The sequence below is a fragment of the Ovis aries genome, chromosome 8 (assembly GCF_016772045.2).
Source record: "Ovis aries strain OAR_USU_Benz2616 breed Rambouillet chromosome 8, ARS-UI_Ramb_v3.0, whole genome shotgun sequence".
Taxonomy (NCBI): domain Eukaryota; kingdom Metazoa; phylum Chordata; class Mammalia; order Artiodactyla; family Bovidae; genus Ovis; species Ovis aries.
In genome coordinates this window covers 61,023,705-61,600,420 of record NC_056061.1, presented here as the reverse complement: position 1 = coordinate 61,600,420, position 576,716 = coordinate 61,023,705, and the positions used below count along the sequence as shown (strand labels likewise).

At 39.1% G+C, this 576,716-nt stretch overlaps 3 protein-coding genes and 3 long non-coding RNA genes across 39 annotated transcripts; 4 read left to right on the top strand and 2 right to left on the bottom strand.

The window, feature by feature from the left end:
• Window positions 1–20,345: 20,345 nt before the first annotated feature.
• BCLAF1 (BCL2 associated transcription factor 1) lies at window positions 20,346–51,506 on the top strand. 26 transcript variants are annotated; one of them, XR_009601656.1, is made up of 14 exons: window positions 20,346–20,479; window positions 28,107–28,197; window positions 29,854–29,967; window positions 30,769–31,674; window positions 33,379–33,525; window positions 33,677–33,846; window positions 36,148–36,253; window positions 37,286–37,370; window positions 39,787–39,962; window positions 41,088–41,268; window positions 42,325–42,471; window positions 48,540–48,752; window positions 48,909–48,997; window positions 50,103–51,506. XR_009601656.1 is itself a non-coding variant. In XM_042253515.2 (13 exons), exons 3-13 carry the CDS (start codon window positions 29,864–29,866, stop codon window positions 48,912–48,914), a joined length of 2,241 nt encoding a protein of 746 aa, XP_042109449.1. In that variant the 5' UTR covers window positions 20,346–20,479; window positions 28,107–28,197; window positions 29,854–29,863; the 3' UTR covers window positions 48,915–51,506. The 26 variants fall into 26 exon arrangements, 18 of the variants coding, with proteins under 18 accessions (XP_042109449.1, XP_012038347.1, XP_042109448.1 ...); XR_009601652.1 differs by having other exon boundaries at window positions 32,860–33,525; XR_009601655.1 differs by having other exon boundaries at window positions 30,763–31,674.
• A 6,779-nt stretch (window positions 51,507–58,285) lies between these two features.
• On the top strand, window positions 58,286–75,295 carry MTFR2 (mitochondrial fission regulator 2). 6 transcript variants are annotated; one of them, XM_012182953.5, is made up of 8 exons: window positions 58,286–58,391; window positions 59,514–59,626; window positions 65,886–65,990; window positions 66,439–66,551; window positions 68,069–68,304; window positions 70,040–70,394; window positions 73,240–73,427; window positions 74,411–75,295. In XM_012182953.5, exons 2-7 carry the CDS (start codon window positions 59,564–59,566, stop codon window positions 73,424–73,426), a joined length of 1,059 nt encoding a protein of 352 aa, XP_012038343.2. In that variant the 5' UTR covers window positions 58,286–58,391; window positions 59,514–59,563; the 3' UTR covers window position 73,427; window positions 74,411–75,295. The 6 variants fall into 6 exon arrangements, 5 of the variants coding, with proteins under 5 accessions (XP_012038343.2, XP_042109446.1, XP_042109447.1 ...); XM_042253512.2 differs by having other exon boundaries at window positions 58,286–58,612; XM_042253513.2 differs by having other exon boundaries at window positions 58,286–58,680.
• LOC132660252 (uncharacterized) lies at window positions 70,281–92,699 on the bottom strand. Its single transcript, XR_009601659.1, has 4 exons — window positions 92,505–92,699; window positions 90,365–90,512; window positions 71,144–76,347; window positions 70,281–70,739 (listed from the first exon to the last, which is right to left on the bottom strand). It is a non-coding gene; the product is annotated as an uncharacterized LOC132660252 (long non-coding RNA).
• Window positions 92,700–110,210: 17,511 nt separating this feature from the next.
• PDE7B (phosphodiesterase 7B) lies at window positions 110,211–470,191 on the bottom strand. Of its 4 annotated transcripts, XM_060419706.1 has the most exons (14): window positions 469,887–470,191; window positions 363,196–363,256; window positions 282,194–282,331; window positions 202,430–202,513; window positions 161,219–161,370; window positions 158,969–159,032; window positions 156,482–156,577; window positions 153,591–153,691; window positions 151,787–151,918; window positions 129,292–129,383; window positions 126,152–126,296; window positions 124,123–124,219; window positions 118,506–118,586; window positions 110,211–113,897 (listed from the first exon to the last, which is right to left on the bottom strand). In XM_060419706.1, exons 3-14 carry the CDS (start codon window positions 282,216–282,218, stop codon window positions 113,674–113,676), a joined length of 1,293 nt encoding a protein of 430 aa, XP_060275689.1. In that variant the 5' UTR covers window positions 282,219–282,331; window positions 363,196–363,256; window positions 469,887–470,191; the 3' UTR covers window positions 110,211–113,673. The 4 variants fall into 4 exon arrangements, with proteins under 4 accessions (XP_060275689.1, XP_004011414.2, XP_004011415.2 ...); XM_004011365.5 differs by lacking the exon at window positions 282,194–282,331; XM_004011366.4 differs by lacking the exons at window positions 282,194–282,331; window positions 469,887–470,191 and having other exon boundaries at window positions 363,196–363,277.
• Window positions 247,304–284,165, top strand: LOC114116101 (uncharacterized). The gene is made up of 2 exons (XR_003590153.3): window positions 247,304–270,709; window positions 276,504–284,165. It is a non-coding gene; the product is annotated as an uncharacterized LOC114116101 (long non-coding RNA).
• Window positions 470,192–487,122: 16,931 nt separating the features above from the next.
• Window positions 487,123–508,450, top strand: LOC132660251 (uncharacterized). Its single transcript, XR_009601651.1, has 6 exons — window positions 487,123–487,312; window positions 487,737–487,773; window positions 489,209–489,285; window positions 491,088–491,160; window positions 502,929–503,130; window positions 506,785–508,450. It is a non-coding gene; the product is annotated as an uncharacterized LOC132660251 (long non-coding RNA).
• Window positions 508,451–576,716: the final 68,266 nt, after the last annotated feature.

Below are 576,716 nucleotides of genomic sequence, written 5' to 3'. Positions count from 1 at the left end.
TGAAAGTGCTGCACTCAATATGCCAGCAAATTTGGAAAACTCAGCAGTGGCCACAGGACTGGAAAAGGTCAGTTTTCATTCCAATCCCAAAGAAAGGCAATGCCAAAGAATGCTCGAACTACCGCACAATTGCACTCATCTCACATGCTGGTAAAGTAATGCTCAAAATTCTCCAAGCCAGGCTTCAGCAATACGTGAACCGAGGACTTCCTGATGTTCAAGCTGGTTTTAGAAAAGGCAGAGGAACCAGAGATCAAATTGCCAACATCTGCTGGATCATGGAAAAAGCAAGAGAGTTCCAGAAAAACATCTATTTCTGCTTTATTGACTATGCCAAAGCCTTTGACTGTGTGGATCACAATAAACTGTGGAAAATTTTGAAAGAGATGGGAATACCAGACCACCTAACCTGCCTCTTGAGAAATCTGTATGCAGGTCAGGAAGCAACAGTTAGAACTGGGCATGGAACAACAGACTGGTTCCAAATAGGAAAAGGAGTACGTCAAGGCTGTATATTGTCACCCTGCTTATTTAACTTCTATGCAGAGTACATCATGAGAAACGCTGGGCTGGAAGAGACACAAGCTGGAATCAAGATTGCCGGGAGAAATATCAATAACTTCAGATATGCAGATGACCCCACCCTTATGGCAGAAAGTGAAGAGGAACTAAAGAGCCTCTTGATGAAAGTGAAAGAGGAGAGTGAAAAAGTTGGCTTAAAGCTCAACATTCAGAAAACTAAGATCATGGCATCTGGTCCCATCACTTCATGGGAAATAGATGGGGAACCAGTGGAAACAGTGTCAGACTTCATTTTTTTGGGCTCCAAAATCACTGCAGATGGTGATTGCAGCCATGAAATTAAAAGACGCTTACTCCTTAGAAGGAAAGTTATGACCAACCTAGATAGCATATTCAAAAGCAGAGACATTACTTTGCCGACTAAGGTCTGTCTAGTAAAGGCTATGGTTTTTCCAGTGGTCATGTATGGATGTGAGAGTTGGACTGTGAAGAAGGCTGAGCGCCGAAGAATTGATGCTTTTGAACTGTGGTGTTGGAGAAGACTCTTGAGAGTCCCTTGGACTGCAAGGAGATCCAACCAGTCCATTCTGAAGGAGATCAGTCCTGGGATTTCTTTGGAAGGAATGATGCTAAAGCTGAAACTTCAGTACTTTGGCCACCTCATGCAAAGAGTTGACTCACTGGAAAAGACTCTGATGCTGGGAAGGATTGGGTGCAGGAGGAGAAGGGGACGACAGAGGATGAGATGGCTGGATGGCATCATTGACTCGATGAACGTGGTCTGAGTGAACTCCGGGGGTTGGTAATGGACAGGGAGGCCTGGTGTGCTGCGATTCATGTGGTCGCAAAGAGTCGGACACGACTGAGCGCCTGAACTAAACTGAACTGATGACAAGCACTCACTCATTCCTGTATTTTCTTCTGATCGATTCAATGGCAAAGCCTGTTTTAATGAGATATGATTTTATAAGTTATTTGACATCAAGCTACTTGTGTTTGATAACTCGTTTCTTATCCTTGTCATATGCATAATACTCAATTTCTTCACCCAAGGAACAATTGATCAATAAATATTTGTTGAATGAATATTCAATATCATAAAACTGAGTATAATTCTTGTGTTGTCCTGTTGGCTGTGTAAGGATAATAGACATGGTGCTAAAAACTCAAGTTGTTAAGGTGAGGGTCACAAAGGGAGAGATGTTCAGAAGAAAGATGTAGTGGGGAGACATGTTGTTTTACAGAGGAACTTTCATGCAAGAGCCTCTGCCCGCAACAGTAGATTATGTAGATTACTGTCTGCACCAGAATGTGCAGCTGGGGGTGACATGGGCCTGGAACCCAGCCTGCATTCTGTTTATCTGCTCATCAAGCCATGTTCCTGAGCATGTGGCTGCCACTGTCCAAGGAAAGAGTAGGTTTGCCTAATCTCAAAGACGCATGCTTCGTTGCTCAGCCATGCCTGAATTGCTGTTACACTTTGGACAACAGCCCATCAGGCTCCTCTGTCCATGCGATTTTCCAGGCAAGAATACTGGAGTGGGTTACCATTTCCTCCTCCAGGAGATCTTCCTGACCCAGGGATTGAATCTGAGTCTCCTGTGTCTTTAGCGTTGTAGGCAGATTCTTTACCCGCTGACCCATCAGGGAAGCCCCCGATACCGATTAACTGTTGGCAGCCCAGTTTCCCTGTGTCTGGATTTTTCTCCAGCGGTCATTAATTAGTCATTCGCCATCTTGAAAATGTTGGCGGGTACATAGCATTACTAATTGTTTCACATGAACACTTCATGCATGGAACCCCATGGTGGACCTCCAAGAATTCTTTCTTGCCATGCCCCCATCAGCAGAGGATTGGACTCTTTTCTATGAATACCCATGGACAGCTTTACTTTGTGGATTTAGGGATTCTGGGAAGGCCTGATAAATGATCCCCAGAGGAATCTTACCCTATTTAACAACTAGAGCTTGACATTCCAATTTAATTTGATCATCTTAGCTCAAGGCATGTTTAAATGAAACAAGTAATTAAGAATTATTCTGCTGTCAGTGTATTGCTTTTGGCACCCTGTGGTTATGTATGTCACAGTACTGAGCAGAAGACATTATGGATTTACTTGCCTGAGCCATTTCCCCTATCCTAGGCTCTCTGGGTCTTGTCTCAGTTTTGGTCATCTCATTTTCCCCAGTACTTCCTACAGTCTCTGTTACATAGTAGGCCCTAAGCAGATGTTTATTGAATAAATGAATCACCACCAATCCTATCACATCCTTGTTCAGTTTATTCAGAAAAATTAAGATTCTGTGTTCATAACCGCAAAAATTTATTTTTAAGGTACACTAAAGAAGATTTTGATTTCTTATTTTCTAATCTAGATGGTAAACCCAAATTAGTTCTTTACATCTTTAGATTTACAGATATCTTATCATTTGGAATAAAAATCACTTCACAGAAAATGGTTTGTCATTACCATCTGCTTCTTTCATTTGACTCTGTGTTAAATTTTCAAATGAGCTTTAAGATTCTCCTCTAGTCCATATTATTTTCATTGCTTTTCTTCATATTTTGGGCATTTGCTCTGGTACTATCCATTAGAGCATATCCTCCTCCTACATGCAGCAATGGCTATCAAATGGCTGTTCACCAAGAACTACATTTCCCAGCCCCCATTGGGTCAAGTTGTGGTCATATGACTAGTCCACACCAATAAAATATGATCAGAAATGATGTCTTCTGCCGCTGCTGCTGCTAAGTCGCGTCAGTCGTGTCCGACTCTGTGTGACCCCATAGACGGCAGCCCACCAGGCTCCCCTGTCCCTGGGATTCTCCAGGCAAGAACACTGGAGTGGGTTGCCATTTCCTTCTCCAATGCATGAAAGTGAAAAGTGAAAGTGACTGACTCAGTCGTGTCTGATTCCTAGCGACCCCATGGACTGCAGCCTACCAGGCTCCTCCGTCCATGGGATTTTCCAGGCAAGAGTATTGGAGTGGGTTGCCATTTCCTTCTCCGATGTCTTCTTCTAGGCCAATATAAAAAAGTATATTTCCTCCATACTCCTTTCTCCTTTTGCTGATTGTCACAGAGCAATAATGAGCCTTGTAATCTTTACTGTACTATGGATTCCTCTGGCATACATTAAAAGCCTCTGAATCCCTTTGCAGAATGTTTGTTGAATGTATACAAATCTAGAATTATAAAGGAAACTAACTAAATAAAATTATTAGCCTATTTAGAAAATCAGTAATACATAAATATCTGAGTATATTCATTATCTACCACTATGTAACAAATTCAGTTCAGTTCAGTCGCTCAGTCGTGTCCGACTCTTTGCGACCCCATGAATCGCAGCACGCCAGGCCTCCTTGTCCATCACCAACTCCCGGAGTTCACTCAGAGTCGCATCCATTGAGTCGGTGATGCCATCCAGCCATCTCATCCTCTGTCGTCCCCTTCTCCTCCTGCCCCCAATCCTTCCCAGCATCAGAGTCTTTTCCAATGAGTTAACTCTTCACATGAGGTGGCCAAAGTACTGGAGTTTCAGCTTTAGCATCATTCCTTCCAAAGAAATCCCAGGACTGATCTCCTTCAGAATGGACTGGTTGGATCTCCTTGCAGTCCAAGGGACTCTCAAGAGTCTTCTCCTACACCACAGTTCAAAAGCATCAATTCTTCGGCGCTCAGCCTTCTTCACAGTCCAACGCTCACATCCATACATGACCACAGGAAAAACCATAGCCTTGACTAGACGGACGTTATTTGGCAAAGTAATGTCTCTGCTTTTGAATATGCTATTTAGGTTGGTCATAACTTTCCTTCCAAGGAGCAAGCGTCTTTTAATTTCATGGCTGCAATCACCATCTGCAGTGATTTTGGAGCCCCAAAAAACAAATTTTTTTTCATGGTTTCTGTGAGTCAGGAGCAGCTTTACTGGGCAGTTCTGGTCCAGAGTCTTTCAAAAGGCTACATTCAAGGTGACAATTAGGAATGCAATCACCTGGAAGCTTGAGTGGGGAAAAGATCCACTGCTAAGCTTGTTCAAACGGCTGTTGGCAGGTTTCAGTCCTTTGTCACATCCATCCCTCCACGGAGTTCCCATGTCATGGCAGCATGACCTCCCCAGGAGCAAGTGCTCAAAGAAAGGGCACAGAATCCATTGAAATGTTATAGCCTAATCTCATAAATGACATAGAATCACTTTTACCAGACTCTATTCACTAGACGAGTATTACACAAAGGTACGAATGCCAGGAAACTGGGGGCCATGCAAAAGCCTGCATACCACAGCGAATTTTTTGTTTTTGTTTTAAAATACAAAATCCAGAGGAAAGTCTAATAACCCCTGTAATTTTGAAAGTGTGCTGAGTATAAGTGATTCTTTGAAAGTTTGGCAACAACAGTGATGATTAAAAAAAAATCTGTGATTTATCTGTTACAAAGATGCAAGTACTGCTAATACTTTCTGTGGTTCTTGCCTATGTTCATAATTAAAGGAAAGGACAAATTTTGGTTTGAAGTTAACAGTGATGTAACTTTTCCCTTGCAAATATATGGGCAGCCCTGAATTCTATCCATGAATCCTTTGGAGGTTAGCAGACTCTTGAATTCTAGCCAACGACCCTATGAGATTGGAGAGACACAGATAGCTTAATACCCCAAATCACTACTTGAGGAAATAGTTATCAAACCATTACAATTGCCTTGATCTGTTGAGAGAAAGCCTCTACTGTGTGTGAGCCATTATATATTTTAGAGTCTATTTGTTATTAATACTATTTGTTGTTCAGTCCCTAAGTTTTGTCCAACTCTTTTGCGACCTTGTGGACTGTAGCCCACCAGGGGCCTCTGTCACAGGGTTTCCCGGGCAAGAATCTGGAGTGGTTGCCATTTCCTTCTCCAGGGGATCTTCCCAACCCAGGGATCAAACCTGTGTCTCCTGCATTGACAGGCGGATTCTTTACCAATGAGCCATTCTCTCTCTCTCTTTAGTCGTTCAGTTGAGTCCGACTCTGCCGTGGGCTATAGCCCGCCAGGCTCCTCTGTCCATAGGATCCTCCAGGTAAGAATACTGGAGTGGGTTGCCACTTCCTTCTCCAGGGGATCTTCCCAACCCAGGAATCAAACCTGAGTCTCCTGCATTGCAGGTAGATTCTTTACCCACTAAGCTATGAGGGAAGCCCCAATGAGCCATTAGGGAAGTCCATTTGTTACTATAGCCTATCCTATACTCCTTAATACATTTTCCAATTAATTACAATATTATTTCTACTTTATTTTGTCCTTCAACATACACTTTTGAGTAAAATTTTAACTTACCTTTGTGTTAAATTCCATAAATTTATCTGCTATTGTAGAGCATTCATCTCATTCCACTATCATCTAATTCACTAACTTAATATGTACATGTAATAAAGACATGTAGAGACTAAATTATATTATTTCAGTGACTTTTATTTTTTCCTCCAGCTTTCAGTTTTATACACCAGATGGTTGCCAGCTGGATCCCTATGAATAAATTGTAAATAATCAATAATAATCAATATTTTTATGACTCATGCTCCTAAAAGATATTTAAGCACGTTAATGAACTTGTTTTCAAATAATGAGCATCTCATCACAGGGACAACAGATCATCCCATATACCACTGGCAGAAATATCTCCCTGGGACAAATAATGGAGACTGAAAGACTGAATGTATTTTGGTAAAGCTGCTGGATGGGTTTGTGTTAAAAGAGATTAACCTAGTTATATTACAAGGTTGGGAGAAGGCAATGGCAACCCACACCAGTACTCTTACCTGGAAAATCCCATGGATGGAAGAGCCTGGTAGGCTGCAGTCCATGGGGTCGCTAAGAGTCAGACACGACTGAGTGCCTTCACTTTCCTGCATTGGAGAAGGAAATGGCGACCCACTTCAGTGTTCTTGTCTGGAGAATCCCAGGGACGGGGGAGCCTGGTGGGCTGCCATCTATGGGGTCGCACAGGGTCGGACATGACTGAAGCGGCTTAGCAGCAGCAGCAGCAGCAGCAGCAGCACAAGGTTGAAGAGGTTTTATTGTCATAGACATTTAAAAAAATGTTACAACCACTAAGAAAACAAAGTCAGGTCTGTGATTTTACAATTCTTTCTAAAATTGAATTTTAAAAATGAGCCAGTGGTGTTAATTTCAACCTAACTAGCCAGATCCTAGTATGACAAAATGAATTTTGAAAATAATCGTCTTGCAAAAGCTCAAGCCATTTTTAGGCATATATATCATGGCTGGTTGGAATTCAGTATAAAGATTTCTTTTAAATGGAAGCGAACCATGTAACATTTATAGTTTTGTTACTGAACTATATAGTACTCCCCTTCACTGTTTAAGAGAAGATTCATTAAGCAAAAACAGCACTATAGGGCACTCCAGAAAAAAAAAAAAAAGAAAAGAAAACAACAATTCTCTCTGGAAGCAAATATCCCCCTAGCAGTAATTTAGAACTAGATTGATCATAATGGTGGTTTACTAATGAATATTTCATTTTCCTCTATTAAAGTACAATTTTGACCATGATTTATAAGAACCACATACAAAAAATCTTTTCTTAGTTAGTCCTTAGCTCCTCCTTATCTTATGCAACTTAAATAAAACTAAATGGTCTAAATTGAAGATAAATTTGTATTGTAATAGCAGTGCTTATTGTAAAAGTTTTAGAATATACAGAAAAGCTTGCTGCAACTACAGAAAGCCCATGCACAGCAACAAAGACCCAGTGCAGCCAAAAATACATAAATAAAATAAATTTTAAAAAGAAAAAATGTTGTGCTACATTGAAATTAGTTACAGAATGATTATATATATATATTCTCATAAAATTTTATTAGTTTATTATAAAATTCTAATGCAGTTTTCTTTATGAAAAGCTATAGGATGGAGTTAAACTGTTGGGTCTCTGATAATGTTTGTAGAACATCTAAAGTAACACTTAGGGTAAAATTATTATGACCCTGTATAAGATTATATAACTTATATTGGAAAGAGCAAGCCATCTGCAAAGATGGCCAGAACTTTTCTTATGACTTGGATTTATCTCACAACTCTCAGTAACTTTAAAACCTAGATGAATATTTATTCCCCTTACATTTACTCTTTACTTCCTTTCAGTTTCATGGGGCAAAAATCAGGTATTTTCATAAACAAAGCATAGCCTAAGGTTTGGAGGAAGGTAAGATTCAGGTGTGGCACTGATAATTTATTTTCTGTCTTGATGAAAAAATGTGCTGAAAAACAGAATAAAATATGGCATCACAATTCATCCAGTTGACTTTATCTACTTTTTAAAATTCAATCATTTTTTTTGACATTGACACAATCATTTATCTCTGAAAAGTTGGAGGGCATATGCCTTCCCTGCAGGCAATTTATATATTTATAACTGAGCCATCTTCTCAGAGAGATTATTTAATCCTGCTTCCTCTTCCACACCTGTCATCCCATTGTATACACCCTTAGTGTCTCATTTTTCTAATGCTTTAAACATTTAATTTCCAGTTAATATGCACCTTAAATTTATCTTTGAGCTGTCTAGGCTTGAATGCAGATATCATTACCCTATAGTCCCCTTGACACAATGAATTCACAATTTCTGTGCATTTTGTTACCCGCCCCCTCTTGGTTTTTCTTAAGGCACTAATAAATATACCAGCCTGAAACCCTCAAATAGATTTTCATTTCGCATTTATCCTTTTGAACAGCCTGGTGCAGCATATAACTGTGGCCCAGATCTGGGAACTACTTAGCCTCCCCTAATGCGAATAGTTTTGTGGTCCATGTTAGAGTTAGAGCTAGATAATTTCAACAATGTCATTGCTGAGAAAGTACAGCAGGGCAGGGTAATGTTATTACTTATCTTGTGCTTTAAATGCATAAATACAAAAGGAAATTTGAAAAGACATAAAACATTAATACTTAAAATTACAGTTCTACATAAGATAGAAATATATTATGCATTATTTCTCTATCAAGACCATTTAATCATTACTTGGACACTGACATTTCTTTAAAAATTTATTTTTTTTATTTGGCTGCATCAGGTCTTCATTGCAGCATGCAGGATCTTTCGTTGTGGCATACAAACTTTTATTTGTGGCATGTGGGGTCTAGTTCTTTGACTAAGGATCAGATCTTGGCTTTCTGCATTGGGAATGCAGAGTCTTAGCCACTGGACCACCAGAAAAGTCCCTTAAATTTCTAAATTTGTTTACTTTAGGGTAATAAGAGAACTATTCAGATAAATATATATGCATGTGTACACATGCTAGACTTTGTATCTATCTTATTACTTAGAATCAGATATATGGGAACTATTAACCAACTTGCATACAAGAGGAAGAGCACAAGGTCAGGTTGATCTAATATTACCTCTACTAAAAGTATTTACATGGTTAAAACTGCTGTGAAAAGATGGCAGTCTTTAGAGCCAGATGGACATTTGATAAATTCAGTTGACATGTGACTTTGGCAAGATACTTCTGCAAGGTTCAATTTCCTTATTGTTAAAACTGGGAATATTTATTGAATGTTATATAGTCAGTTCTGCTATACTGAAACATGTGTGTTCATAAAAATTCATGTTCTAGGGCCCAGAAATAAACATACACATGTACAGTCAGTTAATCTGTGACAAAAGAGGTGAAGTGAAATGAGGTCGCTCAGTCATGTCCAACTCTGCAACCCTGTGGACTGTGGGCCACCAGACTCCTGCATCCATGGGATTTCCTAGGCAAGAATATTGGAGTGGGTTGCCATTTCCTTCTCCAGGGGATCTTCCCAACCCAGGGATCGAACCCAGGTCTCCTGCATTGCAGGCAGATGCTTTAACCTCTGAGCCACCAGGGAAGCTCAAGAGGTAAGAATATACAGTTGAGAAAAGACCAGGCAATGCTGGGAAAGTTGGACGGCTGCAGGTAAATCAATGAGGTTAGAACACTCCCTCACATTATACACAAAAATAAACTCAAAATGGCTTAAAGACTTAAATACAAGCCATGAATGACACCATATGACACTTGCCTGGTGGTAGAGTGGCTAAGACTCTATGTTCTCAATGCATAGAGGGAAATAAGGGAAATAAGATTCCACACATCACAACTAAGATTCTACATGCTGCAACTAAGACTCAGTACAGCCAAGTAAATAAATATTAAAAATAAAAAAGACATACTATAAAGCTCCTAGAAGAGAAAATAGGCAAAACATACTCTGACATAAATCATAACACTGTTTTCTTAGGTCACTCTCCCAAGGCAAAAAGAAGTGAAAGCAAGAGAAGAGAGTAACGAGGATGAGATGGATAGATGGCATCACTGACTCAATGGACATGAGTTTGAGCAAAGTCTTGGAGACAGTGAAGGACAGGGAAGCCTGGTGTGCTGCAGTTCATGGGGTTGCAAAGAGTCAGACACGACTTAGAGATGGATCAACAACAACCTATAATGGAAAAGAATCTGAAAAAGAATATATATATATATACACATATGTATATATGATTGAATTACTTTGCTGTCTATCTGAAACTAACACAACCTTGTAAGTCAATTACACTTTAATAAATTTTTTTTAAAGTAATGTGCTAGGCAAAATCACAATAAAAATCACAGGGTTTTTGGCAAAAATAGGCTTAGGATATAATACTCAGAAACGTCATCAGTTACAAGTGAAAAAAAATAGGAACCTAGCAAATATGGTAGCAGAGTTTCATACATGTTAAGTGGTTAAGAAACACATAAATACTAAAATACTATTTTATTTTAAACCTGAAGTTTATTTGTAGAAATGGGTATCAAGAAAGTTGTGAGCTGTTGTGAAGAGGTAGAAGGAGAGTAATCTGAAAACAGAAGGAAAGCTGTAACATGAACAGAGGATGGATGTGAGTTGAAATAGCTGGTAGGTACTCGAGTTACTTATGTTTCAAAATTCCCATTCAGTTCAGTTCAGCTGGGTATTAATTACTGCACTCATATAGTGTTTCTTGCCTAACCTTATTGTGGCAATCATTTGCAATATATGCATGTATCAAATCATCACATTGTATACCTTCAGTTCAGTTCAGTTCAGTCACTCAGTCGTGTCCAACTCTTTGCGACCCCATGAATTGCAGCACGCCAGGCCTCCCTGTCCATCACCAACTCCCGGAGATCTCCAGTAGCATATTGGGCACCTACTGACCTGGGGAGTTCCTCGTTCAGTATCCTATTATTTTGCCTTTTCATACTGTTCATGGGGTTCTCAAGGCAAGAATACTGAAGTGGTTTGCCATTTCCTTCTCCAGTGGACCACATTCTGTCAGACCTCTCCACCATGACCCGCCCATCTTGGGTTGCCCCGCGGGCATGGCTTGGTTTAAACTTATACAAAGGTATATGTCAATTATATCTCAATAAAGCTAGCGGGGAGGAGAAGGCAATGGCAACCCACTCCAGTACTCTTGCATGGCATATTCCATAGACGGAGGAGCCTCATGGGCTGCAGTCCATGGGGTCACTAAGAGTTGGACGCGACTGAGTGACTTCATTTTCACTTTTCACTTTCATGCATCAGAGAAGGAAATGGTGAGCCACTCCAGAGTTCTTGCCTGGAGAATCCCAGGGACGGGGTAGCCTGGTGGGCTGCCGTCTATGGGGTTGCACAGAGTCGGACACGACTGAAGCGACTTAGCAGCAGCAGCAGCAGTGTTTCTTGCAGACTAAGTGGCACAGAGGCACACTGTCCTTGTCTTTTTGACTTCACACACTTAAGCACATGCTTCTCTTGGCCTGGAAGACAATCTCCGAGATGGTCTCCAGTGATCTCCACTTCCTGGTATTCACACCTTTCTTTAGTGTGCTTTCACACTGCACCAGGGTTAGGTCTGAATGGCCAATAAAATATAGTAGAGTGATGGTGTCACTTCTGAGATTAGCTTATAACGGTAACAACTTCTTTCTTGGGCTCCCCTTTCTCCCATCATTAACTGGGGGAAGCCAGCTATAGCATGAGGACTCTGAGGCATTCTGTGCAGAGGTCCATGTGATTGGGAACTGAGGTCTCCTGCCAACGTCCACATGAATTGTGGAGTGAATCTCCAGACTTCAGATGTTTGCAGTCTTAGCTGACAAATTCACTGCAACTTCATGAGACACCCTGAGCCAGAATCATGCAGATAATCCCTCCAGATTCCTGACCCACAGACACTGTGAAATTACTGTTTAAAGCTGCTATGTTTTGTTATACAGTAACAGAGAAACTACTACATTTGATTTCATTTGTCTTCTACCTCCCTGGCTGTTCTTTCTCAATCTCCTTACTGGTTCCTCCTCCTCTTTTAATAAATGTATAAATGTTGAAATTCCCTGGAGTAGAAAAGATCTCCTTCTGTTTCTGGAATGGAAAGAATGGCAGTGAACATAATTAATCAAGAGGAAGGTGGTTCAAGGTGAGAATAAATAGATAGGGCTGGAAAAAGATATACCACACAAATAGAGACCAAAAGAAAGCAGGAGTGGCAATACTCATATCCGATAAAATAGACTTTAAAACAAAGGCTGTAAAAAGAGACAAAGAAGGCCACTACATAATGATCAAAGGAACAATCCAAGAAGAAGATATAACAATTATAAATATATATGCACCCAATGTAGGAGCACCGCAATATGTAAGACAAATGCTAACAAGTATGAAAGGGGAAATCAACAATAACACAATAATAGTGGGAGACTCTAATACCCCACTCACACCTATGGACAGATCAACTAAACAGAAAATTAACAAAGAAACGCAAACTTTAAATGATACATTAGATCAGTTAGACCTAATTGATATCTATAGGACATTTCACCCCAAAACAATGAATTTCACCTTTTTTTCAAGTGCTCATGGAACCTTCTCCAGGATAGACCACATCCTGGGCCATAAATCTAAATTGATAAATTCAAAAAAATCGAAATCATTCCAAGCATCTTTTCTGACCATAATGCATTAAGATTAGATCTCAATTACAGGAGAAAAACTATTTAAAATTCCAACATATGGAGGATGAACAACACACTTCTGAATAACCAACAAATCACAGAAGAAATCAAAAAAGAAATCAAAATATGCATAGAAACTAATGAAAATGAAAACACAACAACCCAAAACCTGTGGGACACTATAAAAGCAGTGCTAAGAGGAAAGTTCATAGCAATACAGGCATACATCAAGAAACAAGAAAAAAGTCAAATAAATAACCTAACTCTACACCTAAAGCAACTAGAAAAGGAAGAATTGGAGAACCCCAGAGTTAGTAGAAGGAAAGAAATCTTAAAAATTAGGGCAGAAATAAATGCAAAAGAAACAAAAGAGACCATAGCAAAAATCAACAAAGCCAAAAGCTGGTTCTTTGAAAGGATAAATAAAATTGACAAACCACTAGCCAGACTCATCAAGAAGCAAAGAGAGAAAAATCAAATCAATAAAATTAGAAATGAAAATGGAGAGATCACAACAGACAACACAGAAATACAAGGGATCATAAGAGACTACTATCAGCAGTTGTATGCCAATAAAATGGACAACGTGGAAGAAATGGACAAATTCTTAGAAAAGTACAATTTTCCAAAACTGAACCAGGAAGAAATAGAAAATCTTAACAGACCCATCACAAGCACGGAAATTGAAACTGTAATCAGAAATCTTCCAGCAAACAAAAGCCCAGGTCCAGACAGCTTCACAGCTGAATTCTACCAAAAATTTCGAGAAGAGCTAACACCTATCCTCCTCAAACTCTTCCAGAAAACTGCAGAGGAAGGTAAACTTCCAAACTCATTCTATGAGGCCACCATCACCCTAATACCAAAACCTGACAAAGATGTCACAAAAAAAGAAAACTACAGGCCAATATCACTGATGAACATAGATGCAAAAATCCTTAACAAAATTCTAGCAATCAGAATCCAACAACACATTAAAAAGATCATACACCATGACCAAGTGGGCTTTATCCCAGGGATGCAAAGATTCTTCAATATCCGCAAATCAATCAATGTAATTCACCACATTAACAAATTGAAAAATAAAAACCATATGATTATCCCAATAGATGCAGAGAAGGCCTTTGACAAAATTCAACATCCATTTATGATAAAAACTCTCCAGAAAGCAGGAATAGAAGGAACATACCTCAACATAATAAAAGCTATCTATGACAAACCCACAGCAAACATTATCCTCAATGGTGAAAAATTGAAAGCATTTCCCCTAAAGTCAGGAACAAGACAAGGGTGTCCACTTTCACCGCTACTATTCAACATAGTTCTGAAGTTTTGGCCACAGCAATCAGAGCAGAAAAAGAAATAAAAGGAATCCAAATTGGAAAAGAAGAAGTAAAACTCTCACTGTTTGCAGATGACATGATCCTCTACATGGAAAACCCTAAAGACTCCACCAGAAAATTACTAGAGCTCATCAATGAATATAGTAAAGTTGCAGGATATAAAATCAACACACAGAAATCCCTTGCATTCCTATACACTAATAATGAGAAAGTAGAAAAAGAAATTAAGGAAACAATTCCATTCACCATTGCAATGAAAAGAATAAAATAATTAGGAATATATCTACCTAAAGAAACTAAAGACCTATATATAGAAAAGTATAAAACACGGATGAAAGAAATCAAAGAGGACACTAATACGTGGAGAAATATACCATGTTCATGGATCGGAAGAATCAATATAGTGAAAATGAGTATACTACCCAAAGCAATTTACAAATTCAATGCAATCCCTATCAAGCTACCAGCCACATTTTTCACAGAACTAGAACAAACAATTTCAAAATTTGTATGGAAATACAAAAAACCTCGAATAGCCAAAGCAATCTTGAGAAAGAAGAATGGAACTGGAGGAATCAACTTGCCTGACTTCAGGCTCTACTACAAAGCCACAGTCATCAAGACAGTATGGTACTGGCACAAAGACAGACATATAGATCAATGGAACAAAATAGAAAGCCCAGAGATAAATCCACACACATATGGACACCTTATCTTTGACAAAGGAGGCAAGAATATACAATGGAGTAAAGACAATCTCTTTAACAAGTGGTGCTGGGAAAACTGGTCAACCACTTGTAAAAGAATGAAACTAGATCACTTTCTAACACCGCACACAAAAATAAACTCAAAATGGATTAAAGATCTAAATGTAAGATCAGAAACTATAAAACTCCTAGAGGAGAACATAGGCAAAACACTCTCTGACATACATCACAGCAGGATCCTCTATGATCCACCTCCCAGAATTCTGGAAATAAAAGCAAAAATAAACAAATGGGATCTAATTAAAATTAAAAGCTTCTGCACAACAAAGGAAAATATAAGCAAGGTGAAAAGACAGCCTTCTGAATGGGAGGAAATAATAGCAAATGAAGCAACTGACAAACAACTAATCTCAAAAATATACAAGCAACTTCTGCAGCTCAATTCCAGAAAAATAAACGACCCAATCAAAAAATGGGCCAAAGAACTAAATAGACATTTCTCCAAAGAAGACATACGGATGGCTAACAAACACATGAAAAGATGCTCAACATCACTCGTTATTAGAGAAATGCAAATCAAAACCACAATGAGGTACCACTTCACACCAGTCAGAATGGCTGCGATCCAAAAATCTGCAAGCAATAAATGCTGGAGAGGGTGTGGAGAAAAGGGAACCCTCCTACACTGTTGGTGGGAATGCAAACTAGTACAGCCACTATGGAGAACAATGTGGAGATTCCTTAAAAAATTGCAAATAGAACTACCTTATGACCCAGCAATCCCACTTCTGGGCATACACACCGAGGAAACCAGAATTGAAAGAGACACATGTACCCCAATGTTCATCTCAGCACTGTTTATAATAGCCAGGACATGGAAACAACCTAGATGTCCATCAGCAGATGAATGGATAAGCAAGCTGTGGTACATATACACAATGGAGTATTACTCAGCCGTTAAAAAGAATTCATTTGAATCAGTTCTGATGAGATGGATGAAACTGGAGCCGATTATACAGAGTGAAGTAAGCCAGAAAGAAAAACACCAATACAGTATACTAACACATATATATGGAATTTAGGAAGATGGCAATGACGACCCTGTATGCAAGACAGGGAAAGAGACACAGATGTGTATAACGGACCTTTGGACTCAGAGGGAGAGGGAGAGGGTGGGATGATTTGGGAGAATGACAGTCTAACATGTATACTATCATGTAAGAATTGAATCGCCAGTCTATGTCTGACGCAGGATGCAGCATGCTTGGGGCTGGTGCATGGGGATGACCCAGAGAGATGTTATGGGGAGGGAGGTGGGGGGGGGTTCATGTTTGGGAACGCATGTAAGAATTAAAGATATTAAAATTTAAAAAATAAAAAACTAAAAAAAAATTTTAAAAAAAGAATAAATAGATAAGTGCAGGTTGTGGTACATAAGTGGTTATGGATATATAGTGGATAAGCTACATAACTAATTTGGATTTCAATCCGGCTGCAGTGGAAGGTTAAGATTGTAATCAGAGATATGGCATGATTTATTTGAAAGAGATCATTCAAGCGGCTTTCTCTGAGAAATGGATTGACAGTGGGCAGGGAGACCAGCTAGGAGGCTGTTTTAGTAGTTTAAGTGAGGTAACAATGATCATTGTGAGAAAAGGAAAATGCAAATAATTGCAAATGTGTTTTGGAAACGGATTGACAGGTCTCAGCTGATTTATTGGATTAGAAATTTAGGGAAAGAGGAAATAGTGTTGCTCCCTAGGTTTTGACCTTAATTCACTGGAGTTTGATAGTGTTATAATAGTTGGGAAGATTGGAGAGAATAATAGGGAAGGAAAGAATAAACAGATTGGGAGAAGGAAAGGAAATTAGAAATTTCATTTTTTTCTAACTTTTTATTTATTTATTTACTTATTTAGATGCACCAGGTCTTAGTTTCAGCATGCAGGATCTAGTTCCCCCACCAGGGACAAATCCAGACCTCTTGCATTGGGAGCATGGAGTTTTAGCCACTAGATCACCAGGGAAATCCCAGGAATTCCATTCTTAATATTAGGTTTGAGATGTGTGTGAAACCTCCAAGAAGAAAAACAAGGTATGAAGTCAAATATGTGCGGGTCTGTGGTTCAAAGAAGAATTCCAGCTTTGAGATAAAGTACAAAGATGATACTTAAAATCACAGGATGACAGATATAGAGAGACAAGAGATGACTCAGGACTGAACCCCAAAGAATTTCAACAAAGAACATTCTGCTCCTCCTGTAACCTCTCTCAAGGAAGAAATGGTTTTTGGTGATAAATCTAATCATAATTCAATTACCTCACTTTAGGTGGCCTTTCCTCTCTGCTCTTTAATAGCTAGATTAAATAGCCAGCTGGCATGATCTGTGGGCAAAGATTTCTTATGGAAACTTAGAAAGTATTACATTTATTGCAATAATCTTGTGAGAAATATGCACATTAATCTTGGTGGGACTTAAGAACAATGCTTTACAGTCATATTATGATATTTCAATTTTTTGAAATGAATATTAAGGAACAATAGTGTAATACATAATTCTTGAATATATAATTTTGATAATTTTAAATCTTGGGGAAAAAACAACTTCTATGTTCGTAGCAGGCAAAAAGAGGATAGAAAGAGCGGCGGAGGGGGTGGGGATGGATCCCAATCAACTTGTGCTCACCAGTAGGAAGTGAAATAGATTTGGCAAGGGGAACCATTTATTTCAATTGTACAGATACGGAAAAATGCCAGACTATTTGAGAACATGTCCTCATAAATAGAAAATGTCTCTACCCAAAACAGAGCATGCAGTTGAGGGTTCTTGTTTGTGAACAACAGAAACCAACTCTGGTTAGCTCACTCAGAAATTTACTGAAAGGTATCAGCTAGCTCCAAGTATCAGCATACATTTTACCACACACACACAAAAAGGAATCAACACAAAGCCTTGGGAAGGATAGGAACTGAGGAGGTAGCAGAAACAATAGCCAACCACTTCCAGCCTCCCAGCCTGCTGCTGCTAAGTCGCTTCAGTCGTGTCCGACTCCATGTGACCCCATAGACGGCAGCCCACCAGGCTCCCCCGTCCCTGGGATTCTCCAGGCAAGAACACTGGACTGGCTTGCCATTTCCTTCTCCAGTGCATGAAAGTGAAAAGTGAAAGTGAAGTGGCTCAGTTGTGTCCGACTCTTAGCGACCCCATAGACTGCAGCTCACCAGGCTCCTCTGTCCATGGGATTTTCCAGGCAAGAGTACTGGAGTGGGGTGCCATTGCCTTCTCTAGCCTACATAGCCTAAACTCTTTTGGCCCCACTTGTTTTGCCTGCTTCCCACTACTAATGGGTTAGCAACAGTTACTATTCTCAGGGAGTGGGAAGACACTCTCCAAATTCCCCTTGAACTTTAATTTCCCCAAATGAGAAAACAGTTCCAATGTTGTTCAGCCTAAAAAGACAAACAAAACCAGTAGAAGGAGGGAGTCTGCCTTCCAAGTCTAATCTTCCAACACCATTTTTAGACAGCAAGTCCTTTCTTATTCTTTCTTTCAAGTTACCTTCAAGGAAACAAACCAAAACGCTAAGGAGTTTTATAAACATAGAGTAAACTGCCAATGACCATTAAGTTAAATTTAGCTTACCGATTTATTATTCTTTTTGTAGGCATTTATCTTATTAATAAGGTTGTTTACAATTACTATTTCTTCTTGGGAAAATTTCTATTTTTATATAATGTCCTTTTGTTAAATGGGCTCTTGATTTTCTCATGTTCCTCTCCACCTTCTTTGTATTTTCAACAGGGTAAAAAGTTCCATTACAAAGAATGGAACTGTAATGGTGGAATTCCAGGTTCTGAAAGTAAAAGAAAACAATACAGTGAAGTACATAAAACATGATCTAAATTCAATATCCTCTAATTTTGGAGGTTAATAAAAGTGTCATATATCAAATGAATCTAGTTCAAAAGAAGCCTGGGTTGCTTTTTATTAAAGGATTTGTTCCAATGTCTCTTCTACTTTGTTATTACCTCAGGTTATTTAAAAGCAGTTATACTGCCTCAGCGGAGAAGGCAATGGCACCCCACTCCAGTACTCTTGCCTGGAAAATCCCACGGATGGAGGAGCATGGTTGGCTGCAGTTCATGGGGTCGCTAGGAGTAGGGCACGACTGAGCAAATTCACTTCCATTTTTCACTTTCATGCATTGGAGAAGGAAATGGCAACCCACTCCAGTGTTCCTGCCTGGAGAATCCCAGGGACGGGGGAGCCTGGTGGGCTGCCGTCTATGGGGTCGCACAGGGTCGGACCCAACTGAAGCGACTTAGCAGCAGCAGCAGCATACTGCCTCAGGTAGCAACATGACTTCGTTTTCAATGAATTCGCAACAGAATTGCAGAGAAAGGCTTAAGATAATATCCTAGCTTAAAAGTACTCTTGTCAGATTGTGGTTTACCCTGTATGGGTAAGGGCTTTTAGCTTTAACCCCCCTTCCTTACTTGCAGAATAGTAGTTGTATTGAGCCATCAATGACTTTTCCTTTTTTTCTTTTAATATAGTTTATCCATTCAACAAATATTTACTGAGCACCTACTGAATGCTTGGGACTTATCAGTGCATGACATAGGCCAAAGATTCCTGCTTCCATATTTTGATAGTGGTGAGGGGTTGAGGGGCAGGCTGTACAAGAAATAACCGAGAGTACATCTCATACAAATGAGGTATTTTTTCTAGTTGAGCTCGTAAATTGGATTGTGATGAGAGAACGCCCTAAGCACAGTATTAAATCCACGGCTAGGGCCCAATACTGGACTGCATTTACTGACAGAAGACTGGTTGCTAATTAGAACTTTTAAATCCTTTCAGGCAGTTCAGGTCCCTAAACAACAAAGTAATAACCATTTTAGGCCCTAAGGAATTACGCGCAGCTAAGTCTTAATAGAAAATGTGCTATGATTATTTGAAATTTTATCCAAATCAAAAAATGTGGCTTCCCCATTCATAATCTGGTTTATATTCTCAGCAGATTAGGTTGTTTCTGGACCAGCACAACTGATCGTTAAATTTCGCGTTCTGCTTTATTTTTATGCTCAAACCAATGTCTCGAGGCGTCTAAGTGGTAATGCTTTAACCACATCCGAGGACAAGAAGCATCCTCTGACGCAAACCGCCAAGACAGCGTAAGCCACTTCGGAGTACTGCAGCGTGAACTCCGCTACGGGTAGGAGAGGTGGTGTGACGCCACTCTAGAAACGGACGCAGATCGTGGCCATTTTTCTACTTTCTAAGTGCGTCTGGCATATTTTCTATCAAACAAAAAGCGACACTTCCTAGTTTCCAGTTGGCGTCTGAGAAAAAACTCGGAGCTTCCTGGCACAGAGAAACGCAGTGTGCTAATAGAGTCCGTGTCTTTTCTTCAGTGTGAAATTATCCTTTTGTTTCTGGCCTGGTCAGAGTTGGTCCCACAGAAAAAACAGACCAGACGAGGAAAAGTGGGGGCAAGCGAGTCCGGAGGGTTCGCCCAATGCAAACCAGAGACCAGCGAGTCCCTCGGTGTGGAACCACCACCTCACATCACCAAAACACCCCGCCCACTGTCTACCGCCACCCTGGCGGAGGCGGCTGATGAAGACCGGAAGGCGGAGCCGCCACATCATCGCGCGAGACCAGCCACGCGACTTCCCAGAAAGCCTCAGGCAACATCTATACCGCGGCCGGAGAGCGGCTTTAGGGCGGTGGGGTGGGTGGGGCTTGGTCAGATATTTAGCGGCACCGGAGGCCACGCCCCAAATCGGAAGTGACGGAGAGGAGCTAGCGCGTCGAAGATACCTCTATGGTTTTCCTCCCGTTCTTGAGTGGGGAAATGGCCGCTGTGTAGTTACCGGTGAGATAAGTCCCGGGAACCGTCCTTCGGCGTGTCAGGTAGGCCTTGTGTTGCGTCCAGATAACTCAAAAGGCAGTGAATATCGAGGAGGAATGAATATTACTGGACCTTTTGTTGGTAGTGGCGGGTTGGCGGTGACAGGAGAGCCCAGGAAACGTTGCACCGTTATTGATGCGTTTTCCAGCCAGTTTCCCTCAGGCTTTCGAGGCACTACGGGCCGAAAAGGTGGGGGGTGGGGTGAGCAGCGAGAACCGTGCGCGCGCGCGCGCCTGCGAGCCTGGCTCGAGACCCTCAGACCGCGCGGCCTTCCGTGCGCTTGCGCAGATCTGCCTTTTCAACCCTTCCCCCATTTTCCTCAGCCCTGATCTCTGCGCGTTGCCGACTGAAAGCTCGCCCCGGCGCACGCGCGCTTCCTCTTCTCTCCCTTCCCCGCCTACGGCTCCTCAGGCGGTCCGAGGTGCAACTTGTGTTCGCTTCTCATTGGCTGGAATCGCCACCTTCTTTTCCGGCCTGAGAGGCTTGGACAAAATAACTAACCTGCAACGAAGTGCTTTGGGTAGGTTAACCTCTTTCCGCGCCGTCTTTTAACTCCGGAGTTTTTTCCCCGGCTTCACGCTCCCGGTCGCTTTACGCCTTGTTTTTGTTACTCTAGTTTGTCCTAGGATCTCGTTCCGTGCTCTGTCCCCGGCATCCGCCTCCGGCTTTCTGGGTTGCGGGAAATGTTTCTTCGGGTTCCCCTGGTAATTGATTTGAAGCGAGAGTGCACTTTTGACGCTAGGATTTGGTGCCTAGTTACTAGCTTGAGCAAAGGTTTCAGCCGATGGATGTAAGGACGGCCTTGCCACCTCCGGGGCTAAAGAGCAGTTCTGCAGTACCCGCTAAGCCATGTCCTTCATGCAGATTTAGCCACTGTACCTTGTTAGAAAAGTTGGATCCGCGATTGGTGGTATAAATGGATGGATGTGAGTGGTGAGTTGAGGTTAGGGACTTTGCCATCATAGAGCCTTGGTTGACTTTATTTAAATTTTAAGGTGTATCTTGTCAGAATCCAGCAGTACTGGCAACTACTTTTCTAAGTCAAACTTTTTAATTTATTTTATATATATTTATATAGAGAGAATTTTAGAAGTGAAAACAATTGAAATTAAATTTGGAGGTAGATATGACCAAAAATGACGTACAGAGATTAGCTCCTTCAGTCTTGTATTTTTTTGTGCAGCAGCGCCTCTTAAATTTTGGGGATATTAAAAGGCAAAACAGTTTATTTCTCACTGAGAATTCTCATTCAGATTGGACTATAGTTGGAATGGTTGGGCTACAGTTTAAAAGAACCTTTACATGGAAGGAAACGCTACCAGTTTATTTGCAGTTTTATGTGATCCTAGACAATTTTGGATAACTAATTGAATGGAAGGATTGTGTGTCCGAAATAACTCACTTTAGGTGAGTAAACTAAAGCCTGTTTACTGATGGCAGTTAGCATCTTGTTTTTGGAATACCACACTTTCATTGTCACATTGTGGTAGTCATGGGAATCCCCCTTGATTCAGATAATTGTGGCAAAGGTAATTTTTTGCCTAGAGCTGAGTTCTTGAGTTGGAAGAGCAGTAAGTAGTGTTTCAGGACTTGGAGATAGATCTCTAAACACTTGTGGCTTGGGTAGGCTCAGGTTTAGTTCAGTGTATTGAATATGGGCGGCTACCTATACTAGATTATCTATGTGAGTGATAACTTGCCTTAATAGAAATGGAAAGTCTTTTCACTTCTGTTATATATAGAACTTTGTATTAGGGTTTTCCAGAAGCTACATTCAGAATCATTGGTGAAGGACAGGGAAGCCTGGCATGCTGCAGTTCATGGGGTGGCAAAGAGTCAGACATGACTTAGCAACTGAACAACAACCACAGCTGTGTAATTTACAGTGATTTATTAAGTGACAAAGAAGTGGATAAGGGAATTGGGAAGTCCAGCTGTCTCTGACTGATAAGTGTAAATGTTTAGGTTATAGCTGTAGATTATGAATTTGTTCATTTTTCAGTTCAAGTTTCTTAAACAGTGGTTGTCAGTGTTAGCCTCAGAATGTTAAGTGTTTAATATTTTCTTTGCCCCCAGCTGGAAAAAAGTATATAAACGTTCAGTTGCTCAGTCGTGTCCAACTATTTGTGACCCCCATGGACTGCAGCACACCAGGCTTCCCTGTCCTCAGCATCTCCCAGAGCTTGCTCAAACCCATGTACATTGAATGGGTGATGCCATTAAACCATCTCGTCCTCTGTCATAACCCTTCTCCTCCTGCCTTCATCACTCTTTCCCAGCATCAGAGTCTTTTCTAATGAAATCACCTCTTTTGCATCAGGTGGCCAAAGTGTTGGAACTTCCTTCAGTCCTTCCCATGAATATTCAGGACTAATTTCCTTTAGGATTGACTGGTTGGATCTCCTTGCAGTCCAAGGTCCCCCAAGTCTTCTCCAACACCACAGTTCAAAAGCATCAGTTCTTCCGTGCTCAGCCTTCTTTATGGTCCAATTCTCACATCCATTCATGACTACCGGAAAAACCATAGCTTTGAATAGATGGACCTTTGTTGGCAAAATAATGTCCTCTGCTTTTTAATAACACAGTCCAGGTTGGTCATAGCTTTTCTTCTAAGGAGCAGGCATTTTTTAATTTCATGGCTTCGGTGGTTTCAGAGCCCAAGAAAATAAAGTCTGTTTCCGTGGTTTCCCCATCTATTTGCCATAAAGTGATGGGATTGGATGCCATGATATTCGGTTTTTCAATGTTGAGTTTTATGCCACTTTTTCACTCTCTCACTTTCGTCAAGAGGATCTTTAGTTCTTCTTCGCTTTCTGCATAAGGGTGGTCTCATCTGCATATGAGGTTATTGATACTTCTCTGTGCAATCTTGATTCCAGCTTGTGTTTCATCCATCCTGGCATTTTGCATAATGTACTCTGCATAGAAGTTAAATAAGCAGGGTGACAATATACAGTCTTGATGTAGTATTCCTTTCCCAATTTAGAACCAGTCCAGTGTTCGATACTAAGTATTTAATATTTTCTTTGCCCTGAGCTGAAAAAAAAGTCTACAAACATTAATGTAACAATAATACAGATTGACATTTGTGTGTTATTTTGGAATTTTCAAACCTTCAACTTGATCTAGTATTTCTCCCTACACTAGTTCAGTCATTCAGTCGCTCAGTTGTGTCTCACTCTTTGCAACCCCATGGACTGCAGCACACCAGGCTTCCCAGTCCACCACCAACTCCTGGAGCTTACTCATACTCATGTTCATCGAGTTGGTGATGCCATCCAACCATCTCATCCTCTGTTACCCCCTTCTCCTGCCTTCAATCTTTCCCAGCATCAGGGTCTTTTCCAATGAGTCCATTCTTCACGTCAGGTGGCCAAAGTATTGGAGTTTCAGCTTCAGCATCAGTCCTTGCAATGAATATTCAGGGCTGATTGCTTTTAGGATAGACTGATTGGATCTCCTTGCATTCCAAGAGTTCATTGATGCCAAAGCATCAATTCTTTGGCGTTCAGCTTTCTTTACAGTCCAGCACTCAGATCCGTACATGACTACTGGAAAAACCATAGCTTTGACTAGACGGACCTTTGTTGGCAAAGTAATATCTCTGCTTTTTAATATGCTGTCTAGGTTAATCATAGCTTTTCTTCCAAGGAGCAAGCATATAGTAGGAGGAGGCCAAAAAAGGTAGAAAACTTTTTAGGGCCACATGAACCAGGGAGTGGCGCAATCTGTTCTGGAATGCAGGTATTCTTTTTCTCAGTTCTGCATGCTTTTTTCTAAAGCAGGCTGACAAGGAACTGGACACAGGACTAAAAATTTGTGACTAAGCCTTTTTTTAAATCTTTTTCTTAAGAAAATATTCAAGCACAAAAGTAGAATATTGAACTGTTACTTAAGCTTAATAATTATCAGCATTTACCAACTTTAACATTATTTGCTTTTTTTTGAGAGTGCTTAAAAATTATTTTATATTGGAGTATAGGTGATTAACATTGTTGTGTTAGTTTCAGGTGTACAGTAAAGTGATTTAGTTATACATGTGAAATCTGTTCTTTTTCAAATTCCATTTTTCTGGAGTATTTTAAAGCAAAATTCTACTCATTAAGCGTTTCTTGAGTCTGGAGCCTTAGACCACTTGGCCATCCTCACACCCTGTTAAGCATTTCTTGACTTTTTAAATAATGCTGATTAATGCTGTGCCAAAAATATTAGTCATTTGAAGTGAAATTAATAAATTGCAGTTAAGACTGTTTCAGACCAGTTAACATTTGAATACAGACCATATGCCAGATAAGACATTTCCATTTATTAGTTTAGTACATTTAATCTTAAGCTGTTACTAGCTTTATTTTGTATCTGTGGAAAGTGAAGCTGAAAGAGATTAAGGTAATTTGTCCAAAGTTGGGTAGCTGGTTAATTGTCAAACCAGAATTTTGAACCTAGTCAGTTGGAGTAATAGTCATGGGAGGTATTTTTAGGATTATTAAAGATATGAATAGCAATAGTTTTCAAAAATTTGAAGCCCACATCCTGAATATGCTAAAATTAAGACTCGGCTCAAGTACTTACTGCTACTTCAACCTTCTAATTTGTCTCCCTTTTCTTTTCTCCATGTGGTTCATGCTCTATACAGCAGCCATCTTAAAATGTAAATAAATAAGATGGTGACACTTCCCTAATCAGACCTTCTAGGACCTTCCCATTATAGTTAGAGTAAAATCTTGACTCTACTCTGGCCTCCTTATTAGATGCTATTTGATTTAGTCCTTCCTGTTTCCTGCCTTATCTTGCACCCTCTCATTGATCACAGTACCTCAGCCTTCTTACAAGTATGTCTTGAATTGGTTAAGTTTGTGTCTTTTGCTTAGAATGCTTTTCTTGGATCTTTGCAGTATTCCTTCTGTTTAACTTGATTGTTACCTCTTTAAAGATGGTTCAAGGACCCACTGTAGTAGTCCTCCTCTCCATCTCTTGACATCACTTTGTGTTCTTTGGTTTCTTTCTTCCCCTAGCTTGAACGTAAGCTCCAACAGAGAAGGGAACTTAATGTCTCGCTTAAAGTGCTGTATTTCCTACAGTAGTAGCGTCTGGCTTCTGATAGTCTTTGTTTAAATTCATATCAATTATGAAAGCTTAATCTGAAAGGTGGGGTTAAATATGTAGGTTATGAGATTATGAGGATTAAATAAGATAATTTTGTTTAAAGTCACCTAGCATAGTTCTTCGGAGAAGGCAATGGCAACCCACTCCAGTACTCTTGCCTGGAAAATCCCATGGATGGAGGAGCCTGGTAGGCTGCAGTCCATGGGGTCACAAAGAGTCGGATATGACTGAGCAACTTCACTTTCACTTTTTACTTTCATGCATTGGAGAAGGAAATGGCAGCCCACTCCAGTGTTCTTGCCTGGAGAATCCCAGGGATGGGGGTGCCTGGTGGGCTGCCGTCTATGGGGTCGCACAGTCAGACACGACTGAAGTGACTTAGCAGGGACCTGTCGTGTCTCCCATAATATATAACACAGTACTTTGTATATAGACTTCCATTTAAAAAAGAAAAAAGGCAAGCTGATTACAATCTTTGTACTATCTTAAATATTAACATAGTATTAAACGTTAATTTGTAATGTATATTATATATTATTAATGTATTATGTGTCATTTTATATATGATCATTGAGTTTTTGGTATGGATGCTTGAATATATTCACAGATCGTGAACAAGAAGGTATATCTGCTAGGCTAACAGCCTACAGCCCCTTTTCCCTCACTTTGCTATTTCTAGCATAGATTTTCTTGGTACTTCAGAAAATCATGACTTGGAGTAAAGAGAGATTTGGCAATTGGTTCTTCTTTGGATATACAGAAACTAAAATAAGCCTTTTAGAATTGTTTGGGGGTAAGTGTTGGCTAAAATGAGCCTTGTATCACTTCCAGCAGTGAATCAGTAGTATTGGACTTCTCAGTCAGAATAAAGTTTCATAACAACCTATCAGTTTAAAAGATGAGAGTTTTTCTCTGCCCACTTGGGGGATCTAATATTTTTAAAACTAAACATAGGAATACTTTAGGATGTATCCATGTTCTTTTGTTTTTGCTAATTTCTATTTTGCTACATTTCCCATACTTGCTAGGTTCCTATTCCTTCTTCCTATCTTAAAAATAAAATAATTCCCTTAGCTGTAAGGCCGTGTATAAATATTTAGGGGACGTGTTCTTGTTTTACCAGTTTAATCTTGTTTCTTCTACTTTGTGTTTTCGTTTTTATTACCTTTTTTCCATTGGATCAATAATTCGATAAGACAGATTTTCATATTAATGTGGGTTTTTTTCCCATTTAAACTGATTTATGAATTCTTTGAGTATAGTCACATACAATTTTGTATTGTTTAGTTTCTGATCCCCTCGTAGTTTTGATTATGTTTTGTACATAGCTGATAATGTGTGCTAAGTCATTTCAGTCATGTCTGACTCTTTGTGATCCCATGGACTGTAGCCCTCTAGGCTCCTCTGTCCATGGGATTCTCCAGGCAAGAATACTAGAGTAGGTTGCTATGCTGTCCTTCGGGGATCTTCCTGACCCAGGGAACAAACCCACGTCTTGTGTGTCTCCTGCATTGCAGGCAGGTTCTTTACTACTTGTGCCGCTTGGGAAGCCCCATAATTGATAATAACTGAATTTTATTCATAAGGCTGAGCATTTCAGTAAATACTGAAACTGCTTAATACTTTGTGTATAACTTAAACTTATTTGTATAGTAATATAAATTAGTCTAGGAAGAGCTCTAGCTTCCAGTTGATACTTGTTTCATCTACTGGCTGGGGTTTTTTTGTTTTTTGTTTTTTTTTGAACATCTGTATATATATCAAAATCCTTTTAGGCACAAAATTACTAAAGTTACTATGATGGTGGTTATATTAATTTTAAAAATCAGCTTCATATGAAACTGCACTATATGAAAGGAAGTGGTCAGGAGAAAATAAGATAAATAGCATTAAAGTAAACTCATACTGTAGTTGTTATAAACTGTAGCATTATGAATACTAACTGTAGATGGTAGTAGTTTAGTCGCTAAGTTGTGTCCAATTCTTGCGACCCCATGGACTGTAGCCTCCCCGGCTCTTCTGTCAGTGGGATTCTCCAGGCAAGAATACTGGAGTGGTTTGCAGTTTCCTTCTGCAGGGAATCTTCCTGACCCAGGGATTGAACCCAGGTCTCCTGCATTGCAGGCAGATTCTTTACCGACTGAGCTGTGTGGGAAACCCCTACTATGGATACATAACATGTTTTGATATACCAAGATGGCCACTTATGGTAAACTAACCACTTTGGAATTTTCTGATAGGATGACAGTATAGCTTCTGTTTTCTAAATCCCAGATTGCTAAAATTAGAACTCAAGTGTTTGAATTAAAGGTTCTGCAGTTTCATAATGCACTGCTGCATTCTGATTAAAACAGAAGTTGAATTTCTTTAAGCTTTTATGATTAAAAACTTATTTCCTGATTCACTATCCTGTTCCTGAAATATTTAGTGCCTTTATTAAGAGTTTATTGCAGTGCTGAGTGGTAATATGTTGTAAATAGTGGGTTTTTTTAATCATAATTCAAAATTTTTTTTTATCTTTGCTAGGAATTTAATTTCTCAGAACATTCTCTCCAGGAAGAATCTTACAGTTTCTCAAAGACTTCAGTTGACTGCTTGATCCTGCATAAAACCCAAGGTAGATGATTAGTTTTTCTAGTCTGCAGTTTGGACTTTTTAAAGAAAATGTGACTTCTGAACTTAATGATTTAGACCGATTGAAAGTGATATGGTCTGAAACTTGTTATGGTGACTTGTATGAAGTAAGCCAGATTTTTAAAGTTTTAGGGGAAAGATTCTCTTCTATTTCTAGGTTGTGTATCTGCTTTTACTTCTATAAACACATCTACTTAAAGACTGAGAACACACAGTTGTTCAAAAATAATCAGGATAAAATAGCTCTGCTTATTTAACTTATCTTTTATGCATACAAGGGAATTCCATAACTTAACTTTTCCCCCGTTACATGGGTGTTAAAGTTAGGTTTGATTGCTTATTATGTGCTAAAAATTGTTTTAATAATATTATATGTATCAACTCATTTAATCACTGCATCTCTGAGGAAGGTGCTGTCTTTATATCTTAACTCACTTGGAATTAAGAGTGAGAAAAGGTGAAGCTGGTGTTTGTCTCTTTGAAGACAGTTGTGTTTTATTTTGTTATAAATATTTGAAACCCTTTGAATTTATCATTTATGTGGCTTTTTTGGTGAGGAAGTATGCAGACATCATTGCCTCCTCTAGTTCATCTCAGTACTTTTCAAAAACTGTTTCAGAATATTGAGCAAAGTCTAATCAGATCAAAAGGGTTTAAATACATGGCAATTGCAGGCTATTAGGAAAGTTTACTGAGTTGATTTTTTGGGAAAAAATACTTATTTTGTGTAAGTTAGTGAAAATTTGAAAATAGTTGTAGCAGGAATAAATTTGGGAGACGTGTAGGCTTAATTTTGTAAAGAGTAGATCTTATAAATCAGTTAGTCCTGTTACTGATTTCCGTGAGGTCTGATTATTGCATTAGATACTAGCTAGTATTTAGAAAAGTTAGAATATTGGTGTACAAGTTCTCTTTTTCTTTCAGTCCCAATCTCTTCTTGCAGCAATCTTTTTAGTTTCTTTTATCCTTTTTCATCTTTTCACCAGAAAGCTACAGGGTGAACTAGGCATTGTCACATAAGTCCTTTTTTATTTCTACAGTCATGACTGTTAAAAGAGCTGTGGGCTCCAGCTGTTCAGAGACTTAGTGACCTTTATTCTCCTAGGAGACTTAGCCGTCACCATTCCAAGCAGTATTGCATACATGGAGTGGTCGATTTAGTCCCATTTCAAAGCCATAAAGCACTTATGATGACAGCTGGGTAGGTTTACTCTGTTTTTTAATATTATGTCATTTGTATTTTCTTTTCAGGTTTGTTATCTGTAATACTCTGATATTATTTATCTTTTTTACAGGAGAGGTAGGCATTTGTATTGGGCATGGAATAACATCTAACGTACTGCTGCAGTCTGATGTTGCTCTTTCTGACTTCTGCAGCTGCTGCCTTTTTTTGGATTGAGGCACATAAGTGGAAAAGTCCATAGAAATCTTCTGTTGTGTCTTTACCATACCTGCCCTGCAGGTGCAAATAAAGTTTTAGTTAGGGATAATTGACTTAGTACTCACTTGAATAATGATGGGTAATATCCTTTGAGAAACTTAATGTTTTATAAATTTAATTTATATCTGAAGATAAATAATAGAAACGACTTCTCTTGCATTGTGATTTTAACCTTTTTTTGCCCTCTCATTTGCCTAGGAGAAAAGAAATGGGTCGCTCCAATTCTAGATCACATTCTTCAAGATCAAAGTCTAGATCACAGTCTAGTTCTCGATCAAGATCAAGATCACACTCAAGGAAGAAGAGATACAGGTGAATTACTGTGCTTTTACCTTTCTAAATTATAATAATCATACCAGCTAACAGTTACGGATTGCTTACACAGGCAAAGTGCTAAATTCATTAACATGTTTTAGTCTGCAAGAACCCAGTGAGTGGATCTGTTGTTTAGAATTAGTCCACTGGGGAAACTCTGAATGAATTTCCTGCAGATAAAGGGGAACTGTTGTAATGTTAAGAGATGAATTGGATAATGTAAGAATTACTTGGCAGTAAACAATCTTTGCATACTATTTCATAGTTTCTTGTTTCTGATTCTGAGGTCTCAATAGGTTTATTCTTTTATATAAAAATGATTGACTCTGGTGGTTTTTCTTTAAATGGTAATACATACTTAGCATGGAAAATAGAAACTGCAAGTTAAAAATAAATGACCATGGTCTTGTTATGAATTAATGTTAGTTTCTGGTTTTTCTTTAGTATTTTTCTTGGCCTAACTTTTTATTACATATACATTTAGCCAGTGGTATTTCACTAATGAACATTCTTCCGTGGCATTACATATTCTTTTAACATTACCACTTTAAGTGCCTGCATGAATGTAATGTGTTAGTGTGTCCCATTTTTGGATGTCAGTTTTTCTTGATATATACCTTAGAATTGAGATGCTCGTCATTGAAAATAGTAACCTTTTACTTTTATATATAAGTGAGGGTTTGTTTTTTTTTTTAATACATTTTTAGCTTTGACAACTTATTTGCATATTTGATCAGAATGGTACAATGGAATAGTTTATTTTTCTTTCATTGATATTTATTTCATTTTTAGTTCTAGGTCTCGTTCCAGGACGTATTCAAGATCTCGTAGTAGAGATCGAATTTATTCTAGAGATTATCGTCGAGATTACAGAAATAATAGAGGAATGAGACGACCTTATGGGTACAGAGGAAGGGGTAGAGGGTATTATCAAGGAGGAGGAGGTAGATATCATCGAGGTGGATATAGACCTGTTTGGAATAGAAGACACTCTAGGAGTCCTCGACGAGGTCGTTCACGTTCCAGGAGTCCAAAAAGAAGATCTGTTTCTTCTCAAAGATCCCGAAGCAGATCTCGCCGATCATATAGATCCTCTAGGTCTCCAAGATCATCATCTTCTCGTTCTTCGTCCCCTTATAGCAAGTCTCCTGTCTCTAAAAGACGAGGGTCTCAGGAAAAACAAACCAAAAAAGCTGAAGGGGAACCTCAAGAAGAGAGTCCTTTGAAAAATAAATCACAGGAGGAACCGAAAGATACATTTGAACACGACCCGTCTGAATCTATTGATGAGTTTAATAAATCATCGGCCACATCTGGTGATATTTGGCCTGGCCTTTCAGCTTATGATAATAGCCCCAGATCGCCCCATAGTCCTTCACCAATTGCTACACCACCTAGTCAGAGTTCATCTTGCTCTGATGCCCCCATGCTCAGTACAGTACACTCTGCAAAAAACACACCCTCTCAGCATTCACATTCCATTCAGCATAGTCCTGAAAGATCTGGGTCTGGTTCTGTTGGAAATGGATCAAGTAGATACAGCCCTTCTCAGAATAGTCCAATTCATCACATCCCTTCACGAAGAAGCCCTGCAAAGACAATCACACCACAGAATGCTCCAAGAGATGAGGCTAGGGGACGTTCCTCATTTTATCCTGATGGTGGAGATCAGGAAACTGCAAAGACAGGAAAATTCTTAAAAAGGTAAGAGTTAAGAGAATTTAGATCATAATAGTAATATTTCTCTGAATTCTGTTTGGATTTATGTTTGGAAATGGCATTGTGATGTGTATTTAAGTATTTTTAATTGTGACTTCTTTCTTTTTATAAAATAATTTGAAGTTGATTGTAAAGTGTTTTAGTGTTTATGAAGATAATTCATACTCTTCTTTTTCATTTCATCCATTTTTTAAAGTCCAGAATTAAGAATGTAAATGAGAAGTTGAAAGTGTTAAAGCATTGAAAGGTTATTTTGTCTTCTTCATCATTATAATGTGACCTACATAAAATAATGCAGTTATATATTCTTGTATATAAATAGTCCAGCTGCCAATTTTTAGTAAATCCTCCTGACTGTAGAAAAGATAATAAATGGTATTTCTTATTGACTCTAGTAACATTTCAGAGAGATGCTTGGTCTAAATGCTAATTTTAAGCATTGCTAAAGGTTCCTTAATGAAAATGGATTGCTAAGGTAATATGGTTGGTTTTAAGTAAGGAAATACAGTGAGCTTGCTATTTATTTTTTTAGTGCTTCCCAACCTAAAATTAATTTTTTATTGAATTGATACGTAGTTTCTACTTAATATTGCCAGAAATCATTTTCTACTGAAAAGTATATACATGAATTATTTTGTGATTTAGATAGAATAGTAACATCTAATGTTAACTACACTGAAGTCCACTTTTTTGAACTCTTATTTATATTAGTAGATATGTTAAAGAGTGAAATTTTGAGTATAATCATAAGTAGAATTCAAATAGATAAATATATTAAATAGATAAGTATATTTTAAGTATCAAATAGATAAGTGTATTACAGATAAGTTTTTAGTGGTTCTTAGTCTCAAAAATAAAACTTAAGCTATGTGAAAATTTGGATTTGTTAGTGCAGAATTGTGAACTGTGAGGAAATAGAACAAGTTTTTGAGAATGGCTTTACTTTTTTTTAACTTCAGAAGTCTTAATGTGTGCATTTATTTAAAACCTCAGCACATAAGCTTTATGGATGCTTTTAAGGCTTTCTATAAGTGGAATCTGAAAAAAGCAATTTTCAGTAGGAGTTTTTCCCTTACTGGCCCTGTGATATTGGGAAGCACAGTTAAGTATGTAAGTGGTCCAGAATGAATGCAATCCAGAGTTACCATCCTCTTCTTTGCTTATTCACAGGTTCACAGATGAAGAGTCTAGAGTATTCCTGCTTGATAGGGGTAATACCAGGGATAAAGAGGCTCCAAAGGAGAAAGGATCAGAGAAAGGGAGGGCAGAGGGAGAATGGGAAGATCAGGAAGTTCTAGATTACTTCAGTGATAAAGAATCTGGAAAACAAAAGTTTAATGATTCAGAAGGGGATGACACAGAGGAGACAGAGGATTATAGACAGTTCAGGAAGTCAGTTCTTGCAGATCAGGGTAAAAATTTTGCTACTACGTCTCATCGGAATACTGAGGAGGAAGGACCCAAGTACAAGTCCAAAGTTTCATTGAAAGGCAATAGAGAAAGTGATGGATTTAGAGAAGAAAAAAATTACAAACTTAAAGAGACTGGATATGTAGTGGAAAGGCCTAGCACTGCAAAAGATAAGCACAAGGAAGACGACAAAAATTCTGAGAGAATAACAGTAAAGAAAGAAACTCAGTCACCTGAGCAGGTAAAGTCTGAAAAGCTCAAAGACCTCTTTGATTACAGTCCCCCTCTACACAAGAATCTGGATGCTCGAGAAAAGTCTACCTTCAGAGAAGAGAGCCCACTTAGGATCAAAATGATAGCCAGTGATTCTCATCGTCCTGAAGTCAAACTCAAAATGGCACCTGTTCCTCTTGATGATTCTAACAGGTAATCCACATTGCTCCCCAATAAATAATCTGTGGGTGGTTAGTTAATAATCCAGTTAATTATCTTATTTTCTGACCATACTTCCATTTTCATATTCAAACCAATGGTATATTTTGTTTGTATGTGTCTGTCTGTTACCGATATGCTCCAGACCTGCTTCCTTGACTAAAGACAGACTGCTTGCTAGTACACTTGTCCATTCTGTCAAGAAGGAGCAAGAATTCCGATCCATCTTTGACCACATTAAGTTGCCACAGGCCAGCAAAAGCACATCTGAGTCATTTATTCAACACATTGTGTCCTTGGTTCATCATGTTAAAGGTATGTTTAGTATTGTGAATTATATTTTTCTTGCAAGTAAAAAAAAAATTAACAGCTATGCATAATAATGATGTACCCTAGGGCTCTATGTAGACTATTAAAATTTTGTATAAATAGCACTTCATAAATGAGATACCAGTCTTGTTAACATTAACACACCTATTTAATAAAGTGATTTTTAATATTTAATAAGTGAAATGTAAGTAAAATTAAAACATACCCTGAAAATCTGTATCATGATAAAAAATGATACAGATTTATACAGTGCTGAAAGTCTTTGAAATGTGCCATAATACTGTCTTTGAAGTTCAGAGTGCTTGCAGATTATCTTTGATTGCATTCGTAAGACTTGTATTAATATACTCTTGGTATAGATTTCTAACAGAGTGGTGCAATGTTGTTACTATTATGAAGAATTTCTTTTTAACCTTTAAAGAAACTTGAAACCAGTGGGGAGGGGAAAACAGTATTTCTCTGTTAATTTTGTATTACTTAATTTGTTATAGTATTTTACTTTTTTATATGATAAATCAGAAAACTTTATTAGGATTTTTAAAAGGGGAAAAAGTTCAAGAAATTTAAAAGTATGTTAGGTAAGTAGTGATACTATGAGTAGTGAATGACTAAGGATAAAAATGATGATATTTCTTGAGGTCCTGGGGATGATGAAGGATGTTCTTTTCAACTGAAGTAGTGATGTTCTCTTTTCACCGGTGTCTAATTTTAGTTCCAGAGTTACTAATAATTTTCAAAGATTTTAGCTTGCGACTTTTTGTGTTTGAAAGGGAGTTTACCTTGAAGTAGGTTTCTTACCCAGGAATCTCCGTGGCTGTTGCTCTGAAAAGCCGTTTTTGAAAAGTTTGTCTTTGGACCTGAGAACAACTCATAGGTGAAACTTATCACTCAGGAATTCTTAATGCACTTGATATTTCAAAATAGTGAAGAGTTAATGAATTTCTTTTTTACTGTAATTATTTAAACGTAGTAACAAAAGAGTTTTGCTATTTGGCTATGACTAGGTTTATGAACCAATTTATGACCATATTACTGTGGTGCATAGAATATGAAACATTAACATTTTTTCTTTTTTCTTTTTTTTTTTTTTTTACCTGTCTCTACATTTTACAATTTATTGCTGAATTTTGAGATCAGGTTTTGATAAATTTTTCCTTTTTCCTTTTTTTTTGAAGAAAAGAACTGTAGTTATGTTTCATTATTGGTATTGTGCAACCGATCTGAACAGCTCTTACTTCGTATAGAGCTGAAAATGCCCAGTGATGTTTTCTTTTTCATTGTAACTAGGTCCTGGAATATGTTTTGAAATGGCAAATCCATGTTTCAAAGTAAAATAGCTGTTGAAAGATACAGGCAAAGTTGAATCTTCTGTCTTCCTGGCAAAAATGGCATAAAAACTGAGTTGCTAGCTCAAATTCCTGGGTTTCATGGAATTATGATTGAGGCACTACCCTGGTAGTGGCCATTTCAAGTTTTAATGATTGGTTATGAGACATGTGCTGGATATTGGGCGGTAAGTTGACACAGATGTATGTTGACCTGTTAAGCAGATAGCTTGCTTCGTAATGTAACATTTCATGACTTTATACGTCTTTCTATATTACATCAACAGCATATCTTGAAATGGTTTAAAAAAGAATTGGTGTTGATATTACTAATTTTTAAATTGTTAAAAGACAAGACAGTAATATCAAATGTACTGTCAGGTTTGCCAAGATGCCAGATTTTTGGAGTAATTAGTGTTAATTGATATAAAAAATATTTTTCCAATTGAAGTGCCAGTATTCAGTTTTTTCTTAAAGCCGGTTTTTGTAAACAACATAGTTCTTGCCAAAATAATTTTATTAGTTTATTAAAACAAGCTTTGCAAGTTATTTTAGTATTTTTGTTTTCTGCAAATGATTACTTGAAGTTAACTTCATTGGTTCATATTGGCAAGGCTTAAGGACATTGACGTATTATTGTTGCTTTTTGTTTAATTTGAGGAAGTGTAGTGCGTTATTGAAATGGAATTAGAGAGAGACTCTTGATTTAGTATATTTATTGTTCTTGGATTATATGTAATGTTGACAGAGACCTGTGAGGAACTTTGCATCAGTTACCTGTTAAGGTACAAGAAGTTACGTGGGACAGGGTAGGAGTTCTTTGTAACACTTGATTCTCTTCTACTAGGTTTCTTGAGTATTTTTATTTTCTATTCACCTGCTACATGCCCTTCTGTCACAATTGAAAATTCCTCTTAAGGTAAAGGTAACTAATTGGGCAGTGTTTCTCCTAAATCAACAGAGCAATACTTCAAATCATCTTCAATGACCCTAAACGAGAGGTTCACTTCGTATCAGAAAGCCACTGAAGAACATAGTGCCAGGCAAAAGAGCCCTGAGATTCACAGGTATGTATACTGGGCATGTAAAAATGTTGTTTTGATAGGAAGACACTGTTAAATAAGTTCATGTTGAAGCTATAAATAAGATACATGAAACTATATGGGTATCATGACTCAAATGAAAATTTGTAATTTACCATTTCTTTTTAGTTTTCAGTTTATTTGGTTAAAACTCGTTGTTAGAACTTAAAATACTCACTCTTACCACTTCCCAGTATGGAATTAAATAGTTAGCAATTTTTCTTCTGGGAGGGGGTTGGATGCCTAGAGTAAGTAACCCTTGAATTTTATTCACTTCAAGTAAGTTTGTAAAATAAAAATGCTTGGTGAGATAGAATTGTTCCTTGTGGAAAGATCGTGAATTTGAAGTTAGATAGTTATTTTCAGTTCCTTGCTCTCACTTAATTGCATTGTGATAAAAAAGTTATTTAATCTCTGAATTTTTTTTTTCTATCTACAAATAAGAATAACAAATAAAATATCCTGTTTTGCAGGATGATGGTGACAGTATTAATTGTTAAGTATCTTAATTCAGTGCTTAGTACATAGTGGGTATGGTTTTGGTGGTCACTGCTGAAAGAGGCACTGAGAAGATTCAACTGACAGTAGCTTAAGAACGCAAGGAGAGGCACAGAATAAAACTAAAGATACTGAATATGTAAAAATATGGGAGATAACTTAAGAACAAATAATCCTATTTGTGTATTCGTTGATACTGATATATGCTGATACTTAAAAGATAATTTTAATCAAAAAAGTTTTTTCTTTTTTGATTATTAAAGTAAGCTTGATATCTTAAAACGATCAGGCTTCATTTGTACATAAATAATTGGAGGCATTTAAATTTATTTTTAATAAGTACAGTTTTTATTTCTTAATTATCATTAGGAATTAGATTAATAATCTTGCTATACTAAATTTAGTCAACTGGGAGAGAAACAACTGTCTGGTATTCCCTTTCCAAAAATGGACAGATTTTAGGAATTTGTGGAATCATAAAATTAATGTGACTACAAATAGACTTTATTTTACATTAAGGAGAATTGACATCTCTCCAAGTGCCCTGAGGAAGCATACCCGTTTAGCAGGGGAAGAGAGAGTTTTTAAAGAAGAAAATCAAAAGGTATGTTTTGAATGCACTTTTTCTTTTCCATGTTAACTTCTGGTTAGTTAATGATATTGTTCTAATAAGCAGTTTGTCTAGGCAAAATGTTTATAGACATCATTGATTATAACTTGTAAATATATATATTTATGTATATATCTATATCTGTAGTAGTGTGTATGTGGTGTTTCTTCCTATAAAAAAAATTAAGCTCACCTTTTACTATATGTTAAACCAAGAATAATTAATTTAAATGCTAATGAAAGGAAAAAAGTATTTCTAAGAAAAAGGCAAAGAATCAGTGAGTAGACAGAAAAATTATAATAGGAAAGATACACATTATATAAAGATTTTTGTTAGAGGTGAAATGGGTAATCCAGAATAAATATTCCTTGATTTATGGGTGCCTAAATTAATATCTTTAGGTTCTTCAAAGAGAGAACAGGAAGTAATTGCCATGCTACTGGGTATTTTTGATCTGGACTAAGAAATGAGCATTCTAAGAACTGGTTTACAAATGAACACTTGGAATAAAAACTGTGTTACTATTGGAATATTGTAGATTTTGGGGAAGAATGCCTTTAAACTTCAGAAAGGAGTCTGAATGACTGGCATTGGGGTCGGGGGACTTTTAAGAATGGAATTCAGTCATTAAGGGGACTCTGTTTAATTGATAATTTGATATTTCCTAGGTAGATTAGTCTATGTGACAGGCCATAACATTCTAGTTGAAATGTGGAGCAAGGTTAAAAGGGAGCAACTGTCTGTTGTAATGAGAAGGTTAGGGACTTGTAACGGTATTACTTGGTTCCAGTCGTGGCCATTACTGAGTACTGTCTTGATAATAGGAATGTGATTAGCTTTTTGGATGTCGGTTTCCTGATAAGAAAAATGAGAATACATCTGTTTTGCAGAGTTGAATAACTGGGCTGTTACGATAAATTGGCACTTTATTACTAGAAGTTGTTACTAAGGCTTTCATTTATAAGCTTTTTAATTAGGCATGCTATTAATTTATTAAATAAGAAATTTAGAGCTTAGAAAGTGGTGTCTTTGCGTGGGGGAAATTGGTTTTGGTAAAGCAGATTCTGAGAAGTGAATGCTAATTTTGGCTTTTATTTTCAATATCTTGGGTTCACTGTTGATTAATTTTGTTTTGCCCACAATTTAGTCTATTCTTGTACTCTGACAGAGTGAGTGTCTTTCTTCTCTCTTCATTATTCAGACCAGGTTTTGATCTAGAGGAGAGAAAATAGTGATAACTAATGGAAGGATAAGAGGAAAAGACATTGCTTTTTATCCTTTATCTTCCTATCTGAATGAACAATTAACATACATGTAGTAGTGTGTAGTTTACATAGATAGTTTGGTGTTTACAAAGTACTTCCACCTATACTGTTACCCAAGGGCTTGCCAATAGCATATTACTAGGTGAATAGGAAAGTTTTTGCTCTTGATTAGATTTTCTCATAACTATGGGAGCAAATAGGTGAGTAGCTGATACCATTTGGACATATACTTCCAGTTTTAGGAATGTTTATGAACATTGTAGCTAGACTTCCCAGAGTAAGTACTTCTTATTGTTGAATACTAGCAAGGATGTCCACATTGCTTAGCATCTTACTGATGTATAATTTTTCTTCATTCCTAGATGCCTCTTTCCATCTTCCTAAATTATATAGTATTTGAAAAAGCAATGGAACAAGAAGGAGGTGAATTGTGACCCAGTTAAACTAATGTCCGTTGCAATACCTGAATTGAGAAAGGGCAGTATATGGCCCAGATACTGAGTACAGGATTGGGAATGACTCTTTCTGGCTTTGTTTCTACCCTTGTTCAACCTCAGTTGGTTTCATTAATCATATTATGTTTGCATGTTATGGAAAATACAGAATATTTAACTTGTAAAGTGATTTTTATCGGGTTGGTCAACTAATTTGGGAAGAACTTGATGATAATGAGGCTTAAATAATGAGAACCATTTACTTTAGGATCCCTTAACTTTACTGTCAGATGGCTATACCCACAACTGAGTATAATCTCTATCATTGTTAAAGTATATAAAAAGCTGTTTCGAAAGATGAGGGATAATTAATGAGGATGTACCGAGTGGAAAAATAATTATATCATTTTACTATATGAAAGTTTATTATGGATTGCTTTGAACAGAAACCTATGACATTTTGAAGACAATTAGCTTTTAATTACTTCTCCAGTCCTGTTGTACTTGTGTTCACAAGTGTTTAGTGAAAACAGCAAGTATGTTTTTAAACAAAAACTTAAGTATGGAAGTAGTATGTTATATTCATTCTTTTCTGCTACTAAAAATGCCAGCTTAGAAACTGGCCAAAAAAAAATTGGTATTTTATATATATATTTCTTTTTTTTCCCTATAGTTTCCCTGAAATCTGCATTTTACATCTGTCTTTTCTAGGGAGATAAAAAATTAAGATGTGATTCTGCTGATCTTCGGCATGACATAGACCGTCGGAGAAAAGAAAGAAGTAAAGAACGGGGGGATTCCAAGGGCTCCAGGGAATCCAGTGGATCAAGAAAGCAGGAAAAAACTCCAAAAGATTACAAGGAATACAAATCTTACAAAGATGACAGGTAATTGTTGAAACTGTCGGAGTTAGGTTTTAGCTTCTAATTAGCCTTTAATAATTGTCAGCTTAATTGCTTTCAATTTTGACTGTGTAATCGAATGTTTAAATTTAAACAATTAAAATTATTTGTTTTACAGCAAAAATGTATTTGTCTTTTACACGGCTTATGGTGGATGAGGACAAAAACTTTGGAATAGCAAGCTAACACTGAAAAAAAATGACAAATTAATGTGTCCTATTATCCAGGCTACATCAGGAGGTTGGACTTCAATGCAGTGCATTTCTAGAAACAGTTTGTGTAAGAACTTTGGTTCGTTATGCTTGATTCCGCACTTTTTCAACTCATAACACCCAGAGTACAAGAATTTTAAACTGATGTCTAGTGGTTTAACATGGGAGAGTTGGGGGGGAGGAAGGACTAGTTTTTTTGAAATAGCAATGTGTATTAGGCTTTCAAAGTAATGTTTCCATGGATACTGTTAGAAGTGGTAAGAGTTATCGCAGGTATGACCTTTTCGGGTATTGCAGTAGAATCATGTATTGATCATGATAGAGTCAAGTAAATATTAGGAATACTAAGTATCATAGATAATCGTTTTTCTTGCTGTTCATTAGGTGAATGGTGGTAATTTTACTTGTGTTTTTAAGTTTATAATTAATTTTAATTTCCTGGTATTTATAATGTCTTATGCCTTTTATTTCAATAACGGAGTTATGGCCCAATCTGTATCAACTGTTTTCACCTAGGGTTGTACAAACTGCAGTCATTTTGAAACATGGCCTTAAGGACATTCATACTTTTTCCTACTCTTCCCTTCCTTTCCTTAAAAAAAAAAAAAGAATGTTAAAAATGTTGAACTGAACTTTATATTCTTGAAGTTTCCAGACTGCTAGTTTCTAACTGGCAGGTCATAGCATGTTTTCCAGTAGTGATATAAAACAAATATTGGAGGAGGATGGAAACAGACTATGTCAAAGTTGAACACCCAATCATTTTAGTTTCATGCTAATTTTAATAGGGGATAGTTTCTTTGACTTGAAAAATATCCCTCTTATTGTAAGATACAGCAGGGTCTTTCATAGTCTTTTTTTTAAATAGCACATTTTTCTTGTTTCTTTTATTTTTCAGTAAACATAAAAGTAGAGAGCAAGATCATTCTCGATCTTCATCCTCTTCAGCATCACCTTCTTCTCCTAGTTCTCGAGAAGAAAAGGAGAGTAAGAAGGAAAGAGAAGAAGAATTTAAAACTCACCATGAGCTGAAAGAATACTCAGGCTTTGCAGGAGTTAGCCGACCACGAGGAACCTTTGTAAGTAATAAAATTATTTTCTGTCTTTGATAGAACTTTAGCGCACTGTACATAAGGAAAGTAAGATATATGATGATTTAGTCATTGTTGTATGAGTCATTACTCCTGAAGTCTTTAAAATGGTATTTGATATATCTTTATTAAGAAATGCCATTTGGGAGAGTGAGGAGGAGCTGGAGCTGGGATGATAACCTCCTTTGTATAGAAAGTAAAAAATCCATGTTTTTGCCTGATTTTGAAAATATTCCATTTTGAGATTTAGAAGCATCTGTATAACGTACTAACTGTGGATTCAATAACTGTACATAGTGCTTAGAGACCCAAGAGTCAAGGAAAGTTAATAATTTAGATCCATTTCTTTAGTCACTTTTTTATTAATAAGAGCATGTTTTGAAACAGATCCATGTTTGTATTAACAACTTTTCATTTTTGCCTATTCAAATTCTTTTTTATATGTGTGTCAGTCATAGAAATTACAAGACTTTTTATCCTACCTAGTATATATATTATTATTCCTATGTTTCCATAAATTCTTACAATTGTAAATTTAATGATTTCATATCTTCTTGACTCCTTAATGTCTAGGTTCAGATTTCTAACTTAAGCTAGTATCCAGTTAGTTGTTAGTAGGGTTTATTGATTAGATCATTTGGGAAAGAGAAGAGCTTTGCCCATATGGTGAAAGGTGTAGTTAACACTTAGGACTCCTGTGTAATTCAAAGAAATTAGACAACTCTTTCGGCTAGTAAAAGGGAAAAGAAACAACTTCTTAAAATTTAAACTATTTAAAAATTTTAGTTCAGGCCATGAAAGAAAGTGCAGTGTTCTGACAACTTAGGTTGACTGTGCATTTCTTCTTAACCTATTCAGCTTTCAATAGGCAGAATTTTTTCTGTCCTTACTAGTATAAAATGGCCACCCTTTCCATCCTCAGTGGCTGTGAAGTTGAGATTTAGGGAAGAAATTAGGGAATGTTTTTTGTTACTGCAGTAAAATTAGAGTTTGCATGTAACTTAATACCTTTTGATTTCATTACTAAACAACTTTGTTAATCAGTTTCGAATTAGAGGCAGAGGAAGAGCCAGAGGAGTTTTTGCTGGGACAAATACTGGTCCAAACAACTCAAATACTACTTTTCAAAAGAGACCGAAGGAAGAGGAATGGGATCCAGAATATACCCCAAAGAGCAAGAAGTACTTCTTGGTGGGTGTTAGAAATCTGTTTATTTGGTTTGCATTAATTTTCAAAGCATACTGGGTGAATACATTTGAGTACAGGCATCCACTACTATGAGAAGTTTTTACTATAATATAGGAAACTTTTAAAATAAATCATTACCCAGATGATTTGAAGTTTTGAACATGTGGGTCCCTTTAGTCCTTTTTACACCTTATTGATATTATCTATGGACTGGTCAGTGTAAAGTAAAAATTTCCCTGATTTGATAGTCACGTTCAGAGAAGAACATTAAACTGTTTCATATCTGTCTATAAGACGGTAAAGTTAAGAAGGTAAATCATTAAGATTTCCCTTTCATCACCACAGCTGTTTGTTTAATTGAAAGACAAGGAGAAGAATTCTTTCACAGTGCATGTAATTAAGGTTTTCAGGAGGTTGTTAACTTTTATTGGAGTAAAAGGAAGAGGAAAAATTGCTCGATACACATTAATTTGACACTTCCTTGTGATGCTCTTCTCTCTGAATTAGTTTGTAAGGGATGAAGCTAGAGGAGGTGGGTCCTGAAAGATTCTCTAAGTAATGATGGAAATTTTTTACATTTTGGCACGGGAGAAGAGGGTTTATCTTCCATTATAGAAACTTAAGGAAATACCAAAACTATTAACAGAGTATTCATTTTTGTCATAGCTTTTCAGGGAAGTCATGTTTTAGAGATTATTTCTGAAGACTAGTTGTTTTGTTGAACCAAGGAGGAAAATAGTGCTGAGTTTTTAGAAATGTGTCTTTCATTTGACTTTTTATGAGTATATTTGAATAAAGCTGAATGTCCCAGCCTTCTGCCAAGGTGGACTATATAGCTGTATTCTGAACTAGATATATATTTTGGTTGAAGAATGGGCATTGTAGTTGTTTCAAAAATTTCCATTTATCTCTTTTTTGGAGTACTTTAATGACCAAGAGTCTGGAAAAGTTAAATTTTTACAGAGTGCATTATGCATAATGTTTCCACAATCTGTGCTCCTTTGAGGAAAAATTTATGCTTGACTTGACAATCTCTGGAAAGTGAAAGGTGTTTTATTCAGTTACAGAAAGTTTAAAAGATGTATTTCATTTTTAATATAGGAATTTATAAATTAATACACTGCTGTTTATGCTATGGATGGAAAGATACGTAGGATTTCAATTTTTGGTTTAAGAGACTGGTAATAGAGAACATTCTAAATACATACTGTGGATGTCCTCCTGAGGAAGAGTGGATTATTGCGAAGGAGATACTGATTAAGAGAGACTTTGTAGACCAGTTTGGATTGAATCTTAAGCTTAAAAGATGAGCAGGTGTGCTGTAAAAAAGCAGGAGTGAAACATCCTAATCTAGAGAGTTCCAGTACTCAAGTGGCTAGATGATTGGTATAAGTTTGGGAAAATTAAGAAGAAGCAGGGGCCAAATTGTGGAAGACAATAATACTTGAGTAAATTTGGATGTTAAGCAGAGTTTGGGAAAACATGGCTGTGACAAACAGACCTGAGACGTAATTGAGTGTCTAAGGGACTAGTTTTGAAAAATGTTAAAGCCACATTTATGAAGGCTTATTTAGGGACCCTCTAGTTTGGTGTTGGAAGCGAGAAGAAAGGATATTGCAGGCACAGGGAATACAAAGGAAAGCAGCTCATTTGACGTGAAGGTTAAGTTCTGGTATGGAAGTGCCCAAGATATAATAAGTGGAAATGTGCAGTAGGTAGGTGCTAACACAGATCTAGAGAGAAAAAAAATCTAGGTTCTATTATACGGTCACAGAACCACAGTAATATCACCCAGTCAGAAGAGAAGAGATTAAAAGGCCAACTTTTCAAAGGTGTGAATGAGGAGCAAGTGCTTATAAAAATGCCAGACGGTAAAACAAGTATAAAAGCACAAAAACTTAAGGAAATGAGAGGTAAACAAGTTAAATAATTGTTTAACACTTCAAACATTTTACAAATATTTAATTTGGTGGCTCAGAGGATAAAGAATCTGCCTGCAGTGCAGGAGACCCAGGTTTGATCCCTGGGTTGGAAAGATTCCCTGGAGAAGGGAATGACTACCCACTCAGTATTCTTGCCTGAAGAGTCCCATGGACGAAGAAGCCTGGTGGGATACAGTCCATGGGATTGCAAAGACACAACTGAGTGACTAACACTTTCACTTTTCTATGACATTCTTTCTAGTATTATAGTTTTTGTCTTAAATTGGGACATAATTATTTTTGATTAGCATATAATTAGGCTTTAGTTCGGAGAAGGTGATGGCACCCCACTCCAGTACTCTTGCCTGGAAAATCCCATGGATGGAGAAGCCTGGTGGGCTGCAGTCCATGGGGTCGCTAGGAGTTGGACACGACTGAGCGACGTCATGTTCACTTTTCACTTTCATGTATTGGAGAAGGCAATGGCAGCCCACTCCAGTGTTCTTGCCTGGAGAACCCCAGGGACAGGGGAGCCTGGTGGGCTGCCATCTACGGGGTCGCACAGAGTCGGACGTGACTGAAGCGACTTAGCAGGAGCAGCAGCAGGCTTTAGTTACACTAATCAAGAGGAATGTTACTTAGGGTTCCACATGTTGCTGTTCTGGACTATATTTTAAAGTCCTCGTTTCTGTATGAGACATCATGTGCATTTGTCACAGGCTAGTGCTCACTAGAAGTGAAACTAATGTCACATTTCTTCTTATATATAAATCAGTTCCCCAAGTTAATTGTTTTGGTTGTTAATGAGCCATTGGAATGCCAGCTTTGGTTTCTACATGTGTATTTATGGATAGTCTAAAGATATTTTTCAGTGATGAGACTAGAAATACAAAATTTTTAAAAAATTCAAAATGAGTGAAGTTGAAAGCTATAGATTCCTCTAGGTTTTTTTCAGAATAATTAATAAGCATGGACATTCTGTCCATAGTAATGAAACATTTAATACTTAGTAATAATAATGGATAACATTTACTGAGCATTTTGCTCGGCACCATTCTTAGTGTTTTGAAATGAAAGTGAAAGTCGCTCAGTTTGTTTTCATGCTTGTAAAGTCATTTTGAGGTAGGACCATTATTCAGTTTATATAGATGAAAAACACAGAGGTACAGAGATTGAGCAGCTTGACCAAAGGTACTCAGCCAGAAGGAGTGGGGCTAGGATTTGAACCCATGCTTTAGGGTTCAAAGGTTCTTAACAGCATGTATCATTTTTCCTCCAGTACTTGGTAACAGTTACTGCATTCTTATCTGAAATTTCCCTTGTCTAAACTTTGAGTTATACAAAGATAAGATAATGTTTTCAATAATAAATATTTCAGGAAAGATAGTCTTTAGAACCTGAGATTCTCTGGAGGGATTGAGAGTATTTGTAAAGAGTTGGACCAGATGGGAAAGTACTGAAATGGGTAAGTTCCCCATGTTAATGTCATCTGAGGAAGAGAAAATTCCTTATGGGAACAGGGATTTGGATTGGAGCTTTAGTAAATTAACTCTTTTGAAACTTGATCATTCTGTAGAGAAGAGAAGACGATTCAGAAGATTTTGGTTCTATGGCCTCGTTTGTTAACATATTTTTTAACTGGAATTTTCCTTTAATAATTGTACGTATTTTTGACTGTTCTGTGTCTTCACTGCTGCTCATGCTTTTTCTCTAGTTGTGATGTTCAGACTTTCCATTTCAGTGGCTTTTCTTGTTGGAGATCATGGTTTCTAGAGCCTGTGAGTTCAGTAGATGTGGTTTCTGGGCTCTGCTGTACAGCCTTACTAGTTGTGATGCACGGGCTTAGTTGGCCATGACACTTGGGATCATCCTGGATCAGGGATCAAACGTGTGTCTCCTGCATTGGCAGGTGGATTCTTTACCATTGAGCCACCAAGGAAGGCCTCCATTAACATATTTTTGATTATATATTATAAATATCTCATATCCCCTTTATCTTCTGTAAAGTAGTTAATGTTAATTAATATACAGTAAGACTGAAATCTTGTAAGAATTTGAGGATTAAGACTCAGTATGCTTTAGGGCCTTCGTGATGGTCCATTGTTAAGACTCCGCACCTCCACTGTAGAGGGCAAGGGTTCCATCCCTGATCGGGGAACCAGTATTCTGCATGCCACTTGTCCAAAAAAGAAAAAGAACTAGTACGCTTAACATTAAAATGTCACTTCGGTAGCTGCTGGGATATCCTTTGAGAAACACAGGGTGATGATGTAGCTGTTGTTTAGTTTCAGATTATTGTGTAAGATGATTGTATATTTAAAAGTAATGGCTAGTCTAACTCTAGTGTCTAGCTTTGTTACTGCTTTTCCTGTTTTAGCTCTTGGCTACCTCAATTTAGTAGTCATTTATTGTTACCATGATTCCTGGGAAGCTTATTCTGAGGATGATGAGCATAAAGGGCATTGGAAAAGACTGGCTCTGTGGCTTTGGGCAAGTTACTCAGTTTCTCTGTCCCCCAGTTTCTTTATTCCTAAAGTGGAGTTAGTAACAGTATTTTACAGTTGTTGTGAGGATTAGATGAGTAAGTATATAGAAAATGCTGAGACCAATGCCTCATCCTTAGAAATAAGTACCATGTAAGCATTATTATCACCACCTTTGATTGAGTGCCTGCCTGTCAAGCACTGGGCTGGGCACTTTTTACAAATCATTTGTGTTCCTTTAAGACTATCTTTGGTTTTTTTAATGAGGAAGTAAAGTTCACTCAGTTTCTGTTAAGATTTAAATCCATACCTCTGGCTTGAAAACCCATTTGCTTCTTCCTACAAATTCATGGAATACTGTGTAAACACCACAAAGAGAAAGCATAAACTCTTACAGAGTTATGATGATAACAAAAAGGAGCTTGAAATTACATCATTCTATGTATGTATTATTTTGAGTGGCAGACTATTTTAAAATAGTTTATTTTGGATTTACAGTTAAACTTTGATGTACTGAAATGGTACATTTTTGATAGCTCCTAAGTTCATTCTTTGGTCATCTCACTGGTTTGATAAAGCTAGATAATTAGAAAATAAATTGGTGAGGGCTCTTTCACACTGTCTAATTACATGTGTGAACTTTTTAAGTCAGGTAGGAGGGTGAGCTATATTATGTGAATATGCACAAAGGCACATTCTTTGTTTTGAAAAGGTGCTTAGTTATGTATTCTTTTTTAAAAGTTTAGTGACTTTGGGACAGTTGGTCAGTATCAGTACTCCATAAGTTATGCAGCTATGTTTGTATTATACCTGTTGTCTCATGAAGGGGCATCATTCCCATTTTTTGTAGGTACAAACTTAAAAAGTTTGTTTGAGATGGGCAGCAGTTAAGGAGAACTTTTCATTTTTTGTTTTGTTCTTTGGGATGTAATACTTATCTACTCACACACAAAGTCAAGTACTTTTCACTTTTTCAGATTGTTTTGGTTAATGGAATAATTTGTAATTTGGGGAACAATCTATTTGGATGCAGTTAATAAAAAATTAAAGTTGAGATGTAATAGCTGCAGAATTTTAGGTTATTGAACAAGAAATAAGTTGAGGTATTACCCTAGGGATCATGCCATCCTGATTTGGCTTGTGCCCTTGCCAAGAAGATTAATATGTAATACATATTAATTTAGATTTATCTCAATAGGATTTTTAAAAGTCTGTAGCTATATGTAAGAGATACTTCTTACCACCTATTTTATTTAGTAAATGTTATTGATAATGTTGTAATGACATTTTTATACTTTGTTATGTATTTGTGACAGGTAATTTTGGGGGGAAAATATCAGTTACATTATCTCATTTATGCATAGTAGATTGAAGTAATGAAAAGCAGAACAATAAAAAATTTTGATAATTGGCAGTAATTTAGCAGTTGAGATTCTTCAGAAAACTGGGCAGCTTTCAAATGCTTGGGTTACTAAGCATGTAATTATTTACTTTTATGATGCAACATGTTTTGATGAAAAGTTCAGTTTTATTGATTTTGTGTATTTTAGAACAGTACGCACCTCATATACCCAATTTTCAGAACATTTATACAATAACACGATTGGGGATGTAATCATATTCCTTACAAGAAAGACATTTCTTTCTTTGTTTAACCTTTCTATAGCATGATGACAGAGATGATGGTGTGGATTATTGGGCCAAAAGAGGAAGAGGTCGTGGTACTTTTCAACGTGGCAGAGGGCGCTTTAACTTCAAAAAGTCAGGTAGCAGTCCAAAGTGGACTCATGACAAATACCAAGGGGACGGGATTGTTGAAGATGAAGAAGAGACCATGGAAAATAATGAAGAAAAGAAGGACAGACGCAAAGAAGAAAAGGTAGACATTTTCAACTTGTTAGTGGTTCTGATGTGTTCTTTTGTGTGAGTTTCTTGGGCCAGTTAGTTATTTGATTTTTAGATACAGGGATTATTTTGAATTATTTCCACTCTTCATATCTTTTCTAATCTTTATTTCCTTTCTCTTTTATTTTAGGAATAGGAAATCTGAAGTAAGATTGCAACAGAGAACAGAACTTGCACCCACCATTTTTTTTTACATGATTTTTGTTTTCAAATAAGAATGTAAGCATTTTACTTAAATTTTACTGTTTGCAAGTAGTCTAGAGAAATTTTGTTTTGAATCTTCAAATATCTTGAAAAATAGTAGACTGTATGTTGAAAATTGTACTGAAATAAAGTAGAAAATTGTTACGTACCATATTTGTAACTATCAACTTTTAAAAAAATATATACTTTTACTGTTTTTGTTACATGCATTGTAATTCTGCTTTGTCTATAAGATATGGTCAAGTACAGCTCTGTGAAAGTTCTGATTCTCTTCCCTCCCTGTTTGTGTTAATGTTTATTCTGAAGTAAACGTTAGCTCTACATACAAATCCCTGAAGAGGAATTGTCTATAGAGACCACACTAATTATTTTAACTGTATACATCTGTTTAACATTCTCCTTAATTCAAACACACTACATTGTAGGGTGACTAATTTTTGAAGAGTACCATGGAAAAAGTTGTTATTTTGGTAAACTAAACTAATTTAACATCTCATCAAATGTTTAAGATGGAAAAAAGCTTTGCCAATAGTTCAAAAGTACTAGCTGTTAAAAGTTAAATTGAAAAGTATGAAAAAATTTTTTTCTTAAACTGAAAGCAAGCAGTGGGCTATAAAAAAACATTTTTAGGAGCCTTTACTATTTGCATTCAAAATTCAGTGTTCTCTGTTTTATTTGAACGTTTGAGTCATGGTCTTAGATATCAGTTCTTTGAGAGAGGAATCTGGTTTGTAATAATACAAACAAAACCCCCATTCCTACTGAACGTCTTGCTTAAAAAAGAAAAACAGAACAAAGCCTGTAATTCTGATATTGGTATGGAAGAGGATTATTCTGCAGAATAACTTGATAACGTTAAAAAGATGTGTACCTGACGTCATATCTCACATACTTATTTGAGCTTTTAGACAGCTAAATCACTAGTTCATAGTCTAACTATAATGAATAATAGGCAAACAGAATATACTGCTCATTAGTAGTATTTTAAGAAACTTGTTTTCCAAATGTCACCAATAAAAAGATTTGACAGGAAGTTTGTCACAGCATTGATCTACCTTTTTTATTTTTTTCACTATTTCTGTTTCAGTTTGTAAAATGGGTTTTTCTTTTTCTTCCCAAGGGTTCTGTTCTTCAGGAAGATAATCTTTCAAATGTGAATTGCCTTTATGTTTATGATGATATCTCTTAGAAGGAATGAAAATCGGAAATAGTAAAATTTTGAGTGCTAAGTCTGCTCTGTGAGCATAATGTAAAAGTAGTCAAATTTCATTTTGTTAATTCAGCAACTGAATTAGTTGTATTTGTTTGCATTAAAAGATAATGATTATTGTGTTAGTGTAAACAAGCATTTTAAGTGTATGGCTCGTTCATGCTCACTGATGATTTGGGATGCTTCTGGCACCTTGATTGCAGTCAGAGCATTTATCTAACAGCTATATGAGGGGAAAAATAGAAAAATAAAACTCAACAAATGTGATGTTCATGGCCCTAAGATCCTTAAGCATTGCATGATTTCTCTTATTTTGTTTTTCTGAAATTGAGCAGAAAGGAAACACTGTAAAAACAAATATATGTTGCATTAATCAGGACATAACTAATATTCTAGTCAGCATAGCACATAATTACATGCTAAAGTAACATGGATTTGATCTCCAACACAGGAAAATTTTCACGACCATTTTATTTTATACAAATAAATTTAGCTTTTATTTTAACAATTATTATTCGGTTAGATACTGAATCTCTATACATGACTATAAATGTGCAGTTTTGCTTTTCCACATAAGAGAAGTGGAAAGGGGAATTTACTGAGAATTTAATAGGAAGTAGGAGTAAAGCTACTTAAATCCTGTCAGCAGGTTACAAGTTCAAGTGCATTGCTTTAACCCACATGTACTCATGTTTGGTTACTTGTATTAAAATTGAGGGGAAGAGTATCCTATTAGAATATAGTGGGAAAGGAGATTGTGAAAACACTTCAATAGAAAGCCATCGCGGCTGTTATCTTTGTTTTAGAGCCAAACATATAAAGAAGCCTGTCTCTAAACCACAATTCAACTCTATACTTCATGACATGTTATAAAAGCTGAATGGTTGCTCTTGTAAGGATATTTGTTTACAAGTGCCAGAAAATAGTAGCTGTTTGATAACCTGCATTAATAGATTTCCTTTTGCCTAGTGAAGGAAAATAAAAATAACCAAAGGATATTTCTAGAAAGGATTAAGAAAGCTGTTTAAGAAGGCCATGACTCAGTCCTTAGCTGTGTATACTTTTCAACATCTTAGAAATTTTAATATAAAAAGCAAAATTTGTTTTTCCTATTGCAGCCTACTTTTGGGAATTACTGTTTTTCCCTTTTGTCACAGTTAAAATCAAGTGTTGGGAATTCAATTACAATTTGAGTAAACATATACCCAATAAGAATGAATGTAGATGGCTAAACGATTCTTACTCAGTGTGATGTATAATGCAACAGGGACCCTTGTAAATTGTCATATGCCAATAAAATGTCATAAGTGGTAATAGCTGTTGTTTGTTTACCTGATTTTGAGACTATGTCTGTGTCTGTGCTATACAGCCAGTGTCAATGGTTTATGTCTAATTTATGTCTAACAGCTCATCTGTTAGTCAAGTTACTAGTATGATGGGGCTTTTGGGAAGATCAGTAAATATTCTGTAAAACTTCAAATTCACATCTATTTATTTCTTTTTTCCTCTGGAAACATGGGAAATGTTACAGTGGTGATTGTAAGCCATTTGTTAACACAGGAATTCCAAATTCTAGTCTAGCCCTCCTGTTCATGTGTTCATACAGGAACTGTCAGCTATAAATTATGATGGAGACAGCAGCATTACTTCGGTTTCTAAAAATGTAGTAGTTATTAACTAAAAAGTGTTGTTGTTGTTGTTGTTGTTGTCTTTGTTCACTTGAGTTAGAACTGGTGTAATTCTTAACTTCACTGAACCCTTTTGTAAGTTACTTGAAATATAAAGTGACCATTCTGTAACTTTACAAGAATTTTCACAGAAATTTGTGTGCTAAGGTAACATTTTGATTAATATAAATGTTACTCCTTTCTCTGTATGTTTATTAACTACACTGGATAATTTTAACATGTTTCAGCTAGCTACATAAAAGTATGCCATCTTATTTTTTAAGGACTTATTTTCATAAGTTAGTTGCTTTTTTTCTGGCATGAGGGAATCTTAGTTCCCTGACCAGGGATTGAACCTGTGCTCCCTGCAGTGGGGCAGAGGAGCCCTACCCACTGGATGGCCAGGAAATTCTTCTCTTTGACTTTTCAGCTGGAATCTCTGGGATATACTTTGTTCCATGTGGAATGATATTCCTTTCACATTCAGAACAAGTAGTACAGAGACCTGTCTGAATTTGTAACTTGCTTAAATAGGGAAGAAACATGGAGAAACTAACTTTACCCTCGGATTGTATTTGATTGGTTTCAGTCTCTATAAGTAGTAGATTGTGATAGATACTTTGACAAAATTTTAGAATATTATCTGTTACATAACATCTTGGGTTCTCAAAACATGGTTGAAATCGTTATTTATAAATATGAGTATCAAGGGTCTAATTGTTCAGTTTATTGAGGTAGATGTTAAAAATTTGAAGTCTATGTTAATGAAGTTTAAAGTGAAAATTTTATTTTGAAATCCAGGAATATATAGAAATTACTGTATTCCATTGTTTGACTTGAGAGCTTTAGTAGAGATTGTGTAAATTTATGAACTGGACTCAAGTTTCAGAATCATTCAGTAATGATTAGTGTCAGTTATGCAAATGAATCCAAAGTTGTACATTAAGTGTGCTAGTTCTCTTTATTGTTGTTACCTCCTCACATGTTAGTTTTTTTCAAGAATGGATCCCAGTGGTTAAAAAGAACAGGCATTAGGATGGCACTTTCGTGCAACTACTAGGAGAAAAATTTCCAAATAATGTGTCTTAATTATAATGATCTGTGTGTAAGATATTTTTCTCAAGGATGTTTTAGGTGTTTGACAACAGTGAACTGATTTGCAGTGCTTTTAAAGTGCAGAAGATAAGATCATTCTTGAAAGTAGAAAATGCTAAGTGGTTTTAATACTATTCTCCTGAGAATTGGAATCAGATTTTTTCCTAGTAATCTCTTAGGGTTGCCCAGCTTCTTGATTGAATAATAACAAGCCCCAAAAGTAGATGATACATGTTTAAAATATGCAACCAACAAAAACCTACTGTATAGCATAGGGAAGAACTGTGCTCAATATTCTGTAATAGCTTAAATAGGAAAAGATTTGTAAAAGATACGTATAAAACTGAGCCACTTGGCTATGTATACCTGAAACTAACACAACATTATAAATCAACTGTAGTCCAATATAAAAACCCCCACAGATGCCACCCCATAAAATAAATTGGGGACAAGCAAAATGATAGTAAGTACACCATAAACTTAGGTGAAGAAAGGATGTACATGCACAGTATGAAGTCTGTATTTGACAATGATAACTTCTTGGTACTGTCATAGTAATTGCAAATTCCATGGCTTGTGAAAAGCCACGTAAAATTACCACTCTCACCCTCCAGATGTTGGTTTACTTGGAATCTTACTTAGTCCTTGATTGTGGGAGGCCATAATTTTTCTGGCTTATTTGTACCAGAAAAGGAAGATTTTTGGCTGTGCCACACAGCTTGCAGTCTTAGTTCCCTAAGCAGGGATTGAGTCTGGGCCCTGACAATGAAAGCGTCAAATCCTAACCACTGGACACTCGGGGAATTCTGTAGAAATGTAGTTTCCAGGGTACTCCTGAGGCTGCTATGAGGGAAATGTTAAACGCACTTGGAGTTTTTTTGAAAGCAATTGAATATCACCACCAAGTGGAGTCATAAAACAATACGTAATTTAGAGACTTCCTTAGTGGTCCAGTGGTTAAGAATCCGCCTTGCAATGCAGGGACACAGATTTGATACCTAGTTGGGGAACCAAGATTCCACATGCCACAGAGCCACTGAGCCCACGTCCCTAAATGAATCTAGGGCCCACAACTAGAGTGTCCCCTCACCACAATGAAAGATCTTGTATGATGCAACTAATACCCGAGGCAACCAAACTATTTTAAAAACAGAATTTCACTGGTTAATGTCAGTATACAGTGATTTTGTGTTTACATTTGGTGATGATACTCAACTTTAAAAGTCAACGTGTGGCTCTTTTCACCCCTGTGATAACTGGTAAAGATGCTCATAAACCTCAGTTACTGCAGCAGTCTTCTAATTTGGAAATCTTGACCTTTAAATTTCATCTTTTAATTGCCATCAATGAAATGTTTTTCAGTTGAAAAGGTTTTTTTAACTTAAAATTTCTTTGATTTCTTGTTGCCTAAATCTTAGGATGAACTACAGGAATTTCCTCTGAGCTGTGTGTGTGTGTGTGTGTGTGTGTGTGTGTGTGTGTGTGTTTAATCCTTTGCCTTATCCTACTCCTTGTTCATTTACCTATCTTAAAATCTTACATCTTAGCAAAAAATCAAAAAATTCCTCTTGTCCTCATTCTTTGAGGCTGGCAACTCATTCTGCTTATGTGTCATGCTTTGCTAGAATAAACATTTAGCAATTAGTATTATGTGTTGTGTAGGACATACATACTATGGACAGGCAATTACCTACTTGGTAGAATGTTAACATTGTACCCTGCCACATTACTTAAGGTAATTACAATAATTGGAGTTCTCCTAATCACCTAAAATTGAGGTTTGTGTCGGAAGACTAATGGGTTTCTAACTGGGCTGTCACAAGATTAAGTACCTAGCTTTCTAGCCTTTGTTTAAACTAGCCCTCAACCTCCATTTATTCACTGGGAAAGTATTCTTAACATTGGGTTTAAAGTTGAATCAAAATTTCTTGCTCTTGAGAATATAGTACCTAGTGTGATGATTAACAATAATGTATTATTAATGATTCTGAAAAAATATATCTAGATAATAAAGCCAAAGGTGACAAGCTTTTCCCATTAACCTGCAAGTAGCGGGAGAAGGCGATGGCACCCCACTCCAGTACTCTTGCCTGGAAAATCCCATGAACGGAGAAGCCTGGAGGGCTGCAGTCCATGGGGTCTCGAAGAGTCAGGCACTACTGACTGACTTCCCTTTCACTTTTCACTTTCATGCATTAGAGAAGGAAATGGCAACCCACTCCAGAATTCTTACCTGGAGAATCCCAGGGACAGAGGAGCCTGGTGGGCTGCCGTCTGTGGGGTCACACAGAGTTGGATATGACTGAAGTGACTTAGCAGCAGCAGGATAGGGACACATCACCAACCTGCCTGGTACTGATTCCTGTGTGAGTAAAAGTAAGAGTTGGGTAGCATCTGACAGGCTGGAAAAGGCAATTCTCAAATGAGCCTATCAAAACTCGGGCCTTGTCCTCTCCAGTAGTGAGCACAAGGTACCCACAGTAAGTATGGAGAGACTGGAGCACTTGACCTCAGTGAACTCTTCAAGTAGACCTGTCAAGACAAGACTCCCTTTTAAGGACAGGACCCCACAGTGAAGAAAGGACTAAAAGGAATCTTAATGAGCAGAGATAGGAGATGAAAAGGGGCTAGATGCAACTGGGAGAGGGGAACATAGCCAGGAAGAGCTTAGAAAGTATGCCACCGTATTTTCAAACACCACTAAAAAATGACAGAAAAGGTAGAGAAGATTTACTGAATTCTGCATCATTCTCAAAGTTCAGGACAGTAATTTCACTTAAAGGTAATAGGAAAATAATTCATATCGCATAAAAGGTTATCAAGATGTGGTATGTATGACTTTTTCAGTTCAGTCGCTCGGTTGAGTCCAACTCTGCGACCCCGTGAATCGCAGCACGCCAGGCCTCACTGTCCATCACCAACTCCTGGAGTTCACTCAGACTCAGCGATTATCGAGTCAGTGATGCCATCCAGCCATCTCATCCTCTGTCGTCCCCTTCTCCTGCCCCCGATCTCTCCCAGCATCAGAGTCTTTTCCAATGAGTCAGCTCTTCGCATGAGGTGGCCAAAGTACTGGAGTTTCAGCTTTAGCATCATTCCTTCCAAGAAATCCCAGGGCTGATCTTCAGAATGGACTGGTTGGATCTCCTTGCAGTCCAAGGGACTCTCAAGAGTCTTCTCTTAACACCACAGTTCAAAAGTATCAATTCTTCAACTGTTTTAGTACACATAAAATGGAGGAAGGATCTCTGAAAAGTTAGAGGAAAGTTGTCAGCAAGGCATTCATGGAAGATGTAGCATTTGACCTGGGCCCATCTTGCACTTGGATCAGTTGAATTCTGTTAATAGTGCAGCCTGAAGGAGGTGTGTTAGTACTACTGGTTTTCCTTCTCATGCTTTCAAGGGATATTTTGCCTTTTGACCCTATTGTCTGCTGTTTTGATATCAGATTGGAAAGAGGAAGTTATAAGATCATCATGTATTTGCAAAGGCAAAAGGGAAGGATAAGGAAGCTGAAAAAAATCTAATGTAGGGTCACTGATCCATTTGTTTTCTTTTACATTTGTCCAGCAGCCCTTTCCTGCTCCTTTCATGCTTATCTAGCTTATACTACGGGGCCTGTGACTATAAGCACTATTGTTCTGCCAGTTTCTTAGTGTCAAATCATTCTTGGTGTCTGTTTTCTCTTAGGTATATAGAACTATTTTATTCAACAAACTCTTAATTGAATGCTCATCAGATATACCAGGTATTCCTCTAAAATGATGGTGATAACAGCATGGGTCAAGACAGAGTTCCTGTTCTGGAGTTTAGTTTGGCAGTAGGTGGAGCATAAATACTACATGATCTGAGTACTGTAAAGAAAAATAAATCATGGAAAGAGAGTGGAGACATGCTATTTATATGGTGTTCAGCGAAACCTCAGGTCTCCACTAGAATGTAAGTTCCAGGAGGGTAAGGATCTTAGCTGCCTTGCTAATTGCATTCTCATTGTCAGAATGATTCCTTGCACATAGTAGACATCCAGTGTTAGATGAATGAATACATGCTGTGGACACAGAGAAATTTGTTGAAAAATTCTCCCACTTAAAAATTGTGTTGGTCAGCAGGAGACACAGTTGATCTTAAATTATTATGTCACCCTAGTGCATTTCTTGCTGAAATATGAAAAGCAGGAGCTGTAGTTTCTTATGAAGCCCAGTAACTTCAGATCAGAACTCAAAATTGAGATATCAACTGCCAGGACTTGGTAATCGCTTAACCGTTGTCCGCTAGGCCAGGTCAGCATCCGGCTCATATTTGATAGCCTAGATAACCTGGAGAATTTCATGAATACTGCAGATTTCTCGATGACAGTGTTTAGCACCTGCTAGTCCCTTAAACCAAAGAAGGCAATGGCACCTCAATCCAGTACTCTTGCCTGGAAAATCCCATGGACGGAGGAGCCTGGTGGGCTGCAGTCCATGGGGTGGCTGGGAGTCGGACACGACTGAGCGACTTCACTTTCACTTTTCACTTTCATGCCTTGGAGAAGGAAATAGCAACCCGCTCCAGTGTTCTTGTCTGGAGAATCTCAGGGACGGGGGAGCCTGTTGGGCTGCTGTCTATGGGGTCGCACAGAGTCGGACACGACTGAAGCGACTTAGCAGCAGCAGCAGTCCCTTAAACAGGGCTTTCCTGGTGGCTCAGACGGTAAAGCGTCTGCCTTCAATGCGGGAGACCTGGTTCGATCTCTGGGTCGGGAAGATCCCCTGGAGAAGGAAATGGCAACCCACACCAATACTGGAATTGCCTGGAAAATTCCACGGATGGAGGAGCCTGGTAGGGCACAGTCCATGGGATCACAAAGAATCGGACATGACTAAGCAACTTCATTGGTTCACTAATCCCATAAACAACAGATGTTCGCTGAATGGATGAATGATTTAACAATAAATCGCGACACTCCACGACAGGCGTACTTGAGAGAGGGGTCCCACTTCGGGTCTGTATGTAGAGGACGATACACTTTCCCTGCGATGATCTGTACGGTGCACGAACTCGGGATCGTGAGCCTGAGCCAAAGGCCATAAGACTCCACAACTCCAGGCTTCCTACGCAGGTATTTGACAGCACTGGGGAAACCTAGAGACACCTTCTGAGCATGCGTCGCCATGTTTGTGCGATCTGCCACGCCCACCCGTTGGCTCTAAGCTTCCATTGGCTGGCCCGCTAAAGGCCCGCCCTCCTGAAGGAAAAGGACCTTGAGTGGCTAAATAACCTTCCGTAACCAATCACAAGCAACGACCTAAAGGTTTGTCCAATGACAACAGGCTTCGGTCAAGGCCCGCGGAGTTTAATTTTTGTCCGGGGACGCGGAAGTAGCGATCAGGGCTAAGCCGCAGGTTGAGTGTCGCACTGGAGGAGCGCCGAATCTTCATCCCGGATACCCCGCTGGGTGAGGACCTTCAGGGCCAATTCCGGGGCCAGTGGAGGTGGTGTTTCCGCCCGTGGCAGGAAAGCCGGGGCGCGAGGGCGGGCACGTGTGGACCTCTAAGCGCTCCTGGACCAGGGCGAGAGCACGCCTGGCCTCGTCCTCTGCGGATTCTGCCGCGAGGTTCCTTAATGACTGTAGCTTGAAGTTCCCGTGGTTGCCGGGAGGCTGGGCTTCGGAGGAAGGTGAGCCAGGCGACTGTGATCACCGAGCGGGAGAGACCCCGAGGCCGCTTGGGGCCACAGGGAGTGACGTAAGCCGGAGCTAGTCTCGGTCTGTTATTTAGTAGTTGGGTGACTAAGTCACGTCACCTATCTGGGCTGCACAATCCTTATCTTTAGAATGAGCTAGGAGGGATGGTTGGTACTCCGATACGTCAGTAAGGAAGTGTTATCATTCCTTTTGTTTGGTCAAAGTCTCTGGTCGGCCGCCTGCCTGCTCTCAAGGAAGGGCTGAACTCATCCCTGCTTAGTCTCAGCCGGAGCTTTCCGAGGGAGGCGAAGCTTTTGGCTTTCGCTATTGCAACTAACTTGAAGGCTTCCTGCTAAGTTTCCAGTCTATCCTTGATTGATATTTATTAACGAAGTGGTGCGTTGGTAAAGAATCCGCTTGCTGATGTAGATGTGAGTTCGAGCCCTGGGTTGGGAAGATCCCCTGAAGGAGCCTATGGCAGCCCACTCCAGGAATCTTACCTGGGAAATTCCGTGGACAGAGGAGCCTGGTGGGCTACAGTCCACGGGATCTCAAAGAGTTGGATACGACCGAACAGCTGAGCACACTAACACTGCGTCCCTTAAGAGGTTCAAAAAAACAAACAAACAAACAAACAAAACCCCAAAAAACCCAAATTCTATGAATTTTTAATGCAACTTAACTGATAAACTGAAGGTTTTTTTTGGTTTTGTTTTGTTTTTTTTAACCAGCCCTTCCCCATTCTCCCATTCCTCTTTGTCTCTCCTCACCTCAAAATAATGCTGGCCAGAGAGATTAGTTTAGTTGATGGTGTAATGTGTAAGGAAGGCTTTTTTGTTTGTGTGCAACAGTTATTTATCAAGAGTAATGTTTTCTTATTTTTATCCCCTTAAGGTATCAAGAAACAATGTTTCTTTGAATTTGCTTCTGTATTTGCCTCATCAATGTCATTCATATTGAGTATCTTAAGAGAAATGCTGGAATATTTTGGTGTTCCCATAAACCAGGTAAATGTTTTTAATGGATTTGAATGGACCTGTTGTATTTGGGGTCTTATTTTGGAAATGATTTATATGTCAGCATTCAAGGCAAAATTGTTACTTCTGTATAAGGTGTAACAAAGGCAAGTTTGCAGTAGTGTAGCTTTGATAATTTGAGTTAAAAAAAAAGGATGTGATTATTAGGAACCTATTTACTTGAAGGGTCAAAAGCTGATGAAAGATCAAAACCAAGCAAAAGATAGACATGACCCTCATAGATAAAATATTTTAAAAATTCTAGTGGTTTTATTTAAGGTGATTTATTTGAACTGAAACTAACATAACATAGTCAATAAACTATACTACAGTATAAAATAAAAAGTTGAAAAAAAAATGCTTGACATTTGTTATAGAATGATGAATTTTGTAGTTCAGCAAATTCAGGAGAGAGGCTGACTTAGGTGTGAGAATCATAAATCAGATTTTGTCTACTTACTGAGTAGCTATGACATCTAAGATCTAAGACAATGTGCAATTGTTCTGTAAGTGATGCAGGGTGGCAGCACATCTTTCTTGTATTCATGATTCTCAAAATATAGTGTGAGATATGAGAAATATATACATACAGCTACAAGAGTACATATAAGACAGACACAAAAATAATGGAGGGGCATACACAGAGTGGGCAAATTGTTGCTATTTGGTATGGTGAATTAGAATAGTCAAGGATAAGTAAAGGATTTTGAACAAAAGTAAGTTGAAGAATGATGGAGCCATTAATGAAAAATAGACAACTCAGTATGAGGAACTACTTTCTCCTAGGGAGATAAGTTAAATCTGTTGGAATATATAAATACAAATATCTTGCAGGTTATTAGATATATGGTTCTGGGTGTAGGAAAGAAAAGAAATTCGATTTGGCGTTTTCTATATACTTTTGTTATTTGACTTTGATGATAGAGGATGTCCATAATGAAGCATTTTGAATTTCAGAATTGAGGAGGTTAAAAAAAACAAAGACCGAGGGATAGTTGAAGATGTGCTTCAGTATTCTTGCCTTGAGAACCCCATGAACAGTATGAAAAGGCAAAATGATACTGAAAGAGGAACTCCCCAGGTCAGTAGGTGCCCAATATGCTACTGGAGATCAGTGGAGAAATAACTCCAGAAAGAATGAAGGGATGGAGCCAAAGCAAAAACAATAACCAGCTGTGGTGATAGAAGCAAGGTCCGATGCTGTAAAGAGCAATATTGCATAGGAACCTAGAATGTCAGGTCCCTGAATCAAGGCAAATTGGCAGTGGTCAAACAGGAGATGGCAAGAGTGAACGTCGACATTCTAGGAATCAGCGAACTAAAATGGGCTGGAATGGGTGAATTTAACTCAGATGACCATTATATGTATTACTGTGGGCAGGAATCCCTCAGAAGAAATGGAGTAGCCATCATGGTCAACAAAAGAGTCTGAAATGCAGTACTTGGATGCAATCTCAAAAACGACAGAATGATCTCTGTTCGTTTCCAAGGCAAACCATTCAATATCACAGTAATCCAAGTCTATGCCCCAACCAGTAACACTGAAGAAGCTGAAGTTGAATGGTTCAGTGAAGACCTTTTAGAACTAACATCCAAAAAAATATGTCCTTTTCATTATAGGGGACTGGAATGCAAAAGTAGGAAGTCAAGAAACACTTGGGGTAACAGGCAAATTTGGCCTTGGAATACAGAATGAAGCAGGGCAAAGGCTAATAGAGTTTTGCCAAGAGAACACACTGGTCATAGCAAACACCCTCTTCCAACAACACAAGAGAAGATTCTACATGTGGACATCACCAGATGGTCAACACCGAAATCAGATTGATTATATTCTTTGTAGCCAAAGATGGAGAAGCTCTATACAATCAGCAAAAACAAGACTGGAAGTTGACTGTGGCTCAGATCATGAACCCTTATTGCCAAATTCAGACTTAAATTGAAGAAAGCAGGGAAAACCACTAGACCATTCAGGTATGACCTAAATCAAATCCCTTATGATTATACAGTGGAAGTGAGAAATAGATTTAAGGAGAGAAATAGATCTGATAGAGTGCCTGATGAACTGTGGATGGAGGTACGTGACATTGTACAGGAGACAGGGATCAAGACCATCCCCATGGAAAAGAATGCAAAAAAGCAAAGTGGCTGTCTGAGGAGACCTTACAAATAGCTGTGAAAAGAAGAGAAGCAAAAAGCAAAGGAGAAAAGGAAAGATATAAGCATCTGAATGCAGAGTTCCAAAGAATAGCAAGAAGAGATAAGAAAGCCTTCCTCAGCTATCATTGCAAAGAAATAGAGGAAAACAACAGAATGGGAAAGACTAGAGATCTCTTCAGGAAATTAAAGATACCAAGGGAACATTTCATGCAAAGATGAGCTCGATAATGGGCAGAAATGCTATGGACCTAACAGAAGCAGACGATATTAAGAAGAGGTGGCAAGAATACACAGAAGAACTGTACAAAAAAGATCTTCACGACCAAGATAATCATGATGGTGTGATCACTCACCTAGAGCCAGACATCCTGGAATGTGAAGTCAAGCGGGCCTTGGAAAGCATCACTATAAACAAAGCTGGTGGAGGTGATGGAATTCCAGTGGAGCTATTTCAAAGCCTGAAAGATGATGCTGTGAAAGTGCTGCACTCAATATGCCAGCAAATTTGGAAAACTCAGCAGTGGCCACAGTACTGGAAAAGGTCAGTTTTCATTCCAATTCCAAAGAAAGACAATGCCAAAGAATGTTCAAACTACCGCACAATTGCACTCATCTCACACAATAGTAAAGTAACATTCAAAATTCTCCAAGCCAGGCTTCAGCAATATGTGAACTGTGAACTTCTAGATGTTCAAGCTGGTTTTAGAAAAGGCAGAGGAACCAGAGATCAAATTGCCAACATCCGCTGGATCATGGAAAAAGCAAGAGAGTTCCAGAAAGACATCTATTTCTGCTTTATTGACTATGCCAAAGCCTTTGACTGTGTGAATCACAATAAACTGTGGAAAATTCTGAAAGAGATGGGAATACAGACCACCTGACCTGCCTCTTGAGAAATCTGTATGCAGGTCAGGAAGCAACAGTTAGGACTGGACATGGAACAACAGACTGGTTCCAAATAGGAAAAGGAGTACGTCAAGGCTGTATATTGTCACCCTGCTTATTTAACTTCTATGCAGAGTACATGAGAAATGCTGGGCTGGAGGAAGCACAAGCTGGAATCAAGATTGCTGGGAGAAATATCAGTCACCTCAGATATGCGGATGACACCAGCCTTATGGCAGAAGATGAAGAACTAAAGAGCCTCTTGATGAAAGTGAAAGAGAGAGTGAAAAATTTGGCTTAAAGCTCAACATCCAGAAAACGAAGATCATGGCATCTGGTCCCATCACTTCATGGCAAAAAGATGGGGAAACAGTGGCTGACTATTTTTCTGGGCTTGCAAATCACCACAGATGGTGATTGCAGCCATGAAATTAAAAGACGCTTACTCCTTGGAAGGAAAGTTATGACCAACCTAGACAGGATATTGAAAAGCAGAGACATTACTTTGTCAACAAAGGTCCGTCTAGTCAAGGCTATGGATTTTCCATTGGTCATGTGTGGTTGTGAGAGTTGGACTATAAAGAAAGCTGAGGGCCAAAGAATTAATGCTTTTGAACTGTGGTGTTGGAGAAGACTCTTGAGAGTCCCTTGGACTGCAAGGAGACCCAACCAGTTCATCCTAAAAGAAATCAGTCTTGAGTGTTCATTGGGAGGACTGATGTTGAAGCTGAAACTCCAATACTTTGGGCACCTGATGCAAAGAGCTGACTCATTTGAAAAGACCCTGCTGCTGGGAAAGATTAAGGGCAGGAGGAGAAGGGGACGACAGAGGATGAGATGGTTGGATGGCATCACTGGCACAATGGACATGGGTTTGGGTGGACTCCAGGAGTTGGTGATGGACAGGGAGGCCTGGCGTGCTGCGGTTCATTGAGTTGCAGAGTCGGACATGACTGTGCGGCTGAAATGAACTGAACATATCACTGAAACAACTTGAAAATCCCTACTTAGTAGGAAAGTCAGTGAAGTCAGTAGGAGAGTGCCAGAGCAGAAATAGAAGAGGGAGGTGAAATCGTAAGAGTGATGAAGATGGTTAGTGGCAATAAGGAATGAGAGAGAAGGACAGAAGTTTGGCAGAACGGAAATTGTAGAGCAAGACATTCACATTATCCTGGAGTTATGTGAGTGTGTGTGACATTAGTGGCCCTCACTGTAGTGGAGCCTCTAGGCCTGTGGTTCTTAGCAAGGGTGCACCTGTGAGTGATCTGCAGAGCCACAGAGATAATTATGTTAATTAAGTCGGGCTTCTGTACCATAGGCTGTGCTGATCAGTGTGAATGTCACTTTAAAATACTTGAAATGTCTAAGTTGAGATCTGTTATAGGTATAAAATATACAATGGATTTTGAAGATTTAGTCTGGAATGTATTATAAAATAATGGCATTGTTTTTAAAAAATGTTGATTTCACATTGACATAATATGCACATATGAATTAAATACATTAAGGAAATTAATTTCACTTGTTTCTTTCTAGTCTTCAAATGTAGCTACTAGAAAGTTGTATAAGCTGTTTGTATGTTTTGGATATTATCCAGTTGTTGGTTGCAAATGTTTTCCTCCATTCTGTAGGTTGTCTTTTTGTTTTGTTTACGGTTTTCATGTGGTGCAAAAGCTTCTGAGTTTGATTAGATCCCGTTTGTTTTTGCTTTTATTTCTTTTGCCTTAGGAGACCAATCTGAGAAAATATTGCTAGAATTTATGTCAGAGTATTTTGCCTATGTTGTGTTCTGAGAGTTTTATGGTATCATATCCTATGTTTAGGTCTTTAAATCATTTTGAGTTTATTGTTATGCGTGTTGTAAGGGAGTGTTCTAATTTCATTGATTTGCATGTAGCTGTGCATCTTTCCAGCACCACTTGCTGAAGAGACTGTCTTTTCTCCATTGTATATTCTTGCCTCCTCTATCATAGATTAATTGATCGTGCATGGGTGGGTTTATTTCTGGGCTCTCTGTTCTATTCTTTTGATCTTCATGTCTGTTTTTGTGCCAATACTACATAAGTAAGAATGAAAAATTTGGCTTAAAGCTCAACATTCAGAAAACGAAGATCATGGCATCCGGTCCCATCACTTCATGGGAAATAGATGGGGAAACAGTGGAAACAGTGTCAGACTTTATTTTTTTGGGCTCCAAAATCACCACAGATGGTGACTGCAGCCATGAAATTAAAAGACGCTTACTCCTTGGAAGAAAAGTGATGACCAAACTAGATAGCATATTCAAAGGCAGAGACATTACTTTGCCGACTAAGGTCTGTCTAGTCAAGGCTATGGTTTTTCCTGTGGTCATGTATGGATGTGAGAGTTGGACTGTGAAGAAGGCTGAACGCTGAAGAATTGATGCTTTTGAACTGTGGTGTTGGAGAAGACTCTTGAGAGTCCCTTGGACTGCAAGGAGATCCAACCAGTCCATTCTGAAGGAGATCAACCCTGGGATTTCTTTGGAGGGAATGATGCTGAAGCTGAAACTCCAGTACTTTGGCCACCTCATGCGAAGAGTTGACTCATTGGAAAAGACTCTGATGCTGGGAAGGATTGGGGGCAGTAGGAGAAAGGGACGACTGAGGATGAAATGGCTGGACGGCATCACGGACTCGATGGACATGAGTCTGAGTGAACTCCGGGAGATGGTGATGAACAGGGAGGCCTGGCGTGCTGCGATTCATGGGGTTGCAAAGAGTCGGACACGACTGAGCGACTGAACTGAACTGAACTGAAAGCATTCTTAAATTGTTTAGGGCATGATTCATTTATTCACCCCTTTAAAGGAAGTTACATGAGTATACTCTGTATTACTTCATTGCTTGAGAAATTGACATTGTCAGTTTTTAATAAAGTTCCCCAGGGTATTTGGTCATTACCAGAAATAAAGGGAAATGAATTTGTGGTGCTTTCTCAAAAGATCTTCTTCCTGGAATATGCTTATGTTAACTGCCTCCCTCAGCTGCACTCCCCTGTACCCCCACTTTTTAAAAAATACATGTGAATAGTTTGATTCTTTGAAGAAAATAATTTAAAAGCATGCAATGCTATGTTTTTTTAAAAAATAAATGCTATCCTATCTTTAACATTTGTTCTTTTCTTAAGCAATATAAACATGCTCAACAGAGTACTACTTTTTAAATAATGATTTATGTTTAAATAGGTTTTACGCATTTGGGAAAATAAAGACTATGGATCAGCTCGGAGTATTGTTCGTATCATTGGGAAACTTCTTCCTTTAGAACCTTGTCCCAGGCCTAATTTTGAGGTAAGTCAGTCAACGTGTATTATTTAAGTACCATGTATAAAAATTTCTATAGGGAAATAGGGACATAGACTGGAATAGAAGAAGAAATGTTTCCTGCAAACCAAAAACCTGTAGCTTATCTTGGAAACAAGTCATTTCATCTGTGTTTTTGTCTTTATTGCTTTAATTATATCCAAAGATTGGCAGATGTGAAGAAACCCCTGAGTCGTTTCTTTGATTCTTTTAGTCTGCGTTTTATGTTGGATGACATTCCTAGGGGAGAGAACAGTGCTGTATGCATAGACTTTAGAACTGTGTTTTCCTGAGTCCTTTTTTTTGCTAACAGGTGTATGTTTTCCTCTTGCATATCCTTTCTCCTTTTCACACTTGTGTAGGTGGTTTCCGCAGGCATGTGTATCCCCCTGACTGCCCGCAGAGCTCTGACTTTCTTTTCCCTTTTTCCCTTTAGCTGGTTCCGCTCTTGAACTCTGTGGACCCGGCTAACTGTGGCTCTGTAGTTCCGTCTTTTGCTGACGTTTGGTGTGTGGCAAATGATGAAGAAGCCAGTTATCTCAGATTTCGGTAATTTTTCTACGTATCTTGAAAAAGTGGGGTGTGGGCTACAATCTGAATTCTTGCCAGTGTTGAAGTGTGTTCAGACTAAGTGAGGCTTTTCATTTATTTTGTCTAGCTTTGTAGTACACTTGGAGAAGGCAGTGGCACCCCACTCCAGTACTCTTGCCTGGAAAATCCCATGGATGGAGGGGCCTGGTTGGCTGCAGTCCATGGGGTGGCTGGGAGTCGGACACGACTGAGCGACTTCACTTTGACTTTTCACTTTCATGCATTGGAGAAGGAAATGGCAACCCACTCCAGTGTTCTTGCCTAGAGAATCCCAGGGATAGGGGAGCCTGATGGGCTGTTGTCTATGGGGTCGGACATGACTGAAGCGACTTAGCAGCAGCAGTAGTACACTGAGTCCTACTAATGTCTTCATGATAAGGATGACTGGTGTTTTTTTTTCATTTTTGGCTTTTCTTAACGATGTTTAAACCTAACCCTAGCCTATGAAGGAATGATATTAAAAGGGTTTGAAGATCACTGCATTCATTTTTAGGAGAAAGCTCTTTCCTGTATACTAAATACTGGATCTATTTTTCTTTTAAATTATTTAGTTCTGGCTACTCTAGGTCTTCGTTGCTTTCTGTGGGCTTTCTCTAGTAGTAGAGAGCGGGGCCTCCTCTCAAGTTGTAGTGCCGGGGCTTCTAACTGTGGTAGCCTCTTGTTGCAGAGCGCGAGCTGGGTAGATTGCATCTTGTGGGCTCTGGAGCACAGGCTCCGCGGTTGTGGTGCACAGTCCACTATGCCCCTCGGCAAGGGGAATCTTCCTGACCAGGGATCAAACTCGTGTTCCCTGCATTGGCAGGTGAATTCTTAACCACTGGACCACCAGGGACGTCCAATATTAGATCTATTTTGTTTTATATATTTAACCAAAATTTATACAGTGTTTACTATATACTAGGCAATGATGTTAAATATATTTCATCATTTCGATGTTTTACTGGTTGGGAATACTAACTTAGGTGTTGGTGTATTCAGATACAGGCTGTTAGTACAATAAAGGTCAATTATTCAAAATTTCTGCTTAAATTTATTCTATGTAAAGCTGGTTTATAAATTTTCAAAAAATTAGAGTACTTACCCCAGTATAACATGGAATCCTTTCAAGCCTTATATTCCAAATATGTAGAATTTCTAAATAAATTATTTCTAAATAAATCCATTTGTATGGTTTGATATTAACAGAACAATTATAGGATAATTATTTCTGGTTTACAGTTTGAAAGCAAGATGTGTCCCTTTATTCACTGATCACTTTTGGTCACCTGCTAAAGGCAGCATTCTGTTCTGGGTATTGAGGATACAAAGTTGTGTAAGATACTGTTTGTCCTTAGTGAGTCTACAGATAGTTATAGAGTAAAGAGAGCTATTCTGATTTTGTTTTGGTGTTTTTGTTCTTTGACTGAAAGAAATTATTTCTCTTAGAAAATTTTCCTTCCCCCATCTATCTGTTTTTTCCTTCATTCCACCCATAGAAATAGTACATGGAAAAATGAAGAAGAGGAGAAAATTGCATCTTTTCATCCTTTGCAACTAGTTGAAGGTCCATTGACACCTGCTGTAAGGCATAACAAACCAAGAAAAAATGATTGGCCTGAAAGTGAAACTGCAATTAAAAAGATAGCTGCCCTTGAAGATGAGCTAGCTTTTCTTCGCTCTCAGATTGCTGCAATTGTGGGACGGCAAGAACTGGGAAACAGTACAAAAGCTGGTAAGTAACATTGGGTTTTTGTTTTGGTTGGATGATACTCCTCTAGTATTTTAAGTTCTAAGTAAGAAAGTTCTAAGTAAGAAAAGAATGTTTGCTGCTAACGTATCCTCTGAATGACATGGAATATGAAAGGATGTTGCGTGTGTGTGTGCGTGTAAATATATGTATATATATAACTGCTGATGTTTATTAAGAATAAATTAAGATGCATTTGTAGTGACCAGAATGGCTTTGGTTTAAAGAAGAGCTAGCTATGCTGCCAAAGATTCTAGTTTTATATTTAAAAGCCTATTTTCCAAGTACAGTTGTCCCTCAGCATTTTGGTTCTAGGACCCCTGTGGCCACCAAAATCCAAGGATACTTACGTCCCTTATATAAGATGGCATATTTATATATAACCTGTCACATCCTCCATCTTCCTGTATACTTTAAATTATCTCTCATTACTTATAATACCTAATAAAATGCAAATCATTGTAAATACAATGGAATTGCTATGTAAATGGTTGTTAGTGCGTGGCAGATCAAGTTTGACTTTTTGAAACTATCCTGGAATTTTTTTAAATTATCATATTATTTTATTTATTTAATATAAATTTATTTATTTTAATTGGAGGCTAATTACTTTACAATATTGTATTGGTTTTGCCATACATCAACATGAATCCGCCACGGGTATACACGTGTTCCCCATCCTGAACCCCCCTCCCACCTCCCTCCCCATACCATCCCTCTGGGTCATCCCAGTGCACCAGCCCCGAGCATCCTGTATCATGCATCGAACCTGGACTGGCGTTTCACATACGATATTTAAAAAAAAGAATATTTTCAATTGGCAGTTTTTTGAATCTGCAGATGTAGAGGATATGGGTGAGGATATAGATGGACGACTGTAAGCTTTACTGAGTCTTTAGAAAATCGTTAGAAATTTAAGCAGAGGGATGCATTAATTTGAGAGAAGAGTATAGGTTTGAGGTTCATATATTTGCTGTTTGAAGTTATTGCTGCTATGCTTCCATCAAATCTAGGTGAATACTGTTTTCTAGATGATTCTCTCAAATTTTTAGAGATGTGACTTGCTTTAAATACAATATACAAACACACGGTATCTGTATGTATGTAGAAACACCTATATGAACACATATATGATTTGTTTATAACCCATATTTGTTTAGTATTATATATTTACAATTTATATGAAATATTATATAGTATATGTTACTATAGAATAAATGAGATTATATATACACTTTTTAAAAAGTAGTCATGTTACATATGATTTTAGGAGCAAATCTGTTGTAAAAAATTTAAGTATTTGGTATCCGTCTTAGGCTCTTGCCTAGAAAATATGTGTCTGGGTGTTTCTACAGTGTCATCATAGAGTGAATATATCAGTTCATGTGTTTCTAGCCACAAGCTGTTGATCATGTTTTAGCTTTTGTAAACTGAGAATGAAATTTAGATTGTAACTGAAAATATTTTTTATTTTCTCTTTGAAATACATTCTCTCCCTTCCCCCTACACAGAGAATCCTAATTGGATTAAAAAGAAATTTACTACTTGCTTGACTCTTCCAAAAATTGCTAAGCAGATGGGGTTGATTCTCCTTCTTGGCCACCGTGTCATTTGTTTTGATAGCATTACAGAAATTGTTCCTATTTTGATTCTAATTAGTGTTACATGTTATATCAGAGACAGTTTTGTATGATTTTTCAACAGACTAAATTTTCTCTAGGTTTCCTGGACTTGAATGACAGGCCTAGTGGTTTTGGACAAAAGCCATCATCAGGGGCTACTCAACTCAATGTCAAACAAGATTCGTTTTCAAGTTCAGTGCTTCCCTCTTCTCCTCCTCCACCACCGCCTCCTCAGATTTCTTCTATACAGCCTCCATGTTCTCCTCTCTTGAAAACAGCATCTAATAATATTTGTGCAGCAGATAATTCAACAACTGAAGTGAAAAAACAGCACCCAGATGCTAGGAACACCAGTTATAATCATCATTCAAAAAACCAGAAAAATGAAGCTGTTCCAAACATGTTGGATGTTCTAAAGGATATGAATAAGGTTAAACTACGTGCTATTGAAAGGTATGTTGTCATAATTTGCAAAATGAACCAGAATTTTATCAGTGGTGTTTAAATAAATTATTTTATCAAAGTAAACCTATATAAGGGCTTCCCTCAGGGGTTAAAGTATCTGCCTGCAATGCGGGGGACCTGGGTTTGACCCCTGGGTCAGGAAGATCCCCTGGAGAAGGAAATGGCAACCCACTTCAGTATTCTTGCCTGGAGAATCCCATGGATGGAGGAGCCTGGTGGGCTACAGTCCACGGGGTCGCAAAGAGTCGGACACGACTGAGCAAGTTCACTTTCACTTTCACTTTCAAACATATATGTCTTCTCTTTGATTCTTCTTCACCCCAAACAGTGCTCCTAAGAGAGAATCATTTTCAAATTTTTGTGACTCTTCTAGTGTCTTACCTTCATACTTTTGAGACAACATTATACTTTTGCTATTTTTTGGTATTTTAGTTATGTTTACTAGAATTGTTAAAAATCTGAAATACATTCTCTTAGACAGTCTACCTCCTAACACACATGCACACATACACTTCTTATCACATCTTCCCATTATGGTTAAGTCACAGTCTTAAATCCATGTTCAGAATTTATATCCTTATTATAATAAACATTCACAGGAAAGCTATTTCATATACAATTACGTTTTATTTGTTAACTAATTTTATTTTTTATTGCAGTTAACTATTACCTCTTTGAATTCCCCCCAAACCCCTGGAAATCCCCTCTTGGAGCCCTCTGCCCTTCCCTAATCTTACTTGTTGCATTGTTATCCTAAGGATTTCCTTTGTCATCATAGACATTCTGTTTGTCCAGTGTTGCATCACCCATGTCCTGGGTGTTCCATCTTCTGTAGCTTCCTGAGGAATGCATAAAAGCTAAATTATTTTAAGACCTTGCATATTTGAAACTTTTAAAAAAATTTCTCACACTTGCTAGTTTGGCTGATATATAATTGGCAGAAAATCGTTTTTCCTCAGAATTTTGAAGACATCATTTCGTTGGTTTCTAGCTCTCAGTGTTCCTGTTGCAAGGTTAATGTCATTTTAATTCCTGATACTATGTATGAACCCTGTTTCCCTTATTCTTGAAGCATTTGAGATCCTGATGTTCTCAAAATTCATGATGATGAGCCCTGGAGTGTTCTTTTAAAATTTCTCATGCTGATCACTTATGGACTCAATCAGTTGTCCTTTATTTTTGAAAATTTCTTATAATATTTTTCTGATACGTCTCCTATTTTTTCCGTCTTTTCTTGAAGCTCCTATTAGAAGTTCGAATGCCAGAATTATTTGTCTTATCTTCATATCTTTCCCCTTCTGATTTCTTTCTCTTTGCTTTTTTATTGTACTTAAAAAAAAATCCTTTTCAATTCTTCTATGCGTTTTTCCTGTTATCAGTTTTTGAGGGGGGAGGCCACACTCAAATCTATGTACCCTCAATGGTCCCCACTGCCACCTTTCATTTTAAGCCACCATTTTATATAATTTGGACTTTGGCAGTGACCTCTTAACTGGTCAGTCTCTTTTCCTTCTTGCCTGCTTGTCTGTTCTCCGTATGTGAATAATAACCAGAGTGATCTTTAAAAATAGAAGTCAGATCATGCCATTCCCCTGCTGAAAATCCTTTGGTGGTTTTCACTGCGCTTAGAATGAAACCTTGACACCTTGCTGTGGCCTGGATTCAGCCCTCGTGCCTCTGACACCCCATCCTGCTTCCCATCTTACTTCACTGCACTCCAGTTGTACCTGTTTTCCCTTTCTAACAGATGCCAGCCTCCTTTCTGATGCATCCATTGGATGTTAACAATAAAACTGACTGCTTGTCGTTTCCTTAAAAAGAGTGGCAAATCCTTTAAGAGACTTATCCCCTCAGCATCTCATCCAAAGCGCTTTATCCTAGCCACTATCACACTTCCCTCTTTTATTTATTTTTTATTTAAAAAAATACATATTTGGCTGTGCTAAGTCTTAGTTGCAGCATGCGAACTCTTAGTTGTGGCAGTGGAATCTAGTTCCCTGACTGGAGCTCAAACCTGGGGCCCCTACATTGGGAGTGGGGAGTCTTAGCTACTGGACCACCAGGAAAGTCCCTCCCGCTTTTATTTTATTAACAGCACTAATTGCTGCCCCAAATGTTCTTGCTTACTTGTTCACTGATGAACTCCTGCCGCTAGAGTGTTCCATGGGAGCAGGATTACCTCTTTACCCCCAAAATGTAAAAATGGAGCCTGGCAAAATAGTCAGCATTAAGACTGAGTGAGTGAACAAAGAGCCTGATGTGTTTCTTTTCGTGAACTCCATAGTCCTTTTAAAAGTTATTAAATTTTTCTTTAAACTTTTCTACCCACTGGAGAATTAGAAAATGAAAAAACAAAGATGATATTTGATAAATCCCAGGTTATAATGGATTGTGGTAGAGCCCCATATGGTTTCTCAGCTTTCTGATTCCTAATCCATTGCACCCTTATATTTGTTGTCCTAAGCCAAAACATTCCAATCTTTTGAAGATGAAGTAGATTATGATATATTATGCTTCTATTTCTGCTATATAATGCTTATATTTTTGCTATGCTTGTCAAGGCTTATGTGCTCAGTTGCTTCAGTTGTGTCCAACTGTTTGTGACCCCATGGACTGGGACCTGCTGGTCTCCTCTGTCCACAAGATTCTCCAGAATTCAATCAGAGTGGGTTGCCATGCCCTCCCCAGGGAGTCTTCCTGACCCAGGGATCCAATCTGTGTCTCTCACATCTCCTGCACAGGCAGGCGGGTTCTTTACCGCTAGTGCCACCTGGGAAGCTCTTCAATAAGGAACTTAATACACAAAGTTTTAAGTTATTCCATTTTTTTAAAGGTCCCCTGGAGGCAGACCTATTCATAAAAGGAAAAGAGAAGACTCACCTTGGGATCCAGTGTCTCTGATATCCCATGCACTTAGGCAGAAATTTGCATTCCAAGAAGAAGATTCCTTTGAGAAAGAAGATAATTGTTGGGAGTCTTCTCCATTTTCTAGTCCAGAAACTTCAAGGGTGCGCTTATAATGTAAGGTTAAATTTTCGGTTTTTCTCATGCATACTGTTCATGATGTATCTTTACCTTCAAATTCTGTTGAAGTAATTATGTGGACTGGACCATAAAATTGTTTGTTGATACTGTGTGCTGCTAATGTTCTGGTTGTTTGTACTGACTTTCACTTCCATGCTCATTTTAGCTTTTAGCATACTATGACATTTTTTGAGATAAAACATTTGATTTGAAAAATACTTGTACATAAGTTTGTAATGGTTTATCCTGGATACATGCTAACTTGACATTGCTGTCTGTCACTGTTGCCGCCCCGTATGAGCTGGGCGTCTAACTTTGAGAGGACCAGAGAGGAATGATGTAATAGATTCAACCTAACCGTATTTAAATGTGAATACTCCCAGTATTTTTCCTCGTCACATGTAAAGACTGGATTATTTAGATAAATAGAATATTTATAATTGTGCTTAACAAAGCAAGTGAGATCATAATTACCTTCGATGACCATGCTCCCTGGACACTTAAAAAAATTCACAATATATTTCAACTCTTAACTCTGAAGATTGCTCCTTATTTGAAGCCTCTTTGCTTTACTTCAGATATAATCCTAATTTGGGGGGTGGTTTCCCATCTCGTAGTTTAGTTGAGGAAGTAAAGAAGATGAAGCCATGGGAACAAGGGGAGAGTGAAAGAGGGACAGAGTCTAAAGTCCGGTGGGTGGCACTGGAGTGGCAAAGGAGGAGGGGTGGAAGCTAAAAAGCAGATGACAACTCACAGAGCACAGCAGAGCAGAGGAGAACTGTTCTACTCTGTCAGTTCCGGCAGAACTGAGGTCTCACTTTCCATGACCCCAGCCCTGAGCAGCCGGCAGGACACATAGCCCGCTCTCAAACAACTACTTACTGTTGAATGAATTAAGCCTGATAGGGTCATTTGGTGCTTGTGTTGCTATTCTGTTTTTTTACATCAGAATAATGTATTACACATTTGCTTTGTTTCAGTTTGGATACCGTATCTCAAGTCAGAAGTATATTGAATTAAAGGAAGAGCCAATAAACCCAGTAGGTGTAGACTAAGCCGTGAACACCAGGGGCCGTGTCTACACCTAGAAGGCAGGACTGCAGAAGGATGCCTGCATGCCTCTCCCTGCCTGCGAAAGGATCGCATCTCCTGTCAGTGAATCTAAATGCAGTCCATATAATGGGGTATGTTAGTGCAGAGGTCTGAAGGATCTTGACCTGTGTCTGGTCTTATAAGATCCACCAGTTAACGGGCCACTGATGATAGTCAGGTGCATGGATCTTTTTCATTTTTCCCCACATATGTTAAGTTTATTAAAGCTGAATAAATACTTTGAATGATTTTCCTAAGAGCTAAATCGTAAACAATTTAATGTTTCTCATTTGAGAAAGGTAAGATCTCATTATAAGGTAACAGAAACCATTTAGTGGATTAAGAAAGTAATATAAACTAAGTCTGTATTGTACTACGCAGCCGATGATAGTACATTTGGGTTTTTTAAAATTTCTTAAATCAGTTATGACTTGCTTATTTAAGAGTCTTTCAGTCTTTTAAGGATTGGTAGTGATATGGTTTACCTGGCCTCCAGCAACTTGGAGATTTTCAAAGAATATAAAATTATAATTTTTTTCACTAAGAGAGTCATACTTTGAATCATAGATTGAACCCCATAAAACACTTGAGGTGATAAAGAATTATTCTTAGAAGCTGATTTTGACTATTAAATGCTCGATTGTAGAAGTATTTAAAGAATCTTCTTGATAAGTTTTGCCCTCACTTGCTATGTAAATATGTACACCTATCATTTTATTTCCTTTGTTCTTTATTATGCTCTGTTCCTTTGTAAATAAATACGCCTTTTTGAACTTGTGTTTTATAGCGCTTCAAATTCATGTTTTCTTCTCACTAAATTTAGGAAGTCTAAACTTTTGGGGGGAAAGAGAATTGTGTAGTTAGTTTCTTGGTCAATACGATGAAACACGTAAGTTTGGAATAGGTGTTTTTTTCCTCTGCCGTTACACTAATGTGTGTGGGAATTTCCATGTTTCCCTAGAAATGGAGCTTAGGTTCCAGTTGGATGGACTCAGCACCCACCCATTTTGGAAGCTCTCTCCTTTTGAAAAAGCCCGTTTGCTTACCATTTTCATGTCATGGTGTCGAGAATTGGCTGCCTGGTTATCTCCATGTCTAGCCCCTTTCACCCAGCACCTTCTAGTTAGGCCTGGCTATGCCGCATTCATCTTATGACCACGAGGGATAGGCTTTGAATCACAGAAATGTGATTCAAAGACATCACCGAGCTGTTGAACTAACGCCAGCAAAAGCCATCTCTAGACTTATTGCATGAGAAAGATTAAAAAATATGCTGAGTGGGTTTTCTGTTATTTGCAGCCAAAAGCACTCATAGTGATACAGCAAGTACACCAGTGTGGCTTTCGGACCTGCCTGTTATTCCCTCTGTGTAGTCTTTGTTGTTCCCGCCCCTCCTAGACACTGTCCCCATTCTGCCTCTTCTCATCTTGTACTTGGAATTAGAGTCCCTCTTCCTCTGAAATCACTAGTTTTTATCCCGTAGGGCAGTTTTGCATTGCAGGAACATTTTGAAGATACTATTTTCTGCCAAGTGAGATCTATTTCCTAAGAAATCTCAAGTTGGTTTTTTAGGGGAGGGGGGCTTTTCTTTTCTACTTCAGAATGGATTTCCTGCTTGCCCAAAGCACATGTCAGCACTAGGATGCATCAGAATTGAGTTGACCTTGGGCTTACCTCTATTAGCTTCCCTGGTGGCTCAGACTTGCCTGCAATACAGGAGATCCAGATTTGATCCCTGTGTCTGGAAGATCCCTTGGAGAAGGGAATGGCAACCCATTCCAGTATTCTTGCCTGGAGAATTCCATGGACAGAGGAGCCTGGTGGGCTGCACCGTGGGGTCAGAAAGAGTTGGACCAAATGACTAACACCTCTATTTAGAAGGGTGACTTGCAGTGTCCTGGACAACACAAGACCATGCCATGAAATTCCCCTTTGGGAGGCCTTTTGAGTGGCCTATACTTGGGCTCCTTGTGACTTAATGTTGACTGTAGAGTTTGTGAGGGTTTAGGCTTTCATCATGAATCTATACATAAATTAATACCTACGTGTTGTTTATAACATTTTAAACTTGTCTAAACATATTGTGAATGTGGAAACTTTATCTTCTTGCAAGTTATATAAACAACAGCTTATTTTCCTGACTCTAAGACATGAATCCTCCCACTTGGTCTTGAAGAGTCCCTCCTCTCCCCTTTTCCTCATATGCCTTAAAACTAAGTTGTATTCTCTCTCTTGACTGGCTGGTAGTTAATCTGTAGAGAAGAATTAAGGCATTTGACAAATCATTTGACAAGGCATTCTAATACTATTTTATATTTGGGAAAAATATTGGTTTTATAATATAGATTGCAGGAAGTTAATGCTGTTCAAAATCTTGGCTGGTTGAGACATGCAGATGATAGCAGATTGTCAAGGCAGGGAGAGGAGATGGGACTTCCCAGGAGGATACATCAGCAACTGGAGGAGGCACTGGAGTTGCAAATAGTGGCATGGGACTCTTATGGGTAGGGGTTACCCAAACCCTTGCTTTTACAATGAGAATGCATTTGTGCTTTAATTATGAAATTTATATAAAAATTTGGTTGGGAGACAAGCCAATCATGCAAGTGTGAGATTTTTATATCAAAAGAGGGCTACTGGGGGACTTCGCTGGTGGTCCAGTGGTTAAGAATCTGCCTTGCAGTGCAGGAGACGTGGGTTTGATCCCTGGTCAGGGAACTAAGTTGCCCAAGTGCTGAGGGGCAACTAAACCCACACACTGCAGCTGCTGGGCTGAGAGCTCTAGAGCTCATGTGACATAGCTAGAGAGTCCCTGTGCTGCAACAAAAGATACTGCATTGCAACAAAGATCGATCTCTTGTGCCGCAGCTAAGACCCAATGCAGTCAAATAAATATTAAACAGAAAAGAGGGCTATTGGGACTTCCCTGGTGGTTCAGTGGTTAAGAATTGCTCTTTCATTGCAGGAGGCTCCAGTTCAAGGCCTGGTCAGGGGACTAAGATAACACAGGCTGCATGGTGAAGCCAAAACCTACAAAAAATAAATTCATAATAATAATAAATCAAAACCAAAACCAAAAAAGGGCTATTGCAGATTGGGTCATCTGGGAGGCAGACTGTGAGATAGGGATTAATGTGAGGAAATTTATCTGACTGTGTTCTCAGGATCATACCCCCACTAGGGAAGGAAGCAGGATTGGGTGAGGGAGAAGCCTGGCTGAAATGTAGCCTCAGCAAGGGCCTCAGAGCACTCTAGAGGGAGCTCTGAAGCTGGAGTAGCCCTATGGAGTAGTCTCCCTAGGTGGTGGTAGTGGTAAAGAGCCTGCCTGCCAGTGCAGGGGACACAAGAGATGTGGGTTCAGTCCCCAGGTTGTGTTGGGACGATCCCCTGGAGGAGGGCATGGCTACTCACTCCAGTATTCCTGCATGGAGAATCCCATAGACAGAGGAGCCTGGTGGTCTACAGTCCATCGGGTCACAAAGAATCAGACACGACTGAACCGACTTAGCACACATGCATGTAGTCTGCCATTGCGCTGAGGGTGCCAGGTCTTTTTGTCTTCACATTGACCCTACATTGATGAGTGTGGCATGATCTTGAGCAAAGCATCCTTCTTCAACCAAGGACATTTCCACAGAGGTTTGTCATAGTGGTACATCACAGTCCATTAGCAGACTAGTCATCCACAGCAGACATGGGCTCCAAAAATGTTGCAGGGTCCAGCCTGCCTTCCACTGCCATTAGCCTTGAGTAGTACTGACTGCCCAGAATTCCCACTACCTATTACCCTGTCTTCCTTCTACTGATTTTCTTGAAAATGTTTGCATTTTAAAAATTGGTGTTGAGAATGCTTTTCTGTCTCCAAATATCCCCCTTCGAACCCACGCTGCTCCCCTCGGTTTCTTTGTGGGTAACCTTTGGTTGGTCTTTCACAGCTTTGCCCTTTTTTCATGGAAATAACTCGTTTTCAAGGACTCAGAAACATTAAACAGTTACTTCATTGTGTGGCTTTGGGAACCAGTGGAAGAAGTGCTGGAAATGTGCTGGGAGAACTGAGTTATTACCTCTCGGGCCCCAAGCTCCTTGACTGTAAAATGGAGTGGGACATGCCCTGGAGTCTGTGTACAATATTAACATCCTCTGACTTACTTGGCTCAGTTTGGTTAATCATAACTCAATTGGGCTTCCCTGATAGCTCAGTTGGTAAAGAATCCGCCTGCAGTGCAGAAGACCTCAGTTCAATTCCTGGGTTGGGAGGATCCCCTAGAGAAGGACTAGGCTATCCACTCCAGTATTCTTGGATTTCTCTTGTGCCTCAGGTGGTAAAGAATACGCCTGCAATGTGGGAGACCTGGGTTCAATCCGCTGGGTTGGGAAGATCCCCTGGAGAAGGGAATGGCCACCCACTCCAGTATTCTTGCCTGGAGAATTCCAGGACTGTATAGTCCATGGGGTTGCAAAGAGTTGGACACGACTGAGTGACTTCTTTTACTTTTACAATTCAATTTGGTTGCCATTTCAGTTTCTGTTCAGTTCAGCCGCGCAGGAGTGTCCAACTCTGCAACCCCATGGACTGCAGCACGCCAGGCCTCCCTGTCCATCACCAACTCCTGGAGTTTACTCAAATTCATGTCCATTGAGTCGGTGATGCCATCAACCATCTCATCCTCTGTTGGCCCCTCCTCCTCCCGCCTTCAATCTTTCCCAGCACCAGGGTCTTTTCCAATGAGTCACTTCTTCGCATCAGGTTAGCTGTACTCTGTGCCAAATATTCCTAGCAAGGAGATGTGGTTTTGGACTGGACACTAGGGGGAAATGGTCTGTGGGTCCCTGAGAACTTCTGTTACACTGCACTTGGGAGTGGGCTGTAATTAACCATTCAGATGAGAGCAAATAGCTCTCATTTTGAATGGCATTGATATATCAGCTCCTGTTCTTAGTGATTAACAAATATTGACTCTATTATAACAAGACAAGGTACTTTTTTTTTTCCTCATTTCACAGATGGGGACCTAGACATGGGGAGCCGAATGAACTCCCCCAGATTTCCATTGCTGGTAAGTGGCTGAATGGGATTTGAACACAGGCAGATGGGTTTACACACACACACACACACACACACACACACACACACACACACACACATATACATATGCTTTTATAAAATACATATTTTTAACCCCTGGGAAACATTGTCCATCTTGTAAATTTGTTTACTTATTTGTTTACACTTTGCCTTTTTCCTGAAAGTATTTAAGGCAGTTTACAAGGATGTATAAAACTTGGCAGAAAAACTTGAAAGGGAAAAGTTCAGACCGCAGTTTTCTATGTTTGCCACAAGAGGGAAGTATAGCATTAGAGAGCACCCGCGTGCGAGCTAAGTCGCTTCAGTCATATCCAACTCTTGGCGACCCTACGAACTGTAGCCCACCAGGTTCCTCTGTCCATGGGATTCTCCAGGCAAGAATACTGGAATGGGTTGCCATGCCCTTTCCCAGGGGATTTTCCCCACCCAGGGATCGAACCCACATCTCTTGTGTCTCTTGCATTGGCAGGGGGATTCTTTACCACTCGAGCCTCCTGGGAAGCTGCTAACTAGTTATACCACTTGAAGGTCAGATCTTTAGAAGTCACAAAGTAGAGTCAGATTTTCATAACTTGCAAAAACAGCTTACTTTAAAGCATAATCATGAATTACAAATGACCATGGCTTTTATCAACCTGAGATTTATCATCAAGCTAATTCAACTTTTTTTCTTAATTGAAGTATAGTTGATTTACAAAGTTTCAGGTGTAGGATGGAGGAGCCTGGTAGGCTACAGTCCATGGAGTCGCGAAGATTCGGACAGGACTGAGCGATTTCACTTTCACTTTTCACTTTCATGCACTGGAGAAGGAAATGGCAACCCACTCCAGTGTTCTTGCCTGGAGAATCCCAGGGACGAGAGCCTGGTGGGCTGCCGTCTATGGGGTCGGGTTGCACAGAGAACACAACTGAAGCGACTTAGCAGCAGCAGCAGCAGCAAGTGATTCAGTTAACTGAATCAGATCCTTTTTCAGTTTCTTTTCCATTATAGGTTATTAGAATATGTTGAATATAGTTCCCTGAGCTATACAGTAGATCCTTCTTGTTTATCTATATAATATACAGTAGTGTGTATCTATTAATCCCTAATACCCAATTTATTCCTCCCCCTCTCCTTTCCCCTTTGATAACCATAAACTTGTTTTCTATGTCTGTGAGTCTATTTCTATTTTGTAAATAATTTCATTTGTATTTTCCTTTAGGATTCCACATATAAGTGACATCATATGATATTTGTCTTTCTTTGACTTCACTTAATATAATCTCTAGGTCCATCCATGTTGCTGCAAGTGGCATTATTTCATTCTTTTTGACGGCTGAGTAATATTTCATTGTATATGTGTACCACATTTTCTTAATCCATTCCTCTATTGATAAATATTTAGGTTGCTTCCATGTCTAGACTGTGTGCTTCCCTGGTGGCTCAGATGGTAAAGAATCTGCCTGCAATGCTAGAGACCCGGGGTTTGGTCCATGAGTTGGGAATATCCCTTGGAGAAGGGAATGGCAACTCACTCCAGTATTCTTGCCTGGAGAATTCCATGGACAGAGGAGCCTGGTGGGCTACAGTCTATGGAGTCGTAAAGAGTCAGACACAATGGAGTAACTAACACTTAAACACTTATAAATAATGCTGCTATGAACATTGGATGCTTGTATCTTTTTGTAATTCAGCTCTTTTCCCAACAAAATAAATTTTCTATATAATTCAAGGATAAGAACAGAAGACAGTATTGCTAAACTTTAAGATTTCAGTGAGATTATTATAAGTTCTTCAATGTAAGTATAGCTATTATTTGACTACTAGAGAGAAGCATAAGGCTAATTATGAATAATAGGATTATAGTTTTTGTTTGTATTCCAGTAAAGATTGGTACATTAAAGTGGTGGAATTTTGGACTTGCCTCGCTGTCCAGTGGTTAAGACTCTGAGCTTCCAGTGCAGGGGGCATGGGTTCCATCCCTGGTTAGGGAACTAAGATCCCACATGATGGCACCAGAAAAAAAAAGTGGTGGAATTTTTTTTTTCCCCTGGGTTGGGAAGATCCCCTGGAGAAGGGCATGACAACTCACTCCAAAATCCTTGCCTGAAGAATCCCATGGATAGAGGTGCCTAGAGGGCTACAGTCCCACCGAGTGACTAACATTTCACTTCATACCATAATTTATACTTGAAAACATATGTTTCCAAAGACATTGTAATTGTTTAAATGATTGCCCTCCCCTTCTACCCCCGCCACCCCCAACCCCTGCTTTTGTATTAGCCCAGTGTCATCCTACAGTTGAGAGAAGCCTTGTCAGAGGCTAATCTGGAGAGGAGTATCAGCGATTTCAGGTCTATCTGCTGGGGCATGGAAGTATGATGTGACACCGGAAGGTCCCCTGAGTAGGACGGCACTCTGTCCCAAGTGGTTTCAGCCTTTGACTAGGTCTCTGTCTGGTCCTCCCCACTAAGGACCTTGCGTTCCCTGCTTCACGGTCAGGCTTTCAGCCTTGGCCTAAACAGCTGGTAGCCAGGGAGCCTGTGCTGGGTCTGCTCACACCAACCCTTCTTCCCTGAGAACTAGACCATAGCTTCTGTCCTCCAAGGTCCTGCTGCCTGTGGTCAGAGATGATGATAATCAATCATGATAGCTAAACTCAAAAACTTAGTTTGTTCTGGTCTCTGGACTAGACATTTTACAAGTATTATCCTGTTAAGTCATATTCTTTTTTTACAGATGAGGAAACTAAGGAGCAGAGAAGTTAGGTACTTTACCCACATTCACGCTACTAGTAAACTGCTTGAGTCCAAACTCTGGATTTCAGAGTCTGAGTTCTTTCCTGACCAACCAGCCCCTCCCACTGCTGCCTCATCTGACCTCCAAAGGCAATAGGTAACATCTGGTCCCCAAAGTGCCAAGTTAGCATAACTCTGCTATGTATGGCATTTGCTGTTTCTGCCACATGAGGATTTCCACTCATCCTTTAAGACCCAGTTTAGGGAACATTTTTCTCAGAAGCCTTATCTGGTTCTCCTGGTCCCCTAAACCCTCCAGCAGACGTGACCACTTCCCACCAACTGGGCTTTCCTCTTTGCTCTCATATTTGTTGCAGTTCTAATTGACCATGCGTGGACCTTGGTGAGCAGATCCCTGCCTCACCCAGATTCCCTCCCACTTTCCGCTGGCTCTGTGTCCCATGATGTACCACAGAAGAGCCTGCCTAAGAGTTGCTTCAGAGTCTTTGGAAAACCACTTCCAGCAGGAGTATCTATTTCTCCTCTGAGGATGAATCTGATTTCCGGAAATAGACAAGTGCCAAGTCTGATGAATGAATGGTTGATCAAGCTGAATGATATCACAGTGAGTCACAAATGACGTCCAACTTGCAGGTAATTCAAGTGATTTTCTTGTAAGGATTGTTGTAATCTGCTTCTGAAGGCATTTCCTGAAGACTGGCTCCAAAAATATTTTTGAGCAGTGGCTACATCAGCTGCATTATCGGGGATGAATTTTGGAAGCAAAAAACTCACTTAATATGTTTTCAGTACAGAATTTCTGATAGAAGTGTCAGTATATCCACCATAGGGCTTTCCAGTCATCCATGTGTTTTGTGATTGGTATTGCCTGAATAGCTATTTGGATCTAAGATTTAAAATGTTAGTTTTAGCAAATGATAGAGTAAAATTTGGGGTGAAGATAATATATTCTTGTCTCCTTATGTCAAATGCAGGTTAGATTTGACAAAAGCTACTGGAGTGTTATGGGCTTCCTCTGCAGCTCAGTGGTAAAGAATTGCTTGCCAATGCAGGAGACACTGGTTCAATCTGTGGGTCAGGAAGATATCATGAAGAAGGAAATGGCAACCCATTCCAGTATTCTTACCTGGAGAATCCCATGGATAGAGGAGCCTGGTGGCTGTGGGGTCACAAAGCGTCAGACATGACTGAGTGACTAATTAACAATAACTGGAGTGTTACATCATAAATACATCTATTTACCTTTATTTCTTTAAGATATACATGGGAATTTTATACTTATCTGTTATTTTCAACTCAAACTGCATATTCTGACCAAATTGAGTCATTAAAAGAGTAGATGGAGGGTAAGATATCACAAAAATTGATTTCTTTTCCTTTAATGAAATATGTCTGTGACCAGGAATCCTTCGTCTCCTTAAATTGCTGACATCGATGATAGTCAGCTGGACGTGAAAAAAAAAACATTATTTTGTCCAAGTCAACCAGTCTTTGAGCATTTCACGTACTACATGCTGTGTTGAGTATTAGTTTCATAGTTTTTATTTTTAAATTTATTTTTGCCACTCAGATTGTGGGATCTTAGCTGTGCTACCAGGGATAGAACCTAGGCGCCCTGCAGTGGAAGCTTGGAATCCTAACCACTGGACCACCAAGGACTTCCCAGTTTCATAGTTTTTACTACAAGCTTTGTTTTGTAAGAATTCCAACTTTAGCCTTTTTCAACTTAATTTCAGAACTAGAGTTTGAGGAAAGCATATTAAAATGGACTGTGCATTCTGTTACAGTGGTCCTCTTTCCTTCTCCCTTTCCTCCGTCCTGATACGACAGGGGCAGTTGTGATGAATAGAAACAGCACAGACTGGACACTGGGAGGCTGGAGAGCTAGTCACTGCAGTGACTCCAGTGTATCAGTTCATATTGGCCAAATCTTAAATACCATCATATCACTTATACATGGAATCTAAACAAGAAACTTGTCTACGAAACAGACTTGCAGACATAGAGAACAGACTTGCAGACATAGAGAACAGACTTGTGTTTGCGGGGCAGGGCGAGGGGTGGTGGGGAAGGGAGATAAGGGAAGGGTGGATTGGGAGTTTGGGATTAGCAGTTGCAAACTATTACATGTAGACTGGATAAACAAGAAGGTCCTACTGTATATAGCACAGGGAACTATATTCTATATCCTGTGAAAGTGAAAGTCGCTCAGTCATGTCCGACTGTTTTCAACCCCATGGACAATAGTCCATGGAGTTCTTCAGGCCAGAATACTGGAGTGAGTAGCCTTTCCCTTCTCCAGGGGATCTTCCCAACCCAGGGATCGAACCCAGGTCTCCCGCACTGCAGGCGGATTCTTTACCAGCTGAGCTATCAGGGAAACCCCAATATATATCCTGTGATAAATCATAATAGAAAAGAGTATGAGAAAGAATGTATGTGAATGTATAATCTGAATCACTTTGCTGTACAGCAGAAACTAACACAACTTTGTACATCAACTATACTTCTATAAAGCAAGTTAAAAAAATGTTAGCCAAGTCTTTTAACATCTTTTGGCCTCAAATTCCTTTTCCATGAATGAAGACTTCGGAAAAACTCTAAAACAAAAATGTTTTTTATTTTAAAGGTTATATCACTAATATATTATCCCTTATCATAGAAGAACAAATGTTTAAGTATGTTGACAGTCTTTGGTTCACATGACAAGTCCAAGATGACACTTATTTGCTTGTACTTATTCTATTCAAAAGCCTGAAATATTTTCTCTTGCCCAATTAATTCATAGAACACCAGTGGTCCCTTAAGGACAGTGAACCATGAAACATTTCTATTTCCTAGTTATACCTGTACCATACTGGTTTATTCTTTTGGTGGTAAGTGGCGGGGGGCATTGATTTCTGTATTTTTGGTTTTAATAATTCATGAATATATACTACCATCATACACATACTTACAAGTGTGTGTGCGCAGATGTAAGTGGCATGTTGGTAAGGCATTGCTTTATTCACAGGTGTATTCTTGGCAAATAGAACAAGGTCTGATTTTCCAGGTACCATGCTAGTCCTTGAGATGTAATAAAACACTTTAAAGATCATCCTAACTGCAACTCTTATTTAACCTAACTTGTACTTATTGAAAGTTTACCTAAAACAGTTACTAAAATCTATCTGATTGGTACAGGACCCAGTTAATTTGTTTTCAAGATACTTAGCTAATATGTTTTGAAGATCAAAAAACATTCTAGCTTTGACTGCATAGCATTTTCCAGAAATATACTGCTCTTTGTAGACATTTGTAATTTAGTTTTTGAGATCACTTAGAAGTTAGCTGCATGTAATTCTTTTCTCTTTGACATAAAGGGATGTTAGGGATGGTGAATTTTAATAAAATGCTAAGATGTTTTCTGAAGAAAATTAAAGCGAAATTTATTCACATAATCATAACATTTCCAACTATAAGGGGAACAAACTCAAAATGTACCTGGAATGAAATGAATATCCCTAAACAAATATTTCCTCCCAAACAAATAAATAAACAAACTGTATGTACATTTAAGTTACAGTAGTAGAAGTAATATCTACTGATTCTACTGTATATTGAACATTTTAGGGGATACCTGGAATAACATATCCATTAGAGACTGTTGTTGCCATTAGTCCGTCCAGAGAAGTTGGACCAGGGTGGTTAGTGAACAGATGCCCTATTTTATAAGGAGGAGTTTATCCAATCTGATGCACTTAATTTGGAAGGGGAGATTGATAGAGAGCAGTATAGATGTCTTCATGTGGAGAGTGAAAGTGAAAGTGTTAGTCGCTCAGTCATGTTGGGGCTCTTTGCAACTGCATGGACTGTAGCCTGCCAGGCTTTTCTGTCCTTAGGATTCTCCAGGCAAGACTACTGGAGTGGGTAGCCATTCTTTTCTCTAGGAGATCTTCCTGACCAAGGATCGAACTTGTGTCTTTTGCATTGCAGGTAGATAGATTCTTTACCATCTGAGCCACCAGGGAAGCCCCTTATGGAGAGGGGCCCATCTTATGTGTTGTTCTAGATGGAAGCACCAAGCTCACAAGGAGCACTTAAAGGAAAGCAGATGGAAGCTCTGAGTTACGAAGAGGCTTCTAACTCCGAGAGTTGTTTTACCTGGAGTCAAAAACTGTGAGGCTGTGGGATCTGGGTCAGAATCTCCCTTAATAGGGCCCTCCCATCCGGACTGCCACATAACATTGAGCAGAGTTCCCTGCTCTGGATAGCCTTGTTGATTATCCATTTTAAATACAACAGCATGGACATGGCGATCTCGAACTCCCTAGCTATCCCTTTTAGGGGCTGGATTGTTCAAATCCCATATTCTGTGGGCTGAACAGAATACCAGAGGTAAAAGGACGAAAAAGGCAGTTTCTAAAATAATACCCATCTACTTAAATGTCAACTGTGACCATACCTGATGGCTCTGTGACGTGATTTGAACACTGAGTTATATTTCATTTAGAGTATCCATTTCCAATTGATTCATGAGTTTATTTATAGTAATAATAGTCTTGATAATGACACAGCACTTTCTCATTTAATATAATGAATGAATTTACATTCAGTATAATGAAAAAGAAAAGTGAAAAAATTTTTACTTAGAAAATTAAGTTTAAGAACAAGATGAAATATTCTGATTAAGCTATGTGGAATTTTCAGGGACATATCATTGAGTTTTTCGTTAAAGGCAGTCTGCAGCTTATAGCACTGGTGCCGTTGAAAAGTGACTTCAAGAAAGTAACATTATCCTCTTCTTTAGACAATCTTCCTTTCAAAGTTCTATTAATTTTATTTTTCACTCTTTAAGGAAACTTGAGGGACTTTCCTGGTGGTTCAGATGGTAGAGAGTCTGCCTGCAATGCAGGGGACCTGGGTTCGATCCTTGGGATGGGAAGACCCCCTGGAAAAGGGAATGGCAACCCACTCCAGTATTCTTGCCTGAAGAATCCCTTGGACAGAAGAGCCAGGCAGGCAAAGTCCAAGAGGTCACAAAGAGTCAGACATGATTGAAGCGGCTTAGCATGCAAGTAAATTTATGTAGAAGAAGCCCATTTTCCTTTAAACTAGGTTCAATTTATAAATACATATAAAAATAAAAAACGAGAAGGCAATATATAGTTTCAAGTTTATTAACAAATATGTAAATTGCTAATGCCTTAAATTATGTGATATCTCAAAATTGAGTCTTTTAGTCATTTGTATTACTTGGGGGAAGTTCTCTGTATTTTCAGAAACAGCATAAGCCTTGCTCATGTGGGATAATGTAATGTCGTGGAGCACTTTCATATCTATTATCTCTTTTAAAGTTCGAAATGACTTTGAATTACGTAGTTTGAATTACCCTTTGAAAGGATAGTTATCGTTATCATTCCCATTTTATTGATGGCGATTCTGAGGCTTGAAGGCTTAAGTAATGTGGGAAGTCATATGTTCCAGTAGGAGGCTGGGAGCTGGATTCTTAAAAAACTTTTTATTTTATATTGGAGGATAGCCAATAATATATAAACAATGTTGTGATAGTTTCAAGTGCATAGCAAAGAGACTCAGCCATATATACACACGTATCCATTCTCCCCCAAACGCCCCTCCCATCCAGGCTGCCACATAACATTGAGCAGAGTTTCCTGCTTGGATAGCCTTGTTGATTATCCATTTAAAATGCAATAGCATGGACATGGCAATCTCAGACTCCCTAACTATCCCTTTTAGGGGCTGGATTGTTGACTGCAAATCCCATATTCTGTGGGCTGAACAGAATACCAGAGGTAAAAGGATGAAAAATGCGGTTTCTAAAATAATACCCATCTACTTAAATGTCAACTGTGACCATACCTTGTGCTTAGTATAGACATCAGCCTCAAGACTATCTGATTATAAACGTTACTAAACAGATTATAATCAGGGAATCCTCTTGTTTTCCCTGGACTGATCCTCAGTTTCTCTATGAGCATTGGTTATCCATCTGAGATGCAGTTCTCTGTTTAGATGTTTTCAAAAACTTAGAGAAAAACATCAGTTGTTTCTGCTTCTAAGGTCTTTTTCCCCTCTCCTACTTCCCAAACTTTCCTCCTCTCTCCACAGCTCAGACTTCCTTTTGAACATGAAGGCAGCAAGAACCAAAAGCTGAGGATCTGAGAAAGACAGAGGGCTCATTACTAAGCCTTCCTCTGAATCTCTTCTGCAAGATTTCCAACTGACTTCCATAGCTGGAACAGAGTTGCTTTTCTTATTGCTTCTTTTAGTTCAGTTCAGTCGCTCAGTCGTGTCCAACTCTTTGTGACCCCATGAATCGCAGCACGCCAGGCCTCCCTGTCCATCACCAACTCCTGGAGTTCACCCAGACTCATGTGCATCGAGTCAGTGATGCCATCCAGCCATCTCATCCTCTGTTGGCCCCTTCTCCTCCTGCCTCCAATCCCTCCCAGCATCAGGATCTTTTCCAATGAGTCAGCTCTTCCTATAGGGTGGCCAAAGTATTGGAGTTTCAGCCTCAGCATCAGTCCTTCCAATGAACACCCAGGACTGATCTCCTTTAGAATGGACTGGCTGGAACTCCTTGCAATCCAAGGGACTCTCAAGAGTGTTCTCCAACACCACAGTTCAAAAGCATCAATTCTTCGGTGCTCAGCCTTTTTCACCGTCCATCTCTCACATCCATACATGACCACAGGAAAAACCATAGCCTTGACTAGATGGACCTTTGTTGGCAAAGTAATATCTCTGCTTTACATGGACAGTTAAACATTGACTTTTTAAAAAAGTATAGAGGTAACAAAATCATATATTCAGGAAATAAAACAAACTTGGGAAGCCCTTGGTAATATGACTACTTAGCAATTTACCATAATTTAGTTTGACCCTTCTTTCCTTTTTTGTGTGTTGTGGGATAACCTAGGGTTGGCTGTCTCCTGTCTTTCTATATTGTCTTTGTGAAAAGAATCTGTTTAATTTAGTGCTGTTGGGAGCAAAGTAGAAATTACTGACACCTTCCCTGGGGATTTGGAAGAGAAGCTCTATGAGTTTAGCTTCTGCACCAAAGGGCTTATTGAACAATTTTCCCAACAAAGATAAGTTCCTCATCCCACCTTCAGAAGAAATCCTCATGCTTGCTTCTAAGAGAAGACAATTTTTTTACACTATTGTGATTTGCAATCATACTGCACATATGGTATTTTCTCTTTCATTAACATTATCATCTAAATATTTCCCCTTTCTCTACCTGCCTTCTATGTCCCTGGCTTTTAATGATTGTACAATATATCCATGAAGGTGTATCCTCTCATGCACTTATTCATTGCCCTAGTTGTTGGACACTTAGATTGTTTTTCTTTCATTTCTGATTAACCAATAATGAATATTTGATTTTCACTGGGTTGTTTAAATTTTAAATTTAAATTTCAGCTTTTTAAAGGTATGCTTGGTTCACATGTATATGTAAAAATGTAAACCTGATCAAAAGATTTACAAGTGAAAAGCACATTCCCCAGCCCCCAGCTCTCCAGGCCCTCTATTCAGAAGCAATGGTCATCAGATCCTTCCAGAGGTACTCTACACATACTCTATGCATGGATGTAAATGCACCTCTTTCTATTTTACTGCATCCTGGCCTTAGGGCTGCTGCATACAGTGTGTGGTTTGTGCAAGGACCCTACCCTAAGGCTGCTTTCACTTAGAGAAAAGGGCACAGTATACTCCTACCAAGGTACTGCCCTTGTCTAAGCCTGCAGGGGGCAGAGGGACAGAGCAGAGGAGCCAGTTTTATAGACTAGAGACCTGGGTGGTTAATCCTGTATTTAGCTAGTTATCTCTTGATGGAAATTTGAGTTATTTCCTGTACAGACTACAACCTTGCACCAAAAAATGTCTATATGCACATCTGCAGATTTAATTTTTGGAAGTGCAATTGCTGACAAGAAAAGCATATGTAACAGTACCCCCATTCACACTGAGGAAGTTCATGACCAGAGCTGGCTGGCGATATAAAGACTTGCCTGCTTTGGAGACTTCAAGCAAGGGGACTCTTCAGGGAGCTTCTGAAGGGCCATCCAACACTGTCAGGCTCTGGAGCCAGCTGGCGTTATTTCACTGCCCCTGACAAGGATTTAACCCTTTGGTTCATCTTCGGTTTTCTCACACTAGAAGAAACCATAGCACTCAATTCACAGGGCTGTTGTGAATGAATTCATTCAGAGCTCTTAAAACAGTATGTTGAGAAGTGCTTAACAAATGCTAGCTGCTATCATCAATGCCATCATCATGCTGTTCCTGCAATTCTGGGCAGGCTCTCTGAGAACCTCAGTAAGGCCTGAGACACTTTCATACTTTAGGTCCTTTCGATTTAAGTAGCTAGGAGCCTGGCAGGCTACAGTCCGTAGGGCTGCAAAGAGTTAAGTTTAGTTCAGTCGCTCGGTCGTATCCGACTCTTTGCAACCCTATGGACTGCAGCACACCAGGCCTCCCTGTCCATCACCAACTCCCAGGGTTTACCTGAATTCATGTCCATTGAGTCGGTGATGCCATCCAACCATCTCATCCTCTGTCGGCCTCTTCTCCTCCTGCCTTCAATCTTTCCCAGCATCAGGGTCTTTTCAAATGAGTCAGTTCTTTGCATCAGGTGGCCAAAGCATTGGAGTTTCAGCTTCAACATCAGTCCTTCCAAAGAATATCCAGGGCTTATTTCCTTTAGGATGGACTGGTTGGATCTCCTTGCAGTCCAAGGGACTCTCAAGAATCTTTTCCAGTACCACGGTTCAAAAGCATCAATTCTTTGGCACTCAGCTTTCTTTATAATTCAACTCTCACATCCATTCATGACTACTGGAAAAACCATAGCCTTGACAAGATGGACCTTTGTTAGCAAAGTAATGTTTCTGCTTTTTAATATGCTGTCTAGGTTGGTCATGACTTTCCTTCCAAGGAGTAAGTGTCTTGAATTTCATGGCTGCAGTCACCATCTGCAGTGATTTTGGAGCCCCCCCAAATAAAGTCTGCTACTGTTTCCATTGTTTCCCCATCTATTTGCCATGAAGTGATGGGACCTGATGCCATGATCTTTGTTTTCTGAATGTTGAGCTTTAAGCCAACTTTTTCACTCTCCTCTTTCACTTTCATCAGGAGGCTCTTTAGCGCTTCACTTTCTGCCATAAGGGTGGTGTATAGCTGAGGTTATTGATATTTCTCCTGGCAATCTTGATTCCAGCTTGTGCTTCATCCAGCCCAGCATTTCTCATGATGTCCACTGCATATAAGTTAAATAAGCAGGGTGACAATGTACAGCCTTGACATACTCCTTTTCCTATTTGGAACCAGTCTGTTGTTCCATGTCCAGTTCTAACTGTTGCTTCTTGACCTGCATACAGATTTCTCAAGAGGCAAGTCAGGTGGTCTGGTATTCCCATCTCTTTCAGAATTTTCCACAGTTTATCATGACCCACACAGTCAAAGGCTTTGGCATAGTCAATAAAGCAGAAATAGATGTTTTTTCTGGAACTCTCTTGCTTTTCCATGATCCAGAGGATGTTGGCAATTTGATCTCTGGTTCCTCTGCCTTTTCTAAAACCAGCTTGAACGTCTGGAAGTTCATGGTTCACGTATTGTTGAAGCCTGGCTTAAAGAATTTTGAGCATTACTTTACTAGCATGTGAGATGAGTGCAATTGTGTGGTAGTTTGAGCATTCTTTGGCAATGCCTTTCTTTGGGATTGGAATGAAAACTGACCTTTTCCAGTCCTGTGGCCACTGCTGAGTCTTCCAAATTTGCTGGCATATTGAGTGCAGCACTTTCACAGCATCATCTTTTAGGATTTGAAATAGCTCAACTGGAATTCCATCAGATATAATTACTTTGGCCACCTCAGGCGAAGAGTTGACTCATTGAAAAAGACTCTGATGCTGGGAGGGATTGGGTGCAGGAGGAGAAAGGGACGACAGAGGATGAGATGGCTGGATGGCATCACGGACTTGATGGACGTGAGTCTGAGTGAACTCCGGGAGATGGTGATGGACAGGGAGGCCTGGCGTGCTGCGATTCATGGGTCACAAAGAGTTGGACACAACTGAGCAACTGAACTAAGAACTAACTAATGACTAAAGTGACCGATCACACACAAACACACGCAGGTCACTCACTGGATTTCAGCGAGGGTCAATTTTGTGATGAATTCTCACTCTGCTTCTCTGTATAACTTGCCACTGGATTAGCTGTCAATCCGTTGGGCTGATGCTGTGTCCTAGCTCCCAGGTGAAGTCCTTCTCTGCCTCTTAGTTAGACCCCAGCAGTGTGGACAGTTCTGGTGGTGTGTGTTTGCGTGCATGTGCCCGTGTGAGGTTGGGGCATAGGGTGATTGCAACTGTCTGCCTCACTCTCTGGACAGGCCTTAGCCCAGATCCAGTTACAGGGGCCTTGCCAGGGTACTGCCACAGGCATACAAGTGGTGGAGAGGGAGGAGCAGGTGTCCCCACTCACTGACTCATTGGCCTGGCTCTTGACCTCATTTTCCATGTTCTGAAAGGGTTTTGGCAGCAGTACCAACTCCCAAAGTTAGCTGAAGGCTGCGTGTGTATGAAACAGTTTGCTGCTCTGTCAGAGGTTGAGAAAAGTTGCTCTTCCTAAAGGTGATGACAATTTTCAGTGTTGCAAAGGGAACAAAGGCATTATTTGCAAATTAACACATCAGTCCACGTAGCCAATTCAAATAGCCAAAACAAGGCCCAGGAGCAGGGTCAGTCCTTTTCTCCACATAGAGACGGTGGGTGTGTAGGTTACCTTCTCATTACGGTGTGGCTGGCAATAACCCCCTGGGGCCTGGGCTTCTGTTGGTAATTTTTGTTTATGTCATTTTTGTAAAATCAGTGTGGGTGTTTGAAGCACTCAGGTTTCCTAGAGGCTGTGTATTTGTTACAGATTGCCTGTGAGTGTTCTGTAAAGTCAGAGAAGGTTCACAGAGCGGCTTTTGGCCAAAGGGGCCTGTTTCAATAGCTCTAAATTGCTCTCGCCGTCTGAGCTCATGTCTGGCCCCGAAGACAGATTGTGTCCTTTCTGTAGTGCCTTCGTTTCTTACTCCTCCTGTGTTCTTTTAAGGAATGGAGCTCTGTCCTCCATGTTTCTGCCTGTCTCCGAGGTGTGAATGGGACTGAAGCATATCATTACATTTCCCACCCAATTAATTACACAAGTATTTCTGAGTGGGCACCAAGCTAATATGGCCTCATTTCTTTCTACGTCCCCCAAATATTTCCCAGTGACCTCAGTAGGGTCATTTCTGTGGTTGGTTTCTGGTTTCACTAGTCTTTTGCTGAATGTGTTTATTTATTTCCATTGTGATACGTACCTAAATTATGATTCTAGAAATGTGTTCTTGTCTTAAGAGCAAACCAGATGTCAAAGCTGTTTGGTTTTGTTGGTTTGCTATCTGACTCTTTGGTAGATGTCAGAAGGATTGTTAATCCCGGGCAGGATTTTACATGAGAGAATTTAAAAGAGTAGTCGTTTCCTTGGAAGTTTAAAAAATATTACAAAACCAGAGTTCCAAGCTGAGTGAAGACTCCGGTCACTCTAACCCTGTGTCTACTTTGCTATTGACAATGTGAAGTGAGTGAAAGTCGCTCAGTTGTGTCCGACTCTTTGCAACCCATAGACTATACAGTCCATGGAATTCTCTTGGCCAGAATACTGGAGTGGGTAGCCTTGCCCTTCTCTAGGGAATCTTCCCAACCCAGGGATTGAACCCAGGTCTCCTGCATTGAGGGCAGATTCTTTACCAGCTGAGCCACAAGGGAAGGACAATAAAGGGTCATTTATAATAATGATGATGATGATTCTATTTATAAGCTCTCTACTGTTTACCAAGTATTCTCATGGTCACAGTTTTATTTGTCCTCCAAACTGCAATATGAAGCATGAGGTGATGCTGTTGTTTAGTTGCTAAGTCGTGTCCAGCTCTTGCGACTCTGTGGACTGAAGCCCACCAGGCTCCTCTGTCCATGGGATTTCCTAGGCAAGAACACTGGAGTGGGCTGCCACTTCCTTCTCCAGGAGATCTTCGCAACACAGGGGATCGAACCAGCATCTCTGGCATCTTAGGCGGATTCTTTACCCCTGAGCCACCAGGGAAGCTCTGAAGTATGAGGTAGAACCATAATAATTATATGTCATTCTACCCCCTTTTTGACTCCACTCCCTCCAAGAAGGCAATTTCAAAAGGCTCAAGTAAACAGAAAAGGTAGCTATGAATCATCTCAGTCTTCTTGACACTGAGGGGATTCCCAGAATGTGTGACTTTCCATTTTGAAATGAAGACAAATCTGGGTGAAGGAGGAGGTGTTGATCACCCTGCCACTCTCTGCACACCCCAATAGACAACTGTGACCAAGATGGCCAGTCTTCTCCAGGGCTCTCCATCCATCACACTGCCCTTCCTGACCCCATCTTCTTATACAGGAGGCCTGCCTCCCAACCCCTACCAGCTCTTATTCTCTATTTTTCTGGAGCAAAGCTTAAATCAAAAAGATGCCCTGTTAAAGGAAAAAGAGTGAACTCATGTTGATTGTGATTCACCCCCAAACCTCCTAAAAGATAAAACAAAGAGAAAGAAATCAAGATATTTTTGTTACCATAGGAACATAAGAACTGACAAGGGGAAATTGGAATGCTTCATCTGCTATAAGGCCTCATTACTTGGAGCTCTCAGCAGTTGATAGAAGGAGGGTGGCCATGGGATAAGGTTTAGCCAAGCTACCAATCTGAGAATCCAAAACAGACCAGAGGGCAGCAAAGCAGAGAAAATATACAAGAAATTCTCTGTGAGGAAAATCTGTATTTATGAAACACATTTTGTAAAAGAGAGAATGCACTATCATGTAGTCGCGAACACTAGGCCCAGTTGCTACTAAGACTTCCCAGGTAGTGGTAGTGTTAAAGAGTCCGTCTGCCAATGCAGGAGATGTGGGTTTGATCCCTGGGTTGGGAAGACCCCCTGGAGGAAGGCAGGGCAACCCATGCTAGTACTCTTGCCCGGAGAATCCCATGGACAGAGGAGACTTGCGGGCTATAGTCCATAGTGTCGCAAAGAGTCAGACACGACTGAAGCGATTTAGCATGAACACACATATAGAATCTAAGGAAGTTTCCAGGTGGAGGGAGAGTTTGCAGAGCTGAGCTTCCCAAATAGAACTAATGACTGCATCCAGAATTAACAGACATCTAGTCAGGGGGCAAAACTAGTTTTCAGGGTATCTGACAACTGGGAGAGGCCTGAGAGGTGAAAAGGCAGAGAGAGAGAGAGGAGACAAAACTAGAAAGTGTAGCTGCGTGCCCTAAGTATAATCATACAATGTCCTGAGCACTCCAGTGGGACCATTGCCCTTTGAACATGGTTAGACTTTCAAGTTGGGCTTGTTGTGGCTTTTTGGCAGGCCCTACTATCATACGGGGCTTCCCTTGTGGCTCAGATGGTAAAGAATCTACCTGCAATGCTGGATACCCGGATTCGATCCCGGGTCGGGAAGCTCCCCTGGAGAAGGGAATGGCTACCCACTCCAATATTCTTGCTGGGAGAATCCCATGGACAGAGGAGCCTGGTGGGCTATAGGCCATGGGGTCGCAAAGAGTAAGACACGACTGACTGAGTAAGCACACACAGTCATCCAGTGATTGCTTTATTGTTTTACTATTTACTGACTAAGCTCTTGTAAAAATCCTCACAACCCATTTATAAATTCATAGATGTTTTCAACTAAGTTCTGGCACTTACTATTTCTCATTGGTGGGAAACTTGGTCTCCTTGTTACAACTCCAGAAAGTTCTTTGACTTCTGAAATGTGGGCAAATATGGAAGCACCGAATTAAAGGAATAAAGCTCATGAAGCCATTAAAGCCAGGTCATCTTGTTTCTGGGTATTAAATCATTTGCTTATTCATTGATAAACTTTTATTGAGCACAGTTGTTTTAGGTGTTGGGTTTTATAACAGCAAATAACATGCAGACTATATTCCTAAATTGCTCAAAGTCCAGTCAGTGAAACAAACACATTGCCAATGGTGAGAATATTGAATTGTAAGAGCTATGGTAGAGGGTGCGATAGTTGGCTGATGGAGGGCAGCCAATCAAACAGAATTGTTTCAGTTGGTCCGAAAAGGGTGAGGTGGAGAATGAGCATTCCTACTGGAGGAAAATGTAGGTGGGAGGGCTCATAGGTGAGAAATGACACGCTGTCTTCAGAAACCAGCAAGCGTCACTCAAGACTGTGTGAGGGGGAGGCAAGAGGGAGAATGGGACAGTAATTGTGAGAAGACTGTACAGATTAGCAGAGTTCACAGTATGAAGACCCCAGTGTTCTAAAGAGTTGAGATTTTGGGACTTCCCTGGTGGCTCAGTGGCTAAACTCCATTCTCCCAATGGAGAGGGCCTGGGTTTTAATCCCTGGTCAGGAAGTAGATCCCACATGCTGCAGCTAAGACCTGGCACAGCCAAAAACGTAAATATTTAAAAAAAAAGAGTTGGATTTTTCTTTGAAAAGTCACAGGGGAGACCATTAAATGACTGCAAAAACGTTAGTTAGCTTAGTATTTTAGAAAGACTATTGTATTGACAGACTGGATTGTAATGTTTCAGATGGGGAATTAGGAAGCCTGAACAAAAGCTGTATATGGGGAAAGGAGAAGGACAGGGGATAAATATCTAGAAGGTAAAATCAGTAGGGGTGAGAGAGAAAGAGGAATTATCAGAGGCTTCCAGATTTGTTTTGCTTTGGATGACTAGGTAGATGGACACCTTGGTCATTTACCAAGATGGCAAATAAGAAGCCAATTTTATAGAGAAGCTGTGTTCTGTTTTAATACATTAGGCTATATTGGCAGTTTGGGTTTGGAGGAGGTATGGATTTGGTAACCACCATCCAAATGTATCAATAGTTTTTAAAGCCTTGAGTTGAATGAGGTCACCAGTGAGGCTTTATAGGTGAAAGGGTCAGAAGGCCAAGGATGGCACCCTTGGGACACTAGTATTTTAGTAGTGAGTGGAAGACTTGGAGACTTCAAAGGAGACTTAAGACCGGGCTGATCAACCATCCCAGTTTGCTCTGGTATGAGGAGCTTTTTGATATGTGGCATTTTCAGTGCTAAAACTAGGAGAAAGTGAAAGTGTCCAACTCTTGTGATCTCATGGACTATACAGTCCATGGAATTTTCCAGCCCAGAATACTGGAGTGGGTAGCCTTTCCCTTCTCCAGCGGATCTCCCTGACCCAGGAATCAAACCAGGGTCTCCCACATTCTTTACCAACTGAGCTATCAGGGAAGCCCCTTAAAGTTAGGAGACTCCTAAACAAATAAGGATGGTCACTCTACAAAGGAATGGCTAGTAGACGCAGGGAGCGAAATCAAGAGAATATGATGCAAAAAAAAAGTGTTCAAAGGAAGAAATAGTGAGTTGCAAATAATAATGACATGTGAGATAAAAATAACTATGCCATCTGAATTTGGAAAGATGAGAAGTTTCATGAGCACTTTTAAGATAGCAGTCAGACTACAGTGATTTTTAAGAGTTCATGAAAAGTGTAGACAGAGCTTTAGGATCTTTTGGGGAGGTTGTTTTTTTTTTCCCCTGGCTGCCTTGGATCTCAGTTGTGGCATATGCACTCTTAGTTGTAGCATGCAGGATCTAGTTCCCTGACCAGGACTGAACCTAGGCCCCCTGCACTGGGAGCATGGAGTCCAGTCTTAACCACTGGACCACCAGGGAAGACCCTGAGGAGGTTTTTGTTTTGTTTTTAAAGTTGTTTTTCTTTTGATGTGGACCATTATTAAAGTCTTTATTGAATTTGTTATAATATTGTTTTTTTTTTTATGGTTTTTTTTTTTTTTTTTGGCCATGAGGCACGTGGGGTCTTAGCTCTCCAACCAGAGATCGAGCCCTCACCCCTGTATTGGAAGGCAAAGTCTTAACCACTGGACTGCCAGGGAAGTCCCCCTGAAGCAGTTTTTAAATAATGAGATTCTAGTTTTATTGCAACCTTAATTGATCTGTGCCAGCTATCATAAAATAGATATAAGAAGAGAAAAAGGTCTCAGTTTCCTGGATGAGGAAAAGGTAAGTTTTCTACTCTTCTTATGCCTAAATTGTTGTTTCTGATTATGTTTTGATAAGCTCTTATGATTCCCTAAGTCAACATAGTTTATTTAACCCAAGATGGTGAACAACCTCTGGAGTCCCATTGAATCCGGTTTAGGAAGTAATTCTTTGTCATTTTCCTTTCCATATGTTGTGCAAGCCTCTGATGGTTATCCTGCCTTTATGTATTTTCTACATGATTGGGAAATGAATACTTGCGGTATTGAGATGCAAAAGTTCTTAAGATGAAAAAAAAAGGCATTTAAACAAATTAGAATACACCTGAAACTAAGAAAACATTGTAAATCAGCTATACTTCCGTTTTAAAAGGCCTGAAAAATGACCACACACAAAAGAATCTTAGGAAGCGGAGAAGAAATCAGGGAAGAGCACGAGGCTAGAACCGGAGAACAGATGAAGGAATTCTTCCTGGAGCTTTGTGAAGAGTACCTCTGCCAACGAAAGCAGAGAGTCCTCGTTAAGACAGAGAGAGCGTCGTCCCCCTTGGCAGTTGCTGTCTGCCTTGTTTGGGACTCTTCCAAATGTGCTTTTGCTCCCATCTCATGAAGATGTTGGAAGTTTGTCTCATTTATTCCTAGTAACTTAAAAAAAAAAAATCTTTTGGCTATGCTGCTCAGCATCTGAGATCTTGGATCCCCAACCAGGGACCAAACTGCACCCCTTGTAGTGGAAAAGTGTGTGCATGCTAAGTTGCTTCAGTTGTGTATGACTCTTTTTGACCCTGTAGACTATAGCTCGCCAGGCTCCTCAGTCTATGGGAATCTCCAGGCAAGAATATTGGAGTGGGTTGCCATGCCATGCCATGTCCTCCAGGGAATCTTCCCAACCTAGGGATTGAACCCATATCCCTTACGTCTTTTGCACTGGCAGGCAGGTTCTTTACCCCTAGTGCCGAGCATGGAGTCTTTATCAGTAGACTGCCAGAGAAGTCCCCCTAGTAACTTCCATGCCTCTATTTCAGGCAGCTTAGTTATTATTCATTACCAGCATGGACAAATGATGGTGGAGGGACCATGATTGGGTAGAAGATATTGGAAAGATGAACTGGAGTTCCACTTTCCAAGTGTTGGTTTGCAGGCCATTCTGCCCACTCTTTGATTGGCCGCTCCTGGATATTTCCTTTTTTTGCATTCTCTCTTCTTTTGATAGCCTTAAGTCTTCTATAACTATTTCATCTAAGGTTCATTTTGTTGAACAATCATTCTTGGAGGACCTATTATCTGCCAGAAGTGTGGATATATTCTGGGCTTGAATTGGTGAATGAGACAGTTTCAGGGAGCACTGTGTCTGGGAACATGACCTCCAAAGTTATGACAGCAATCTTGCAACAGCTACAAAAACTGAAATATATACGGACAATATTGCCTAGAGTAACCCTCCTTGAATTCTGAGCAAGGTGAGAAAAGTCAGGAGAGTGTGTTTTCATGTTTCCTGTTCATATGACCATTTAGCAATTTAAAAACTTATTAAGCTGCTACTATGTGGCCACACTGTTCCAACTCATTTGATCCTTTCAAGAACCCCATGAGCGGTGCTATTATTACCTCATTGATGTAACAGGGACACAAAGAGACTGAGAAACCCTCCAAGGGATAAACAGCTACTAAGTGGCCGAGCCAGAATTCTAGTTCAGGCCATCTTCCTGTAACCACTCTTCTATGCTGTTTTTCCACTGATCACCACTAGAAATCAGTGGCTTAGTAGACAACTGCTGGTTAATCATAGTAGAGGTGGAAGTTTGAGGGGAAGAGGGGAGTAACATCCCAAATATTGCATTCTTTGGGTGAGTCTCTGAGAAGTTGTAGTGACCACTTAAACCAAGCCATCTTCTATTTTTCTACCAATGCTTTCTTGGACTAACCAATGTCCCAGTATAACTTAAATACATCGTGTTTCAGTGTAATGTTTACTGACTTGGGTCTTGATTTCAAAATTACGTTCCAGTTGAAATTGGTGCTTGTTGATAGTAGAATTGCCATATAACCTCTTCATTTCTAAAGAATATTGGATTATAGATCCTGTAATTCTAGGAGGAAGAGGGCCTCTGCACATCATGTTAGCAGAAGATGGGGTTACCTTTATAAATCTCTACTGAACTCTCTGGAATTCTAAATAAAAATTCCAGGAAGGCTTGGAGGCTTCTGGGCAGCAAGGTCAGTTTCAGGGAAAAAGAGATATTTTATTTTCTAGCAAGTTCTCAAACTCTAAGAATGGTCTCTTTCTTAACTTCAATGTTAATAAGAAATCACTACACAACAGTGTCTAAGTGATCTCTTTCTGTCCGTGTTCTCCGTTGCTTTTTGAGAGCCAAATCTGATTAGATAAAAGAGGGCTTGAGTAAAGTCTTTTTTTCTTGCTGATTTCTGGGCCTCTTTTTCTCCATGAACTGAGTTAGAATTGAGATTAAATTCTGGATGTTGTTTGATTTATACTTTACAAAGAGATTGCTTGCATTTCCAGTGTGTAATTAGAAATAGTTATAAAAAATCATTTACCTTTTAGTATCCATTTTTAGTCTTTGCTGCTACATAATGTTCTCCATGATTAAAGAGTAGCCCGTTTGGTTGGTCAGGGGTAAATTTCTTTCCATTTTTCAGACTTATTATATCTCCATTTCATCCATAAAACTGGTATATTTGATAAGCCTTCCTGTTACAGCTAGCTGCCTGGGCTCACAGTTGACCTCTGCAGACACAGTACAAAGGACACTTAAAAAGTGTTAGCTACAGACCCTATCTCTGCCTCTAGACTGCACACAGAATCTAGAACAGTAGTATTGCTGGACTTGGAGTCCCCAAAGGAGAAGCTGAGCTGGTTGCATGCTGAAGTCTTCTGGGTATTGCTGCTTCTCAAAGAGCCTACTCCCACCACTCCTCCCAGCCAAGGCTGTCTGGGTTGAGAGCCCCTAACCACTCTCTAGGGGCAAGTACAAGTTACTGATGTCCAGTTACTGGGCCCTCCTTGGGCCCATCACAGTCAATCCAAGCCATAAGTCACTTCTTTCAAGAGCTCAGGGTTCCTCTTTTCCCTGTGGCTTGAAAGTGCATCTAGGAGAACTTTGTAAATCCCTGAACGTCTCCTTCTAGCCACAGAGGGAATGTTGGGACTAGTTTTCTGGGCAATCAAATGTCCAGTGTAACCCACCATCCCGCACCTGGTTTACCACCTAAGAATGATGCTTCCTCCACTCATTGTCTTCTTCTGTAGCCTCATACTCCATGTTATTCTGATCTAACCTTTCACTAGAGTCCTCCTTTCTGACCCCTGTGTCACACTCTCTGGAGCTTCTGGAACAGGATAGACACACAGTTACGCCCCCTGGCTCCACGACTGACATTCCTCTATTCCTCATGCTACAATAGAAAACTGCTCCCGCCTCCCCTCCCCTGCCCCCTGGCAAGACCCTGCTTTCAAGATGCCTCCCAAGTGGAGGCCATTTATCACCAACTGTCCTTCATGTCAGGATTGGGAAATAGGATTGGTGTCCTCTTACATCTTACTGCCACTTCTAGACCATTAGTCCTCTACCTTCACCGAGATATCCAAAACGCTGAAACGTTTTCCTGGGGTTCCTGCCATGCAGTGGCCCCGCCCCCTTGTCTCTGCCATCATTTGATGTTCCACAGTCTCTGTTTCAGTTACCGGAGAGGCCCCGGGCTTCTCACCCCAAGTCCTGCCTTCATTCTGCAGGTCATGACTGCAGCACGAAGTTGAGAACTCATCTGCCACCAGGTCCTTTTTGTTCTTCATCTACACTAACCTTCTCCTCCACGTCCTGAACCTACTCACTCCTGTGGCCAACCCCCCTGGATCTGTTGCTTTGCTTCCAAAATACTAGTGAATAAATGGATTGGAGTGTCTGGAACATTAGTGATGATGAGAAAGTGAAGAAGCTGAAATGTGGAATAAGACACACATTGTCATCTCCAGATGGCAGATGCCAGAGAGATTTTCAAGAATTTTTTTTTCTTCTGAGACTGATCTGAATTAGCAAGTGAAGAAGATAGAAGAAAGACACAAAGATGTGCTTTCGATCTTCCTTCCTGTAAGATTTTTCTCCAAGATTTTCCCTCCAAATATGCAAAACAACCCTATCTCAAACCTAAAGCATTCTGTCCCAGTAGCCTCACTCAGGGGGAATTGGGAAGATGTGTCTCTACGGTGTGTGTGTGTGTGTGAGTGATGGGGCTGATGCCATGGGAGGTAATGCACAGAGTGCATTGGTGCACAGTGTCAAGCTGTACTGAAGTGAATAGGACTCCCATCCTCGCAATATTCTTGTCCACAAGAATGTGACTTTCCTTGGAAATAATTCTTGTAGATGTAACTCGTTAACATGGGGTCAGACTAAGTCCCATGACTGGTTCCCAAGGAACACCTGGAAACTCCTAGACACTAGAAGAGGCAAGAAATGTTTCTTCCCTGGAGCCTTTGGAGGGAGCGTGGCTCTGATGGCACCTTGGTTTCAGACTTCAGCCTCCATATCTGGGAGAGAATAGAGTTTTGTGGTGTGAAGCCACTCAGTTTGTGGTGACCTGTTAGAGCAGCCTCAGGACACTGACACAGCAGGGGAGGAGTACCTTGGTTTCAGCCTGGTTATTCTTCCTTAAAAGCTTATTTTACTTTGAATGTTAAAGGAAAACCAATACAAGCTCACTTCCCTCACCACTTCTCCTCCTGGCCTCCTGTCTCCATCACCAGCCTCACTTGAGTTAGAAGAAGAATTTAAAAGGGGGCTTTCCCGGTGGCTCAGTGGTAAAGAATCCGCCTGTGGAGAAATGTCTATTTAGTTTTTTGGCCCATTTTTTGATTGGGTCATTTATTTTCCTGGAATTAAGCTGCAGGTGGAATTTAGAAAGGTGGTAATGATAACCCTGTACGCAAGACAGCAAAAGAGACACAGATGTATGGAACAGGCTTTTGGACTCTGGGAGGGGAGAAGGTGGGATGATTTGGGAGAATGGCACTGAAACATGTATAATATCATATATGAAATGAATCGCCAGTCCAGGTTTGATGCAGGATACAGGATGCTTGGGGCTGGTGCACTGGGATGACCCAGAGGGATGGTACGGGGAGGAGGGAGGGGGGTTCAGGATGGGGAACACGTGTATACCTGTGGCAGATTCATACTGATGTATGGCAAAACCAATACAATACTGTAAAGTAATTAACCTCCAATTAAAATAAATAAATTTATATTAAAAAAAAAAAGAATCAGCCTGTGATGCAGGAGACCCAAGTTCGACCCCTGAGTTGGGAAGATTGCCTGCAGAAGGAAATGGCAACCCGCTCCAGTATTCTTGCCCAGAAAATCCCATGGACAGGTCGCCAAGAGTTGGACAGGTCGCCAAGAGTTGGACACAACTATTAAGTGTCAATACTATTCAAAATACTGTACAAAGCACTGCGAGTATATTAGCTCTAAGCCTCACTCCAAAGTTACAAAACAGGCTCTATTATTACTGTTTCTGAAACAAAATTAAGCCTCTGAGATCACTTTCTTTTTTTGTTGTTTTATTTTTTAATTATTTTTTAAAATTTACATTTATTTATTTTAATTGGAGGCTAATTACAATATTGTATCGGTTTTGCCATACATCAACATGAATCTACCATGGGTGTACACGTGTGCCCCATCAGAGATCACTTTCTACAGGTGGTAAGAGGAGGATGGGACAAACTGGGAGGTGAGGATTGACACATATACACTACTGTGTGTAAAATAGCTGGCAGGAACCTGATATAAAGCAAAGAAAGCTCAGCTCGGTGGTCCGTGATGAGTTAGACGGGTGGGATGAGGGCTTTGGGGTGGAAGGTCCAAGAGGGAGGGGACATATGTATACATATAGCTGACTCGCTTTGTAGTGCAGCAGAAACTAACACAGCACTGGGAAGCAATTACGTGTGTGTGTGTGCTCAGTTGTCTGTGTGCCAGGCTCCTCTGTCCATGGGATTTCCCAGACAAGAATACTGGAGTGAGTTTCCATTTTCTTCTCCTTGGGTCTTTCTGACCCAAGGATCGAACCCACATCTCCTGTGTCTCCTGCATTGGCAGGCGGATTCTTTACCAATGACACCTGGGAAGCCTAAAGCAATTATACTCCAATTTAAAAAAAGAAAAGGAAAAAAGAAAGTTAGTAGAAGCATCTAAGAACTATTTCACAGCATGTTACATAACCCAGGGATTGAAAGATACATCTGAACTGTTTGTTCTTCCCCAAATCAGTCAGGTTAACACTTGAAAAGTCATCTGTAATTCTAGAACACATTTCTCACTTATGCTAATATATGACACTTGGCATTTTATTTTCGTTTGTAAGTTATTTTTCTTCAAGTGTGGATGAAAGTCCATTGATATGTCAAGTCTGACTCTTTACTTAGAAAGGTCCAAACAAAAATATAACAGCGGGAAGTGGGAAGGGATAAATAACCCTAAGAAATGACCCTTCATTTTGATCCCTTAGGCTTTACTTTGCTGACAACTTAAAAAAATGCACATGTAATTGCTTCCTGGGAAGAGAAAGCAGGAGTTGGTAATATGGGGTTGCAAGTGCTTGAAACAAAGATAAAATAGGAAATTCATCTTCTGCTCCCGTGTTCCTTTTTAAAGATGAGTGTTGGGATTTATGTCTGCCTTTTCTTGGATTGTCTGTTACAACAGGCGACTTTTACTAGCTCTGCAAAGGAAGCAATTTAGTGGTCCTGTAGGTTTCTCTTCTATTTGGATGAAAGAAAAAAACTAGAAATCTTTGGGCATCAACTTTTTTAGGGGAATTATCTTTGCTGTCACCACTCAAAAGAGTAGGCTCATAAACTGGGAGGAGAAAACATGTTGTCTTCCTAAATATTTTTCTTATTTAGACTTACAGGCAATGTAAGTCTACCGGATAGAAATTCAGCAAAATTGAAAAGCAACATCAGTATTCAAATTGTAGGACATTTATTGCTCCAGTTGGAACATGTTTGTTCAGATTTAAATAGTAACATTATTGTTCTGATATGATTTTCAATTTATTAATCAAAATTATGTTCTTTCATTTAAGAAGTATTTGTTTTGTGCTTTCTGTACTATACTTTGGAGAATACACTAGAAAGGATAGCTACTCCTGTTATCAAGGAGCTTATGGGTGAAGGGGTGAGGGACATGTTGGTTCTTGCTAATATTTAGTGAGTGCTTTCTGTGTGCCCTGCTTTCAAGTGCTTTGTATGTATGAACTCTTTCCATCTTCAAAAGCTCTATGAAATAGGTAATATTTTTTTAATCATTATTTTACCAATGAAGAAACCGAGGCACAAAAAGTTTAGAAACTTGCCTGAGGTCAGACATCTCAGTCAGTTCAGTCGCTCAGTCATGTTTGCAACTCCATGGACTGCAGCACACCAGCCTTCCCTGTGCATCACCAACTCTGGAGGCTGCTCAAACTCGTGTCCATCGAGTCAGTGACGCCATCCAAACATCTCATCCTCTGTCTCCTCCTGCCTTCAATCTTTCCCAGCATCAGGGTCTTTTCAAATGAGTCAGTTCTTCGAATCAGGTAGCCAAAGTATTAGAGTTTCAGCTTCAGCATCTGTCCTTGCAATGAACATTCAGGACTGATCTCCTTTAGGATTGACTGGTTTGATCTCCTTGCGGTCCAAGGGACTCTCAAGAGTCTTCTCCAACACCACAGTTCCAAAGCATCAATTCTTCGGTGCTCAGCTTTATTTATGATCCAACTCTCACAGCCATACATGACTACTAGAAAAACCACAGCTTTGAATAGACGAAACTTTGTTGGACCTTTGTTGTCAGACACCTAGTAAGTGGTAAATTCAAGCCACAAGCTCAAACAAGTTAACCACAATGTTATATTATATCTCAAGGTGGACAGAAAAGACATACACATATCAATAATAATACATAACTAATAATCACTAACAAAACTAAATGATAAATGGGGAGATCATTCTGGGTTGATATGATCAAGGAATCCTTGATGATATGAAACCAAAATTAGATCTGAACAGTATCATTTATATTGTCGTCATGGAGCTGTGCCTTAGTATATGGGAGGTTCTGAGAAGCATACAGGAGAGGAACTTGGTTGTTTAATTCATTCCTTCTCAAACTTCTTTGGCTATGAAGCCATTTAAAAAATTTTTAAAATTTTGACCACCTGGCTCAGCTTGTGTGTTAGTTACTCAGTCGTGTTCTCCAGGCAAGAATGGGTAGCCATTCCCTTCTCCAAAGGATCTTCCCTATTCAGGGATCAAACCTGGAGTCTTCTGCCTTGTAGCAGATTCTTTACCATCTGAGCCACTGGGGAAGCCCTTATGAGCTCTTATTTACTGAGCAGGTATTGAACCAGTGCCCCCTGCAGTGGAAGCCTGGTATCTTAACCACTGGACTGCCAGGGAAGCCCCAGAAGCCACTCCCAACGCCCGCCCCCAGGAATACTTAATAAACACCTTTTAGCATATGCATTGTCAAGCATAATTTGGGAGAACAGAATCTATTTTAGGATCATCTATTTACAAAGACTCCCCTGGATTCTCCACATTTGCTGTCAGTGGCCAGAAAGGATCTAATATTACAGGGCGGAAGGGCCACTGGAAATGTCTGCGGATAGAATTTATAGGGTATGAATGGAATTCATGAAAACTTGACGGGATATCAAGTTTTGTTTGTTAACCAAATAACTGGGGTTGTATTATCACTACCTCTAGGAAAGCCTTGATAGATTGGTTCTCTCTGGCTAGGCTGAGGAACATTTTACTTTACATACAGAAAAGATAGGTCTACTTTCCAGTGGTTCAGACAGTAAAGAATCTACCTACAATGCAGGAGACCCTAATTCCATCCCTGGGTCAGGAAGATTCCCCTGGAGAAGCAAATGGCAACCCACTCCAGTATTCTTGCCTGGAGGATCCCATGGACAGAGGAGCCTGACAGGCTACAGTCCACAAGGTCGCAAAGAGTTGGACACGACTTAGCAACTAACACTTACTTAAATGTCCCTGGTCTTCTATCATTAGTACCCTAAGGACACTGTCTTCTTCTATAGTCATTTTTTACAACATTTTGTCCATATTTAAGTATTGTTTTATAATCAAACCGGTCACCTGTAAATATAATCAGGCTCAATGTCTATTAACGGACCTGTGATTTCTTTGGGACAAGAAAAGTACAAGCAGAGAAATCGAAAGTCATGCTCCAACTCTCGCTTTGTAAATTTTTGTTCTTTAAACGATGTAAGAATTTCTATCTGTTGAGTGTCCTCTTTCTGCTAGAAATCATGCTGTATGTTTATGTATGTCTTCTCAGTTTGACCTCACACTGCCCTGGGAGGAAGGTGGTACTTCCATTTTACACAGGAGGAAATGGCGGCACGGAGACATGAAGCCGTCTGCCTGGGGCTAAATGATCAAGGAGTTTGAATTCTGGTTTGCCTTCAAAGCCCACACTTTTGAAACTCCATCGGACCACCTCCTTAAAAGGAAAAAATTACTGGAGATTAAATCAGCACTTGCAATATTAGAATTTAAAGTATTTCATGGAATTGAATCAAAGATACACACCATTCCTTAGATGACTAAGCAAGGCAATCATGCATTGTCAAACCTTATCAGCTAAAACTTAAAAATTTTTTTCTAATAATCTCTCTGAAAAAAAAGACCATCATATACTGTTTCATAGCTAAAAGCTCCTTGTTTAGTCATTATTCTAATGTTTGTCCATTACATTCCTATGGAGGCAGGACGGAGCCTTCTCCCTTCTTCGACATGTTATTAGGAAATGCCTCTGCTCTGGGACAGACAGTATGCTTTAGCTGAGAACATGTTTGGAGGTGTGTGAGTGAGTGAACCAAGTGTGCCCGGAGGCACCAGTCCATGCCTGCTCCTGCAAAGCCTACGCAAACTTTTAGGGACTGACACAGAGGACCAGAGCCATCACTAGCTGGATGTGGGACTTGAGTGGCATCGATGCCATGTATATAAATGACTCTCATTTTTGTTCTTTGGAGCTGTTTCTTTCTCAGAAATTTCTGACGAAACTGCTAACAAAAGATACATTAACTTCTATTCTTGAATATAGAGGACTAAACAGAAAAGCAGGCTGTAGCTAAGGCAAGAGGTTTCATCAGATAGTCTTTTTTTTTTTTTAATAATTTTGCCAATAAACAGGTAAAAAAATACAGGAGTGAGTCTAACTTCCCAGTGTAAGATCACTAGCATTCTTTACTACATTATTCCCCATATGTTATCCACATTCTTACCCATGTATGAATGGCTATTTGTGAAGTGTCTGATAATTTCAGAGGAGAGAACTTGTATCTATTAAAAGCCTACCATGTACCAGAGTGCTGGGTGCTTTTTGTATGCAATCTCTTTAATTTTTTTAAAGGTTTAAAAAAATTAGTTTATTTTTGGCTGCACTGAGTCTTTGTTGCTGCGCATGAGCTTTCCCTAGCTGAGACAAGTGGGAGCTCCTCTCCGTTGCTGTGCACAGGCTTCTCATTGCGGTGGCTTCTCTTATTGTGGAGCACAGGCTTTAGGCGTGTGGGCCTCAGTCGTTGCGGGCTTAGCTGCCTTGCCACATTTGGAATCTTCCTGGACCATAACAGAACCATTATTTTCTGGAAATAATTTTGTAGAGAGTAACTTGCCTGAAGTCACAGAATAGGTTAGTGACAGAATCAAGATTGGGACAACTTCTGCCTTCCAAGCTCATCTGCATGATCTTATGTTGCTCTCTAGAAGCTGAGACCTCACGGATGTTTGCACAAAATCTCAGAAGAGTTCACTGGTAATGCAAAGCTTTGACACGAGTCTGAATGCTCCTGAAAGGATTGAGTTTTTTTTTTTCTTTCTTTTTTTTGTCTTCACTGCGTGGCATGTGGGATCTTAGTTCCCCGACCAGGGATCAAACCCATGCCCCCTGCAGTGGAAGCCTGGCGTCTTAACTACTGGACCACCAGGGAAGTTCCAGATTGGGTCTTTTTATATCCCAAGTGTCTAGCCCAACCTCTGGCACATAGTAGATCCTCAATCAATGTTTGTTGAATTAAATTCAGTTGCTCATATAGGCTTGGTCTATTTGATAATGTTTCTGCTAGGTTCCTGGGTACATTTGAAAGTTATGTCTGACCTTTACTTGGAAAACCACGGCGATCTTACTTTTGATTTTGAGTTGGATGACACTGAGTGTTGGTAAATGAAAAAAGTGACATTACATTCAGACATGGGGAAGCATTAAAGAATCAGTGAGATTCTGAATACAAATCTTAACAAAATAGATATGAGAGAGATAAATAAAGATACAACACTGTTTCTGGGAAACATGGATAGTTTTTGTGTTTTTTTTTTTTTTTTCATTCCTGCTCTATTTCCAGATAGATTTAAACACTCAGTTGTCCTGCCTGAACTGTTCTGTTGTTCTTGGTGGCTTCCAATCCTGAAACACAAGACTATATTTTTCACCAGTAAGTCTGCTATGGTTCCACAACCTAAAACATTGTACATTATTCTCATTCATATATGAATTTGACAAATGTGGATCAGAAAACTATCAGGACTCAGAGGAAAGGCAGAATTGAATGATGGCCTTTTCCCCCTAGCTGGCAAGTTGCCAATTAGCAGTGTTCTTGACCTTGACCTTGAATGTGACTGGTTGGCTGATAACATGCTACCTGGTGAAAATCAGAGTATTTTTCATATTGTGATATTTTTAAGAAATTATCTTTATTTTTCATTGTTTACCTAGACATGCCAATGAATATTTAGGCCACATTTTGAGCAAAAACTCACAAGGTGTTTGTTTGTTTGTTTTCCAAACTTCACGTGTGTACACAAACAACACAATTTTAAGGGTTTGCATATAAGAACAAAGCATAAGAAATATAGTGAGATACAAGCTCATAACCAATGTTCAAATCAGTGAGCAGATCTGATTCAATATGAGAAAAGTTTATAAGACAAGTCTGTGGTTTGTAGGAAGCACTATCTGGCGACAGTGTTGCAGGACACGATCCACGTCCCATTGCGGGAAGCCTTAGACAGGAAGAAACAGAGCAGGATGTTCACTCGGCCTATCAGGGAGCGATGGGGAGGTCAGTGTTTCAGGAAAAAGGGTCTGACTGTTTGCGGGTGCTTTCGAAAGGAAAAGCAGGCTTTGTCCATCAGGCCTGGCAGTGATATCTATTCTCTCTTTTGATTTTAACTTTACCTGAACCCTTTGATTCCTTTCTTCTCAAGCATTGAAGGAATTAAACTTGGGAAGTCAGCAAGTGACGATCCAGGGACTAAGAGGAAAAAAAAATGTGAAGATAAAGTCCCCAGATGATCCAACAGCTGTGTCTTAACTAGTAATCAGACTCCTTCTATTGAAATATTGCAAGACAGCCACCCGTAGGCAGGAAGAAAGAAAACAAACGTTTTCACATTTTTTTTAAACAAAAAAATGGATCTAGGAACTCATATGGTTGAAGGAAGGAGACAAATGTAACTAGTTTATGCATCACATCTCATTTTGCTTCAGATTTTTATTGTGCTAGTAGCTGCTTCATAGGCTTAACTGTTAGATGTTTGGTAGTTTTCTCTGTGAGTTCTTCTTTAAGACCTAAAATACTTGTGTTCTATAAATTTGAAACTATGAAAAATGCCTCCAGTCTTATTTATTTAAATTATGATATAAATATTGTTTAAACAAGGTTCATTTCCCAAACTCAAAGGAGAGGCTCCATTAGCTAAAACAGTATCTTCTTCCTTACCTTTCCTGTATCTTCCCCAGTAATTGCTTTCTTTGATTTGATCTCATGAAAATTAGAAATAGACTACTCAAAAGTCCTCTGCATCACCAACCCAAAATAAGCGAATTTGGAAGCAGGAATACATTCAATGAGTTCTCTTTTGAGGACTCACCAAGCTAAGAGCTTCAGAGTATTAAAGCCATAAAGAATCGTGTCAGTTCATCGTTATTACAAGAAAAAAACAAACCCAAAAAACAAACCCAAAGTTAGTGTTAATTTTTCACAACTTCCCTTCTTACCCATATCAATAATTTCAACTTATTATCCACCCATTTCATGAGGTTTTCACACTTTCTTTAGGACCTTCTGACCATCTCTCCTACTTTAATGAAACTACAACCAACTTTCCAATTCACCCTAAACCTTAACTCTGCAAGCCTCGGTCTTTCTGCAGGAACTTAATACAACCCAGTCAAGTTTCTCACATTTCATTTGAATGTTAGGAGGAAAAAAAGAGTTGCACTTAGGAAATGAGAGTTAGCTGAGGTTCTATCAGCTTGTGAAACAGCTTGATAGTAGCAGAAACAATCATATTATTCTCCCCACTACCACACAGTTGAAGATAAAAAGAAAGGGGGCATTGCCAATTTTCATGTAACATTAGTTATGCTGGAACTTCTAAAGAAAAGTTTCAGTGAGTGGAGTTTAGCTGACTAGAGAAGAATGCTGTAACAAATTGACTTTCCAGCCAAGTGTCTGTAGAAAAAATGGCAACAAAATACCAAGGTAACTCTGCTAGTAGAGTCGTAATTAACCACAGTAATCTGCGAGGAAGGTAAACTCTACCAGACAATGGAAATATTTTCTTTCCTTAAATGATGTTAATGTCTGCTCAACAGTTGGGTAGTTCATATGAAATGAAAGAAAAAGAAAAATCCAGTTACTATTAACACCAGAGAAATTCAAGCCAACCATAAACCAAACGTGCTTTGGTACTACAGCCAGAATAGATGACGGGGTTATAGGGGAGCAGGGAAGTCCCTGATGGTTAGCTGACAGGGTTATGGAAGGTTGGTGAGACCTGCCATGTGTCCCGTGAGGCTGACACACCATGACAGGAGCTGTAGAAACAGACGCTAATCAGCTGGCTTGTTAAAACAGAGTGCAACATCGCTGTGCTGAAAGTGACTTCAGGCTTGCTGAAGGGTCTTGTTCATCTGAGGAAACCATGCTTGGTGCCATAGATTAGACACTATGGTCTCAAGCGGAATGCATGTGAAGTTTCCAGATTATTTCCTCAAAGACTTTATTCAGTTTTGGTTTGTGACCTTAGCTGGAAAGCATCAAGATGGACATGGGCAGGCAGTTCAGAAGGACATCTGTGAGGATTTCAGTTGGGGAGCTTTCAGAAGATGAAAAGGTGTTTAAAGTTAAGGCCTTTATCTGCAAACAATAGTATATTAATAAACTCTATACCATATTTACAAATGCATTCTCTTGTATTAAAACTAACAGTATTCTGTTCACAGTGCCATTGTTTATACAGGTAGCAATCCCATAATACTCATGTATTTTGGCATGGGAATCAGTAGCGCTTGATATTTACAGAAGATGTACAGGTGTGAAAAGAAACATGTCACTGAATCTGAGTTATTGATAAAAGACAGATTGACTAATGGTGCAAAGGAATGAACTGTACAGCCCCTTCCCCTCGCATAGGATAGGAAACGTGGTTTCTTAAATTGAGAAGATGCCAAATCTCTGACCCAAAGTGGCATGGAGTCCGTAACAAAACAATGAACCCCCTGTTCACGTTTGGGTACGTGATTATCACGTTGAATAATCTTTGTCCAGAGTTTTAGATCCGTTGTCTAGTGCACAAAATAGAAAAGTTAAAAAGATTTATTATTATTTTATAATAATAATTATTATTAAAATAGAAGGTACTTTCTCTAACACTCTCTCGTTTGTGCTCTTGCACTTAAGACCAATATCCTTGGAGTTCCAAATATGCTGGTGTTTGTGTCATGCAGATCAGCAGTCCGATGGCCAAGGCTAAAATGCTCTGGACTCAGGAATGCCACCCGTCACAGTGTGACCCAGGGCCAGAAGGGCCATGGCAAGAGCACCTCTTTCTTACTCCCCAGTCTTCTCCTCCAGGGCCAAGCCGGTCCCTGGAATCAGCTCCCTCATCGTGGAACAGAGTTGCTCATTTCGGCAGCTAATGCTGAGGTGACGGATGGCTTCTGTACACTTGGGAAAAGGAGGGAGGCAGGTGAGTGGGAGGAGGGTGGACTCTGAAGAGCTCCTGGATGATGTCCAAAGAGGGGTTGGCTTGATCAGCAAGAGCCCCCCGAAGCATCCGCCCTCCCAGAGGCCTCTGTGCAAGGAGGCTGTCAATCTCAGTGTGCAGAGCAGGGTGCAGGCCTGGCGGGCCCTACGGGGTGTCGCCTTCCGTCACAGTCTGCTCCTCATCCTCAGTCCCTGGGCCTTTGTGGTCCAGGCTGCCATCACCACTGCTTCTGTGCTGTTTGGGCAACAGGCTCTTCCACTGGGCTTTGTTGTGCGCGAGATGGCTTAGCATGCTCTCAGACAGGGCGCTGTGTCCCGTGAAGTGGGCCCATTCCCGGAAGAGGGGCTCCACGATGTAGGTCATGAAACCTGGAACAGGCAAGGTCAACGTCATCACCAGTAGGGCAGTAAGACCACTTCTTCTTCCCTCACACACGATTGGGCTCATGATGTACTTGGCTCCAGGGGTATGGAGGCCTGAAAGATGTGGTCCCTGCCCTCAGCCTAGGAGCATAAGGTAAGTCATCTTAGGCTTGGCATTTAATCTCTCTATGCCTCCGTTTTTGCATTTGTAAAGAGGAGTTAAGAAGGGTACCAAACCCATAGAGTTGTTAGGACAATGAAATAACACCTGTGAAATGCTTAGAAAGTTCCTGGCACATAGCAAACACTCAATAAATGTTGGCTTTTACTATTTGAAGAAGATCCACTGGAGAAGCGATAGGATACCCACTCCAGTATTCTTGGGCTTCCCTTGTGGCTCAGCTGGTAAAGAATCCGCCTTTAATGCGGGAGACCTGAGTTTGATCCTTGGGATGGGAAGATCCTCTGGAGAAGGGAAAGGCTACCGCTCTAGTATTCTGGCCTAGAGAACTCCTGGACTGTATAGTCCATGGGGTTGCAAAGAGTCGACATGACTGAGCCACTTTCACTTTCATTTGAAGAAGGATAAAGACATAAGGAAAAAAGTTAAAAAAGAAATGAGCTAGAACTAAGGAAGGTGGCTGAGGGAGGGGGAAAAAAGGGAAAGTGACACCAGGAAGCCACACATTGTTGATTCAGACCATCTGAAGAGTTCATTCATACATTTACCCCGAAGATATTTCTTCAGGATTATTGTTTCACATTTTTGTCTTACTTTCAAGTATATTAAGCAACCAGGTGTAGATAATAAAAGTTCATTCATCTTCAAAACAGATTTTTACCTGCATAAAAGTTCTGCTTGAATGATGAGATAAGATGGGTTGATATGAGACTTCTTTGTTAGCATGTCTGTTCTCTTAATTATTTTAGCTTTGTTAAACTTTCTAATCACGTCTCACTGTTAATGTGCTTTCCATATTAAGCATGATTTATTAAAGCAAAGGTAATTTCCAGTCTAGGTTGGAATTATTGGATTCATCACAAACTTGGATATATTTAGGTTTTATTGTATTTCCCTTGAAATGTTGGTGTTGGGAGAAGGGGACTTCTGTGGTATGCGGAGAGGCAAGGTGTTTCAGCATAATGAAATCTTCTGACAACTATCCCTGTATGTTTATAGGCATGCGAATTATAAGGCTTGACTGGATTATTTTTTTATTGGACAAACAGCCGATATTTAGCCTTTGAGGATGCTCTGGAGATGAGAAAAGGATACGTTGATTCTAAATGTTAGTATATGTGTCTGCATTCTCTTATTAGATGTGAAATATGATTTAAATATTATAAGACGATGTTAGATAACCTGACTCTAAGGAGCAAAAAGTTAAGCTGGCGACTTACTGTGTACATTTTGATAAGGTTATGTAAGGAGCCAGACAATTAAGATTTCATTTTAGAATGTTCTTGCTTGCTATTCTAGACTACCTCCGTATCTAATTTTGAATATCTTGCATCTTAAGAGATATTATATATCTAAAAAGATAGCCTGCAATATTGTTATACTATTCTGAAGTTTAAGGTGTGAATATTTACTAGGTTTACCCTAAGTATTAAAAAGTTACAAATCCCACACTCAAAAATCCAGTACTTAAAACTTCAGCTCATTTTTTTCCTGAAATTACTCTGGAGTTGCATCTCTATATTTCTACTCATTAGATATAAAGACCTCTCATAGGATATAGGAGAGTGATTTTGAAGTCTGAATAGACACCATGAGGCAGTTTTTCTCATGAAGCAAAGCTTCTGCATGATTAAATTTGAGGCTGTCCCACAGGTTCCACTGTATTTGTGCAAACTGACTCAGATGGTAAAGAATCTGCCTGCAATGCGGGAAACCCAGGTTTGATCCCTGGGTTGGGAAAAGCCCCTGGAGAAGGAAATGACGACCCACTCCAGTATTCTTGCCTGGAGAATCCCATGGACAGAGGAGCTTGGTAGGCTACAGTCCATGGGACTGCAAAGAGTTGGACAGGACTGAGCGACTAACATGTTCACATTCACCCTCTTCTACTAAGTGATGTCGAGCTTGACTTTGTGGGGACATTGTCCTCCTGAAGGGGTACAGGTGGGGGAGGGGAGAAATGATGGCTTCAGAATTAATAAGGATTAAAGAAAGCCTCTTTTTCTTCATCTTTCTAGCTTTTTTGTTTTTAAATGGTTTACAAAATCTTAATTCCCCAACCAGGGATTGAACCTGCGCTCCAGGCAGTGAGACTGACAAGTCCTAACGACTTGACTGCCAGGGAATTCCTATCTCCTTATCTTTCTATGAAAGTGAAAGTGTTAGTCATTCAGTTGGGTCTGACTCTTTGTGACCCCATGGACTACAGCCCTCCAGGCATCTCTGTCCATGGGATTTCTGAGGCCAGAATACTGGAATGGGTTGCCATTTCCTTCTCCAGGGGATCTTTTTGACCCAGGGATTGACCCAGGCCTCCCTCCTTGCAGGCAGATTCTTTACACTTGGAAACAGCAGGGAAGCCCATATTCCTATAGGTTTCACCAATTGGAGATTCATTTGATTTAGCACCTTCTTTTTGAAAGGCAGATTTTGATGGGAGTGGGGAAGAAGGTGGGTGAGGGGTGGATATTAAATCCTTGTTTCACTTGGGTAAATATGAATTACTTAAAAAGAGAATCAGAGAGAAGCCTGAGATGGCACTCAGGAAATCCTCATTGTGAATTGGGAAAAGAAAAAGAGAGGACATTTTCAGTCCCAAGGGAATCAGGACAGAGGAACTACCTGCATTATTCACACCCACTGGAAAAATATTTGTTTGGGAGGCTGGAGCCCACAGCTCCCATTAGACTCTGTTCATCTATCTGGGTTTTTCTAGTTTAGCCTGATATGCCCCTGCACACCACACTTCCCAGCCTTGAACCTACCGAGCTAGGAGATGTGGAATGGAGACAGAAAGATTTATCTGCTGAGGGTTGTTTTATAATTACTCTTCCTGTTTATTACTGGTGTGCTGGTATAGCATCCATGGGATTTTCCTATGCACTCAATCCTCATCCCATTTTAAAAACAGGTATCTATGGTAACCACATTTTCCTGAGCTGAAAATCAGGACATATGATCTGACAAAATAAGTGTGTTCTCATGACAACAAGAGAATAGAATCTCCGAAATCAAGTCTGTCTTCCAAATCCAGGTTGTGTGCTTAACAATGTGAGTGCTTTTCCCTGGGGGCTGAAAATGTCTTTAACAGGTGCCTGGCAAATTCCTGTCTAACCAGAGTTTAACAAACTGGGTCCCGGGATTAGGATTTGGGTCAGGGTCTATTTCCTTTGAATCGCATCTGCAGAATTTCCAACCAGATACAGCATTAGATCCAAGGAGGCTGAGATTGTATTTCTGTTGATACTGCTGCCCTTCGCCCTCCCCAGCAATTCTGTAGCTTTCTCTGCTCTGGATTCTTCCTGGGTTCTGCTTTTTATAACAACACCCCTCTCCCCCTTTTCAGGTGAAGGAATCAGTTTAATTGTAAACAAAACATAACAATATTAAGGGCAATTGGGAAAAAAATTATCAATAATTTCAGTGTTCCAACATATCTATTTTAATATTTGCATATTCCCTTCAGATTTTTAAAAACTGGATTAATTTTGTTCCTATTTCCTTAGGTTGACTTTGCGACTCTTTTGTGAGACTATGGATTCAATTTGACCCTCAGTAATTGGAAGCATATCATTCTAACTGCCTGGTTTTCTCAGTTTTCAGCTGATCTTTTTGGGTGGCCCATGCCCTCCCAATCTCCAGGCATTGAGCCTTGAGCCTTGCAAAGGTTTGCTGCACTCTTAAGGCAGTTCTGTCTGAACTGTCTTAAGGCAGTTAAGAAAAACTTAAACTGGTACATGTCAGGGCTATAGTTGAAGTAAAAGAGTTCAAGTTCTGAGTTTGGTTTTAACTGGAAGAAACTGCAAGGAAAAGAAAGACTTGCTTTAAATGTAGATGGAATTGGTAGAGTGTTTAAAGAAGTGAGAGAAACGAATAGTTATTTTAAAGGAATTAGCGTTATAGTTTAACACTTTATTGAAATTGACACTTGAGAGTGTGGCCATAAGAGAACAAGACTGAAAATAACATATTGAAGTGAAGAAGCATGGGACCCCACGTCACATGTGTTTCTGGGCCTGAGTCTGGGGACCCAGCCTTTGGAATTATGCACTGAGGATGAAGGGTAGTGATCAAAATGGAAGGGTCCAAAACTATAGATTTTCCACGTTTCAAGGCCTAAAGAGAGTGTGAGCTAATCTGAACTTCAGCAGCCAATAATTGATTCTTGTTACTTTCCTTCATTTGGTTTCTAAACAACAAAGTTAATATAAGTTGTGTATTAAGGGTCTATAACAAAGACTTTACCCTATGTTTCATCTCAATTGATAATTATTTAGTAGATAGGTCATGACTAGAGTGTTTATTTGGATTCAGTTATTCAAAGGGGCATTGATTAGTTCGGATCTTTCAAAAGCTGTGTGTAGACCTTCTTTGTGACTCTTGGCCGAGGTGCCAAAATTATTCATTTAAAATTACAATTGAGTTCAACTCACCAATTTGTATACTAGGGATTGAATCTTTCTGTTGATTGCAAAGAGGACTGATTTCCAGTTCAAATTTCTGTTCAAGATCACCTAAGAAGAAAGAAGAAGAAACACATTGGTAATGTAGAATTTGAAATTTTTAATGGTCTAGTTGGAAGGAGTTACCTGGGAATTACTGTTTCTTGCCTTGTTGTTAGGAATGCTCTAGCAATGACTGACTCTGCCCTGCTCTGGTAATTTCTGTGAAAATTTAAAATATCAGAGTATCAACGATCATTTACAATAGGCTCATTGTTAATAGGTACACTCTGGGATTAGAATAAACTTTTGAATAAAACTTTATAAAAACAGGAAAATGAATGGCCAATTTCCTAATATGAGATGGAAATTCTGGTTTGAAGTTACAGATTAAGAAAACAGGTTTTATGTTTTTCCCTCCTTTCACTCTGTCTAACCCTTATCTGGTTTCACCTGAACAACCAGGAATAATAAGTAGGCAGGAAACAAGGAAGAGGAACTATTAATAGAAAGATCTCATATGAGAGTATCTCTAGAGCTACAAAATTAATCAAAATACGGGTCTGATTCTTTCATTCTGACTCCTTAGAATTTTACTTAGTATAACTAAAAGTTAAATGAAGTATAAAGGTCAGGATGATCTTTTTTTAAAGAAAACTTTATATTTTTTACTGGGATAGAGCCGATTAGCAATGTTGTGATAGTTTCAGATGAACAGTGGAGGGGCTCAGTCATACACATACATGTAAGGATGATCTTTCTTTTTAATGCCTCTGTCAGCTAGAAAACCAAAGGAGAAATACATCATGCAAAGCTTTATCAAAATACTTTATCGATTCTTCCTGAAGGTGAAAAATTGTGGGTAATTCTCTCATTGGGAAAAACAATCTGGTTAATCAGTAGAGAAGCTGATTCTTAGAACCACCAGCTGAATTCACAGCTGTGAATGCACCCCTCTAAACTAGAGGAGAAAGACACATATATTTATACCATGTTTACTGTGTGTCAGGCACAGTTCTAAGCATTTCACCTATTTAATTAATGTAATCCTCGTAACAAGCTCAATATAACCCCCCTTTTACAAGATGTGGCAATTGAAATGAGGCATAGAGAAGTCTGTTAAGTCCTTCTGCCAGTGAGGAGGGGAGCCTAAATTCTAATGCTGGAAGTCTGGCTTCAGAAGGTCTCACTTAGCCACGGAGCTACAGTCTTTTGAGATGCCACATTTCCGTCATTGTCTCTGACTGTAGCCACGGCTCCCATGGTCTCCAGCGCCATGGCGATTCTCAAAACCGATGTGAGGAAATCACTCTGGCTTAATCTGAGGGGTTTAGGGAAGCCAGGTGATAACGGCCTTGAGAGGACAGGTATGACACCATTTAATATCAAAATGAATTCTCCTCAAGTTGATTTCACTCCTTCCCTCCTGAGCTCCATTCATAGGGATTTTTCAGTCAAGCATGACACTTGGAGGGAAGTTTCTCTTCCTTCTACCCTCTGTATTGAGGCAGCAAATCTCGTTTATTTCTCTGTTGAAATATCTCTTTTCCCTGGTTTCATTCTAGTCTGGCTTCTTTCTTTTTTCAAATTGAAGAATAGTTGATTTACAATATTAAATGAGTTACAGGTATACAACGTAATGATTCAATAATTTCATAGATTATATCCCATTTAAAGTTATTATAAAGTATTGGCTATTTCCTATGTTGTACATTACATTGCGGTATCTTATTTACTTCATACTTAGTAGTTTTTAACCTCCTGATCCCCTACTACTGTCTTGCCCCTTCCTCTTCCCTCTCCCAGCTGGTAGCCTCTAGTTCTCTGTATCTGTGAAACTGTTTCTCTTCTCTTTTTTATTTTCATTCACTTGTTTTATTTTTTAGATTTTATATATAAATGAAAACATACAGTATTTATCTCTTCCTGTTTGACTTATTTCACTAAGCATGGCACCCTCCAGGTTTATCCATGTTTTCACAAATGCAAAAACTTCATTCTTTTTTATGACTGAGTGGTATTCCACTGTGGACTTCTCTGGTGGTTCAAAGAGAAAGAATCCACCTGCCAAGGCAGGAGATGTGGGTTTGACCCCTGGGTCAGGAAGATCCTCTGGAGAAGGAAGGGGCAATCCACTCCAGTATTCTTGCCTGGGAAATTCCTGGCAGGCTACAGCCCATTGAGTTGCAAAGAGTCAGACACGACTTAGGGACTAAACAACAACAACTCAAGTATTCCATTATATATATATATGTGTGTGTGTGTGTGTGTGTGTGTGTGTGTGTGTATGTGTATATATATACATATATGTATATATGTGTGTGTGTATATATATATATATATATATATATATATATATATATATATGGGCTTCCCTGGTAGCTCAGTGGTAAAGAATCTGTCTGCAATGAAGGAGATTCGGGTTTGATCCCTGGGTCAGGAAGATCCCCTGGAGGAGGGCATATCGATCCACTCTAGTATTCTTGCCTGGAGAATCCCATGGACAGAGGAACCTGGTGGGCTACGGTCCATAGCGTTGCAAAGAGTTGGACACGACTGAAGCAATTGAAAATGCACACACACATACATATACATATCTCACATCTTCGTCTGGTTTCTTAAAAGCTCATTCTTATTTTCTGCTTCTTAGCTAGTTTCTTTATTATTTCTTCTGCTTCAACTACATATGTTGCCCTAATTGCACTTTCTAAGATGACTCTCATTGTCATTGTCTCCACTTCAGCCTCAACAGGGGCTCAACAGATCCTCTTATTCTTACCTTCTCTGGAACCAAACTGGTCTATAAGGCATGGGGATGGTCCCTTCCCCACGCCTCTTCCCATTTCCACTCCTCTCTATCCAGCTCAGTGGGATTTTCTGCAATGATGGTTATATTCTCTCTGCTGCCCACTATAGTAGCCCCTTGAAATAAGACTAATAAAACTGAGGAACTAAATTTTACATTTAATCAAATTAATTTAAATTTAATGGCCATGTGTGCTTTGTGTCTGTCCTACTGGACAGTGACGTCACTACACATCCTTTAATGCCCAGCTCAGATTCTACCATCCTTAGCACTAGATTTTCTCCTGTGACCTCCACCATGAAAGGATTTTCTTCCAGTTGGATCATTTATTCTTTTAACTATTTCAACGGATTTATAAAGCACTATATATTTCAGACACTTTGTTAATCAGTGTAGAAAATACAGTGAGGAAAATTGCAGTTTCTCTCCTCCAGGAACTTTACTAATTAGTATTTTGAGCTTGTGAGACATTAACTTTAATTCTTTGTCTCCTTCAGGACACCCCCAATGGAGCTTTGCACATAGGAATATCACAGCTTTGCTGAGGATTAGACAAGGCTGGAAACAGATGTTCAATGAAAACTTCTGGGTATCTTGGTTGACTGAGAAGATACCAATATGTTGTTACCATAGGACAGAAATGCTACTCTTTTTGAGTCATTGAGAGGAAGAGGATGAATGATGTTTGAGTTCTAATATCTGTTCTGAGAAGTTAATACTGTCTCCCTAATTCATGCAATCACCTTTCTTTCTCTCTCTGTCCTCATCCTTGGTTTTTGGGCTTTTCCTTTGCTCAACGTCACGAATCATCAAAGATATTTTTGCAGGAATTGTTAGCAGTCTGTGGAAACCCAAATCCTAAATGGAAAGCTGGAAGAAGATTAATCAAAATGATACAAATAGTGCTTTATAGAATTTCTAAAAAACAATTCAGTATGGAGGACAAGTAGTTTGGATAACCAGAGAGTCTAGTCTTCTCTTAAATAAGCCGAACTTCTGCTAGATCATATGGCTATTAATTAAAAAGGACCGGACACACCATCTGTACTTTCTTTTCTCTAACAGGAGACATGATATGGAGCAAAGTATATGAAAGCTTGCCCTTAGAGATCTGAGTCACAAATATTCTAGGTTGTTCTATCTTATAATGCTACTTGTTGTTGTTTAGTCACTAAGTCGTGTCCAACTCTTTGCAAGCCCATGGACTGTAGCCTGCCAGGCTCCTGTGTCCTTGGAATTTTCCAGGCAAGAATACTGGAGTGGGTTGCCATTTCTTTCTCCAGGCAATCTTCCTGACCCAGGGATGGAACCTACGTCCCCTGCCTTGGCAGGCTGGTTCTTTACTACTGAGCCACCAGGGAACCCCTATAGTGCTGTACATGTGTATTATTATGAGGACAAATTTTTGCAAAGGCATCTTACAGATTACCTTTATTGGTTGATTCCATTTACTCCACTTAGCTAAAACAACTTTGATTTGCCAGCTCTGTATGCCTTGCCATCTGCCCAAGAAACATGATCCCTGCCCCAAGCAGCTCATAATCCAGAGAGTATAAGATAAGTAAATGAAAGGGTTAAACTCCAATCAGTGTCAACAAGAACACATGATTGAGTCAAAACCAAGAGCAACAAGGTGGCATCTTTTCTCTGTCCCATTGTTTGATATCCAAGGATGAAGATCCTAGCCCTTCTCTCATTGGGCTATTTCAATATTTTCTATATTTTATAGTAAAGTATTTATCTTATCTAATCTAACCTCCCTTCTCTAAGTTCATCATATTTCCTTTTGTTTTTCCCTCAGTGGTGATCTTATAACATGGGCAACTAGAAGTGACCTTTTTTGATTACTAACCACTCACATTCATTTGAAGTGAAACTGGACAGAATGGATGCTACATGAGTGCTTTTACCCAAGGGCAAGAGATGGGGAGCAGAGCCTTCTGGCCCCATGTGAACCCAATCTGCTCTGTTTTGTCTTCTGTCTTAGAGACCATCTCAATGTCTTTGACTCATCTTTCTACTGAGGCGTCTCCAAAAGGCTCACTGTTGCTACTTGACCTCCCCACAGAGCTCGTATGTGGGACACTTCAGGCTTTATTTGTTCTCAGCCTCTCAGACCTGAGCCTGTCACTAACATCAGGGCACTGTTGTGCCTGAAAAAACATCCTGAGCACTGAAACCAGGCCTGAAGAAACAAGCTGTATTTAAAGGCCAAGATCCCACCCAACGTCCAGATTCTGCTGCTAATTCATTGCCTTACTTCTGAATGAGGTTAACCTCTTAAAAATTATACCCTAACTTGGGACCATTTGTCTTTTCACAATATATATACACGAGAGGATGAACTCTGACTAAATATGCTCTATGTCTTTATTCACTTTAAGAAAACAAGGGAGAGAAATACAAAAAAAGTCCAAGTCCTTCTGTCAGAGTGGAAAACATTGACCCCAAATGGCATTTAGCTTTTAAGCCATGCTCAGCTCATTAACATGAAGGTCAGAGTAAAAGTCAAACTGTCCTCTTATACCCACAGAGAAAAACCATGAAAATTATCTATATCCCTCTATTGCTCATGTTACTGTACCTCATTACTACCTGTTTCCATAGTAAGTCAACTTATTTATTTTTAAATTATTTCCAAAAAGGGCCAGATGGTGTGCAAAAGGTTTAAAGAGAAAAGTGGGGATAATATGAGTTGATGAAACAACAATGATGATGGACAATCCATTTCCTGTTTTATTAGGATAAATGCCCAAAAGGAGAGGGGGGTGATGAACACTCAGCAATTGGATCCCTACTAACCTTGCCTGTAGAATTCTTCGCAGACCCTTTCACTCCATTGTTTGCTCATCTCCCAGATTCTACAAGGATTGCAAATGTCAGCACACTTCAAGGCAATCTGAGAAATGACAGGGCAGGGAGAGACAGTCAAAGGACGATCCTTGAGCAGCAAATGTACCCCAAGCCCAAGGGCAGTCAGACCTGCCCTTCGACCTCACGGTACCAAGCCCATATTTACAGAGGCCTCTCTGATGTGCCTCTTCAGGAAACAGCACTTATTCACCACTGCACAAAACCTTCATTCAGAACTCCCACTTTATAGCAGTGAGAAGGAGAGAAGAGTCACCGTCCAAGGACATGGGGCTTCCTGGAGGGGACCTGGAGAGGGCAGGCCAAGGAAAGCCGTGGCCTGGCTCCTTCTGTTGCTCCACCCCTCCTGGGCGGGGCGGCCACAGGGCCCCCAACCAGGCTCGAGTGAGATCACTGGGACCTCACCTCACAGTGACCACGTTGGCCGACTGCACACATCACTTATACCATGTGTGTTTGCATTTATATGGCCGTATCCGTATGTGTCGGCAAGCTCAGACTGCCAGCCAGGGAGCTAAGCCATATCAAGCCCAGGAGAGTTTGCTTGCCAGAGATGAGTCTGGGCCTTCTTGGCTTGCCTCATACAGTTCTGCATCTGGGATGCCAGCTTTTGTCAGGGATGCTGACCCTCGGAGGGGTCCCTTGAATTTCCAAAGAAGCAGGTTCTCCCTCTTAACAAACAATTGCTGAGAAACCACCGCCTAGATGGGCTTCTGATGGTGTACCCTCCATCAGCAAGATCTGCTGGTTTTGACCTAGTACTTTGGGATCATAGAACTGCTAGCAGTTTTGAGGGCTGGGAGAGCCTGGGTCATATTAAGCTGCAAACTTGGTTGGCTCTTTATTTCCAGGTTAATGGGGGCACCAGTACTTGTTAGAGGAGGTCGGGGCAGAAGCCCCCTCCATTTTCTGCCCTTTAGGGATTAATGGGTGTTAGTGAGCTTTCCTTTTGGAATGCAAGTGTCCAGGCCAAATCTTTCAGCTACTCAAAAGACTTGAATCTCTAAAATCAGATGTCAGTGGTACCCAGGGGCTAGAAGTCTACTTTGGGAAGAAAGAAGGAGGGAGATTCAGTTTTACAGCTGGGAGGGGGGAATTTCTTGAAAAGGATAGAGCAGTTGGATAACTTCAGAAGGCAGCCTGAAGGCATGGAAGGGAAAAGACTGTATAGTTTAGTCTCCCACTTGCCATTTCCCTGGTTAAAGCTGGTCTATCTAGATGCATCCAGGATCCAATCAGTCAGTCCTTTGTGCCAAAAGGAAAGAAGGAAGATGAGAGAAAATGGAAGATCAAGCAAAAGGCTCTGGTTTGGATACCAGGTCAGACTTCTGCTTCCAAGATGCACTTCACAAATGGCTTCTTGCCATGGAAGGAAGCAGAAAGTGCTGCGCTCGATATGATTCCGTTCATTCAATTAAACAAAATCATTTATTTATTGGTACCTGATAATGGTAAGACTAGGTAAATATTTTTGAGCTTCAGATGAATAAATGAGTTTAGGTTGTAAAAAGAAGCAAGATTTAATAGGCTTGAGGTAAAGGAAAGATACTCATTTCTCAATTTTTGTTAGTACTATAGTTAACATAATATACTTTTGTATTAAAGGAATAGTTTTAGACATTGCAAAAGTATGATAGTGATCAACATTATATCAAGCCACAAAATGTGGTAAATTCTTGCTGCATGCAACTACTAAGGGGGGCTGCTTTGTGGTGAAGCAGATACCAAACAAGGAAAAATGAGATATTATCAACCTACTGACATGAAACCCAGATTTTTTTTTACTTGCTTGGAAACCACTTAAAAATTTCATGTGTCTCAAGGTTTTTAATAAACTAGGTCACTGCTCTAGCTTATACCATGGGGGATACTCCTTCTCAGATGTGCTAAAATGATTGATTGTATCCTTAGTGTTTTATAGCAAGGATAATGATGTCTTATTGTTGTTGTTGTGGTTTACCTGAAGCATAAAGTGCCTGTCGTGTACATCCTCCAGTCTTAGGTCTTTATTGTGGAGGTGAGCTTTCAATCTGGTCAAAAATTCATTCTGTCTGTTGATGTCTGTTGCCAAGATCAAGGAGCCCAGCTGCTGTTCAATATCCTGTCTGCATCCACAAGAATGAAAGAGAAAACACACACACAAAGCAAATCCCTTTGAGCAGAGTGGTTGATTCTTTCATCATCAGGTGGCTTGTTTCCTTATTTCTGCCTCTGATACTGTTTATTACACAGAGTCCTGGTCCCTTGCAGCCTGTGTGATTCTCTCACCCACCATCATTCTGTCCTTGGGTGGGAGGTATGCCAAGGACTGAACAGAGTGATTGAAACCTTGGGTGAACAAAGTTGGGGCAGTTTATCCATTCCCACAGCTCCTATGGGTGGCAAGATTGGAAGCCAACTAGAAATGTGTGCTTGAAGGAGGTCACAAAGACTCACAGAATCACTGGCATTTGGATTGTGCTTTTGAATAGCGCTCACACCAACTCAAACCTTAAGACTTGCATGGGGAGAGAAGGGGTATAATAATAGTCATGAAGCCAATAATAGTGACCGTTCTTATGGAGTGGAAAGATCCCTCAAGGGAGCAAAATGGATAGGCTGGAAAGAGATACTGGAACTTACAAAAGAGTCACAGTAGATTAAGGTACCATTAAAAAGCAGTGTTCAAGCAATATATTGGTCAATGAATGGTATACAGACAATGGGATGTTTTGGAAAAGTAAACCAAATTAGGGCTTTCCTCATAGATGGAAAGTAACCAATGGGAGGAAAATCCGTATCTATTTTTAAAATTCACCTTTAAAAGTGAAGTATGTTTAGATAGAGTGCACAGAACATACACAAACAGTTTAAGGGATAAATTACAAAATAAATATCTTACAATCAATGCCTAGGTCAAGATCTGCCAGGTCAAGATCGTTGCCTGCCAGTACTCCAGAAAGTCCTCACTGTGTCTCTCATCCAAACCCACTTCCCCTCAACCCCTGAAGCAACTACTATCTTGACTTTTGTTTTAATAATTTCCCTGCTATTGATAATTTTACCATCTATGCATGCATGCCTAAATATTATGGTTTAACTTTAACTGCTTGTTCACTTTAAGTTATGTGGTAAGTATCAGTTTGTGACTTGCTTTTTTTAGCTTAATATATTTTTGAAGGTCAGTTAAGTTGATGTGTGAGCTGTTGTTCATCCATTTTCATGGTTAGATCATATGCCAGTGTAGGACTGTACTTCAATGTATTTATCTGTTCTACTTTTGATGATTACTTGAGTAGTTTCTAGTTTTTGACTACTATGAAGAAAATGACACAATAAATACCATTACATACCTCCAATTATACATTTGTAAATTTTCTCTAGGGACTATGTCCAGGAATAAAATTATTGGATCACAGAGTACGTTCATCTTCAATTTCTTAGATATTGCTGATTATTTTCAAAACAGTTGTATAAATTTACATTCCAAGCAGTAATAGATGAGCTTCTCATTGCTTTATAGTCTTATCCTTTACATTTCTTTTTTTCTTTGCCAATTTGCCAATATCATGCAACTCATTGTCATTTTAATATGAATTGCCTTGATTACTAATGAGGTTGGACATATATTCATATGTTTATTGGTCATTTCTATTTCTTTTTTTGTGAAATTTGTTTTAGTCTTTACCTACTAGGGCATTACTGGGACAAATCTGGTTTGACAAAAGAACAAGTCATTTTGTTCTTTCCTGTCTCTTTCTCTTTCCTTCCCTTCTCCTTTTCTCTTTCTTTGGCTTCCTTGTCCTTCACCTCCTCATTTCTCCTCCAAACTTGATTTGTTACTCTAGACTTTAGTTCTTTTTGTACTCAACTCTTTCGATCTTTGTTTTCATAAAAGGCATGAATTTTTATTCCCTGTATGAGGATTGATTTTATTTGGTTCCAGTGGGTAAAGTGTTATCAGAATTGAAGTTCTTTCCACGAATTTCACATTCCTCTGGGTGCTAGGAAACAGCATAAATAGGAGCAGAGGGCCAGGGGTAAACCAGTGTGCCCAGAGCATCCTGCTGTTCGACCAGGAGACACCACGGGGCCCTTGACCTTGGTGCCCCTCTGGAAGATGGTACAGGAATCTATTTACTTGTTCCCACCTAGCTACTTTGGGTTCTGTGCATTAATGAAACAGATAGGAATTGGTGGTGGCCTTGGAAGACAGTTGCAGAGGCTAAATTAAGGCCAATATGGTGCAGCTGCAGTCTATGGGGTCGCGAAGAGTCGGACACGACTGAGCGACTTCACTTTGACTTTTCACTTTCATGCATTGGAGAAGGAAATGGCAACCCACTCCAGTGTTCTTGCCTAGAGAATCCCAGGGATGGGGGAGCCTGGTGGGCTGCCGTCTACGGGGTCGCACAGAGTTGGACACGACTGAAGCGACTTAGCAGCAGCAGCAGCATGGTGCAGCAGCTAAACTGAAGCCAGATGGAAATGAGGCCATGGTCTTAGATTTAGTAGACCTCAGCCTAAACATCCAGTCTAATAAATAGTGGACCAGGAAACTAGTATTTCCACTTCTGTTTTAAATGCAAGAAACATAGGTAAATTCCTGGTGGAAAAGAAATGGCTGGGGCCCATTCAGTCACTTAACAAAAGATGTTTAGAACAGAATTTCTGACTTCTCTTTTTACTAAGATTGGCAATGACAAAACACCCTTTATTGAACAAGGCTTCAGTCTCGCTTGGGAACTCCTGTGTTCCTTCTTGATAAATATTTATTATTTGGATCTACACTGGAGGACAATTTTGCTAACATAAAAGACAGGAGTTTGGCAAAGCACAGCACTGAGGCCAAAGAGTGTGAAAGCTGAGAACTGTTTATTATCTCTTTTCCTGACATCAGGTCCTACACTCTCCAGGCCCTTTCAGAGCTCACAGAGGGACTCTGGTTTCTGGGTTGCTGTAACTGACACCACATCTCCTCCGAGAGGCGACTAAGGGAGTGTGGGCCGGAAGCACTGCTGGCTGGCTCCCTGCCATTCACCCCGGGGGTCTCAAGCCCGAGAGCACACGGCTTATCTCTAATGTGTGGACATCGGTATGTTTCATCTCTAGGTCACTTACGTCATTTCCTTTGGCAAGTGAGCCAGAAGCCTTGATTCTCGAAGCATGCCGATTGTAGATCGCCAGTGGTGATTCTCCAGCACAGACATATTCTAGAAAGAAAGAAAATTAAAACTATAAACGGGGGAGAAGCCAGATACTGATCTCTCTTGCTGAACACAGCTTTGTGGAGGCCAATATTTTCCCTCCGGCCGGTTCATACCTGAGGACACAGAGGCAGAGCAGAAATGAAACACAAAACAACAGCAGGTCTATTCTCAAGGCTATAATAATCATGGGGGAGTGGCAAGACCCTGCTGCCCCTCCAGTGGAGGGCTGAATGAGGGTTTATTTCTAGCAGCCGCAGTCCTGCCTCTGCCCCTATTTTTGAAAACTCCTTCAGGTAATACTCATTGTAGAAGAAAGAAAGAGAGGCAGTAAAAATAGGTAGTAATGGATACCCTAGGGCTATGTGCATAATATAATCCAAAATCATACTACTCAACCAAACAGAGGCTGGCCTCACAGCCGCTGCTGTGATCTGTGCCCTGCCCATTATCAAAACTGGGAAGAACCCGTTGGGCAGCTGGTGGCATATGCAAACTCCTGAATCCCAGTGAACAGATTTGTGGTGATTGATTATTGTGGATACTAAAGTCTAAGAACCGCTGTCAATAATCTTTGTGACCAGTATAATGGCACTTAGCCCATTAAGTCTGGGTTTGAATCTACAGGTTGTTTTCTTCTTCAACTATCTTGATATTTCTTTCATTGTGAGAACCTCTATTATATTCAGTCTCTCTGTTGACCTTAAATATGCTGCTTGTCTGAACATTTGCTAACCATTTAAATAATGACTATTTATAACAACCTATTGTGTTCTATTCTAAATTAGCAAACAGTATGGCCTTACCACTGATTTCATTCACAGAGAATAAAACTCTTCTAGTCTCTAGGAAATCTTTTTCCTTTATTTTCTTATTTGTTTATTTATTCATCACTTCTTGGCCTTTAGACTAAGATTAAGAGTCTATTCATTCTTCACTTTCTTCCAAGTTTACATTTTTAAACATAAAAATATATAGGAAGATAACATTTATTAAAAGTGAAGTTAAGTTGCCAACATACAGAAACAACCTAAATGTTCATCAACAGATAAATGGATTAAGAAGATGTGGTATAATGGAATATTACTCAGCCATAAAAAAGAATGATGTTGTACCATTTGCAAGAAGATGGGTGGATCTGGAAGGCATTAAATGGCAACCCACTCCAGTACTCTTGCCTAGAGAATCCTATGGACATAGGAGCCTGGCAGACTACAGTCCATGGTATCACAAAAGTTGGACACAAATTAGTGACTAAACTATCCTAAGCAAAGGACTTCTGTGGTGGCTCGGAAGTAAAAAATCCACCCGCAATGCAGGAGACTTGGGGTTTGATCCCTGGGTTTGGAAGAGCCCCTGGAAATGGTAACCCACTCCAATATTCTTGCCTGGACAGAGAAGTCTGATGGACTTCTCATACAGTCCATGGGGTCACAAGAGTTGGACATGTTTTAGCAACTAAACCACCACCATTACCACCACCATCCTAAGTCCAATGAGACAAAGACAGATACTGTAAAATACCACTTATATGTGAAATCTAAAAAAATAACAACAAACTAATGAATAAAAAAATAAACAGACTCATAGGGAATAACCTAGTGGTTACCAATGAGAATAACCTAATGGTTACCATCAACAGATGGTCAACAACAAAATCAGATTGATGATATTCTTTGCAGCCAAAGATGGAGAAACTCTATACAGTCAGCAAAAACAAGACCAGGAGCTGACTGTGGCTCAGATCATGAATTCCTTATTGCCAAATTCAGACTTAAGTTGAAGAAAGTAGGGAAAACCACTAGACCATTCAGGTATGACCTAAATAAAATCCCTTATGATTATACAGTAAAAGTGAGAAATAGATTTAAGGGACTAGATCTGATAGAGTGCCTGATGAACTACAGACAGAGGTTCATGACATTGTATAGGAGGCAGGGATCAAGACCATCCCCGAGGAAAAGAAATGCAAAAAAGCAAAATGGTTGTCTGAGGAGGCCTTACAAATAGCTGTGAAAAGAAGAGTAGTGAAAAGCAAAGGAGAAAAGGAAAGATATACCCATTTGAATGCAGAATTCCAAAGAATAGCAAGGAGAGATAAAAAAGCCTTCCTCAGTGATCAGTGCTAAGAAATTGAGGAAAACAATAGAATGGGAAAGACTAGAGATCTCTTCAAGGAAATTAGAGATACCAAGGGAACATTTCATGTAAAGATGGGCTCAATAAAGGACAGAAATGGTAGGGACTTAACAGAAGCAGAAGATATTAAGAAGAGGTGGCAAGAATACACAGAAGAACTGTACAAAAAAGATCTTCACGACCCAGATAATCACGATGGTGTGATCACTCACATTCACCTAGAGCCAGACATCCTGGAATATGAAGTCAAGTGGGCCTTGGGAAGCATCACTACAAACAAAGCTAGTGGAGGTGATGGAATTCCAGTTGAGCTATTTCAAATCCTAAAAGATGATGCTGTGGAAGTGCTGCACTCAATATGCCAGCAAATTTGGAAAACTCAGCAGTGGCCACAGGACTGGAAAAGGTCAGTTTTCATTCCAATTCCAAAGAAAGGCAATGCCAAAGAATGCTCAAACTACCGCACAGTTGTACTCATCTCACATGCTAGTAAAGTAATGCTCAAAATTCTTCAAGCCAGGCTTCAGCAATACATGAACCGTGAACTTCCAGATGTTCAAGCTGGTTTTAGAAAAAGCAGAGGAACCAGAGATGAAATCACCATCTGCTGGAAAAAACATCAAAATATGATGCCAACATCATCGAAAAAGCAAGGCAATTCCAGAAAAACATCTATTTCTGCTTTATTGACTATGCCAAAGCCTTTGACTGGGTAGATCACAATAAACTGCAGAAAATTCTGAAAGAGATGGGAATACAGACCACCTGACCTGCCTCTTGAGAAATCTGTATGCAGGTCAGGAAGCAACAGTTAGAACTGGACATGGAACAACAGACTGGTTCCAAATAGGAAAAGGAGTAAGTCAAGGCTGTATATTGTCACCCTGCTTATTTAACTTCTATGCAGAGTACATCATGAGAAGTGCTGGACTGGAAGAAACACAAGCTGGAATCAAGATTGCCAGGAGAAATCTCAATAACCTCAGATATGCAGATGACACCGCCCTTATGGCAGAAAGTGAAGAAGAACTAAAGAGCCTCTTGAAGTGAAAGAGGAGAGTGAAAAAGTTGGCTTAAAACTTCACATTCAGAAAACAAAGATCATGGCATCTGGTCCCATCACTTCATGGCAAAAAGATGAGGAAACAGTGTCAGACTTTATTTTTCTGGGCTGCAAAATCACTGCAGATGGTGATTGCAGCCATGAAATTAAAAGACATTTGTTCCTGGGAAGGAAAGTTATGAACAACCCAGACAGCATATTAGAAAGCAGAGACATTACGTCACCAACAAAGGTCTATCTTGTCAAAGTTATGGTTTTTCCAGTGGTCATGTATGGATGTGAGAGTTGGATGATAAAGCTGAACACCGAAGAATTGATGCTTTTGAACTGTGGTGTTGGAGAAGACTCTTGAGAGTCCCTTGGACTGCAAAGAGATCCAACCAATCCATCCTAAAGAAAATCAGTCCTGAATATTCATTGGAAGGATTGATGTTGAAGCCGAAACTCCAATACTTGGGCACCTGATGTGAAGAGCTGACTCATTGGAAAAGACCCTGATGCTGGGAAAGATTGAAGGCGGGAGGAGAAGGGGCTGACAGAGGATGAGATGTTTGGATAGCATCACTGACTCAATGGACATGAGTTTGAGTAAACTCCGGGAGTTGGTGATGGACAGGGAGGCCTGGCCTGCTGCAGTCCATGGGGTTGCAAAAAGTCAGACACGACTGAGTGTCTGAACTGAACTGAACTACCAATGAGTAGAGGAAAGGGGAGGGGGCAACATAGGGAAAAGGGATTAAGAAGTAAAAACTATTATGTATAAAGTGAAAGTGAAAGCGAAGTCGCTCAGTCATGTCCGACTCTTTGCAACCCCATGGACTGCAGCCTACCAGGCTCCTCCCTCCATGGGATTCTCCTGGCAAGAGTACTGGAGTGGGTTGCCATTTCCTTCTCCAGGGGATCTTCCCAATTCAGGGATTGCACCCAGGTCTCCCGCATTCCAGGCAGAAGCTTTAACCTCTGAGCCACCAGGGAAGCCCTAAGCTACAAAGATAGCTTGTACAACACAGGGAATAGGGCCAATATTTTATAATAACTATAGATGAAATATAACCTTAAATTATGAATCAGTATGTTATATACCTGTGATATACAATATTGCTCATCAATTATACTTCATTTAAAAAAAGTTGGGGGGAGTAAAGGGACTTCTGTGTTGGTCCAGTGGTTAAGACTTTGCCTTCCAAAGTGGGGGGTGGAGATTCCATCTCTGGTTGGGGAGCTAAGGCCCCACGTGCCTTGCGACTAAAAAACCAAAACATAAAACAGAAGCATAATTGTAACACATTCAATAAAGACTTTAAAAATGAACCACATAAAAAAAAATCTTAAAAAGTAGCGGGCAATTGTGTGACTCTGCTTACATGAGATACAAGTCATCAAATGCATGGGGACAGAAAGAATGGCAGTTCCAGGGGCCTGAGGGACTAGGGAATTATTATTTACTGGGAGCAGAGTTTCAGTTTTGCAACATGAAAAGAATTCTAGAGAGTGATAGTGGTGATGACTGCACAATGCAAATGTCCTCGTACTACTGAAGTTGATACTGAAAGTGACAGTGAGGTCACTCAGTGGTGTCCGACCCTGCAATCCCATGGACTGTAGCCTGCAAGGCTCCTCTGTCCATGGGATTTCTTGGGCAAGAACACTGGAGTGAGTTGCCATTTCCTTCTCCAGGGGATCTTCCTGACCCAGGGATCAAACCCAGGTCTCTTGCACTGCAGGCGGAGTCCTTACCCTCTGAGCCTCAGGGAAGCCCTGAACTTAATACTGCTGTACACTAAAAAATGGTCAAGAGGGTAAATTTTATATTATGTGTATGTTGCCACAATTAAAAAAAAATGAGGGAAAAGGAGCAAGGAAAATAGTAGTGGAGAGTAAAGGAGGCTGGTCAGAGACTGAAAAGCATTTCATCATTTCATACTCCCACCCTTCTTGCCACTATATCTATATTATCCATGCAATGCTCAACTTTTTCAGTAAATGAGAAGAAAGAATCTCCCATGAGTGACACAATCCAGGGTCCATTAGGCAAAAACAAGTTCAAGAAAACTGCAACCATTCTTTGTTCTAAATCCAGACCATGATTTCTCTCCAGGACTTTGTAGACTGAATTGATGAGGTGAAGTCTTATTTTGACCCTTTGTATAGGTGGCTCTGTTGCTATTCATTTCTCTCCTTGCCAAGGAGTCATTATTCCTTACTCACCACTTGACCAGCTCCGAACCTGTGACAAGATTTTGTTACTTATCAACTGGTCTATTATCCCCTTTTGGGCATGAGCCAGACACAACAAAAGCCAATGTTTATGAGAAATATCATGCTAGACTAATTTGTTTTGATTGTAAAGATTTATGAGAGCAGAGAGTGATAGGTTAGTGTGATGTAAAAGATGTCCTATCCCTGACGTGACATTTAATTCATCACTTGTGAGTGCTCCCTTCAAGACTAATTCAAGAAGATGCGACATGAGTGCCCTCACGTGAGTTTTTCAAGAGGCCCAGAAAGCTGTAACGAGACTTAATGAAAAATGACGCCATATCCTTGTTGAGTGGAACAAAAGCATCTGGGGAATTGCCTCAGGCATTGTTATTTATGCCAGCCTGACTTAACATCTTCATTAATAATCTTCCTGAAGACAGAATAAAAAGGTGCTTGGGAGCTCTATTGGTGAAACCATATTTGGAGATGAGCACCAGGAAAATGGCAGGAAATGCAAGGGGCTTGGAAGCTGGCTCAGAATAAAAGAAAATAGTGCATGTATTACAAACATAATCTTTCAGGGAGCTGTCATTATAAATAAAAGTATGTTCTGGCCAGAACTGTGTTGGAGGTGAGGGTCCTCTAGTGGATTCCAGAGAAGAAGACAAGAAGGGCTGTATAGGGAGGGGGGATTAACATTTTTGAACCACACCTACTGTGTGCCTGGCATTTTACATGATCTCACTGAATTCTCACATAACTGTCTACCATTTTAATCATTAACCCACAGATAATAAAACCCAGTCTAGACAGCATATTAAAAAGCAGAGACATTACTTTGTCAACAAAGGTCCGTCTAGTCAAGGCTATGGTTTTTCCAGTGGTCATGTATGGATGTGAGAGCTGGATTATAAAGAAAGCTGAGTGCTGAAGAATTGATGCTTTTGAACTGTGGTGTTGGAGAAGACTCTTGAGAGTCCCTTGGACTGCAAGGAGATCCAACCAGTCCATCCTAAAGGAGATCAGTCCTGGTTGTTCATTGGAAGGACTGATGTTGAAGCTGAAACTCCAATACTTTGGCCATCTGATGCAAAGAGCTGACTCATTTGAAAAGACCCTGATGCTGGGAAAGATTGAGGGCAGGAGGAGAAGGGGATGACGGAGGATGAGATGGTTGGATGGCATCACTGACTCAATGGACATGGGTTTGGATGGACTCCGGGAGTTGGTGATGGACAGGGAGGACTGGTGTCCTAAGGTTCATGGGGTCACAAAGAGTCGGACACGACTGAGCGACTGAACTGAACTGAACTGAATAAAAGTTTCTCTGAGAGCTTACACAATTAGTGAGTAGCTGAGAAAGACCTTAAACCCAGCTGTGCCAGGCTTCAAGACCTAAACTGCATACCCCCACTTGCTGCCTTGCCAGAGTTACCTCTGCTTGGCTACATCCAAGTATTCAGAGGCTTGACATTTATAAACTGAGGAGTGCCTGCTGTTATACTTAATTTTCCCCCCAATCATCTACAGTTGCTGTTTTCAAAGAGTATGGTTGGGGACTTCCCTGGCAGTCCAGGGGCTGAGACTCTGTGCTTCCAATGGTTAGGGAATTAAGATCTCACATGCCATGTGGCATGGTCCTCTCCTGAAAAATGATCTTTTTGATCTATGGGTGATTGTTTTACTTAGATGTTAGTTTGTAAATCCACACTAGAATTCTTGCAACATACCCCCAAACTGGTGTCATTTCAAAAAATCATATAGATTGAATATGCTATAGGTTGAGTAGATTTAGATAGTCCTGGGGGAGAATTAATCATTCAGCCACTCTCAGCCCTCACATCTGAACAGTCTCTGAGTCCTGTTGATTCTTCCATCATGGTGTCACTTATACCCATCCCTTGCTTTTACCAAAGTGACCCTATTTTAGTGCTTTATTTTCCTTAATTCTCCTTTCTTCTATCCACCCTCCCCACAACTTCCACAATGTGAGTTATTTGACAAAAGTTTCTACCATCTCCCTAATCATTGGTTGAAATATAGACTAGTGGTTTTTGAGCAGCTACTCATATGCCAGGTGCTATGGTGGGCACTGGGGGTCCAAGAATGAATAAGACAATACTGCTGCTTTCAAAGAGCTCACCTAACTTCTCTCCTGCTCCCTCTAGCAGGAGAGAGCTGGCACAGTGCGACTGTGCCTTCTCCCATGCCCTGCTCCAAACCCTACAATGGTTTCCTATTGGATAAGTTAGGCTTAATTCCTTAGCTCGGCATTCAGTGCTTTCTAAAAATTGTCCCAACTATCATTTTGTTTCTACATGTTTGAGATAATTGAATACCATTACCTCTTCTTTCCTGTAGAGGTCTTATCGTTCAAATAAATTATACCATAGTAATAAAATGATAACTTATTATTGACAAAATTATTAAATTATTAACATATGAAAATGTCCTTTCCTTTTGCCACTTTCATCCCTTTGAAGGTGGTTTGTTTTCCTCAAACTCCTTTTCCTCTGTGTTTCCTGATCAAACTAAAACCTGTCTTCCAAAGTTCAACTCAAATACTCGATCCACAAAGCCACCTGGAATCATCCAGCTAAAGAAGAACCTGGCTCTCTTCTGAGTCTTATAGCTCTCTCTCAGCATTCCTCAAGTCCAGAGGCCAGCTAGACTAAGTCCCACTGATGTGTGTGACAGCTGTGTGTGTACTTCTTGTTCTTACTAGATTACAAGCTACATGTCAGCAGGAAGCCTGTCTCATTCTTGCCATATCCACTCAACTCTATGCCTTGCACCAAGAAAGTACTTTCTATTAATTTGCTAAATAAATAGCTGAACAAATTACTTGATTTCATTGCACAAGTATACTGAAAACTCATTATGTTCCTAGCACTGTAATATGTGCTTAGAATATACCAGTGAAGAGAAGAGACAAAGAACTAGAGGTAGCAGGGATGGGGAGAGATAGATAATAAACAATAAACATAAGAAATGCTTGGGAAAAAGTATAGCATCCAGAAGACAGCAGATGTATGGAAAGAGGGAAAAGTAGAGCAGAATAGTGGGAATTTGAGTCTTGGGGGTGGGGTAGGGAAGGGAAAGTGGTGAGAGATGAGATTAGGGCAAAGACTTGAAGCTAGCCATGCTGAAGAAGAAACTGTTCTGGAGAAAACAATTAAAGTAAAGGCCCCAAAGAGGGAGCACACAGCCGCGAGGGCCATGTGCCGTGAGGAAGGGGACATGTCAGGCCTAGGAGTTAGAGAGGTAATGAGAGACCAGATCACATGCGGCCTTGTGGCCATTATAACGATTCTGATTTTCACTCTGGGAGAAACATGGATCCAGGGCAGCAGTTTGGGAGGAATGAAATTATATGACTTTAAATAAGATCACTTTGGTTGCTATGTTGAGAATAGAGTCTGGGAGGGGATAAGAATAGAAAGGGGTGTGTGTGGGAGGGAGGGAGCAGTTATCCAGGCAAAAGTTGATAGAGGCTTGAACAAGGAAGGTGGAAGTGGGGAGAGTGGTTGATTTCTGTACCTGCTAGGAGGACTCAGTGTTTCTGGCCTGAACAACTGGAAGGAAGGTGTTGCCGTTACCTGAGATGGGAAAGCTGCAAGTGGAGAAGGTTAAGAGGAGTCTCATGGCTGTCTAGAATAAAGACAACATTTTCCAACTTCCTTACAATTAGGCAGGATCATTTGGCTAAATTCTGACCCATTAAGTGTAAACGGAAATACTGTATGGAATATTCAAGTAAGTTGTTTTAAAGCGAACAGTTTCAACTGGGAGAGGCTTCTTTTGCTTTATCCCTTTCTTTTTTCTCACTGTTTGGAATGTGGCAAGAATGGCTAGAGCTCCAGCAGCTATCTTGGGCAATGAAGACAAATGTCACACCCCAGTGATAGAAGACTAAAGACTAAAAGGATGTTGGGTCCCTCATTCTTAACTTTGTGATGCCACCATGACTGCCCTGGACTGTCAACCTCCAAACCTCTTTTATGAAGGATAGAAATAAACATCTACCCTTGTTTAATAAGTCACTAACATACCTCATTATTTAAAATTACTTTATTATCATCCACATCATCCCCAAAGAGTTGAGAGAATAATGCTGGGTATTTGCATAAGAATTTTAATAAAGGACTTTATAATTCTAAAAAGGAGTGAGCAAAATGACCTTCGTAAAGTCAGAAATGCATGTGTATATGCACATGTCCACATACACAGACACACACCCAAACACACACACACACAGACTTCTTATTTCTGAGATCAATTGTTGCCATCTACTAGGAAAGACTCCCTGGTTCTCCAAACAGAACTGATAGGTCCCTCTTCTAGCTCCTCATTCCCAACCCAAGCTTCTATTGGAATATCCAAAACACCTTATAACAACTTTGCTCATGGGCCTTGCTCCTGTGTGTCTATGTGCTAAGTTGCTTTATCATGTCCGAGTCTTTGCAACTCTATGGACAGTAGCCCGCCAGGCTACTCTGTCCATGGGATTTTCCAGGCAAGAATACTGGAATGGGTTGCTGTGCCCTCCTCCAGGGGATCTTCCCCACCCAGGGATTGAATCTCCTGCTCCTGTGGCTCCTGTATTGCAGGCGGATCCTTTACCCCTGAACCACTGGGGAAGCCCAGTCTTGCTTCTACATGAGTAATTTTCATATGTTCTTGTTCGTTTACACTTAAAATTTGAGTTTTGAAAAACATACTCTCCCTATATTTTTAAAAATTGATATTTAAAATCACAAATTTCTATGGTGAGAAAATATGTAATGTCCTGCCTATTTGTGGATATTGATATTTTAATATGAAACCATTATATCATTCTTTTATGTATTAAATATATCAGTCAGTTATGTCCAATTCTTTGCAACCTCATGGGCTATAGCTTGCCAGATTCCTCTGTCCATGGGATTTCCCAGGCAACAGTACTGGAGTGGGTTGCCATTTCCTTCTCTAGGGGATCTTCCTGACCCAGGGATCAAACCAGGTCTCCTGCATTGCAGGCAGATTCTTTATCATCTGAGCCACCAGGAAAGTCCCAAATGTATGCAAGGGAATCTAAATACCAATGGCATTTAGTGCCCATTTATCACCTATTTAAGAAAACACATGAATAATTTATTATTTAAGTAAAAAATAAGAAATTAATTCTTTCCCCTCTAGAACTTAATTATTACACTATTTCCCCATAAAATTTTATTTTAATGTAATATATTTTCACATGTGATATTCTTCAATCATCACCCTATCATATATCTCTGCAACAAAAATAAGTTTATAAACTGAAGTTTTAATTTAACAAATTTTCTTAACATCAGGCTCTAAGTAGTAAATGTTTTTCCAGCTGGAGTTTACAATGCAATTATTATAGTAACTAACTGATCAAAATACATATATTTCAAATGTGGAAAAATTATGCTTGAGAATAAAAAATTTTGACAATGCCTCTATTCATGAGATAGCTGGGAACATTATGGTCCCTCAGTTATGGGAGATTTCCTTTAATATTTTTGGTTGTTTCTTTGGTATTTTTTCAAACGAGGGCAATATACTAATCAGCACAACTGGAGCAAGATGCAATATGCAGAATGGATAAGAGAAATGTCTTTGTTTTGAACAGTGGAAACAGGGTTAATTATGAAAGAGGAGTGGAAAGCAGAGCTGGCTGGACTGTCCTGTGACCATATTGCAGGCAGGCCAGTTTAAGGAGCTGAAAATGAGTTCTGTGAGCACTATTCATGCCTGTGCACCGTTTGGAAAGTCTTCGTGTGTCCCCAGGGGCACACAAGCCTGGTTTGAAGCTGCTGCCATACATGATTGCCATTGAGAACGAGGAGCGTATCTTATTCATCTTTGTGCCCCAGTATGTGGCACAGTGCCATTTAAATAAGTAAATATTTGTTGAATGGATACGGAGTAATTAACTTCCAAAACCCCAAAGTTCCCTAGCTGCAAAAGTTTAAGTAACTGTAAAAGTGACAGAGTCCTGTTAGTTTTTTGGTCTGATAAAAGCCAGACTTGGAATTTTCTGTTGTGAAATCCTTAGACTTTGGTAAAAGCCAAAGAGATTTAAAAGTTACTATAGCAATGGCTCTCCCGCTGTTTACTCACAGATGACCAGGATCGGGTAAGTGACTCCAGGAAGAACATAGAGTGGGTGAGTGCGTGCTCAGTTGCTTTAGTTGTGTCTGACTCTGTGTGACCCTATATTTGCAGCCTGCCAGGCTCCTCTGTCCATGGGATCCTCCAGGCAAGGATGCTGGAGTGGGTTGCCATGCCCTCCTCCAGGAGATCTTCCCAACCAGGGGATCAATCCCGCTTCTATCTGCACTGGCAGGCAGATTCTTTACCACTAGCACCACCTAGGAAGCATCTATAAGAGGGAGCATTTGTCAATTGCAAGATAAACAAATATGAATGTATCATCATAAAGAATTTTTCATAATGCTTCTCAGTCTTCATAGTATACTTGATGTAGGGAAGTAAGAATGCAGGAGGTAATCCCACAGGAGGTAATCCCACAGTAGTAACAAGTAGTAACAAGTGACTACTAAACAGACAGTATGGGTAGATGCCTTCTGGTCTGTGTGCTGCCGACTCTGTCAGATTTTCACTCTGGGTCCCTGTGTGTACTCACTACTGGCAGTATTCCTGATTTCTCAAGGCTACTCAGGTTCTGCCTTTCTTGCTGCATGGGTCCAGTCTGTGTATCCATCCACTTACTCTTTCAGCAAACCTCCCACCACCCAACAAATATTCACTGAGCATGAGGACTGTGCCAAGTGCTGAGCATACAGCAGTGGAAAAGGTAGGTGCTGAGAAACTTTCAGACTGCGGAGGATATGGATGTCGAATCAGGAAATGGCTATTTCCAGGGATAAACATCATGACAGAGGAAGTAAGAGAGGACTGTGAAATCATATAGGAGGAGGTATGGAAGATGGATGTTTAAAGAAAGAGATGGCTTTCAGGAGGAAGATATGTCCAAGTTGAGATCAAAAAGGTGAGTGAGTTAGAGAGGAATTGGGGAATGCAGGCAATAGAGAGGGAGTGCATTTCATTAAAACAGGCAGGAGGAACATGTGTATGAAGACCTGGAGCAAGGGCGACACTTTAGATCTTCCTTCCCCGTTTTATTTTTTTATTAAAAAAAATTTTTTTTTGACCATGCAGCATGTGAACTGAGCCCAACCAGGGACTGAATCCACTCCTGCTGGAGCCTGGAGTCTTACCCACTGGAGTGCCCGGGAAATCCTTCTATTTTTTAATCATTAGAAATGATCACATTCTAACATACCATGTATTTCACTTATTTTTCTGATTCCCCTAGTAGAAAGCAGGCATGTTTATGTGTTCTGTTCATCTTCTGTATTGCCATTGCCTGGCACACATGTTGGCTCTGAGATTCTGAGAGTAGTTCAGACTGGATGATGCATAGAGTCTGGGAGAGGCATGGTGGGAAGTGGGGCTGGAAAGTGTGGTGAGGGTCAGATCGTAATGAGGCTTGTAAACTGGGTTAAGACGTTTGGACTTAATCCTGAGGGCAGTGGGATTTTAAGCAGGCGTCTAAGTGTCACAGTTGAGTTTCAGGAACTCATTCTGGCTGCACAGTGGAGGAAGGGTTGGAGCCAGGCAAGGCTGAGTGTAGACGAGAGGATGAAAGATTTTGGTGCCTTGCACTTGGGGAGGATCAGGGGTGAGCAGGCTGGGAGGTACTGGTGTTTCATAGGGAGGTATCTTTGTCTTTCTTAACAAACGGGGGTGGTTCTGCTCTTATAGGCTCACTGAGTTTCACAGAAGCTCAAAGACCAGTATCAGCAAAAGATGGATTGAAAAAAGAAGAAAATCATTAGAAATGCTCATGGAGACTTGAACATAGGATGAGATGACACCACTTTAATACCCATTGAAATCCCAGCCCCATTTTGGGATCCCACAGTAGGTACATCATCTGTCTACCTCCAGAAGCATCACCTCAACAATTTCACATCATCCCGGTGACAATGTGTTCTGGTATCACAAACTCTTCATACTTGTAGTCTTAAGAATAATTTTCATCGTAAAGTTGAAAGAGTGAACATATACCTTTGTGGCAACAAAACCTATCAGAATTTATTTTGAACAAAATAAAACCCTTCAAACTCCAACTACAAAACCTTTATTTCCCCTTTTATCTGAATAATCAAGTATTATCCACCCTAAGAACAAAACAATCCCTTTGTTCCGGAATAACAACACATCTGGCATTTAATAAACCAACACAGGTTTTCAAATTAAATCAAGAGTCTATTTGTCAAAGAGAATCTGGCAGAGCAGATTTGCTATCATACAAAGCGGCTTTAAACTGCTGTTGTTTTTTCTCCTATTTACTGGACACTTTCTTTGATTAAAATACTTAGACTGATGTTGATAAACTGAGTCTGGTGTACAACAAGACTCAGACTTAATTATACCTTTTCAACCAGTGGAGGCAGGAAGAAAAACAACAACAGGAACATAGTCTGTGTTTTCATTTTTAATTGCTCACGAAACCGGGAAGCAAGACTCCAGAAGATAATGAAGTCACTGAGTTCCTCCCTAACAAGCCCAGTGGTCTCCTTGGTGATGCTGCCAGAGCCCCAGCTCAGGAGGTCTCAGGGGAACAGAAACTCCTTGAGTCCTGAATAAGACCTTGGGCCTTGAAGAAACTATAGCTCTGCCATGTTTACTGCCTGCTGGAAGAGGTCTTTCTCTTGTTTGATCTGCTTCTGCCAAAGATACTGCTCTGAGGGCAAGGAGCCTGGGTGGACACTGAACTGCTGTCCATGCGGCAGGCCTGGGTTCATTCAGATCAGGGCCATGGAGGTGCCCGCAACAGCTACCTCATGATGAACAGCAGAAAGTTAAGGAAACAGAAAATCAAATTTGAACCTCCTTTTTACAATTTTCACTCTACTTGCCCCAAACACCTTTCGTGCTGCAAAAATTACGAGGTTACATATAATCCTTGCAGTTGCTTGTTAGAGTAGTGGTCATAGGACCATGTGGGAAGAACATGTCTCCTGGCCCTGTCAACTTCGCATTTACAGTTCAGTCGTTAAGAATAAAAAGTGGTTAAAAATGCTGGCTTCTTCTAAGTGCTTATGATAAATGACTAAGAAAAATGATTATAAACCTCTGCAAGCCAAGTAGGGAATGCAATAAATATGATGCTTCATGGAACAATTATTTTATTCATTGGGTTGCTCTGTCAATAGTTAATATGAAGTTGGACTCTATCAAAAGCAATTAAATTTTTTATATGTTTTATTACAAGATACTGAATATAGTTCCCTGTGCTATACAATACATCCTCATTGCTTATTTATTTTATGCATAGTGGTTTGTATCAGATGACCCCAAACTCCTAATTTATCCTTGCCTTCCCCTTTGGTAACCATAAGTTCGTTTTCTATGTCTGTGAGTCTGTTTCTGCTTTGTAAATAAGTTCATTGGTATCATATTCTAGATATTTAATTGAACTGAAACCAATCCCTTTTATAACTGTAGCAAGCAATATCATATCTGATTTAATGTTTATTTTGAAAAACTGCTGAACCTACATGTTGGAAGATTGGAAGGTAGAGGGACAAAGAAAATAATTCTCAACTGTATCTCTCACATGCTCTTAGCCATCCTCTTAGTTCACCACAGATACCTGTACTGCTTCCAGTCTGATGAGAGAGGTGCCAGGTGAAAACGCCTTTATGGTCTTCATGTTGAACTTGGGTTGGCAGTTCAGCCAGTGAGTCTGACCCAGACAGAGGACAATGGGAGAGAGTCCTCTGGCCTGGCCTTCACTCCAGCTACCCTGACTCTCTTTATCTCAGGGCAGAAGCACAGGCTGGGCCTTATGCAATGATCTTCTTATTTATTAGAACTAAGAGAGTACAGCCAACAAAAGGAGGGAGAGGAAGCCCTCTTCCATTTTATCTCATTTATAGTAATTCTGGATTGTACACAGTCACGCACAGGGCGTTCTCAAAGCCACATAATTCCTGGCATAACTTCTTGGTTATTCTTGTTGACTAAATGTGTCTGCATGTACAGTTTTTGTTTATATATATATATATATATATATGCATATATACTGGGCTTCTCAGGTGGCACTAGTGGTAAGAACCTGCCTGCCAACGCAGGAGATGTAAGAAAACTTGGGTTTGATCCCTGGGTTGGGAAGATGCCCTGGAGGAGGGCATGGCACCCACTCCACTATTCTTGCCTGGAGAATCCCATGGACAAAGGACCCTGGCGGGCTACAGTCTGTTGGGTTTCAAAGAGTCAGACACTCACACATGATATTATTGCATGCATGCACCCATTATGTAATATATATATGTGTATATGTGTGTGTATATATATATATAGTATGTGTGTGTACATATATATTTTTTTCACTCATTATCACAGTTCTTATTATTTTCTGAATCTATAACTCATTTTAAAACATGAATATAAGTTATGGATCCCCTTTCTAGAAACATGCATATAGGAGGGACATCATCTGAAAATCTGCTTATAGTTTCCCGAAATCTCATTTATGTGTCAACCAACAGGCCATGGTAGGCTAAAAGGCTTTATTTCCAAAGATTTTTAAATATCATGTGTTTCTAATGGTCTTTTTGAGTTGATATTTTACATAACATGATTTTTTTTTTTCCTTGAAATTGAAAACCGGAAGAGTTATGCCAGTTCCTCATTGACAACTTAATGCAGACGGAAGACTTTCTGACCAGGTCATGTTCCGTACAACTAATCTACAGTGTCTATCAGAGACAGAATATACATTACATAATATGCCCAAGTCATTGAGCTGAGGGTAAGAGCCATTCATGACAGGACTATGCTCAACTCAAGGGCCTGGAAACAGTCCATTGCAGTTCCTCTGGATTGCAGGTTGACATCCCCAAAGTACACTGGCTTGTGCTGCCTTTAGGCTATACTCTCTGCCCTGCTACTCAAAATGTTACTTACACTTCAAGACAATATTTATATCACTCTTTTGCCATGAAGGGTTTTTTTTTTTTTTAATTTTCAGAAACCATATACAGAATCAATGTCTCTTTTGCCTCTGTCTTTCCATCACGTTTTGTTTGTAGCTAGCTGCTATAGAGTACTTAGCAAAGGCTCTCCCACTTTAAGCTACTTGTCTCCTGCTGGAGGCCCTGGAGGAGAGTTCTTAGCTTCCTGCACATTGTCGGTGATTCACATGAATTTTAGAGGTGGTATGTATAGTGCTTAGGCACTTTGGCTCTGGAGATAGAAGTCTTGAGTCCTAATTCCAGCCCTGCCATTAATTAGCTGCTTATTATAAGGAAGTGTTGCTCAGTCGTGTCCGACTCTTTGCAACCCTATGAACTGTAGCCCTGCCAGGCTCCTCTATCCATGGGATTCTCTGTGCAAGAATACTGGAGTGGGTAGCTACTCCCTTCGCCAGGGGATCTTCCCTACCCATGGATTGAACCCGGGTCTCCTGCTTTGTAGGCAAATTCTTTACCATCTGAGCCACCATGTGAGCTCACTTAAATTTAACAGAAATTTTCTTTTTTCTGAAAAATAGGTATGAAAATAGTACCTACCTAACTAGGCTACTGTGAAGATTAAATAATATAATAGATAAAATCATTTAGCCAGTGTTTGAATCACAGTCTGACTTTTGCAGGTCTTCCCTGGTGGCTCAAAGGGTAAAGCGGCTGACTGCAATGCTAGAGACCTGGGTTTGATCCTTGGGTCAGAAAGATCCCCTGGAGAAGGAAATGGCAACCCACTCCAGTATTCTTGCCTGAAGAATCTCATGGACGGAGGAGCCTGGTAGGTACAGTCCAATGGGTCACAAAGAGTCAGACACGACTGAGGGACTTCACTTTCTGAGTCATAGTAAGTGTTGAATAAAGATTAGTTATACAATTCATTGAACTGAATTAAAAAAAATCTTTTGGGCTGCGCTGCACAGCATGTGGGATCTTAGTTCCCTGACCATTCCCTGCTTTGGCAGGATGGAGTCTTAACCACTGTACTACCAAAGAAGTCCCTGAACTGAATTTTAAAAAGAGTTTTCTTTCTCTTTTAGGAGTTTCTTCATATAGTCAATAAGAAATGGTGTTTGATAAGCAATGGTATATAGCCAAATGTAAAAGCCATCATATTTTTTTGGACGTAATTAAGATCTCATATTATTTTCAGGTTCTTTTAATATTTTTACTTTGAATATATAAAGTCCCAATTTGGCTGATAAAAGTTTTATACTTTTATACTAGACAGCTCTAGGATATTGGAAGTATCTTTATGACATTAAGTGATACTGTTTTGTTTTCAACACTATTCCTAAATTAAAGACATGGATCTCTGGCCTTCCAGAGAGTCCAAGACTGTTTGAGCAGGAGACTGATGAAGTTAATATCTTGAATGTGGTTTTTAGTCTTCTATGCCAATTTCTGTCTAGTCATTAGCCAAAAGATCCGTCTCTTTACTATTGAGGATCAGGCCAGACAATTGAGATGCATAAATTCACTGCTAAAAAAAAAAAAAATCTCATTTTATTGTAACATCTTTGTATACAAAGAACAGCATGAGTATTTATTCTTCAGAGGCTTTTAAAAAAGTTTTTTCTATGTAAGTATACAAAGGTATATATGTATATCTTTGGCTAACTCCTCTAATGTTTTTCAAACTGGGATTAAGTTTTCTTGGATTTTGCACATTTTGAGCACCTCAGTTTGCACCAATGTTCAAGGGCAGGGATTATATTTTATTTATCTTTGTACTCCTCAGTTCAGTTCAGTTCAGTTGCTCAGTCGTGTCTGACTCTTTGCGACCCCATGAATTGCAGCACGCCAGGCCTCCCTGTCCATCACCAACTCCTGGAGTTCACTCAGACTCATGTCCATTGAGTCAGTGATGCCATCCAGCCATCTCATCATCTGTCGTCCCCTTCTCCTCTTGCCCCCAATCCCTACCAGCATCAGAGTCTTTTCCAATGAATCAACTCTTCGCATGAGGTGGCCAAAGTACTGGAGTTTCAGCTTTAGCATCATTCCTTCCAAAGAACACCCAGGGCTGATCTCCTTTAGAATGGACTGGTTGGATCTCCTTGCAACCCAAGGGTCTCTCAAGAGTCTTCTCCAACACCACAGTTCAAAAGCATCAATTTTTTGGTGCTCAGCTTTCTTCACAGTCCAACTCTCATATCCATAGATGACCACTGGAAAAACCATAGCCTTGACTAGACAGACCTCTGTTGACAAAGCAATGTCTCTGCTTTTGAATATACTATCTAGGTTGGTCATAACTTTTCTTCCAAGGAGTAAGCGTCTTTTGATTTCATGGCTGTCGTCACCATCTGCAGTGATTTTGGAGCCCCAAAACATAAAGCCTGACACTGTTTCCACTGTTTCCCCATCTATTTCCCATGAAGTGATGGGACCGGATGCCATGATCTTCGTTTTCTGAATGTTGAGCTTTAAGCCAACTTTTACACTCTCCTCTTTCGCTTTCATCAAGAGGCTTTTTAGTTCCTCTTCACTTTCTGCCATAAGGGTGGTGTCATCTGCATATCTGAGGTTATTGATATTTCTCCCAGCAATCTTGATTCCAGCTTGTGCTTCTTCCAGCCCAGCGTTTCTCATCATGTACTCTGCATATAAGTTAAATAAGCAGGGTGACAATATACAGCCTTGACATACTCCTTTTCCTATTTGGAACCAGTCTGTTGTCCCATGTCCAGTTCTAACTGTTGCTTCCTGACCTGCATACAGGTTTCTCAAGAGTTAGGTCAGGTGGTCTAGATACTAATATATCATCTGATGCATGTAATAAATAGTTGCTAGTTCAAAATATATATGTATGCTCTGCTGAAAAGGCTGCAGAATTTGGTTATATTGGAATGTTTATACTTAACAAGGAGATGAACTATTATTAAAAATTACACTATAAAAGTTTGAGTAAGGAATCCATTTTTTGAGACCATTTTTAGTATCTGAATAAGATAGATCGCAATATCTTTCTTTTGAGAATCATTTTTTGTTCATTAGCAGTGAGTAGTTAATTGATGAAATTCTACTTTTACTTTCTTTTTTTTTTTTTGCATGTTTAACATCTGGCATATTTCTTTGTGACTTTGTGTCGAAACATTCATTCACTACATGTTTTATATATACTATTATACATGTCAAAGCACAGTTTTATGACCCTCATTTTTATGTACAAATCAGGCAGTAGAGTAGATACTCTGTTAAACTCCACTGATGTGATTTATTTGATGTTGAGAAATTAAAATTAGGCAAGCGTTTACACTATATGAAATCTGTCTGAAATGCAGAAGACCTGGGTTTGATCCCTGGGCTGGGAAGATCCTGTGGAGAAGGGACAAGTTACCCATTCCAGTATTCGCCTGGAGAATTCCATGGACTACAGTCCATGAAATTGGACTACATTCCATGACTACAGTCCATGGGGTTGCAAAGAGTTGGACATGACTGAGCGACTTTCACTTTACATTATATGGAAGTAGTTCAAGCAGCCAGTTCTGTTACTTTATATTCTTTGTTTAAAGATATTTGAAAAGTTAAATTTAAAACATGACAAGAACAGAAAATCTATTTGGGAGCTTTCATTTCAGTCATTCATTTTTTTCCCTGGTCATATGTTTATGCTTTTCCCAAGCAATACGTTTAGCTTCTGAGATAGTCTAGTAAGTTTAGTTCTAATTTTTATTTTCTTTGTTTAGTTTTTAGAACTGGACATGGAACAACAGACTAGTTCCAAATAGGAAAAAAAGTACATCAAGGCTGGATATTGTCACCCTGCTTATTTAACTTATATGCAGAGTACATCATGACAAATGTTGGGCTGGAGGAAGCACAAGCTGGAATCAAGATTGCTGGGAGAATTATCAATAACCTCAGATATGCAGATATGGCAGAAAGTGAAGAAGAATTAAGAATTAAGAGCCTCTTGATGAAAGTGAAAAAGCTTAAAGCTCAACATTCAGAAAACTAGGATTATGGCATCTGGTCCCATCACTTCATGGGAAATAGATGGGGAAACAGGGGAAACAGTGGAAACAGTGTCAGACTTTATTTTTCTGGGGTCCAAAATCACTGCAGATGGTGATTGCAGCCATGAAATTAAAAGACACTTACTCCTTGGAAGGAAAGTTATGACCAACCTGCTGCTGCTAAGTCACTTCAGTTGTGTCCGACTTTGTGCAACCTCATAGATGGCAGCCCACCAGGCTCCCCCATCCCTGGGATTCTCCAGGCAAGAACACTGCAGTGGGTCGCCATTTCCTTCTCCAATGCATGAAAGTGAAAAGTGAAAGTGAAGTCGTTCAGTCGTGTCCGACCCTCAGTGACCCCATGGACAGCATATTAAAAAGCAGAGACATTACTTTGTCAACAAAAGTCCATCTAGTCAAGGCTATGGTTTTTCCAGTAGTCATTATGGATGTGAGATTTGGACTATAAAGAAAGCTGAGTGCCAAAGAATTGATGGTTTTGAACTGTGGTGTTGAAGAAGACTCTTGAGAGTGCCTTGGACTGCAAGGAGATCCAGCCAGTTCATCCTAAAGGAGATCAGTCCTGCGTGTTCATTGGAAGGACTGATGCTAAAGCTGAAACTCCAATATTTTGGCCACCTGATGCGAAGAGCTGACTGACTCACTGGAAAACACCCTGATGCTGGGAAGTATTGAGGAGAGGAAGAGAAGGGGACAATAGAGGATGAGATGGTTGGATGGCATCACCAACTCAATGGACATGGGTTTGGGTAGACTCTGGGAGTTGGTGATGGACAGGGAGGCCTGGCGTGCTGCAGTTCATGGGGTTGTAAAGAGTCGGACATGACTGAGTGAACTGAACATCATCAAAAGTTTTTCTAAATTCTGTCATCCTGTCCTCTCTTTATGGTCATTACTACCCTAGCTTCCGGTACTGGCTGACAGCCCAAGAGAGCCCAGTGCTGAAGTACGTACGAGGGGGATTCATAAACCTTGGTATTCCACTTCCTATATGGACCAAAAGCTAATCAGATGAATGGGAAAAGGCTTTGTTTCATGTTCCAGCTGTGCTTTATTGGAAATTAATGCATCCTCAAGCTCTACCATCTTATATAACACATCTGTTTTCTGGGAATCCTTCAGAAATTTTTCCTGCACTGATTTTTTTTTTTTTTTACTGAAAGAGATCTACTACAGTTGAGATCAATGACTTCCTTGTAAGCAATGATTTTGTTAATGACAACCAAAGGTCTTCTAAAAACTGTGTTGAAAATTCTGGGAATAATTCATTTATGATTTAGGGTATTAATGTCTGAAGGAATATCAGAGATAAGAGTTCTTCAGGTCAAACTACTAGTGTTGCTGAAGTATTTTATAACAACAAAGTATGCTTATTGTCTTTGATAATATAGCTTTGTCTCAGAAGCCAAAAACGTTCAGAATATAGTCAATATTTTACAATAACTATAAATGAAGTATAGTCTATAAAATTTTTGAACCACTATATTGTATACCTAAAACTAATATCATATTGTAAGTCAACCATACTTCAACAAAAAAAATTAAAATGTGATTAACAAATGGTCCTAGAGATATAACATAAACCTGAATAAGAATTATACCTGGGAAGTATAATTTATAGAAGTTCTACAAGGACTGGCTTCAACTGGCCATTATATACTAGACGATTCCCATGGAGACAGATAGTCTCAGACCATGAGAAGGCAGACTCAGGAATCCTGTTCCACCTAGGACAATTTCAAACCTGCTTTGGAGCAAACTGAATTCCTTGAATATCCTTGCAAACTAATTTTATCTTCCCTGGGGGATATTCTGAACCTATTTCAAATCCATGCTGTTTGGCTGTGGTCATCACTAAGGCTGACCTTGAATGATTGCTATTTCCAAGAGTGAGATTCAGGCTCCAGTACTGGACCTATACCAGTTCACCATAATGTATCTTGTTGCCTTCCTTACCTGGTATAGGTTGGCGAGGTGGTGGTTCGTTTTGATCAGAAATGGCTGGTTCACCCCTGGGTGGTCCACATCGTGGGCTGCTGCAGCCAGCAGTCCAAGCATGATATCCAGAGGTGTGAGGAAGCTGGCGAGCTGTTAAAAAATGGAGTTGGGAGATTGACTGGTGTATTTCCCAAAATAGGCTAGTCTTTGTTTTGGCTAAATCACATGGAATGAATCATCATATTAGTATCGTTCGGGCCTGTCAGTCAGACCTTAACCTTCTGAAGCTGTCAGTAAGGTAACAGCCCCATGAAATTTCAGGAAAGAAGAAAGAACTGGGAGGAAAATAACTCAGCAACTCAAATTGTGTAGCTCTTCCCAGTGGCCTCCTCTTCCTGCTGCTACTCTTGTCGTGTTTTGCTGTTGTAAAAGCACTGACTGTTGGCAACACTGCTCTCTATGGTGGGTAGGGACAGGCAGAGTCTAGTCAGCCTTGCTCCCAGGAAAGCTGTAAGTGAAGGAAAAAGTTGAAGCCAAAGTGATGGGCACATTAAAAAAAATCACTTTTGTATATCATTCATCTAATATATCATTGCCACTTCTTTGAATATGAAATCAATAGTGGACTGAATTGCAAAATTTGCATATTTCTCCAATGTGTAATAGAGTGAGGCAATGTGTGAGAAGCTGTCAGTTTTTTTTTTTTTTTTTTTGGGTTAGCTAAGGAAACAAGCAGGAAAATGGGAATCTAGCACTAACTTTAAACATATGACTGTGATATATTACAATTTTCAAATTACTTAAGGATTAAATTAAAAAACCTTTAAGTTCTTTGGGATATTTTATAAGGATGAAGCATACCCAGTTTTGTCTTGGGAATGACTGTATATTTTAGTGGTTGATGTTAAAACTGATTGAACTAAACAGAGTCTTAGACTGAGGTATCATTTTCCTAAAACCCAAACAAAACTCATCCGATATGTTATACCAGCTAGGTTTTATATGGCTAAGAAATGTTTAGGTTTTGAGTAACAAGCATTATCATCATGTTAAAAATTTTTGATTAATACATTGCATCTGGGTATACTTCTAAGATGTCTTTGATGTACACAGGTTCTCTTGGGCTAGAATCAGGATGTCTAGTTGCCTCAGTAGGAAGTGGAACTTGGGTCTTGAATTTTAATTCTACTTGCTAATCAAAAAACATGAGCTGGGAGACTTTTCCTAGAAAACTTCAGTGCTGGTACTATGTAAGGCAAAAGCAGCTAACTTTTGTGATTGTTGAAAATATCTAAGATGCAGATTGTCATAGAGAGAGTTACTTTTGTCCTAATGCAGCCTTGAAAATATATAAATTATAGAAGGGAACCTCTGAAAATTTACTTTCTTTCATGACTATTATACTTTCTTTCTTTCTTACTTTCTTTCATGATTTCAGAGCTGATGTTGAAACCTTTTTAAAATTTTTCTTTAAAAGATTTTTTTGGATGTCAACCATTTTTTTAAACAGTCTTTATTGAATTTATTATAATACTGCTTCTGTTTTATGTTTTGATTTTTTTTTTTTTTTTTTTTTTGGCCTCGATGCATGTGGAAGCTTAGTTCCCCGACCGGGAATCAAACTTGAACTTTCTGCTTTGGAAGGCAAAATCCGAACCACTGGATAGCCAGAGAAGTCCATGAACCCTTCATATAAGCAATTTGTATTCATGCCATAAATGACTCATAACCCAGTTGCTCTGTTATGTCGGGCGATCTGGGGCCCCGCAGGCAGTTTACCTGGTGTTTCCAGGTGGCCGGGAGGACAGTGGTCTTGCCTTACCTTTGGCTCCTTTAGGTAGCAATGCATGGCCTGGGTGACATCGGCCGCATGAACAGCATTGTGATACGGGTTTTGGCTGTGGTAATCTTCTTGAACCATGACTAGGAGGTAAACAGATAACTCAATCAGCTAAAAACAAAACACAAAGGACACACGAGCTCAGACTTGTTGAAGGTCTCTTTTGCTTAAAAATAGCAGCGACTCCCAAATGCGCAACACCGGGATGCCTTAGAAATGAATGTAGTTTGCCAGCTTGGCAGTTCTACTGGGTTGTTAGAGGAGAAGAGGGAGAGGGAGGAGGGAAGAAAGGCTAGAAGGATTTGTGAGGCCCTTGGGATTCCTCACCACCTTCATAAATCACCTCTTTTTGGCATTCATGAAGGCTCCCATTCATAGGAAAAATAAATATGTGGGAAAAGGACAACTTTATTTCACATTATAGTTTAATTAAGTTTGCTGCCATTTATGAATAATATGCCATAAAAGAGGCTTCCTTTTGAAAAGCCCTGCTCTCATCCAAAGATAGCTTTATCACTTAAATAACAAATACAGACCAGAGCAAACCTTGGGATTCTTCAGGTGGAAATTCACTGATCCAACTGAGGAATCCTTAGATTTATTTCTGTCTTATTCAGATCAAATGATTATCTTTCATGCCCTTCCAATCTAAGGATGAGTGTGCTCTTGATACCAGAGACATAATGCAATTTTGTTTGCAATTTACAGAAACCACTTGCCTGTTTCAGCAAAGTTAACCAAGGCAATGCCTAAGATGCAGTATATTTAGTGTGTATAGAATGTCCTGATTTTCAAGTGTGGCCATATTCTCTCAGCCCAGCCTATGACTTTGGCTGTAGATTCTGGTGTTATTTCTGTCACTGACTCTAGCTTTTTCACACATACTCTGGTGTGCACACATGCTCAAAGTATCTGCATTCTCCCTCTTTAGACAAATGGAAATTATTTGGCTCCATTCATGGGGATTACTTCACTCACTCTCTCTCAACACAATTAGCTTGAGGTTATTTGTGTTTCTGGAATGAGCCTTGCTCTGGCTGATTTCCAATATTCCTGTTGTGCCACAGGTACATTTTATTCAGCAGGTTTATCTTACTATTATATGTAAATCCTGGCTCTATTACTTATATATATTGGGAAAGTTACTTAGCCAAGTTTCCTTCATTTCTTCCTCCATAAAGTAGGGATAATAATAGCTTTGATCTCAAAGGCATATTGTAAGGATTAAATGGGTTAATAAATGCAAGTTCTTAGAAGAGTTCCCAGCATGCGTAAACACCATATAAGCCTGGTGGCTGCTGCTGTTGTTATCACCATCACCATTATTTTATTCTTGATGTATCAAGTCAGCTTTCCAATTCAAAGCACTGCCACGTGGCAAGTCAAAGAAGTCAGGAACATGCTAAGAGGCAGAGGACAGTTATTTGGTGATTAAAAATGGGCCAAGGACGGCTCAGTGGTAAAGAGTCAGCTGTCAATGCAGGACATGTGGGTTCGACCTCTGGTCTGCGAAGATCCCACATGCAGCAGAGCAGCGAGGCCGGTGAGCCACAGCCACTGAGCCAGTGCTCTGGAGCCTGCGGACTGCAACTACTGAACCCACGTGCAACAACTACTGAAGCCTATGGGCCCCGGAGCCCATGCTCTGCAACGAGAGAAGGCCTTGCACTCTAACTAGAGCAAAGCCTGAGCAGCAACAAAGACCCAGCACAGCCAAAATAAACACATACATAAAAATAGAAAAAATGTGCCCCGGATAATTCACTGGAAGATAAATAAGCATATACATAAAGTTGAATGAGAGCTGGGACTGCTTTTTGATGAAAAATGATGGTACAATTGGGTGGAAAGATGGTGGGCTTTCAAATCCAACAGACCTGGGCTTGGATGGAGGCTCTGCCACTTACAATTTATTGACCTTGAGCAAGTTACAAAACTTCTTTGTACTTCTCCTTATCCATGGGTCAAATATTGATAACACTCAACTTGCAGAGGTACTGAAACTGTTAGAAATAACATACTCAAAACACTGCCTACAATGTGTGTTATCTACACAGGGAAAGTGAAAGTGAAGTGGCTCAGTCGTGTCCAACTCTTTGCGACCCCATGGACTGTAGCCTACCAGGCTCCTCTGTCCATGGGATTTTCCAGGCAATAGTACTGGAGTGGATTTCCATTTCCTTCTCCAGGGGATCTTCCCAACCCAGGGATCAAACTCGGGTCTCCTGCATTGTAGACAGACGCTCTACCGTCTGAGCCACCAGGGAAGTCCATATACACAGTAGTTTTCTTCTCATTAAAAAAAAAAAGCCTATTGAATATTTCAACAACTCATGTCCAGAGTGGCATTATTGAGGAGTACTTTGCTTGGGTTTTGTTAATATATGAGCAGATCAGTAACTTCTCTGACAGTTATCTGCTCTTGATGGTTGTCTTTACATTGTGGTTGTTCAGTTGCTAGGTCATGTCCGACTCTTTTGCGACCCCATGGACTGTAAGCCCGCTAGGCTCCTCTGTTCATGGGATTTCCCAGGCAAGAATACTGGAGTGGATTGCCTTCTCCTTCTCCAGGGGATCTTCCCAACACAGGGACTGAATCTGTGTCTCTGGCATTGCAGGCAGATTCTTTACTATTGAACCATCAGCAAAGTCCCTGTCTTCACATAGCCTTTATATTTTAAGCCTAAGCATCACTAATATTTTTTCAACAATTTAAATAGATAAACTATATTTTAAAATGAAGATGGATGATTTAAGACTAATATGAAGTCTTCATCTACCGTGCTGTGGCTCTTACCACTTTATAGTAAATAGTATTGTAGACTGCCATTATTCATGAGAAATGGAGTAGAAATGTGGAAAAAAGGACTTACCTAAAAATCTGTGTAAGGTCACCATATCTAACTTGAAGTGGTGAATGAGTCCATGGGAGTTGAAGAGGTGGCACAGCAATGTTACCAGGCTGTTTCCTATAGGAAAACAGTCAGCTGCTTTAATTCATTTTCATTACTATTAAAATATCAAGACAGACAATAGGATCCAAAATTTCTATAATGAAAGTTCTCTGATAGAATCATTTCTTTTCCTCTTTAGATCTGAAATTATCCAAGTACAAAGGATATTACTATTATGATCTGGTCCCAGGTTTTCTCTTATTGCACAAGAAGAATTAACTCAGACATTTCCCCAATACCACAGGCAATGAAAACAGTAAGAGTTAAAAGGAGCCTGCCTATAGCAGTACCAGGGATACATACTCACGCATGTGCGTGTGTGCCTGCATGCGTGTGTTTATGTGTTTGTATGGGTATTTAAAAAAATGTGCAGTTTAATGGTCACTGAAAATGTGTCTTAAGTTGCTTCCAAATGATGTTTACATTTATAGGGGTATCTAAGCCACCATATTGCCTACTCTTCCTTTGGAAAATCACTCAAGATGAGATTTGACCATGAGATACTTTGTAACTCAAGTCAGTAGAGGTGCAAAACTGAAGCTACAATAACTTGTTAAGCATTCAAGAAATATTATTCACTAGAGAATAAGGACTTTGAACTTTAAAAGCATTGTAGAGTTTATGAAAGACTGAAATGGACTAAGAAAAGGACTGGTATCTTAAATGGAAAACTATGTGTTGCTTAAGCACACTCATCCAGGGTATCTGATTCTATGTGTTTTTATAGCTTTCATTATCTTTGAGCTATTTCACAAGAATCAAAATTTTAGATAACCAATATCATTCCAGACGATTCTTGTCGGTATACATGAAAATGAAATTAGAGGGAAATACAATTGATTTTCCCCTCCCAGTTTCCCAGCTATTGACAAATTCATTTCAGCATTTCTTACTGCTTACATATATATGACTCTTTGAATTTTCCTTTGAACTAGCTGTAGCATTTTACTGAATCTGTAACTAATTTAATTAAATAAAATCATTGACATATTCATTTCATATTTTTGTGAGTTGTGATTATACTTTTTTTTTAACAAAGAGCATTGAACTAATCCTTTTGTTCACGGTTAATTCCATGTACTGGTTCCCATCTCTCAACTGACTTGAGCAAAGTGAGACACAAGATTATGAGATACATCCCTAAATGGTCTAGCTTTCACAGTGTAAAGCTCATTTTCAGGCTCCCCAGGTGGCGCTAGTGGTAAATAATCCACCTGCTAATGCAGGAGACAAAAGAGACGTGGGTTCCATCCCTGGGTGGGGAAGATCCCCTGGAGGAGGAAATGGCAACCCACTCCAGTATTCTTGCCTGGAGAATCTCATGGACAGAAGAGCCTGGTGGGTTACAGTCCATGGGGTCACAAAGAGTCAGACACAGCTGAAGAGACTTAGCACTCATGCACACAAAGCTCAGTTTCAGGGTCTGAGGCTGTATCTCTCCACTCCGTGTTGTTTGTCAGGAATAGAATGGTAAGGAAATCTGTAATGACTTAAAACACAATCCTGGTATATGATGAGTGTGTGTGTGCTAACCACGCAGTTGTGTCAGACTCTGTGCAACCCTATGGACTGTAACACACCAGGCTCCTCTGACAATGGGATTCTCCAGGCAAGAATACTGGAGTGGGTTGCCATGTCCTCCTCCAGGGAATCTTCCCAACCCAGGGATAAAACCCTGTCTCTTATGTCTCCTGCATTGGCAGGTGGGTTCTTTACCACTGGCACCACCTGGGAAGGCCGTGGTAGATGATGGTCAGCATTAAATGTGATGTCTTTTACTGATTCCAGATTATCAGATTTGTTTACTGAGCAGTTAAAAATACAATAGGATCTTATTTTCCTAAGAGAAACCTCTATAGGAACAAGAATTTAAAAAGTGGAGCCAATAAGAATTTTACTTTTCCCTTCAGCTGCAATCTAAGTTTCTGTACTCTATTCTCAGCAATTATTTTCTTCTCATGATGCCAAGCATATCTGAACAATACCTGCAAAGGGGCAGACTCACTCACTTAATAAAAGTGCAAAACCATTGGCTCCAGTAAGAGTCAGGACTGATCAGATATGATTTTATGTTCCCAGTTTTCATCCACTAAGAACGAATGACCTCCTTTTGCATGTGGCTGAAGTATTATGCAAGGAAAGATCTAATCTGTGCTTTTAAAATGCTTTTGGAGTCATCAAGACCAGAAGGAAATTGTATTAAGATTTGAAGTCCAAATTCAACCCTTATTCTTCATCTGAACTAATTTCCCTTTGCCCTGGCCCTTCTAGAATGGCTGTAGATTTATGAACGTGGGAAAAGAAAGAAATAAAGAATAACAGTGTTTAAAAATAAATTTTGTTTTTCACGAAATTAATCCCATTTTACGGTGTGTATTTTAGTGAAAATTCTTTTGGGTGACTTACCATTTGTCAAGCGATCAAACAAGAAAATGTCAAAGTCCCACATTCCCACTTTGGAGAGCATGTGCTGAAAAGGCAAACAAAAAACAGCACTCAGATGAATCATATTGGAGACCCAAACATTTACTTTGAGACACAGTGAATTAAAGAATTAAACAGTTGAAAATAGCGTACTACTATCTATGTACAACTGGTTTGCAGTAAAACAAATCTTACTCCACTCCCTAATAATAACAACAGTGTTAAAGGGACAGGTTCTGGAATTAGACTGCCACATCCCATGACAGCCGCATGTCTTACTGGCTGTGGTACCTTGGGTAAATTGCTTACCCTCTTTGTACCTCAGTTTTCTAATACATTACCATATGCAAAACAGATAGCCAATGATAATTTGCTGTATGACTCAGGGAACTCAAATCCCTAGAGGGGTGGGATGGGAAGGGAGGTGTGAGGGAGGTTTAAGTGGGAGGGACCATCAGCTATTATACCTATGGCTGATTCATGTTGATGTTTAGCAGAAACCAACACAATGCTGTAAAGCAATTATCCAAAAAAAAAAGTTAAACCTGTTGTGAAGATTAAATAAAGCAATATATGTAAAGAGCTTAGAGCAGTGCATGACATAGTAAAGCACATATGATAGATAGCTGTTAAAATTGTAGTTTTATAGTCTCTACCTAGGGGAGGAGGTTTACAGTTAAGTTAAAAAAAAAAAAAGAAATCTAGATGACTGATGAGCATATTACTCTGCTCAGTGTAGACTAAATGTGAAATTAACCACTGTTACAGACAGGAAACTGAAGCGTGGGCAATTGAAAATATTGGGTAATTTAAAGACCTATCGTCCAATGTAGACTTATTGTCCTACTGAATAATCCTCCATTGCATGAATTATACCACACTTCGTTTATCCATTCATTTCCTGGCACACATATGGGTTGTTTCCTCCTTTTGGGTCTTGTGAATAATGTTGCTATGAGTGTAGGTGTACAAATATCTGATTCAGTCCCTGTTTTCAAACCTTTGGTTATATCTTTTTTTTCTTTGTGCTGTGCAGCATTTGGGATCTTATTAATAGTTCCCTGATCAGGGATCAAACCCATGCCCCTTGCTTTGAGAGCACAGAGTCTTAGCCACTGGACCACCTTTCTTTTGAACAATCCCCCCTGCTTAGAGTTAGATGGTGTCAGAGTTGCAGTTGCTGACTCTACCCTCACTGTAGCTCCAGTGACTGCCTTCCTCTCTTCTCATGGGCTCTGCTTCCGCTAAGGACCAGCTCTCTTTCCCCACCTCCTGTTGAGTGGTCCCCCTGTGTCTTATGATAAAATCCGAAGGCCTCATCATGGCACACACAGACTTCACAACAGCATCAAGAAATAAAGGGACAGTAGGTTTTGGGTGAAGTCCAGTTTAAGTACTCTTTTAATCCAGGTCATGCAATTCTAAAGGCAAGGCTAAAATTTGATCTCGGATATCCTGATTTCCAGCCTGTTGGTTCTTCCTACATCTCAGTGTCGTCTTTCTTGGGAGATGGCTGCTGAGAGGGGTGGCATCCAGGAGGATGCTGTCAGATGCTCCAGTGCTGGGAGCTTAGCTTTGCTTCTCCTTCTGGAGTGTAAAGAATCTGCCTGCAAGGCAGGAGCCTGGGGTTTGATCCTTGGGTGAGAAAGATCTCCTGGAGAAGGGAATGGCTACCCACTTCACTATTCTTTCCTGGCTCCTGCCACCAGAGTGGATTGCAAAGACCCCATGGACTGCAGCCCACCAGGCTTCTCTGTCTATGAGATTTTTCCAGACAAGAATACTGGAGTGGGTTGCCATTTCCTTCTCCAGGGGATCGTCCCAACCCAGGGATTGAAACTGGGCAGGCAGATTCTTTACCAACTGAGCTACAAGGGAAACCCTTGTTTTACTTAGTGTTGTGCAAAAATGTTTTGCACATTTATAAAAATAAAAATAGCTAGCATGTGCTAGGTATGAGTCTATTAAGCATGCAAACATGCTTTACTTTATTTAGTCTTTGTGCCACCCCTATGAGGAGAGTGCTTCTATTAATTCGCTTTATATTAATATTTAAGGGAAAAGCCCAGATGTGTTGAGTAACTGTTGAGAGGCACAGAACTCCCCAGGGCCCTGAAGTAGGACTCAAAGTGAGCTGCGACCAGTGGAGGGAGGGGAGGTGGGAGGGTGGGGGGAGGCACACCCTCTCAGCCACTGGCCTGGTATGAAGCGACAGAGGGGTAACTGGCTCACCCTTGCTTGTCCAAGGTAGTCTTCATCCAACAGGTGGAGAGGGGCTTGTGGTATAATTCCACGAAGCAGCCTTGATGCATGGAAGTATCTCTGAAAGCTTAACAGTCTTTTCACCTTTTTCTTGGTGCCAATTTCCCCTGAGTGTGTTGTATCTGTGGAAAGCAATCAAATTCCAAAGTTATACATTTAAAAAGCCCTATTTTCTCCACTCTGTAAAAACAGAGTGCATTATAAAGGAGAGAATCCCAAGAGATGCTCTCAACACTTTTTAAAATAGAGACCATGTAACTCTGCATTTGAAATTCTTCTAGAACAAGAAGGATATTTCTGATATGTTACATTCATTAAAAGGAGATATTTCTGACTAATTTTGGAAGACATGAATGTGAATTAAAAACCTCATTTTCTTATTAACAACGTTAGTAAACTTAGTGAGTAAATTTACACACTTTTGTATGCATTTAAAGAACAGTTGTGCTTTTTTATTCTTCTATACTGGAATGGAGGTTTCAGAATTTAGAATAGGTTCTCATCCTACAATCTCTGTAGTCTGATGAAATCCTTCACCTGAATTAGAAGAGTTGAGAATACACTAGCTTGGATACAAGGAAAGGTTTCCTAATGTCCCAGGAACATCGGCAGCAAAGGAATTAAAACTCTCAGCACAAGAGTGACCTAGATTCTCATGCTATGAAGCAAAAAGGGTGTTTATTTTCTAATAGAGTATATTCTCTTTCACTGGTGGCCATGAAAATCTGATCCTGTCAGTAGAGATATTTTAACGCTCCTGTCACATGTGCCTTTAAAACTTGACTGTTGACTGTCCAGAAATACCCCAAGCACATAATTTGAATGTCTGTCAAGGTATGTTTCATCTCAGATGAAATCCTATGAATCACTCAGCCACATGAGTGATGTCTGCTGCCAAATTTAGATCTGGAGTCAACCGAATGGTCTTAGAAGGAAAACATACAGTTCATACATAAAGAAATTTTGGTTCCTCTCATGCCTCTTCCCATGTCCCCTTTTCCTCTATAGAAGTCAAAATCACAGTGGATACTGGAAGCAGAGGAATAGATGGAAAATGACCCTTTTACAATGTGGCGCTCCCAAGGTCAGGGAATGACCGAAATCAGAAAGTTACTTGGTTTTATTATGCATGCAAAGACTTAACTCAGGGCACACAACACCCACTGCTTTTTGGAAATGCCACCTGATTAAAATTCTTTTTATTTTCAATTGGGTTTAGATTTTCTGTGTGGGGAGATGTAAACAAGACCATAAGGAGATAAGAGCAGTAAACTGAAGTTGGGTGCTTAGTTAGGCGCACATCAATATGAAACGTGGGCTCAGTTCTACTGATGGATGGGTTCTCACTCATTTCTGTTTATCAATTAAAGTACAGGTTACAGTGGTTCATTCACTAAAAAATGTTTTGAGGCAATTTTCTGATGGTCCAGTGGTTGGGACTTGGCATTTTCACTGGCAAGGTCTGGGTTTGATCCCTGGTTGGGGAAATAAGATCCTGCAATGAATGGAATGAAGCCACACACACAAAAAATGTTTTGAGTGTTACTAAATGTTACTAAGGGACAGGCACTGTTCCAGATGCTTGGTGAGATCTTTCAGTTCTAGATCCTCTAGTGAGCAAAACAAAGACCCCCATCTTCAAGAAGCTTGCATTCTAGCCAAGGGAGATAGAAAATAAGCAATAAACAAAAAAGAAGTAATTTATAAAAATGGGTTAGAAGCTGGTATGTGCAATGGGGGAAGAAAGGAAAGCAAGGGACAAGGGATCAAGAGTTCTGTGATGGGATAGCCAAGGTCGCCCTCATTAGAGGCTACGATTTGATCAAAACTTGACTGAACTGAAGTACACGAAGGAGCAGACCAAGCAGGTATCTGGGGAAAAGCCTTTCTTACAGAGGGACCAGCTCAACTAATTCCAGAGTGGGAGTGAGGCTGGGATGCTGGCATGTAGAGTGAGAGAAAAAGAGGAGAAAGAGATGTGTTCATAGAGCAAAGTGGAGGTGTGTGTGAGAATTTTACTCTGAAAGCCATTGTAACAACTTGGGCTCTACTCTCAGTAAAACATGGAACCACTGCAAAGTTTTGAGAGGAAGAGTAGTGTGGAAACACAGCATTTAAAAAGGGTCACCGTGGCCTCTGTATTAAGAAAAGATTGTAGCAGCAGACTTTTGATGCAGTGAGATCTGTTATGGGGCTACTGGAATAATCTTGGCAAGAAATGATGGTTTGGTTAGACCATAGGGGTAGCCATGGAGAGAGCTGACGTGAGGGGATTCTGAATACATTTTAAATATATTTTCAAGTTTTTGGCCTGAATAACTGGGGGAATGGAGCTGCCATCATCTGAGATGGGGAAGGCTGCAGATGGAACAGGTGTGGGGTGGATTTCAGCTTGATACGTGTTGAATTTGGATGTCTAGTGGAAATTCAGGTGAAGATGTCTAGTGGAAATAAGTGGATATAAAATCTAGAGCTTGCAGGAGAAGACTGGGTTTGAGAAATACATTTGGGAGTGGTCAGATGAGATTAACCTAGGGACTGCGAGTGCAGCGCTCACAGTCTAAATTCACTGAACTGCGCCGTTAAACAAGCACATTTTATTGTGTGCTTATAAGCAACAATATCCAGTAGCTACAAGCGCGTTTAGCATGCACATTTTGTTATTTAAATATAATTTATCGCTAAAAGGAGCCAGAGAACCTTGGTGAAATGTGTGAATCTAGGACTGGGGCAGGCAGAGTACAAGATGAACTGTGACTTCTTATAATGCCAGAAAATAAGGGAGCGTTCAAAAAATGATGGGCTCGTAGAAAAATGACAGAGGAGACGATGTGAAGGGGGGCTTTCTGAGCAAATATGCAAAAATTTGAAACCCAGCATGAATAACAAGAGAGTGGATTATAAACCACTGACTAAAAAAAAAAAGAAAAAGAAAAAAGATTCCACCAGCCCATAGTAAGGACGTGAGTAAATAAGTAAATAAGAGAAAGCTCTGACCAATAAGGTGGAAGAAACAGTGAATTATTAGTAATAGCAACCTTTATAGTAATAACTGATTCAGGCCAAAATCATTAATAGATAATAAAATTAAGTAAAAAGCAACAGGATAATTACATAGTATCAAAGAATCTTTTCACAAGTGACACCAATCCAAAAGGAAAACATGGATAGTTTTCTAGTGGACAAAGGTATAGGAGGTACCATCTTCACTAACTATTCAACGTTAGCATCACTTGTCATAGGAGAAGCTGATATCTTACTCTGCCTGACGTAATTCACCGAGGACACAACATCACCTGTGCAGTGGTCCTGCCCCAAAGGTACATCCCACCCCTCAAAAGAGGTAACATCAGAAAAACCCAAACTGAAGCATATTCTTCAAGTAAACAATCTGTCCAAACTCTTTTAAAAAATTAATTAATTAATTTTTAATTGTAGAATAACTGATTTACAATATTGTGTTGGCTTTTGCCATACATCAACACAAATCAGCCACAGGTATATATATGCCTCTGCTTACACTCTTAAAAAATATCAACTTCATAAAAGACAAGGAGAACCCAGGTATTGTTTCATAGTAATGGATACACAGATACAGTGTGCTTAATGCAATGCATGGCTCTGAACTGGATCCTGGATCCCCCCCCCTAAAAAAAAAATTCCATAAATGACATTAGTAGGACAATCTGTAAAACTGGGATATGGACTTCTATATGAGATAATAATATCCTATCTATAAATGTCTTCACTTTGATAATTGAACTGTGGTTATATGGGAAAATCCCTTGTTCTTAGAAAATACATGTTGAAATATTTAGGGATAAAGGGGCATGATGTGTACAACAAATTCTCAAGTGATTATGAAGAAAGTAGCAGCAAGGTAAATGAAGCAAAGGCACCAGCTGGTGCCTCTGGGTAAAGGGACTACGAATGTTCTTTGTTCCGTTTGCACAAATTCCCTATAATTCTGATGTTATTATATAATAAAGAGTCTAAGAAGGGAAAGAATGGGAAGGGAGAAATCTGACATAATGACACGGAGTATATTCAGCTCTCCAGGAGTTTTGCCACGTTTGGGAGCAAAGCAATGTGGTGATATTTCTATATAAGAGCTATACGGAATGAAATCAAGTGTGTTGGTAGATAAATGAAATTAATTATTTCTGTATTATGTATAAACCTGAAAGGAAATATCCATACAATGGTCTATTCCTTTTTTTGGTAGTCTATGAAAATCCTCCCATTCTAAAATAGTAGAAGAAAATCTCCCTTGTGGCTAATAGCATACCTGTGTTTACATAATAGAATCAGAAGCAAACAACTTAAGCTTGGATTATGGAAATATGGCACAAACATAGCAAATTGAAATTATGGATTGTTTCTTGGTAAACTTCCATTCAGCTTTCCATGTAAGATATTTTAAGCAGATTCGTAGGTAAGATAATGACACTTGTTACATACAGTAAATATAGGTGATTAGAGATAATTTCTGGTCACCAAAATTATCATTTTGACTAAAATATTTCTAATCTCCTGTTGCCATGAGCTGAGAACCCATTTTTGCCTTAAAGAAAAGAGGAAAACAGCAAGACTCTCTCCTTATTTTTTACCCTTGTAGTCAAAATGGTGATAGTCTACTAAAATGACAATGTGGATCTCTTTCAATTTTTATTTTCATTTTTGATATTTTTTGTTCTTAATTTTTATTTTGAAAATATTATGTTAAAAATAAAATACATTAATTACTGAATTATTTGGTACCTTCTAAAATTTTGCAACTGAGGTAAGGGCTTCACTTGCCCCAGCCTAGTTTTGGTCCTGTCTGGCATCTTTGCAGCAGAAGCTCAGATAATCTGAAAAATGTTAAATATTAAAATAAATCTATACTTAAAACCTTCTCATAGTTAATTTTTTATGATAGTGTGTAGGTTAAAAATACATTAATAGCATATAACATCATTCATCATGAGAGAGTCAAAGTTTTGGAATCATTTGGTTTAATGTGTATTCTTTATTTGTGCAAATTCTTACTTATTGTCTGAGATGGGCAGGTAGGTATATGCCAAGATACAGTATTTGTTGGTGGCCAATATTTTCTAAAATACAAAGGCATGTCGTAAGTATCCATATAGCACTGCTCTCTGGGTTGTTCTTTAATATATGAGAGAATAATTCAGAAGTGATACTGGGTGGCCATTTATGAAAATGATAAACTTTCATTTTCTTACATGAGGACATTCATAAAGCTAAATGAAAAAAAAACTTTAAGGCAGCTCTCTTGAAGAGATTCAATAATGAAAGAAAATAAATTCATTTAAAAATAATGTTAATAATTTATTTATCAACTGTCATTTACGGAGCACTTTGTGCTGTGAGATAATAGGATAGAAAACTAGGATATAAACTGAAGGTATAGTTGGGAGAAAAAATTCATATAAAGAACAACCTGTGAATAAATCACCATGCTGTATAATAATCCCGGGTATTGGCTTTGGAAGTGTCGATATGTGTTATACTGTTATTAAATAAGACCTGACACATTTGTTTCCAAAAGGACTTTCAGTGAGTAGCATATTTTTGTTTTGATTATTAGGAGTACAGTGATAGGCATTTCTGGACAGAAATTTAAATGATTGGCTAAGCTAAATTTGGAAGATAGCTTCATTAAAATCAGGCTTCCCTGGTGGCTCAGATGGTAAGTAGAGAATCTGCCTGCAGTGCAGGAGACCTGAGTTCGATACCTAGGTTGAGAAGATACCTTGGAAAAGGGAACAGCAACCCACTCCAGGATTCTTGCCTGAAGAATCCCCATGGACAGAGGAGCCTGGCGGGCTACAGTCCATGGCGTCGCAAGGAGTTGGACATGACACTTTCAGTTAAAAGCCAGAAAGAAAAACACTAATACAGTATACTAACGCATATATATAGAATTTAGAAAGCTGGTAACAATAACCCTGTATGCGAGACAGCAAAAGAGACACAGATGTATAGAACAGTCTTTTGGACTCTGTGGGAGAGGGAGAGGCTGGGATGATTTGGGGGAATGGCATGGAAACACGTATAATGTCATATAAGAAACGAATCACCAGTCCAGGTTCGATACAGGATCCCTGGGGCTGGTGCACTGGGAAGACCCAGAGGGATGGTGCAGGGAGGGGGGTGGGAGGGGGGTTCAGGATGGGGAACACGTGTACGCCCGTGGCAGATTCATGTTGATGTGTGGCAGAACCAATACAATATTGTAAAGTAATTAGCCTCCAATTAAAATAAACAAATTTAAATTACAAAAAAATAAAAATTAAGCAAAAAAAGAAAGAATCTTCACAAAGTGTGTAACAATAAAATACTGGGTTTATTCAATACTTTTATAGAATTAAAAAACTTGATTTAAAGGCATTCACAGCTGCCCTAATGGTGCTTTCTGTTTGGATTCTGTAGTTTAATGGGCTATGGGTCCCCATATTCTCGTTTGGAAGTTACAAAATGTTGCTCCAGAAGGCCTCACTGCCTAATCTATGTACGCATTGACTCTGACTGTGAAAGTCATTTTCTGCTTGCTTGTTCTCTTACAAATTTCACAAATTGTACATATTAACACATTTCTGCACTATTTAGACTAATTTTAGGGTTATGAAGTTTATATTGGCACTGCTCATATGGTAATTTTCAAATTTCACAAGCTGGGATTGGCTTCAGTGCAAAAAATGTTAATAAAAATTATTTTCATTTTGAGTACCTTCTCTATGGCATCTTCTCTTTACAGGGGCTGATACATTTTGTACTAGGAGAAATCTTAAACCTAGAAATACTATCTGGGGTTAAAGAAAAGCTATAAGCTCACCTATATGATGAGGGTGTTTCTGTCAACTGTATACATAGTTCCTCCAACAATGTCTTTATCTACTATTAGGTTTAAAAAGCCCATTTGGGTTTTCCACACCATCTTGCAGAAAAACTTGAAGGACCTTTTTGGCCAACCCAATATTTCCAGAATTTGAATAATTAGTAATTGGTGCAGAGGTAGCTCAGGTGGTTCTGAGAACAAAGAATGCTTTTATGTTTAAGTGGAAACTTGCTTCTAGCAAACATGGATACTCAACTTCATAAATTTAACATCAATACTTTCAGAGCACTAATTCTACTGAATATTTAAAATAATATTATTAATAAATTCCATAATCTGATAATTATTGTACTAATAATTAAAATACTTATATAATTATTATATAATTATATAATCACTGTTATAATAATTATGATGAAATTCCTTGCTGAGTTAGTGGCTATTCAAATACTTTCATATTCTTCTCTTACAGAATTTCAATATATCATACTAAAGGGATATTGGTATAAACTTATTACTCCTCAAGGTTAGAAACCATCTTATCAAATGTTGTAACTCCTTGTATCTAGTGTATAATCTTGCTAATTATGGAAACCCCATACAAAGTTTGTTGTTGTAATTTGATTCAATTCTTTCAATTAATTTATAGAAACATCATTATCAAGTGCCATTTTAAAACAATAAGCTGATTTGTAAAGTGTAAGATCCTAAAACTTACATTTATACACTAGCTTTTGAAATCATTTTCTCAGCTCCCCCAAATGGAGTTCCAGAGACCAGGTGTTCCTGCCACTGCCATTTCCTGTGACTGACCTCCACCATAACACTGTGCCCTGTGTGATAGCAAATTTACTCTTATTTACACATTTGACTTATTAGACTATAAGGTCTCACAGGCCAGATTCCTGGTAGTTTTTTTGAAATTTCACATTATCCTACAGCATATAGGTGTTAAATATATGATGATGGAATTAAATAATTTTGCTGTATCTGTGCTCTAGTTCTGAGCTCAAGAATGATGAGCCTTGGAGAAATCAGGTTGAAATTCTAGTTTTAAATATGTGGTTTTAAAAAAGATGAAAAAAGTTAATTAGTGTGATTTTAGGAGTCCTGAAACGCAAATAGCAGGTTTATAGTATAACACTTCTTTTGTATAGCCAATTCTCACCAGTTTAGGATTCAGGATTCCTGCAAAGTTGGAAGGTTAGTGGAGTTATCCAGGATGGCAATTTTCTTGAAAGCATTCATGAGGGTTTTAAGATTGAAATAACCTAGGCTAAGGTACAGTTGCCCTATAGATAAAATTTTTAAAGACTAATGAAAAAAACTAGTAAAGAGATAATATGTAGAAAATAATATCAATGTATTTTAAAAATGTATAATGTGGACTTCTAGTTTTCTTGACAAAGTGCTAAACGAGACTAGTGCTCACTTCAACCTACAACTGAAGTATTAAACACTTCAATCTATTATCATGTGCTTTTAGGAAATTTCATGGGCTTCCTAGGTGGCACTAGTAGTAAAGAGCCCTTCTGTCAATGCAGGAGATGGAAGAGATACAGGCTGAGTCCCTGGGTTGGGAAGATCCCCTGGAGTAGGAAATGGCAACCTGCTCCAGTATTCTTGCCTGGAAAATTTCATGGACAGAGGAGCCTGCTGGGCTACTGTCCATGCAGTCGCAAAGAGACGGACATGACTGAGCGACTAAACACATACATACACAGCAAATTTCATAATTTATAATTCAGACTGGGCTGTAATGACTTTAGTCAAATCCCAGCATTCACAGATTAGTATCTCTAGACATTGAAGTCTCCATTTCTTCATAAAAGAACCAGATGCCAAGAAATCTTTAAAATATAACAATATTTTGATATTGATACATGATATATAGAAATCCCTAAAGACTCCATCAAAAAACCCTTTGAATAATTGATATTAGTGAAGTTGTCAGATAAAAAATGAATACACGAAGATCTGTTGCCTTTCTATACACTAATAACAAACTATCAGAATGAGAAATTAAGAAAATGATCCCAGATACAATTACATTAAAAAGAATAAAATGCTGAGGAATAGATTTAACCAAGGAGGTGAAAGATCTGTATACTAAAAACTACAAGACAGCAATTAAAAAAAATTGAAGACAAATAAATGGAAGGATATTCTGTGCTCATCAATCAGAAGAATTAATATTGTAAAAAATTCTACCCAGAATATCCTACAGGTTCAATGCAATTCCTATCAAAATTCCAGTGACATCCTCCATGGAAATAGAACAAATAATCCAAATATTTGCATGGTACCACAAAAGAACCTAGATAACCATAACAACCTTAACAAAGAAGAACCAATCTGGAGGCATCACACTGGCTGATTCTAAACTATTTTACAAAGCTATAGTAATTGCATAGTATGATATTGGCATGAAAACAGACAAATAGATCAGTGGAATAGAATAGAGAGCTCAGAAATAAACCCTTTGCATATATGGTCAATTGATTTATGACAAAGGAGCTAAAGGTATACAATAGGGAAAAGAGTCTCTTCAATAAGTGGTGTCACCATTGGTAACAACATGAATGGACTTTGAGGGCGTTATGCTAAGTGAAAAAAGACCAGTCAGAGAACGACAAATGCCGTATAATCTCTCCTACATGTGGAATCTAATCTGGGTCATAAGTACAGAGAACAGATTGGTGGTTGCCAGAGATGGGGGTAGGGGTGACCAAAATGGATGAAGAGGGTATTAAATATTTTAAAAAAGAGAAGAACAGAAAAGAGAATACTTTGTCTATTCTGGTCTTTCAAAAGTCATCAGTGGTCATAAATGACCATATTTGTTTATTTTTCCTGTACATATTACCAGCAGTCAGAAAATGGCACTTAGAAACTAAGGACAAACAAAGATATTACTTGTCCTATAATATCAAGTGTGGAGACTGTCCTCACATGGGTTGATATATATTTAAGACAAAGTCAGTACAAATGACCTCCGAAATCCGAGAGCAATTTGATTGAGATAAAATAGAAATTAAATTCCTTAGCATCTGGGGAATTTTCTAAGGCCTTTAACAGGAAAATAAGAAAATCAGTTGTGATATCCAAAAACAAACAAAAATGCAGACAACATAACATTAACAATAACAAAATCACCAAAAAAAGAGAGGAAAGGAACAAAAAGAAAACAAACCTAAACCAAAAGAAAACTCATCATTGCCTTAACATTTAGCTTGAAGTTGGAAAATCAATTTGAGTTAAAAGGAGCTAAGTTATTTTAAGTTTCCTAAATGCAGGTTCTGAACAGAGATGTAGTAAAGCCCCATGTCATTAGCTCTTCTATGTACAACAAATACTCACGACTTCTTGATGGCTGTCACTTGAAGAAGAGCTATGCTTCAACACTGCCATTGAGTGGGAGGAAGTGGAGGAAGAAGAGTTTTTAAGGCAAAGAGAACTGTTTCTCTAGTTCTACTTTTTAACGTTTATTTTTTTAAATTGCCAATTCTCTTTTATGCTCTTGACAGTAAAGAGAAAACCAATATGGCTGATATGAGTCCTAGAATAGAATGAACTCTTTCCTCAGTTCACTGTATCCACACCTGCTGCCTTGCCTTTAGAAAACGTGCTCAGAAAGTGTTTAAGAGGGTTAAAATCCTTGTCCTCCTCAACCATCCAATGAACTGGTTTATGGCAAAATGTGCTGTTTCTAGTCTATTATTTTGCCTACCCCAAAATCCACTTCAACCCATGGATTATGAATCTCTAACTTCGGGGTTCAGGGATAGTTGAAAAACTATTTCCTCTTTGTAAGGAAGGAAAAGCCTTTAAAATAAGAATTCTCTGGGCAATAGAGAGGTTTTTCAAAATCTCAGTTTGAATGAAATTTAAATGAATTAGTAAGCATCAAATTTCTTTAGTTTAAAAGGAGAAATATGTGCCAGGCACAATGTGGTTTTATTGAACTCTCCGCTTCTCAGTGTTTGAAATGTTTAGCAAATCCCAAGTTTTGAGGGCAATGGTTTGTGGTGAGCAAATTGAGGTGACCAAACTTTCAGTTGATTCTAAGTCTCCAGAGGTTTAAAACTGTTGCATTAACTCTCTAGTTCCTAGCATGTATTTAAAATAAGTGTGGTCTTTTATCAGAGATATGTGTTTGAATTGTTATATTTCACTATAAAAATTCCAGATTTGTGTTGTAATATACATCTGCTCCTTGCCTTTCACTCTATCTGCTCATTCTACACCCCCACCCTGGGAGAGTGGGGGTAATCCTCTGATTGTCTCCAGTTGTCCCCTCCAATCACTCTCACCTACCACTGACAGATTTATTTCTCAAGCACAACGCCTACCATGTCAGCCCCCCTGCTTCAAATTCTTCAGTGGCTCCCCAATGTCTACATAGTTATACTATTTTTCTGGTATTTATGGTCCTTTACAATGTTGATGCCAACTTATTTTCCCATTTTTATCTCCCACCAGTCCCCTTGCAGATAGATAGGTCTCTGCTCTGGCTGTTTTTTTCCCCTCCCAGGTCCCTCAAGCTTCGGTATGATTCCCACACTTCTCAGCTGATTAATCAATTGATTACTATCTCCATCTATAGAAATGCCATTAACCCTTCAATAGCCCACCTCAAATAACTCCTCCTCACTTCCCAGTCAGATGCATTCAGATCTTCTGTGAGCCCTCTAATGCTTTGCAGTTGGGATTGGAGTAACCAGCGTTCTTAACTCTCCTGCCCGTTGCTGCACACACTACTATAAGCCCTATTAGAGTAGAGTAGGACTATCAGTAGGGTGCTGATAGTGGTAAAGAATCTGCTTGCCAGTGCAGGAGATGCAAGCGACATGGGTTTGATCCCTGGGTCAGGAAGGTTCCATGGCGTGGGAAATGGCAACCCACTTCAGTATTCTTCCCTGGAAAATCCCATGGACAGAGAAGCCTGGCAGGCTACTGTCCATGGGGTCTCAAAGAATCGGATGTGATTGAGCACACACATGCCTGTATAGTGTGGTGGCTGGCTTAAAAGGTGCTCATTGAACAAGGGAATGAAGGGATAGGTGATTATTTATTATTATTTTTAACCATTAAAAAAATCCAAGTATAGTTGATTTACAATGCTGTGTTAGTTTCAGGTGTTCAGCAAAGTGATTCAGTTAGACACATATTATATATCTCTATTCTTTTTTCGGATTGTTTTCTACTTAGATTATTACAGGACACTGAAGATCTGTGCTATAGTTCCCTGTACTATACACACAGGTCCTTGTCGTTTCTGTTTTATACATAGTCGTGTGTGTATATTAATCCCAAATTCACACTTTATCTCTCCTGGCCCCCTCCCACCCTGTCTCCTTTGGTAACCATAAATTTGCTTTCTATGTCTATGAATTTATTTCTATTTTGTAAATGAAGTCATTTATATCAGTTTTTAAGATTCCACATGTAAGTGCTATCATATGATATTTGTCTTTCTCTTTTTGACTTACTTCATTTGATATGATTAACTCTAGGCCTATCCATGTTGCTGTAAATGGCATTATTTCATTCTTTTTGATGGCTGAGTAATAATCTATTGTGTGTGTATATATATGTATATATATACATATACATATTCTTTTAAAAATTATTTATTTTTAATTGATGGATAATTGCTTTACAATATTGTGTTGGTTTCTGATTCATCAACATGAATCAGCCATAGGTATAGATATGTCCCCTCCCTCTTGAACCCCCTTCCCACCTCCCACCCCACCCGACCCCTCTAGGTTGTCCCAGAACATTCTTTCTGGAGTAAGGTGATTATTGGTTGAGATAGAAACTTTTTCTTTTTCCTACCTCTTGTAGCACATTATTTTCCTCATGATGCATACCTCCACAGAACTGATAGTAAGAATGAATTGTCTGGAGCAGGGCAAGATTCATTCATTTTATACAACAGATAACAGGGTAATCTGCTATGTAGAAGAACTTGAACTTCTTTTTCTTTTGGAATTTGTAGGATTTTTGAAAACACTGTAAGTATATCTTTAGAGTATCCATCAGCAGAGACCTGGGTAGGAATGCGGACCTCCAAAAATTTTCAGAAAAGGATCCTTTATGTTTTATTCTTTGGAAAGGAAGTTCATTGTGAGTGAATTCCTTTCTCTTTATGGGTTATAATGGATGCTTGAGTTACAGTCCACCTGAGTGAATCCTCTGATTTAATGGATTGAATCAAGTGGGTATTATATGTAGTTGGAATATAGCTCTTTAAATGCAAACACCCACTCTAGTTCAGTAGAGCTTGAGATTTTTACCTGCATGTTGAGATTTGTTTCTTATGGCCCATGGCTCTCTATGGGTTATAGTGGCATCTTAGGTGTAATCATACGTGTAACACCATTAAGGAACAAATTCCCACTGAGACTCATACCATTCATAGGTCAAGGAAAGCTATAGATTTGTACACTGAGTTAGAGAAGAGAGAAGAAATTTTTAGAGGATTATTCTGGTGTCAACTTGCATGAGTACCTGAGCTGTCCTCAAAGATATAACTGACGGATTTAATCTAGAACAAGCACCCCTGGCCTTCTATTCCATTTATTCTGTCTATAGCAAAAACAGGGCTTGGGGCCAGAGGGTGATGGGACTAAGAAATATTGAGCACCTACTAGATACTTTACATTTGTCATCCTATTTAATTTTCAAAAAAGCGGGTACTGTGAAGTCAGTATTACCAGGTACTTTCTACAGATGAAGCAATGGATTTAGAAGAGTTTACTAAACGCTTCACAACAGCTAACAGGGTAATCTGTGCAGAAGAACAGGAACTGCATAACTGATAAGTAGCAGAGCAGGGACTGGAACCTAGGTCTATCTGATTTTTCAAGATGCTTTGTTCATTATATTCTGTTCTTTATAGAATAGAAAAAGAATAGGGGGCATGTGACAGTCCAGCATGGAACCTTATTTTCCCTGAGGTACAGTGATGTATGAATACTCACGGAATCTCAGATTTCCTTCCTTTTAAAAAAGTATAGTGAAACAAAAGCAAGAAAAGGACATTTCAGTGCAATTCATAAATACAAGTGTTCTAAACACAGTAAAAATGTAAAGGTTGAAGATTAAAATCAGTATCATTGAACAAGAATGTCAGAGTGAGAAATACTGGAGGGCTAATATTGAAAGACAGTCAGTAAAATAACTAGAGAACAACCAGAGAAATAACTTCATAGCAAAACTTGGAAGTGATTCTATGTATGTAACTTTCCTGTTTCTCTCACTAAATGTACAAATGGAATATTGGGAGGTGAATAATAAATCACTTGTGGGTTTTAAAATTGAAAACACATGTATTACTGACACTGACTTAATGTGATTTGATTATTATGTTATTACACAAAGAAATTCACAGACATTGGTTAGTACCTCAAGCTTTGGAAAAGACTAACATTTTTGTTGTGTACATAGAACAGAGCGGCCGTTTCTGGGGAAGGGAAAGAGTGGGAGGTACTTGGGCAAACAGGCTGCTCAAAATAAAACTGTGACAGGATGCACACTGGCCTCGTGTTTAACCATTTCCGAGCCGGGCCTTAAAGGCTCTTAAGATTTTTACCTGAATGGTGTCTGCTGATCAAGATGTGATCTGAGAGTGTAATCCTACTTGTTTCACATGGCCTGTGGATTTCTCTTCTTTTCTCCAGTTTTCTTTCCTCTAGAAAACTCATCTATCTTGTACGTGTTTTCTAAATATTTCTAATTTCCTCGAAAATGTTAAATAATATTCTAATAGGCAAAGGTTATTTAATAAACATATAATATTCTTTGGTAGCTGTCAATGAATGAAAATAAAGTACTTTAAGCATGAGTTGGCTGTTTTTTCTTTTTTTTCCTGAGTCTCTCTTAGTGCTTAGATCTAAGCAGTGTCATAATTACTGGGAAGGCTCCATTCACAACTATTTACTGAGCACTTTCTCTGTGTAGGTACACAAGGTACTGTGTACTTGAACACACAAAATTTTCAAGACAGTGTTTCTGCCCTCATCTACTCAGAGGAAGGCGGTAGAATGCTCTCTTTACCATCTTCACTACTTTTGTCTCTACTTTAGCTATGATGGGAAAGGCATATTTTGACATAAAAATGCCTAGAAATTATCACATAAAGTAGAAAATATGAGCAAGAAAAAGATTATATCATCACATAATCTTTTTTTTTTTTGGATGTGGACCATTTTAAAATTCTTATTGAATTTGTTACCATACTGCTCCTGTTTTGTGCTTGGTTTTTTTACCTCAAGGCATGTGGGATCTTCACTCCCTGACCAAGGTTTGAGCCCACACTCCCTGCAGTGGAAGGCAAAGTCTTAGCCACTGGACCTCCAGGGAAATCCTGGGATGATTCACTTTCCCCTTGCCCTGGATGGAGTCAGAAGGCAAGATGGCACCTGAGATGTAGGTAAGGGAAGGAGAAGAGTGGCGAGGATCAGTGGACAGAGCAGGAGAAAAGGAATGAAGAGAGATCAAAAGAAGAGAGACATACAAGCACCCAAAGGAGGTGTCTCTACTGTTAAGGCCAACCTGAGAAGAAATGTAAGGATTGTGTTGTCTCACCCTCTGAATGCCACATGGGTTTGGGATTTCCTACAGTGAGGTTGTGTTCTTCCTGGTAATAGACTGGGTCTTGCATGTTCTTCCAGATGAAGTGAAGCCTAACTGCAGGGGTAGAGTGGTCAGTCAGAAACATGTTCCTATTTTCAGGACTATAGAACCACAGAGCTCTAAAAACAAGCTTATAGAGGCCTGTACCTTGAAAAAAAAAAAAAGTGAATATACATTTAACTTGCTAGAGCTGTAGAAAGACCTGCTCAAGAAGGAGTTGTGGAGATGCACTAGGCAAGGAGTCAAAGTGGAACGACATAGAAATGCACGAGTAAGTAGTATATGAAGTGTCTGGGCTGAGGTTTACCTTCCTTCTGTCCTCCTCGCTCATTAGCCCTGGACAGCTCAGAGTGAAGAGTTTAACTGCTGTGCCTGAAGGAAGGGGTGATGGCTATGGAATCAATTCAGCTAAGAGAGATTCAGTTGGAGAGATCCAGAGAAAATCTGTCCTCAATCATCTCAATAGCTCATCTTTCCTTCTGTCTCCATCTCTTCCCTTTCCTTCTTCCTTCCTTCCTTTCTTTCTCTAAACATTAAATAAGGATTTAGTAGCAGCAGTGTTAGTCACTCAGTCATGTCTGACTCTTTGTGACCCAATGGACTGAGCCCATCAGGCTTCTCTGTCCATGAGGATTCTCCAGGCAAGATTACTGGAGTGGGTTGCCATTCCCTTCTCCAGGGGATCTTCCCAATGTGGGGATTGAACCCAGGTCTCCTGCATTGCAGGCAGATTCTTTACCATATGAGCTACAGGGAATCCCCAAATAAGGGCTTACTTTGGTCTAGACACTGGGTGGTACGGGGAGTGCAGAAATTATGAAGACATGGCCTCTTCCCTTAGAGTTCCTTGTCAAGAAGGAAGTTCACTCCTGTTCCTCCACAGCAGTAATAGTCTAAAACTGTTAGCCTGGCTTGGGAGGGTGATGTCGCACTCTCTTGGGACCCCCAACTGCCCTTCTAACAGGCAGCTAGTGTGCCTGGGGTCTCTAGGAGCAGCTATGACACCATGATGGTTCTTGTTCCATCTCATACAGATGAGCCATGTTAGCACTGCTCTACTTGGAGTCTCAGCCAGAGAGGTGGTCAAGCTAGGCAGAACCTACAGACTGTGATAAAAAAAAAAGTGTAATACCGTGTGATATCACTTATATGCAGAATCTTAAAAAATGATACAACTGAACTTAATTACAAAACAGAAACAGACTCACAGACTTAGAGAATGAACTTACCTGGGGGGAGGTTTGGCGGGAAGGGACAGTTAGGGAGTTTGGGATTGACATGCACACACTGCCATATTTAAAATGGATAATCAACAAGGACCTACTGTATGGCACAGGGAACACTGTTCAATGTTATGTATTAACAACAACGAATTCTTGAGAAAAGCAAATTTGAAAAAGAATATATACATGTACATATATATATGTATATATATATGTGAATCACTTTGCTGTACACCTACAACTAATACAACATTGCTAATCAACTATATTCCAATATAAAATTTAAAAAGTTTCCCAAAAAGTGTAATTCCAAGGAAGAAGCCTTTGGTCTAGAGTGAGATCACCAGGCTCAAGCCTTGGTTCTCCAGTTCTGATAAACCAAAATTAATCCACATGGAGCATATTCAACAAAGAGATTAGTGGAATGTGTAAGGCAATTGCAGTCAGAATGCAAACATCATCTGGAAAAAGTTACTTAACCAATCAATGAATATCTTAGCTTGACTTAGTTTGCAATTAGATAGGCAATATCAAACAGACAGATTCTGATGGAAGGGGCAGCAGAAACAGTTTAAAGCTTGGGGTTCTATCTCAGAAGAGCACTCTCTACTTTGGGGAGAGCTGGAAGTTGGGGTGGAGAGGTTGAGAGAAGAGATGGAGGATGGTGAAAAGTCTTTTCCATCCTTCTCAGCAGTTGCTGGTGTTCTGTGCTGGGTTCCCACAGCCAACTCCACCTCCAACTATATTTAGCAAAGCAATTATTCATTTGTATCAGAATTGCCATATTTACTTGTTGTTCTCACCAGCTGAACTGTTAGTTCCTTGAGGGTAGGAGCTATGCCTTCAGTTCAGTTCAGTCGCTCAATCGTGTCCGACTCTTTGCGATCCCGTGAACTGCAGCACACCAGGCCTCCCCGTCCATCACCAGCTCCTAGAGTTTAGCCAAACTCACATTCATTGAGTTGGTGATGCCATCTAACCATCTCATTCTCTGTCGTCCCCTTCTCCTCCTGCCTTCAATCTTTCCCAACATCAGGGTCTTTTCAAACGAGTCAGCTCTTCGCATCAGGTGGCCAAAATATTGGAGTTTCAGCTTCAACATCAGTCCTTCCAATGAACACCCAGGACTGATTTCCTTTAGGATGCCTTATTGACCTTTTAATACCCAACATTTAGCACAATGGAGTGAATTAAAGAAGGTATGAGAGTCAAAAAAAACATCATTGATTTGGTCATTTGGACCCAGAGGACCCAGTTCTCCAATTAAAAAAGAAACACTGAACTAATAATAGTTATCCCTACTTCAAGTTTATAAGCAGAGAAACAGCTTACCAAAATTTTAAGGAACTTAGGTTTAAAAAAAAAAAAACACACAACAAAGAGCTAGAACAGGTAGAACAAGAGACATCTAAGAGCTCCCACCCATCTCAGTAACTGATACTGTTTCTTTGACTCACGTAATAGAATTAATTAAAAAAAATCAGGTTCTATCTTTACTGAGGAAGTGTTTTAAATTCTCCATTTACTGCAAATAAACCTCTGTTAGTTGTTTTCAATGATAAGCTTTCTAAAGAATTAATGAAATGAATGTCAAATCATTACTTTGATAGCTTGTATGTTAGACATTCAGTCACGTTCAGCTCTTTGTGACCCCATGGACTGTAGCCCACCAGGCTTCTGTGTCTACAGGATTATCCAGGCAAGAATATTGGAGTGGGTTGCCATTTCCTTCTCCAGGGGATCTTCCCGACCCAGGGATCGAACCTGGGTCTTCTGCATTGCAGAAAGATTCTTTACCATCTGAGCCACCAGGGAAGCCTGGGAGCTTGTGTAGGACATGTTCTTTTTTTTCAAGCATATGTGCTAAGCCAGCTTTCCCAGTGTATGGAAATCAGCCTCTTTCTTAAAATTCCGGGCTCAGACTCTCAGCAAAAACCAAAATCTGTCCAGCTTCTTTTGAGTCCTAGAGAACATCCCTCTGGTAATGACAAGCCACAGTCTGCCCTCTTGATGACCTGGTTGGGCTGACAGATTTCACACTGTTTAAGAATGAAAAGTGAGGAGTGTGTGCTCTGGAGACCCTCTGGAGCAATTCCTCATAGTGTCAGAAAGATCACAATAGGGCTTGAAGTTCAGAAGTTCAGTTAAGTTTAAGGTCATTCACCCTGGAAAGTTTTCATTAACTTTATTTTTTCTCTTTCTTGTACAACCCAACGAATGCTGCAGTTGCAAATTTCTCAGCATGACTTGATCAAAATCCACTCAAAATTATGCCAAGAATCTGCTTTTTAAAGCTATGCTGTCAAAATCTGCAGCCCTAGGAGGCTTAGATAATTCAGAAAGTATCTGATTTTCAGTAAACGGATTTCTAGCTATATTGAATTTCAGATTCTTTCAGGAGCTCCAATTCTGAAATATTTTTCTTAAAAGCAACCAAACTTTCTGAAAGTGACTGTAAAAATACTTTACCCACTTTGAGCCAACAAACTTCGTAGTTAAGCCACAATCAGTAAAACTATAATTATAATAAAATAGAATACTTCTATAATCATTTAGAAGCCATAGAGCTAAATGTTTTATATTTAAGATACCTTAGAACCAAATACTATCACTGATAAATACAAAACTCAAACTGGATTAATAACTACCTGTTAGTCAGCCGTGAAGAGCTTAAGAAGCAACTAAACTCAAGAGTGCTACTGGATTTATGAGATCAAAACAGAAGGCACTAGGGAAACATTGGGGGGCATTTTTGAATGTCACAATGCCAGAAAGAGGTTGAATGGAATTTAGAGGAAGGGAGCCAGGAATGCTGGGAGTCCTGAAGTGTGTGGGACAGTTCCACATATCAAAGAGTTGTCCGGTATCTTGTTCCAAATTTTCGGTGGCTACTGAGGCACTCATGGAGGTGAAAATTCTGCTTATAACTAATTATCTGAACCTAGAACCTAACCCTGTTTCCTTGTTTTCCATATAAGCACAAAGTATTCTTTTGTGCTTACATGCAAAGTACAAATTAATAGTTTGTGCTTTACAATATAGCTTAACATTCTCTTTTCAGGAATGCAACCACCATGCAAATTAAGGGAGGAATGTAATTTTGGCAGGGAGAGGTAGACAGGACTTTATCAGCAGTTGTTCTCCATCTTAGGAAATCACCAGTGGCGAAACTGCTTATGGTAATGGGTTGTGTTACTGATATAACACACTTGTCCCAGTCTGTAGTAGTAGCTGTCATTCACAGCGATTCTGCGTGTGGGTGCAGTATCTGACTACATCATGGTGCCTTCTAAGGAGGTTATCCCTGGGCATTTACATATTGAAAACATTATGCGATGTTTTCATTAAATGTGGCTTGTCTTGTAGTTTTGCTTTATAATACTGTCAGGACCTTGGATTGATTTTTTTAAAAATTATGTGAACAAGTAGGCTATGGACTTCCTATCAAAATAGTATAGGAAGACATTATAAATTATGTGCTATAAAATAGAAGCCTTGAGTCTGAGAAGGTTAAAAGCCATTCTACCATATGGAAATCTAACTGGTGACGGTGGTAAAGCAACAGACTCCAGTCCTGTAAGAAGGTCCTCGTAAGGATGCAGGATGCCTCGTTCCAGGCGAGAATGAAGGTCAGAGTCCCCCCCAGTTTCACTCATCCAAGAGGCATTATTACGGTCTTTACCATATCCTCTTACACAACTATTTACTTAGTATCTCTCTTTAAATCAAATGAATTCATTTTTACTTAAATGTATCTTAAATCAATTTGGTATCAATAAAAACTAGATTTCATGTGCTAGCTATACTTTCCTTAGTACATTAAAATAAATGTTACTATCAAAGGAAAAGAAAAAAGCTTATTCCTATAACAGTAAGATCTTATGTATCCTTTGATATGTACATTGCACTTTGGGAAATTGTGTTATAAAAGTGATATATATTAACAAAGGCTATAGGCTTGGAAAACACAATTTAAGGGCAAGGGATGATTTAGTTGTATATGTTAATTTTCTTTATTCCTTAGGAAAAAATGTATGTTCTTTTTGCTAAGATATATCCTAAATATTGTATTTTAGGTGTTAATTCTTTGTCACAAACATGAATACTTTAGAATGGAATATATGTTATATGATACCTGTACCACATAATGTTGCTAGTCTTTATGAAAATATTCTTTACTGAACTCTTATTTGAAAGGCTTTTTGTAACAAGGCAAATCGTCAGCCACTGTTGTCAGCATATTATGTACAAATTAACTATAGTAAGAATAGAATATACCATCCATAGCAACAAGTCTTTTTGAATAAACACCATAAATAATTTGTTTATTCATTCGACAAATATTTGTCAAGCCTTTACCAAGTGCAAAGCACTGTTCTCGACACTAGGATACAGCAGTGAACAAAATAAATCTTTCCTTATGTAGTTTTTATTTTATCGATATAAAATGAGAATAAGCAAAATTAATTTTCATTAATTCTGAGAAGGAAGCCTAAGTTTGGCATCAGGGGATATGCACAGATGATCCTGTCATTTGACATTTAATTCTATACAGTTAAGTGATTTTAATGTTCTTTTGTTTAATGTCTTTTAACAATATACTATTTTGTTGAGCTCACATAGCTCAGAGGCACAGAAACAAACAACTGAATCAAAAAATGGGCAAAAGATTTAAATAGACATTTGTCCAAAGGAGACATATAGAGATAGCCAATAGGCAGATTTAAAAAATGCTCAGTATCAGTAATTATCAGACAAAAGCAAATTCAAACCACAATGAAGTATCACTTCACTCTGCCAAAATGGCCATCATCAAAAAGTCTACAAACATTAAACGCTGGAAAGTGTGTGGAGAAAAAGGAGCACTCTTACACTGTTGGTAGGAATATAAATTGGTGCAGCCACTATGGAGAATAGTATGGAGACTCCTTAAAAAACTAAACATAGAGTTACCATATAATGGTGTGATCCCATCCCTTGTCTTATATCTGGAAAAAACTATAATTTGAAAAAATACATACATCTCAGTGTTCATTGCAGCACTAGTGAACAGTAGCCAAGACACTGACGCAACCTGATTGATGGGTTATTAATGGGTTCATCTGTATCCATTAACAGGTGAATGGATAAAGATGTGGTATATATATGTATATATACACACACACACACACACACACACCCCCACATATGTTGTTGTTTAGTTGCTAAGTAGTGTCTGACTCTTTTGTGACCACATAGGCTGTAGCCCGTCAGGCTCCTCTGTCCACGGGATTTCCTAGACAAGAATACTTAGGGTTGCCATTTCCTTCTCCAGGAGATCTTCCCAACTCAGGGTTCAAATCTGTGTCTCCTGCATTGGCAGGCAGAGTCTTTACCACTGAGCTACCAGGGAAAGCCTATATATATAGCCTATTTAAATAGCCTATATATATGGATGGATATATATATATATATATATATATATATATGGATGGACCTAGAAATTATCATACTAAGTGAAGTAACCCAGACAAAGACAAATATCATATGATATTGCTGATATGTAGAACCTTGAAAAAAGATACAAATGAACTTATTTACAAAACAGAAATAGATTCACAGACATAGAAAAACTTACGGTTACTGAAGGGGAAAGGGGGGAGGGATAAATTAGGAGTTTAATTAACATATACACACTACTATATATAAAAGAGGTAACCAACAAGGACCTACTGTATAGCAGAGGGAGCTATACTTGATATTTTGTACTAACCTATAAGGAAAAAGAATCTGGAAAAGAAAAAAAAAACAAACTACATATGTAACTGAATCACATTGCTGTATACCTGAAACTAACACAACTTTGTAAGTCAACTATACTTCAGTTAAAGATATATATACACACTCTTTTATTGATGCTTTGCATATATGTCTCTTCTCCTTTTAAAATTCCACTCCACAATGTAAGAAATGGAATTTAAGAATTCCTTAATACTTCAGCTCAAGTTTTCATTTTTCATATGTAACTTAAATTGTCCTTAAATCACCTTGAGTCACACTTTCTTATTATTCATGCCATTAATATCATTGGTAAATGGTTATCAGAGCCTCTTAATTATCACTTTAAGGAGTATAATGTTCCTTCTCTTAATCTTCTCTATTTAAGACCTTAAAATATAATACCAATGGGTGATTTAAGGTGATAAAAGCTGTTAAATAGGTAGTTCAAAAATACTACCTATTTTTGAATAGGTAGAATGTTCTAGGAGAACATTCCTATCATATGAATACAGTGACATTAATTTCCATACAGTGGGTGTTTCTCACTTATTCAACTATTAATATTAGGTGAAATTTATTCATTGTATTATTCTGTTAGTCATTTCCAAACAACTGAAATAAAAACCCACTGGTTTTAGATTATTTTCAAGTCTAAGGTGGTACCATTGGTCTGCGCAAGCTGAGAAAAGGAAATTTTAAGAATAAAAAAGCTAAACTCAAAAAGATTGTTTTGAAGTTCAAGTTAATAATTGCTGTTAAAAATAATTGACTCTGACTCTTTCTAAGATTCTGAGAGATCATGAGTCACTGAAGAAAAACCAAGTTATGCCCAAATAGCTTTTATGTTAGGTGATTTTGATTGATACAATTCTTTCAAAACAGGTTATCTGTGTTAGGCAAGTCCCAATTAAGAGAATATTCAACTGGCTACAGTATGCTTGTCTTTCAATATATTAATCAATCCTTATCTTTTAAGTAATTTCCTCAGAGGTATTATCACTTATTTGTCTCTGAAAATAATTTTTTACGTGAAGATTAAGATGCTTTGGCAGTGGTATCAAGAGTAGTGTTGACATTTTGGAAACCTAATGAGACCTAGGAAAAATAAATGTGATAGAGAAAATCCTCTAATATGTTCTTTAAGAGAAGAAAGTTTGTTGTTTGTTTCCTTTCCACTGTTGGAGCTAAGCCATCAGAAGAGTGCCTGACACATAGTAGGTGCTCAATAAATAACTATTGAGTGAATGCGCGTGCTCAGTCCTGTCTGACTCTTTTGCTACCCCATGGACTGCAGCCTGCTACACTCTGCTGTCCATGGGATTTCCCAGGCAAGAAGACTGGAGTGGGTTGCCATTTCCTACTTCAGGAGATCTTCCTGACCCAGGGATCAAACCTGCATCTCCTGTGTCTTCTGATATGGCATATGGATTCTTTACCACTGTGCCACCTGGGAAATCAATTGAGTGAATAAGTCAACGAAAAAGGATCCCAGCAGCCTGAGTGTGTCTGGAGACCTGCCTAAGGAGGATGCCGTCCTTATCAGGGAGGGTGGTGGGAAGCCTTCCACCAGAAAGTTACAGGGGGGTCATCCTTAGAATCTACTGTGTGGCTTTGCACCCTGACTGTGTCCCACACAGCTTTGTGGACTTCTGATTCTTCTTGGTGCTTCCACTGCCTCTTATGCCAACTGAAGATAAAAATAATTAACAGAACCTACCACCGTGTCAAGAGGGATAAATAAAGCTGTACATAAAAAGTGCTCAGCATATAGAATGCTTTCAATAAACATCAGCTAATTTTAGAGTTACAATGATACATTTTATATTGATACTGGATTGAGATCCTGCACTTTCTATGTAACTGTTTAAAATAGAATTGGACATCAAAAGCAATATATGCTGTTTTTATAAGGCTATCTTTAAAGAAGTCCTGCTGTTAGATATCGAAGATTGGACTAAAGGTTCTAAAGTGGTAGAGAATGCTATTTCACTGTACAGCCAGGAATCACTGGCCATTTCATTGTAATTCAGTTTTAATATTAAGAAGAAGAAACTACTTGCTGTCCAAGGTACGAGCAAGGAGAAAACGTGTTTTTCTTTGCACATGGACTTTCAGGGATTCTCCATTTTATTATTATTATTATTTTTTTTACAGAGTAAACGACAAACTAGTATTCAAGATAGCCTTTGGTCTAGTTCTAACCAATCCCCATGGTTCAGTAAAAGTTCAGCCTAATTTTACATTGATTCTAATTACATGTTCTTCAACTGCGCAATTCCCTCCCTTCAACACTATACACTCTCTCTAGGATTTAAAGACATTCACCTTTATAAATGAACCTAGCCTTTCCCCACTCCTGGTCTTTATTTTGAATGTTCTTAAGAAAAGTGTCCACTTATAAAAATCCAACCACTGTCCAAGTACCAATGCCAACTTCCCCATGAGGTCCTTCATCAGAAAGTCCAATGCTTTCTCTATGAGAGCCTCCTTGGCACCTGTCAGTTTATCTGGTGGTAATTTATCTGGTGTTTGTCTGAATTGTGTGCCAGCCTTTCCACAGATGTTTTGTTTATCTTTTATCTCCTATAGCTCATATCCTGGCACTCTTTGTATTATCAATACATGTTTAATCTAGTTTATCTTTTCCTTTTTTTTTAAAGAAGAGACTTACTTCAGGTCTTCCAAGGAGGTTTTTTGGGTGGACTTTTTGCTTCTTGGTGTTTACCAAGAATTATCTCCAAAATAGAAAATAAAGCGAATCGAGTAAGGTACAATATGAAAGAATGAGAAAAGAAGAAGACAGGAGATGGGGGACTTTATATTTTCACTTGGCAAAGATTGGCAAGAAACAGTAGGCAAGAGAGGGAAAGGGGGTGCTAAGGCTTGCAATCTATGCTAAGGTTAAGTTCGTTTACTTGACTATTTCTTGGTGACTCTTGAGAGAGAAGGTGCTAGAAATCTTCACATTGCCTTAGGAGCCACAGCCATTGGGGGAATAAGAGCAAGGAGGGAACATCTTCCTGCTCCTGCCTAGAAGCAAACTAGCTGCAGCCACTGCTGTCCTCATGTGATGAATTGGTTCCTGTGGGTGGTTGTGGGCTGGGTGTGTAAAACAGAAGTAAAACTTGTTTTCACGGCTGGATTTTCCTTCCAGATTGTATTACTCACAGAGCACAAATAAACCCAAGAAAGGGAGAGGAGTCTTTGACAGGAGATTATAATTTTCTTTGTTTTCAGTTTTGTACTGTGTAGAGATATGGGAGAGTCAGGGGTGGGGCAGGAATGGGGGCAAGCTTATCCATAAGGATCCACACCATGAGAAAAAGGGAAGCGATGACACAGACTAAGCTGTCCAAGGTAGGGCCAGGCCAGCATGCAGTCACTGGGATTAATTTCCCTTGTGGTGGCACCACAGCTTTGGGACCACAGTTGCTGAGGGCAGGTGGCCAGGTGGCACACAGAATTATCTCTCTGGGCCATAAACACATGACTGTCAAGCTCAAAGGGTCTTCTAGAGACCTGTCTCCACCACCCTCCACCTTGCTTCCTACTTCATGGAGAGACTGAAAGTCACTTGGTGGGAAATTCCTTACTATTTTGCTATAAAACCTATAAAACTTCCTACTCTGCAGACATTCTTTGTTGCATTCTCTCTCCCTCTATTTCCTTTCTAGGACATTTTGCTCTGTTGTGGCACTGGACAGGTCAGTGGCATATTGCTTATTTCGAATTAAAGTTACTTAGGAAATGGCCAATGTAAGAGAGATGCTCTGATTTTCCTGTGTCCATGAAAGCAGGAAACCAACTTTTCATGGGAAAGCAGTGCTCCCTGTATCTGGAGGTAGAAAGGCACACTTATCATTGGAAGTGAAGCGAAGTGAAGTGGCTCAGTTGTGTCCGACTCTTTGCAACCCCATGGACTGTAGCCTACCATGCTTCTTCATCCATGGGATTTTCCAGGCAAGACTACAGGAGTAGGTTGCCATTTCCTTCTCCAGGGGATCTTCCCTACCCAGGGATTGAACCCGGGTCTCCCGCATTGTAGGTAGACGCTTTACCATCTGAGCCACTAGGGAAGTCCCTACACTTATCATCGGAGACTGGGAATTTGGGCTGAGAAACCTGCATGAGTAAACCTTGGTTCTTCCTTAGTTTACAAGCCCAAACTCTGTTTACATTCTTCACCTAACTGGGCACCTCAAACCTAACTTTCTTCACCCTGTCAATTCCTCACAGATATATTTTGTATAAAAAGTATAAGAGTAGCTTTCTTTGGCCACTTCACTGGTTCCATTTTTAATAGTCCAGCAAGCCCATGAATTAAAACTTGTTTCTTTTTCTCCTGTTCATCTGTCTTATGTCTATGTTATTATTAGTCCAGCCACAAAAAGTCAAGAGGGATAGAAGGGAAAACTCCCCCTCCTCAACAACTCCCAGTTAGGACCTTTCTCTCTCATATATTCCATGGTTCTTTCTCAACCAGATCATTCTCACCATAATTTCATCATGCTTAAATGTCTTGCAAAAACAAAACAAAAGAAACGTCCAATCCCATGTTTCCAGCTACCATTTTCTCTCTACCACTTTATTTACAACAATACTTGGGAAAGAGATGGGTCTGACATTGCAGGGGGAGCTCAATAAATATTTGCTGAAAGAATGAAAAAGTGAATGCCGCCTAGCACAGCCTGCCCCCCGAAATGGTCTCCAATAATTAAAAAAAATGATTAGAAATTAAAGAAATTGCAATTAGAAAAAAGAACAAATATGTAAAAGAATGAAAAACTGTAAAGGGTTAATAAATCACTCTCTTCAATATAAATCAATGTGTTTATGTATTACAGATTCTTCTCAAGCATTTCTACATGTGGTCACAGAGAAATAGGAATATGAATAACAGCAATAATAAAAGCCTACTTTTATTGAGGGTCTGTCCTATGATGGGTACTGTGTGAGTGCTTTACACACATTTACTCATTACCTTGCACAATAACCCTATGAGGTCTGCGCTCTTCAATCCTTTTCCAGCCCAGGAAGTTGGAGAACAGAGAGGTCTGGGCAGTTGCTACTGCTAGAACCCAAACCAAGGCAGCTGGGTCCCACTACCTTCAGGGGGAAGCTTTAATTTTTTGTCTCATTGCAAGTGGTAAAATTTGTTTTATATCTTTAAGGGAATGTTTAAATAAGCAAAGTCTGTGTGACTGCATGGAAAAACAATGTCAAAAGGCCTGAATCCTGGATCTTAACTCTTTGATTATCATGGAATGAGTCACTGGGCCTCTCTTTTTTTGTCTGCTGGCTTTTTGCTTGTAAAACTGAGAAAAGGGGCTGAAAGATCTCTCGAGTGCCTTCATTTAAAAGCTTATATATGCAAAGTGCTATTTAAACGTGAATTCGAAGTTTGGTTTCATGTTCTTTGGAATAAACTTCCTTTTTAAAGGACAAGCCATCATTGCAAAGTACCACACATGGCTTCCATAATCACCCAATCTCACAACTTCCAATCAGATTTCCAAGGAAGCCTAGCAAATAATGTTTTCTAGACCACGATGGAGCCACTTCATTTTCTGCATCCTGATAGTACTTTATTTAGGAAAAAAAGATACATGCTCTATTTCTGGTCAACATTTTTTTTTCTTTTTAATAAATTTTTTCCCCCGAATATGAAAGGAATACATGCTTGTGACATAACAACAGAAAAAGGAAAATAATAATCGTCTAGAAATAATCCCTGTTAAAATTCTGGTGTGTTTTTAAAAACACAACTGAGACCTTCTTATAAGATATGCAATTTGCATCCTGCTTCTTCTTACTTAGGGTATTATAAGCATTTTCAGAAACTGTCTTTCAATGATGCAGTTTGCATGACAGGAAATAACCAACTCCCCCTTGAGAAAAATTAAAGCAACCGGTGGCAGCCTCAAATCTGACTTAAATTTGTCACAATAGTGATTCCATTTCCTTCTTGGGGACAGTTGACAAGTGTCCTCAGCTGTCACCACCACACCCTTCTCTTTCTTATCGAAGCACACAAGGTCAGGTGATGAACTGAGCCATTTGTCACTCAGCACCATCTGCCAGAACAGTAGGAATATTGAAAAACAGTTGAATAGTTGCAAAGCTATTTAGGTGTATAAATACAAATTTCTGGTTAAGTTATAGAAACATTTGTTCAATGATACTAAAGCAGTTTCATAACAAAAAGGGAATTGTTTAAATGTACTATAAAAAAGAAAATAATGATTATAATGTAAGAAAAATATTTAATATCATAATTGACACTTAAAAGTACTATCTGGCATACACAACTGCCTTTGAATATTAAAATTCATTATATATAAAGAAGAATTATAGTTCAGTATGATAAAGAACTTGTGCTCTGGCATTGCATTTTTGAGGTTTGAATTTTGGCTAACAAGTTATTTCCTGGGAGACCTGTTTCTCCTCTTTGATCTTCAGTTTCCTGGTAGCTCAGATGGTAAAGAATCTGCCTGCAATGCAGAAGACCCGGGTTGGGAAAATCCCCTGGAGAAGGGAATGGCTACCACTTCAGTATGCTTGCCTGAAGAATTCTGTGGACAGAGGAGCCTGGTGGGCTACAGTCCACAGGATTGCAAAGAGTCAGACACAACTGAGTGACTAACACTTTCATTTTCACTTTTTCCTCATTTTAAACAGTAGCGCCTACTTCATAGGGATCTTGTGGGGATTAAATGAGTCAACCTGTGCAAAGCATGTAAAACAGTATCTAGAACCTAAAGGTTCCACTCATCTTAGCTATTATTATTGTTGATGATATTATCATTTGATATGTGTGTGGCATAACTGACCTAAGTCAGTGGTTTCCAGATACCCACGGAAGGACCAGGTTTGCTGCACCAGATCACCTCAGCTTGTTTTGAGAATATACTATCTGGAGATTCAGGTTCAAGGTGTTTGCAGTTACAGTGTGATGGATACTTTCTTGAAGATATGGTGGGAGCACAGAAGTAGGAATAATTAGCTTCTTAGGAGGCCCAAAATAGTCTTCATAAAGATCATAATACTGCATGAGGGCTTGAGCAGTGAATACAGACCCCTTCTCCCTATCCGTGGGTTCCATATCCTTGGGTTCCACATCCATGGGTTCTGCATTCATGGATAAGGAGGGTGGATATTGTAAGGGATTTGAGCATTCGCTGATTTTGGTATCCACGTGTGTGGGGTTCCTGAAACCAATCATCTGTGGTCGCGAGGGACAAATGTAGATGTCTCCTAGGAGAGGAGGTGCCCGGGTATAGGGGTGCACTCGGCAGAGGCAGTAGACAGATCCAAACTCTGACTACATTTACAGTGGACCTACTAGGAGCCAGGTGGGCTGCTGGACACATTGATTTCATGTACCTCTCACCTCGTCCCAGTGAAGCTAGTGTTACAATGTCCTTCCACCTGTGTGGACATTAAGTAGTTTGGGTACCTCTCCCAGGCTCACAAGAGATGTAAGATTTAAACTCGGGTCTGACTTGAAAGTTCATTGTCTTTCCATCAGTCTCTCCTGTTGACCACGGTTCAGTGTGCATGGGGCTCTGGCGGGCAGCCACAGTAGACCCTACAAAGAAGCAGCCTGCAAGAGTGTGAAGACCTCTTATTTCTATGCTCACAGCAGCCCTCCTGTGCTTCTCGACCTTGGGGAGACTGCAGCCTTGGGGAACCTTGCATGAGATGGCTCCAGAGCCAGCCGCCTGCTTCCTGGGCCGGGGATTAAGCACCTCCCAGGTTAATGTTGTTGTGGTGGCCGTTGTTAGGTGCAGTGACACTGGGCACCTTCCCCTGGGACTTTCCTTTGTAATTGCTGCCACTTTTCTCAGGCATGGGTTTCACTGCCCTCTCTCCTAAGGTTACTTATCAGTAATAAACCACCCAGGTGCCCCAAGGCAATTTAGTTTGCTAGTTAGAAAGAAAACAAGATCTTGATCTTGTGTGTTAACCCTGAGATCTCAGTTTGGAAACAAAAGATTTTAAGTATGGAAACACTCTATTTTCCCATATATGTAGTTCAATGGGGATCATGCTGAGTCTTTCCGAGCTTCTGAAACTCCGAGGGTAGACTGGTAATCAGAGGACATAACCCCTCATTTTGTTTACTAATGAAGTCACAAGAGATCGCCTGTGCCTGCTTCTGGGTAGGAGGTTGAATTTAATGTTATTTAACAAACAAGTCATTCTAGCTCAGTGACTCAGAGGGAAACTTCAGTCAAAAGAAACTTGACTTGCTCCTACTTCCCTCTATATTTTACTGTCTCCAGAAATCCAAAGACGCCACTTTACGCCAGAAATACTCCTGGTGGGTTAGGGTTTTACTCAAGGAAATGCTGCAGTAGAAAATTACCATTTCTCTGTGCTCTTTTCAGGTGAGTTAGCAAACCCTCTGGGCTCTGACACAAGGAGCCACGTTTGTACAAAATAGAATCCTTGAGGGGAGGGAGGAATAGGGGGCAGGTATCTGAACTGAGGTGTCTAAATTGTTTCTCACAGAGGAAAAAAAAATTGCTGGTGAAACTTCCTTCCTTGTGGGCTTTATCATCCACCGTCTTATGCTTTGCTAAATCAAGAATATTATAAATTGACACTCTAGGAGCATCTGAACAAAGTAGTTGATTTTGTGATACCTGTTCTGGCCATATGTCTCGTGGAGGGATGTGATTCCCAAGTGGAGCGTCCAAGACAGGCCTCTCTCCCCTGCACTGCAGGCCCTTATTTCCAGCTTTGCATCGAATATTTTCACTTGGACTATTCTGCAAACAACGTGTCCCAACTGAGCTCACCATCTTTCCCCCATCACTGTCCACTTTCCTCACCAATGACTTCACCTCTGGTGTTTCAGATGACCAGACCAATCCCTGGAAGGCCTGGTCTTCAGTATCAGCATGTTTTATCTCCTTTTCTCCATGTCATCTCTGGATTTATACCTTCATTTCTACTGCCATCATTGTTTGCCACCTGACTATATTTCTTTTGATTCACTGGGACTGTTCCTCCTAATACATGGATGTGAGTCAATTTCCTGAAACACTGTTTTATCCACATTTTTCTTACAATTCTCCAGCAATTCTCTTTCCTTAATGAATCAAGTTCAAATTCTTTATCTTGGCATTCCAAGCCTCTCCATTTTCTCTCTAGTCAACACACTTTACTACTTTTGGGCCCTTCTTCCTACTCAGTGACTTAATGTCTCCCATGTGTCAGTCTAGTTTCACCAGAAATTGGTGATTTCTGAACCAGCCAACACTCCACCTTATCTTTTAGATATCAGCACAAGACCATAAAGCCCTCTTCTCCTGCTCAGGGCACATCAGTAATCTTTGCCTTCTCTTGTCTTTGATTTGCTGTCCATGTCAATTATTTGAGAACTAATTCATTTATGGCCTTGTATGGTCTTTGGCTTAATGTGTATTTGTCTTAGCCATCTAGTAATGTTGTTGGGTCTTTGAGGGTAAAGGGATATCTAAAGGTTTCTTTTAAACACTCAGAATCTTCAGCCCAGGGATAGATACTCTAGGTGCCACCCTGCCACCCCACAGTCCCTGTGGGCTAGAAAGGAATTATTAAAATATCTGTGTTCAATGAATCTGGCAGACTTTGGTCCATTGTCATCTGAGACAGGAGCTAGCCATCATGTAAAAGGTGGTTTCAGCCCTGTGGTTACTGGTATGGTTCAGGGCACCCTGGCCTCATGGCCTGATTGGCGTAAAATGAGTGTTTGCTGAATGAATGGATAATAGCCCAGAGGAAACACTGGGCTCATAGATTCAATTTTCTGTTTTTTATCACTCAGATAAAAAATAAATTTGTTAAATGATGTTGGCCAGGTTAATAGAAGGCAAGGGCTATTTTCAGTTCTGGCTTTAGATGGTGAAAAGTGTTTCTTTTTGAATATAGCTTTCCCCAGACAGTCAGGGATAATGCATGGATCCTCCTTGAATACCTCATCCTCCAATAACATGTATATCCAGTTGAGTAGACTGGGTGATGACTCTTTCCTGGTTCCTTAGGTCCTGAAGCCCTAAACCCTGGTCTCTGTGTGTAGCCTTCCTTCACATCATTATGGCTTCAGAGTTACTCAGGTTCTAGATCCTCCAGAAAGCCTTCTCTCATTTCCCCAAATAGAGTTGATTCTTCCTTTCTCTCACTTCCCCAAAGTTTATTCCTCTCTCCTCAAAATCTTGTTTACACGTCAGTCGTGTCCAACTTTTTGCAACCCCGTGGACTGTAGCCCTCCAGGCTCCATTGTCCATGGGATTTTCCAGGCAAGAATACTGGAGTGAGTTGCCATTTCCTTCTCTAGGGGACCTTCCCGACCCAAGGATCGAATCCTTGTCTCTTGAGTCTCCTGCATTGGCAGGCAGATTCTTTACCACTAAGCCACCTGGGAAGCTCACTTTTATTCTATACTCATGTATTGTTGTTATTAGATGTATTATATCACATCAAAATGTACTTGCTTATGTCTCTGTAAAAGGACTTCCTTGATAGCTCAGTTGGTAAAAATCCGACTGCCTGGGTCGGGAAGATCTCCTGGAGAAGGGAAATGCTACCCACTCCGGTATTCTGGCCTGGAGAATTCCACGTAGTCCATGGTGTTGCAAAGAGTCAAACACGACTAAGCGACTTTCACTTTTACTTTTATGTCTCTGTAAATTCTCTGAAGCCAGTGGCTATGTCTCCTGCATCTTCGTATCTTTGGTGCCTGGCACACTGCTTACCCTAGGAGGCAATCTACTGATGGCCAGTGATGAAGAGTGACAGGGAACGAGGGAAACAAGGCGGACACCATCAACTCTGTCTTCTGAGATGCAGTTGGCATTTCGGTGGCTAACCATCTTATGTGTCTGGCCCTTCCGCATCTGAAGTGCTAGGAGTCTGCAGCCAGAAACCCTGAGTGTCCCTCGTGGAGTATGTTCCAGGTGAGTCAGCAGGCACCACAACCGCAACCAGTGCCTTGCCTTTCTTCCAGAGGAAGGCAAATATTGAACTTTGAAATTGTGGGGCGTTACCTTGGCATTGGAAAAGTCTGAATTGGTCCCAACTAGCGCCTTCCTACTCTGTTTGGAGAGCTTGGGGCTGGGGTTTGGGACTGGTGGGATATCATGCTCTGAGCATGACTTCTTTCAAATCACAGTAACACTTTTTAAAAGAATGTTTCTATTTTATTTTCTGTTTTTAATTTTTTTGGCTGCCATGTGGCATTTGGAATGACTGTTTCCTGATCAGGGATCGAACCTGTGCCCCTTGCAGTGGAAGCATGGAGTTTTAACCACTGGACTGCCAGGGAAGTTCCTATTTTTTGGTTTTTAAATTTTTCTGTTATTTTTAGAAAATTGAGACATAACAGCATAGAGCATTGTGTAAGTTTAAGGTGTACAACATGCTGATCTGATACCTTTATATGTTACAATATGATTACTACCACAGTGATAGCTAACACCTCTATTCCTTCACCTAGGTATCATTTCTTTTTTTGCGGTGATGAGTTAAGACCTAGTCTCTTGGCAATATTGAAGTATATAATACAGTATTGTTGGTTAAAATCACTATGTATGTGTGTGCTTAGCTCCTTAGTCGTGTCTGACTCTTTGTGACCCCATGGACTGTACCCCACCAGGCTCCTCCGTTCATGGGATTCATGGGTAAAGAATCTGCACACCAATGCAGGAGACATAAGAGACATGGGTTCCATCCTTGGGTCCGGAAGATCCCCTGGAGGAGGAAATGGCAACCTGCTCCAGTATTCTTGCCTGGAAAATTCCATGGACAGAAGAGACTGGCAGGCTATAGTGTATAGGGTTGCAAAGAGTTGGACGCAACTGAGCAGGTATGCATATATAGAGATCTCCAACAAGAACCTTCTGTATAGCACAGGGAACTATACTCAATATTTTGTAACAACCTCTGAGGGTAGAGAAGCTGAAGGAAAAAAAATATATATAGCTGAGTTGCTGCGCTGTACACCTGAAACTAACACATTGTAACTCAACCATGTGCTGTGTTCTGCTTAGTCGCTCAGTCGTCATTGCGACCCCATGGTCTGTGGCTTGCCAGGCTCCTCTGTCTGTGGGATTCTCCAGGGAAGAATACTGGAGTGGGTTGTCCTGCCCTCTTCCAGGGGATCTTCCCAAACCAGGGATGGAACCCAGTATTCCTGCATTGCAGGCAGATTCAAGTTAAAAAACAAAAAAAAAAAAAGGGGAAAAAAGTTATCTTTCAAAAGTTTACTGAAAGGTTGTCACCATCTGCTAGGAAATCTCTTTTAGAAAATGGAGTTTATAATCAAACTGACCCCCCCCTTTTTTAGATGGGGATATCATTTAGCACCAGATTTGTAAAATGCAGGGTGGCTTTTGGTTGATGGTCCTTATGTGAATGTATTTTATATTTCTGCAGGGTGTAATATGTTTAGATGGAAAATTTTGATAAAGCATTTGGGTCTCTGGGTCACTTATAAAGGTTAATAGAAACATGTTTGCAAATATTCTATTTTGGAAATTATAATCAAAGGAAAATATTTTGGTAGCTCTGCTAAAATTACCTCATGCTTATACAGCTAAAATTGCCCTGTGTGGAGAGGCAGGTCTAGAGGAATATAACTTTAAATATCAAGATTAACAAACTAACTGACAGGACAAGCCAATTAGCCAATTAACCTACTATTGCACAGCCCCAGGGCAGGTCTGGAGCTCCAGGTTCTCTGTGGCAACTGATAGCTAGTGTCCTAAAACCTCCAGCTGATGCCCCTTCTTCCCCTCCAGCTCCACAGTCACTGGGCATGTTTGCTTTGTATGTCACTTCCTTTGCTGAGCCCACATGGAAATCACATCGTGTTGCTCCGAAATGGTTGCCACGGGAACATCTCCACCTAGTTATTATCTATTCAGGCTCCTGATTATATTAAGCCAGGAGACAGAGATGCAACAGGGGTCGCAGCAGCCACCTGCTCTGCATAAAACTGTAATTGCTTCTGCGACGTTCACCTCTGTGGCCACCTGTCTCTCTGAACACTCGTCTCTACATTTTCTCCTCTCTTGTTTTCCCCCAAACAAAGTCAGTAAATGAAATTAGTATGTTGGAAATCAGCCTGGGGATAATGTGAGAAATTACATTCCTTTCCCTCCTGCTTCCTTTCAGTCCTCTGTTTTAGAACCGCAAGTGGAATAAAAGTCATTGTCACCCTTTTTCTCATTCCGTTCTGTCCCTCCATACTTAGATGTAAAGAGGAGTCTTTTAAAAAGTCTATGATTCCCGATTCCCACACGATGGTGCTGAAACCAGTTTCCTGCTACTGATCCAGAGTAGCTTCAAGAAATTCATATAGATGCTTCTTTTCTAATTGGTATAAAATATAAACAGGAAATGAAATTGGCTATTAACAAGTAATTTTATCTCACATATCTATTGATTTGGGTGAATTTCTTATGAGGAAAATTTTCTGATCTTTATTCTCAGATTGCAGGTAACATAGGAGGGGTGCTGGCTTGGAGTTCTCTTTTTGTAGGAAAAACTATATAATCCATTGGCATTGTAATTTATTGTCCAAGCCTGGATATTATGGTATCCGAAAGGTAGCATTATAAATAAGTATGCCTGGACAACAGGTACAAATTAGGGCTATCGCAGGCAAAGCAGGTATATATTGTCACCTTATACAGAGATGACAGGTACGTGATTATCATAGTACTCTACCCTCAAAGAATATGGGGAAAGGAGCACCTCTTGAAGAAGAACATTTGTGCATTTAGAAATTATAGTTGTGGAGTTTAAAATCTGGATATGAAACTCCCAGCAAGATAGTTTCACTTTGGCTTATCCTCCTACTGCATGTAAATTTGGTTAACATGATTCCATTCTTACAGTCATGGCACTGGGGAATGAAAAGAAAAAAATGTTGACAAAGGAGAATAGGCTGGATTGAATTTATCTATAGAGATATCATAAACTCCTTTCCCTCAATTAAAAAATCTAATTTAAAGGTTGGCAACTTTTTTTTCTGTAAGGGGTCATGGTCTTTGTTACAACTGCTCTGCCATTGTAGGGTGAAAGCAGCTGTAGACAACATATAAACGGATGGGCATGGCTGTATTCCAGTAAAATCTTGTTGACAAAACAGGCAGGGTAGTGACACAGATTTGGTGCATTAGCTACTGTTTGCCCATCTCTGTTCTAGTTCTGTTTTAATACCTAGAAGCTGTGTTCTGATCGAAGGGCAGTTGTTTTAGATATGAGTTCTGACGTCTCCTGTCCTATTGTGACAGGCTGGGGTTGTGGCTAATGGGAGAAATACATGGATCTTACTATTTAGTGCATGTTTTTGCTTATGCATGTCTCAGCCATTCGAGGCATAGCTGAGGTGGGTGGTGGAGGGTAAGCTGTCATGGACACGCTGGACAGAGAATGGCAGCCATGTGGTTCTCATGAAGTCTTGTAGGAGGAAGGCTGCAGGGATGCAGACAGGGAAGAGAGGTTATGGTGATACAGTTTTACCTCTATTTTTTTTTTTTTAAGTCCTAGATGAGATTTTTGGGAGAGTTTACAGAACTGGAGGCACTTGAGGAAAATGGGTCTGTGCCTATTCTTGGAAAATTTGACTCAAAATTAAGGTAAATTACATTAAAAAAATCACTTGAATTTGGTACTTATGGTGTAGAATTGGAATCAGCTGGTAAAACTAAAAGTTTTTGGAGGAAGTCCCAAAATATTCTTAGGGGTTTATTTTACATTTTTTATAAAGTTATATTTAAAATGTTTCCCTTTAGGTGGAAAGCAGACACTAATAACTCAGGCATACCACAACATGGACAAGGATGGGATCAAAGAGAATTAAGTAGATTGTATACTATAAGGCAGTAGGAAATATGACACATATATTTTATGTGACTCTATGTGACACAGATAGCCACATCTGCTGCTACTTAGTGACAAGCTGCTTTAGTTGTAGACCAAGGAAACTGTGGAGAGTGAGCGCAATAATGTCACTGATTCTAGGCAATGGAATGGGTAGTATCACAAATAAGGAAAAGTCTCAGAGGTCTTCAGTTCTATCTGAGCTGCTCAGTTAAATGAAGAGGATGATTGACATTTATAATTATTTAATATTATCTTTTTGAGGAGACCCTTTATTCAGTAAGTCAATAGGAGCTACTAAAAGGTCAACAACTACCAAGAGAATATCATTTAGGATCTTGTAGTCTATGTAGGGATGAGGCTTTTTGTATCTAGGAAAAAAATCAAGATAACTTATAAAACAAAGTACAGCAAAGGCAAATTAATATTGCCTTAGCATATGTTACTGATAAAGAGGCATGAGTGAAAGGGTTATCAGAGTGGAGTGCAAACAGATGAGAAAGGGAATTATAAGCTGGATGGCCAACACTGTCACTCAATGGATGGGAGGTCATGAGCAACAGGCGAGGTGAAATGGGGATGGAGAACAGAGAACAACCTGGGTCAGGGGGAGGAGGCTAAGACTGGGTCTAGGTGCCAGGAAGATCCTGGCAGATCTGCAGCTGAGGGAAGACAGGAAAGCACCTGGTTACAGATGATCTATTATATTGTGAACAATACAACAATGAAATATTATCTACATTGACTTTCTGTTGACATTTTTTCCACATTCCAATTTTTTCAGCTTAAAAAGTAAAACAATATATTGAAAAATCCAAGTGTTACAGAAGCCTAAGATGTAGACAGTTAAATATTCCATAGTTCCACCTGCAAAGATAACCGTTATTAGCAGTTGATGTTGCTCATTAATACTAGGATAAATAAATTTTTAAAAAGAGTTTATCATTTGGAACCTTGGAATTATAGGGGGAAATGTCTCCTATTTTCCTAATTTGTTCATCCTGTATATTAGAACCCATGACATAACATCACATTTACTACTGAAAAGAGGCTTTTTGGTTATTTTCTTCCTCTATCTGGTTTTAGAAAAGGCAGAACAACCAGAGATCAAATTGCCAACATCTGCTGGATCATGGAAAAGCAAGAGAGTTCCAGAAAAACATCTATTTCTGCTCTACTGACTATGCCAAAGCCTTTGACTGTGTGGATCACAATAAACTGTGAAAAAATTCTGAAAGAGATGGGAATACCAGACCACCTGACCTGCCTCTTGAGAAACCTGTATGCAGGTCAGGGAGCAACAGTTAGAACTGGACATGGAACAACAGACTGGTTCCAAATAGGAAGAGGAGTACGTCAAGGCTGTATATTGTCACCCTGCTTATTTAACTTCTATGCAGAGTACATCATGAGAAACGCTGGGCTGGAAGAAGCAAAAGCTGGAATCAAGATTGCTGGGAGAAATATCAATAACCTCAGATATGCAGATGATACCACCCTTATGGCAGAAAGTGAAGAGGAACTAAAAAGCCTCTTGATGAAAGTGAAACAGGAGACTGAAAAAGTTGGCTTAAAGCTCAACATTCAGAAAATGAAGATCATGGCATCTGGTCCCATCACTTCATTGGAAATAGATGGGGAAACAGTGGAAACAGTGTCAGACTTTATTTTTCTGGGCTCCAAAATCACTGCAGATGGTGGTTGCAGCCATGAAATTAAAAGACACTTACTCCTTGGAAGAAAAGTTATGACCAACCTAGATAGCACATTGAAAAGCAGAGACATTACTTTGCTAACAAAGGTCCATCTAGTCAAGGCTATGGTTTTTCCAGTGGTCATGTATGGATATGAGAGTTGGACTGTGAAGAAAGCTGAGTGCCGAAGAATTGATGCTTTTGAACTGTGGTGTTGGAGAAGACTCCTGAGAGTCCCTTGGACTGCAAGGAGATGCAACCAGTCCATTGTAAAGAAGATCAGCCCTGGGTGTTCATCGGAAGAAATGATGCTCAAGCTGAAACTCCAGTACTTTGGCCACCTCATGCGAAGAGTTGACTCATTGGAAAAGACTCTGATGCTGGGAGGGATTAGGGGCAGGAGGAAAAGGGGATGACAGAGGATGAGATGGCTGGATGGCATCATTGACTCAATGGACATGAGTTTGAGTGAACTCTAGGAGTTAGTGCTGGACAGGGAGGCCTGGCATGCTGCGATTCATGGGGTCACAAAGAGTCGGACACGACTGAGCGACTGAACTGGACTGAACTGAACTGAACCCTCAGTATGTGGTGCTGTTGAGGGTCCTGGTCTACATGGGACAGTAAATTAGGCCTTTGCTCATCCCCACACTCCTTGGTGAAGCCATATGCCTGGGACCTGGAAATCCATACAGGTTAGAGGCTATCTCAGGGGGTAACTTCCATGGGTAGCTGAACAACCCATCCAGGGTTATAAGGAGGGGTTAAGAGACACTGTTGGCTTTCCTGGTGGCTCAGCAGTAAAGAATCCGCCTGCCAAAGCAGAAGATGTGGGTTTGATCCCTGGGTCAGGAGGAAATGGCAACCCACTCTAGTATTCTTGGCTGGGAAATCCCATGAACAGAGGAACCTGGAGACTATAATCCACAGGGTTGCAAAGAGTCAGACACAACAGCAACAAGAGACACTGTCGGAGCTCCTCATTGACCAAAATTGCATTAGTCTAGTGACTTGGATCCTATCCTCTAAAATGCAGTTTTGGGGGAATGGGTGAGGGAGGTTGTCTCTAGTATGAAAGAGTTACTCCAAATCTCTGTGTCTCTGAAAGAACTGCAAAAACAGATATTGCACACTGATATGGGAGGGGAACAAGCCAGGAGAAATACACTCCTGTCCATCCTTCATTGATCTGGGGAGGATCTAAGGATCAGAAATAGCAAGTTCCAGTTTCTTCTAGTAATTTTCAGGGGTCAAGATAAATCAAATTACATCTTGAGTTAAACTTGTTTATGCCAAAGAAAAGTAATACTTTGTGGGTACAACCCAGCACTTTGAAATTTATGGATGTGAAGTGATATGAGAACCAAATACTGAAAACCTTGGAGTAAGTTGTGAAATATATTCATTTTTCTTCATTCCCTACTCCCAAGTCCCAAGTGAAGGATGATTGTAATAAAAGACATGAAAACTGGAGTGGAGGCTGTTACTGGTTTGGGTTTCCAGAGGAACCTGAGATTAAGAGAATTATGAACCGGAGGTTGAGCAAATCTCCAAAAGAGGAATAAAATAAAAGTGGAAAGGCAGCAATAAATGAACTTCTTAAGTAGTCATAATGGAGGAAGCAGCAAGTATAGACTGAAAGGACTTTGCCATGGTGAAGAGTTCTACCAGGAATGCAAGAACAGACCTCAGAGACTTAGATTAGATAAAGAAGGGAAATTAGATAATGGATGGTTACTAAGGGCAGTGGTAGAATAGGTTTCCCTGTGGAGTTTTTAAAATAAAATAGAATCTCATCTGGTCTAGTCCTGGCTGAAGGTGGAGAGAATGTCCTGGATAGTGAAAGGAATCATTTCCTTGTATAGGGCTTCACTGTTTTGAAGATTTACATTTTTCAAGCTGACATGACTTCATTGGACACCCCACTGTCGCCCAGGCTCTGAGAGGTAGGGCTGGGCTGAATGACTTCACTATGAAGGAAATCTAAAGACCAAGGGTTAATTTGCAATTGGGAGGGGAGACACAGAGGAAGGAAGGCAGACCTCCGAGGGTTTTGAAGTTCAGAGGGAAGTGAGAAAAAAAAATTTTTTTTTTTTTTTTTAAGGAAACGTTTGTTCCTTTCCAGGTACACTTGATTACTCACTGTTAAGGAGGCGGAAGTCGATGAATGGGTAGGAGCCGCGGCGTTCAGCAGGAACCCCCGTCTGACCCCTCAGTCGTACATCTCCTAGAAAACAAAATCCAAACAAATGTTTGAAAACGTTGCCAAGTGTATTCACTTTTCCTCTGCAAATCCTCTTACCCACTTATGTCACTGGAACCAACACCAAATATCAGGAGAAAAACGATTCCATTCACCTTGTTTAAGAGAGCACTATGAGGAAAGGGATATTTAATGAATGCTGCGCGTAATGGACTTGGCAATATTCTAACCAGTGAAGCAGCGTGCCTTTATATCTGTCTGGAAGATAGGTCTGTGAACATTTTGGTAATTTACAAAGTTCCCATAGTTTTTTTACTCTTCCTATCGCCATAAAGATGAAGCATCTTAATATGGAGGACAAAAAGTATGCTGGGATTAGAGCTTTTATTCTAATTAGAAGTTTTAACTACCCACAGTTCTGTTTCTCTTGGTCCAGCACTGGTTTTTTTTTTTTTTCTCTGACTGGCATCCACCTTCTTTGCTTCTCAGGTTGTATCATTTGGCCTGCCTTAGAATCTGCCAGGGCCCATCGAGCTCCTAGTACTTTAGACACTCAATGTGTAAAGTTTCTGCTGCTGCTGCTGCTGCTGCTGCTGCTGCTGAGTCGCTTCAGTCGTGTCCGACTCTGTGCGACCCCATAGACGGCAGCCCACCAGGCTCGCCCCTCCCTGGGATTCTCCAGGCAAGAACACTGGAGTGGGTTGCCATTTCCTTCTCCAGTGCATGAAAGTGAAAAGTGAACGTGAAGTCACTCAGTCGTGTCCGATTTGTAGCGACCCCATGGACTGCAGCCTACCAGGCTCCTCCATCCATGGGATTTTCCAGGCAAGAGTACTGGAGTGGGGTGTCATCGCCTTCTCCGGTGTAAAGTTTCTAGTGTGTGTTAAATCGCTTCAGTAGTGTCCGACTCTGCGACCGACTGGACTGCAGCCCACCAAGCTTCTTTGCCTATGGGATTCTCCATGCAAGAATACTGAAATGGGTTGCCCTGTCCTCCTCCAGGGGATCTTCTCGACCCAGGGATCAAACCCATGTCTCTTATATCTCCTGCACTGGCAGACAGGTCCTTTACCACTAGCGCCACCTTCACGGGTGCTAAAAGTTTCTAGCACTTATTCATTTGTTGTTTTTCAGTCGCTAAGTCACGTCTGACCCTTTGCGACTCCATGGACTGTAGCCCACCAGGCTCCTCTGTCCTTCACTATCTCTCAGACTTTCTCGAATTTATGTCCATTGAGTCAGTGATGCTATCTAACCATCTCATCCTTTGCTGTCCCCTTTTCCTGCCTTCAATCTTTCCCCAAATCAGGGTCTTTTCCAATGAGTCAACTCTTCACATCATGTGGCCAAAGTATTGGAGCTTCAGCTCCAGCAATATTAGAACACGGTAGACCTTGGATGAACTTAGCTCAGACACTTGCTACCTGTGTGATATTGGAAATTTTATTTCTCTGAGCCTCAGTTGCCTCACTTCAAGGTGCCATTGGTTGGAGAATCTAAAACGACACTTGCTGCCTGCGAATAAATGCTGGTTTTACTTCCTTCTACCCCACTCCAGTACTCTTGCCTGGAAAATCCCGTGGATGGAGGAGCCTGGTGGGCTGCAGTCCATGGGGTTGCTTAGAGTCAGACATGACTGAGCAACTTCACTTTCACTTTTCACTTTCATGCATTGGAGAAGGAAATGGCAACCCACTCCAGTGTTCTTGCCTGGAGAATCCCAGGGACGGGCGAGCCTGGTGGGCTGCCGTCTATGGGGTCGCACAGAGTTGGACATGACTGAAGCGACTTAGCAGCAGCAGCAACACACCTGCAAAGCTGGGATCATATTTTGTGTTCTGCATTTCTCCATAGTGCTTTGTGTGCTGTCTGGTATTTAACAGACTCTAAGTGAATGTCTTCTATTGACTAGATTAGATATAAAGATCAAATCCACCAATTAGTACATATAACATGAAATCAGAGGAGAGGTAAAAATACATGAGACCCAATATTCTTCCGAAAGACTTGAACTGGGGAAGGTTTCAGTTCCAGGAGTAATGGGTCCACTTCCATAAACCACTCTTTCCCAGACATGAGATGGCACTAGGGCCTCCACCTATGAGTGAAGAGGATGAACAGTCTTCTCTCATTAACTCCTGGAGTTTACCAGGGCCTAGGTGAGATCTCCATCAGTTCTAACTGATGTGACTTACTGTTTAAAATATCCCCCACAGATGGGCCTTGTATATACATGGGCTTATGAACTGCAAGCTGTGAGCCCTCGGGCAATTCTTGCTTTGAATCTTATATTGATGCTTTACTTAATCGTTTGTATAATCTGATGTTGTAGTGCCATACTGATATTAAAGAATGTTACAGTTTACAGAATACAGCAAAGTGGGAGGAGGAGGGAAAGGATGGAAAAGTACATTTCAAAATATGAATACAATGAATATATAATCTGGCATTAAAGAAGAGAATGCTGGCATTTGCTAAGTTCATTGGGGTAGATGGTCAATAGTTATAGGAAAGCCACTGGCAAAACATGAAGAGTTTTTCTCTCCTTGGGTTATCTTCATCATCTTATGTTTATAGCTCTTTAGACTTTACAAAACATTTTCACAGATATTATAGTACATTTATTTTCTTGTTTTTCTCTTTGGATCCTCACAATAGCCTTGTAAGCAGAACTACTATTATTTCTCTTACTTTATAGGTGAGAAAACAGAGGCTCAGAAAAGAGGGTGAAGGGACTGCTATTTCACCCTCCTGGTCCCAGCTCAGGTCTCAGGCCCCTTAAAGGCATTCAGTAGACTGACTTTATTTATTTTTAAACTTCATCATTCTTTACTGAAGTATTGTTGTTTTACAATATCATACTAGTTTCAGGCGTATAGTATAGTGATTCAGTGTTTTTAATAGATCGTACTCTTTTAAATTTTGTTATAGGATGATGACAATAATTCCCACTGCTATACAATATATCCTTGTTGCTTCTCTATTTTATACATAGCAGTTTGTTTCTCTCAATCACATACCCATATCTTGCCCCCTCCTCTTCTTATTCCCCTCTGATAACCACTAATTTGTTTTCTGTATCTGTGAATCTTTCTGTTTTGCTATATATATTCATTTGTTAATTTTTAGATTCCACATATAAGTAATATCAAATGTTTTTGTGGTTTTCTGTTTGACTAATTTCACTGAGCACAATATTCTCTAGGTCCATCCACATTGTTGCAGTGGCAGAATTTCATTCTTTTTATTGACTGAGTAATGTTTCACTGTGTATATATACTGTATCTTCTTTATCCATTTGTCTATTGACTTTGAGTGCCTGAATTTTTGGTGCTTTAAGCTTACAATTAGCAGGGTTAGTCCTTAAATCTAGGTTGTTCCGCTTCATAGGCAAAGATCTCTCCTCAGTACCATTGGTTTTTATCCCTATGAAGTGTACACACCTGGTTTATAAAGTTAAAAAAGTCATAGGCCCCCATTTTAAAATGATATGACAAGTTCAGCACTGCATTTAAATGAATTTATATTTTATGAGTGAGAGTAAGAGACACACACTTGAAAACCTATGCAGAGATGAGACTGTCTTCATTTGGTGGAAAGCTGGCTGGGCTTGTGGATTTGTTTACCTACTATGTCATCCTTTTGGGCTTTTCCTATGGGTTTCAGGCTCATCAATTGGAATTCACTTCTTCACTAGTATTTTCTTCTCAGTTTTACCAAAGAGTTCCTCCTGCTTTTGTAGTTCTGACGGTATTATTTTCCCAGAAAATTTCTAATATCATTGTGGGTTTTGAAGCCTCTGCCAGAGTTTATTCCATTTGTGCATCTGAAAGTCTAAGGCAGAGATGACCCGTTATTCTGTAAGACTTTAGATTTAGAGAAACTGTGAAGAGACAGCACCAGGTGGCAAAATGTGCAAAAAGGGGATGATAAGCTAGGATCAGGAAACTCCTATTACTGAGAGGATTAGCATTTCATCATCTTGGGTGACCTTGGGCTAATCAATAACCACTTTGAGGTCCAATTTTTTAATATTTAAATTTGTGTTATGTAACATTTTTCCACACCACAGGATTGTTGTGAGGAAATTATCAAGTGCTTGAAAAATAACATGTTAACGTTATTGAAAATAATGAATAACAATAACAGTTAATGCTACTTATGCTGTGCTGAGCATTTTACATGCATTGTCTCATATCACCTACCCAACAACTCATCGAAGAAGGTATTAATATTATTATTATACCATTCACCAATGAGGAAACTGAGGCCAATGTAAATTTGATATTTTGTCTGTGCCCAGAGCTAGTGAGTGGAGAGTTTGTGCTTAAACTCAGAACTGGTTTTAAACCCCATGTTCTTAACCAACCATCCTTCTATAGTATCAGGATAAAAAACTTATATAAAGAGTTAAGCATTAACTTTTTATTGCATAATGTATGCTCTGATTGTTTTTGCCCATAAACCAAGTATATACTCATCGTGATTCTTGGAAACTAAATACCAGGGAAATCCAGGCCCTTGATGAATTCAAGATTCAATCAGATAGATGTTTATTCAAATAGCACTTCACTGGAAATGGACTGTATGAATAAGACAACCAAATCCTGCTCTGGATCAACAACACATCTATTATTTTTAAGTAAGAAATGGAAGGCAATTATTAAAAATATTATTCAGCAGAACTCAAACGACCTGGCAACTAATTTACACAAGCTCTTTGGCCTGGAGAATTCCATGGACTTTATAGTCCTTGGGGTCGCAAAGAGTCAGAAACAACTGAGCCACTTTCCCATTCTTTCTTTCTTTCTTAATTAAGATAATTTTTTTATGATGCAATCCCACTTTTGAGAAAAAGAGACAAATAACAATGAAGCATGTTGATAGCAAAGATACCCAAACAAACAAATCAACAGCAACAACAACAAGCTACACAACCCATACTTGAAAGATCCTGTTAAATGGTTATTCTAGCTGTAACTACAATTACAGACTGGGAAGCAGATACTCATTAAACCTAACAATGGCCTTTAGGTGTAGTAGATCATTGCTTTAAAATAAGGATAAAATCCTATTAAAAATACTAATGAGGCAAGAGTCAGGATGACTGTAAGTTGGCTAACAATGCATTTCAGAAAATTTTCAACATGAAAAGTTAAATACAAACCAAAGATTCCGTATCTTGAGGGTTTTATTGAAGCAAAGCTTGAATGGGGGTAAAACGAATGTTTTCAGTATAAGTTCTTATATAGAAAGGTCTTGGTCCTTCTCCCTGCTTTCAGGAGCCCCTTCTGATATTAAATTGCTTCAATATGTTCTTGCAAAGAGAGAAATGATTCAGTAACAATGGTCCCTGGAGGAGCAGAGGCCACTGGTCTGAGGAACAGGTCGAATGGTGTCCTGCTGTGCTGCTTTTACTGGCCCGTAGTCTCAAGCAATTATCTATTTACCTAAGGCCTTATATCCAAGCTAAACAATTATTTTAACTATTCATGAGACCCTTGTTTAACTGAAGCAACTTTTTTTTTTCTGCTGGCAAACGAAAAGTGCTGTGGAAGCGGCGGGGGCGGGGGGGGGGGGGGGGGGGGGAAGCGTTGACAGCTCGGAGTCGTGTCCTCGGTCTGTTCTTATTGTGTTCCAAAATGAAACAAACAGCAGGGGAATTCTTATTTTGAAAGGGCTGCTTCTCTTTTGCCCCTTCAGGCTGAAAACATAACATGTCGTCCTCGGGTATTTAAAGCTGCCAACATGGGCAGGGAGCTGAGACAGCCACTCACCCTCCCAGGGGACGTGGTTCCGGGATGGACCTCTTGCCCACTTGGCTTCCCAGGCTGTCTCTGTTTAATAAAAGCTTGGGAGGGAGCAGACATTATGTGGCCTCTTATGTAACTGGGAAAGAGGGTGGAGACTCTGACAGCGATGACAACTTACAGTGGCTGAAACACGGGCCACATGACAAGAACCAGACTCTGGCCCCTGTCTTGGTGTCAAGGTCATCTCAGGGTGGGGAAAACAGGTAGGAAAGTGACATAGCAGTAGCTACTGTGCTCTTATTGCATCTAAGATGAATGAAAAAGATAATGAGACAAGCTGCAGGAACCCAGGATAGATGTTTATAGGGCATCACAATGAACGAGGAAGATGAGATGGTGGTAGAGTCAGAAAGATGCTCTTGAGCAGCCCAAACACGGCAGGAGAGAAGATGCGCTCATGAAAGGTATTCCTTTGAACTTCCTTAGATATTTCTAACTCACGTCACTGCCACACACTTGCAAAACAAAGGCAGAGAGAACCCAGATCCACAAATCTCACACAAGCACTTCAACAGGCTGCCCTGCCTCAGCCCTGGTGGCTTCAAATATTTCAGATGACTACTCTCAATTAGCAAAGTGAATTATTTCTCCTAAAACACTGATCTAGCCAAACAGAGGAGAAAGGTTGCGCAATTTAATCACTCCACAGATTTATGGGATACGACAGGCAGCCAGTTTAGATAAGTCAGGCAGAGAGGACTGTTCTGAGGACTATGAGCTCACAGGAGATCCAAGATGGCTGATGAGACCCAAGTTTCCCTCCCAGAGGTTTTATCTTCTGCTTTACTTTCTTGAGTGAGGCTGTCTGTTACTCAGAACCTGTCCAGTGATCTGTTGCACTAATTGTGCATTTCTGGGCTACTGCTGAGGGAGTTTTGTGTGTAGGAAAGAGAGGGACCAGGAGTTAGATGTCCTGAAACCATGCTTTTGGCACAGGAAATAATATAAAGTTTTCTTTGCATGTGAAAAAAGTTCTTTCTCTCTTCTTTTCTAAAAAACCTTTAACTTCATGTCAAATTCAGACAAAGGGGAATTTCACCAAGTTAGGGTCAATATTCTATTGCCTAACTGTATTACCCTGCAACTTTAGTTTAGAATTATTAAATATGTTGTGACAAATGAATATTTTGGGACTTAAATGGTGAGAAAATGAATATACAAATAGAAGTGCTTTTATGTTCTAGCATGGGTATGGTATGTTTTAACTCAGACTAGATATTTTTCAGCTTCCTGATTTAACAGAGGGAAAATGAGGGAAAAAATTACAATCTGTAGGGATACAGGAGAGTAATAAAAAGAGATATTGAACAAGAAGCAGCAGGAATGCCTTAAGAGAATTCCAAGAAGCTGCTTTAAAAAAAAGCCTGAAAAGAACACAAAAAGCATATATTCTCTCAAAGATTGAGAAGAAGGGGAATAATCTGAGGAGTCATTTTAGGGAATACATGATCTGGATCTGTCTTAAGTAATGAAAACACCAGTGTAAGCTTGTACATTATTCACTTATTTCTGGGATAATGCTCTTTATCTTCAGAATGTCACCAAAGTAAATTTTATTGTTTTTCAATAAATGTATAACGTACACTCACAATGCCTGTTACATCACAGGCACTCAAAAAACCCCAGTAACTATTACTATCATTTTGTTACTGTTCTGACATTCCTGCGTCCTCCCCCATAATAGTAGGCATTATTTAGGAGAATTTTAAAGTCAGGAACTCTTTTAAGGACTGTACAAGTATGAACTGGTTTAGTCCTCATAACCATCCACCTGAGGCAGGTGTGTGTAACATCCCCATTGTGCCAAGGAATATAGAGTTTGTAAGTCAGCTGAATTGGGATCAGAAGCCATTGGTCTTGGAAGTCCTTGCTCTCTAACCCACCACTGCGCAGCGGCAGTGTCTCCAACCTCCACAACAATGACCAGTAGGTTCGTTGATGACATTACTCATGGCTTCCTTGATCTTTCCAGGTTTTCCAGGTGTTTCTCCTCTCTCTGCTGGGCAGGTCAGGGTTAATGCAAGTCAATACCAAGGCTATGTCCTGAGGAAAGCTGAATCCTGGTGCTTCGTGCCAGTACTACAAGCCCAGGACAAACAGTGGAGCCTCAGATTTTAACACTAGATGCCACGAGTCCCCAGTGATGCAGGTTAGACCACATGGAGTCTAGATTCCACTGGAGAGCCAGGTATCTTGTAGGGTGGTAGAACTTTTGGGTAAGTGTTTCAACAAAGGGGCCAATTCTAGGGTAGGCTCTGAGAAGACCTTCGATTAATTCAGTTCATTTCAATAAATATGTATGTAAAACATTATACAGAGTGTTGGAGAGTAGGTAGGGAAAAGGGAAATATAAAGGTAGAGACGATGTTATGTTGGCTTTCAGATAATTAATAGTCTGTTAGAAGAGATTCATAGAAATGAGTAAATATATAAGCCAGAAGGAATCTAACTTTTAGCGAGACTGGGATATTTGGGTTTGGATCCCACTCTCAGAAGTGTCATGAGGTTTTATGATTTTATATGGAGAAATAACTTGGATATTTCTGGGTCTAAAATGACTTCATAGTAATCCTGTAAAAATGTGTCAGTTAGTAGAATTGAAAGAGAATTATTTGATGTCCAATTTGAAAATTTAATATAATTTTACATTTAAAAGAACTTCATATTTTAGAACAGCGATTGAAGCTGTGATTTAGACTTTCATACCAGGTCTTCACTAAGCAAATTTCTGTGGGTACAGGCAAATAATTTAAATTAGCAACGTTATTTTCAGAAACCTCCTATCAATAGCAGGCGATGTCTCTCATATCTAATGTGTGTTAGCTTTCTGGAAAAAAAAATTACAGCAGGAGAGGTTGGGGAAAAGGAAAAGGAGGAGGAGGAGAGAGAGGAGGCCACAAAGAAAATGGACACAGGGAGGGACTGAGCCCTGGGGCTGAGGGAGAGGAAGGTATCAGAGATGATTTGTAGATTTCTCTCTTGCGTGACTGGATGGTTGGTTCTATCAATCACAGAAAAAGGAAATTCTCAAAGAGAAGTCATTCATGTCCTTCATTTGATAAATGATATTTATAAGACATGATGTTTTTGGCAGGCAATACAATGGTGAAGAACCTTGGGAAGAATCTTGGCCTCATGAAGTTTGTAATCTATTAGAGGGGACATTACAGGACAATTATGCATAAATATAAAGTTGCAACTTTGGGTAGAGGAACAAAGAAGAGATATATACTGATGTTAAGAGTAATGAACTTCCCTTTGTTAGGGAGTTGTTGTGAGCCTCCTTGAGGAGGTGATATTTGATTGGAGATCTGAAGAATTAACAGTAGTTAATTTAAGGTGAACACATGTCCTGATTTGCCCTGGAGAATCTTGATTTAGGCCTCTGGTCTTGCCTGCTGTATTTAGTAATATCGCCCCTTTCACATTCAAAAGTATCCTGATTAGCTCACACATTACATGATTGCCCTGAGTGCAGCAATCCAGGCAGACAGGCCTGCGAGTCTAAAAGTTTATTGCAGGAGCATGGCATATCTGAGCTCCTGTAACAAGGCCTAGCAAATTCCAGAAATAACAAAGTGGATATGGTGGGTCACAGGCAAAATGAGGTTGGAGAGGTGTCAGGGCTTTGCAGGACAGGTTGAGTTTAGCCTTATCACAAGAGAATTAGAAAGCGATGGGACGATTTTAAGGGGAAGATGGTGTAATCAGATTTTCATGTTGAATAAAACAATTTTGGGTGAATAACAGAGAAGGATTGGAAGGGGAAAAACAACTAGTTAGAAGATCATTGTAGTAGTTCAGGTGAGAAAAATGGTGACTTGGAGTACAGTAGTGATCCTAGAAGAGAAGTGAATAGATTTCAGAGATGTATAGTAGGGAGAATTGCCCGTGGAATTGCCTAGCAGGTCTGAGGAAGAGGGAAGTATTAAAGATAGTTCATAGATTTCTGGTTTCCATAACTGGATGATTGATTGTGCTAGCCATAGAAAAAGGGAATTTTAAAAGGACCAGATTTGGGAGAAGTTCATGTGATCAACTTTGGCTACTCTGAGTTTAAGTATTACTGGGATTTCAAAGCAAAAATATCAAGTAGGCAGTATGGGTCTAGACCTATAGGGAAGATCTGGGATGGAGATAGAAATTTACAACTCAAATAAAACTATGGGCATGTATACACATGTCTAGGAAATGAAGTGATAAGTGAATAAGGCTTGGCATGCAGGTTTAAGCAACCCTAACATTTAATGTCTTGCTGGAGGAGGAGTCTATAAAGGAGAAGAGATAGCCATAAAGGTGGGAAGAAATCCAGAAGCTCATTTTGTCTTGGAAGAGAGCAATTCAAGAGAGAGGGAATGGTTTTCAGAGAGATCTTGCTGAAAGCCTAAGTGAAATGATGGTTGAAAAAAGTCCATTGGTGGCTGAGTGACAGTAGTGTGAAATAGCAGCAGAGTCCTTTGGACATCACCTGGAGTTGGGGAACGGAGAAGGTTTTATTACGAAGCCAATATTTAGATGATCTTAAATGATAAGCAAAATTTTGAAAAGTAGCACTTTATAGTGTTGGCTTGCAGTTGATCCAATTATGATCATTGAAATGAAGGGAAGAGATTTTTAAGAAAAAATCATGCTGAACTTAAGAGCAGTGGTAATTCTTAAGATTGATATTAATATCAAAATATAATTTGAAAATTGCACAGAGGACAAAATAGCTCTGGTCACGAAAATGCCTGCAAATTTTTACAAAATATAGTGATACCCTATCACTTCTCATACATAAATATACTTTGAGAAAAAAAAAAAAGTCTCATGCAAATTAATGCCAAGAAAAGTATTCATTGGAAAGAAAAGGATGGGCATTTCTAATGAGAAGAAATGTAATTCATAAGATAAAATACAATGTCCCAATATTGCTGAATAATTTCTTGTTTTCTTGAACTTTGAATAATTTGAGAGAAGCGTTTCAATGTATTGTTTGTTTTCATGTGCTTCTGAACTTCCTGATTCTGGCTGGGAACAAGGACAAACCTGCCAAAATACTGCAAGAGGAGATGTTGCTGATCACGGGCAGGAAATACTCAAAGTCCCACGAGATGGCCTGTTCTTAGGAGACTTCCACACCAAGTCTGCTGACCTCAGAAGGACTATCAGGCCACCACGCTCACTGCTGGAGCCTGCTCAGGCCCAGGAGGTGTTTGGGAATTCTTATTCCAAGCATCTGTGCCATGATGGCACTTGGGATTCTTTTAAGCTCCAAGTGTTGTTCATTCTTTGTTTTTGAGAAGGGAAACAGATGGCAAAAACTGGACTCAGATGGGAAATGGCTGAATCCATTTTATTATATCCATGTTATAGGAAACTATTTTTCTATTAAAACCAGTCACTTACATTTCCACAGCAATGTGTTGTGTTCAATCATTAAGCCATGTCTGACTCTTTGTGACCCCATGGTCTGCAGCCCTCAGGCTTCCCTGTCCTTCACTGTCTCCCAGAGTTTGCTCAAATTCATGTCCATTGAGTTAACGATGCAATCTAACCATCTCATCATCTGTCACCCCCTTTTCCTTTTGCCTTCAACCTCTCCTAGCAACGGGGTCTTTCTCAGTGTCTGTAGTAACAGCTAACATTTACTGAGCATTTAGTATGTGCTAGGTAATGTTTGAAGTACTTTTCATGAATTAACTCATTTCATCCTCTTAAGAACCCTCCCCCCGCCCTGGCCTTAGACAAATCTTGTTGTCTATGTCATATCTGAGACACAGAGGTGTTAAATTACTTTTCCAAGAAGACATAGTCAGTAAGCATGTAGGCAGATTTGCAACCAGGGTGACTAATTCAAGTGGTAAAATCCCTGTTCAAATATGTCTTGATCTGAAGTGAGAACCATGTTATATTGTTAAAGGAGGGTGGGTACTATGTAGTGTTAGAAAGTTGTATCACAAGGAAGAAGTCAATAATATGAGAAGCCGTTTACTACCTCTATGACCTAGGTAAGTATTAGCCATTCTGAGTTTCATTTAATCTGTTTCATTAAGTTGGGATAACAATATCTGCCCTGTATACCTCACAGAAGGTAGGAATCAAATCACATGGATAAAAGTGGTTTGTCAATAAAGTTTTATTATTAAGAATATTCTTATTTTTATATTGCTATATAAATATTAAATATATTACATATAATATAAATTCTCTATTTTTTGTCTTACATTTTATATATTGTATAAAATTATTGATATTGCTATAAAAATCTAGGTCATTGGTAAGATAAATTCAAACTAAGAAGCATTATTCTTGATATGTAATTAATTGTGAATTAAAGGTGCTATAATCAAATGTGCTTGTGAAACACAGAGTTTTAGTAAAGTTAAACTTTTAAAAGTGCAATGTTATGGGCTAAATCATGCCCCCCCCCATTTATATATTGGGCTTCCCTGGTGGCTCAGACAGTAAAGAATCTGCCAGCAATGCAGGAGACCTGAGTTTGATCCCTGGGTTAGGAAGATCCCCTGGAGAAGGGAATGGCTAACCACTCTAGTCAAGGCTATGGTTTTTCCCATGGTCATGTATGGATGTGAGAGTTGGACTGTGGAGAAGAATTGATGCTTTTGAATTGTGGTGTTGGAAAAGACTCTTGAGAGTCCCTTGGACTGCAAGGAGATCCAACCAGTCCATTCTGAAGGAGATCAGCCCTGGGATTTCTTTGGAAGGAATGATGCTAAAGCTGAAGCTCTAGTACTTTGGCCACCTCATGTGAAGAGCTGACTCACTGGAAAAGACTCTGATGCTGGGAGGGATTGGGGGCAGGAGGAGAAGGGGACGACAGAGGATGAGATGGCTGGATGGCATCACGGACTCAATGGACATGAGTCTGAATGAACTCCGGGAGTTGGTGATGGACAGGGAGGCCTGGCGTGCTGCGATTCATGGAGTCACAAAGAATCAGACACGACTGAGCGACTGAACTGAACTGAACCACTCCAGTATACTTGCCTGGAGAATTCCATGGACAGAGGAGCCTAGCAGGCTACAGTCCATGTGGTTGCAAACAGTCAGACTGGGAGACTAACACTTTTCACTTTCACATTCATATATTGAATTTGTAATTCCCTAGTACCTCTGAGTATGACTGTCTTGCCAGATAGGACTTTTAAAGAAGTGACTAGGTTAAAATGAAGCCATTATGGTGGGCTCTAATCCAATCTGACTGGTATTTTTATAAAAAGAGGACATTTGGACACACAAGGAGACATCAGCTTTATGTGAGCCCAGAGAAAAGGCCATGTGGGGACACAGCAAGAAGGTGGCCGTCTGAAAGCCAAGGGGAGGGGACTCAAGAATTCATGTTGATATCTTGACCCTGCACCAACCTCTAGAACTCTGAGGAAATAGATCTCTGATATTTAAGACACTCAGTCTATGGTATTTTGCTAGGGAGAGAAACTGCTTCTAGTGGCAAAGAAGATATAGCAGAATGAGTTCAATGGCCCCAGCTTATCAGAGGCTTCCCATATGTCTCCATTCCAATTTTCAGGATCCCATTCCTTCCCAATCAATGCCCTCACTCTAGTAGGAGATACTCTCCAGTGTTGGGAATTCAATTGTTTTGTAATTCAGCCACTAGCAGGATGAGATTCTGGGCTTGGCTTTCAGGAATCTCAGCTTTGCAGCTACAGGAAATGAGTCTTTTTCAGGGCAGACATAGAAGCTTTCAGGTCATTTATACAGAACTTGAGCTGGAAATTTGAATCCTTTAGGTCATTCTTTTCTTTTCCCACTTTGTCTAGCAACATTAGGAGTAAACAGCCAATCTCATTATACTTGTTAGTTTGAAAAAAACAACTGAAGGGATTATATATGTGGGTACCCAGAAACTTGTCTCTTAAAGGTATTTGGTTAGGAGTATCCAATATTGATATTTTGCATAGAACTATTGCCATATCACACCACTTGAAGTCATCAGTGCTCCCTTTATTAATGAAAATACTTAGTATCTTTACATTTAATCAAACTAGACCGCCAATCCCAGACAGTCTAGACCAATTCAGAAAACCCATCCATAAGATGCTATTCCTCTCGAACCACCCTTGGTACCAAAATCTACACTAGTCAGAATTTTGTTTCTCTGAACAACCCTGACTATTACATGTGAGATTTTTTTGATCCTTCAAATTATTGATCTTCATTGTGAATATGCAAGAAGGTGGGTTCACATAGCATTTCCCAAACACCTTTGTCCATAAAACATGTTTTTCAAGTATATGTATCTAATACTTAGGTCAAAATCTCAGCACTGGAGGAGCTTAGAAGTCCCCTTGCATCCTTCTCTGGAACCACCACTCTTTGTATTCTTGTCCTATATGATTAAGTCTACATGTCTGGTTCTAATTGCTTTTGGGGGTTTAAACCAACTGAATATTTATTCATTTATTCTTCAAATATGTTTTGAATGCCTACAATGTGCCAGGCCTTGTTCTAGACTTTAAGCATATGGCAGTGAACAAAATGGAACATGCCTGCTCAGATTTGAGAGGGGCAAGACAGACAATGGACAAAATCAACAAGTAATTGCAGGTAGGAACCTCATGGAAGTGCTATGGGGTGAGATAAAGCAGGAAAGGGGTGAGGGACTTCTGGGTGGCCTGGTGCAGGTGGGGCTGCAGATTAAATAGAGGAGAGTCTGGGAAGGCCCATCTGGGGGACCTTGAAAGACTTGAATGAAATGAGGGAGGAGCCATGGGATCATCCGGGAGAAGCAGTTCAGGCTCAGCGAACAGCAAGCACAGCATACAAGCAACAAGCTCGATATTCTAGAACTAGCAAGGAGGCCAGTACATTGGAACAGAGAGAGTGTGGGAGGAGGTAAGGGCAGAGAGGTGACAAGTGGGCAGGGGTGGACCAGGAGTTTAGAGACTCAGAACAGAGACACAATAAGGTTTTGAAGAGAGAGTGACATGATTTGACCAATGTTTTTCAGAGGATGGTGCTGGCTGCTCTCCTGGCAATAGACTGTTGGGGAGCTTTATACATTCGATAGATCCCCAGACTAATGTTCGGTCTTTTCCTATAACCTAGGTCCTGTCTTCTGTCCTAGTTATGACAAGTCCAGTTAGCCACCAAGGCCTGTTACTGTGCACTGCCCTCCACTCGCAAGAGGTGGTCTTATCACTTAGTAGGGTAGAAGCTCTATTAAAGCCAGTGTATGCAGGGCCCTCTCTAGTAAAGGAGGCTAAAGCAAAATATACCTTCTCCTGGCTTCATGGAGAAGGCAGAAGAATTGGTCAAGTCACATGGTTCTGTGGCTACTTCATCTATACAAATTGCCATCAATTTTACAAGTACGTAAGATACCAGTATTTTATCATCTGTAAATTTAATTAAACCGGTCCTACTACTACTGCTAAGTCACTTCAGTCATGTCTGACTTTGTGCGACCCCAGAGTCGGCAGCTCACCAGGCTCCCCCATCCCTGGGATTCTCCAGGCAAGAACACTGGAGTGGGTTGCCATTTCCTTCTTCAATGCATGAAAGTGAAAAGTTAAAGTGAAGTCGCTCAGTCATGTACGACCCTCAGCGACCCCGTGGACTACAGCCTACCAGGCTCCTCCATCCATGGGATTTTCCAGGCAAGAGTACTGGAGTGGGGTGCCATTGCCTTCTCCGAACTGGTCCTAGAAGGATACATAAAAAGACCTTACGGGACTTCCCTGGTGGCCCAATGGTTAAGAATCTGCCTGCCAATGCAGGGGACAAGGGATTACTCCCTGGTCTAGGAAGATTCTACATGCCAAGGGGCAACAAAGCTCATGTGCCACAGCTACTGAGCCCACATGCTGGAACCACTGAAGCCTGCGTGCTCTGAAACAAGAGAAGCTGCTGCAATGAGAAGCCCACACTGCAACTGGAGAGCAGCCCCCACTCACCACAAATAAAGAAAGCATGAGAACACCAACAAAACCCTAGTGTAGCCAAAAAGTAAGCAAACAAATAAATAGATAAAAATTAAACAAGAAAGATCTTACAGTATATTGACTTGAAATAAGAACTATTTAAGAAGCAGATAAAATACAAAACTCAAGAAACATTAGCTCCTATAGAGACAGTCCTTGAAACCTGAACTTCTGTGCCTGGACAGTACTCATGTCAGGGTCGATTGAAACATACATTAATTTACCCATTCAGAACTCTGCTCCTGGCTTGTTTACAGAGCCACCACAACTACCCTTGGCGACTAAGCTGAAGTGGAGTTACTTCACAGAGACTATTCGATTTTTTGAACCAAATAATATTCAGACAACTTCTGCCTTTTTCTCGTTCTCTGACACTTCCGCATTCTCCATATCTCCATCAGGAATATTGACAGGGATTTAACAGATCTATTTGCAAATAGTTGGGATTATAATTCACTAGACCCAGAAACTTGAATTTTTTGCAAAATGGCCTTTGTTTTTGTTTGTTATTTGTTTTTTACTTTCTTGGACTTCCATTCCAACCCTCTATACTGACCTTGTTTAAAACAAAACTATACCTTTTCTACTTTGAGTTCATTCTTTTTGTCAAAGAGAAAGAAAAAAAGGGTGTTGATATTTTACTGCTCTCTCTCAGTCTGCTCCTGTTTTTCACATTTTTCTGCTTTTGTGGGCCATAGGCTGATCCTTCTCCATCCTTGTACTTTAAAGAGCATGTTAGTAAATCCTTTAAAAAGTCCTTTCTCTTTGGTTTGCATCACACATTTCTGTTTGCCTTTCATTAGATGAAATTGCCTCTGTCTTTTGTGCATGTTATGAATATTTTTTAAAATATCTGAACTCATCAGAGAACGTTTCACATACCTTTATTGCCTTCTCTAGATGAACCTCTCTGTTCTTGCTTACTGAGATAATTTGTGATCTCAACATAAAGTGACTTCTATATTCTGGGTTTTTTTTGTTTTTTTTTTGTTTTCTTTTTTTTTTTTTTGCCACAACACACATCTTGAGGGGTCTCAGTTCCCTGACCAGGGATTGAATCCCAGGCCCCGAGCAGTGAAAGCCTGGAATCCTAACCACTAGGTCATTGGGAAACTCCCTGATTTCTATGTTTCTTACCTACAAACCCAGAAGTCCAAGAATATATCTTAGCCATCACTGAGAAAATGATACCTGAGTTAAATGAATAAATACACATTTTAATAAGTTTGTTAGTTTTTTTGTCCTTATCAAGTCATACAGCCTTTTAGAATCTATTTCAATGGCAATATACATCTTACTTTATGAAATTAAAGTTTAACAATGCCCAGAATTTCTTTCATTACATCATTTTCCTCTTGTGATAATTAAACCCAGAGAAACAGTTCTTCATGTCCAAACACAATTATGTGATTTTAATCTGTTTGAGAACTGGAACTAAAAAACTGATCCAAATATATGAAATCATTCTTTTGGAGATGATAAATAAATAAACAATAATATTTGTTTTCAATCAATGTTCACTGACTGCCAATTGTAAGTTTATTGTACTCATGTATGATCATATTAGGAATTACTTTGTGAGCAATATAATATAATGTTCCAAGTGATATCAAGTGATACCAGCAGACAATTCCTTTAGTATAAACATCTTAGTTTTCCATATTTGATGTGCTGCTGCTTATGGCTTTTATCTTGTGTAATTATAACTGTTGGATTTTTTTATGCAGTATAGAATTTCTTCTGCACTGAGTAAAGCTTGGTGCTCTGTGTTGTTTCTCATTTTAGACACTCAAGATTCGATATTGAGTGTCTTTAGGGGCTTCCCTGGTGGCTCAGACGGTAAAGCTTCTGCCTGCAATGCGGGAGACCTGGGTTCGATCCCTGGGTTGGGAAGATCCCCTGGAGAAGGAAATGGCAACCCACTCCAGTATTCTTGCCTGGAAAATCCCATGGATGGAGCCTGGTAGGCTACAGTCCATGGGGTCGCAAAGAGTCCGATACGACCGAGCGACTTCACTTCACTTCATGTATTTCTCCAGGACTTCCCAGCTTTTCCCATTCATAACACACAGAAAATAACATTTGATTCCCACTGGGTTAAATGTGCCTGGTTGCTCAATTTGAGAGCCTTTAGTACTTGGATCTTGGATGACCCAGGGTTCCTTGGCTACCCCACTGACTGAGGGTGATCAACATCTCATCCCACTGCTGCTGCTGCTGCTGCTGCTGCTAAGTCGCTTCAGTCGTTTCCGACTCTGTGCGACCCCATAGACGGCAGCCCACCAGGCTCCCCCGTCCCTGGGATTCTCCAGGCAAGAACACTGGAGCGGGTTGCCATTTCCTTCTCCAATGCATGAAAGTGAAAAGTGAAAGTGACGTCGCTCAGTTGTGTCCGACTCTTAGCAACCCCATGGACTGCAGCCTACCAGGCTCCTTCGCCCATGGGATTTTCCAGGCAAGGGTACTGAAGTGGGGCGCCATTGCCTTCTCCTCTCATCACACTGGAAACCCATTAATAGCACATTAGTCGGGGAACTCTGGTCTGTACAATTAAGATAACGTTACCCGGATACAATCCTCAGAGTAGCTTTTATGTTTGATTTATTAGAATATGACTTCCCTGATGGCTCAGACGCTAAAGCGTCTGTCTACAATGTCAGAGACCTGGGTTCGACCCCTGGGTTGGGAAGATTCCCTGGAGAAGGAAATGGCAACCCACTCCAGTACTCTTGTCTTGAAAATCCCATAGACGGAGGAGCTTGGTGCAGGCTACTATACATGGGGTCGCGAAGAGTTGGGCATGACTGAGCGACTTCACTTTTATTAGAATATATGTTTATTGAGGTCAACAGACTTCACAGAATCATGGGATCAATCTTTAGAGATCCTTACTATTCATCAGCAGGGGTTGGGAAGGGTGAGATGTGGGTCATGGAAAATTGGAGTAGAAAGAATGGATTGTCATTTAAAGCAAATGTTTTATTTCTCTGGACTGACATGGCCATGACCTGGAATAAGATAAGTGCTTAACTTCCTTTAACTTTCTAGTTATATGATTCAGCAGGATACTTAAAATTTCTTTTCCCATTATATTTTCAGAATATATGGTCAGAATTTTCCCTCTTCTTCCCAGGATGGGAGGGAAAAAGAAATTAGACTAACATTCTACTCTGCTTCACAACCACCTAAGATCAGTTGTTTTTAATCACATTTTCTGATTTAATTAGTCTGAAGTGCATGGGTTTTTTTTTTTTTTACAAAGTTTCCCCAGTGACTCCAATGGGAAGACATAGATATGAACTACTGATGAGTAGCCCAGTTTGTAACTGAGCACATATGTGAAACGACACACCTCCTAAAGGATATGTTTGAGGCAAAAGCAAATAGTACAGGAAGCAAGCAAATATTTACACTGAATAATAAGTATCATCTCTGGAAGTTTCTGAGTTGTGTCTCATGGGATTTGGGCACTTCAGTTAGGGAAATGGATTATTACTGCTCTGGTGAGCTGGGAGAGGTTTTGTGGAAGAAATCAACTTAAGGAACATTTTCAGAGAAAAAGGTGGTGAAGATCTGGAGTATGAATTCAAAGACGAGGGAAAAAATCTCCAGAGCAGCAAATGGAGAAATAGACAGAGAAATGGTTCGCTTGGTGAAAGAAAATTTTCAGGCAGTGGGTACGAGAGAAATGGGGAAGACTCTCGGCATTCAGACGAGAAGCTCAGTAACTGAGCAACAATAAGGGTGATCTGCAGGTGGCCTCGATCAGATTGGAATGGTAACTGGCACATTTTTTCTTGGACTGGGCAATCAGAGCTGAGAAAGGACTTCATCAACCATAATCTGTACTCACACTCAAAGAAAAACTACAACAATTTAAAGCATACAATCATGGAAAATATTTACTGACAGGATTAAGCACACAATAAGGTGCAGGTATATTTCATATTATATAGTATACACGTGAGCATGAGAGCTAAGTTGCTTCAGTTATGTTTGACTTTTTGTGACCCTATGGACCATAGCCTGCCAGGCTCTTCTGTCCATGGGAAACTCCAGACAAAAATACTGGTGTGGGTTACCATGCCCTCCTCCAAGGGATCTTCCTGACCAGGGCTCGAACCCATGTCTCCTGCAGCTCCTGCATTGCAGGTGGGTTCTGTATCGCTGAACCACCGGGGAAGCGCTGATATGGCATAAGGAAGTCACAATTCAACTGGAAGTAAAATACAGGTAGCAATCCAAAGCCTAATTTTATAATATAGCATCTGTGAAGCCATCTTATATCTACAATTCCTTCAACTAGAGACACAAATTCTCCAAAGTCCAAACCTTTAGCAACACTTTATTACCAGCTTTAAGGAGGATTTATTTCTGAATCTTTTCTAGAATTTTCAGGTAGCTTCTTTTTTTAAACCTTGATGCTCCACACACGTTCAGCCTTTCTCATAGCTAGTGAATGACCCCATGCTGACCTGCCAATGGAGGGATATTATTCCTGCAGGTACAAAATGAACAACCATTTCTGGGTTTTCAAGGTTAATGTTGATATAGCACTCTTTGGGTTAGTTTAAAAAAATCTCATCTGGTGCCTTGCAGTATCTCCGAGGGCCTACACAATCACTGGTAATCACTGTGTACATCACTAAGACAGACAGTTTGGCAAGACAGTCGGTTCCAGGGGGATTATAAGCCTATGATTGGGCAGGATATTCATAACTTCTACCAAATAGCCTTCAAAGTGCCTTCTGAGCACTAGAGATAGAAAATAAGGAAGAGAGAAAAGGCACACACAAAGAAGTAAATGTTTAGAATGTTATTCTCCAAGGGTGTGAGTTTTGCCTAAAAGTGACAAATATATGGCATAAATTAGAAATGTCCCAAAACTATTCTGTTATTTTATTTTATTCAAGTGCATTTTCTCCCACTTGGGAATGTGCCCTATATAAAGATGCATAAAATATTCACTTTGGCAAATCTACTTCCATTCATTTCTTGTTTTCCTGCATTCGGAAAATCTACAGCGGTGTCAATATAACATTCTGATTATGTTTTTCAACTTCCCCATTCATTTACTTGGCTTTATACAAAAATAATATTCAAAAGATGGCCCCAAAGAAAATACGCTGGGTACCAGGGTCATCAAGTGAACAATTGCATCTTTCTCTGAGAAGGGAGCCGGGGAAATGGACCAAATTGCGGGAGGTAGAATCACATGTTTGTAGTCTTCTCTTTTCTCCATTTTTAATAGCATGGAACCATTTATTTATTGACTGCTTGAAATAAATTCAAATAGAAGAACTTTGTAAAGGCTGCAGTCTCTGGTAAGACCTACCTGGTGCCAATCTTTTTTGTTATTTATGAGAGGGCCTCAGAGAACTTGAATGTCTACTCTTTTCATCCAAGACTTTGTGTTGTCAGCTAAAGCGCTTTTGTCTGGAAAAGATGCTGGACGATAATTCACAAGCTCACCACTCTCCTAGGACTGAATTAGGACCCCATCAAACCTCACACTTAAGTGGGTTTCAAATGTGGTTAGAAAATGAGGCACCCGTGTTCTCTGAAGAGTATTTCACTGTTTCTAAGTGAGCAAGAATATTTCATAGCTCCTTCTGTTTTGTTTCCTGTGGGTAGGTGGGAAAAGAGGGCAGGCTGTGAGGTCAGGGTCCTGAGGGGAAAAAATTCCATCCCTGAGGATTTCCATTCACTTGGCTTTTCTTTTTCCAATTTTCAAATTACCTTAGATTTTAAAATAATGGCTTTATTAAAATATAATTTACATATTCCAGAATCTACCCATTTAAAGCATACATTCAGTAGTTTTTAGTACATTCACAGATGTGTGCAACCATCTGACCGTCAACTCTGGAGCATTTTCATCACCTCGGAAAGAAACCCTGTACCTTTCGGTTATCATTCTCTTTGTCCACAATCCCTACCGCCTTGGTCTTGAGCAGCCACTAATTTACTTCCTGACTCCACAGAACTCCCTGTTCTGGACATTTCATAGAAATGGAATCATATATGCGGCCTTTTGTTCACTTGGCTTGTAATCTCATTTTGTCTTATGATATTTGTAGTCGTGTTGTTTTGTGCTGTTATGTTTTGAAAACTTTTCACATGTCCCTAACTTTCCTCCTCACAACATTTATGGTCTCTCTGAGTCAGAGACACTCAGCCAAGACAGCACACCAATTAGTGTTTGTGAATTTTTGAACCAACTTCTCTTGTTTTCTTTCCTAATACAAGAAGTTCTCTGCAATATCTCTCTAAAGAAAGTCACTCTGCTTCACTCCCATATTATGAAGCAGTCTCTTCTTGCTCCCCTTCAGTATAAGACATGATAGTACATATATAGTACATGTGATGACATGCTAAAAACCCAGGTCTGCATCTCTGGCATTGAGCTTCCACTACACTTATCTGTCTGCTCCTACCTCTATTCTGTCTGATTTTCAGGGTATGCTCTCAACAGCCTGTTGTTTGGTTTGAAGCTATCCTGGTAAAAGAAACCAGTAACATTGAACTTCAAGTCTTGTGGGTACTGGTATGCTGGCGATGGAATGGATCACTCCACAGAATTGCTACTGATTGTCCACTCTTCCCTATGTGGTTCAGAGAAAAGACTCCCACCAGGATTGATTTGTCAAAACCATGGAATGTATGATCACTTTGCTTATTTATTTAAATTTCTGAGATAGTTCTAAGAGCAAAACATTTACCAGTTTCAGTTGTTGAATATAACTTCACCTGACGCACATTTACATTGCATTACAATCTAAACAAGAACATGAGAACAAATTGCCCTCAACCCAGGAATATGGATATGTATATATTTCTCAAAGGGACATATGTATAAATGAGGATTTTATTTTACCGCACTTTTGAAGAAGACTAAGCTATTTAGTTAAGAAACTTTGCATGCCTTAGACATATTGAAAAGGAGGGACATGAAGTTTTTACTTTCTAATCATTAATCTCAATTCAGTTAAAACTTTTGGATGTCAAAGAACTGCTCATGTACAGCCAGAGTGAAAGTTAATTTTTACAGACTTGACTTAAACTTCAAGTCAAGAAAATGGGGGGGGGGAATATCTCCTGATAAATAAATTTAAAGGAAAATGTATTTTTCCCTCTCTGCTTGGAGGTAAAAAAATTCTTTCTTAGGGAAATTTTGAAGAACTTTTTTTCTTTTGGTTAGCAAAACCTCTGGTTCCCAGCAAGAGAGCTTGAAAAAACGGATTGATCCATGTGGGCCTGTGCATTAGTCATCCACTGAAGTTCACTTGTATTTAAGTCTGCACCATTCATCAACCAAAGATGACCAGCCAGATTATAACTGACATTACATCATGCAATTGGGACTGCCTGGAAGTCCAGTGGTTAAGACTTTGCCTTTCAATGTATGGGTGTGGGTTCGATCCCTGGTCAGAAGCTAAGATCCCACATGCCTTGTGGCCAAAAAACCAAAACATAAAACAGAAGCAGTGTTATAACAAATTCAATAGATTTTAAAAATGGCCCACATCAAAAAAAGATTCTTAGAAAAATAAATCCTGCAATTATTTGTTATAACAAGATAAAATGAAAGAGAAAGATGTTGCCCTCTTCATTCAATATCCTCCCTTTCTCATTCTGACCTAAGAAGGGAGAATGGGTGGTAAAGAAAGGGTCTAAGGAATTACAGATAAAATTCTGATACATAGAAATGACAGGGCTGGACTTCCCTGGTGGTACAGTGGTTAAGAATCTCCCTGCTAAGGCAGGGGACACGGGTTCAATCCCTGGTCTGGGAAAATGCCACATGCCTCAGGGCAACTAAGCCTGCACATAGCAATAAAGACCCAGTGCACCCATAAATAAATAAAATAACTGAAAAAAAGGTCATTGCCTTCTTTAAAAAAAAATGACAGGGCACCTTTCTAGTTGGCATGGGAAGGTGCTTTTACCCCTGGAACCTGCCCCAGGCTTCCTGCAGTTTGGGTGGTGATTGGCACATTCCTGTGCCAATGGGAATAACAACTGGCTTCTCAGGAGTCTTCCAAAGCAGCTGCCCCATACACCTTGGTGCTATTTGAGTATAGCTCTAGTTGCTGACATTCTGACTGTTGCTGAACATCTCTAATAACAATACTTTACATTTTACACTTTTTCTTCTGAGTAAAATGTCTGCATCTTCAATCCTTGGTTAAAGAAAATGCAGTGAGAAATCACCCTAGGATAAAAGGCATGCTCATAGTCAGGGTGGTGTTAAGGTTTCTGTAAATTATTATGGTCAGGAAAAAAGAAAATGGCTTTTTATATATACTAATGTTGTGACATGTGCTTTTTGGAAACGTTTCAATTTGAGGTCAAAGTAGCATAAAAGAAGAAGGGTAGGGGAATGGGATGAATTGGGATTTTATATATATATATATATATATATATATATATATATATATATATATTGTGTATGTGTGTTCATGCTTAGTTGCTCAGTTGTGTCTAACTCTTTTCAACCCCATGGACTGTAGCCCACCAGGGTCTTCTGTCCATGGGATTCTTCAGGCAAGATTACTGGAGTGGGTAGCCATTCCCTTCTCCAGGGGATTCTTCCCAACCCAGGAATCCTGGGTCTCCTGCATTGCAAGTGGATGCTTTATTGTCTGAGCCACCAGGGAAGCCCTGTGTGTGTGTGTGTGTGTGTGTGTGTGTGTGTGTGTGTGTACTATCATGTATAAAATAGATAACTAATGAGAACCTACTGTATAGCACAGGGAACTCAATATTCTGTTGTATCTCAATGGGAAGGAAATCTAAAAAAGAGGTGATATAAAGTATATGTAAAGCTGATTCACTTTGCTGTACTGCAGAAACTAACACAACACTGTAAAGTAACTATACGCCAAAAAAATAATTAAAAGGTAAAATTAAATAAAAAAGAAGAGTGAAGGAAAAAAAGCAAAAGTATAAGGGAATATTTAGAAGTCATTAAGAAATGAATTAGAATACTGATAGGATAAGTTGCATCTAGACAGGGAAGGGAATGTGAGCATAAGAAGAGATGCAACACAAGTCCAGACTATTCAGAGTGGTGCAGAGTGCTCGAATATTCCCCAAGCCCAGGAGGAATAACTTCAGTTACCCAGATATACAATCCAGACACAGAAAGCAGAATAATGGGAAAAAGTCTCTTCTGACAAAGACACATCATGGTGGGGCCTATTAGGAAGTGCTGCAGAGCTATCTGTAGGACAAATATTAAAAATACCTCTGTAAGAAAGCAGCAATCACAGCCTCGCAGGGGACTGGAAAAATTGGCCGATAAAGCAATACCATGAGGGTATTTGGGGCAAACGTTCCATGGATGATAATCCAAAAACCCCACAAAGTTCAGAGTTTAATAGTCACCTGCAGGTGATATGAATTCTAAAATACTGCTGAGTCCACAGTGTGGTCACACTCTCTCATCTCCCTGTCACCCAGTGAGGTAGAGTACAGTGAAATCAGGGATTAAAGTGGGCAGACATGTGGTAAATATGACACCTAACATTCACTTCTCAGTTACATGGGGAGCTATACTGGAAAATGGGGGAGAGCTTCATAAATTCCTTTTACTTTTAATATTGAAAGTAAGAATTCCCTTCTTTCCACTATTTTGCCTCAACTCATTGCCTTTAGCCTTGCATCCCCTGGATAACCAGCATCCTACTGATGAAAGTCATGATTCCCATATCTGCCTGGGGAGGTTAACTGAATCCAGCAGCCAAGAGTCAGCCAGGCAGGAGCCCTTTCTCTGAACTCCCAGCCTTCCCGTACATTACAAAAACAAGACCAACGGGCTACCAGCTCAGAAGTTTTTGTCTTCGCTTTTCACAAATCCCCATAAATTTCAGAACAGACTAATACCAGGACAGCACTTTTGGCATCAGTATGCAAAGTCAAGACACAAGAAAGAATTTCCTGACGCATTCTCTATGTGTACTTTCTACGAAAAGAATAATTCTTTTGATTCTCCTGCTTCTGAGAAGTGAATAATGCGTCAGGAAAAAGTGGTAGATCTATTTTTCTTCTCCTGTTTCAGAGCTGGGAAGCGAAGTCAGACTGTGACATCAAAGGCTCACCAACAAAAAGGGTCTATATCACTGGTGCATCAGTTACTGCTCTAAGACCCTCTGAAATGTCTCTAATACAATAATGCATTTTGGAAAGGATTTATTGTCAGGCTTAACTAGGGTGGGAAAAGGCTGGAATGGTCATCTCCAGGATGTGCGCTGCCCACTGCACCCGGCTCTTCTGCAAGTGCCAGAACTAAGCCATAGTGACCAGCCACCAGCTGGCCTGGAGCTGAGACCCAGAAGGGAAAGGAGGGTGGAGAGAAAGGGTGGTGGTGATGGGTATTTTGGAGAGAAAAAGAGGCTTTGGAGAATTTATGGAGTGTTTTTTCCACTTCTTGAAATGAAATGAAATTGGTGTCCCCTTCCCCCAAATTATGTGGAACCAGTGTTATTCCTAGGTTTTGACTGACTAAAGCACAACAAAAAATTCTCCCTAAGGAGAGAATATAGATATTTGCATATTTTGGATGCCCTGGTCTACAAAAAGATGCCCTAATCCAGTTGAAATACAATAGATTTCATACTTATGAGGCAGTGTCTGGCAATTGGCTTTTATACCTAATACTTACAGGACACTTTATATTTACAAAATGTTCCAAAACCACCTTTATTAGCTAAGCCATAATTAACCCTTCTGGTAGAGACTACTGGTGTTTATCTTAGATCTCAGAAACATGAAACCACCCCCAGCTATATAGCATACTAATCATTGAGTCAATAGTGTTGATCTTTCAGGTTGGAAATTTCTTTCTTGTTCTTTCCTTCCCTTCTTGGAGATATCTCTAGAGTTCAGCTTGAAAGCATATTTCTGGTACAGTTCTTTAGATATTTTGTATAAAAGTGGATTTCAATCCACATTACATACTTTCCCAAGGTAGCAATTGATTTGAGATAGCATAGATTTGGCCAGTAAAAGCCTCTGTGTCAGGAAAAGTCACTCCACTTCATTGAAAGTGGAAATGTTAGTTGCTCAGTCGTGTCTGACTCTTTGTGACCCCATGGACTGTAGCCCACTAGACTCCTCTGTCCATGGAGATCTCTAGGCAAGAATACTGAAGTGGGTAGCCATTCCCTTCTCCAGGGGCTCTTCCTGACCCAGGGATGGAACTCAAGTCTCCTGTGTCTCCTGCACTAGCAGATGGATTCTTTACCATCTGAGCCACCAGGGACCACTTCATTGAGGTTCATCTAACTTTTAAACCAACTGGGATGTTTGGGTTTGACCCTCTTCCTCAGAGGGTTGTGAGGCTTCATGACTTTATAGAAATAAATAACTTGAAGATTTATGGATCAGGGTGATTTCCTAGAGACTCTATAAAATGTCCCAGTTAGTAATATTGAAGCAGGAATATTTTAATGTTTAATTTTTAAGTCAAATAAAATTGTACATAGAAAAGTCCTTCACCTTAAGAACTATGATTGAAGGTGTGATTCAGATTCTCACACCAGGTTTCCAGTAAGCAAATTTTTATGAGCATAGGCAAATAATTTAAACTCACAAACTCTATTTTCAGAAACCATTTGATATGTCTCCTGCATCTGATGAGTTTATGGCTGTCTGAAAACAAAAATCAGATAGAGCAAGGGAGCTGAGGAAGAGAGAGAAAGAGAGAGGAAGAGGGCAAGAAGGGAGACACAGGAGGAGGAGGGGAAGAAGGTGACGAGGCTCCAAAGAAAATGGTTCGTGAAGGAGAGCCAGTCCTAATCCAGCTGTTCCAAGCCAACCAAAGCATCTGGTTTCTTTAATTTAGTACACTTCATACTAAAAGGCCAGCTTGTTTACACTGTATATTTTGAGTTATTTAAACTCTCTCTTCCAAACCATTGGGTTTGCAGCTTCAGGGGAGCCTTTTCAAATGTGGCTGGAAAGGATTCCCACATCAATATCACATGGCATGAATGATATGGAAAGAAAAAGTTACAGACATTCTAAGAGTAGTCAGCATGCCATTTCAGACTATTTTATTAGGATTTTCTGAGAGGACTGAAAATGTCCTCAAGTCAGCCTCTATACCATGTAAATGAGCCCATGATCTCTATACAGGTGGGCACATATGCAAGTGGGTGAATGCATGCTCCAGGCATATAGGGTAGGTATCTCTCCATTGGCTACCCTATTTCAGAAATACTATTTACGTTTTAATTAAAACACAAGCTGAAAATGCACAAAGGTATTAAAATCCAAGAAGATCTTATTTGGAACCCTCTGGAAAGACAGTTAAGGTTCAGTCCTTGATCCTCGGTTTCTTCACAGAACTTCTCTCATCATTGACAGGGCTTTGGTTTTTTTCCCTTGCATGTAGGGATGGCCCAGCAGGATCCTCCAAACCGCTGTCCCTCACTCAAACTCTAGTCCCAAATTTCTAATCATTTCAAAACACTTGTGCTTGGGGGCCCCACTATCACCTGGATGTCCAAACAGAACTCAGCATCGTACCTACATGAATCCTTCCTCAATTTTACATTTATGTAACTGATGCCATCCTACTCCTGGTCAAAGAGCTGGAAACCTGGGAGCTAATTTCAGCTACCTTGTCTCACCACAGGTAGCCCCCTCGTCAGAGAAGCTAAGCCCTTTTATTCTTTTCTTTATAATATTCTTAAAATTTGTCCCTTCTTTCCACTCCCATTGCTCTCTCTCCACTTGATACCCAAACTGTCCAATGATTTGCTGCTTGATTTTCCGATATGTGAGACTGAAAAGTATATACCTGAAGGCAAAAACCAGAAAAACTTCAGAATATCATGAGTAAACAGAAGGAGCTTAACTCTGACTAGAAGCAATCCACCATTGGAAACCATTCCCAAGAAAACGAATCCATAGTGAGGCATGTGGCCAACCAGTACTTTCACGATGCTCCCGTGAGACAGGTTCTTACCCATTTATCTTTTTTGTGGTCCAGGCTGACTGCATCACTGGCCCTGAGCTGGTCATTACAGCCCTTCCATTGTCTGGCAATATTTGGCAAATCTCACCACTTTCTCCAGGTTTATGGATCTTTGACTTTTAAACTCAGCTAGAATAGAAGTTCAGACAAAGGAACGTTTGCTCTCATTTCTCAAGTCTCTCCAACTGGGACTGTTTGACCTCATCAAGAGCCGTAACTGCAGTAACTTACGGACCAATAGCAACAGCAATGCCCAAGGGGAAATACAGCTGATAAACAGAAGGCAAGAGCTAGGTGGTGAGGGGTTGGCCGTAAACACTTCAGGTCTCAGTGTGACACCTTTGTGGCCTGTGTAATTCCCATTGACGTCAATTCCATGTTATGGATACTTTAGGGCCACAAGAAAGAACCTTACATTGCTTCACGAATTGAGTTACTCAAAGCTTAGAGTGTAATCCTTAGACCAGCAATACTGGCAGTAAGTATAAAATTGCTAGGAATGCAAATTCATGGACCTTACACAGACTGACTTTCTGAATCATAATACCTGGGATTAAGGCTCAGGAAATTGGTTTAACACATTCTTCACCTGATTCTTATTCATGTATAGTTTGAGAAACACTGTGCCTTTCATACATGATGATAATAACTAGTTATTGGCAAACAAATAAGTATACAAATAAAAACGAGATAAAAAACTATTTGAATAGGTCTGTTTTCTCTTGTATTTACAATGCTTAGTACAGAATAAATCTCAGTAAACATTGTTGACTAAATGACTTAAAAGATCTTATATAGGTAGATGCCAAAATTTAAAATATTCCATTTAGCAAACAATGTCTTAGATTTCTTTGCTTGTTTGTTTTGAAAGTCATTGAAGTCTAGAAAACAGAACACTAATCTGAGAGGCAAGGTTTTTGAGGATAATGAGAATCAGTTGTGATGTGCACAGAACATCCCAAATGTGCTCATCCTCTGTTTCATGCCTTAAGAATCTTTCGTATATTTCATATTTCAAGGTAGATGGTCTGATAATAACCACCCCACTCTCAAAGCAAACCTTAAAAGACTGTTTTCTGGTCACTCAATGATCCTTGAAACCATTCTGGCTCCCTTCCATTTGTCCAACTGGTTGCTGCTGCTGCTGCTAAGTCGGTTCAGTTGTGTCCGACTCTGTGCGACCCCATAGACGGCAGCCCACCAGGCTCCCCCGTCCCTGGGATTCTCCAGGCAAGAACACTGGAGTGGGTTGCCATTTCCTTCTCCAATGCATGAAAGTGAAAAGTGAAAGTGAAGTCGCTCAGTCGTGTCCGACTCTTTGGGACCCCATGGACGGTAGCCTACCAGGCTCCACGGTCCATGGGATTTTCCAGGCAAGAATACTGGAGTGGGCTGCCATTTCCTTCTCCAGGGGATCTTCCCAGCCGAGGGATCGAACCTGGGTCTCCTGCATTGCAGACAGACGCTTTACCAGCTATCCTTTAAGACTCAGTTCAAGTGTCCCCTCTTAGAGGAAGCTGTCTTAGACTCTAGCCCCCATCACCCTTTTTCAATGGATGCCTCTTCTCTGTGCAGTATTCCATCTCAGCATCCATCATCTCTTGCCTCTCTTTTTCATTTAGAGCTTCCTAAGGGCAGGAACCATTTCTTATTGATGTTTGTAATATTGACACCTGGTGCCCAGCAACTGCTCCATAAATATTCATTAAGCATAGGAATGAACAAATTAATAATAAAGACAATAGCTCTTCCAAAGGTTTCTCCTTAGGATAGAAAGTTGAGAAAAACCTCCATGTCACAGAAGCATCCACTGAATACAAATGGCTCAAAAGCAGAGGTAAGACAACTCATATCGATGAGAAATGACTCCAAGTCTTCCTACAGACCACAAACTGGACCATTTGGGGAACCTAGAGAAATGGAAAATCTCTTTCCATGCTACTATTTTCTTCTTATATTTCCATACTCCTATTAGGTCTAGGGGAAAACGTGCTGAAATGAAATCCCAAAGGCCGTTTTGAGGAAGTTAAAATTTAAGTGGAAGGAGGAAGGATAAGAAATCTTCTGTGAGAATGTTTGTTCTCACTGCCAAACTTTCAGTCTCCAGAGATTTAAGAAGAGAGCTTGTGTGAGACCGGAGAGCATGTAACTTTAGGTGCTTATTCAAACAGTGCAAATTTTGAAAATCTGAAAGTTTATCTTCTCAAATGGTTGGAACAAGCCTGTATATTTTGTTCCCTTGAGACACAGGGACTAAGAAGGGGGAGGGGCTCTTTGCTCGGCCTGAGAACATGATCCTGAACACATGTGTTTTTTCCCTTCTATTCTTTTCCTCATCATTATAGCATAAAATCCAGAGGAACTGCAGGTGGGTGGTTTGGTTTGTATCCAGTTCCCAGACCCTGCTGCTCATTAATGGTCCTTGTTTTATTTATATGCTGAGATTTGGAGTGATTTTCCCACACTGAAATAGGATGAGACCCAATCTACAAGAGAGCACCTACCCTCAAGCTCTCACACTCAGTCTGAGTGAACAAGACCTATGATATCTTAATCAATGGAGCAGAGTGTTACGAAGAGTGTTATTTTGGTCACCAGAACATCTGCAAACCAGGGGCTTTGAGAAATCACCAGAAACAATGGGACAGTCTTTCTCTTTGCCTCCTTTATCTAAATGGCTGGTCAGTGAGTTGTGACTTCTGACTTCTACAGAGGGATTTAAGCCTACATTACATTGGGAAAAGTCGAAGCTCTCGAAAAAATCAGGTGTTTTCATAAAACCTCACCCCTTAAGTGGTCTGTGTCTGAAAAACATCTGTATCCAATAGAGTACTGTTCAATAGAATGTTCTGCAGTGATGCAACTATTCTGTCTTGTCCAATAGTGGAGCCATATGTGGCTTGTGTGTCCCTGAAGTGTGCTTAGTATAACTCAGAAACTGAATTTTAAACTTTATTCAAGTTTCATTAATTTAAATTTAAGTAGTCACACATGGCTGCCAACTACTGTATCGGACAATGCAGTTTCAAGATGTGGTATTAATGTGTAAACAGATACACTGAGGATGCAAAAGGATGTTTTTTAGAAGAACGAAGCCAGGGTACTGGCATGGCTGATGGAAGTTTATGTACTCATTAACAGTATATAAGTCTCCCGATTAGAAGTAGTACAAAGGGCTTCCCTGGTGGCGCAGACGGTAAAGAATCTGCCTGAGAAGCAGGAGACCTAGGTTTGATCCCAAGGTGAGGAAGATCCACTGGAGAAGGAAATGCAAGGCACTCCTGTATTCTTGCCTGGAGAATAGCATGGACAGAGGAGCCTGGCAGGCTATGGTCCATGGGGTCCCAAAGAGTTGGATATGACAGAGTGACTAACACTTTCACTTTCACAAGGGGCTTAGCCCCATTTATACAAAATTCACATGTGTTCGTATAGATTTGTCTGGAAAGGTATTAACAAAATAGGTTTCTGCGGCTGATAGCATTTGGGCTATTTTTTACTTTGTTTTTTTCTATTTTTAAAAAAATATCTGCAATAAGCAGGTATAATTTTTAAAAAGCCTGTATTATAAGAATATATAGTGCAGTTTTCAACATTATTTAGTCTAAAATGTATATGTATTTTTCAAGCTGAATATGAATTCAGCTACCTCTTATGATTTACAGTGCCCAAAAGAAAGATATTTAGGAGTTGGGGTAGGTTCTTACAAAGTTGTGTGTACTGCTTGCTAAAAAAAAAAAAAACAAACCCAAAGAGATTCTTTTTGCTTTTGTCTCCTTCAGACACTACTTCTTTTTTTCTCAGGCATTTAATGTTTTTCATCATCATTGGAATTCTGAGATAGCCTTGCGATATCATCACTCATCTTGAGCTGGGATGCTCAGATGCCCAAGTCTAATTTAACATTGAGGTTTTTCAAGGAATCAGTTAGGTGTGGACCAGATAGGATCTTTCGGGGCAGATAGAGAAGGGGTTAATGTCTGTTCATAAGAGTCGTCAGGTAGGCACTCTTGTCCATTTTCCCTAAGTTGAAGGTGTTGTAATGGATTAGTGGTCTTAAATAAACATTGGAAAGGCATTCCGAGAATATAGTCTTCATTAGACACCTATGCACAGATGAGTATGGCTCACATTCAGCCTTCACTGGCATAGAGATTTATTTTTAAAATTTTAATGATTTATTTTTAATTGGAGGATAATTGCTTTATGTATTGTGTTGGTTTCTGTCATGTATTAACATGCATCAGCCACAGATATATGTGTGAGTTAGTCCTCTGAAGTCCTGCAAAGCTTATCTTCTTTGTATCTGACCAACAACTCTGCTCAGTATTCTTACAGGAAAGGACCATGTGCCTATGCTAAGACATCAGCCTCATGTGATCACTCTTTCCTCGATTTATCACCTGGCATCCTAGAGCATTCAACTCACATGGAGCTTGGCACTCAGCTCACAGGCAACTGAACTGAACATTCCATCCAGTGGCTAACCTCAGTTCACCCTGGGATGAGATTAGAATCAGGCAGCCTGGCCAGGTTTGAATTAGCAATGGATGACTCCATAGGATTTCAAATCATCATGGAAACCAGTGTGCATGTGTGTGAGCCAGAGTGGACCCCCAAACTATTCATGTTTATTATCGAGGGACTCAGCTTTTCAATAAACAACAAAAGAAAATATGCCTTACAATAAAAAAAATCCAGGATTGATAAAACCTCTTTCATAGGCATAAATGCAGAAATATTATATAATGCAATCATAATTTTAAAGATCTACATTTCTAAAATTCTGGTTTTTAGAATCTTTAAGATTAATATTTATTAAAAATACTCTTTCATTTAAAAATACATGTTGAAACAAGTATTTCATATGGGCTAATAACCTCATATTTTAAATTTAATTTAAACTTTTATATAAGTAATATGGCACACAGTTTTAAAAAAAAATCAAATAAGACTAAGAAGCTAACAACAATAAAAAAGCTATCCTCTTTCTCACCATCCCATTCCAGTTGCCAGTCATGTACCCCACTGACAGTTACTTTTAAGAGTTTCAAATTTTTTAATGATATCTACCTCCATATTTCTTAAAAAAATTTTTTTGGCTGTGCACATGGCATGTGGGATCTTAGTTCCCTGACCAGGGATCAAACCCACACCCCCTGCATTAGGCGTGTGGAATCTCAACCACTGGGCCACCACAGATACCCTACTTCCATATTGGTAAATAGTTTTATATTCCTATATCTTGATTTTCAGTTTTAGACAATTAGGTATTAGCATTCTAACACAGCCTTCCTTCTCCATCACACTTTGTATCTTCTAATCATTCCAATTTGAGTTAGATCATATTCATTATCATAGTCTTAATATTTTACAGCTGAGTCCCATTGGGTATTATGTTGACATTTTACTTATTGTATACTTTTTTTGGTTTGCTTAGTTTTTTGTGTATCTTAAATAATGATAAAACCTCTTAATGCTGTCCAGAACAACGGGTGTGATATTTTTCTTGTTCATTCTGCTTTAGGCCTCCTTCTTATAGCTTTGGTCACTGTCCTCCTGATCACTCTCTCCTCTGCCATGTTGCATTTTCTGATTTTTGTGCTCTCTCTTGCTCTCTCACACATGTCTATCTCTGTCTTCATCATCTATCTCTATCTCTGTTTATATTCTGATTTGGTGTAACACATTCTCCTCAAACTCCCTGACAAAGAGTACCTGAGAAAAAATTGACCACTTACATATCTGCATATGTTTTATTATAGCCTCCTTCATTGTCAGGGATGGAGAGGGACTTAGCCATTTTTTCCCAGGCACTCCCAAATAGAAATAACTTGAGGTCTTTTTTCTGGCTGGACCACTTTCCACAGTGAACTGATTTGGGTGCTGCCAGTTAGTGGACACACTTTGACTTCATTGCTGTGACTTTAGAATGGTGACTCTACTCTTTTCCTGGGTGTTCACATGTTCCGTTGTCCAGAACATTGCTGCTCAACTTTCCCAAAGAAAAAACCCCAGTATTATGCCAGAGTAGAAGGGGAGGATTTTCTCGGGTGTGTGTGTAGTGAGAGCAGAGATCTGGGTGGGAAGGGGAGAGGTAGGGAGGTGGGGAGGTGGGGGACGATGTTTAACTGCAACCCATAGAGACTGAACAAATTCTTTTGCTTTTAGCATTTTACCATCTCCTCTGCCCCTTGTTGGTGGGTTCAATTCCTGGGAGTTTTAAGGTATGAGACACAAATCTGCTTACCCTATCAGGATTTTTCCCTTCTGTACTCAGTGGTACAAAGAAGTAAACAACCCAGGCATCACCCTCCCATCAACTTTCCATCCTCCAAATGCATCTCTTGCTTAATGGTGTCTCCTTTTACACTCTTTTCTTTGTGGGGGGTGGTGAGTCTTTTTTTTTTCCCATTGTTGCCCCATCATGAGTTTTTGGGATAAACAGTTGTATTCAAATCTATCACATTTATCTCCTCTATTAAAAATTAAAGAGAAAACACATTGTCACTGCATAGATGCAGAAATTGAGGCATAGAACATTTGATACATAATCAACATCCTAGATAAATACGTGAAGTAATTAGGGCCAAAGTTTGTTTTCTCTGCCTCTGAGCAGTCTTGCCTCTTCTTGAGGCATTGTCTATCCTTGAGAGTTTGTTATATAATCCAGATAACTCTTCTCAACAGTGAGTACCATTCCCAGGGATCATTCTAATAAGAGGAGCTCTTAGAAGAGGGAAAGGATGAAATGGAAGGGGCAGTTAGGGAGAAAAGAGGGCCATCAAGCTGTACATATTATAGGCACTCTGATAATCTGCAGCCGCACTTCACCCAGAATTAGGTCTTCAAATGATAAAATGGTGCTGCTGCAAATGAGAACACACAAAACCCCATATAGCTGGCGTGGAGATGGTGCAACTCTCATCCTTGTTATAATGAGGAAGAGTGAGACGCATTGTAGTCATGAGTGTATCTCAGCTGCTGTGCCACTTTAAGATATCTCATTTATTATGTAAAAAAAGGAGAATACGTCAACAGCTCTAAGCAATATAGTTCAACAAGCTCTTTTTTTGTGAGAATCTGAAGGGGGTGGGTCTTCCATGTTGACCAACATGGAAAGTTGTAATCTTAGTACATTAGTAATCATTTACCTGATATTGAAGCTGTCAGAGAACATCAAGATAATTTTCTGATTCCTGCAGTCCTTTAATGTTGTCAACAATTCAAGTTTAAAAGAGTCTAAAATATGCTTTTGCTGTGACTAAAGATAAGTATTCAGGAAAGGAGAATAAGAGACAGACAGAAGGAAACCTTGGCATGAAAACATTTTATTTCATGAACAAAAATGTCCATCAAAGTCTTTGATTTTGTCAATTTGTTTCAGAACCTTTCTCTCATTAGTTAACCACTGAATGATCTCATGAAGAGGAAAGAAATCTAGTTTCTCCAAATATATTTTTGTCATCAGAATGGGGTGGGAATGGATTCTCCACCATGGAATTAGGCCTATTGGGTAGGACGTGAGGAGCAAAATTTTTTCTTTGATCCAGTAAAATTTGCATTTTACTTTCATAGCAAGTTTTTTGGAAAATAGGTTGGGATTCTTAGCAAGAGAGATATAAATTAGCATCGCCCATGGACACTTAAATTCTTATGGTTTAAGCTACCCATGCTGTGGTACCTTGTTATGGCAGGCCCAGCAAATGAATATAAAGATGCCCATGATTTTGTGACACAGGAAAGAAACTTTTCGCTTTTATTTAATCAAACCACATTATTTATTTTGTTTAATTAAAAATGAAAAAAAATTTTTTTTTTTTTTTTGCCACACTGCATGGCATGTGGCATCTTAGTTCCCTGACCAGGAATCTAACCCATGCCCCTTGCATTGGAAGCAGAGAGTCTTAACTACTAGACTACAAGGGATGTCCCTCCAGTCACATTCTGTACAGAAAAGGGGGGATGCCTTTATGTAGCCCCAAGACCTATCGCAAGACCTATACAGTGCCTGGTATCAGAGGCATTCAGTAATACGTTTTCTGTACACCCTCCTCAACATCATTCTGACGGAGGTCCTTGGTTGTGGCCCTAGTTGTGTGATACTGTGGGTCAGGAATAGGGCAACAGTGACCTGGATTGTGACATGGAAGGCAGGTTAAAGTGGAGCTGCCCCGATCGACACTGCTACCTCAGATATTCCATATCCACACACTTTACCCAGGAGAATAGCCAAAGTGACATAAGGGTCAACATTGTTTTCAGAGCAGCCCAGCCACAAGCAACACTTCTCCCTGGGGCTTCTCAAAAAAAACGAGGGTGAGTAGAGTGGCTCTTAGCTGTTCCCATCAGAATGCACAGGTGAGCCAATAAAAACCACATGACCAGCTTTGTCAAGAGCTGCTGACAAGCTCAAAGATCCAAGACGGACACCTGACCCATGTCTGTTGTCAAGACATTATCCACCATGGCAACCAGGCCAGTTTCCACTGCACGCGCTGCTCTACAGCTCAACTGAAAAGGATCAAGAAAGTCAAGATTCCAAATATCAACTGCATCGCTCTGTCAAAACCTCTCCTGTGACCTTTCTCAGAAAAGGAAATGTAATGACAAAATGAAAGCTAACTGGACTATCCAGGTCCAGAAGAGTCTTCAGTGGTCAAGCCTCTCTCTGAATGATTCTGCCCTGCCAGCTGATCAGTCTTTCCAAAGAGTAATGTGACACTGTGAAACTTATGCTAAAACTGGGTAAGGTACAACACAGTTATTGGAAGACATTTTTTCTTTCTTAAGATCAATAGAAAAATAAAGAAATGAAATTCAAGCATCAGTTTATGCTTTGAGCTACCTAATCAGGTGCCCTCCTCCCCTGCTATTTCCTACCTCTGAACCTTCTTCAATCCCTTCATAGCACTGATGACAGCTTTGATCAGTCTGTCTCCCTTCCACCCTCCCGCTCCCTTGTTTTCCTCAACAGATGTGGCTTCCACAAGAGCAGGAACTGTATTTACTGTGCTCGCCAATGTCCATTCAGAACATGCTGCATAACTGGTGTTCAAAAAATATTTGTTGAGTGACTGAAAATTAATGAAAAATGTCAGTGGAAACCAAAGAAAGAAGCTGATTATCTATTTAGTTCTTACTGAGTTGTACATCTTATAAGGCATTGTCATAAATTCATCTTATTTAATCTTCAAATGTTAAAATGATGTATTCTGAACACCATTTTCCTGATGAGAAAACTGAGGTCCAGAGAGGTATCATTTTCTGGTGTTTCCGTAATTAAAGTCGAACAAACTGGCTCTCTGGTCCCCTCTGTAGCACTTTGAAAATAAAATTCTTAACACTTTGGAATTCAGCTTTATTCTATATGTGTATGTGTGCCTTCCACCCTCCCCCAGCTTACTTTTTCTCTTGTCCAAGCTGTCTGATGCTTTAGTGTTTCTAAAGTTACAGAAATGCTGAGGTGAAGGTGGAGGTTGGCTGCAGAGACCATGGCAGCTCAGCTACAAAACAGCCTCTGTAATTTTGTTTTCATTGGTTATTTTCAATATATTTATTGGTTGTGAAACTGAACCATGTTGACTGTCCCCAGCCAAGTTTCTTACAGTGCAATGGCACACTAACTATGCAGCTATAGTGAAAGGAGTACTCCTAGGTGAGCGCTTGAATCTGAAATACAGATGGGTAGGCCGTGAGTGGGTCGAAGGTTCAATGCAATCTTTTCCAAACCTCTCTGGTTTGGAAATCTAACTAGAAACCTCCTGGGGTCCAGGTTTCTGATGAGATTCCTGGAGCTTCTTGGTCCAGGCGTGGGTTTGGAATACTTGGGAAACAGTCAACCACAGGGATCTCAGGGCTCCTCATTCTGGCTTGGTTGGGAAGTGCTGAGCTGCATGAAAAGTAGGACACTTGAGGGGGTTGTGGAGACTGTTGGAAACCTCAACAGGAATTTCAATTGTTCATTTGGGTAGGAGTTTGGGTTTGGTTTCTATGTAAGCCCCCAAAACTTGTTTTCTACCGACTACAGTGTTTTTGATTTGAGTTGTAAGCGTTCAAGTAATATTACAGTATTTTAGTTTGATGATAATAAAAAGTCAGCATGTTACAAGTCAAAAAAAAAAGGGTGCCTTTCTAAATGATCAGAATGTTTTTTCTTTTGTATTCTGAAGTACACAAAAATATGGCATAAATGAATGTCTAGGACGCTATTCCAGCTGAATCAATTACTGGCCTTTTTCAATTAAGGAGATTAGAGTACACTTAATATTTTTTCTTTGAAAAATATTGTCATTCATGAGATTTGATTATGCCAATGTTAATATTTGAGAACTATGTATTAATATAATCATGTAAAATGTGAAAAATATAGGTCTGAAAGCAAACTGAGTGGGTATGCATAGAGCTTAATAAATATTCGGCCTAGACATTATTGTGAAATTATACAGAATTTGCTTTAACCTATTGCATCTAATTCAAAGGGATTAAAATATGATGGATTTTTTTTCTCCTGTTCAGTTGGAATTTGAGGACTCAATCCATTTCTAATTAAACTGTTCTGGGTGTCACATCAACATGTGTTACCATCTGTTTTTGAGGATAAGTAGCTGTTTCTTAAAATTGGTTTTAAATCTTGCTTCTGCTTTTTCAGGCGTTGATTCTTTAAAATACAGTGCCTGACATTTTAAATTATCTGTAGCTTAACATGTATGTTCAGGAAGAAATGACCAGTGGTACTGGTAGGGGATTTCCAATTTTTGATAATGATCAATTTAATAGTCTTTGAATTTTGGTGTCTCTTGTGCTCAATTTAGCTTAGATTTGCTGTTTGAACGATATTTTTCCTTTAATGGTGAATCAGATTGGAGATAGAGAAAGGCTATACCACCTCTTTAAGCCTTATACTTATTATTATGAATTAATTTTTTTAACATTCATTTTTGCAATATTTTTACCAAAACAATTTATCTTTGAGTCATTTCCTGATGAAGATACTGTGATTTTTAACACACCATTAAAAGCAAATAAATAGACTATAATTTAAGATTGTTTTCCCATATTTTATAACTGTGTATTATAGAACAAAGTTCTCAAAAATACTAGAAACAATTCATTGAAAAAGACTCAGTTTAATTTAATTGGCTAGATATCACTTTAAAACATTTAATAGACAGTATATTACTAACTGTACACTTGAATGCCCTCAAAACTCTGCACATTTATATCATCAAATGCTTCTTAAACTACCAGTCATGCATTTTTTGAGATGACTTTAAACGCGTTCATTTCAAGAACTGAAGTTGAAGGGGAAAATCATGGCTTTCTCTCTGAGGACAGGTTCACTGCCAATTATTTGCGAATTCCTCCTCAAGTGTGATCTGACATGACCTCACACATCAATATCCATACACACGTGTGCAGTCACACACAGTCTTTCACATGCTTTAAAGATTGATTCAGTGCATGCAGAGAGCGTTTTGTCTCTTAGACGATTAGTCTCTGCTTGCTCACTGCTTCCAGCTCCTCTGCCTTTAAAGTTTCATAGACAGCACATTTTCCAATTATTTCAAGATTGTTTTTCCTGTGCTATGCGGATTAATGTGATGTGGGCAGTTAAGCACTGAACTGTTTTTAGGATGAAAACATAAATCACAAACTTTCCTTTCAGACTGAATTTCTTCTTCTCCTGAAGAAAATCAAGAACCAGAAATTCCTTCTACATTAATTAGAAGATCATTGTTTGCTGCTTTTCCTCTTCCTGACCTTCTCTTTTCATTGACTCTGTCTGAAAGGGAAGTGTGTGCAGCACTCATTTCAAAGGAATGCTTGCAATTTGGCGGTAGATTATGCAAACTCCAATTAGTGATCCACAAGGTGTTGAAAAAACAGGGTCCGATGTGTGGGAAACACAGGGCGGCTCACTTCCAGCAACTTGAAAAACACCTTCCTTGCTTAGATGTGAAGCCACATCTATATCAACACGAAATGCTGGTCAAAGTCACAACTACCATAGTTGAAATGGAAAACCAAGGCCAACCAAAAAAAAAAAAGCAAAACAGCTTAATTCTACTTATGTTCGGTGCACAGAAGTCCTTATACATGGTTTTCAGGTGTTAATTACAATGAACTATATAGTTTTTGCTTTTATAGTTTATTTTTTAAATTGAAGTACAGTTGGTTTACAATATTATGTTAGTTCCAGGTATACAGCACAGTGATTCAGTTATACCAAATATATGTATATTCTTTCTCAGATCCTTTTTCTGAATAGATAACTGAAAATATTGAGTGTAGCTTCTTGTGCTATACAGTAGGACCTTGTTATCTATTTTATATATAGTACTGTGTGTATGTTAATTCCATACTCCTAATTTATCCTCAGTTTTATAATTTAAATACTGTTCACTTTTCATTCACTCATTTCCATTAAAATCATTTATGCTCAGTTTTGGGTGTACAGCTCTTCACAGACCATGGAGTCTAGTGAGATGAGGGTGAAAGTGGACAGTAGAAAACCACGAATGCAGACGGTTAGAGCTGAGAAATAGAAACTTAATACCATCTCATTTAGAACAGGAATTGCTTAGTCCGGAGAAAAATGGGCAAACTGTTACTATAAGGACGCCTTGAGCTGAAACATCTTACATGCATACTTTATCTTTTTATCTAAAACATTTCTGAGAATGAGAAATTATTTCTAATGTGTGAAGAAATTTAAGAAGTGGGTGTCCAGAGGAATACTCTGGGAGTCATTGATAAGGAGACAAACAGAACTCCTATTTCTCTATCTTTAGATTTGTGCTCCGTCCCCCATCTCTCCTGCTTCAGTTGCTAGGTGATATTGTACAACTTTTTATTCTTTTTAAATAATATTTATCATGGTAATTTATGTAACAGAATATACTGTGTACCTGACTATTTTTTTAAAACATCCTTTTATTTTAGATGTTTTTTACCATAATTAGTTTTCATCTGCATACTGAGAGCTGATCAGCTATTTTTTCCATTGCCTAGGCCATGACTGTTCCATTAATTTGTCCAAAGTGTCACATTCTCAAAGGACTTTGCATTTCTCAGAATTTAAGGATTCACCAATGAGAAAATGATGGCTTTATAAATGAGAATCAATGAGGTTTCATTCTGTTCAGGGTTTAGTTCAGAATCATCCCAGATTCTCCTATCATACCATTGCCTTCTAAAAGGACCAAACCAAACTTAAATAGCAAACTAGGAATCCAGGGTACACCTTTGCTCTCAGGGTTCACTATGTCATCCTCCAGGGGTGAGGGGAGATTTCCCTTGTCTGAAGACAAGAACTTGGGCACAGCACTCAGAGCTGCTGTGGAATGGGGATGAGATTGGGTGCCCTATTAGGCTAGTACTTCCTTCTGAACTGAGACGAAGTCAGACTGACTTAAAATAAGGAAAGGCCACATGTGGACATGTCTGGATAAAACTTAAAAAAAAAAAAAGAGGAAAGAAGGAAAAATTTTTATGGAAACCATTGGAATGTGAGAAGCTTTGAGGAAGCCCTGTGGCAGTGGTGTGTGAATTGATGACCCTATTGTAAACCACTGCTTAGAACTCTGACAATCACAGGGGGAAATACTATTTGTGTGTTATTACTAAGAACTGATAAAAAATAAACAGCATACCTTAGTGCTTAAAGTTTGAATATTAACTGTTCAATGACAGCTATTACTCTTGAAAATGGATCTTTCTGAAATTTATGCCTACTCAGACTTTTTTTAAATCCAGAACAAAATATTTAGATGAACACATCACAGAACCACCATTCCACCTAATCAAATATACTGAATTGCATAGTTTAATAACATTGTTGCATACACAGTCACGTACCCTGGATTCCTTGGTTGCTCTTTGGGTTTGTTTGGGTCCCTTCAGAAACAAAGATCCTACAGCTTCAGGGTATTTGGAAGTGGTGGGAAGATTCTGAACAGTGTCCTGCCATGCTTCCTCAGCTGGTGGTAAAGGAGCAATGCTCTGAGCACCCTGGGATTAAATTACATGCTTGTCAAAAATCATCAGACTATCACTAATTACAAGAGAAACATTGGACTTAGCAAATGCTCAAATCAAGTCCAAGGTCTTTGTAAACTGGCCTGACACGCATAGCACTTGCATGGCTTCTAGTATGAGAGAAAAAGGACGTCAGTTTCAGCTTTTGCATGTCATTCCACTCCTGGGACTCTGCCTCAAAAGTAGTTTTGTGATGCAAATGTTTAATTTGATAAACTTATTTTTAAATAATTGTACAGGAGAAATGGTTATTAACACAATTCCATGACATCTTCAAGGTAAACTGAAGAGACCCTGAAAGCCCAAGTTTCACCAGCATTCCTAGGGAGCTGCTGCTAAGTTCTTTTGTCCCGAGAAGCTGAACCCAAGTAGATGTCTCCCCCATTGACTTAAAGGCACACATGAAATTGCGCTTTGTGGTACTTGGGCAATGGGTTGCCTGCAAGGGCTAGGTATAAATGTAATTGCACACACACATACACATGCCACCCTTGTAAACCTACTTTTGGACTCTGTTATTTGTTTATTGTTTATTCATTTATTGACAACAAATATTTACTGAGTCTCTATCGTGTGCCAGGTGTAAAGTAATGACAAATACTATTTTTGCTCCTCAAGGGCTTATGGTGTTTTGAGGAAAGGTATAAATTAAATCTATAATTACAAGCATCATGAAGGAGAACGAAGCATGTAGTAGGAGCATGTCCTAGGGGTATCAGGGAAGGTCTTCTGGAAAGAGTGACAGTTAAGCTGAAGACATTGAAAGCAATGCTTTATGGGCCATGAGATGGACTCCCTTTTAAAAGGAAATTAAGTGAATGTAGCTGATTCTTACCTCCATTGTCAAGTTCTTGGTCAAGGTTCCATATATGAAGGTGGAGACAGCCAAGAAGGGGTCAGACTGGGCCAGGGAACCAAATAGGACCCAATCTGAGACCCTCAGAACTTTGAGAGAAACATGGTCTCTATTCAGATCCCATGTTTAAGGGAAGAAATGGCCTGTCATTGATTCTTCTTCTTGAGTCCCTTGCCCCTAGCCTAGAATTCAATGAACTTGTCACCAATAGAAAAGCAAGCAGGTGGGTAGCTTTTGCGTTTATGAGATAGAAAGCTGTTTTATTTATTTATTTTTTTGCCTACTGTTGGGTGATTTTTGGCTCCTCACGCACAGACAGAAAATCATTATAAGTAATTTGTTTTTTTTTTTCTTTTACAGCATTTGTTTGACCTGTTTGTGCTTTACCTGTATAGCTGTAATGTTAATACAGCTGCACTTTCAGAAAAATTTTAGCTGTTAATAGTCTTCTATTGTACAATAAAACAAACCCCAGGGTAAAAATATGTACAATTAAGAAGTTGTGAATATTTTTATAGTTTCTTTGCATGTTAATAGAAGCCTAAGCCAGATGCTATTCCACACATTGTATTAAAAAAAGATTATGTTCTGCATTCAACTTTATAATTAATTAATTAATTAAAGTTTAATGGGTACCTGCCTCGCCTGCGGCAAATGGATGTTGGAGGGAAATTTATTATGTGGCCAGGGAGATATAAAATATACAGTAATAGCTATAGCACAAGCTAAAAGGTAAAAAAAAAGCGATGTAATGGGTCACAGGTGTGGTAGTGTTTATTACTGAGATACACAAAGCATCTGATTAACCTAGGTACCTAGGGAATCTACACAAAGATGGGTATTAAGCTGATCATTGAGGGTTAAGGGCATTTGGAAATTAGAGGTTTGGGGATGAGGCATGAATGTCCAGGGGAGATAGCTAAGTAAATTCAGAGTGAGAAAATAACAGTGCATTTGTGAAACATAAACCATCTTGTTTTGTTGGTGCAAAGGGAAAGTGAGGCAGAAAGTGAGGCCCAAAGGAGTGGGGCCAACTCATGATTCATCTTGGATGGCAGATGAATGTGAAGCCCCTGGAAAATTTTGAGGTAGAGTTGTATAAGCAGAGCTCTGCCTCAGATGGAGTAAACTGTGTTCAGGATGAATTTGTCTTTAGGACATGCTGAAAGCAGGGAATGCAGATAGAGGACTATAGCAGCAATCTAAGCAGCAATCTAATCTAAGAAATAAGGAAGGCCTGACTTCCCAGGGTGGTGGGAGAAATGGGCTGGAGGGTGTGGGTGGGGCAGATATTAATAGGTATATGGAGTTCCTTTGATTTTGTGAGATATTTCAGGTTTACTTTTTAATCTCAAAATATTCACTTGTGGTTTTAAGTGCTATCTGTGATCTTTATCGGCTATGGAGCCAGATTCCCTAGGTACCTAGGTTAATCAGATGCTGTTAACTCAAGTAAACTCTGCTCATTCTTCCAGGCCACTGGCTACAATTTTGCAAGCCCTTGCATTATTTTTTATCTATATTTACTTGAGATTCATTTCCACATATATTGTCCCTTATAGAATCTTGTTTATGTGGCAGGGTAATTAGTATTAGTCTCATTTTACTGGAAACCTGCCCAAGGGTATGTTGATAACAAATATTCGATTGAAGGTTCGTTTTCATTGTTTCTTCTTTTCTCTCCATCTACTTCAATTTTGAGGGTTCAAACTGATCTTGAGACTCTGGAATGGCAATAGGAAATCTAATCCAAACTCAGGTCTAACCTTGCTCCCTTTGCTTCTCCTCTCTAGCCCCCTTGCCCCACAGGACGTCAGGATGGTCTAGAATCAGCTGATAGATTCTAGTGCACTCCTAGGACCATCTCAGCCTACAGTTCAATCTAGGGTCTTGAAAATGACTGCAGATCCACTCTACAGAGGGAGTTTGGGCTCCGAAGTTGGTCTGGAGCCTAGCTGGGCATTGGAGGTGGAGAGGATGAGGTGGTGGGAGCGAAGAGTCTTTCAGGAGCCCAGAGCTACTGTTCTCAGGCTTAAATGATTTTCTTTTCTTTACATAGCAACTTTCTGATCCTTTGAAAATCCTCCCGGGAAAGAGGCTGTGTGCCATCCTGGTTAATAGTGTTGGCTATAAAGAGCTCAAATGTGAGTTCAAATTTTGTCTCATTAGCTGTGTGGCTTTAAGATGACTGTCCTAAATGCTTGGTGCCTTCGTTTTCTCATCCACGTTATACGGTAATAGGATTTACCTTGTGAAGGTGGTGGAAGCATGAGGACACAGGTTAGTTTATGACCACACTGTAACCTCTGAGGCTGTAAGCTTTCACTCCTCTATACTCTCACAGACTCTTGCCTTCTATCACAGCAAGTATCACAGAGTATTTGATTATTTCCATTTCTGTCTTTTCACTAGACCATGAGCTCCTTGAGGGCTGGTTCAGTAATGCTAATATCCCATGCTTGAGGTCTGGCAATGTACCAGGAACTGTACTAACTTACATAGGAGAAGACTGAGGACCAAGAGGTTAGACACTTTGCCAAGAATCACATGTAATAAGCAAAAGACCGGGATTTAAAGCTGGGTGTGTTGAATTGCATTCTCAATCGCTGGCCTGTTGTATCCTAGCCTTAGTCATCTTTGTACCCCCTGGGGCCTGATGCAATGCCCAGCATGGATTAGATGCTCACTTAATGATTACTGCTTGATGAATAGGTTTGTTGAATTTTACCCAACAGGTGGTTGGGTTTGATTACATCTCATGTGACCTCTGTGGGCTATTGCTAAGTAGCTGAACATGTTGAGAGGTACTTTTGTCCTTGTTTTCACAACCTCTTTAACTTTCAGATTTGACAGGTAAGGGTATCCTTCTTCCTTAGATGGGGGAGGAAGAGAGGGAGAGGAGTCATTAAAGGTTAAGTTATTGGCTTAAGGATTCCTGATTTTAGACTAGTTCTCAGGCCTCTCTACCTAAAACAACTATCCTTGAATTAGTGAAGAATTTCTTATTCTCTTGATGAGACTCCCCCATAAACAATGTTATTAACACTAGCATTGATTCATTCAGAAGTAAAGCTATTTGTTATGCTACTAGCTAATAAATGAATTTACTCAAGAGGAAAATAAAAACAGAGGGTGGCAGTCAACCTCATAGCATTTGTCTCATTCATTTACATTCATGCATTCCAGAAATCATTACCGAGCATCTACAATATTAAAGGCAACCACCATGCACAGCATAATGTTCTTGGAAATAGTATGACAATCTTCCTGCTGGGGGTTGCCCTGAAAGAGCAACCAAAACAACTCAGGGGACTTTACTTTCTCTCTCTCTTTTTTTTAAAGAAGTAGAATGTATAAAAAGGATATGTATAAAGTGAAAAGAACCCTAGATTTGGAATCAGAAGCAGAGAATTACAACCCCAGCTGTGTCACATAGTGGTTAAAACCTGGACTTTACTGAGCACGTATTTAGTGACAGGTATTATTCAAAGCCTTCTTATTCACTATTATTATTATTAAATATTAAAAACAGCTTTATTGAGATTCACTGACACAAAAATTATATATATTTAATGTATGCAACTTGATGTTTGGTTATACATATACATGTGAAATGATCACCATAATCAAACTAATTATTATATCCAGTACCTCTATCTAGATACCATTGTGTATGTGTGTTGAGAAGATTTAACTAAATCTATCTTCTCAGCGAACTGCAAGTATACAGTATAGTATACTGTTGGCACCATGCTGTGCGTTAGGTCTCTAGATTTAGAAATAACACTTATTCAGGAAAAAAAACTCCACCAAAAGGTTATTAGCTAAGGAAGGAGGGATTAATTAGATATTCATTTTTATCAATTAATTTTAAATGATTATTCATTTTGGTTCTGATGTATTATAATTTTTCAGGCTAATATTTTATATCAGAATATAAGGGTTTGAATTGTTATATAGTGTTTCATGCTCGATTTCTTGATTCCAAACTGCCTTGTAAATTCTCAGGAGGAAGGGGTAGTAATTTGTAATTTTTTGTGTGTCCCTCTCCAGGTATGGCAGAGTTCTCAGTTTTGGTAGATGGGCAATGATGAATTTATAGCAAATACTTTCAGTAAAGTGATATCTAATGTCCCTAACATCATCATCATCACTATTTTCTTAATTGAAAAATAAGATTTTAGCCTTTTATTTATGAAAGCGGTTCATTTATTTCAACTGTGAGGAGGTGAGAGCTAAAATCTTGAATGTGAAATAGTTATGAAAACTGAAAGGCATGGTTTGGGGAGATTAATCAAGTGGACTTTAGGATATTATTCAAACAGCCACTATGTTCTTGGAGTTTGCATAATTAAAACTGAGAAATTTATGCCTAGCGCCTTGGTTTTTCCTGCTCAAATGCTGCAAAACACCACCCTCCTCCTGCCCCCAGCCTTGCCAAAGTTGTCATTCTGAGCTTAAACCAAACATGGGCTTGGTTTCAAGTGACTGTGCCCTCCTGGCAAGGTTCCATCAAAGCTCAGGTCTCCACGGCTCACACTCTGGCTGGCTCTGGTGCAGAGAGAGGAACGTTTACATCTGCATAGCAAGTAGGAAGGTGTCTTTTGACTCCACATCCAGGGATTTGATTAATTCTGTATAATTGCATTGAGAAATTCCAGAGAGATCAGAGCCTGGGATGGCATCTGCATTCATTCTTCCATCTTCTCTCTGCCTCAACAATGAGTCACTTCTATGCTGTAAAGTTGCTATTAGACCACCTCTGGTCCAAAGCATAGGTCAACTTGACATGTCAGCACTGCTCAGGCTGAACAAGGGCTCCGGGTGGCTCATTCATAATTCATGCATCTGAAAAGTGGATTATGTGTATTTAGGTTGCTCACTTCCCAATCGTATTTCTGATACTTTCATAGCAGAACCTAAAAGCCTTCATTCTATTAAATTATTTCTTAAGTAAATCACTCTTTTCTTTCAAATTAGTGCTCTCAGTGGAATTCATTTTGGTCTATAGATCTTTACAGTATGTAGACAAGATGTAGAATGTTTTTATATGCATTCTGTAAAATATCATCTATGAAAAAGCCCTCTTCCCTCTTCCCCTCATTCCATCTTTCCCCAATCACGTATTTTGTGGCATGCATGTGTGCTAAGTCGCCTCAGTGGAGTCCAGCTCTTTGCAGTCCCGTGGACTGTAGCCCTACAGCCTCCTCTGTCCATGGAATTCTCCAGGCAAGAATACTGGAGTGAGTTGCCATGCCCTCCTCCAGGGGATCTTCCCGACCCAGGGATCGAACCCGCCTCTCTTATGTCTCCTGCACTGGCAAGCAGGTTTTTACCACTAGCAGTACCTGGGAGGCTTTTTACAGTTTGAGAGAACACCAACTGATACTTGAGTGATAAGATGGGAGGAATATAAGCTTCCCGAAACTAACATTGTTCAAAAAGTTGGAATATCATATACTAGGGCTACAGTGAGTTGTCCATTCTGAACTGGGATAATTATTTTACTAACCCATTCCTCTAAAAGCAATTAACCAGATATTCTTTTTCTTAATTCGCTTTGATTGTTATTTCTTCCTTGCTGCTGAGTTCCCAAGAAATAGACCTTGGAGGTAGAATAGAGACACAGTCTTTGTTCAACAAACATATTGGTAGTTTCAGGTATCTTTGGACATTTTGGGGAAAGCAGATATTATGTGATTTCATGGTGCCTTTGTTGCCAGTTGAAGATACTAGAAACTCTAAAATCTCATGAGAAACCTAATGGTTTTTCTTCAGCATAACTAGAAGACATCAAATCCTGCCAGTTATGTTAGGAAATGAGCCATTATGTTGATCTCCTCACAAAACCCTGTTTCTGAGAAGTTTCTCAGCTCTGTGGTGCTTTGGCTAGGTCTACTGCTTGTCAAAAGTGATCAATCTTGATTCCTAAAAAGTTGTGGCTAGAATTCTAATGGAAACATGTTATAAACTGACTTTTTTTTTTTTGGTCTGCAGATATCATCTCACTAAATTCAAGTAAAATACTCTTTGTGATTAAACAGGTTTTTGATGTTGAGTCACCATTCATACCATAAATAGCTGACTACTCAAAAATGAGAACACAAGCCTCTTACATTTTAACTTATTTTAGCTAAGGACTTAGTTGATGACTGAATACAGGCAAATTCAATGTGCTTTTAGAAATTACTTTTGCATGTACTTTGACCCAACCAAAACTTAAATCCCATTTCTTCATCCCAAATCAATCAGAATATTTTGACAATTGCATGATTAGAATAATTAGTTTTTACTTTATATGCTAATGTATAACAGATGAAAATTTGATCAAAAATGGTAAGTAAAGGATACTTTTAAGATTGTATCACTGGAATTGCAAATATAACTAGGCCAAAATCCTGTTCTATGACTTTTCTTCCCACTTTATTTATGACTCAGAGTAATGCACCTTGGATGAAGGAATGGAAATTAAGTGCTCCCTGTTTTTTCAGTGATAAACTAAAAGGCTACCTTACTACTTCCGAGTAATTATTAGAAATAAGAATAGTGTGGGATAATAACCATTAACACTTACAAAGTATTTACTACACACTAACAATTTGCTAATTTCTTTACAGGGACCATCTGACTTGATCTTGCACATAATGCAGTTTCTATTGTTATTTTCATTTTGCAGAAGGAAAAAACTGAGGTCCAAGGAGTTTAGTAAAAATACAAAGCAATCTGACTCCAGAGCCCATCTTTTAACCATGATAATGAAGTAAAAGGAAGTATCCCCAATGATAGGGCCAAAGGGGGTATTGGGTAGTAGGCAATTATTAATTTTTCATCAGATGAAAAGGAAAGAATATAAACCCTATAAAAATGGAGTCTGTTCCCCAAGGAGTTGAGAACTGAAGGCTCCCTGAGAAATGAGTCTTTATGATCTTTAAATTTCAACTTCATGGGGCAAGAGCAAACATCAGCAGTGACTATAGACAGAACTCAACAACCTCAAAGGTGGGTCCAGAGACCTCTAGAGAACATTATCTTGATTCCCAGTCATCTTACAGTAGTTAGTGTACTGCATGCCTGGTCTGCATGTATCTTGGTTGGCCCTTAGTTCAAGCTTGGTTTTCAATTAAAGTGCAAAGTTATTCAACTTGCTTAACTTGACAAAAACTGATAATATAAATATATTGCAACTGTTGATAATAAAGGGCTCACCTTGACATTGGCAACCTGAGAGGAAGAGCAGCTCAGCTCTAAGAAGGTAGAAGATACAGTAACAAGTCTTTCCAGTGCGTTCAATCCACCCCTTTCTATTCTCTGTGCTCCATTTGGCATTATCTTGCTCAGGCCTCCTTCTTCCTTTCTATTTTTTTTTTCCTTCCTCCTTTCTAAACTCTACTGTTCTCTTTAGAAAGCCCAATTATGCTTTCTCTCATCTTCTACTCTTTTCCTTACTTATTTTGCAAGATCATTGTCCAGTATATAATAATTGGGCAAAGCAAAAGCCTGTTTTCTTTCTAGCATTAATTTGTCCCGACACACACTGGTAACCCTCCTTGGTGAGTTTTATTTGGCAGTGGTCTCAGAAAAGATGTCTGGACTGCAGCTCTTGATACAGTGACACTCAGCTACTCATCACTTTTGGACTGAATAGGAATAAATCCACTTCTTTTCAATACTTACTGTGCTTCCTTGAATACAGTATTTATCTCTTAATCTGAACATATACACTTTTTTCAATTTTCTGAATCCATGGGAAGTATTAAAAGGGCTTTCACTGAGCAGAATGTTAGGTGAAGTATGGGAAGTGGGTTCAAATAAAATGAAAAATGCATTCAGATATTAGTTACTCTGAACTTTTAATACAACATGTATGTTTTGAGTATCTACATTGGTTCATATGCTGGGGAAACATAGATGAAATAAAGGGCTTAGTTTTGGCACTTAAAGTAAAGAGTAGCAGGTAAAAAATCCAGTAAAGCCTCAAGAATCACTCATGTGTTAATTAGGACTCCTTACTGATATGTATTTAATTACAGCCAAATGTCTGGCATGACCAAAGGCAAATATAAAATCATTTCTACCATCTAAGAGGAAGCATTTGCTTCTTAATTTTTCTCTTTCCATATTAATGACTATAAAAGCAGATACACCCATTATGAGATTAGTAGAACTGTTGGATGTCCCAGTGGCTATAACCTAACTTAATACATTCGCAAGAACTGAACCCTTAGCCGAAGCTTGCATTTCCTTCCTGAGGTTACACACTTTCATTCTCACTCCCACAGTTATGCACATATTCTTGACCCTTTTTTATGTCTGACTGCTTAGGTCAGACCACCCCAAAGTCACAATTGGGCCACCTCACTTTTGTCTCCCCAATGAATAGTCTCTATGGAACCATCTTTCACTGAGAAAGTCTGTAAAACTTCCTCATTGTAATGAATCTCTGTATAGCTGCATATCAAACTCCTAAATAGGACATCCTCCATTATCATACAGGGAGTCCTCATCAAAACTTGTTCCACATACTTAAAGCCAGGAAAAAAAAAATTTCAATGAATGTTGTAATCATACTGTTTTCCCTTTCACCCTGCCTGCTAGGAAGTTCAAATCTCAGTTTTGCTCAATCACTTTGTATATTTATTCTCCTTCCCTCCTACTTTACTATATGGTTTTTATCTTTTATCCAGACAGGATGTCTTTGTATACTTACGGCTTATTATGACCTTGTTAGAAGCTTACAAATCTTTTTAGAATTAGATGTTGTATAAATAAGTTCTTCTTAACATTTTTTATTTTAAATGTATACATAATTGCAATATTGGTCTAAATCTTGATTTAATCTCTTACCTCATCCTCTGAACAGCTCAGACATGTGCCTTTGCTTATGACCTAATGGTTGAATTCCATAATTCTGGTTCTGAAGTTTTGAAAACTTTTCATAGGGGAATATATCCTGTGTGTTGTGTTTATCTAACCAACCCATAAATAATCTGTTGTTGTGGAATCGAGGTGGTGATGCCCAAAGAAAAGTGATAATAATGATGATTGGAGTCACTGAATACTTTGGTACATTTTAGGTAGGCTAATATATCTTTTAGCCTATTATCAAAGACATGTTGTAGCCATAGCTTAGTTGTCAAGATTGGGAAAGTTAAACTTCAGGAAGCAAACTCCTTCTGAGACAAACCAGAGTTAGTTTCTACATCTTATTAACAGTCAGCTTCATCCAAGATTTATAATGCACTGAGCAAGCTGAATTGGCTATAGGACCAATTTAGAAGCTCTGTGTAATGTCTTTGAATACCTTAATGTTGACATTAATCCATAATTCACAATTTCAGGATATGCTTCTTGGGGGGAAGAGAGGAGGGCTGGGGCAAAACAACAATGAGAGAGTTCAAAAGGGTGGAAGATGCACTCGGGGTATTTGGATTGGCACTGTAGCACTCGCGGATGCTTGTGATTGCTTATCTGACTTATCTAAACTGCTGACGTCAAAAGAATTAGGCTAGAAATCTTATGATTACAGCTTTTCTTGTGATCTTTTCTGGTATTTCCTGTTTCCTGTCAGGCCAAATATACTTCGAGAGAGGGTTATTTTGTGGCATCTCACCGTTTCTGCCTCAGCGAGAGCCCGAGATACAAATAATTAAGAACAACATCAGAAAACTCTATCCACTGCCACCTCCCTCATAGTCACTGACATTTCTTTTTAAACATCAAAAAAGTTTCTGTAATGATTCAGAGTAGGGTCTTATTTTTAACGGAACAAGGTCTATTGTTCATTAAAAAGAAGAAGCCATTTCAATTATGTTTCTATTACCTTATTTGGGTGGTAACCAGCAAGCAGGCTGTATGGTACAATTCAAGCAGCCAAGAAGGCTTCAGAGAGAAAGGAGAGAGTTTCAGAGGAAAAGGAGGAAAAATGGCCACGAAAGGCTACACTCTTCCTTTGCAAACACAAACACCTTATAGCAGCAAGCAAGAAACAAAATGGATGGTTAAGGATGAGCATCATCAAATCTCACCTAAATGTAGCTAAATCTTCAACTTGCTTTCTGAACTCCACACTGATGTTTGCAAATAGAGCCTGAGAGATCAAGATGTTAATCATCAATGGTTTATTGGCAAATGTACTACAGACCTAAGCTACCAACAACCAGACGCACTGGCTATGTCTGGCCCACCGGTCCCCAACCCTGAAATTCTATCTCCGAGTGACAGGCAGAAAGAAGCAGAACAGAGTCACAGACATATTTCATTTATGATGGTTTTTAGCAACCAGCAACTACCATCTCTTATTTATCTTATATGTAACTTCCTTTAACCTCACCATCCTGTTTAAATTCTCACCTCTAGTATTCTTTTCTGGTGAACAACTGCTCTTTTAGTGTACTGCAGACACTCTAGATGGGGAAATTTACAAAGAGAGGGCTTGGAACTTGCCCACAATAATTTACAGTTGAAAACAAGAAAGATACCTGTATACATATACACCTAAGTATGCATTTGTTGGTAAATTTTTAATTCTTGCTTCTGTTTAAGATGGACAACACACACTTACAGAATGCAAGCACAGAGATGCTGGCACTTGGGAGTGAAAAGGATAGAAAATTAGATTTAGAGAGATTATCATGTAGAGAAGTTTGGACCATGGCAGAAAGCATGGCTGAGTCAACAGCATGGCTGCACATCAAGGAACCTCGAATTGTTTCCAAGTATATTGAGTAACCTCCAAGTACGTCAAACTTTCTTACCTAAGAAAATGCAGAGGTGGCACTTTCTATTATACAGTGCAAAGAACTCTCTGCTTTCCCCTTAGCATTTTTCAGTAGTTTTACAAAAGTTAAGATCTCTTGTTCATGTGCACTCTGGTCCTTTTGATATTATGTCTTCATTTTTTTCCCCACTACTCTTTACGCCAAACATCAGAGCAAGTTAACTTGATTAATCTTCATTTCTCAACAATTTCTTGTGCTTTTCTTCTTCTATACCTACATTCATATTAATTCCTTCACCAAGAAAGTCACCTTGTCACATCTTGTTGAGATCTTAACTATTTTAAAGACATAGCTATCATGACCAGTCCACACAGAGCCTTTCTCACTATAGAGATGGGTGAGTTAATGTCCATTCCTCACGGAGTATCTGTCACACACTTGTATTTGAGTAAGTAATTCTGTCTAACTCAATACATTATAAGCTACATAAGAACTGAGTTTTTCTTATACATTTTCTCATCCATCCCGCGACACATAGCCTTGAAAAAGTTATTTGCTTAAAAAAGTCATGGCAACCTGAAGACAGGAAGAAACATAACTTGGCAAAGTAAGAGGGATAGAGTGTTCTGAGACTGGGAAGATAAATTCTGTCAGGTTTTGAGTTTGGGGAGAAGATGAGCATGACTTTGAATGGGAGGTCTGGATAAAAGAACTTCAAGGATGTAAATTCTTCAGAACAGGGTGGTGTCAGATGGGATAGGGCGTTGACTTAATGATTTGTGTATTATTTCTCATAAGATGCTATAGCACTTGGGAAAGTTGGTTTGTAAGTTAAAGAAAAATATTTACCATCTCAAAATTTTCAGTGAACACCAAACTGATGGTTAGAAATCATCGGTATCCCTACCCACGTCCAGCTCTCCACCAGCCCCTGTTGCTAGAGTGACCTTTCTAAAATGTAAAATTTATCACTTCCCACTAAAATTATTTGAAATCTTCTCACTGTCTGGAGGAAATATTCCTTATAAAGGCAGATTAAGCCCTTGGTGACCTGCCCCCAGGTTTGCCTTTCTAGTCTCATTATTAGAAGTATTTCTCATCTTCCTAAAATACTCATTTCTCATGACGTGGCATTACCAGAATTCCCTGCATTTTATTCTACTATTTCCTTTTTCTGAAATGTCCTCCATTTCTTCTTCATTTGGAGAAATGTAATTTACTTTGAATGGTACCTCAAAATAACCTCCCCTCTGAAAGCTCATTTACCACCCATAATTCAGACACCCATAATTCACACTCTCTTGTGTGTTGGGACTGACTTTGTGTAGGTATATTTGTGAGCTCAGTCGCTTCAGTGGTGTCTGGCTCTTTGTGACCCCATGGGCCACATCCTGCCAAGCTCTCTTCCATGGGATCTTTCTTGCAAGAATACTGGGGTGGGTTGTCATGCCCTTTTCCAGGGTATCTTTCCAACCCAGGAATCAAACCCATATCTCCTGTGTCTTCCCTGTATTGCAGGTGGATTCTTTACCACTGAACCACTGGGTAGGCCCAGTGTAGGTCCCTCCAGTGTAACATATGTCGCCTACTTAGCTTGCTCTATCTGTCTATGTCTGTTCCCACCTATCCATCTATTCAACAATTTACCTCAACTTTCTTGGTTCATGAATTTTTATTTTTTAAGGAACCAAGACTGGCACATGATAATCACTTAAAAAAAAAAAAACTTAGTTAAATCAATAGACTTGGTCCTTCTTTAGCATTTCTACAGAGTATTATCTCTACTATATCTTAAAACATATGCCATTCTACCTCAATATCAGTGACTTGTTTATAGACCTGTATTTTCTAACAGATTGTAATCTCATTTCATTCTGCATTCCTCCCAGGTACAGTAACAATGCTGTGCACTGAGTAGACACTCAGAAGATAGTTGTTCAATTAAATAATTGAATAAACCTAGAAATTTGAATCACTTACTTCCCTTTCTGAGTATCTTGAATAAACAACCAGTAAATGTAGGTCTCAATTTCTTCTATTTCTAAATGGGGAATACATTCCCATTCAACTGATGCTTATTGTATTGTAGAATAAGCTAAATACTTGGACATAATATTGAAACATCATTTTCCATTCTGTGACCTCCTAGAATGTTTCTAATTATTTTTGGAGTGTTTGAAATATTTTCAAAAATGTTTTCAATGCCAAATTTGTTTTAGTCCAATTTTATCTGTTCACATTCTAGGTGCATGATCACCAAATCAAAGAATAGGACATTTAGGATTAAAGAGGGTAGAAATCACCTGCTTTAGAGTTTATAAGTCCTGTGAATTCACAGTTCTTGATTTTATATACTGATTTAATTGATGAGGAAATATTTTCTTTTGTTCTATTGTAGAATTAAGTACTACTCCAAGAAAAACATCACAGAACTCAACTACTATTCAAAAGAGATAATGAGGGCACAAAAGATGTATCTCAACGTCAAGTGAGGTATAGAGAGGACAGAGAAGGAGAAGCAGTATCAGCTCCCAAGGAGGAGGCAATAATGGTTCCTGTTGCAACACTGGAAAAAATAAGGACCCCTCTTATAATATGTAGCTTTCCTGCTCTTCATACCAGTACACTTCTCCCAGTGCCCTCCAACCTAATCTTCTCCCTAGGGGCAAGGTGCAGAGAAAGGAGAAAAAGAACTCTCAGAAATTTCCAATTTGCACATTCAAGCAGTGATAATGTATCAGACCTGACCTGAGTACAATGCCTGTATGATTATGACAACAATTTCAATTTGCATTAGATATAAAACTTCAGCTTTCAACGGGGAACCTGATCAGAAGAGTGTGACTTGTAGGCATCCTGTTTCATGAATTATGATCATTCAGTTGAACCTTTCTGTGTCAGAGTTCTGAGATGGTTACTGAAATGCATGAGCATATTTTAAGGGAAAGAGAGAGGGAGTAGAAAGGGGAGAATGACTGGACTCAGCACATGCATGGGAATGTAACTAAAATAAATAATATTGAGTAGGCAGTTCTCAAGTACAGGGCTCAGCACATGGTAGCTCAACTAGTGCATAAAGGAGATCACATTTTTGGAAATAGATCAATGTGATTTTTCTTTTGCACTCTCTTGTGTGTGTCTTCCCCATCCACCTCACCAGAGGCATCCACTGGGTATGGTTAGGAATACGGTAGCAAGAGGGAAAAGAGAAAGAAGGAGTCACTATTCATCATTTCATCAGAGTAAGGCTTTTTGTTTTATTTGTGTGTGTGTGTGTGTGTGTGTGTGTGAGGGAGTTTGTGGCAGAACAATAATCTTAAGCATTGGCTTTTGTGAAAAGAGAAAGTGAAGTGAAGTCCGCTCAGTCGTGTCCGACTCTTTGCGACCCTGTGGACTGTAGCCTACCAGGCTCCTTTGTCCATGAGATTCTCCAGGTGAGGATACTGGAATGGGTTGCCATTTCCTTCTCCGGGGGATCTTCCTGAACCAGGGATTGAACCTGGGTCTCCCTCATTGCAGGCAGACGTTTTAACCTCTGGCACTCTCATTTATCAGATCTCACTGAGAGGTAGGCTGTGGATTTGGTTTCTTGTCTCTTCAACACTGAAGCTTCCTCCTCTTGGGAAAGGTGCTATGGCACAGAGTAAGGCCATCTACTCCTGACACGCTGGAGAATTGTAGGTAGGAGAATCAGACAGAGCCCAGTGGTTGAATGGACATGGTTCCCTGTCTCAGATTGGTGCTTTGCCTTGTGTGTGGTTGAAACGTTCAGATGAATGTGTGGGAACCTGAGACACAGCCACCAGGGCGCGCCCTGGAGAGGAACAAGGGGAGGGAAGTATTTACCCAAAAGAAGTCACTTCATCCAGAGGAAACTGGCCACCACCTTGTTAACTAGTTCAAATTGCCTTACCTCTCATTAGGGTGGGTTCAAGAGGAAGATTTGATTAGGGGAAGAAAAGAAACAGGGTACATTTATTTTACCTTTGAATGTAGAAATGTGAGATCCCTGTGACAAATGTTTTTAACAGTGACTGGTTTCCTCTTTATTTCTGTATGTGTTTTTGATTATGCTTCTTATGTTTAGCTACTTCCCTGGTGGCTCAGATGGTAAAGAATCTGCCTGCAATGCAGGAGACCCATGTTCGATCCCTGGGTTGGGAATATCCCCTGGAAGAGGGGCAACCTATTCCAGTACTCTTGCCTGGAAAATCCCATGGACAGAGGAGCCTGGCAGGTTACAGTCCATGGGGTCACGTAGAGTCGGACACTGACTGAGTGACTTCACCTTCACTTTTCACTTTCATGCATTGGAGAAGGAAATGGCAACCCACTCCAGTGTTCTTGCCTGGAGAATCCCAGGGATGGCGGAGCCTGGTGGGCTGCTGTCTATGGGGTCGCACAGAGTCAGACACGACTGAAGTGACTCAGCAGCAGCAGCAGCAGCAGCAGCAGCAGCAGCAGCAGCAGCAGCAGCAGCACGACTAACACTTTCTTATACTTGGGTCCAGTTTTTCTGCAGTGACCTCATCTTTCTTCCTTCTCCTTGGTGCCCTATGATTGGCTCTACCTGTTCCCTTCTCTTTTCTTTCTCAGTCATTTTCTTCAGAAAATTCTAATTTTTGAATGAAATTTTTGTCAGAGATCCTCTCAATGAGTGTTTTGGGGTTTTATGAAGTGCTCATCAAGTCTATAGATTTCTGTGAGATTTGTGTGCCATGCCAAAAAAAAAAAAGAATGGAGAAGGAAGCAAGAAAGAGAATCTTGTGCTTTGGCTTTAATTCCAGAGGTTGAGGAATGTTTGGGAAAACTTCTAATGATTACATTATATGTCTTATTACCCTTGACTATTTAATTTTCTTTTTCAATACCTTGACCAAAGATCTGCATTCATTCCCATTATATCTCTCACCTTGATTTTATTTTACAATTTTTTGGCTTTTCCACCTTCCAATTTCTACTACCAGGTACATGCAATAGCATGCTACTCAATATCTTTCAAAATTTATCTTTTTATCTCCAGGGATTTTGTTTTCTGGAGTAGGCTTGGCCCCTTGGATGCACTTTTAAGACCATATACAACTAAGCCCTGCTTTGTCTTGTCAATTATGCTTTTCAATTGCACACAAGGCTGACTTTTAGGTTTTATCTTATTACTAATGATAAAGATGGTAACCTATAGGTTCTTCTATAGTAATAGAAGGCTTCTCTCATAGTTCAGTCAGTAAAGAGTCTGACTCCAGTGCAGGAGGTGTGGGTTTGATCCCTTGGTTGGGAAGATCCCCGGAGAAGGAAATGGCAACCCACTCCAGTATTCTTGCCTGGAGAATACCATGGAGAGAGGAGCCTGGTAGGGTACAGTCGATGGGGTCCCAAGAGTCAGATATGACTGAGTGACTAAGGACACATAGTAATAACAAAATGCTCAGGACAGGGGCTCACTTTACAGTTTATAAAATATCATGCCATGTGTACTGTTTTAGGTGAGAAGTACTCTGAAGCAAGGGTCTTTGATAAGTTTGTAGTTTGAGGAAATTTGAGACAAGTACACAGATACAAATCCAAATTCTTGGAGTGACCTCTTAATATTTTCAGGCTTCCCCAGTGGCTCAGCAGTAAAAGAATCTGCCTGAAATGCAGGAGACATAGGAGACACAGGTTCGATCCCTAAGTCAGGACGATCCCATGGATGAGGAAATGGCAACCCTCTCCAGAAGTCTCACCTGGGAAATCCCATCAGCGGATCCTGGCAGGCTACAGTCCATGGGGTCACAATGCAAAGAATCCAATGCAACTGAGCACACACACACAAAGAGATTAAAGTCAATTCTAAATACAAATACATGGAAAGGCAGAGAGACATAAACAGAAAAACAAAGAACAAGGTCTACATTGTGAGTACATCCAGGCTAGTGCAGGTAAATCACAAGTACTTTGAGCTTTGCTCTGTAGCATATTTTTGATATGGTGATACGTACCTACCATGTACTTTGAAATGTATTGATAATTAAAGAGAGAAAATAATCCCATAATAGAAGAGAGCACACACTTTCAGCTGCTTCTGTGAATTAAAAAATAACTTGGAGCTTTCGGTCTTAACAATAAAGTTTCTAATGTTTTCCTTTTAGAAATTAGATACAAAAGTCAATGTTTTGCTGTCCAGTGAAACTAGCCTTGTTTTAAAAAAAAGAGAGAGAGAAAAAAAAAAAGAAAAAAGAAAAAAGAAGCTGTTTCTAGGCAAAGAGCAGAGAACGTGGGAATAACATCCACCATTCAGCTTCATCCCCTCAAAAGCTCATTTGTAGAACCGGGTAAACACACACGTTCCGCATTCTATTTTTGAAATTACGTTGAGGAATATACAGAGTGTTATCTGTAAAAGAAGCAACTTTTGAAACTTTAGTTGATGTAAAATGTTCCAAGATTCATGAACAGAGTAATTATTCTAAAAGTATATAAAGCAGGCATAATTTACATGCATTTACTCTAAAATTTGATAATTATCAGTACATGACAACTCCTCTGTATGAAAGAGAACTGTCTCATATGAGTTCTGCACATACTTTATACCTTTTTAATGGTTTTGAAATTCACTCTTGTGTATTCTTTTCTTTTCCTTTAAAAGCTGTAATGACTAATCCTGATCTTCTGCCAGAACATAAGTTTAAAAATAATTCCATTAAAAGGAAGAGCTAGAATTCATATTTCTTAAGTAATCTGTGCCTAGAAAAAAAGTTCATTCATGCATTTAATGGCAACTTGTAAGCTATTTTATTCCTTCTGATAATTTTCCTTTTTTTTTTTTACTTATCAAAGTGTATTGAGCAGCTGACATGTGAAAGATGCTAGGGAGGACACAAAGAAAATAGAATGTTCTCTAGATTCTCAAAAAGCTGAAAATCTAGGAGGGGAGGAAGAAAATACACATTAATTATAATAAAATAAAAAAGCGATTTGCCTGTGAAATAAATACAAAGAAAGTTCAGTAAGACTTCAGAAGAGAAAGGCATACTTCCTCAGTGACCTCAAGAGAGGCTTTGTGGAGGGTATAGCATGTGAGTGTGGTCTTCAGTGATGACAGGAATTGGGGATATGGAGGCAAGTAAAGTAATCTTAGGCATTTGCAATGATAAGCAGAAAACAAGTTGGAGACTGTGGGATGCTTGTCTTGTCACAGTGGAATACAAGGGCTTAGAGGGCAATAATGACAAATAAGGTGGGGAAAGTGAGCTACTTTCAGAGTGTAGAGAGCTTTGGATGCAGAATAATAAAATTTGGATTATCTTCATAGGCAATGGAAAATCACTGAATGATTTTGAAAGGGGGGTGTATTCTGATTTTTCTTTTGGTATTATTTATCTAAATGATGGGGGACAAAAAAGGGGCACAAAGAGAGTACTGGCATTGGAGGCTATTGGAAGATAGTAGGTCAAACAACCTGAGGTTTAGCTCAGGGTCATATAATGGAATAGAAAGAAAGCAATGGGCATAATTTGTTGAGGAAATAGCAGCAATATCATTAATTATGATAGTGAACACTTATTGAGCATTGGGTAGGATATAGCTCTCTTTTAGGTACTTTTTAATATCATCTCATTTAATCCTCACCTTTTGCAGAGGTTACTGTTTTAACTCCCTTTTTTAAAGGAGGGGAAATGGAGCCGCAGAAAAATGAAGTAATTTGTACAGCTTTCACAGTTCACAACAGAGAGGCAGGTCTTAAACTTTTAAAAATCTCAACACTACAATGACACCCTAGTACTCTTAACTTATTTTATGGACTTGGAGCCAACTGGACTTGGAGAGCTGAAGGGAGAAGTTTTGAATCTGGGTTTCTGCAGGCGTGATGCCTCTTATGAAAACTAGGAAGTCAGATGAAGAAAAGGTTTAGTTCAAAGTGAGATGATGTGTCCCAGTTTTCATTCAATTTTGCATTCAAAGACTGGATTGACTCGTCAGTGATTATCATCCAGTAGCTACAGACTGAGTGGCCTTCCCTAGTGGCTCAGTAGTAAAGAGTTGGCCTGCCAGTGCGGGAGACGTGGGTTTGATCCTTTTAAACTCATTTTGTGGGCTTCAGGTTTAAGGTTGTGAAGATTCCCTGGAGAAGAAAATGGCAGCCTACTCCAGTATTCTTGCCTGGTAATCCCACGGACAGAGGAGCCTGATGGGCTACCATCCCTGGGGTCACAGAGGAGTCGGACATGACTTAGTGACTAAACAACAACAGCAAATTGAGAGGAGACTAATGTCTACAAGAACACAGAAAAATGTTATGGATTAATGTTAAGTTATCTACCGTTAAGACTAATTGATTCTTCGATCAAGGCAATTTGTCCTGCTTTGAATGAAATCATTAATAATGAGGAGTATTTGAAAGTAGGCTTGAATTTTTTACTAGAGTTTTTTAATTTTACTGGCCAGTTTTTATAGCCAATACTTTGAGTTGACATAGAGGTCTAAACTGACAAATGCTTATTTTCAAAGTGAAGCTCTAGATGGAATTCTGATTCATAAATTCATAATTGTTCTTCTATTAAGTTTGATTGCTCCGTGAATCTTTGGCACTTACCACAGTCCCTGGTATATATTACAGTCTAATAAATGCTCCTTGGTTTTATAATAATAAAAATTTCAGTCTTCAACATATTTAATGTATATCATGCTTGATACTTGAGATACTTAAAAATAGCTGCTTTGTCAATTTGAGTTTTACTTTCTGGAATCAGTTAATTGTTTTTAGATATTTTCTCTTCTGAAGTCATTCTATTTTCAGGGCTCAGTATAAAGCAAATTTCTGATATTTTTATTCTCCTTGAAGACTGGACAAGTTATAATGGCTATGGGGAAAATGAATGCTTTTTTCTTTTTGAGGGAGGTGTATGCTTTATATATTTCTGTAACCAAAGATTATTGAAATGGAAACAAGCTTAATGAATAAGTAAAACATAATATAAAATTTAGACCATAGATATCAAAATGAAAGGTAAGTTCCACAGCTGCAGAGCTTGCAGTTATTTGGTTGAATTCTGAAATCAAATTATTTATTCAACTAAGACCAAGTCCTGCTAGGGGATGTCTAGTCTTAAGCTGCTGACTAGAATCACAATTAGAATAATATTTGCACTCACAGCATTTAAGAAACCGTTTATTTATTCTCTGTCCTTCTTACTTCTCCCCACTCCCCTCTCCCCTCTTCTGGGCATGCTCTCACCACCATGCTTGAAAGCCTGTTTTCTACCCATAATAGATGGGGCATCTCCCCCTGGGAATCTTCCCGGCACTGGAACCCTGACTTAAACCTGAAGCCCACAAAATGAGTTTAAAAATGTAAAGGAGGCATAATTCTTTGACTTATTTTGCATGGGTAATTTTATTTTTTCTGCTTGGACCAAGGTTTATCTTGCCTGCTGAATCCCCATGTGTGCTCATCAATATATAATCCATAAAACAATGTCTTGGTTTAAATTTAAATTACCCAGCTTGTGTCCTGATCACATTAGTTTTGTGGACTAGAGTTGGGAAGATTAAGATGGTCTGATTCTAACACAATGTGAAAGTCTGGACAAGTTGTTTAGTCTCTAAATTACTGTTTGTCCCGTTTGTGTTAACTAGACAATTAGGGCATCCTTCATTTGCTTCATAAAGGGAAAATGATGAGTGTTAATAAGATTAAATACTTGGGTACAAGTTTAAGGAACTGAGATAAAACTCCAAATCTGAGCATGCCGATACATTCCAGAGTCCCTCTCTGGGGCAAGCAGCACCTCTGCCAATTGTCCAGCTCCTGGGGCCATGCCTAGAAGCACACCCCGAGATGTGTGAAGCTGAGACTCTCTCTCCCTCCTATCAACCCCCATTCCCTCCCCCAACCTATTTTTTTTTTTTTAAGACCAGTATTCTGGACATGGGGATGGGGGTTGGAGGTTGGAGGGGAGTGGGTGGGAAGGAGAGGTGGGACCAAATGAGAGAGTAGCATTGATTTGTATACATGACCTTGTGTAAAATAGATAGCTAGTAGGAAGCTGCTGAATAGCACAAAGAGCTCAGCTCAGTGCTCTGTGATGACATAGAGGGAGGTGGGATGGAGGCTTAAGATGGAGGGGATAAATGGACACATGTGGTTGACTCAGCCTGATGTATAGCAGAAACATTAGCAAAGCAATTATACTTCAAAAAGTAAAAATTAGCTCTTCTGTGCTATTTACCCTTTGGTCCTTTCCTGTTAATAAAGACTTAAAAAACAAAATCCAACCCATTGCTTTAAAAGTTGCATTGAGGTGAAGTTGCTCAGTTGTGTCCGACTCTTTGCAATCCCATGGACTATAGCCTACAAGGTTCCTCTGTCCATGGAATTTTCCAGGCAAGAGTACTGGAGTGGATTGCCATTTCCTTCTCCAGGGGGTCTTCCCAAGCCTCTAGCAAAGATATTCCCATGTATCACCTCCTCTGTAGAACTTGCTTGCTCTCCTCAGGAGACCTTGTTCCTCTCTGTCTTCCACCACTCACAGTTCAGTGTACTTCATCTTAAATATTTCTCATGAAAACTTATGCATGCATTTATCTTTCCACAAATCCTTTTGTTTTCTCCCTTTATTACCTAAGCAAAATCTCAGCGCAGTTTTCTATTTCACTTATGAAACAAAGTTCCAGTCTTGACTAAGAAGTATGAGTACAAATAATGATGTCCTTCACTAAGGAAAAGAAAAGCCAGAACTTTTACTGTTAAATTCAGCTTACTAAGAAACGGTGACTTCAGTCTCTAAAGTTCTCTACACTGTTGATTCTCTTCAGAATTCCTGCAGTTTCATGGTTTTTAGAAATGTAAACTTATTTATCTGTTATCACACGCAGTTGAAATACACATAGAATGTTATGGTATTTAATTTTCCTGTTTTTTGTTACGAGCATGGCCAACGTTGTGTACTAGAAATGCAATATGTGAAGTTCTTACAGGTAAAGAGAGTGAAAGAGAGGGAATATGTGCCTGTGGGGGAAGATTTAGGGGTGGGGGTTGGAGAGCAGAAAAGCCACTGCAAAGAAAGAGAGGTGTGAGCTGGATTTTGTAGGTTTAATGAAAAATTTTAGTTGCCTATGTCAAAAAGACATTCCAAGCATAAAGTAAGTCTCAGGGGCAATTTCTGTGGAGGAGTAGAGATTATTCCATTTTGTCAAAGTATTTCTAAATTGTCTGAAGATTCTGAGGCTAGGGTCAGATCTGAGAGAGACAGAGAGGGAGAGCAAGAGAGCATGAGGTTGCCTTGGTGTTTTTTGAAGAACCTTCTACTTAAACCCCGTATACAACCTGGAGCCAGTTTAAACCAAGTCCTTCTAAAAATAGAAAGATGCCAGGCCTTTGGAAATAATCTACACTTGCTCTTGAGTCCCTCACCATCACGCTGGTAGGGTGAGAATGGTACAGAGCACTTGATGAGAGAAGGAAACACAGCCTCAGCAACAAGATGAGAGAACGAATGAGACATTTTGGAGAGTGAAGCAACTCGCCTTTGGGGCCTCATCATATGGACTCATGCTGCATATATGGATGAAAAATGGCTTTTTGTCAATATCAGAAACTGTGAGTCCATCATCTCCTTGAGGCTGGGGTGGCAGGGAAGGAAGAAGAGAAGGCAAACAGGCAGCTTTTGGGGAGGTGCTGAATTACATCTTGCTTCCTGGCGAGCAGGACGAGGGTACCAGCAAAGCAGGGAGCAGCCTCCCTGGGAACCAGCATGGCCACTGATCTATATTCCACTGAGCGAGAGGTTAGGGGCCCGCGGGCACACTGAGACTCATTTAGCTCAACTTCACAACATTCAGAAAAATGTAACTTTAAGTGATAAAAAATTGTAACGCTTTGTTTTCTCTCTATAGTATTGCTTTTTCAGGAATTAGATGCCCACTAGCACATAATATAAACAATAATATACACATATCTCTACAGACAAACTAACATCTGTTAGATTAAGTAGTTTTACCAAAGTTGTAATCTGAAATATGCATTTTAATCATTCACTAGACTGAAACAAACCAAGAGTGGTTAAAGTTGAAGTGTCATAGTTAAGTTTTCTGCCCAGGTGGGTTTTTCCATTTTTCTTGAACTCACATGAAATATGGGATGGCTTTAGCATTACCTCATTTTTTCTGACCAAGACCCATTTCCTTGGGCATCCATCTCCCAAATGCCACATAAACCTCAGTCTCATGGGTTTCCTTCTCTTTCCTAAGTATTCATTGTTTACTAGAGACCAACACTTTTTGTTTTTAATTCCTTTCAAATCTGTTTTCCTCTTGCCCAGAACATTATTTTTTAATAATGTTCTCTTTAAATAATTAGGCAAGTTAAAAAAGTTTCTGCATAAATGATTAAAAACAAAATTAGCTGAGTTTTGATTTCCTAGTCTCTTTCCATGAGAAGAAGAGGTAATTTTTGGTATAGCTTTTCCATCTAGTTCCCCATCTCTCACCACCAATGGCATGTCAGGATTCCACGCATTAGGCTAGCCAAGACTTCAAATGCATAAACACATGCTCACATTCGTTCTTCTAAAGTGAACCACCACTTTCCAAATATCTACCAACATATTCCCTAAGGAAAAGCACACCCTGCATTTTTAGTTGACGGTGTTATCAGAGTCTCTTGGGATCCTCCAAAGGGATCCTAGATGTGTTTATGGTGTGGTCCCCACTGTTAAAAATATAGTAAAGTTCTTCTCAACTGTCCCAAACACAGCACATTCTTATAACGTGACAAAGCTCCTATGAATCATCATTTCCACATTTGTGAGCTGAATTTTCCTAATATCAATGGGGAAATTTGTATTATCATCATTTGTCAAAAGGGGAAATTGAGGCAAGGCAGTTTATCAAGTTTCTCACAACATAAAAAATGTTCAGTTCAAACTCATTCTTGGGAACACGAATACATGGTTTACAGCCTGTAAACCATGAGAAAATATATTTTACTTTGCATAAAGCATTACAAAAAAGCAACCTAAGAAGAATATTCTCTCAGAGACAACTAGCTTATCAACAAGAAATTGTAGAGACAGGATAGACAAAAACTGCCCAATTTCTTCCCTTCCTTATCAGGACTGAAGCTTAGGAAATTTCACTTAAGCCACGGGACAATCAAATGACAGCTTAAGCCCAGATCCCAGATTTCTTGACTTTCCACTCTTCATGCTCCTCCTGCCACATCACTCTTAATTTTAAGATGCATTTCAATAAAAGAGCAAACATTCATTAATCACAGCCCCCGGGCCTTATGCTGTACAGTTTGCCTGCCTTCCTTTTCCCATTTTTATATCTTGGGCTCTCCAAGGAAGGGACTTGAAAGTCCTCAGGCTTGGCCCTGGTACCTCTCACACCTCCCAGTCCGTTTACCTGGAATGCTGTGGAGAGCATCTTCATTCTCCAGAATGCCTCTCTGTTTGGTCGCCTGCAGCTCACTTTTGGATTTCCAGACCAGCTTTACCATCCTGATCATCTCTGGCAAGTCCCAGGGCAGCGGCCCCTGCTGGCACCCCGGCCGGCTGCCCAGGGGGGCGGGCAGCTCACCTTCTGGGGCCGTCCACCTTCTGCCCAGCTCTGCCGAGTGGAAATAGCGCTCGAGCACAGGCATTCTGCCCTGGTCCCCAGAAGAGGAGGTCGGGCTGCTGCTGCTGCTGCTGCCGCCGCGGCGGCGGCTGCTGCTACCAGAGGGGAAATTCTTCCCAGGCAGGGGAAGGCGAAGCCCCGGAAAATCCTCTCCAGCTTCGGAAAGGCAAGCCTCCTCCAGCCTGGCACAGCCCCCCTGTCCTTCCAGTCCCTCCACAAACACTGACGACGAGAGCGACTCACTTCCCAAGGTTTCTCACTGGTGAGAACGGTTCCTGTCCTCCTTCCTTAGAGAGAGAAAGCATTTTTCCCCCCCTTCTCTCTCAGGCACTGACTTCGCAGCACTTAATTAATCCCAGGCTACAGCTGGAACGACAGCAGAGGGGGGAAAAAAAGCCATTGAGGTTTTAGCCTTTGCTTTTTATCTTCTTCCGATTTATTTGTTCTCAGTTTTCTTTTGGTGCTTGTCAAAGTTTCTCAAGTGGCTTGTTTAGCCCTTAAGGACTTCATGCCAAGAGGTGGGGGGCTCCCCTTTGCCAGCCTCTCAGAGGGGTACTCCAGAGGCCAGTTACCTGAAGGTGTCAGGTAAGGAGTCACCCTCTTAGTGCAGGAAACCTAGAAGTTTCCGCAGCTCCAGCCCTCAAGGAGAAAACAGGGGAGGCTGAGCACTGGCAGGACCGATTTCGCAGCTGCTCCTTTCTGGAAGGTCTGGCTGGGGGCCACCTTGCCAGTCCACCACAGTCTGCACTGAGCTGGGGTTATTCGAAAGGTCTTGGGTTGCTCCCCAGGACCACAGTTCACACACTCCCCTCCTCCATAACTCTCCCTCTCCGCTGTCACTTGGTTCTCAGCAAACTTAACTGAATTTTGGACTACTAGTCCAATCCCTTTGTAACCTCAGCTGCCCTTCGGCTGGAAGGGAAATAACAGTGAATCACACTCCAGAGCTAACTTTGAAAGAAGTGACTTGGGGAAGCATCCAGATCCTCATGCAAACGTGCGGTGAGGTTGCAAAGCCTGGACACATTATTTGGGATGGAATAATAATTTTAAAGCAGATTCATTGGAGACATAAATGGCAGCAAAAAGAAAGTGTTGAAGATTCACTTTCCAGAGATAGAGTGCTGGGGACATGACATTTGGGCCACAAATTGGCACCCCCCCGACCTGACAGTGGTTGAGTTGAGGACAATCAGGGGCCGCCTGTCTTGGATCCTGAGGTTCAGAGATGGAGGCGCTCAGCCTAGAGGTGAGAACTCGCACAGCAGAGGGGTTGTCCCCTGGAGCTAGTGTGAAAAGCCCTGACACAAATGAAAGTGAGGTGGTATTTTGCCAGCAAATTGGGTTGGTAGGAGCAATTTGAACTTGGACATTCACGTGGCTAACTCCTATTTTCTTGGGGAGGTCATTGTAACAATCCCATCTTTCCTTTTCATGTCTCAGCATTGCAAAGGGCTTTATTTTGCTTGGCATTTTATTTTGTTGATGTACAATCTGTTGCTCCTGTTCTGCTTTCCTTTTGGGGCTGTTTTATCACATAGTCATTTGCTGTTTCTTTAGGGGAGAGGATAAGGACCATTGTAGGGCGTGTATTATTTTCATCTCCCTCACCTCATGTTTTAAAAGTTGAAACTAGCAAAAGCTACTGTCATGTTGTTATTGCTATTATGATTATTCCTCTAAACCCATGGGTGAGAAGTTTAGTTTTCTACAGTGAATTAAGTGGCTTTTCTTTTTTCTGGATGGAAAAGTACACTGGCAAAGCTTTCGTAATGGGTGAAGAAGGGTCAACATCTTTAAGGACAAGAAATAACAATAAAACATATTTAGGACACTGCTGCTTGTGAGTTTCATGATTAAAATATTGATCAAGCAGCTCTTCCTGTAACAACCAGATATTCATACAACCCAATTAGGAATCAATGACCCACTTATGAGAAAGATGTGCCTTTTTTAACTTCCTTCTTTGTTAAGAGATGAAGGGATTTAAGGCTCAGTCTGACAGTTCTACCACTTTTGACAGCCCTCCCAGTTCTTATCTTACCCTTCCATCAGGTTGGGGGCATTCAAGCTCTCTAGAATTGAAACAATTTTATTTAATAACCACATGTATGCTGCTGTCCTCTATTAGCATATTTCCTGAATAGTGTCTTATACTCACTCCTCAGTCACAAACTTCCTTGACATAACAACCGAAGAGTTTCCTAAGTGTTTGACTATTTTTATTTTTGTTCAGTTATTTTGTAATAGTACTTAGCATCAGGATATCCTGACCCTTGGAACAAAGGGGTTAAGAACAAAGAAAACAAATATATGATATAATATGTTACATACACTAATGTATTAAGAATATAACTCTTCATTGCATATTCCTTTCAGAATGACTTTAAAAAAAAAATCCTAGGATATAGGTTTCCACTGTATTCTCTATATAATTTTACATATTTCCATGTAAAAATACCTTAGAGAAGTTACAAAATGTTGAATCATTGAACATGAACACTTCATAGTCAAAATAAATTAAGGCCAGGAAAATGTCATCTCAAGTTTTCATCCTTGAAGAGGAATCTTCATTAGAATATTTGGAAATTAAAAATACTGTACAATTTAAAACAAAAATTCTCCCCAATATGGGATTATCTTCATTCCACGGTAGAAGTGCAGAAATACCACAAGGAAGGTCATTCTCATGGTATTTCTGGCTCACATAGAAACAGGAAGTACAGGAAATCTTGCGAGAAAGCTTGGCTCAGGAGAGTTTTGGCTCAACTACAGGTTCAAGAGATTGGGACAAACTGATGAGATGCTAGCACTTGGACTGAAACTACTATCCCTCACAAATCTTCTAAAAGGTGGCTGTGTTCTATTTTGTAGGCTAGCATCTCTTTTATCTTTCAGATAGTTACTTTAGAAGAGCATGCCTTTAAACCTATGATTTTCCCCTTACATCATTCACCGATTACTATACGAGGGAAGGGGAGAAGGGGCTAATGGGAAGGATCTGTGCCCAGAGGACTTATAGAGCAAAGAGGTCTCATCTATGTGACTTGTAAGGATTCTTCTAAGTCTTAATATCAGTACTTAATATGCTACAAACAGGAAATTATAAGATAGACTTACAAAATAAGCTCTTTTTTTTCAAGCATGTGAGTCAACCTAACTTCCCATGAAGAGGAAAGTAGCATAGTTCTCTTCTTGTATGAAAGAAATGTCATGAGAATTAACAAAATCAAAACAGCTTGTTCCAATGGATTCCTAAAATATCAAACTTTGTTGTGTGTTTGCAGCTATAAAGAAAAGAACTGATAACCACAATGCTAAAGTATATGACCAAGAAAAAAGATTTGGAAACATAATGTTTTAGAACCTGGATCATCTTGAAGAATTTCTAGTGTTCTGGGGGCTCTGTAAAATTCTTGTGGATTTATGGCTGTTCTAGTTGATAGGCTGATAAGCCTTTATTATACATGACTTTAAAAATAGTAACAATATTAAATATTTTTAATAATTCTAGAGAATGTACATTAAAAAATAGAAACAGAAATACGCATTCATTTCAATTTTAGATTAGATTCTCAAAGCTTCATTTTAGTTAATCAAAGTCTTCTCACTAAGGTATTTTGCAAGTACTTTAAATACTTATTAACTCCCACCCTGTTTCTATATTTGAAGAAAAATTTGAGACTGTTGAGGGAATTTATTCATTTTGTCCTGGGCTTTTCTCTCCATCATTCAAATACGGATATATGATGTATAAACACACACACAAACACACACACACACACACACACACACACACACACACGACCACCCAGGGTTTCACAAATGCAATTCAAATGCAATTCACAATGAGAAAAGGAGGAAAAACAAGTCTTTCAACTTTGTTTAAGGTAGTCTAAGTAGAAGAAGCTCTAACAATTTACAGTGTCCTTCAGGAGACATAGAAATGGAATAACTTTGGCCTTAACTAATCTTGAGGAATCATGCCAACAAGTAGGGAAAAGGACTTGGTCTACAGACCGACCATAGAAGGCAGCACATATTTCCACCATCACGTGGGAAGGGAGGAGAGGGGCGGGGCAAGATGAGGAGAGGAGAGGTCGGGGGAGGTAGAAGGAGGCTGAGCTGACAGATTCATAGTGTGATTTCACAACAGGTTTCTAAACTACAACCAATCATTCCCTTATTCACTCTGCAAATATGTATTAGGAGCCAGAGCAAGAGCAGAGGAGAGAATCTCTTTCCCAGCCCCTGGGCCCTTTCTCCGGCACTGGAACCTGTCTGGCCTTTCCCACCTCGTTTTGAGTTTTCACTGTGCATTGCGATGTCTTCTATTACTTTTCTTTGGATATTTAAAGAAAGAAACCAGGGTTTTAGCTGGCATCATCAGACCTCTATCCTGGTTCTCAGATATCTAGCTAATGCTAAGTTTCCTGTTGCTGACAGTTAACCTGCAAGAAAAAATAAAAATAAAAAATAAAAAAGAGTCCAATAACACAGGGGTTGAGAACAGAATGACTGGAAGATTTGATTTTCTCCACCTGGCTTCCCCTCCCTGCTCTCCCCATGACCTGATGTTTTGCTATGTGACCACGGCATCCTCTGGCTGAAATCTTTCTGGGATTTCAGAACTTCTTTTTTTCTTTTCTTTTTGTCACGCTACACCACATGCAGGATCTTAGTTCCCCAACCAGGGCCCAAATCCATGCCTCCTGCACTTGGAGCTCAAAGTCTTAACCACTGGACTACCAGGGACACTTATTTCTGATTTCAAAGATTGTAAGTGGTGGTGCACTTTTCATAATTCCATGTTTGCAGGCGTGTCACCTTCTTCAAAAATGACTATAATGATGAAATATCCAAGAAGTCCTTCAAGACTGCTATTAATGCCTTAAGGGTTACAAAACTGTATTTCAGTTTCACTACTGAGCTTTGCCTCAAACTTAGAGATTTATCTACAAATGATGTGTGCTTAGTCACTCAGTCATGTCCAGCTCTTTGTGACCCTATGGACTGTAGCTTGCTAGGCTCCTCTGTCCATGTGGATTCTCAGGCAAGAATACTGGAGTGGGTTGCCATGTGCTCCTCCAGGGGATCTTCCCAACCCAGGAACAGAACCCAGGTCTTCTGCATATTCTTTACGATTTGAGCCACCAGGGAAGCCCATTTACCAAAGGGTATGGTACCAATAACAACCTTATCCACCATGCCTTTTATCTTATTTGTAAGGATAAAATAAGATTAAATAAAGATTAAATAAGCAATAATGTGCTGAAAATTTTTAAATGATATTTTTAAGCTGTAAGAAATCATAATTAATAATTTATCTAAACTGAAATTTTGGTTCTACTTTCCTGAGATCTATAAGAAAAACTGAAAAGTCAAACTTCCCATCCTTAAATTAGGTCACACTCTGGAAATCCATGCTTTGCAGGAGTAGAGGAAGTCAGAGACAGGGTATTGGAGAGAGTATTGGAGAGTGGCCCCAGGGGAGAGAGAGTCAGAGATTTAATGATACAAAGGTGGGGAGAAGTGGGAAAAATGATTGCAATGTGAATGAGCATAGATGAATGACAAAATATGTGTTAAAAGAAACTCAGTAGGATAAATATTCATTGTAACTGCATTTGGGAGGTGTGATAACAGTTATGAATCATGTCTAGAGTGTAAGCCTGCGCCATTTTACCAAGGGTTATTTAGTGTTCTGGTTAATACTGTATCCATTTCTGTGATTAGAATTTCAGTTTCCGGCCACAGTGACTAATGGTTGTGTTTGATGTTCATGGGCTGTAAAGCTTTGTGTTGTAGGCTGTGGTGATGAACATGTGTCTCAGGCCTCCCCCTGGCTTCGCTTCTCTAAACAAACCACATGGGCTTCCAGTCTTTTTCTTGGGAGTCTATAATCCTCAAATATTTTAATAATTTTGATAGCTCCTATCTCATCTCCATTGAATTCACAAATATTTTTCAAGGTAGTATAATACATAAAACCAAGTAGAATGTTTCAAAAGTGGTTTAAACAAAGTCTGAAATATGCTTTACTTCTTTTTTGCAAGTGAGATACATGGATTCTGGAAGCTCTCAAGAACTGGGAAGACTAAGAACTCTCAACTAAGACTAAGAACTCTCAAGAACTAAGAAGACCTCAAGAAGGCTGGAGGGGAGATTATCCAGACATCCTCAAAGACCTGCTGGGAAATGCCCGAGTGAGATTTTTTTTTTCCCTCTTAATATAATCAAAATAAACTAGATCACTAATAAGATATAGAAATATTATTAGTATAAACAACATAAAAGGAAAGTGAGAAAATGGTAAGGAATAAAACCTTCTAAGAGCATTTATTTTTTTTCCCTTTGGCATTCAGTTATGTTTTTGTTTATGGAGTTCAAAGTCAATTTGGAAGAAGGACGTTTCAACTATATGTGTATGAAGTATAATCCTACTGCCTCCTCAAATTATTATTTATTTTTCCCTCTTTCACATATTACCTCCTGGTGATTATGAATTACATTAAATATCTACGCCAAAAGGTGTCTCTCAGATCCTGTTCTACAGCAATTCTTCTCAGATGTTAGTGTGCACACAGATCACTTGGATATTCTATTAAAATGGAGATTTGATTTGGGCAGGTCTGGGCAGGGCCTGAGATCCTGCATTTCTAGGAAGTTCCATGGGGATGACAAGGTCTGCGGTTCACACTGGGATGCAAAGTGAGAGGCCTACTAAGTGGCAGATATTTTCTGCCTCTTCCATGTTAGTTATGAAAGAAAATGAAGCAAAAGTACTCTTCTTTACAGGAACATGTATTAAGACTTTTGAAAACAATCAGTCGTGGCTCAGGATAACTACTCTCAACTGGAAATAAGCAACCAGAGCTGCAATATAAGAGCAAGGGCTAAGTCCAGGGGCATTCATGATATTGCATCACTACTTGGCTTTTAAATTTTGTTTCATTCATTTCTTTTCCCTTATGAATTAACTTTAAAAAATAAGGTTGACTAAACAGTATGGGCCACTGTGAGAAAGAATATATGTACAATGGAGTCAACTTCAAAGACAAATGGCTGTTTCTGAAATTTCAAGCAAAATTTACTTAAGCCTAATTTTGCCACTCTTCCCCCTTTCCAGCATTTTGTTGTGCTGTGTGTGTGTGCTGTCTCAGTTGTATCTGATTCTTTGTGACCCCATGGACTGTAGACTACCAGCTTCTTCTAGCCATGAAATTTCCCAGGCAAGAATACTGAAATAGGTTGCTGTTTTCTTCTCCCGGGGATCTTCCTGATCCAGGGACTGAACTTGTGTCTCCTGAGTTGCCTGCATTGGCAGGCAGATTCTTTACCACTGAATCACCAGAGACTATTGTTATTTTCAGAATGATTGAAATACAGGCAAGGCTCTGAGTCTCTGATCTTCATCATCATGGATATTCTCACCAAGACATACTCCTTCATTTGATTTATGAAAGGTCTATGTAAAGCAGACTTCAGATGAAGTCTGGTAATCTTTCTCACTGTAATACTCCAGGCGTGAATGAATGGTGACCAGATGACTCCACAAAGCAAAGATGGAAAGAAAGTAGGCATTCATGGAGCTATAACCAGTAAGTAGCCTACGGTGCTGCTGACTCAGAGAAATGTACTGCAATGTCACAGTGAAATATAAAACAAAGCAAAAAAGATAAACTTTGCAACAGGCTGTATTCTTTATCAGCTATCACCTGGAGTTCAGGCAGCTCCAGACATAGCATTCATGGGAAAGTGATACCAGAAGCAAGAGGCATGTGAAATCAACTGGAAGACAAGCATGAGGTTGGAACACTATCACATTTATATGATTAAGAATTTGAACAGTTAACTGAATAAGAACACTTAGAATAAATGGAAGCATCTGTCGGTAATTGGAAACACAGGTGGTTGTATTTTTTTCCCTTTGTCTTTCCTGATTCTTTCTAATGCTAAGTGCTTTCTACCTTGATGAATGCCTATATTTCCTATCATATACAGGAGTAACTAAGAAACAAGAAAGGGAAAGCTAGGAGGTAATGGATTAAAAGTGAATATATATCACGGTAATTTTAAAGGTAATTTTAGAACTTCTTCTCCTCTGGAGAATCAAGGGGGAAAAGGAAAGTTGAGGTGCGACTTCTCTGGAGGCCCGGTGAAGACTCCACACTTCCACTGCATGGTGCAAGGGCTGCCATGCGGTGCAACCAAAACAAACAAAGAAAACCATTTTTTTTAATAAGAAAAAATATAAAAAGGAATTAGAAAAGTATTCAGGGAAATGGCTTGACAGAAAGCAGTCATAAAAAATAAGTAAAGGTGAGACTATTTAATGTATATAAACAATATACAACACACTCTCTGTGTAGTATGGTAAGGGAAATCCAGCTGAACCCCCCACTCCCTTTTGTGGTACGTAGTGTTGCTGGAAGATAACAGCAGTACCATCAAGGAAAGAAAGCCTAACAGACTAGAATAATTGGCAACACTGATGCATGTATGGAATCTTTACCAACTAAAGAGTCTCTGAGTGTTTCTTCATAACCTTCTTTCCCATCCCACATTTAAATTCTAACTAAAATTTGCTCTGTTTCATAAAGTATCTAAAATGATTGCACATCCTTCTGTCTCTAAGAGGTGTTTATCATGGGTTCTGCTCTATTTTCTTCTCTGGGCTGCTGGGACCTGCTGCTTTCTGTCCTCCATGATCTTCTCCCTGAATCCATTCAACACTCTGACCATGAGACTTCTTGCATTCTTTGTCCTCTTACACATTTTTGTTTGGGACATTCACGTTCTGTTGCCTATTTTGAGTGCAAGGCAAAAATACCTACCTTTGATTTGCATGACATATCTTGCTGCTCTTATATCTGTGTGTCTGGATTAGAATATAAGGAGTCAACTCCAGAACCATCTGCAACTAGGCTTTTAAAAATACTTTTTTATGTTTTATTACTTCTTTGCTTTCAAAGTTTGAGGAGCAAATTGATTGAGCTACTTCTAAAATGTATTTTTTAGTTTCTCTTTAGTCATTCAAAAAAAATTCAGTGAAGTCTTAATTATCTTTAAAAGTTAGGATATTCCTAATGTGCATATCATTTTCTAATATGCAACAAATAAAAAGTGATGGAGATATTAGTAGTAACACAACACAGAGAGAATTATTACCTAAAGAAATAGTCTAAATCCCTTTGTTGGGCATTCAACATTTCAAAACCATGCTCGCACTAACCGAGCCTTGTAAACTCACTCAAGCGTACATTTAACACTCAAAATTCCTGTGGAATCATATTGTTTCCCATACGTGCTAGATGCACAATGATCTGTGTGGTAGGCAGAATAATGACCTCCCAAAGATGTCTACATCCTAATCCCTAGAACCTGTGAATAAGTTAGTTTACATGGCAAAGAGGAATTACTGTAGCAAAAGGAATTAAGGTTGCTAATCATCGGATGTTAAGATAGGGAGACTCTTCCGGATTGTCTACATGGATGCAGTGTAATCACAAGGGGTTCTTACATGTGGACAAGGGAGGCAGTGTCAGACTGATAAGATGTGATAAAGATTCAACTAGCCAGTGTTAGCTTTGAAGACAGAAAGAACCCTCAAGCCAAGGAATGAGGGCAACCTTTCAAAGAAAGAAAAGGGAAAGACTGCATTCTCTTTAGAGCCATCAGAAAAGAATGCAGATACTTTGATTTTGGCCTAATGGGACTCATTTTAGACTTCTAAACTCCAAAACTGTAAGATAAAACATTTGTGTTTGTTTTAAGCATTAAGTTTGTGGTAATTTGTTACAGCAGCATCAGAAAGCTAATATTTATTGCTCACATTTTTCTTCTCTTTATTGGGAAAGATTTTTCCACTTATCTCATCCAAAAAACTCCCATTTTCTTCATGAAGTCTTTGTGCCCCACTTCAACTGCCTCTTTGATTTAAATAAAACAGAACTTCTTATCCATTTTATTTATTTTTAAGACAACTTGTATCACTATTGGCCTTTAATGCTCCAGCTTGTCTTTCAACTTAGAATGCAGGGAGCATTGTTTCATAGTTTGTATAATAACATAAAATCCTGGGATGTACCCTTCCTTCCCTTTTTTCTTCCTTTCTCCCTTCCTTCTGCATTTACTGAGTGGCTAATAATTTACTGAGTATCTCACGCTAAGTGCTTTATATACGAAACCATAGTCCCTGTCCTTAAAGTGATTTACAAATTTAGTGGAGAAACAAACACATATACAACTAATCATAAAGCATGATGTATTGTAGTATTAAAATATAATTATGGGCCAGACAGGTCTCAGTTAGTGTCTGTGATTAATAATGATGAAAACCAACATTTTTTCTTAAAATTTTCTTGTACCTTGACAATTTAGACAATGTCTAGAAATCTATTTAAAACAAAAAATTATGAACTATATTAGAGTGTGTATGTTGTCAAAATAATGTGGATGATTAATTATATTTTTGTTGATTATTTTTTATTTGCTGATAGGATTTTTTTTTTTCTTTTAAGTCTAGCTGTAATGAGTTTAAAACTTTAAGAATCTTCTCACCACTTTTCTCAGGTGACTTGATACCATGTTGCTAGTGATTTGGCAGCTTAGGGAAAGTTCTTGTTCCTAGATGGCCAAGAAAGGCAAATCATGCAATGCCAGAGTTTTAAGGGACTTTAGAGAGAAATTAATCATTTCATTTAGATCCCATCTTAGCTCAAGCTGAAGACAGACTGGATAGCTGAAACAGAAATTTATTTCACACAGTTCTGAAGTCTGGAAGGCTGAAATCATCAGGGGTCAGCATGGTTAGGATCAGGTGAGGCTCCTTATGCAAACACTGCCTTCTTACTACATCTTCATGTGGTGGAGAGATCATGCCTCTCAAGTCTTTCTTATAATCTCATTTATGAGGGCCCCACTCTCATGACCCAGTTACTCATCACACTGGGATTAGGGTTTCAACATAAGATTTTTGGAAGGACACAAACATTCAATCCACAGCAGGTAATTTTCTAATTATACCGATAATGACAGCATAAGCCCTGGATTCTCACAGACCTGAGCTTAAGCATGTTCTTTTCACTGCTTATGGACTCAGTACAGCACTACACATTTTATACGAAATGCCTTATATTATCCTTACAAGAACCCAGATAAGGTAGGTACAATCATGATTCCCTATGAGATTAATTTGCTCAAGATTCAGATACTACCAAGCTTTAGAAGAGTGATTTGAACCAAAGCAGGTTGGCTCTAGAGCAGGCTCTCTTAACAATATGCTACACTTCCTGTGTGGCTGGGTATATTATAAAGCAATAGGAACTTGGTTTGATCAACACGTTGCAACCATCCATGGCTGTATCCATGGCTGTATCATGAACATTTATGTAAGGCAAGTCAGAAGGAAAGAATAATTATGATACTTCCAGCACCTGTTTCTATATTTTTTTCTTCCTGGTAGGATTATATCCTGTGTCCTTTAAGCCATATTCTATCCCACTGTAGTCATGACTGTGGCTACCAGGTTGGACTTGAGATTTTTGCCACAACCTTCATCCAGAAAGTGCTGAAGGTCTTCCTGTCTCAGTATGATTGCAGAGAACGAAAATGGCACACATAGACATTTTTTAAAAAAAATTAGGTGAACATCTGGTCTCCCTTCATTAATGGATGGTTTCCTCAAGCCAGACACTACACTCCAAAAATAACTTCATTCCTTATGAAAACTGACTTGAGTTACCTCTACCATTCTGTGTGATTGTCATTGCCACGCACTGGAACTCTTCAGGGTAGCGATGAAAGATGATCAGAGTAGTTTCTGTGCGATTTAATCATAATTGCAGCAGCAACTCTGCTGTCTCTGACCTAAATCTTCAATCTGAAAAACCAGGGAACAATGATGTAGAATTGGTGAGTGGAGATGAGTCGATTTCCCCAAGACATTAGAGGGACATTTTCCTTTTGGAGCCATTTAGCAAGGCTGCTTACAGTATCACAGTGCCAGCTGCATCTGGGTTTTCTAAACAGCTTGGCCAGAAATGGGAAAAAGAGATTCTTAAGTGTTTCCGAGTGTTAAGGAAATCACTTGGGTCAGTTTTTATATGTACAATACATGTAGGGAAATCCAAATCTGGTCTTCAGCTGATTTCTGACCTGGGGTAATAGATTGGAGATGAAGTTGATGACAGCTATGTTTCCAGTGGGCCAGGCAGTTTCTGTTTTCTGCCTTAGCTCCTTTTCTTGGCTTTACTTCCACATGGTAAATTTGGTTACCTCGTCATTTATATTCACAGTCCTTCTACTAGGGAAATGTAAACCTATAAATTTCACAACACCTTTATATAACACCTTCTTTATAAGGTGTTACAAAGTGACAGAAGGGCTTGGCTCTTCAGAAATGTCCCTAAGGAGAGAAAAGTTCAAAGCCTGGGGCAAATCATTCTGACTTTCAGATCATCAACTTCTGTGGATAATCCCCAAGTCCTGTCCCCAGTAATAATTTATTAATAAATTAATTCACTTATTTGAAATAACATGAAATATTCTAAATCTTTGCCTGACCAAACCCAATTAATCCCAACCATTCCATTTATCCATCTATACATCTGTCCTTACATCAATTATAATTTATGCCTTGTTTTATTTAAAGTTTTTCTTTATGTCCATCATGCATATAAATTCTGTATTTCATTTTTGCAAGATTACATTAAGAGTGCAGATACTCATTTCTTTGATAGCTTCCTTAGAGAACCTCTCAAGTGGTCAAGATCACAATGAATGATGAAATAGCACTATTATGTCTGTGGTAAAAATAAGAAGAAAGTTCGGTGGGGGATAGCCACAGCATTTTGGGTAACCTCAGAAGGGATACTTGGTGTTGCAAAATCCAAGTACTCTTTTTGACCTAAACCATATGCTGGTTTTCTTGAAATTATTGAAGGGTTAGAACTTTTCCCCACTAACATGCTTGGTAAAGTCACATTTCCCCATAAGAGCACAAATGTGCAAACAAAAGACTGGTTATAAAAATCTACTTGAAATTCCTTAGAGGACCTACACAGTTGTTTCTTATCTCTAACCTATGGGTCAAATGTACCTCTGACATCTATTTGCTTCTAGTTGGCATGTCTGGGGAGCTTTTCTTTTAGGATCTTTGGAAAGAGAGTTTTCAGAAACAAAACAAAAACTGAAAGAGCTTTTATCCTCCAGTAGAACCAAAGTGTTGGAAAAATTAGACTGAACTCTTGGGACAACTGAGGATTAAATGAGAACATTTGTGCAAAGTCTGTAGAACAAGTCCAGGTGCAAAGCAGGCATTCAGTAAAAGGCAGTTATGACCATCTTTTCCAAATCACCTGCTCTCTTTTGCATGGAGCTGGCATCAATAGCCCACTTAGCTCTGTGTGCCATCAGTAGAGCCAGAAAGTAATATGCAGAGGGTAAAAGATAGGAGAAGTAAAAGTGTAGCGGGGATAAATTAGGAGTTTGGGATTAACAGATACATACTACTACATGTCAAACAGATAGACGACAGGACCTATTATATAGCACAGGGTACTATATTCAATATCTTGTAATAACCTATAATGGAAAGGAATTTAAGAATATATATATAAATTACGTATATATATAACTGAATAATTTTGCTGCACATCTGAAACTAACACGTTGTAAATTATATACTTCATAAACATGTTTGCAAAAAAGAGGTAAAAGTAAGCAAAAACAAAGGGGTATGGAGTGGTCAAGGAGATGGTAGAAAAGAAGACAAAGACAAAAAAGAAACTACAGAGAAAAGAAGAAAAAGTATGGCTTTTCACTGTCAATAATCATAAAGGTTACTCCAGGACCCTGGAGAACATCAGTTGCTGGGCCCTTCTGTTCAATACTGGGCTGTTCCCATCTCTTCCTCATGAGTTTCAGATGATCTGAAAGGTTCTCCAGATCCAGTTGTACAAAACATAAAATTAAGTTTTTCTAGTGTGTTCTAAATAGATAGCCATTGACACCGAGTACTAGTGTAGTCTAAATAAACAGGCATAGACACTGAGTACTGAACTAGTTTCTCTTTAACTCTCTAGAAACCCATTGCAATGTAATTATTCCTAGAGAATAATTGTCTTAAAAGTCTTTATTTCCTCACTTTTCATCAAAGGATGTAAGTTGCTGAAGTATCAAATCTTTCTTGGTAAGACGCTGTCATCTGTAAATCAGTCCCTCAGGACACTGCAAGGAGCACACTGGTGGTTTAGTCGCTAAGTCGTGTCTGACTCTTGCAACCCCATGGACTGTAGCCTGCCAGACTCCTCTGTTCCTGTGATTCTCCAGGCAAGAATACTGGAGTGGGTTGCCATTTCCTTCTCCAGGGGAATATCTGGATTCAGTAATCGAACCCCAGTCTCCTGCATCGCAGGCAGATTCTTTATCGACTGAGCTACAAGGGAAGGCCAAGAAACACACTCCTGGCTGGTAATTAAAAGCACTCTGGGAAACGCCATCACCTTTTCAGGACTTATGAACATCATTGAAGGCATTAAAGTTTCTCACCAATTTTCTAAATAATATCCTTGTGGTCTGAAAAAGGTAAAGCAACTTCAAAAAGACTGTTTATTTATTTACTTTTGCCATGAGATGGTTCCTATAATTAGAAAATTCAAAGGTTTCTTATGAGAGTGTGAAATGACTTTTGCAGTTCTTGGAGAAGATTGCAGAAATGACCACGTCAAAAGAAAGTAAGAGAATGGCTTTCTTCACCATCAGGGGATTAGGATGGTGAAGGAAAGGTGCTCTGTTCAAGGAACTTTGGGGAGCTGTAATTATAGAACCACTCTGAACTGTCCATTCCTCAGCCCCTCCATTGAAGACTGGAGAAGGACTGTTGGTGAGATTAGTGTGGTATGGGACCAGGGAACAACTCAGAAGATTTGGGCTTCAGTCTTACATCAAAGGTTTAGACAAGATCTAAGCATCAACCTTCTTTAGGGTTCTGCTTGCTCAACTCTTGTTGGGGCTTGTAGACTACCTCTGAGTATGTCAGACCTGGCAACATCCTGCCGTTCTGGGATCTTCTGCACTGAGAGAGGAACCCGGACCAAGAGTCATGTCACTACCATACCACTGATCAGAGCAGACTGTTCATCAGGTGTGCAGATATCTGTTCAATGAATGAATGACCATTCACCCCTGAATGGCCTCGTAGGTATCTAAAAGCAGCTCTATAATTTGACAAAAAAGCTGGAGTGTCACAGTGGCCTTATGGAAACTCAGCCAGCGTAGGACCGTATTAGCAAATAGCTGGTTTCGTGGGGCAGTGGGGTAAAATGGGTGAGTGAGCTGATTTTTTTTTTTTTTTTGAGACCATCCTGTTTCTCTCAGTCCCTTTCTTTCTCTTTTTGGTTTCCATTTGTGATCTCTGAGACTCAATAGACATAGTACTTTGCAGTCTCTCCCACCCTCTCTACCAGTGCTCCCTAATGGGACAAGTAAATCTGATCCTAGGAGCTCAGTCACTACCCATCCAAAGCCCCAGGCCAACTCTGGGGAAGGGTCAGGATGTTGCGTGTGCCACACATACAGGCTTGGCACTCAGCCCCCACCACGCTGCTGGGGCCAGGCAGGGAGGTCACCCCTTCTGATACCTGAAGAGCGGTGCCTTCCACCTCCTGCACTGCGGGTATCACTGCACATGGCCAGGGCAATGGGACAAAAGAGATCACTCTGGCTCTTCAGGCGCCAAGATGAGGAAAATCAACGTCAGGGCCCAAAGGATGCAACTGCTGGGGACAAAAGGTTACTACACATTAACAACCAGTCATTACAGAAACATTGAGTAGGCGCTCAAGGATGGAAAAGACAAGAGATCTCTTGACCCTAGATGACGACTCTTTTTCAGGGAGACTCTGAAGCACAGGGCTTCATTCACCTTGTCAGTAGCCAAGGCAGGAAGATGAAATGAACAGCATTGCGCAACAGACGTTCATGAAGCACCTTTTATGAGCCAGGCAGGAAGCAAAGCTTTGAACAAGTCAGACTTTACATTCCAGTGAAAGCCAGAAACACGCACACAAATACGTTAACAAGAGAGTCCTCGGTCATTATCAGAGATATTATAAACAAAATTAATTGATTAATAGTGGCTGAAAAGGGATTTTCTTTTCTTTTTTTTTTTTTTGAAAAGGGATTTTCATTGTATGATTGGGAGAGGCCTCTTGAACTAAGTGATAATCAGGCTGAAAATTAATGGCAAGGAAAAGCTGGCCAAAGTTCTAGGGAAGAAGATTTGAGGTAGGGGAACAACTAAGGGAAAGACCCTTTTAAAGCAAGAACTAGCTAGCTGTGTCTGAGAAACGAAGAGCAGATGGCAGGGATTCAGTGAGTGAGGGAGAGGGTTGTGTGTGATGAGATTCTGAGCAGACCATGTTAGGCTGTGTAATTGACTAGAGATGATCTTGGATGTCATTCCAAGTGTGATGATAAACTATCAGAAGTTTTTCAGAAGAGTGGTGTGATCTAATGTAGTTTTAATAAGATCACAGTAGTAGTTCTGCTGAGAAGGGATTTCATAGGAGCAAGAGTAGAAGCAGAAATTAGCAAGCAGGCTAATAAAATTCAAGAAAGAAAGAACAATGGCTTGGCTAGGGTGAGCCCAGAGGAAAAATAAAGTTTTAGGAAAGATTTTGGAAGCAGGTCTCGAGAATATACCTATGGATTGGCATGTGAGGGAAAGATGGCAGCTGAGTTCTAGTATCCTAGTTAATGGCTGGGATGGGAAGAAACATATTTAGATGTGATGCTAATCAAGCACTTAGTTGGATATTGGGAGTTTAGGATGCCTTTCAGATACCCTAGTAGATGGCAAGTAGATAGTTTGAGTATAGAGTCTAGGGGAAAAAATCAGTCCTTACACGTTAATTTGGGAAATATTGGCATATTTGTTTTGAACATTGTGTCCTGTTCAGTCCAACTGCTTCCATCCCAAATCAACATGAACTAAGTACGGTAAGTGCTGAAGATAAAGAGACCAAAAAGCCCGTAATCCCAGAGGAGGTGGCAGACCAAAGTAGGCATGATTGTTATAATGCAATGGTAAAATGGAGGAAGGTACAGGTACAAGGGAAGCTATATTATGGAGCAAATAGTTATTCCTGGAATAGTCATGGACAGTGGAGAGAAGAGGTGATCTGAGAGACAGTCATTTGATAGAAACAATTTTCTTATGAATCTCTTCTTTTAAAATAAGATCTTTTTCAGAGAACATAGAAAGTAGATGGGATTTGTTCCTGAAGTGTTATGGACAAAAGAAAATTCCATTTTGAATGGTTGTTTGATCTTGGAGAAGGCAGTAATCACTCTAGGACTTATTTTCCTCTGTAAAAAGAGAAGATTGAGTTCAGTGCAGTTTTATGCCTCAGAGAGATGATAAGATAGGAAATTATGGTCAGCAAGTTATTTTTTGCTATATATTTAAAAGCTATATTATATTACCAGACATATTTCAATACAGTAAATGGCTTAATATATAGATATATACACTTATAAAAATATATGTATGTTTTTAGTAGAAACAAAATATTTAGCTTTGATAAATTGATATATTTATAAAATAAATTGCCTTATGCCAATTGTCAAAAATTTCAAATTCTTAGTTGACATAAAAATGTTAGCACCTTAATGAGCACAAGATCTAATTGTTAAAAAAGAGGGAAAAAGAAAAACAAAATAATCATTGCCAAGTTAATACAGTTTCATAGACAAAATATTTTAAACCATGAGTATATTGGGGGTACAATGAGAAAAAAGCATATTTGATAGGTGTAGTTTTACAGTTTGAGAGATTTTCCTTTTCTTCATCTTTTAAAGCTATACTAAATATTTGACTTCTCTGTCACTTATTTCACTCTTTGTGAAATTAAAAAAATTTGCTTTCTGGGAATTAATTTCTTCATCGTATGAAACAATGCAACTTCTCTCAAGGCACCCTGTAATTTACCAGAATAACTTTGGCTACAGAGTCCTGGAATGTCCTTCACTTTATTCATTTTACAGGGTTGAACAGTTTATTCTCAGAGAGTCATTTATTAACCTCAGAAGCAGATCAATTTTAAGAACAATACTTTGCATTTCTGGTAGTATTTATTTCCAGGATTGTATTTTTAAAAATCTATTTAGTAGTATGCATACTGACTTCATCAAGTGGATATAAGCAGAGACTATGTTTTTGTAAAGTGGGTGACCATGAGACAATTCTGGGCCTTTTGTGGGGAGGGGGAACCCATGCATCTACCCTTGGACACAAAGATAGCTAATGCAAAGGCTAAGTCCATATTTAGGGGGTCAACAAAGCATGGACACTAAAATTTTTTTATAATAAATACTTGGATTTTTTGATACATACATTTTTAAAGTATGGAAATAAATATCTTAAGAATCATCAGAACTTTGTTAGACTTCTTTAAGTGATGAAGATTCCTTTATTGTTTTGTTTTGAGTTACTTAAATGAGGAGGTGCCATGTTCTTTTTGTTACTTAGAGTGTTCAAAGTTTTTCATATGTGTATGCTCAGTCATGTCTGATCCTTTGTGACCCCCTGCACTGTAGCCCGCCAGGCTCCTCTGCCCATGGAATTATCCAGGCAAGAATACAGGAGTGGATCTTCCCGACCCAGGGATTAAACCCGTCTCCTGCATTGGCAGGCGGATTCTTTACCCCTGAGCCACCTGGGAAGCCCTCAGAGGTTTTCATTTGACTCTAAATGGCATGGTGATCCAGATTACATGCCACTGTTGGCCTCCTTTTTCTTGACTGGGTTGGGATCAGGGTTGTTCGTAATGCTGAGGAGTTGATCACATTTAGTCAGGTTGGACATAATGCTTAGGTGTTATATCCACCGTATGATTTTTCCATGTCTGTCTGAGGTCATGGAGGACAAACCAAAAATCTTCAGGGGAAGAATATAGTCCCAGAGTGATCATCTGTTGATCTAATCTGAGTGGAGTTACCAGGAAATTGGGATGTATAAGAGGAGTCTGATACTAAATAGGAAATGTGTTACAGTAATGCTCTAAACAAAGAAACGGATAAAAGAAAAATCAGTCCATCTCTCAGGTGAAGTTTTGTCTGGTCCTCATTCATGAGCTTCCCAAGGACTCTGGTTTGCAGGACTTGGGTTGAAGGGACTCTGGTGGAGGTATGTCTTCCTGATTTATTCTGGATTCAGTTATCTGTTCTGGGGTTCTGTCAATCATAATGAGATTGGGATTCTTCTGGGGATCAAATGATTTGCCCCCAAATTCAAGAAAATATACAGATAAAAGTCAGAAGACAACTATGGCTTTAAAAATCCTAAGTCACTATTTAATATTTTTGAAATTTTCCCTGGCTATCTTATCCACTGCCATCATAGTTCCTAACTTCCCAGGGCTGTCAACCAATGTTGTCAATATGTTGAAACATAACCTGTTCAGTCAAAAATGCTTAGGGTAGAAATTCTTAGGAGTTTGCATGTTTAAAGAAAATGAGTTCATTTTCTTCCTGATCATACTTTATGTTAAAATATTAGTTCAGTTCAGTTCAGTTCAGTTCAGTCGCTCAGTCGTGTCCGACTCTTTGCGACCCCATGAATCGCAGCATGCCAGGCCTCCCTGTCCATCACCATATCCCGGAGTTCACTCAGACTCACGTCCATCGAGTCTGTGATGCCATCCAGCCATCTCATCCTCTGTCGTCCCCTTCTCCTCCTGCACCCAATCCCTCCCAGCATCAGAGTCTTTTCCAGTGAGTCAACTCTTCGCATGAGGTGGCCAAAGTACTGGAGCTTCAGCTTTAGCATCATTCCTTCCAAAAGAAATCCCAGGGCTGATCTCCTTCAGAATGGACTGGTTGGATCTCCTTGCAGTCCAAGGGACTCTCAAGAGTCTTCTCCAACACCACAGTTCAAATGCATCAATTCTTCGACGCTCAGCCTTCTTCACAGTCCACCTCTCACATCCATACGTGACCACAGGAAAAACCATAGCCTTGACTAGACAGACTTTAGTCGGCAAAGTAATGTCTCTGCTTTTGAATATGCTATCTAGGTTGGTCATAACTTTTCTTCCAAGGAGTAAGCGTCTTTTAATTTCATGGCTGCAGTTACCATCTGCAGTGATTTTGGAGCCCCTCAAAAATAAATATTAGTGGTAACATTAAAAGTTGCCAACTCCTTCTTGAAATAGTGCAAGAAGCCATTTCCTATGCTAGTCAGTGATGTTTGAATACTGCCTGATATAAAATTTGCCTTTGGCCCAATTTTGATCACCCAATTGAAAAAATTATGTATAATGGAGTAAAGTCCAGCAAGTAAAAAACTAAAAGTTAATGTGGTTAAATTTTCAGGATTAATAATGAAAAATTAATATTGTTAAAACCCAATAGTTTTGATAATACTAATAGCTAAAACTGTCAACAGAGGAAATGTATTTAAATGATTGTTTTCCCTGCTGATACTTCCTATTTAAGTCCCTGACCTAAAAACAATAATATTTGGATGAAATGTATTTTTTATATAAAATGTGTAACGCATTTCTGTTCTAACCATTTAAATGACTTTATTATGACTATTACTTCAAGGACGTGTATGGTAAGGGCTCCAGGCTACTACATTTAAAAAAAGTTTTGGGTCAGCATTTGGCAGGTTTTCAGAATTCACTTTTCTTGTTCTCAAGGCAGTTGGCTTTAGAAACTTGTCCCTGCCTTCGATTCTATTGCTTCAGATCTTCTGGAGGCTGTGAGACCAGATAACCAAGCTGATTAAATATACTTGAATAAGTAGTACTTGTGTGTTATGCTTGTGTGCTTGCATTATGCTTGTGAACAAGTAGGCTTAGACAGTGCTACTGGGAATTCCTCTCGCAGGTGAGAAGGCCAGCTACCTTGTCCTTTATTTTATTTTACTTCTGGTTTCCCTGTCCTGTTCCAGATGATGGACCTCACCCCAGGCCTGCCTGCCCAGTACTTCATATACTTCAGTAGGTGTGGTGTATGCAGGGGTGAGGCCAGGAGTTCTGGACAGGATCTCAGTTGAAATTCTGGCTGTCGTAATCCTGCTGTGTGACACTCGGCAAGTTACTTGACCTCCCAAGCCTTAGTTTCATCAACTAGAAGATGAGAATGAAAAGAAACACTCTCCTGAGTTATTGTGAGGATAAAACGAGGTGTGTGGTATGATAATAGCTAATATTTATGGAGCATTTATTATGTGCCAGGTACACAGTTAGCACTCATAAATGGTAGCTCCTTCACACATACCTGGCTTTGTGCCCTTACCAGTTGGACTTTACACAATTAATCCACTGAAATCCTCACACTACTTTTTTCAAATGCCATAGAAAATAACAAGAATGTAGAAAGGAATGTATCAGAAAGACTCTACTGTGTACAGTCACGGGGTGAGAAATTTTACTTATATTGTATCATCTAATCATCTCAGTAGCCCTTTGAAATAGGACCTATTATCTCCATTGTATAGATGAGAAAAACAAAGGTCAAGAGAGGCTGTTTTATACACTTTTTACATGATAACAGAGAAAGCAGCCATATAAGTAGAACAAATATAATACAATTGAGAACTTAATTCTATAAGAGTAAATTACAAATCTGACATTAATAATCTAGTTAATTCTCATTTATTAGCAAGTCATCAACCACATTTTCTTTTATAGAGATAAAATAATAAGAATGTAAAACATTTGTTCACATATTTAAGATAGAGATATCAAATTCATTTTATTTTGCTTAACATAGATGTTCTCATAGGTCCTTGCATGAGTAAAAGGCTAAATTACTTTGTTTCAGTCATAATACATATTGAGGCTTGCTTTTGCTGCCAAAACTGTTCTCTGGTTTAGAAAATTTCCCCTAGGTCATTTAGAAGTATTCCCAGAAAAGATGAAAATGCCAAAAACCTGGTCAAAAATTTTTTTTTCAAGCATTGCACCAAGTATGGAAGGAATCTGGGAACCAAGAGTGTATATTTATCTGGTCACAAGGAGAACAGAGGTTATCTGAATGCCTCCAACTCAGTGTTTGTCACTGTCATAGCTGACAATTTCCCCTTTATTCTCTTGCTAAGTGGTCAATCATCCGCCCTTTCTCTTATTTTCAATTTTATTACTTACAATCAGGACAAAAGGCACTTGAGAAAAATTTCTTTTGGGGGATCCACCTTTTCAAAGGAAGATGCAAATTAATGTAGTAAATCTGTAATTCTCTTTCCATCTTTAAAAAGAAATAACATTCAGGCATTGCTCTGCGCTGTCACCTTGAGTCAGAAAATAACTCCATCTGGTTTATTTAGTTTTTGATAGCTCACACTTCAAAGAAAGGCAAGGGTTATATCCTCTGACAATTGTGCAAGCCTGCACAAGTTAAAAAATAAAATCTTTCCCGACCCCTGCAGTGATCAGTATGTATATCCTGAAGCACCAGAGATCTGATGACGTCTGTTGTGGTCTGCTGGCTCCCAACAGACTTGAGTCCGCAGGCTTGACTCAGGAAAAAGAATCCCACTAGCTTCAAGCGAAATTGTGCCCAAGTAAAGATTAATAATAAAAATACATGGAATTGGGCTCCAGTGTTACTTCTGGTCTTAAAATTCTGTGTGTGTCTCTGTTATGATTGCGCATGCACACACCTATGGGTATTTTGAAGTCATCATCCAAACTCAGTGCAATCTTTTAGATTTCCTTGTAGCTCTAACACACCATTTAAACCTTCAGGCAAGAGTCTGGCAACAACTTGGCATACGCAACTGGTTTAACTTTCTACTCATACCCATGTGGACTCCCCAAGGTCAGATTTGGTTCTTAATTCGTGGAGAAGTAAGAGAGGGCTGGTATATTTTATGCATTATCATTTCAAAGAGATGAGGCTTTTGATTAGAAGTATTAAGTGCCAACGTTTAATTTCACCTATAATTTACATTCTACCTACTTTCAAAATAACCCCAGTATATTTCTAGCTCTGCCTTGGTTTTGCAACTGCTGTCTGCTTTGGATGCCCCATCTGCAATACAGTGATAATAATACTTGCCACCTACGTCATTTCACAGTGGTGTCTTAAAACTAATGAATAGAGGTCTGCGTGAGCCCGAACTCTTTGAAATACAACAGCTTTATAGCTTACAAATTATTTTCAACGAGGCTGAAAGTTACACACTAGATATAGTTCTACAAAAAATTGTAAATTATATAATTAAAATTGGTTTAAAAATCAGTGTAGTATATATCACATGAATACATGTACACAAAAAGGAATACACCCAAATTGCTAAAAAACTTATAATTATATATTTCTATAGAAAAGCTTAGAAAATAATTTAATGAATATTCTATTCAAATTAATTTTGACGATGGCTATTAGCATTGTGGTATTGTGGGCAATTTTATTTTCTTCTATATGGGTTTCTTCTATATTCCAAGTTTCCTAAAAATGGAGTGAAAGTGTTAGTTGTGCAGTCATGTCTGACTCTTTGTGACCCATAGACTCTAGCCCGCCAGGCTCCTATGTTCATAGAATTCTCCAGGCAAGAATACTGGAGTGGGTAGCTGTTCCCTTCTCCAGAGCATCTTCCTAGCCCAGAGATTGAACCTGGGTCTACTGCATTGAAGGCAGTCTTCACCATCTGAGCCCCTAGGGAAGCCCTAAAGTGAATATATAGTTTGTTCAAACTCAAGAAAATAATCTCAAATATCTTTGTTAAGAATAACTGGACAAGATAGAATGCAAATATCAGAGCTTTTAAGAAAAATATTCCTTTAACTTCTTAAAGAGTGAGTATCAGTTGGACATTAATGACATAAAGGCTAGTCCTATAGGACTTGGGTTTTAACCCCAGCTTATAATGGGAAGCTCAGAAAAAAACCTATCATTTAAGGAAAATATTCAAAGTCTTTGTTCATGTGTACATCCAGTTTTTCTTTTCATCCACAAGTTTGTATGGTGTGTCAGCAGTTAAACTGAGTCTTATCTATTTAACTCACACACTATTGAATGTTCATAAATTTAATATGTTCAAAAAGTGCAAAAGGGCGATTCTGATAGGTAAGTTATCCCTACTCCCCATCACGCCTGTCACACAGGATTTCTTTGGATTCTACTAATATGCTTGTGTGTGTTAGTCACTCAGTCATGTCCGACTCTTTCCAACTCCATGGACTATAGCCCGCGAGGCTCCTCTGTCCATGGAATCTTCCAGGAAAGAATACTGGAGTGGGTAGCCATTCTCTTCTCCAGGGGATCTTCCCAACCCATGGATCAAACCCAGGTCTCCTGCATTCAAGGCAGACTTTTTACCATCTGAGCTACCAGGGAAGCCCTCACTAATATGCTGCCAGCTCTTTTTATCACCAGGTCTTCTCACATGCTGCTTCAGCTTTCTGGAATGTCACTCACTTTCTTTCATCAGGCTCATTCCTACAAATATGTTAGGTATTAGTTTGGTTCTCACCTCTTCCACAAATTGTATCCTGATCTTTAGACCAAGTTTGATGGCCTCTCATCTGCTCCCCCAACATGGATGGCTCTCCATGTTTACTCCAAAGAGCACTCTTGTCTCACCTATGGTCTCTGGTATGAAAGCCATTTGAAGGCAGGGACCTCTGTACCTGGCTTACACAGTAAGTTCAACAGCTATTCCTGTCTACTGGATTTGGGAAGAGAGAGAAAGACTTCTTTTTTGCCATTGTCATCATGCCTGTGTTTTTCTCCCATAAAAGAACTGGTAAAGAGGGGTAGAAATTTTAAGCTTTATTATATGGAAATTTTAATTTAACTTGTTGCAATATTTATTTAGTTAGATTTGTTATTCATAAAAAAATACCCTGGCTTGGTCTTAGAGAAATGACTACATACACAGAGGAATTTTAAAATAAAAAATAAGAAAAGATTTTTTTCCCCTCTCTGATTATTGTTAAGGCTCAAAAGCAGGCATTTTGTTAGTTCTACATGTTACATCAAAGATAACATGATTTGTGTGTCTTCTTTGAAAAATATCCTACATCTGTAAGTCATTAGCTTTTGTCTGGCTCTCTTGTTATATTGGATGAAATCCTTGAATGTGCTGTGTCTCCATTTTTCTAACTGTAGAATGGGCCTAAATTTACTCTCCATGGTGAAGATAATATTAGAAAAAAATTCATACTGGAATATAGACATTAGTTGGCTATTAATTAAAATGGAGAAAAATTACATTCACATTAGAGTCTTTTGTCACAGTACTCTCTTTAACAAAGGAATTATAGCCTTCTTTTCCTTATATGTTCAACTAGCTCTTTCTACATATAGACTTTCACACTTTCCTTCTTCTATTCCTAGCTAAAATGATAGAACTGCTGAAAAGCCATATGACTGAAAGGTGGCTCCTTAACCACCCACAAGAAGAGGGAAAAGACATTAAATACACATTCCTCACTCCCTGACTTTTCCATATCACAACTCTGAAACCACTTGTGGACAGACATATTCATAACATGAGTACATTAGGACAAAGTGGTTACTCAAGCCAGTCTATTTCCACCTCTATAAGTTTGTGTGTCTATCTCTAAAGGAATCTTGATTTTTCCCATTCTCTGTACATTGCTAATAATGAGTAGGAGCTGGGGTGGGGGCCAAAACCAGATCAGAAGATTGAAAAGGCAGTTCCAGGAAAAATGACTCCTTTTGCTGACAGTGACTCTTCCTGAGAAAAGAGAAGTTGAGAGGGCGATTCTGGGCAGAGGGCTGAAGTGATGGGCCCCCGGTGGGTGTACCAAGTTGAGGGAGAGGTTGGTAAATCTGGGAATTAAAGAGGTTACTCAAATGCTTTTCTTGGTTAATTTTTCTTTTATTCAATTGTCACAAATATGTTATTGTCTTGGAATTAGGTTTGCCACCCCATGAGAGAGGCACACACAAAACAAAGACCACAAACTCTTATCTGAGGGAGACACATAAACTGTATCCTAAACCATTATCATTTCCTAGAAATTTATTTCTCCAATCAAAAAAAAGCTACACTCTCACACTTCTTCCTCTTTTTTTTTTTTTTTAAAGACAAGAATCTAACAGCAAATGCCTACACAGCCTATGAATCCAAGCCCAGCCACCCTGGATAATGTGAGAGATGAAGACCTAATTGAGGTTGTTTCATCAAGTTACCCACTATCCATACAGCGTGTCCCATGTTAGTTCAGGCACTTAGAAATATACACACACCCTAATGCTTGCCTACTCTGATCCATCCACAGTAAGCCTCTGGTTAGCCAAGATAGACAAGTTTGGGTAAAAAAGGAGAATATTATTCGAAAGGCCAAGATCCACATTTGGACACAGGGATAGTGCAGTCATGTAGAGGAGTGATTCCAAGGTCAGGCAGTGCAGCCACTATTAATAATAAAGGATGTATTATGAAATGATTATTATATTTTCCATGATTTCGGCTATATGATTCAGATCCTGTAATAGTTTAAATAAGTAGTGATAAATGGGCCTTTGGTGACCTAAAGTGAGTCTTACTCTGAGAAGAAAGATGCTCCGTATTTAAAATTCACTCAAGAAGGCAGATGACTGAATATTGAGAGCCACTGAGCATAGGCATCCCTGTAACAGAGCAGCCTGGGAATTCAGGACAAATTCTATACATACTTCTGCTATAAAGAAGAAAAGGGAAAGTAAAAACTTTTTTTTTTCTATTAGAAGTGAAAAATCACCTTTAGTATTATTTCTCAATCAACCATCTGCAAAAGTATCAAACCAATCTCAGTTTGCAATTAGTTATGAGATGTGAGTAAAACATAAATTCAACCAGAAAGTGGTCTGTTTAGCTCATGACATGGACTAGAATTCTGGGTGAATGAAATCTGGAAGTGCCATGTGCAAATTCACTAAGCCTTCAGGGACAAGCCTCTCAGACTTGACCTCATTCTAGCCCTAGAACTTGGACTATGAATGGTTTCCCCCTCACCCTCTTGACGCTGACCGCCTGTGTTACTATGATCCCAGTTAGGGAATTCACTTCTCTTTGCTGTATTTCTGACCTTACTTTCCACTTACACCTTCCTGCTCTACGAACCAGAAGCTGATGTCAAATCTTATTAACTTTGTCAAAGTATTGGCAAAGGCTAAAATTCTTCTAGGTGATTAAAAAAAAAAAAAAAAAAAAGCTAGAATGTGAATTGAAAGAAGGGCAGGGTCTAAGAATGAAATTAGATCCAATGACTACCCATGCCCCTGTGGGTTAGAAATTCCTAAACCCTGGTATAGACTGTTGAAGTGTTGACCTCAAAAGGCAAACAAAGATTTGTTTATGAACTCTGATTTTTTTTTTTAATGTCACCTAGTAGTTGGTGAAAGTTTCCAGAAATAACCTTTCAAGATACATACTATCTACAACCTTCCCAAACTAGACTGAACCCCAGGCATCTTAGTTGCCAAAATCCTTTGATTGTTTTTCTAATCTGTGGGAAAGAAAAGGTGTCTGCTTGTCATTCTGCTTCCTCTTTCTCAACATATAGGAGAATTAAATTTCCCAACCTTCCTTGTAGTAAACTGTGGATCCGTATTTCTGAGATCCTTCAATTTCTTTCTTTCTTTTTGCTCTATTCCCTCTCTCCTCTCCCTTCCTCTTTTCCTATCTTCCTTCTTTCCCTTCTTCCTACCTTCTTGCCACTATTTGAATCACTGATAGAAAAGGGATGAGAATTGTAATGTTCTGTATGCAGGTCAGGAAGCAACAGTTAGAACTGGACATGGAACAACAGACTGGTTCCAAATAGGAAAAGGAGTGCATCAAGGCTGTATATTGTCGCCCTGCTTATTTAACTTATATGCAGAGTACATCATGAGAAATGCTGGGCTAGAAGAAACACAAGCTGGAATCAAGATTGCCGGGAGAAATATCAATCACCTCAGATATGCAGATGACACCACCCTTATGACAGAAAGTGAAGAGAAGCTAAAAAGCTTCTTGATGAAAGTGAAAGAGGAGAGTGAAAAAGTTGGCTTAAAGCTCAACATTCAGAAAACGTAGATCATGGCATCCGGTCCCATCACTTCATGGGAAATAGATGGGAAACAGTGGAAACAGTGTCAGGCTTTAATTTTGGGGGCTCCAAAATCACTGCAGATGGTAACTGCAGCCATGAAATTAAAAGACGCTTACTCCTTGGAAGAAAAGTTATGACCAACCTAGATAGCATATTCAAAAGCAGAGACATTACTTTGCCGACTAAGGTCTGTCTAGTCAAGGCTATGGTTTTTCCTGTGGTCATGTATGGATGTGAGAGTTGGACTGTGAAGAAAGCTGAGTGCCAAAGAATTGATGCTTTTGAACTGTGGTGTTGGAGGACTGAGAGTCCCTTGGACTGCAAGGAGATCCAACCAGTCCATTCTGAAGGAGATCAGCCCTGGGATTTCTTTGGAAGGAATGATGCTAAAGCTGAAACTCCAGTACTTTGGCCACCTCATGTGAAGAGTTGACTCACTGGAAAAGACCCTGATGCTGGGAGGGATTGGGGGCAGGAGGAGAAGGGGACGAGAGAGGATGAGATGGCTGGATGGCATCACAGACTCAATGGACGTGAGTCTGAGTGAACTCCGGGAGATGGTGATGGACAGGGAGGCCTGGAGTGCTGCGATTCATGGGGTCGCAAAGAGTCGGACACGACTGAGCGGCTGAACTGAACTGAACTGAACTGAATCATATGGGATTTTTCTTATCAAAACATTATTTCAAATACAATATATCAGTTAATTCTAGCATACTCTTAGGAGATAAAATTACCACAGACTATGAAAGAAGCATTGATTTAGAGATTTTCCCAACATCATGCAATTTACAATGGTAAGACAGATTGGAGAGTAAGTGTTCTGAGTTCATTTCCAGTGGTTGCATGCCTATGTGTGTGTATTTGTTTGTTTTATAAAATGTGAGAAATTCTTCTTGTAATAAGTGGGGAATGAAAAGGATAATATTAAGAAGGGAAGTATTGGGTATGATCCCCCACCCACTAGCTATTGCTAACATTTCCTATTTTCTTTGCAGTCTTATCTAGATACATATATAACACATATTTTATATTATGCATATATAATAGCTGGCACTATGTCACTCATACCATTTTGGGTTCTTTTTCACTTAACACTATAAGAAAAACAGTTCTCTTTGTCATTAAAACTTTTCACAAATGTAGTGTTTAACGGCTACATAATGTTTTAACATATGCCTTGATGATAATGAAATTCATCTCTTTCCTATTCTTAAACATGTGGACTGTCATTAAATTTTTGGTTCTTATAACACTGCTGAAATATCTCTATACAAAAACCATTTATGTAATTTAGATTTTCTGAGGATAGATTCTTAGTAATGGAATTACAGAAAAAGAAAAAATATGCATGTTATCTTTCCCAAATGAGCTACTTCCTCTGATTCTTGAAATTATCACACAGTCGGTAAACAATAACAACAATAACACACCAGTTCAGAAATACAGGCACAGGCTTTAAGGGAACAACTGTTTCCAGCTTCCTTCTGGAACGGGCTGTTAAAAGTGCCGGTTCAGGGATGATGGGCCCTGAGTGTTTCTTATCAGCCCTAATATTTGGCCACAGTGCTGTATTTCCAAAGAACTGTAATTGGAATTTATTGTGTCTAAGCCTCACAGCACCTCTGTGCTCTAAGTGGGGTTGTTATTTCTCAGGGAGGGAGGAACACCAAACAATATATCCACTGTACTCTGCCCTGGGCCTTTCAGATGTACTCACACAAGTGCAGTGCACACTGGAAAAGAATCAGGGTAACTAGCTGGATGTTTCTCTGTCTTGGATCAAAAACAACCAGGCCAAGATAAAAGACCACATTTGGGGTCAAATGGGCGTATTTCTGCTGTTTAACATTCCACAATGGGAGAGAGAATGAGTTTAAAAGAGGAGAGGACACTTCTCTTCTCTGCAGCAGAGCTAGATTGTTTAAATGGTTTAAATTGACAAAGAACAAAGTCACAAAACACTCCTTCTTGTCCTACATTGATAAAAATCTGCACTTTTGTCTCTGTCATTTTCCTGTCCTTTGTAATGGTAGGAAATGAAAATATTACTATCTCTCTTAGCATTTGGGAGTCTATATAATATATAATTTAGAGGAAATCTAAATATATCAAATAATATAGTTGGTTGCTGGATCACTTGGGAAATCAATGGGTTTCTGAGTGAGGTTAATTCTTTGCTCAAAAATATTTATGACCTAAATAAGAGTGAGCATCACTGCTTGATTTATTTGAAAAAATAAATAAAACTGGAACTCTAGAAAAAGAACCTTGAAAGACAAGCTTGTCTATAAACAAGCCAATGATTGTGTCAAAATGTAGTTATGATTTTGAAAATTAGAAAATTCTCTGCTATTATTCTCAATGTATTTATTAAGCATTTGCATATTTGACACTAAGGAATCTATGTTTTCTGGGAAGGCCTCCTAAATCTAAATGTGTATCCATGACACGTAAAGATATTTTCCTCAGTTCAGGGTGAACTTTAAAGAAGATTTAATTAAGTTGGAAGAATAATTTTTGAAATTAATCTCTCATTTTCTCTGTGTGAGTATATCTCTTTATTTAAAGAAAGCTAGGAAATTGTGTTAATGGCAACCCACTTTAGTATTCTTGCCTGGAGAATCCCAGGGACAGAAGAGCCTAGTGGGCTGCTGTCTATGGGGTCGCACAGAGTTGGACATGACTGAAGCGACTTGGCAGCTGAAGCAATAAAATTAAAAATAATTACTATATAACAGACTTATAAAGAAAATAAACTTTGAAGTCTATTTTAATTTGTTTTCCATTCATTTTTATTTTTATGTAGATCCAATTATTCCCCTGACAAATATGTTAAATAGAATGTGTCTTTATAGCTCATTAAAATCATGTTATACCAAGAAGCCTTACACTTATTAGATAATGGCAAAGGCTTTCAACAGGTGTCTCTCAGCCAGAAAGATTGTCTTTCGGGCCAATCAGCCACTCAGTACAGAAGGTAACTTATTCTGGCAAGATTGGCAAAGGTTGTAGGTATGTCAGCTTTAAGAACTTTATCATGCTATTGTTTTGTAACAGCAGGGAATACTTCCCTATTCTCAGAAAAGACCAAATTTCCACTTGTACATATGGCTTTCCTTTCCTACTGTCACCCCGAACTAGCTCACAAGCAAGATTCCTACTGGCTACAGTGCCAAAAAAACCCAGCATTTGCATCTCTTTCAGAAGCAGACCTTTAACAAAATATCTCTTTTAGAGTCTTTAATGTGGTTTTGTTTTTTTTTTTTCATGGAAACTGCTTGTAGAGTTGCTTTTATTTTTTTGTAATATAAATTTATTTATTTTAATTGGAAGCTAATTACTTTACAATATTGTAATGGTTTTGCCATACATTGACTTGAATCCACCGTGGGAGTACACATGTTCCCCATCTTGAACCCCTCTCCCACCTCCCTCCCCATCCTATCTCTCTGGGTCATCCCAGTGCACCAGCCCCCGAGCATCTTGTCTCATGCATCGAACCTGGACTGGCGATTCACTTCACATACGATAATATACAGGTATCAGTGCCATTCTCCCAAATCATCCCACCCTCGCCCTCTCCCAAAGTCCAAAAAGACTGTTGTATACATCTGTGTCTCTTTTGCTGTCTTGCATACAGGGCCATCGTTACCATCCTTCTAAATTCCATATATATGCGTTAGTAAACTGTTTTCAAGATACCGGGATTCAGCCAAATTACTGTGGACACAAACTGCCTCCTTTACTTGAATCTGACAGAACAAGTTTCAGGTCTGGGGTTGGATTTTGATGGACAAGTAGGAACTGAGTAGGTATAAGTGTGTAGGTGGGTGGGGGTTAACATTAGGGAGGGGATGGGGGTCCAGAGGATCTTGGGGCCTGAAGGTAAAGGCCAGGGCTGAGGGGGCTATGAGGGGCTGTAGTCTGATTGACTATGGACTACAGGGTGGGGGGCAAGGGAACACCTGACAACTCACAATGAATGCTTAAGTTCTGAATGAGCTTTGATTCTGGTCTGAGGGAGCTGGACCTGGTTTGTTGGCAATGGATGGTCAATATTTACTACCAATGAAAGTGCTGTTTTATAAAAGTTTGCTACAATGAGGAAAGAGTAAAACTGGGTCCTAGGGCTCTTCACCAACTTGTATTATGTCCTTCCAACTGTTGACAGTACTCACTGTTTCTAATCCACATTTCTTTTTCAGTAGTAGTGTATATTTAAATGAGAACTTTAATACCTGCTGTCTTAAATTTAATACAATACATCTATGATATTGATTAGCATTCTCTGCTCATTTAATACTTGTTTTATAGTTATTTTGAGGAGGTCCCATGTTATTTTTTACTCTCAAAAATGTCAAACCCGTGACTGATCCTCGAGAAGTATTTGTTGAACAAAATTACATACATAAACTTCTTTCCCCTTCTAATGTGATAAAAGCAAGTTCTTAACTTTAGAAAGTCTACTCCATAGGGGGTGAGTGGGAGGCAGGCTCAAAAGACAGGATATTTTATATATATATAGTTACGATTCATTTGAGTTGTACAGCAGAAACCAACATAACATTGTAAAACAACTATCCTCCAAGTGAAAAATAAATAAAAATCTACTCCATCTGCCTGCTTTTGGTGTATTGTGGGTTTGTCTTCCATAAATCATGGAGACATTTTAGATGATTTTGAGTGATTCAATGGTTTTCTGATTCTGAATCTATTTATTTATAATTGCTTAGCAAAAGTTAATTAATAATTAGATATCTCCTTGCTCCAGGTAGTGTAGGGTCAAATACACCTTTGGTGAAAGAGAAACTTCAAATGCAATTTGTATATTTGACCTTGTTAGGGAGTACAATATAATATTTTTCCTCTAGTACTGTAACTTCATATGATACATTCATTTCCTCATTTTTATATGAAATGAATTATTTCTTACTACTCATCCACTTTAGTAAGCTTATTTGTGCTTAGGTGCTTCCTCAGTGGGACTCTCTCATACCCATGTACATGTAATTGAGTCCAGTATAAGGAGAGCAAACAATTCTTGATGTAATTTCTAGGGGTTTCCTTGTGCAGGGGATTAATAAAGGAAGGGGTAGTTTAAGGACAGACCCTTGGTCCCTCTTAGATTTCTAGAAGTTATTTTTCAGGCTGCTGTTTATTACTTTGCTTACTCAAGTTAATTATAGTTCTCCTCCTATGTCTATCTGGATAGACCCAAGTTTTTATAAGGGCTGGTCCATGCACACTTGACTGGTAGAGGAAAGAAAGCATCCTTTTTATTACCACCAGTGCTTGTCTTGTGAGAGATAGGAAACTCGAAGTTAAACTTGAAATCTGTACCTTCACATTGGTCACTTTGTTAATCTGCCCGAATTTTGAGGTTCGATCTGCCTTAATGCTCACCATTAATTCAGCCCATCAGTTAACCATAAGCCCTTTAATAATAGCCCACAGGAATTCCCTGGTAGACACAACTTTCTGACTTGTTTGGAAATTATACAAGGCCTCCACATAGAAATGGTTGGGACTGTCAACAGACATGCTCTTTTTACCTAGTTTGTGGAGAAAAAAGGTGGCTTCTGTGCCAGTATAGAACAGTCTTTGCTTCCATTTCAGCTGTATCAGAGGATCTCAATCCTGGCTGCACATTTGTCACCTGGGGAGCTTTCAAAAATATCAATGTTTGTGCCCCATCTTAGATGCACAGGGAGTGAGGCCAGGCATCTGAATTAAAAAAAAAAAATCTTCTCAGGTCATTCTAAGGGTTGGCCAGGATTGAAAAATCACGGAGTTTAGGACCAAGAAGATATATGTCTCTGAAAGAGGACACTGGTGATATTTTCAGTGTTATTGTGGTGGGCTGAGTTGTTGGCGAAGACTAGAATTTCCATGTCTGCTTTTAGATTCAGATACTGGATGGTGTCTCTCTCTCTCCTGTCAAAAGTCTACCTATCAAAGAACTCTCTCCATTCCTTTTATGTCACCTACTGAAATGTGACCTGGCCCAGAGTCGTGGAGGTTGACCAGACTCGGGACAGTGGGGCTGGGAGGAGCTCGTGGTCACAATAGAAGAGGTAGCTGAACATGGATGACACAGGCATCTGGACAAATAATTGGTTTCATAACTCATTTTGTGATGTTGGGTGAATCACTAAATCTTCCTAGACACTTTTTTCCACAAGAGTAAATAAGAGGTAACAACCCCATGCCTACTTCACAGGCTGTTGGCAGCATCACATGAAATTGTGTTCTTGAAAGTATTTTGTTAACTCTAAAGTCTCATACTTCATCAAGGTTGTTATTCCCACTTGTGTAAGGGAGTGATTTTGAAGTGTCTTGTGTGTTCTTTCCAAGGACCAAACACTGGAAAATGATATTTTAAGATCTGTAAATGAAACATGAACAGGTATATAGTTCATATATTGCATCATATTTTCCTTCATTTGTTATCCTTTATCCTGATGTTAAACCATATCCCAAGTCTAGCTACAGGAAACAATTAAGTAAAAAGGAAAGTTTCTCTGTTTATTCTGATATTTCAAAGCAAGAACAGAGAAAACCTAAAATATTATATTATCACAAATGCTACTGAATATTTACTGCCCATGACTATCTATTAGGCACTGTACAATGCAGACTTAATTTGAACTTAAAGATATTATGAACTAAAAATAATATGAAACACAAATAAATAATACATGTTTGAAAACTAAAATGAACTAGTGAAAGTGTTAGTCGCTCAGTTGTGTCTGATTCTTTGTGACCCCACTGAATGTAGCCTACCGGGCTTCCCTGTCTATGGAATTCTCCAGACAGGAATATTGGAAAGCGTTACCATTTCCTTCTCCAGGGAATTCTTCCCAACCCAGGGATAGAACCTGCTGCTGCTGCTGCTAAGTTGCTTCAGTTGTGTCCGACTCTGTGCGACCCCGTAGACGGCAGCCCACCAGGCTCCGCCGTCCCTGGGATTCTTCAGGCTAGAACACTGGAGGGGGTTGCCATTTCCTTCTCCAATGCATGAAAGTGAAAAGTGAAAGTGAAGCTGCTCAGTCGTGCCTGACTCTTAGCGACCCCACGGACTGCAGCCTACCAGGCTCCTCCGTCCATGGATTTTCCAGGCAAGAGTACTGGGGTGGGGTGCCATTGCCTCCTCCGGGATAGAACCTGGGTCTCCCACATTGCAGGCAAATGAATGAGAGCTGTCACCTAAAACAGACTACTTATGAAGTGGAATTTTTCAGAGATTTCTTTGGTGAAAATGTCTAGACTAACATATGTGGAATGAAATGAAGGGGCAGCCACCTTCAATCTTTGCTTTGATTTATCATAGTAATGATGAAGATGAATAAACTATGGCTTATAAACTATGAATGAACTATGTCACTATGGATTATAGTGACAAAAATATGGACGATTTTAATTGAAAAATTCTTTGACAAGGAAGCTCTTTTGTGGATTAAACAACAACAACAATAATCAAAACAAACTAAAAGTCCTCAAGAATTACATGAAATGGAACAGTGTGACTGCAGCTTTAGGGGGGAAAATCTATCTTCATGAAGGTCTTCAACTGAATATGCTTGTTGAAGGTAATTCAAGGAATGGCTGCAAAGTATGGAAAGTTCACAACCTTTTTTTCTTATTAGCTCCCCGTTCATCCCTATTACTGGAACCTCTCTCTTTCTGCCTTTAGCTAATATTCTCTTGTTTGTTATCCCACTTAGAAAATGATTTGTTACGCATGACTGAAAAGTGTTCATAGAAAACACTACCTCCACCACGAGTTATTTTAAGCTATTATTAGAATACATGATATTATTGGGTTTATTGTCATTATGTAAATATGTTCATATATTAATACTAACAGTATTAATCTAATTGTTGATTGGTAGCCCTTTCTCCCTTTAAGGGATTTCAGGTATTAGCAGGCTGGAAGTGAGTAGTCATTTGAGGACAGTTTGCTTATATCGGTGGGGATGAGTTTATGGAGCAGGAGAGTAGAGGAGGGGAGCAGAGAAGAGCAAAAGAATAACCCCTAATTTCTTCCTGTCTGACCTCAATTCCTGGCAGGCTGGATGCTTCCACCCACACTGTAAAGTCCTAAAGTCCTCACCATAGGTTTCCAAGAGAATCCAAAATTCATGGTTTTCAAAAGTGGATGTGCACCAGAGTCACAAGGAGCGATACCTAAACAGGTTACTGAGCCCAAATTCCAGAGTTTCTGACTTAATGGGGCCTGTGCTGAGACAGAAAATTTGCATGTCTAGCAAAATCTCAAGTGACGCTTGAATGAAAACACTTTGAGAACCATTGCTTTAGACAGACCTTCTGTGACCAAGCTTTATCTACTGTTTTATGGATGAGCTACCTGGAGTCTAGGAAGCTAAATGATACCCAATACTCTGATAGAAATCTAAGCTTCCCATTCACAGCCCAGTGTTTTTTCCTCACTGAGTTCTCTACCATCATATAATAAGAATATGTGTTCTATTTTCTTGCCTCAAGTCACTCAAATGCATAAATTTTGGTTTCAACTTTTTTCATACTGCAACCATAGTCTGCAAAAATGTACTCCCTATAAACCTATGTTATCCATACTTTTGCTTTACATAATCTTTGTTTCTGACCCACAAAGGTTTCAGTGAAGCATAATAGAATTTGTCAGTAAATTTTCCCCCAAATCTAAAACCTTACTAAATGTACTTTTTCGGAGAGACATAACCAGTATTCAAATCTAAGTTGAATTTCACATCTTCGTATACATTTGTTGCTCATGCAATAACAATACTGCAACAGGAGGAGGGAAACAGAAAGAAACCAAAGGCCCTGGATGACGCACTTAGTGGGTAGTTCTTGAGAAACCAACATAGACAACAGTAATTGAAACAACTCTCTAGTGGAATTTGATTGATATGTTTTTATATATCTCATCAGTTGAATCATTAGCTTTCTGAAAATAATTTTCCATTAACTTGATACATTTTTATTGAAGACCTCCTCCTGGCAGGCACCATGAAAGCCAAGAAGGAATACAGCGATGGACAAAACAGACAATGTCCATCTCCACATCTCAAATTCTAGAAGGTTTAGTCAGTCATTGGAATTACACACATTTTATCAAGTTCTTCTAGTTGATACTCATTAGGTTGGTTGGATTTCCAGTTAGTTTAATCAAACAGGACTGAATTTTTCAGATGAGAGAGCAAATTAATTTGAAACATGTATCTTTATTAGAAGAAACTGAATTCTTATACATTTCTGACATAAAAAAAGAGACAGAGTACTTTATTCTAGAACTTTGATTATTTAAGAGTAGGCAAGATTATGTAAGGGATACATTTCCTTGGTACTGGCAGATAACTGACAAGATCAATCAACCTTAGTTTAGACTGAGAATAATTTTTCTTACAACATGTTTAGTTACTATTTTTTATGTCATGAACATCCATCAGTCTGTCCTTTTCATAAAAAAGATACATTTCACAAAATAAACAAGAATGAATGCCCTTAAAACAAAATAAAATGAGAAAAAACTCTTCCCTTATCTCATCATTCAAGATGAGATTTTTCCTAATTATCAACCTATTCTTTATTTTATACTTTGTTTTACCCATTTGGTCTGAACTTACATTTTCTTTGAATGCTTTATCCTAAGTGTATCCGTAAAAGGAAGAACACATTTTCACTCCCCCTTCATATAACCCAAAATAATACTGTATATTTGGCCCTTAAATTATTTCTCCCATTCACATTTGAATCATTTAAAGACTAACTACCATTAGAAGCTGAGCTCTTAAAACATAGCATCTTAGAATCAGAATAGACTATGGAGAGATCCAGTCTCAAATTCTGCCTAACACCAACACTGCTGCTAGAATTTCTCTGGAAGAGGATTGTCAGTCTGAAGGAGTTCCATGCTAAAGACCTTACTATATAATTTAGGGGCTGTTACTTTTATTAGGAGGTTCTATCTTACACATTTCCAAAGTCTACCTCTTTCTAATTTCCACTTATTCTATTCTGAAACTATAAAGAAGCCAAGTCCTTCTTTAATATTCAAGTCTTCAAATATCTTCAAAAAATATTTGTGAGCTATCTTCTCTTAGATTTCTCCATTTTAGCTTCAAAGAGCTGTGGTTCCTTCAACATCAATATTTCTTATGATTTCTATTACTTTGGTCAATTTCTTTTCTCTAGATACAGTTCTCCTTATCATTAATCCACATGATCCATAGTACTTGGAAGTGTTAGTCGCTCAGTCGTGTCTGAGTCTTTGGGATCCAATGGACTGTAGCCCTCCAGGCTCCTCCATCCATGGAATTCTCCAGGCAAGAATACTGGAGTGGGTAGTCATTCCCTTCTCCAAGGGATCTTCCCAACCCAGGGATTGAACTCCAGTCTCCTGCACTGCAGGCAGATTCTTTACCATCTGAGCTACCAGGGAAGCCCAACTACAGTGCTTAGGCCAGGCATAATATTACAGAGAATAGTACCTCTCAAGACTGTATAATTTGCAAATGTGATACCATATGTTACTGATTGATTAATTCGATACCCTCCTTCCCCACTGATCTCTAAATTCATATATTGAAACCCTAACCCCAAGTGTGATGGTCTGTGAAGATGGGGGCTTTGGGAGGTAACTGGATTAGATGAGGTCATGGGAGTGAGACCCTCATAGTATGAAAAGAGCCCACAGATCTTGTTCTTTCTCCGCTTCTGCCACAGCAAGAGGGGGTCTTCTGCAGACAGGCTCTCACCAGGAGCTGACCATGTGGCACCATGATCTCAGACTTCTAGCCTCCAGAACTGCAGGAAAATAAATTTCTGTGGTTTAAGCTACCCAGTCCATGTTATGGCAGCCCACGCAGACTAAGGCAGTTAAAGGAAAATAATTTTGAATGCTTGGTGAAATTACTATGATTTATTCAACAGATTATTTGAATTTTAAAAATACACAAATACTTTCAAAATCTTGCTCTATGATTTTCACTTTGAAGTTCTAAGACTTTGAAAATAGGCAGTTTTGGTATATAGTGTTTCCTTCCCTTTTATTACTTGTATAATAAATGTGTATTTATACATACATATATGTACATACACATCTTTATTGTTTGTTTCTTGCATAACAAATATTCACCTTCTTATGCCACTATTAGCAAATCAAGGCAAAAAGATAAACCAACCTTTGTGGAGAAATGTACCTTGTTCAGATAAAGTGGTCTTATTCTTTCTCCTCTGGAGGAAAGAATTGGGAGTTTTTGCAACCAGGTTACTAGTACTCATCAGTGTGATCACCAACATGCTCTATCTTTGGAGCAGATGTGTATTTCTAGGAACAAGTGGGCCCTGTCATTTGCAAGTTAATTTAACTACCACTCTATGTGGAGCAATCAAAAAAGAAAGCTCAGGTCTGGTAACCTCTATTCTACACACCACAATCACAGACACCATGCGTAGTATTTGAGTCTAATAGTAACCGTACAGAGAATTCCCCAATTATCTAATTCAGGAGCCACACCATTCACCTAACAGGTCAGAGGCCTGGGACTTGTACTCAATACAGACTCTAGAGGGATCATGCCCCAAATTCCTATGAACTGACATCCCTTATCCTTGCCATCAACCCAGAGGCACTTCCTGTGATTCTGATCAACTTTCATCTGAGCTGAGACTATGATCCTGAGTCTTTAAAAAAGGGCTAAATTCTGTTCACGATTGCCTATTCCTCTAGATGTGTTATCCATTATAGGTCCATGACAAGGTTAAGGATCACTTTTGTTATTTAGGGAAAGTTTCAATTACTTCTAAAGATAATCTACTCTGTACAAAGATATTACTTCAAAGATATGAGGCCTACACACACCCTCCCTTAATAAGGTAGAGCTGCAAGTTTACAGCATTACCATAGCTCCCTCCTAGAAGTTTCTACAGCATTTGGAGGTAAATGTGCCCACAACAAACTCGCCTCCTCTTTTGGCTCCTTCTACCCCATGTGTAACAAGATTGTCCCTAAGATGAGGCAGATCATAAAATGGGATATTTCCTCCTCCCCTCCCCCAAACAGTGTGACCAGCCTCATCAGATTCTTGGTCTGGGGTAGACTGGAACTTTGGGAGAGGAAAAAAGGACTATCCTAATGATTAGAAGTTGGATGAATAACATAAAACATATTTTATTGGAAATATATCAACATTCAGAATTTCTTTCCTAATATCCCTTTCTGAAGAAACAGACGTGAATACAGGTTCATCACATAAAGGAGATCAGGGAAAAATAAGCAGGTAAAGAACTGTGACTGTATTGTTCTCTTTTCTCACTTCTGTGCTCTTCAGACCTGACAGATGGAGCTGTCCGGGACATATTTAGCATCAAAATATGAATTAAGTATCTGAGTCATCTTTCTTGGAGTCATCAGTGAGAATGTTGACACCAAACCTGTGTGTTTTAACTTCCTAACTATTAGTTTGGTCTTGTTCTATAAGACAAGCTTGATCAAATTTCTTTAGTATCCAGCTTATAAAATGCTTGCTAAACTCGATGGCTTTCACACTTTACTAAATGTTCTCCCTGAAATAAACAATATTAATAAATAGATCTAAAGGCCCCCATTTTGCAATATTCAGAAAGGAAATTTTGGGCTGTTTAGACATTTTCACACCATGTACTCAGAGGGGAAGGCTAAAAGGAAGATATCATCACCTCAGTTTCTGAAATTACTCTCATTTTAGAGACATTTTGGTAAACAAGTCGAGGCAGCTCACACCACCATCAGCCAGACTTGCCCACACGTACTCACAACAAGCTAGGTTTGTGTTCTCTACAGGTTCAGTAATGCGAATGCGAGGAGCAGACGCTGAACAGAGCACTGATTCCAAGGTCTCTGGTGAGCAGTATGGGTACCTTCTATAACATGCAAGGCTGAAATCTCTGTTAGAGTAAGTTAACTGCACTGTAATTAGATCCCAGGAGTTTTAGTAGCCATGGGAGGGGAGGGGAGTTTAGAGCATCACCTGGGTGCCTGAGCAACAAGTCTTGCAAACACTGCACACTACGGGATCTGGAGACAGAAAAGCTTTTCTCCAGGGCTTAGTGGCCCCTGCATGCTGCCACCCTGGTCAGGGCTGGTGCTTTTCTAACCCATATACTTGCCAGTGCATCAAGGAAGGTTTCTGTTGCTCTGAATATGAAATGTTTGGAATTAGGCTGTCTTGACTTGAGCTAGCTGAAAGATCACTGGTTCTGTTTTCCTACTTTCTATATCTTTCCAGGGGATAGAAATACTTTTGGGTACTCCAAGCTATGTTTATCTGTCTTATCTTTTGTGTGATGCAAGAAATATAGTTAGATGAACTAAAATTGTCCACAGCAAGTTTAGTTTTGATGCAGCATCTTTGCCAAAGTGGAGTCCATGTCCAAAAAATCATTCCCTTTTGAGATGTGCAACATAATCTTTACTAATCTTTCTGTTCCTTCCACATCCATCTTCATTTCTCCACCAATCTAGAAAAAATGGTAGAATACTCTGTATCCCCAGAGTAGTGACATTTCTGGAACAGTCTGAAGATTTCTGTAGTTTTCTCGTCTCCAACTGCAGAACATTACAGCCTGGGGGCTTTGGGGGCTTCCAATAGTTCGGCTTAGCTCAACCAGGAGGGCAGATGGCACCGCAGAAAAGTTGTGGCTGAATAGGGGAAACCAAACTATTTGGAGGGTTTTGTTAATTTCCCAGTGGGTTTCCCTTTGAATTTGTGACAAATACAGTAACACAACACTCTTTCCTTTCAAAAACAGTCGTGGAGAGAGGAATGCAAATAATCCAACATAAAATCTGGTGCTTAAACAGGGTGAGCCTGGTAGCAAAAGGGCAAGTGAAAGAGGGTGGTCATATCCAGTTTGCAAACGGAAGACTTTCATTTCATTCCATGACTTCTAAAGGGATGACAGTGGTTCTAGAAAGTTCTCCAAAGCTCCTCCTATCCTCCCTTCCATGTAACTGTTGAATTTTTGTTTCTTTCTGTTCTCTTTTCTTAGGATTAATTTTGGGTGGAGCTGGGCAAGTGGGATCAGAGCTGTGTAGTACCAGTCTTAGTGATTTGAGTTTTCCCCCGGTGCCCACTCTGTATACATCACCCATATGATCTCAGGGAATCCTCTCAGCAACTGTTTCCATAATTACAGGTGAAGAAGCCAGCATGTTACAAGCAAGGAACTTTTCTTATCAAAATCCAGTTTACTCCAGAGCTCAGGTCTGTAACTAATGCAATAGAAATCTTTGCTCTTTTCATTTTTCTTACATTAAACCCCAGTCTAAATCTTACTTTCTATATGAAAATTCAGTATATATTTTTTGACCTGGAATAACCCTGGATTGGATTTTTCATACGAAAGCCATGACGTGCCATGTGACACCACTGGTCAGTCATCCAATGGGCCTCTTTAACTGCAAATCAACATAAGCATTTGTCAACCAATGTCTGTAATTAGGGGAAATTAACTGTTTAAACTGAAAATGTCTAGATCTCTCAGATTAGATGAAGATATTTTGAAAGAGAATCGAAACATGGTCTGGGCAGTTCTAAGTTAGCAGTAGGCAGGAGCTGTCATTTCTGAATGTGTGTGAGCATCTCAATGACATTAACCTTTTTTAAAAAAGCCTGGGAGACTGCAGTCTACTTCCAGGTCTCCTGATGAATAACCTTGATGTCTTAGGCAGGGACGCCAATATGCGTCACTCCTTACCTCAAGCTGACTGTTTTATCAACAACACTGGCTGCTGAAAAATTTTCCTGCAATTGTTTTATTCTTATTCAAAGCATGCCTCTTTCCCCCATTCCAGCTGGTCTAATAGGTGGATAAAAGAATTGCCAAAAACACACTGCAGGAGCATCTGGTTCTGAAGAAAAACACACCAAGCTTATTTTCCTCGATTCTGTTCCTTCAGAATTTGTTCTGTATTGAGGAAGTCTGTTTTGCAAGAGGTTACTAACAATGGGAGTAAATACTCCTGGCTTAGCGTGCAAGCACACACGTATGGGAAATGAAGAAACTCAAGCAAATACTAAGTCTTGCTGGCAGCAACTAATATCTTCCAAGATTTTCAGGTCCCCTGGGGTGCAAGAGGCAACAAAGTCCTGGAGCATTTACAATGGATTTTACAATGAAGATCAATACCTTTTTATCTTTAAGAATCAATGAAATCTTACAGAGTCTGCAGAGGATCTCTTGCTTGGGAAGGCTTAGAAAAATGCCTATAGGATATTTGAAACTATTTTCATTAAAATGTTCCAATATGAGATAGGAAAAGAGAGCAGTTCTTATTTAGAAAAGTTTAATTTTCATTAAAATGGCCCAATAAGAGACAGGAAAAAGAAAACAGTTCTTATTTAGAAAAGTTTAATGCCATAACCAAAGTACTTAAATTGGCTTAATTTTTTTTAAGAGGGTTTAAGGCAAATTCAATTATTTAGGACACTTCCTAAACCTTTCATCAACTGAGAATTCAGGTGTGCAGCCTTGCCCCTTCTTTCTCTTCCACTGGATGAGTGTTTATATAATGTGGGTTAATTTTCCTCAAGAAAATGCTTAATTAATATTATGCATAAAAAATGTAATTCTGAACACAGGGGACAGATTCTGCACAAATTACCTGGATAATTTTAGCTGGGACATAGCCAACTCTCTTTGAATACCATCCATGGTTCTGAAGCCAGTTCAGAACCACATAGGTACTGCTGAGGCAAGCCAGAATACACGGCTTCTCTAGACTCCAACTGAACTTTTCTAGACTTGTGCACTTCTACCTGGAATATTTTGAGACAATGTGTAGCCTTATGCATATCTTGTCTTCAGATTTTTCTTTATCTACTTGCCACAGTGACTGAAATGGCTCCATTAGACATTCAGTCCTTGGGCATATAGCATATTTTCTCAAAGGAAAAAACAAATATCCAAATATTTCTTACATATTTTGATATAATCAATGTTCACCAATTAGGTTCCCATTAATCATGTAGATTTGCTCTCATTTCTTTTCTCCATGAAGACCAGATGAGAACAAACACTTAAGGATCAAGAGTTTTGATGAGGTTAATTGTTAGAGGATTATGAGAAAAATATATTTAGAGAACATATGGATTTTCTCAGAGAGGACAAGCACAAGCACACCTGAATAAACTCCACTCTATGACAAGGCGAGATGAGACCCAAGGGGGCAGAAGGTGGCCGTGAAGGAATCTGTTGCAATTTGCTGGGGGTGGGGGAAGATGGAGTCATTGTATTGGGAATAGGTCCAAACCGACTTCTATACTTGCTATACGTGAATCATAGCAGCAGTATTACCTAGAGGCTTTTAAAAAATGCAGAATCTCCTGCCTTATGCAAGACTTAATCAGAATTTACAGTTAAACAAGATAACCATATGATTTGTATGCACATCGTAGCTTGAGAAACACTGGTCTGTAAGACTGAATTCCACTGAGTTATGGTGTCATGCACAAATGGCCTCCTAGGGGTTTCTGATTGGACAAGAGGTGTAGGCCGAATCCAAGTTGAGACAATCAGATTCTCACTCTGTATTTATATATTAAGACAAAATAAATTGAGAAACAAGGTAAGAGTGAGGAGAGGCCTCCCTGTGGACTTCAGAGTCAGAGAAAGCCAGTGCAGAAAAAAAAAAAGAAAGAGATATTCAGAGAAGGAGACATGATTTCTCTAATTTCTACTTCCAGTTCGTTCCCAAGTCTGGCCAAAAGATTTGCTAAACCTGAGTTCCACAAAGCCTCCCCTGCCACCACCTTACAATAACCCCTCCTCACTTTATGCTTAAGCTAGCTTGGCATTACATTTGATACTTGGGAACAAGAGTCCTAATTAATAAAGTTGGCATGAGTTTTTTTTTTTGTTGTTCAGTTGCTCGGTCATGTCAGACTCTTTGCAACCCCATGGACTATAGCATACCAGGCTTCCCTTCCTTCACCATCTCCAGGAGCTTGCTCAAACTCATGTCCACTGGGTTGGTGATGCCATCCAACCCTCTCATTCTCTGTCTTCCCCTTCTCCTGCCTTCAATCTTTCCCAGCATCAGGGTCTTTTCCAAAGAGGTGGTCAAAGTATTGGATCTCCAGCTTCAGCATTAGTTCTTCCAATGAATATTCAGGATTTATTTCCTTTAGGATTGACTGGTTTCATCACCTTGCAGTCCAAGGGACTCCCAAGAGTCTTCTCCAACACCACAGTTCAAAATCATCAATCCTTCATCGCTCAGCCTTCTTTATGGTCCAACTCTCACCTTCATACATGACTGCTGGAAAACCATAGCTTTGACTAGATGGACCTTTGTTGGCAGAGTAACTTCTCTACTTTTTAATCGGCTGTCTAGAGCTTCCCTGGTAACTTTGCTGGTAAAGAATCTGCCTACAATGTGCTTGGGTTTGATCCCTGGGTTGGGAAGATCCACTGGAGAAGGGAAAGGCTACCCACTCCAGTATTCTGACCTGGAGAATTCCATAGACTGTATAGTCCATGGGGTCGCAAAGAGTCAGACACGATTGAGTGACTTTCACCTTCTAGTTGTCATAGCTTTTCTTCCAAGGAGCAAGTGTCTTTTAATTTCATGGCTGCAGTCACCATCTGCAGTGATTTTAGAGCCCAAGAAAATAAAGTTTGTCACTGTTTCCATTGTTTCCCCATCTATTTGCCATGAACTGATGGGACAGGATGCCATGATCTTTGTTTTTTGAATGCTGAGTTTTAAGCCAGCTTTTTCACTCTCCTCTTTCACCTTCATCAAGAGGCTCATTAGTTCCTCTTCACCTTCTGCCATAAGGGTGGTGTCATCTGCATATCTAAGGTTACTGATATTACTCCCAGCAATCTTGATTCCAGCTTGTGCTTCATCCAGTCTGGCATTTCACATGATGTACTCTGCATAAAAGTTAAATAAGCAGGGTGACAATATAAGGCCTTGATGTACCCCTTTCCCAATTTTGAACCAGTTGTTTGCTCCATGTACGGTTCTAGCTGTTGTTTCCTGACCTGCATACAGGTTTCTCAGAAGGCAGGTCAGGTGGTCTGATATTCCCATCTCTTTCAGAATTTTCCACAGTTTATCATGACCCACACAGTCAAAGCCTTTGGCATAGTCAATAAAGCAGAAGTAGATGTTTTTCAGGAACTTTCTTGCTTTTTTCGGTGATCCAGCAGATGTTTGCAATTTGATCTCTGGTTCCTCTGCCTTTTTGAAAACTAGCTTGAACATCTGGAAGTTCATGGTTCACATATTGTTGAAGCCTGGCTTGGAGGAATTTTGAGCATTACTTTACTAGCGTGTGAGATGAGTGCAGTTGTGTCGTAGTTTGAGCATTCTTTGGCATTGCCTTTCTTTGGGATTGGAATGAAATGACCTTTTCCAGTCCTGTGGCCACTGCTGAGTTTCCCAAATTTGCTGGCATGTTGAGTGCAGCACTTTCACAGCATCATCTTTTAAGATTTGAAATAGCTCAGCTGCAAGTCTGTCACTTCCGCTAGTTTGTTCATAGCGATGCTTCCTAAGGCCCACTTGACTGCGACTCCAAGATGTCTGGCTCTAGGTTAGTGATCACATCATTGTGGTTATCTGGGTCATTAAGTTCTTTTTTGTATAGGAGTCTAATGCTAGGGAAATTCACCAATGTCCATTATGCAATACCTATATGTAAGGAATTCTAGATAATGAATGGGTAGAAAGTATGTGATTTCAGGACCTAGTACAGCCTGGGTTAACCATCAAGAAGCCCAAATCAAGGGACTATTAATGCTGCTGTCTCCAAAGTTTCTACTGTATTACTTGGATATCATAGAATGTTTGAGAATCGTAAGGAATTTGGTTGCCAAAGCAAAGCCAAACCAAAACAAATTAGGGGAAAATAGCCCAAGAAACTCTAGGTGAGGAAATCACACAGGATCTCTGAAACATTTCTTGACATTTGCTGCTGTTTTAAAGAAAAGTGAAAAATCCTTCCCCATTTCACTAATTATGTTTCTGGATTTTTTTTTTTTTTTTTGCAGTTCCAGAGAAATGTATAACAAATAAATTCCAGATACCTTAGAAAAGAAAGAATCCTGCACCTTCCTGGAGCTCTGTTGTACCTGCTTTCTCTTTGTCATGCTAACAGGTGTCTTATCACTGCAGAGTCTCCCCTGTAAGTGGGTGTGGAACAGAGCTCCTAGAAGCAGCCATCTGGGAAACAGTGAAATTGGCCCCTAAGGACCATTATGAGAGCTGAGAACCTGCAGTGATGACCAGAGGACTCTCAAAGCTCCCTCTGCTCTCTTTTCTCCCCTAAGTGGTCTAGGAAAGCAAAAGTTGAACTGTGGAGAACACTAGCTAAGGAATAGAGTCAAAGTTCAGAAATAATTAGTTTTAAGTTTAATCATTCTTGATAAAAATTGTTCTAAGGGATAACATAGTTCCCTGCTTTCTATGACTATGCCAAACTCACCGTAAACTACCGATGGTCCCTGATAGATGATGGTTTGGCTAACCATTTTTTGACTTTATGGTGGTGTAAAAGCATTGTGTATTTAGTCAAATTTGGAATTTCCATCTTTTCCTGGGTTAGCGGTATGTGTTAAGATCTTCTCTCATGATGCTGGGCAGTGGCAGCGAGCTGAAGCTCCTAGGCAGCCATGCGATCCAGAGGGAAAACAATGGGTTCACCTACCAGCATTCAGTACCCAGACAACCATTCTGTTTTCACTTGCAGGACAGTGTTCAATAAATTACATGAGATATTTAGCATTTTATTATAAAATAGGATGTATTAGATAATTGTTATCCAACAGCAGGCTAACCTAAGTGTTATGAGCATGTTTCAGGTAGGCTGAGCTAAAGCTGTTCATGAGAAAAAAACTCCAGAAAGAATGAAGGGATGGAGCCAAAGCAAAAACAATACCCAGCTGTGGATGTGACTGGTGATAGAAGCAAGGTCCCATGCTGTAAAGAGCAATATTGCATAGGAACTTGGAATGTTAGGTGCATGAATCAAGGCAAATTGGAAGTGGTCAAACAGGAGATGGCAAGAGTGAACGTCAACATTCTAGGAATCAGCAAACTAAAATGGACTGGAACGGGTGAATTTAACTCAGATGACCGTTATATCTACTACTGTGGGCAGGAATCCCTTAGAAGAAATGGAGTGGTTAACAACAGAGTCCGAAATGCAGTACTTGGATGCAATCTCAAAAACGACAGAATGATCTCTGTTCGTTTCCAAAGCAAACCATTCAATATCACAGTAATCCAAGTCTATGCCCCAACCAGTAACGCTGAAGAAGCTCAAGCTGAACGGTTCTATGAAAAACTACAAGACCTTTTACAACTAACACCGCAAAAAGATGTCCTTTTCATTATAGGGGACTGGAATGCAAAAGTAGGAAGTCAAGAAACACCTGGGGTAACAGACAAATTTGGCCTTGGAGTATGGAATGAAGCAGGGCAAAGGATAATAGAATTTTGCCAAGAGAACACACTGGTCATAGCAAACACCCTCTTCGAACAACACAAGAGAAGACTCTACACATGGACATCACCAGAAGGTCAACACCAAAATCAGATTGATTACATTCTTTGCAGCCAAAGATGGAGAAGCTCTATACAGTCAGTAAAAACAAGACCAGGAGCTGACTGTGGCTCAGATCATGAACTTTTTATTGTCAAATTCAGTTGTAAATTGAAGAAAGTAGGGAAAACCACTAGACCATTCAGGTAAGACCTTAATCAAATTCCTTATGATTATACAGTGGAAGTGAGAAATAGATTTAAGGGACTAGATCTGATAGATAGAGTGCCTGATGAACTATGGACAGAGGTTCGTGACATTGTACAGGAGAGAGGGATGAAGACCATCCCCAAGAAAAAGAAATGCATAAATGCAAAATGGCTGTCTGGGGAGGCTGTACAAATAGCTGTGAAAAGAAAAGAAGTGAAAAGCAAAGGAGAAAAGGAAAGATATAAGCATCTGAATGCAGAGTTCCAAACAATAGCAAGGAGAGATAAGAAAGCCTTCCTCAGCGATCAATGCAAAGAAATAGAGGAAAACAACAGAATGGGAAAGACTAGAGATCTCTTCAAGAAAATTAGAGATACCAAGGGACATTTCATGCAAAGATGGGCTCGATAAAGGATGGAAAGGATATGGACCTAAGAGAAGCAGAAGGTATTAAGAAGAGGTGGCAAGAATACACAGAAGAACTGTACAGAAAAGATCTTCACTACCGAGATAATCACGATGGTGTGATCACTAACCCAGAGCCAGATATCCTGGAATGTGAAGTCAAGTGGGCCTTAGGAAGCATCACTATGAACAAAGCTAGTGGAGATGATGGAATTCCAGCTGAGCTATTTCAAATCCTGAAAGATGATGCTGTGAAAGTGCTGCACTCAATATGCCAGCAAATTTGGAAAACTCAGCAGTGGCAACAGGACTGAAAAAGGTCCATTTTCATTCCAATCCCAAAGAAAGGCAATGCCAAAGAATGCTCAAACTACCACACAATTGCACTCATTTCACATGCTAGTAAAGTAATTCTCAAAATTCTCCAAGCCAGGCTTCAGCAATACATGAACTGTGAACTTCCAGATGTTCAAGCTAGTTTTAGAAAAGGCAGAGGAATCAGAGATCAAATTGCCAACATCTGCTGGATCATGGAAAAAGCAAGAGAGTTCCAGAAAAACATCTACTTCTGCTTTATTGACTATGCCAAAGCCTTTGACTGTGGATCACAACAAACTGTGGAAAATTCTGAAAGAGATGGGAATACCAGGCCACCGGACCTGCCTCTTGAGAAACCTATATGCAGGCCAGGAAGCAACAGTTAGAACTGGATATGGAAAAACAGGCTGGTTCCAAATAGGAAAAGGAGTACGTCAAGGCTGTATATTGTCACCATGCTTATTTAACTTCTATGCAGAGTACATCATGAGAAACTCTGGGCTGGAAGAAGCACAGGCTGGAATCAAGATTGCCGGGAGAAATATCAATCACCTCAGATATGCAGACAATACCACCCTTATGGCAGAAAGTGAAGAGGAACTAAAAAGCCTCTTGATGAAAGTGAAAGAGGAGAGCGAAAAAGTTGGCTTAAAGCTCAACATTCAAAAAACAAAGATCATGGCATCTGGTCCCATCACTTCATGGGAAATAGATGGGGAAACAGTGGAAACAGTGTCCGACTTTATTTTTCTGGGCTCCAAAATCGCTGCAGACGGTGATTGCAACCATGAAATTAAAAGACGCCTTGGAAGAAAAGTTATGACCAACCTAGATAGCATATTCAAAAGCAGAGACATTACTTTGCCAACAAAGGTCCATCTAGTCAAGGCTATGGTTTTTCCAGTAGTCATGTATGGATGTGAGAGTTGGACTGTGAAGAGAGCTGAGTGCCGAAGAATTGATGCTTTTGAACTGTGGTGTTGGAGAAGACTCCTGAGAGTCCCTTGGACTGCAAGGAGATCCAGCCAGTCCATTCTAAAGGCAATCAGTCTTGGGTGTTCTTTGGAAGAACTGATGCTAATGCTGAAACTCCAATACTTGGCCACCTTATTCGAAGAGTTGACTCATTGGAAAAGTCACACATAGCTGTGAGGGATTGGGGGCAGGAGGAGAAGGGGATGACAGAGGATGAGATGACTGGATGGCATCACCAACTCGATGGACGTGAGTTGAGTGAACTCCGGGAGTTGGTGAAGGACAGGGAGGCCTGGAGTACTGCAATTCATGGGGTCGCAAAATGTTGGACACAGCTGAGCGACTGTAGTGAACTCAACTGAGCTAAAGCTATGATGTTCAGTAGGTTAGGTGAGTCAAATGCACTTTGAGTGAGAACAAGATAGCGGATGATTAGGTGGACTTGGAGTACATCTCTCTCCATGGATACATCAGGAATACACCTTCAGACACAGAAGTGCATGCAGAACACCAGCTGAGAGTGGACTCAAAAAACCTGGTAGGACAAAGGACCTAGGGGGAAAACCAGGAGTGTTACTAGGACTGGATCTGCCCTTGGCTGGTGCGGGGACTGAAGCAGGGGTCTGATCCCCACATGAGGGCCATTTCTGAGTCAGAGGAGAAACGTTTAAGGCTGAGAATGAAACAGCTGATCTGTGGCAGCCTAAATTGAATGAGAATCAGACAGTCCTTGCTGCAGCCATACATACCCCAGATAACACAGTGGCTGGGAGCTGGAGTTTAGGGATTGTGGAGTAATCCCCGGGCAAGGGCTGCTATTGACTGCAGAGACGTGGATCAAGGGGATGTGAGGGAGGAGATTATGGTGGGAAATGCCTGTGGAGGAAAGCTAGGCAGCCACGGAAGCAAGGTGATACTGCTCAGTCACACATAGTGGGTGGAGCCATCACCATAGCCTCTCTCCCCCTACATGCCAGCATTGGCAGCTGAACAATAGAGAGGCTGGCCCATCAAACTCCTGACGCACTGATCTACAGAGTAGGACCCCACACAGGGTGCCCCTTAAGTGCCTGATATGCCAATACAGAGTAGGACCCCAGCCGGTGGTGGGGTGCCCTCTACGTGCCTGATGCGCTGAACAGCAGAGAAGGACCCCAGGCAAGGAAGCCCTATAAGTGCCTGAATGGGTGTAGCTACTGAGAAAGACTGACCAAACAGGCCTTCTGATCACCAGCTACAAAAGGCTCAGAAAAAAAGACTTTGATAGGGTCATAACTCCTGCAGCAGAGGCAGTCCATGTCCCTGCACACTTGGCACCACCAGGGTCCCTGCAAGCCAAGCAGCTGTGCTACCTTCACCCTCAACTCTCACTGGGGCAGAGCTGCCACAGGCAAAAAAAATTCTTGCGCCTATGCATGAAGGATCATTTCAGTTGTGTTTGACTCTTTGCGACCCTGTAAACTGCGGCCTGCCAGGCTGCTCTGTCAGGTAGGGGTGTTCCCGAGCAAGAATCTGGAGCGTATGGGCCAATACTGGTTTCCATACCGTTCTATATTTCCTGCTGCACTAGCTGACAACCCCCTGAGTATCTGGTGCTGTCAGAACCCCTTCGACCCAAGCAGCTGCACCACCTCCACACCTGGCCCTCACAGGGGCAAACCCAAGTCTTTCAGGGAAGCCTCAGGAGCAAACCCCAGTGGACGATCCACATGCAGAGGTGGAAATAAAATCACAACTGAAACTCAGGGGCAGTGTGACTAAGGAAGAAGACCCAAAACCTTCCCACCAGCTGTACAAGCTGCAAATTAAATCCACAGGATCAACTAGGCAGATGCTGTGTCTATGGAATATATAAAAGATCATTGAAAGCTGTGATTCATGGGGTCACAAAGAGTTGGACATGACTGAGCAACTGAACTGAACTGAACTGAACTGAGAGCTCCCACAAAAGAAAACGCACTAGTTCTGATAGCTGTGGACACTGGATGCAAGAACACAGAGGAGGAGGACCAGATTAGAATCTGAGCTGCCCCACAGCAGGTCCAGAGATCAGCACAGTGTGAGAGGGCATCCTAGGGAGGTGAGGTGACTGTGATTCCCAGTGAAGGAAAGGATTCTGACAGCAGTGACTCAAGAAAAACATTTATTATTATGTTTTGACTTGTTCTATAGATTCTTCTGGATTTTTTTCTTTCTTTTTCTTCCCCCATTCTCCTCGTTGTAGTTGTCGATTTTATTGGCACCATGAAATCAAATTAAGCTCTTGAGCTTTTATTTTTTCCCTTTGCTTTCTCAGTCATATATATATATATATATATATATATATATATATATATATATATATGTTTTATTGTTGTTAGAAACCTCTGTCTCTACCTTGGGATTTTGCAGTTCTGGGGAGTTTCCCCTCCACCTTCTTTTTTCTCTTTTTAATTTTAATTTTTCTACATTTATTACTTTGTATGCCTTTCCTACTGTTCTTTTCCTCTTGAAGTTAATCTTTAATGCATATAAATCTTCAGTTCAGTTCAGTTCAGTCGCTCAGTCATGTCTGACTCTTTGCAACCCCATGAATCGCAGCACGCCAGGCCTCCCTGTCCATCACCATCCCCCGGAGTTCACTCAGACTCACGTCCATCGAGTCAGTGATGCCATCCAGCCATCTCATCCTCTGTTGTCCCCTTCTCCTCCTGCCCCCAATCCCTCCCAGCATCAGAGTCTTTTCCAATGAGTCAACTCTTTGCATGAGGTGGCCAAAGTACTGGAGTTTCAGCCTTAGCATCAGTCCTTCCAAAGAACACCCCAGGGCTGATCTCCTTCAGAATGGACTGGTTGGATCTCCTTGCAGTCCAAGGGACTCTCAAGAGTCTTCTCCAACACCACAGTTCAAAAGCATCTATTCTTTGGCACTCAGCTTTCTTCACAGTCCAGCTCTCACATCCATACATAACTGCTGGGAGCCAGCGTGGAGAATCACACCCATGGCAAAGGTCATGAGGAAGAGGCCTGATAGGCAAAGGTGAGATCAGGACTCAAGGGAACCCCTGGACCTTCTTGAGCCTAACCCCAAACCAGAATCTGTCTGTCTTACTATTTTATGTCTTTCACCAACTCTCTGACAATAACAGGGGGCTGTCCCCGACCAACTTTCTCTGGAAAGAGTTAACTTAGGGCTCTAGTTGATAAATCTCCTGGGCATGAAAGGAGTGTTTAGCATTAGCAACATTAGACTTTGAATTAATAAGTTCTGTCTTTGCTGTAACCGACTGAATCTTTGCTCCATAAAAATGTAACTCTGTACTTTAAGGGTGACGCAGGCTAGGAATTTAAGAAGAAACACATCAAGGGAAAATTATTATTCTGGTTGACCAACCTTTATCAAAAAGAGGTCATAAAATATCAACAGGCCTCCAGGCCAGAAGATAATGTACAAAAAATAAGTCTATTGCAGGAAGGAACCTTGTATTGATAAAAGTTAATGCTGATGGAATGTTGAGTTGACTTTGCATTTTTCACCTTGCTGTATGTACAACTCAGGATATAAAACCCTCTCTGAAAATAAAGTAATGGGCCTCACTCACTGAAGCTTGGTCACCCCGTGTCATTCTTTCCTTATCTCTTTCTCTATCTTTCATTATTCGCCGACGTCGTCCATCCTGAGGATATACATGGGCTCTGCTGAGGCTGGACCTCGGCACATGACTACTGGAAAAATCATAGCCTTGACTAGACAGACCTTTGTTGGCAAAGTCATGTCTCTGCTTTTGAATATGCTATCTAGGTTGGTCATAACTTTTCTTCCAAGGAGTAAGTGTCTTTTAATTTCATGGTTGCAATCACCATCTGCAGTGATTTTGGAGCCCAGAAAAATAAAGTCTGACACTGTTTCCACTGTTTCCCCATCTATTTGCCATGAAGTGATGGGACCAGATGCCATGATCTTCGTTTTCTGAATGTTGAGCTTTAAGCCAACTTTGTCACTCTCCTCTTTCACTTTCATCAAGAGGCTTTTAGCTCCTCTTCACTTTCTGCCATAAGGGTGGTGTCCTCTGCATATCTGAGGTGATTGATATTTCTCCCGGCAATCTTGACTCCAGCTTGTGCTTCTTCCAGCCCAGCGTTTCTCATGATGTACTCTGCAGAGAAGTTAAATAAGCATGGTGACAATATACAGCCTTGATGCACTCCTTTTCCTGTTTGGAACCAGTCTGTTGCTTCATGTCCAGTTCTAACTGTTGCTTCCTGGCCTGCATATAGGTTTCTCAAGAGGCAGGTCAGGTGGTCTGGTATTCCCATCTCTTTCAGAATTTTCCAGTTTATTGTGATCCACATAGTCAAAGCCTGTGGCGTAGTCAATAAAGCAGAAGTAGATGTTTTTCTGGAACTCTCTTGCTTTTTCCATGATCCAACAGATGTTGGCAATTTGATCTCTGATTCCTCTGCCTTTTCTAAAACCAGCTTGAACATCTGGAAGTTCACAGTTCACGTATTGCTGAAGCCTGGCTTGGAGAATTTTGAGAATTACTTTACTAGCATGTGAGATGAGTGCAATTGTGCGGTAGTTTGAGCATTCTTTGGTGTTGCCTTTCTTTGGGATTGGAATGAAAACTGACCTTTTCCAGTCCTGTGGCCACTGCTGAGTCTTCCAAATTTGCTGGCATATTGAGTGCAGCACTTTCACAGCATCATCTTTCAGGATTTGAAATAGCTCCACTGGAATTCCATCACCTCCACTAGCTTTGTTTGTAATGATGCTTTCTAAGGCTCACTTGACTTCACGTTCCAGGATGTCTGGCTCCAGGTGAGTGATCACACCATTGTGATTCTCTTGGTCATGAAGATCTTTTCTGTACAGTTCTTCTGTATGTTCTTGCCACCTCTTCTTAATATCTTCTGCCTCGGTTAGGTCCATATAATTTCTGCCCTTTATCGAGCCCATCTTTGCATGGAATGTTCCCTTGTTAGCTCTAATTTTCTTGAAGAGATCTCTAGTCTTTCCCATTTTGTTGTTTTCCTCTATTTATTTGCATTGATCACTGAGGACGGCTTTCTTATCTCTTCTTGCTATTCTCTGGAACTCTGCATTGGTGCCCAATATACTACTGGAGATCAGTGGAGAAATAACTCCAGAAAGAATGAAAGGATGGAGCCAAAGAAAAAACAATACCCAGCTGTGGATGTGACTGGTGATAGAAGCAAGGTCCCATGCTATAAAGAGCAATGTTGCATAGGAACCTGGAATGTTAGGTGCATGAATCAAGGCAAATTGGAAGTGGTCAAACAGGAGATGGCAAGAGTGAACGTCAACATTCTAGGAATCAGTGAATTAAAATGGACTGGAATGGGTGAATTTAACTCAGATATTGATTATATCTACTATTGCAGGCAGAAATCCCTTAGAAGAAACGGAGTAGCCATCATGGTCAACAAAAGAGTCCGAAATGCAGTACTTGGATGCAATCTCAAAAACGACAGAATGATCTCTGTTCATTTCCAAGGCAAACCATTCAATATCACAGTAATCCAAGTCTATGCCCCAACCAGAACTAATCTTAGGGGGAATCAAATAGTGAGAACTCACACAAAGGAAACCACTGAAATATAAGACCTGGCATCACCCAACCACCAGTGGCACCCTGTGCAGGACACCTCATCTAAACAACAAACAAAACAAAAATACAAACCCAGTCATCAGCAGACAGGATTACCACCTCACTCAGCCTTGTCCATCAGAGGAAAAACAAACAAACAATCAAACAAAAACTCAGTACAAATCTCATCCTATAGGAAGATTACACAAAGCACTGGACTAATCTTAGGAGGTCAGCAACCAAAAGGAAGAAAGAATTCAACCTTGAAGCCTGGGAAAAGGAGACCTCAAACACAATAAGTTAAACAAAAATAATGAAAAGGCAGAGAAATACTATACAAATGAAGGAACAAACTAGAAACACCAAAGTCCAAATAGATGAAGAGGAAATAGGAAAATTACCTGAAAAGGAATTCAGAATAATGATAGTAAAGATGATCAAACACCTTGAAAACAAATTGGAAAAAATGCAAGACTTAATTAACAAATTAATTAGAAGCATTAAATAAACGTGCAGAGACAAAAAAACATAATTACTGAAGTTAAAAATACTCTAGAAGGAATCAATAGCAAAATATCTGAAGCAGAAGAACAAATCAGTGAGCTGGAAGGTAAAATGGTGGAAATAACTTCTGAAGAGCAGAATAAAGTAAAAAGAATATAAAGAATTGAGGATAGTCTCAGAGACCTCTGGGACAATATCCAAAGCAGCAACATTTGAATTATAGGGGCCCCAGAAGAAGAAGAGAAAATGAAAGGGTATGAGAAAAATTTTGTAGAGATTATAGTTGAAAATTTCCCCAACATGGAAAAGGAAATAGTCAAGTGAATCCAAGAGGCACAGAGTCCCATACAGGATAAACCCAAGGAGAAACATACCGAGACACATACTAATCAAACTAAAAAAGACTAAACACAAAGAAAGAATATTAAAAGCAGCAAGGGAGGAGCAACAAGTAACATACAAGGGAAACCCCATACACGTAACAGCTGATCTTCCAGCAGAAACTATGCAGGCCAGGAGGGAATGGCAGGATATATTCAAAGTACTGAAAAGGAAAAATCTACAACCAAGCTTACTGTACCCTGAAAAGATCTCATTCAAAATTGATGAAGAAATAAAAAACTTTTCAGATGAGCAAAATTCAAGAGAATTCAGTACCACCAAACCAGTTTACAACAAATGTTAAAGGGATTTATATAGTAAAGAAATACAAAAGAAGAAAAAAGATCTACAAAATCAACCCCAAACAATTAAGAAAATGGCAATAGGAACATATATATCAATAATTACTTTAAATGTAAATGGATTAAATGCTTCAACCAAAAGACACAGGTTGGCTGAATGGATACAAAAAGAAGACCCATATATATGCTGTTTACAAGAAACTCACTTCAGACCTAAAGACAAATATAGACTGAAAGTGAGAGGATAGGAAAATAAATTCCATGCAAATGGGAAGCAAAAGAAAGCTGGAGTAGCAATCCTCATATCAGACAAAATAGACCTTAAAATAAAGAAGATTACAAGAGATAAGGAAGGACACTACATAATGATCATGGGATCAATCCAAGAGGAAGACATAACAATTGTAACTATCTATGTACCCAACATAGGAGCATCTCAATACATAAGACAAACACTAACAGACATAAAAGGAGAAATTGACAGTAACACAATAATAGTAGGAAACTTTAACACCCCACTCACACCAATGGGCAGATCATCAAAACAAAAAATTAATAAGGAAACACAAGTCTTACATGATACATTAGATGAGATGGATCTCATTGATATCTTCAGGACATTCCATCCAAAAGCAGAAGAATACACCTTCTTCTCAAGTGCACATGGGACATTTTCGGTATCTCCAATATGTGGATAGACCACATTGTGTTACAAATCAAACCTCAGCAAATTTAAGAAAATTGAAATTGTATCAAGCATCTTCTCCAATTACAATAATATAAGACTAAGAGAAGGCAATGGCACCCCACTCCAGGACTCTTGCCTAGAAAATCCCATGGATGGAGGAGCCTAGTAGGTTGCAGTCCATGGGGTCACTAAGAGGTGGACACGACTGAGTGACTTCACTTTCACTTTTCACTTTCATGCATTGGAGAAGGAAATGGCAACCCACTCCAGTGTTCTTGCCTGGAGAAACCCAGGGATGGTGGAGCCTGGTGGGCTGCCGTCTATGGGGTTGCACAGAGTTGGACATGACTGAAGTGACTTAGCAGCAGTAGTAGCAGATATCAATTACCAGAAAAAAAACTGTAAGAAACACAAACAGATATTAAACAGAGATTAAATAGTACATTTCTAAATAACCAACAGGTTACTGAAGAAATAAAAAGAGAAATAAAAAAATTTCCAGAAACAAAGGACAATGAAAATAGGACAACTCAAAACCTATGGGATGCAGCAAAAGCAGTCTAAGAGGGAAATTTATAGCAATACAATCCTACCTCAAGAAACAAGAAAACATCAAATAGACAACCTAAATTTATACCTAAAACAACTGGAAAAACAAGAACAAAAAAACCCCGAAATTAGTAGAAGGAAAGAAAAATCATAAAGATCCAAGCAGAAATAAATTAAAGTGAAAGAAACAATAGTAAAGATTAATAAAACTAAAGGCTATTTCTTTGAAAAGGTAAACAAAATTGACAAATCTTTTGCCAGACTCATCAAGAAAAAAAGAGAGAAGAATCAACTCAGCAAAATTAGAAACGAAAAAGGAGGGGTTACAACAGACAATGCAGAAATACAAAGGGTTCTAAGAGACTATTATGAACAACTATATGGCAAAAAAAAAAAAAAAAGGATAATGTGGAAGAAATGGACAGATTCTTAGACAAGTTCAATCTTCCAAGACTGAACCAGGAAGAAATAGAAATTATGAACAACCCAATTACAAACACTGAAATTGAAGCTGTGATCAAAAACCTCCCCCAAATCAAAACCCCAGGACCAAATGGCTTCAAAGGAGAATTCCATCAAACATTTAAAGAAGAGCTAATGCCTATTCTTCTAAAACTCTTTCAAAAAACTACAGAGGAAGGAACACTTCCAAACTCATTCCATGAGGCCACAAACACCCTGATACCAAAACCAAAGACAACACACAGAAAAGAAAACCATAGACCAATATCACTGATAAACATAGATGCAAAAATCCTCAACACAATTTTAGCATACAGAATTCAGCAACAAGTCAAGAAGTTCATACACCATGATCAAATTGGGTTTACTCCGGGAATGCAGGATTCTCTAATATATGCAAATCAATCAATGTGATACACCATATTAACAAACTGAAAGATAAAAACCATATGATAATCTCAATAGATGCAGAAAAAGCCTTTGACAAAATTCAGTACCCATTTATGATTAACTCTTCAAATAATGGGCATAGAAGGAACCTATCTCAACATAGTAAAGACCATATACATGTTTGCTGATAAGCCTACAGCAAACATTATTCTCAATGGTGAAAAATTGAAAGCATTCCCCCTAAGATCAGGAACAAGACAAGTGTGTCCTCTTTTACCACTGTTATGCAACATAGTTCTGGAAGTCCTAGCTACAGCAATCAGAGAAGAGAAAGAAATAAAAGGAATCCAGATTGGGAAAGAAGAAGTAAAGCTCTCACTGTTTGCAGATGACATGATACTGTACATAGAAAACCCTAAACATAGTATCAGAAAATTACTAGAGCTAATCAGTGAATTTAACAAGGTTACAGGATACAACATCAATACACAGAAATCACTTGCATTTCTTTGGCCCATTTTTTGATTGGGTCGTTTATTTTTCTGGAATTGAGCTGCAGAAGTTGCTTGTATATTTTTGAGATGTTTGTCAGTTGCTTCATTTGCTATTATTTTCTCCCATTCAGAAGGCTGTCTTTTCACCTTGCTTATATTTTCCTTTGTTGTGCAGAAGCTTTTAATTTTAATTAGATCCCATTTGTTTATTTTTGCTTTTATTTCCAGAATTCTGGGAGGTGGATCATAGAGGATCCTGCTGTGATTTATGTCTGAGAGTGTTTTGCCTATGTTCTCCTCTAGGAGTTTTATAGTTTCTGATCTTACATTTAGATCTTTAATCCATTTTGAGTTTATTTTTGTATGCGGTGTTAGAAAGTGATCTAGTTTCATTCTTTTACAAGTGGTTGACCAGTTTTCCCAGCACCACTTGTTAAAGAGATTGTCTTTACTCCATTGTATATTCTTGCCTCCTTTGTCAAAGATAAGGTGTCCATATGTGTGTGGATTTATCTCTGGGCTTTCTATTTTGTTCCATTGATCTATATGTATGAGGTACCACTTCACACCAGTCAGAATGGCTGCGATCCAAAAATCTGCAAGCAATAAATGCTGGAGAGGGTGTGGAGAAAAGGGAACCCTCCTACACTGTTGGTGGGAATGCAAACTAGTACAGCCACTATGGAGAACAGTGTGGAGATTCCTTAAAAAATTGCAAATAGAACTACCTTATGACCCAGCAATCCCACTTCTGGGCATACACACCGAGGAAACCAGAATTGAAAGAGACACATGTACCCCAATGTTCATCGCAGCACTGTTTATAATAGCCAGGACATGGAAACAACCTAGATGTCCATCAGCAGATGAATGGATAAGAAAGCTGTGGTACATATACACAATGGAGTATTACTCAGCAGTTAAAAAGAATTCATTTGAATCAGTTCTGATGAGATGGATGAAACTGGAGCCGATTATACAGAGTGAAGTAAGCCAGAAAGAAAAACACCAATACAGTATACTAACACATATATATGGAATTTAGGAAGATAGCAATGACGACCCTGTATGCAAGACAGGGAAAGAGACACAGATGTGTATAACAGACTTTTGGACTCAGAGGGAGAGGGAGAGGGTGGGATGATTTGGGAGAATGACATTCTAACATGTATACTATCATGTGAATTGAATCGCCAGTCTATGTCTGACGCAGGATGCAGCATGCTTGGGGCTGGTGCATGCGGATGACCCAGAAAGATGTTATGGGGAGGGAGGTGGGAGGGGGGTTCATGTTTGGGAATGCATGTAAGAATTAAAGATTTTAAAATTTAAAAAATAAAAAACTAAAATTAAAAAAAAAAGAAATCACTTGCATTTCTATATACTAACAATGAAAAATCAGAAAGAGAAATTAAGGAATCAATCCCATTCACCATTGCAACAAAAAGAATTAAATATCTAGGAATAAACTTACCTATGGAGACAAAAGAACTGTACACAGAAAATTATAAGACAATAATGAAAGAAATCAAAGATGACATAAACAGATGGAGGGATATTCCATGTTCCTGGGTAGGAATAATTAATATTGTGAAAATGACTATACTACCAAATGCAATCTACAGATTCAATGCAATCCCTATCAAAATACCAATAGCATTTTTCACAGAACTAGAACAAAAAAATTAACAATTCATATGGAAACACAAAAGATCCCAAATAGACAAAGCAGTATTGAGAAAGAAGACTGGAGCTCGAGGAATCAACCTTCCTGACTTCAGATTATAGTACAATGCTACAGTCATCAAGACAGTACGGTACTGGCATAAAAACAGAAATATAGACCAATGGAACAAGACAGAAAGCACAGAAATAAACTCATGTACCTATGAGTACCTTATTTTTGAAAAAGGAGGCAAGAATATACAATGGGGCAAAGAAGGCTCTTCAATAAATGGTGCTGGAAAAAGTGGACAACTACATATAAAAGAATGAAATTAGAACACTTCCTAACACCATACACAAAGATAAAGTCAAATGAATTAAAAACCTAAATGTAAGACCAGAAACTATAAAACTCTTAGAGGAAAACATAGGCAGAACACTTGATGACATAAATCAAAGCAAGATTCTCTGTGACCCACATCCTAGAGTAATGGAGATAAAAACAAAAGTAAACAAGTGGGACCTGATTAAACTTAAGAGCTTTTGCACAGCAAAGGAAACTATAAGCAATGTGAAATGATAACCCTCAGAATGAGAGAAAATAATAGCAATGAAACATCTGACAAAGGATTAATTTCCAAAATATACAAGCAGTTCATACAACTCAGTGCTAGAAAAACAAACAACCCAATCAAAGAGTGGGAAAAAGACCTAAACAGACATTTCTCCAAAGCAGACATATAGATGGCTAACAAACACATGAAAAGATGCTCAACATCACTCATTATTAGAGAAATGCAAATCAAAACCACAATGAGATATCACCTCACACGGGTCAAAATGGCCATCATCAAAAAGTCTACAAACAATAAATACTGGAGAGGATGTGGAGAAAAGGGAATGTTCTTGCATTGTTTATGGGAATGTAAATTGATACAGCCACTATGGAAGATGGTATGGAGATTCCTTAAAAAACTAGGACTAAAACCACCATATGACCCAGCAATTCCACTCCTAGGCATATACCCTGAGGAAACCAAAATTGAAACAGACACATGTATCCCAGTGTTCATTGCAGCACTAGTTACAATAGCTAGAACATGGAAGCAACCTAGATGTCCATCGACAGATGAATGGATAAAGTTGTGGTACAAATACACAATGGAATATTACTCAGCCATAAAAAGGAGCACATTTGAGTCAGTTCTAATGAGGTGGATGAACCTAGAACGTATTATACAGAGTGAAGTGAGTCAGAAAGATAAAGATAAATACTGTATTCTAATGCACATATACGGAATCTAGAAAAATGGTACTGAAGAATATATTTACAGGGCAGCAATGGAGAAACAGACATAGAGAATAGACTTACAGACATGGGGAGAGGGGAGAGAGGGTGAGATGTATGGAAAGAGTAACATGGAAACTTACACTACCATATGTAAAACAGATAGCCAACAGGAATTTGCTGTATGGCTCAGGAAACTCAAACAGGGGCTCTGTATCAACCTAGAGGGGCAGGATGAGGAGGGAGATGGGAGAGAGTTTCAAAAGGGAAGGGATATATATATATACCTATGGCTGATTTGTGTTGAAGTTTGACAGAAAACAACAAAATTCTATAAAGCAATTATTCTTCAATAAAAAAGTAAAATGCACTTGACTTAGAATGTTTCCAACTTAGGGTGCATTAATGGGACATAACCCCATTATAAGTTGAAGAAAATCTGTGATTTGATTATCTGTGATTTAATAAATGCACTGTTTTCAGAGCTCCCTATAAATAGATTCCTCTGATGGCTACTGTGGTCTGGATGTTCAGTTCAGTTCAGTCACTCAGTTGTGTCCGACTCTTTGAGACCCCATGAATTGCAGCACACCAGGCCTCCCTGTTCATCACCATCTCCCAGAGTTCACTCAAACTCACATCCATCGAGTTGGTGATGCCATCCAGCCATCTCATCCTCTGTTGTCCCCTTCTCCTCCTGCCCCCAATCCCTCCCAGCATCAGAGTCTTTTCCAATGAGTCAACTCTTCGCATGAGGTGGCCAAAGTATTGGAGTTTCAGCTTTAGCATCAGTCCTTCCAATGAACACCCAGGGCTGATCTTTAGAATGGACTAGTTGGATCTCCTTGCAGTCCAAGGGACTCTCAAGAGTCTGGTCCAGCACCACAGTTCAAAAGCATCAATTCTTCAGCGCTCAGCTTTCTTCAGTCCAACTGTCACATCCATACATGACCACTGGAAAAACAATAGCCTTGACTAGACGGACCTTTGTTGGCAAAGTAAGGTCTCTGCTTTTGAATATGCTATCTAAGTTGGTCATAACTCTTCTTCCAAGGAGTAAGTGTCTTTTAATTTCATGGCTGCAATCACCATCTGCAGTGATTGTCTGGATGTTAGAACCTGACAATTTCTGACTTCCCTCAGCCTTGCTTTTGAATAAAAATCTTCATATAGGGGTTCCCAACATTTCCAAATGCTGCCTTCTGTTGCCATTCACTCCTTTGCCTGGTTGAAGATAGCCTCTGTAGGTTAATGTAATATCTCACCATTGTGGATGAGTCTAGTTCAAGTCCATTTCTTTACCCTCCTAGTCCTGGCCATGGTGCCATATTTTTATGGGAATTATATCAGTTCTCTTGATTTAATTATTTTCTATATTTTCATAGCTCCTAAATTTATAATTTTTAGACTTGTGTTTCATTTAAAATCTACCCTAAATTTCTCAAACTTAATTTGGAAGGCTTACTTTTCCCTTGAGTCCAATGCATTGAAAATAGAAATCTTGTCTCAATTCTCCCAACTTTCTTGTTTCTGTCAAAGGCCCTACGGTGGTCAGTAAGGGCATGTGAGCACTGGAAGTCTCTCCTTCCTTGGATAAATCCAAACCTGCACTCATTCTTGTCTGTGATGGTGTTACATTATTTATGGATCTATCCAAAGGCACGAGGGAAGGGGCTGGATCTGGGTCTTTAAAGGACCTACTTTTCACTTTCCCCAAACTCATGCCCTTCCAGTGGAAGGGTGGTGTTTCTTGAGACATCCCCCTGAGTGTGAGAGAGCAGAGAGGTGAAGTTCCTGAGGTGAGAGCGGTAGAAACACACAGTGGCACATCTCACTTCCTCCCTGAGAATCCCTAAAGTGGATGTTACAAAATGGCTGCCTAGTGAACTTGCCTGCATTGTGTTTAAAAGAAAGGAAAATAACATAAGCTGCCAACATTTACAAACAGGATATTTGCACAGATATCTGAATTTCCAGACTGTCTTGGAAAAATTGTGAACTTGGCTATGTGAAGCTGGCATTCCCTCAAGACATCATGTGGCAGGAGCTGGGCAGCAGCTGTAGGTGGGACACTTGGTGTCCAGGTGGCCTCAGTGCCACCACTGTGTCTTGTATTGAACTCAGCCAGTTTCACTCTTATACGTCACCTCCCTGGCTCCCAGAGGCATAAGTATATGATCTCTGGGAGAAACCCTGGAGAGGGACATTTGGAGGCTTGCAGATCCATTCACAGAATCAGCAGCACCATATCTTAGAAACAATAAGAACTTGACACATGCTTATTGAATTAATGTGATTTTGAATCTTTGGACCAGAAAAGGTGATATTTAGGAGGGCTCTAGACTTGTATGATAACAATGTTTGTATAGCTGTAGTTAAAGAGCTGTACAAGTACAAGGAATTGATTTTGTTCAAGTACAAGGAATGCCTGTCAGATACTCCTGACATATTGAGAATACACTTTCTGGGATTTAAGTGCCTGGTTATTTTATCAGGCGTCTTGTTAAGAAATGATACACATTTCACAATTACCCAGCCTATAAAGGAGAGCCAGACCACTGCATATACAATGCTGACTATTTCCTGGTTTGTTCAGTCTAAGTCATTGGGGAGAAATCGTCTACTTTCACTTCTTACACCTTAACCTGCTACATCTTTGAATAAAAATCACTAAAAATCTTCAGCTATAATCATCTGATACTCAGGGTTAGTGTCTTAGGAGACAAAGTGAACATCCATAGAATGAAAATAAGAATATCTAGTATTTGGAAGATAAAGAGGATGAGATAAAATATATATCCATTTGGTTCAATTTGAATGAGAAGAAATGGATAGCATTTAAAATCTTGCAGGTTTATTTTGAGGATTGATGAAATAATGCATGGAAAGCACATCACACAGTCTGGCAACTAAAAGTATCCAGAATTGTTAGCTATTATTAGCGAGTTTGTAGCGAGTAATTAGCCTTGCTCTGAGTATCTGAAAAGAACCTATTTTGAGCGCTATATTGTTAAGTTGGTAGGGGTGGTTTAGTCTTGGTCATTGATTAGCGTCACTTCAGTTGGTAATGTCAAAGTCTCAGCACCGGGGCTGAGTACCCCTTGGACACAGAGAGTGAATTGTCTTCCTCGTCCTATGATAAGGGCTCAAAGAGCCTGGCAGCGGAGTAGCTGGTAGTGCCTCAGTTTGGTCATTGTTCTCCATGGGGCGGCTAAACTGTCACAGTTCTAATGGGCATTTCCAACAAAACATGATTTATTACAGAAAATGAAAAACAATATTAAAGGGATATAAATAAGCCCCAAGACCTGGGGACAGGAGTGAATACTTGTTTTAATGACAGTTTCTGTACCTTCCTCTCCTCATACCCTCCCCCTCTCCACCTTAACTGCGCCAAAATCATCATTGCTGTCATCTAGTCAGTCCGTCACCAAAGTTCAGGAAAACCTCATGGTTTATTTCAATGAGCTGCATAATTTGATGCAACAGTGGTAGCTAAAATGGTTCCCTTTCCTCCAACAGAGTACTGATTTGTAACATAGACACCAAACTTATTTTTTAAATAAAAAGTCCTGCAAAAAATAATACTTCCTGTCCACACAGTTCTGAGAAACATAATGTGATTTTTTGTCATTTTTTTTTGGATGGGAGTGATTTAGCAAATAAACACACTAACTTCAAAGATTTCCATCTTGTTTTCATATAACCTAAATGAGATTAGATGACTAGTGATTTATGCTACCACAATCTTCCGTTGCTCCCCACTTTAAATAAAAATATGGTTATAATTAAAATCACATGAATGTGAAATTTTTAGCTTCTAAAAAATAAGATGGATGACTTGATGATTGCCAAAAGAGACTCTGGAGTATCCTCATAACATCAAGGCACATGGCCCTTGAATTGCACGCCTGGTATGTGCATACTGTCCATTTACTACGGCACTAGAGCACAGCCTCCTTTAGGGTAGAAACCATAACCACAGCGGCAGTAACAACCAATCAACACAACTCATATAAGTTTTTGTACTTTGAGAACTACTTTCACTTGTATTTTTATTTTATTTGGACCTCTTAGCAGCCTGATGGAGTAGGTGCCATGGGTACTGTTATCTCCATTTCTGATGAGAAAACTAAAGCTCAGAGAGCTGAAGGGATTTGCTCAACTCAAGGGACTCATGCAAAAAGTAAGTGGCACAGTTAGAGCTTACCATGTCCTTTGAATTCTGATCCAAGGACCTTTTTACTCTAACAATCCAACTCAACTATATCACTACTTATCTGGAGTTTAAAATGAAATTTCCTTTCAACACCACCCATTCCCATATCAGGGCTTTCACACATGCTCAAACGTGTGTCCCCTTCCCTAATCAACTCCTCCTGAGAGATGGTCGACCTCAAACAGCCTCTCCTCTACTGTTTTAGTTTGCTGCTATGACAACTGTGGTGTTGGAGAAGACTCTTGAGAGTCCTTTGGACTTCAAAGAGATCCAACCAGTCCATCCTAAAGGAGATCAGTCCTGGATGTTCATTGGAAGGACTGATGTTGAAGCTGAAACTCCAGTACTTTGGCCACCTGATGGGAAGAGCGGACTCATTTGAAAAGACCCTGATACTGGGAAAGACTGACGGCAGGAGGAGAAGGGGATGACAGAGGATGAGATGGTTGGATGGCATTATCGACTCAATGGGCATGGATTTGGGTGGACTCTGGGAGTTGGTGATGGACAGGGAGGCCTGGCATGTTGTGGTTCATGGGGTCACAAAGAATCAGACACGACTGAGCGACTGAACTGATCTGATGACAACATGCCACTAACTAGGTGACTTAAACAGAGATTTGTTGTCTCACAGTTCTGGAGGCTGAAAATGCAAAGTCAAAGGGTTGGTAGGGTTGATTCCCTTGTAGACTATAGGGAAGGACCTGTTTTAGGCCTCTCTCTTTGATTTGTAGATGGCCATCTTCATGACATTCTCGTGACATTCTCCTTGTAGACATGTCTCTGTGTCCAAATTTCTTTTTTGTATAAGGACACCAGCGATATTGGATTCAGGCCCACCCTAATAATTTCATTTTACCTTAATTATCCCTTTAAAAAACTCTTGTTATACAGAGTGAAGTAAGCCAGCCTGAGAAATACAAATATCCTGTATTAATGCATGTAAGGGGAATGTAGAAAAATGGTACAGATATACCTATTTGCAGGGTAGGATAAAAATGTAGATACAGAGAATGGATGTGTGGATATTGGGGAGGGGAGGGGAAGAAGGTGGGATAAACTGGGAGATCGAGATTGACATATATACACTACCATGAGTAAAACAGTGAGAACCTAGTGGGAACCTGAGTATATCACAGGGAAGGTCCATGCTCTGTGCTAACTTAGATGGGTGGGATGGGGGTGGATGGGAGGGAGGTCCAAGAGGGAGGGGAGATGTGTATATATATATATATATATATATATATATATATACACATACACACACACACACACACACACACAAACACATATAGCTGATTCACCTTGATGTACAGCAGAAACTAACACAGTATTGTAATTGATTGTTGTTTCGTTGCTAAATTATGTCTGACTCTTTGCAACCACATGAACTGTAGCCTGCCAGTCTTCTCTGTCCATGGGATTTCATAGGCAAGAATACTGGAGTGGGTTGCCATTTCCTTCTCCAGGGGATCTTTCCAACCCAGGGATTGAACCTGTGTCTCCTGCATTGACAGGTAGATTCTTTACTGCTAAGTCACCAGGGAAGCCCCCAAAAGCAACTATGCTGCTGCTGCTGCTGCTGCTAAGTCACTTCAGTCATGTCCAACTCTGTGCAGCCCCATAGACGGCAGCCCACCAGGCTCCACAGTTCCTGGGATTCTCCAGGCAAGAACGCTGGAGTGGGTTGCCATTTCCTTCTCCAATGCATGAAAGTGAAAAGTGAAATGGAAGTTGCTCAGTCATGTCTGACTCTTCGTGACCCCATGGACTGCAGCCCACCAGGCTCCTCCGTCCATGGGACTTTCCAGGCAAGAGTACTGGGGTGGGGTGCCATTGCCTTCTCTGAAAAGCAACTATACCCCCCTCCCCAAAAAAAACGATTTCTGAATACAGTCACATTCTGAGGTACTGGGTGTTAATACTTCAACATATGAATTCTAGGGGGGCACAATTCAATCCTGAACAACTGCCTCCTCAATGCGTGTCTCTTTCTACCATCCTCCTGCTCCCCATCTCGGTCAATGGCATCAGCATTTATGCAGTTGTTTCAGACAACTCTTCATGGTTCTCTCATTTCCTATTTATGACATCCTATTCATCAGCTATGTTTCATCAGCCCAACCTTCAGATTATTGCCTGAGTCCAATCTTCTCATTATTCTACTACAGCTTTCCTAGCCCAAACTACTAATCTGCTCAAACTAACATCACCATAGTTTCTAGTGGACACCAGGAGTCCGTTTTCCAGACAGAAGCAAGTGTGAGCTTTTTAAAACATAGGTTCTGTCATGCCACTTCCTGTTCAGAACACTGTATTTAGAACAAAATCTGAACTTTTTATCCTGGATGAAAGACTTGATATTTAAAGTGTATTCCTGTGGTCAGCACTATCAGCATCACTTGGGAGCTTGTTAGATATATAGAATCTTGGACCCTTTACTGACACAAAATCAGCATTTTTGCACTATTCTCCAGGCAATTTATGTGCATTTTAAAGTTTGACAAGCACAGGCCTGGAGAAGCCTGCAGGAGCTCCCATGTATGTCTTCCAACTCTTCTCCTTCCCTCCACTCTTACTCTTGTTCATCCCGTTCCAGACCTGGCCTTGCTATTCCCAGCCTTTTTTGGCTCCCTCTCTCTACCTGGAATGCCTTTTTAGAGACGACCCCATCTAAAGATGACAGCACCTTTAGGATTGACTGGTTTGATCTCCTTGTAGTCCAAGGGACTCTCAAGAGTCTTCCCTAGGACCACAATTAGAAAGCATCAATTCTTCAGCACCCAGCCTTCGTTATGGTCCAATTCTTAGATCCATACATGTCTATGGGAAAACCATAGCTTTGACTATATGGAACTTTGTTGGCAAAGTGATGTCTCTGCTTTTTAATGTGCTGTTTAGGTTTACTTTGCTCACGGCTATTTTCTCTTATGCAGAGAACGGTTGGTGCATAGTAGGCAGTAAATAAACATTTGCTGAAACAATAAATATCTGGACTTTTGGTACAAGATAGGTCATTTTTTGTTATTGATTCAATTATTTTCTCTAGTAAACACTCAGGCTACTGTTGACTATTGCATAGTATTTTATAAATTCACTCTTCATAATTTTCCCACTTGGGTTATTTTTTCTTCCCTCTCATCCCATCTCCCCTCCTTTCTCACTGGAATAGCCATGGGTTATTTTCCATTATACACTACACTTCTACCAAATTTTCCAAAACATGAAATAACATAGGCTTTATGGAGAAGGAAATGGCAATCCACTCCATTGTTCTTGCTTGGAGAATCCCTGGGACAGAGGAGCCTGGTAGGAGGCCGTCTGTGGGGTCGCACAGAGTCGGACATGACTGAAGCAACTTAGCAGTAGCAGTATAGTTATTTTATTGTATAGCCGTTACTGGCTAGAACTTCTGAACTTAAAGTTTTTGAAATCTAAGAAACTTTTAAAACTCGGATTCTACTATAAAATCTTGGCAGTATACTCAGCACAGATGGAGCAACATTTCAAGCTTTGCTTATAAACTAATGACCTTATCTTTTTATCTGTGAGACCTCTTTGCTCTTAATGAGCCAAGAAAGATCCTAAAATATAGTTAAGTACCAGTGAGCTCTGGTTAGTTCTTCCTTACAGAGAAGCTTCTCTTTATAGCTGTCCCTAGAAAAAATATATATATTTAATATGTGTATATGATATGTATGAAAAGGCCATTTTAAATTGAAGTTCTTGAGTCATTTGTTTCAAAATAAATTTAAATCTGCTTCAGTGTGGTCGAAAGCAGGCCTTTCTTCAAAAGCCACAGTATTCTTGCCAAGTCTTCTGAACAGAGTATTTCCTCAAGAGTCTCTGACTTTCTTTTTTCGCAGCTACTTTAGCTTGGGGATTTGCAGTCTCAGTGGGTCTTCAGGTCCAACCTCCGTGCCTCGGCTCCCTTTTGCTATCATTTATGACCTTCCTCCCCTGACCTCTTGTTGCCACCTCATTATCCCACTGTTCATTCTGCCAAAAACTTTCCTACATGGTCAGTTTGTATTTTTGGAAATAAAGATAAGCCAAACCATCTAATTTAATATGAATTCAGTATCAGTGGTTTTTAAAATGGACAAATGTGGACATAAACATTATAAAGTTCATCAGGAAATTTACTCCAGGGATACTCGCTGGCCAAGTCTGCTAGCGGTGCCTGATAGTAGAAAAGTTGTTACTTCTGATCCCAGGGCACAGGTTTCAATACTGTCTCCTTCAGATCATTGTCTCAGCTTTTTCAAAAGTTGAAATATTGGTGATGGCAAGTCTGTTCAATTAGTTATCTTTCACTGAAGGCAAGTTAAAGCAAAGGCTGGTTCACTTGACTACCACAGTTTCTTTTAAAAAATATTTATTTACTTTTATTATTTATTTGGCTGCAACTGGGTCTTAGTTGTGGCATGTGGGCTCTTTTCCTTGCAAAGTCTAGTTGCAGAATGTGGGATCTAGTTCCCTGACCAGGGATGGAATTTGGGCTCTCTGCACAGGGAGCATGGAGTCTTAGCCTCTGAACTCCCAAAGAATAGTTTTTAAAAAGTGACATTATGTTGGTCTAGACAGTGTTTTCCCCATGTGCTTTACTCCCTACCACTTTATCTGCAAACTCATAAACAATGTAAAGTAGGCATTAGTTAGGGGACTTTGTTGGGAACATTTGAAGGACAAAGAATTTGAGATAGAAAGAGATTGTGACATAGTATTAAAGGAAGAGGAAGGACATGAAATTAAGTCTCTGGACTCTCAATCAAACATATTCATTAGAGTTTTCTGGGTCCATCAGTGCTTCACCAGGATTAGAATGAAACAATTCTGAGGGGATGAGATCTTGGGCTAATGTGTGTATGTGAGTATACACACATTTTAAAGAAAAATACCACTACAGAGAAGGGACCAATCATGTCCCATCCTCTGCTACTATAGCCTTTCACTTATAAAGCTGAAGGGTAGGATGGTATAATGTTAGAAAATAAGAAGGTTAGGGGATGAGGACCTACTATTTCTTCCTATCTCTACTACAGAGCATTAGTTCTAGGATTACAGTAGATGCTCAATTATCACTGTAAATGGCATGGACAATTGTATATTGTGTTTTGGGACTCTTTCTCTGAGTTATGTTATACTAACACATATATATGGAATTTAGAAAGATGGTAATGCTAACCCTGTATGCAAGACAGCAAAAGAGACACAGATGTATAGAACAGACTTTTTGATTCTGTGGGAGAAGGAGAGGGTGGGATGATTTGGGAGAATGGCATTGAAACACATATACTATCATGTAAGAAACGAATCTAGGTTCTATACAGGATACAGGATGCTTGGGGCTGGTGCACTGGGATGACCCAGAGAGATGATATGGGGAGGGTGGTGGGAGGGGGGTTCAGGATTGGGAACTCATGTACACCCGTGGTGGATTCATGTCAATGTATGGCAAAACCAATACAGTATTGTAAAGTAAAAAAAATAATAAAATAAAATAAAAAAGAAAAGATTCTCAAGGTCACTAATCATGAAAGAAATGCAAGTCAAAACCACAAGAAGAGATCACCTCTGACACATTAGGATAGTTACTATCAAAAAAGGACTATTTTTAAGATGTTTACTGGACATTAGTATAGGACACTTAAAATGGTTAAAATGGTAAATTCATGTTGTGCTTTTTAAAATAAAAATAAAACCAAGTCTTGAAATAATAAAAAAATAAATAAAATAAAATTTCTACTGTTTTTTCTAAAGAAATTCTCACACATTTTTTCTTTTGAAGTAAAATTAAAGTGAATGGGAGCAGAGAAATGCTGGTATCTTCATTTTCTAACTGAATAAGTCAAAGAAAACACTGGCGTCAGTCCATGGCTTTCAGACAAAGTGGGCTTCAGAGGAGCCAGAAAGACTGTAACAACTTATTTCATCCTTCTCAGGGCCCACGTTGCAACTCCAGGGGGCGCCCTTCACATACTAGTCTAGGTCAATGGCACCATGTGGGTGGTGGGTGCATCTCTTTCCAAGAATCCAGTGTGTCCGTTCTTTGCCACGACTCTCAGGTCATGCTTAACTCTGTTCGTACTTGAAAGCACTTACTTTAAAAAATAATTTTAAAAGGAGAGGTTTCCCTTTCCTTTAGCTTTTAGCAAAACTGGTTTCCTGAGCAGACCATTAGCTGTGATTCCAACCTACTATTTTGGAAAGTAAAGAGTCCAAGAAGGAAACACAGAGATAGCCCCTTCCATTAAAAAAGCCACTCTAAAGACAACTCAAATAAAGAATTCCCCTAAGAAGGGAAAATTTTCTAGAGGTGAGATTGCCAATCACCTTTTCTTTCTAAATCCTAACCACTTTAAGGAGAAGGCAATGGCACCCCACTCCAGTACTCCTGCCTGGCAAATCCCGTGGACAGAGGACCCTGATGGGCTGCCATCCATTGGGTCGCGAAGAGTCGGACACAACTGAGCGACTTCACTTTCACGTTTCACTTTCATGCATTGGGGAAGGAAATGGCAACCCATTCCAGTGTTCTTGCCTGGAGAATCCCAGGGACGGGGGAGCCTGGTGGACTGCCGTCTAGGGGGTAGCACTGAGTAGGACACGACTGAAGCGACTTAGCAGCAGCAGCAGCAACCACTTTAAAGTGACACTTCCTCTAGTTGAGTTTTCTATTGATAAGTTAGATAAACATGGATCATTTCAATTATTTGGAACATGTAGTGTTAAATCTGTTCACTGTTATTTTCCTAAATACATTCTTACAAGTACCTATTTCAGTCCAGTGAGAATATACTTCTCCAAAACTATGATGCAAGTACTCTTTCCTTACTTTGTTATTTTTTTAACATGTTATTAAAAAAAAAATCCAGTATTTTAAAATGGAAATCCACTCGTGTGACACCAGTGCACAAACATTTCTGATGGTTCCTCATCTTCAGCTGAGTAGATCCAGAGGCCTCACAGTGACATACAGGATCTGTCTCCAGGACCTCTCAGCTCCTCCTCCACGTCCCTGGGCCTCTGCACACTCCCCTCCCTCTGCCCCTTGGGCTGTCCAGGTCACCTTCTGCTTTAGGACACTCTTCTGCAGGGCCTGGCAATGCCCACTTCTCAGGAAAGCTTTGGCAGTTCTAGTTAACATCTGTACCACTGCCTCTACCTCTCCCATCTTTACCCCATCCTTGTAGGCACCCTGCCTGATTTCTTCCTCAGTAGAGTTTCTTCCATTGTCCTCTTTAAAATGAAGATGTACAAGATCTTTGCAATGAAGATGTATAAAATTAAAAGTACAAGATTTGTATTATTTACCATCCTTTCCCCCACCATCATATCCCACTAGAATCTAAGTTCTGTTAGGATAGGAATTTTGTTTGTTTTATTCTCTGCTGTTTTCCTAATGTGTAGAAGAGTATACAGACTTATAAGACTCAATATCCATTTTTGTTGGGTAAATCACATTAGAAAATCATGTAGTTGTAGAATATTATGTGCTATAAATTCTGGATTAACCAGGCTCATATTACAAGCAAAATGCCACACAATTTTTCTTTCTCTAATCATTAATTTATAAGCAGACATTAGAAATCTTGGTATAGTACTACTATTTAACTCTGCTCTATGTAATGACAATGGGTATGGATAAGATTCAGAAGCTGTGGATTTTTAGGGAAGTCACTGAATTTCCTTCCAGTGGATGGTTTACTTTAAAAATGAACCCAGGAAAAAATCTTTTTATTTTAAAAACAAAGAGGTTGCTAAAGGGGTCACAATACATTTTTAATTTTCCTGTGATAAAACAATAAACTAAATGATAGAGCCTGAACAAACGCTCACCTGTCTCTAAGTTCTCAGGAAAGTTTGATACCAAAGTCCCCCTGGACAGCCTCTCAGAACCTCTACAGAGCTCACCAAAGCACAATAACACACTGCTTTCAGCCTTCCCCCCATGCCTTTTTACCCCTTTTTAGCTGTTTATAGTTACCAGCATCACCCTCTGACCCCAGATACACATAGCTCCCACCATAATTGATATCCCCCCCTGGAGGGGTACATTTGTTACAATCAATGAACCTACACTGACACATCATTATCACCCAAAGTTCCAATTTTACATTACATTCACTTGGTGATGCACATTCTGGCTTTGGACAAATTTATAATGACATGTATCTACCATTATAGGATCACACAACGCAGCTTTACTGGCTAAGCTCCTTTTTTATGTTTATGGTTTTTCTATTATAATAGTAATACACGCATCACAGACATACAGACAGACATACAGTTCCAACCAGGGTTTGGACTTGCACCCCATGCAGCGGAAGCATGGAGTCTTAACCCCTGGACCACCAGGGAAGTTTGCAAAAGAGTAAAAAAATTAATAAAAGTAATGCATGTAGATGGTAGGAGAGCTGTAAAATGCAGGAACATATGATGAATCAAGTAAAGTTAAATTTTTTCCCTACTGCTAAATTTTCCCCTACACACACATATGCAATCTTTTATGTTTGGCAAAACACAGTATATGTGTAGCTCTTTATATGGTTTTACATTAGCAGAATCTTCCTTTATTTGAGACACTTTAGGACACTTAGAGCTATTAAACATTTCTCCTTTTCTTTTCTCCAAATACTGAAAATAAACTAACTGGCTGTGCAAAAAAAAAAAAACAACAACAAAAAAACAAAAAAAAAAACCCAAAAAAACAACCCTGCTTATATACCTTTATTCTCTTAGGATTAAAACCTTGTGCTTTTTGGGTCCCAGTTGAGAAGAATGGAACAAAATAGAGATCTTGAACTTGGAAATGGGCAGTTGTCTTTTAGTCTAATGAAAGCTGCAGTCTCTTGAAATAATTGAAAAACCTCTTGTACTACCTCAAGGGGGTATCTGGGGAGGAGGAAGTTTGTGTGTGTAAATGTGTTCAACCACGCATGTGTGTCTGTGTGTGTATTACATCTAACAATTCTGAGAACCCAAGGAAGTTCCACAGTGTTTTGTTCCACATTGTTTTATAGCATTTGTGCAACAAGCCCTCTCCCATCTCTGGTGCAACAGGCTCTTAGCGTTTGTTCTGGAAAGCTTCCATTTGCCATGGAACCACAAACCTCAGTTACTTGACTTTCATATTGTTTTGCAACCTCAATGCTATTTCATGGGCTGTGTGTCAATGGGTGGCACTTTTCACCTATGACACAAGGCACAGAAGTAACATGTATTCTGCAAAGGGAATCACTGATCTCAGAAAGTTCATTCATTTGAGGGAAGGTGACTCTGTGAGAGAGTTCAACAAAAACCCAACTTATCTCCAAGAAGTAGCAATCAGAGTAGCGTAGCAGTTGGTTAGCCCAAGGCACAGCTTCTGTTGAAAATACCCCTCCATTTACAACTAGTTCACCACCAGAGTAAGTGTTCCAATTTTGACACTTGTCAGGTGTAGGTTTTAGTAAAGCAAACAACTACAAAAATCTTGGTATCCTCAGAAACCAGAAAACTACCTAAAGTCTCTTTGATTGCAAAATGAGTGCATAGTCTTTGTTGAACACTTGGAAAACATAAAGAGACAAAAGGAAGGAAATAAAAATCATCTATGATCCCATCATCCAGGCAGCCAAAAGTGCTTCTTGAGTAGAGGGAAATTATAATTCTCTCATTTGACTCAGTTCTGATATTGAGCAATGGTGATCTTCCTATCATCACCTGGACATACTTCATACTGAAGGAAACTGCTAAAAAGAGCAAAATGAAAATGCTTTTTGCTTCATTCCTAAAGCAAGTGTGAGCAAACCCACAGAAACAACATATGAGGGTTAAGTTTAGAATCACTATGCTGTGTGATTTCATAGTGACGGGCTAACCTGTTGATTTTTCACAATTAGAAGCCTTAACTATAATTTTCATATCATAACTTTTATTTTAGAACTTAATGTAACTTCAGATCTGTAAAAAAGATAGATGTGTATTGTTTTAGTAAAAGAAGAAATGGAAATTAATTATCTCAACAGAAAAGAGTATTTATGAACTGGAGTTTTGTTTATGGTTCCACTGTGGGTAGGGAGGCATTTCCTAGGATCATTCGTGGGACATTTAATTCTAAGTGCAAAACAAAGAATAACTATAAATTTGTTTTATGCAACAAATCCATCAACTCATGTATGTTTACTGAAAATGAAAAAATGAAATAGACCTGCTTTATTACTACTGTTATAAATTGGATGATTTGATTACATAAATGTATTGTGATCTTCATTAAAGTCTGTTAAAAGAAATGTTGTTTGTATTGAGTTGAATGATTAATTATACATTCCAGCTTTTACTTAATGATAATTATCAGGTGTTAAATTATTTCTGGGACTTTCATACACAGCTGGTGGGAAAGTAAATTGGTACAGTCACTATGGAAAATTATTTGACAAAATCAGTTAAAGTTCAACATATATATACTCTATGACGCACCAGTTGCAATTCTAGGTTAAGTACTCAAGAGAAAATGTGTAATTTTGTGCACAAGAATATTTGCAGCTGCATTATTAATATCTGTAATAGTCCCAAACTAGGGATAGCCAAATGTTCATTACCTCTAGAAATAATATGCACATGCCCATACACATGCTCTGGAATACTCTACAGAAGCGCTCAGAAATCTTTTTCTGTAATATGTTCAGTTCAGTTCAGTCGCTCAGTCGTGTCCAACTCTGCGACCCCATGAATTGCAGCACACCAGGCCTCCCTGTCCATCACCAACTCCCAGAGTTCACTCAAACTCACGTCCATTGAGTCGGTGATGCCATCCAGCCATCTCATCCTCTGTCGTCCCCTTCTCCTCCTGCCCCCAATCCTTCCCAGATCAGAGTCTTTTCCAGTGAGTCAACTCTCCGCATGAGGTGGCCAAAGTACTGGAGTTTCAGCTTCAGCACCAGTCCTTCCAAAGAACACCCAGGGCTGATCTCCTTTAGAATGGATTGGTTAGATGTCCTTGCAGTCCAAGGGACTCTCAAGAGTCTTTTCCAACACCACAGTTCAAAAGCATCAATTCTTCGGCACTCAGCTTTCTTCATAGTCCAACTCTCACATCCATACATGACTACTGGAAAAACCGTAGCCTTGACTAGACAGACCTTTGTTGGCAAAGTAATGTCTCTGCTTTTGAATATGCTATCTAGGTTGGTCATAACTTTCCTTCCAAGGAGTAAGCGTCTTTTAATTTCATGGCTGCAATCACCATCTGCAGTGATTTTGGAGCCCAGAAAAATAAAGTCTGACACTGTTTCCCCATCTATTTCCCATAAAGTGATAGGACCAGATGCCATGATCTTTGTTTTCTGAATATTGAGCTTTAAGCCAACTTTTCCACTCTCCACTTTCACTTTCATCAAGAGGCTCTTTAGCTCCTCTTCACTTTCTGCCATAAGGGTGGTGTCATCTGCGTATCTGAGGTTATTGATATTTCTCCCAGCAATATTGATTCCAGCTTGTGCTTCTTCCAGCTCAACATTTCTCATGATATATGCATAGAAGTTAAATAAGCATGGTGACAATATACAGCCTTGACGTACTCCTTTTCCTATTTGGAACCAGTCTGTTGTTCCATGTCTAGTTCTAACTGTTGCTTCCTGACCTGCATATTGGAAATCATATGTTGTCTAACACAACTATTCAATTCTACCAAGGCAGTGTAGAAACAGCCTTAGACAATATATAAATGATAGGGCATGGTCGTATTCTACTAAAACTGTGTATACAAACAAGTGATGGGCCAATCTTAGCCCATAGGTTGTTATTTGCTGACCTCTACTCTATAGCAAAAGAAACAGAAAAGGAATGAACTACAGCTATATGCGGCAGAATGGATGAATTTACAGACAATGCTGAATTAAAGAAGGTGATGAAAAAAAATATGCTCTCTGATTCTATTTTTTAAAATTTCATGTCAATGTATGGCAAAACCAATACAGTACTGTAAAGCAAAATAAAGTAAAAATAAAAATTTTTTAAAAAATTTCAAAGTTAGGGGATGGTGATGGAAGTCAGTGAGTCTGGATCTATGGGAGATGATGTCTGGGAGGTGGTATGAGGGAAGCTGTCTACATTGATCTGTGTGGTTTTACATGGATGTGTTACTTTTGTAAGAATGAAGTGTCCGTCTAAAAACTGGATATTTATCAGAATTTAGCTAACCTTCAATAAAAATGTAAGAAAAGAATTTTCTACCTAAATAAGTCAATAGCTAAATAAACTAACAGCAGAGGAACCAGAAGTGCTAGTCAATATACAAACTACAATTTCAATTGTTGAGGAATAGCAAGCTATTGATATATATAAGCTTGTACACATGTGCACAGGTTAGTTTCCATTTACCAATGCTAAATTAATTGAAAAGTTGCTTTTTTAAAGACACTCACATTTGAAATGAATCTTCCAAGAAGTTTTTCCTACAAGAATGCAAAGAAAATTGACACTCAAACTGTTTCTTTTCAAAAAAATAAATCAGATACTACTCCATTTCTAACAGTATAATTGTTACAGGGAAAAATCCTTCACTTATTGTAATGGCTTAAAATTTCATACAACTCTGTGTAGTTACAAGTTTGAGACCTGACCCTGAACTTTAGGAGTCCAGATGGTGGACTAGGTTGAGAGAAATTACTGGCCCCTTCTCAAAGCTACTTTCAGCCTTAAACTACTATGAAAGCAACGTATGAAAAAAGTAATCTCCTTCAAATACAGATTTGCTTTAGGCTCTGGGATGACCAAGTTCCAAATGTCTCCTAAACTATCCCCAACATGATCCTATTCATTCATATACTGTTGCCCAAAACCATATTGGCATTTCATTATCGATCATCTTATAAACACGATCCATGAAAGAAGTCTCGTACAAAAAATACACACATAAAATAACAGATAAAGTAAAGGTAATTTTTCCAATGACTGCCTGGTGGAAGTAATTATTAACAAACCTGTTCTATAAAGAAAGTAGTAATTTGGAAATAGGATGTTAAACTCTTCCTGAGAAATGTGGAAAATGTACTTTTGAATTCAATATGTACTTCCAAAATGTTCAACTATGTTTTCCAAGTATTAAATTTTCTAAAAGAAGATAAAATATTCAAATGCATTTTGTTGACACTGCCATATAATTTTATGGTTTTTAAAACATTTTCCAGCTCTACTGAGGTAAGGTTTTAAAATATGCATTTAGGTATGCATTTAGGCTGCACAATATAATCTTTAAAAGGTTTACAACCTGGTGTTTTAATATATGTGTGTGTGTTCAGTTTTGTCTGAGTCTGTGTGAAATGGTTACTACAGTGAAATTAATTACCACATCCATCACCTGACAAAGTTACCATTTTTGTTTTGTGGTAAGAATACAAGATCTCCTGTCTTAGGAAATTTCAAGTATTTATAGTAGCTTTATTAACCATACTCACTATGCTAAACAATAGAACACTGTGACTTATTAATCTCATAACCAGAAGTTTGTATTGATGGAAGAAATTTTCACATATTGAGGTATGAGGAAGTCATTCTGGCTTATGCATAATTCACCTTGAACTTTGAGCTAACCAAAACAGCTTGTTTGTGGCCTATTTGTTTGAACCATTAAAGAAAAGAAAGCATTTAAAAATCAAAATGGAGTAACTGTGATTCAGGCATCCAAAATGGAAGTAGGTGGCCATGGTGGATGTGGTTTCAGACACATTCTTGTATCACTGAGAATGTGAATATTCTGAACTGTATCACAGTCAAGGACATTACTAGCTGTTCTCAAAACAATATTTGCTAGCAAATGCCAGCTGCAACCTTATGGTCTCAAGGTCTACCCTTGTAACTGTGCAACCATTTCAGACCCCAACAAATCTTTGCTTAATATGCACCTTTAGTGCCTGAACATGTGCTCAATTGTGTTCAACTCTCTGTGACTCCATGGACTGTATATAGCCTTCCAGGTTCATCTGCCCATGGGATTCTCCAGGCAAGAATACTGGAGTGGGTTGCCATTTCCTACTTCAGGTGATCTTCCTGACCCAGAGATTAAACCTATATCTCTTGCATCTCCTGCATTGGCAGGTGGATTCTTCAGCACTGCACCTCATAGGAAGCCCCAATAAGCACCCTTACTTTGTGCCTGCTTCAATCCTAATATTTGGCAAATGACTTACGTAATTTCATGGGTTTTGTATTTATAACCCACCCTGCATTTTGTAGTCCGGCAGAATACAATTCAAGTACTTCTTGAATCTGCAATACAATTTTAGGAGGAAGCTTGGTATGGGAAATCTTTTCATATGCTTACTACACACAATGCAAAAACCCTCAGATTTTTAGTTTATGATTATCACTGAAATATGAAAATACTGATATTCCCCAATCTTATCAAGTTCTATACTCTGTTAGCATTTCTGGTATTATTTTCTTATACTTAAAAATGTGACAACCACTTTCAGAAATAAGTTTTATACTGTGTTACATAGAATTAGAACCTTCAGAGTCCAGAATTTAGTTAAAGATAAAAAGGATGATATATAAGATATCATAATGTTAACTATCTCATTAAGCTGCAAGTAATAAAAATTTTTAAATTTTGACTGCAAACCGAAAGTATTAAACTCATGCATGGTTGACTACCCAAAATTCAGCAAAACTTAATTCTTTGCATTTGTTTATTATTGTATATAACCTATCTTTAGATTGCCTTTAAGATTTTTGGAGCAAAAAAATCAGTAATTACTTTTTTGATAGTGTTCAAGTTAGCCTCACAAAAGTTGAAAACTTGCATTGATCTGTCAGTGTGCAAGCTTTGGGCTTATGGAAACTGTGCTTTCTTTACCAGCAGTTAGCTATCTCATCGGGACTGATCTTTTGGGAAGTTGATAAAAATATCTCTTGGCATTTAGATATGACAAAATGTTATAGCTCAAAGATATAATTGGAGCAAATATTTATTTTATCTAAAATTATCTTTTTTATAATATAAATCAGTTTGTCTCATTTTTTGATAACTTCCCTATTTGTGAGTGTTTATAATCGATACATATTAGTAAACATATACTTATATTTATATACTTATACCACCACAAGAAAGAGCAGCCCCCATTTGTCACAACTAGAGAAAAGCTTGCATAGCAATGAAGACTCAGTATAGCCAAAAACAAATGAAAAACAAACAAAAATCTCTAAAAAAGTATATAATCTATAAAAAAATATTTACAGTGGAATACTATTAAAAGCTGTATTTCTTCCAATAAAAAGCCCAACATTATTTTTGGGTCGAGACAGAAATGACATTGTCTCTGGACAAATGGTGGTGATAGAGATTTTACCTAGAGATGCACTACTACATCAACTTTCACAGGAATCCTAGCAGAGGGCTGGGCATACCACAGTGCTCAGGAAATATCTGATAATTACCTATTCTTATAGGTAGGTTCTAATTGCCTATTTGCGGAGAACTATCCACAAGGTCAGGAGGGGCGGTGGTGAGGAGATACCCCTCTTCCAAGGTAAGGAACAGTGGCTGTGCTTGGCTGGAGCAGCCGTGAAGAGATACGTCAAGTCCAAGGTAAGAGAAACCCAAGTAAGGCGGTAGGTGTTGCGAGAGGGCATCAGAGAGCAGACACACTGAAACCATAATCACGGAAAACTAGTCAATCTAATCGTATGGACCACATTGAGTTAGCCTTGTCTAACTCAATGAAACTAAGCCATGCCCTGTGGGGCCACTCAAGATGGATGGGTCATGGTGAAGAGGTCTGACAGAATGTGGTCCACTGGAGAAGGGAATGGCAAACCACTTCAGTATTCTTGCCTTGAGAACCACATGAGCAGTATGAAAAGGCAAAATGATAGGATACTGAAAGAGGAACTCCCCAGGTAGGTAGGTGCCCAATATGCTACTGGAGATCAGTGGAGAAATAACTCCAGAAAGAAGGAAGGGATGGAGCCAAAGTAAAAACAATAACCAGCTGTGGATGTGACTGGTGATAGAAGCAAGGTCCGATGCTGTAAAGAGCAATATTGCATAGGAACCTGGAATGTTAGGTCCATGAATCAAGGCAAATTGGCAGTGGTCAAACAGGAGATGGCAAGAGTGAATGTCGACATTCTAGGAATCAGCGAACTAAAATGGACTGGAATGGGTGAATTTCACTCAGATGACCATTATATCTACTAATGTGGGCAGGAATCCCTTAGAAGAAATGGAGTAGCCATCATGGTCAACAAGAGTCTGAAATTCAGTACTTGGATGCAATCTCAAAAACGACAGAATGATCTCTGTTCGTTTCCAAAGTAAACCATTCAATATCACAGTAATCCAAGTCTATGCCCCAACCAGTAACGCTGAAGAAGCTCAAGTTGAACGGTTCTATGAAAGCCTACAAGACCTTTTAGAACTAACACCCAGAAAAGATGTCCTTTTCATTATAGGGGACTGAAATGCAAAAGTAGGAAGTCAAGACACACCTGGGGTAACAGACAAATTTGGCCTTTGAATACGGAATGAAGCAGGGCAAAGGCTAATAGAGTTTTGCCAAGAGAACACACTGGTCATAGCAAACACCCTCTTCGAACAACACAAGAGAAGACTCTACACATGGACATCACCAGATGGTCAACACCAAAATCAGATTGATTATATTTTTTGCAGCCAAAGATGGAGAAGCTCTATACAGTCAGCAAAAACAAGACCAGGAGCTGACTGTGGCTCAGATCATAAACTCCTTATTGCCAAATTCAGACATAAGTTGAAGAAAGTAGGGAAAACCACTAGACTATTCAAGTAGGACCTAAATCAAATTCCTTATGATTATACAGTAGAAGTGAGAAATAGATTTAAGGGACTAGATCTGATAGATAGAGTGCCTGATGAACTATGGACAGAGGTTCGTGACATTGTACAGGAGACAGAGATCAAGACCATCCCCATGGAAAAGAAATGCAAAAAAGCAAAATGGCTGTCTGGGGAGGCCTTAAAAATAGCTGTGAAAAGAAGAGAAGCGAAAAGCAAAGGAGAAAAGGAATGATATAAGCATCTGAATGCAGAGTTCCAAAGAATAGCAAGGAGAGATAAGAAAGCCTTCCTCAGCGATCAATGCAAAGAAATAGAGGAAAACAACAGAATGGGAAAGTCTAGAGATCTCTTCAGGAAAATTAGAGATACCAAGGGAACATTTCATGCAAAGATGGGCTCGATAAAGGACAGAAAGGATATGGACCTAAGAGAAGCAGAAGATATTAAGAAGAGGTGGCAAGAATACATGGAAGAACTGTACAAAAAAGATCTTCACGACCCAGATAATCACGATGGTGTGATCACTCATCTAGAGCCAGACATCCTGGAATGTGAAGTCATGTGGGCCTTAGAAAGCATCACTACAAACAAAGCTAGTGGAGATGATGGAATTCCAGTTGAGCTGTTTCAAATCCTGAAAGATGATGCTGTGAAAGTGCTGCACTCAATATGCCAGCAAATTTGGAAAACTCAGCAGTGGCCACAGGACTGGAAAAGGCCCGTTTTCATTCCAATCCCAAAGAAAGGCAATGCCAAAGAATGCTCAAACTACCGCACAATTGCACTCATCTCACATGCTCCTAAAGTAATGCTCAAAATTCTCCAAGACAGGCTTCAGCAATACGTGAACCATGAACTTCCAGATGTTCAAGCTGGTTTTAGAAAAGGCAGAGGAACCAGAGATAAAATTGCCAACATCTGCTGGATCATCAAAAAAGCAAGAGAGTTCCAGGAAAACATCTATTTCTGCTTTATTGACTATGCCAAATCCTTTGACTGTGTGGATCACAATAAACTGTGGAAAATTCTGAAAGAGATGGGACTACCAGACCACCTGACCTGCCTCTTGAGAAATCTGTATGCAGGTCAGGAAGCAACAGTTAGAACTGGACATGGAACAACAGACTGGTTCCAAATAGGAAAAGGAGTACGTCAAGGCTGTATATTGTCACCCTGCTTATTTAACTTCTATGCAGAGTACATCATGAGAAACGCTGGGCTGGAAGAAGCACAAGCTGGAATCAAGATTGCCAGGAGAAATATCAACAACCTCAGATATGCAGATGACACCACCTGCATATTTTGGGTAAACTCCGGGTGTTGGTGATGGTCAGGGAGGCCTGGTGTGCTGCAGTTCATGGGGTTGCAAAGAGTCAGACACGACTGAGCGACTGAACTGAACTGATGCACTTTACATCCTCTAATCCAGAGTAATATGCTTGGGCAACTGCCACTTAGTTTGCTTAAGAGCTGACCTATTCTTTGGCTGAGTTAGCAGAGGGTTTTAAATGCCATACCCATCAGCATTTGACACATCTGGCCTACACTTTACCGATGATTATGCTATTTTGACAAATGCATCGGCAGATATCCATTCAGCAAATATTAAGCTCTGATGAGGGGCTAAGTGACTGGACACTGTTCCAGATGCTGAACACTGTTCCAGTAGATAAACTAATTCCTTGCTTTCATGATATTTACATTTACATTCTGTTTAAAAGGATGGGTGGTACCATGAGGCTGGGAGAGAATGATAAACAAACAAACATAAAATATGTCATCTGATGACAGGCACATTGAAAAATAAAACAAACCAAGGCCCTGGGTGAGTGATGAGGAGAATGCCTTCTTTACCATTCCTTGGGAATGTCCAAGTTTCAATTTTTCATCTTCTAAGAGTTAGAAAATATCATCCTTGGACATGGTAGCGGTTTAGCTGCTAAGCTGTGTCCAATTCTTGTGACCCCCATGACTGTAGCCACCAGGCTCTTCTGTCCATAAGATTTCCCAGGCAAGACTACTGGACTGGGTTGCCATTTTCTTCTCCAGGGGATCTTCCCTACCCAGGGATTGAGCCTGCGTCTCCTGTACTACAGGCAGATTTTTACCAACTGAGCCACCAGGGAAGCATATGCATATAGGAAGAGTGAGATGACATACTCCCACAATAAGAATGAACTGCTTCGTAAGTGTAAGTCAAAATTAATTTAAATTCCCAAAGTTTTTAATCTTGGTAAGTCAAAGCTAAGCAACTTGAAAATCTGTCTTTGAGTATAGACCTTCAGTTTTGCAAAGTTAAGTACAAATAAAATAGTCCTTACACTAATCTTTCTTTAATAACCTATGAAGATGATTTCTAGATTGCAAACGTGTTCTTGAAAATATCTGTTTACTTGAGCAAGCTGAAACAGAAAACATGCCAAAGCTGTTGGTCTGCATCACTCAGTTGTGTCCGACTCTTTGTGACCCCCATGGACTGTAGCCTACCAGGCTCCTCTGTCCATGGGATTTTCCAGGCAATAGCACTGGAGTGGATTGCCATTTCCTTCTCCAGGGGACCTTCCCGACCCAGGGATCGAACCCGGCTCTCCCGCATTGTAGACAGACGCTTTACCATCTGAGCCACCAGCAAAGTCATAAAGAACACTACTAATATTAAATGAAATGAAAGCACTTAGAACATTTTAGCTATTGGTACTAATAAATTTATATTTCCAGAACCTCTAACAGTTTACTGAATGCTTTAATATTTATTATGCTATTTGATCCTTAACAAACCTAATAAGGTACATTATAATGTTATTATTACTTACTGTTCCATACTTGACTACTGGAAAAACCATACTTTTGACTAGATAGACCTTTGTTGCTAAAGTGAAAGTGAAAGTCACTCAGTCGTGTCCGACTCTTTGCAACCCCATGGACTATACAGTCCATGGAATTCTTCAGGCCAGAATACTGGAGTGGGTAGCCTTTCCTTTCTCCAGGGGATCTTCCCAAACCAGGGATCAAACCCAGGTCTCCCCTCATTGCAGGTGGATTCTTTACCAGCTGAGCCACAAGGGAAGCCTGTTGGTAAAGTAATGTCTCTATTTTTTAGTATGCTGTCTAAGTTGGTCATAGCTTTTCTTCCAAGGAGCAAGCATCTTTTAATTTCATGACTTCAGTCACCATTTGCAGCATTTTGGAGGCCCCCAAAGTAAATTCTGTCACTGTTTCCATTGTTTCCCCATCTATTTGCCATGAAACGATGGGACCAGATGCCATGATCTTAAGTTTTCTGAATGTTGATCTTAAGGCAACTTTTTCACTCTCCTCTTTCACTTTCATCACATTAGGTTAAAATGATTTAATTTCACAAGTATTTGGTGAATAGCTATATCAATACTGTCCAATAGAAGCGAGATATAGAATATTCTATAAAACTCTCTATCAAAGTTAAAAAATACTCTCTAACCAACTAAACAAAAGAGACCATGATGCTCTATCATTTGGCATTTCTGTTCTTTTTAGAGTGGGTGCTAACAGTGAAACTGTCTACAATAAAGCCTCAAAGTCCTTTCTAATTTATCCTGTCACACTCCTTGTGGCCTGAAACATGTCCTTCCTTCTTCACTCCTCAACTTCCCTGTATCTGGGCTTTTAAATATGGTCATGTATCCACCTAAAACGCTGCCTCTTTCTTGGTCTTTGCATAGATCAATCTATGTGTCGTCATATGCCAACTGCATGCACTCTCTTCATCTTCTGAAATCCCAACACACTTTATTCCTTTTATATCACTTGTCACTCTCAGGCTAGCATTGCATATTTTGTGGTTTGGAACTTGAATCTCTGCCTGGACTGGAAACCCTCTGCGCTTCACTGGCCTTTGCATTCCCAGTGCCTAGCACAGTACCTTGCACATAGCAGATGCTCAGTGAATATCTGCTAAATGAATATTAGATGATGCCTTTGAGGCACAACCGAATTTTGAAGAGTGTATTTAATATTTTAAAAAATTGCGCTCACATAATGGTTTATCTTTTCAATTGCTTTTCTAAACACTGTTCATGTCATCAATAAATAATTTACTATTTATTTAGTATATTATTGTTCATCAACAATTTACTTATTTTCAGTTGTTTATTACTTAATTTGTTAATTTATTAATGCATATGCTATATCTAGAGCATTATAGCAGGCAATGTCTCCTTACAGAACATCACATTCTGAATCACCAGGAAAACCTCTGGGCTTGAAGGAACAGATATTTTTATTGCTACTTGGCAGAAAAACTATAAATTGTAGTTTAAAAGATGAAACAATTTCTAAGAGCACCCAGGTAAATTTTCAGAAGTAGGACCAGAAAGCAAGTCTCCCTGTGGTCATGTTGAATGTTAGCAAAATATTGATTTTATGGTATTCTGTTGCTTTGAAAACTGATAATCACTTGAAATGATTTAATAAAAGATTTCAACCAGAAACATGACAATATGAACACCCCTTTCTAAGCCATCCATGGCAGGTAAGAAAATACATACTTCTGTGAAAATGGTATGATACCAATTAGCATGAAAGGAATCACACATGAAACAAAAGCAGAGCCACTGAAAATTCAAATTGTAAAATTATAAGGGAAAGAAAAGGCACCAAGTCTGATTGGGAACTCTTTTGAGAAACTTTCCCCCTCCAGCATTTAGCATGAGCGACTGCACTTTCACTTTTCACTTTCATGCATTGGAGAAGGAAATGGCAACCCACTCCAGTGTCCTTGCCTGGAGAATCCCAGGGACGGGGGAGCCTGGTGGGCTGCCGACTATGGGGTCACACAGAGTCGGACACGACTGACGCGACTCAGAAGCAGCAGAAAGAAGTTAGCAAATGAACTAAGAAGTGAATCAACATTGATCATTTTATGTAGTTTCTTCTTGGTTCTTTGTTCCTAATGTTTTCGTTATACTTTGAAAAATAAAATTCTTTGAGGAACTGGCCACACTTCCTGCATTAATTGTGCAATGAGAGATCAGTTCTCTCCCACTTCCTTCTTCCTTTAACATCAGTTCATTACCCATATTTAAGGTGCTTACTATATAGTGTGTACATCTTACTATATAGTGTATACTCTTTGATATAGTTGTATAAACTTTGAGGTCTATCTGAACTTGAGAGAAATCTTATGACTAAAATTTTTTAAGAAGGAGGGGGATTGGAGTTTGAAATTTCAAACTCCTTAAGGGTGAAGGAAAGAAGAAAGCAACATTTATAACCGTTTGGTGCTTAACATTGTCCACACTTGTCCCCATGACAGAATCATTTTACTATACAGTAGAAAATAACACAACATATACTCCAATAAAAATTAATTAAAATAATAAAATTGACTATTATGTACTTGAAAATAAAAGCCAAGATTTTGAGAACAAAAAAGTTAAAAGAGAACCTATATAAAACTGGAAAAGGATTAATTGATACAATCTTTTGGGAAAACCAAATTATTTGCAGTAATAATTTGCTACTGTTTGTAATAAAAGTGCTGCTGCTCCTGCTAAGTCGCTCAGTTGTGTCCGACTCTGTGTGACCCCATAGACGGCAGCCCACTAGGCTCCTCTGTCCCTGTGATTCTCCAGGCAAGAACACTGGAGTGGGTTGCCATTTCCTTCTCCAATGCATAAAAGTGAAAAGTCAAAGTAAGCTTGCTCAGTCGTGCCCAACTCTTGGCAACCCCATGGACTGCAGCCTACCAGGCTCCTCCGTCCATGGGATTTTCCAGGCAAGAGTACTGGAGTGGGCAACTACTGGTAAAAAGGAGTACATAGTTAGTACTCTGTAGCTACCTCTTCAGTACATCTTTATTTACCTTCATATCCAACACAAACTATTCCCCTGAACGTAGAAACCTAAGACCCATACATGACAATATGGATTTGCTCTCATTTAAAATTGTTTTGAACTTAGAATTTCAGTAACTTCAAGTGAATTTTACACTTATACCTCATTGAACTTAATGACCTAAAGTCTGAGTTTGATGAGGTTGGCTTGTGAGGTAAACAACAGAAAGCATAAAAATGGTATTTTCTAAATGATCTGGGGCATACCAATGGGACAGAGGAAAACTGCAAACCTGTGCCTGACTAGTGACATTCTTCCCTATTCCATCACAAACGTGCTGAAGCCAAAGCACAGCTGGGGTCCAGGCAGGAGCTCCAAACCTGGTGTGTGAGTGGATATAGCAGGGACCGTGGAGCAGGTGAGCCAAGAACTTGACAATTTAAAGCTATGAATGTCTCAGGTTGGCCTCCATTAGGGATCTCAATACTGGGGTGGTATGATGGTCAGGGGTGAAGTTTTGGAAATACAGGCTTTACTGATTTGATTTTCTTGTTTCAAAATTTTAATTTGTTCATAAAAATGTTATAACATGACTTGCAAAACCAGGAACTGCATTCATGACTTAGAAACACTTATAAAACTTAATAGTCCCTTTAAATAGCAGAAATTCCTATCCTTTATTGTTGAGGATAAAAAGTTTTCTCAAGATATGCTGCAAGAAACCATAAGGGCTGGTCACAGATTCCTCTCAAAGGAAGCAACAAATGAATTAAGACCTCAGACAGTGGTGAAGTGGAGCTTTATTGTTATTGTTGAGTTATATAGATGGCCTTTCTTGATAATATGCAAGATGTGGCCTCAGTTTTGGTGAGTTACATGTTCACACTGTGAGTTTCTCTTGTTTCTTTTAAAGGAATAAACCATTCAACTTGCCTTTTCATTATCTTCATGGTATTGCTGTGAAATGGTAGCCCTTCCACTTCAAGTGAACACACTATTGGAGGGTTGATCCACCTGTATTGATATCCATAATAATTTAATTTTGATATTCTCTTTCATCTAAGATTTCAAAGGATTTTTAAAATGTTTTAATTAAAATTTGCAGCTACCCTCTTAAAAAGATAAGTCTAAGTCTTTTGAGAGGTAGTCTTTTTGAGGGCATAATTTTAATTATTAGAGTAAGACATAGTAATATCTTCAAAATTCAATAAATATTTACCATCTACTTTAAAGGTAAAATGTGAAATTGTTCTTCCTATTCCATCTTTAATAATTCCATGTCCTTAAACTAATAAAAACTTCTAATATCATAGTTCCTTTATATTATTTTAGTTCTATATCCTTAAGAAAATAGAAATATAGTTAACTAATGAAACCTAAAAGCTTAATAATACACTGCCATTGTCAAAGATATCTATGTTTTGAAAGAGAAGCCATGGCCTAATTTACTTAAATAAATGATCTAATTAAATAAGATGCTTAGGATGGACTTCACCTGTCACATATTTAAGCACTCAACTAAAATTCTTATGACAGTGGTAGCAATATAGAGCTGATTTATATAAATATTCTTCTGATCTTGGGATTTTTGTGGAATTTGGCACATTCCTTGGGGGAATGCATTTGGTGGCCAGGAATATCTTCTTGTTGGGGATATAAATCATACCATATTATCTAGAAGAGAGGGAAAGATGATTGGCTTTAATTGAAATTAAGTCTATAGGCAGTATTGGATAGTCTGTTTTGTCCTTTTCATGGCTATAAACTAATCAAACAACTCACACAGGAGGAAGTACAAGGAAAAATTCAATCAAAATAAGTGGTGCACTCATGCACTTTAAAGTCATCATGAGTTCAAACTGATTCAAATTAGTGGATCATGTAGAAGCTATAATCAACATTTTAGTTATGATCTGCTTCAATTTTCTTTCAGTAAAATGAAGATTATAACAGGAACAACTTCTCCTGTTCTTGTGAAAATTAAATGAGTTAGTTGACAAATAAATATGATATGGTGATAAGACGATTTCCTCAAAATCCAAAGTTGAGACATATAGCTGAACAAAAGAATTTTTCCTACTTCCATCTCTCTCTCATTTGTACCTATTATTAGCATTTTGAAGCATTTTTGTGGTTAAGAAAAAGGACTACTGGATATTTGACATGGATTTATGGATGCTATGCTACGTTCATTGTTCATGTGCTTCCAGTAAAATGTTCATTTTCCAGTGGATGTGTTACTCCATAGCCATGTTGTTGTTTTGTGGTTACTTGTGTCTGACTCTTTTGTGACCCCATGGACTGTAGCCCACCAAACTCCTCTGTCCATGGAATTTGCCAGGCAGGAATACTGGAGTGAGTCGCCATTTTCTATCCCAGTGACAGAGTTTAGTGGCTCAAATAAGATCTAAATACTAGACCTAAAATTTTACAGTTTACAAATGTTTATATCATGATTTAGATTTCTCACTTTACTTATATTCTCTGACCTAGTTTTCTAATCTATAAAGTGAGGAAAATAATATCAACTTCCTTTTTAACAAAATATAGTATATTAAAGAGTTTGTGAAAGGTATTGATGATATATCATCCTACAAAAAACAAATTATCATTCATTATGAGGCTGTGATTTTTATTACTAATACAATATGACTAACTGTTGTGCTGACTTCATTTTAGTTCAAATGTATATTTCTCTCAGGCATTGTAAGTAAGGACTTTGTGCTGTGGTGTAAATAGTTTACTTATCTAGTATACCATCTCTAGTTTAGGATTTACAATGTGATTCTTCTTACGTTTACATTCGAGTTGCCTGAATACAAAGCACCCAATATAATGCTGATGATCCAAGAAAAATTTTGAAAGGCTCAAAAGCATGGTTCCTGAATTATTGAGTTCTTACAATCAAACTCTTTCTTTATCATCAAGTGTTCCACATATAAATGTATGATAGTAGTCTATAAACCTATGAAAGAGCTGATTACCCTCTGCAGTATGAACGAGACAATCAGTAAGGCAACAGAACAACAGTAAGCCCACGTGACATCAACATGCTTAACAGATTTAAAATGAGGAATCTTCTTACCTAGCATGCAAACACATTTGACATTCTGATCAGGGTTTTCAAACAAGATTTCGCCACACCTCTGAAATAGAAAGAAAGCCATCATTATTTTAAGATTTCCTTTTAGGATTCCCAAGGCAACATGTCCATGTCACCTGACATCACCATAACATTATTCTACTCTTCATGTTTTCTTTAGTTACCTGAATCTAGGCACTTGTCATGAGCAGAGACTTTCCTGGTAGTAAAATACCTAAGAGGTAAATTGGGAATAGACTGTTCCTGCATGCCTCATGCCCCTGCCTGGAGCTGACTCTGTGTGCCCTTCTGAGGGGTCACAGCCAGAGCACTCAGTGTCCAACAGTTTCTATTTCAATAGAAGATATGCAGTTTATTTGATCTGATAATCTGAGGTTAATCATTCACTCTCAAAATTGGTCCTTCAGAGGTGAAATTATTCTAAGCTACCTACTCTGCAATCAAGCAGATATTTTCAAACACAAACCTCAGTGGTATATACTTAGCTCTCTGAACTTGCAGACTTTGAACTCTCTGTTCAAATAAATGATGAAAAAGTGGCATTCATAATGCTTTTATAGAAGCATCAACTCATAGAAATATCAACTTTCTTATCTATATCTCAGTTCCAACTTGCTTGTTAAAATTTTTGTGCAAGACAAACTCCAGAGATGCAATCAGTTTCTTAAGACTAGACCTCATTTATGAGTGTGATTGACTAATGGTTGGCACCCAAACATGTAAACAAATCCTTCAAATCAATAAGAGAATAACAAATAATCCAAAGGAAAATGGAAATAAGATAAAAGAGCCTGTTAGCCTGTGGTAGTAAAGGAAATAGGCAATTCATGGAAGAGGAATTCTGAATGGTCATTAAACAGAGAATATATTCCGCCACACCAATAATCAGGAATCAGCAAATTAAAGATAAAAGTAAAGAAGCCTATTTTCAACCCCAAAATATGGGAAGACTTAGAAATCTGGCAGAAACAAGTATGTAAAAAAATGTAGAAAAATGGATATTCTCATATACTGTGAGTTTTAGTATAAAATGATGGAATTATTTTGGAGAAAAATTGGCAAAATCTTTACTAAATTTCCACTTATTAATGACTGGATTTCATTCTTACTAAGTTAAATTGTGCATAGACTATGATACAGCAAGTCATCTTCTAGACTGATAGTCAGTGAAACTTTAATGTTCAACTACAAAACAGATAAATGTTATTCATATATTGAAATGCTACATGGCAGTTAAAAATGAAAATGAATTAGGGTTACATTACTGTAAAAACATATTAAATATATAATATATACCTATAAATACATAATATACAAATTGTATAATATATTCAAATTATATAATATATAATGTTCAAATCATATAAAATATATGTAAGTTTTAAATCATACAAAATATATATAATGTTTAAACCATGTAAAAGTATGTTAGGTAAAACACTATCTCCATTTTTTATGAAGTTGAAAATATCTAAAAATAACACATTGTTTATGAATATATTAATTTACAGAAGAAGCATAAAAATAGGCAAAGAAAAAATATCAAATTTAGGGTAGGGGATAAATACACAGAGTTATGAAATATTAGAGGGTATACAGGGGTTATCAACTTTTTCTATAATGATTTGTTCCTGAAATTATTCTATTTCTTATGCTTGAAATATTTCAAAATAAGTAGGAATTTCCCCCATTTGCAACACTCTGATTATAAAAATGGCCCTTCACATATTGCTTCTCTGCTGTCTCCCATGGGCTTATAGAGGTCATTTAGTACCAGACTGTATTTGTTCTCACCATTTATTTCCTTGTCCTTAGGAAGACTGAGAACATTTACTTTAGTCCATTTTCCTCTTTCTTTCACTGTTCACAACTTGGTCAGTTCCATTCCCGTCAATCTTTATTGTACCAACACTTAAAACATATGATGTTTTATGAAAACAAAGTAATTTCTGAAGAAAAAAACTCCAGATCTGAGAATTTACATTCTTTACATCTAATGATGAAAACTCCTGGTAAACAGAGGCACAGGTTGAGAGGAATAGCATGACCCAATTACATTCAAATCAACCTATTTTCTGAGATGACCTACATCGTGCACAGAGATGGACAGTTGGCTCAAGACCATGAAAAGGAAGCAAGCTGCTGGCTAGTTTGGGTGGACTGTGGAAAGAGGAAGACCAGGCGCACGTGAAGTTTCGCAGAGGGCACTGAATACTCAATGGAAAGTACGTGGCTTTTCTCCTGGCTTTACTCTGCTGAACTAAATGTCATGTGATATTTATCATGCTATTCAATCTCTTCAGGCTTCATTTCTCTGTAAATAACATGAGGATGCTAATACATGCCACAAAGTCTGATCAAAGAGCAAATGTGAGGGTTAACGATCCGTGGAGTCTGACCCAACTGTCTGTTGCTGTTTGGTTTGTGTTTTGGCAGAGGTTATATCCTTTCAAACTGCTAGGATCCATTTCCTGTGTTACTTGCTTTTCAAACAGGTATTTTTTATGCCCTGAAAGAGTTAATGATTATTTTTAATCGAAAGATCAGAGGTCTCTAAACTGTTTTCAGCTCCTTGGTGAGACAAAGAGCTAGGAAGTTCTATCAATCCGTATTCTGGATCTTACAGGGAAGTAACACTGGAGTGATACCTTACACTTTGTTAAGAACGAAGCCCACACATGTGCTAGGATGGAAGAGTTTTCCTTCCTTAATTGCAGGGGCTTGCAGAAGATGGTGGGTACCCAAGTCCAAGGGCAGCCATAGGTCTATCCCTCAAGTTGCAGGTTGGTATGGGTGTGGGTGGAGGTCTTGCTTCCTTTCTTGGACATGAACAAATCCAAGAGAAGTTTCTGAAACTCCCATGAAACCTGCATTCCTTAAAAGCCATGGCCTGCCTGGGTTCAGTGACCACCTAAGCTAATGACCAAGAAGCAAGAAGGGGCATGGCAGCCCATCCAGTGACCACAAGGCAGTCCTCTTCATTGTCATTATCTCCCTGGCTAGCTGGGAGATGGCTGACACACCTCTAACTAGTGTTTTAACTGCCCTGCTTTGTAAAGTTACCTGATGATGGCACCCGATCTTAAAGCGATGCACCAAAGGGAATCTGACTGCTCTCAGTTCTCAGGATTTGAAAGAAACCAGACTTTTTCCAACGCTTTTTCTTATTGATGCCACTGTTTGCAGGGCCTTTGCTGCCAGGTTCCTGCTTGCTGTGCAACCCAGGGTGAGACCTCGTTTAGGAGATTAACTGGGGTAAGGCACAGGGTCCAAGTCCCAGAAAACCACAGGATCTGCTCTGGAGGAAGGTCCCATGCTTTCTTGGAGTCTCTGGGCTGCAGCCCTCCCCTCTTGCTGCTCTACCTGGTCATGCATTCGGGGACTCCCCAACCCAGCCCCTTGCTGCTGAATGACCCTGACTTTGATCCAGTTTTGATCCCCAAGCTTCTACCTTATTCTCAGAATCTTATCTCTCCAAAAGATCTCCATCTTTGCTTTATCTCCTGTGCCTAAAATGATGAGACCAGCTTGCCTTGCTTGTGTCCATCACTCCCAGCTAGCACTGCTAAATAACAGGGCATAGTTACTAAGTCCCCACCTGGAGCCCTGCTAACAATAGAGTCTCTTGTCCCATGCTCTCCTCCACAGCACAAAGGCTATGCTACACATGAACTCAGGTATGTAATGCCTACTGCCTTCATAGACTGCGAAGAATCAAACCGGTTTCAATGTTAGGGTTTTTAACATGCCTCATTATTATAATCCTGATGCCTTATACATACCAGCTGCTGCTGCTGCTAAGTCGCTTCAATCATGTCCGACTCTGTGCCACCCCATAGACAGTAGCCCACCAGGCTCCGCACTGGAGTGGGTTGCCGCTTAACAAATATTTGTAAACTAGCTAAAATTTCTTTAGCCCATACTGTGGGCTAAGCATTGTTCTAAGTGTTATCTATACATCTACTATCTTGTACTCTGATTATATTCTTTTAAGAGTGTAGAAAATTGAGACACAGAGAGTACCACTCACTACAGAATATTCCCCCCTCCATGAGTGAGAGAATGAAAGCTGATGGCTTCTCTAATGCTTGACCAGATTCCCAAATATAGATTACTACAGGCTTCCTTATTGTCTTGGCCAAGTAGGCCAGGTCTGTTTATGTGTCCTTCTCTCATTCGTTAGCCACTGATGTTTGCAACAGTTGCCACCTATATAGGCCTTGGATTAGACAGACCCGAGTTCAAATCCTGTTGTTGCATGCACATACTTACTATACCATAATGGATTATTTCGTTCTAAACTTTCTAAAGAAAGCTAAACTTGCTCTCTCATCTGTAAAATGGGGTGGTATTATCTACATCATAATATCATTACAAGTTTAGCTTTTAATTTATTATGAACCAGAATGTACCAATTTAAATTACTGTATATGAGATTGTAATATGAAAATAGGACTTAATAAATTGAACTCATCCATTAAATTCTAGTATAATGCCCATGTTATTATTTAAGATTAAAAACAAAGAAATACTTCTAATTTTAAAAGTCAGAATATTTTACAAGTTAGTTTCTAATTTTATTTACTAAGAAATCTTCCACATTAAATCTAAAATTTACCTTTTGCTTAGGAAGAGCAAGATGGATGTTATAAAGTATGGCATCTATTCTATTACAATAAAAATTTATGTTAAAAATATTTAATTTTCATTAGCTTAATTATGTGTTCTAGTAAAATGTACAATAACATATATTTCTCTTAAGTGGACTGTATTTTTTCATTACTTTCATCATAAAGTTAGTTGTGAAAAAAATGAATATTAAGTACAATTTAAAAAAATCACATTTAAGTACTCAGCAAACCTGTTTTCTCAAGGGGATGTTATATCTGAAGTGAAAATAATATTCAAATATTTATAATAGTAAACATGTTGTTCAGTTGCTAAGTCATGCCCAACTCTGCGATCCCATGGACTGTAGCCCACCAAGCTCCTCTATCCACGGGATTTTCCAGACAAGAATACTGGAGTGAGTTACCATTTCCTTCTCCAGAATAGTAGCATGTTATGCTCAGAGGAAGTAAGAAAATTAGAGAGAGTGAAAAGTTTACACATTGTTCAGTTGGCAGCACTTCTAACTTTCTTAAACCAGTAAATATTTTTTTTTGCTTCACATAAAATTCATCCTGTTTTCTTCTGAATATTTGTTAGCACTTGACTGTGCAGGCTTAACTCATTTTACTGTGCATTGCTTTACTGTGATTTTTACAAATTGAAGATCTGTGTTAACCCTGTGTCGAGCAAATCTACTGTTGCCATTTCCCAATAGTATTTGCTCACTTTGTGTCTCTGAGTCACATGACAGTAATTCTCAAAATATTTCAAACCCTCCACCAGCAAAAACATTACAACTCACTGAAGGCTTAGATGATGGTTGGCATTTTTTTTACAATAAAGCATTTTAAAATTAAGGTGTGTACATTGCTTCTAAAGACATAATGTTATTGCACACAATAAGTGATATTATAGTGCAAACATAACTTTCATTTGCACTGGGAAACCAAAAAAGTCATTTGACTTGCTTTATGGCAATATTCAGTTTATTGCGGTCGTCTGGAACCGAACCTACAATATCTCTGAGGTCTGCCTGTGTTTAGTCTCTCAGCAGGCTTGCAGCAACTAGTCCTTTCAGGTCAGGTATATTGATATTTTTGGATAGGTGGAAACATTAGCAAACAAATAAAACCCAAGACAGAAATTTTTTTGCTTATTGGTTTTCCCCTGTATTAGCTGAGGCAGTAGCTGTTTTCCACAAGCAGGTAATGGTAAATGTTATCAGCAAATAATTAACAGTGGTGATTATTTGATTATTTCCTTCCACCATTATAACTTTTCTTAAGCAGAAAAGAAATTATTAAAGGGAATTAGGTGCATATAAAATCATTGGAGGAGCAGGCTACAGGCTGGTCCTCCAAGAATGACTCAGAGAAAAAAATGTGAAATTGACTCATGAGGGGAACGAATGGTGGACCGCAACTGGGAAACTGGAGAAACAGAGGGCATCACTGGAACTTCTGGTCCAAGGTCACATCACCTTGGCAGTGATCCAGGGATTAGACAGCTCTGGGCACAACTGCCTCTTGACACCTCTGGAGCTAGTGACTGAATGTTGGATGCTACTGCAGATGCAGGAAAACCCAACATCTCCATGACTGTACTTGATAGATCACTCAACAAAACAAAGCGAAAAGAAACTCTGACATATGATTAGATCTATTTTAAGAAAAAATAAAATAAAAAGGAAGCTGAATTTCTTGATCTGAAGAAGAGCTAAGCATGGTCCCTGGTGGAAAGGGAAGTCCATCTCATTCGTTCCCAGAGGCAGCAGAGGCAACCTGAAGGAGGCACGTCCTTAGCACATGCTGCCTTCATTCCACCCTCACCCCATCTTTAAGCTCTTGGGTTCTGCAAGTTGGCCATCCAATACAAGAATTTCTCTAGTGAGGTTTCTAGGAAATAAGGCAAATGCCTGTATGCTGATGCATCTGTTCTCTTTGATCGTCCCTTGAACATCTTGCACGATGACTAATGCATCATGGCACTCCCGATGGTAATCAAATAAATGAAGAAATAATTCTTTACTGCAACTCTGCGGGATATACTTGAGATTTGGGATTATCTGGGGGTAGCATGGGGGGTGGATCTTTTTCTGAATACTTGTGTATACTCACCAGTAAGTGCTGCGATTAGACACAGCCATCTGATGTGGAGCTGCAAAGGGGGTGATGAAGGGGCAACTTGACACTGAAAAGACATCTTGAAACATCTGGGTCATTTCCCATCTCACATTTTCCCCTAACAAAGAGCTGAATGACACTAATTAAAGCCAGACTCCTAGAAAATCAGCCTGGAGAGAACATGGCTTAGGTCTACAGATCATAAAAACATAGGTTCTGTTAAGGGACTGCATTCCCTAAACTCTAACATGGCCTGGAAACTTGAGACTCCGTTATACTGCCTATCAGATGAGTGAATGAATGAATGAATATTCCAAAAGACGCCATTATCAAGTACCTGCTCTATGCAAGCACTGTATTGAAGGTGGCTGAAAAAAACCAAATGCAATTTAGGCTAGATCCTAGCCTCAGGAATTTTAAAGCCTGGTTTGAAGTTAGAACATAAAATGCTATGAGCATCCTCAAAGGTGGACACCCAACACTGTTTGGGAAGCTACCAGAAGGCTTCCAAAATGAGATGACCACAGGAAGAAGTTGGCTGGCAAAAGAAAGGACCTCTCCTGGTAGAGACAGCTGCCTGTGCAAGGTCCAGAAATCCTGTTACAATTCTTTGGCAGCTGCCCAGGATGGGAGCAATGTTGTGGTGTGTCAGGGTAGAGGGTTTAATCAAAGTGGCAGAATTTATACACACACACACACACATACACACAGACACACACACATAATTTCAAGAATTTCCTGGAAGTCTCGTGATTAAGACTCTGTGTTTCTACTGCAGGAGGCATGGGTTTGATCCCTTGTTGGGGAACTAAAGTTCTGAATCCTGCATACCACATTGCATGGCCATTTTTTTTTTTTTTTAATGGGCTGGGATAGCAAGGCTAGGTTTGCTTTTGAAGAGCCAAAATGCTCTGTGAATTCTTTTAGTCCTGTGACAAATAATTACAATATAGTGGTACCAAATCTCTCTCACCAATGGTATTGGCTGCAATCTTTCTGTCCATTTCTACCTCAGACAAGGAACCAAGGCCAAGGTGTTTCTTATTCCTTTTTCTTGGATCATCACACAAGATGGTGATGGCCAAAGGAACAACCCCTAACCACCCGGCTGAAACCTCCTGTGAGGCCGACTCCTGCTCCTGCTGAAGCCGTTAGCACCTAGAATCGAGCCCATTATCATTTCCCTGGCACCCAGAGGTGCCTTTTTAGAGGCTCCAACCTCACAGTGGCCGAGTCCCTCCTACCCTGTGGGTGGCATAGCCAGGCCTTCATCTCTCAACACTGTGCAGCCCTTTGTGCCAGAGGATGGCAGATTTGGACCTGGGGCTGATTTCGGCTCAAGCTCATGTTTTCCTTTCTAAGTTTTTCCAGTGAAAGAGCAGATTTCCATCTCATTGCAGGCTGTTAAAACGTCAGACTAATAAGTTTTCAACAATCTGTCAGTGCAGATCTCCAGCAACAACCTGGTTCTGTCTTGGAATCAGGGCCTCATCGTCCAGCCCAACCTGAGCCAGTCAAAATAAGAGACACACCAGCAGCAGAAAAGAAAAAGAAAGATAATCACCTTGAGCTGAGCAGAAATTCTTCACAAATCCATTGTTGCCAACAGCCAACAGCAAATCTGTGGGCTGCCTAACCTGAGGTGACCTGTCGGGAAGGCCATCCTTCATAAACCTCTAATTAGCTATGGTTAGCAGTGACTTGAAAGATATTAGTGCTCTTGCTATTGGAAAATGAGCCTACCAGCTTTTAACAGCTTTGTTTTCTTCTTCAGTCAAATGTTCGCTCGATGCGTATGCTTTCTATTAGAGAAGTGCCAGGAGCAGCGATCTCCAGAGTCTCTCAGCGTTTTATTACACACCCCTATTTTTAAATGTTTAAAAACTACTTATTATGAACCCAAACTTGGAAAACTTGGTTTCAGCCCAAGGGTAATTTTTTAAGTTATTAAACAAACATCCAGAATGAACTGTGTTTCCTGTTGTTTTGGCCCTGGACAGTAGAGGGCACTAGAAAGGCTGTACTTTCTAACAGTCCAGTTGAACCCCCTCAGGGAGATCCTGGGGTTAGATAACTCACAGGTTCAGTTACTGTGTTAGGTTATCTTATGTCCTTCAGTTCCTGCAGACTTTCTCCATGTACTACTTTTAGTCTTGAATTCCTCTGCACACATCAAAATGCACATTGAAAACCCCATTTTTCATCATGTAAAACCATGACAATAGCCTCAGGGCAAGCCCAGTTTTAGCAGAACCTGTACCTGTGAGGGCTGACGGCATGTGGACTATAACCGAGGTATCTCTCTAAATGTACCCAGTTATAGCAACTGAATGGGGATCCTGGTCCAAGGCACTTTGGGAATAATTCTGGTATGAACTCAGAGAATTCTTCATTAGATACAAATAACAATGCCATAAATCTTGACAACCAGAGCGAAAAATATGTCAGAATTTTATCTTCTATCCTTTCCAAGCTCCAAGTGTTGATAATAAGCTGCAGCTAGTTTTCCATGAAAAAGATAGATACTTCTGTGAATACAAACAGCTAACCCCATAACCATTTCCCTACACATAGGGACTTCTGAAAGGTAAAGTCCACAGGCACTTTGTGTTAGAGAAAACAGAGAGCAGTACAGAAAGAGGACAGATTGGTACATATAGAGGAAGGAACTTGGAGTATCTGGATTGAAATCCCAATCCTAGCCCTCACTAGCTGTTTGATTTGGGGCATATCTTACCATTTTGAACCTCCTAGTAGAATTGAGAGAGCAACAATGCTCAGCATTCTACTGAAATAATGTCATATGTGTGAAAGCATCTGTGTACCCTGAAGGCCATAACGGGGCCTGGTGTAAATATTATCTTGTGGAAGAAAAGAGGCGGAAGTAGGAGAGGGCCACTTGGTGGTACTGTGGACAAGATAGAGAACACAGTTCTACTGTGTAAGGCATGGGATTTTACGAGGGGAAAATTTTTGCTCCTTGCTTAACGGGGAGTACTGGTCCCTCCAAGGGTAATTTGCAAAACCAGACTTCGAGAGAACAGAGGTCCACAGGGCAAAAAAGAGGCAGGAAGCTTGGGTTGGGTAGGAATAGCAGCCTTTGACAAAGTATTTGAAAAAAACAGAGGAAGCAAATTCTAGTGTGAGGTGCAGAGCCGAAAAAATGCAGGCAAAGGAAGAGGGCTGTGTGAGGATTTGCAGTTTGGACAGGGCAGCTCCAGTACCAGAAACAAATACCGTTAATCTGGGAGAGATCGGGGAGAACATTGTGGCCAACCAAGTCACTTTATAGATGTAGCAGATAGACAAGTCCCTGTTGGGTGAGGTGACTTTCCATTCTAAGGTCTTATGATGAGCAGAGTATGGGCTCTGGAGTTCGCATCAAGACTTCAGTATTTACGAGATGTATCACCTTGGGCAAGTGACTCAGTAATTCTTTGCCTCAATTTCCTCATACATAAGATGGAGATAACACTACTGCCTACCTCATGAGTTCATCATGGGATCGAGTGAGGATTAATATAAAGCACCTAAAATAGTGTCTGGCAGAAATGAGTATCCAATGAATTATTATTTTAATGGTATACAATTATTCAGAATCAGAGAAGCCAAGAAAATCATGTCTTTTTCGACGGTCATTCAGTGTTACTCCACGTTACCTCCTTGTTTTTGACACTGAGCTATTGCCCCGGGAGCCTCAAGTCCTCCGAAGCATGCATAAAAAGACAGAAGCCAGCAGTACCTGTTAGATGGGAGTGCCCCCAAATATTTACTTAATGAATGGGCAATCTGAAGGCAAAGGGCAGATTGAAAACTGGACCAATCCTTCCTAGACAACTATCTCCAGTTTCTGCAAGGGAGGAGCTTGAGGGTCTAATGTCAAGTCTCATTTTTTAAAACAGCATATTTCATTCAGAAAACATTCATTGGCAGCTTTCCCATTCAGTAAAGATATTCACATATCTGTCATCAGCTGCTTATGCTGTGTGTGTGTGTGTTCAGTTGCTTCGGTCTTGTCCGAGTGTTTGTGACCGTATGGACTGTAGCCCCCAGGCTCCTCTGTCCATGGGGTTCTCCAGGCAAGAATATTGGAGTGGGTTGCCATGCCCTCCTCCACTGGATCTTCCTGACCCAGGGATCGAACCTGCATCTCTTATGTCTCCTACATTTGTAGGCAGGCAGGTTCTTTACCACTAGCACCACCTGGGGAATTCAGTAGAACCTATCTCTATTTTGATTACATTATTTTCAAATAATTCTTATGTCTGAAGTCCTAATTAAGGAGAATTAAGCAGAATTTCTGTGTCTGTGTAGTAGAGGTGCTGACTGTAGGAAGTCCTTGTAGATTATTTGGTTACTGGACTGATGCCCAAGGACCATCTAGCTCTGCCTGATGCACTCTTATCCCTGGCATCAAGGAAGAAGGAAGAATCCAAAGAGGTTTGAGAACGTAGAGATTTCTCATGGTGATCAGGTACACTAACCACATCCTGATGGGTGTGGAAGAATTTCTGAATAGGGTATTCTAATTGGATAGAGAGAGAAACTTTTTATTAAGTCCTCAGTGGATAAAGGGAGGCATTGAAAGTCATGAGATAAGCTGGAAGGGTGTCTGTTTTAGGTGCCATAAAACATAGGTGCAGAAGCTCAAAGGCGATTGAAAACTTGAAGGAAGTTAAGAATGGCTAGAAGGAGATGAGGTTCAGATAATCAGGGGAACTGGGGAGTGAGGAGACAGGAGGCTGAGGAAGTTGGCAGGGAGCAGACCTTGCACGGCCCTGTGGGACTCCATTTAGTGATTGGACAGCAGCCTGGATTCTGTAGACCCTGGATCTGAACAAAGTCACTGTAGGTCACAAGCCATCTGTTCAAGGCAGTAGAGAAATCCCAACAGTGTTTAGAAAGCTTTTGTAACAGGAATACTGTACAGCAGCCACATTTGCTGACCGATGTTGCTCTTTACAACTCTTGGCAGTAGCCTTTGGTGGGAAGAGGGTTCTGCTACGTGAGTGAGGCATCAGCTTATAATTGTGAGTTTATAATCATCTTATAATTAATGACATTACCTTACTATCCCTAAGACTTCTGGCAACCAGCAACATTAGGAAATTCCACAGAACTGCTCACTCATTCTCACTATCCAGTTATTACCTCACACAGGGTGTTCACAATCATATTTCTTCTGATTTAGTGTAAATCCAAATAGCCTTGACAGAAGGAGAATCAGGGAATGAGACTCTGACTTGCTATGTTTCCTAGTCTGGCATGAATATAATATTAATATATTATGGAGACCAGGCCTTTCCAATCATGCATAGAGTGAGGGTTGGGAATGAACAGAAAAGGACGATTAGCACTCAAGACCCCAGATGCCAGAACAAGGCTCCTGGAACAGAAGTCCTTCCCTAACGCTTGAAAAGGCATCTTCTCAGAAACAACTGGGAAAGCCCGCTGCACTTCAAGAAAATTATTCCTTTATTCGACTGTCACCTTCAGAGTGTAATTTGAACCAGAACAGGACTCCACGTCCCTGCACTTCAAGCCGACACAACGTGCAGCAGTGCCCCGCCCTGTCCTCCCCCTGCCCCTGGAAGGCTGATGCTGAGTGCTTGGAACAACCGCCTTTTTGTCTGACCGGTGTGCTGCCAACAATATGTACTCACAATGGCTCAGCTCCAGCCATCTGGTCAAAGCGTCCAAGCTTTAGACATTGTTTTTCTTGATTTACATTGCAATTTGCAAGCTACTTTATATGACCCTATAGACAGCACAAGCTTAATAGATAATATCAGCAGTATCTCCAAATGCTTGCACAGACGTCACGATTCAGAGATTCATGGGACCTCATCCAGCCCGTAACTGAATGAGTATTTACCCAGGACAAAGGAGTACTTATAATGTGCTCCCTGCAACTCAGGGCAGTAATGCTCCTGTACATAAACCAACAATTAAATGTAATCCTATACACTTATAGTTTTAAAAGAAATTCAAACCAGTCCTTGGAATTAAATAACCCCAGTGCTAGAGAAAATGACTTCCAGAACATCAAGCCTGACAGGCAAACACAGGGTCTCTGAGCCACAAAGGAACAAACACTTTTCCACAGGGATAAGGGCCTGTTGTATAACTACTTGTGAGGTCAAAGATCCAGATGTTCCCGTAGACAATAAAAAAATTATTACTGGTCAAATTGTATTGACTATCTCCATATGAACAGCTCTGAGACATGGATCTGGCCTCAGAAAGGAGATTTCTGTAAATTCTACTGCCAATCAATGGCAACCCCAGGCTAGAGTTGGAAAAATCTGGTATCTTGGAGAAATAACTGACAGGTTTTATAAGCTGCAAGGAAATATGAAAATCTGTGAAAATAAGTGTTTATTTTGCTAGCAGTTATATTCTGCCTTGGTATCATTTATTCAGTCCCAAAACCTACTTTGAAAAAAACAATATTTAAAGAGTTATCTCCTCTTGGGTCTCTCTCAGGGGCTGAGACTTGTGGTCTGGTTCACTGTCCACCAGAACCCAGGTCACTGTCTGTCACATCCTAGACTCTCTACAAATATTGCTTGAAAAAAGAATGAACAAAGAAGTTGAGACAAAATAATATATCCAGTCCCTTCATTACTATATCTCAGTCAAGTTAGAAATTTGTGAGATGGTGTCTATTTAAATTGAAAGAGGAGAATAAAGGAAGTGAAGTTATACTTAAATTAAAATAAGCTCAACTGCAAGTTTTGATGCCATTACCCCATTAAGAAGCTGGTAACTGGGGTTGTGCTGTGGCGCTACTATGAATTTCTTTAAGTGGAGTCCAACCCAAAGGCAAAGATCTCTCCAAGTGCTATATTTTTGAAAGATAATTTTCCCTGGGGAAAGCAAGAATCATAAACATTCTTTATTGTCAACCAGCAGATCTTTCCACTGACAAATACTACTAGGATTAAAAACTGAAACAAAATTTGTCTTAAATATCCTTGTCAGAGTTCAGATCAGGAAAACAGAGGTAATATCTATATTCCACTGCCTTAGTATATGCTTAAGGGTCAAAGGAGAGCAGTTCTGGGTGTTCCTTGGAAGGACTGATGCTGAAGCTGAAATTCCAATACTTTGGCCACCTCATGTGAAGAGTTGACTCATTGGAAAAGACCCTGATGCTGGGAGGGACTGGGGTCAGGAGGAGAAGGGGACGACAGAGGATGAGATGGCTGGATGGCATCACCAACTCGATGGACATGAGTTTGAGTGAACTCTGGGAGATCGTGATGGACAGGGAGGCCTGGGGTGCTGTGATTCATGGGGTCGCAAAGAGTCAGACACAACTGAGCGACTGAACTGAACTGAACTAAAGGTTAAACCAGCAAAGTGCTTCCAATATTTGAGAAGAAAGCGTATATAAAAGTCACTTAGGGATTATGTGCGGTAGGAAGGGCTGTATTGTTGATAGTTTATGATTCTCATTTTAATCACTCTATTGCCTCAAGATCTTCAGCAGCCTTTTTACAAGTTAGAAATGATCATTGATTTAACATTTAATTTTTAATGGTGTCAGTAAACTCGAGTAATCCTGAAGATCACGCTTTGTTTTCATCCTTGCAAAACTGCCTGTGAAACCAACATGCCGTATGACATGCATTCATCAACTAACAATGCTCACTAAGTAGTTAGTGCTTGGCAAACTAGCAGGCTCCTGCTTATATTGAATCTTTTTAACCTAATGACATAAAACTGTTTTCTCTATGTATTTTTTGCAAAGCAAGAAAGAACATGAAACAATAATAGCAAATAATCTTAGAAATAAAGTAATGCTTATAGACCCATTGTATTCCTCGATCAGCCTTGAATTACAAAAGGGAAAGACTAGAAATCTCTTCAAGAAAATTAGAGATACCAAGGGAACATTTCATGCAAAGATGAGCACAATTAAGGACAGAAATGGTATGGACCTAGCAGAAGCAGAAGATATTAAGAAGAGATGGCAAGAAACACAAAAGAACTATACGAAAAAGATTTTCATGACCCAGATAACCACGATGGTGTGATCACTCATCTAGAGCCAGACATCCTGGAGTGGGAAGTCAAGTTGGCCTTGGAAACATCACCACAAACAAAGCTAGCTCAATTCCAGTTGAGCTATTTCAAATCCTAAAAGATGATGCTGTGAAAGTGCTGCCCTCTATATGCCAGCAAATTTGGGAAACTCAACAGTGGCCACAGGACTGGAAAGGGTCAGTTTTCATTCCAATCCCAAAGAAAGACAATGCCAAAGATTGCTCAAACTATACCATGATTGCACTCATCTCACGTGCTAGCAAAGTGACACTCAAAATTCTCCAAGTCAGGCTTCAACAGTACATGAACCATGAACTTCCAGATGTTGAAGCTGGATTTAGAAAAGGTAGAGGAACCAGAGATCAAATTGCCAACATCTGCTGGATCATCAAAAAAGCAAGAGAGTTCCAGAAAAACATCTATTTCTGCTTTATTGACTATGCCAAAGCCTTTGACTGTGTGGATCACAATAAACTGTGGAAAATTCTGAAAGAGATGGGAGTACCAGACCACCTGACCTGCTTCCTGAGAAATCTGTATGCAGGTTAAGAAGCAACAGTTAGAACTGGATATGGAACAACAGGGTGGTTCCAAATTTGGAAAGGAGCATGTCAAGGCTGTATATTGTCACTCTCCTTATTTAACTTATATACAGAGTACATCATGAGAAGTGCTGGGCCAGATGAAGCACAAGCTGGAATCAAGATTGCAGGGAGAAATATCAATAACCTCAGATATGCAGATGACACCACCCTTATGGCAGAAAGTGAAGAAGAACTAAAGAGCCTCCTGATGCAACTGAAAGAGGAGTGTGAAAAAGTTAGTTTAAACTCAACATTCAGAAAACTAAGATCAAGGCATCTGGTCCCATCACTTCATGGCAAATAGATGGGGAAACATTGGAAACAATGACAAACTTTTTCTTTAGGCTCCAAAATCACTTCAGATGGAGATGGCAGCCATGAAATTAAAAGATGCTTGCTCCTTGGAAGAAAAGTTATGACCAACCTAGACAGCATATTCAAAAGCAGAGACATTATTTTGCCAACAAAGGTTGGTCTAGTCAAAGCTATGGTGTTTCCAGTAGTCATGTATGGATGCAAGAGTTGGACTATAAAGAAAGATGCGAAAAATTGATTCTTTTGAACTGTGGTGTTGGAGAAGACTCAAGAGGGTCCCTTGGAATGCAAGGAGATCCAGCTGGTCCATCCTAGAGGAAATCAGTCCTGAATATTCATTGGAAGAACTGATGCTGAAGGTGAAACTCCATTACTTGGCCACCTTATGCAAAGAACTGACTCATCTGAAAAGACCCTGATGCTGGAAAAGATTGAAGGTGGGAGGAGAAGGGGACAACAGAGGATGAGACGGTTGGATGGCATCATGGATTCAATGGACATGAGTTTGAGTAAGCTCCAGGAGTTGGTGATGGACATGGAAGCCTGGTGTACTGCAGTCCATGGGGTTGCAAAGAGTCACTCACGACTGAGCAATTGAATTGAACTGATGATAACTAAGGATATGAGTTGTGCCTTAGCTCTGAATTCTGGCATCCAGCAGAATGTTTGGCATAAAGTAAATGTCCAGTAAATGCTCTTTAATGCAGAAAGAAAATAAAACAAACCAAAGTAAGTGATCATCAGTTAAACAAATTCTACTAAACTCAGTCATGTCAACCCAAGCATTTGTGGATATCACTGTTAGGTGTGAAATATATGTGTATGTGCACACATCCACACACACATATACATATGTATACGCCTATATGGGCTTCCCAGGTGGCACTAGTGATAAAGATCCCACCAGCAATTCAGGAGACATAATGATACATGGGTTTAATCCCTGGGTCAGGAAGATCCCCTGGAGGAGGGCTCAGCAACCTACTATAGTATTCTTGCCTGCAGAATCCTATGGACAGAGGAGCTTGAAGGGCTTCAGTCCATAGGGTCACAAGAGTTGGACACGACTGAAGTGACTTAGCATGCATGCATGTATATACATATATATTTACATATTTATATGCAAATATATATCATATCCATATACATATGATGTATATAACATCACTCTGTTTTCTAGGGCACTGTAGTTTAGTGGTAAAGAGTCCAGGCTCTGTCTGTACTCTCATGACAGTGAGTTTGAATATCAGATCTACCATTTCCTAGCACACTGACCTTGAAAATTGGCTTACTCTTTCTCTCTAAGCCTGTTTCCTTACCTAAAAAACTAAGACAATACAGAGTTGTTAAGAAATTAAGTGAGGTAATATACATAAGGTTCTTAGAGCAGTGCCCAGTGCACAAGAAGTGCACTGCCATCTATGACTATTATACCTTTACCCTCTGGCCTTCATCAAGTCAAATAAACAAAGAAGGAAAAGCCTTCCTTTTCACTCTGGATATTGAGAAATTCAGCTTGTCCTCCAATCAAAGTGAATATTTGCTGTTTCCTTTGTCTTGCAAATCTTTTACAAAGCGTAAAGAAGTGACAGAGAGCTGGGGCTTTGGAGTCCAGCAGCTCATGGGTGATCTCAAGAAGCCCTTTAAACTTGCTTTATCCTCTCTAAATTAATGGGATAAAATCTACCTCACAGGGTTGTCATGAGCATTCGATGTTTTATCAGTAAAGTTCTTGGCTCTGCTGTATTATGATATATATGTACACATCTATGTAGTTATCTAACTCTGCTCTAGTGTTTTAACTTCAGTTATCTATCCTCCCTTCTCCAGATGTTCAAATTATCCCTATTCTTCATGGTCCAAATAAAATGGTGATCCTTTACAAAGCTTTCTTGATTTTTTTGGAGTCTAAATTAACCTTTTTCTTTCCTGAATTTCCTATAATTCCTATAGCCACCTTCCACTTTTGCTTGACATTTTCATTACTTTGTCTATTAGACCATCTGGATTAAGTGCTAAATGCAGATTACTTTATTTACTTATTCCATTTATTTCCCATTCAGTCTCTGGAATAGTATATATAGTTATCTGTGTGTGCGTGTATGTGTGTGCTCGCACTTATATATATGGTAATAAAAAATATTTAACAAGAATCTGTTTTAAAAATCTTGTATGAAATTAGTGCATAAATCTTTTGAAGTAGATGTATGTCTCTCTTTGGGATATGTGTGCATGTTTTTACACAGATCATCACCCCTCACCCCACACCTACACACATACACATTTCAAAAGTCTGCAGTTAGAATCTCAAACTGTTCCGAAGAATAATATGTAGCACACAGTGCTAAACTCATTGTGGAGTTCTGTTCTTCATGTTGAAATCTCCTATTTATTTTGAAGTGATTAAGAGAGGACACAGTCTCTTGTAACACTTCCTGTAATATATTTTGTTATTATTCCAGGAAAAATTTTTGATCACTGTTACTCATTTATTACAAACGAAAATACTAAACTTTTGGAATCAAGGAAGCAATATTCAGTTGCTTTCTTGGCCCGCCACCATTCATACCTTTCACTTTTACCACTGCCAACATTCCTTTAGAGCCCTTTGTTCCCGAAACATTTCTTCATCTCAACCCCAAGAGTAATTCTTTTTTATTTTCAAAATGAACAGTCTTCATGTTGGATAACACTCTCAATGTTATCATTAAAAATGGGTCACCAGTACCTCATATGCTATCATCCATATCATATAAAGAATATTCTTTCAAAAAGAGTACTTAGTTAAAATTGATGAACAAAGGAATAAAATTATGAAATTTGGTTAAAAATAAAGTTCTAAAGTCAAGATCTGATTTTAAGTACCTTTACATTAACTACTCATCAGTTTCATGAAATAATTATTAGTTTTTATTTTCAAATTTTACACCTTTATGTGGTTTCTATTCCCTAAAAAGGAAAATTAACATCTTTTCTGACCTTTTGTGTAAAACCTTTAATGTAAGGCAAATTTTAAGGAAGATAAAATATCAGCCAACCTATTAACAACTGATGTTTCAAATAAGTGGTTAGGTGAGTTGGCAAGGATGATTCCTCATAAGGAAACTATTTTGATGGTCAGAATAATAAAACCAAAGAGCTCTGGCACATGATACTTTTAAAAACTGAAATATAACACAAGCTTTCAATTGCACATGTAATTCCAATAGCCAAGAAATCTTATGGTGAATAATAAATGTATATTAAAGCCTTTGTCGTGTATGCACCACTAAAATATTTGGAACCTGAACATCTTGGAAATAATTTTATGACTATTTTTTATTTCTTCCTTATTTTCTAACTTAGTTGCATAAGCAAGAATCCTAGGTGTCTTGCTTGATTTCTCCCTTTTTCTCACTGCCTCCCACCTTAACTCCCTCAGCCTCAAAACAACTTAATCAATTCTTAAGTCCATTTGCTTATACTTCTCAAATTCATCTACTTTCCCTAACCCACTGCCAGTACTCAGTTCCCAAAGGACTCTCATCCTGTGCTTTAGATTTGCACAGCTGCCTAGTAAATCTTTTTTTAGTGTTACCTCCGTCCATTCTAATTGTCACATAGCAGCTAGAATGGTCTATGAATCTGAGTCCATCACTTCTCCACTTAAAAGTCTCCTCTGGGTACTTTTCCATCATCATCATCTAGAATTCTCAGCTGGGCCATCAAGGCTGTTTGTCCACAGGCTCTTGTTCCCCAGTTGTACTCTTGCTCTAGGCTCAGCAAGCCACCTTTCCAAAACCTCACTGGCCTCACCTGGAGACCTCTGCACCTTCACCAAGAAGCTCCTCCTTATCTATATTTTAGGTTACAGTTTTGACATCACCTGCTCCTCCTGGAGGCCTTCTTTAACCTCAAGGTGATGCCAAGTGCCTCTTCCTAGTGTCCTGGTAGTACCCAGGAAGGACATCTATGGACCCATTAATCACATTGATGTCATTTCCTTAAGTGAGTCAAGTAAGGTCCCTAGCTTTTTTTCCAGTTATTTCTTGGTGCCTTATTCAGTGCCTCCTACTTAAATGTTTGTTGAAAGAAAGAAGGAAGGAAGGAAGCAGGGGTAGAAGGATAAATGATACTATTAGAACAAAGTGGAATACAAAACAAAATCTACCTAGTAATCCAAGAGTATGTCCAAACTATGAGAAAATATGTATTCAAAGCAACAGTCAAATAAACAATAAAAAGCCTTGATGCTTTCTTTGACACCAGAGTTTCTGTCTTGCTGAAGAACAAAGACATTCAGGGCTGAGAATAATGTAGGCTGGATGCATCACATCCTTATTATTTGTTAATAGCACCCAAAATATCACTACAAAAGTGCAGTACAATGTAGCGGGATCGATTTTAGTTTTGGACCCTTGTTTATTGCAGAAATACAGACATATGTTTAAAATGTTGGCATTTTAAAGATTAGATTAATTAAAGAAAAATCCTTATGACCAGAAATTTTAAGACTAACTTCTTTCTCCTTCCCTATCTATTCCCTGGTGGCTCAAATGGTAAAGCCTCTGCCTACAAAGCGGGAGACCCCAGTTCGATCCCTGGGTTGGGAAGATCCTCTGGAGAAGGAAATGGCAACCCACTCCAGTACTCTTGCCTGGAAAATCCCATGGACAGAGGAGCCTGGTAGGCTATAGTCCATGGGGTTGCAAAGAGTCGGACACGACTGAACGACTTTGGTTTGCTTTGCTTTCTACTTATCAGCACACACTAACATATTTTGGGAACTGTGTTAAGTATGACTAAACATACAGCTAGAAAATCATACAAGCAGTGAAAAATTCCTATGAGAGGCAAGGATTTAATCATTTGCGAGTTTTAAAACACTTATAATTATCATGTAAATTTTATGGTTTTACCATCCTTAATTTTTGAACTAGACTGGTTTGTTTGTTTTGCTTATCCTCAACCCAAAAGAGAAAAGAAAACACACTTTCTATTTGAAGCAAATTCATTTAAAATGGCTGAAATTTAAAATAAGTTCAACTTTAAACAGTTACAGTGGCCTTTTTAGGTGACCAAAACCAATATATCATTGCCTGTGAATAAATTTTACCTGCCTACTGGATCCAACTTAAAGACCACCTTCCCAATCTATTCCCCCACTTCTCATGTCACACTGCTGTGTTAGCCATATGTGATTTCCCCCTTCTCCAAATCGTCATGATAATTTTTATCTTTTGATACTCAACATTGTTTGCCTTATAAGCAACATCTTTATATTGTTTGTTGTTCAGTCTCTAAGTTGTGTCTGACTCTTTGCGACCCCATGGACTGTAGCATGCCAGGCTTCCCATCTCACAGGGTTTGCTCACAATCATGCCTGTTGATTTGGTGATGCCATCCAGCCATCTCATCCTCTGTTGTCCCCTTCTCCTCCTGCCCCCAATCCCTTCCAGCATCAGGGTCTTTCCCAAAGAGCTGGCTCTTCATATCAGATGGCCAAAGTATTGGAGCTTCAGCTTCAGCATCAGTCTTTCCAATGAATATTCAGGGTTGATTTCCTTTAGAATTCATTGGCTTGATCTTCCTACTGTTCAAGGGACTCTCAGGAGTCTTCAGCCCCACAGTTCGAGAGCATAAATTTTTTGGTTCTCAGCCTTCTTTATGGTCCAACTCTCACATCTATATTGACTATATGGACCTTTGTCGACAAAGTGATGTCTCAGCTTTTTAATATTCTGTCTAGGTTTGTCATAGCTTTTCTTTCAAGGAGCAAGTGTCTTTTAATCTTTATGTTAGGATTCATTACTCCTATTTCAATCTTAAGTTCATTAAAGAGTAGAAATATTTCTTCTTTTTGGATCCTCAACACGACCTAGATAACACAATTAATTGTTGAATTAAATCTCTGACAAATAAAAATAACACATATGTATTTGTTTTTGCCATTGTGTTTTTCATTTCATTACTAATAACACTCGTAAAATTCCATGGCTTGCAGCAGCATGAAAACTCAGCAGGTATACAGTAACGTTTATCTCTTAAAAATCCCTTTCTATGTAATCTTATTTTTTTCTCATTTCCCAGAATGATTCCTAGATCCCACTGATAAAATATTCTTCATATATATGTATATATGTATGACTTATTCATAACCACTCCTGTGCCATCATCCAGGTGGCTTCCCAGGTGGCTCAGCAGTAAAGAACCCGCCTGCCAAGCAGGAGACATGAGTTGAATCCCTCGGTTGGGAAGATCTCCTGGAGAAGGGAATGGCTACCCACTCCAGTATTCTTGCCTGAGGAATCCTATGTTCAGAGGAGTCTGGTGGGATATAGTCCATGGAGTCGAAAAAGAGTCAGACACAATTTAGCAACTAAACAGCAACAATAATGGCACAGTTCACTGGCTCATGTACTTTCCTCGAAGAAGTCTCTCATAATTAATCTCTCTTAATTTGGGTCAGTTTTTCAAAGAGTGGCTCAGATAAAGAATCTGCCTGCAATGCAGGAGACCTTGGTTCAATCCCTGGGTCAAGAAGATCCCCTCGAGAAAGGAATATCAACCTACTCCAGTATTCTTGCCTGGAAAATCCCATGAACAGAGCCTGGTGGGCTACAGTCACTGGGATTGCAAAGAGTTGGACATGACTGAGTGACTAACAGTTTATTTCAACATATATATTATATCCTTTTTGTATATAAGGAAAATATTCTGCATTTTTCTTTAAAAATGTGATATATAAGATTCACTGATTCTCAGACTCGAATTGACATAAAAGTTATCTGATGTGTTTGCTAAAATGGGTAGTCCTGGGCTCTGTCATGAGAGAGAAAAAGAACAGGACTCAGAAATCTAAACATCTAAGAGGTACCCCCTGGTGATGCTGATGATGGTGTCCTTTGCTGTTACCTTGGGAAATCCTGGCAAAGCAGAACACATTTCTAAGAGTAAGGAGATCTGGGTTCTAGAGCCAGCTCTGATTCTAGGCAAATTCTGTGGTTTTGTGAACCTTAGCTTCCTCACCGGGGAAGCAGAAGAGTTAGACCAGATGTCTCTCAATCCCCTCTGATCATAAGTTTTTTGTTTTTTTTTTTTCTTTTGTGATTTTCTTCCAAACATAGTCTAGTGATAAGCAAGGAGCAGATCTGCAAACTGCCCCAAGTCCCAGGAATACGGAAATCCTGAGTCCCAGGTCCAGCTCTATGATCTTAGGCAGGTTTCTCACTAGTTGTTGTTTAGTTGTTCAGTCGTGTTGACTCTTGTGACCCCACGGACTGTAGCCCACCGGGCTCCTCTGTTCATGGGATTTCCCTGGCAAGAATACTGGAGTGGGTTGCCACTCCCTTTTCCAGGGAATCTTCCTGACCTACGGATTGAACCCACATTTCCTGCATTGACAGACAAATTTTTTTTTTTTTTTGTATCACTGAGCCACTAGGGAAGCATTAAAGTCAACTGCTTTTGCAGCAAGCCAGGTACGAATCTGCACAAGGAGACCCCACTGGATTTCAAATCCAACACCTTAACCACTTGGCCATTGCTGCCACTTCAATATCGAAAAGTATTTGATTTTATTCCAGTATTTCTTGTGTGCCTCATTTTATAAACTTGGCCTCAAGCAAGGTAAATCAAGTACACAGAAAAGCAGTCAGAATAGAAGGATACTGTTCTGTAAGGAGTTAGCCCTTTAGTGACTACAATATTCTGATTTTTTCCCCCAGTTTTCCCAAAAGAATAATTTTTAATTCAAGGAAAATGATTGAAATTATCTAGGAAAGTGAATTTGAATATTATATTGCAATGACCAGATTTATAATTGGCAGAGTTCATATATTTTTTAACAAAAAGGGAAATTCCCAGTAACTCTGTAAAATACCACTCATCTTGCCAACTTTCACAGTTCAGAAAAATATTCAAAATAGACTATCAACTAAATTTTTTCCTCCCAAGATCAGTATAAACAAACTAACCAACCTTATGAACCACAGGAATTACTGTACTTTTATAAATGTACTGAAAAGAATTGTTTAAAAATATAATGAGACTCTTTGTAGCACACTGTATTATAAGTTGCAGCCTAGAGAAATAGTCTAGAACTAAAATTTCATTTTACCTTAGCAAGATAGGAACTATTAAAAATATACTCCATTTAAAATTGATGGACACACACAAACTGCTGAAGACAAGAAAAATCTAAGTAAGGCCAGTTTTTCCATCTGGATGCAATATAATCCAGTGAAATGATAACAAAATATTGGTTTTGGTTTATATTTTTTGTGTGTTTTATGTAATATTTCACTGCCTTATGGGGACTCTTCTGTTAGTCTATTAAGAAATACCCAGTGTTGACATTCAATTCACTATTTCAAAAAACATCTTACTAATAGCTTGCTTCTTGCAAATAGAAATTTGCTTCTTTTGGCAATTTGGTCTTTAGTCATTGACAGAAGTTAAACGGCACATAGCAACAGGATTTAGGAACCCCAGAAGTATGTAAAGGCTGTTTTGATAGTCATATTTAAATAACCTGTATGCACAATAAAACAACTTCTCAGTTGGTAGAACAGCATTAATGACAAAGAATCCCTCTTGTGGGCTACACATGCACTCACTCACATACACACATACATCTCCCAGATATAGGGGCAAAGAGAGAAGGCAGTACTTCCTCCATGACAGACACTGTCCTATACCTTTCATGCATTATCTCACGATCACTGTGAATTAACACATGCACTAGGATTTAAGATTTGTATGCTCAACTCCAAAATTCACAAGCAAATTGAAAAATCTAAATAATTTACTCTATACAGCAACAAATGGAATATCAGTTGTTATTTTTGTAAGAATTACTGGCTATCGTTTTAAAGACCTGGAGTTTATTTCAGAATCCAGCTCAAAGACCTCCCTGGTGGCTCAGCGGATAAGAATCCGCCTGCCAATAGAGAGGACAAGGGTTTGATCTCCCCGGTCCAGGGAAAATCTCACATGTCATGGAGCAACTAAGCCCGTGTGTCACAATTACTGAGTCTGGATGCTGCAACTCCTAAAGCCTGAGCACCTCACTTCAGTGATGGCTGGCAACATTGGGCCTCAATAGGTGCAGGTTCATAGATCACAGAGGGAACTTATTAACATTTCAAGTCCCAGCATCATCCCTACTCCACCTTCCCATAGACCCACTAAGTCAATCTCGGAATTGCAATGAAGTTCTAAAACCAATGTCAAGCACATGAATTTGACACCTACTCATCTAAGTCAAAGAGAAAGGGAACACAGCTAAAGTCAGATTGATACTTGATGTTTGATTAATCACACTGAACCATGTGTAATAATTCTTTTAGAAGCAGTCATTTTCAAACAGACTTTGTGGAGCCATTTTCAGATGTATTTTCAGGAAGGATATCAAACGTTTGACAACAACGTTATTAAAAATATTTTTATGTACTTAAAATATAATAAAAATAACACGCACAACTAAATAGTATTTAATCAACCAAACAATTTTGATTAAACAGGGACCATGGTAGAGTTATTTGTGAAGTCAAGAATGGAGTGTCTTCTGCCATCTCCGGCCCTGTATTTGAATTTTTCAAGAGTGTGTCACTGTCTGTAACTGCAGGAGAAGTATAGTTCTGCAGGCCTGTGTCTCATATGGGCATTTCATATGTTCATATGAAATGAACCAAATAGGTACATTACTACAGATTCCATATCCCTCACTCAATTAAATGCCAGGTGAATTCAGGCATGTTTGCTCAATACAGGCTCTTGCATGTTAGAGTAAGTGACCTAACAACCTTTATATTTATATATTTTTAAAAAGTATAGTGAAGTCGCTCAGTCGTGTCTGACTCTGTGTGACCCCAGAGACGGCAGCCCACCAGGCTCCTCCGTCCCTGGGATTCTCCAGGCAAGAACACTGGAGTGGGTTGCCATTTCCTTCTCCAAAGCATGAAAGTGAAAAGTGAAAGTGAAGTTGCTCAGTCGTGTCCAACTCCTAGCAACCCCATGGACTGCAGCCCACCAGCCTCCTCCGTCCATGGGATTTTCCAGGCAAGAGTACTGGAGTGGGGTGCCATTGCCTTAACTATTATCTAAAGACAAGAAATAACAGGTGTTGAAGATATGTTGGTGGGAATGCAAATAGGTGCAGCTACCGTGCAAAAGGAGGAGAGGCAAGATAGGGGTAGGGGATAAGAGGCACAAGCTGTGTGCGTGTGTGTGTTTAGTCACTAAGTCGTGTCTGACTCTTTTGTGACCCCCATGGACTGTAGGCCCCCAGGCTCTTCGGTCCATAGTGTTTCCCAGGCAAGAATACTGGAGTGGGTTGCCATATCCTTCTCCAGAAGATCTTACAACCCAGGGATCGAATCCATGTCTCCTGTTCGGTAGCTGGATTCTTTTCCATTGAGCCACCTAAGAAGCCCCAAGAGATGCAAATGAGTATGTATAAAATAAATAAGCCACAAGGATATATTGCGCAATACAGAGAATTAGCTAATATTTTTTAACAACTTTAAATGGAGTATACTTATAAAATATTGAGTCACTGTGTTATACACCTGAAACTAATATTGTAAATCAACTATACCTTAAAAAAATAATAATTTGCCTATTTATTTAGAAAAAAGTGAAGAAAAACATAAAGTCCAGCACTTAGAAAATTTGTCTGGCATTTAGTAAATGTTTAATTAATTTTGCTTATTGAATAAATATATGCATTAAAAATTATTTAGGTGTATCTAAGATTTTTGCATTTACATATATTAAGAGCTTTTACTCATCATTGTTAAAGAAATTTCACCCTTTGGATAGACTATAATATCTTCATTTCTTTATAACCGAACAATTGTTTCCAGTTTTTTAAATAATTAACAGCACTGTGATGAATGTAGTTTCACATAAATGTCTTGTGATTTGTTCAACACACTTTTCTAGAATTGGCATTATGGGATCAAATAATATTATAATTTAAAAAAATTTTAATATTTACTGTCAAAGAAATTTCCAGAAAGTGTATTCTGGAAATTGAATCAGACCTGAATGAGGACGCCTGTGCACCTTTGTAGCATTGACTGCTATGTATAGTAAAAAACTGTCAATTTGAAAAGCAAAAATTTATTATTGTTGTCTTAATTGGATTTCTTTGATTGCTAATGAAGTTTAATGTATGCTCCTGTCCATCACTTCTTTGAATTTCTTTCACTGTGTGTTTCTGCTACATGATTAGTAATATTAGTTGATTCATATCAAATCTTCAATTATTAAGGATATTAATTTGCTGTCATATTTTACAAGCATTTTATCAAGTTTGCCCCTTGTGTTTTAATTTTATAAAATTTCTACATATAATTTCTACATTTTTATACTGTCAAATTTGACATTTGGTCTCTCTTTCATGACTTTTATATCTAGAAACTCCTTCCCTATTCTAAAACCATTTCATATGTACAAAAATACTTTCTTCTACTTTATATGGTTTTTAACATGTACCATCAACTACTACTTTCTTTGTGTTCTGCTTGAGGTTAGCATAATGTATACTTTTTTCTAAATAGCCAGTTTTTCTTATACAATTTATTGAATGATCCACCACTTTGCCATTGCTTGCGAAGCTTTTCTTACCACAAATTATGTTATTTCACATATAATAGAGTCAGCCTCAGTTTTACAAACCTTTAAATTTTCTACCATGTATGACATTATACAAATATCTCTGGGCTTCCCAGGTGGCGCTAGTGCTAAAGAACCTGCCTGCCAATGCTGGAGACATAAGAAACGGGTTTGATCCCTGGATCGCTGGATCAGGAAGATCCCTGGAGGAGGGCATTGCAACTCACTCCAGTATTCTTACCTGGAGAATCCCATGGACAGAGGAGCCTGGCGGAGTACAGTCCATATTGTCACAAAGAGCTGGACATGACTGAAGTGACCTAATACACACTCACACACACACACACACACACACACACACACACACACAAGTATCTCCATACATCTCATAGATTAACTCTGATTATTTGATTTAGTTTTTAATAAAGTAGTATTTTATCTGTGTAGCTCCTCCCAAACAGGTCACACGTTTTCTTGGTGTCTGTTGTCCCTAGTGCAGAGTTTGGCACCACCCAGCAACCACTGAACATACAGTTGTGGAACTGCATGAACTTCTTTCATGAGAAATGTTCTATTCTGTGCAACAAAAGAAGGACTGCAAAGCGGGTTATACAGACTGTGTTGGCTACATTAGTTTCTTTTCCTTCTTTCTTTTTTAAATGAACACTAATAAAACAGGATTGATATCTCTTGAAAGTTCTAGTAAAGCAAAGGAGATTTTCCAGAAGGTGGTTGCATCCCTTCATTAAAAGCATCTGTGTCACAGCCACTGGCAGAAACCCGAACAACCTGAAGTGGCTGGCTCTGGGAAATCGCAGGGAAAGAACCCAGCCAAGTTCTGAGACAGAACAACATGTAAAATCACACTTCATCTTAATTTGATGACCAAGAGGAAAGATCTTTCTGTCTCATCAAATGTTATAAAACAAGGTGATTTATGATGTCCTTGTGAGCCTAGTAGGTAACAAAAGCAATATATAATGCTATTTTGTAGACTTGGCATAAGACTCTGCTTGTTATGATATTTTGTAATTAATTTTTCTACTTTAATTTACTCTATATATGATCAGTTTCATATTTGGAATTTTATAATAGATAAACCCATTTTCAGTAAAACTTTCCTAAAGTATAAAAAGAAGTCCTCTGGGGATATCATCTTAGTGAATATTCACAGTAATGAAGTTGTATATCTCAAAAGATGAATATACTTCTTCTCCAATATGATAAATAATTACTGAGAGTCAATTCTACATGGTCTGTTTAGTGGGGTGGTAGAGAGCATTGAAAAATCACAGATGAACTCTTGACTAATTTTTTTTTTTTTTGGAATAGTTCCCATGCTTACATATGAAGAAGAGAGTGACTTATCCCCTTGGGAATTCACAGCACATCAAACCAAATTAGGAAGCCAGGCAGCTGTGACCTGCTTTTGTAAGCGCCAAGAAAGCTATAGAGTTTCACTATCAAACCTTGCAGCTCAAAATGATTCCCTGGTTCCCATGCCATTTGGGACATAGGAGCACCTCACCAACTCAGAAAACACCACTCTGGACTTGTGTGTTTTCTTACGTTATCCAGAGTTGTATATGAGGAAATAAAGACTTTGATGTGAGAGATCTTGAGAGTGACAGTCTGCAGAAGAGGAAATGAAAATAAGAATTAGAATGAACAATGTTAGCCCAGTAAGAACTTGGATTCAAGCTTTATCTTATACTGTGAAAAAACTGACCTTATGTGGTGACAATAACCTTCATGAACTGAGCTCTAATGCTAATGCTCGTTTCATGGATGTTGAACTGTAAGAGGCAGAAGTCAATCAACTGGCTGTTCTGCCGAGTCTGACTCAGTATATTTTATTTTTCATTATTTTGGAGATGCTTTTGGGAAGGATAGGAGGGTGAATGAATATCAAAATTAGAGGTTGGGATAAGAATATAGGGGAGAGTTGAAGCTTTTTTTTTTTTTTTTTTTTGTAGTAGGAGTGGATATGGAAAACAGGTTAAAAAGAGACTCTAGTTTTTTGTTATTTGGGGTTTGAAAATATTTTCCAAATTCTGAAGCCTTCACAAACTACAAATAAGTATGGCTTTTGGAACCTAGTTAACATTCTCTGAAGGCACTGAATAAAATTGTGAGTTATATTTTATTCACTTTTATTGGCATATCAGCCTTGTTTCTTGAAGAAAAAGAAAATCCCTTCCTGCAATCAATTCCTTGTGTAGTTTTCCAAAAAAAATAAAAATAAAAATACAAACACTCAGAGTATCCAGTATGCATTCTTTTGTGAAAAATTTATAAGAGAATATATCATAAGGCAAACAGCTTAATAAGCAAGGAATTTTTCCTGTGCTTATTTCTGTAAAAACTCTAGTATTATTTTTATTCCTAGTTTGGTGACAAGCAATATGTTCTCTTGGCTTTTGTTCAGGGGTAAAGCTTGCAAAACCGCCTGTTGGTTTCTTTCATTGTTATTGTTGCCGCTGGAGGAGCTTTCACCACCACTGTATCACCCCATCAACCTCCTGAATACACCCATTCATCTAAGAGAAGCGTTAATTCCAAGATAACCTTTGCCATCTGGACTCTACCACAGAGTGTTAGGACGGAGACTGAAACAAGAGACAAGTGGTGGTGAGTTAGAAATAGCTTATTTTCCAAGGAACTCTATTTCCTTACTTATGTTGCACTCGAAGAGGAGTGAAACCAGACCAAAATATTGTCCCCAGCACGTCCTGATTTTAATAGGTGGTCCTCCTAGGCGTCTGACCACTCCCAAGCTCTTTCTGTCTTACTCTCTGTTGCTCTTTATACAAAGCTTTAAAATGAATTAGGAACTCTGCTGGTTCCTCCCAAGAGAAAAAGAATCCACCAGCAGCAACTACCAGCACCACATTGTTTACCAGAACATAAAGTTCGGTAGAAATGCCACAGTGACGTCATCCACCAGCACTTGCTGATGAAGCTGGAGATGTTTCCAAGACATTTTCAACCGGATTGGGCACTCTTTTGCAGGAAATGGTCAACCAGCTCTCACATCAAAGGCCTTTCCTTTACTAGGTTGTGTTTAGCTCATAAAAGAAGTGGAAAGTAACCTAAATCATAGACTCAGTCTAAATTGGTACTGAAAGGATTCCAAAAGAACTTCATGTGCTGGGATTAATTTTCTATGGGTTGATTAGTTAACTATAATTACTGATATTTAGGTGCATCTCCTTTTGAAAAATTGTTAAACTAGGAGAGTCATGCTATGGGAATATAAAAATGCTTAAGGAGACTAATACATGGATAACACACAAAAATAGTTCTGGAGAGAGACTAGTTTTGCTGGAGGTCAAGCCACAAATGGTTTGGAAGGAAAATTGTCCATATTGATAGAGAGCATCGTGTGCAGCTGGGAGCTGAAAACTAGAATCAAAGAAATAACTTTTCAAAAGATTAAAAATTTAGAAACATTTATTTAGAAGGAAAAAGTTACCTGGAGAAGAAGTAATATGGTTTATGCCACCCAAGGTGCTACACTTTTACTTTTTTTTTTTTTTTAATCTGTTATAGTAAAGGTTGCTATATTATAATTGTAAACAATGCTATAGGGGACTAAATAGATATAGAGATATAGCCACATTTCTATTAGCAGAAATACATTAGGGCTTCCCGAGTGACTCAGTGATAAAGAACCTGCCTGCCAATGAAAGGGACACAGGTTCAATCCCTGATCTGGGAAGATCCTGCATGCCATAGGGCAACTAAGCCCATGTGCCGCAACTACCGAAGTCCGAGAGTCTCGAGCCTGTGCTTTGCAAAAAGAGAAGCCACCGCAATGAAAAGCCCATGCACCTCAGCTGGAGTGTAGTGCTGGCTCACTGAGAGAAGAGCCTGTGAAGCAATGAAGACCCACACAGCCTAAATAAGTAAATAAAATTATATGTTAAAAAATACATCATAATCTTGATCCCTCTTCTATCAAGGAAATTGTTGGTTGACACTAAACATATCCTTTTGAAATTATTATTTAATCTAAATAGATGACCAAACTAAATTTAGCAAGGACTCATTACCAATTATGAAAAATGTTTGACTATTTTAATGCTCCTTAGGAAAACTGAGACAGAAATACAAGGTGTAAGAAGGTGTTAGAAGACCTATAGCTAAGTTTGGTTTTCTTATAAAATAAGGATAACTATTTACTTGAAAAATCTATTTTAATGACAAAATAAACTAATTTTAAAGATCTTGGTAAATGATAATAATAATGATGATGACAAAAACAATAGGTTAAATTTTACTGAGTGCTTGCAATATGCCAGGTACTACTGTCACCTGAACTAGTTCCTTTAATTTTTACAACTCTCTTGTAAAAGAAGTACTATCCTAATAACCATTTAACATATAAAGTGAGTCAAGGAAAGGTTAAATAGTTTGCTCTAGGTCGTCTAGCTATTAAGTGAAAGAGTTTGAATTTAAACTTGGGACTTCTGTTTCCAGAGCTACTTCCCACTGTAAAGTGCATACTTAAATACTAGGAAAAACAAAATACACTGTGTTTTGCCTAAAGACCACCTATGTAGTAAACACAAGTACCCTACTGGGGCTTAAGCGATCACAGTGGGGAAGCACTATTGTCCTGTTGAGAAAAGAATAAGTCTATGAGTGGCTGTAGGGAGTGATAGAGCCGTTCACAGCATGGACAAGATTACTTAAGTGTCTAATTTACATAATATTTAATAACACTTTATTAGGTGTTTGTATCTTAGACTTTTTTCTCTTAGCAAAATTCAGGAAGTCATATATAGCCAGAGTTACAGATGTAACATCTGGAAGACTGGATCCTTAGCTGAGCCTCCCTAAAAGCTTCTTTGTTAGGTGAGAAGGAACAAAATATTCATTATCTGCTGCTCTTCATTTTCAATTGAAATTAACCTAAGAGACTTTCAAAACAAGGAGGCTTGCAGTAGCACAAGTGGAAAGATTGGCTTGGATTGCTATCCTCTCATATTATAGCCAGAGGAGGTTTTGGTTTTAAGCTGAACACAGATTTACCCTGGAGAATGACTCCCACATGCCATTGACCTGAGAAAGTGATATGATATCTTGATGCTTTCGTATTTCCCACTATGAGGAATAATAATATGGGGAATGTTTTAAATTAGTACACAATGCAGTTATCTTGAAAAAGTTACCGTAAGACCATAGAGGAAATGAACAAGGCATCAAATAATGCCCATGTTAAGATGTAGCTGCAGACTTTCAGTGATAATCTGGGAACATTTCATTCATTATAAAATGTTAGATGCCATATTTCAAACAAGATAGGACTCTGTACTTTCTGCCCAAGCAGAAACAGAATGCCTTAAAAGCCACAGATATTGTATTTCTATCTTAAACAAACACCTTTGTAGCATCTCTGTAAATCATACACAAGAACTGTCTATGACAAAAAAAGTAAATTTGCTTCAAATAAAATTGCCATTTTAAATATTTTTTAGATTTCCTTTATAAAATACATCCTAACATAGAATATCATTCTACAGGAATACAAACTTTCTCAAGACATATGTTACCACTGCAAATACTTTCACTCTGCTTTATAGCTGCACATATATAAGTAGCAGGAAAGAAACAAAACTGGAATTCTGGTTTCAGAGATGACACCAAATGTGAAAGATGAAGAAAACATCTGAAGCCTAAGTTTTAATATGCTTTTCTTTCATATTCACAAAAAATGTGATAGGTAGCTTCCCTTCCCAGCCACAGTGAAGAAATTGGTAGTGATGAACTCCTCTAGCTGCAACAATGGAAAGATGGCAAAATATCTGAAGCAATTGCTCTTAGATATTGGAAGACACTAAGCACAGAATCCTGGTCTCTGAGAGGGAGGAATCTCTTGATGAGAGCTCCCTAATTGTCCCACATCTCTGCACAGACACAGGGAAGTCAAGCCAAAGCGGCACACAGTGGTCTTGCCAAGCTAAGGAGGAAGATACTCTTTGGGGTTGATGGAGTGGCTAGAATTTTGAAGGATGCTCCTCAACAGAAGAGAACTGGAACCCGCATAAAGAAGAAACAGAAATCTGCAGGAAGATCCCTTTAAGACTTCTGATAAATACTAACATATTCATGCCTTAGAGCTTCCGCAGTGGCTCAGCAGTAAAGAATCCTCTTGCAATGCAAGAGATGTAGGAGATGTGGGTTTGATCCTTGGGCTGGGAAGATTCTCTGGTGGAGAACATAGCAACCTACTCCAGTATTCTTGCTGGAGAATCCCATGCACAGAGGAGTCTAATGGGCTACAGTCCACAGGGTCGCTAAGAGTTGGACTTGACTGAAGCACCTGAGCATGCATTCATGCTTAGGGCAAGATCTGTGAGGTATAGCAGAGTGGAGCTACTAGGGAGCTGGGCCTGGAATGAAGACAACAGGGAGAAACAGGGCTGGGAGTTCTGACTAGCCAGAGTAGACACTGAGCTCTGGGGTTGCCATTGAGATATGAAAATCACCACACTTCAGGATTAAGGCCATTCCTGTCCTAGAGTAAGGGGTACTCAAAACTTGCCCTTACAAATCTTAATGACAAGCCTTGACAGAATCAATTGCTTTATAAGTACCTTTAACTTCCTACAGAACAAAATTCAATATTTATTAAAGGAAGACAACAAAATTCAGATTCTCAGCAAGATAGAATACACAAAATCTAGCACACCAAAAAAAAAAAAACAAAAAACCAAAAAACCACCAAATGTGCAAAGGATCAGAAAAATTTAACTTGCAACTAGAAAAAAGGTTGATAGAGGCAGATCTGAAATGACAAAAGGTCTTGGAATAAGCAGACAAGCTAATACTCCAAAACATCTCTTTTGTATACTCAAGTCCTATTCAACCTTGAAGGCTGTGGCCTTAGAAACAATAGTTTTATTTACTTAAATGAACAGCAAGTTTTTGAAGGCAGGGGCCGTAATTATCTCTAGCAGAGAAGCCAATCTGTTTCTAGCAGAAGTCATCAAGAGCACAGCAGAGGAGCTTACCAAGTTAAAAAAAAAAAAAAGAATAAAATATCTATTATCAAAGGAGTTAAAGGAAAAAGATCAATATAATGACTAAGTAGATGACAAATTTCAGTAGAAAACTGGAACTGAAAAAGACAACCAAATGAAGCTTTTAGAACTGAAATTTTCAATATCCTAAATTAAAAACTTACTTGGTGGGGTTTGGCAATAGATTTGACATGGCAAAAGAAAAAATTATGTGACAATGAAAACTGGAAAATAAAAACTATATAAAATTGACACACAAAAAGAAAAAACATGTAAATATCCCCTGCAGACTTCTGTAAAAATTTACAAGTTAATTCTTAAACATAAGTGAAAATGTGAAGGATCTAGAATAGCCAAAAAACTCCTAAAAAAGAACAATTTTGGGGGATTATTTAAGTTTTGTTATAAACCTTCAAAAATCACGATAATGTACTATTACCATGTAAAAAACACACACAAAATAATTTTATGTCTCAGACCGAGTGTAAAAGTGAAGACTACAAAGTTTTAGGAAGAAAACATAGAATATCTTTGCAACCTTGGGGTAGGCAAAGATTTCTTACATAGGATATTGAAAAGAATGACTATGAAAATATTTTTAATAAATTAACTTCATCTAATGAAAACATTTGCTCACCAAACCTGTATTTGTATTTTATAAAATATATTCATTAAAGTGTATTATAAATTACATTAATATATTATAAAGATATACAAGTAATATATATTTACTTGTATTTTATTATGCTTCTTCCAAGCCACACACAGAGAGAAACAAGGAATTGTATGCAAAAATATGTGAAGAGAAACACTACAGATTAGTCAATTGATTAGCGTTAAGCAATAAACAGATAACCCAGTAAAAAAGAAAAAATACTTCAGCAGACACTTCATCAAGGGAAAACATACAAATGAACAAATAGTACATGATTACTCATCAGTGAAATTCAGTACCACCACAGTGAAGTATCACTACACACCCATCAGAAGGGCTAAACTTAAAAAAAAAAGCAAAAAACTGAAAAAAATCTGACAAGGATGTGGAACAACTGAAACTCATACTTTGTGGGTAGAAATGCAAAGTGGGAAAGCCACTTTGGAAAACAGCTTGGCAAGTTCTTCTAAAGGTAAACATATACCTACTCTCTGACCAAGCAATTCCACTCCTAGCTCTTTATTCAAGAGAAATAAAAATGTGTCTTCACAAAACTGCTTGAACAAAAATATCTGCAGGAGTTTTAGTCATAGTAGACAAAACCTGGGAATAACTCAAATGTTAACCAACAAGAGAATGGATAAACAAATTGTGGATTTTCCGAACAAAGGAATCTTTCTCAGAAATTAAAGGAAATGCCCATTGCAACTTGGATGACCTTCCAAATACATCAGGCTAGGTGAAAGAAGCTGACCATAAATAAAGTATACTTTGCATAATTCCATACATATGAAGCTCTACTACAGGAAAAGTAATCTACAGTGAAAAAAACCTCACAACAGTGGTTTATGTGGTGGGAGGAGATTGATAGTACAAAGGTACAAGGGTACAAAGGGAATTCCTAGCTAACTGGCTTTTGTCTATACCTTGATCTAGTGTGGCTTACATAAAGAGAGTACATTAGTCAACTCATCTAACTCTATCACGAAATATCATTGTACTATGTACAAATTACGCCCCCCAAAGAGATCTGTTAGTGACATTTCCAAGGAAATGCAAATTAAATTCACTCTATTTCCACAGTGAAATACACCTACTAGAAACACCTACAAGAATGGTTAAAATTAAGGAGACAGATAATGCCAAGTACTGGCAAGAAAAGTAGAGTATCTGGAATTCGCACATATTGCTGATGGGAATGCACAGTGTTATAGTGACTTTGGAAAATGGTTTGGCAGTTTTTTATAAAGGTAAACATACACTCACCCTATGACCATTCCTAGGTATTTATTCAAGAGTAGTGAAAACACATCCACACCATGACCTGTTCACTGAAGATTTACTGTAACAGACAAAATCCCAAATGTACATCACTGGGGAATGGATAATTAAATTTTTGTATAGCTATACATTGGAATAATAATTAGCAGGAAAAAGAAGTAAATGCTGAGAGGGTCAACAACAGGGATAAATCTTAAAAACATCATACAGAGTGAAAGAAACCAGTCTAAAAGACTACCGGCTGCTTGATTCCATGTCTCAGAAAGACAGATTGAAAGAGACAGAAAGCAGATTCCTGGTACCAGGGGCTCGAGAGTGATGAATGGAGTTGACAGCAAGGGAGCAGGGGACATTTTTTAGCCTGATGGAAATATATATTTTTATTGTGTCCTGTATGCAGTTGTAAACAGTTTTCAAACTTAAAATGGTAAATTTTAGTGGATTTAGTTATATCTCAATAAAAAGGCAATTAATTTGAATATTCCGTGTAAGATCTTTACTTCTGAAGTAGTGACTATATCCCTATACTTCTTAGGGTCAACAACTGTGAAGACTTAGGTAGGAGGAGAAAAAAGTGACAGGGCTTAAAGCCATGGGGCATAAGAGAATCAAATAAATCTCATGGCCTCAGTTTTGGGCCAGTAAGATCTCTGGTTAACACCATATTCCACTCAAGTCTACACTTCTGAAAAGTTTTCTGTCAATCAGTCATCACTGGGTGGATTAAAAAGTAGAGAAAGTGACACAATCACTGTCACCCAGGAATTTACAATTTTAAGAAACTGACAAGCTCATCATTCACATAATGAGAATAGGATCATGAATAAGCTTACATATCTCCTTTCATGCCTTAAATGGTGCCTAGAAGCTCTATTCTGTGTAAATAAGGCATATTCTTCCAAGGAGCATATTTTTTTAAGCAAACTGTATTAAAGAGGATAACAAAAAGTAGGGTTTTACTAAAGCAAGCCTATTTGCTTATAATTTGAAAAACAAGTTGTATGGCAGCTCTTCCTGGTACACATCAAATGAGAAAGGGCAATTTTTTTGATATCTTCAAAGAACTCTTTTTGAATCAGAACACCTGATTCAAAGGTAGGACAGGCAACAGCAGGATTTCAATAAGGGAGGTTATTTCAAATGAAGACTGGCAGGATAAAAGTAAGGAGGAACGTTTCATTCAGTAAAGAGTGGCTGCAATAGAAGCTGGGTGCTGAAGATGAAATCTATGGAATTCCAGTTAAGCTGAGTTTTCATATTAATAACAGAACAATAGATGAATGAGTCAGAAGGCCCACTGGGGCCTGTGGTCCTGAGCAAGTGAATGAGATGGCAGCTGGGCACTGGGCAGTTGGCACTGTGAGTAGCAGTGCTGGCCCTGCTCTACGATGGCCTGAGTTTGAATCCAGTTTGAATCCAGGTTCTTACCAGCTATGTGACTTTGGGTAAGTTACCAATGACCTGGTGTGAATCATGCTCAGTAGTGCCCGACTCTTTGTGACCCCATGGACTGTAGCCCACCAGGCTCCTTGGTTCATGGGATTTTTCAGGCAAGAATACTGCAGTGGGTTGCCATTTCCTCCTCCAGGGGATCTTACTGACCCAGGGATCACGCACGCATCTCCTACACTATTAGGCAGATTCTTTACCTGCTGAGTCAACTCAGTTTCTTTGTCCAGGTTATTTGGAGAGAAGAATTAATTAAACATGAGCTTGTTTTGCAGATTTAAAATTTAATTATGTGAGGTCTTCATTATAGAGTTCCTGGCACATCAAAAGTATTCAATAAATAGTTGTAATTATTATTAATGCAAAGAGAATGGGATCAAGAGTCAGACATAGGTTCAAGCGTAGGCTGATAGGCTACCCTGGTTTGCCTGAGACACTTCCTTCTTCTAGCACCAAAACTCTGGTGCCCCGGGAAAGCCCAGTCCTGGGCAAGCTGGACCAGTGATATCCCAAGTTCTAGATCCACTACTGACTAACTGTGATCTTGTCTATATTTCTTAAACTGGTGCACAATTTCTTATCTTTAAAATGGGAATAATAAAAGCAGATTTCTACAATGATGAAAATATACCTGAGAAGATATCTTTGTAATCGAAAAGATATTTTAAAATATTAATTGCTGTTATCAATAGCATATTTGTCACTCTTCTAAAGACCCCACATTATTTTTCTCTTTCAGCTTTTGCTCAATTTATTTTTCTTACCCAGAATGCCCTTCTACTTTCCCTCTGTTTTCCACTGATGACCTCTCTTGTCTGCTCTCTCAATTTTTTCTTTCTGTTTTGTTCTTTTTCTAATTCTGCAATTTATGTCTAATAGAATATTTAGAAACACTAGGTAGGAGATTCTTTCCCATAATGTCAAGCTCTTCTCTATCAGCTCTCTACTTAGACTGGTCCTAGTTTTAGATGCCCAGAAATTTGTGTGAGTGTGTGTGGTAGAAAATAGGGGCTCAGTTGAGAACATATAAGCACTTTTACATCATTCACTTTTAAAAGTTTCTTCTAGTTTGAAATTCTATAGCTCAAATACTCTGACTTCTTTTTAAAAATATTTCCACATATGCTTTCAGCCCACAAATCCAAAGGGTCATTAAATATAAATACATGCAAACCACAAATACGAGATACATGAAATTTTAAAATTTCTAGTAGCCAAGTATTTCTAGCAGTTAAAAAAAATGATCATTCCAACATAGAACTCATATAAAATTATTCATGAAATGTTTTCCTTTTTTAAATCCCAGTTCTTGGTATGTATGACCTATGGTGGACAAGACCATCCAGTTGGAGAAAAATCCACCATCCATCTAAAATCAGAGCACATGCTGGGTTTGCTTATGTTTTTCCCCTGAACAGCTGTGGGTATGGAGATTTAACAGACCACCTAGAATTTTCCTGCCACAGTTAATTACTCATAGGGAGAGCTTATGACTTAATTAGAGCTCTCCAATCTTCTTGCAAATAAAGACTATGTTTAATGAGATGTTCACTGCAATTATTGAATCCTTTTTCACAATCAAATGTTTTTGCTTTTTCCTTTTATTCTAATGTTTTAAATATTTTTCATCCAGTGTAAAGATTTATATATACTGGCCTGGTAGAGCTTTGTGCTATCGACTATATAATTACTAGTAAAGTGAAAGAGGAGAGTAAAAAAGTTGGCTTAAAGCTCAACATTCAGAAAATGAAGATCATGGCCTCTGGTCCCATCACTTCATGGGAAATAGATGGGGAAACAGTGTCAGACTTTATTTTTTGGGGCTCCAAAATCACCGCAGATGGTGAGTGCAGCCATGAAATTAAAAGATGCTCACTCCTTGGAAGAAAAGTTATGACCAACCTAGATAGCATATTGAAAAGCAGCGACATTACTTTGCCAACACAGGTCCATCTAGTCAAGGCTATGATTTTTCCAGGGCTCATGTATGGATGTGAGAGTTGGACTGTGAAGAAAGCCGAGTGCCGAAGAATTGGTGCTTTTGAACTGTGGTGTTGGAGAAGACTCTTGAGAGTCCCTTGGACTGCAAGAAGATCCAACCAGTCCATTCTGAAGGAGATCAGTCCTGGGTGTTCTTTGGAGGGAATGATGCTAAAGCTGAAACTCCAGTAACTTTGGCCACTTCATGTGAAGAGTTGACGCATTGGAAAAGACTCTGATGCTGGGAGGGATTGAGGGCAGGAAGAGAAGGGGATGACAGAGGATGAGATGGCTGGATGGCATCATTGACTCGGTGGACGTGAGTCTGAGCGAACTCCAGGAGGTGGTGATGGACAGGGAGGCCTGGCGCGCTGCGATTCATGGGGTCACAAAGAGTCGGACATGACTGAGCGACTGAACTGAACTGAACTATATGCTAACTTATTAGTTAATAACTTATTTTTAAACTCTTTCTTATTTATGCTTCTGATACAAGAATGTAGGTTAATTATACAGAGTAATACTCTGATATGTTTTTAAAGTATGGGATCATTCTTAGAGAAATTTTCTTTAGATTGTGAAGTAATATTCTTGGCTGTGTAGAAGTCATGTAATCAAATAAAGTTTAAAAATATAGTTAGTGAGTATTCAGATGAATCCATAGGCTGTACCTATGTTCCTAAAGCAGTGACCCTGGTTTGTAGAGAAGTGGGACTCATGGGTGTCAATACTGTGCCAATGTCATCTCAGCACAAGACACTGGCATCTGTGAAGTTGGATGCCTGCTAGGTGTTGTAGTGTGTCGTCTTTGGGATTTATGCTTCATACCTTCCCTGGTGTGAACTCATCTGTAGTCACAGTTTTGACTGAATATTGTGTGTCAGGCTGAGACATCCTTCCTAAATTTCAAGCTTGTATTTCTAATGGCAATATTGAGCTTTCTCACCTGTTCCCATAGACACCTCAAAAGCAATACACCAATCAGGGATCTGGGCTGCAAGCAACAGAAACGTGCTCTGGCTTATGTCAGCATTTAAGGGTGTTAAGAGGGATAATTGGTAGCTTCTGCTATATATAAGCAGGATGAAGGGCTAGATGTGCTCTACTCATCCTAGACCCACTCCTGTGATCACATCTGCTTGTTTTTTGAGGATCCCAATGGTGCAACTGCAGACTTTTAGATGCTGACTCTTCCATTCTTATCCCTACCAGCCCTGGGCTCTGCATCTTACCTTACCATTGGTCCCTGTTGCCCAGATATCTCATTTTCCATAGCAACTGCAGAGAGCAGTTAAGAATTATACAGACAACATAAAAAAAATAAAGATGGAAAAATAACATGTATTATTGTGAAATATCATACATAGAGAAGACGGTATAAATACTTATGTACAATTTAAAGAATGTTAATAGAGAACCCATTCACCCTCCATAAGCACAGGAAGAGAACATTACACCACCACATCTTTAGTATTCCTTCCGTTTTCTCTCCGCACTCACATCCCCCCTCCATCTATCCAGAGGAAACAACCATCATGAAGGTAGTATTATCATTACCTTCCTTTTTCTTCTTCACTAGACCCATCCATATAGATATTCCTCAAACAATCTGTTATTACATGTTGTTTGGTCTTGAACTTTATGCAAATGGAAGTAGTTTGGATACTTCTGCTTCCTTCTTCCAAACATACATTTCCAAGCTTTCTCCATGGATGTAGCTGTATTCTTTTCATTTTTACTGTGGTATGGTACTCTAATGTGTGAATATTCTACAATAGGTCTATCTTTTCTGCTGTTGATAAGACACTTGGGTTGCTTCCATTTTTTTTTTTAACTATTAGCAATGATAGTCTTATGAACATTCACCCACATATGTGTAATAGTATCTCCAGGTAAATACATAGGAGTTAAATAGCTGGCTTGTAAAATAGATATGCTTTATAATTTTCTAAGGAAATTGAACTAATTCATATTCCAATGAGCAGTAGATGAGCCTTTTTGTTTCTCTGTAATACTTGAAATTGTTGGATTTTTAAATTTTTGCCAATTTGGTAAGTGTAAAATAGTATCTCCTACAAACTTAACTTTGCATTTCCTGATTTCTGGTGCAGTGGAGCATCTTTCCGAATGTTTGTGGGCCATTTTCTACTTTCTCTGCTGTGACATGTCTTTTCAATCTTTTGCCCATGTTTCCTTTATGGGGGAATTAGTTCTTTTTCATACTGAGTCTTTCTAAGAAAGTTATGACCAACCTAGATAGCATATTCAGAAGGAGAGACATTACTTTGCCAACAAAGGTCCGTCTAGTCAAGGCTATGGTTTTTCCAGTAGTCATGTATGGATGTGAGAGTTGGACTGTGAAGAAAGCTGAGCACTGAAAAATTGATGCTTTTGAAGTGTGGTGTTGGAGAAGACTCTTGAGAGTCCCTTGGAGTGCAAGGAGATCCAACCAGTCCATTCTGAAGGAGATCAGTCCTGGGTGTTCTTTGGAAGGAATGATGGTAAAGCTGAAACTCCGGTACTTTGGCCACCTCATGTGAACAGTTGACTCATTGGAAAAGACTCTGATGCTGGGAGGGATTGAGGGCAGGAAGAGAAGGGGATGACAGAGGATGAGATGGCTGAATGGCATCACCGACTCGATGGACGTGAGTTTGAGTAAATTGTGGAAGGCGGTGATGGACAAGGAGGCCTGGCGTGCTACAATTCATGGGGTCACAGAGTCGGACATGACTGAGAGACTGAACTGAACTGAACGGAAGAACATGATATATATCTTTTTATTAAGGTTATAGTTAAAACCTTCCAAAACTATTTATTCAATAAATTTCATCATTTTCTCTTTAAAAGTCTTGTATAAGTTTTGTAGTATTGTTAGGTGCTTTATACTTTTCTATTAAATTATAAATGTAAATTAAATTAAAATTACAGTGTCTGCTTTTTGTCCATGTGTATAGAAATGGAATTGATTTTGTATATTCAATTTTTAGTAGCATATTGTGAATATTCTCTTATTAATTATAGTAGTTCAGGAATTCCAGACCTGAGATGGTAGAGTAGCTTTTATTGGATAAAACTTCCTTTTCTGATAATAACTAGATCAGCCTGGTTTACTGAAAGCAATGCACAACAATAAGAACTAATAAAAAAATGGGATGATAATTATCCTTGAAAGAAGGGGGCCTCCATATTTCTTTGAGGTGCCAAGGAAGAAGTGTGGAAAAGCACAATTTTACTGGCTTAAGGAAACAAGAGGTCAGAGTTCAGGGTTGCAAGAAGAAATAAAAATATTAATAGAACTCCAAAAGAGAAAAAAACATATGGGAGAAACCCTAAAATCTGTGTACAAATTCCTCTCAAGTTGTTAGCTGACTCTTAAATTGTGTGTGAACAGGACGGGTCTTCAAGAATTCTAGAGGAAGCAGCAAAAAGCCAAAGGCAGGAGTTAAATCAGAACTAGCAGAGATTTCCTGGTGTGAGAAGTTCACCAAGTATGGGGCTACATCATTTATTTTCCTCTTGACTTACCAAGTCATTCTTCTCTTACCGAGCTTTTTCTGAGCTGGCAAGAGAAAGTGGGATGGGCAATTAGGAATCATTTTAACTGGTTCAGTTGGGTTACCCTATCAACTGTAATGAGGAAGTTAAAAATGCACGTGGGCTCAAGAGACATCTCATTAACCACATTGGCAAAATGACACCCTGAGAAAAGCCTAGAGGATTAAAAAGAAAGCCTCATTAAAATCCAAGTCAAAATAAGAAATGTAAATATTCACATCATTGAAAATATTTGTGTGATTACATTTTGTGAGGACACTGTGTAAGTATGTTCATACTGTTTTTTCCAGTATAGCTTACCGAGAAAATGATACACATTGAAAATTTAAATTCCAACAAAAACTAGCAAAATAGGAAAGACATTTGGAACTTCTTCCTTATGGAAGGTTTTACATATAAGGTCAATTCTCAGCAGAGGAGACTGGGTTGGCAGGAGCTGTGAGTTTTGGTGGGGAGTTGGGGAGTGTAGCATGCTGAATGTTTAGAGGATTGAGACCCAGACTGACCAAGTGTTGGCCAAATATCAAGCAACATGACAAGAGCAGAGCTTGGCACTTCTCCAACACTGTAACATTGTAACCATAAGCAGACCAATGGGTACAATTTTTGATTACTGTTTGTAAAGAATTTTATATTGAGATTTCTTAAAAATAAAATTTAAGATACCTTGAAAAAAATACTGATTTTTTTCTCTTGCCATTTTATGTGAGAAGTTCTCTAAAATGCTCTTTGTTAAAAGCTTTTTAGTGCCCGCATCACAAGACAAGACTGAAATGTCCTCTGAGTCGCCACCAGGGCCCTGTTCTGCTGGGTCCCTTATCATGTCATTCTGAGCACACGAACTGAATCGTCTATTTCCAAGCGGCCAGAAAGGGAGGACTGCACTCTTGAAATAGCAGCACTCAATTGAGGAAACAGAGCTGGAGAATTCTGCATGTATAGGATTCCTGTTTATAATGTGAATGAAGAGGAGGAGGAGAATTACAGTGCTGCAGAAGTACAGAGAGGGAGCTTTGCTTTCTGTCCTTATTCTGCTGCTCCTCCAACAATCCAGCAAAATGATGTCTGCTAACACTGCTCCACAAAGTGACCAGCATGCATTCCAGCTGCTCGCCACACAATCAGTCCTTTCTGTGCACAAAAAGGCCTGAGATTCATGCTGGCTTTTGCACAGTGCATTGCGCGTCATGTTGCCCACTCCCCACGCCCTTGCACCTACACAGAGAAAGAAGGAGAAACATGGTAAGACTGCTCTCACTGATGGTTACAAAGGCCTTCAGACCCCCGTCTGTCTGACCATGTGCAATTTCAACTTTGATGACATTTGCATATTTGCAATATTTTTTATAAAACAATGATAATCCAAAAATAAATAAGAGAGGATAATGAATTCTCTGAAAGCGAAGTCCATGTAATGATTATCCTGAAAAGAAAGTATTGAATGTTTTAAGTGTTTGTGTGTGTGTTAGTCACTCAGTCGTGTCGGACTCTTTGCGACCCTATGGACTGTAGCCTGCTAGTCTCCTCTGTCTGTGGAATTCTCCAGGCAAGAATACTGGAGTGGGTTGCCATTCCCTTCTCCAGGGGATCTTCTTCACCCAAGGATCGAACCTGCAATGCAGGTCTCCTGCATTGCAAGCAGATTCTTTACTTTCTGAGCCAATAAGTTTAAAGATTTTGGAATCTGGTTGGTCTTTCTCTTTTCTCACATTCCTCGTGCTCAATTTACTTATCAACTATTTATATATATATATATATATATATATATATGCATTAATTTGTCATAGCTGAATCAGGGGTATTATATGTAATATACATATATAATATATATACACACACACGTGTGTATACATATATTATATATATACATACGTTATTACATACATATATTATATGTAATATATATATACACACACATACATGTGTGCATGTATCACATTATTTGTTAGAGAATTAGTCAGTTTAAGAGAATAGAATTCTTTAACCAGAAAAGTAAATCCAAATATAATTACTAAATGGGACATTCTGCTTGGGAAAATGTCTCATATATGTTAGGGGCACTTTGGTCAGATTTTCATTTTAGTTCTTATACTTTTTTTTTTTGGCCATGCTTTCAGCATGCAGGATCTTAGTTCCCTGACCAGGGACTGAACCTGTACCTCCTGTATTGGAAGCACAGAGTCTTAACCACTGGACAGACAGGGAAGTCCCATTTTAGTTCTTCCACTTTAAATCAACTTTTGTACTTACTACATTAACACTGCAATGTGATCAGGACAGGCTACATAATTTGCAGATCACACAGCAAAATGAAAATGCAAAGCCCCTTGTTCATTAAGGGGCTTCAAGGATTAAGGATTTCAAGATCCTACAACAGACTGTTAAACCAAGTAAGGACACTTCTGAGCACTAAACCCTTCTGAGTGTTGAACCATGTATAGGGCCTATGCAACTACATAGGCCGCATGCCCATAATTCAGCCCTGAATGGGACTTGCAGGAAGCTGAAAGCTCTAGAACCCAGATTTACAAAGGATAAATAAACTTTGCATCCACAGAAGGTAGGTGAACTCTGTGAGGTTAATGAACAGCATTGTGTGATATGTAGCATTACTCATGCAGGATGAATGGGATCAGCTGGTCTGTGCTATTGGGTATATACAGACCTGTTCAGAGATCTCTGTATATCCCAGGAGGGACTGAGAAGTTAAAAACTGCATTCAAGTGGTACTGATGCTGTGATTAAAAGTAATACTATGTTTCCACACAGGTCAAAAGTATTTTACATCATAACGTTTGATGTAATATTACAATACACCTAATATATTGTTGGAAGACTCTGACATGATAGAGAAGACTGCTTTTAAGGCCATTTTGGGTGGAACTTGTTTAGAAACGTTATTTATTATTGGAATGTCCATTCAAACATGGGAAAAATTGACAAAAGTGACTTGGTGTCTATAAGCATTTCTGGGTTTTTAAGAACTTCTGGTGGCCCAGAAGATGACGAAATTTGCAAGTGCGCAAGCAGTGGGGGCTATGTGTTAGGGAGAAAGGTTCTCTTGGAGATCCTCACTCTCAATATGTGTATTCCAGCCTCATCAACAAGCAAACCGCTGTCCCCAGGCTAAGAGATGGTATCCAGGGTCTCGGGAACATTTGTTTCCATTTCCAGGTGGAGATATTTACTTATACTAATTCACTACAAGATCAGGTGCTAGCTCTACTTTGCAACAATTTGGTCTTTGGCAAAGCAAAAGTTCTGGCCTTAAAAGTCTTGAAAAAGTCCAGTTTAAACATACAATTTCTTGCCCATTCCGTGTGGTATTTAAATATAAATAAGACATTTGGTGTGATGCGAACCAACTCTGAAAGGAGGACAATTTAAACCCAAACTGCCTTTTATTCAGTTGGTAATATTTTTGAGGAAAAGTGTTCTATTCAAATAAAGAGGGGAGAAATAGACTAAATTTATACCACATTTTTATTATTTTGAAAAACTGAAAGTACTTACATATTTTTTCATATATTTTACCTTTTAATATTTACAGATTGGTTCTTCTAGAATATCACATCCTAGATGCTGATTTTAATTTCTGCACAGACTCATGGAAAACTGCAGTGTCACTCAAAATTTCTATTAATTCATCTAAAAATATCAGAGCTTATATATATATAACATTAAATTCATTCACAATTGCTTTAAAAAGGAATTAGATGTTTTGATGCTATTTTAGATCAAATGTGCTGTGCTTAATCGCTCAGTCGTGTCGGACTCTTTGCAACCCCATGGACTGCAGCCCATCGGGCTCCTTTCTCCATGGGGATTCTCCAAGCAAGAATACTGGAGTGGATTGTCATGACCTCCTCCAGGGGATCTTCCCAACCCAGGGATAGAACCCAGGTCTCCTGCATTACAGGTGGATTTTTTTACTTTCTGGGCCACCAGGGAAGCCCCTTAGATCAAATATATACTATTAATCAAAATTATGTGAAAATCTGTCCATGGACCACTTTGGACCTAGACTTGTCTGCAATCTTCTCAACACTGGGCCATGCAGACTACAGTGGAATATAATGACAGACATTCTCAAATACAGAAATTCCTTTTGGTGCCATCACCTCTAAAAAAATTCTAAGACTTTTCCAAATATTGGGGGCACTCGTGCATGCCCCCTGCTCTAGCCAAGACAGTAAACTGTAAGTATTTTGTTTATGCATGCTCATGGAGGTGGTAGGCTTCCCAGGCGGTGACAGTGGGAAAGAACCTATCTGCCAATACAGGAGACATAAGAGACACGATTCAATCCCTGTGTCAGGAAAATCCCCTGGAGAAGGAAATGGCAACCCACTCCAGTATACTTTGGGAAATCCTATAGACAGAGAAGCCTGGGGAGCTGCAGTCCACAGGGTTGCAGAGAGTTGGACACAATGAGGCAACCACGCATGAAGGTAGTGTGTATAGAGAAGAAAGTGCAGGTGGAGGAAACAGACAGACTTGGGTTAAAATTCAAACCTTTGTGATCTTTGGCACATGACGATATCCCTAAAACTCAGTCTGTCAATCAAATGTCACTGATACAGCTTTGCTCATTCAGGTTTTATATAAATTAAGACATGTGGGTTGTCTAGCACAGGGTCTGGGCCAGTGCAGGTACAAACAAAATCTGAATTCCCTCCCCTATCTATTCATTTTGTTTCTATGTCTCTATTCCACATCACCTGCTGCTGCTGCTGCTGCTGCTAAGTCACTTCAGTCGTGTCTGACACTGTGCGACCCCATAGATGGCAGCCCTCCAGGCTCCCCTGTCCCTGAGATTCTCCAGGCAAGAACACTGGAGTGGGTTGCCATTTCCTTCTCCAATGCATGAAAGTGAAAAGTGAAAGTGAGGTCGCTCAGTCATGTCTGACTCTTAGCGACCCCATGGACTGCAGCCTACCAGGCTCCTCCATCCATGGGATTTTCCAGGCAAGAGTACTGGAGTGGGTTGCCATTGCCTTTTCTGATTCTTCATCACCTAGTAACTGACTAGTCTCAGAGTCTAGAATGGTCAGGTACCATTAAATGCTTTTTGAATGGAAAAGTAAACAAATTGTTGTCTGGATAGCACAGTGGTTAGATTTTGAAGCCAGATTGCCTAATTTGGAATCCGAATGCCACTTGTTCAGCTGTGTGACTTTGGGCAAGTTACCTAACTTCTCAGATCCTCAATTTCTTAATCAGTAAAATCAGGAGAATAACAACACCAGCCTTGCAGGCTGTGAAAATTGAGCCATGCTGTATCTACCACGTATTAAGAGCTATATGACTGTTAACTATTCTTCTTCTTATAGTCATACTGTCTTACATAGAATGCAATTACCAGGTCTATTTGACTTTATTATGTGAAGCAGAGCTGAGGACAAAATACAAATTCTATTTTCTTGCCAGGAAAATCCTTTAAAATATTTTTAAGAGCTAAGCTAAGACATAAACCCAAGATGTGTAATAAAATCAATAGCAGGATGGGAGATCAAATCTCAGATCAAAATTAGGATAATTAGCTGTGTTTTTCCAGTTGTCCATCTAATGATTGTTTATAAGCCATCTTTATTGAAATTAGGAGAGGGCTATGGCAAAAGGAACATTACTTAAATAGTGTTTGAGAATCTCAAACACCCTGTGTTTCACATAACTAAGTCCTGTTTTACTTGTGTAAAAAGGAGATCTTGCTTTATTTTCCACATTATGTCTACTGCTGAGTCAGGGCACAAAGAAGAACAAATTGTGTAATTTGAGTTGAGAGAAATCATTTTTGCAGTTGTTCTTTAAAAAGGAAAAAAAAAAAAACAAAACAAAACCCTCACATAATGAGCCAAAACTTGCCTAGAGATCTGTGTGCTCTGCTTCCATTGACGTCACTTGGAGGTTGTGTGGGCAGAAATTGGCTGACTTCCTCCAGCGTGTCTTTTGAAAACTGAACATACTGAAAAAAATGCACTCTTTTAATCTCAAACTAGAGTGGGGAGAGGAGCATCATAAGCAATTTTCCTGTTTACATCTAAACAAACACCTATAAAGCTCTGAGAGACACATTCACAGAATAAACCGTCTCCGTGTCCAGTAAAGGAAACAGTATGTTTTTCTGAAAAGAGAATTGAGGGTGTTACAGCTGAAGCATCTTAAGAGATGACTTTGTTCAATTTCTCCATTTTTCAGATATGGAAACTGAAACTCAGAAAGATTCAGAAATATTCTGAATGTCAGGCAGAGTCCAAGGAAGAATAAGAACCCAGACATTCTGCTTTCTAGTTCCTTGCGTAGTTTGGGACTACTGGGCAGAGAGTAACCAATGTTTCTCCATACCTATTTCTCATTATATAAACTTAGGCACTGAAATGACTGTCCTTGGAAACTAGGGGCTTTGTGTGCTACAAAAGTTATCAGTTGCTGACATACAACTAACGGAACATGGTGAGTATGAACTGAAGAGATTGTGGAGACAACTGGAGGCTGCTGGTTACAGCTGCTTCCTGGAGATGTTGCTGGAGACCAACATGGAGCTTGAGCCCTTCACCTAGGCCCTTTTCAGTTCCACATGTCCTACTACCCAAGGCTCAGAGTGGCTACTTCATAGGGACAAGAAGAAGGGAGTAAACCCAACTTCAGCTCAGCTCCTCACCCTCTTTTAGGCTTATTCTCCCAAAGTTATGATCAGTCATGCATTCATTGAAAATATTTATCAAACGTCTACTATGAACCAGGCTATGAACTTCCAGTAACCATGAACATATTCAAAGTTTAGAGAATCACGTAATAAAAATGTATAATTACTATTTCTCCCACCAAAGATCCCTTATTAACCATAGTCAATTTCAATAATCTTTCATCTCACATACATAATAAGAGAATATATCAATTTATTTTGCTCCTGAGTATAGATTCAGTCAGTTCAGTTCAGTTCAGTCGCTCAGTTGTGTCTGACTCTGTGACCCCATGAATTGCAGCACGCCAGGCCTCCCTGTCCATCACCATCTCCCGGAGTTCACTCAGACTCACGTCCATCAAGTCCGTGATGCCATCCAGCCATCTCATCCTCTGTCGTCCCCTTCTCCTCCTGCCCCCAATCCCTCCCAGCATCAGAGTCTTTTCCAATGAGTCAACTCTTCGCATGAGGTGGCCAAAGTACTGGAGTTTCAGCTTTAGTATCATTCCTTCCAAAGAACACCCAGGGCTGATCTCCTTTAGAATGGACTGGTTGGATCTCCTTGCAGTCCAAGGGACTCTCAAGAGTCTTCTCCAGCACCACAGTATAGATTACTACCTAGTATTTAACTAGCCTTGTAAATTTAAATCCATAGGCAAAACACACTGCTGCTTAGTTTCATTCTGCTTCTTCCTAAAGAGAAGCATTTGTCATTGGCAATAGAGCACCTCTTCTGTGGCCATCTGGTTGAAGACCCTAGCAGGGATTGCCACTTTAGTTTCTTTGATAAATGTCTGTGATGGTCAAGTTCATAGCAGTCCTGAAGGGGTGGTTCAACATCTTATTCTCCTCACTCCAGCCACTGGTGCTGCATACACTGTGATATCCAAAAATCTTTGGAAAAAAGGTTTGATAAGGCTTTACAAGTTCCCAAGGCATTCAGAATTATGGTGCCAAAGAGCCAGATGTTGAGAATAGAAGATACTGCATCAACCGAACAGAAGTAATCCAGTTGAATATTACCTAGACACCACAAATGGAGCTAAGAGGATCTCTCACTGATCATCAACCCTGAAATAACTCTGAGAAAGTCCAAGGTCGATCAAATATTCTATCAATTGGAAATTTTGAGTACGGAAAGCTATTCTATATGTGCAGATTTTGAAAAAAAAAATCATAGAATAAGGAAATTATCTATAGATACATAGAAAAAATAATTACTGTTATAGCTGAGAAAAAATATTTAAGATTTGAATTCCTAAAACAGGCAGCAAGTAGATATACCTTCCATGAAATAAGAGCAGAAAGACATGAGGATACAGAAAAGCAAAAAAAAAAACAGGATCAAAACCAAAGACAGCAAATTGAATTAAAGATAATTGTGTGAAATAGAGGAGAACTGAAGGAAAACTGTAAGTGCAATAGAAATATCTGAATTCTCACTAGGAAGAAAAAAGGTCCAAATTAATACTATAGAAAATGGAATCAGAGATAGGATAAACAGGAATGGAGAAGGTACTTAATAAAAAGTGTTGAAAGTAATGATGGCAAATATGATAGATACAGAGGACAATATAATAAAAAATCAATCTGAAGTTGTTCTTAAGAGAACAGCTGATGCTCCTAAAGAAGAAATAAAATGGAGCAATGAAGACCCAGTTAAAGAAATATTTGTGTGTGTGTGCTAGAAAGTTTTATATACTCAGATTAAACATACTCACTATGCCCTAAGAAGTTAAAATAAAAACATAAAAGAGATGAGTTCGTGCTAACAAATAACCTGGTTGAGGTTTTTCATTTATTAGAAGATAAAGAAAATGTTTTTTATAAAAACCACGAGACAAGAGGGAAAAATTAGTAACAAAGGAACAATCAGATTAGCTTTGGATCACTTGTGGACAACATCAAATTCTTGAAGTCAAATAGAAAAGTTAGAATTGGAAGTTTAAAAGGATGTTAACAAAGAGTTGTACACAACATTAAATTCCAGAAATCATGTAAGGAAATAACCAAGAGTTTTGAGATGAAATGACTGTTAATGAAGAACCACAGACCCGGATAGTTGTCATCTATGGACAAATATGAAAATGATGGAAGGACTTCGTGGTATGTGCAATGGTTTGGAGAATCTGCTGTCCATAGATATTTCTTTAAAAGTTTGCAAAAGGCTTTTACTGCAAGTGAAAAAGGGAGGAATCAAAGACTGCTATAAGCAAAATTGAGTCCCAAAACAGTTATATCCTTGGTCTTATCTCATAAGAATATTCTTCTTTCATAAATAAGAATCAGTGCTCATAACACAGAAAGAGCTTTTATAAATCAACACAAAAATATAAATATGTTTAGTAGAAAATAGGTAAAGGATATAAACAGGCAATATGGACAAAATATAATTTTAATAAGCCAGTTTAGAAATGTTTAGTCATACAAGTATATCAAGAACATACAAGCAAAACTAATAAAAGAAAAACTTTTAAATTTATTAGTTTTAACTTAATTGCATGGTAGATTTACATAAGATGCTGGCAAGGGTTCAGGGAAAATGAGATTCTTATTTACTAAACTGCATAACTCTTCTGAAGCATAATTTGGCAGTATGTGTCAAAAATCTTGAAAATGTTTATAACATTTGTCATCACAATTTTACTTCTAGGATTTTTTCCCCAACAAAATCATAATAATTTATTCCCAAATGTAACTACAATAATATTAGTTCTTGGATTCTTTATAATGGAACATAAACAAACTAAATGTCCAATAATAGGAGGTTAAATAAATTCTGTACATAAATTTCTGACCATAACAAATGATGGTTTGTAGGAATTTCTAGTCAAAATAAATGGCTAACCTTTTTTTTTTCTTTTGTTTTTAAAGTATGATCTCAATTTTGTGAAAACGTTTTTTCCTCTCATTGAAATGGCTAAAATTCATCTATGTTTTATGGATAGTAGAATTGTAGGATATATGAATTATATGCTATGTGCTGAGTAAAATCTACTGCTACTGCTACTGCTAAGTCGCTTCAGTCGTGTCCGACTCTGTGCGATCCCATAGACAGCAGCCCACCAGGCTCCCCCGTCCCTGGGATTTTCCAGGCAAGAACACTGGAGTGGGTTGTCATTTCCTTCTCCAATGCATGAAAGTGAAAAGTGAAAGTGAAGTCGCTTAGTCGTGCCACTCTTAGCGACCCCATGGACTGCAGCCTACCAGGCTCCTCCGTCCACGGGACTTCCCAGGCAAGAGTACTAGAGTGGGGTGCCATTGCCTTCTCTGGAGTAAAATCTAAGTGATCTATAATTATGTCACTGCATTCTTTAAGATCAGGAATATAACATTTTAAATAAAATACTATATCACTAGAGGGCATGACTACTGGTCACTATTGTCATATATTTTATAACTTTATTTTCCAAAAATTTCACAGTTACTTTCATAAGCAGAAAAACGAGGCTTGTGTCTTTTTTCAAAGAGTTTAATTAGGGGGCCAAATATGTGCGTATTAATTCATCAAATTTCCGTGATGGCTCAGTGGATAAAGAATCTGCCTGGGATGCAGAAGGTGCACAGGGATTGCGCAGGGTTCCATCCCTAGGTAGGGAAGTCCCTGGGAGTAGGAAATGGCAATCCACTCCAGTATTCTTGCCTGGAAAAATCCTATGGACAGAGGAGCCTGGTGGGCCACAGTTCATGGGGCTGCAGAGTCAGACATGACTGAGGAACCACGCATACACGTGATAAATTTCTGCTGGAGTTTACAGTATTTATTGGCCAACAATGACAACTATAAACTAAAAGTGTGAGTTTCCTGTCCAATACAGTTTGCTTTTTCCTTCTTTGTAAAACGAATGCTAGTTTTGACCCGGGTAGCATGTATCCTGCCACAGTTGGACAGACATGCTTTTAAAAAGTATATTATTTTATTTTTTCACTGTGGTAACGTTGGTTTATAACATTATATAAGTTTCATGTGTACAACAAACTAAACTTTTCGAAGACATATGCTTTTCAAACTGTCTTCCAGCTAGAAGTGACTATTTGCCATAGCTCTAATCAATAAGACATGGGAAGGAGTTTCCTATGTTTTATGGATTAAAGGCTTTTGCTTATCCTGATATAATCAGCAAAAATGGTTTTTAAAATTTCTCTCTATTCTTCATGCCTTTAATCCAGATGAAATGTCTGGAACAGCAGCAGCAATCCTGCAACCATTATAGGTGAGAAGCCTGAGGAAAAGACCAGGAGCCTTGCAGAGATGCTGGCCCTGACACAATCCAGCTATTGAGTCAAGGCTGGCAGCCACTTCAGACCTCCGTGAGAGGAATAAACTCTTATATGTTTAAGACCCTGTGAGCCAGGTTTTCTGTTGTTTGTAGGCAAATGAATACTGATAAGCCATGGTACTGAATGGTTTCTGATTTTGTTTTAGTTGCTAGGAAGGATTGCTAAAATCAAATGCCCAAACTGAAGTAAGTAGTTCAAGTGTCACTTCTCCCTTTATGTTGCCTCAGTCCAATATTTATTCTTAATTGCCTAGCTTTATATTGTTTGTGTTAGAACCTCAAATTCTTTAGCAAGTTGGTGAGATCCACACACTAAATAAATGTGCACTTTCTCGGTCATCAACTGGCCTCTCATAACCTTTCTCTTCTGGAGAGTTCATGCTCATGGGTGTATTCAACACTGACTTGAAAACAGGGCCATTCATTCTGGTGCTTTCAGCAGGCAAGGGGCTTTGAAAGAGAACAATATAAAAGTGGAAGACACTATTCCTTTTCGTACAAGACACGAAATTAAGTTGAGAAGATTCAAGCACAGACTTTCGTCCGCTGTGTCTGTCTCTTTCTCTCTGTTACAGACACCACACACACCTCTCAATGGAAAAACACTTCTAAAGTTTCAAATAAGTTGCATTCAACAAGCACTCTCAGTCTCTGCCTGTGCCAAGACCTGTGCTGGGTTTTGGGAATGTGAAGGTGAGTAAGACCTTCCTACCTCCTGAGGCTCACTGACTAGGTGAAAACGCACCTAATTATGAGCACGGTTGATGCCATGCTGTTGTAAATGCTCTGGTGGGAGTGGGGGTAGGCTGCTGTGTATAAGGGGTGTACTGGGAAGTCCTTCTTGAAAGGACTAGGACTTTTCTAGGACTTTCTAGAAGGGAAGTCCATCTAGAAAGATGAGGGGTGCTAAGTACATTGGAGACAGTATTTCAAGCAGAGGAAAGAGCATGGATACATGCTGAAGAAGGAGTTGATAGATTATAAGTGTTTAACTATTATTGTTAAACAGTTAAAGGAGGGCCAGAGATGGAGCTGGAATGCAGGCAGCAGCAGAGTCAAGGAGGGCTCTGGGAAGCATGCTGAGGAACTGTTTAAGTGGTATGAGCTCCAGGGTAGAGCCTTGACTTGGAAGCCAGACTTATTTTGTCTTAATTCTCAGCTATATCACAATTTTGGCACTCTTAGGCAAATTCTTTCATCTCTCCATGCATGTCTCCTTTTCTTCATCTATAAAATAATGATAGCAATTGACACTTTATAGTAGCAACAGTCTTAGTAGATATGTTGCAAGCATTACAGTAGCTATATGTAAAACATGTAACACAATACCAGACACATAGTAGATACTCAATAAGTGGTAGAAATGATTATAACTGAAGGGTTTAATGTAGAAAATTGCCTTGGTCAGATAGGAACAGGGGTCCAGCAAGAATTTGGGCTGTAAATGTGAATGCTAAAGTCACAAGAACTAACAAAGTACAGACAATGGTGTTGGTTGGGCCAATTCTAGGAGGCCGTGGCTCAGAGTAGCTATCTTGGGACCAATGGGAGATGTTTCTGGTGGTGACCCAGAGGACTGAGTCAACCTATTTTGTAGGAATCAGTTCCTGTGAACTAAGGCTTATATATGTTAGCTCTACCTCCAGCTCTAATGCACCATGATCATGAATTTACCAACGCAAGGAAAAGTTGTCCTCTCCCCACATGCTCACATACCCATCCCTTGGCATGTTCTAGGTCCAATCTCTCTAGAAATTGTCCTCATTTGCTCAACAGTTCAAATTCTCAATAAGAGGTGCTAAGTTTTTTTTTTTAATTGGAGGCTAATTACAATATTGTGGTAAGAGGCACCAAGTTTTAAATCTTGTTTCAAAGAAATATATCAGATGCAGAGAGAGATGTGTGGAAAAGGGTGAGACATTCTCCAGATGTCTGTTTCACAGGAAATAAGAAGGTTGGTACAGCTGAACAGGAAGAAATACGTGGGGCAGAGATATGAAAGGTGATGAAGCACAGGCCAGTAGGAGAGCAGCTGAAGGAGAAGCATGAAATAGAAAGCTATGTCTTTTCTGCTGAAATCCCCCTTGTACTCTTTTCACTTTCTACCTTCTTCCCTTGGCCCCTCCAAGAACACCAAAGCTGATGACTTAGCAAGTCCTGTCAGTAAGCAAGAGAAGCCTTTGTTTACAGGTAGAAAGCTCTGCCTAGCTACAATGAGAGTACTTTTTAGCTAATATGCCTAATCTGTTCTTGCCCAGAGCAACCCTGCGGAGACTTACAACCACATTTCATTCTGATCCTTAGAACACTTATTGGCAAACCTAGCACTGAACTTAAAGAACACTGGATAAAGGACTTCTTTCTGGGTCAGGAATGGGCATATTAGTGTAACTGAGTCCCCCACCGGCCTGGCAATGGTGGCAGTCTCGAAGAGAGGTCTTGGGATGCTGGGTCTCTTTCTAGTCTGAAGGCAGATCCTTCTCTCCCTGATCTAGTTATCATGGCAACTTACATTTGGCAGCACCTTCATCTTGTGTGTTAAAAGTAAATCTGAGTTTGTTTTCCAGGACTTGATTAAACAGCATTGATTTTGAACATGAAATCCTTAGCTGGATTTTTTTTTTCTTCATGTATCTCATGCAGACAACATATATTTGGGTCTTGCTTAAAAAAAAAATTCATTCTACAAACTCTTTTTTATGAATTTACTTATTTTGGCTATGCTGTGCAACAAGTGGGATCTTAATTCCCCAACCAGGGATCGAATCCATGTGTCCTGCATTGGGAATGTGGAATCTTAACCACCGGACCAGCAGGAAAGTCCCAAATCCTTAGCTTTTACTGCTCGTTATCATTATGAGTAGATTTCTAATCATTGAGTGATTTCTTTCTGGATGACACAACGCTTTTTTATTGCATGTGGACCTTCTTAAAGCTGATGGGCCACCTTCACGTTACTGTCAATTCAGAGACTAAATCTCAAAACAATTCATCTAATTATTTACTTTTTATTTAATTACAGGACTGTCTTTATTGAAAAAAAAACAGGATTGTCTGTTTTACCTGATCTGACTGCTTAACTGTATTTTTAATGAGAATTCATCAATAATATTTTATTGCAATCCCATCTCACATTAAAAGGCATTAAATTAAATGAGCCAATATTTAAAGGTAAACTATAAATATTTCTCTGAGAAAATTTTCCTTAAAAACTCTAAAATCAAATCTGTAGTTTTTCAGGCTAGATTAGAAGAAGAAATTAAGACTGAACCCACCTAGGTAAAAATGTTCCCATATTTAGCAGGATTCATCTTGTACTGAGGTGTCCAAATGTTTCATTTTCAATTTGAAATACATGTTCAAGGTGTACTGTACACTTCAACACAGCTGCATGGAAAGTTAAGTATCTGCCATACAACCCCTTTGGATAGGTTAATTGTGTGGAGCTCACTGGAATCACGCAACTTAAGTGCACTTTGGATGGAGGGAAGATGGCTTTTGTTGGGGGCCTCCTCTCTTCCTGTGTTTCCACTTGTATCATGTTTCTTTCTTAGAATAGAATTCTCTTGTTTCTTTGGAGTGCTCACCTTAAATCACCTTTCAAGAAAAATGGGAACAACTTCTAATTCCTGTTATGTGGCTTTACTGAGCCCTTAAACTGATTTCCCAGCTCATTGGAATTCTCCATACTTAAACTCATATGAAGCCAAGAGTCAAGGTATTTTTCACCTCTTACATTAGTTCGTAGCATTCACACGTGTGCGTGCTAAGTCGCTTCAGTCATGTCTGACTCATTGTGAAGCAATGAACTATAGCCCACCAGGCTCCTCTGCCCATGGAATTCTCCAAGCAAGAATACTGAAGTGGGTTACCATGCCCTCCTTCAGGAGATCTTCCTGATCCAGGTACCAAACCCGTGTCTCTTACATCTCCTGCACTGGCAGGTGGATTCTTTACCACTGAGCCACTGATAGCCCTCATAACATTTAAAATAGTGTAAATTAATGGTATAGATTAAAAGTAATATAAAATACTATATTTGAAATAGAATCATAAAAGCCAGCTTACAACATTTAACAAATACATCTCCCCAAACTATTTGATGTAGTGATAATGCTCCTAGGTATGGTCAATGTTTTGACCTAAAATATTTTTTAAATGTCAAAGTAAGTTTGAGAAGAAAACTTTCTGTGATTGGTTTTGTTACTGTGATTCAAGTTTTCATAACTGGCATCATCTTAATGGCTCCCTCAATTAATTTTTAGAAGTAGGTGGGATATAAATTATGCATGAATATATAAATGGATCAGGTTTTTAACTAGAATAAATGCCTTTGGTGACAGCTTAAAAGAGCCACTTTAAGTCAGCTTATAACATCTATTTTTAAAAGACTTCAAAATTTGAAGTTAAATGTTCTCTTTTTACTTCAATGACGATGGTGTAATTATTCTTGGGATTAAGTATATATTGTCATTATTAATTTCTGGATAACAGACTATCAAGTCAAAGATTCTATAATTGCATGCCTGCTATGTGCTTGTCATAGCAGGAGACACAGGATGAAAAAGAATGATTCCTGTTGCTACAGGTGTTTGTCATTTGGTAGAAAGTCTAAAAGAAGATGGAACAAGGTAAGCGCATAAGTGAGCTACGGAATCAACATATGTGAGTTCAAGGAGGGGCAAGATCATAAGTAATAAGGTTGATTCTCTAAATACCACTCAAAACTCCTTAAATTCTGTTTAATTTTCAAAACTCAGTATGTTCAGTCAACAAATATTTGAGAATCTATAGTAACAACAGAAAAGAAAAAAATCAATTCAAGTCCATATATAAATGATTAAATTTCTAGTATTCACTTTTAAAATTCAAAATTCTTTGGGCACCAACCACAGACTTCATGCCCTCCTATCTGGGGGCTACAGGGGAGAGCAGGGAAAATTACAATAATGAATAAATTTAGCACATGCTCTTTCTCTCTGGAACTCATAAGACTCCCAGGGCTAATTATAGCAAAAGTCACAAATATGGCAGGCCCCTTTCAAAGGAGTTTGTGATCTAATGGAGAAGATGGCAGATATGCAACTACAAAGTAGAAAATGGTTTCTTTTCTTTACTAGGGTTGCCATAAAAATAATTTGGGGAAATTTCTCAAAATTCATATGCCTGAGATTCATTCCAGATCTAGGTGAATGAAAATGACTGGCAGTGGAAGCCTGGATCGAACATTTTTAAGGGCTCTCTCCAGATGTTTCTGGCATGGACCTCTGGTTAAGAACTCCTAGCCTAGAAGTCCTTTGAATTGCTTGCCTTGGTTTTGCTGACTTTATTACAAAGCGTTCATAATGTTCAGAAGGTTGCCCTGTTTTCCCACCATTATAGAGCCATGTGGATGGAATTCTTAACCCACAGTAAGAAAAGATAAAACCAGCCATTTCAACGTCTGGCACATATATTCTTCCTTTGGTTCTAACGACCTATGACTTTCTGTTCACTCATCTCCACATAGACTTTCATTTTAATGAGTGTCACTCTATCACTCTTTATCCATCATTTTTATTATTCTTGATAGTGATTGCTTCCACTTTGAAATCTAGTTTTCTTAACTTAGCACAAGATTAAAGTTAATCAGAAATATTAAGATTGTCTCTGCTCTTTGGCTTGTGCTAGGAGATCTAGTGTACCTGTAAATGAAGCATTATCTGTGAATGTGTCCCAGCAAAGTCAAAGCACATGGTACTCTGGGAGGATATACATCCCAAGCCTATTTGCAATAGAAATCCTCTGAGTCCTGGGAGCACGTAAGATAGGTTTTCTGGCATGTGACTTATGATTGCAGAAAAAGAAAATATGCCTTTCTTTTATACTATTGAGTTTTCACAATAATATGTAAATAAACATTTTAGTCTCTTAAAGAAAAGTGAAAGTGAAGTTGCTAAGTCGTGTCCAACTCTTTGGGACCCCATGGACACCAGGCTCCTCTGTCCATGGGATTTTCAAGGCAAGAGTACTGGAGCGGGCTGCCATTTCCTTCTCCAGGGAACTTCCTGACCCAGGGGTCGAACCCAGGTCTCCCACATTGTAGACAGATGCTTTACCGTCTGAGCCACCAGGGAAGTCAGAATGTGTTAAAAAAAAAAAAAAAAAAAGAGAGAGAGAGAGAGAGAGAGAGAGAGAGAGAATGTGTTGCTCATGCATAGAAAAGCACAAGTATAGTAAGGGCACCCAAAATCTCAGAGTACTAAGTTGGCCAGAGACACGTTCATGTTAGCAATTTTCAGGCTCCTCCACGGACCTTAAAAAGTACAGGGCAGGAACAGAGATGCAGATGTAAAGGAGGGATGTGTGGACACAGGGGCAGGGGGAGGAGAGGGTGAGACAAACTGGGGGAGTAGGATCATCATATATACACTCCTATGTGCAAAGTAGATTGCTGCATAGCCCTGGGAGCTTAGCTCAGTGCTCTGTGATGACCTAGGACAGGATGGAGGGTGTGAGTGATGTTCAAGAGGGAGGGGATATAAGTATACATACAGCTGATTCATTCCATTGTTCAGCAGAGACTAACACAATATGGTGGAGCAATTATACTCCAATAAAAACAAAACCAAAAAAAAACCCCACAAAATTAAGCAGAGGTCAGGAGTGTATGCGATATCTCCGTACTTTCCTCTCAATTTTACTGTGAACCTAAAGTTGAAATAAACCAATAAAGAGGTGCATATTTGCTTTCTTGGACTTGGTGCAGCTTGTCTAATGCCAACTAAAAAGGGTAGGCTGCAGTTGCTGCTTCTTGGTTTGATCCTTCTCTGTGTTCTCCTCCTTCTACTCATTTTTTGTCAATCTATAGCAATTTCAGGGAAGACGGTGCTGATTCCTTGGTGAGTTTATGATGCATAGTTAAAAACGCCAGGTGTACTAATTGCCGTGCTAGGTTACCAGTGGAATCAAGCTGCACCTTTGAAGCTGCGCACATTTTCATCCTTCTGTTTCATCTCTAGTAGGACATATCCTGTGGAACATGAATCATTTACATTCACTAGAGTGAAACAAATCAATAGCAGTGCTCTGATCTGCTTCTTTAGCCTATCTGAATGCACAAAAGACCCACAGCTCCAAACACCACAGGAAATGCCTAGAATCTGTCTAATAAGCTTATTATGCTAATAAATCAGAGAGTAAACAATTTGTCAGGAAACTCTCAACTTGTCTACTACATCCCAACATTATGCTTCTTCAGAAATCTCTGATAATAGAACTTCTTTTTTGAAAATGTCGTTATCAGAAGTTTATAAATTCTTGTGAGTTGTGTGCAATACAAGGTGAAAAGGGAATATAACTGGTACCCTCATGTCGCTGATCTAGCCACACTGGGAGGCTGGTATGAAAAAGAAATGAGACTTTCCAGCTGGAGCAAGCTGGACAGGAGGGGCTGAGCCAGGGTCCTCCTGGGTCAGGTTGGCAATGGTTCAGTAAGAGCCTGAATGCATTTAGACCTACACTGACGTAGGCTTGGGGCCTCTGTTGGTGGATCACATTATTATTCAAATCTCAGGCCTTCTCTAAAATGAGTCAGTTTCCTGAAGAGAACTTAAAGAGGTTCTTGAGAATCTGCAATCTGGCTTGACCCTGGAAGATCAGACTGTTGAGTGAAGAGATTCCATTTACATTCTCAGGCAAACTAGGAAGTTCTGCTCCAAACAAGTTAAGCTGAAAACAAGTAGAATGTGTTGCCACCATAGTAAAAGATTAGAGACAAAGAGTAAAATTAAGTGGGGTGGGAGAAAGGCATGAGATACAGGGATTCCTTCACTGTAGGTTAATCATCTCTCTTTTTTAAAGCTTTATTGAGGTATAATTTATTCACCATAAAATTCATCCACTGTAAGTCTAAAGTTCTTTGATAGTGTATCCAGTTGTTCAAGTTTCTCCACAGTCCAGCTGTTTAAAATTTATTCTTTTAAAGATTTTTTTTTTTGATGTGGACTATTTTTAAAATCTTTATTGAATGTGTTACAATATTGCTTCAGTTTTATGTCTTGGTTTTTTGGCTGCAAAGCAAGTGGGATCTTTGCTTCCTGACCAGGGATCAAGCTCACACTCTCTACATTGAAAGGCAATGTCTTAACCATTAGACCACCAGGGAAGTTGCATAATCTATCATCCTCTAAATTTCCTATTGTCCAGTTTGCCATGAGTCCCTACCTCCAGCTTCAGCAGCCACTCATTATTCATCTGCTCTCTGTCTTATACATTTTCTTTTTAAAAGGCATTTTATATAAAAGTGGTCAATATGCGGTCTTCTGTCTGGTTTATTTCACTTAGCACAATGTTTTGGAGGTTATACAATTGATAAATATTATTCTGTTTTACTGATATTCCACATTTTATACACTTATCAGTTCATAAACATTTGTACCATTTCTAGTTATTGGTTATTACAATAAAGCCTGTATGAAAATTCACATACAAGTCTTTGTGTAGATATCTGTTTGAATTTTTCTTGTGTGGTTAACAAAGAGTGGAGTTTCTGGCAAACATGCTTACCATATGGTAAACAAACATAATCAATATGTTTAAGAAACTGTCAAACTGGTTATCTAAAGCAGTTGCACCATTTTACATTCCCATCAGAAAGCCATGAGACTTCTGGTTTCTCTATATCTTCACCCACATTTGGTATTGTTAGGTTTTTAGGAATATAATCCTTTCTAGCGGGTATGTAATGGTATCTTGGGATTTCCTGGTGGCTCAGATGATAAAGAATCTGCCTGTAAGGCAGGAGACTCGGGTTTGATCCCTGGGTCAGGAAGGTCCCCTGGCTACTCACTCCAGTACTCTTGCCTGGAGAATTCCATGGACAGAAGAGCCTGGCTACAGTCCATGGGGTCACAAAGAGTCTGACATGACTGAGCGACTAACAATTTAGGGCTTCTCAGTAAAGAACCTGCCTGCAATGCAGAAAATCCAAGAGACCGTTTCGATCCCTGGGTTGGGAAGATCCCCTGGAGAAGGAAATGGCAATCCATTCCAGTATTCCTGCCTGGGAAATCCCATGGACCAAGGAGCCTGGCAGGATACAGTCCATGGGGTCACAAGAGTGGGACATGACTTAGCAACTAAACCACCACCAATGGTATCTCACTGTGATTTTACTTTTCAGTTCTCTAATGACTAATGATGTTGAACACCTTTTCAACATGCCTGTTAGCTATTTGAATATCTCACATTTTGGAGAGAGAGATTTACCAAGCTCATCATGTCACTTTAGCCAGAAGTCTCACTCAATTCCTGCTTCTTGAAATGTTCCCTCTCTGCGCTGTGGGCACCATGTGCTTGTATATTTCATCCTGTCTCTCTGGTCACTTGTCATTCTTTGGTCACACCTCTTCCTCCACGTGACTTTTAAAAGTTAGCATTTCTCAGGACTTAGTTTTTAAATTCTCTTCACTTCTGACTTTATTGTTTTCTCATTCGTGTTATTTACTTCAAGGGCCATAGTCATGACATTAATTTCCAAATTCATATCTGTAACCTTGTCTTCTCTTCAGTTATAGTCAGTATACTGACTGCCTCCATGAAAAACTTGGATAGCTCATAGAAATCTTAAATTCCAAAACATACTCCAAATGAAATGAACATTAATCTTCTCTGAAAACCTTCTCGCTCCCTTTCCATCCCCATTCTCCCTTCCTTCCCTCCCACCCTCTGTCTCTTCCCCCCCTCCCTTTCTTCATGCCTCCACCTCCTTCTCATTCTCCTCTAGTCGTCTCCATTAAAGTAAATGATACCATATGTTCAGCTGATCCAGCCAGAAACCTGGGAGCCCTGCTTGATACCTTGTCTTTGTCACATTCCATATGAAACCTTCACCAATTCCTGCTAATTCTATCTTCAAGGTATGCATTAATCTGTCAATTATTTCCTATCTCCTTTCCCCCGCATCCTAGTACCACCAGCATTTCCAAGAGGGACTGCAAGAATCTCCCTCAAAATCATTCTCTACACAACAGAGAAAGATACATGTATTTTAAAATATGACCACGTTGCCTCCTGTTACATACACACACTCTTAAAATCCTTTAACTGCCTCCCATTTCTCTGAGACTAAAATCTGGAAAATAAAACATATAACCTAGAAGGCTATCACTTGTCTTTTCTAGAGCCACTTTAGAACCCTCTCCCTTCTTTCTTCAGAAATCTTTCTCTTTCTTTTCTGAAATTGGGTATATACTATTCCCCCTGTCAGCCCTGTCTCCCCGACTCACTTCAACTCATCATCTCCTACACATCTCTTGCCTCGCTCCTTAAGTAAAAGTCTCCTCATCAAGAAAAACTTCTTGATTTACCCACTATTTATTCCTCTACTTACACACTCCAGTTATAACATATACATCTCTTTAAAACACTTAACCCAGTTGTAAGCTCATAGTTATTTGCATGATTACTGATATGATACTTATTCTTCAGATCCTCAACTCCATGAAAACAAGAACCCTGTCTTTTCATCACTGTCTCCCTAGCCAAGCCCCAAAATTAGCTCAAAATAGGTGATAATGAATATTTTTCAGCTATATGAAGTTATAAGTGAATTAAGGCTTTTAATTTCTCTTCAAGAATACCAACAGTATTCTCAGAAATATTTTCTCTAAGAGTCAGACATGACTGAGTGACTGAACTGAACCGAACCAAGAAAGATGAAAAATTGACAAATTTTTGAAAAATCATCTGGTTGGATATTTTAAAAAACTCACGTCTAACTTTCAGTTATCATACAACTTTAGATATATTTATGGAATCCATGTTTGCTTTCTTTAAAGTATATATTCTTAGGGGTAGATCATATTACTCACTTTTATCTTCTGGGTACCCAGAATTACATACATGGAAACAGATTTACAAACACTGGAAAACAAAAACAAAGCTACCGTACTTCACTGTGGATGTTAGTTTTACTAACATCTTTGATCTTTGTTTTTAAATAACCCAGGATAGTGATTTTTATTTTATATGTATAATGACCATAAATGAAATAACAAAAACCTATTTTAAAGGTTTACTGGGGCTTAGGCATATTCGATAATTTTTCTCAGTTCACAAAATTACCCAGAATTCTAAGACCTTGGAAGCAGCAGAACATAATGGTTAGGCACAAGACTTTGCCGTTAGACGGATTTAAGTTTCATCATTTACTAATTGTGTGGCCTTGGGCAGATTACTTAGTTCCCCTAAGCCTTAGTATTTTTAACCTTTACAGTGAGATTCGTTGGGATCACGCTGCTGCTGCTGCTGCTGCGTCGCTTCAGTCGTATCTGACTCAGTGCGACCCCATAGATGGCAGCCTACCAGGCTCCTCCATCGTTGGGATTCTCCAGGCAAGAACACTGGAGTGGGTCATTGGGATCATAGGCTACCGTAATACTCACATGAGATAATACAGGCAAAAGTATGCAATGCAGTAGTTGACATATGCTGCTGCTGCTAAGTCACTTCAGTTGTGTCTGACTCTGTGCGACCCCATAGACAGCAGCCCTCCAGACTCCCCTGTCCCTGGGATTCTCCAGGCGAGAACACTGGAGTGGGTTGCCATTTCCTTCTCCAATGCATGAAAGTGAAAAGTGAAAGTGAAGTCACTCAGTCGTGTCCGACTCTTTGCGACCCCATGGACTGCAGCCCACCAGGCTTCTCCATCCATGGGATTTTCCAGGCAAGAGTACTGGAGTGGGGTGCCATCGCCTTCTCCAAGTTGACATATAGTAAGAACTAAATAGGGCCAATAGTACTATAGATAGAGATAAGAGATTACATTCCAAAAGAATTGATGTAAGTAAACAAAATGATATATCCATGGAAATCATAAGCACAGTGGAATAAAGAATTAAACAGTGGTGGGAGATAAATTATCAGAAGGTAGAATGGGACCAGATTATACAGGCATCAAAAGATTGAAAGACTGAACTTAGTGCTAAAGAAATTAAAATCCATTGAGAGGAATATGTGAGATATTTTAGTTTATAGATTTAGACTTGACTACAAGAAACTGCCATAAGTTATATTTATTTAGAATAAATAACTATAATTTCCTTAAATGTGGATAACTGAAAGGGTACAGATTAACATAGCAAATTAAGTTTTTTCAAGAAAAGAAAGCCCTTAATTAAAATATCCTTCATAAATACTGGTTAATTACTAAGTAGAAGCTTTCATTGGAAAACTCTGAAAGAAGAATATAGTACAAATATTTAAATAAATACCACCATGTCAGTGTATATAATATGCAGTAAACATCCTTTCAAGATGTCTTACTTTTCCTGGTAGGATTAGAGTTTAGTGAATAATTCTTTTCACTTAGATCTATGCAGTCAATCTACAGAGAAATTATAAAATACTCAAAAGCATGACTTTTGTTGTATAAATATCTGCCAGCACACAACCTTGTTTAGCACAAATACTCAGCAAATACATACAAATATTTGTCAAGGGACAGACGACAGAAAGGAAGGAAAGAAGGAAAAAAAGGGCAGGAAATATCCCTTAAAATATTGTTACTCTTGCCTAGAGATCTATTTGTCACAGATGCTGCCTCCCCAGAGGGCTGTCTTTTATTTTCCTGAACATTTACAAACATTTAAAGAGAACTGTTTACAAATGGAGATAAGCACTGGTTTTCTGACAGGCTGATGTAGAAAAGTGATATTTCAAGTACTGAAGCAAAGAACTGACATGTAATGGAGAGACCAAACCCTGGACGATCATTGCAAAGATGTTTACCATTATATGCACAGGTTTATTAAGATGAAGCTCCAGACCAAGGGGGTGGCAGTGAAGCAAAAAGAAAAGAAAAGAAAAGAAAAAAAACAGATTCTCAAGGTATCATGAAGAAAGACTCTATTGGACACTAAATATTTGGCTCCAAGGGTGGAGGATGAAAGAAACTGGGAGATGTTGAGTGTGACTAAAACCTAGACTCGAAAATACAGAAGAATAGAAATATGATGACAGAACTAGAAAATCATGAGGTGAGTTGGGTCTGAGACTTCAGCAGATCCTGAATGAGACTGCACACCAGCTGGGGTGATGGTGTAAACTCTGGCTGTTACACGAGTTGATGTGAGCTCTGCCACTGACTAGCTCCAAGATCTCAGGGATGACACCTAATTTACTGGGTGTGATCGCCTCTTCTGTAGAATGCTACTCACATTACCTGGGACTACAGTTTCTTCCTACTCAAAGCTTCTATAATTTTACTAGCTTGATTCTTAGGAAGATAGCTCAGAGGAAGAATGTGAAGAACAATGGATCTGAGTTCAGAGATCATGAAAAGAATAGTGGAGAGGACAATAAGAAAGATATACATGAGCAGGAACTTAGCGTTCAGCAAGTGCCTGTTGACTAATCCATAAGATTAGAAATAGAGAATGTCCCCAGGAACAAGGGGAGATAGGGCTCCAGAAATACTGCTAGTTGCCAACAATGTGAAATACCACAGCCAGTAAAAGAAAATAAAAAGAAAATAAAAGTGAAAGCTCTTGGATTTGATGTGTAGCATGCCAGTGACCCTAAAAAGGTATTGACCGGCATATAGGCCTTGACATGAGATCCAAGAGCCATGACTAAGGAAGGGTACAAGAAGGGTCCAGTTTGAGTGTGGAGGGCCTGAGCATCTTGGGGAGCATTTCTATGCTGTAGAATCAGAAAAATTCTGAAAATTATTAAAAATCAATATATACTAAGTGGTTACTAGGTGGATCCAACTTATCCAGTATGAATCACATCTATTGTTTAGAGAAAATATAAGCCTAGTGTGAATCCTTACAAAACAGAGGTGCTAATGGTAAAGAATCTGCCTGTCAATGCAGGGGATGCAAGAGACATGGGTTTGATTCCTGGGTCGGGAAGATCCCCTGGAGTAGAAAATTGCAACCCACTCCATTCTTGCCTGGAAAATTCCAAGACAGAGGAGCCTGGTGGGCTACAGTTGATGGAGCTGCAAAGAGTTGGACATGATTGAGTGACTGAACACTATTCCTATAACTTATTCCACATGGACAGTGGTGGTAGCGGTTTAGTTGTTAAGTTGTGTCCGACTCTTCTGACCTCATGGACTGTAGCCTGCCAGCCTCCTCTGTCCATGGCATTCTCCAGGCAAGAATATTGGAGTGGGTTGCCATTTCCTTCTCCAGGGGATCTTCCCAACCCAATGATTGAACTCGGGTCTCCTGCATTGAAGGTTGATTCTTTACTGACTCAGCTACAAGAGAATTTTGGCACCCAAATTCTATGAACGTATAGAATATGAGTTACTAAGATTCAGAATTGCACTCATCTCACGTTAGCAAAGTAATACTCAAAATTCTCCAAGCCAGGCTTCAGCAATATGTGAACAGTGAACTTCCAGATGTTCAAGCTGCTTTTAGAAAAGGCAGAGGAACCAGAGATCAAATTGCCAACATCTGCTGGATCATCAAAAAAGCAAGGGTGTTCCAGAAAAACATCTATTTCTGCTTTATTGACTGTGCCAAAGCCTTTGACTGTGTGGATCACAATAAACTGTGGAAAATTCTGAAAGAGATGGGAATACCAGACCACCTGACCTGCCTCTTGAGAAATCTGTATACAGGTCAGGAAGCAACAGTTAGAACTGGACATGGAACAACAGACTGGTTCCAAATAGGAAAAGGGGTATGTCAAGGCTGTATACTGTCACCCTGCTTATTTAACTTATTTGCAGAGTACATCATGAGAAACGCTGGGCTGGAAGAAGCACAAGCTGGAATCAAGATTGCCGGGAGAAATGTCAATAACCTCAGATATGCAGACGACACCACCCTTATGGCAGAAAGTGAAGAGGAACTAAAAAGCCTGTTGATGAAAGTGAAAGAGGAGAGTGAAAAAGTTGGCTTAAAGCTCGACATTCAGAAAACGAAGATCATGGCATCTGGTCCCATCACTTCATGGCAGATAGATGGGGAAACAGTGGAAACAATGTCAGACTTTATTATTTGGGGCTCCAAAATCGCTGCAGATGGTGATTGCAGCCATGAAATTAAAAGATGCTTACTCCTTGGAAGAAAAGTTATGACCAACCTAGATAGCATATTCAAAAGCAGAGACATTACTTTGCCAACAAAGGTCCATCTAGTCAAGGCTATGGTTTTTCCAGTGGTCATGTATGGCTGTGAGAGTTGGACTGTAAAGAAGGCTGAGCACCGAAGAATTGATGCTTTTGAAGTGTGGTATTGCAGAAGACTCTTGAGAGTCCCTTGGACTGCAAGGAGATCCAACCAGTCCATTCTGAAGGAGATCAGCCCTGGGATTTCTTTGGAAGGAATGATGCTGAAGCTGAAACTCCAATACTTTGGCCACCTCATGTGAAGAGTTGACTCATTGGAAAAGACCCTGATGCTGGGAGGGATTGTGGGCCAGAGGAAAATGCGACGACAGAGGATGAGATGGCTGGATGTCATCACCAGCTCGATGGACATGAGTTTGGGTAAATTCCGGGAGTTGGTGATAGTCAGGGAGGCCTAGTGTGCTATGGTTCATGGGGTCGCAGAGAGTCAGACACAACTGAGCAACTGAACTAAAGATTCAGAATGTGCGAGCATCTATCTATACTAATATTCAGAGATTATTTTATATAAAATATTTACAAAATAAGTCATATTCTGTGTATTAAATGAGTTCTTCCTACCAAATACAAAACAAAGCTGAAACCCCAAAGACTTTGCTGATATAGAAGTCAACCATGCAGATTTCGTCCTGTCCATTCAACATGGTGAGGTTGGGCAGAAGCTGATGAGAAACCACTCTCTTTACTGGTAATCTGGATGTACTGGAGTGTAGGATACCAATGGGAGGGGCCTCAGCACTGCTAGGGTGGCCCTGAAACAAATGCTGTAGGTCTCAGTGGAGGACATTTCATGACCTGGGACTATGTGAAATTTTCATGTTTATTTTGACCCATATTTAAAACCCTACAAGAGTCTGCACCAAGGGCTGAGAACACAGCTTAGCTCAGTGTCTGGGACATGTGAGCACTTGATGAAAATTCTTTGAATAAAGCAATTTTCCCTTTAATCTCATTGACAAAGCTCCTTCACTATAATTGCCTTGTTGACTAAAGCATTGTGTATTTCAGGGCCATATTTCAAGGAATAAACATCATCAGATTTTACAGACACAATTAGAAAGCACTTTTCAGAAAAATTTGTTTTACTTTCCAATGACTTTATGGCCCAGGAGAATTAATACAGCTTATTAATAAAGATCAGACATCAAGAGATGCTCTGGCTCATTTAGCTTGGCTGAATTAATACTATTTGAGCAATAGAAAAAACATAAGCCTCTATGGGCTGAACCCTTCAGGGCCTCCTGTTAAAGATTTAATGTCACTACCTTCAGCAGAGCTGTTAGAACACCTAGTATATGTCCAGTTGATGCAGTATCTTCTTTAGCTGATAGTGACCCATGTACTTAGGCCATGTGTTTAACAGATCTTTGGGAAGAATGTCCCACTTTTAGAATACGCATTAAATAAAATTTTAATGGTGGTCATAAGTTGTTTATGACCAATCTATTCTCCTAAATGACAAAATTTAAATAGGAAACTTGACAAATTTCAGTGTGTTGGTAAAAGGAAACCATGCTCAAGAGGGACCTGGATCCCTTGACATTTGAGGAAATGCCTGGAGTCATTGAGGATGTTTAGTCTGAAGAGTGGAGATTTGTCTTCCAGTTTGTCTTATGAAAGGGAGAGGACATTTGTTCTCTGTTGTAACAATAAAGAGAAAGACAGACACGGATTTCAGCTCAGTCTAATGGATAGTAACTGGAAATGTCAAACTACTGGCCACCTAGTGAAATATCGAGGTCTCCATCAGTCATTGAAAGCTTCCAATAGGGAAAGGTGACAATCTTCATTCTCAGTAGAGAAAAGATCTAGATAACAAAATAAAAATTACAAATCAAGGGTGGTAAAGAGCTGACCTTCTGAAGCTGCATGGTACATAAGTGCAGAAATTGCTTTCAAACCTGCATGGACACCTGCAAGGACTGAATACTTTATCGTCATCACCACTGTTTTGCTTGAGAAGTGAAAATTGCTGTACTTGGGACTCTTAAGGGAAAAAGGTCTGCAATCCATCTGTTCAGTCTATGAAGTATATTTATTATTGAATAACGTTTAAATTGAGAAAATTCTTAAGGGAAAGTGGCAGAAAAATTGATGAATGGCAAGGGGGAAATTGATAATGTTCAAACTGAGAGAAACTGGAATCTGATTTGATATTGAGGGGAAACAAAGAAACAAAGGGGGCAGGAAACAGAAGAAACACAGAGGGAAAGAAAGTTGTAAACAACGTTTTCTCAGTTGAAGACTTTTTTTTTCCTGGTGTCGAAACCCAGGAGACTTTTTTTTTTTTTTTTTTTTTAACACAAATTACGAAGAAGACTTTAGTCAGCACTGTGAGGAACTCAGGGAAGAAGGAGATGATTTAACAAAAGTCTTTGTTCCCAGGTGGTCACACTGCATGCTAATAAACAAGAACTTGGTGTGCTGTGGTTATCCAATATGAGAATTAGCTACAAATCTTTCACTTAACAGGCTTCGGGAGATTCCCCTAGATGAATCAGGCCGGCTGCTCCTGCTGGCCTTACTTTCCATTCCAAATCTAATCACTTGCAAATTTCAATCTGGTTTAAGGAATGGTTCCAAAGCATATTGTTCAAAATATAGTAGAAGAATTTTAGCTCAACATAATAAAGAGTACAGCCATCCCTTGCTATCTGCAGGGAATTGGTTCCCAGATCCTCCTACGCAACCCTACCTCCCTGGGGAATACCAAAATCCATGAATTTCCTAGTCCCTGATATAAAATGACATAGTATTTGCATAGAACCTATGCACATCCTCCCCTACAATTTAAATCATCTCTAGATTACTTACAATGTCTAATACAATGTAAATGCTATGTAAATAGTTGCAAATATAATGTAGATGTTATGTAAATAGTTACCAGAGGCAAATTAAAGTTTTGCTTTTTTGAAACTTTCTGATATTTTTTTGGGGGGGGGGAATATTTTTGATCCACAGTTGCCTGAATCAGGCAATGTGGAACCTGTGGGTATGGCAGGCCAAATGTACACTTATTCTAACTCTGTTTCACAAATTAAAGCCAGCAGGAGGATGAAGGAGGTTAAAGTAAGCAAGTCTTCCTCAACTTCACTTTAATGAAATTTTCAAATGCTTTTAAACATCATGTACCAAAGAATTGTGTAATTATTTCAATTACACAGCTATTTCAACTACATTTTTCTAGAATACTTTGAGTTTCTCAAACTAAAATCCCATATTGCACAAAGAAAAAGAAGGGAAAAGTCCAGAGATGCTAATGGTTTGGTAACAGATTGAATCCTGGGGTTTGCACAATGTTTTATTTATATTAAAAGTTGACTTTATTAGCCTATAACCCCTCTGGTCTTTAGGCCAATGGCCACTCTAGATTTACAGGTCACTGCAATGTGTGTGTGTGTGTATGTTAGTTGTTCAGTTTTGTCCAACTCTTTGTAACCCCATGGAGCCTACCAGGCTCCAATGTCCATGGAATTCTCCAGGCAAGAATACTGCAAAAGTATTTGCTATTAAAAACATATTGCAGGACCGGGATATTAGCATGTAGATGCCAGCACTGGACTTTTTATTTCTTTTATTCAACATTCTGATTCTAAAACAAACTCTCTCAAAGATATGCCCTCCTCCCCATGTAGCCTGATAAAATAGCACAGGCCACCTGCAAGTTTCGAAATTGAAATGTCATAAAATGAAACAATGCATACCCTCCTCTGTGGAACCTCTGTATCTCCCAAGCTCTGAAATGCATTGAGGAAAATGCGTAAAAACCAAACCTGGTCTAAGATTTACCCTGATGTTAGGGGAAGCACACTGATTGAAACCACCCACCCTAGCCAGGCACCATAGTTGAAGGCGTCTTTGGGGCCTAGAAAAGAAAACAACAGTTTCAAAAGCCCTTGCCGAATCATCTAACTTTGGAGAAAACAAAACAGAAATTTAGGTCCCGCTCTGATGCTCCAGGCCAGTTGCATCTATCTGGGACTTATCACCCCCTGTCCAGAAACCTTCCACCCCCTACACCTTCCCAGAAGACTTATCACCCTCTGTCCAGAAACCTTCCACCCCCTACACCTGCCCAGAAGACTTATCACCCCCTACCCAACTACAAATGCCATCTCAACTAAAAAATACCCCAAACATCCCACCTGATTAACGTTTCCCTTATCGCTTCCACAAACCTCCCTACAAATATGGAGCCTCCCTGATCCCTCTCCGTGCTTAGCCTGGTCGTTAGGCCGACTGTCGACCCTCCTTGCCTGAATAAAGGTAACCTACTTCTGTTGAGGTCGACTTTCCTTTTTCTGCCTCAGCCCGAACTATACTTTACAATAGTAAGCATTTGCATGAGTTGTTTTATGACAGGAAATCCTGATAAGGAATACGGAACTAATAAGCCACCACCAACCGGAAGAATTCAGGAAAGGCCGAAAGGAAACACCGTGTGTCCATCCGCTTCCCAGAATCCCTCTCACTAGCACCCATCTTGGGTGAGAGATGCATGTGCCACCAGGAAAGACTCTGAATTAGAATGATTGGCCAAAGACCACCCAGAAACTAATCCCATCACCATAAAACCCAAGACTGCAAGCCATGCGGCAGAGCGGTTCTCCTGGGTTCCCTTACCTTACTGCTCTCCACCCGGGAGCCCTTCCCAATAAAATCTCTTGCTTTGTCAGAACGTGTCTCCTCGGACAATTCTTTTCCGAGTGTTAGACAAGAGGCCAGTTTTGAGCCCTGGAAGGGGTCCCCTTTCCTGCATCACTGAGATGACTCTTGTTTGGAAAAGAAAAAAAATTCCTCTTCATTATCTCTGGGATTGGAACTATTCGCAAACTTATAATTTTGTTTATTCATTTGCTGAGCTTTAGTATTATCTAAATTGCAAAGAAAATATCCAGACGACTGCCTTCTTCCTGCTTGTTTTACCCCCTGAATGCAATTCTCCCTCTCCTTACCAGCCCCAAATGGAAATTATCCAGCCAAGTTCTTTGAAATCCCCTTTGCTGAAGGATTTCTTTTATGTCGGAAACTTGGCATTAACTTCTCCTGTCTTCTTCAACATTAGGGCCCAGTGGAAGATCAGCTCCAAATTCTCTTTCTTAAGTTCTAGGACAGAAAAATAAAGACAAATTCCATCCTTCGTGGATGGAGCTTCCAAGCATTACTTTTAATCCTGTTTTATTTTCAGTTTTCCCACTGTCAATCTTAAACCTTCTCCCCGCCATCAGAGTCTGTCTGTGGTGTTTTCCTTAGTTCCATACATTCAATTTACCATTCCAATTTAGCCTACTCTTGCCTGACATTTCACTTCCTAACTAGTTACAAAATGACTCTTGATTCCACCCATCTATACCTATGGTGCTTGGCTCATAGTATGCGTTTGATAAGCGTTTATTAGATGAATAAACCCACGAGCCCCTCAACTGCACACCAGCATTTCTACTTCCAAAGTATGTGGCCCAGAGCAGAGACTTCTCCAAGTAGATTTTCTCAATGGTGGAATATCTGTAGTCCACTGTTTTTTCCTTTAGATCTTCCCTCTAAATCAGTTTTGTTGACAGGCAGCTCAAGCCAAAGAGGGGCAGTCTGGGCAAGAGTGGGAGGGGTGAGTGTCAGCAACGTCTGAAGGTGATTTGTGGGATGGAGTTTTAGTACACATACAAAAACAAAGATAAGTGCTTTTTCTAGGGTATCTGCCTCCATAGCTTACTCACTGTTCTGCTCTACATATTAATAAAAAAATCAAGACTTCAGGGATATCCTTATTTCTTTCCTTTTTTGTAAATATCTTACATAATTTTATACATATAAAACATGTATATTAATATCTTTCCCACTGCCCCAAAGCTCTTTATGTCTGAAAATATCAATATGGTCTACAAATTACAACAAAAGGAATCTCTGTATTGAACTAGTTTGTCAATTTAGCGGACAAAACTATTTGTCAACTGAGTATTTGTCAGTTGCTACAGGGCCACTGAGTACCATTTTCCCAAGCTGTCAGTATATGTATATACAGAGGGTCTGTCCCACGTATTTTCTTCAAATTATTCGGTTTCACTTATGAATATTTAGCCTCTCCATATAGATATTTTCCTTAAGGGGAGAGATTATGTCTTAGATAGTATCCCTTTGCATCAACAATGCAATCTGGTCATTAAAGTTGTTGCTTGCTGTTGTCAGGTTGCCAAGTTGTGTCTAATTCTTTGAGACCCAGTGGACTATGGCTTGCCAGGCTCTTCTGTCCTTGGGATTTTTCAGGCAAGAATACTGGAGTGGTAGCCATTTTCTTCTCCAAGGGATCTTCTTGACTGAGGGATTGAATTTATGTCTCCTGCATTGCAAGACGGATTTGTTTACCTCAGAGACAGGAAGTCCTGGTCATTATAGTAAATGTGTAAAAATGCTACTGAGATGAATCTTGATTAAACAAACCAAAAACAAAAAGGAGGGAGGCATTAAAAAACATTTTTGTAAGTCCTGCCGAATTTGCCTCAGCTAATAAAGAAGTGGCGCTGTTTGACAGTTTTAGAGTATCAGTAGATAAACAGACCTTGAGTTCTAGGACTGGGTTTTCTTGCTGATCACTTCTAAATATTATTATTTACTATATGTGTTGATGTTTTGACTGGTTTAAGATTGTCTTTAAAAAAAGATACAGAAGTTTGGAGAGTTGTTATCTGCTCCCTTGTTTGTTTGCAGAGGGGGAAAAGTCTAATTACTTCATTCCTTCTACAGAACAAAATATTTTATATTTAATATGACACTTTTTGAAGCAATAAAAGGCTTCTCATTCATCTTTGTCCGTTTCCTTCATGCCATGGTATATACAGTTCATAGTGAGTGTTCAGATTAGATTCTTAGATCCTTTTTATAATTAATAATTATAGAAGCTTTTTTAAAAGCGTGATATGAAATGAGAAACCACAAAATCAAAAATGGATGAAACTGGTTACAGAAAATTTTACATGGATAATAAAACACAATAAACAAATTCAAAAAATGAAACACAAACTTCAAAAACTATATTCAAGATATAGAACAAAGGGCTAGTGTTCATAATATAAAAAAGTCCTTATGAATCAAATTTAAAAATGAGAAGGCCTATAAAAATATAAGCAAAAGTCATACATGTGAACTCCAATGACCAGAAGTATATAAAATTGTCTTCACTAACAATGAAAGTTAAACAAATTAAGTAACCTATTACTTTCACTCATATGATCATCAAAGAGTCAAATGATTGATATTACACATTTTTGGTAAGGATAAGGGAAAAAGCCTCATTTGCTATGGGTGAGAATTTTTTAAAAAATGGTAAAGAAAAAATCAAGGTGGATTTGGTAGTATCTTTTAAACTTTAACTGTGCTAAAAGTTTGACTCATAAATTCAAGTACCAGGAATTCATTCAGAGACATACTATCAATAAATCTGTAAAAATATAGGCAGAATAATGTTTATTGCATACTTTGTAATAGTGACATCCTATAAAAATTATCTAACTGTAAGAATTTGGAGAAATAAATGTAAAAGAATGAGGCAAACCTACCTATATAACTGCTTATAGAAAAAGTGTCAAAGTTATTTTAAGTAAGAAAGCAAGTCATAATGACATATTTAGTATGATTCTATTTTATAAAATTAAAGAGTATATTTAAATATCTTAGAGTAGTGTTTCAACAACAGGAAAGCTGACCTAGGTAGACCTCTTTCCCACTATAAACACATGGAAAAAATAAAAGTTTGACAAAATAAACAAAAGTTGCAAATATCTTATGGAACCTAAGAATAAAGAAAAGAAAGCCCCTAAGCATCAGCGCGAAGAGGGAAGCTAACCCCAGGTGCTCCAATCATGGGAGAACTGTGGCAAGCAGCGGAAGGCTGCAGCAAATGCTGTGAGCTCCAAGGCCTTGTCTCTAAGGTATCTTAGGGTGCTCCTGCTGCCTTCGATGGCCAGGGTCCACATCTCTGACTCTGAGCTTTCTTCCTCCAGAAGTCTGGAAGCTGCTGTGATTAATTGCCCTTGGCATGTTGGAAATGTCAGAGAATAATAGTATCTCCTTCTCCCCTGGCCCTAGTAAGCCTCACTCGATTTCCCAGATATGACATATAAATATACTGGCTCCCTCACCTCTGTGGTGGGTTAATTGTAGGCATGCGGGTTTTTAAAAAATATTTATTTATTTGTCTGTGCCAGGTCCTAGTTGTGGTATGTGGGTATCTGGTTTCCCAACCAGGGGTCGAACCTGGGCCCCCAGCACTGGGAGCAGAGTCCTCACCACTGAATCACCAGGGATGTCCCTGGGCATGTGTTTTGAACCATTTCCTTGAGCTTGCCACTTTAATCACCCACTGATATAGCTGGTTTAAAAACACATTCTGTTGGTTTCCTTCACCTTCCTTCCACTCAATTTGTCTCTGTCTTCCTGAGGTTCTGTGTACTCCCACCAAAGGGTCTATATGCCCCTGAGTCCTTCCTTGTCTCAGGATGTGCTTTTGGGGCAACCAAAACTAAGAAAGAAGTTATTGACTAGTAAGAGCTAGAGCATAGGACTGGGGTTTTAGTATCTATTCAGAAGAAAACTGGAACTGAGAATCTTAGGCTAGCATGACCCTGGGCTGTCCCTCAGGGAAAAGAGAAATAAGGGTCTTGGCTCATCATTCCAGGGAAATAACAAGCCACTTTTTCTTTCTGTTATAAAGGGAATATAGGAAAACTCACAAGAGCAATGGAAAAACAAGACCTGAGCCTAGTATTTGAATGGTATAGGATTGTAAAGTTGTAAAACATGAATGTTCAGACTGGCTCTAGAATGGTAAAATTACTAGGACGCTGTTTGGAAGAAAACACAAAACAAGTAAAATATGAAAAAATACATCTCTGGTGAATATAAGCTAAGCAATTAAAAGTACAATACAAATGAAAGCAAATTAATCAAGAAAGAGTCAGCAGACAGGAGAATTGGAACATTTTGAAAGAATCCATAAAACAAGCAGGCTAAACATTACTAGAGATAAATGAAAGAAGCAAAATAATAAGAGAAGCACCAGGACACTGACACAAGAATGGATAAATTTTTCAAAATAAGATAGGAAGTAAGATAATTAAAGATAAAAGCTCAAATATGGCTTTTAGACCTGGCTCAATGGCACCCCACTCCAGTGTTCTTGCCTGGCAAATTCCAGGGATGGGGGAGCCTGGTGGGCTGCAGTCCAGGGGGTCGTGAAGAGTCAGACACAACTGAGTTACTTCACTTTGACTTTTCACTTTCATGCATTGGAGAAAGAAGTGGAAACCCACTCCAGTGTTCTTGCCTGGAGAATCCCAGGGACGGGGGAGCCTGGTGGGCTGCCGTCTATGGGGTCGCACAGAGTAGGACACGACTGAAGCGACAGCAGCAGCAGCAGCAAAAGATTATGGAACTGGAAGAGAAATTTAAGGATAGTGCTCACAATAAAGTGAAGTGAAAGTAAAGTGAAAGTGAAATGAAAGTCACTCAGTTGTGTCTGACTCTGTGACACCATGGACTATATAATCCATGGAATTCTCTAGCCCAGAACACTGAAGCGGGTAGCCTTTCCCTTCTTCAGGGATCTTCCCAACTCAGGAATCAAACCAGGATCTCCTGCACTGCAGGCGGACTCTTTACCAACTGAGCTATCAGGGAAGCCCCTGTTTATGATAAAGTCTAATGCACAAAGATATGGTAAATATGAAACAGTGTTTGAGAAAAATGGATAATGGAACAGGAATGTGGAACATATATATGTCACAGATGTTCAAGAAACTGAGACAGGGTAGTAGATAACAATTTTCAAAGAAAGTGTGGCTAACATTGAAAGGTATTTGATGACATACTTGAAATATAGGCTAGGAGAAATAAGAGTTTAAAGAAAGGTAGAAATAAACCTAGATGTTTTAGTGAGCCTGCAGAATATGAAAGACGGAGTGCAGCAGCCCTCAATTCTGGTCCCGACAGAAAGAACCTGCCACCAGTAGGACATACGCTGACAGCCAGTGGTGGCTGCACCTTCAGGCTCCACAGCAGTGGTCAGTGGGAGGCCACGCTCTCCCTAGCTGGCTCTCAGCCAGTGTGGGCCACGATGTGGGTACCACACTTGAACCTTTCCGGTCCAATGCCAAACCCCTCCAGTTTAAGAGATCCCTACATGCTTGACCAAGGCTCTCAGAGTTGCCCTGCAGGCTACCTCTTCCTACACCAAATGCCTTTTGCAGCATCAGATCTGTATTATGGTTTGAAAGCTTCCGCCATCTACTCCTGCTACTGTGGCCCTTTATCCATTTTCCCCAAGAAATTCTTTGTATTTCTGTAATTCTGTAATTCTGTCTTGGAATGTGCTTTGCACAGGGCCTGAACAGACAAGAGAGAAAACCTTAAAAGCAACCAGAAAAGAAAGCGTACCACAAGGAAACTACAATTAGACTCACAGAAAAAATGATCAGCAACGCTAGCAACTAAAATGCAACGGAATATTATCTTCAGTGTTGAGAGAAAATGACTCATACTGAGAGAATTCTATATCCTATTAAATCATCACGCAAGAGTGAGGATTAAAAAGAATATTTTCAGTCTAAACATTGCAAGTATTTACCACTTACTGATCCTCAAAGAAAGAATGTGAACTTGAAAAGAAGGAATGAGCTGTAGGAAACAGTGTTGCGAAATGTTGAAAACCACAGGTAAATCTAAATAAACATTTACTATAAAATTTTTTTTTAAATAATGACTTAGGAGGGTCACACAGAGTCAGACATGACTGAAGTGACTTAGCAGCAGCAGCAGCAGAGTTCAAATGATAGATAAAATAACACAATTGGAATGCAAATGGACATAATTTGAGATAAGATGACAAGTAAATTCCTTACATTATTCTGGGATGTGATGGGGATATTGAATAAATATTAATTCACTTTGATTTTAACTTCACTGTGAATGTTAAAAATTTCAAGGGTAATCACTGAAATCATAAAAAACAAAAAGTCTAATCTCCAGACTAGTAGAGGGAAAATGAATTAAAAACACTAAAATCTGACGGGAGAGGGGGGAAGGGGGAGAGGAGCGTTGGGATAAATTAGGAATATGGGATTAACAGATACAAATTACTATATATAAAATAGATAAGCAACAAGGATTTAACTGTATGGCACAGGCAACTATATTCAACATCTTGTAATAACTTATAATGGAAATAATCTTAAAAAAAATTGAATCACTTTGCTGTATGTCTGAAACTAATACAACATTGTAAATCAACTATATTTTAATTTAAAAAAAAAACTCAAATCTATCCAATAGAAAGCAGAAGAGTAAGAAATAACAAAAAACTATAATGAATGAAAACCAAAGTTAAAACCGAATAAATAAAATGTAATGTATATACGGATTTAACTTGACAAAAGACAAAGAATCTGAAACCTAGTTAAAAATTCAGCTATGTTATCTAAAGAGAAACACCAAAAATATGCACTTACAGAAATGCTGAAAGTAAGAGGATTAAAAAAAAGATATTTCAGGAAAATAGAAACCCAAAGAGAAACAGAATAGCAGATTTTAATATTAGAATATTATTAAAATATATTAATATTATAATATTAGATGGGATAGACATCATGACAGAAAAGTAACAATCACCAGGAATATTTTGAACATTCATCCACTTACCAGGCAAACCTCTAAGTGTACAAAGCAAAAATTGACAGAAATACAAGGAGAAATTCACAAATCCATAATTACAGCAGGAGATGTTAACATACTTGCTGCTGTCATTGATTCAGAGTCAGAAAACTAGTTAGGGGAACAGAGCATTTTGACAACACAGTTAACAGGCTCCAGCTGATGACTTTATATAAACACCGTTCCAACAAGTACAGAAAATATATTCTTTTCTTTCTCATATTGATTTTTTTTCCACAAAAATTAGCAACTTAAGCCATAAAGTAAGTCTCAAAACTCAAAAAATCAAACAGTATCTAAGAATCATTTTACATAAGCAGCATTCCCTGAACACAGTGCATCGATTTTAGACAACAATAAAAGAGAGCCATCTCTTTTTCAGCTTCCACACTTAGAAATTTAAAATAACCACTTCTAAATCATTATTGAACAGAATGCAAATCGTGAAATTTACAAAATACTTAGAAAGAAACCACAATGAACATATCAGAGTTCAAAGATTCAGGAGTCCAGCTAAAAAGGTACTTGGAGGGAAATTTCAAGATTGAATTGTATAAATTAGGAAGAAAGGTTAAAACTCACAACAGAATAACCAAAAGTCAGTAGAAGAAAGAAAACCATTGGAATAAAGACAGAAATTAATCAGGAAGAAAAAAAAGAAATAATAGAAGCTCCCACATCTCAGGTACGCCCCCACCTCTGGGCACTGGCCTTGCTGTGCCCTCTGCCTAGAACGTTGTTTCCCCAGATGTCTGAATGGTTCACTCTCCCAACTCATCTCATGTCTTTTGTAAAGGCACTAATTCAGCGGGATCCTTCAAGCACCCTATTTAAATTTTCATATCAACTTCCCAACATCCCCCAGCCATCCTCCCTGCTCTCCTGTTTTGTAGAGCAGTTGTAACCAGCTATCATCTTTTACACAGGCATTTTATTTACTGTGTGTGTTTCCCCACTATCTGGTTCGCTCCCTGCTGAATCTACAAGTGCCTAGAACAATGTCTAGCTTAGCAGTTTTCAATAAATATTTGTTAAATAAAGATCTTATAGCTGAGTTGAGTGATGGGTATACAGATGTCTGCCACGTCATCTTCTATACTTTTCTATACATTTGAAATCTTTGCAATTAAAAAAAAGGAAGGTTTTTTAGTAAAGAAAAATATCTAGGTCTATGAAGTGCTAAAATGATTAGCAGTATTTACATTTTCATATTTTTCCAGTTTCATGTTTATATTGCTTCTATGGTCACAGCAAAATAATGACCACCAAAATAAATCATATGTGCCTAGTTCATATATCCAATAAATTCCACTACTGTTTTAAAAGACCTATTCTCCAGAATTAGTGAAATTCTCAGAACTATATCATACTTTATTAAAGATCTTAGCAAAAGAACATTGAAGAATCCTTCAAAAACAATTTAGGGGAAAAAAACAACTCTCCATAATCAAAATATTCACAGGACACTGTATTATTTAAGTGAAAAAAAATTCTGAGATTATCTTTGGTCTCAAATGTTGACTCCAAAATTCCTAGAAACTAAGGGTCACTTGAAAGTACAGGGAAAATATCTTTACTCCCATTCTTAATATTTGCATCTATCATGTCATTTTGTTTTAGTTAATGATTCAGAAATTCAGATATGTGTTCTGAGGAGGAAGTTTACAAGCTTGTGGTAGAGAAGGGTGAAGGAGATGAAATAATGGTTGCCATTTACTGCTAGATCACTGAATCTGTTTTGCTCTCTGATCTGTCCTTCTATCTTCAGGGTAAGTACAATAATCTGATAGCTTTTTTGTAGGGAGCAATTGTGTACATGAACCAGAGTGAATTTTTCAGGGCTTGCTAAATGTATTTATTAGTACAAGAAGAATTACAGAAAATTAATTTAAATCAGATGGTCAAAATACTAATACATTAGACAGTACACCCAAACACAAAAATGGTGCTGTTACACATAACCCTTTTTTTATTCATAGAATAAAATTATCTGAGAAAAATCCTTAGTCCAAGATAATTGTAATCTGACTGTGAGTTTTTCAAAAACAGATTTTAAGTGAAAGATCTGGATGTGAAGAAATGAGAAATGTAGCACATTCGCTCCATAGTGATGTGTAAATAGTATTAACTCAGGTTATGTTTTCCAAAGTTCACATGCACACTTATTATTGAGTGTGCAATTAAACAGAGTGCAATGTGTTATGTATGAACAGACCCAAAAGCCAAGTAAGTGGATGGAGAATTGAGATTCCAGGTGAAACTAGTTGGGTAGACTTCAATTAATGCATTTACACAGTTCTTGGTAGTCTTTATCTAAGAGACCCCACTTCAAACACGGAATGGATTTGTCCTGTGAGACTTCTTAAAGTAGGAGAATCCACAAAGTTGGATTTCCTTCTGTTGTCTTGAAGCAAAGGGCGCTAATCAGACAGGAAAAAAAAAAAAAAAAGGAAACCTCTGATTTCTAACCATTTAAAAATATTCTAGGCACACCTGTCTTTGATAACTGCATTCATCATTAAGCTATACAAATTGTATGGCACAAATATTTTTATCTGTATGCTCTTTATCTGGCAGTATCTTACATGAAATCGAAAGTACCCTTAAAAAGACAACAGCAGAGTTATAGTGTGGATGTTACTGTACGAGAAAAGTTCAAGCAGTATCGTTGGAAAGTCACTGATAAAATTTTGAAATCTTAAACAGGAATTCCTCCTGGCTCAGCCTATGGAGCAGCAGTGGAATACTAAACATTTATTTGTAATGAAATTCTAGATTGCTTTCCAGCGGTAAATTATAAGGATGCTACTGATTATATTTACATAAGAAAAAAACTTTCTAAGGCAACTGCTCTTCTCTGCAAGCACTCAAGCCCTTAAGAAAGCTGGAATTAGGTCATTTTTTGACAGCTCACTGAGGCATCTGTTATGAAAAATTGGAAGAGCTAATGAGATGACCTAATCACAATGTTATTATGAATAGAACTTATTATGAATTGTTGGAATTAGTTGTTTTCTTTCAAATTTGTTTCTCATATTATTATTCTACAATATTAAAATCCAGCCATTCATATTTCCCTAAAGATCATGAATTAAAATAAAGAGCCTATAGCTGACTCATGTTGATGTATGGCAGAGGCCAACACAATATTATGAAGCAATTTTCCTTCAATTAAAAATAAATAAGTTTGGAAAAAATAAACAAAGAGATGGTATGAGACTATAAGACAAAAAAAATAATACGAAATACTTGAGTTATTTGGATTTTCATACTTCACATTGCCACTCATCAATACATATTCTACATATATATACACATGTATAGATCAGTCTATTCTTCCAATAACATTATGAGTTCAAAACAAATGGAAGCTGAGTCAACAGTTACTTCCTTGGGATCACAGCACTGGTGAATGTCAAAGCTAAGGCTAGACTTTGATTTTCCTGTCTTTCCTCAGCATTCTTCTTAATTCATACACCTGTGTTTTCTACAACCACTGATATATCTTTTATGTAAGTGACCACGGTCATGGGACTGCTTTTCTCTGCCCACTGCCATCTCTACCAATAGGCAACTCTCTATCCTTACCTGAAGGAGAAGAAAATGCGTGCCTGGTATCTTAAGAAACTGAAACAAGTATTTCCATAAACGCTGTTCATTGTGTTGTTCAGTGCCTATGTGTTCTTGGCACGGTGATTTCACATCCTTGTGACTTACATAGGCTTTGCAGGTTGACTGGAAATCAAACTGTCATAAGTATATAATATAGTGCCTAGGGAATTATTTTTGCCAGTTCTAGACTTCTGTATCAAAACAAAACATTCGTAAATCATGCCTTTGTAAATTGGAGGTGCCATCCTTTCATAAGGAAGGCTTAGCATCGAAGAATTGATGCTTTCAAATTGCAGTGTTGCAGAAGACTCTTGAGAGTCCCTCGGACTGCAAGGAGATCAAATCAGTCAATCCTAAAGGAAATCAACCCTGACTATTCATTGGAAGGACTGGTGCTGGAGCTCAAGCTCCAATACTTTGACCACCTGATGCGAAGAGTCAACTCATTGGAAAAGACCTTGATGCTGGGAAAGATTGTGGGAAGCAGGAGAACTGGGCAACAGAGGATGAGATGGTTGGATGGCATCACCGACTCAATGGACATGAGTTTGAGAAAACTCTGGGAAACAGTAAAGCACAGGGAAGCCTGGAGTGCTGCAGACCATGGGGTCTCAAAGAGTTGGACACAACTTAGCAACTGAACAACAACGATATCCTTTCATATGAAGGAAAATATACAATAATGGCACAATTTAAAGCAACTGAGCTCTCATTAGGGGCCATATATAACTATGATTGTGCAAAAAACCTCTAAGAGTAAACATGGAACAGTGTATTTATACCACAGTTTCTTTGTGCTCCACTCAAGTATGTATGGAAAATTTGTATGTTGGGGGTTCAAGGTGGAAGCCTTAGTCCCTTCCTACTAGGTATATATAAAGAGGCTTTCATGTCTGCAGTCTTCTGGAGCACAAGCTCTGGCAAGGCTCCAACAATATAGGCTGCTGCTGCTGCTGCTGCTGCTGCTGCTGCTAAGTCACTTCAGTCGTGTCTGATCCCATAGACGGCAGCCCACCAGGCTCCTCCGTCCCTGGGATTCTCCAGGCAAGAACACGGGAGTGGGTTGCCATTTCCTTCTCCAGTGCATGAAAGTGAAAAGTGAAAGTGAAGTCGCTCAGTCGTGTCTGACCCTCAGCGACCCCATGGACTGCAGCCTTCCAGGCTCCTCCGTCCATGGGATTTTCCAGGCAAGAGTACTGGAGTGGGCTGCCATTGCATGTAAAACCCAGAAGTATATGCATTTGAATCATTTCCCAGTTCCTCTCCCTTCCCGACATCTGGATGCTGGTGGAAGGCTTAGTCCCCCACCCTCTTCCTATTTACATTGTCCTCCTAGGTGATCTCATCTGGTGCAAAGGCTTTAAATAGCATCTAATTTCAGTTCTGAGCTCTCCCTCAGCCCTGCATCTCAAACTTAACATGTCCTAAACAGCACTCGTACCTTCCTCTTGCACCTCCCTTCTCCATCTTCATCCTGCCCCAGTCTTCCACATCTCATCAATAGTACCTGCAGTGATGCAAGCCAAGAATCTAGACTTTATCGATTGTTCTTTATTTAATTGATATGTTCACAATATACATAGTACTGACTACTGAACCTGGTTCTAAGTGTGCACACACATAGAGACACATACAAACACACAGTAAGTCTGTACAGCAATCCTGTAAGGAAGGCACAGTTAGCTTCTTCCTCCAATTTCACAAATTGGAGAACAGGTTATTTATCCAAGGTTACTTGTACAAGGTTACAAAGCTGGTAGGAGACTGAGCCAGAATGTAAACCTAGGGAGCCTGGCTCCAGAATTTGGGTTCATAAGCACTGTGCCCCGCTACCTTTCCTTTAGAGCCAATCTACTATCCATTCCTATCCACTACACTGTCAGATACTCACATCTGAACACTAACCATACTCCACTCTCTCTGACTCAAGCCAAGTTACCTTTACCTCTCATCATCTGCAGTAACTGACAGCCACCCATGATGGCTTCCATACCCCAGCCTGAACAGTCCATTCTCTGTACAGGAGCCAGTGTCATCACTTTAAAGCACTAATCAGTTGGATCTCTTTCCTGTCCCCTTTATTGTGGTGGGCTTCCCGTTCACTGTGAGAAGGGTACAATTCAGACCGTGCCTGTGGAGGTTCTCATGGTCTGGGGCTTGCCTAGCTCGACCCACATTTCTCCTTTCATCCTCGAATCTCATCTTGCTCCAGCAGCCCTGACCTTTCCGTCTTTCAAACAGTGAAATTTTATTTTGTTCTTGGAGTTTTGCTCTTGCTCTTTCCTTCGCTTGGATCTCTCTTCTTCCAGGTCTTTGCATGGCTGCATCCACTTTATTATCTGTTACAGATAAGACTCCACTGACCTCGCAGTTACACACCTGCATCTCTACTGCCAGCCACAAGACATCTCAGTACCCTGCTTTATTTCTTCACAGTATTTAGCAATATCTGAAATGATCTGTTTATGTCCTTGCGTGTTAACTCTCAGGCTTTTCTCACTAGTATGCAAGCTCCATGGAGATGCAGACTTCTTCTCTTCTACTTTTATATCCCCAGTCCCTATACCACATTAGGCTACAAATACTTAATGGTTGAATCAATGAATTTTGGTTCTGTCATTTAGAAACAGTGATCGTAGGTTAGTTATTTAATTAATGGGAGTCACAGTGTACAGCCAAAAGGGGAAAATTATACCCATGTATTAGAGATCTTCTGAGGATATTTAGAGATTTAAGCAGAAATTAGAATTTTTCTCAAGACCACAGTGCTCCTGAATATAAGATACTAAAGTTTTGGACCAGTTAACAGTTTGTTATATGTGCACATACTATATTTCCCATCAATCGAAGTCTAGACCAATCCCAGTTCTAATATCTAACACAATTATTTGTAAACATAGATTATCTTAATTAAAGCAATAATATTATGTGCCAATCAGCATCTGGCTATATACTTGCATATGTGTACTTGTATATACACACACAAATACTTTAGCTATATCTGTACCTATATTTATATATCTATAACTATCTATCTATGGTCACATGGACACACACACATGTACATGAACTTGTATATCTGATTTTTTATCTGATGCTCTTATAATAATAAAATATTATTTTATTGTTAAAATAAATAATAATTATTCATTATTAAAAGTAAAATAATAATAATTGGGCAAGCATACTCAAGGCATCTAGGCCAAACTAAACAAGAGAAAATTTAAAATATTTGGCTTAAAACTAAATCTCAGTTAAGTTCCCGTAAGAATTAACTTATGATTGAATACTGGGCACAGATCTCATGCTGCTTATGCATCATGCAGAAGTCAAAGATTCACCATATTACAGTTTTGGGTGTTCATGGAAGCCCCCTAACCAATATTTCTTTTAAATTGTCTCCACCTACTGATTCATCAGGCCTGCTTCTTGATAAAATATAGGCATTAATAGGGATGATAGTCAACATAATAGTGGTAATGTTAATCATTCAGTCTTGTCCGAATCTTTGCGACCCCATGGACTGTAGCCCAAGAGGCTTCTCTGTCCAGGGAATTCTCCAGGCAAAAATACTAGAGTGGGTAGTCATCTCCTTCTCCAGGGGACCTTCCCAACCCATGGATCAAACTGTTTTCCTGCATTGCAGGCAGATTCTTTACCATCTGAGCTACCACAGAAACCCTTGATAGTTAACATATTTAAACACTAGCTTGACCAGAGGCAAAAGATGTATACGACCATCTTGGCATCAAGCAGAAGAACACTGGCTCAGGACAAGAGCAAGGATGCAGAGAATGTTGCACTGAACTCAGCCATACACAAAAATCCTCTCCTAGCCTGGAATTCTAATGTTGTTGTTTTTTTTTAAAGCTATAAGACTCTGGTTTGGAAATGGTGACAAAATTTTCAGCCTGTTTCACAGTTAGAAAATAATTGAAGTCATCTTGCTTACTCAGGATTGCATGAATAACCTAATGCATGTCAAAATTGACAGGTTTATAAATTTTTTTTAAATTTTAATTCAATGTATTAAATTAGTTTAAAATTTATAAATTCTTTTTTGATTTAAGGAAAAAAACTAAATATTTGTGCTAGAAACAGAACAACTTACTCATGTACATTTTAACAAGAATTTGCAGTTAAAAATTGTGCAAAACTGTTAGTTACACAACAGTTTGTAATAAGTCCTTATTATTACTCTATAACATGCTAAAGCTAAAAATGTCTTCTCAGTTTAAAAACTCATGGAGTAACACATAAAGCTTAGTCTTCTGGCCTAAATATTAAGTCAATTTTCTTTCTTTTCTATTACCTGTAATGAGTGATGGTATCAATATAAAACAGCACATTTTATAAATACCACTTATTAATATGTTTTAGTTTAATATGCTTTAGCACACATTCAGTGATATACTTGAAAATCATTAAACATCGATTCTTTTTAAATTTCTATTTTGAAAAAAATGACATTATGAAAACTAGAAATATACATTTATTTAAAAGCAAATCAACAAAGCAGGATATTTCAAGCCTATTTTTCTTAACTGTTTATGCTCTTTTTCTCTAAAATATATTTTTTCAAGCTATTTTTAAAATTGCTTGTAAATAATTTAATGATTGGACTCTAGGTTAAGGACTTGGCACACTTTGCATTTATTAGCTATAACTTCAAGCTCACCTGGGCTCCAAAGATAACCCAGCACTGGAAAATCTGCATAAAGTAGTACTAGAAAAATACAAATGCCCAAGAAAAGCCAACAAACTGCCAGAAGCAACAGATAAACAAAAAACACCAAAAACCTGGGTTTCCATAACTAGACCAGACATTGACTCTAGCTTAGCTAAATTTAATCCTGGTTATAGTATTTTGTTTGCAACTATTTGAATAATAATTAGAACAATTGCACTCATCTCACACTCTAGTAAAGTAATGCTCAAAATTCTCCAAGCTAGGCTTCAGCAGTATGCAAACCGGGAACTTCCAGATGCTCAAGCTGGAATTAGAAAAAGCAGAGAAACAAGAGATCAAATTGCCAACATCCAGTGGATCACAGAAAAAGCAAGAAAATTCCAGTAAAACATCTACTTTTACTTTGTTGACTATGCTAGTCTTTGTGTGAATCACAAAAAATTGTGGAAAATTCTTAAAGAAATGGGAATAGCAGACCACCTTACCCAACTCCTGAGAAATCTGTGTGCAAATCAAGAAGCAACAGTTAAAACTGGACATGGAACAACGGACTGGTTCCCAATTGGGAAAGGAGTATGTCAAGGCTGTATATTGTCACCCTGCTTATTTAACTTACATGCAGAGAACATCATGAGAAATGTCAGGCTGGATGAAGCACAAGCTGGAATCAAGATTGCAGGGAGAAATATCAATAACCTCAGATATGCAGATGACACCACCCTTATGGCAGAAAGTGAAGAAGAACTAAAGAGCCTCCTGATAAAAGTGAAAGAGAATAGTGAAAAAGTTGGCTTAAAACTCAACATTCAGAAAACTAAGATTATGGCATCTGGTCCCATCACTTCATGGCAAATAGATGGGGAAACAGTGGAAACAGTGGCAGACTTATATTTTCTTGGGCTCTGAAATTACTGCAGCCATGAAATTAAAAAACACTTGATCCTTGGAAGAAAAGCTATGAACAACCTAGACAGCATATTAAAAAGCAGAGACATTACTTTGCTGACAAAAGTCTGTCTAGTCAAAGCTATGGTTTTTCCAGTAGTCATGTATGGATGTAAGAGCTGGATCATAAAGAAAGCTGATTGCCAAAGAATTGATGCTTTTGAACTGTGGTGCTGGAGAAGACTCTTGAGAGTCCCTTGGACTGCAAGGGGATCAAACCAGTCAATCCTAAAGGAAATCAGTCCTGAATATTCATTGGAAAGACTGATGCTGAAGCTGAAGCTCCAATACTTTGGCCACCTGATGCAAAGAACTGACTCACTGCTAAAACCCCTGATGCTGGGGAAGACTGAAGAAAGGAGAATGGGATGACAGAGAATGAGAAGGTTGGATGGCATCACCGACTCAATGGACATGAGTTTGAGCAAGTTCCAGGAGTTGGTGATAGAGAGGGAAGCCTGGTGTGCTGGAGTCCATGGAGTTGCAAAGAGTTGGACACAACTGAGCGACCGAACTGAACTGATTTGAGTAATATTTTGCTCATTCCACAAGACATAGCTATCGTACTGAAAATAAAATATTTTAAGTGTTTACAACACATATGGACTAACACACAATGTCTCATTCAGAGATATTAGATTTCCTTGAGTGGAAATAGGAGTTATGAAACAATTTGGATAATGAAAGTTGCTAATAGCTCATGGTAGCTAATTCATATCAACTACTAAATAAGATAACTCTTAGAGACAGTGAAGGACTGGGAAGCCTGCTGTGCCACAGTCCAAGGGATTGCCAACAGTTGCACACAACTTAGCAACTACAAACAACCATATAACATTAGTTTCCATGCATAAAAGCCATAAATCAAGACTTAAATGATACATTTTGGTAGATATCCTTGATTGGAAATATGCAGTGCAGATGAAAAATTGTCTATTAACAAATAGTTATTTAACCCAAGTTCTCTTTAGGATATTCAGTTGAGTTCAGTTCAGTCACTCAGTCGTGTCCAACTCTTTGCAACTCCATGAATCGCAGCACGCCAGGCCTCTGTCTATCACCAGTTCCCGGAGTTCACTCAGATTCACGTTCATCGAGTCAGTGATGCCATCCAGCCATCTCATCCTCGGTCGTTCCCTTCTCCTCCTGCCGCCAATCTCTCCCAGCATCAGTCTTTTCCAATGAGTCATCTCTTCGCATGAGGTGGCCAAAGTACTGGAGTTTCAGCTTTAGCATTATTCCTTCCAAAGAAATCCCAGGGCTGATCTCCTTCAGAATGGACTGGTTGGATCTCCTTGCAGTCCAAGGGACTCTCAAGCGTCTTCTCCAACACCACAGTTCAAAAGCATCAATTCTTTGGCGCTCAGCCTTTTCACAGTCCAACTCTCATATCCATACATGACTACTGGAAAACCATAGCCTTGACTGGACGGATTTTAGTCGGCAAAGTAATGTCTCTGCCTTTGAATATACTATCTAGGTTGGTCATAACTTTTCTTCCAAGGATTAGCAACCTCCAACATGATAATATTTGTCAAAGTACTACTGCCAAATAATATTTATAAAATCCTTATTATTTGGCAGTAGTACTTTGCACTGATGCAATTGTAATTCTTTGTTGTAAGCATTTATGTAATGGTTATAGTACTGCTTATAGTGAAATATGAGAGGTAAACACATACTTATCTTTATCTATTTAGCTTATGATTTGATTATAACTTCTCATTTTTAAATTAATTTCGGATATAAAAGACAATTAAATTTTTAACAAATTAACAATTTACTTCTGGTGCATACTGGGGTCTTTTTAATGCATATTTCTATATCTTTTTAAGAAAGCAATGAAAGGGAAAAAAAGATAGCTGCATAGTACTTACTTAGTATGTGCTAGCCACTGTTCTAAGCACATCAGATATATTCATTCAAGACAAAATCAGGTTAAGACAATAAGGACTATTAATACCAACAGTAACTTGGCAGAAACAAATGTAAATACTATCTGGTGAAAGAGAGTATCACACTAGGCCTCAAGTTATCTCCATAGTTTTTATATATAATGTCCAGTACCTCATCAAAAATAACCAAGCATATGAAAGGCAAGAAATGTGAACCCATCAGGAGCACTAAAGGACAATAGATAGAGACATGACATAAATAAAACAGTTACAAAGACTTCAAAATAATACATATAATATATACAAGGATATGATAGACAAAATTGAGAATTTTGTCAGAGATCTAGAAGCTAATAATACCATCATCATCATCATATAATGAAAATATATATTATAGGAAAATATAATAATGTATACAAAGAAAACCTCACCTAAGCAATCATAGTAAAACTACTGGAAATCAAAGCTATAAAGAAAGAATTACAGATAGTTTTTTAAAAAAAGGACAGTTTGCTTTTAAAAGACTAGTAGCAATGACATATATACACTACCATGTGTAAAGCAGATAGCTGGTGGGAAGTTGCTGTATAACAGGGAGCTCAGCTCGGTGCTCTGTGACATCCTAGATGGATGGAATGAGGAGGTGGCGGGGAGACTCAAGAGGAAGGAGCTACATGTATACTTAAAGCTGATTCACATTGTTATGCAGCAGAAGCCAACACAACTTTGTAAAGTAATTATCCTTCAGTTAAAAATAAATTTTAAAATAGACTATTTTCTGGCATCAACAGAAACAGTGAGTTATAAGACAATAACATCATGAAGTGGGGGAAGAGAATTACCAGTTTAGAATTTTCTTCCCAGAAAAAGTACATATTAAAAAAGAGTCAATACATTTCAGACAAAAAAACAAAACAAAACTGGACCAAATTATTACTATACTAAAGAAAATCCTATATGTAACCTCAAAGATGCAGGAAGAAATGAAGAGTATATAAGACTATATGAAACCACAATAACAATAATTATTGTGGAATTTAAATTATATAAAATTAAATACCTAAAAATAACATATAATTCAGAAGAAGCACATAAGTAATTAAGGCATTCATTCTAAGGTTTTCAAGTTTCACACAAAGTGATAAAAGTTCTAATTTGCATTGTACTTTGATTAGGTCAAAGACACCTCTTGTAACATCCATGGTAACCAGTAAAATAATGTAAAATTATGTAAAAATAACAAGCTAATAGGAAAAGGGCAATGAAATTACAAATATATTCAATCCAAAAGACAGCAAAGAGACAAAAAGAAATATAGAACAGGAAGGGCAAATAACATAGTAAGTATATTTAAATTCAAATATATTATTATGACATTAAATATAAAATGACTAAATACTCCACTGAAAAGAAAAATACCAGACTGTATAATAAAACAATATTTACTTATCTGATGCTTGTAAAGAGAGATATCTAAACCACAAACATACAGAAAATTTTAAATTTAGAGAATGAGAGAGAAGTCACACAAACACTAGCGAACAGAAAGCTAGTTGTATAGATTTTAAAGTCAACTTGAAGCCAAAATCGTTAATAGAAAAAAAAAAAACGGGTCTTATTACGAGACAGGTTTCAATTCACCATGATGATATAATAGTTCTAAATTTGTATCTAACTAAGCATCTGTCATCCTTTTTTTTTCCCATTACCATCCTAGTTCCTTAAGGAGACTTTTTAGATTTGTTTATTCTAATCACTTCCTTCCAAAAGAGTTTAATACCATAAACACTATACATCTGCTGATGCACTGAGTCTCTCTGGAGGGCCACAGACCACTGTACTACATACTGATTTTTTTTGCTTCCTAAGAACCAATTATTAGATCTGAATTAGGGGCTTCCCTGGTAGCTGAGCTGGTAAATAAACTGCCTACAATGCAGGAGACCACAATTCAATTTCTGGGTCAGGAAGATCCTCTGGAGAAGGGAACAGCTACCCACTCCAGTATTGTGGCCTGGAGAATTCCATGAACTGTATAGTCCATGGGGCTGCAAAGAGTTGGACACAACTGAGCAACTTTCACTTTCATGTGATTAACAATTTCCTAATTGACTTGTTTATTATCAGCTTGCTTATTTAACTTATATGCAGAGTACATCATGCAAAATGCCAGGCTGGATGAAGCACAAGCTGGAATCAAGTTTGCAGGGAGAAAGATCAATAACCTCGGATATGCAGATGACACCACCCTTATGGCAGAGAGTGAAGAGGTACTAAAGAGCCTCTTGATGCAAGTGAAAGAGACGTGAAAAAGCTGGCTTAAAGCACAACATTCAAAAAAATTAAGCTCATGGCATCTGGTCCCATCACTTCATGGCAAATAGATGGGGAAAAAAATGGAAACAGTGATCGACTTTATCTTCTTGGGCTCTGAAATCACTGCAGATGGTGACTGCAGCCATGAAATTAAAAGATGCTCGATCCTTGGAAGAAAAGCTATGACCAACCTAGACAGCATATTAGAAAGCAGAGACATTATTTGCTGACAAAGGTCTGTCTAGTCAAAGCTATGGTTTTTCCAGTAGTCATGTATGGATGTGAGAGTTGGACCGTAAAGAAAGCTGATTGCCGAAGAATTGATGCTTTTGAACTATGGTGCTGGAGAAGACTCTTGAGAGTCCCTTGGACTGCAAGGAGATCCAACCAGTCAATCCTAAAGGAAATCAGCCCTGAATAGTCATTGGAAAGACTGATGCTGAAGCTGAAGCTCCAATACTTTGGCCACCTGATGCAAAGAACTGACTCACTGCTAAAGACTCTGATGCTGGGGAAGATTAAAAGAAGGAGGAGAATGGGATGACAGAGGATGAGAAGGTTGGATGGCATCACCGACTCAATGGACATGAGTTTGAGCAAGCTCCAAGAGTTGGTGATGGAGAGGGAAGCCTGGTGTGCTGCAGTCCATGGAGTTGCAAAGAGTTGGACACAACTGAGCAGCTGAACTGAACTGACCTGTATAGGTTTCCCTGGTGGCTCGGTGGTAAAAAACCACCTGCAATGCAGAAGACTCTGGTGTAATCCTTGGGTTGGGAGGATCCCCTGGAGAAGGAAATGACAATCACTCCAGTCTTCTTGCCTGGAAAATCTCATGGACAGAAGAACCTGAAAGTCCATGGGTTGGCAATAGTCCGACACGACTTAGAGACAACCACTACCAATTGACTTGCACAGAGTGCAGTACCTAACAGCCAGAGTCCAAATTCATTTCAAATGTATGTGAAACGTGTAAAAGTTGACTATATGTTGGATCATACATATAAGCTACACCAAATCTCAGTGATCTAAATCATGAATTATCAATTATGAATCATGACCACAGCAGATTATACTAGGAAACAGTCACAAAAAGATAACTATAAAATCTCAACATGTTTGAAAATTAATAAATGCACATCTAAATGAGTGTCCAAAAAGAAGTTAGAAATTTTTTGGTGCTATCTGATCATGGAAATACTAAATTTGGGGATGCAAATTGGAGAAAAATTTATTGGTTTAAATGTAAATATTGAAAGAGAAGAAATGAAATGCTATGAGCCAAGGGGAAAAAAAAAAACCCTGAGAAAATAGAAAAATACTTAGGAAAATAAAACTAAAGAAAGAAGAAAAAAGGAAATAATAAAGGACTAAAACAAATAAACAGACAAAAATACACATAAATAAAGAGAATTTTAAAAGTCAAAAGTTTTTACTTGAAATATCTAATAAAATTGATCTTGGCAAAACCATTGGAGAAAAACAAGAAAAACTGAAATGGCATTGGGAGAATGACATTGAAACATGTATACTATCATGTAAGAAATGAATCGCCAGTCTAGGTTCGATACAGGATACAGGATGCTTGGGGCTGGTGCACTGGGATGACCCAGAGAGATGATATGGGGAGGGTGGTGGGAGGGGGGTTCAGGGTTGGGAACTCATTTACACCTGTGGTGGATTCATGTCAATGTATGGCAAAACCAATACAGTATTGTAAAGTAAAATTTAAAAAAATTAAATTAAAAAAAAAACCATTGGAGAAAAACAAGACAAACTGAAGTGGTATAATAAACTAAGAGTAAGAATAAAAAGTTAGCCTAAAAAGCAGAGAATTATGAACAATTTATGCTAATTACTAAATTTTGATAAAATTACTAAATTCTGACCTAGAAATATACAACTTACCAAAACGGAAAATAAAAGTAGAGAATCTGAATAACCCATAAAAATTGGTAAAATTAAAATTGTAACTAAAATCTTGGCCACAAAATATTCCAGGACTAGATGGACTTGATTACAATGTCTAACAAATATTTAAGGAATAAATGGCATGAATCTATATGAATTTATATAAATCTCCCTCCTTCAAATTTTAAAAAGGCAATATTTTCTAACTATTTTTATGAGGTCAGTGGAACCTGGTTGATCCCAGAAAGGATAACTTAGACTTATTTTTCTTAATGAACATAGCTGCAAAATCCTAAAAGTTATTAGCAATCCAGAAACAAGGTAAAAATGGATTAAAAAATATCAGAACACATTATGACGAAATTGGAATACTCCAGGATTTCAAGTTGGATTTGACATTGTAAAATTAATCACCACTTCAAAAGAATAATAGAGAAAATCATATGGTAGATATCAGAAAAAATATTTGATAAATCAAATATTTATTCATGGTAACTTACAAACTAGAAATAAAAGGAAACTTCCAAAGTATAGAGAATATCATACTTAATGGTAGAATGTTGAAAAGATTCCTTCTAATATTGAAAACAATATACTACCCACTGTTATCTCTTCAACAATTTACTGAAAATCTTAGCCATTACAATAAGAAAAAAATGTCAATATTTAAGAAGAATATATACATGCCTACCAATATTCTTGGATAGTATGACTGACTACATAGAAAATCAAAAGAACCGACAGATAAATTACTAGAATTTCCAAGTGAGTTCAGCAAGGCTGCTGACAACAAATTGATATATCAACATTTAATTGGTTTTCCATAATGACTAAATAACAACAAGCAATTATATATTGGTAACAAAAATTAAAAATTAAAATTGAAGAGATTTAGAATAACATAAAAATACTAGCTGCTTAGTAATATATCTAGCAAGGAATATGCAAAATGAACACAAAGCAAGCTATTATTAAGAAAAATTACCAAAGACCTAAATAAAGGGAAGAATATACTACCTTCATGAATTGAAAGACTCAAGGAAAGATGTCAAATCTTCCCAAATCCATCAATATCCCAAAAGTGTTATTTTTCTTTTTTTCAGGGAAGAATCTTAAGTTAATTTAAAAATTTATATGGAAATGTAGAGAACCAAGAAGAGAAATAGGAGATTTTACCAACTGGAGAAAAATATTTGTACAATAAATAGTAATCAAAGGTATCAAAATACATTTTAAAAATTCCTATAAACTAACATAAAAATGACTTATTTAGACAATTCACAAAGAAGATATTTACATGGCTAATATACATGTGCAAACGTGTTAAAATTCATCAATAGCCAGGAAAATGCAAATTAAAACCACCATATACTAATCACTACATACCTCCCCTAAATGATAATTTATAAGGTTAGTGAGGAACCTTATAAATTAGCTTTTTATCAACCATACATTGTTGGTGGGAGTGTAAATTGTTTTAATCATTTTGAGCAGTTCTGAATTTTCTACTGAAGTAAAACATAAACATTCTCTGTGGCCCAGCAGCTAATTCCTAGGCATATGGTCAGCAGAAATACATGTACTGGTGTATTGAAAGACAGGCATAAGAATGCTCAGACCAGTACTATTCATAATATTAAAAACTAGAGACAATTGAAACATTTTTCCATAGTAAAATGGATGAATCAATTGTTGCATAGTATCAGATAATTAGATACTATGCAATAATGAAATAAAATACAGCTGTCTGCTGTATTTTACAGCAGTCTGCTAATATATTATAACAGTCTGCTAAATCTCACTGTATAATGAGTGAAAAGAGTGGAGGAGGCTTGACGACAATTATGTAATAATGTTCTCTTTCTTGGCTTGGGTAGTGTAGTGGTTACACAGTGTTTCACTTGTAACTAGTGAACCATTCTGTACATTTATATCTTTTGAGTATTTCTCTGCATATGTGCTATAGTTTAAAAATAAAATTAAAACTCTATTTCTCTTAAGTGTTTAAAGCACCCCACAATACTATGTCCAAAATAGTTATAACTCTCCATGAAATAATTTTTATAAATTAAGCAAACAATACCACTTGATACACACATGATGCTTACTACCTTTCATACATTACTTTAAGCACTTTACAAATAAAGTGCATTTGATCTTCTCAGCAACCATATGAGGCAGATATTATAAACACCTTCATCTTATAAATAAGTAGAGTGCTGCTCAGAGAGACTAACTGGCTCAGGATCACAGAGCTAATCAGTAAGCCACAGTGAACTGTGCCAGATTCCGCACTGTTTACCATTACACGACACTGCCTTCCAGAACAAAACTTCTGAAGTTGAAAGTGTCAGATTTAGTCACTGTGAATGAATTTGAAATGAAATAATGTTTCCTCGATACACTGGAAACTCCTAAAAATATTTCAAGTAGATTGATTTAACATTTTGACATAGATATTTTTCTATTTTGTAAAAAAAATTTTAAAACTCTTTTTCTATGCTTAGAATGATCAAAGATGGATTTTAACATAATGCTTTTGAAACACTGAAACCCCCCCAAAAAAAACAAAACCTGTCATTTAAAAAGCTGGGGTTCAATTTCAACTCTATTAGTTTTAACTTCTGTGAACCTCGATTACCTTGTCATTAAAATGGGCATAATGAATCCTTTCCTAATAGGAAGATTCTGAGAAAGAACTGATTTGACGTTTGTGCTCTGAACTAGACGACTAATATGAAAGCCAATCCAACCGTGTGTGGAGAGAGTGTGTTAGAAATTTTACAACATAAATGTACCTCATTTTAAACTCACATTTAAGAGGGTTAAAAGTCAAAAGTGCTAAATAACTTAAGGCCAGCATTTGGAACTTGAATGTAGAAATTTAGGTTACAAGGTTAGTTTTTCTTGAAAAAAGTTTGATCCTTATTGTTTTCTTCCTGTTTTCCCTTCTCTCTCCACATAATCTATGAAAACTAAATTTAAAAAAATAATATATTACTACCATTTAATTCAATAAATATATTTGACCTATATTTTAAAAGACTTATATTAAAGGGGACATATTCTAAATAGGCCATGTTCTCCAATTCACTGTTTCTGACATGAATACCATTTTAAAAGTTTTTATGTACATTTGTTTTCAAGTTTAAGGGTTTGCCCTCTGTCTCTCTCATGCACTCACACAGATACTTAGCAGCAACAAATTAATGAAAAAGAAGATAGTAATTCTCAGCTACTCTATTATTAGGCATTGAATTATTTTTAAATGATCAACAATTTTTCTTAAAAAAATTAAGAGAAATGTATAGAGAAAAATCTAGAATGTCATTCAAGCCTCCTATCATACAAATTTCTGTTTTGTGTCATCCGTTTTAACTTAAAGATTGTTCTTTATTCCAAGCACAGTAAAAAAAGGTCTAGAAAAACAGAAAATAAAAATTACTAAATAATTTAAATGACCAATACATTTTCCAAATCAAACTAAAACCAAATTGAAATTATTTTTATTTCATTGAAAAACAAGAACACTAGTCTGAAGGACATGGAAATATACTGTATTTTTATCACAGGGAAAACAACTTTTTCCCTAAATTTAATGATCTTTTCTAAATCAAGGGATTCTTTAGACTTCTGTATTACTGCAGCATCTCCTTTTACAAGAATGCATCTACACTTTTGTAAATGACTGAGTTCTTTCATCTGGCTGGACACAGCTGGCAAGTGGCATAATGGGAAAGGGAAATGAAAGTTTTTTTTTTCCTCCTGAAAAACCAAGAAATGTATAAATCATATTGAAACTGAAGCATTTGTTGCTTGTATTACTGCGCAAAATACACATCTTAATACACACAGTGTTTTCTACTGTTTTATGAATAAATGATATTATAGCATATTTTAATTTAAAAAGTCTATGATGGGTGGTTTCCTTAAACACTATTTGAGTAAATATAGTGTTACTATAGTGTTAAATATGCACATATTTAACTTGAAAAATTAAACCAAACTAGTTCTAAAACAGAAAGTTTAAAGTGCTCAAACCAATAAAATATATTGAGTAAAATATGTACATTTAGTTTATGGAGAAAAGTCTCAAATAGTTGTCAGGCAGCTTGCCAGCAAGTTTTCTTATGAAAACTCTGAAACACATATGAAAGCTGGAAGGAACTCTGAGCTCAACTAAGACTCTCGTTTTGGACATGAGGACACTGGTGCCCTGAGAAATGATTGGTCCACAGTTACTCAAGCAGGAAAGCTGGGCTATCTCTCTCCTCACTTCAGGGACAAGCTGGTCTCCTCAGCTGTGCCAAAGGCAAGGGAGGGCAACGCAATAGGATTGAAGGAAGAATCTAACGAAGCAATTAAAAAATGGAACTCTTTCTCTTTTTATTTTCTAATTTTTATCTCACCTTTAACTTAAATATCAGGCAAAAATAAATAGATACTCATAATTTTTCCATTGCATACATAATAAGCTTGTGGTGAGAAAAGTTGAACAGTTCTACAGTATTTACATCCCAGAGGCTTCCATTGTTGTTTTTATTTGAATTTGTAGACATTTTCAATCAGTGTGTGTAAATATGTATATGTAGCTATACAAATGCTAACATAGCTTTTTCCCACTTGTCACATCTTGAAAATCATTCCAGATTGTTCATGTAGATCTCGCTTATTCTTTTAAATAGCGATATGATATTCTAGTCTACGGATTTAAAATAATGAACTCAACAACTCACCTATTATTAGTTTAGGTAGTTTCTGAGTTTTTATATTACAAAGAAGGCAAAAATAAACATTATTTGATATGTTCTTAGACTAAGATTTACTAAAGAGTCAAAGAATATGTAAAATATTGAAACTAAGTATCTTTATTTTAGATATCAAATTTTGACCAGTTTAGGGAAGATCCTCCTGAAGAAGGGAATGGCAACCCACCCCAGTACTCCTGCCTGGAAAATTCCATAGGCAGAGGAGACTGGTGGGCTATAGTCCATAGGGCCGCGAAGAGTTGGACATGACTGAAGTGACACAGCACACAAGCACAGGTATATACTAATCTCCTATGTCTGTATCTGAACCCATGGAAATACCTCCTCACCCCAAACTAACCCTGGACTCCATCGGCCATCTCAAAGGAAAAGAAGAATATTCTTAAAACTCTCAAAGATCCTTTAGTATATTTAAATCATGTATAAGCTTCTGTTTTGAACAAAATCTTTTTGTGTGTGTTTGAAGCAGCAAGTAGGTAAAGATGATTTTCATCATGTAGAAAGGACGTCTGTTATATTTATTTCTATGTTAATTAGGAATCTAAAACACAAAAGCTAATAAGAAGAAAAGAATCTGAGCAGGAATTTTAATGAAAAATTTTATGCAAATTCACCAGCTACTAGAAAGGAAAAACTAAAACAAACACACTTCAAGTTTTATAAGAGGAAACGCCATCAACATCTTATTACCAATCTTAATTTTTCCATCTTCTCCTTATAAATGCAAGAAAGAGAAGAAAAGGAGACAGGAAGGAAGGAAGGAAGTATGGACGGACAGGAAAGGATGGAAGGGTATGAATAAAACAAGCTTTATTTACTAATATACTGACTAAGGCTGTTATTTTCATGCTTCTTTACTGTATGTAAATAAATGTACAAAGCATCCAAGAAAGGATTTTAATTTTGAAATACTGGGGTATTTATCTACACACTAGTATATTAAGTACCGTCTATAGGGTCGCACAGAGTCGGATACGACTGAAGCGACTTAGCAGCAGCAGCAGTATATTAAGAATTGTATATTCCTTAATAGACTTGTGTGTGTTTTGTGTCATGTTATTTTTAGGTTTATCTGAAGCTACCAACCTTGCTCCCTATTCTCCACACTTGAGATGTTAACTGTAAATCAACAACCAAGGAGATGCCAGCAAGAATGCTCTGACCCAAGGAGGATCCTACAAGTAGATACTCAATGGACAATGAATTCGCCAAAAACATTCTTCTTCTGAGGATTTCTCCAACTTAGTTATTAACACATGTTCAGTCATTCTCTAAAGAAACCAGAATTGGAGCAGAGGAGATATTAAAGTGAAATATTACATAAAGCCTAAAACAACGATTGGCATTTAGGAAAAAGACACTTGTCACATTAAAGTCTCCAGATACAATGAACTCAAAGCATGTCCCTTTACTGTCTGAAGGGGTGGAACAGCCATGGGCATGTGCATGTCAGCCTCAGAGGAGAGAAATGGGGGAGGACACATGGTCTTCCCTGGGGAGCCATAGTCCACCTATAGAGAAATTGCCCAAAGCCCAGGGACTTGTTTCTGTTTTCCCTTGACAATGAGGGCATTTTGGAGGTGAAACTATATAAATCTGGATAATTGAATACAGGTAAACTTTTAAGGGAAGTAGAAGAAATAAAGGATGGGAGAGGTGGAAGAATAAAAAGAGTTTAATGCTAATGAGTCACTATTAACCTATCACAGTGAAGCACAGAATCTGGAAAGGAAAAAGGCATCCTACAAGTATTCCAAGATCTTCATCTTAAAGCAGAGGAAATTGAGGCCTCCAAAGTTGAAGAAATTTGCCTTAACTCACACAGTTCTTCTGAGCCACTTTGGGATATTGGTTTCATGACACAAAGGACATTCCTGCCATATGACACTGCATCAGTGGTCAAGCCCATCACAGTTTAGGAAACATTCTTGCTTGTACCAACTGGCTACTGGCATCTGGGGTTGCTGTCAAGGTTCTTGAAGGACTCTTGCTTTTTGGAACTCTTATGGTTCCAAGTTCAAGTGATGATGGAGAAACTACCAATGCACTAATTTAATTCACCATCTCAAACCTGTACAATAGCTTAATCAACCAATGGAAAAACTTTGGCTCCCTTAAACATTATATTTTTTACAGGTATCACTACAAATATATTATCCACATCTTGACATGTAGAAAGCATATAGTAATTTTTTAAAATAAAAGTCTGACACTCACATTTTTATATACAAATAGAATTTTTAAAATTCCCAAATAAGAATGCTATAAAAAGTTTGATCAAAAAAAGACTGTAAGAAATAATCCAATACAACCAGTTTCATTTATAGGTGATGAAACTGGAATCAAGCCTGAATAAGGGTGCCCACTGGTCCTGTCTCTATCTGCTGCTCTTTCTAGTGTGCTCCATGCAATCTCTTTCTGGGTACAAATTAAATCATCTAGATAGATACCTAAGCGATTTTTGGGAAAGTATAACTTCCTTGATTATACACTAGAATGTTGACACATTTCATTGCACTCTTCATTCAAATCTCTAATATGCCTGGAATATAGTAGATATTGTCACTTTGGGTTATACATGGGCTTCCCTGATAGCTCAGTTGGTAAAGAATCTGCCTGAAGGAGACCCTGGTTTGATTCCTGGGTCAGGAAGATCTACTGGAGAAGGGATAGGCTACCCACTCCAGTATTCTTGGACTTCCCTTGTGGCTCAGCTGGTAAAGAATCTGCCTGTAATGCAGGAGACCTGGGTTCGATCTCTGGGTTGAGAAAATCCCTTGGAGAAGGGAAAGGCTACCCACTCCAGTATTCTGGCCTGAAGAAGTCCATTCTACATCCCTTTTCCCCCATTTCTCCGCCAAACTTCTGTATCATCACTTTAAAGATTGCTAATATACCAAGTGACTCATTGCTTATATACCAGGTGGCACAATAGTAAAGAATCTGCCTGCCAATGCAGGAGACGCAAAAGACACAGGTTTGATCTCTGGGTTGGGAAAATCCCCTAGAGTAGCAAATGGCAACCCATTCCAATATCCTTGTCTGGAAACTGGCATGGACAGAAGAACCTGGAGATGCAAATAGTCGGACACGACACACACACAATACACCAAGAGTGCATCAGTAAGTTACCTACCTCCTTCAACAAATTACCTGCTACCAGTCAATGTGAGTTAGACCACTTAGAACACCTAATAGGTTTTACATTTAGATGTTCTGAAGTCTGTTCTGATTCTCACTTTCGATACTTCTCTTTAATATAATGAAGACCTTTTGGTCTTGCTTGGGATTAGTTTACTGCTAAATGTATTCCTTTTAATACCATGTTCTGTGAGTCAACATGCAGCTTCCTCTATGATTGAAGCCTGGTTAAGAAAGTCAACTTTGGAAGATTAATTCCTAGTCAGAGGCATTTCCCAGGCAGTACAATCTCACTTTGAGGAAACTTACTTTTTGCATCTGTTTGGGGGTAACAGGTTCCTCTGACTGAAAAGAACATCAGTCAGTGTTCAAAATGCCCTCCTAACTAGATTATACGTCAGGCTGGACTTTAACATCAAAAACTTTTTTCAAAAACGGTTGAAAATACCATATTTGAAATTTACTTAAATTATAATATATGAAGGGTAGTAAATTCTCAGCAAACATTTTAAGTAGGTATTAACTGAGAACTGAGAATGGGGAACTATGTGCTGAACATCATGTAAGGCATTACAAAATGTACTGGGGCAATTATTTTTTCTAAGTTGATGTCTGCTCCTGACATATCTTGGAGTTTTCCATCCTTGCCCTAAGTAACTTGATTCAAAAGAGTTTCTCCCAGTTAATTGGCTGACATATATATAGTCACCACTGATTTTGTCTCATGTTCAACAGAGTACACTCTAAAACCAGACAGCTTACAGTGTCAGGTGAAAAACCTTATAAAGAGAATACAGACTTTGGAGTTGCAACTTGTTAACTTTGGGCTTCTACTTCATACACAAAGCGACTTCATTATATTAGAGAAAATGTCAATCAAAACGTAACTACTGACACTCGTCTTTGTTTCACCAGCCAGTAATAAAAGATAAAGCAGAGGAAATGGAGGAGCGGCAGTTAGGCATTTGCAACACACAAAGTCCTTGTTTTCCCTCTAGGCACTGCAGAAAAGCAATTGTCCATTCACAGCACATCCTCTGCATTTCAGGGCTAATATTTTTGCAGTTCTTAACTTGGTACATTACACTCTTAGTTAGTTAATCTCACAAATTTTTGAAATGCATGATGTGTTTCACACCTTGCTTAATCTTACTGTTAACATGACCCAGTTTAAACAATTTCTCTTAATGTTAAGAATAGAAACCTTTGAAAAAATCAAGAAATTTTGGAAACAGAGTAATGGTTTCAAACAATCCTGTCTTGCTTGTTATTGCATAACTTTGAGAAGGGTAATAAGGAAATCCATATTAACCATATATTATTTGAATTGCTCTTACAATAATTTACTCTAGATAGGAACGATTTTTAGCAGAGGTTCTCCTCAACCTACAATAATATTGTGCCATTGAAAACAACATTACCCTGGGTTTAATTGCCCTGCTTGCTGCAACATTTAGTGGCTTATGTATATAAATACATATGCCTGCTTTCAGGGGCAAAGAGGTTTAGTCTAACATTTTAATAGTTACTCTAGCCAAACACATGAAGAACAGAACCTATAGATGGTTAATTAGTTCCCAGGATCAATCACTCAAGTCCATAATTAAATATCTCACTCTGCTTTCAACTATTGTAGGAGAAGACAATTAGCAAATTTCCAGTGCTAATAAAGAAGTTTTATTTTCCTTTATAAATAATGAGATCTAAGTCATTTGATCATATAACTCAGTGCCTGGATCTCCTCTGTTGACTTCCAAATCCAGAACATGTTTAAAAAAGCAACAAATTGATAAATTGCATTTTCCTCAAGAGTTCATATTTCGGACACATCTTCCATAGGTTTTTTTTTACCTTTGGTCTCATTATTAGCTTCTTTCTCCCTTCCTACTAATTTCTTCATCTTCTATCAACCAACATAACAAACTCAAGAGAAAAATGGAATTTCTTTTTCCCTGTTCCACAACCCTCACCAATCTCTTTACCAGTATTTTCCTGTCCTGTCCCACCAAAAAGAAAAACTGACTCAACTCTAAAATTTACATTGGAGAAGAAATATTGCATTCATTAAAAAAAAAAAAAAAGCCAAAGAAAAAAAACAACCCTCTCAGGAGGGGCTCAAAGAGCAGTGAAAAGGCCAGAGTGTCTCATTAGGCTGCTTGGAATGAAACAGTTAATTCAGGGTAAGTGATAATGTTTAGTCAGTTCGCCTAGAAAAAGGAAGGAAATTCAAAAGCTGGTTGCTGTAGTAACAATCACAGACCAAAAAATATATACATACAGCTTCATTTAAAATAAAACTCCTGCCATCTCTCTCCTGGGATTCTCTCAAGAAAAATGAGTTGCCGCTGAAATCTGTCGTACCTACCTCAACCATTAAACAAGACATTTAACCATAGTGGCAGTTCTGTGACCTCTGAATGCCGTGAAATCTCTGAGCGCTGCCGCTTGTTCATGAAGACTTGTGCTGCGGAATCCAGCAACTTCATCCAGGATTACAAATATAATTAAGTAAGAAAAAATAAGAAAAAAAAGAAAAACAAAAGCACACAGAGAGATCGGGAAGGAAGAAAGGAAGGTAGAAAGAGATTCTCTGTGGGTGAAGACACCACGTTTCTCCCAGCAAGCGCTGGGATGGAGCTGAGGCTGCTGCAGCGCCCAGACCCACCGACTGGCTGGGGGAGCAGGCAGCCGGCCTGCTGGGCTGGGAGGTGCTGTCAGTCGCCACAGGCAAGGAAAAGCAGAGACCAATCGGCTTCAACTCTGGCAGCTTACTGGAGTGGAGCCTTTTCTGTTTATGTTTCCTCATTTCAAGAGTGACGTCAAAGGGTTTAGTTTTTCCTCGGCATGTGCTATTAATTTTAAAGTGCTGTGCTATGGGAAGAATGCGTGTGTGTGCCTGTGGTGAGCCTGGGCACCCCACTCTCAGGAGAACCCAAGGCACATTTTCTATTTTCAGGAATAATTTTTAACAATTTAAAATACCTTGTGGCGAGGTGTATCTGAAAACAAAACAAGACGAGAAACACTGAGCTTGATGAGAGAGGCAAAGATTTCTATTTTCCCCCAGTGCGTGTGTATGTACCTTTGCCCACTGGCCAGCTGTTGCTTGTTTTTGAACTCATCCGTTTTTACCCTTCCCTCAAAGAATTGTTAATCTTGATCGCCGTGGAGGCAGACTTGCGCCAATGTGCTGGTGAACGATATTCTGTGTAGTGAAGAACAGAAATTATGTGTATGCTGCTGGTCCCTGCTTTTCTCTCTTTCCTCCAGCTTCTGCGGTGAAGCGTCAAGATTATTCACGCCAGGGAGATCCCTCCTGCAACTCCCCACAGGGACTCATTCAAGAAGCAGGGAACGGGGATGCCACCCAAGCATGCCGGGGGCTTCAGCACGTTCTCGCCCAAACTGTGTGAAGGTACAGTTATTTAGGGAGACTTCCTCTACCAGGGCCCCCAGCTCATCCCTGTATTTCTCTTCCCACTCTGGAAAATCTCGGTCGTGGCCATCTGTTGTTTCTGCCTCCCCCATATCCTCTCCCTTCTCCGCCCCCCTCCCCGCCCCATTCTTCTAACAGAACCTCTTTTTTCCCCCCTACTTTGGAGACTTTCCTTCCTCTAACTAGAGACTGCGTAGCCTTTCCCTTAAGACCCTCCCCTCCAAAAGAACTGTAAGGGGCACGTGACCCAGAGTGACCAATCTGATTTCTCCATTGCCTTAGAAACCAGACAATATTTTAGGGGTAAGTGCAACTTTCAAGAAAGGTGAGTCCTTTTTCAAATATGAATACAGATTCCTTGAGAAAGAAGGTATTGGTAGCTGTCTAAGATTCTACATACTAGAGTTAAGTGAGACTGTAGTTGTTGGGGTTCATCTTTGAAGTTGAAGATACAGCAGTGGGAACAAAACAGGTGGTATCTGCTTTCATGTAGTTTAGGTTTGGGAGAAGAGGGAAGATAGGCAATAAAAATAGGTTAATATATAATGCCAGCTGATAATAAGGGCTTTGAAGTAAAGGAAAATAAGGGCACAGAGGTCCATCTGTGTGTGTGCGCATATGCACAAGTGTGTGTGGTTTAAGAAACGATGATTAGGGATGCACACTTTTAAAGCAAATGGGAGCAAAGGCCTGAATGAAGTAAAAAGCGGTCACCTGTGGCTCTGCTGCCAGGCAGAGGAATAGTGTGAAGGCCTGAGGCAGGTGAATACTTGGCATGTTGAAGAAACAGAAAGGGAAATAGAGTGGCTGGAAGACAACGAATAACCGGAGGAGATGGGTTCAGGGAGATATGTCTGGGGCAAGATCTGGAAGCATCTCACAGGCCCTGTAGAGGATTAGAATTTATCCCCAGGTGGAAAACCTAACAAACTGTTTTGAACTAAAGAAAGCCTATGATTTCCTTTATCTTCTGTGTGGAAAATAGGCTCTAGGGGAGCCAGAGTAGAGGCAGGGAGACCAATCATGATAGCATTGCAGTAACAGCTTGAAGTTGGGTGTAACCAGTAGACAGAATGAGAGGGCCAAATTCTGGAGGAGTGTGTGTGTGTATGTGCGTGTGGACTTGGCAGGATTTCAAGATATGGGGTATGAGAGAGGAACCAAGGATACTTCCCAGGATCCTGGCTTGAACAAACAGAGTTGCCACACACTGACTTGGGGAAGACCAAGAGAAGAACCTGGTTTTCAGATAAACTGAAGAGTGGTTCCGGACCTTCATTCAATAGCAACAAATTGTGACCGATTGCCTACTCTGTACCAGGCACTGTTCTAAGTGTTGGAGATGCAGCGGTGAAAAGCACAAACAGATTAACCCAGAAGCCCTCACCCTCATAAAATTTAGATTCTTCTGAGGGGAGACAGTTTATAATAGGATACTTAATAGCGATAATACTATGGAGGAAGAAATATGACCAGGAAGCGTTATTGGTCAGATGGAGGCTAGCAATTTTAAACTGAATATCTAGGGAGGGTCTCATTACAAAGGTGAAACTTGAACAAGATGAGGAAAGAAGAGGCACAGAGCAAGTGCAAAGACTCTGAGGTAAAGGCATGGTGAGCAGCAGGAGATGGCAATGGGCCTACTGGATGCAGATCAGGTAGGGCATTCTTGATCATTGGAAAGACTTTGGCTTTTATCTGAAAGAAGTAAGGTTCTAAGCAGACTAGGCTTTAACAGGCTCACTGTGGTAGTTGTATGGAGGTCAGACTGGATGAAAGGGAACTGATAGAGGGTATTGAATATTGAAATAAAACAAGCCAGACATCACAGTGGTGTCAATGGACGGCTTTCATGGCTACAAGTGGTTGGCTTCTGATTATATTTTGGCTTGGGAAAATAATAGGATTTTCAAATGGATTGGACACTAGGGATAAAGGAGGTAGATTAGTGAGTAGAGCCACTAACATTTCGAATATGTTGGGTTCCATTAAATGGAAGAATTGCGCTGGTATTGACCAAGAGTGAGAACAGCCTTTGGAGGGAAGATAAAGAGTTTGACAGTGAATGTGTTACCTTTGCCTATAGGATGTCTACATGGAGATATGGAAAGGGTAGTTGAATATATAAGCTTAGAGTTCAGGGGACAGTTTTAGGCTATAGATATAACTTTGGAAGTTACTGTATATTCATGGTATTTGAAGCCATGAAGCTGGATATAATTACCAGGGAAATGAGTACAGATGAAAAAGCCTCAGGTACCCCGACATTAAGTAGTCAGAAAATGAGGAAGACCCATCAAAGGAGACTCAGAAGGAGCTCCCAAGAGGTAAGAAATAAGCTAAGACTGGGGTATCCTGGAAGCCAAATGAAATTTTCAATGGTGAGCTTTGTAAAACCAAATTTAGATGAAGGTTGAAAATTGACCCTTGAATTCAAAATGTGTAATTGTTTGTGCCCTTGACAAAATCAGGTTTAGTACGGTAGAAAGGGTGAAAGATCAAGAAAGAATGGAAGGACAATTGGGGGTAGACAGCAGTTTTTTCAAGGTGGTTCCCTCCAAAGAGAACAGAGAAATGGGGACAGTAATTGGAAAGAAAGTGAAATCAAGGAAGCATTTTTAACATAGGAGAAATATCAGCATTTTTATGCTGTCAAAAAAAGATCCAGTTGAAAGAAATAATTAATGTTGCAAGGACAGAGGGAGAAATTATTGGAGCACAAATGGAGTATGTGATAAGCAGAATAACCTGCCAAAGATGTCCACACTCTAGTCCCTGGAATCAGTTGAATATATTCTATTACATGGTGAAAGGGACTTTGAAGATCCAATGAAGGTTATGGATTTTAAGAGAGAGATTGTCCTGGATTATCTGGGCGTGCTCAATCTAATCGCATGGATCCTTAAAAGCAGAGAACTTTCTCTGACTGGAAAGAGAGTAGAGATGAAGCAGAATAAGAAGTTAGAGAAATTCCAAATGTCACAAGTATTCAGCACACCACAACTGGCTCTGAGATGTAGGACCTATGTGCAGGGACCAGAGAGAGGCCTCTAGAAGCTAAGGGCTACCCCCAGCTGACAGCCAGCAAGGAAAGTCACCTTAGTCCTTCAGCTGCAAGGAGTTGGATTCTTCTGATAACCTGAATGAACTTGGAAATGGATTTTCCTGCAGAGCCTTGAGAAAGGAACACAGACCAGCTGACCCCTGGTTTCTAGTCTTGTGAGACTAGAAGGTCCACCTCCAGATCCATGAAAGTCTGGGTTAATTCATAATAGCGGTGATGGAACACTAATTAAGGGTGATTGGCTTTAGAAAGTAGCATGGACGATTCATCCATAGAAACAGGAGGGAAGGCAGAGTGAATAATAGAAGTAGGGCTAGGTGGGTTGTGGTCATGTTGCACAATTGTGAATGAAAGTTCTTTGTGACTTCTAATTTCTTAGTGGAATAGGAATAAGGAGTATTGACTAAGAGAGGTGTAGGTTTGAAACAAGAATATGTGAACTAGTCTTCTGGAGAATAAAGAGCAGTGTTCATTGGTCGAGAGCACTGAGGGCATATTTGGGTTTAGTTGTCATGACTTCAAATAATACCACACAGCATGTTACCTTTACAATATCTATGAAATGTCCAGAACCAAAAGCGAATTGGTGTTGAATGTCATGGGTGTGCACAAAATCACTTAGGGAATGAGAATAGACTCAAGGTCTAAACGCTGGGAGCTCCCAATGTTTAGATATTGGGAAATTGAAAATGATCCAGCAAAAGAGACCAAAAAGGAGTATCCACAGAGGTAGATGCATAAGAAGGATATAGTGGTCTCTCAGAAGCAAGTTTCAACAGTCAGTGTTATGGACAGAATTGTGTCTCCCCTACACTCACTCCCCCCCAAAACATATTTATGCCCTAATCTCCGATGTGACCGTATTTGGAGTTAGGGTCCATAAGGAGGTTGCTGCTACTGCTAAGTCTCTTCAGTCATGTCTGACTCTGTGTGACCCCATAGACAGCAGCCCACCAGGCTCCCCCATCCCTGGGATTTTCCAGGCAAGAACACTGGAGTGGGTTCATTTCCTTCTCCAATGCATGAAAGTGAAAAGTCAAAGTGAAATCGCTCAGTCGTATCCGACTCTTAGCAACCCCATGGACTGCAGCCCACCAGGCCCCTGCATCCATGGCAGTCTCCAGGCAAGAGTACTGGAGGGGGTTGCCATTTCCTTCTCCAGTGCATGAAAGTGAAAAGTGAAAGTGAAGTCGTTCAGTTGTGTCTGACTCCTAGTGACTCCACGCACTGCAGCCTACCAGGCTCCTCCGTCCATGGGATTTGCCAGGTAAGAGTACTGGAGTGGGGTGCCATTGCCTTCCCCCCATAACGAGGTTCAGTTCAGTTCAGTTCAGTCACTCAGTCGTGTCCAACTGTTTGTGACCCCATGAATCACAGCACACCAGGCCTCCCTGTCCATCACCAACTCCCGGAGTTCACTCAGACTCATGTCCATCGAGTCAGTGATGCCATCCAGCCATCTCATCCTCTGTCATCCCCTTCTCCTCCTGCCCCCAATCCCTCCCAGCATCAAAGTCTTTTCCAATGAGTCAACTCTTCGCATGAGGTAGCCAAAGTACTGGATTTTCAGCTTTAGCATTATTCCTTCCAAAGAAATCCCAGGGCTGATCTCCTTCAGAATGGACTGGTTGGATCTCCTTGCAGTCCAAGGGACTCTCAAGAGTCTTCTTCAACACCACAGTTCAAAAGCATCAATTCTTCGGCACTCAGCCTTCTTCACAGTCTAACTCTCATACATGACCACAGGAAAAACCATAGCCTTGACTAGATGGACCTTAGTCGGCAAAGTAATGTCTCTGCTTTTGAATATGCTATCTAGGTTGGTCATAACTTTTCTTCCAAGGAGTAAGCTTCTTTTCATTTCATAGCTGCAGTCACCATCTGCAGTGATTTGGGAGCCCAAAAAAATAAAGTCTGACACGGTTTCCGCTGTTTCCCCATCTATTTCCCATGAAGTGATGGGACCGGATGCCATGATCTTTGTTTTCTGAATGTTGACCTTTAAGCCAACTTTTTCACTCTCCACTTTCACTTTCATCAAGAGGCTTTTTAGTTCCTCTTTACTTTCTGCCATAAGGGTGGTGTCATCTTCATACTTAAGGTTAAATGAGGTCATAAGGGTAGACCCTCAAGCCAGTAGGTATGGTACCTTGTTAGAAAAGGAGGAGAAACCAAACCATCCTCTCTTTCCACCATTTGAGGATATAATCAAAAGGCAACCATCTATAAGCCAGGAAGAGAGCCTTCATCAGATATCAACTCTGCTGGCACTGTGATCTTAGACTTTCAGTTTTCAGAAATATGAGAGAACAAATTTCTATTGTTAAACACCCAGACTATGATATTTTGTTATACAACATGAGTGGAGTAATCCTGTCAATTATGTGAGCCAATGAAATCTTGTTTTTGCCTGCAGCCATTTAGGTTGGCTTTTTGTTACTTTTAACAGGGAGTCCTAACAAATTGAATATGGTGTCAGTGTTTCTGAGAGGGGACACTTCTCTCCCTGCTATAAATACTTCACCACTTGTAGCTCGAGAAAACTTTAAGGATTATATATATATATATACCTGTCTAATCATCTCTACCAAGCATAGTAATATCCATCTGAGACTACTGTGTTTAAAATACTAGCTGGTATTCTGAGGCATAATTATTTAATACATACTTTGGAGTATTCTTTGAAACACGATATTTGAAGTGACCACATTTTCTGAAATTTATTAGTTATAAAAATAATCTTAAAGGAGTTACCTTATTCTAGTCCTTTCATTTTCTTCCCAAATCCTCTTAAATAGCCCACGACTCATAGAAATGACCACTCTTTGTCGTTTTCTCTCCTTTATAATTCAACTCTCTATTTTCTCTATTAATAGATAGAAAATATTATTTTTCTCTTGCTGCATTTCTAGGAAGATAAATTTCTCAGTGTCCTTACAGATGTTAAAAATTTGTTCAAGAAATACTGAGTATTTATCACAGGCAGAACCCAGGGGTTAATGTTCAACATACTACTGGGGAATGACAGAGATCAAGAGGATGTGGTCTCTAACTTTAAAAGTTATATACTTGGCTTTAAAAATAAGACTATGTTTTATAATAGTAATGAGAGGAAAGATGCAACAAAGGCTCTGAAAGTAAAAAGACACAATGGAAATTCAGAGAAAGGGGAGATTACTTCTACATGGGGGAATTTGGGAAGAATGCATAATGATGGAGATTTCATTTATCCTGGAGAAGGAAAACACATGTTAGGTTGAAGGACTGACCTGTTAGTTTAAGTATAATGGGAATATGAGATATGGGAAAGGAATAATATGTTGCAACCCCAACATAGTAGATTAGTGAAAAAGTGTAGAAAGTTAAATCTGGAAACTGACCTTTACTGATTAAGGAATGAGGGATTATTAAAGGCTTGTGACTAGGGAATTAAAATAACACTACTGAATTACTATTAGCTGAATGGTCTCATGCTGGATACAGACAACTAAACTGGTGATTACACTATGGTGAAATATATAATATGAGAGGGGAAGTTCAGGATAGTTTCAGAGTATTTAGGGAAGAAATGAACACCAGATTTTCAACCCCAAAAGGCTTCTCCCTGAACAAAGCCACATCTGAAGTCTAAAGATAAGTAAAAAAGATATTCTGGTAAAAAGAAGAATACTTGAGATGAGTAAGGAGAAATACCATTAGAAATAGGGGGTACCAGGGATACATATATACTGCATCCTGAGATGATAACACAAAGATAGGTAAAGATGAGCATGGTTCATTCTTGGGGCCAAAGTGAGCTCAGTGTGACTATAGTGAAAAAAGTGAAGACAGTATGTGGATTTTTAATCATATTCAGAAGTTTGGACTTTCATCCAAGAAAAATGGGGACATAGTGAAGAGTTTTATACAATAAACAGCATGACCAGATCTGTAGTGAAATGTTAGTTTATTGAAATATTAGTTTGACAGTTGTATGGAGACCAGAAAAAGGAAGTCTGGTAGCTTGACCAGAAGAGAAAGTATGGTGGTTTGGAATAGGGTGGTGGTGATGTGGAAAGGGGATATGAGCAGATTTAACAGTTGGTTAGGAAATGTCATCAATATAATTTGATGATGGATTGAAGGTAAGAGATGAGAGATTTACTGTGGGATGAGGCTAAGGAATGAGACTGTCAAGGAAGGCACTCAAGTTTCAGGCATGACAAATGGTACCACTTGTTGAGTTAGGTCTGGCAGGGAAGATGTACATTCAGTTTTGACCTCAACATCAAAGTGAAGATGGATACATTGTTATAAAACTCGGCAGAAAATCTAGGTTTAGAGGTTTTGATACCATGATATTGGTGAAAAAGTCATATGAGCCAATGGGATCATTCAGAAAGTGTGTCTTGCATGATGATAGGAGAGAATCTGGGGAAAAACCAAAAGGAACCCTAATATTTAGGGGTAGACAAAGAGAAGCCTATAAAAATATGGGCAAAGTCGCAACACGAGAAAAACAAAAGAGAATTTGGTGTTAACGGTTTTTAGCTATGGTTTTTCCAGTAGTCACATACGGATGTGAGAGTTGGACTATAAAGAGAGCTGAGCACTGAAGAATTGATGCTTTTGAACTGTGGTATTGAAGAATACTCTTGAGAGTCCCTTGGACTGCAAGGATATCCAACCATTCCATCCTAAAGGAAATCAGTCCTGAATATTCATTGAAGGACTGATGCTGAAGCTGAAACTCCAATACTTTGGCCACCTGATATGAAGAACTGACTCATTTGAAAAGACCCTGATGCTGGGAAAGATTCAAGGTAGGAGGAGAAGGGGATGACAGAGGATGAGATGGTTGGATGGCATCACTGACTCAATGGACATGAGTTTCACCAAGCTTCAGGAGCTGGTGATGGACAGGGAGCCTGGTGTGCTGTAGTCCACGGAGTCGCAGAGTCGGACACGACTGAGCGATTGAGCTGAACTGAACTGATGGTGTTATGGAATCTAAGGAAAAATGTGTTTAGAGATGGAACGTGTTACTCTGCTGAGAGAAAAACAGAACACCTTTCATACCTAACAATTAGCTATAAGGGCCTTCCCTGGTGGCCCAGACAGTAAAGAATCCACCTGTAATGCCGGAGACCTGGGTTGGGAAGATCCCCTGGAGGAGGCAACCCACTCCAGTATTCTTGCCTGGGGAATCCCCATGGACAGAAGAACCTGGAAAGCTACAGTCCAAGGGGTCCCAAAGAGTTGGACATGACTGAGCAACTAAGCACAATTCGCTATAAACATTATAACATTATGGAATTGATGTGTTGCTGTTGCTGTTTAGTTGCTCAGTTGTGTCTGACTCTTTCTCGACCCCAAGGATTATAGCCCGCCATGCTCCTCTGTCCATGGGATTTCCCAGGCAAGAATACTGGAGTGGTTGTCTTTTCCTTCTCCAGGGATCTTCCCGACCTAGGGATCAAACCCACATCTTCTGCATTGCAGGAGGATTCCTTACCATTGAGCCACCAGGGAAGCCTAAATAAATAGAAAAATAAACCAATGGAACATAATAAAGTCTAAAAGAGAATCGACTTGTACCAGAACTTAGTACATGATAAAGATGGTATTTTAAATGAGTGAAGAAAGAATTTACTTAGTAAATGATGTTGAGGCAAGGCCACTCATTTGCAACATACAACATCCAAACTATTTAAACTTAGACTCATTCTAAAAAACATTTACAAATAGAAACTATAGTTAACGACTAACACAGGACCAATCAAAATGTTAAAATTGTTGGAAAATATATGATTGGATGGAGACATGTGATCTCAAAGTAGCGAAGACCTTCCTCAAAAAGACAAAACAGCAAAGGCCACAAAGGAAGTTGATAAGGTATCTTACACCAAAATTAAAGTCTTCTGCACGATACAAGCCACTGAAATAAAGTGTAAGGCCAAGGGATAGTTTTAAAGATATTTTCAACCTATATAAAACATAAATGATATGTATTAAACATATGTAATATGATATATTTTTTAAAAGAGGATCTGGGGGAGAAAAAGGAGCACCAGTATTTAAGAGGTAGGCAAAGGAAGAGAAACCTGCAAAAATATGGGGGAAAAGTAGCAACTTAGGTAGAAAAGAACCTAAAAAAGAACGTGTATCATAGGACCCCTCAAAATTGTGTTTTGAGAAAGGGAAAACACCCACAGTTTCAAATTTCAGAAGTTTTAAGACTTTAGAAAAAGAGGTATAACCTCTAACATCCTCAGGGGATGCTGACCAGCTCATCAGCCTCTGAGCCTATCTCTCCTGGTTCAAAGCCCCTAGGGTTCTAATCCTCGTGCTCAATCTGATCCGAGCCTTCTGGCACACGCCACCCTTCCAAATTACAACTCGCTCTTCCTGACAACTGATGCTATTTTCTTTCTTTCTTTCTTTCTTTTTTTTTTTCTGATGCTATTTTCTATACCAGCTTCTCCTTTCTGCTTCATTGTAACCCTATCTGCCCATCTGAATCCTTCTCCTTTGGGGCGAGAGAATAGTGAGGGCAATGAAAGCACATCTTAATACCTTTGAAAATGGAATTTTTACTTCTTTGCAGGAAAGCTATTGGTAAGTATAAAGTAAATAATAATATTTACAAATATTTTCTGAGTGCCTACCATGAGCCAGGGCTTATATCATCAGCAAAAAATACATTAAGAATGAATTACTTAAATTTGACAGAAGAGAAGTATGTCCCCCACTACCAGATTTCCTCCTATGCATTTAAGATCATTTTCTCTTTTCCTCATACCACTGCTGTTCTTTCAGCAAAACTATTTCCTAAATCAGCTTTTCGAGATCGTTCCTCCAAAGTGCTAATTCAGCCTGAAACCATGGCAAAAACATCAAACAGAAAGAACAACTGGAAAGCAAGAAGTAAAGAACTTCTAAACTCTAGCATTTAATGTTTAACATTAACCATTCCCCACCGGGGCGAATTTGTAAATCACAATTTAGCTTCAGTAACACACTTCCTCCTGTGTAATTGGACTCCTTCTCAGCCTGCAGGCATCAGGAGATCTTTCTGCAACTCTGCCCTCCCCACCTTCATCCAGCTACCTGTGAGCATACCTCAGGTAGCTCCTTGGCAGCATTTTCTAACCCAGTTCTCCACTCATTTTCCATTCATTTTGGGGGCCCATTTTTCATTCTTCTGCTCTCTGCTATCCAACGTAGGCACTGTTATCATCTCATCACCTGATTTTCAGAAAGTGTCTATTGTGAAAATAGCAGTTATCTGATAACCTACTCTACACTGAAGTTTTTATAGGAGGCAAAAAGCTTGCATTGCTATTTATTTGTAACATGGAATTTTCTAATCTAGAGATGTGTTATGGGCTGTGTTGTGCCCTCAAGTCCATAGACTGAAGCCCTAACCCAAGAACCTCAGAATGTGACTACATTTGGAGCTAGAGCCTTTAAAGAGGTAATTAAGTTAAAATGAACTTGTAAGAATGGGATCTTAATCCCAAATCAGGTGTCTTTATTAGAAGAGGAGATTAGAACACTTATAGTTAGCAGAGGGGAAGACATCTTTTTAACATCCAAAAGAGATGCCTCAGAATAAAACCAGCCCTGCTGACATCTTGGTTTTGAATTTCTGGCCTGCAGAACTGTGAGGGTTTCTGTTGTTCAAGCCATCAGTTCATGGTATTTTGTTAGGGTAACCCTAACAAAATAATAGATGGCAGAACAGAGATTCTAAGGCAAAGACTTCGAGGGAATTTGCTTCCTCAAAAACAAGAGGTAAAAAGGTCTTGTGTAATGAACTGTTAGTGTGTTTCTTTTCATTGAATCAACATATATTTTCCCATAATTTTAATTTTGCTTTTCCTATTGATTAAATTTTTATATTGGTAATTTTTTTACATTTGTAACACAGAAATTATAATTTGAAAGTCCTAACTTATTAAAAAGAAGTTAATGGTTAATTATGTTCTTTGCATTGTTATATCAGGATTGCTTTGAATCACAATTGCCCTGAGAACATTTAAAATAGAGATTCTGTTTATATTAATAAATGTTTACTTTTATGCATTTTTTGAAAAGCTGGAGTTTTTTGAGCTATTTATGAAAGTTTCCAACATTAAACAAAATTTCTCATTGCAAAAGTTCAGATTCATAATAAAAATTTTAAAACTAAAGTTTGATTATTAACCTTACAGGAATGCCTAAAATAGCAAGCTGTATCAGGGCATTTAAAACCTGAATTCCATTTAAGGAAAGTTCAACTCACATATTATTTTTTGGTAGTCTTCTAGTAAGTAGGAAAGCATTTTATTTTAGGAAAGCACATACACAGCTTTCTTAAGTATTCAGTAAAGCAGAGAACACTTTGCAGAGACTTTTCAGTAAAGCAGAAACCACTAAAAAGGTCCATATAATCAAAATTATGGATTTTCCAGTAGTCATGTACAGATGTGAGAGTTGACCATAAAGATGGCTGAGCACCGAGGAATTAATGCTTTTAAATTGTGGTGCTGGAGAACACTCTTGAGAGTCCCTTAGACTGCAAGGAGATCAAAGCTACAAGAAAGTCAACCCTGAATACTCACTGGAAGGGCTGATGCTGAAGATAAAACTCTTAATATTTTGGCCACCTGATGTGAAGAACCAACTTACTGGAAAAAGACTTTTTGATGCTGGGAAAGACTGAAGGCAAAAGGAGCAGGAGGTGGCAGAGAATGAGATGGTTAGATAGCATCACCGACTCAATGGACAGGAATTTGAGCAAACCCCAGGAGACAGCGAAGGACAGAGGAGCCTAGCATGCTGCAGCCCATGGAGCTGCAGAGTCAGACCTGACTTAACTGAAAAACAACAATATACCTCCATTAGGCAGTAAGCTTTACGATGTCACTGGACCAAGTCTAACTAGATATATGTTCCCAGCACCTAATACAGAACCTGATGCCATCAATACATGACTCTCTTTGATGACTGAATTGGTGAACAAGCAAGAGTGGTTAGAGAATTTATGTGTAAGTCAAAGGATATAATTCAAAAAGACTGAAAGGAGGTCTTACAGCTGCATAGCCACTAACCCAGGGGCAGTTAAATTGGGCTGGGAATCCAGATTATGTGAACCCAGGGGACAGAAATTGGATATTTTAATGAGTGACCAATGCATGGGGCTCTTATTTTGCAAGAAGACAAAGGTTTTGATGGGCAGGGGCAGTGGAACAAATATTCCACCTAGCATTAAAATAAAGCTGTAAGAAATTATGTCTCAGGGAGGCTTGCTAGCAGCCGGAGACTCCACCTTTACATTTATTTGGGGGACCTCAGAAGAACAATGGGAACACATGCAGAACTGGCATAATGTGGGTGTATGCAGTAAAAGGAGAAGTAGATACTTCTAATGATAGCAAACCAGATATTTCCTGAGAAACAGATCCTTGTGTTAAGGGAGGGGCCAATTTATTCATCTCAGGTCTCTTATCTCAGTGTCACTAACTGGCTTTACCCAGTCACTCAAGAAATAGAACAAGGGTGTGCATCTTGCAGCTTCATGCTTAAGGAGATGATGAACTTTTAATATTATCAGATCTACCTAGATATGGCTAAGTCCATAGCAAATAAACTTCAGAATCTCTCTGATAAAAAAACAACAACAACAACAACAACAACAACAAAACCCAGGGGCATGTGATGACTTTCTTCTTCAGATTTACAATCATACTATGGTGACTTCGAACATTTATCTGAAGAGAGGGGCAAGTGGAGATGCTTAGGTACAGTGTGGATCTGCCATGTTGGCCATAATTCATGTGTTACGTGAAATTTTTTAAAAAGTGTTTAAGTCAAATAAATCACATGCAAAATTAAATAGTGGCATGAAAACTATTTCCAGTGTTTAGTATGTGAACATAAAGACGCATACATACAGCATTTTATATGACTTTCAGCTTACTTATTGAGGTAGACATCTGTCAACAGGAAAATATTCTTGATTCTCAGGTTAAAGAATAGCCTGGGACATGTTTTAACAAGAGATTGAAAATAAGGATGCATTTTTCTCTAGAGTGGTCAGTTGTTTTCCCCTATTATCTCCTATGCCTGGCAACTGCCATGACACAATTTCATTACCACATTTTCTATGTGACATGATCTTAAATCAATACAGACTTTCCCACCTTCTCCAATCACAACACCTGGCTGACCAATGAATCAGCAGCAGGGGCTTTTAACTTTTTCATTTCTTAAGCTATAAAATTGATCCAAATATATCATTCCCTGAGTCTAATAGAATAATAGTAGTAGTGTGTGTCCTCAGTTGTGGCCAACTCTTTACAACCCAGTGGCCTGGAGCCCACCAGGCTCCTCTGTCTATGGAATTTCCAGGCAAGAATACTGGAGTGGGTTGCATTTCCTACTTCAGGGGCTCTTCCCCACCCAGGGATCGAACACCAAGTCTCTTGCATCTCCTACATTGGCAGGCAGATTCTTTACCCACTGAGCCAGGACCTGAGCAAACAATTAGAACAATGGAAAGCTTTTAATTCTTTCCCAGGATTATTCCCCAAGGCTATGCCAGAACTCTCACCCAGTTCCACTGAGAATTCATGGAATTTTTCTAGCTGGCATCTCTACATTTAACATTGAGTTCAGAACAAATTGCAGCCCAGGGAATTCCTTAACCCCCAAGGGGTCCTTCTCCCCTGACTCCCACTAAAATCACCATGAATTTCCCATTCCTGGTCATAACCTACATCAGCTTTCTTGAATGGGTTCTTGTTTCCAGACAACTTGTTTCCTTCCCCTCTCTTCCTCTGAACGCACTCCTTTCTTCTTGCCGTGACAGCTCTCTCACCCTGATTAAAGCATCAGGCTGTAGAACACTTACTTCTCTCAGTTATCTCCATTTCCCCCTAGTTTGCCCCCTTTTTGGTTACCAGCCTGCAAGGCTGTTATGATATTCAGTTTCTGGGAATTCTTGCTTTCTTGTTTATCATTCAATTGTAAATATGTCTCAGGAAAATTCCATCTTATGTTTGACAACATTTTGTTTTCTCCCAAAGCAGGGGTTAAAATGCAAATTTATGATAGGAACATTTTCTCATATTTTCATAGATAGTATTACAGCTTTAAAAAAAGCTAGAATGCTAAAGGTATCTGAGACTCCTACCTGGACACAAATGGTCCATATTTATGATTGTTTGTTGTATATTTTGTATCCTTCATCGTGCAAATCCTGGTTTCCTGCATGTGATAGGTACTCAATTATTCAACACTTTTCTCAAACATTTTCCCTCTGTTATTCCTAAATGTAGTGTCAGATTGGTTAGCCAGCCCACTGTATCTGCAGAGAATACGTAACCTTAGCATGTACTGCATTCGTCTCCATGGATACCAAATTTCTGTGAATGGCACTTAAGAGTGAAAAAAATCTATAGAGGAGAAGCTGAATTTTGCTCATTCTTTCAATTCAGGTCCTTGTCATCCTGATCCTTTTTTTCCTCCTACATTTTCCATCCCTTGCTATGTAGGGCAAGGATCCTGGCACACTTCATGTAGCAGACGACCCGTGTACTAGGATCACAGGAAATCATGTTTGTATCTTTTTGGCTGCTCTGTGAGCATCAACCCATGGAAGCAAGCTGCTGCAAGAAATGAGGCAGTAAAAAATCTAAGTTTATTGTTGACAAACTCTAACCAGGGATCCCCAACCTGAGGAGCTTGGAAACCTGGAGTTTAGTAAAAACAGTAAATGTAGAGAGGGAGAGGAATCTTGCAGTTTTTATATCTTTGAAAAGCTAAATTGAAATGATAATTCTTCACAGCCCCCCAGAATTGTCAAAGTTCTTCATATTTGGTAGGAACAGTATTAACTTAGTTAGCAAATCCCCATTTACAATCTTGTGTTTCTTAAAGTTGTGATAGATGATTACTTCTGTCCTTAAATAACAAAAATAGAAAATATGTCTATTACTGTAGTGAAAGTGGATATATTTGTGTGATATAAAGAGAAACCTAAGGAGGATGTCAATTTTAGTTAAGGTAGTATGCAGTTGTCGTCTTCTTTTTTTTTTTTTTTTCCTGAAGAACAGGTGGTCCATTTATTTGCCTACTTTATTTTTTTATTTTATTTATTTACTTATTTATTTTTACTTTACAATACTGTATTGGTTTTGCCATACATTGACATGAATCCGCCACGTGTGTATATGAGTTCCCAATCCTTATAGATGCAATCTTTCAAAATTGCAGTGCCCGTTAACAAAAAAGAAAATGGCCCTTGATGATCAAAATATTTTTTAAAAGTAACTGTTTTTACCTAATGACTTTCTTATTGTTTGTTGGTCTGTATGTTCTATTTTAATGCCTAACTTGCTTAAGAGCAACAGAGACACTAAAGGTAATTTCTGACATATTGTCATCTGGGCTATTTGTTTAATTTGAATGGAAGAAGAGGACAAAAATCTCAGACCGTTAGGTGATGATGGGCCTCACTCAAAGGCCCCATGGCAAGACACTGCAGGGCTTGGGAATGGGCCCCTAAGAGACTAAAGTGGAAGAGAGCAAGGAGATGAATGCCCCACAGAGGCCACTGGAACTGCTGGCAGCTGTGGCTTGGAGCATGGTGCCCCCTGTTCCTCAGTCTTCATGGCTCTCAATGTACAGCCAGTTGGGTCTTCCTGGCAGGATGCTAATGAAAGGAAGGTAGGGCAACCTGCTAGGGAATAAATGTTCTTTAGGGATCAGTTTGGATTATGCTGGGGTCAAGAACAGGGTCCATACCAACAATAGCTCTAATTATCAGATTGTTTTCTTTTTCCCCCACAAAAATATATGCTAAGTTTGAGGTATAAAGAGTTTTTTTCCCCATTAAAAAGAATACATCTCCATATTAAAAAATCATGCTACCAACACTAACAGATAACTACAGGCGAGAAAGGTAAAAATTCCTCACTGCATACAGCTGTCAGAGTCAAGGTCCCTCCCACACTGTGGGGATGGCAAAGACAGCAAAAAGGGGTTTGTGAAAACACTTTTGCCTGTACCATTCTTTCAACATTTTGAAGCAAATCTAATGAGTATCTCTTCTCTTCTTTTCCCAAATCAGGCAAATACTGAAGTCCAGTATTTCTTATTCAGTAGCAGATCACTAACAGATATGCCTGGGAGAGATTCAGGCTTCGTTCCTGATCTAAAACTTGAAGCTGGGAAAAGATAGCCTCAAAAGAGAGCAAAAATGTGTGAAGGGAACTTCAGAAGCCGTCACTCTGGGCACATCCTAACTTCAATATCAACACACCTGGTGAGTTTAAAGGAACATAATGCTATTCATCACAATGATGGGAACAGTTTTTGAAAAGGAAGAGTGATGAATTGGATGATATCAACTAATTATATTCCAGAAAATGTCTGTTAACTCAGACAAGATCAATTCAAAGAAACCCTAGGAAAATAGAGTGGGGTAAACAACAAAATACTATTTACTTCATTGGAAACTTCAGAGTACATGCCACAAACCAAAAGCTAATTTTGCCTTAACTAAATGAGGATATGCCACAATTTTCTCTGGTGTGTTATATACAGTATAACTAGCTCTATTATTATTTTTAATATTTTCTTCATTTTTATATCAATAAAATTTTAAGAACTTCTGTTAGAATTTTTCCTTTTGTTTTTACATTTCCCCTCCCTCAACTCTTTGGTCTACTTCTCCTATATCTCCACAGATGGAAGGTAGACGAACTACAGTGAAGAGGAGAATGGGTAAGTTCTTCAAAGGAGGGACTTATGTCTTAAATTTCTTTGTAAACTCCATTGCTTCGTACCATGCCTGACAGATTTAGGTACTCAGAGAGTGTTGGTTAAAGGTTGAATGAATGGGCTGAGCAATGCATGAGTGGGTAAATATATTTATTTTATCCTTCTACTATAACTTAAGGAAAAAAAACATGTTGCCTGAATGTTTATTACAACTCTTCTGTTAACCTTGTAGAGGATGGATCAACTGGACCATGTAGAGATGGAAGAAAAGGAATGTCATTTGCTATAGTCAGAACATGTCCTGTGCTGGTGTTTTCACAGGTGATCATAGCCAATCCCTGTAGTGACCCTGTGAGAAAGTATCATTATCTGCCTTTTATAGCTAAGTTTCAGATAGGATCCCAGAGAGATTGCTAACCTGTCCAAATCTATGGCTGGGAGCTAGGATTTAAAACTCCAGTGCTCCTTTCCAATAACCCACATTTCCCTCTATTTCCCTTCTAAACACAAACGCAAAACTTGAATATTAAATCACTAATATATTAAGTTAAAGCTCTTGGCACCTTAAATGGTCCCTGCCAATTAATTCATTATTTATTAAGCACTTATTTTGTGCAGAGTACGTTTTCAAGGCAACGGGTGCCAGAAGTTAAAGTCTACTCCTTTTGTCCTATGAGCAACTAAGGCCTGATGTCAATGGTCTGGGTAATACAACATTCTGAGTATACGAGATGCTATCAAGATGATTAAGGAACTTTGAAGTAGTCAAAAATAATCTATCTTGAGACTAACAGCAATTTTCTGTCATTAGTATAAATTAAATTTAGTGCTAAAATATTATCTTCATATATGCAATAATCATTAGGCTAATTTTTGTAACCAAATAATCTTTTGAGGCTAAAAATGTCGTTAAAATTGATGAGCTTTTTGGAGAAGATTTTTAATGAGTATTCTGGACATCTAGAAGTCTTGCTGGACCACTAGAGGTACCCGGATCCTAATGGTTAACCCCTTTCCTTCCTCCTTCCTCAGAATCACATAGGAGACAGTCAGGATTACAGGATTTTGAGAAATGATATCCTCTTAGCCATTTCTTCCTCTTCTACCACAGAGAAGCTCTGGACATTTGGAGACTTACAGAATCAGGATGATTTCTTAGAGTCTACGAGAACATTTTGACCACGTAGGAAAGGGATATGTTTGTCAGGGGTTCTACCCTTCCTAAACTCAGTGTCCCTCTGAGAGAGAAAATACTCATCATGTTGATGTATAGCAAAAACCATCACACTATTGTAAAGTATTTATCCTCTAATTAAAAAAATTATAAAAAATACTCTTCTAAATAAATAGTACTTTTGGAAAGAACTTTGCTCTGAATCTTTTATTTATTTATTTACTGTATCTTTAGTCTAACCTAAAGTTCTCCTTTCTTTACCAGGATGGTAACAGCACTTAACGCTCAGCCTGCAAGCCAGGTGATGTCAGGACAGAGTCCTGAATACTCACCTCAGTGAGGTAAGGAGCACACAGAGGGTCACACACACACACAGTTCTGGAGGAAGGAATGCCCAGGGACAGGTCAGGGTAGAGAACAGTGGAACTGGATGGGATTAGTCCATCCTCCTCAGTAGTATGAGCTGACCCTATGGGTGGGGCTGGCACTTCTCAGATGCTCACCGCAAAGTGGATGTGCTCTCACAACTGTGCTCCTGTGCTGCTCAGCCATGGATGACAGGTGAAGGGAACACTTCCCGGAACGAACAACTTTTCCTCAGCCAACGTTCACCTGGGTGGTGGCACAGGCCAGGTTGGGGAGCAGAGGTGGGAGGAAAATCATTCCAGACTCTAACTGGGCCACTGACTCAGAAGGCTGCACGCCAAGTTGCTAATTGTCAGCGTCCAGCCACCCTTCCTGACAGAGCACGCACAAGGCAAACATTGTTCTCAGTCAGACCTCGCACCACAAGAAAAAATGCGACAGCATAACCAGGCCCAGAGTCTCTCGCTCGTCTGAGATGCTGCCCTGCGGCATTTCCATCCTCTGGGTCTGGGGACCTTCATATCCCTCTTGGTCCTATCAAGAAAAACGTCCCAGCACAATCTTAACTGCACAGTTTCTTGGCTGTGAGTGAGGAGATGTCCCTCTTATCTACCTTCCTGAACTGAGAGAAAACATTTCAGAAAGTTTTCTAAATGAAAACCTAAGGGAAACAGAAGGAAACTTGAATTTTTCATGATTTATTCTTCTCGAATTTTGATGTTTCACCGGAAGCACACATTCCTTTGTAACAAGAACCGAAAAAAAAGAAGGTCTAGAAGGAGTGAATTTACTTCACTCACTTCACATCAAGTCATTATTACAAATGAGTTTAAAGATATTAAATATAATGCGTGAGTTTTATTGAGTGCTGAGGGAAGTGGTACAATTTAATTGAGGATTTCCTGTGCTGTCTGGAGCTGAGAATAAGGGATTGTATTGTGGCCTCCCTGTCGTTTTCCCTTTCCCCAGAGCCTAATATATCAATCACATAAAATTAGTGTAATTAGGAGGTCGACTAAAGACAGAGAGGCTCTTCCTGTAAATTTTTTCAAATGAAAACCCAGGCACCATTGTAAAACAAACACATTAATCTATTCACTGAAATTAAATGAATAGGATCGTGGTGACTTTAAGGCACTCAGATGATTTGAAATTCTAATTATTCAAAATACAAATGAATTCTTAGAGAATGAACACAGGCTTTGATGACAAAAGACCCGTTTCCTTCCAAGCCTAAGTGTGTGACTCCCAGGCGTGTGTCCTTTGTCTTTCCAAGGATGCCTGCTCCTGCCCCATCCTTCAGCCCAATGCACACTGCTTTCAACCTCCGAGGGCAGGGGTCGGTGACAGGATGAGGCTCTGACCACCGGCACGCCTAGCAGAGGGCTGTTCCTGGAATATCAGCCCAGGACGATGTGGAGCCCTACAGGAACCACACGGGAGCTTATTCCTCTTAAGTATACAGTGAGCTCCATGCCGAGAGCAATTTCAAGAGGCTGGCAGAAAACATGGAAGGATGAGCTGTGAATGCAAGCAGAGGAGATGGATACAGTCAGGGAAGACTAAATTCTCTTGGCTGCCAAAGAGAGTGAGGGCAGCCACAGCTTGAGGGGGCTGCCAGGTCGTAATCAAGTTACTTTGGGTTCGGCTCAATTTGGTCTGTTTATAGCCTGAGGGAAACAGGGAAGATGGGGACCTCAAGTTTTATGTTCATCCCAAACTTCCATTGAGTTGGTTCAGATTACAAAATATTTGATCTGTTACTATCCAACTGCAGGTGCTGGGATCTTTGCGAGTTAAAAAGAAGACAAGCCCTGGCACTCAGTGGCAAAACCAACACAATACTTACAGTAAGGTTTTTAATATTATTTGAACATACTCTAAAATAATAATCTACTTCCCCCCTGTGCTTTAGTCCTTTCACTATTCAGTCCATGTAAAGTACTTTCAAAAACTGTCTGTTTTTCTTAGAATACTACTCAGATAGCTGTCTTTTCTGAAATAAAGCAACCTATCATTTCTTTTCAAAATCTAAAGTTCTTTTTGCTTTTCAAACTCTAAGCAAACCCACTATAAAATGTTTAAATGTGGAAGAATTAGTGGCTAGTAACTGCCTAACTATATGCTGATAGTATTATCTTTTTTAAATTTATTTTTTTATGGAGGTATAGTTGATTTACAGTGTTGGTATTCTTAATTTTAAGATTGCTTATAATTAGTACTAAACAGTTACTGAGGTATTTCTGACTTATGATGCCAGTTGGTTCACTTTGGCTAATAAGAAATGGCCTTGATGTCTCTGTAAGAGATATTACGTAGTAGGAGTCAAGCATATTCTAGTCTGTGAAGTAAGCATCACCAGGCCCATTTTATGAAGCAAAGTTGGAGGCATAAAGGCTAGGAAGCTCATACAAATCGCACAGCTGGCTGGTTAAGCATCAGAGCAGGACTCAAATCCATGGAGGGCTGGCTGCAAAGCAGGTGCCTTTTCCCATTATGCTGTGGCTCTTGCCTCTTCAAGGAGGGAAGGGAAAATGAAAGGACCAAAGGTCACACTGTACAACAGCAGAAATGGGCTTGTTTGAGCAGGTCCCCTCTGGGATAATAACTGTCCCGGTAAGGCCACACTTGATTATCTAAGGACATCCTGGCCCAGCCTGGCTCTGCTCAGTTCTGCTGTAACCTTCTCTTCATGTAACCTGATTGCTGAAATTCTCATTTTTTCCTCTTCTCTAAGTTCGTTTCACTTCACCTGCATCAAAATGCTGCTAATCCCATATCTGATTGTTTGCATCTGTAATTTCAAGGCTTCCTTGGTGGCTCAGTGGCAAAGAATCTGCCTGCCAATACAGGAGATGCAGGTTCAATCCCTGGGTCGGAAAGATCCCCTGGAGAAGGAAATGGCAACCCACTCTAGTATTCTTGCTTTGAAAATTCCATGGGCAGAGAAGCCTGGAGGGCTACAAGTCCATGGGGTCCCAAAAGAGTTGGACACAACTTAGCAACTAAACGACAACAAAATTTCAAAATCTTTGTAATCTTCTCTGTCGGTTTTATATCCTGAATGCTAATATCCAGCTTATCTAGTTGACATACTAAAATGTACCCTGCCCTGCCTGGTCTTTCAGATACAAATTAAAGGTAGAATTAAAATAGGCTTCATTATGGGCTTTTCTGGTGGCTCAGACAACAAAGATCTGCCTGCAATGCAGGAGACCCAGGTTCAATCCCTGGGTTGGGAAGATCCCCTGGAGAAGGGAATGGCTACCCACTCCAGTATGTGTCACTGTGTGTCTATTCCATAGACAGAGCAGCTTGGTGAGCTACAGTCCGTGGGGCGGCAAAGAGTCAGACATGACTGAGCAACTAACACACACAGGTTTCATTATGCTTCTACACTATGGTGACTTGCTAAAAATTTAAATCTGGGCATATAATATTCATATGGTGACTACAATTAATGGTATGTATTGTGTATTTGAAAGTTGCTAAGAAAGTAGATCTTAAAGTTTTCATCAAACACAAAAAACTGTAACTGTGTGGTGATGGATGTTCATTACACTTATAATCATTTCCGAGGAGACACACACATCCAATTATCATGTTGTACACCTGGAACCCATTATGTTGTATCAATAAAACCAATGTGCTGGTTTTACTGATATATAAATGTCAATCAATTTAAAATCAATCAATTAAAAAAATTAAAATCTACCTCTTTATTAAATTGGTCATGGCTATCCTCTCTCATGAGAGTTTAACGAAGAATTGCTTTTGGATGAACCAAAGCATATCAGGTGAACTCTGCAACAGCAGTGTATTCCAGCTGAGTAGCTGATATGAAGAAAGCACACACTGATATATGCCAGAACTCTGCAAAATCTAGCTTTCCCTTGGAGGCAACAGGGGTGTCAATTGCTTTATACCATTCTTAATTTCATAAAATAAAGACTAGAAATGTTTGCACACTATGATAGACCCGTGAAAGCACAATTTTTAGACTTTTGCTACTAGCTTGGCTTTTGCCAAAAATGTTTTCACAGCCTCCGGTCTTCATGTGCTTCTTCATGCTGTCAGGCATGGAACAACTTTTTCCATGAAAACAAAACACTTCCCAAGGAATGTTCTCAGAAATTCTAAGGGGCTTTAAAGGAACATCCTAAATCCTCATGTTCTGATGGTTTCACAACGCTTACACTGCGTCCAAGTACCCTATCCCTAACTTGTTCTGGTGAGTTTTTGTTTGTTTCCAGTTAGAGGGTTTTCTCAAGTGGGCTCGATAGCTCATGTCAGCAGAGAGTCAAAAATATCCTTACTGGGTGCCAAGAAAGTGGTAACCACACACGTACAAAATAGAACTGTTCTACTGGCTTTTTACTCCAAAGACATGAAGGTAACTTACAATTTAATTTATACAAGAATTCTATTTGAGGTGGGAAAAGTATTAGCTCAACTATCTTGAGTCTTATCTACATTAACAGAGAGAGAAAAAAAACAAAACAGGACATGGTGGGTTTTGCTTCTGGCTGCTCTGTGTTATTTGCGTGGAACATGTCTTACAAAAGTAGCATTGGCAAAAATGTACCCACAAATATGTTTTGAGAAGTAAGCTATAGAGTATGTACACAATATGACACATAATTGCTATGTGGGGAAGTCAAGCTCCCGCAGTGAATGTTTTACATTTATAATGTCAGTGATTGGCCTGTGTCTCTCCTCCAAACATTTCTTCTCCCAGCACCTCCATCCCTTTAACACAGTCAGATAGATGAAAAGTTAGCCACATGGTTCATTCCTTTGCTCATGTAACAGCTATTTATTGGGCCATTACTGCTTGTAGCTACTGCCTCATGCTATGTCCACTAAAAATAAGGCCCTGCCCTGCAGGAAGGCACTTTGATGTCTCACAGACTTAAGAAAGGAATGGGCAGAGCATGGCGCACATAGGAAGAGAGGCCTGGTCAAGTTCAGGGAGCTCCTTCTTGGCCACAAATTACAAAAACTGCATGTAGACGGAAACTATCATCTTACTATGTTTGTATTTCAGTTGTTTTTTATTTGTCCTCAATAATTAAGTTTTTAAAAAAAAAAAGTAAAAAGAGAGCCATTGATGTGCCCTCTGGGCTAAGTTCTACTCTATAGCCAGATGTGATGACAAACTAGCAAGGGATAGACTCTGTGGAGGGGACTCTGAGAAGAGGCCTGGAACACCCACGAGTGGAGCTTCTGCAGGGCTCATGTGGACCACAAATTGCTCCTGCAGGCACATTGGTGGAATGGTCCATTCCTGTATCTGACAGCTGAGCTTTATTTATAAATATCTGAAATGACCCTTTATAAGGAATTTTTCTCTTTTTGATCTAGATGTCTTAGAGGATGCATATTCAAGTTTTGAATCAATTGTTGAGAAATGGAATATTTAAGAGAAAACTTCTGTATCATATTGAGGTCAGTCAGAACATACTTATATGCCGGGTGTTGTGTTAGATACAAAGGACCCAAACCTGAATAATGTGTGGTTTTTGCCTTCAAGGAGCTGATTTTCAGGGTGGGGTGACAGGTGAGCAGATGACACATATATGTACATGGTGTCATCTATGATTTAACTTGAGAAACCTGTACACAGGTCAGGAAGTAACAGTTAGAACTGGACATGGAACAACAGACTGGTTCCAAATAGGAAAAGGAGTACATCAAGGCTGTATATTGTCACCCTGCTTATTTAACTTCTATGCAGAGTACATCATGAGAAATGCTGGACTGGAAGAAATGCAAGCTGGAATCAAGATTGCCAGGAGAAATATCAATAACCTCAGATATGCAAATGATACCACCCTTATGGCAGAAAGTGAAGAGGAACTAAAAAGCCTCTTGATGAAAGTAAAAGAGGAAAGCGAAAAAGTTGGCTTAAAGCTCAACATTCAGAAAATGAAGATCATGGCATCTGGTCCCATCACTTCATGGGAAATAGATGGGGAAACAGTGGAAACAGTGTCAGACTTTATGTTTTTTGGCTCCAAAATCACTTGCAGATGGTAACTGCAGCCATGAAATTAAAAGAGGCTTACTCCTTGGAAGAAAAGTTATGACCAACCTAGATGGTATTTTCAAAAGCAGAGACATTACTTTGCCAACTAAGGTCCATCTAGTCAAGGCTATGGTCTTTCCTGTGGTCATGTATGGATGTGAGAGCTGGACTGTGAAGAAACCTGAGTGCTGAAGAATTGATGCTTTTGAACTGTGTGTTGGAGAAGACCCTTGAGAGTCCCTTGGACTGCAAGGGGATCCAACCAGTCCATTCTGAAGGAGATCAACCCTGGGGTTTCTTTGGAAGGAATGATGCTAAAGCTGAAGCTCTAGTACTTTGCGACCTCATGCGAAGAGTTGACTCATTGGAAAAGATTCTGATGCTGGGAGGGATTGGGGGCAGGAGGAGAAGGGGACGAGAGAGGATAAGATGGCTGGATGGCATCACTGACTCAATGGACGTGAGTCTGCGTGAACTCCGGGAGATGGTGATGGACAGGGAGGCCTGGCGTGCTGCATTCATGGGGTCGCAAAGAGTCGGACATGACTGAGTGACTGAACTGAACTAAACTGATGACTTAACTCTGATTTGTTCATTTCTCTGCTTGCATAGTTCTTAAGTTCAAGTTTTGAAAACAAATTCCTTCATGTCATGAAATAAAAAAGAATGTTATCTTTGAAAGATACACATATTGAAAATTTATTACATTTTGCATATTTCTAGAACTATTTTTCTGAGACGTTTATGATCAATTTCTCAAATTTTCTTTGTGTGGGGCATGGTGGGGAAGGATCATTCATTATGGAAATTGTGTTTGCTAACATATTGAGAAACTAAGATTGAGAAACTTTAGGATGGCTTCTTAGCTCATGGTTGCATCTTTTGAAGAGAGAAATAAGCTTGGACCCATAAATTTTCACTGGAAAAGAACAATTTGAAACAGCAGGGAGACAAGAGCAACCCAAGTGCCTTGGGAAAAACAGGATCAAGGAAAAGAGAAAGAGGGGACAAGGTTAGTTAACATAATATACTTTTTATGAATATAAATTGAAAGAACAGTCATTCATGAGAAAACGTATTCAAAGAAATGCTATTAGAACTCACTTTTTGTTTGTTTTTTCTTATGCTATATTTTCTACTGCTAAAATGTTAACATTTGAGGAAGCTGTATTAAAGATGCTCCAAAAATCTTTCAATTTTAATTTTTACAACATTTTTATTAACGTATGATTAGTGAGTGAAGTGAAGTCGCTCATTCGTGTCTGACTCTTTGCGACGCCATGGACTGTAGCCTACCACGCTCATCCGTCCATGAGATTTTCCAAGCAAGAGTACTGGAATGGGTTGCCATTTCCTTCTCCAAAGGATCTTCCTGACCCAGGGATCAAACCCGGGTCTCCCACATTGTAGGCAGATGCTTTACCATCTGAGCCATCAGGGAAGTCCTAACGTATGATTACCCTAAAATAAAACTCTAAGAAATATGAACAAGTAACAAGTTCAAACAGAAATTAGCACAGCAAAGCTTTGAATCTAAATATATTTGACCATAAAACTCTGCATATTGACCACTTGTTATTCTATTTTCCTTTTGTTGTACTAGGTGATTCTATTCTTACGTGTTCTTCAGTAACTGTGTTTAGGACCTTTAACCTTAGCTGCTGCTGCTGCTGCTGCTGCTGCTAAGTCGCTTCAGTCGTGTCTGACTTTATGCGACCCCATAGACGGCAGCCCGTCAGGCTCCTCCATCCCTGGGATTCTCCAGGCAAGAACGCTGGAGTGGGTTGCCATTTCCTTCTCCAATGCATGGAAGTGAAAAGTGAAAGTGAAGTCGCTCAGTCGTGTCCAACTCTCAGCAACCCCATGGACTGCAGCCTACCAGGCTTCTCCATCCATGGAATTTTCCAGGCAAGAGTACTGCAGTGGGGTGCCATTGCCTTCTCCGTTAACCTTAGCTAGGGAGGATCAAACTTCTAGCTCATGAGCTTTAGTCCTTTCTATGACTGGGTGACCTATTTGGAGGAATTCCTGGCATCACTTACTACTGAAAGTGACTTACTAATCTCTTCAAAATAACCCCCATTCAGTCTTTGATATAGTATTATTTCTTTGTTGTTATTGTTGTTATTTAGTTGCTAAGTCCTGTCCAACTGTTTGTGACCCCATGGACAGCAGCACACCAGTCTCCTCTGTCCTTCACTGTCTCCCACGTTTGCTTAGATTTGTGTCCATTGAGTCTGTGATGCCATCTAACCATCTCATCCTTTTCTCCTTTTGCCTTCAATCTTTGTCAGCATCAGGGTCTTTTCCAATGAATCAGCTCTTCTGTATAATAAATGTAAACGTAGTGAGTTAAAATAATGCAAACATTTTATTTTTTTCTGTTGGTCAGGAATTCAGGAGTGGTTTGGCTAGGTGGTTCTGGCTCTGGGTGTCTCATGAGGTTGCAGTCAAGATATTGACCAGAGCTCAGTTATGGAACTGGAGAGTCTGCTTTCAAGATGGCTCACTTAACAGGGCTGCTAAATTGGTGCTGACTGTTGTCAGAACTCAGTTGCTCTCCATGGGGCCTCTCCCAAGGACTGCTTGAGTGCTTGCAAGACACAGAGGCTAGATTCTCCTAGATAAAGTGGTTTGTAGAGAGAACGCTAGGTAGAACGTATCTATGTTAAGACCTAATGTCAGAAGTCACATAGTCATTTCTGCCATATTTTTTGTTATTGTTAAAAGCTAGTCATTAAATTAGGTCCCTAGTCAAGTGAAGGGGAAATTATATCCCATCTGAAGGGGTATGGAATGCCAAAGAATTTGCAACATATTTTAAAATTATCCTATGTGGGTTGGGGCCAATGACGCATATCCTATTTATACTTCATGCCATGGATAGGTCTGGCTATGGATTAATATTTCTGATTATGGTTCCTTGAAATAATCTGTCCCAGGATTTCTTTCCATTTTCACACCTAGGACTTTGCCAAATCCTCTGAATGGGACTCTTTATTTAAATGACTAATAACCCAAGCAATGCCCACTTAGGACAAGTGGGCATTTATTGGCTCAGGCAATCCAAGGAAGTGTTGAACTAACCGAATACCAGGATAGGCAGTGATCCAGGGAAATAAGTGGAACCAGGAGCTTGAATATCAACAGGATTACTCCTCTATGTCCTGCCTTTATTCTTCTTGGAGTGTCAATCTTTCTCACTTTAGAGCAGTTTTCCACACATGGCAGGAACAATGGCTATCTACACCTTTTAAATTTTACATTCCATAGCTTCTGCCATGGGAGAGGGTCTTCCTCATACCCTATTTGATTCCAAGTTCTTTACACCAAAGAAGAACCTAGGTGGAACGAAAGGAGGGTCAGGATCCTGTAACATGGCAGCTCCTGCCGTTACTACAAGGTGGCCATAGAGAAATGAATGGTTAGCTTGAAAAAAGACGGTACCCTGGAGGAGTGGGCTGGGACTGGTGGGGAGAGTGATGGAGAGATAAACAAAAGAGCCCTTTAAAGGGTCTTTAGAAAAAGTACTGATATTGATAAGTATTAATATTGAAAGTAGAATAGATTTTATTTTCATGCATATTTTGCATATCTCATTTAAAATCAAAATAGTGACAGAAAAAGAATAGTGACAAACATTTATGTGTGACTTTCCCTGGTGGTCCAGTGGTTAAGCTTCCACATTTCCAATGCAAAGGGCAAGAGTTCGATCCCTAGTCAGGGAGCTAAGGTTCCATATGCCGTGTAGACCGAAAAAAATTTATGTGGAATCCACACTTTCTTTTGATGAACCTCATTTGTATGGATAACCACAATCACAGTTGGCACTAATGTTAATATATTCTAATTAGAATAGCATGGTCAGTGGACATGTTGTAAGTCTGGATTTGAACCCCCAAGCAAGGATGTAAGAACTGGTTCTAATCTTTTGTCAGTTATAAAACACACTTCCTTCTCTTTGACTTTTTAGCAAGGTAGGAAACACCTTGACAGTATTTTCATTTATGATAGGTAGACTGCATTTCACAGAAGAGCAACTTCCAAGAAGTGAAAATCATCAGACTCATACAAGACAACAATTCCGCTATCAGTTGAGTGTGTGTGTATGGACTGGGGTCGGGATATACAGAAATACTTAGATATGCAACATTAGGAAGTTGTACACACATCAATATCAGTCAGTTCAGTTCAGTCACTCAGTCGTGTCCAACTCTTTGCGACTCCATGGACTGCAGCACTCCAGGCTTCTCTGTCCATCACCAATTCTCAGACCTTGATCAAACTCACATCCATCGAGTTGGTGATGCCATCCAACCACCTCTGTCATCCCCTTCTCTTCCTGCCTTCAATCTTTCCCAGCATCAGGGTCTTTTCCAAAGAGTCAGTTCTTTGCATCAGATGGCCAAAGTATTGGCCTATTATACCAATATACCTATTTATTTTTTATTTTTAACTAGTCAAATACAATGAGTCAGTTGGAGGCGAAAAGTCTATGCATGCTAGTTGAAAAATAAAAGTTTTCAAAGAAACACACACCATATTCTTTATACTTTCTTTATAAAATACACATATACTATACACTTTCTTTATAAAATTATATTTATTTAGAACATTTGACTTTTGGGAAGGCACTTTCTTCAGCTCTTGCTATGGCCTGGTTCCCAGGTGGCTCACTGGTGAAAAATCTGTCTACTGAGAAGGAGACAAGGGTTTGATCCCTGTGTCAGGAAAATCCCCTGGAAGAGGAAATGGCAACCCAATCCAATATTCTTGCCTGGGAAGTCTCATGGACAAAGGAGCTTGGCGGGCTATAGTCCATGGGGTTGCAAAGATTCGGACACGACTTAGTGACTAAATACCACCAAATAGCCTGGTTCACAAACATCACCTCTCTACAATAGTTGTTGGCTACTCTTAAAAAGGATTGTAGCTGTTTTAAAAACTGTCACTCTTGTGGACTCCTCATAGCAATCAACCTTTCCGACTCCTAGTTCTCAAATGAACTTCCCAACATCAACTCTTTCATTCTGACCTCTCCACAGGTTACCTAGTGATTTCACATACAAACAAATGCTTCCCTGGGTTTGTTCTATTTCAGGAGCCATTTCTGGTCAATGCTTCTGGTAAAGCAATAGTTCTTCGTTAAACATGTCTCCCAGAAGCCTAGATACTCTTGACACCCACATGTCAGCTGCCTACTTCTTGGCTCCCTCCACAGAGTAACTGATATGGACAAAGCTTCATTCAGTTTCTTATTCCACTCTGTGGTCCAGCTCCCACCAACCCCCAGGACATCTTAGAGATGCCAACTGCTCTTCCCTTATCCCCACAAGTTTACAATCCTACCTTCCTGCCTCCAACTAAAATCTTAAACAGTAAATCCATTCATTAACAGGTAAACCTGAAAGAAGAGACTAGAAGGAGAGGAACATTAACACAAAAGTCTGCTGAATGTCCCAAACTCTTTAGAAGGTTGACTCTGAGCTGCTGGACTACACAATGTTAATATTTTAGTCCCTGGCCTAAGAGGAGTAAGTCTACTTTAAGGATGGAGTTGGGACCTGTAGGTCTTGCTCCCTAATTTCCTTTGCCTTATCTTCAGTAAAATTGAGTCTTAGAAGCTTTGAGATCATGCAAGATCTTTGTTTACACACAGCTGAGGCAGGTCTTTCCTCATTAGCACAAACAAATCTTCCAAATCTATAGCAACTATGCAGGAAGGACATCTTCCCTGCCTACCTGCAATTAAGGGTTATACCCACTCCAATATTCTTGCCTGGAAAATCCCATGTACAGAGGATCTTGGCGGGCTACAGTCCACGGGGTTGCAAATAGTCAGACACGACTGAGAGAGTTCACTTTGAACTTTTTGAACTCACAAAACTGGCCTTGGTGTGGTTAATGTGCCAGGCAAAGGGAAATTTGTTGTCACTTCCTGGAATTACTGGGCTAACCCAAGGAGACATTTGAGTTTCCCAGGTAGCACTAGTGGTAAAGAACCCACCTGCCAATGCAGGAGACGTAAGAGACATGGGTTAGATCCCTGAGTCGGTAAGTTCCCCTGGAGAAGGAAATGGCAACCCACTCCAGTATTCTTGCCTGGAGAATCCCATGGACAGAGGAACCTGGTGGGCTACAGTCCATAGGGTTGCACAGAGTCAGATAAGACTGAAGTTTCTTAGCACACATAGCAAGGAGATATTTGAAGACTCTGAACAGTGTGAGATTGCTGACTGTTAGATTCAGAATTTCATATCCAGGTCTGGCCAGGAATGGAGCCCTATATCCTGATCAGAGAAGAATATAAATGAAATTGCTCATTCAGTCTTTGAGTTATTCTTTTAAAAGCACTGAATGTATACCAAGGTCTTCACCCTGTGCTCACAGGTGAGTTCTAGGAGGGCCTACTCACTGCACTCTGGCCAGCCCTCCTGGATGGAAGTAGCTCTTCTTGTCACCTTAGATTCTTCCATCAATTCTTTCAGATCAAGGGCTCATTGTGATCTTCTGGTGGGGTCTTCTGTCAAAAAGTGTGCTTACAGCCTAGGGTCTCCTCACTGGCAGTCCACCTCGATGCCAACAAAGTACAGTCTTTACAGACAATTTGAGAAACGACAAGGCAAAGAGAGGGCCCCTTCAAAAAATATTTTTAGTCCAGCCAGATGCAAAACAGATTTATCACCCAGTCAAATGATAACCTGACCCTTCTACTTCCCCTACCCAACAAGCCTAAACTACAGATCTATCCCTTTGGAAATCTGGAGACTTTACTGACTTCGGATTGACAATATGAAAACATACGCTTGCGTCATTCCAAAAGCTAGCCTTGGGTGGAAAAGCCTTTCTGTAACCCTATCAAACATAAGATGTTTAAACTTTAAGACTCTTTTTCTGCACAGTGTTGCTTCAGTGAGGTTGTTCAAAGTCACTCTCATACATTTAACCTTCAGGTTTTAATACCCTATGCTAATAGGCAAAAGCTTCCCTTACTACAGCCAGCAAATACTCATCAGAGAGATAGTTTGAATGAAAACATGTTCATAGTTATTATCAACAAACCCATTTATGGAACTGCCCAAGACGCTTAGATAAACTAAATCAAAGGGAAAAATGTGTTTTCATGATCTCAAGAAGGTTAGAACACTAGACTGAAAACACTCACAAGGACAAATGATGTTTGGTTCATTCTTAAGGGGCTCTTAGGGTTTGGGTAAAGAGGTTGGAACAAGGTCAGGGGAATCCTCCTAAAACTGTGATGACTGAGAATAGCTGGTTGTTAATCCGGAACGCTTCAGAAAGTGGGACCAGCCTGTTGAGAAATCAATCAAACCAACATGTTACTTCAGTGTAGTTTTGAAAAATATTAATAATTGTAACAACTAAAATTTATATATGACAGTCACATGTGAGAAATCCAGTTCTAAGTGATTCCCATGTATAAATAATATGAGAAGAAAGCTGGTGTGAGAGAGCTTCAGTGGGAAGGTGACATAGGACAGAACCTGCAGGATCTGGAGTTTTGGAAATAGATATGAAAAGAATCAGCAAGTATGAAATTTCATTGTTGTTCATTTGTTTTTATTTCAGGTGTGTTCAACTCAGTCTCACAGCACAATTTCACTTTTGTGATACTAAGTGGTGATCTACTCAACGGTGTGATGCTAGCCGTGGAATCCCTGAGGCTGTCTCTAAAGTGAAAGTGAAAGTGTTAGTCACTTAGTCATGTCTGACTCTTTGCGACCCTATGGAATGTAGCCCACCAGGCTCCTCTGTCCATGGAATTCTCCAGGTAAGAATACTGGAGTGGGTTTCCATTCCCTTCTCCAGGGGATTTCCTGACCCAGGGATCAAACCCAGATCTTCTGTATTGAAAACAGAGGCTGTCACTAGGATTGTGTTAAATGACTAAGATTGGGTCTGGATCTTTCTGTTAGATGACTGCTGATATTGATAATTATAAGCTTGGATGTAGACTTGGTGGGCAGGACCCAGCAACACTGTTTTGCAGTGGCTCACAATTCCCTTGAAAATGGAGAAACTGATACACAAATAAGGACAAAATGCAGAAAAAGGATATAACTGGAAGGATAACTATGCTGTAAGTGATATTAGCAGGTCTATTTTCCTCAGTGGTTTTGTATCTTACACGTACATAAGAACCACCTGGGGATGAGACGGGTCCTTGTTGGAAATGCATATTTTTACGTTCCTCTTCCAGAGAATCTGATTCTGCTGGCAGTTGGTGAGAAGCAGGGCCTAGAAACATTTCGGGCAAGCACACAAGTAGCTTTGATGTGCCTCTGAGAAAGAGTTCAAAAATCTCAGAAGAAAGACAACAGAGAAAATAGTCCACATGAAATCTAAAAGGAGAAAGGACGTGAAAAACACAAGATCCGAAGTCATCAGGAGCCCCAATAGGAATTATATGACAAAATCACACAATCAGTGATGAATTATTAATATAATGAGTAATCATGACTTCTTTTATAGTTAGTGTTTATTCTCTGCCTATTTCCATTAAACTGTCTAGGAAGGATAAGGTTATATATATATATATATATATATATATATATATATATATATGATATAATAAAACATTATCTATTTTGAGAGAGGATAGTTGGGACAAAGGGAAGAAGTGATGGAAAATAAATCACCTGTCGCCTGGTATGAATGATACATGCCTTATAGAGCTCAGAGCCCGCTTTAATTGCTTACTTATAAGTCTGCATTCCTGAGTGATTTCTGTGCTGCCAGGAGCAGGGGTTCATCTCAGGCATGTGACTCTGATTGGTTCAAGCCTGGTAGGGTAAGAAACATACAAGGAAATGCATCACTACTGATAAAATGACATCTGAGGAGAAGGAAGATAATAAAGCATTAATTTTGAGGAATGTAAATGAATTTCTGTTTAAAAGTTTTTATCACTGGAACTATTGGTCCAATAATTACACTTAGCATGATATAATCAAAGAAATTATTAGCAGTTTTCAAAAAATAGTCATGATAAAAATAATGGCAGTAATTATTTAATCATATTAACTTTCTTTTAAAGATATCTATATCCTTTCAATCACTGAGTCAAAGTGTAAAGAGATTCACTGCATGGAGGACATAAAAATAGACATAAATGACTGATTAATATGAACTAAAGGTATAGCATAATATACTTAGTACATTTTAACTAAGCAAAAAATATCTTCCCTATGTTTAAAAAAAGTTTTTAAAATTAACATCCTCAGCATCTATTCTGTAACATGCTCTTTAAAGAGAGTTGTGGATATATAATATTTTTTTCATATAGTCTTAGATTATTTCACCAAGACTTACTATGGAATGAAATAAATTTCCTTAAGAAATATGACCAATCATACTTGATTGAATTGAAGGATAAACTGTATGAAAATACCTTAGAGAGAGAGAAAAAAAAAATAGACATCAGTAAACTGTTGCCTTTTTAAGCATCATTTTCCCCTGTAATTCAAAATTCCTTTTCTGCTTTCTGAGACTTGAGCCACTGAACTGCCAGCAAGAACCATAATCATGGGCATCACAAGCCAGACACGGGGTCAGGGTGAGCACGTGGCCAGCTCTGGCTGATGAGGGCTGGGCCTTGTCTTCCTGGAGAAGTGGTTCCTTCTACAATGGAGAGTGGCAGAGATTTTATTGAAAAGCCAATTCCTTATGAAAGAGAAGCGTAAATCTCAAAGGAACATAGAAATAGTAACCATTGCTCTCATTCCTCTTAATTTAAATGGTGTGTAAGTGCCTGCTCAAACTCAGTCTGACTGTTTGTGAAACCCATGGACTGTAGCCCGATGGGCTCTACCCATGGAATTTTCCAGACAAGAATACCAGAACAGGTTACCATTTCCTACTCCAGGGGATCTTTCCGAACCAGAGATCAAACCTATGTCTCTTGTGTTTCCTGCCTTGGCAAGCAGATTTTTTACCACTGGAGCCACCTGGGAAGCTATAAATTTAAATAGTAAATGCTTCAAAAAGTGAAAAACAAACAAAAATCATCACCAGCAGAACGAACATGATGGGAAAGTTCAAGATGACCTGTACCTTGGGTCAAATTATTCTTTTTAAAAATGTCTCATGTGAATAGAATAATAATGATAGTGCCTAGATTGAAACTAGACTCACACAGTGATAGAAAAGACAGAGTAACGTTGTGTGGGAGTTAAATACACCAAAACTTTCCCACCACTGATTTGAAATAACCAAGCGGAAGGGTTGGGCATGGTTCTGGGGCACAGAGAATAGTACTCCAGGGTCCACTTACCCTCAACCTATTTGTAAAACCTACTATTAGTGGGAAGTGACAGGGGCAGGGGGTGGGTTGGAGCAATGTGAAGACTTTTCCCCCAAGAGCACATTGGCAACTAATGTTATATAATTTCCTTTTACTGACCACGGAATAGCTGGTCATTATAGCTTTTAGGCACTATGCATCGTTATTGTTCTGTAATACCATACACAATAGAGCTTACCACAAATACTGCAATGAAACTTGAAATAGTAAAATCCTAGGAAAATACAGTGATTTGAAGAGCAATAGTTCAACAGGAAGGAAATGTGTGACTTTCTGTGGGCATCTATGGTTAAGTGAAGTGTAACGATTATTACGATTCTTTGAAATGTGTTTTTGAGAAGAAAATTTCATAATTATTTTTAATAATTTATCAAGATAAATAAAAATACTATGCATTAATATTTTAAATCATTCCATGTAAAATCATTTATGTCAGTAATTTTATCATGAACTGCATCCTACTTACTCAACACACATAGATTAAAATTTCCCTTCTGAAAAGGGATCTGAAAAGCTATGCCACACTGAGGTGTAACTGATAATGATCTTGATGTCCTACCTATTTCAAAATATTGACCACTTAATGTTTAGAAGGTTTAACTCAAAAGACTGAATCAAAAATGCTCTAATGCAAAAGATTTCTAGGTAATTTCTCCTATATCTTCAGACACAGTCCCTATTGGCTTCTCCTTTCTGCCTCAATATGATCCTATAGCTATAATTTCTAATGTTTTCTTATTAAAATGCCAATATATTTGAGAAGGAACCGTTACTTCCTTCCATATTAGCTATAATATAGAAGCTCATATGATATTTTCTTCTCTGAAAATTAATCAAAAGTGGGTTTGTTAGGAAACAAGATGGTGAGATCAGCTCTAAGAGGAAAAGCAGTGGAGTTCACTTATTGAGATTGTTGTATGCCAAGCATAATGCTCTATCTATATGGTATAATCCTATGTATATTAATTCATTTGGTTTTCACTTAAGTCACATGATGTAGTTAGCTTCACTTTGTAAATGAGAAGAGTGAGATACAGAGACATAAATCTAATAATTGAATTTCATGAGTGATAGAGATTGAAGCCAAGTGATGTGTGAATTCAAAGGCTTTGCTTTTTTAAGGAGCACTGTAATGGGAAGGCAGGAGGCCCACAAGACCCACTAGAGTCCAGCAAAGCTGGCCCAGCTACTTGCCCTCAAAACTGAACCAGGAGCAGATCTCCGATTTCCCGACTCCTGGCTGAGTATTCCTTCCACGAGACCACACAGAAGGCTCTTATGAAATCATCAGGATTAGAGCTTGGCTCTTTCATCGAGTAGCCAAAGCCAGTCTCCATGAGTCAAGCCAGACCTTTTATCCTGGTCTGGGGCAACCAGAGGTAAGAGTCAATCTGTGTGATGACCCTTCTGGAAATGGTAGGGGAAGGGAGCAACAAAATTTGGCTTTCTCTTCAAATACCTTTGAAAAACTACCAATGAATCCCTCCAAGACAATTGTTCTTATATGTGGTGTTGAGACATAGGGCTGTGTGCTGAACTTGTGAGAGGCATGGCATAGACAGTAAGTCATCATCAGTCATGGGATCACTGTCCTCAAAAGAACCACAGCTGATGGGACTATAAAATCTCAACAAAAGCAGGGGGAAAGAGAATTAAATTAAACCACTTATTTCACCTGAGTTGCTGCTGCTGCTGCTAAGTCGCTTCAGTCATGTCCAACTCTGTGCGACCCCATAGACGGCAGCCTACCAGGCTCCCCCATCCCTGGGATTCTCCAGGCGAGAACACTGGAGTGGGTTGCCATTTCCTTCTCCAATGCATGAAAGTGAAAAGTGAAAGTGAAGTTGCTCAGTCATATCCAACTTAGCGACCCCATGGACTGCAGCCTACCAGGCTCCTCCATCCATGGGATTTTCCAGGCAAGAGTACTGGAGTGGGGTGCCATTGCCTTCTCCAAGTTAGAACAATACAAAGTCTAAGAAAACATCCGCTTTTTATTTATCAGTGTTACAAATGTTCTCCAAAATGCACGCCTATAAATCAATTTCTTTCATCCAGCCAGTGTTACTGAACCATCACATCAAGTTTGATTTTTATAAGGTACAAATGCAGGGTAAACAAAGAGGTTTTCTTCTCCAACTGAACAATTTTCATAACTGTCTGTGAAACCAACCCTCTATTGTAGTTCAGGTGATTAGAAGATCCAAGCTGACTGTAATTTTTTTCCCTAACTTTACATTCATGTGAATACTACATACATTTTCAGTATAATAAATAACATGTACTGCTTTCATCCTTCTGGAATGAAAGGAAGCTGAGAGAGCCGTATGATACTTTTGCCATGTTTTCTACTGAGGTCTTAGAGTGCTCTTAGCAATTTGTAAAATCTCACTGTGTTGTACATATGTTGGTTGTTATATTCATATTTGTGAGGATTAGCTATTTTAACAATAGTAATTTTAATGTAATCAATATATTGATGTTTTATAACTTTTCCAATAATTTCTAAGCTAAGAAATTCCTTCCTACCGAGAGATAAACTAAATATTTATTTATTTAGTTTTTATGTATGTCCTACTTTTGGGGATTCTATGACTCCTCTGTCCATGGAATTCTCCAGTCAAGAGTACTAGAGTGGGTTGCTATTTCCTTCTCCAGAGGATCTTCCCGACCCAGGAATCGAACCCAGTTCTCCTATGTTGCAGGCAGATTCTTTACCAACTGAGCCACCAGGGAAGCCCATTTATTTATAAACTTTTATAAATAAATCTATAGATTATCTCTTGAATTTTTGTGTAACTTTTTTAGCATTTCATTCTTAAATCCTATTGGAATTAATTTTGAATTTGGAATAAAGTGATGATATAAAGTGATTTTTAGACAAATAGTTAAACAAATTTTATTTATGCCATCTACAGAATAATTGACTCAACTTCCATAATTATTTGTGATTTTTATCACATCATATCACTATATATATTAAGATCTACTTTTGAGCTACATTTATTTTTCACATTGATTTGTCTGAATGCTCTTGTAAGCTGATGCAAAAATAAGAACTATTTTATGTATGAAAAACTAAGTTGACCTATACTGCATGTGCGCTAAGTCACTTCAGTTGTGTCTGGCTCTTTGTGACCCTATGGACTGTAGCCCATCAGGCTCCTCTGTCCATGGGATTCTCTAGGCAAGAATACTGGATTGGATTGCCATGCCCTTTTCCAAACCCTTGTTCAATCCAATATAGTATTCAATCCGATACTAACAATATATAATAATTAATATTTATTGAAAGCTTGCACATGCTAGAAATGGTTCAAGTTCCTTGTATATTTTAATGGTTAATTCTATGTGTCAACTTGGCTAGGCCACAGTGCCTACATATGTCATCAGACATTCTGGATATTTCTGCAAGGGGTTGTTAGAATGAGATTAATGCTTAAATTTGTGGACTTTGAGCAGATTTCCCTCCATCAATGTGGGTGGGTCTCATCCAACCAGTTGAAGTCCTAATTAAAACAAAAGACTGACCTTCCCTGAGCAAAAGGGAAATCAGTCAGCAGATGGCCTTTGGATCTGAACTGTAACACTGATTCTTTCTTGGGTCTGCAGTCTGATCATTTTTGGACAGTTTTGTGACATTAATTTTTCCCTGAATATCTAGCCATATGGTCCAAACTGCAGGGACTTGTCAGCCTCTATAATCACATGAGCCAGTTCTTTAAAGTAAAATATATATTCTCCCTCTCTCTCTTTCTGTCTGTCTGGAGAATTGTAATGAATATACATATACATATATAGAGAGAGAGAGAGAAAGAGAAAGAGTCATTTTTTTCATTACCACAAACCCCAACAGGTAGATATATTTTACCATTTTCATTTGACAAATAAACACTGTGTCTGGGAAGCTTAAATAGCCTGTCCAACATCACTCAGTCAGTCTATGGCAGGATAGAGCTTCAAACTCATTGCCAACACTCTTAACAATGCAAAATACTTTTTAAGATCAATGAAACTAAGTTTAAAAATTATTCTATTTCTTTCTTGAGAAAAAAGAACAAAGGCAGAGGTATCATGCTCCCTGACTTCAGACTATACTACAAAGCTACAGTAATCAAAACAGTATTACATTGGAACAAAAACAGATTATAGATCAATGGAACAGGAGAAAGCCCAGAAACAAACCCATGAACCTATGGTCAATTAATCTATGATAAAAAAAGAAAAAATATATACAATAGAGAAAAGATACTTTCTTCAGTAAGTTCTGCCAGGAAAACTGGACAGCAACATGTGAATGAATGAAATTAGAACATTTTCTCACAGCATATACAAAAATAAACTCAAAATGGACTAAAAACCTAAATGGAAGACCAGATACCATAAATCTCCCAGAAGAAACCAAAGGTGTTCCAAAAGTGGAACACTCTTTGACATACATCATAGCAATATTTTGGGGGATATGTCTACTAAGGCAAAAAAAAAAAAGCAAAAATAAACAAATAGGATCTAGTAAAGTTAAAAGCTTTTGCACAGCAAAAGAAATCATTAACAAAATGAGAAGACAACATACTGGATGGGAGAAAATATTTGCAAATGATGTTGACTAATAAGGGGTCAATATTCAAAATACATAAACATCTCTTTTCATACCTTATTCAAGATTCCATACTGTATTTAGTTGCACTGAGCAGCTTCAGCTGCATGCAACAAATTCTGAAAAATTCTCTTTTCATTTTTATTCTGTTACAAATATTTTCTAAATTTCCTTGCTATGGCTCCTTAGATACACCCATCATTTAAAAGTGAACATTTAATTTCCAAATACATGGGGTTTTGAAAGTATCTTTCATATTAATCTATCATGTTTGCTTCTCTGCAATCACCTTTTGTGTTTTTTTCAGTCTTTTCACTTTATTGAGGCTTTCAATGACTAAGGCAAACATTTTCTTAGTAAATGTCACATTGCACTTGAAAATATGTGGGTTATTTTCAAATATCTTTTGATATTGATTTCTAACATAATTCCACAGTGATAAGAGAATAGACTCTGTATGATTTCAATATATGTAGACCATGAAAATTTTACACCTTATTTTATGTCACTGGATATGCTCCAGTGTCTCCTGGTTTATAGTCTATGGGAACTTGAATAGAAGAAGTTGTGTCCTGCTGTTGTATGAAAATTTTATAAATCTTAGTTATGCTGAATTGGTTCATGGTGCTTTTCAGGTTTACCATATCCTTCTACTTTTCTGTCTATTCATTCTATTAATTTTTGAAACTTAAAATAAAAATTTAAATTTATCTACTTAAAAAAAGATTGCAATATATAGTGGAACTATATGCAACTTTGTTTTGTATTTTCCAAGTCTCCTATAAATGTGTTATCATATTTACATAATTTTAAAATTAAAAAAGAAAGAACAAAATACATAAACATCTCATGCATGCTAAGGCACTTTGGTCATGTCTGACTCTTTGCAACCCTAGGGACTGCAGCCCACAAGGCTCCTCCATCCATGGGATTCTCCAGGCAAGAATACTGGAGTGGGCTGCCATTTCCTACTCCAGGGGATCTTCCCGACCGAGGGATTGAACCCACATATCTTACATCTACCTCTATTGGCAAGTGGGTTCTTTACCACTAGTGCCACCTGGGAAGCCCTTACACATCTCACGTAAGTCAATACAAAAACACTCCAAACAATACAATTTAGAAATGGGCAGAATATCTGGATAGACATTATTCCAGAGAGGATAAACAGAAGGCCAACAAACACATGAAAAGATGTTCAATGTTGCTAATCATCAGAGTAATGCAAATCAAAACCTCAATGAGATATCACCTCACACCTGTTAAAACGACTGTCTATCATCAAGAAGTCTGCAAATAAGAAATGTTGGTGAGGATGGATAAAAGGGAACCCCGGTACTCTACTGGCATGAATGTAAATTCATGCAGCCACTATGGAAAACAGTGTTTTCCCTCAAACCACTAAAAATCAAGCTACCATATCAGCAATTCCACCACTGAGTATATTTCCAAAGAAAGTGAAAACAGTTCAAAGAGATACATGCACCCCAGAGTTCACTGCAGTAGTATTTACAATAGCTGAGAGATGGAAGCAACCTAGATGTTCATTGACAGATAAATGGATAAAGAAGATGCGATATACAATATATATATAATTATTACTCAGTCATAAAAAAAAGAGTGAACTTCTGCCATTTGCAACAATGTGGGTGAACCTAGAGTATACTACGCTTAGCAAAATAAGTTAGAGAAAAAAATACTCTAGGTTATCACCAGAGAATCAGCTTTGATAATGGCTCTCAATTATTGTCACCTTCCAAGGGCCAGCCTCTATGCTCCTCATCTTCAAAGCTCCTGTTTCCTTTGCAGAACTTCACCATCACTGCACTGTACCTTCATTAGTATTTCCCGGGCCAAATGCTTTGTTGATGTACGAGTTGTCTCTGCTGCTTTATGATCCACTTTGAACTTAAGTAAGAAAATTGTTCAAATTTACTTTTTGTCTAACATCATTTCTATATTCTAAAACAAACAGTAAGTAATAAGTCATTAGTAAAAAAAAAATAAAGTAAGAAATGCACATTAAAGTGATGTATAACATAACCACATTTATTTAGAATGTATTTCAACATAAAATGGCAAATTTCAACAACACAAAAATCACAATTATTTTTGCACCAACCATTGATGCTTTTGAACTGTGGTGTTGGAGAAGACTCTTGAGAGTCCCTTGGACTGCAAGGAAATCCAACCTGTCCGTTCTGAAGGAGATCGGCCCTGGGATTTCTTTGGAAGGAATGATGCTAAAGCTGAAACTCCAGTACTTTGGCCACCTCATGCGAAGAGTTGACTCACTGGAGAAGACCCTGATGCTGGGAGGGATTGGGGGCAGGAGGAGAAGGGGACGAAAGAGGATGAGATGGCTGGATGGCATCACTGACTCGATGGAAGTGAGTCTGAGTGAACTCCGGGAGTTGGTGATGGACAGGGAGGCCCGGCGTGCTGCGATTCATGGGGTTGCAACGAGTTGGACACGACTGAGCGACTGAACTGAACTGTGGCATCTAAAAGTAAAATGAATGTATGTATCAAAACAGAAACAGACAGATATTGAGAACAAACTAGTGGTTACCAGTGGAGAGAGGGAAGGAAAGACAAGAAAGGGGTATGAGATTATGAAATACAAACTACTGGTAACAGAGGATGAGATGGTTGGATGGCATCATCACACAATGGACATGAGTCTGAGCAAACTCCGGGAGATAATGAAGCATAGACTAGTTTGGCATGCTGCAGTTCATAGAGTTGCAAAGAGTCGGATGGGACTGAATGACTGAACAGTAACAATTTATAAAATATATGAATAACAAGGATATATTGTACACCACAAGGAAATATAGCCATTATTTTGTAGTAACTTAAAGTGGGGTATAATCTATAAAAATATTATATCACTAAGTTGTACACTTAAAACTAATATAGTATTATAAATCAACTATACTTCAATAGAATTTATAAAAATTATTTTGCTTCTTTAAAAATAAAATACATTGTAGTTCCTTATTTGTTTATTTATTTATTTATTTATTTTGGAAAACCAACATGTAAGTACTCAAAGTGGTTATCAGAAAGCAAATACAAATAAATCATTTGCCTTTCTCACTTTCATTTCCTCATGAATGTACAGTTGAGATTTTCAGTAGCTATACGACTTATGATGGTATCAGTGCTCTGATGATAACCAGTAGTGTGCTTATTTTTGTTAATTTTGAGTAAATAAATATTTAAAAAACTTCTCAAGTTTAACTTTGAATATGTGCTTAGTTGCTCAATCGTGTCTGACTCTTTGTGACCTCATGGACTGTAGACTGCCAGGCTCCTCTGTCCCTGGGGATTCTCCAGGCAAGAATACTGGAGTGAGTTGCCTTGCCCTCCTCAAGGGAATCTTCCCAATCTAGGGACTGAACCCAGGTCTCCTGCATTGCAGGCAGATTCTTTACTGACTGAACCACCAGGGAAGCCCAGGAATACTGGAATGGGTAACCTATCCCTTCTCCAGGGGAACTTCCTGACCCAGGAATCGAATCAGGGTCTCCTGCATTGTAGGTGTATTCTTTACCAGCTGAGCTACTATCAATATAGTAAATATCGATAAAGACACTTTTGTGAAGAGAATATTGTTACTTACAGTTTAGCAGATACATTTTAAAAGGGTTCTTCAATACTTCACAGTCAAATCTGAGTAAGAGGGGAAAAATAAGCCTTTAAAATGGATCTTTGCAAATAGCTTCAATGCTATTTTCAGTTTGTAATGTTTTTATTTGGCCACGGTCAGAATAATTTTAGGCCCTGGGTCTATAGTTTAGTCATAATTCTTCCAATTTTATCCAATTCTCATTGGGTAAATGTTAGCTTATCTTCTTACAATGGTGAATTAAAGACGAACAAAACATACCCCCATCTTTCTCAAATGTTGAGCAGTTGGACATTTCCAAGAGCCCACTGCAGATGTACCTAGTGAAGAGAGCTGCGTGCTGGCGTTCGGGTGCACAGTGACTCTGCACTTTCTGGTCCAGCTTCCTGTGGGCTGCCTGGGGGCAGTCCACATCCCCTGGGCATTCTCCCAAGGGTGGAGTGACAGCCCTAACAACTTAACATCTCTTTACTGAGCATTTCAGAGGAGTAGCAGCAAAGCTGAGGCAGAATGTTCTTAGACCAGTAACCCCCTCTTCTGGAGATGCAGCTTGTCTTAGCTCAGGGGCAGAAATAAGAAGGAGTTCAGAAGCTCATCTTCCTCCTCTGTACTTGGTAAATATGAGTTCTCCCACTCACCAGGGAAAATGTGGCAGCAAGTCTTTTGTTTAGTCGCTAAGTCCTGACTGACTCTTTGTGACCCCATGGACTATAGCTGATCAGGCTCTTCTATCCATGGGAATTTCCTGGCAAGAATACTGGAGTGGGCTGCCATTTGCTTCTCCAGGGGTTCTTCTCGACACAGGGATCAAACCTGTGTCTCCTGCTTGGCAGGTGATTCTTGCCTCAATGCTATTAGATGAGTCAATGAGATGGAAGAAAGGAATCCCAGACTGATACCTCTCTCTCACCAGCTTGTGGAGAGTCTTGTTCTGTCAAAATACAGTTGTTAAGACTCCCTGTTTCTACTGCAAGGGACACGTGTTTTGATTCCTAGTCAGGGAACTAAGGGCTTCCTTGGTGGGTCAGCTGGTGAAGAATCTGCCTGCAATGCGGGAGACCTGGGTTTGATCCCTGAGTTGAGTAACTCCTCTGGAGAAGAGAAAGGCTACCCACTCCAGTATTCTGGCCTAGAGAATTCCATGGACCATATAGTCCATGGGGTGGCAAAGAGTCGGACACAACTGAGCGACTTTCACTTTCACTTCAGGGAACTAAGATTCCATATGCACATGCCTCATGACACAGCCCCCTCAAAAAACACCATTATTCCTCGTGTTTGTAAAGAATGTCACAGTTTACAAAGCACTTTCACATTCATTATTTGTCAAGGACACTGTGAAGAAAACCAGGCAGGTATTGTTAATCTTTTTTTAGGAATCAGAAAATTGAGAACCTAGAGGGTGAAGCGATTTACTCAAAGTCACAGGTAGTTAAGAGCCTTGCCAGGCCAGGAAGCCAGCTCATCTGATTGCAGTCCCACCTCAGGTCCATTGACTATGCAGGTGGCACACAGGATCTGCTTCCTCATTATACCTGAAATTACTTAACCACAGGCATGTTTGGCACAAGTGCATTTGGAAGGAAGGTAGAGAGACAAAAAGAAAAAAGTGGAGACTGAAAAGGAGAAGAAAAATTAATCACAGGGAAGGAAATCCATATCCTTTCATAAAATGTGTGACTATCCTCATTTCTTAGCTAATAATGCAAAGAAAGTCTGAGGTCATCACTATCTACTTTCAGAGATTAAAAAATATTTTTACATGCAGAAAAATCATCAATTGAAACTGCAATGAAAACACCTGTTGATATAAGTTTTTCCTTGGGTGTCAGTCACCAAAATAAATTGGGGTGCTTTGCAGATTCCAAGGTTAAGATAGGAGTCCGTCGACATTCACCAGGATACGCTCTCGAGGGCTACTAGCATGCAGATGCTCTGGTTCCACAGCTTGTGCTGAATGCAGAATGGCCTTCTGCAGGATGTGCTAGAGTTTCTTTAGCCATTAATTACTTTTACAGCTGCAGCTCTAAAAACGGAAAGGATAAAAATTGCACTGTTTGTTCCACTGAAAGTGCAAAGAGGACCAGCAGAAGGAAATCCACAGACTCTGCCTTGCAAATGAATCAAACTTTTCCTTGAAGGTGTTTTTGCTTATTTGAAAATCACTTGTAAGAAAGTGTTAACAAATATCAAAACATAAACATAAAAAATGTTCAAAATCATTAATGAAGTAGGAAGTGAAAAACTGATGGCTCCGTGAATGTGAGGATTTCAAGACATGGCATCTGAAATGCTTTTTTTGCCAAGGCATAGGAGCGACTTAGCAGCAGCAGCAGCAGCAGCAGGACCATGGTCTGTCTTGGTCAGAACAAATGAAATTAAAGAGTTCATAATAAAGGAAACTAAAAGGCACTATATGGAAAAACAAAAATACATTTCGTCTTCACTTTATTTTACAGCTTGAGATTGTTACTTGCTACATAGATAAAGACTTGACTATCCATCGTGAGCACCATTACATTACAGCTCACTTATTACAGATATCTTTGTTAGTTATTTCTACCTTAATTCCCATTCTCTGTCTTCTGGTCTCTTCTCCATTTAGCAGCAGCTTTTCACAGCTGCAGTTTCAAGGCAAATCTCTCATTCTTCCCTCAGAGGGACATTTATTTGCATAACCATTGCAGCTTCCAATTACTCCACTGAATAAGTGCCACTTAGGATCTTCATAAGCCTGTTGTTACTGTTATTGCAAAGTAGTAGGAACTTTGAATGCCAGATTTGAAAAATGTGTTTGAAACTAGGGAAGATGTTTTAGAAGAAATTAAATGTGAATACCTACTCTTCCAACAATTATCTTGTGTAGGTTTTTCAAATGAAGAGTTGATTAATGATAATAGGAAAATAAATCATCAGCGGAAGCAATCCCCATACTTTGGAGATATAATGTCCTTAAATTACGGACCTCTATACACTGTGATTTCTGATTTACATGGCTCTTTTTAAACTTCCATTTGAGCATATAGGAATTGTTTTATATAGTCAGACCTCTTCATGGGGTAGGTCATACCCTGACATTCTGTTCATGAGCTTATACCTTGAAACTATGTTTACATCTGGACTAAAAAAGTGAATTATTGGAGAGATTCAATATTTTCTAAATCATATCAAATTTTCTTTCATAGGAAATATATCTACATTCTAGAGCATTAATGTGTGTTAATAGTCTTCCTCACATCTGAAACAAAATCACACCGACACCCTTATTTGACAGGTAAACTATAGCAATAAATTGTTGTTTTTCAGTTGCTAAGTCTTTCACTTGCCCAACTCTTTGCAACCTCATAGACTGCTGCATGCCAGGTTCCCCTGTCCTTAACCATCTCCTGAGTTTGCTCAAACCCACATCCATTGAGTCGGTGATACCATCCAACCATCTCATCCTGTCGCCCCCTTCTCCTGGTCTCAATTTTTCCCAGCATCAGGGTCTCTTCTAGTGAGTCAGTACTTTGCATTAGGTGGCCAAAGTATTGGTGTTTCAGCTTCAGCATCAGTCCTTCCAATGAATATTCGGGACTGATTTTCCTTAGGATTGACTGGTCTGATCTCCTTGCTGTCCAAGGGACTCTCAAGAGTCTTTGCCAACACCACAGTTCAAAAGCATCAATTCATCAGCACTCAGCCTTTTTATGGTCCAACTCTCACATCTGTACACGACTACTGGAAAAACCATAGGTTTGACTAGGTGGACCTTTGTCAGCAAAGTGATGTCTCTGCTTCTTAATTCGCTGTCTAGGTTTGTCATAGCTTTTCTTTCAAGGATCAAGTGTCTTTTAATTTTGTGCTGTAGTCACATCTACAGTGATTTTTGAGCCCAAGAAAATAAAGTCTGTCACTGTTTCCACTTTTTCCCCATCTCTTTGCCATGAAGTAATGGGACTAGATGCCAAGATCTTAATCTTTTGAATGCAATAAATAGATCGTTATATAAAAAAGACTATCAGACTTTTCCTGATTTTTTCCTTTAGGTGAGAAGAATCTTTTCCAAATGAATTTAGAATCAGTTATCATATTTCAGTATCAATAGTGGCTAATAGGACAGTATGGGCTCTGGAGGAGCGAGGGGATATACTAATGATTTGTCATTTTTGGCTCTTTTGACCTTGAGGACATTGCTATACTCCTCTAAGCCTAAGCCTTCTCTCTTATAAACTATAGTGCCTATCTCATAATATTGTTGTGGGCATTAAATGGATAATATATATAAGAGGTTTAGCATAGAAGTAGGTACATAATAAGAGTTCAGTTAAGGAGAACAATCATTTTTATCTACAGAATCCTTTCTTGTGCTTCTCCTGACAGAGAGGTGGCAGAGAGCACAGCTAATCATTTAGCTTAAAGTGGAAACAATTTATGGGGATTTCAACAGCAATGTTTGTGCTGAAGATAACACAAGAAGAAATCTAAATTGAGGAATATAAAATTTAGGTTCAGATTAAATAATTTCTTAATCAGAACTTCTTAGTTACCTATTTTTTTTTTTTGCTGTTGTTTATTTCTTTTTAAGTAGTTCTCTTTATTATCTAGTCTTAGAATTATTATTTTTACTTTCCACTCTAATCAGTCAAAGCTTCCCAGCTCATATCCATTGGTTCCTTTTAATTTCCAATATTACCTCTCAGGTTGTATTTTCATCCTGTCACACTGAAATTAATGTAATACCCTCCTAGACCTTCTCTCAGGCTTTTAATATCTTCCTTTTTCTATTAAATCCTGGGTTCTGCCATCAGATTAATTTTCCTCAAATAATACTTTGTTTCATCTCTCTGACTTCAGACTGCTACATGGTAAGATTAGAATTCCTTGGTTTAGCTGTTAAGACTCTATTCAACTATAGCCCACTTTTTATCCCCCTCTCCTCACCCCCATCCCCTCTAACCCACCCTAGTTAGAGGAAAGTGGTGTGGTATGAAAACGAGAACAGACTCCAGAGCATGCTGCCTACTAGTGAGCTCCAGCTTCACCACCAAACAATTTTGACAGATACTCGGAACTGTGGAACAAGCATCACATATGCCTGCTGAAAGTGGAATGTGGGCTTTCCCCCCATTAGTAAGGGTCCTAACCTATTTTCCATGTTTCAGGTAGAAGTTCCATTTGTAGAGAGGAAGAGAATAGCTAGAGGTGGGATTTAGGGTATCCGAAATGAGAATCTTTCATGAGCCCCCTTGCCAGACTCAGGAGGTCTGAAGAATCAGCAAGGAGGAGGGGTGTGCCGAGCTGGAGGAAGCTAGCAATGGCAGGGCCGGAAGAGTAAGCGTGCTAGAGGGATAGGAGTCTGCCTTTCCCTTTTGTACTCAGACCTGCCCCACCCCAACACAGAAATGAAGATTACGGTGTCCAGGGGGTTTGAACTGCTCCCAACACAGGAGCCAGAAGGAGGCGGTGACTTGCTAAACTTGATAAGAATCATCCGGTAGGTGTTAGTGTCACAGGTCACAGAGAACCATTCCGTTTGAATCTGGGCCTCAGTCAGGGGCCGCAGAGGGCAACAGTTCCCTGGCCAGTTTCCTAGAACCTGTGGGAGAATAGCTCTCCATAATAGCCTTGAAGCCCAAGACCTCAACATTTCTCAGCTTTCCTCAGAACCACTACGATTTGCTCATGGATGGACTTGCGGAGGGGCCTTGTGGCTCAGACCGTAAAGCGTCTGCCTACAATGCGGGAGAGCCAGGTTCGATCCCTGGGTTGGGAAGTTCCCCTGGAGAAGGAAATAGCACCCCACTCCAGTATTCTTGCCTGGAAAATCCCATGGACGGAGGACCCCGGTAGGCTACAGTCCACGGGGTTGCAAAGAGTCGGACACGACTGAGTGACTTCACTTCACTTCACTTCTTCCCAGGTGGCACTAGTGGTAAAAAAAAAAAACAAAAAACAAAAAAACAAAACAAAACAAAAAACCCACCTGCCAATACAGGAGACATAGGAGAGGAAGGTTTGATCTCTGGGTCGGGAAGATCTCCTAGAGGAGGAAATGGCAACCCACTCCAGTATTCTTGCCTGGAGGATCCTATGGACAAAGGAGCCTGGCAGGCTGCAGTCCATAGGGTCACACAGAGTGGGATACAACTGAAGCAATTTAGCATGCAGGCACGGGCTTTGGAGGAGGTGTTTAGACTTTGACCTACCCAGCATTTCACTATTTCCTGAAAGTGAAAGTGAAAGTCGCTCAATTGTGTCCGATTCTTTGCAACCCCATAGACTGTATAGCTCACCAGGCTCCTCTGTCCGTTGAGTTCTCCAGGCCAGAATATTGGAGTGGGTAGCCTTTCCCTTCTCCAGGGGATCATCCCAACCCAGGGATCAAACCCAGGTCTCCTGTATTGCAGGCGGATTCTTTACCAAATGAGCTACCAGGGAAGCCCAAAGAAAGTATTTCCTGGATGATATTTATTATTATATTTTTACATCAAAGATCTTTAGGAATAATAGCATTTTCGTGCTCCTACTATAGTCCAGAACCGAAGCATATTGTCTCTAACTATCACACTCATTAGCAGCCCCTCTTCAGGAATGAAGAACCTGAGACTCATTTAGCTTAAGTGGAAGAACAAGGACCCCAACCCACACTTTCTGTCTCCGGAGCCAGAGCTTTCTTCATATGTATCTCCTGATTTCCTCCTTTCTCATTTGTTTCCCCTAGCTTTGACCTGTCTCTCATCCCCAGCAAAATTCTGAATACCGGTTCTGGCTCTGAGCTAAGGCACACTTCATGAAACTTCCTCAATCCTCTTTTAACATAAGATGAGCTGACAGGATGGGAAATGTAAACTTTACAGTTCCTGTGCTATTCCTCATAAAGATTTAAAAGGAAATATAGAAAGCAAAGCAAAGCTAATAACTCAAGTTTGTGTCTATTAGTCATAACACAATAAAGGGCAAAATGAGTCCCAGGATATAGCGAAAGTTACATTTGGAAGACAAATGACAGGTATTTAGAAAGCACCTTATAAAAATTTTATGCTATACTATTACATCTTCAAGCCAAGCAATGTGTCAACAAATCTTTACAAGGAAACCATTATGTGACAGGCATGGTGAAGGAGGCTCCAATATGTTTGTACGGCTTCATGAGTTTCATCTTTCCTGTTGAGTTTCTTACAAATGTTTTAACATTCCTATATTCAGGCTAACCACTCTAAAATTTAAAATAAATTATGTTAAATGACATGCTAGCATACTAGGGAATATTTTTTAAGACCGTGCTTTATTCAGTTTATTCGTTTTTATGACTTTTTTGCAGTAAAGATGAGGCAATTTTTCATTATGTAATGACATCCTTATAATGTATACTTTGGTTAATAATTACAGTTTAGAACTTTATTTCTTACTGTAAGAACTGATATTTGAATGCTGGATCAAATCGCTAGTAACTGCTCTGCAGCTCTCTTTTTCCAGATCTACTTAACTGATGCTGTTTAATTAACAAACTAAAAATGCTGACACTGTCTCTGTCACTAAAGTTTTATCAGACTAGCAATCCAGGTTCATGGAAGCACCTCATAATAGGTATCAGAAAAAAAAATAATAAATAAACAAAATTCTTTACCTTTGAATATTTTCTAATATATTAGAAAATAATAGCAAACAAATGTCTCATTTTTAAAATTTGACTTTAACCATTTCATCCTCTTGAATTATGTCCCTTTGATACCTAAATTATCCACTTAGCTACTCTGGTCCTGTGCTAACATGCACTGTGAGATCCCAGGGAGCAGGGCCCTAACTGATGATCTACTTGTCAGGTGGCTTTCTCCTTGGCTTCCCTTTTATCTTTTCTCATGCCTCCTTTCCTAGGGGAGTTATATGATTTTGTGTGAAGCATTCAGTTACAGAACAGAGCTACACAGAGAATGTGCATGTGTGTGTGCTAAGACACTTCAGTTGTGTCCAACTCTTTGTGACCCCATGGACTGTAGCCCGCCAGGCTCCTCTGTCCATGGGATTCTCCAGGCAAGAATATTGGAATGGGTTGCCATGCCCTCCTCAAAGGGACCTTCCCAACTTAGAGATTGAACCCACATCTCTTACATCTCCTGCATTGACAGACAGGTTCTTTACCACTAGAACCACCTGGGAAGCACATGTGTGTGTGTGCCAAGTTGCTTCAGAGTATTCGACTCTTTGCAACACTATGGACTGTAATCCACCAGGCTCCTCTGTCCATGGGATTCTCAGGTAAGAATACTGGAGTGGGTTGCCATGCCATTCTCCAGGGAATCTTCCCAACTCAGGGATCAAGCTCATATCTTTTACATCTCCTGAATTGGCAGGCAGGTTCTTTACCACTCATGCCACCTGGGAAGCCTACAGAGAATGCAAAGATAGATAAAATGGGTGAGGGGCCCACCAGAGCTGAAGGGTCTTTCTCTGTAAAACTTAAGGACAACTGGTCTCTCAGTTGAAAAACATTAGAACTCTTGCACTAAAAACCAGGCAGCAACCCAGCTGTATCCAGTTGCTATTTTTTTGGTATCCATTCTAAGAAGTTATCATTTTCATGAGAATGAGGTACTTATTTCACCACAGAAATTTTAACTTTGGAAAGGATCTCTTTGTAGTTGTAATTTCTCCAAGGGCACTATTTTTCAGACTTGTATCTGTCTTTCATGTTTGGACATCCAAGTTCTCACTTTTTGAGGTGTCCTCAGTACTCTATCATATGAGGGCTATTGATAGCACTGTAATGAGAGCAAAAGCTGAAATGATTAGGAAGTTAATTCATACCCAAATCTTACATTCCTCACTTAACAAGTCTTCTTTTGCTATATCTATAAATTGCTTCAGTCGTTACTTCATTTCAGTTCAGTTCAGTTCAGTCACTCAGTCGTGTCCGACTCTTTGCAACCCCATGAATTGCAGCACGCCAGGCCTCCCTGTCCATCACCAACTCCCGGAGTTCACTCAGACTCACGTCCGAGAAACCTATATGCAGGTCAGGAAGCAACAGTTAGAACTGGACATGGAACAACAGACTGCTTCCAAATAGGAAAAGGAGTACGTCATGACTGTATATTGTCACCCTGCTTATTTAACTTATTTGCAGAGTACATCATGAGAAACGCTGGACTGGAAGAAACACAAGCTGGAATCAAGATTGCTGGGAGAAATATCAATAACCTCAGATATGCAGATGACACCACCCTTATGGCAGAAACTGAAGAGAAACTAAAAAGCCTCTTGATGAAAGTGAAAGAGGAGAGTGAAAAGATTGGCTTAAAGCTCAACATTCAGAAAACAAAGATCATGGCATCCGGTCCCATCACTTCATGGGAAATAGATAGGGAAATAGTGGAAACAGTGTCAGACTTTATTTTTGTGGGCTCCCAAATCATTGCAGATGGTGACTGCAGCCATGAAATTAAAAGACGCTTACTCCTTGGAAGAAAAGTTATGACCAACCTAGATAGCATATTCAAAAGCAAAGACATTACTTTGCCGACTAAGGTCTGTCTAGTCAAGGCTATGGTTTTTCCAGTAGTCATGTATGGGTGAGAGTTGGACTGTGAAGAAGGCTGAGCGCCGAAGAATTGATGCTTTTGAACTGTGGTGTTGGAGAAGACTCTTGAGAGTCACTTGGACTGCAAGGAGATCCAACCAGTCCATTCTGAAGGAGATCAGCCCTGGGATTTCTTTGGAAGGAATGATGCTGAAGCTGAAGCTCCAGTACTTTGGCCACCTCATGGGAAGAGTTGACTCATTGGAAAAGACTTTGATGCTGGGAGGGATTAGGGGCAGGAGGAGAATGGGACGACAGAGGATGAGATGGCTAGATGTTACTTCATTTAGGAAATGCTAATTATTTTATACAATGCTGCTCTTTTTGCTCTTCCTACAGAGTAATGCAGTATTGGGGTGCAATCTCAAAAATGACAGAATGATCTCTGTCCGTTTCCAAGGCAGACCATTCAGTATCACAGTAATCCAACTCTATGCCCCAACCACTAATGCAGAAGAAGCTGAAATTGAATGTTTCTATGAGGACCTATAAGAACTACTAGAACTAACACCAAAAAAAAAAAAAAAAAAAAAAAGACGTCTTTTTCATCATAGGGGACTAGAATGCAAAATTAGGAAGTCAAGAGATACCTGGAGTAACAAGCAAGTTTGGCCTTGGAGTACAAAATGAAGCAGTACAAAATGAAGCAGTACAAAGGCTAACAGTTTTGTCAAGAGAATTCACTAGTCATAGCAAACACCCTCTTCCAACAACATGAAATGACTCTACACATGGACATCACAGTATGGTCAATACCAATATCAGACTTATTTTATTCTTTGCAGCTGAAGATGGAGAAGTCCTATACAGTCAGCAAAAAGAAGACCAGGAGCTGACTGTGGCTCAGATCATGAACTCCTTATTGCAAAATTGAGACTTAATTGAAGAAAGTACAGAAAACTACTAGGCCATTCAGATACGACCAAAATTAAATCCCTTACAGTTATACAGTGAAAGTGACAAATAGATTTAAGGGATTAGATCTGATAGAGTGCCTGAAGAACTATGGAAGGAGGTTCATAACATTGCACAGGAGGCAGTGATCAAAACCATCCTCAAGAAAAAAAAAAAGAAGAAAGGCAAAATGGTAGTGGGGGAGGGGCAGTCCTAAGATGGCAGAGGAATAGGATGGGGAGACCACTTTCTCCCTCACAAATTCATCAAAAGAACATTTCAACGCTGAGTAAACTTCACAAAACAACTTCTGAATGCTGGCAGAGGACATCGGGCACCCAGAAAAGCAGATCATTGTCTTCAAAAACAGGTAGGAAAAAATATAAAAGACGGAAAAAAGAGACAAAAGAGGTAGGGAGGGAGCTCCATCCTGGGAAGGGAGTCTTAAAAAGAGAGAAGTTTCCAAACAACAGAAAACACTCTCGCTGCCAGTCTGTGGCGAGCCTTGGAAGCACAGAGGGCAACATAACAGGGAGGAAAAATAAATAAATAATTAAAAGCAACAGATTACGAGTCCAGTGGTAACTCCCCCAGTGGAGAAGCAGCGCAGATGCCTGCATCTGCCACTAGCAAGTGGGGGCTGGGCAGGGAGGCGCAGGCTGGAATGCCCCAAGTGTAACCAGAGCAAACTAACTTGGGCTAGCAAACCAGACTGTGGGATAGCTACCACGCGAAAAGCTGTAACATAAGACACCACTAGGACCGTGCACAGAACAAAGGACAGAACAGAATTAGCCAGCTGCAGACCATCCCCTTCCGGTGACAGGCAGCCAGAGACGGAAGGGCCGGAAGGGCCGGAAGGGGGCAATCGCAGCCCCATAGAAACATTAACTTCCAAACTGCAAGAAAGCTTCTTTGCTAACTAAGACTTCTTGGGGTTCTGGACAGTCACCATCTGCCTAAGAAGGGGGGCCAGTCGTACACCCAGAAAACTGAGCAGCAGGGACAGGAAAGGTGATAAGTCTCAGTGACCGTGCTCGTGAAACACCCGAGTTGCTCGGACCTGGGAAGGGTACAAAACGCAGGCCCAACCGAGTCTGCACCTCCAAGGACTAACTGAGTGCCTGAGCCTGAGCAGCTTAGACCGGGGAGGTGCATGCAGCCCAGGGCCAGCCTCAGACGGTTCCCGGGCGAGCAACCTAGAGCCTGAGCGGTGAGCACCGTGAGCGGTGGCAGGCCCAGCGTGGCTGAGACACTACGAGCACACACCAGTATTATTTGTTTGCAGCATCCCTCCCTCCCCACAGCGCGATTGAACAAGTGAGCCCCTCCCCCCCCCCAAAAAAAGTGTCCACCACCATCCCCCTTGTGTCAGGGCAGAAAACAGACACTGAAGAGACCAGCAAACAGAAGAAGCTAAAACAGAGGGAACCGCCTTGGAAGTAAAGATCTTAAGAAATATAAGCCAGACCAAGGAACTATCCGAAAATGAAATGACCCCAAACTTCCCACAACACCACCAGAGAAAGTCCCAGATATACCTTTACTATTTTTACAATCATTCTTTTTTTTATTTTGTTTTTTTCTTCTTTTCTTTTTCTTTTTTTTTTATTTTAACATTTTTTAATTTTTAAGTTCTTAAAGCAAACCCCATATATAAATATTTTTGTGGTTGTTGTTGTTTTTTTTTTTTTAAATAATTCTTGTGACTTTGTTTTTTTTTTCCTTTCTTCTTCTTCTCTTCTTTAATATTGTAATTTTGAAAATCCAACCTCCACTCTAGATTTTTAATCTTTGCTTTCTTGTATTTGTTATCAATTTTGTACCTTTAAAAACCCAATCTTCAGTACCCATTTTTACTTGAGAGCAAGATTACTGGCTTGACCACTCTCTCCTCCTTTGGACTCTCCTTTTTCTCCACCAGGTTTCCTCTGTCTCCTCCCTCCCCCTTCTCTTCTCTACCCAACTCTGTGAATCTCTGTGTGTTCCAGAGGGTGGAGAATACTTAGGAAACTGTTTACTGGTTGGATCTGTCTCTCTTCTTTTCATTTCCCTCTTCTACCCTCCTGGCCACCTCTGTCTCCTCCTTCCCTCTCCTCTTCTCTGTATAACTCCGTGAACATCTCTGAGCGGTCCAGACAGTGGAGCACACATAAGGAAGTGATTACTGGCTAGCTTGCCCTCTCTTCTTCTGATCCCACCTCATCTCATTCCAGTCACCTCTAACTCCCCCCTCCCTCTTCTCTTCTCCAAGTAACTTGGTGAACCTCTCTGGGTGTCCCTCAATGTGGAGAAAGTTTTCATCTCTAACCTATATGTTTTATCATTGGTGCTGTATAGATGGAGAAGTCTTGAGGCTACTATAAAAATAAAACTAAAAACCAGAAGCAGGAGGCTTAAGTCCAAATCCTGAGAACATCAGAGAACTCCTGAATCCAGGGAACATTAATCGATAGGAGCTCATCAAACGCCTCCATACCTACACTGAAACCAAGCACCATCCAAGGGCCAACAAGTTCTAGAGCAAGACATACCAGGCAAATTCTCCAGCAACACAGGAACACACCCCTGAGCTTCAATATACAGGCAGCTCAAGTTACTCCCAAACCATTGACATCTCTTAACTCATTACTGGACACTTCATTGCACTCCAGAGAGAAGAAATCCAGCTCCAGCCACGAGAACTCCGACACAAGCTTCCCTAACCAAGAAACCTTGACAAGCCACTGATACAACCCCATCCACAGTGACAAAACTCCATAATAAAGAGAACTCCACAAACTGCCAGAATACAGAAAGGCCACCCCAAATGCAGTAATATAACCAAGATGAAGAGACAGAGGAATACCCAACAGGTAAAGGAACAGGATAAATGCCCACTAAACCAAACAAAAGAGGAAGAAATAGGGAATCTACCTGATAAAGAATTCCGAATAATGATAGTGAAAATGATCCAAAATCTTGAAATCAAAATGGAATCACAGATAAAAAGTCTGGAGACAAGGATTGAGAAGATGCAAGAAAGGTTTAACAAGGACCTAGAAGAAATAAAAAAGAGTCAATATATAATGAATAATGCAATAAATGAGATCAGAAACACTCTGGGGGCAACAAATAGTAGAATAACGGAGGCAGAAGATAGGATTAGTGAAATAGAAGATAGAATGGTAGAAATAAATGAATCAGAGAGGAAAAAAGAAAAATGAATTAAAAGAAATGAGGACAATCTCAGAGACCTCCAGGAAAATATGAAATGCTCCAACATTCGAATTATAGGAGTCCCAGAAGAAGAAGACAAAAAGAAAGACCATGAGAAAATACTTGAGGAGATAATAGTTGAAAACTTCCCTAAAATGGGGAAGGAAATAATCACCCAAGTCCAACAAACCCAGAGAGTCCCAAACAGGATAAACCCAATGTGAAACACCCCAAGACACATATTAATCAAATTAACAAAGATCAAACATAAAGAACAAATATTAAAAGCAGCAAGGGAAAAACAACAAATAACACACAAGGAGATTCCCATCAGGATAACAGCTGATCTTTCAATAGAAACTCTTCAGGCCAGGAGGGAATGGCAAGACATACTTAAAGTGATGAAAGAAAATAAGCTACAGCCCAGATTACTGTAACCAGCAAGGATCTCATTCAAATATGAAGGAGAAATCAAAAGCTTTACAGACAAGCAAAAGCTGAGAGAATTCAGCACCACCAAACCAGCTCTCCAACAATTGCTAAAGGATATTCTCTAGACAGGAAACACAAAAGGGTGTATAAACCCGAACCCCAAACAATAAAGTAAATGGCAACAGGATCATACTTATCAATAATTACCTTAAATGTAAATGGGTTGAATGCCCCAACCAAAAGACAAAGACTGGCTGAATGGATACAAAAATAAGACCCCTATATATATTGTCTACAAGAGACTCACCTCAAAACAAGGGACACATACAGACTGAAAGTGAAGGGCTGGAAAAAGATATTCCAAGCAAATAGAGACCAAAAGAAAGCAGGAGTAGCTATACTCATATCAGATAAAATAGACTTTAAAACAGAGGCTGTGAAAAGAGACAAAGAAGGCCACTATATAATGATCAAAGGATCAATCCAAGAAGAAGATATAACAATTATATATGCACCCAACATAGGAGCACTGCAATATGTAAGACAAATGCTAACAAGTATGAAAGGGGAAACTAACAATAACATAATAATAGTGGGAGACTTTAATACCCACTCACACCTATGGACAGATCAACTAAACAGAAAGAAAGAAACACAAACTTTAAATGATACGATAGACCAGTTGGAACTAATTGATATCTATAGGACATTTCACCCTAAAACAATGAATTTCACCTTTTTCTCAAGTACTCATGGAAACTTCACCAGGATAGATCACATCCTGGGCCATAAATCTAGCCTTGGTAAATTCAAAAAAACTGAAATCATTCCAAGCATCTTTTCTGACCATAATGCATTAAGATTAGATCTCAATTACAGGAGAAAAACTACTAAAAATTCCAACATTGAAGGCTGAACAACACACTTCTGAATAACCAACAAATCACAGAAGAAATCAAAAAAGAAATCAAAATATGCATAGAAATGAATGAAAATGAAAACACAACAACCCAAAACCTGTGGGACAGTATAAAAGCAGTGCTAAGCGGAAAATTCATAGCAATACAGGCATACCTCAAGAAACAGAAAAAAGTCAAATAAATAACCTAACTCTACACCTAAAGCAACTAGAAAAGGAAGAAATGGAGAACCCCAGGGTTAGTAGAAGGAAAGAAATCTTAAAAATTAGGGCAGAAATAAGAGACCATAGCAAAAATCAACAAAGCCAAAAGCTGGTTCTTTGAAAGGATAAACAAAATTGACAGACCTTTAGCCAGACTCATCAAGAAACAAAGGGAGAAAAATCAAATCAATAAAATTAGAAATGAAAATGGAGAGATCACAACAGACAACACAGTAATACAAAGGATCATAGGAGACTACTATCAGCAATTATAGGCCAAGAAAATGGACAATGTGGAAGAAATGGACAAATTCTTAGAAAAGTACAACTTTCCAAAACTGAATCAGGAAGAAAGAGAAAATCTTAACAGACCCATCACAAACACGGAAATTGAAACTGTAATCAGAAATCTTCCAGCAAACAAAAGCCCAGGTCCAGATGGCTTCACAGCTGAATTCTACCAAAAATTTAGGGAAGAGCTAACACCTATCCTACTCAAACTCTTCCAGAAAATGGCAGAGGAAGGTGAACTTCCAAACTCATTCTGTGAGGCCACCATCACCCTAATACCAAAACCTGACAAAGATGCCACAAGAAAAGAAAACTACAGGCTGATATCACTGATGAAAATAGATGTAAAAATCCTTAACAAAATTCTAGCAATCAGAATCCAGCAACACATTAAAAAGATCATACGCCATGACCAAGTGGGCTTTATCCCAGGGATGCAAGGATTCTTCAATATCCACAAATCAATCAATGTAATTCACCACATTAACAAATTGAAAAATAAAAGCCATATGATTATCTCAATAGATGCAGAGAAAGCCTTTGACAAAATTCAGCATCCATTTATGATTTAAAAAACCCTCCAGAAAGCAGGAATAGAAGGAACATACCTTAACATAATAAAAGCTATATATGAAAAACCCACAGCAAACATTATCCTCAATGGTGAAAAATTGCACACATTTCCCCTAAAATTAGGAGCAAGACAAGGGTGTCCACTTTCATCGCTACTATTCAACATAGTTTTGGAATTTTTGGCCACAGCAATCAGAGCAGAAAAAGAAATAAAAGGAATCCAGATTGGAAAAGAAGAAGTAAAACTCTCACTGTTTGCAGATGACATGATCCTCTACATAGAAAACCCTAAAGACTCCAGTTGCAGGATATAAAATCAACACACAGAAATCCCTTGCATTCCTATGCACTAATAATGATAAAACAGAGAAATTAAGGAAACAATTCCATTCACCATTGCAACGAAAAGAATAAAATACTTGGGAATATATCTACCTAAAGAAACTAAAGACCTATATATAGAAAACTATAAAACACTGATGAAAGAAATCAAAGAGGACGCTAATAGATGGAGAAATATACCATGTTCATAGATCGGAAGAATCAATATAGTGAAAATGAGTACTACCCAAAGCAATCTACAGATTCAATGCAATCCCTATCAAGCTACCAACGGTATTTTTCACAGAGCTAGAACAAATAATTTCACAATTTGTATGGAAATACAAAAACTTCAAATAGCCAAAGCAATCTTGAGAAAGAAGAATGGAACTGGAGGAATCAACCTGCCTGACTTCAGGCTCTACTACAAAGCCACAGTCATCAAGACAGTATGGTACTGGCATAAAGACAGAAATATAGATCAATGGAACAAAATAGAAAGCTCAGAGATAAATCCAAACACCTATGGACACCTTGTCTTTGACAAAGGAGGCAAGAATATACAATGGATTATAGACAATCTCTTTAACAATTGGTGCTGGGAAAACTGGTCAACCACTTGTGAAAGAATGAAACTAGAACGCTTTCTAACACCATTCACAAAAATAAACTCAAAATGGATTAAAGATCTAAATGTAAGACCAGAAACTATAAAGCTTCTAGAGAACATAGGCAAAACACTCTCCGACATACATCACAGCAGGATCCTCTATGATCCACCTCCCAGAATAATGGAAATAAAAGCAAAAATAAACAAATGGGATCTAATTAAAGTTAAAAGCTTCTGCACAACAAAGGAAACTGTAAGCAAGGTGAAAAGACAGCCTTCGGAATGGAAGAAAATCATAGCTAATGAAGCAACTGACAAACAACTAATCTCAAAAATATAAAAGCAACTTACGCAGCTCAATTCCAGAAAAATAAATGACCCAATCAAAAAATGGGCCAAAGAACTGAATAGACATTTCTCCAAAGAAGACATACGGATGGCTAACAAACACATGAAAAGATGCTCAACATCACTCATTATTGGAGAAATGCAAATCAAGACCACAATGAGGTACCACTTCACACCGGTCAGAATGGCTGCAATCCAAGTCTACAAGCAATAAATGCTGGAGAGGGTGTGGAGAAAAGGGAACCCTCCTACACTGTTGGTGGGAATGCAAACTAGTACAGCCACTATGGAGAACAGTGTGGAGATTCCTTAAAAAACTGGAAATAGAACTGCCTTATGACCCAGCAATCCCACTGAGGAAACCAGAACTGAAAGAGACACATGTACCCCAATGTTCATCGCAGCACTGTTTATAACAGCCAGGACATGGAAGCAACCTAGATGTCCATCAGCAGATGAACGGATAAGAAAGCAGTGGTACATATACACAATGGAGTATTACTCAGCCATTAAAAAGAATACATTTGAATCAGTTCTAATGAGGTGGATGAAACTGGAGCCTATTATACAGAGTGAAGTAAGCCAGAAAGACAAACACCAACACAGTATACTAACACATATATATGAAATTTAGAAAGATGGTAATGACAACCCTGTATGTGAGACAGCAAAAGAGACACAGATGTAAAGAACAGACTTTTGGACTCTGTGGGAGAGGGAGAGGGTGGGATGATTTGGGAAAATGGCATTAAAACATGTATACTATCATGTAAGAAACGAATTGCCAGTCCAGGTTCGATGCATGATACAGGATGCTTGGGGCTGGTGCACTGGGATGACCCAAAGAGATGATATGGGGAGGGAGGTGGGAGGGGGGTTCAGGGTTGGGGAACTCATGTACACCTGTGGTGGATTCATGTAAATATATGGCAAAACCAATAGAGTTTTGTAAAGTAAAAAAAAAAAAAAAGAAAGAAAAATAAAAAGAAGAAAGGGAAAATGGTTGTCTGAGGAGGCCTTACAAATGGCTGAGAAAAGAAGAGAAGTGAAAGACAAAGGAGAAAAGGAAAGATATACCCATTTGAATGCAGAGTTCCAAAGAATAGCAAGGAGAGATAAGAAAGCCTTCCTCAGTGATCAATGCAAAGAAACAGAGGAAAACAATAGAATGGGAAAGACTAGAGATCTCTTCATGGTAATTAGAAATACCAAGGGAACATTTCATGCAAAGATGGGGTCAAAAAGGACAGAAATGGTAGGGACCTAACAGAAGCAGAAGATATTAAGAAGAGGTAGCAAGAATACACACAAGAACTATAGAAACAGATCTTAATGACCCAGATAAGCACAATGGTGTGATCACTCACCTAGATCCAGACATCCTGGAGTGTGAAGTCAAGTCGGCCTTAGGAAACATCACTATAACAAAGCTAGTGGAGGTGATGGAATTCCAGCTGAACTATTTCAAATCCTGAAAGATGATGCTGTGAAAATTCTGCATTCAATATACCAGCAAATTTGGAAAAATCAGCAGTAGCCACAGGACTGGAAAAAGTCAGTTTTCATTCCTATCTCAAAGAAAGGCAGTGCCAAAGAATGTTTAAACTACTGTACAATTGCATTCATTTCACATGCTAGCAAAGTAATGCTCAAAATTTTCCAAGCTAGGCTTCAACAGTACGTGAACCAAGAACTTTCAGATGTTCAAGCTGGATTTAGAAAAGGTAGGGGAACCAGAGATCAAATTGCCAACATTCGTTGGATCATAGAAAAAGCAAAAAAGTTCCAGAAAAACATCTAGTTCTGCTTCATTGACCATGCTAAAGCCTTCGACTGTGTGGATCACAATAAACTGTGGAAAATTATTCAAGAGGTGGGAATACAAGACCACCTGACCTGCTTGAGAAACCTGTATGCAGGTCAAGAAGCAACAGTTAGAACTGGACATGGAACAATGGACTGGTTCCAAATTGGGAAAGGAGTATGTGAAGGCTGTATTTTTTATTTAATTTAATATTTTATTTAATCTGCTTATTTCACTTATATTCAGAATACATCATGCAAAATGCTGGACTGGAAGAAGCACAAGCTGGAATCAAGATTGCTAGGAGAAATATCAATAACCTCAGATATGCAGATGACACTACACTTAACGGCAGAAAGTGAAGAGGAAATAAAGAGCCTCTTGATGAAAGTGAAAGAGGAAAGTGAAAAAGTTGACTTAAAACTCAACATTCAAAAAAACTAAGATCATGGCATCTGGTCCCATCACTTCACGGCAAATAGATGGGGAAACAATGGAAACAGTGACAGACTTTATTTTCTTGGTCTCCAAAATCACTGCAGATGGTGACTGCAGCCATGAAATTAAAACTCTTTCTCCTTGGAAGAAGAGCTATGACCAATCTAGACAGCATATTAAAAAGCAGAGACATTACTTTGCCAATAAAGATCTGTCTAGTCGAAGGTAGGTTTTTTTCCAATAGTCATGTATGGATGTGAGAGTTAGACCATAAAGAAGGCTGAGAACCAGAGAATTGATGCTTTTGAACTGTGGCATTGGAGAACACTTTTGAGAGTCTCTTGGACTGCAAGGAGATCAAACAGTCACTCTTAGAGGAAATCAACCCTGGCTATTCATTGGAAGGACTGACTGATGCTGAAGCTCCAATATTTTGGCTACCTGATACAAAGAAGCAACTCATTAGAAAAGACCCAGATGCTGGGAAAGATTAAAGGCAGGAGGAGAAGGGGACAACAGAGGGCGAAGATGGTTGGATGGCGTTACCGACTCAATGGACATGAGTTTGAGCAAGCTCTGGGAGATGGTTAAGGACAGGAAACCCTGGCGTGCTGCAGTCCATGAGGTCACAAAGAGTCAAACATGACTGAGAGACAGAACAACAGTGATAGAATGAGTGATGTAAATAAAATAATAGGACTCATTGGTAGCACATTATTCATTACACCTGCATTAAAAACAATCCCTAATGCACTGAACATTGCACCAAAGATACAGAATATCTTTTTATGAGTCCTGTTAACAAAGTGAGCTTATCAATATTTGACTTTGAAACTGAATTTGTATCATTTTTATATAATCTCATGAACATGAAATTATTTCTGTTTATTCCTATGGCCTGATAAAAGCCTGAGCTTTGTGAATTAGAGGTTGGTTCATTCTTGTTAAGTAAAGCAATACATTATTGATTTTGGAGTTATACCAAATGGACATTTTCATGACCGTTATTGACTGAATGCTAGCGTTTCCCCACCTCAATTAATATATTGAAGGCTTAACCCTTCAGTTTGGATATATTTGGAAATGGAGACTCATAAGGAATGCTGCTGCTGCTGCTAAGTCACTTCAGTCATGTCTGACTCTGTGCGACCCCTTAGACGGCAGCTCACCAGGCTCCCCTGTCCCTGGGATTCTCCAGGCAAGAACAGTGGAGTGGGTTGCCATTTCCTTCTCCAATGCATGAAACTGAAAACTGAAAGTGAAGCCGCTCAGTCGTGTCCAACTCTCAGCGACCCCATGGACTGCAGCCTACCAGGCTCCTCAGTCCATGGGATTTTCCAGGCAAGAGTACTGGAGTGGGATGCCATTTAAATAAGGTTAAATGAGGTTAGAAGACTGAGGCCTTGATCCAATAGGACTAGTGTCTTTAAAAGAAGAGATACCAGAGCGTTCACTCTCTCTCTCCCCAAAGGAAGGGGGAGAGAGAAGGTCATGAGACCTTCTCTAGCAAAAGAAGGTCATGAGACCACCCATGAGAAGGCAGCTGTCTGGCAACCCAAGGGGAGAGTTCTTAAAAGACACCAATCCTGTGGGAATCTTGATCTTGGACTTCTACTTTCTGGAACTAGTAAAAAATAATTTTTGCTTAAAACACTTAGTCTATAATATTTGATTATTGCAGTCCAAGAAAACCAATAAATGACTAACCTGTTTTCTTAAAAAATGTTTAGCTAGTTATTCTTAAATCATGCAATGCACAAAATAAATATAATGCAATTTTAAGACTTCCAAAATAAATTTCTAAATTGGAGTTTTCAAAACTGTGATTACTTTTTGCTCCATGTTTTTATCTGTGAAATGCCACTATAAAATGAGCATGATAGATGAAATCTCATTAAAACCAACTTAAAACTCATCTAGGAGCATCTCAGCAATGACACTCAAGTTTTGTCATAGTTTTTAACTTCCAGATAAGGTATAGCAAGTCTGTGCATTATCAGATACAAATCTATAGAAATTGCTACGTAATGAAAGTAAAGAAAAAAAAGTTCATGAGTTCTATACCGTCTATAAAATAGAAGCTTTCTTTCAGATATTTATTCATTGAATTATTTGTAGCTGCTGCTGCTAAGGCACTTCAGTAGTGTCCAACTCTGTGCGACCCCATAGACAGCAGCCCACCAGGCTCCCCCGTCCTGGGATTCTCCAGGCAAGAACACTGGAGTGGGTTGCCATTTCCTTCTCCAATGCATGAAAATGAAAAGTGAAAGTGAAGTCGCTCAGTCATGCCAGACTCTTAGCGACCCCATGGACTGCAGTGCACTAGGCTCCTCTGTCCATGGGATTTTCCAGGCAAGAGTAATGGAGTGGGATGCCATTGCCTTCTCCATTATTTGTAGCTAAGCAATCATGAACTCCTTATTACCAAATTCAGACTCAAATTGAAGAAAGTAGGGAAAACTGCTAGACCATTCAGGGATGACCTAAATCAAATCCCTTATGATTATACAGTGGAAGTGAGAAATAGATTCAAGGGCCTAGATCTGATAGATAGAGTGCCTGATGAACTATGGAATGAGGTTCATGACATTGTACAGGAGACAGGGATCAAGACCATCCCCATGGAAAAGAAATGCAAAAAAGCAAAATGGCTATCTGGGGAGGCCTTACAAATAGCTGTGAAAAGAAGAGAGGTGAAAAACAAAGGAGAAAAGGAAAGACATAAGCATCTGAATGCAGAGTTCCAAAAATAGCAAGAAGAGATAAGAAAGCCTTCTTCAGTGATCAATGCAAAGAAATAGAGGAAAGAACAGAATGGGAAAGACTAGAGATCTCTTCAAGAAAATTAGAGATACCAAGGGAACATTTCATGCAAAGATGGACTCGATAAAGGACAAAAAGGATATGGACCTAACAGAAGCAGAAGATATTAAGAAGAGGTGGCAAGAATACATGGAAGAACTGTACCAAAAAGATCTTCACGACCCAGATAATCATGATGATGTGATCACTAATCTAGAGCCAGACATCTTGGAATGTGAAGTCAGGCGGGCCTTAGAAAGCATCACTACGAACAAAACCAGAGGAGGTGATGGAATTCCAGTTGAGCTGTTTCAAATCCTGAAAGATGATGCTGTGAAAGTGCTGCATTCAATATGCCAGCAAATTTGGAAAACTCAGCAGTGGCCACAGGACTGAAAAAGGTCAGTTTTCATTCCAATCCCAAAGAAAGGCAATGCCAAAGAATGCTCAAACTACCGCACAATTGCACTCATCTCACATGCTAGTAAAGTAATGCTCAAAATTCTCCAAGCCAGGCTTCAGCAATACATGAACCGTGAACTCCCTGATGTTCAAGCTGGTTTTAGAAAAGGCAGAGGAACCAGAGATCAAATTGCCAACATCCACTGGATCATGGAAAAAGCAAGAGAGTTCCAGAAAAACATCTATTTCTGGTTTATTGACGATGCCAAAGCCTTTGACTGTGTGGATCACAGTAAACTGTGGAAAATTCTTCAAGAGATGGGAATACCAGACCACCTAACCTGCTTCTCGAGAGATCTGTATGCAGGTCAGGAAGCAACAGTTAGAACTGGACATGGAACAACAGGCTGGTTCCAAATAAGAAAAGGAGTACATCAAGGCTGTATATTGTCACCCTGCTTATTTAACTTCTATGCAGAGTACATCATGAGAAACGCTGGACTAGAGGAAACACAAGCTGGAATCAAGATTGCTGGGAGAAATATCAATAACCTCAGATATGCAGATGACACCACCCTTATGGCAGAAAGTGAAGAGGAACTAAAAAGCCTCTTGATGAAAGTGAAAGAGGAGAGTGAAAAAGTTGGCTTAAAGCTCAACATTCAGAAAACGAAGATCATGGCATCTGGTCCCATCACTTCATGGGAAATAGATGGGGAAACAGTAGAGACAGTGTCAGACTTTATTTTGGGGGTCTCCAAAATCACTGCAGATGGTGACTGCAGCCATGAAATTAAAAGACGTTTGCTCCTTGGAAGAAAAGTTATTACCAACATAGATAGTATATTCAAAAGCAGAGACATTACTTTGCCAACAAAGGTCCGTCTAGTCAAGGCTATGGTTTTTCCTGTGGTCATGTATGGATGTGAGAGTTGGACTGTGAAGAAAGCTGAGCGCCGAAGAATTGATGCTTTTGAACTGTGGTGTTGGAGAAGACTCTTGAGAGTCCCTTGGACTGCAAGGAGATCCAACCAGTCCATTCTGAAGGAGATCAACCCTGGGATTTCTTTGGAAGGAATGATGCTAAAGCTGAAGCTCCAGTACTTTGGCCACCTCATGCGAAGAGTTGACTCATTGGAAAAGACTCTGATGCTGGGAGGGATTGAGGGCAGGAGGAGAAGGGGACGACAGAGGATGAGATGGCTGGATGGCATCATGGACTCGATGGACGTGAGTCTGAGTGAACTCCGGGAGATGGTGATGGACAGGGAGGCCTGGTGTGCTGCGATTCATGGGGTCGCAAAGAGTCGGACATGACTGAGCAACTGAACTGAACTGAACTGAATGTTAACTATATAGTTCCACAGATAAGCAATATAGTTATATGAATAGATCAATAAATTTAAGCAACAATTGCCATTGCCTTCTCCATGATTTGCCCCTAAAAGGCATCAAACAAAACTTGTAAGAGTAATGTTTTTTTGATAAGAAAAAATATAAATTATTTGATTGTTACAAAACTCAGAACTATATCAAATTGTAGCATCTATTTCCCCCCACATTTTTCTCCTAAAGAATGAAGAAATATGATTTTCATAAAGTCATAAGATACTGTCTTTCAAGAATTAATTAACATTGAAGAATTGTGTATTTTGGGCTTCCCTGGTGGCTCAGACAATAAAGAATCTGCCTGCAATGCAGGACACCTGGGTTCGAGCCCTGGGTCAGGACGATCCCCTGGAAAAGGGAATGACTACACATTCCAGGAAATGGCAACCCAGTCCAGTACTCTTGCTTGGAAAATCCCATGGACAGAGGAGCCTGGTAGGCTACAGTCTATGGGGTCGCAAAGAGTCAGACATGACTGAGCAACTTCACCTGCTCACACATTCCATTATATTTGCCTGGGAAATCCCATGGACAGAGGAGCCTGGTGGGCTACAGTCCATGGTGTCACAAAGAGTCAGACATCACTGGGTGACTAACACTTACACGTTTTAGTTGTGTGCTTTATCTTTGGACTTTTTTGAGTCACAAAATAAGGATTAATTTTGTACTTAATTAGTGGAGAGACAAACAGCAGATGGACTGGAACCAATGTGACCAAAAAGTGACAATGCTGTCACAAAGTAACTATACTTGGAAACAGTATACTTGCCAAATTTAAACGAATTTCTGGCACTAAAAGAATCCTTCATAAAGTGCCATTTCCACCTCCAACCAAGTTTATTTGTATTCTCATAATAATACACTCTCAGTCATATCTTTACTTTTTCTTCATGACATTTGTGATATTTTAAATTAAGCAGTTATTTGCATAATACCTAAAGACAAGAGACTGTAAGCTCCATTGGGGTGGGGCTCTCCATCTGTCTGTGTGCTCAGTCCTGTCCAACTTTTTGCAACCCCAAAGACTATATCCTGCTAGACTCCTCTGTCTATGGATTTCTCTAGGCAAGAATACTAGAGTAGGTTGCCATTTCCTTCTCCAGGGGATCTTCCTGACCCAGGGACTGAACCTACAACTTCTGCACTGACAGATAGATTCTTTACCACTGAGCCATCTGGGAAGCCAGGGTGGGGCTACATCTGTCTTGTTCACAGTTGTTTCCCTGGTACTTGCAACAGTACGCTCTTAATAACTATTTGTCACAGGAGCATGTATAACTTAGTAGACCTATGAATGAATGCAATACAAACAGGTGAGGTTGTCAAAATGACAGACACAACAGAAAGAAGACCATACTTCAAGGTCATTTGTCTGTCAAAAAGTGAAAAAAAAAAAAAAAAACCAACAACAACAACCTGAGGCCCTTTGGAAAATGATTTATTCTATTTCTTAGTGGAAATCTACCACCTAGTAAATTCAATCTATTTTTAAAAATAGCAAATACCTAGTTCATACTGTTTGGTCAGGAAGCAATCTGTAAGACTGTTTTTCATATTACTGTATGACGTAGCTTCAGGGTTTACAAATATTTCAAAATAATTTAAATGAATGAATCAGGAGTTTTTGAAAACTCAAAACTGTAGCACAAAAAATCATGGCATACTGTAAAGCTTATGAGAGAACATAAAGTCATGATTTAAATATTTTCTTACTCACTAGATTATTAACGAACTTGATTCTTTGTGAAAGATGTATTATTGAGAGAATTTTCTGAATGAAAGCAGTCAAATCATGAAAGTGTATCCTAAAAGTTTAAATTATTTCTCAGTGTGGGTAACAGAGTTATTTAGTTTTAAAGAAAAATTCAATGCAACTATTCAAAGACATCTTGTAAGAAAAGAGATTGAAGGGACATTATATGTTTCATAATGCAATGCATACATTATGTTTTCCTTCTCATCCTACTTCTTTTTTGGTTTCTTAAAGCTGATTTTTGTTTTGTTCACATGGAATATAGGAAAATGGCAGAGATAAACCTAATTGCAGGGCAGGAATAGAGACACAGACATAGAGGACAGACAAGTGGACACAGGGTAGGGTAAGAGGGATGGGATGAATTGGTAGATTGAGATTAACATATGTACACTATCGAGCATAAAATAGATAGCTGGTGGGAAGCTGCTGTACAGCTCAGGGAGCTCAGCCTGATGCTCTGTAGTGACCTAGATGGGTGAGATGGGAGGTGAGAGGGAAATCCAAGAGGGAGGGGATGTGTGTGTGTTAGTTGCTCAGTCGTGTCAGACTCTTTGGGAGCCCATGGACTGGGGCCCACCAGGCTTCTCTGTCCATGGGATTCTCCAGGCAAGAATACTGGAATGGGTGCCATGCCCTTCTCCAAGGGATCTTCCCAACTCAGGTATCGAACCCACATCTCCTGCGTCTCCTGAATTGCAGGCAGATTCTTTACCACTGAGCCACTCTGAAGCCCTAGTACGCATAAAGCTGCCTTACTCATAAGAATTCATGCTAGATAATCCACCCCCAGGTTTGCTTAGGTTTTTGCAAATAATGTATATTTTCACTGTTAGAATTTCAGCCTGTTAGGAGACAGTTTAACTTGCTGCACAGGTGAACGTGGACAGTTACTGTGCAGATGCAATCTCTGGACCATTTTGACTTTTCTGATCTCAGTAACTTCCCTTCTTCTGAAATACTTGGTCAATTACAAAAACTCAGCAATAGCTATAAGAAGTCCTGAAACAAACACTCAAGGGCATGAGAATAGCAACTGTTTAGCAGGGCCTTGACAGGAAATTTTGACTTAGAAAGGCAGGAAACAGCTGCTGAAGATAGTTCATGACTTAAAAATAAAAAACTGTATGGGAGATTAATAAAAAATAATTTGGTCTCAAGCAAATGTTTGAGCACTTACTATACGATGAAGCTCACAGAAATATAATCACATACAGTAAAATAACAAACATGAAATTAAATGCCTATTTAGTGTGGTAAGTTTTTACAATTATATATACCCATGAAACTGAAATTCCTATTGAGCCTATCTATAATCCTATCAGGGCTCCCCTCATGGCTCAGATGGTAAAGAATCTGCCTGCAATGAGGGAGACCTGAATTCAGTCCCTGGGTTGGGAAGATCCCCTAGAGAAGGGAATGGCAACCCACTATAGTATTCTTGCCTAGAGAATTCCATGGACACAGGGACCTGGCCAGTTACAGTCCATGGGTTCAAAAAGAGTAGAACATGACTGAGCAGCTAACACACACAACACACATAATCTTATCTATAATCCCCAAATGTTCTCTCAAGCATTTATGCCCTTCACCCATAGGTACCGCCATTCTCATATCTTCAATCATAAATTAGCAGAATCACACAGTATATAGTCTTTTGCTTCTGGCTGCTTTCACTCAACATAATTTTTTGAAGTTTATCCACATTGTTGCTAATATCAGGAGTTAGTTCTTATTATTGATGAGTTGCATCAATATATCATATGATTGATTATACCATAGTTCCTTTATCCATTCTCATGTACTTGGATATTTGAGTTGTTTCTAATTTTTATTTATTTATGAATAAATTTGCTTGGAACATTTTCATAGGAGTCATTTTGTGTGTATGAGAAAAATATTTCTCTTGGATAAATGCCTAAGTGTAGGATTGTTGATCATAGGGAAGGATATATAAGAAACTGGTAGACAAATTTGCAAAGTGGTTATATACCAATATACAAGTCCTTTTTGGCAATGTATGACAATTTTTGTTGCTTCATATCTTCTCCAGCATTTGGTGTTGTCATTCTTTTTAATTTCGCCATTTTAGTAGATTTAGTCCTATCTCGTTGTCATTTTAATTTATACTTCACTGATGATTAATAAGACTGATCACTTTTAATGTGCCTATAAATTTTGTGCATATCTTTCTTTACAAAGTATCCATTCAAGTCATTTACTTATTTTTATTGGATTGTTTGTCCTATTATTTTTGAGTTGGAGGTATGTTTTTAGGTTTTAAATCAAAGTCCATTGTGGTGCAAATATTTTTCCCAACCTGCGGCTTTCATACTTATTTTCATAATGTTAGCGTGGATAAGAAGAAATTTTAAATTTTGATTAAGTCCACTTTATGGCTTCCCTCGTAGCTCAGTCGTTTAAGAATTGGCCGGCAATGCAGGAGACCAGGGTTTGATTCCTGGGTTGGGAAGATCCCCTGGAGAAGGCAATGGCAACCCACTCCAGTACTCTTGCTTGGAGAGTCCCATGAACAGAGGAGCCTGGCAGGCTATAGTCCTTGGAGTCGCAAGAGTCAGACACGACTTTATGATTAAGTTACCTCCACCAAAGTCCACTTTATCAAAATTTCCTCTTATGATTAAAACATTTTATGCTCTAAGAAATTTTAGTCTCTTCAAGGATTGCAAAAATAATCCTATGCTTTCTTCAAGAAGTTTTAGAATTTTATCTTTTACATTTAGGACTACAATACATCTTGAATTAATTTTAATGGATGATGTGGGGTATAATTACAGGTGCATTTTTGATTTCTTAAAAGTTGTTATCTTTTGTAGGACCATTTGTTAAAAAAAAAAAAACTTTCTTTACCCTATTAAATAATGTTGGTACTGTGATTGAAAATAATAATCAAGTGACTATGTAAATATGGACATGTTTCTGGATTTAATATTTACTTGAATCTACTGTAAGTCTCTATGCAATATCACACCATCTTGATTACAGTGAGTTTTGAAATCAAATAGTATAAATATTTCAAAGCAGTATTTTATTTCAAGATTGTTTTGAGTATTCTGAGTAGTTTTTATTTCCACATAAATTTTAGAATCATATTGTCAACTTCTACTAAAAAAAAAAAAAAAACCTGCTGAGATTTAGTTTGAATTTATAGAGATATTTAGACAGAATTCACATTTTTAAAAAAATCAAGCCTTTGTATTCATGAACATGTTATATATTTCTATTTATTTAGGTCTTCTTTAATTTTTCCCAGCAATGTGCTTTAGTTCCAGTGTAACAGATCTTGAATGTATTATTCTTAACTATTTTACATTATTTGCTACTATTATAAATAGTATATTTTAATTTTATTTTCCATTTGTTTTTTGCTGGCATATAGAAATAAAAGTGGTATTTTTATATTGACCTTGTATCTGAAACATTGCCTTAAGCACTTGTGAGCCTCTGTAGTGATTTTTTTAGATTATTTAGAGTTTTCTACCCACATGATCATGTCCAGTTCAGTTGCTCAGTCGTGTCCGACTCTTTGTGACCCCATGAATTGCAGCACACCAAGCCTCCCTGTCCTTCACCAGCTCCCGGAGTTCACTCAGACTCACGTCCATCGAGTCAGTGATGCCATCCAACCATCTCATCCTATGCCGTCCCCTTCTCCTCCTGCCCCCAATCCCTCCCAGCATCAGAGTCTTTTCCAATGAGTCAACTCTTCGCATGAGGTGGCCAAAGTACTGGAGTTTCAGCTTTAGCATCATTCCTTCCAAAGAAATCCCAGGGCTGATCTCCTTCAGAATGGACTGGTTGGATCTCCTTGCAGTCCAAGGGACTCTCAGGAGTCTTCTCCAACACCACAGTTCAAAAGCATCAATTCTTCAGTGCTCAGCTTTCTTCACAGTCCAACTCTCACATCCATACATGACTACTGGAAAAACCATAGCCTTGATTAGACGGACCTTTGTTGGCAAAGTAATGTCTCTGCTTTTGAATATGCTATCTAGGTTGGTCATAACTTTTCTTCCAAGGAGTAAGCGTCTTTTAATTTCATGGCTGCAGTCACCATGTTACCTGTGAATAAAGAAACTTCTTCTTTTCTAATATTTATTAGAAATCAAAATACTTCTTTTCTACTTTTTCTTTTTTGTTCATCTTCCAGGACTGACTGAAACTTTTAGTAGGATGTTGAATATGCTGAACAAAAAACACATTCTTGTCTATTTCCCAATATTTGGGGAAAGTTTTGTGTGAAACAGATGGCCAGATATATATTGATACATGGACTGTGGCTAATGGCTTATTTGGATGATCATCAATGATTAGAGAATTGAAGATAGTGAGATCTGGGAAGAAGTAGGTGGATAGATCTAGGCACAGATCATCATCAGGATAGTTCAGTCCTACATCAATGCTCGCCAAAGAGTTGTTGATTTGTAAACTGGCCCCCGACAGGGAGTGAAGAGAGACCAAAGAAAGAAGACTTCAGGTTGGGAGGTGGTAGTTTTAATAAGTAAGGGAACCTACTTAGGACATTTCTCTCCACATCCACCTGCCATAACCTTAAAAGTTTACATAGAGGCCTTAACCAGGTTCAGAAACATAAACAGTTCAGATGGGCTCAATGACATGAGCCCATGATGGGCTATGATGGGCTCATAGCCTTTCTAAAGGCTATGTCACTGGGACACCTTCTACAGCAGGAAAGGCAAGTAGAATGCACATTCCAAGGACTCAGAAAGGGTGGGGAGATGCAGACTGTTTGAGTCCAGCTCACAGCCTGTCAACTGGTAGTTACGTCTTCTCATGAGCTCCTCCCACAAGAGCTGCTTGAGCAGCAGAGGACATGATTATACTCTGTGGGTATAAATGAACCTATTTTTCTCTATCCTTGTCCTTGTCCAGTGGGCTTAGAAACAAAGGGGCTTTGGGGAGCAGGGAAAGAGGTTTTGCATAGGCTAAGCAATGTACACTTTCTGCATCAAATCGGATTTGACGACAATTACTGCTGAGTGCCCAATCAGTGGTCAGAGATTAACACTGAGTCTCAATATGACACCATTCCTGGGAAGATCAGTCCAGCTACAGGGTAGTAAGAAGATTATATTATTTCCATCCTAAAAGGTGGATACTTTGTTCTCACTGGAATAGAAGCTTAGTATGAATATGCATTTGCCTTTCCTGTCTACAGTGCTTCTGCCGAAATCACTGTCTGTGGACTAATGGGATGCCTTATTCTTTACCATGATATTCTACACAACATAGCTTCTGACCGAGGAAATCACTCTACAGCTGAGAAAGGTCAGTCCGAGGTCTGTGTGCATGAAATTCACTGATTTTATCTTCTCCATCACCCAGAAGCAGTTAACTTGATAGAATGATCTTTTGAAGACTGGGTTATGATGCCAGATGGAAGACAACACCTTGAAGGGCTGGAGTAGTGTTATCCAGGAAAGGGTATACAGTTTGGTGCTTTTTCTCTCATAACAAGGACTCATAGGCCTGGGAATCAGAAGAGAAATGGAATGGCTCATGTCACTACTGATTGCTAATGAAAGTGAAAAGTGAAAGTCAAAGTCATTCTGTCCTGTCCAACTCTTTGTGACCCTATGGAGATAGTCCATGGAATTCTCCAGACCAGAATACTTGAGTGAGTAGCTGTTCCCTTCTCCAGGGGATCTTCCTGACCCAGGAATTGAACTGGGGTCTCCTATGTTGCAGGCAGATTCTTTACCAGCTGAGCTGAGTCACCAAAAAAAGTATATCTTTTCATCTCCGTAAACTTTGGTTCTTCTCGTTTAAAGGCCTTAGTTTTCAAGAAAGGAATGATTCTACTGGGAGACACAGAAATGGTTCCATTAAATGGGAATCTGACACTGTCATTTGACCACCTAGAAATACTCATAGTAGTGAATCAGTGAGTTGAGAAGAGGGATTTTAATCTGGCTGAAGTGATTGATTCTATCAAGAGGATAATGACGTTTCCACTGCATTTAGGATGGTAAGGAGGAGTATGTCCGCAGTTCATGAAATCTCTCAGGACACATCTTTGTACTTCCATGCCCTGTGGTAAAAGGCATTGAAAAACTATAGCTAAACTGCTAATGGTTTATATCCTTCAGGAGTGAAGGATTGGTTTATCCCACTAGGAAAATAATTATGACCAGGAAAGATGCTTGCTGAAGACAAAGAGGATATGGATGGAAAAATGAAGCTTACAAATACTATGTGAAAACATATGATCAGTAGCAGAAATTAAGACTGTAATAGTTGAGCATTTCTTTCTTACTTTTATATGAATAATTTGTATTTTCATTCACCAGCTATATTTTTTCTCCCCTTCCCCCCTAACATATAAGATATATTAATAGCAGCTAAGCTTGTATCTCAGGATATAAGTCAGAGAATATCAAAGAGCATCACGGATGCAATGGACATGAACTTAGGCAAACTCTGGGAGATTATGAGGGGCAGGGAGGCCTGGTGTGCTGCAGTTCATGGGGTTATAAAGAGTCAGACACATCTGGGCGACTGAACATCGACAGAAATATCAAAGAGAAATGAACATTAACCAAAATTGAGTAAAGGGATTTGTATCTTCTTTTCAGGAGAGAGTTAGCATTATTTTATTTGTAGATCAAATACGTTTATCATGTATGGAGAAAGATGTTTTTACTATTATCTTTATTTGGAAATTACGTATGGTTAAAAGAGATATATATGGCAGCCAAGTTGTGAAGGGATGGAGTGTGGTAGCTTTGGTTTGTGTCAGTTTATCTAGATTTGAACTTTTTCTCAGAGTTACACTGCCTGTATCATTGGCCACAAGAGAAATAGGCATGAGATTCAGTTCAGTTCAGTTCAGTCACTCAGTCGTGTCCGACTCTTTTCGACCCCATGAATCGCAGCACACCAGGCCTCCCTATCCATCACCATCTCCCAGAATTCACTCAGACTCACGTCCATCGAGTCTGTGATGCCATCCAGCCCTCTCATCCTCAGTCGTCCCTTTCTCCTACTGCCCCCAATCCCTCCCAGCATCAGGGTCTTCTCCAATGAGTCAACTCTTCGCATGAGGTGGCCAAAGTACTGGAGTTTCAGCTTCAGCATCATTCCTTCCAAAGAAATCCCAGGGTTGATCTCCTTCAGAATGGACTGGTTGGATCTCCTTGCAGTCCAAGGGACTCTCAAGAGTCTTCTTCAACACCATAGTTCAAAAACATCAATTCTTCGGTGCTCAGCCTTCTTCACAGTTCAAATCTCACATCCATACATGACCACAGGAAAAACCATAGCCTTGACTAGATGGACCTTAGTCAGCAAAGTAATGTCCCTGCTTTTGAATATGCTATCTAGGTTGGTCATAACTTTTCTTCCAAGGAGTAAGCGTCTTTTAATTTCATGGCTGCAGTCACCATCTGCAAGTGATTTTGGAGCCCCCCAAAAAATAAAGTCTGACACTGTTTCTACTGTTTCCCCATCTATTTCCCATGAAGTGATGGGACTGGATGCCATGATCTTCGTTTTCTGAATGTTGAGCTTTAAGCCAACTTTTTCACTCTCCTCTTTCACTTTCATCAAGAGGCTTTTTAGCTCCTCTTCACTTTCTGCCTTAAGGGTGGTGTCATCTGCATATCTGAGGTTATTGATATTTCTCCCAGCAATCTTGATTCCAGCTTGTGTTTCTTCCAGCCCAGCGTTTCTCATGATGTACTCTGCATAGAAGTTGAATAAGCAGGGTGACAATATACAGTCTTGACGTACACCTTTTCCTATTTGGAACCAGTCTGTTGTTCCATGCCCAGTTCTAACTGTTGCTTCCTGACCTGCATACAGATTTCTCAAGAAGCAGGTTAGGTGGTCTGGTATTCCCATCTCTTGAAGAATTTTCCACAGTTTACTGTGATCCGCACAGTCAAAGGCTTTGGCATAGTCAATAAACCAGAAATAGATGTTTTTCTGGAACTCTCTTGCTTTTTCCATGATCCAGCAGATGTTGGCAATTTGATCTCTGGTTCCTCTGCCTTTTCTAAAACCAGCTTGAACATCAGGAAGTTCACGGTTCATGTATTGCTGAAGCCTGGCTTGGAGAATTTTGAGCATTACTTTACTAGCATGTGAGATGAGTGCAATTGTGTGGTAGTTTGAGCATTGTTTTGCATTGCCTTTCTTTGGGATTGGAATGAAAACTGACCTTTTTCAGTCCTGTGGCCACTGCTGAGTTTTCCAAATTTGTTGGCATATTGAGTTGGCAAATGCAGTACTTGGATGCAATCTAAAAAATGACAGAATGATCTCTGTTCGTCTCCAAGGCAAACCATTCAATATCACAGTTATCCAAGTCTATGCCCCAACCAGTAATGCTGAAGAAGCTGAAGTTGAATGGTTTTATGAAGACCTACAAGACCTTTTAGGACTGGAATGCAAAAGTAGGAAGTCAAGAAACACCTGGAGTAACAGGCAAATTTGGCCTTGGAATGCAGAATGAAGCAGGGCAAAGACTAATAGAGTTTTGCCAAGAAAACGCACTGGTCATAGCAAACACCCTCTTGAACAACACAAGAGAAGACTCTACACATGGACATCACCAGATGGTCAACACTGAAATCAGAATGATTATATTCTCTGCAGCCAAAGATGGAGAAGCTCTATACAGTCAACAAAAACAAGACCAGGAGCTGACTGTGGCTCAGATCATGAACTCCTTATTACCAAATTCAGACTCAAATTGAAGAAAGTAGGGAAAACCACTAGACCATTCAGGCATGAGATTAGGAAGGCAGAAAAGAGAATAACCAGTTTCCACACACGGAAGGTTGACATAAAGCAAGGCATGTTGCAACTTGTGTGTGCAGTTACTGATCTGCTGGCCCACCTTACTGGTGTTGAGGGGCCACAGCAGGGCTTACAATTCTAACCAGAGCTCTTTTTCAGATCCTGTGAACTGCAGTCCTCATCATGCACATTTTCATTAAGAAAGTTGCCAACTTAGTGTGCAGATCACTCACATTATCAAAATTGAAGAGGATGAGACAAACACGCATTCATATTTGTTCTAGTGGGTTCTAGTTTTTCCTCATAGATTTCAGTTTTCTGCCACAGGTTTCTTTAAGGTTCATCTTTGCTTTCTTCCACTTCACATCTATAGTTCCTTGTAGACTTCAGGTGCAGTATCTGCACAGATGCAACAGTCTTATTGACTGCTAACCAGATCCCATAATTGAATAAGATCGAATCCTCAAAATAAATTCCTTATGTATATCACTTACCCCTGACATGTAAGTGTTAGCTGTTACCCCTATGAAAATGCACCCTACTCCAGTATTCTTGCCTGGAAGATTTCATGGGCAGAGGAGTCTGGCAGGCTATAGTCCATGGGGCCACAAACAATAGGACAGACTGAGTGACTGAGTGTCGAAGAATTAATGCTTTTGAACTGTGGTATTAGAGAGGACTCTTGAGAGATCAAAGCAGTCAATCCTAAGGGGAAATCAACCCTGTATATTCATTAGAAGGATGGATGCTGAAGCTCCAATACTTTGGCCACCTGATGCAAAGAACTGACTCATTGGAAAATACCCTGATGCTGGGAAAGATTGAAGACAGGAGGAGAGGGGGACGACAGAGGATGAAATGGTTGGATGGCGCTCACTCGATGGACATGAGTTTGAGTAAGCTCCAGGAGTTGGTGATGGACAGGGAAGCCTGGCGTGCTGCAGTCTATGGGATCGCAAAGAGTCGAACATGACTGAACAATGAACTATACTGAACTGAGTGACTGAGGACACACACATCACTTACAGTAGTTCTTTGACCTGATTGGATCTTGCTATTCCCTGGTATGGTCTTCTTTGTGTTTATTTTGCTTGGAATTTGTTGAGTTTCTTGAATATTCTTGAAATTATACCATAAGTTATGGAAACACCATTACTATTTTTCAGCTGCCTTTTTTCCATGTTTCAGTTTTGATAATTTCCACTGCTCCATCTTCATCTTTACCGCTAGCCTCTTCTGCAGTATTTAGTCTGAGGTTAGGCCCGTTCACTGAGTTTTTAGTTGTTGATATTGTATTTTTATCCCTAGTATTCCTTTTTTTTCTATAGTTTTCATTTCCTTATTATTTCATATTTTCCTTTTTAAGCCTTCCCCCCCCCCTTTAAATTCTTCAATATCTTTATAATAGAGCTTGTAAAGGCATGGTCTACTAATTTCATCATCTGCGTAATTTCTGCATCTGTTTTTATTGAATAATTTCTCATAATGTTTATGGGCTATATTTTCCAACTTCTTTGAATGTCTAGTTATTTTTTATTATACACTGGACATTATAGATGTTTTACTGTTGACTGGATTTTATTATTTTCCTTAATGGAATGTTGAGTTTTGTTCCTATATGTAGTTAATTTACTTGCAGTGGAATTTGATTCTTTCAAGTTTATTGTTAAATAGGTCAAGAATAACATATTTCTAGGACTAGATTAGCCTTTTTGGAGTTTCTACATAACCTGCATTGTTCATAAAGTGCTTTCATCTTGGCAGGCAAGAACACAAATATCTACCTGCTCTGTCTAGTTCTAAATCAATCCTCTGCCCTTTGGTATTTTTTCTTTGTCCCACCTCAGGGAGTTTCAACCTGCATATACACTGCTTACTATGCAGTCAAAGATTCCAGGGGCCCCATGCATATTTCTGGAACTCCTTCTTTGCATAGCTCACATCTCGCAATAACTATTGTACACATTCCAGCCACCTCAGTTCAGTTCAGTCGTGCCCGACTCTTTGTGACCCCATGAACCGCAGCACGCCAGGCCTCCCTATCCATCAGCAACTCCTGGAGTCCACCCAAACTCATGTCCATTGTGTCGGTGATGCCATCCAACCATCTCATCCTCTGTAGTTCCCTTCTCCTCCTGCCCTCAATCTTTCCCAGCATCAGGGTCTTTTCAAATGAGTCAGCTCTCTGCATCAGGTGGTCAAAGTACTGGAGTTTCAGCTTCAACCTCAGTCCCTCCAGTGAACACAGACTGATCTCCTTTAGGATGGACTGGTTGGATCTCCTTGCAGTCCAAGGGATTCTCACCTCACTGACTGTGAATTTTGATTTCTGTCTCCTTAGCTCAAGGAGTGCTTGAAAGGGTGCTTTCAGATGCCCTGGCCACAGTCTAGAAAGTGATGCCAGGCAGAAAACCAGTAAACTTGCAGGGTTCATTTCATTTTTGAAAAAAAATTTTGCTGTTCTTTCAGGAATCAGTCTTGTGCTGCCTTTTGTCCAACATCTAAAGGAAGTGATTTCATATATTTTTTCCAGTTTTATAGTTGCTGATGACAGGAGGCCTACTGTGATACCAATTCCTTCGTCATGGCTACAAGTAAAATTTATTTGCTCTACTCTTTTTTAATCCTGACAACAAATAAATCTACTTACATATATCTGTTTTTAGAGACTTAACATTAAACCAAATGGCATAAACTTTGCAGCAAGAAGAATCACTTAAGATTCATCTCACACCTTCCTCCTCACCCCAAACTGCTGAGGATTTGGTAATCTTAAAAGCAGAATCATTTGAATGCTCAGATATTTGCATGTAAATTTTTATTTTGTTCCTTTTGTTCTGCTCAGTGGTTGTCAAATTTTACCGTGCATAAAAATGACTATACAAATCAATGATCCCCTACTTAATGGAATAGTTAAAGGTTGTTCTAGGATAGTTTTAACATAATGTATTCAATTTTAGCCCCAATGTAAAATGAGAGTTGTTGTATGTCTTTTGTAGATGCTGGGGTAGACTACATTCTGATTTGTTTTTTCCTGAGAAAACTATAAAGGACAACTCATTTCTGTGGATAGGAAATTTTGTGTGTGGAGTACTTAGAGGGAAAAAATCCACAGAGGGAAAGCTAGAACTGAGATAGTAGATCTTAGAAAGAAAAATATAATCTAGGCCTTAATTTCTCTTCCAATCTAGATTTAAGAGTATATATGTATATGAAGATGCTCCAGAAAAGCAGAGTTAAAAATATTCACCTAGACATTGAGGAAAATGAACGAAGATGTCTGATCTTATCACCATATGCCACTATGAATGTATGTGTATCCTTAGTATTTGTTTTCCTGTTGCTGTTTCTCAATAATCTTTTTGATTATTTGAGCTTCCAAGCAGCTTTCAAAGAATTCTTTAGTTTTTTTCAAAGTATAGCTTGAAATAATTATAGACTTACAGAAAAAATCTGATAGTGCAAAGGATTCTAACTTTGACTCAGATTCCCCCAATTATACTTCATTTTATTTGCTTTCTATGTATATATGTATATGTGTAATTTTTCTGAGTTTTTGAGAATAAATTAAAAACATAGTAACACTATCCTTAAATGCTTTCATGCCCAGTCACTCAGTCATGTCCACCTCTTCATGACCCCCTGGACTGCAGCTCACCAGGCTCCTCTGTCCATAGAATTCTCCGGGCAAAAATCCTGGAATGGGTTGCCATTTCCTACTCCAAGAGATCTTCCCATCCCATGGATCCAACTCATGTCTCCTGTATCATAGGTGGATTTTTTACCACTAGCGCTACCTGAGAAACCCAAATGCTTTCATGCTGTTTTCTTAAAAGTAAGGATGCTCTTGTATATAACCACTGTACCTGATCTAGGATCCAATCCAGAGTCACAATTTCCTTTTGTCTTTAATCTTTAATTTATGTATTTAATCATTTTTAATCTATTACAGTTCCTTAATTTTTCTGAGTCTTATGATCTTGGTCGCTTTATAGAATGTAGGTCATTTATTTTCAAGGATATCCCCCAACTTGGCTTTGTCTGACATTTCCTCACTAGATTCAGGCTGTACATTTTTGGCAGGAATATCACAAAAATAACCTAGGTGCATCACATCAGGACATTGCCATATGGTGACCAGCTCCACTTAATTTTTTAGGAAGAACATTTTTATCATGATTTACAAGGTCCCACATGATCTGGCCCCTGCTCAGTGTTAGATTTCACTCACTGTGCTATCTCCTCTTACTCTATGATCTGGCACCGGACATACCTGTTACTTAAAGAAAAATGTTGCTGGAAAAACGCCAGCTTCTACAATGGTTACTGTCTCTAATGAGATCTAACATGTTAAAGTTATGTTTTAATTTGGCACACAGCATGTTCAATGATGGCTACTTGCCTAGCATGAGAAATGGAGAAGAAACCTTTGGATACAAAGCAGATGATATCTCCTTCTGGTTTGTAATATATTCTGGCATTATTGCTATTTTTTGTTGTTGTTGTTCTCTTTTGATGCGATGGGAGTGGGCTAAAGCCATAGGAGGAAAAATGTGGTATATGTGTGTGTAGTATGTACTATTTTATCTTTTTTTTTTTGTAAGGAAAGTTGAACTGTTTTTGAAAACATGAATAAATGGTGGAAAATGCTAAAAAAAAAAAAAAAAAAAAGCTCCTTGAAAATACCATGTTCTCCCAATTCCCTGGTGGTACTGTTGGTAAGAATCTGCCTGTCAATGCAGGACACCTGGGTTCGATCCCTGATCCAGGAAGATCCTACATGCCGTGGAGCAACTGAGCCCCTAAACCACGACTGCTGAGCCTGAGCTCTAGAGCTTGGGAGCTGCAACTACTGCTAGAGCTGGTGCTCTGCAGCAAGGAAAGCTACCACAATGAGTCCCACGTACCGCAACAGAGTAGCCCTCCTCCCCACAACTAGGGAAAGCCCATGCAAAGCAGCGAAGATCCAGCGTAGCCAAAAGTAAATGAGTTTAAAAAATCCCAAAATACCGTGTTCTCCGAGGCCCTTTGTACTTATGGCCTACCTGAGCTACTTCTCCCTTACCCCTCCCAGCTCCCTATTTACCTGGCTGATTGCATCACCTGTCAACTCTTTATTCCCTGGAATCGTTTTCCTGTCTGTTCCCCTACCCGCTCTAACCCTAGCAAATTCTTTGACAATTTTAACTACTTGTTTTCTGTTTTTCATCCCTGGTAGACACTAAATTTAAAAAGAGTGATATTGATATATTCTTAGCACCTAAAATCCTAGTACTGTATTTGGCACATAGAACATTTTAAAATATAATTTTGAGTAAATTTCTTTCAGGGTGTAATTCTTTGGGATGTTTGGGAAGAGGAAGTTCAGGTGTAAAAATTAAGGATGCAGACATTGAATTAAAGCTGAATTTGTACCTACTTCTACCACTTCTTAGTTCAGTAACCTTGGACAAGTTCATCAGTCTTCATGGATCTCTTTTTTCCTTATCTGGAAAAGTGAAAATAATGACTCTTATTTGGGATTAAATGAGTCAGTGTATGACAAATGGTCAGTATAAATGCAGATAATTTGAATAGTGCTCCATAAGCAATGGCTACTAATACACTTGTTATGAGTCTACTGTGCACACTTGGACCATAATGTGAAAAATAGCATAAAAACCTGAAGCCACAGTGAAGGAAGTGGCATCTAACAGGTAGAAACCTTAAAGCAAAAGCAACCTCAGGGATGCAGAACAGTCCTATGTGCAGTCTTTCTGTTCCTGCTTAGGCATTCTCTTGCATGAGTCAACTTTGAAGTGAAGGGTTTTTGATTATTGCAGTTAAAGGTAGCCATATGATAAATGCTAACTCTAGAACAGTGATGATTAAACAAAAGACAAAAGACTTGGTGTGATCAAGCCTACTCAATCCAGAGTGACATCATGCTGGAGGGCCCACTTCCTGAGTTCAGTTCAGTTCAGTTCAGTTCAGCTGCTCAGTCGTGTCCTACTCTTTGCGACCCCATGAATTGCAGCACGCCAGGCCTCCCTGTCCATCACCAACTCCCGGAGTTCACTCAGACTCACGTCCATCGAGAAGGTGATGCCATCCAGCCATCTCATCCTCTGTTGTCCCCTTCTCCTCCTGCCCTCAATCCCTCCCAGCATCAGAGTCTTTTCCAATGAGTCAACTCTTCTCATGAGGTAGCCAAAGTACTGGAGCTTCAGCTTTAGCATCATTCCTTCCAAAGAAATCCCAGGGCTGATCTCCTTCAGAATGGACTGGTTGGATCTCCTTGCAGTCCAAGGGACTCTCAAGAGTCTTCTCCAACACCACAGTTCAAAAGCATCAATTCTTTGGCGCTCAGCCTTCTTCACAGTCCAACTCTCACATCCATACATGACCACAGGAAAAACCATAGCCCTGACTAGATGGACCTTAGTCGGCAAAGTAATGTCTTTGCTTTTGAATATGCTATCTAGGTTGGTCATCACTTTTCTTCCAAGGAGTAAGCGTCTTTTAATTTCATGGCTGCAGTCACCATCTGCAGTGATTTGGGAGCCCACAAACATAAACAGTTTCCACTGTTTCCCGATCTATTTCCCATGAAGTGATGGGACCGGATGCCATGATCTTCGTTTTCTGAATGTTGAGCTTTAAAGCCAACTTTTTCACTCTCTTCTTTCACTTTCATCAAGAGGCTTTTTAGTTCCTCTTCACTTTCTGCCATAAGGGTGGTGTCATCTGCATATTGATATTTCTCCCGGCAATCTTGATTCCAGCTTGTGTTTCCTCCAGTCCAGCATTTCTCATGATATACTCTGCATATAAGTTAAATAAGCAGGGTGACAATATACAGCCTTGATGTACTCCTTTTCCTATTTGGAACCAGTCTGTTGTTCCATGTCCAGTTCTAACTGTTGCTTCCTGACCTGTGTACGTGTAATCTATGGTAAGATCGTCTGGTTGGTATCTGTATTCTCTGCATCAGCAAGTGAATGTATGTGACACAGAACTGCATAACACAGTATGGGCTCAGAAGTCAAAATGCCTTTGAGACCTTGGACATGTGTGACATCCAGTGTCCCCCCCCCCTTTTTTTTTTTAAATTTCTAAAATCATTAGAAGAATAGTTTCCGGGTTGTGAAGATTAAATGAGCTAGTCTGTGTAAACTGCTCAGCCTTGACAGAGTAAGCATTCAAACATGTTAGCTATTATTTTTCTGTGTGTGAGTATATGTGAGTTTGTGTGTATGCAGCTACAGTCAGTATCACTGGTCTTTAAGGGAGACACATCATGCAGCGATGTCCTTACTTTTCAGCTTTATGTAAACATCCTGGTCTATTGGTTTAGCATCCATGTGTAGATTGATTTTCTCAAATATGCTCATTTGTGGATTTAACACTCTTCGTCAGAGAAACACTGTGTTTTTTAATGCTTTGTTTTGGATACAGTAGAGGCATCTGATTGGAAATATGCCAAATTTTCTGTCATAAGCCTATAATCAGCAGCTGGTATTCTTGGCTAAATATTTGTGGTAATGTTAATGTGAAGTCTTTCAGTGTTTAATAAACAAATAAAAAATACAAATAAATTTAACTTATGGAAGTGAAGTTTTCTAAATAATTTTTTAAACTATTTCAAGATTATTGTCTGCAATACACATTAATTCTTTAGTCAACACATTATATACTTAGGTTTGTAGAATGTAGCTTTTTCATTCTTTTTCCCTGGAAAGAAAATTTTTGGATATGCTTATTCCCAAAAGTCTGGGAAAATATTTGTCTTCAAATCCTCCAAGATCAGAACTTTTACATCCAGTAATTGTAGTCTCAACCAGTTTTATTTGTGTTTTCTGAGAAAAAGGTGATGTTATTTTTAATGGGTTTATAGAACCATTTTTGCATATATTATCTTTTTTAAAAAATATTTTTGAGAGAACTATATACTTTTTACAATTCCAAGAACTCAACTGCTGTAAAAGTCTGTGCTATAGAGGAGAAAAAAACAAAGCATGTAGAGAGATTTTCATACACTTGCTCATTTATATTAATTTAAAGAGAAATATTCCATATGGTTCTGAAACCTTAAAAGTACAGTTAAATCACCAGACACAGAAAAACTCTCTTTGTCTTCCTAATGTACTCTTGTTTCTGGTTGAATCAAGACTAGAAATCAAATTTTCTAAAGCAAATTTCTCTTGTCTTTGTGCTTGCAGAAATTTATAACTCCTAATTCTGTTCTACATCCTCAACAAATACTTAGAGTACCTGGGATAATTTTAGGATTCACTATTCTTATTACATCCAAAATATGAGGATATATTAATGAGAATATTTAGTGGAGTTTCACAGTCTGAGTCATTATGCAATAAAATTTTATTGCCTTAAAATGAAAATTCAAAAATTCAGGTTATACAGAGTCTTCCATTAATGAATAATTGAGCATTAGCTAGCAGGGTGATAGGTATTCTTCAAAATACATTATTTTGAAGAAATAAATAGATAGAAATTTGCTAATATTTATTATGATTCTATTTTCTAATAATCTGATAGAGATAAGCATAGCAAACCAAAATCCAACTTTTGGGCTATAAATCTGATATTGAAATAATAAAATACTGATTTAAAAAACATGTTATTTAAATAACTCTCCATATATATTTTTTGTGTGTGTTTTGAAAAAAATTATCATAAGCTAGATTAAATTCTAGTCTCTTTCAGTTCAGTTCAATTCAATCACTCAGTCGTGTCCAACTCTTTGCGACTCCATGAATTGCAGCACACCAGGCCTCCCTGTCCATCACCAACTCCCGGAGTTCACTCAAACTCACATCCATCAGGTCGGTGATGCCACCCAGCCATCTCATCCTCTGTCGTGCCCTTTTCCTCCTGCCCCCAATCCCTCCCAGCATCACAGTCTTTTCCAATGAGTCAACTCTTCCCAGGAGGTGGCCAAAGTACTGGAGTTTCAGCTTTAGCTTCATTCCCTCCAAAGAAATCCCAGGGCTGATCTCCTTCAGAATGGACTGGTTGGATCTCCTTGCATTCTAAGGGACTCTCAAGAGACAATCTCTTTAACAAGTGGTGCTGGGAAAACTGGTCAACCACTTGTAAAAGAATGAAACTAGATCACTTTCTAACACCGCACACAAAAATAAACTCAAAATGGATTAAAGATCTAAATGTAAGATCAGAAACTATAAAACTCCTAGAGGAGAACATAGGCAAAACACTCTCAGACATAAATCACAGCAGGATCCTCTATGATCCACCTCCCAGAATTCTGGAAATCAAAGCAAAAATAAACAAATGGGATCTAATTAAAATTAAAAACTTCTGCACAACAAAGGAAAATATAAGCAAGGTGAAAAGACAGCCTTCTGAATGGGAGAAAATAATAGCAAATGAAGCAACTGACAAACAACTAATCTCAAAAATATACAAGCAACTTCTGCAGCTCAACTCCAGAAAAATAAACGACCCAATCAAAAAATGGGCCAAAGAACTAAATAGACATTTCTCCAAAGAAGACATACGGATGGCTAACAAACACATGAAAAGATGCTCAACATCACTCATTATTAGAGAAATGCAAATCAAAACCACAATGAGGTACCACTTCACACCAGTCAGAATGGCTGCGATCCAAAAATCTGCAAGCAATAAATGCTGGAGAGGGTGTGGAGAAAAGGAACCCTCCTACACTGCTGGTGGGAATGCAAACTAGTACAGCCACTATGGAGAACAGTGTGGAGATTCCTTAAAAAATTGCAAATAGAACTACCTTATGACCCAGCAATCCCACTTCTGGGCATACACACCGAGGAAACCAGAATTGAAAGAGACACATGTACCCCAATGTTCATCGCAGCACTGTTTATAATAGCCAGGACATGGAAACAACCTAGATGTCCATCAGCAGATGAATGGATAAGCAAGCTGTGGTACATATACACAATGGAGTATTACTCAGCCGTTAAAAAGAATTCATTTGAATCAGTTCTGATGAGATGGATGAAACTGGAGCCGATTATACAGAGTGAAGTAAGCCAGAAAGAAAAACACCAATACAGTATACTAACACATATATATGGAATTTAGGAAGATGGCAATGACGACCCTGTATGCAAGACAGGGAAAGAGACACAGATGTGTATAACGGACTTTTGGACTCAGAGGGAGAGGGAGAGGGTGGGATGATTTGGGAGAATGACATTCTAACATGCATACTATCATGTGAATTGAATCGCCAGTCTATGTCTGACGCAGGATGCAGCATGCTTGGGGCTGGTGCATGGGGATGACCCAGAAAGATGTTATGGGGAGGGAGGTGGGAGGGGGTTCATGTTTGGGAATGCATGTAAGAATTAAAGATTTTAAAATTTAAAAAATAAAAAACTAAAAAATAAATAAATAAATAAATAAATAAATTTAAAAAAAAAAAAAAAAAGAGTCTTCTCCAACACCACAGTTCAAAAGCATCAATTCTTCGGCGCTCAGCCTTCCTCACAGTCCAACTCTCACATCCATACATGACCACTGGAAAACCATAGCCTTGACTAGACGGAGTATTTGGTACATGTTTTTTAACCAGAAATAGAAACCAATATTATGACATATAACCTAATGAACAAGGCAAAATATTCACAATTGAGAAATATGCTAACCATAAATTTAATTTCTCTGTGATGGCACTGCCCTGTGGGAAAATCATTATTTTTCAGTAAAATAGATAATACTCCTTGAATTATGTTGGCTTCAGAACACACAGATTCTCTCAAAACTGGCATTTCTCATTAGTGGAGAACATTTATCTCAATCTGTGGAATTGACTTAATAATGTGAAAAAGCTCTGCTTTTTATCAGCTTCAAAATGGGTGTGGTAATAAAATTAAGCTTATTTCAGTAATTATAGTTGATATAGCTCAACATTTTTAAACTTATGATGATTCCCCCCAAATAGGGTTAAATTTATCTGCTTAATTTTTAAAATGAAGAGCCTTATGAAATATAGTCATTATTTTCAACTCTTTTTCCATGATATTGTATAAAGAACATATATTGTCATGCCTAGCATTTGATTGATATTTTACATTTTTCAAAGGGTTTTAAAATATGTAATTACATTTGATTCTTACCACATACTTTAGAGTAAACTAACATAAATACTGTTAGCCAGATTTTATAGATAGTATATTTTTCTAGATGTATATGCTATTTTGTTCCCTAGATATATCTGTGTGTGCATGAACAATATACATGTAAATGACAATGTTTGTTCTACTGTAGAAATTACCAGTGGAGGAATAAATGGCAACCCACTCCAGTATTCTTGCCTGGAGAATCCTGTGGAGAAAGGAGCCTGGTGGGCTGCTGTCCATGGGGTAGCACAGAGTTGGACACGACAGGGGTGACTTAGCATGCATGCATGCATTGGAGAAGGAAATGGCAACCCACTCCAGTATTCTTGCCTGGAGAATCCTGTGGACAGAGGAGCCTGATGGGCTGCCGTCTATGGAGTTGCACAGAGTAGGACATGACTGAAGTGACTTAACAGCATCAGCAGCAGAAATTACCAAAATTATATGAAAAGCTCCAAATTCCATTAATATTAGAAAAGTGATTTTATCACCTAATACTTACATTAAAAATTCATTCTATAAACATTTATTATTGAGAGGTCAAAAGCGCTTTTGCTTATATCTAGTGGAAATACATATTTTACAAAAGATCTACCAAAATTCTAACATTTACAGAAGTAAGGAAATATTCTGGAATCTTTGGAAGAATTCATGTATGAAAACAGATTGTAATCCATTCACTTAGCCAACAAATATGTTTGAACACAAACTGCATGCTGTTAGTATTCTAGGTACCAGGACCAGAGTAGTGAACAAAAACAGACAAAACTCCTGGTAATCATGGAGCTTGAATTGTTTCCTGGTCAAAACTGGCAAAAGTGATTTTCTGGGAAGTGTGTCCATAGAAAGGATCAATGTAAAGTCTTAGTTAGGATCACATTCCCACTTTCTCTAACTGGCAAGTCCTCTAGCAGCCCTTCCCTGGTGGCTTAGATGGTAAAGCATCTGTCTACAACGTGGGAGACCTGGGTTCGATCTCTGGGTTGGGAAGATTCCCTGGAAAAGGAAATGGTAACCCACTCCAGTACTCTTGCCTAGAAAATCCCATGGATGGAGGAGCCTGGTGTCCATGGGGTTGCAAAGAGTTGGACATGACTGAGCAGCCCTAGGAAGCAGATATTTAGGAAGAAAGAAACCAAATTTTACCCCATCTCTATAAACATGCAGACGGATCCCTAAATTGGTAACAGAAGTGGCACTATTTCAGGAAAGTTACACCAAAACATAAATGTACACACTAACAACTAATAAACAATATTGAAGAAATGTTTGTTCTTTCTATATTTAGAGAACAGAGCCTGCAAATACCATCCTTTATTCAGAAATATTAGAGTGTTACAGATCTAATCGAAATCCCATTTCCAGGTGGAGGATCAGGTTAAATCTTGTCTCAGTAAAAGAGATAATGAATACGGACAGTTTGCAACAATCTCAACTAGACACAGAAATGGAAAAACAAAAGATCAAGATCTTTCCAATTGACTCTACCATTTGGCTGATTATTTGGGGATATCTTTAAGGTCCTTTCCCAGGAGACTTCCTATACAAATAAACACTTCAATTTAAAACACTAAATGAAAACACACTGAAGATATAGCTGGTTTGCTTAGAAAGCATCTCTAATGATAAAGAACAAAAGTGAAAAAAGAGACTATTTCCAACGATGTTTATTGTTTGACCTTCTTTATGGGCTTTGATCTCTGGTATTTGTATTCAAAAATGTTCCTTCTTCCCTCTTCTCTTTTCTCACCTTGAACTATTATCATCTTACAGTTAAGAACTGAAAAGCTACAGGACATAGGGAGATGATGTAGTCATGTTAGCTTGGGCCATCCAAACTTTTTGAGAAAGATAAGAAGCCAGCTTCATTCTCAAGATGTTCAGAAAGAGACACAGAAACTTTTCTTTGCAACCTATGGTAATATTTAAGAACTCATAAAATTGGGGAAGTGAGCCTAACTAAATCTCTATTTGTGAAGGCATAAAACAGTTCTCATGTATCACATAAAAGCTAAATCACTTTTCTAGCTTCAAGCTAAAAAACCTTGCTCTCTTTAAAGTTTCTTACTGTGAAATATTTCAGAAATGCCAAAAGGTAGAAAATGCTTACTGTAATAAACATCCCCAAATCTACTAACTGGTATAAAAATGTTAAACATTATCAATATAATTGAATATTTCTGTCTTTCTCTCATTACAATTCTCTTTTCTCTTCCCTAGCCATTAAAACAGTATCATACCAAGTGTATTGGGTTTCCTGGATGGTGCTAGTGGTAAAGAACCTGCCCGCCAATGCAGGAGACATAAGAGACATGGGTTGGATCCCTGGGTTTGGAAGATCCCCTAGAGGAGGGCATGGCCACCACTCCAGTATTCTTGCCTGGGGAATCCCATAGACAGAGATGCCTGGTGGGCTACGGTTCATAGGGTGGCAAGGATTTGAACATGACTGAAGTGACTTAGCACACATGCATCAAATGTATCTCCGTGCAACTTTGTTTTTTTCAATGTAATGTTTTGGAGATATTGTTATTGAACCAAACTGGTCTCCAAATTGGTGGAACCAATTTATATAACTACATCCTTCTTTGTGTAATTTTTTAAAATGTCCAGGTATTTAATACTATTTATATTAAATAGGAAAGGATAGAGAATCATAACTGAAAAGTAATGAATCCATTTTCCCTTTTGTCTTTCTTTACTTGATCTAATTTATTGGGGTTGGGGAATGGAAGAAAGATGACTAGAAAGTGACATCATTTCTAATGGATACTAAATTTTCTGTCAAATTGGTGCTTATATTCTTTATGTTTTGTTCTCAATATTGAAACAAAACAAAATCAAACAATGATAATGACCAGGAATCTCATAACTGAAAGTGACATGAACATGACTTCTGGTTTATTATTACATATTTAGACTACATATTTTAGGATCGTAGAATAATGATATTTGAATTCATTGTACCTGACTAGTTGAGTTGCCACATATTAGTGATGTGAAGACAAAGGAACAAAGAGGCTACAAGTCAGCACTTTGATGTCTGTTTGGAACAAGTGCTTGAGCCATTGAGAAAGACAAATGATAAATGCTTATTCCTGATTCTACATTAAACAGTACTATCTATAATTTATGATGTATATCTCACTTAATTCTCTTATTCAATGGTTTTTAAACTTATTTGTTACCATGTGAATCAGGCTTCCTTGGTGGCTCAGATGGTAAAGAATCTGCCTGCAATGCGAAAGAGCAGGGTTTGATCCCTGGGTTGGGAAATCCCCTGGAGAAGGGAATGGCAACCCACTCCAGTATTCTTGTCTGGAGAATCCCATGGACAGAGGAGCCTGGTGGGCTATAGTCCATGGGGTCACAAAAAGATTTGGACAAGATTTAGTGACTAAAAAACAACAAAATATATAAAATACATTATGTATAATACATAATGTATATTATACACATAATATTTGAGTATGATATATTCATTGGTGTGATGTTCAAATGCATGGTTAAGATGATAGGCAGGTACTTTTTCCTTGTTGAGTCTTAATATTCATGGGGTTGCAAAGAGTTGAACACGACTGAGTGACTAACACACACACACACACACACACACCCCATCTGAATCAGTGTAGATTCAAAATATGGGGAAGTATCTTTTCTCAGTTTCCAGCACTCTTCATTATATGTTCAGTGAATGATTCATGAGATCTGTCTTTATATTCTCACATTTCTTACATGCAAAAACATCACTACCCCTGAGTTATCTTTAAAGAGGATTTTTGACCAGATAGTTCTGATAATGATTGAGAATTTTGATAAGAAATTGTTCGTCTACACTTGGAAACTTTCATTCCTAATGTGAAAGTGAGAGTGATAGCTGCTCAGCCGTGTCTGACTCTTTGCAACCCCAAGGACTGTAGCCTATCAGGCTCCTCTGTCCACGGGGTTCTCCAAACAAGAATACTGGAGTGGGCTGCCATTCCCTTCTTCAATTCCTAGTATAGGAACAGAATAAAATCAAAGTAGCTTTGGGGAAACTGGCACATTTGGAAGCATTTAGCTATTTAAGATAATCTTAAACTTGGAGGCTGACATATTTCTAATTTTTGGCTTCTCTGGCTCTTCAGGATCCATGAAAAATGGCCCTTTTCCCATCACTAGCCATGGGAAGCATTATGTTCTAGTGTTTATATTTTATCTGGGTTGCTTCTGAACTACTGATCAAAACCTTGACTTGGTGGTTTTCATATAATTTTCACAGAAACATTAAGAACAGATGTATGGGCCAATCAAAAGGCAGAAAATATGTAAATATGACAATTAAATCAGCATAAATAAAAGAGTAGTCTACATTTTTCCTGATTACCACAAAGAAATATACGATTATTATTTACTCATTGGTATAGAAATATGTTCTGAAATAAAAGCAAAAGCGACATGCCTATACTTTTTACAATCTTATATAATTCAATGGTATTAATGGAAATTACTATAACTAAACTATATGCTTTTTCCTAAAATATAATCAGTATCAATTTATTTAACATTACTTCAATATAAAAAATGATTTCAATACACGGATCACATGTCAAATGTTAAAAATTGTTGTATATCTGTATAAAGTATATGAATATAATTTAAGTAATTTAATAAATTCTCTAAGTAAATTTTCATCACATGTGTGTGTTAGAAAATATTTTGAAATGCTCAGTAAGGAGCAGTTACTTTTGATATTAGTTTTCTTCTACTCTATATCACAATTTCAGGTAGTGAGAGGATTTTAAAAGTAAAAATGTCCTTCAAGATTAAATTCAGCTACTTATTTTAGAGATCAGACAGACAGCTGAATAGTTAACTGAGAAACAAATAATCACATTTTAGTTAACTGACCTCTGGTTCTTTGGTACCTATTATTTAGTACCTGTGAAAGGGTACAAAATAAAATTCTAATTATTAAGTTTTCTTCTTTGATCACAAGTCTAATAGCTTGTTTGTCTGGCAGTGAAGGGAGAAATTTCAATGATCCATTAAACTTTACAGTTGTCAAACATGAATTCAATTACTTCTTTACTTTCTATGTTTCCTGTTGATACAGACAATAGGAACGAAGTGGAATGAATGGCTCATAAAAAGTAATCAAAACCAGGGGGCAGAAGTAAGCAGTACTTGCAGACAAACAGGTTTCTTGGTATTTTTTCATTGCCAATAATGACCAACTTTAATTTTAGGTCACGTGCAAGGCAAATGATCTCTGTGTGTTTTTAAAAAATTGACTTTCACACCAAACGCAAAAGCCTCTTTATAGCTGACTGATTCCTGACACCTGCCTTATTTCAAACTCAGCTGCCAAAGAATTGTAATACTTATTATATACTATCATGCTGATCAGACTTTCTTGAGTAGTAAAATTTTAGTTAATCTCCTTTTCATCCTGCTGTGCATTGAAGCAGTCAAAAAAATGCTTAGTTCACTGAAAGTTGAGCACTTGTAACTACCGTTTCTTCATTCCACACATATATGTAATTCTCACTATATGAAACATTTGAGGAAATTTGTGACTTGTTTATAACTAATATGGAGGTTTGAAAGATATTTATTAATTGGCATTTTGGTGAAGGAGTACTGGGGCAAGAGGAAATTGAAGGGACTACCTCAGATAGACATGGAATTCTTCACGTGTGGCAGTTTCTGATTCAAATAATAAGTGGGTAACATTAATATAGAATAATAGCTTACATATACCTTAATTATTGAATGTATTCTACTATGCATTATGACTCAACTAAAATCAACTCTATTGTATAATTTACACCAATAAACTATGACATAAAAACTCACACTATACTCATTTTATCTGTATAGTGTGAATTATGACAAATGTAAGCATTTGTGCAACTACTCAAATCAAGTTGTAGGACATGTCCATCACATCATCAGGTTCTCTCCTGTCCCTTTCACGTCAGTTCCGTACACTTCCCTTCTCAGCCCTAGGCCACTACTGATATGTTTTCTGTCATTACAGATTAATTTTGCCTGCTGTAGAATTCTATTTAAGTAGAATCCTGGAAGACAGACTTTTAAGGCTGGCTTCTTGGGCTCACCGTAATATCCTTTCAATTCACCCATGTTGTTGCATGTAACAAGAGTTTCTTGTTTTATTGCTATTATTGAATTAATAAACCAAAAATGTTTATTCATTCCTCTATGCATAAACATCAGAATTGTTCCCACTTTGGCTACTGTGAATAAATCCGTTATGAATATTGTTGAATATATCTTTTAATGGATATGTATTTGGGGTAAATACTTAGAAATGATCAAAAAGTAGGCATATATTTGGCTTTATAAGAAACTGCAGAGTTCTCCAAAGTGATTGTAAAAATTTATACTTCCATCAGCAATGAATGACAGTTCCAATAGCTCCATATGTTTTCAACAGTTGTGCTGGCACTTTTTTTTTTTTAAATGTAAGTCATTCTTGTGGGTATGTAATGGTATGTTATTGTGGCATTAATCTGTACTCTCTTGATTACAAAGGATACAGAGTATTTTGCAGTCTCCCTTTTGGCCATTGGTCTCATTTGCTTTTTGTTTTTGCCTTCCTTCTGTCCTATTTTCAATTAATTTTTAGTATTCTACTTTATTTTCTATTAGATTATTAGCTATATACCTCACTGCTTTATTTTTAGGTGACTATTCAAGAGATTACAATTTTTAACCTTCACCTTTTCACAACTGACCATAAAATTTTATACCAATATTTGAGACAATGTGATTAAAAAATACTATACTCGTTTCTCTACTCTTGCCCTTTGTAGTATTATTTTCATACATTTTAAACTACAATATAATATTATTATTTCTTATGTACCAATTTTAACTTAAAGAAACCATAGAAAGAAAAATTACTATTTAACCACATATTTGTAGGTAAAGAAGAATCTTCGTTCTATAAATTCAAATCTCCATTTGGTATCATTTTCTTCAGGTTGAAGAAAAGTGACAAATTCTCTCTTCTTTTGTTTATGTTAAAATGCCTTTATGTTATCTTAATAAGGATATTTTCACTGGATATAGACTTCTAGGCTGGCAGTTTTTTTATTTTATTGCATTAATGTTGTCATCCCATAGCCTTCTAGCTTATAATTCAGTTCAATGGTAATTCCTATTTTTGTTCTCCTGTATGTAATATGTTTTTTTTTCCTTTGTTTCAAAAGATAGTTTCTATATTACTGGTTTTCAAAAATTGATGAAATATGCCTTGTACGTTGGAGAAGGCAATGGCACCCCACTCCAGTACTCTTGCCTGGAAAATCCCATGGATGGAGGAGCCTGGTAGGCTGCAGTCCATGGGGTCGCTAAGGGTTGGACACGACTGAGCGACTTCCCTTTTACTTTTCACTTTCATGCATTGGAGAAGGAAATCGCAACCCACTCCAGTGTTCTTGCCTGGAGAATCCCAGGGATGGGGGAGCCTGGTAGGCTGCCGTCTATGTGGTCGCACAGAGTTGGACATGACTGAAGTGACTTAGCAGCAGCAGCCTTGTATGTAGCCCATTCAGATAATTTTTCATTTCAGCATTTTTAACTATAGAAATTCAACCTTTAAAAAATATCCTTGATTTCCCTCATAAACAACTAAAATTTCTGCATAATCATTTTTTAATTTTTATATTTATTTAGCTTTTACTTTTCTACATAGGAAACAATGTTAAGATTTATTCTTTAAAACTTCAGTTCAATTCAATCATTCAGTCGTGTCGGACTCTTTGCAACCCCGTGAACCGCAGCACACCAGGCCTCGCTGTCCATCACCAACTCCAGGAATGCACCCAAACCCATGTCCATTGAGTTGGTTATGCCATCCAACCATCTCATCTTCTGTCGTCCCCTTCTCCTCCTGCCCTCAATCTTTCCCAGCATCAGGGTCTTTCCAAATGAGTCAGCTCTTCACATCAGGTGGCCAAAGTACTGGAGTTTCAGCTTCAGCATCAGTCCTTCCAATGAACACCCAGGACTGATCTCCTTTAGGATGGACTGGTTAGATCGCCTTGCAGTCCAAGGGACTCTCAAGAGTCTTCTCCAACACCACAGTTCAAAAGCAACAATTCTTCAGTGCTCAGCTTTCTTTATAGTCCAACTCTCACATCCATACATGACTACTGGAAAAACCATAGCCTTGACTAGAGGGACCTTTGTTGACAAAGTAATGTCTCTGTTTTTCAATATACTGTCTAGGTTGGTCATAACTTTTCTTTCAAGGAGTAAGCATCTTTTAATTTCATGGCTGCAATCACCATCTGCAGTGATTTTTGGAGCCCCAAAAAATAAAGTCAGCTACTGTTTCCACTGTTTCCCCCATCTATTTGCCATGAGGTGATGGGACTGGATGCCATGATCTTAGTTTTCTGAATGTTGAGCTTTAAGCCAACTTTTCACTCTCCTTTTTCACTTTCATCAAGAGGCTCTTTAGTTCTTCTTCACTTTCTGCCATAAGGGTGGTATCATCTGCACATCTGAGGTTATTGATGTTTCTCCTACAATCTTGATCCCAGCTTGTGCTTCTTCCAGCCCAGCTTTTCTCATGATGTACACTGCATATAAGTTAAATAAGCAGGGTGACAATATACAGCCTTGATGTACTCATTTTCCTATTTGGAACCAGTATGTAGATCCATGTCCAGTTCCAACTGTTGCTTCCTGACCTGCATACAAGTTTCTCAAGAGGCAGGTCAGCTGGTCTGGTATTCCAGTCTCTTTCAGGATTTTCCACAGTTTATTGTGATCCACACAGTCAAAGGCTTTGGCATAGTCAATAAACCAGAAATAGATGTTTTTCTGGAACTCTCTTGCTTTTCGATGATCCAGCGGATGTTGGCAATTTGATCTCTGGTTCCTCTGCCTTTTCTAAAACTAGTTTGAACATCTGGAAGTTCATGGTTCACTTATGCTGAAGCCTGGCTTGGAGAATTTTGAGCATTACTTTACTAGCATGTGAGATGAGTGCAATTGTGCAGTAGTTTGAGCATTGTTTTGCATTGCCTTTCTTTGGGATTGGAATGAAAACTGACCTTTTTCAGTCCTGCGGCCACTGCTGAGTTTTCCAAATTTGCTGGCATATTGACTGCAGCACTTTCACAGCATCATTTTTCAGGATTTCAAATAGCTCAACTGGAATGCCATCACCTCCACTCGCTTTGTTCATAGCGATGCTTTCTAAGGACCACTTGACTTCACATTCCAGGATGTCTTGCTGTAGGTGAGTGATCACACCATCGTGATTATCTGGGTCATGAAGATCTTTTTTGTACACTAGTGTACTTTAAACACTACTGCTTATAAAAATTTATGTATTTATTTATTTATTTTTACTTGAAAGAAAATTGCTTTATAATGTTGCATTAGTTTCTGCCATACATCTGTATGAATTAGCCACAGGTCCCCTCCCTCTTGAACCTGTTTCCCACCTCCTACCTTTTCCCACCCCTCCAGGTTGTTACAGAGCCCGTTTGGGCTTCCTCAGTCACACAGCCCTGGCTATCTATTTTACAAATGGCAGTGTATATGCTTCCACGCTACTCTCTCCATTCATCCCCTGCATAGTTATTTTTTTCCAACTTGGCCAAAATGTCCACCACTCCGTAGAAGAATCTTAAATAGTATGTTTATGGTTAGCATTAAGTTTTTGTTTGTATGTTTGTACTGCAAATTGGAATTCCTACCTTTTGGAATCAGAAAAGCTGTCTGTGATTTGGCTCCAACCTGTACTTCTCCTCGACCATGAACAATTCTTAAGTTTTGGTATCCAAAATACGTGTAAAAAATCCCATTCCAGTATACTGATTTGACAGAATAATATGTGTGAAACTATTTTGTGCAAGGGCTTGCTCAGTGGGTAAAGAATCCACCTGCAATGCAGGAGACATAGGAGATGCGGGTTCAGTCTCTGGGTCGGGAAGATCCCCTGAAGGAGGGCATGGCAACCTACTCCAGTATTCTTGCCTGGAGAATCCCATGAGCAGAGGAGCCTGCGGGGCTACAGTCCATGGGGTCACAGCAAGAGTTGCACAAGACTTAGCGAGTAAACAACAACAAAACAGATAAAATACATTACATATAATACATAATGTATGTTATATACATAATCTTTGAGTGTGATATATTCATTGGTGTGATATTCAAATGCATGGTGAAGATGATAGGCAGGTACCTTTTCCTTGTCGAGTTTTAATATTCCAGGGCAACAAAAATAAGGATATGTCTGAAAAATAAAGACATGTTTCCTTTCATTTTGAGTTTCAAGAAAATTCAAAGACAAATCTTAAAAACCTGCAGAAGGCAAGTAGGAAATGTGTAGCATTATTTGACACAAAATTAGGGCTATTTTGGGATTAGCTGGCTTATTACTATATATTCCCAGGTCCTATAAATCTATAATGTGTGGGAAATTACACACTTTCATGTTTTTTAATAAAGGTTAATGTTATAAAAGTGTTTCTTTTTCACAAACAGTTGCCGTCAAAGTGACACAGACTCTGTCCTTCTTTGAGGGAGAAACATTCTCAGCCAGAATCCTTCTAAGTATCCTGCGTTTACTGTGTTATCAGTGGCAAGATTTCCCTTGATGCAGTTGAACTGAATTTAGGCTTCTGAGTCCACAGAACCCTTGACACATGAATCAAAGAAAAATTGAGTGGGAAAGATCCTGAGACATAACAAATCTGCTCACAGTTAAGTTAAACATCCCATGTAGGAAGTTAGTTCCATTCAAAGATAGAACTGTAGAATATGTTACACAGAGTCAGGCCAAATTCAAGGTCTTAAAAAAATATCATGTAGAGTATAAAATTGCTTTGTGTCTTGTAAATGTACAATGACCCTTGGTCGTATAATAAAATGAAGTATAGCATTTCTCTTTTTACTTGAACTCATACAATAATTTCTATCTACAATTCTGAATTTGTACCTATACTCCAAATTACTTTACACATTATTTGCACATAAAGATGATTCTTTTGTTAAAAGACTGACGTAATTATTTCTATTTGTCTCTTCCCACAGTTTTCTTTTTCTTGTCATCTGTGATCCAATCCCAAAACCTAAAGTTTTGTTTTGTTTTCTTTAAAACACTTCGCTGGGCAAACCAGTGTGATTCTAGTCCCCATCTGTATGTTTGGATCTATCTGCGGATTGATTGGCTGAATAAAGAGAATGTTTGCAACATAGAACTGTGACTCTGCAATACCCCATTCTCTGTGCTTGTGCCTGCCCGTGATGTTACATAATAAAACATGTCACTGCAGCACCAATGGACACATGTCCCAGAAATTCCCTACTGGGCACTCTGCCTTCAGATTTGGTGCTAAGATCCTCCTGCAGGTGATGACAGAATGTATAGCACTAGTCAAGATTTCTTCCAATCTTCAAGGTTGCTGGCTTCTCGAGGCCAAATTTATGTGTATGACAATATAAGGTTAAATATTTCTCTGCTTAAAAGTAATATTTAAGAAACTATTTCTACCTTGACCTATCAAATAGCATCCTGTATTTCCTCTGAAGTCCTGATCTTTCCATTGGCAGACTAAGGGAAACACTTCTGAAAATGGTGATTAGTAGTGCATACTTTTTCCTCCTGCTTTCAAATTGTCCACCAGAGTAGCTGAAGCATTTCTTTAATTACCTTTTCTGGTATTCTCCACTCACATTCCCTGTAATATTTTAATATGGATGAGCAATGAATTGTGAATACTGTGTGTATCTGTGGTGCATGTAAACTTGGAATCACAGAAAGCTTACTGAGTTTGAAACTATCCTCCTCAAATAACTGGCCTTTGCTTGGATCTCATCTAGCCAAGTGGCAGTTCTGTAGACATCTGCCTTCTGCTTTCTTTCAGTCCTCTCCTGCGGGTGCTCCTCTCACATGGCTCACCAACTCCAAGCCTTTGCAAATGTAAAAAATATTTGAGCATTCCTTGGCTTCCTTCAGCCCCCTTTCCGGGATTCAGTTTGAATCCTCTTCTCCCCTTGACCCAAATATCCACAGCCCCAGGAGAGAGGCAATTCTGCCTCTGTTTTTGGCCAAGAGGACCCTTGTTACATAGGTCAACTTAATCCAGCCTCCCCATCTGGGGCAGGGAGGCCAACCAACACATGCTTACTGATGTATAGAAAATCATTATTGGTTACACAAAATTGGAACATCTATAAGGTAAATGGTTCATGTAACTAATATTATCATATAATCAAGGGAAGTGTTACTGTTCTCAGTTGATACTATGAAGGAATAGATGGAAAAAAATGTAATAGATCAAGAAGGAGTTCTGAGAATCCTTTAAAGACAATTATATTCATAGCTCAGTGTATATTAGTTAGCTGTCTCTATCTTTCCAAAAGAGATGCTTTTTACATTCAATACTGGCATAGATATTAAGCAGAGACATTACTTTGTCAACAAAGGTCCGTCTAGTCAAGCCTATGGTTTTTCCAGTGATCATGTATGGATGTGAGAGTTGGACTATAAAGAAAGCTGAATGCCAAAGAATTGATGCTTTTGAACTGTGGTGTTGGAGAAGACTCTTGAGAGTCCCTTGGACTGCAAGGAGATCCAACCAGTCCATTCTGAAGATCATTCCTGGGTGTCATTGGAAGGACTGATGCTGAAGCTGAAACCCCAATACTTTGGCCACCTGATGCGGAGAGCTGACTCATTTGAAAACACCCTGATTGTGGGAAAGATTGAGGGCAGGAGGAGAAGGGGACGACAGAGGATGAGATGGTTGGATGGCATCACTGACTCAATGGATATGGGTTTGGGTGGGCTCCGGAGCTGGTGATGGACAGGGAGGCCTGGCATGCTGCGGTTCATGGGGTCGCAAAGAGTCGGACACGACTGAACAACTGAACTGAACTGGCATAGAGATGGCATCTTTGTCAGTCACGTGGCTGTACCCAACTGCAAAGGAAGCTGGGAAATGTAGTATAGCTCCGTGCTCATGAAGAAGAGGAGATGTATGTTGGTGAACTACTGATATTCTCTTTCATAGTTTTATGCACATGCCATATACACTGATTTTATGCCTATGAAAATATACTTGTCCTTAAAATATCACACCATAATAACAAATTAACACTCTATCTACATAAATGTTTAAAAAATCAAGATAAAAAGATAAATGAAGATCAAAGTAACAACAGTACAGAGAGTCTAACAACAGAAGAATGTATTTTTCAGGCTAGCACACATGCCCTGATTAGATGACACCGACACTTTCATCACACAAAAAAGACAAATATTTTATCAAAATACAATTTTTAACCCAGATTATCAAGATAATCTTCCTTATTTAAAGTTTTAATTACAGAATTTCTTCACAGCATGCAGTTCTATTTTTCATTTATTTCACACAGAATTTCCTGAATATTGAGACTATTTATATACTTTTTCTGACTTTAGTGAATTCTGTATTTTTACTGGCAATAGTATTTCATTCTGTAATTCTATGAAAGCTCTATTCATAAAATGTCAATAGACTAATCTTTATCAACATCATATATATTTCATACACTAATATGTAAAATATGTGTTCCAAAGGAAAGTTTTCAATGCATGCACAAATTATTTTCTTCTATAATAAAGAGAAAACGAAAATGTTCACTGAAATTCCTGTCTCTCATATCCCCTGAAATATTGGAACACATTTTTGCTCTTGGTCCTATAGATGGCCTATAGTTTCACCCTCTTGAAAATGTGATTTCATTCAAAAAATAATTACTGCTTGGAGTGCCAGGTTCTTTATGTTTTCCTTCTTGCTGCCAGACTTACTTAGTCAATGTGTTACAATATTAGCTTTTGTGTTTTAAATGTATTTGTTATATACACTCTGAAAGCACCAAAAAGAAAACAGAATATCGCCCCTTCTAAATAATCCAAAAATTGAACACAGCTGAAAAATGGAAATAAGACAATACATTGCCTTCAGGAATCTAGTCAATTCTGAAAAATCAAAGCAGATTGAATAACCACAAGAATATCATAGAGAGCTCTGAAACTGGAGGAAGAGCGTCCTAGAAAAATAAATAACTAAATGGCTTTCAACATATGTCTCATTAAGTATGAAGTATTAAAGAACATAAAGACACTAAGAATTAAAAAAAAATTAGTTTAAAAGCCAGCTAAAAGAAAGAGTCATAGGTACAAAAGGGATGCCAGTATTTTGTCTCCCAGGCCTTTTTACATCCCATTTTCTTCAACTTTCTCTTTTGCCAAGTAACATGTGTCATGATCTAATTCTCTCTCTTCTTTCGGTCTTATTTTCTTTGCCAAAAATTGGAGTGGAATGTTTCCTTCGGAAGTTTCAGTTTCCATATGCTCCATAATGTCATGCTTAAGATTATGAACCTCTCTGTGCCAACCATAAACTTTGCCTAAAAACATAGCTTTGACAGCAGTCATGCTGGGAAGGGCAGACTCCTACTGCTTTTACCTGGCGTCCTTCTAATGAAGCCAGTAGCTTGAGCAGGAAAAATAAACCATTCTCACACATATCCTCCCTAGAAAGGTGCAGGGACGAATAAATAAAGTACACAATTATCTTGGGCAAAACAGCACTCTAATAAAAGGAAAAGAGAAGGGAGTTCTCTGGGATCTGGGAGGGGGTGTGTATAATCGACAAGGGAACAAGGTATAGGAAGGAGCCAAAGCCTCAGTGAAAATAACATATTTGAAAGTTCACAGAACATGGCCAAGTAGCTTTTCTGAGTGTGTTGAGCAATGTCTTTACTGTTTCACTTTATTTGCTGAATGTACATTTTGTACTTTTTATCCCCAAATGCATACACATCATTGGAATGCCAATAAAATACATTTATAATTTTAAACTGAGAAAATATTTCCATGGCTAAAGTTTTCACACACTAAATAATTACTAAATATTTAGCAGCCCACATTTCCCTCTTCAGTTGGCCCACCCTGCCACATGGGGCTGCTCTGTCAAGTCAATGAGCTCACCCCTCTTTTCTACTTGCTCAGTACAGTTGCTTAAATCATCTTTATTTGTACCAGCTTTCTCCTCCTTAAAATGGTGTCTGTGACTGTCTGCCTGATTGAGAGATCAGTTGGCTATAAAATGCTTCCTATGCATTTTTCATTCAGATTTCTAAAGACATGTTGTTTTTTTTTTAAAAAGGGCATTGTAAGTGCCACAAAGCCTGCAAAAACCAGTGAACCCATAAAGTAATTTAAATTTATTTCTAGCAAAAGTAGGCTTAATGTATCTCCAACTGACTCAGTATTAGTCGTTTAGTAGTGTCCAACTCTTTGCAACCCCATGAACTGGTAGCGCACCAGGCTTCTCTGTTCATGGAATTCTCCAGGCAAGAATACTGGAGTGAGTAGCCATTCCCTTCTCCAGAGGATCTTCCCCACCCAGAGACTGAACCTGGGCCTCTTGCATTGCAGACATATTCTTTACTGTCTAAGCCACCAAGGAAGTCCATGCTTGATCCAGGTGAGGATAAAAGGGAGTAGAGATATAGTAGAAAGCAATGAGCAAGAAGAGATAAAAGTTGGAATCTCTCTCATCTAAATCAAAACCCATTTAAGACAAAATTTTGAAATAATAAGTTGGTCTGCCACTAACCTCATGCCTTTTTCTATACTCCAGTCCCAGTATCATGCTACCCTAATAACTTCATGGTCTTCCCAAGTGGCTTAGTGGTAAAAAAAAAAATATACACTTGCCAATGCAGGAGACATAGTGTCAATCCCTGGGCCAGGAAGATCCCTTGGAGAAGGAAAGGGCAATCCACTCCAGTTTCTTGCCTGGGAAATCCCATGGACAGAGGAGCCTGGGGGGCTACAGTCCATGGGGTCACCAAAGAGTAGAACACGACTTAGTAACTAAAACAACAATAAGAACTTCAACATACTAACATCTTTTTACCATCCTATCTTCCCTGTTCTTTCTCTCAAATCAAAAATCTTATTCTTTCAGTGGGTGACCTCAGGTAGGAATTCAGAGCAATTGATTGCTTAAAATAATTTATACAAACTTAAAATGATTATAAAATTGTATTTGAATGATATTTGCAATTTTAAAAGAAGAGACTTGTTAGTCTAAATGGTTCATGAATTTGAGATGTTTCAACTGACTCAATAAAATAGAAATTTCAAAATTTCTAAGCTTTTTCTAGAAGACATCAATTTCATTTTAGGACTGAGAGAAAACATGATAGGGTAAGGCTATGAACAGAATGGAGGCAATCCAATAGTGGTCCTTTGAAAGTAGATGAGGTCCCTGTTACTGGTTTTTTATAATAAAGGACAAGAGAAGACTGTATGGTGTTTTGTTTTGTTTTGTTTCTCAAAGATCATAATATTTCTTCAAAAGGAAAAATTAGTGTCTAGAGGAAAATATTATCACGCAACTGATCTTCCAGACTTAGAGATGGTTGCTTATATTTTGCAGGAAAACTTTTAGAGAACATCTAGAATAAGGCTAAATAAAAAAGGGATGTGTACAATGAGATAGATGACTATAAGTTATTTGAAGCCTACCCTGTCTGAGTGAACTCCAGGAGTTGCTGATGAACAGGGAGGCCCCGTGTGCTGCGATTCATGGGGTCACAAAGAGTCGGACACGACTGAGCGACTGAACTGAACTGAACTGAACTGGAATTCCAGTTGTGCTATTTCAAATCCTAAAAGATGATGCTGTGAAAGTGCTGCACTCAATATGCCAGCAAAATGGAAACCTCAGCAGTGACCACTGGACTGGAAAAGGTCAGTTTTCATTCCAATCCAGAAGAAAGGCAATGCCAAAGAATGCTCAAACTACCACACAATTGCACTCATCTCATAGGCTAGCAAAGTAATGCTCAAAATTCTCCAAGCCAGGCTTGAGCAATACATGAAACATGAACTTCCAGATGTTCAAGCTGGATTTAGAAAAGGCAGAGGAACCAGAGATTAAATTGCC

Excerpts from the sequence above, each read along its gene's own strand:
- BCLAF1 (XM_060419707.1), top strand. The coding sequence starts at position 29,864 with ATGGGTCGCTCCAATTCTAGATCACATTCTTCAAGATCAAAGTCTAGA. Across the intron at positions 31,675-32,859 it reads ACAGGAAAATTCTTAAAAAG|GTTCACAGATGAAGAGTCTA; the intron begins GTAAGAGTTAAG and ends GCTTATTCACAG. Across the intron at positions 42,472-48,539 it reads AGAGCAAGAAGTACTTCTTG|CATGATGACAGAGATGATGG; the intron begins GTGGGTGTTAGA and ends ACCTTTCTATAG.
- MTFR2 (XM_012182953.5), top strand. The coding sequence starts at position 59,564 with ATGTCATTCATATTGAGTATCTTAAGAGAAATGCTGGAATATTTTGGT. Across the intron at positions 59,627-65,885 it reads TTGGTGTTCCCATAAACCAG|GTTTTACGCATTTGGGAAAA; the intron begins GTAAATGTTTTT and ends ATGTTTAAATAG. Across the intron at positions 66,552-68,068 it reads GCCAGTTATCTCAGATTTCG|AAATAGTACATGGAAAAATG; the intron begins GTAATTTTTCTA and ends TTCCACCCATAG.
- PDE7B (XM_027972491.3), bottom strand. The coding sequence starts at position 270,472 with ATGCCTGTGCTCGAGCGCTATTTCCACTCGGCAGAGCTGGGCAGAAGG. Across the intron at positions 124,220-126,151 it reads ACAGGCACTTTATGCTTCAG|ATTGCCTTGAAGTGTGCTGA; the intron begins GTAAACCACAAC and ends GTCATTTCTCAG. Across the intron at positions 118,587-124,122 it reads CGAAGAATTCTACAGGCAAG|GTGATCTTGAACAGAAATTT; the intron begins GTTAGTAGGGAT and ends CTTTCTTCTTAG.